The sequence below is a fragment of the Jaculus jaculus genome, chromosome 2 (genome assembly GCF_020740685.1).
Source record: "Jaculus jaculus isolate mJacJac1 chromosome 2, mJacJac1.mat.Y.cur, whole genome shotgun sequence".
In the NCBI taxonomy this organism is placed as follows: domain Eukaryota; kingdom Metazoa; phylum Chordata; class Mammalia; order Rodentia; family Dipodidae; genus Jaculus; species Jaculus jaculus.
This window is the reverse complement of record NC_059103.1, coordinates 169,125,740-169,702,455: the sequence shown is the minus strand read 5'-3', so window position 1 is coordinate 169,702,455 and position 576,716 is coordinate 169,125,740. Positions and strand designations below refer to the sequence as shown.

Genomic DNA, 576,716 nt, shown 5'->3' with positions numbered 1-576,716 from the left:
GTTTTTTTTTTTAAGAACTTAAATTTGCCAACGTGGAACAAGTGCTAATTCTATGTGGCAATTCCTGAGAATCTAAGTAGCACACCAGTCTCCCAACCTTTCAAAGGAGGCATGTAGAGTGTTTCAAAGCACAGCCTTTACAATTATCTTGTTCTTCCCAGGTCCACAGGTGTGTTCAAGCAGCATTCTATGGACTATTTGCAGTGTGCTATAAACCTTGGCGTTGATAAGGCAGATCAAACATTTTCTCCTGGAGAGGTGATAGCCTTGTAATGCTTTAACTTTAGATGTCTTTCCAGGGGCTGTGGAGGGACACAGTCACTCCTACAGATGGTCACTGGGGCAAGGCATCATGGTAGTTAATGCAGGGACCATACAGCATGTCACAGCAATCACATGCATGCCAAAAGAGGCCAGTCTGTGCCTAACTCACCCTGATTCATTTCTTCTGCTCTCTTCTTCCTTGATCCCCCCCCAAAACCCCTGTACAAACTAAAGTACCCCCAGATAGGCCTTATTAGTCAGGATATATTTGTTTGCAGGTGACAAAAGTTCAAGGGAATTTATTGGTCCATGTCACTGAGAGTCCATGGTGGCATGGGCCTAGGCACACCTACATACAGGAACTCCAAACCATATCATGGGATCTCTTCCTCCCTCCCTCCCTCTCTCTTCATTAGCATATGGTTTCATTCTCTACTATACGACTCTCACTCTGTGGCCTGGGACAATGGCTGCTCATATTTCCCCTTTATGTTTTCCTTATAGTCTGAGAATCCTAGAGCGTCTTTCTTTGCATATAAATACAACAAGCTGTGGGACAAGACTGCTTATTTATACAGCCTATCTCTATCACCTAGACGTGTGATCCTGAACAAGTTGCTGTATATTTGTTTCAGTACCTTTATATAAAGTGTGACAGTAATAGGATGACTGATTCAAATTATACGAGGACGAAGTGAAATAATATATGTTAAGCATTCAGAAAGGTTATTGGTAAACAGCCAATAAAGGTCCGGAGGAGGAGGCCTTAGATAATGCTGGCTCAGCATGTGTAGTAAGCTTATCTCTGTTAAATCTCCCAGAAAAGAGAACAAAGTGACCTTGTGCATTGGGAGGGCAATACCCAAACCACACTGAGTAACAGAGAAGTCATTCCCAACAGGAGGACCGTTGGACAGACAAATAACATATGTCTACCATAGGGCCAACACCTGGTCCGATCCTGATCATGATGGGAAACAGAAAAGAAGCCCCAGCCCTGTGACTTGGAGTGAAGTCGGATTGCTAGCATCCTGTCACATATGGAGGTTGGGCCTTGGGCCTAATGTAGCCCAGCAGTAGAACTCTGTCCTCTGGATGAACATTGTTGTTTAAAACCACAGCAGCTGTGATAACTGTGGGAGATACTCCCGAGCCTGTTAATGTCTCCTTGTAGGGGGTGGGGCCATCATCCCTTCACCAGAACTTCCAGATGCACCCACCTCATGCCCTTCCCCAGCTTTGCACGTAATCTTACCCTAGCTGCACATGGTCTTGGGGGAGCTAGAATATAAAGGGGGTGGAAGGTTGGCTAGGTTTGAGACTCTGGTGATGCAATTTTCCTGAATCATCACCCCAGGCTGGCCTGTTTTTTTTTTTTTTTTTTTTCCTGGCATTGCATCTGCCTTTGAGTCACCCATGTGCCTGTAAGTAACCCTGGCACAGTCATTGATTCACCAAACCGGACTCAGATGACATCATTTCTTTGGTCCATGGTGCCCTATCTGGGGTGAATAGATGTTTCTTCACATCTTCCAAGGAAAAGGAATCCAACAAGCCCTAAGTTGGAAACATGCTCACTCTGTCTTAGAGCTGGGCCCACTTACACATCTTTTAAAAAAAAATCTTTGTGTGCACATGGCTGTGTGTGTGTGTGTGTGTGTGTGTGTGTGTGTTCCCACATGTGCCACAGTGCACAAGTAGAGGTCAGTGGACAACTCTGGGTGCTGGCCCTCTTCTTCCACCTTGTTTGAGAGAGGGTCTCTGGGCTGGAAAGATGACTTAGCGGTTAAGGTGTTTGCCTGCAAAGTCCAAGGACCCATGTTTGACTCTCCAGGTCCCATGTAAGCCAGACACACAATGTGATGCAAGCGCTCAAAGTCACATGTGCACACAAGATGGTGCATGGCTCTGGAGTTTGATTATAGTGGCTGGAGACCCTGGAGCACCAGTTCTCTCCCCCTCCCTCTCCCCCTCCCTCTATTCCCCTCTCTCTTTGATTGAAAATAATAATAAAAATATATTTTTAAAAAAGAAGCTGGGGCCAGGCGTGGTGGCGCACACCTTTAATCCCAGCACTTGGGAGGCAGAGGTAGGAGGATTGCTGTGAGTCCGAGGCCACCCTGAGACTCGATAGTGAATTCCAGGTCAGCCTCGGCTAGAATGAGACCCTACCTCGAAAAACCAACCAACCAACCAACCAACCAAACAACAACAACAAAAAGAAGCTGGGCATGGTGGTGCATGCCTTTAATCCCAGCATTCAGGAGGCAGAGGTCGGAGGATCACCATGAGTTTGAGGCCACCCTGAGATGACATAGTGAATTCCAGGCCAGCCTGTGCTAGAGTGAAACCTTACCTTGAAAAACCAAAAAAAGACAGGGTCTCTGTTGTTCAATGCTGGATGTGCCAGGCTAGATTCCAGAGGCTCACTACTACGTCTAGCTTTGACATGGGTTCTACAAAGCCAAGCTCTGGTCATCACGCTTGCACAGCAAGTGCTTTAACTCACTAAGCCATCTCCTCCCACCTTCCCCACCATACACATCTTGATGTTGGTTCAATACTTGCTTGGCTACCCAGCCTAGAATCTAGGCTCTGTATATAGCTGGGGTACTGAGGACTTCATTTTGCATGGCTGTGGCCCTTATACAGCCTGGTTTAAATTCTAGTTTCATAATTCCTGAAGCTCTGACCAACGTACCCACCATCCACTACTGATGTCTAGACCCTCCCAGCATCTTGCCTGGCCTCTTGGTTTGGGCCAACTGGTACGGAACGACACCTAAACTTGCTGTGTCCTCAGATATGGTGTCTTAGATATCCTGGGGTCAGTTTTTCTCATTGTGTCACTTCTGCCCTGCCCTAAACTCCTCCTTTGCTGGAGTAACATGTGTTGGCCCAATTTTAACAAGATCAGGTTATGCTTTATTTCCCCACAGCCTTATTCTTACAGCTGTATTTGTCTTTTTCTCTGCTGGTCATCTTTTGTCTCGATTATGGGGCACTCACTATACATTTAGTTTCTACTGAAAAGAGTATCATTTTCAATGTCAGCAACACGGGGTGCAAGCTTGAGGAGAGTAGAAAGTTCCAGAGCCCATAATGTATATGCATTAAGAGACAGGCAGCTCTCTCGCTGGCAAGTAAATTACATGTCTGTGTCAGTGGGCGGGTTTTTCTATTACAATAAATGACCTCGCAAATACAGGGACTTCTGAAGAGCAGATAAAAGCAGCTGCAAATGTGGTCTCCGAATACACATCAAGAAAAGGAAACACAAGCAGCCAGCCCAGTTCCAGCTGCGCTCTCCCAGTGCTTATCAGTGGGTCCATGGTCAGGCGCATTTTGAAGTTGGAAGGCACATTTCCAACAGCTCTTGCACTTCTGCACAGTTTTAGAAAGACTGCAGGCATTCTGGTTCCTATCAAAATAGTGGCCACTGCCCCCATGATTATTCACTTCCTCCTCATCCCCTGCTTCCCCTCTGGCCCCTCTTTGGCATCTGTGTCTTCCATCTCGATGCTCGAGATGACAAATCCTGATTAGGGGGAGGCTATGGTGGTCCATATTTCAATACAAGCTGAGCAGAGCCAGGGTTAGTCTGTGATTTATGGGATCATTCTACTCACTGGGGCAAGGCAAGGCTCTCTTAATCCCATACCTTTAATCCTCGCCTCCTCCAAAACCAGTCCCATTTCCATCTTATTGTTGCAGCTGCGGCAAAGACTGCCGTCTTCCAGGGATGGTAATTCCATCTTCCTGAGCTGATTCAAAGATTAAACAGAGGGCTTCGGAGCTCGCATGGTCAGCAGGCAGCAAAGGCAATCAAAAAGTGCTGTTTGGGCCAACAACAATACAAGTCTCAGAGGGAAGAGGGGTTGAAAAAAGTCTTTACAATTAGAGGCAGTTGAACACATCTGCATTCTTGATGTTGAAGACTACGGGGTTGCCTTCTCTACATGCTGAGGCGTTTGCGTCACTACTCCCTCAACATCTAAGGTCCCTCACTTAGAGAAGTAAGTGAGGTGTACTGTACAGAAAACAGTTTCCAGTTCTTTGGTGGTGAATTTTTTTGTTTTGTTTTTGTTTTTTCAGACAGGGTCTCACTGTGCCTTAATCTCATGATCCTCCTGCCTCAGCCTTCCCAAGTGCTGGGATTACAGGTTAGGGTTAGTCATGTCCAATTCTCCTTAGTTCAGCTGCCAATCTGCTCCACGACCTTGGGACAGCCAGTGGACTTTAATTTTTGTTTTAGAATATTCATTAATTCCCATTTGATTTTCAGAAACTTTTTTTTTTTTTTTTTTTGCCTTGTGATGCTGCCAGTCTGGATATCTTATTTTATAGCTTAATCAAAAGGTAAATGTGAGCTGTCGTTAAGCATCTCAGAAAAATTAGGGTGACTGAGCCACAGTGAAGACCAACAAGCAGCCTTAGGCGCTGTCAAGAGAGCCATGGGAGCCTGGATGGCCCGCCCAGCCTGATGGGTGGCTTTGGAGAGCTGATGGGCATCAGAAGGACTGCCGTATCCAGCCAAGGAGACCTTCTTGAGGCTTCCCCGAGGAGGCTTTGGATTGTGGCCATACCGTCTTCATTGTAGGACGCTCTCTGGATGAATCTACCTTTGAATAATTGGAGTAAGTAGTTTCTTTCCCACTTTCTTCTTTTGTCCCTTTCATGTTAAAATGAGAAGATTTAGGGGCTGCAGAGATGGTTCAGTGGTTAAGGCACTTGCCTGACGACCTGGGTTTGATTCCCCAGGACCCATGTAAAGCCACATGAACAAAGTGGTGCATGTGTCTGGAGTTTGTTTGCAGTGGCTAGAGGCCCTGGCCATCTATTCTCTCTCTCTCCCCCTCTCTCTTTCTCTCTCTGTCTCAGCTTGCAAATAAATAAATGAAAATATTTTTTTAAAAGATCAGAAGATTTTGTCTTCCTCTTCTGAATGGCACCACACCCACAGTCCTGTGGAATGTTACTCCCATATGGAAAAGAAAATTAGCTTTCCTCTGGATTTGGTCTCCCATTGCACCTACTGCTTTCTGCAACCCTACCCTCTAATGCCTGCCTCCCCTCCTCACTTGTTTGAGCTTGAGTCAGTAAATTCAACTCTTTGCTCCTCAGTTCTGGCTCTTCATATAGCTTGTTACCTATGTGGTATGACTTAGCATTGTTACTGCTCAATATAAATCCTATGTCCATGTCCTAACTTCAGTTGATAGTGATTCATAACTTGGCCTATGCACTTTTTTTTTTTTTATTGTTGATGTGTTTTCTTTGTTTTGGTTTTCTGAGGTAGGGTCTCACTCTAGCCCAGAGCTGACCTGGAATTCACTATGTAGTCTCAGGATGGCCTTGAACTTAAGGTGATCCTCCTACCTCTGTTACCGCATCTGGCTTGATTGTTTTATATTTATTTATGTATGAGAGAGAGAGAAAGAGGGAAAGAGAGAGCGAAAGAGAGAATAGGCAAGCCAGGGCTTCTTGCCACTGCACACAAACTCCAGATGCATGCACCACTTTGTGCATCTGGCTTTACATGGGTACTGGGGACTTGAACCCATGCTTTGCAAGCAAGCACCTTTAATCACCGAGCCACCTCTCCCAGCCCTGTTGTTTTATATTTTAACATAAAGGATCCTAGGGATAAATCCACTGGTCCTTAGTAGTTTGATGCAAATTGAAAGTAATGGTTTCATGAGCCATCTGTGCTTTTAGACAAGGGAGAAATATACATAAAAGAGAAGAAAAGACTTTTGAGAAATAAACTGTTCCAACTTCACAGCTTTATTCAGGGCTGCCTGCTTACATAGCCTCGTCATTTCGTTTTCCTCTGTACATACATAAGCACTTAGGGTAAGCAGAAACTCAATTTAGCAGAGAAACAGAAGCAGATAATGTTTGTTTACTGACAAGGGAAGTAATCAGCCTTTGTTCACAAACTTATTAAACAGACAAGGGTTCACTCTGCCAGCCAGACTGCAATGTGAAGAAATAAGGACAAGGAGGCCTGCCTTGGCAGGGTCGGGGGTGGGGGGTGGGGAGGTGGGGGGGGGTGGGGGGTGGGGGTGGGCACCATCTCCACAAGGTTTGCGGAAGCTGAGCAGCATCCCTGCCTTTTTGCTTTCTTGACATTGATTCTGAGCCTCCAGGCCTCTGAGTCCACTTAAGAGGGCCTGACAGTGGTTGCAGTGAGACAATGTGTCTATTTTCTTATATCAGGGATCTAAACAACTTCCACTGGGTGGGGGTGGGGGAATCAAGAGGACTGGCTAGTGGTGTATAAAACGATCAACAGGCTTCCAAATCCTCTCCCACGACATGCACATGTTTGCACTTATATGTTCTGCTTTATTTCATGTTTTAAAATACGTGTGTAAATATGTGTACACATATGTGTGTGGACATGTTGAGGCCCAGGAACAACCTTGGGTGTCCTCCTCAGGAATGCCATCACTTTTTATTTTTTTTCCTTAAATACATTCTCTCATTGGCCTAGAGATCCAGCACGGGTCCTCATGTTGGCAAAGCAAGCACTTGACTGACTGGTCTGTCTTCCCAGCCCTGCTTTTTCTTTTTTGTAAGTGTGTGTGTGTGTGTGTGTGTGTGTGTGTGTGTGTGTGTGTGTATGATGGTGTGTGTATGGATGCATGTATGCCAAAGCCCTTGTGTGGAGGTCTGAGCTCAACCACAGGCTATTTGTTCTCTCCTTCCTCTTTTGCTTAAGACCAGATTGTTCTGTTTTTCCAACTTTGTGTTCCAGTCTAGCTGGCCCATGAGCTTTTGGATTCTCTTAACTCTACTTCTCATTGCTTATAAGCTCATGAGGATCACAAGTACATGTACCACTTTGTATCAGGAGTTACATGGGTACCGGGGAATTGAACTCACACTGGCAGGCTTGCAAGCAAGTGCCTTTGACCACTGAGCCATCCCTCCGGTCTTGGCCCTATGTTTTTCACTTAACTTCATTCCATGCATACCTTCCATGGTTTGGCTGGCACCAACTCTAGGCTTCTAAGAAATCAATCAATTGTTTATTTATTTATTATTTGTTTGATATAGGCTTTCATTATGTAGCCGTGTTGGCCTAGAGCTTGCTAGTGTTTGCTACTATGCCTGAGTTCAGAATTTTTTTTTTTTTTTTTTCGAGGTAGGGTCTCGCTCTAGCCCAGGCTGACCTGGAATTCATTATGCAGTCTCAGGTTGGCCTCAAACTCACAGCAGACTTCCTACCTCTGCCTCCAAGTGCTAGAGTTAAAGGTGTGCGCCACAACACCCAGCTAGAATTTTTTGTTTGTTTTTTTGAGGAAGGGTCTCACTCTAACCCAGGCAGACCTGGAATTCACTATGTAATTTCAGGGTGACCTTGAACTCATGGCGATCCTCCTACCTCTCTCTGCCTCCTGTGTGCTGGGATTAAAGGCATGCACTACCACGCCCGGCCCAGCCAGAATTTTTATTGACTATAGGATACTGTATATTGTTCATAGACCTTTGGCAGTACAGCTATTTATTTCCCTGCTTTGGGCTTCTAGGATGTTTCAGCTTAGGAAGAACTCATCAATCTTTGCTTAAAGATATGGCGTGGTATTTCTCAGGACTTTTTTTTTTTTAATATATAAGTAGGGGTAGGTTTTGGGTTTATTTGCTTGTTTGCTTTTATGAAATTTTTTCTGTTACAACTCTTGTTCTTATTTATTTATTTATTTATTTTTAATTTATTTATTTGAGAGCGACAGATACAGAGAGAAAGACAGATAGAGGGAGAGAGAGAGAGAATGGGTGCGCCAGGGCCTCCAGCCACTGCAAACGAACTCCAGACGCGTGTGCCCCCTTGTGCATCTGGCTAATGTGGGACCTGGGGAACCGAGCCTCGAACCGGGGTCCTTAGGCTTCACAGGCAAGCGCTTAACTGCTAATCCATCTCTCCAGCCCTTTTATTTATTTATTTATTTTTATTTACTTGTTCTTATTTTATGTTGCATGAGGATATTATTTCTGGATCCAGTGGCTCCAAAAACTATCATAGTCATCTTTGCCAGCTATCTCAGGACATTTGCTCTAAAACCCAATCAAGGACTACTCAAAGCAAACAATACAACTGTTGCCACCTGTTGATGGAAAATGTATGACTCTTGTTTCACTTGGGTCTTGATGAAGAACAGCATGAAAGGACAGAGAAATTGTATTATAATTCCCACAAAAGCAATCCCTAGACTTATTAACATAATATTTGCATCATCGCTGTTCCTTTTGTTACTTCAGGCTTTCTTTTAACATGGGTCATTGACTGTAAGCTAGTATAAATTTTGCTTCATTACAATTTGCATTAGATATATTTAAAACCTTTCCATTTGATCAAGGCCCCACATTTTTTTTTAATTTAGAAGTTCCAAACATCAAACACTTTAAAAACCCATGGATGGTATATACCCTCATACTCTAAATGAAATGATGTCAGCAAACAGCTAGAGTTTGACAATCCTCAGCGGAACCAATTTCAGTTAATTTCAAAGAAGAAAAATAGTTTCCATATTTCATAGAAAAGGGTTCTGCTAATAAACATAACAGAGGAACTTAGAAGAACAGTTGCTTGTCTTCAAGCTTCAAGAATGAATATGTGTATTTTAAGAAAACAAGCAAATAGCATGCACTCCGATAAACCATAATTTAGTTACATCAGAGCGAGAGCCAAGAATTTGAATTGTTTGAAGCCAGGATCTTATAAATGTGATAGTTCTTAAAACACTCAACTAAGTAAATCCTAATGGCCATCACTCAGCAACCAGCAATGCCTTGTGGGTAATAACAGCTCAGTAAGTAAACTTCTTTCTCTTCACCTCCTGATTCATTTGTTCATGTATTCAGTAATTATCACATTCAGTATATATGGAACAGCAAATTGTAAAAACAAACAAACAAACAAAAAAAACCCAAACAGTCTCTGTGCTAGCTATCTAGTATGGAAGAAAAAAACACCAGTTACAAGTATTTGAAAACAGGTAATAAAAAATCAAATGAGACCAACTGTGACCCAAACATCACTTCTACTTACTTAAGTGGAAACCTAGACATAATTGGCTCCAGAGATGGTTTGATGACTCAGTGAAGCCCAGGGAGTGAGATTAGCTTATGTTTCTGTTCTGCAAACCTTAGGCGCTAAAAGTTCTTCCTCACGCTTGTCACTCTTGGTTGTAAGCTGATGGATGCCATATTGGTCAGAACGTTGTTACTTGGCTAAACTAGTCCCCTGCATGCAAGGAAGATTTGCAGTCTTTGTAGTGGGAAGAAGAAAGGGGAATGTGGCTAGAAATGGCTCTGCGTGCCCAGCTAACTGAGTTTAGTGCAGTATGAGATGCCTCTAGGCTCTCCATGACTGTTGCATCTTGGACATTGAATATTCAACATATTAATTTGTTCAGTAATGATTTATTTGAGGGCTTTTTGTTCTGGGCCACATCCTGAAGACAGAACTTAAAATCTCAAAGGGAAAATAGAGGGCAAGAAAATAATTATAGTAAAATATGGAGACTTTATAGTGACCCGGTAGGATTTAGCACCCAATCCAGTCATAGCAGTCTGCTCTGCAGCTTAGATTGAGAAAGGAAAAAGATTTAAAAACATGACACAGCCGCCCATTCACGCAACTGGCTAAGTCACACATCGACCAGCCTACTAGTGTATTTCAAGGACATGTTTCAACCACAGGCTTTGCAATTAGGCTTCTTTGTGGTCACACAGGTTGTTCTTAGTGGGTGAATTTCACATTCAACTGACACCTCCTAGCAATTCCATCCCACTAGAAACCCAAGCACTGACAAGACAGATCACTGGTTCCCAGGCTGAGGTTGTAACCCTCTGCTAATCTAACCTCAGTCACTTGTCCTGCCTCTTCAGGGACCAGACGATGGGACTAGGCAATGAGCATGGCTGTTGGCCAGCACAGGAGCCTGGGGCAGGGGCTTGCTCAGCATATACCGGTAACATTTGGACAAACTGGAGCTTCTGGAAAAGTCAGGCAGCAAAGCCCCAGCCCTGAGAAAAAAAAAAAAACAAAACACGCTAAAAACAAAAAAAAACCCCGTCAATGGACTCCATCAGGCCCAAACAACGGCTGGGCCACTTGTGGCAACATAAAAGGCCAACATCCCAGCCATGAGTAATGTGCTCTTGGCAGCTGTTAAAAGGGGCCTAAAACCCCACTGGCTCCCAGACCCAGCCGGATGGGCCAGGTGCAGGCTGACAGGAGAGCTGTGTTGATTCTAAAGGCCAGAGATGTTATTTTGAGGTTTGACTGTTTATGTCTCATTACTGCTAATTTCCATGAGTTTGCAGGCCTTGTTCTGACAACCCCAGCCCCTTGGTGGAGAAATCTATTCACTAACCTACCTCCCCTACCCCGTTTTTTTTTGTTTTTTTTTTTTTGATGAGAATCATTTCTGGGAATACAATAATCTTCATGTGGAAACTTCTTAGGCAATTTTAGTTTGGGTTTGTGTCCTTCAGCTCTGAAGTCTCTCACTGGGTATAAGAGAGGCTGGCTTGGGACACATTAAAACAAAGTTTTTACCTTCTAATTCTCCTCCCCTTAGACTTGTAATGATTAAGATAGCGATCTGTGCAAATACATAACAGTGCTAGCTTGTCATTGTAGTTAGAACATTCAATGGGGAAAATTTCAGTTCAAAAAACCAAACCAAAACAGAAAAGCAACACATAGGATTACATTTGACAAAAATGTGTAAGAAAAGGCTCTCCTCCCCGGCATTCTAATATGTTTCTATGTTTCTTGTTCTGCTCTTGGGATGACTCAGAAGGTATCATAGTGCTGGAAAGAAGTGACTGGAGTACTGAGCAACATCTCTATCACACCTTCCAAGGCTCAGTTCAAAAAACCAAACCAAAACAGAAAAGCAACACATAGGATTACACGAATGGGCGGCTGTGTCATGTTTTTAAATCTTTTTCCTTTCTCAATCTAAGCTGCAGATCAGACTGCTATGACTGGATTGGGTGCTAAATCCTACTGGGTCACTATAAAGTCTCCATATTTTACTATAATTATTTTCTTGCCCTTTATTTTCCCTTTGAGATTTTAAGTTCTGTGGAACGCTCTTCCTCGTCTTCAGGTCTAGCTTCCTCTCTTGATAGATTTTCTTAATTTTTATTATAGAAAATCTTAGCCATGTTCAAAGTAAACAGAACAGAAAATAAACACACCGACACCCAACTCCACTCTTACTTGTTTTACAGCTTTTTATTTTAGTTCTTTTATTGTAAATTGGTTTTTTTTTCTCAATTTTTATTAACTTTTTCCATGATTATAAAAATATCCCATGGTAATACCCTCCTTCCTCCCCACACTTTTCCCTTTGAAAGTCCATCCTCCATCATATTCCCTCCCCATCTCAATCAGTCTCTCTTTTATTTTGATGTCATGATCTTTTCCTCCTCTTATGATGGTCTTGTGTAGGTAGTGTCAGGCACTGTGAGGTCATGGATATCCAGGCCATTTTGTGTCTGGAGGGAGCACGTTGTAAGGAGTTCTACCCTTTCTTTGGCTCTTACATTCTTTCCACTACCTCTTCTGCATTAGACCCTGAGCCTTGGAAGGTGTGATAGAAATGTTGCTCAGTACTCCAGTCACTTCTTTCCAGCACTATGATACCTTCTGAGTCATCCCAAGGTCACTGCCATCTGAAAAGAGAAGATTCTCTACCCAAAGTGAAAGTAGTGTTAATATAAGGGTATGAATATTAAGAGAAGTGCTTACTGGGCAGTTTGATAAGCATAGTATATACATTGCTCCAGACATCAGCAGATGTTACACCCCCAGGGCTGATGACTACCCCTGTTTTAAGTTTTCAGTATCAGGGATGTATTCCACTCCCCGCCATGGAGCAGGCCTCCAGTCCAATTGGAGGGCAGTTGTTTTCCACCATGACAGATGTGCCACTATTGCACCTGTTGGCTCATTTGGTCTGGCTGGCCAATTATAAGGCTTTCAGTGTCCACTGTTGAGTATCTTCACTGGTGGTATCTCTTACTCCCATTGAACTACATGTAGAATGGCTTCTTCCAGCTTTCTGTCAGCTGGTCTACATGGAGGAGGTTATCAGCTCAGTTCCAGCAGGATTTCTCAGTGGCCTTGCAGTCCAAGCATGTGAAGTCTTCAGCAATAGGGTCTTACCATCTATTCCTGGTGGGAAACCAGGGCCTCGGCAATGGCCTATAATCTTTTAGGGGCATCAGGGAGATCCCTGGCCAACAACTCACTGGAGGTATCCCATCCCTGGCACTGATAATTTTCTAACAATGATCTATGGTTCCTGAGTGTTCCATTGTCTGAAACCATAGGATGCCATATGATTCATTTGCATCCTCTTAGATTTTGATTAGCCCTCCCTCCACCTTTCCTTTACTCAGTCTCTTCCCATGACCTCACTTTGGGCCTTTTCACCCCCGTTAATCTATTCTTACATATATACAATACCAACCTAGGAAGTACCCTCCTCCCTTTCTTTCTCTTCCCTTTTTTTGGTTTTTAAGGTACAATTTACATACTCTCAAATCCACAACTCTCAGCTGTACAAGTTTAACACCATTCATGTAATTTCCATCTATTATAGTGTTTCCATGACTAGGGAAAGTTCCTCATGTATCTTTCCAGTTAATCTCTTTCCCCCAAGTACTCATTATTCTCTCTCTCTTTTTTTGAAACGGCATCTCATGATCCCAGGTGGGTCTGGAACTTGCTATGTAGCCAAGGATGACCTTAAACTTCTGATCCTGATCCTGTTTCTGCTTCCTGAGTCCTGGAATTACAGGCGCAGGGGATTGAACCTGGGCTCCATGCACACTAGTCAAGCACTCTAACATGTTAGCTACATTCCCAGCCCGTTCAGACTTCCTTTCCCTTCCTTCCTTCCTTCCTTCCTTCCTTCCTTCCTTCCTTCCTTCCTTCCTTCCTTCCTTCCTTCCTCCCTCCCTCCCTCCCTCCCTCCCTTCCTTCCTTCCTTCCTTTCTTTATTCTTTTCTTTCTCTTTCTCTCTCTCTCTCTCTCTCTTTCTTTTTTTCTTTGGCTTGTTTTGGAACGAAGTTTTTTTAATTTTTTTTTGTTTTTAAAGGTAGGGTCTCACTCTAGCCCAGGCTGACCTAGAATTTACTATGTAGTCTCAGGGTGGCCTTGAACTTACAGTGTTCCTCCTACCTCTGCCTCTAGAGTGCTGGGATTAAAGGCGTGCGCCACTACTTTGGAGTTAACATTATTCAGATGTGTTCTACACTGAACTCTATTCTCAGTTACCCCAAGACGAGAGCCAGTTCATCTGCAGAGATAACACGCCCACATCCACAGTACTGGTAGGTGCTAATGGCTGGAAGTGTTACCCCTCTTCAGTCAAATCTCGGCATTTCACAAATGTCCTTGGATACATAGACCAATTGACTTCCAAAGGGTTTTCTTCCAAGGGAAGGGTAAGAGAGGAAACCGTGGAGGAACTGTTCCACTTTTACCCTCTGGGGTCTGTTGGAGACAGTGTCAGCCAGTGGAGAATGCAGGGCTCCATACAGTGATACACAGGCAGCTCTTGCTTGAGGCGCCTTGGCTTATGAATACTCCCTCTTTCCTTCACTCATCACCAGGGCTTATTGGGCTCATCTGCCTGAGTCAGCTCCCTTGACCCTTCTTTCTTCTGCCTGGCTGCAGCCCTGGTACTGAGTGTTGTCTCTGCTGAGCCATAGGTTTGAATACTGGAGAATGCCCCTGAAAATAGGGATTTACAGGGTTTCCCCCTACAGTTAGCTTTGTCCTCTTTGAAGGAATTTAGCTGCTTTTTAATGTAGTCCTGACTCTTAAAAGAGAGGAATGAGTATTTGGTTAAAATCTGTTAGGTTCTTTCTTCATCAGTCTCGGGATATAATAACAGCGAAATGTGCCTCAAATATCTGGCTTCTGTAAGTCACCCAACAGGGATCTGACCCTCCCGAAAAAGTGGGACTTGGCTTAGGCTGGGAGAAACTTCAAAGCATTGTATCAGTATAGCTATAATATATTGGTCACACACTATTGACCAGGTACTCTACTTCTTTTTAAAATATCTATTTCTTTGCAAGCAGAATGAGAGAGAGGGAGAGAGATAAAGAGAGAGAATGTGGGTGCGCCAGGCCCTCTGGGCACTGAAAACAAACTCCAGATGCATGTGCCACTTTCTGCATTTGGTACTGGGGAATCCAAATGGCTTCCTTTAGGCTTTTTAGATAAGAGCAGTAATTGCCATCTCCCCAGCTCCTATTTCTTCTATTATTATTATTTTTTTTTTTTTGAGGAAGATTCTCACTCTCACTCAGGCTAACTTAAAACTCATACTGTAGGGCTGGAGAGATGGCTTAGCGGTTAAGCGCTTGCCTGTGAAGCCTAAGGACCCCGGTTCGAGGCTCGGTTCTCCAGGTCCCACGTTAGCCAGATGCACAAGGGGGCGCACGCGTCTGGAGTTCATTTGCAGAGGCTGGAAGCCCTGGCGCACCCATTCTTTCTCTCCCTCTATCTGTCTTTCTCTCTATGTCTGTCGCTCTCAAATAAAAAAAAAAACAAAAAAAAAAAAACAAAAACAAAAAAACAACAACAACAAAACTCATACTGTAGCCCAGACTAACCTTGAAGTCATGATGACCCTCTTACCTGAGCCTTTGTCACTACGCTTGGCCTTTCTAATTGATGGCTTTTGTTTTGTTTTGATTTTGAGGAAAGGCCTTGATAAGTAGCCCAAATTTGACTCAAATTCATAATTTTGCTGCCTGAGCCCCTGAATGTTGTTGAGAAGACAGGTATGCCTGAATTTTTCTGGTGCTATTTTAGTCTTCAGGGAAAAAGAGAGGGAATAAACATTAATTGTGTATCGATTTATACCAAACAGCTCAGCCTAAGAGGTAGACACTATTATTATCTCCTCTTAAAGAGTAAATGAGTTACTACATGTAATCCAGAGCCATAGAAGTACTAAAACATTCACTTTTATTGTAAATATTGTGCTCAATATTATATACCTAGAAACAAGGAAAGAATGGGCCCTGAATTGCCTGTTATTTCCTCTGGCAAAATTCTCTTGGATGCTGTACCCTAGCATACACAGCCTTGGAAGCTTTTCCCTGACACACATCACTGTGGATGCTATCACTGGTATACCACTCCATGGATGCTCACCCCTGGTACACACCCCCATGGATGCTTTTCCTGGTGTACACCCCCATGGATGCTTTCCCTGATACACACCCCCAAGGATGCTCTCCCTGGTACACATCACCATGGATGCTTTCTCTGGTACACACCCCCATGGATGCTCTCCCCTGTTCCACATCCCATGGATGCTTTCCCTGGTACACACCCCATGGATGCTTTTCCTGGTACACACCCCTATGGATACTTTTTTTTTGTTACACACCCCATGTATATTTTCCCCTGTTACACTCCTCCATGGATGTTTTTTTCCTGGTACACACCCCCATGGTTGCTTTCTTTGGTACACAATCCCATGGATATTTTTTCCTGGTACATACTCCCATGGATGGTTTCTGAGTTCTCAGATCCAGAAGGGATAACTTTGGACTTCATTCCTGGTGTTTGGTGGATGCACAATCTACATCTGGATAGGAAAAGTTTCTACCAAGTTAGTTTGGGATGCTGTTATAGGCCACATGACATATAAACAGTAATATGTATGTATGTATGTATGTATGTATGTATTTGTATGTATGTATGTATGTATGTATGTATGTATGTATGTGTATATATATATATATATTTTTTTTTTCTTACCATTACAGATACCTGGAAATCTGAGATGAAGATATTGGTGGATTCATAGTCCATTTATTATTCCATTCATAAGGGTTTCACCCTGATGCTCTAGTCAACCAAAGGCCCCACATCTTAATACCATCACATTAGGAATCAGGATTTCAGGACATTGATTTAGGGGTGGGGCACCAACATTCAGTCTGTGACAGATGAGAAGGCTACCCTTCTCTGCCCCCTGAGTGCAGTCTATATTGTCATCCTCTTTTTGAAAAAGACTCCAGTGAGGGCTGGAGAGATGGCTCAGCAGTTAAGAACACTTCTGTGAAAGCATGAGTGCCCGAGGAGGCCTAAGAGACCACCCAAGTTTGATCCCCTGGACCCACATAAACAGCTGTGCATGGCCATATGCATTTGTAACCCCAGTCTCAGGTTGTGGTTCAAATAAGAAGGTTGGAAGAGAAATGAAGTGGAAAACCCCCTTTCTGTTCAGGCCACCATAGGAGAGCATACCCCACTACAGGTGAGTGCATGGGGTACTACTGGGGTACATACACCACACACATTCGCAAGCAAAAAAAGAAAAGAAGGACTGGGCTGGAACGATGGCTAAGCTGTTAAGGCACTTGCTTGCGAAGCCTAAGGACTTGTGTTCCACTCTCCAGATCCCACTTAAGCCATATGCACAAAATTTGAGACAAGCCCAAGGTCACACATGCCCACTAGGTGGTGTGAGTGTCTGGAGTTCAATTGCAGTGGCTGAGACCCTGGCATGCCAATTCTCTCTCTCTCTCTCTAAAATAAAATAAAGACAAAAAAACTCAAAGAAAAGAAAGACTGCAGTGATGCATCCACTGGTTGCTGAGAGCCTTGGTCAATTAGCTGCTCAATCACAGATTTATTCAATGCTATGACTGAAGGAAACCAACACATTTATAGTTATTAAGTGTTCACTCTGCGTGAAGATAGTTGAGGGCTGGAAAGATGGCTTAGCGGTTAAGACACTTGGCTGTGGAGCCTAAGGACCCAGGTTTGATACCCCAGTACCCATGTAAGCCAGATGCACAAGGTGGTGCATGCGTCTGGAGTTCATCTGCAGTGTTTGGAGGCCCTGGCATGCCCATTTTCTCTCTCTCTCTCTCTATCTCTATCTTTCTTTTTCTCTCTCAAATAAGTAAAAATAAAAAAACCACATAAAAAGACAATTGAATTGTGTGTATTTTGGCAGGTCATTCTGCTCTGATTTCCATATATTTTCTTTTTAAAAATATTTATACTTCTTTCTTTTCAAGGAAAGATGAGAGAGGGAGAGCGAGAATGGGCAGATCAGGGCCTCTACCCAATACAAACGAACTCCAGATGCATATACCACTGTATATCTGTTATTAGGGAATCAAACCCAGGTCCTTAGGCTTTGCAGGCAAGCACCTTCACTGCTAAGCTATCTCTCCAGCTCTCCACCTATTTTCTTTTTTTTTTTAAATCTTATTTTTGTCCAGGTGTTGTGGTGCACGCCTTTAATCCCAGCATTCAGGAGGCAGAGGTAGGAGGATCACTGAGAGTTTGAGGTCATCCCGAGACTTCATACTGACCATAGAGAGTGAGACCCTACCTCACAAAACAAAAATATATATCTTTATTTATGTAGTTATTAGATACAGAGAGAGAGAGAGAATGAGAAGAGAGAGAGAGAATGGGAGCACCAGGGCCTCTAGCCACTGCAAATGAACTGCAGATGCATGTGCCACCATGTGCATCTGGCTTATGTGGGACCTGGAGAATCGAACTGGGGTCCTTAGGCTTCACAGGCATGCCTCTTAACTGCTAAGCCATCTCTCCAGCCCCCTCCATCTATTTTCTAATGTCCTTTTCCATCCATATCCCATGTGTCCATGGCATCGCAGCTACAATTTTCATAGTCTACTGTCACCTCAAGCTCACACCCAGCTCAGGACCTGCACTGAAAATGCTGGCACCTCCCTTGGTGCCTGTACTTGTCTCACAAACCTGACTGGCTGGCATTTTCCAGCTGTTAAGGACAGATCTCATACCCTCATCTTCAGAAAGGCCTCACTAAACCTGAAATCAGTCCTTTCTCTCTCTCTCTCTCTGTGTGTGTATGTTTTGAATTACATTAAATTACAATAAAATTACTGTTTATTCCACTCCGTGCTAACTCCAAACTGAAGTTATCTTACAATGACTTAGGAAGCATAATAGGCAGAGACCTTAGTCTGACTGTTTAATACTATGTCTGCAGTGCCTAGAACAGTGATCTCAATATTTATCGAATGCGAAATAGTTAAGAGTAATAATACATAGATAATACTTTGCTGCCTATCAGTCATCTAGTTTTCCCAATACCAGGGGAGACAGAAAGGATCATTGACAGAAAGAGAAACTGAGTCTCAGGTGGGAGGCTGGCTCTAGGCACAAGGCTTGCTCCTTGTTTTCCTTTATATGTTTTTGCCTCTTTCACTGCATGTCCAACACTAAACTGGCGGTGGGGGTGCGGAGGCTTGCCCTTTCTTCATTTTGAAGAAGCTTGCCTCCTTGAGGTTTTGCCGGCTTATTTTTGCCATAGCAGGGAGGTGGGTGTGGGATTGCATTTTACACAGTGAGGAAAGCCTTCCTGAGCTTCCTGTAGAAAGATGTGCTAGACATACTGCTATAGGTCTTTGAAACAATAATTACTTCATTTTACTTTTTATGCTCTCTGCAAAAGCTGTCTGAAGTTACAGGGCATGGGCAAAATGACCCTGCACTCCTTGATTTCTGTCACAAGAAAAGGAAAGGTCAGATAATCACACTGGCATGGTTAGGAAGAGAGGCACTGTTCCTTGGAGAACTGAATAGCTATGTGGCCTGTGGCAAGTCAATGTTTTCTCTCAGTGGGTGTCCTGTGTGACAGATGGAATAATGAGTATGTCTCACCTGAGGACAATTTTTATAAGACTCAGATTTTTAAAAATCACATATACATAGTCAGCATTGATGATTTGCATTTCAAAAAGACTCCCCAAAATGATAAAATAAGATCTCAATTACTTTCAAGTATATGAGGCACAAATCAGTCACTCTTATATATAGTCTCTTACTACATGTTCATATTACCTTTTCCTTTGAGGTGGGCTTTTTTCCCCTCTACTTTCCAGAGGGGAATCTTGCCTTTAAGGACATTGCCTTTATGGTCCATTTATACAGAAAGTGGCAGAAATAAATTTGTACCCAAATCCAGTGTTCTTTTAAAAAATGTAGTCCTATGTACTACAATTCATATGATGACTGTATTGAAGGACAGCGTTATTCATGTTCAAGTGTTCGGGAATGTCTCCCTCAATCAGCCCGTCTACTGGGCTGTGTCATAGCTGTCTTTCAAGTACATCTTCAACGGTCAGCATGTTTAGCTCTTCAATGCCCCCAAGCATAAGATGCTGGCTCCACCATCCTGTTTTGAGGATCCATGTTTAGAAATCTATTCTGCTTAAAGAAAGATGAGGACAGTTGAAAAGGATGAAATACAACCCAGCATAATTAACGTGTCAATAGCAGCAATATGAAACTCAAAGTTGAGCAACTCGGGCCTGTGTGAACAAACAATTGAAATAATTTCAAGCGCCTCCCACTGTGAGTAAGGCGTGGGGTGTGGACATGTGCGTAAGCATGCTTTCATATAAGCCTGATGTACAGATTTTTTAAATTGCCTTTAATGAAGTAATCAATTAGTGAAATAATTTAACCTTAATTTACTGGATTATCAGAACATTTGGGGAGTAAGAAGCTGAAGAAATAGAATTTTATTTTTTTAGAGAAAGTGAGAGTGAGAGAGAGAGGGAAAACTGGCGTGCCAGGGCCTCAGCCACTGCAATCGAATGCCAGATGCTTGCGCGACCTAGTGCGCATGTGCGACCTTGAGCATGTGTCACCTTTGTGCGTCCGGCTTATGTGGGATCTGGAGAGAGATTGAACATGGGTCCTTATGCTTTGCAGGCAAGCGCCTTAACCACTCAGCGATCTTTCCAACCCAGTAAATAGAAGTTTAAAGCAGTTCCAGCACAGCATTCTATTTTTTTTTGGGGGGGGGGTTGTGTGTGTATATGAACCAGGATGCTGGGGATCAAACCTAGGGCATTGAGCATGCTAAGCAAGTAGTTCTACCACTGAGTCTCATGCCTAGTCCCCAGCTTCTATGTGTGCGTTTAGAATGTAGAAGCTGGAAGAAGCCACAGAGGCCCAAGGTCTGCCAGGAAAGAGACCTTGGTATTCCAGCCTGCGGGTGCTGGAGTCCATTGCCTTGGAGGACTGTGCTTCAACTCAGGATTTCTGTTTGCTCTTCAGCAGAAATATTTGCTTGTGCTTGATACAGAGGACTCTTCAAGTTTGGCCATGCTGAGGTGTAGAGAGGGGTTTGGTTTAATGCCTCAGTGGGCAAATGTGGTGCAAGAGGTTTGAACCCTGAAGATGTGTGTGAAAATGACCTTACCTGGCATCTCCCCGGCAGCATTTGAGCACATGTGGATGCCTTGTCCCAAGGAGGCTGGAAGAAGGCCAAGAGTCTTGCCCAGTGAGTGTGGGTGTTGAATCAACACTTCTGGTTATGACTCTCCAGAGACTCTTCTTTGAAGATTATGCAACTCCAGCTAAGAGGATGGGCTTTCCTTACCAGTCTTACACACTGGATTAACTTTTTAAAAACAAACAACAGCTTCTCTACTCCCCTTTTGAGAAGTGCTTCCCCCCACCCTGTGTTTCTGGCTAAGTAACATTTGGCGAGAGAGAGAGAGAGAGAGAGAGAGAGAGAGAGAGAGAGAGAGAGAGTTCTATTGGACATGTATTTCTGATTTTCATTTAACTTGCAAGGTACTTTTGATATATGAAAGAAGTATAAATCAAGCCAATGTATTACACTTTTTTTTTTTTTTCAAGGTAGGGTTTCCCTCTAGCCCAGACTGACCTGGAATTCACTATGTAGTCACAGAATGGTCTTAAACTCATGGCTATCCTCCAACCTCTGCCTCCTGAGTGCTGGGATTAAAGGCGTGCACCACCATAACTGCCTATATTATACACTTTTAAAAGAGAGCCCATGCTTGTTTTTCAAAATATAGAAAACTTCTGTATTAAAAAAATATTCTTAGGCTGGGCGTGGTGGCACACACCTTTAATCCCAGAGCTCCCAAGGCAGAGATAGGAGGATCGTTGAGAGTTCAAGGCCACCCTGAGACTACATAGTGAATTCCAGGTCAGTCTGGACCAGCATGAGTCCCTATCTTGAAAAACCAATATATATATATATTAAAAAATTTAAGTAGTTATTTTATTTTACCTATTTGAGAGAGAGAAGTAAAGAATTGTCATACCAGGGCCTTCGGCCACTGCAAATGAACTCCAGACGCATGTGTCACCTTGTGCATCTGGCTTATGTGGGTCTTGAGGAATTGAACCTGGGTCCTTTGGCTTTGCAGGCAATCACCTTAACTACTAAGTAATTCCTCCAGCCCCATATGTTTTTTGACAGTAAAAATCTCTAATGTACTTCATTTAAAAAAAAAAAAGTCAAACTGTTGCTTAGCATTACATAGTCCAGGTTATCTGACTTGACATTTCCATCACTTGTATTCCATCACTTGTATTCTTCTTACCCTCTTAAATAAATCTGAATAGAAGACTTTTCTTAAAGAAGCATTCCTGGCAGAAGATGTGGTGGAAAGAATGTAAGAGCCAAAGGAAGGGTAGGACTCCATACAACATGCCCCCTCCAGACACAAAATGGCCTGGATATCCATGACCTCACAGTGCCTGACACTACCTGCACAAGACCATCATAAGAGAGGGAAAAGATCATGACATCAAAATTAAAAGAGAGACTGATTGAGATGGGGAGGGGATATGATGGAGAATGGAGTTTCAAAGGGGAAAGTGGGGGGAAGGAGGATATTACCATCGGGTATTTTTTATTATCATGGAAGTTGTTAATAAAAATTTGGAAGAAAAAAGGTAGCATTCCTGGTCTTTCCCTTTCTTTCTTTGTTTGGGCATAAGAACTGGCATGTGCAACTCAGTGGTTTGGGACTTAACTTCTCAAATGACTCAGTTAACCTGCAGAGAGCATTCTATCAGGCCTGATCTCCATAGTGTTTTTCATGGGTTATGTTCCTTCTGGTGAGGAAAGTCTTTGGTTTTCCAGCTTTTTCTGTGACCATGCAGATAAATAAGTTTGGTTTGGGACAGAGTGTAAGTCTACCATAACCCCAGACCAAACATTACATTCTCTAATCCAGCCTTGCCAGTAATCATAATAAAGTTTTGATCTTCAGTTGTTGGACTCTTGTGCTTATCTTTTCGTTCATTTGAAATCCAGTAAAAGCAAAAAAAACTTGGCTGCCTAAAACCTCAATAGATAGGATGTTATTTAGGCAACTTTGTGTTTCTATAACCCATCATTTTAGATGGGAATAGTATTTTTCATCAGTATTTCAAGGATTAAAACCATTACTATAAATGAAAATAAGTAAAAATCATTTAGGATTTATGCTGTTTGTTTGCTTGAGATAAGATCTCATGTGGCCCAGGCTCCTGATCCTCCTGCCTTCACCCCCCCCTCCCACATTTTGAGATTACAGACATGTGCCACCATACCTGGCTTCTTTTTTATTTTTGATTAATTTTCATTAAAAAAATGCATGCCAGGAATGGGGAGATGGCTCAGTGATTAAAGGCACTTGTTTGCAAATCCTGATGGCCTGGGTTCAGTTGCCCAGCACCCACATAAAACCAGATGCACAAAATGGCACATGCAATTTGGAGTTCGTTTGCTATGGCAAGAGGCCCTGGCAAATACATACTTATTCTCTCCATGTCTGCTTCTTTCTCTCTGTCTGTCACTTTTCAAATAATAAATAAATAAAAATGTTTAAAAACATACACGTCCATTAAATAGGAAACATAGGAAAAATACTCTTAGAAGAACATTACTTGAATACACTGAAAACACCATTTTGATATATTTTATTTAAGAATATATTCAGTGAAGGCTGGAGGGATGGCTTAGCAGTTAAGGCAGTTGCCTGCAAAGCCAAAGGACCCAGGTTTAATTCCCCAGGACTCATGTAATCCAGATGCACAAGGTGGTGGATGTGTGTGGAGTTAGTCTGTAGTGGCTAGAGGCCCTAATGCACCCATTCTCTCTGTCTCTCGCCTTAGCTCTCAAATAAATAAAAATGTTAAAAAAAGAATGTACTCAGTGAGTAACACATTCTTGAGGCTGCCTTAGAATTCTGCAAGGGAGATTGCTGCTGCTTGGCTAATCACCCTAAGAGCGGACACTTAACAGTTAAATGTGGCTTATTGGGTTGATTTATATCTAGAGAGCCCAGACTTTTAGGAAGACAAGAAGTTGATTTGTTAAGAATGACAGTCACTTAAAAAAAAAAAAATTGTGTGTGTGTGTGTTTTGTGTGTGTGTGTGTGTGGCATATGCACCCTTGTGCGGCCCCATGTACTCCCAGGAGCAGAACATCAGGTGTTCTGCTCCTGGCAGTGCATATTTACCAGCCTGGGCAATTGATTCCCTGGTCTCTGCTCCCCTTTGTGGGGTGGGGGTTACAGGCACACGTGACCATGCCTGTTGTTTGGGAACTCTGGTAGTGTCAGGCCTCTTTAAGCCTTTATGTTTGTGTAGGAAGCACATTTTACCACTGAGCCATCTCTCCAGCCCCAAACCCGTATATTGTAAAGAGGACTAGAGTTTGCTTACAAGATTATAGGAAATGAAGTACCAAAAACAAAAACAAAACAAAACAAAAAAAAGGTGTGGGGGACAGGGCTGGAGAGATGGCTTAGTGCTGAAGATGCTTGCCTGCGAAACCTGAGGACCCATGTTGGACTCTCCAGATCTCATGTAATCCAGATGCACAAAGGTGAGGTTAGTGCAAAGTTGGACATGCCCACTAGGTGGCGCATGCACCTGGAGTTCAATTGCAGCTTCTGAGGCCCTGGTGTGCCAGTTCTCTCCCTCCTCTGTCTCTAAAAGAACAAACAAACAAAATCTAAAAATAAGGGAGGGGGGAAAGATATCAAACTCCAGTGAATAGCTCCTACTCACAGAGAACAAGTAAATATCTTTTACAACATTTCCTGCTGAACCTTCTGAGCCTGGGCCTGTGATACTCCTGCTACGTCCCTTGTGAGTGCAGTGATCCTCCACTACATGTCTGTCTTGGGGGCTATACATCCAGTCTCTCCTTGGGGATACAATCTCTGCCCAGTTGGTTTTTTCTTGGTTACTGTAAACATGAAAGACACATCTTAAAAATGCCTTTTGATAACACACTAATTCCCTCTGGAGTCCAAAGTCCAAGTTGCAGAAGTATAATCTCACAGGCTGTGCTGGAGATCATGATGTAGACTACCTTGGACACATCCTGTGTGCCAACATTTAGCATCACACTCAGCAGCAACTCAGAAGGGGAAATGATTAATCACTCAACAATGTTGGCTACATTGGTACAGGATAGAGCTTTATTTGAAACCACAGGAAAGTACAGGATGCAAAGGGAAAACATTAACATGATAAAAAAGAATTTTGACCAGGAGTTAGGTAAACTTCTCTTGGTGAGGAAATGACGTCTGAGCTGAGTACTAAAGGATGAAGAGGCATTGGGGCACACATAGGAAAAAGTGTTATGGAAGAGAGAACCTTATATGCAAAGGCCCTGGGGCAGGAGGGAGTGCAGGGCATTAGGGGCATTGAGAGAATATTGGCATATCTAGGACACAATGAACACCACCGATGATGAAGGAGGTGGTACTGGTAATGGGCACTTTTAGACAATGGGAAGGTGTTTGCATTTCATCATCTTCTGTAAGGAGAGGTAGAAGTGACCAAAGAGCCATTGGGTTTTGGAGTCAGACTGACTCAAATTCCAACTTTGCCTGTATCAGTTCTGTCAGTCCCAGCAAATTACTCAAATGCAGATGGTGCAGTGGGAAGATACAGACAATATGACTGATGAGGAGCCGAGTCGGATTCATGAGCAATGGGTTGGGGAGGGTGCCAGGAGAGGAAAAGTCAGAGATGCCTGGCCCTCAGGTCTCAGGTATGCATGAACTACTGAACAGCTGGGAATTATAGAGAGGGATACTGGTGAAGGGACACTTTGGAGGCAGCAGGGAGAGGTTATTGGAGTGTTAATATCAAAAGACATGTTAAATTAAAAAAAGATTTCTTTCATAACCAAGTGAACCCTTTCTATCCAAGGTTTAGGATAAATCAATGTACAGCTCAGATGTATGTGTTGGAGATTTTAAAAAGTAGGAATAGATAGTATGTCCTATCATGAAAACCTAGGGAGAGTTGAAATTGAGGACAGGGCTTAGAGCTATTCCTTAAGGAACTCTGATGTGGAGGGGTCAGGTACAGGAGAGATGGCGGGAGGAGAAGGATAAGATGCAGAATACAGGGAGGGAGGCAGGAGCAGACCCAGGAGGGGACGGCGTCACAGAAGTCAAGAACATAGTCTTTCAAGAACCAGGGGATTCTCAACTGTGTGGCATGCTTCTGGAACCTTCACAGAACAGCAAACGATATCTTGGGAGTTGCAAGGGAAAGGAGTGAGAAAACAGGAAGTGCATGGGAAGCCCGTCCTTTGGAGAAAGGCTACACTGACCCTCTGTCCTTGCCTCTGCCCATTCTTTCCCAGAGTGCATATTAATGATTTATTTGACTCTTGCCAGTTTCACATTTCTGTATAGGGGATCAGCTCTTCTTTGAAAGGTTGAGGGTTTCAGACAACTGAGAAGCTCCCACAGGACACAGAGGGCTGCCCTGCCCTCCCCAGCTGCCTCCATCCCTGGCCACAGTGGCTTCTGACATCCCAAGGGAGCCAGCGTGGAATGAGGCTGTTTGAGGGAGCAGGTGGACCCAGACCACACGTCCCAGCAGTGACCAGATCTGCCCTGTGAGCTACCTGGGAATGGAATTTCAGTCTGGGAACCCCTCTGCTCCAGCAGTTGCAACACTGGGCCGAGGCAGGGATGGGGTGCAGTGAGAGAGTCAGGCTCCAAAGTTCTCTGCTGCATCCCTTCATCTCTCCGCTTTCTCCTCTCACTCTTGTAAAGGCGGCTTTAATCTCTGCAAAGCCAGTGGTTAACTTAAAATGTGGAGCAATGCTGTTTGAATGGGGAGAGAGAAGCTTGCACTTAAGAAGAGCTATTAATAAAAGCTTATAACAAATAATGAAAGCATAGGAGCTTTATGTTTATCGTCTAACTTCCTCCTCACCATGACCCTTTGATGTAGGAATCATTATCTCTATTGTACAAGCAGACAGAGGCTAAAGGGTTTCAGAAACTTTCCTAAAAGTCACATGGTGGTAAAGCAGCAGAAGTGAGCATTCCATTGTAGTGTGTCCAAACTTTTCATCCCTGTGACCAAGAGAAAGGTATTCCAGAATGGTTCAGCTATTTATAATCAGAGATGATCATTATGGAATGGTGCAAGATAGAATTTATATTATTCATTACATTCAAAATGTTTATAACAATATTAAGCAAAAAAAAAAAAAAAAAAAAAGCCAGAATATTGGTGGTGCACGCCTTTAACCCCAGCACTCGGGAGGCAGAGGTAGGAGGATCACTGTGAGTTCAAGGCCACCCTGAGACTACAGAGTGAATTCCAGGTCAGCCTGAGCTAGAGTGAGACCCTACCTTGAAAAACCAAAAACCAAAAAACAAAATACAAAAAAAACCCCAGAACATAAAACTGTAATGATGTAAAAATACATACAAAAACAGCAGAAAACTATGCAAAACTTATGTGTAATGTATCTGAATATGAAAGCATTGGGCTGTATATCATATACTTGTCCAGCTCTCTGCCGCGGAGTCATACCGCTTACTCCATTTTTGTCAGTCGTTCCTCAGCATAGCTGAAGGGCGTGGGGAAACATGCATGTGATGAGAGCTGGGTGATTTGATATTCTTCCTTTATGTCTTACACTTTTGATAATTTTATTTTTATTTTTTAAATGTTTTTGTTTATTTTTATTTATTTATTTGAGAGTGACAGACAGAGAGAGAAAGAGGCAGAGAGAGAGAGAGAAGGGTGCACCAGGGCCTCCAGCCACTGCAAATGAATTCCACACACATGTGCCCCCTTGTGCACCTGGCTAACCTGGGTCCTGGGGAATTGAGCCTCAAACTGGGATCCTTAGGCTTCACAGACAAGCATTTAACCGCTAAGATATCTCTCCAGCCCAATATAAATTTTTTTCTGATTTATTTTTATTTATTTATTAGAGACCAAGAGAGGGGGAGAGAGTGTGTGTATGTGTTTGTGAGAGAATGGGCCTCTAGCCACTGCAAACGAACCCCAGATTCGTGTACCACCATGTGCATCTGGCTTATTTAGGACCTGGAGAATTGAACCTGGGTCCCTAGGCTTTGCAGGGAAGTATCTTAACCGCTAAGCCATCTATCCAGCCCACTTTTTAAAAAATTATTTATTTATTTATTTATTTGAGAGAGACAGACACAGAGAGAAAGACAGATAGAGGGAGAGAGAGAGAATGGGCACACGAGGGCTTCCAGCCTCTGCAAACGAACTCCAGACGCGTGCACCCCCTTGTGCATCTGGCTAACATGGGACCTGGGGAACTGAGCCTCGAACCGGGGTTCCTTAGGCTTCTCAGGCAAGCACTTAACCGCTAAGCCATCTCTCCAGCCCTCCAGCCCACTTTTGATAATTTTAAATTTGACATTAAAAGTCATCTTCAGCTCCATGTTTGAATGATAATTGAGGAACGAAGTCACATGCTTTTTTTTTTTTTTTTTTCTATTTATGAAAGGCTGCATCTTTATTTCTTAGAAGTAAAGGAACCAATGTTTGGTCATCAGGTTGTCTTGTGACTTAACTCTCTGGACTTCAATTGTTCATGTATCAATTTAAATTAGTAGCCCACATTTACTGACTGCGTAACTACATGTTACAAACAACAAAATTTAAATCTTTCTACCACTCTGCAAGGGAGATAGTATCATGGCCATCATACAGATGAGGAAATGAAGGCTCAAGAGGATGCACAGGAAAAACAACAGACAGTGGCAGGCGTTTTGAGTCTTGGCTTGCCTTTGACAAGTTAACAGGCCACAGAGTTACTTGCTCAGTCTCAATTTCTACTTTCCAGGGGTTCTTGTGGAGTATATATGTGACTATTTGTATCTTGCCCTTGGCACAGAATAAAGTACATGTGTACTTGTAACTACGATTCATCTTAAGCACTTCACAAAAGGTTTTACAAACGGAGACAAGAGAAAAGAGGAATTAAGCCCTAGGGTTGCATGAGGATAAAGTCTAGGCACCTTGTCCCATGAGAGCTCCCATAGCATCCTCTGACAAGTCTTCCAGGTCCAACATTTTATGAGCCTAGCACCTTCAGTTCCACATTTGAATGATAATTGAGGAACTAAGTCACATGCTTTGTTTTTTCTACTTATGAAAAGCATCTGGGATTAGAGAAAGATGGCTCAGCACTTAAGGCATTTGCTTGCAAAGCCTTACAACAATGGTTTGATTCCCCAGTACCCACATAAAGCCAGATGCACAAAGGGGTGCATGTATCTGGAGTTTACAGTGGCTAGAGGCCCTGGTGTGCCCACTCTCATTTTCTCTCTCTTCTTACAAATAAAATAAATAATTTTTTTTTAATTGTAAAGTGTCTTGGGGGCTAGGGTGAGTTTGGCTCAGTGACTAAAGGTACTTGCGTGTGATGCCTGCTAGCCAGGGTTCAATTCCCAGCAGCCCATGTAAAACCTCGATGCAAAAAGAGACACAGTAATCCCCCCTCTCCTCACACATATGCAAATAAATGAACTCATTTTAAAAAGGGTCAGAGCTGGGCATGGTGGTGCATACCTTTACTCTCAGCACGCAGGAGGCAGAGGCAGGAGGATCGCTGTGAGTTCAAGGTCATCCTGAGACTACATAGAGAATTCCAGGTCAGCCTGGGCTAGAGTGAGACCCTACCTCAAAAAAAAATCAAAAAAATAAAAATAGAGGGTCAGTGGCCAAAGGCCTTTGCTCAAATGCTAGCCCTTTATTGGGCTACATAAGATGTGTAGGTAGGCACACACTCCATCTTTTTCTGGAAAGTGTATGTGTGTGTGTAGGTTTGTGAGTGGAGACAGGTCATAGGCTATGACTAAGTGAAGGAGAAATAGGAAAAACCTAGCTTCTTTTAGGCAGTTTCAGTTAGAAATTGAGACCCAGAGAGAACCAGGAAGACTCCACTGCACATGCCAACCCTTCTTGGCAAGAATGGAACTGGTGTCTGATCAAGACTCATATACAAGACTCATCTACAACTGGCTACAGTGCCCCCTACTGCCCAGTCTAGCATACTACCTAGGTTGGCTGCCCTCTGGGGTCCACCCTCCAAATCTACAAACCAATGGGTTCTTCCCCTTGCATATCTGAATCTGATGAAAGAATACATTATCAATCACTGTAAAGGTTGTGCTCAGCCCCCTCCCCTTCTCTCTGTGTGACTTTGCTGTCCTTACTCTGTGCTGCTTGGATATATGTGAGTTTGACCTCCCCCCACCCCAGCCTAGCCTAGCTGGATGTGTGTATGTTGAGGTGGAGGGGGGGAGCAGAATATTGTTTCTTGGTCTGAATAACTCTGTTTGCCTCTGTTTCATACCTTGGGGTAATGTCTCACTTTAACTACATGTGTGGTTTCCCTCCCATCTCTGAATGTGGATGTATGGGTGTATTTCCTTTGTACTCCAGGTCTATCATGTGGATACTTTTTCTAACTCTAGGCTTCTTAGCTATGTAACTTCTCTAAACTCGGGATAACCATGGGTATAATAACTCTATTTCCTCGTTAAGTTTTGTCATCTGGATTTCTTGGTCTCTGCTTTGATATTTTCTCTCTATTCTTCCTTAAGTCTCCACCATTCGTTCTTCCATGGGGTAACTCAGGGTGGGTGCTATGGGTGTTCCTTCTAAACCTCCCTACACAAGCTCCTAATTTCTACCCTCCATGTGCTTGTGGCTCTACTCCAGTCTTTCCCTAAAAACTTCAATTTTTCTTAAATGATGAATCATACAGTGATTTCCACATGAGAGCGTGTTTCCTGCTTCCCATGTGTTTATGACTCCACTCTGGCCTTCCTCCTAGATCCAATCTCCTTTAAAAAAAACAACCCACAATGTGTGATTTCCACCTAAAAAAAATCTCATTTATCCTTCTTGAGTTCATTTTTATCAATTTTTTTGTTAATAATAGAACAAGACCCAAAATTGAGGTTCATAAACTTGGGGGAACCCTGCTGAAAGCCAAAATTCTGTATCATAAGCAGGTGTCAAGCAGGTTTTCATTAGCTCCATGTCAGAAGATTATCAACACTTATTCTTCATATCTTCTATTGGGAAAAAAATTATTTAATGCCAAAGGAATTTTGTGTTGTGTTGTGTTTAAGGCCTTTGGATCCCAGAACGTCTTTAGAGAAGCTAGATTTATGCATCTGTGTAGTTTGCCTCTTCTTTAGTCCTACTTCCTCTACACATTTCTATCATGTAGAAAAATTAAGTTACTGATAATTGAATCATGTAATCTGTCATAGTGCCTCTGCTTTACTTTGCTTACGTGTATGTGCAGCATATGCGCATGTCTGTACATGCCTCATGATGCCCACGCAATCGCTTGTTGTGAGTGCCTTGCCTTTGGTGGCTGGGCGGAATGTCAGATGATTGGCTCTATCATTTTTCCACTTGTTCTTGTTTGAGCCAGTCTCCTATTGAACCTGGAGCTGCTGGGTTTTTTTTTTTTTGTTTGTTTGTTTGTTTATTTGTTTTGGTTTTTCAAGGCAGGGTCTCACTCTAGTCCAGGCTGACCTGGAATTCTCAGGGTGGCCTCAAACTCATGGTGATCCTCCCGGTGCTGGGATTAAAGGCATGCACCACCACGCCTGGCTGGTTTTCTTTTTCTGGTCTTAGCCACACCTCCAAGAGCTCCTGTGATTGCGAGGTCTCTGTCCCCCATATAGGACTTGATTTAAAGGCATATATGGCCTTCATACCCAGTTGTTCATATGGTTTTGAAGATTAAAACTCATGCAGTGTCAGGGCTTCTCCAGCCCTCATGCTGAGGCAGGAAGTACATTTGACCACCGAGCCAGCTCTCCAGCCCACAGTGAATATTTCTTAATATCTTTTATGATGATAGGAAGTACAGTGGGAATTTTGGAGCTCTTGCTAATGCCAATGCGCCAACAAATTTAGGGTATCCCTGGATCCTTGTCTCATGATTTAAAATCATAAGAATCATGATTTTATAGTTAAAATAAAAATAAATAAAATAAAAGAATTAAAAGCCATAGACCAGAGGGTAATATTTAAAGAAACTTTATTAGATTAAGAAAAGGAAGCCGGGTGTGGTGGCACACACTTTTAATCCAGCACTCAGGAGGCAGAGGTAGAAGGATTGCCGTGAGTTCAGAGCTACATTGAGACTGCATAGTGAATTCCAGGTCAGCCTGGGCTAGAGTGAGACTGTACTTTGAAAAACCAAAAAGAAAAGTGAAAAGAAAGAAAGAAACAAGGAAAGAGGAGAAAGTACAGCCATGTGGCTGGTCAAGGGTGTGGGGGGAGCTTACCAGAGCAGAGGTCTGGAGATTTAGGAGAGGTAAAGAGCCAAAAGAGACTTCAGGGCTGGAGACATGGCTTAGTGTTAAGGCGCTTGCCTGTGAAGCCTAAGGACCCAGGTTCAATTCCCCAGAACCCATATAAACCAGGTGCACATGCTTCTGGAGTTTGTTTGCTAGCGAGTCTGAGAGATTGTTGATTAGTCTGGGCTCAGGGGGCTGGCCAGCCATGACACCAAGTTTTGGGGCTGACTATAGAAAACTAAAATGCCAGGATCAGATTTAAACCTTAATTCTAGGAAAGGGGAACTTCATCCCAGGGTGAGGCTCAGGCTGTTTATAAAAAAACAGATCTAAGGAACTCCCTTAGGCAAGAGGTAAGGAGAGGCTTGACCCTTCTCTGATCTCTAGCAAAGTAGAGACAGCAAGGGCAGGCAGCCCCAAGGAACTCTTATTTTTATTTTATTTCATTTTTTTACTTTTGGGGTCCAATCACCCCGAACGGCCTCAGAAGTATTGGTTAAAGCATATGAAACATTTTCAAAAGGGTGAGAGAAGACTTTTTTTTTTTTTTTTTGCTTTTTATTTTATATTTATTTTCAGGGTGATGGAAGAAATCATTGATATTTCCTTTTTCTATTATTATTAAGTAGAAACTTTGTATGGACACATCCTTTCCCTCCTCCCTGCCTCCACTTCACTGAGGACCCTCCTTAGTGGGATTGCTGGTATTTACCAATGGATTCTAGGCTATGAGTTGTGAGAGCAGCAGTCTATTGTACTGGGGAGGGCAGTGTCTCTGCATAGTCCTCCCCCTCCAGGGAAGATTTTCATTGTTTTTATTTATTAGTGACAGAGGGACGGAGGGAGAGAGAATGGGTGCACCAGGGCCTCTAGCCACTGCAAACGAACTCCAGATACATGCACCACGATGTGTATCTGGCTAACGTGGGACCTGGAGAATTGAACCTGGGTCCTTAGGCTTCGCAGACAAGTGCCTTAACTGCTAAGCCATCTCTCCAGCCCCAGAGAAGACTTTATGAAGCACTAGTTTTGTGCCATACCTGCCACCCCTTTTCTGAAAACGGTGTCCCAAACCATTTTGTTGTTTTGCACAAACATCAAACTGCTCAAGTATTTCCTGAGTGAAACTAACCCTGATGCCTTGGCCACAGCTGATTAGGCCAGAGATTAGTATTCAAACCAGAGGCAGCCATGTGTAAGCTGGAGATGGGGGAGGGTGATGGCCTCTGACCACTGGACTCTCAGGTGGGGATACAGCGGCAGTCAGTCCTCACAGAGAAGGGTCATGCTCCCTGTTCAAAGATGCTGTCTGCTTCACTGCTCCATAGCTTAGAAGTCCAGGGATCCAAAGTACAGCCAGGGATGTGGGGGATGAACCCTCTTCCCACAGACAACCTGGCAGGGTGTGCTTCTCCATGCAAGACGCAAAGAACCTCTTGAACACTGGCCCTCAGAAATAATTTAATCAAGTCCCTTCTTCCAAATCAGAAAACAAGCCCAGAAGACAAAATAATTTACTCGCAGCGCACTTGTGGAGTAGAGCTCAGATTTCTTTGTTTCTAATGCTACCAGTTGGCTGAGGATTCTTTTACTCACTTGGGATTAAAAATGAGAAATGGGCAAAGGGCAGCTCCTTCGGTGTTTGGAGCTCTCAGTTATGTTGGGGGCTCCCCTGCTGCTCTCCCACTAGCCAAGCCAGCAGCTCAGGGGCAGCTTCCTAGAACTCTTTCAGTAGCAGGAGGGAGCAGCTCCCGCCAGCTGTTCTCCACACAGCCATTCTCTGGCTGCTAGCTGTCCCTGGTGTTACCAGTCCCGGCTGGCTGGCTGCTTTTAATGCCAGCAGCCTTTGGTGTGACCAGCTCAGTCTGCTCAAGTGATAGACAGCTCTTATAGGTAAACGCAAACCATCTGAAGGAAGTGTTTTAGGACTTAGGCTTAGGGATACAGCATGGATTGATCCATTAGAGATAGAAGGTTGATGTGTGTGTGTGTATGTGTATGTGTGTGTGTGTGTGTGTGTGTGTGAGAGAGAGAGAGAGAGAGAGAGAGAGAGAGAGAGAGAGAGAGAGAGAAAGGGGCGCTCACACATGTGCATGGTGTTCTTGGGAGAGAGATGCTCCTCTGGCTTGGAATCGGGTATCTGAAATAGCTGCAGAGTAGCAGAGTCACCCACTGAAGGGTAGATCTATCTGGCATAGCCCAGGACTGAATCTGCAATGATTTTATGAGTGGACATGAAGAGAGTGGACAGCCATGGCTGTTAAAGATGGAGAAAACAGGGCTGGAGAGATGGCTTAGTGGTTAAGGCACTTGCCTGCAAAGCCAAAGGACCTTGGTTTGATTCCCCAGGTCCCACATAAGCCAGATGCACAAGGTGGCACATGTGTTTGGAGTTTCGTATGTAGTGGCTGGAGGCCCTGGCATGTCCATTCTCTTTCTCTCTCATCTCCTCCTGTGTCTTTCTCTCTCAAATAAATAAATAAAAATATTTTTTTTTAAAGATGGAGAAAACAGGGCTGGAGAGATGGCTTAGCAGTTATCGCTTGCCTGTGAAGCCTAAGGACCCCAGTTCGAGGCTCGGTTCCCCAGGTCCCACGTTAGCCAGATGCACAAGGGGGCGCACGCGTCTGGAGTCCTTTTGCAGAGGCTGGAAGCCCTGGCGCACCCATTCTCTCTCTCTCTCCCTCTATCTGTCTTTCTCTCTGTGTCTGTCGCTCTCAAATAAAAAAAAAAAAAAGAATGTCACGATTGTAGAGAATTGAAATATATTAAAAAAAAAAGATGGAGAAAACAGTAACCTCATGGAGAGCATCAGACCATTGTATTCTGTCTCACAAATGTTGCTCCTCAAATGATAATGTTGCTTTATATTTTGATTGCTGCCATCATCATAGAAGCATACCTTAAAAGACCAAAATTAATATTTGTCTTAATATACATTCATCCTGTGTTTATACAGTTGATTATAGCTGGACTAGGATACAAGAAAGAATGAAGAAAAATAAGCTTTCCTTTATTATTATATGGGAAATTGTACACATCAGATTATTTGTAAGTAATCATGCAAGTTGATAAACAGAATGAGGGTTGTATTTAATATATAGGGGATCAAAAGACATTTCTTAAGCTGGGTGTGTGGGCGCACACCTCTAATCCCAGCACTAGGGAGACAGAGGTAGGAAGATTGCCATGAGTTCGAGGCCACCCTGAGACTACATCGTGAATTACAGGTCAGCCTGGGCCAGAGTGAGACCCTACCTTGAAAACCAAAAAACAAACAAACAAAAAGACATTTCTTCCAAGTCATGAAGCATCAGAGTTGTAGTGGTCGACTGCAGAGATATGTGAGTCATGATTATGGAGCTCTGAGCCAGGGGAAAGAAAGTACAATGGACTGCGATTGATTGACAATGCCTGTTCAGTGGTGCTTGGACTAGTGAAGGTGGGTACACTTTGCTAGACAGAGGTTGACACACAACATTCTTGATGCAAAGAACAGTTGAGCAAAGACTCGAGAGTGGGTGTGTATGTGGGAAGACAGCTGGGAAACTGACCAGGCTGAATCAAGAATGGGGGCAGATAATTAGGCAAGTAAATAAATAAAAGGAAGTGTTATTAGGACTTATGCTTTAGCGTAAGAGGGAATATAGCATGGATTGACCCATTAGAGATAGAAGGTTGATGTGTGTGTGTGTGTGTGTGTGTGTGTGTGTGTGTGTGTGAGAGAGAGAGAGAGAGAGAGAGAGAGTGAGAGAGAGAGAGAGAGAAAGGGGCGCTCACACATATGCATGGTGTTCTTGGGAGAGAGATGCTCCTCTGGCTTGGAATCGGGTATCTGAAACAGCTGCAGAGTAGCAGAGTCACCCACTGAAGGGTAGATCTATCTGGCATAGCCCAGGACTGAATCTGCAATGATTTTATGAGCGGTCATGAAGAGAGTGGATAGCCATGGCTGTTAAAGATGGAGAAAACATGAGCTGGGTGTGGTGGCACAAGCCTTTAATCCCAGCATTCAGGAAGCAAAGGTAGTAGGATTGCTGTGAGTTTGAGGCTAGTCTGGAACTGCAGAGTGAGTGCCAGGTCAGCCTGGGCTAGAGTGAGACTCCACCCCATAAAAAAAAAAAAACACAAACAAACAAATAAACAGTCAAGTTAAGGGTTTAGTTTGGCCCCCAGTTTGAGGGTTCAGTGCATCGTGGCAGAGGGGGCATGTCAGCAGGAATGTGAGACCGCTAGCCATGTTGCATTCGCAGTCAGGAAGCAGAAATGAAAGCTGGGGCTCAGCTCATTTTCTCTTATTATTGGGTTCAGGACCCCAGCTCATGAAATGGGGCCACTCACAGTGTGGGCTCTCCCACTTGACTTAATCTAATTTAGAAAGTCACAGACATGCCCATAGGCTTGTCTCCTACATGATTCTAGATCCAATGAAGTTGGTAACAGATATTAACCATCACATTTGGGTTAAAGGTAAGGATACTTATTTCCCCTCCCTGAGAGATAAGAGGTAGCCAAGCTTCCAGACTCAGGCCAGCTAGCAGCTGAGTGGTCATCAGGTCTCTCTCCTCACTCTGTGTCCTTGGCACTTGGCTTCCTCCTGACACTGCTGTGCCTCATGCTCTAGGATAGATTCAGTGTACTGATCAAGCCACGTGATTTCTTTTGCTTTTTTTAAAAAATATTTTATTATGTATTTATTTGAGAGAGAGAGATAGAGAATGGGTATGCCAGGCCCTCCAGCCACTACAAACAAACTCTAGATGCATGTGTCACTTTGTGCATCTGGCTTATGTGGGACCTGGCCAATCGAGCCTGGGTCTTTAGGCTTCGAAGGCATGTGCCTTAACCACTAAACCTCTCCAGCCCCCCACATGACTTCTTAATAAGAACACCAGAAACAAAAGACATTCCTCAAAACACAGACATAATCTTTAGATCCATTTCCCATTGCCATCAGTCTGAAGAATGCCTTGTACAGACTGGCTTTGATTTCTAATCCAGTTTACCCCCGAAGCTGGGATGGGGATCACTTCCTCTAGGTATTGGAGGGAGGGAAGGTTAGACATATGATTAAGATTGGAGTCTAATGACAACAATCAGGGGCTAGGGATGTAGTTAAGTTCGTAGAGTGCTTGCCTAGCATGGATGAGGCCATGAGTTCTACCCCAGCGCCATCTAAAGTAGCTGCAGTGCAGCGCATCTGTAATTCCAGCACCTGCGAGGTGGAGACAGGAGGATCAGACGTCCTTCCTTGTCTACATACTGGGTTTGAAGCCAGCCTGGTCTCAAAAGAGGGGGAGAGAGAGAGAAGAGAAGAGGAAAAGAGAGAAGTGGGAAGGGGAGGGCATGAGAGAGGAGGAGACTAGAGAGAAAAGAAGAAAAGGAAAGAAAAGTGAAAAAAGGAGAAGAAGAAAAAAAAACAGGACGGCCACTGAGCTGAGAACCATGTTAATGTATTGTCTGAGGACTACCAACCTCAGCATCACTGGAGACTCTGTCAGGAAAAGTACAATCTGGGGCTGGAGAGTGGCTTAGCCGTTAAGGCGTTTCCCTGCAAAGCCAAATGATCCCAGTTCAACTTGCCAGGACCCACATAAGGCAGATACACAAGGGGGCGCATGCATCTGGCTTTCGTTTGCTGTGGCTGGAGGCCCTGGTGCTCCCATTCTCTCTCTCTGCCTCTTTTTTCCCAAATAAATAAATAAATAAAATATATTTTTTTAAAAAGTAAAGTAAAATCTGGGTTAGGGAGATAGCTTAGTGGCTACACAGGTTTGGGGATCCCAGTTTGATTCTCAGCACCCACATAGAAGGTTAGGTGTGGTTGCACCTGCCTGTGGTCCCAGTCCAAGGTGGGTGGAGACAGGAAGATCATTGGGGCTCCCTGGTCAGCCGGTTAACCAAGGGGCGGATAGCTCCGGGTTAAATGTGAGACTGTCTCAGGGAAATGGAGCAAAGGAACAATGAAGAACCCCTGATACCTTTCTCGGCCCCCCCATGCACACATGGGGGCACGCTTCTGCACACGTACCGCTGATTCTACACATGTAAAATCTTAGGGCTCACCTCACCCAGTGAGTCTAATTAGTAAGACTTCCTAGGTGACTCATATACAAGTAACATTTGTGAAACAACATTACTCTGCGCTATACACAGGAATCCTTTTGGGGTTCTGGCATGGGGAGCAGAACAGGCACCTCTTGGTCAAGACCTAAGTGTGAAGGGCCAATTTTAGTGCCACCACTCCTGGGCTCCCATGACATTAAAAAAAATATTTTATTTATTTATTTATGAGAGAAAAAGAGATGATGGGCTCGCCAGGGCCTCTAGCCACTACATACGAACTCCAGACACATGTGCCCCCTTGTGCACCTGGCTTACTTGTGTCCTGGGGAATCGAACCCTCGCCCTTAGGCTTCACAGGCCAATGCTGTAATTGCTAAGCCATTTCCCCAGTCCTCCCATGACTTAAAAAATTTTTTTTTGTTTGTTCTTATTTATTTATTTGAAAGCGACAGAGAGAGAGAGAGACAGAGAGAGAGAGAGAGAATGGGTGTGCCAGGGCCTCCAGCCACTGTAAACAGACTTCAGACAAGTGAGCCCCCTTGTGCATCTGGCTAACGTGGGTCTTGGGGAATCGAGCCTCGAACAGGGGTCCTTAAGCTTCAGAGGCAAGCACTTAACTGTTAAGCCATCTCTCCAGCCCCCCTTCCATGACATTTTTGTTTCTACTTTTATCATGTATCTTCACACCATTGCCCCCTATTTAGTAGTTTAACATAGAACCCTCAAGCACTTAGCTTAGTACCTGGTACTGAAACATACTCAATGAATTCTTATTGATTCATTTAATTATCAGATCTTCTTGGAGTACCAGTGACACACGCATGTATGGGCATGCTAAGGTCTCTTACCAGTGCAAATGATTACCACATACATGTGTCACTTTTTCAAAAATTAAATTCATTTATTTGACAGATAAAGAGTGAGAAAGAGAGAGAGAGAGAGAGAGAGAGAGAGAGAGAGAGAGGGAGAGAAAGAGAGAATGGTGCGCCAGGGCCTCCAGCCACTGCAAACAAACTCCAGATGTATGTGCACCCTTGTGCATCTGGCTAATGTAGGTCCTGGGGAATTGAACCTGGGTCCCTTGGCTTTGCAGGCAAATGCCTTAACCACTAAGCCATCCCTCCAGCCCTACATGTATCACTTTTATGTGACTGGCTTTATGTGGGTGCTGGAGTATTAAACCCAGGTCAACAGGTGTTGCATTCAGGTTCACATTGCTGGTAGAAATCACCCAACCAAGAGCAGCTTGTGTGAAAAAGAGGTTTATTTTGATTTACAGGTTCAAGGGGAAGCTCCATGGTGGCAAGGGAAAATGATGGCATGAGCAGAGGGTGGATATCACCTCCTGGCCAACATAAGGTGAACAATAGCAACAGGAGAGTGTGCCAAACACTGGCAAGGGGAAACTGTCTATAGCACCCAGAAGCCCGCCCTCAACAATACACTGCCTCCAGGAGGCGTTAATTCTCAAATCTCCATCAGTTGGGATCCTAGCATTCATAACACCCAAGTTTATGGGGAACACCTGACTCAAACCACCACAGCAGGCTTTGCAAGAAAGCACCTTTAACCACTGAGCCATCACCCCAGCCCAAGAGAAACATTTTAAATTGTATTATTTGTGGGGTTGTGGGAATACAAGGAATATTTATTGAGTGCCTACTGTACACCAGACACTATTGTAGCCCTTGTGATAATATCAGTGAACGAAATAGGCACTAATCCCTGTTTTCCATGGCTCTTACATTCTAATGGGGGTTGGAGAGGTACTGATACTAGGTAAGTAAGTTATGTAGTGTGTTAGAAGGCCATAAGTGTCATTGAACAAGCAAAGCAGTTTAAGGGGGAAATCAAGCATACTAAACCATAGACTTAGAATTTTAAATCTATTTTTTATTTTTTTATTTGACAGAGAAAGGGAGGGGAAGAGAGAGAGAGAGAGAGAGAATGGGCATGCCCAGAGCCTCCAGCCACTGCAAATGAGCTCCAGATGTGTGCGCTCCCTTGTGCATCTGGCTAACGTGGGTCCTGGGGAATCTCACCTCAGTCATTTGGCTTTGCAGGCAAATGCCTTAACTGCTAAGCCATCCCTCCAGCCTGACTTGGAATTTTACATTTATGGGGTTTTTGTTCATTTTAATTTATTTAGTTGAGAGTGACAGAGATAGAAAGGGGAAGAGAGAGAGAGAGAGAGAGAGAGAGAGAGAGAGAGAGAGAATGGGCATGCCATGGCCTCCAGCCACTGCAAGCGAATTCCAGACACATGTAGCCCCCTTGTGCATCTGGCTAACGTGGGTCCTGGGGAATTAAGCCTTGAACCAGGGTCCTTAGGCTTCACAGGCAAGCACTTAACTGCTAAGCCATCAGCCCCTGACTTGGAATTTTAAATAGAGCCATCAGGGCGGGCTTCATTGAGTTGCTGACAGTTTGTGTTCTAAGGCTAGGGAAATAGTGCTGATTCTGGCAAAAGTAAGAATGTGTGACTGTGGTGGTGCACACCTTTAATCTCAGTAGTTGGGAGGCCAAAGTAGGAGGATTGCTAGGAGTTCAAGGCCATCCTGATACTACAGAGTGAATTCCAGATCAGCCTAGGCTACAGTGAGACCCTACCTCAAAAGACAAAACAAAATGAAACAGCAAAAAAAGTAAGAATGTGACAGAATGATTATTTTTTTAAGGTGCTTTCTTTTCCTAATTTAAATTTATTGGCAACCAAAGAGTATTTTAATTTAATTTTAGTTATTTGAGAGAGAGAGAGAGAAAATAAGAGAGAGAGAGAGAATGGGTGCGCCAGGGCTTCCAGCCACTGCAAACAAACTCCAGACACATGTGCCACCTTATGCATCTGGCTTATGTGGGTACTGGGGAATGGAACCTGAGTCCTTAGGCTTTGCAGGCAAGTGGCTTAACAACTAAGCCATCTCCCCAGCCCAAGATTATTATTATTTATTTCAGAAAGAAAGAGAGAGAGAAAGAAAGAAAGAAAGAAAGAAAGGGGAAAATAGAGAGAATGGGCACGCCAGGACCTTCAGTCTCTGTAAATGAACCCTAGACACATGCGCCACCTTGTGCATCTGGCTCATGTGGTCCTGGGGCATTGAACTTAGGTCCTTTGGTTTCACTGGCAAATATCTTAACTGCTAAGCCATCTCTCCAGCCCAAGATTATTTTTTTTTAATGGAGGCAAGATTACAAGTTAGTTTGGACTTGGTGAGTTGGTGAGATATCCAAATGAAAATGTCCTAGAGACAGATGAAAAATGTAGGCTTGGAGTCTGCTCATGAGGTCAGAGTGGGTATATTAGGCCTAGGCTTAATTAGTATGGAATATAAATCTAAAAGTGAGAGCCACGATGTAAAACCAGTTTACCAAGGAAAGAATCCAGAAGAAAAACATGGATTCATGGTTGAGTCTTGGAGAGTGTCTCTAATCATGGGGTCGAAGGAAGAAGGTATTTTTACCTTGTCCAGGAATATCGCTGAATGATTGATTGAGGTCAATAGCAGAAGAAACAAGCAAGCTAATTTTACATGTTATCCTTTCTCAGTTATAGTCAAAGATAAGAGGGAAGTATATTTTCTGCTTGGAAAGGGATGTATATGAAGTATGGGTTGATGAAATTTTAATACATCTCTGAAATTTTGTAATAAGCAAAAAATTAGTCATGGAAGTGTGTGTCTAGACAAGTTCAAACTGGCCAGAATGGAGTCTATCTAATACATGCTGCCTTCTCTTTGCAGCTTCTACATGGCATAGGCCTGGCCACCGGGCCAGCCCAGGACGAGCCAATAGTCCAAGTATTGGCACCTTATTGATATACCTGTATAACAGACCTGACCTTTCATTGTGATATACTCAGGGATGAAGTTGAGTCATGCTACTTATATATCTATTTCTCTTTAAACCAGGGAATGGCACTTATAACCTCTTCATTATAGTTTCCCAGGTGCTGGGAACTACCGATGGACACTGCCATGCCCATCTTTGGCATATTTTTAAACTGGGAATTGTCATAACCAGATTTGCATCATAGAAAGATTGGAGTTGCCATACTTGCCACGTAGAGAACCAACCAGAGGCTTAGAGACAAGTCAAAAGGCAACTGTAGTCAGCTTGGCAGGAGTCCATGATGACCTGAACTGCCAGAGGGAAGGAAGATAAAGTGACAGAATCATGAGCTGTGTAAGAGGAATGTGTGATCCCTTGAATGGGGTCAGAGAAAAAGAGAGGAGTCAAGGATGACGCTTGTTTCTAACCGGAATGGAAATACTCCCTAATGGTAGAATTGCAGACATCTGTGACCCAGGCCTGTGAGCATGGACATTTTTGGGGGATGAGGTGTACACTTAAAATCACATTATGCTAACAGCTGCCTACCCCAAATATTTACCTTTCAGCATGGTGCTGGCAACTCCTTTTCAGTTACCATAGGGAGGTCTTTTGTCATGCTGGGGCTAGGAGTGTCGATGGCCTGAATATATTCAAAGGCTAATGAAGGACCACAGCGGATTTCCTAGAATTATTCAGGGTTTTGGCTATTTTCACCTCAACGACGACTTGGCTCCAGCCCTCAGCCCTCATGTTATGAAGTTACACCTTTATGCAATCTCTTTTCCCTCTGGAACCCATTCTTCCAACTCCTGTTTATAGTGCAAGGAGTTGACAGCTGGAAGTCTTTTAACAGCATGACTTTCTGAGTTGAACCAGCTTTCTCTTACTACTGTTTATATCTGAACACTGAGTCTCTCTCTCTCTCTTTCACAGACATATGTTTTTCAAGGTAGTTCTAGCCCAGGCTGACCTGGAATTCACCATGCAATCTCAGGCTGGCCTCCAACTCACGACCATCCTCCTACCTCTGCCTGCCTCTGGAGTGCTGGGATTATAAGTGTGTGCTACCACTCTGGGCATGGCAATATATATGTTCATATATATATATTTGACAGAGAAAGAGGGAGAGAGAAATGGGTGTGACAGGACCTCCAGCCACTGCAAACAAACTCCAGATGCGTGTCCCCCCTTGTGCATCTGGCTAATGTGGGGTCCTGGGGAATTGAACCTGGGTCCTTTGGCTTTGCAGACAAACACCTTAACAGCTAAGCCATCTCTCCAGCCCAATGGCTATATTTTTGAAAAAGGAAAGATGAACATAGTAGTGGCCATAGTCCCAGGAACTAGGGAGGCTGAGGTAGGAATTCAAACCAGCCTGGGTAACATAGTCTCCAAAAGAAAAAAAAAAAGAATGTATGCATGACTTAACAAAATTTTTAACATAATTCCAGACAATACATTCAGAGAGTACTATAGCATATATATTTAGATGTTACTCATCTAAAGGAATCCTCCTAGAAATCATTAATTATATTTTATAGTTCTCATAGTTTATATTGTGGCTAAGGATGTCATGTCACACATCAAGAGCATTAGAGCCATACATGAGTATTTGACAAGGCAATGAGCTTGAGAAAGAACATAGGTGCACCTGGTCTGCTTTAAATGCCTTTTAAAGGACTCTTTCAGGGACGTTCTTGGAAGTGACTTAGGTCTCTGTTTCTCTCAGGACGGCTAGCACTTTCTTTGGCCAGTACAACAGCTGCGCCACACAATGTGAGCTGCAGAAGGCCCGTCCTGTGGCTGTGGAGCTGCCCCAGCCCTGACAAAATAACCTGCACACGTTCATAACTTACATCCCCAGGCCTCCTAACTGGCACACTGCCCAAAACATAAGCCCTGGGTTCAATCCCTAGCACTGCAAAAAAAAAAAAAAACAACTTTTCTTTTTTTCTTTTAAAACCTTTTTTTTTTTTTAAAGCACTTGGGGTTGGGGCACTAATCCACTGCTCCAAGTGCTAGAGATAGATTTCCTGATTCTCCTATAGGAATTCCCGAGAAATGATGACTTTCCCCACAGTCCCAGAATCTGGATCAATTCTCATTTTTGACTATTATTAATAAAAGCCAGATTTTTCACCTGTGGAACAGTGTGTGAACCTGTGTGCTTTCAACAGACCCTTTTAAAGGAATAAAAGGCATTTGTGAGTTACTCAGTGTGGCCCTCTTCCAAATTAGTCCCTCACTTACTGACATTGATAACCATTCTCAAGGCCAAGACAATAAAATCGACTCGTTCTTCACTCCAAGGACAGACACAATACCAAGCTGAGTGGTGTTTAGAAGATGTGTCTTTACAAAATAACGCTTATCTGTATATCTATATTTGCAGCTAACAGATGATTATGAAGCCTGGCCTAACTTCCTGCAGAGTTTCATAAAATACTAGTTGTATAGTTCTTTTTCTAAATGTTTTTCTTTTCCCCCCCCCCCTCTTACTCTTTAAGAGAGTCTAGTTGCCTAACTATGTGTCAGGCCTGTGATGGAAGAAGATGGATTTGTGAATTAGAAAAGTCCAGTGCAAAGTTCTATTTATATGACCCCTGGTGGCTGGTGGGAGTGATTCATATGCCTAAATCATTTTTCTTTATGTCCAATGTCCTTAGGATAACAGACTCAGAGTGATGCATAGGGTAGGGTTGGTGTTTCCTAAGAGCCTCTCAGTGCTTGCTGTCACATAGACAAGGCAGAAAATTAAACATTTCGTGCTAATGTATCCCTCAACAGTGTAATTAAAGGTGGTTGTGACTTGAGGAATCAGGGAGAAGAGGAATTCTTCGGATGGGGATTTGAGAAGAGGAATTGTACCTGGGCAAGTGCAGTACCCACAAAAAAAAGGTAGGAACCAATGGTGAAAATCAATAGAAAACCAAAATCATGTTGTTGGCTTTCTTGTTCCTTGTCAAACCCATGGGTCCCATTTTACACCAGCTATGGCAAGAACACTGGAGTGGGGTCTTGCCATCTGAGAATCTCATCTCAGCACAACTGTGAACTCACTGGGGACTTTCTACAAAGTGGTTCTCTCTAAGCCTCAGTGTCCTTACTAGGAAAATGAAAGTATTGCACCAGAAGGTGCCAAGTTTTAGAATGTGTTGCTTTGCTTTTTGCCCTTTACAACATTGCTAGGGAAGGTTAGAGTCTTTATTATCCAGACACTGCTAGGTCAAAGCTTGGAGACATCAGTAACTGTGTGCCTGATTTCTCCCATAGATTTGGAAGAGGCCATGTAGAACATTTCTATCAGTGGGTTGTGTGCGTGCGTGCGTGCGTGTGTGTGTGTGTGTGTGTGTGTGTGTGTAAGTGCTATGGATTGAATCCAGGGTCTCACTCATGCTATGTTTGTGCTCTGCCATTGAGCTACACCCCATCCTCAGAGATTCTTTTTTGCTTGTTTGTTTTTCAGGGTAGGGTCTCATTCTAGCCCAGGCTGATCTGGAATTCACTTTGTTGTTTCAGGGTGGTCTTGAACTCATGGTGACCCTCCTGCCTCTGCCTCCTGAGTGCTGGGACTAAAGGTGTGCGCCACCATACCTGGCTTGCACAGAGATTTTTTTAAAAATATTTTAATTAATTTATTTGAGAGAGGGAGAGGGAGAAAGAGAGAGAGGGAGAGAATGGGCATACCAGGGATTCCAGCCACTGCAAACGAACTCTAGACATATGTGCCACCTTGTGCATCTGGTTTACATGGGTATTGGGGAATCGAACCAAGGTCCTTTGGCTTTGCAGGCAAACGCCTTAACTGCTAAGCCATCTTGCCAGCCCCTTCCTCAGAGATTCTTGAAGTGAGACCCAGGAACTAGCAGTATGAACATCTTCCTGGAACTTATGAGCAGTACACATTCTTCAGTCGCTCTCCACACACAGTTGGTGCACGGGAGATTGTGGAGGTGGGGTCCAGCAGGCTGTGTCTCTACAGACCTTTCAGGTGATTCAGACTCGAGTACTAATATTTATGTACCACTCATTTAAGAGAAATGTAATAATGTGTGTAAATTACATTGGACTATTGTTCTATTAAGCTTTGTTGATTCCAGCACAGTCTAATAGATTTAGATTTTTTTTTTCTTTTAAAACATGCCCAAAGAGCTGGAGAGATGGATTAGTGGTAAGGCGCTTGCCTGTGAAGCCTAAGGACCCATGTTCCACTCTCTAGGTCCCATGTTAGCCAGACACACAAAGGTGAGGCAAGCGCAAGATCCCGCATGTGCACAAGGGGGCCCGTGCTCTGGCGTTTGCTTGCAGTAGGTGGTGGCCCTGGTGTGCCAATTCTCTCTCACGCTCTTTTTCTCTTTTTCTTTCTCCTTTCTTTCTTTCTCTCTCCTTCCTCTCTCCCTCCCTCCCTCTCTCTCCCTCTCAATAAAAAGGCTCATCTGTTGGCCTTGCCTCAAAAAAAAAAAAAAGATAAAATAAAAAAGTGAAATGTGGGCTGGAGAGATGGCTTAGCGGTTAAGTGCTTGCCTGTGAAGCCTAAGGACCCCGGTTCGAGGCTCGGTTCCCCAGGTCCCACGTTAGTCAGATGCACAAGGGGGCGCACGCGTCTGGAGTTCGTTTGCAGAGGCTGGAAGCCCTGGCGTGCCCATTCTCTCTCTCTCCCTCTATCTGACTTTCTCTCTGTGTCTGTCGCTCTCAAATAAATAAATTAAAAAAAAATTTAAAAAAAAGTGAAATGTTTTCTTTCTTTCTTGTTTTGGTTTTCCGAGGTAGGGTCTCACTCTAGCCCAAGCTGACCTGGAATTCACTATGGAGTCTCAGGGCGACCTCGAACTCATGGCGATTCTCCTACCTCTGCCTCCCAAGTGCTGGGATTAAAAGCGTGCGCCACTACACCCGGCTTGAAATGTTTTCTTACTGGGTCTTTCCAGTAACCCTCTGTTAAAACAAATGCTCAAAGACACAGGCGATGAGATTTGAAATGAGTCGCATCAATTCTACATGTCATAAGCTCACATTTAAATGTCAACATTACTAGGTTCTGCCCCCTACCCCACCACGGTTTAAAAGGTTGCCCCAGGCTTGAGCAAAGAGGATTCTGGGAGATGTAGTTCATTTATTTATTATAGGAGTGCTTTGTAAAGGAGAGGAGGGGTAGGGGGCTCTGGGAACTGTCTTCCTGGGGTGATATGAAGCTTTCCAGGGCCCTCCAGACTTGGCTGAAGGAGAGCCATTTCTCCTGTTGCTGGCAGCAGCTCCAGGCTAGGAGTCCCACTGCATTTTATCTTTGCGTGTTTGTTTGTTCTGCTTGCTGAACACTGGCTTTCATACCATCTTGTTCTGTAATTCAAAACTGACTTTATAATTAGGTCTGAAAAGGAACGGTTCCCAGGCAATTCCTTTATGAAACTGGTAAAGACAGTTATATTCGCTCTGGCTTGGTTTTGATGTAATTTGTCGGGGGTGAGGGCTACAGGGGTGCTGTTTTAAGTTATGGGGCTGGCCTCTCTGTTTGATGGGGGAGGGGACGAGGGCTGGATGCTGCTCTTGGGAACTGTGGATGGATGAGCAGAAGATGTTGGCACACTCTTCTCTTTCATCTTTGCAGAGTAAACTCAGAATTGGTTCATGTGTTTAAGCCCACCTGGCTCAAATTGAGCTGTTTGGCCCAAGAAAAAGGTTTAACCCACTGAATTACAGGGGCCACGGGAGGCTGCCTGGGTAGCAGACAGAAAAGGATTACTGGTTGGCTAACTCAAGAGTTTCCTCTTGCAGATTCCTGACACATTCTAGTCAACTCACATACTTAGAAACACGGGTTCAAGCCTAACTTCTCAACAGAGAAAAACGTATGATTCCCTTTTTACTTTTACATCTGGATGTGGGATCAGCAGCAGGCCTGGACTGGGGTGATGCACGCCCAATTTGACCTTGGGTCCCCTCCTGTCTGGCACTTATACCAGAGCACCCGTAGCAGCAGCAATTACCCTCTCACTGCTGGAACAAAACACCTGACCCAGAGCAGCCTATGGAAGGAAAGGGTTAATTCCAGCTTACAGTTTCAAGGAGCGGCCTGTGTGAGTGCATTTTGGCAAGGGGCTAGGGGGCTGGGGCTGTACACCCCAAGGCCTGCCTCAAGCAAGGTACCTCCTCCAATAAGCCTCTGCTTCCCAAACTGTCACCAGCTAGGGATTGAGTATGAAGCTTAATCACAAACCCATGAGGCCATTGGCACGGTTCATATTCAAACTACCACAGTACCTCTGTTTTGTTTTGCTTGTTGACGCTTTCAATTGAGATGTCCTTTGCAGGAGAGATCCTAGGGCTTTATAAAGCTTGAATACTGGTTTAGACTTAGAGGTGTGTGGCCTAACCTGTACCCCATAAATCAGGATATCAGGTCCTTTCCCCTATTCCATGAAGCAAACCTCAAACCCTGAGGCACTGACTACCGTGTTTTCTCAGCCCCATGCTCTCTACTTGTTATTGTTCAATAACTCAGACTTCAAATCCTCCTCAAAGTCCACAATCGGTCTTTACTACTTCCTCCCCCAGCATGTGGAGACTCAGTTCTTCCGTCAGGCCTTCAGAGACTCCTTGTTTCCAGCTGCCTGGCATCTAATCAAATTGCCAAGCACCTGCCTCAAAGACACAAAGGCCAGTGGAGGCCTATTGGGCCACATGTTCTCCATAGCTGCTTGGCCTTGTGGTAATTCATGGAGGTGTTCATACCCTTTTCAGTCCCCTCGTTCAGAATGGAGTCACCTCTCTACTGTCAAAGTGTGAGAGAAACGACTGTAAATGGCTCACTTGTGACCATCTGTTATCCATCTTCTTTCTCCTCTCTCTTCTCTCTCTGTCTCTATTCAGTGCTGGGAACTTACACAGGGCCTTACCCAGGTAAGCATTTGAGCACTGGCCTCTGTCTCCAGCCTCTAGTTTCTAAGTTTTTATAGTTGTCTCTTGGTTTCTAAGATTGCACGCTGGCTTGCATGTGTTCATATCTTTTGACATTCCTCTTTCTAAATGTCTCTTCAGAAGAGAGGGCAAACATGCATATTGGACCTGTTATTTTACTAGTAACTGCTTATGTTGTTTTTTTTGAAGGATTTTGTAAGTCATTATGGTTCACAGGAAGTTGCAAAGGTATGGGGGGAGGAGGCTAGGAAGATTGGTCAGTGGTTAAAGCTAAAGGCACTTGCTTATAAATCCAGCCAGCCCTTGTTTGATTGATTCCCCAGAACCCACATAAAGCCAGATGCAAAAAGTGTGTCTGGTTTGCAGTAGTGCATGCACACACACATAATTAAAATTAAAAAAAAAATTTAAAGTAGCATCAAGCTTTCTTGAAAACATCATGCAGCCTCCCCTACTGCTAAATTCTTACCTAACTATGGTATGATCAAAAGCAGCCATTGGGCTGGAAAGATGGCTTAGTGATTAAGGTGCTTGCTTGCAAAGCCTAAGGAGCCAGGTTCTATTCCCCAGTACCCATGTAAGCCAGATGCCTAAGGTTACACGTGCATCTGGAATTTGTTTGCAATGGCTAGAGGCCCTGGTGTGCCCGTTCTCTCTCTATCTGCCTCTCCTCTCTCAAATACATAATAAAATTAAAATAAAAACAGTCATTGACACTGGCACAATTCACAGAACATACTCAGATTTTAGAAGGTTTACATCCAGTTGTACGTACATCATGCTGTTATTCTCTCATTTTGTCATTTTGAGAATATCACATATACTGAATCATATAATAGCTAACATTTTGATACTTTCCCCTCACTCAATATAATTCCCTTGATATCTGAGTTTGTGTGTGTGTGTGTGTGTAGCAGTAGTTTGTTCCTCTTGATTGTTGAGTAGTATTCCATGGTGTAGATGTAGAACAGTTTGTTTCACCATTTTCCCAAGGAAGGATATTTGAATTACTTACAACTTGGGGGAGTCACAAATAAATGCATTGTATTGCTGACAAAAACTTAAAATATAAAATTCAGAGAAGAACTGCAAATGTTGAAAATGGTATCATCTCCTCTCCCTCTTCCTCCTCCTCCTCTTCAATTATTCTTTTCTTTATATATTGAGAATATACTATATAGAAGGCACTACTATTTTAGGACTAGGGATATAAAGACTCACTCCACCTCAAATAATATGGAAATTGCCTCTTGAAGCTTATAGTCTAACAGAGGAGGCAATTAACCAAATAATCACACAGATATTTACAGATACAACTGGGTTAAATTTTATACCAGAGAAGTACACAGTGCTATGAAATTGTATGATGAGCTGATCCCTTCCCAGAAGCCCATACCCTAGTGTCATCACTTGGTGGGGGTGAAGGGGAGAGGTTAGAATTTCAGCATATGAACTTTGGATCTATGCTAAGTATTCAGCCTGTGGTAATTCCAGATCATGAAAAGGAAATAGTGGCAAACATGGAATGGGGTCTGTAGAAATAATGTTATTGTGCTACTTCTCAAATTTTGATAAGCTACACTGTTGTTATGTAGCATGTTAACATTTGGGAAATCTAGAAATTCCTTTTACTATGCTTGCAAATTCTTAAGTCTTACATTATTTCTAAAAGAGATATTTTCAACTTTTAAAAAAATGGGTAGATCTGAAAAATATTATACTACGTGAGGTACCCAGGTTCAGAAAGACAAATGCCACATTTTTTTTTTCCTCATACACAGTTCCTAACTTTGAATTTTAAAATTTCCGTGAAAGTTGGAGCAAGGATCTGTAGGGGCCGGTATGCTAGAAAGGAGGAGGGGCAGGGGAAGTTTAAGGGGAGGGCATAGAGAGGCAGAATACTGGGGGTGGAAAGTTTTAAATGGTGATAGGGGAGCAGATAGTAGGGAGAGTTAACCAAAACTAAAGACGTATGAAACAGCCATGCGGAAACATTCGTTAGCTAATTTTAAAAATGTAGCTAGAGAAATGGCTCAGGTAAGCACTTGCCTGCAAAGCCTAATTACCGAGTTTGATTCCCCAGTACCCACATAAAGCCAGATGCACAAAGGGGTGCATATGTCTGGAGTTTGTTTACAGTGGCTGGAGGACCTGAAGTCCATTTTCTCTCTCCTAAATAATATATGTATATATATTATTTAATATACATATATGTAATTTTTTAAAAGTCTGGGCAGAAGTCCCCTTTGTGAGTAGATAATGTTGCTCCCAGAAGCCATAGGTTTTGCAACAAAATCCCAGTGGCAGGGGTGAAATACCTCCCAGTGAATTGTTGGTCAGGGAGGTCTCTGAGGCCTCCAAAGCAACATAGACCATTGGTCTTGTGTTGCCCACTAGAACTAGATGGCAAGACCCTTTGGCTGAAGATGCCATAAGCTTTGGTTGTAGGTCACTGAGAAATCAAGCTGAAACTGAGCTGGAAGCTTCTTCGCCCCTGCTGGCTAGCTGTCATAGTTCTGCAAAGTGCTATGTCAGTTGCTGGGGGAGAAACGTCATCACCAACTAGCAACAGACCCTGTGAGCTACACCACTGAGCAGCCAACCAAGAAGTATACACTGGTGCAATAGTGGCATGACCAATGAGTATGAGAGGTAACCAATGAGTCCCTGATTGCATTTGAGTTTCCCTGTACAGGAGGAAACCCATTTCTGGTATTGAAAACCCAGTCAAAAGCTGATGGCTTGGAATGTCAGAGACCCTAGGAGGGAAAAACTCCTACTTTTGTTTGGCTAAAGATAGGTTGCATCTGTCAAGGGATAATGAAATATCCTGAAGGCTTTCAGGGAAGAAAAAAAAAACAAACACCTAGGTCACATTTATAGTAATTATCAGTAATAGTATTGAGAATTAGAAGATAGAGCAAAGCAGTTCTGCTGCTGTTTAATGATGTGGTAGCTTACAATAGCTAATGGGTGGTGTCTTGGAGGGTTTCATTTACTGTGTATGATGATTGGCTATCCTGAGACACAGGATGGAGTAGCCACTTTGTGAGGAGCTCCTGCTTTGCTTGGAATATCCCCTTTGAAACTACTTCCTGTCCTCTCTCCCTCTCCTTTCTCCCCTTCACTATATGCAGAGGACATCCTTGGCTAGTTTATTTAGAGGTAGCTCTGCCCTTCTAGCTCCTATTGGTAGAACTGAAACAGGAATTCTTTCTTCAGGAACTTGAGGAAAGGGCTGGGGTTCTTCTGAGCTGAATGTTTAATGGGGGCAGAGAAGAAACTGTTACCATTTAGGGACAGTGGCATTGCAATTCTCTACCTAAAGAATGGAAGGTGAAGCGGCCCCACCCCCTGAACTGTCTCCAGGGAGAAAGAATGGCCAGACAGGGAGAAAAACAACCAGATTTCAGACAGGCAGAAACATGTTGTGGTCTGGTACCTTCTGAGGCCAGGCAGTATTCCTGATATTTTATTTCTTTAGATATCTCAGTGTCTTTAAAATAAATTCTTCGGGCTGGAGAAGGGACTCAGCAGTTAAAGTCACTTTGCAGAAGTCTATTGGCCAGGTTCAATTCCCTAGCCACCTATGTAAAAAGCCAGACCTAAAAATGGTGCAAGTGTCTGGCATTCTGTTTACAATGGCAAGAGGCCCCCACATGCACACAAGCAAATAAACGAAAAAAAAAATTTAAAAAGAATTCTCCTCTTTATGGATCTTAAATTGATGTTACTTGGACTCAAAGGACTTTAGTAAAGTAGAAGCATGTTCGGATTTCCATACAGAGGTCTTAGCCCTTGAGAGCAGTTTGCATAGTTCAGATGCTGTTTTGTAACATGTCGTTCTTCATTCTAAAGGCTGTGTCTAACCCATGGGTGATGTAATGGAGGATGAAGCCTGACCTTGTCAAGTCTGAATGAATATAAATTGTTTGGGTTGTTTCCAAAGGATCACTTAATCACACAATGACCTGAAGGCACTTTTTAATTTAAAAAAAAATTATTTATTTACTTGAGGTGGGGGGGGGAGAGAAAGAAAGAAGCAGATAGAGAGAGAATGGATGTGTCAGGGCTTCTAGCCACTGCAAATGAACTCCAGATGCATGCATCGCCTTGCACAACTGGCTTATGTGGGTACTAGGGAACTGAACCTGGGTCCTTAGGCTTCTCAGGTAAGCGCCTTAACTGCTAAGCCATCTGTCAAGCCCTTGGAAGCACTTTTTAAAAATATGGGTTCTCAGGCCCAGAAAGCCAAGCTCCACATGTTCTCTCTCATATGTGGATCCTAGCTACAGATGATTGGGCTTCTGCGTGAGAAGGAAAATACTTGGTAGCAGAGGCCAGTAAGTTAAAAAGGAGACATAAAGGGAAGAGAAAGGAAGGGAGGAGGATCCTTAATAGGTTGATATTGTATATATGTAATTACAATGATTGTAATGGGAAGGTAATATGATGGAGAATGGAATTTCAAATGGGAAAGTGTGGGGGTCGGGAGGGAGGGAATTACCATGGGATATATTTTATAATCATGGAAAATGTTAATAAAAATTTTTAAAAAATAAATAAATAAAAGAGGGCTGAAAAAAAGTATGTACCACAAAGCCTTTCTTTCACTCTTGTAATAAAAATATTTTTAAAAAATCAATAAAGTTATATTACTTATGGAATGATCAAAAAAAAAAAATCAAATAAAAATATGGGTTCTGAAGCCAGGCATGGTGGCACATGACTTTAATCCCAGCCCTCGCGAGGCAGAGATAGGGGGATTGCCAGGAGTTCAAGGCCAGCCTGAGACTACAGAGTGAATTCCAGGTCAGCTGGGCTAGAGAGAGACTCTACCTCAAAAAACCAAAGGGGTTGGGGGGAAATGTATTCTGGGTTCCCTTTTTATCCTTAGCTGTGAAAGAATAAGTAGAAGGTAAGAAGAAGATATTTTTAAAAAGTTCTCCATTTTAGCTGTCTTCTAAGCATAAAAGTGCCTGGGTAGTTGTGGAGGGATTCAATTACAGACATGCAACTTTCTTTAAATCTTTTCTCTAAAAATATTGGGCTGATAAGCTGCTGTATTCACTACAGGCTTTATCTCACTTTATAGAGATTGTCCCATCAGTCGTCTCTAATCAGGCTGGCCTTGAGTAGAAAATGCTGAGTAGTTATAAGGCCCTAGAAAACCGATTTCTAAGAATAAAGTCAGCATTGCAAATAGGAATCCGAGGAGGTATTGAGATATTTGACAGAGTGTGGAGGTAGAAGTAACAACAGGGTCTTTAAAAATTTTAAATAGCGTGCCTCTTTCATCTGAGATCTCCCTGTCTCATGATTCCTCAGATATAAGTGCATTAGTGTTTACTTCTGGAGAACATATATGGGAACATTAATTTCAGTTGTCAACTTGATTGTGTCTAGAATCACTTAGGAGATAAAGCTCTGTGAGGGGTTTTCTAGATTGCATTGAGGTGGGAAGACCCACCCTACCTGTGGTGGCACCGTCCCATGGGCTGGGATACTGGACTGAATACAAAGAAGAGAGCCAGCTGAACATGAATTTCATCACTCTGCTTCCTGACCATGGGTGCAAAGTGATCAGTTGCCTCACACTCCGGCCACCACGACTTCTCCATCATAATGGGCTATATCTCCTTGAACTGTAAGCAGAGATAAACCTTTCCTCCCTTAAGCTGCTTCTTGTCAGGTATTTTGTCAGAGCCACAGGAAAAGTAAATAACACAATATTCTAAAAGTGAAATGGTACAGACAGGACCCTCTGTGCATGGATGGCACACAGATTTGTTAGCACTCTATACTTTAAAATGCAACAAAAACAAAATGTATTATACCATGAATAAAAAAGAGAGGGTATGGTATGAAATAATGAGTGCCAATATAGCTAAGACCCAATTAAATTTTTTAATTTTAATTTTAATTTATTGGAGAGCAACAGAGAGAGAGAGAGAGAGAGAGAGAAAGAGAAAGAGAGAGAGAGAATGGGCATGGCAGGGCCTCCAGCCACTGTGAACAGAACTCCAGATGCATGTGCCACCTTATGCATCTGGTTAACATGGGTCCTGGGGAATCGAGCCTTGAACTGGGGTCCTTATGCTTAACAGGCAAGTGCTTAACTGCTAAGCCATCTCTCCAGCCCAAGACCCAATTAATTTTTAAACCTAATCAAATACTCATTCCAGGGATGTATCACTGAGTACAAAGGAAAGCACACTATGACCAGCCAATGCAGTTATGGATGAGTGATTCTAATTATCTTAAATGTTTTTCAGGAGCATCTAATTTTGAAGTTTAGTTCATGAATAAATTTTGATTTATTTTGGATTTTTTATATGCCAATAAACAATATAGTTAAAATCTTCAAAAAGCCAGGTATATAGATGTAACACCAGTACTCAGGAGGCAAAGGCAGAAGGATATCCAATTTATGGTCAGCCTTAGTCTACAAAGCAAGACTCTCTCTTGAAGAAAATGCTTGTTATCATAACATATCATAAAATATTTACTCTATGTCAAAATTCATCTTTATCAAATATTAAATATTTTATTTTTCTAATATATAAGTAGTAGTATGCTAGTGTCTAGATTCATGAATTTTCAGTAATGCACTTTTTTTTAGTCATTAATTTGTGGTATTTTCTAACAAAATTAATACAGTTTGACATTTTGAAATTTAATCAATTATTTTTTAAGAGCAGTTTTAGAATGGCAGGAAAGTTGAGCAAAAATGTCGTCTTAATGTCTCTCATCTCAGTTGTTCTGTTTATCCATATGTTATATTTGCTACAACCGAAAAGTCAATATTGATACACAGTTTACATTAGAGATTTCTGCTTATATTTCACAGTCTGTGAGGTTGACAACTGTCTACTAATATTAATCTGCCACATTATCATACAGAATAGTTTCAGTCTTTAAAGTCCCTTCTGTTTATCCTACTCATCCATCCATCCCCCCAAAAAGCTGCAACATTGATTTTTTTTTTATTTTTAAAATTTTATTAGAGAGAGAGAGAGGAGAGAGAAAGAGAGAGAGAGAATTGGCCCACTAGGGCCTCAGCCACTACAATTGAACTCCAGACACTTGTACCACCTGTGGGCATGTGCAACCTTGTGCTTGCCTCACCTTTGACTGACTTTCTTATGTGGGATCTGGAGAGTCAAACATGGGTCCTTAGGCTTTGCAGGCAACTGTGTTAACAGCTAAGCCATCTCTCCAGCCCCAGTTGATCCATCCCCACAGCTTTTCCTGTTTCAAAACATCATCTAACTGGAATCATATGATTCTTTCACTTAGCAATGTGCATTTAAGGTTTTTGTTTTTCTTTTTGTGGCTTATTAGCTCCTTTGCTTTACACTCTTATTTATTGACATTAACTCAATTCTTTTTTTTTTTTTTTTTTTAATTTGAGAGCGACAGACACAGAGAGAAAGACAGAGAGAGGGAGAGAGAGAGAGAATGGGCACGCCAGGGCTTCCAGCCTCTGCAAACGAACTCCAGACGCGTGCGCCCCCTTGTGCATCTGGCTAACGTGGGACCTGGGGAACCGAGCCTCGAACCGGGGTCCTTAGGCTTCACAGGCAAGCGCTTAACCGCTAAGCCATCTCTCCAGCCCTTAACTCAACTCTTTAAAAATTTTTTTAAAAACTATTTTAGTGACTTATTTGTAAGGGGAGACAGAGATAGAGAAAGAGATAAAAAGAGAAGGAGAATGGGTACCCCAGAGCCTCTAGCCATTGCAAATTAACTCCAGACGCATGTGCCACTTTGTGCATCTGGATTTACGTGGGTTCTGGGGAACTGAATCCGGGTTGTTAGGCATTGCAGGCAAGTGCCTTTACTGATCCATCTCTCCAGCCCTAACTCACTTCTTTTCAGCCCTAAGTAACATTTCATCCTCTAGTTGAACCACAGTTTATCCATATAGGATATGTTCCAATCTCTAAGAATCTGTCTAACTGAATTCCAGACTAACTTACCCAACTATTTTGCATTTCCATGAGCAATGTGTAGACCTTTTCTGGAAATGGGGCCTCCAACTTGTGATTTTCTGCCTCAGCTTCACACTGGTCCTCCTATTTGCAATCCCCTGCATCAGCTTCCTCAGTGCTGGGATATAGACATGCCTAGCTAATAGAATATTCTGCTCTTCAGTGCTGGTCTTTAGCATTGGGTTCTTGGTGTTTTGCTCTTTTAGACATTGCAGTAGGTCACTGGGGGTTTCCCATTGTTATTTGAATTTGCAATGCCCTTAAGAAATATATGGTGTAGAGTATTTGTTCATAGATTTATTTAGTGAAGCTAGTATCTTTTCAAATCTCTGCCTACTTTTAAGTGAAATTGTTTGGTTTTGTATTATTGAGTTTTGGAGTTGTTTGTATATTTTGGATACCAGTCCTCTATCAGATATGTTTAGCAAAGATTTCCTCTGTGTTTTTTTTTTAATTCTCTTAATGGAGTTTTATTTTTATTTTTTGATATATTCACTTTTTTCCAGAAAATGAATAACAGAATTTGAACAAAATATATTTACAAAAAATGTGCCTTTTATGGTATTAATCACTTCATACCCCTAAAATTTAGTTACACATCATTTTATATTTTTCTTTGCTTTTTTTTTTTTCTTTTTTTTGACGTAGGGTCTCGCTCTAGCCCACACTGACCTGGAATTCATTCTGTAGTCTCAGGGGGCCTCGAACTCATGGTGATCCTCCTATCTCTGCCTCCCAAATGCTGAGATTAAAGGTGTGCACCACCATGGTTGGATGGCTTGTTTAATTAATTTCTTTCCTTCCTTCCTTCCTTCCTTTTTTAAGTAGGGTCTCACTCTAGCCCAGGCTAACCTAGAACTCACTTTGTAGGTCCAGGCTGGTCTCATACTCACAGGGAACCTTCTACCTCAATCTCCTGAGAGCTGGAATTAAAGGCATGCACCACTATGCTTGACTCAAGTTACATTTTTATAAGTAATAAGAAACAGCAGCCAGGCATGGTGGCACATGCTTTTAATCCCAGCATTCATGAGGCTAAAAAACTAAAACTGGCAAATTGATCTATGAACTTGCTTATCATATCTGAGGAACATGCTATAAAAGGGATATATTAATTAATAAATAAATAATTATATTAATTTAATTATTTTGAGTAATTTTTGCATGTATATGTATGAGGTATATGTGTATGTGTGTTCCTGTGTATGAGGGTGTGGTAGTTTGGATGGATGGCCTCCAATATATTCAGGATTTTATTAAAGTTTGAAATTAGATCTGCAGCTACCTGGCTGGAGGAGGTGTCACTGGGAAGATCCTAGGTTCCAGCCCTAAGGTGTGGGGGTAGATTTGGAAGTCCAGTCTAAAGATATGCAAAGTGCTGAGCTTTGCCTGGAATCCTAAGTGTTCTGTGTGGTGTGGCTTTGGGTTTTGGCTTGTGGCACTTCTCTATCTTTTTGCTTGCATCTGTGAAAACAGGCCAGCTTCTTCTGCCATTATGGAACTTCCCCTGGATCTGTAAGCTTCAATAAATATCTCTTCTTCCTTAACTTGGAGGAAGTGCTTGGTTTGGAAGTTCATCTCAGTGATGTAAGGCTGTCTGTGACAGAGAGTGTTGCATGCACACATATGTACATGTGTGTGGAGGTCAGAGGACAACTTCAGTTGTCATCCTCAGGTATGTCTACTGTCTAGCTTTGTTTGAGTCTTATTGACCTTGATCTCACCAATTATACTAGACTGGCAGACCAGTGAGCTCCAGGGATGTGTCTCTCTTTACTTCCCCAGCACTGGGATTACAGATATGTAACAGTTACCTTCTCATTGCTGGCATAAAACACCCAACCAGAAACAGCCCATGGAAAGAAAGGGCCTACTTCTGGATTATAGATTCAAGGGAAGACTCATCATGGTGGAGAAAGCATGGAAGGAGCAGACAGCCAGGCATCACACCTTTTTCATCAGTAGGGAGGAAGGAGAGAGACAGTGAGCTACACAGCACTGGCAAGTGGACTATAACATATCAAGACCTGCCACCAGTGACATACCTGCTCCAGCAGGGCTCCACCTCCCAAAGGCTCTGCTAGCTGGGGACTAAGTATGAGGTTTAATCACAAACACATGAGACTATGGAGACATTTTGCATTCAAACTACTACAAGGTATGTTCCACGACATATCTGCATTTACATGGATTCTGGTGATTGAACTCAGGTCCTAGTGCTTGTGAGTAATTTCAAAACATCAATAAAGTGCAGGCACTTTATTGACTAAGTTGTCTTCCCAGTCTTAGTCTGAGTAGTCTTTTATAAAATTCTTATTTATGAGCCAGGTATGGTGGTGCACACGTTTAATCCCAGCACATTGGAGGCAGAGGTAGGAGGATCACCATGAGTTAGAGGCCAGCCTGAGGCTACATAGTGAGTTCCAGGTCAGCCTGAGCTAGAGTCAGACCCTACCTCCATAAACCAAAAAAAAAAAAAAAAAAAAATCTTATTTATTTCGTGTGTGTGTGTGTATTTGTGGGCATGGCAGGGTCTCTTGCCACTGCAAATGAATGCCAGCTATATGTGCCACTTTTTGCATCTGGCTTTCTGTGGATACTAGAGAACTGAACCTGAGCTAGCAGAATTTGCAAGAAAGCACCTATAACTGCTGAGCCAAATCCCCAGCCCCTTCAACACTTTCTATTGTACTGTCCTGAAAGTATTTCATAGTGATTTTTAATAATGTTTTTGAAATATGAACTAGCATATTAATTTGAATTAAAAAAAATGAAACCAGACTTTTTGGGAGAGTAAAAATGGTTGATTGGACTGACAAGGAGGATTAGCTCTTTAGGTTAGTTGGCACATATTTTCCATGACTGGACTATGCCATATGTTCAGCTCCAAGTTTTGACAAAAACATATTTAAAGCATGTGCTGATTAAGAACATTTTTACTGAAAAAAAATTGGCAGAAGTATAATGAAATTAAGATTGATATGGTTTTCCTAATCTTGACTAAACCCAAAGGATAAAATATGATGCCTCTAAGTGAAAAAGTTACAAGTATAATGAATGGTAATTTAATGAGCCCTGGTAATGTTTTTCTGGTGGATATTCCAGAAATAGAGAAATTGAGAGACTCTTGTGACTGACTAATGAACCATTTTGTGAATTAGGTGGTTTCCAATTCTGTACTTTCACCAGTCTGAAGAAAGATCTAATCCACTTATCATCTGCTAAATCATTCAACATGATTTTTGATGACATGGATGATTTTGAAAATATAACTTTGAAGAAATTCAAAACTTGATTGACATTGCAATAGCAACGTTCCTTTTTTCTGCCCCTATCTGCTTCTCACTGTATTTCTCAGTGGTTACACTTATTAAGCAAAAAAATTAAAAAATCAAGTGAGAAAGGTAATATAAAAGCCTGCCTTATTCTAGTTATAAATCATATTCATGGATATATAAACCAATTTAAGAAAAAAACTCATTAAGTTTCTTGAGACACAATTATATTAAAATTACTTTTTTTGTTTTGTGATCTTTAATAAAATATTTAATTACTATTGTCTATTATTAAGAATTATAACGATAAGTAAAATCAGAATCATTTTAATGCATAGAGATTATGATTATAGAAAATAAGGTACAGGGCTAGAGAGATGGCTTAGCGGTTAAACACTTGCCTGTGAAGCCTTAGGACCCGGGTTTGAGGCTCGATTCTCCAGGACCCACGTTAGCCAGATGCACAAGGGGGCGCACGCGTCTGGAGTTCGTTTGCAGTGGGTGGAGGCCCTGGCGTGCCCGTTCTCTCTCTCTCTCTATCTGCCTCTTTCTCTGCCACTTTCAAATAAATAAATAAAAATGAACCAAAGACAATTTTGGGGCTGGAGAGATGGTTTAGCAGTTAAGCACTTGCCTGTCAAGCCTAAGGACCCCGGTTCAAGGCTCAATTCCCCAGGACCCACGTTAGCCAGGTGCACAAGGGGGCACACGCATCTGGAGTTCGTTTGCAGTGGCTGGAGGCCCTGGTGTGCCCGTTCTCTTTCTCTCTCTATCTGCCTCTTTCTCTCTCTGTCTGTCACTCTCAAATAAATAAATAAAAATGAACAAAAAAATTTTTTTAAAAAGAAAATAATTTATATTTAATTCAATTTATATTGAATATTTCTGTTGCTCAGATATATCATAGGATGATTAATAGAACACTTTCATTTGTTTTACCTTATAATATTTTTTTGCAACAGGTCTTATGTAGCTCAGGTTTGCTTCAAACTCAAAGGTAGCTGAGGATAACCTTGAACTTCTGATCCTGCTGCCTCCATCAACCCAGGGCTGGGCTTGTAAGCTTGCCCCATCACACTCAGTGAACAAATGCTATTTAAATAAGAAATAAAAGACTATAATAGGAATTAGGGATATAGCTCAGTAATAGAGTATTTGCCTAGCATTCATGAGGTTATAGACATATAAACTTTCCCATGTTAAATATAAGATGGTTTAGTTTCTTTCTGTTCTTAGTACATGATATATGATAAAAAAAATAGGTTATAGAGATGTCCAATATATATATATTTTAATGTGTGCATGCATGTGAGAGAGAATTGGCACACCAGGGCCTCCAGCCACTGCAATTGAACTCCATATGCATGCATCCTTTTGTGCACATGTGCAACATTGTGTGCTTATGTCACTGTGCATCTGGCTTATATGGGACCTGGAGAGTTGAACATGAGTCCTTAGGCTTCGCAGGCAAACGCCTTAACCCCTAAGCCGTCTTTCCAGCTGAGGATGTCCAATATCTTGACTTGTTTTGTACTTTTTTGTACTGGGTTGCATTCATAACTAGCCTAGGATGCATGTGGCCTATGGGCCACAGGTTAGACATACCTGGTAGGATGTTACCTGAAACCTTAAATGTTACTACTCTAGGTGATTCTGATAGGGAAGACTGTAGCATGGGCTCTAGGTCAGCTCCATCCCACTTCTGGAATGTTATATGGCATGATGATCAACTCTAATTAGATTCTTTTAGTTTTAGCATATACAGAAAAGGAGTACTGGACATGGAGGTGCATGCCTATAATCCCAGTACTTGGGTGGAAGAGGCAGGAAGATCAGGAGTTCGAGGCCAGCTTGAGCTACATGAGACTCTGTGTCAAAGGAAGAGAAATGAGCAAACCTTCGAATTTATTTTATAAGTCTAACATGTATTAATTCCTTTCTAATATATACCCCATCCACAAGTACACTAAATTATAATAACCATCTTTGTAAAAAAGAAATATCAGTACCAGTTTGAGCAAGGCAGTTCACCACGACCTGTGGGCCCAGTTTCTTATCTACAAACTTCAGTAATGAAATAATACTCTTAGATTTTCTCAGGTTCTATACTTATTGTGTTTAAAAAATGAGCTTAAAAAAGAAAATCTAAAACAAAAATCAGCGGGAGGCATTGTTCTAACATCATAACCTCTGTGAATTGAAAAGTAGAGAGTGAAATATCTCCTGAGTATGAACAGCGACATTATTTTACACTCTAGACTCTCCCTTGATTGAATCATAATGGTACTTCTTTTGTTATCAAAATATACTTTAGTATATAACAGTGAACAACAGCATGGCCATTACATAGTCTACACAGCCTTAAGAGACATTTCTTTGCATGTTTAGTTGTAATATGTGATGGTACATGTTGTTTCAAAAATCTCTTTGGAACAAATGTCATAATTCAGAATCACAGTTACCTATCTAATCAGAATCACTCTAGCTAGCAGGATTTATGAAATGTGTAACAAATTCCTAGATAATGGGGCAAGGCTAGCATTTTATAGTAGAACAGCCAAGATCTTTTTGTTCTGGGCAGAATATAAAAGTACTATTATCTTTTCTGTAAGGAACTGGCAAGTTTACTCAAGGACAATTTCTAAATTTCAAAATGCTAATTTATAAGCATATTGCCTACTTTTGAAAACACATGTATTTTTCTCCTTTGATCTGCATAGTTCACTGCGACAGACAGGGGTGCTGTTGGTCATATTTTGATGAAGCCCAGACAGAGACACTGAGAATTTTTCACATTCACACGGCTTCTTAGAAAAGACAACCATCTCTGGGGAGTCTTGCTAACACATCATTGTCATGGGTGGGCAGCAGTACATCCTGATCTCCCAAGCAGGGAGGCAGAAGTTTTATGGAACCTCATTTTGGTGGAGAGTTCCTGTTGCCCTGCCCAGCAGAAAGCCTCTGTCTGTCCAGCCTATGTCTTTGGTCTGTTGTCCATAGTCCTGACTGTTACCTGACTGCTAGTATTGCTAATGGCAACTGGAATGCAGAAGAGTTTTCACTTTTGTGTAGACTTTAAAATCTGGATTTTAAGAACATTTTCCCCTGAAATCATAATGTCATAGCTACATTTCTTTTGTTTCTTATAAGTAAGAAAACATGGAAACAATGAGAGGAATTTCTAGTGATCTTGGTCCTTGACCCACTCGAAACCAGCCAGGAGAGCCTGGGTGGTAGTCCTATTTTTAGTCCTGGGAGAAATTAAAAGCCTTTCCCCTTCCCTTGGAGTCGGGGGGCAGGGTTGCTCAGGTTAAAGACACTTGATTGCAAAGCCTACTGGCTCAGGTTTGATTTCCCAGGGTCCATGTAAAGCCAGATGCACAAAGTAGTGCTTATGTCTGGAGTCTGTTTGCAGTGGCAAGAGGCCCTGGTATACCCATACTCTCTCTATATCTCTGCTTGCAAATAAATAAAAAAAAATATATCTTTTAGGGCTGGAGAGATTGCTTAATGGTTAAGGTGCTTGCCTGCAAAGTCAAAGGACCTAGGTTCAATTCCCTAGGACCCACATAAGCCAGATACACAAGGTGGCACATGTGTCTGGAGTTTATTAGCCCTGGCTAGATGGCCTGGCAAAGCCATTCTCTTTCTCTCTCTCTCTTTCAAATAAATAAATAGAAAATAAAATATTTTTTAAGTGAGAAAAAATATATCTTTTAAATATTTTATTTATTTGAGAAAGAGAGAGACACAGAGAAAATAAGTATAGGTACCAGGGTGCCCTGCTGCAAACAAACTCCAGATGCATGTGTCACTTTGTGCATCTGGTTTTATGTAGGTAGTGGTAAATGGAACCTAGACTGTCAGGCTTTGTAAGCAGGCACCTTTTTGAGCTATTTCTCCAGCCTAAAAAATGTTTTATTTTTATTTTTCAAGGTGGGGTCTCACTCTAGCTCAGGCTGACCTGGAATTCACTGTTACACAGTCTCAGGGTGGCCTCGAACTCATGGCAATCCTCCTATATCTGCCTCCCGAGTTCTGGGATTAAAGGTATGTGCCACCACGTCCGGCTTAAAAAAAAGTATTTTTTAAACTTTTTTTTTTTATTGACAACTTCCATAATTATAGACAATAAACCATGATAATTCCCTCCCCTCCCCTACTTCTCCATCATATCCCCTCCATCTCTACATTAGTCTCTCTTTTATTTTGATGTCATCAGCTTTTCCTCCTATTATGCAGGTCTTATGAATGTAGCACGAGGCACTGTGAGGTCATAGAAATCGAGGCCAATTTCTGTCTGAATGATTGCTTTGTAAGCAGCCCTACCCTTCTTTCTGCTCTTACATTCTTTCCACCAACTCTTCTTCAGTGGACCCTGAGCCTTAGAAGATATGATAGAGATATTTCAGTGCTGAATACTCCTCTGTCACTTCTTCTCAGCACTATGGTGCCTTTTGGGTCATCCCATTGGTCACCGCCATCTGAAAAGAGAAGCTTCTCTAACCAAAAGTGAGAGTAGCTTGAATACATGGGTATGAATGTTAACTAAAGTGCTTACAGGGCAGTTGGGTGAGTATCATAAATGCATCTAGCAAGACATAAGCAGGCATTACACTCCTAAGCCTCATGACCTCCCTCACCAGAGGCTTTTGATTAGGTTTTCTGTACTAGGCAAGATAGTATTTTTGCCGGGTGTGGTGGCGCATGCCTTTAATCCCAGCACTCAGGAGGCAGAGGTAGGCGGATTGCCATGAGTTCAAGGCCACCCTGAGACTACATAGTGAATTCCAGGTCAGCCTGGGCCAGAGTGAGATCCTACCTTGAAAAACCAAAAACAACAACAAAAAAAAAAAACAAAAAACCAGTATAGTATTTTTTAAAAAATAAAAATAAATAGGGCTGGAGAGATTGCTTAGTGGTTAAGGCACTTGCCTGTGAAACCTAAAGACCCAGATTCAATTCCCTGGTACCCGTGTAAAACCAGATGTACAAAGTGGAACATGTGTCTGGAGTTCATTTGCAGTGGCTAGAGGCCATGGCATGTCCATTCTCTCTTCTCTTTCTCTTCCTCTTTGTCTCTCAAATAAATCAATAAATAAAATAAGGCACTTTTATCATTTTCCTGGTGACATATTATCATACTCTCATTTCTACACTCAGACTGTCATACACATCACCTTGATGACGATGGCCACAATTCACTGAGCATTTACTACATACCTGGCACAGTGCTCACTTGGCTGGACAGTGTATAAATACTATTTAATAAGGCACACTGACTTGATTACAAAAGTAGTTGTATCTTGTGTTCAAGGCTGTAGGCTCATCACGAAAAAATGGAAGGAATTTTTTCTTATCTCTTCCAACAAAAGAGCCAAGCATTGTATTCTGAAGCCTAGATTTTTTTTTTTTCTTAGCTCCCGAGAGGAATGAAATGTTAGAACGCAGCTGAGGACAGAACTTCATGTTGAGTCACTGAGCAGCTTGGTGGTGGTGGGGCATTTGCTATGATATAATGTGGGCCACACACCTAAGAAATACATACTGATAGGGTTAGCTCTCTGGGCTTGTTATCCAGAGGAAGTAGTGGAAAACTTAGAGCAAAAAAGGTTAAGTTTAGATGCGTCTCTGTGGAATTTGGATTACAAAACTCAGCTGAGGCTCCCTGGACACTTAGCTTCTCAGGCACCGTCCAAAATTTCTCAAAAGCTGACTTCAATAAAAGGTATTTTGTTTGGCAGACAATAAGAACTGTTTTAACAGCTCTTTTTATTTATTTATTTATTCCGCCTCTAGGATTACACATTGAAGGTTTAGGGGTGGTTGGCATTTGGCAGATTTCTGGCATTACCCTGACCATCAAACTGGATTCTTGAACCATGAGAGTCCAGGAACATCGAGAGTCATGATTGGTGTTGAGGCTGTTTATGGTGCCCAAGTCAGTCAGCGGAAATGGTGGCAAGGCTTGGCAGAACCCTGGACATAGTATTTCGTGCACGGTTAGAAGTTACTAAAGTGGAAATGTTGTAATAGCAGCCAGCTTTTACACATGCTTATTGTGGGGCTGAACACAGCACTAGGACTTGGCATGTACTTACTGCATTAGTTCTTTCTAGTGTTGTGTGTGGGGGGGGTAATGTAAGCATATGTTTGTGTGTTCCCATGTAGGTGGGCACACATGTGGTACTCAGATACCAGCTGTGTGAAACTAGACAGGACAGCTACCTCCTCCTCCTTCTTCTTATTTTTTTTCAAGGTAGGGTTTCACTCTAGTCCAGGCTGAGCTGGAATTCACTGTGTAGTCTCAGGGTGGCCTCGAACTCATGGTGATCCTCTTCTCTCTGCCTCCCCGAGTGCTGGGATTAAAAGCGTGCACCACCATGCCCAGCTTAATCTCCTTTTCTTAAATAGTAGCTACAGTGAGTACTTCACAGGATCCCCATGTGGGCTGCTGTTGCGCACTGCACACATTACCCTTGGAGGAAAAACATACTCTTCCCCTCCCTACCTACTGCCAGGAGCATCGCACATTGACCACTCACAGATGAGCCTCTTCCAGCCAGAAATAGCCTTTAGCTGAAGGGAGTGAGTCACCCAAAATGATATCCCGTCTCAGTGGCAGCCGGCATCCCATGACTGAATCGTATGGCAGGACTCAGAGGCCACCCTCTGTATTTAGAACTCTGAAGGACTTCCCAGCGTCACGGGTTTCCATAGAAGTGGCTGAGGCTCTAAGGCATCTGCACCTCCCGTCCCCCCCCCCTCCCGTGCCCCACTGCTTCCTCTGTCCAACCCCACTTCCTCCACTCCCTCCAGGTGATGGATGACATCATTTCCCAGGGGGCCTGCCCCACTCTGTTTCCTGGGGAACCGAGACAACAACAGCTAATATGTGCACAGTATTTGACACTGAGTACACGCTTAATAAATTCTTTGCAGAGGTACTGCTGACCTCATGAATTCCTAGTGATGCCTCACCACCCCAGAGAGCGCTTGGCCTTCTGAACATCTGTCTCATCAGAATTTGGCAGCCACACATCCACTGCCACAGGGAATCACCTTGTCAAAAGTTTATCCCCGGGCTGGAGAGATGGCTTAGTGGTTAAGCGCTTGCCTGTGAAGCCTAAGGACCCGGTTCGAGGCTCGGTTCCCCAGGTCCCACGTTAGCCAAATGCACAAGGGCGCACGCGTCTGGAGTTCGTTTGCAGAGGCTGGAAGCCCTGGCGCGCCCATTCTCTCTCTCTCCCTCTATCCGTCTTTCTCTCTGTGTCTGTCACTCTCAAATAAATAAATTAATTAATTAAAAAAAAAGTTGATCCCCTCATCCACTACTCTGAGTGGCCACAGAGTGCCGGCCAGTTTGAGAGAAGACCAGTCACATCACGTAGGCAGCTGCCCACAGCCGCGGACATATCGGGTGTACAGTAAATGTTTGTTGTTCACAATGCAAGGCTGCTACTGATCCTGAAGAATGAACACTAGGTTTTCAGATTTCAAATGGACAGAAGTCAAACACCAGCCATAACACTTTGAACAATAAGAACTTTGAGAGCTTCACAAAATTTGGAATTTCTGCCTCTTCCACGGCATGCCTATGAAACATGAGCACCATTGTCTGAAAACCTTACTAAGGGCGTACACAGAGCAGGGAGCAGCCACTGCAGAGTTTAGGCAGCAATATGGTAAGTGGACACCTGGGCCTGCAACCTGAGAACATAGCTTTCAGAGCCTCTGCTCACTTCAGGAGAGGACTGTGTAGCCAGGAGGAAGAAGCTATCTGAGACAGCCCTGTGTGTTGTCCTGTGGGCATGCTCTAGAACTTGCAGGAAAACAAGTGGGCTCTTCTACATTGTTGCAGTCAGGTGCTCATTGCTGGTAGAAATCATCTAACCAAGAGCAGCTTGTGGGGAAAAAAGAGGTTTATATTGGCTTACAGGCTCAAGGGGGACGCTGCACAATGTCATGGGGAACGATGGCATGAGCAGAGGTGGACATCACCCCCTGGCCAACATAAGGTGGACAATAGCAACAGGAAAGTGTGCCTAACACTGGCAAGGGGAAACTGGCTATAATGTCCATAAACCCACCCCCCAAAATACACTGCCTCCAGGAGGTGTTCATTTCCAAATCTCTCTCAGCTGGAAGCCTGGAATTCAGAACACCTAAGGTTGTGGGGGACACCCGAGTCAAACCACCACACCCATGATGGTCAAAGCCAGCGATAATGGGGCTAGACAAGGCTTTGGTGATTCACAGTCTTCTGGGGTGATATTGAGGTGGATTTTGGTTTCTTTTATGGTGCAGTACAGCTAATGGTATTATGTGCTTATAGTTTAAAGATGCCGTAGTCTACCTTATTGGGGTATATTCTAGACCAATGATCTATGCTGAAAAGTTAGTAAGTATCTGTGTATGGCAGGCTTTTAATTCCAGCTGAGGCAGGAGGGGGGTAAATTTGAGGCCTCCCCCCAGCAAAAAAATAGCAAATTAGTATGGTATAGAAAGACATCTTTGGTCAGGCTTCTGTCAAAGCACTTGATTACCCACCAGAGGCAAAAGGTAAGATCCTATTGCTGAAGACACCATATACTGCTGGCACAGAGCATGGAGAGACCTAGCTGGAATGCTGAAGAGAGCCAGTCTCCAGAAAGTTACCCTGGAGGGTAACCAATGGATTTTTTTTTATTTTATTTTTTATTTTTATTTTTTTTGGTTTTTCGAGGTAGGGTCTCACTCTTGTCCAGGCTGACCTGGAATTCACTATGGAGTCTCAGGGTGGCCTTGAACTCACGGCAATCCTCCTACCTCTGCCTCCCGAGTGCTGGGATTAAAGGCGTGCGCCACCACGCCTGGCTACCAATGGATTTTTGATTGCCTAAGAGATCCACTCAGTGGAAAGGAACCCATATGTGGAACTGGGAACCAGATTTGAATCCTATGGAGTCAAAGATTATGCCCCCCAATGTCAAGTTCCCACTAGTCTTTATCTAAAAGATGCACTACATCCACCAAACTCTCCCTAAATTAGTAATACTTATCCAACTTAGCCTATGCTTACTTACTTTCTACTGAAGAATCTGACTTTCTTTTTCGAAACATAGTGAAACCTGAGGAGATAAACCACCCCTTGCATCTCAGTGAAGACCCAGGCAAAACCACAGAGGAACTGGGGAGATGAGCAGGAGTTCAGCTTCCACGGTGAGCCTGACAATCAGCCCCAAGGTGAAGGAGACAGACCCTGAGGATACTCAACACTTACCAAAGCAGAGATCCAGAGGCTCCTAAGAGCTCACCACTGAAGTAGACTTAAAACTCATCCACCGAGGCTCAGGGAATTTTGCAGAATGTGGGGCAGAAAGATTATAAGAGCCATAGGTTGGGATGTCATGCCCAGAGGAATTGCCTCCCCCCAAAACTGACTGCTGCTCCCACAGTGCATAACCCACAACCCCATGGGGAGGCCCCCTGTGGAATGGAAGCAAGCAGGGAGGAGGGAAGAGATGGTACCAACTCATGGTGTATCCATACAAAGTATGTTCTTTTTAAATTAATTAATTAATTTATTTTTGGTTTTTCAAGTAGGGTCTTACTCAGGCTAACATGGAATTCACTCTGTAGTCTCAGGATGGCCTCAAACTCATGGCGATCCTCCTATCTCTACCTCCCAAGTGCTGGGATTAGAGGCATATACCACCATACCTGGCACAAAGTATGTTCTCAATCAAAATAAATAAAAAGAAAGATTGGATGATGTATGGTAGAAAGCTGAGAGGTGTGAGGAAAGACAGTTTCTGGTACAAGATTGACCTGATTCAAATTGACCTATCACTTATATAATTTTGAGCAAGTCATTAACCTCAGAAATCAAATCCCTTATATGTTTAATAATTGTCCTTCAGCAAACACACACTTAAGAAAATATTCAACATCCCTAATCACCAGGGAAATGCAAACTAAAGCAACCATGGGATTCCACCTTACCCCCGTAAGAATAGCAAACATCAAAAAAAATCTAATGACAACAAATGCTGGCAAGGTTGTGGAGAAATAGGAACCCTCACTCCCTGTTGGTGGGGATGCTAGCTGGTGCTACCACTATGGAAAGAAATATGGAGACTCCTAAAAAGGATGACTATAGAGTTACCAACAGACCCAGTTATTCCCTTACTGGGCATTTACCCTAAAAGCTCCAAACCTCAGCTCAGAGATATTTGCTCACCAATGTTTATAGCTGCTCAATTCATAATAGCTAAGAGCTGGAACCACCCCAAATGAAACAATTAGACAAAAGGATAACTAAGATGTGGTATATCTACACAATGGAATTCTACACAGCAGTAAGGAGAAATGACACAATGAAATTTGAAGAAAAATGGTCAAACTTGGAACAGATCATTCTCAGAGAACTCACCCAATCACAGAAAGATAATTGTCACATGGTCTCACTCATCTGTGGCTCCTAACCTGAATCTGCTCATGATGCTGACATACCTAATAAACATCTCGAGGACTGGACAGTAGGGATGGTGGGGCAGGAGGGGAGAGTGAGGTTGGGAGAGGGAACAAAACACTGAACCCAAATGGAAATGGTACCATAAAATCCTACATCCTGAAAGACATACTGAAGAGTCAAACCTTCATTAGGTGCTTAGAATATCTGATTCACAGGGTCCTGGAGAGGGTATGATAAAGGCTATCCTCAATCTTCCTCTGTTTTTCTCTCTCTTTTTTCTCTTTCTCTTTTATATTACCTATATTTTTCTTCCTTCTTCTCCCTTGGCACTGACCTGTAACTCCCAGTACTAGCATGTGGGTAACATCTACAATGAGCTGTTCATCAGAGAGACCTACAAGGTTTCCCATAATAAGACAGAATTCTGTCACAATACTTGATGATCCACCAAAGGTTAATGGTAAGACCCTACTACCAAAGACACCATGTGCTGTTGGGATGGAACATGGAGTGACCTGGAAACTGGAAGAGAGTCAATCCCCAGACAATTAGCTTGTCTAGTGCCAGAAGGTGCTACATGAGTGACTGGGGGAAAATGACCAACACCTGTCTAAGCAACTCATGGTCTAAGCTACTCAGCAGCAATCAACCTGACGTGATGCTCACACAAGTACAATAGTGGCACACAGCCATGGTGGGTTACCAGGTGCTCTTGATTTGGCTAACAGATCTGCTCAGTGGAATAGAAGCCATACCTGGAACAAGAAACAAGTCAGAACCATATCCAAAAATGACCCTGCTCTCCAATATCAAGCTCCCACCAATAGTGGGCTACAAGAGGGCCTACACCTGTTAAATTTTCTCTAAAATAATAATGAGTATCCATGTATCTTGCACTGACCTCACTCTCCATTGGAGAATTTGCTTCTCTTTTTCAGATGGAGGCAGAACCTGAGAATAGAATCAGCCCACTGCACCCCACCTGGGCACCAGCTGAAGCCAGAGATTTAGTGGGGTAAAGAGCAAGAGATGCTTTCTCAGTGAACCTGGTTCCAGCACAAGGATGAAGGAGACAGACACAGAGAACACTCAAATCCTACCAAATCAGATATCCAGAGACACAGAGACTCCTAATATCTCCCATCACTGAAATAGACCTAAAATAAACCCAACATGGCTCAGAGAAATTCGCAGAAGATGGGGCGGAAAGATTGTTAGAGCTGTAAGTTGGGTCATTATCCTACAGCAACATTGCCTCTCCCCCATAACTGAAGGCCACACCCACAATGCAACACCCACAATCCACAGGAGGGGATGACAGGGAGAAGGCTAACGATGGTACCATCATGGCTGTATATTCACTATATACATAACTAATAAAAAATGGGATTTAGGGGTTTGACATGCTGTGTTCTGCTAATCACTAAGCCACCCATTGTCTTCAACAGATCTGTGACATTTCTGTGAGCAAGATTTTACTGGCCTGGCTGTCTTAAGTGTTATGCTCAGAATTTCTTATGTATGTATGTATGTTTGTTCTGGGTCAAGAGTCCAACAAGGCTACTGAAGAAATTGGGCAAAGGGCATAGCTCGAGATCAGCCAGCATCTCTAAACACTACTTGTCAGTATTGGCTATCTGTGGTGTTCAGGCCAAAGATACACTGAGACAGAGGAAGCCTAGTCACATTGCTTTAAGCAGGTGGATTACATGGTTGTTGGATTAACTTTAAGGCAAGGTACAAGTAAGAGATTTAGCAGAAAAGCATCTCACTTCAATAATCTCAGAAAAGTTATTTGCAAGGTCCATAAAAAGATCCCCAGAGGTTCTTCCCCTTGCATTTCAGTCTTATAGTTCATTACCACAGTTTGTTCTTATTGTTCCTTCCTATATTCAATCCCCACCACAGAGGAAAGCATGAAAACATTGGGGGAAGGCAGTGCTGGGGCTCAGAGCATGCCACTCCAAAGTCAGGAATGTGGGCATCAATGAGACTGGACAAGCCTCAGAAGCAATGTCTCTATGATTTTTTTTCCCACCCATCTTTCTGGAATTCTTTTTCACCCCAGCTCAGATCACAGAAACAAGGATTATTCTCTTCTGAGATGGGTCCTAGGAACTGGAACTTCTGTCCCCCAGAGCAAACCATAAAGCCTAGAGATGGCACTCTTTGACCTTGTCCCTTCTCCCCAAAGACCTTAATGTCCTGCAGGTATCTTGTTCTATTCCTGGAGGAAGGATTGCTACACAAAGAGGGCAGAGGAATCTGAAATTACAGGCCTGGATATGTTTCCCCCCTCAGTTGATATTATCTTAGACCATTTTGTACAATCACATGTCTATAGAAGTGTCTGCTCTTCATCAATCCTGAGTATAAGAATACATGAATTTCCCTGTAAAAATTTTTTTAAAATTGTCCTTCAGTATTTGCTGTAAGAATTAAATATGAATATTCATTTGAAAGCTCTTTGATGTGATATGCTACCCAAATGAAAGGTATGAATACATTGCATGGAAATAATGATACTTAAATATTCACTGAATGGCAATATTTGGATTCCCAATATCTTCCTTTGCATCACGGAAAACATCTGCAGCTTTGGCCTATTCTTTGGGAGGCTCTTTCCCATGGACAATTCCTTCCCTGGGACTTCCTTGGCACTGTCCTTATTGCCTCTAGTCCTAGGGATGAAAGCACTATCATTTGCCCTAGACACATCAGCTGGTCCCAGGATGAACGTGTGACCCCCGCCTGGATCAATGAAAGGCTTTTCCAGACTTTTCTGCCAGAACTATTTGGGAAGGCCATGTCTGTTTCATTTTCTGGATCACTAGATTGGTAGGATATAAAGCTGAAGATGTGAAGAACACTTTCCTTTCCTCGTGGAGCAAGCCTAGCCACTAGGTAGGGAGACCAAATCTTTAAAGAACCCGAGAGCTTGCATGCAGCCATGCTAGAAGTAAGTCTTTATACTTCCCATACATGAAACTCAGAAAATGAAGCCCTCCATGAAGCTAATTTAAGTTGGGTGCCAATTAAATAACTTGTGAAATTCTCTCTTTAAGCTTTAAGAAATGTTAGTTGTGCTGAATTGGACATAGCAACTTTCTACTGGGCTTAATATGGCTATTGCTTTATGTGGAGGTTTCTCATGCCAAAGAAAATGTCTACTGCCATTTTTTAAAGTTCTAGTTATCCACTGAAGTGAATTTTCTCAGAAAATGTTTTCCTGAAGACTGTTTAATAAACTAGGTTTAGTTCTGCTATTATTTTACTTGACACCTAGAAATATATATATATATTATTTTATATATAAATATATATATTATATTTTATATATTTTTTATTTTATATATAATTATATATATATATATATATATATATATATATATATGTATTTTTTTTTTGAGATAGGGTCTCACTCTAGCCAAGGCTGACCTGGAATTCACTCTGTATTCTCAGGGTGGCCTTGAACTCAGGGCAATCCTCCTACCTGTGTCTACTGAGTGCTGGTATTAAAGGCATGTGCTCCTATACCTGGTGCATTATATATTTTTTAAGAATCTTTTGAGAGAACAGAGATAGAGAGAGAGAGAGAATTGGCATGCCAAGGCCTCCAGCCACTGCAAACAAAATCCAGACATGTGCCACCTTGTGCATCTGCCTTTACATTGGGTACTAGGGAATCAAATCTGGGTCCTTAGGCTTTGAAGGCAAGTGCCTTAACTGCTGAGCCATCTCTCCAGCTCCAACATCATATATATAAATTAAAAAAATATTGTGGTATAATATGTATGTAAAGGCACACATATCATGAATATGACTTGATGAATTTCTATATACTGAACACACTCATGAAGCCATCACTCAAATTAAGAAATAGGAAATTACTAGCATCCTGGAAGCCTATAAAGTCCTTTCTCTGTGTCCATTATCCTTCCAAAATCAACCATTGACTTGATTTATAATATAGATGATTTTACCTAGTTTTATTCTTTTTAAATTTATTTTTTATTGAGAACTTCCATAATTATAGACAACCATGATAATTCCCTCCTCCCCCCAGTTTCCCTTTTGAAATGCCACTCTCCATTATACCCCTTCCCCTGTCAGTCAGTCTCTCTTTTATTTTTATGTCATCATTTTGTTCCTCCTATTATGAGGATCTTGTGTAGGTAGTATCAGGCACTGCAAGATCATATATATCCAGGCCATTTTGTATCTGGAAGAGTGCATTGTAAGGAGTCCTACCATTCCTTTGGCTCTTACATTCTTTCTACCACCTCTTCCTCAATGGACCCTGGGCCTTGGAAAGTGTGATAGAGATGTTTCAGTGCTGAGCACTCTCCTGTCACTTCTTCCCAGCACTATGGTACCTTTTGAGTCATCTCAGAGGTCACCACCATCTGAAAAGAAAAGCTTCTCTAACCAAAAGTGAGAGTGGCATTAATATATGGATATAAACATTAACAGAAGTGTTTACCAGGCAGTTTGGTGAGCGTAATATATACATTTAGCCAGACACCAGCACACGTTTTACCCCTAGGGCTTATGACTTCCCCATCATAGGTTTTTAGTATCAGTCATGTATTTCCTCCCATGGAGCAGATCTCCAGTCCAATTAGAGCAGTTGATTTACCCCATAACAGACATGCCACTATCGCAACTGTTGGCTCATTTGGCCTGGCTGGCCAAACTTAAGGCTTGCAGTGTCCTTGGTTGTTCATCTCCATTGGTGACCTCTCTCTCTACTGTGGAGCTGCATGCAACATAGCTTTTTTCCAGCTTTCTGTCAGCTGGTCTACATGGAGGAGGTTTCCCACTCAGCTGCAGCAGAATTTTTTAGTGACTTTGCAGCCCAAGCATATGGTGTCTTTAGCAATAGGGTCTTACCATCCATTCTTGGTGGCAAACCAAGGGCCTTGGCAATGGCCTGTAATGTTTTGGGGGCATCAGTGATCTCCCTGGCCAACAACTCACTGGAGGGTATCCCATCTCTAACATTAAAAGTTTTCTAGTAACAATCTATGGCTTCTGGGTGCACCATTGTCAAAAAAAGGAGGTTTCCATATGCCTTATGCATACACTCTTAGATTTTGATTAACCCCTTCCCCCCCCCATGCTTCCTTTTTTGCTCAGTCTCTTCCCCTGACCTCACTTAGGCCTTTTGACCCCCAGCAATCTGTCCTTCTACTTAAATATATACAATAACATCCCCTTAAGTCTTCCCCTCTTTTCCCTCCCTTATAATCCTTTTCTAGCTTACTGGACTCTGTTACTGAGTGTTATTTTACCTCACATGCAAGTCCAAACATTTGTAGCTAGGGCACACTTATGAGAGAGAACATGCAGTGTTTGGCTTTCTGGGCCTGGGTTATCTCACTAAGTATATTCTTTTCCACGTCCATCTATTTTCCTGTAAATTTTATCATTGCATTTTTTTAACCAATGAATTGAACCCCATTGTACCACATCTTCATTATCCACTCATCAGTTGAGGGACATCGAGGCTGATTCTATTTGTTGCTATTGTGAATAGAGGAGCAATAAACAGGGATGTGCAAGTATCTCTAAGGTAGTGCAAGGAGTCTTTAGGATATTATGTAGTAATGAGAATAGACAGCTATAGCTGACTCAACAACATGAATTTCACAAATATAATGTTGAATGAAAGCAGTCAGACATGGAACTGAGCGATGGCTCAGTGGTGAAAGGTGCTTGCTTACAAAGCCTGATGGCCTGGGTTCAATTCCCCAGTACACACATAAGCCAGATGCACAAAGTGGTGCATATGGTAAATCTGTTTTTAGCTGTCTTAGGAACCTCCACACTGATTCCCACAATGGCTGGTCCAGATTGCATTCCCACCAACAGTGTAGAAGAGTTCCTCCTTTTCTGTATCCTCTCCAGCATTTCATTTGTTTTCTTGATAAGAGCCATTCTGACAGGAGTGAGAAGGAATATTAAAGCAATTTTAATTTTCATTTCACTGATGGCTTATTTTTATTCTTTATATAAATACAATGATAAGGGTATACTCACTAGTGTCTGACTTCTTTCCTATCATTTTTTGTCACTGTTGTTTATTTGCTTCTTCTGTAGCCCAGGCTGGCATTGAACTTGTGATCCACTATTTTTTAAACATATATACATAGAGAGAGATTATAGATACAGATATATGTACATATATGTGTGTATTACATATGTAGTATTTATTTATTTTCAAGCAGAGCAAGAGGGAAAGTATGGGAGTGCCAGCACCTCTTATGACTGTAGACAAACTCCAGGTGCATGCACCACTTTGTGCATCTGGCTTACGTGGGTACTGGGGAATTGAACCCAGGCCATCAGGCTTTGTAAGCAAGCACCTTTCACCACTGGGCCATCTCTTAGTTCCATGTCTGCCTTCTTTCATTCAACATTATATTTGTGAAATTCATGTTGTTGAGTCAGCTATAGTTGTCTATTTTCATTACTATATAATATCCCATTAAACAATTTACTTATCCACTCTGTTAATGAAAATTGAGGTTCATTTTAGGGTCACTATGAGTAGTACTGTGGTTATAGATGTGGCATTTATTAGGTTAATATTTTTATGTGTTTGCAATGAGGGAGAAAGAAGGGGGTGAGAGGAGAAAAACGGGCACACTAGGGCCTCTTGCTGCTGCAAATGAATTCCAGTTGCATGTGCCACTTTATGCATCTGGCTTTATGTGGATACTGAGGAATAGAACCTAGGCAAACCCAGGCTGGCAGGTTTTGCATGCAAGTGCCTTTAGCCTCTGAGCCATTTCTCCAGCCCAAATGTGACTTTTTGCAAAACATATATATGCTTTTCTGTTGCATATACACCTAAGAGAAAGACTTGGGGGTCAGCACATATGAATTTTTTCAGCTTTAATAGACACTACTAAACATTTTCCAAAGTGTTCCATATCTTTTAATGTAAGACCTCCTTCCCGATAAAAGGTTATGCTGGGAGGGCTGGTACATAGCTCAGTGGCTAGTGCTTGGTACTTGTCTAACATGTGTGAGGCCCTAGGTTCAATTCCTAGTATCACTGCCAAATATTTTTAAAGTTATTTAGGGAATCATTGCAAGCTACAGATAATGTTTTCAAATCCTGAGGGAAATTGTTTCAACCTAGATTTTAAAAGTAGTTACTTTATTCAGATGTAAATATAGGTTATATTTCCTTTTTAAAAAGAATATTTATTTGTTTGCAAGCCAAGAGAGATAGAGAGAAGAGAGAGTGAGGATGGGTAGACTAGGCCCTCTAGCCACTGCAAATGACCTGCAGATGCATGCGCCTCTTTGTACATTCAGCTTTACATGGGTACTCAGGAATCAAACCCAGGGCCTTAGGCTTTATAGGCAAGTGCCTTAACTGTTGAGCCATCTCTCCATCCCTAGACTATATTTCTGATTCTACCTTGAAGCTGAGGCCCATGGAACTAGGTTCTGGAAAAGGCAATAAGGGCTGAACTGACATACATAACCTCTGGCTCATGCGCTAATGAAATGAGCTTGCCTTTTCCTTTCTGTTTTTCTTCCTTATGAGATGTAGATGTAGCAGAGCTTAAACAACTAACATGGACCATACAAAGTTACTTGTTGAGAAAGAAATGATGAGAGAATAAGCCAGAGCTCACCATATTGGCTTTGGTCTACTTATACTCCAAGTGTTATGCAACAGATAGAAATGTCTGTCCTGATTAAGCCACTGTTATTTTGTCCTTTGATATAGCAGCTAAACCCATATTTAATCTAAATTCCAAAACCTCCATAAGTTTGCCTTTTGTGCCCTTTTCTCATGGACTCACCCATGACATGCTCCACCCAGCATAGGCAATCAACCAAGAAAGAGGAAACATGGAATTCAGAAAATAGAAAATTCAGTGCAGACAGAGACAATGAAAATACTCAGGGATTTAGGTTATCTACACGAAACAGAAATGCTGAATTTGCCATGAGAAAGATTTTTGTTTCATCAAATGAGAGCTCCATTAGATAGCTGGTTATCATGTCCTCAGGGATCCAGTTGTTTTTCTGTTTTTTGATTCCACCTTCCCTGTATACACTTGTTATTTTCAGTTTTGCACAATGGTTGCTGGAATACCAGCCAACAGTACCATGTGTTACACCAACGGCTGAGAAGAAAGGTTGATGAGGAAGATGATGTAAAAATCAATTAACTCAGCCTTCTTTTAAAGGAATTTTCCTAGAAGCCTCATCCAACATCCATTTTGTCTCATAGGCTATAAACTAGTCACATGACCAATCTTATTGGCAAAGAAGGATGGGAAATATAAATTTGTTAACCATAAAATTAAGTATGGTTAACAAGGAAGAAGGAAAGAAAAACTAATGCATAAAACTGTTTTTTCCTTTTTTTTTAAATTTTTTATTTATTTATTTGAGAGCGACAGACACAGGGAGAAAGACAGATAGAGGAAGAGAGAGAGAATGGGCGCGCCAGGGCTTCCAGCCTCTGCAAACGAACTCCAGACGCGTGCACCCCCTTGTGCATCTGGCTAACGTGGGACCTGGGGAACCGAGCCTCGAACCGGGGTCCTTAGGCTTCACAGGCAAGCGCTTAACCGCTAAGCCATCTCTCCAGCCCAAAACTGTTTTTTCATTACTTCCTACTAAGAATGTTTCTATTGCCTGTGGATAATGGGAATATAGATAATTATGAGAATATTAATAATTAGAATATTTTTACTAGTTGTTTTATGGTAAATATGTATAATAGTACCAATTACCCACATTATAATATCTAACTTTATTGTTTATCATATACAAAGTTGGCTCAAAATAGTCCACATACGCACATACTGAATTCCTTACAGTAAATCTTTGAGGTGCTACTGATACCTCAGCTATATAAGAATATATATATGATATATGTTTATATCATATATGTGTATTTACATACATACATACATGATGGAGAAACTAAGATAGACATGGGGAGACCAAGGCACAGGGAGAGTGAATTTCCTGGTGTCACTCATTTAGCAAGTTTGAGAGCCAGCGTTCAAACCCAGGGAAGCTAAGTCTGCATGTACCTCAATGTTAACTGCCTCTCCTAAAGGAAATTAAGCAAAGGGCATGAAGAAGAGAAGGCAAATGCTGCTAACATCAGTGCCAACCCCAAAAGACAGGAGCTGCACCTCCCAGCATGCATCCGGCATCTTGTTGTGCTCTGAGTCAAGTAGATCCTTGGCTGGAACCTTCTACACATGCTGCAAAAGAGGAGTCCTATCCTTTTGAAACAACCATGTCCCACCCAGAGGGCGGCGAAGCTTGGGTTCTGCTCACTTTTAAATACATTTGACATCTCTGGCAGCCCTGGCCATCATCAGTACCACTTAACATATTTCCAAGGAGTCTGGTATGTTTGGGAGTGTCTCCTCGCCTCAGACTAAATTGGCCAATCCACAGGATGAGTGCCTGAATCTCTTGTAGGCTGGTTTGAACCTGTTTTGTGTACATAAGAATGAGAAATATTAGGCATCTGTCACTTCACCCAATTAAGTCCTACATTTAGTTTATTAATAGAACTAAGAGCGTTAGCAACGACCCCCCCGACTCCCCCTTCATACATACAGTTCAGTAGATTTTTGTAGCCCTTTTGATATTACTGTTATGTTATCCTTTCTGTCTTCCTGTTTCTTTTGCACTAACTCAAATCACATGAGCTGAGATTGCACTGACTCTGAACAGGGACATTTGAGAGTCCCAATGCCTCCACAAAGCCCTGTTTGGTCTGGCATCGAGTTATCTCCAAGTGAAACCCCATCTTCCCATCAAGAAGCAATTGTGAACATGGTTTCATAGAAGCCCGTGAGTTCACATGGCTGAACTGCTAGATTCACATGCTAGATTCCAGGTCAGGAGGTATGGCAGTGTTTCCATCCTAGATTACAGCACAGATCGATAGGAGCTTAACTTGGTTTAAGTCCTGGCAAGTGGGATTGCTGGTTCTTTTTTTAAAATGTTCATTTTAAATGTAATAATTCCTTCAATCCTTTCTCTTCTTTGTGCTTTTTTTAAATTTTTTTTTATTTATTTATTTGAGAGCGACAGACACAGAGAGAAAGACAGATAGAGGGAGAGAGAGAGAATGGGCGCGCCAGGGCTTCCAGCCTCTGCAAACGAACTCCAGACGCGTGCACCCCCTTGTGCATCTGGCTAACGTGGGACCTGGGGAACCGAGCCTCGAACCGGGGTCCTTAGGCTTCACAGGCAAGCGCTTAACCGCTAAGCCATCTCTCCAGCCCGTTTGTTTTGTTTTTTGAGGTAGGCTCTCACTCTAGCCCAGGCTGACCTGGAATTCACTCTGTAGTCTCAGGGTGGCCTCGAATTCACGAATTCACGGTGATCCTTCTACCTCTGCCTCCCGAGTGCTGGGATTAAAGATGTGTGACCATGCCCGGTTTTCTTTGCACTTTTTTTGTGGTTAAATATAATTATGATAAATTTTTTTTTAAGTTTGTATGATGTATGTGAATGTGGGCACGTGCATGCCACAGTGTGCCCGTGGTGGTCAGAGGACAACTTTCAGATGCCAGTCCTCACCCTCCGCCTCCTGTGAGGCTCATGCTGTTTGCTGCTGCTTTCTTCAAGTGAGCTGGTCCTGAGCTTTCAGTGGACTCTCCTGTCTCCACCTCCCTTCTTGCCCACAGGCGTGTCTGGGATTACAAATGCTGGCCTTAGCTCCCATTTTTTTGCATGAATACTGGGGATCCGAACTCCAGTCCTCAAGTGCTCTATCTCCTGAGCCATCTCCACTGCCAATCCAGGCAGTGGAGTTATGCTTGGATTTTGTTATCAAAATCTTGGCAATATGTGGTTCTAGCCCTGTTATAACTTTATGTACTGGGGACTAATCTCTGTGTTAGTTTCCTGCATTAAGAAGGGAGAAAAGGGCCCGGCATGGTGGTGTACGCCTTTAATCCCAACACTCAGGAGGCAGAGGTAGGAGGATCGCCGAGAGTTCAAGGCCACCCTGAGGCTACATAGTTAATTTCAGGCCAGCCTGGACCAGAGTAAGACCCTACCTCAAGAAACCCCCGCCCCCCCAAAAAAAAGAAAGAAAGAAAAAGAAGGGGAAAAAGGGCTGGAGGGATTGCTTAGTGGTTAGAGCACTTGCCTGCAAAGCCAAAGGACCCAGATTTGATTACCCAGGACCTATGTTAGCCAGAGAGAGAGAGAGAGAGAGTGAGAGGGAGAATGGGCACACCAGGGCCTCCAGCCACAGCAAATGAACTCCAGACACATGTGTCACCATGTGCATCTGGCTTACTTGGGACTGGACAATCAAATCTGGGTCCTTAGGCTTTTCAGGCAAGTGCCTTAACCACTAAGCCATCTCTCCAGCCCTTAATGGATGTCTTGATGTTGGCCATATTGAGGTTTGTCTGATGTGATTGCGCAAAAAGCTGAAGGGTATGTTATGTGGAGTACTGGTTTCTCTTCATAGAGTCCTCTTGAAGATTAAGTAGCTAGAGAAAAGAAAGCCTCAGTGGTTCACTGTGAGGAGATTAAGTGCAGTGTATTACTATAAGACATTAGTATTAATTTACTGCTTGTTGCCTGCTGGCCACAGTAGGGGCTAGGAATGTAGCAGTGAATGAGACAAGATCTCTGTTCTCATGGAATTAAGATAGATTTTAAAAAAAAATAACCAAAATAGACCTGGTAACAGATAAGTGCTAAAAGCTTTGTAATTTAGTCTGTCAAAAATGTAAATGAAAAGAATGAAACTCTGAGGACTTGCTCGGTCCTGTTTCCTGATTCCTGTTGAAATGAAGGTGGGCTGATAGAGTCATCATGAGTCTCGTAAGGATTTCAGCCTCCTTGCCCCATCCTAGCCTTGGACAGAATGATCTCTCTCTCTCTCTCTCCCTCTCTCTCTCTCTCTGCTGCTGCTTCTGCTTGTTCTTAGCCTGGTATCCACATTTTGTATACACAAAATCCTAGGATCCTCACCCAATAGTTCCTCTTCCTTGGATTTATGCTTGTGGCTTTTTCTGGAACTAGAATTCATATCCTATCATCTCACTCATGTTTCATATGTAAAGCTGATGTTGCTCATATATGTGTGTACTCCTCACGTTATCATGTAATTGCTTCATGTTCTCCTTTTTCCATTGGGCTGGGAGAGACCCATTTAAAGGGGTGTATCAGCTGCCTTCTCCAGACTCACTGAGCTATGTAACTGATCTTTTAATTTATTTTTATATGTATTTATTTATTTATTAGAGATGGGGGAGAGAGAGGGAGTGAGAATGGGCATGCTAGGGCCTCAAGCTACTGCAAAAAAAACTCTGAACACATGTGCCACCATGTGTATCTGGCTTATGTGGGACCTGGAGAATCAAATCAGGGTCCTTAGACCTTGCAGGCATGTGCCTTAACCACTAAGCCATCTCTCCAGCTCTGATCTTTTAATTTTTTTGTACTGAAAATTGAACCCAAAGCTTCCTGTTAGCCAAGCACAGCTCACCTGCACCTCAGCCCTTTCTCTGTTTCTAAAACATACAAAGCTCCCTCCACTTCAGGGCCTATACTGCTCCCTCTGCCTAGAAAGCTCTTCTCTATATCCTCATGCAGTCATCTCCTTCTTACCGAGAAGTGTTGGGTCAGATGCTCACTTTGAGAGAGACTTGCAACTGATCTCACTTATAGATGCAACTGCCCTCAAGCCACTCCATCATATCTGTTATTTTTTTCCTTTTTTAAAAAAAATTATTTATTTGCAAGCAGAGAAAGATAGACATAAGAGAGACAGATAGAGAGGGAATGGGCAGGCCAGGGCTTCTAGCCACTGCAAATGAACTCCAGACATATGTGCCCCCTTGTGCATCTGGCTTACTTGGGTCCTGGGGAATCAAACCTGGGTCCTTTGGCTTTATAGGCAAAGCCTTAACTGCTAAGCCATCTCTCAGCCTTCTTTTACAATTTTTTTCATAGCACTTATCTATATAATATTAGGTTAATTTTGATCATAAAAAAAAGCACAACTTGTGCTGACATAACTGATAGGCAACTCAAGGCCCAGATAATAGGGATAGAGGAGTTTAGGGAGAGGGAAAGGGGAGGGTGGGGGAAAACAAACACAAAACTAAATCCAAAATGAACTGCTACCATAGAAACCTTTATCTTTGGAGATAGACTAAAAGGTATAACTCTCAAAAGGAGTAATGGAGGAGCACCTGAAAAAATAGGTCTTGGAGAAGGTGGGATGAAACCTAAGCTTAAATTTTTTTATTTTATTTTATTTTATTTTTTGTCTCTGCCCTGTAGCTCCCAGTACCAGAAATCAGTTGCTACCCATGGTGAGCAGTTTATCAGAGAGACATGTGGGGTTCCCCAAACAAGGCAAGTTTATGTCAAAGCACTAGATTACCCATCTGAGGCAAAAGCTAAGACCCTATTGTTGAAGACACCATATGCTGCCAACACAGATCATGGAGAGACCTAGCTGGAATCCAGAGGAGAGCCAGTCCCCAGATAATGAGCATGTCTAGTGCTGGAAAGTGCTAATTGAGCTGCTGGGGGAAAATGGCCAACAAAAGTCTGAGCAACCAGAGGTCTAAGCTACTCAGAAGCAAACACCCTGACAGGATGTACATGCCATGCACTAGTGACACACAGCCTTGGTGGGTAACCAATAGCTTTCTGATTGGCTAAGAGATCCGCTCAATGTAAAGGAACCCATATCTGGAATTGGGAACCAGATCAGAATCCCATGGAGATAAAGATTATGTTCTCTAGTATCAAGCTCTCACTGGTCTTTGGTTAAAACAGGGGGGTTACGTACATCAAATTCTCCCTAAATTAATAATGCTTATCCCATTTAAACTATGTTGACTTCACTCTGTTGGAGAATCTGTTCTTCTTCAGGAGGTAGTGAGACTGGAGTAGATAAACTACCCCTCACACTTCAGCAAGCCACAGGCTGAATCCACAGAAGAATTGGTGAGACAAGCAAGAGGGCTTCTTCCATGCTGAACCTGATAATCAGCCCCAGGGTGAAGGAGATAAACCCTGAGGATACTTAACACCTACCAAAGCAGAGATCCACAGGCTCCTAAGAGCTCATCACTGAAGTAGACCCACCACTGCTCAGGGAATTTTGTGGAAGAGTTTCCAGAAAGATTGTAAGAGCTACAGGTTGCTGCTTCCACAATGCATAAACCACAAACATAGGGAATACCTGCAACCCTACTGAGGAGGGTCCCTGGTGGAATGGGGGCAGGGAGGAGGGAAAAGAGGGTACCAACATATGATGTAGCCATGCAAAATATGTTGGTAATAATAATGATAATAAATAAATAAATAAATAAATAAATAAATAAGTAAATAAATAAATAAATAAATAAACTGGCTAGAAAGGTGGCTTAGCAACTGGGGTGCTTGCCTGTGAAGCCTAAGGACCCTGGTTAAGGATCCAGGTTCAATTTCTAAGAACCCATGTAAACCAGATGCACATGGAGCATACATCTGAACTTTGTTTGCAGTGGCTAGAGACTCTGGCACACCCATTCTCTTTCTCTCTCTCCCTCATAAATAAATAAATATTTAAAAAAAACCCACAGCACAGGTTGTGTGTGGTGGCGCATGCCTTTAATCCCAGCACTTGGGAGGCAGAGTTAGGAGGATTGCTATGAGTTCAAGGCCACCCTGAGTCTACATAGTGAATTCCAGGTCAGCCTGAGCTAGAGTGAGACCCTACCTCGAAATACAAATAAAATAAAATAAAAAACCAAGCACCACAAGGACAGAGACCTTGTCTCATTCACTCATCTATTGTTACCACACAAACCAGTGGCCAGCCACACTTAACGGTAAGCAGTAGATACAATATATGAATGAAGAGTAGAACTCAATAAATGTCAATTGAATGAATGACAGAGTTTGGTTTCCCCTTCCTCTGAACACTCATCTCTTTTATATGTAAAACTGCCATCTCCCCTTATATCAATTACTTCCTCTTTGCTGTGAACAAATGCCTGACCAGAAGCAACCTAAGGAAGGAAAAGATTTATGTTAGCTTACATTTCAAGGAGGTATAGTCCATCGTGGTGGGGAAGGCGTGGTGGTGGGAGTGTAAATCTGGCTGGTCAGGTTGCAGTTTGGAAGCAGAGCTGGTCATATCAACAGGCTTTGGAAATAGGGAGTAAACGGATGGATATAGGCTATAAAACCTTAAGTCTTTCCCTGAGTGATCCATTTTCTCCAGCAAGGCTCCAACTCCTAAAGGTTCCAGAACCTTCCCAGATAGTGCCACCAATTGAGTAGCAAGGGTTGAAAAACATGAGGCTCTGGAAAACACTTTTATATTCAAACCACAACGCTCCTATATTGTAATTGTCTTGTTTTATTTCTGGGTAGAACTGTAGTACAGGTAGGCAGGGGGATGCTGTATTAGCTTTTCCTATTACTGTGACCAAAATACTTGACAGGAGGCTTTGTTTTGGCTCATGGTTTCAGAAGGTTCAGTCCATAATTCTTGGTCCCTTGTACTTGAGAGTATGTGGCTGAAGACAGCTGTTCACACCACAGCAGGCAGAAAGCAGAGAGCACGGTAGGAAGCAGTCAGGGATTACATACCCCTAAGGACTCATACCTAGTGACCTGCTTTCTACAGCTAGGTTCCTCCCTTCCATAGATCTCAAAATAGTGCCGCTAACTGGGACCAAGGCTCAAAACATAACAGTTCAGCCAGGTGTGGTGGCGCCTGCCTTTAATCCCAGCACTCAGGAGGCAGCGGTAGGAGGATTGCTGTGAGTTCGAGGCCACCCTGAGACTCCATAGTGAATTCCAGGTCAGCCTGGGCTAGAGTGAGACCCTACCTCGAAAAACAAACAAACAAACAAACAAACAAAAAAAAAATCAAAAGAACATAACGGTTTGGATTCAACCTATGCTGTTCTGTTATCTGGGCACCCCGACTGTATCATCTCCCAAGCATATCATAAACTGCCTTGTTACTTTTCAGGAAATAGAAATACAGTCATCCCTTGTGGTTCTGAGTCCAAGAAATGCCATTGAGGTCTTGCTAATGATGGATTCAACCCCCATTTTCTCTTTATGGAAAGCATCCTCGCCCTGTATGGTGTTGTTGCACAGGATAAGAAAGCACAACCTGTACAGCCTGCTCCTTCCGTTCACACTCTGGGTTAGATCCAAATGTGCTGAGAACAGACATGACTGCCATGTTCCTCTTGGACAGAAAAGTTAACACCGCCAGTTATCTTATTTCCAATAACCTGCTTCAGTCTTTTGCATCTACAGCAACATCAGAATATCATTTGTTTTGGTTTTTTGAGGTAGGGTCTCACTCTAGCCCAGGCTGACCTGGAATTTACTCTGTAGTCTCAGGGTGGCCTCGAACTCACAGTGATCCTCCTACCTCTGCCTCCCGAGTGCTGGGATTAAAGGTGTGCGCCACCACGCCCGGCTCTGTGAATACTAGACTTTTGTGTCCCATTGTGATTGAACAATCAAATCCATCTATAACCAGAGCTTGAATAGTGTTCCCAGTAATGTGTTTGTTAACTTACACTAAAGCCAAAATTCTGCCATTTCTGCTTCACATAGTTTATTACTGTCATTTTGGCATATCACACCCCTTATAAAACTTAGTATCATTTTAAAATTTAGAAATTTTACTGGGAACTCTCTTTTCCAAAACATAACAAACCATTAAATTAGATTGACCTAGGACTGATTTGTTGGGAAATACTAGAATTTACACTTCTTCATTTAATAATATCCCTGCCCTACAACTTTGACATTAATTCTTTATCCATAATAAAAACCCTCTGGCTGATGCCAGGGTAACTCAATTAAGAAATAGTTGTAGGTGTGAAAAACTTGTGAAGACTTTTCCAAGAATAAAATATATTCATGACTTTTGCTTTCTCTGAGAATTTATTTTCCTTCTGAACAAGCTTTTGTGCGTTAGTCAAGCATTGCTTTTTCTTATAAAGACTAAGTTGCCTTTCCTGTAATGGACAAATCTTTAGTGGTCATGTTTTTCATTTGTGCTTTAGTTAATGTATAACTAGTTCCCCTTTCTTAAAAAATATATTTTATTTATTTGAGAGAGAGAAAGTGGGAAGGAGAGAGGGAGAGAGAGAGACGGAGAGAATGGGCACACAGGGTATCCAGCAATTGCAAATGAACTCCAGATGCATGTGCCCCCTTGTGCATCTGGCTTATGTGGGTCCTGGAGAGTTGAACCAGGATCCTTTGGCTTTGCAGGCAAATGCCTTAATTGCTCAGCCATCTCTCCAGCCCTAAATAGTTCCCTGTTAGAGGCTTAATTCACTCTTACTATTCCTTCACACTAGGAAAATAATGATTAAGTCTAGAACCCCAATGCAGCCCTTTCTTGATAAACTTGAGAAACAGATACAAGACAACATTTAAAGGCATCATAAGGTATACCTTATTATTTTTTAATTTTTATTTTAAAATTACATGTGTACACACCTGGTGGGGTAAATGTATGTACATTTACACGTTAGCACATGCATGTGGAGGCCAGAGGACAACCACACGTGTCATCCTTAGGAATACTGTCATCCTCCTTTGAGATAGGATCTCTCATTGGCCTGAAGTTCACCAATTAGACTACACTGGGATCTGTCTCCATCTGCCCAGTGCCGGGATTACAGGAGCTTGTTGCCACACTGGCAATTTACATGGCTTCAGGGGGTCAAACTCAGGCCCTCCTTACCAACTGAGCTCTCTCAGCCTTATTATTTTAAAAACTTGTCTTATTGAATGATACAATTTGTTGCCATATGCACATTGGTAAACATATGGGAAAGTTAGTTTACAATCATATTTTCAGGGGTGGTGGTATAGCTTAGTGACAGCTATTTGTCTAGCATTTTCAGAGCTCTGGTTTGATCCCTGACCCTAAAAGCAAACAAACAACAACAAAAACCAAGTATTTCCCAGCATCCAGTTGGTTATTTCATATATGCCTTCTGTTCCTTCTCCCTTTTCTCTTGATCTTTTTCTTCCTTTTTGTTTTTTTTGAGGTAGGGTCTCCCTCTAGCTCAGGCTGACCTAGAATTCACTTTGTAGTCTCAGGGGGGCCTCACACTTACTACGATCCTCCTACTTATGCCTCCTGAGTGCTGGGATTAAAGGCTTGTGCCACCATGTCCAGCTTTTCTTCTTGACTGGTTTTGTCATTCTCCTATCCAGATATTGTTACAGCTCCTTTCACAGGATTTATATCACTTCCTACCTTTTATAACTAAATAACTTTGTGTTTATTTTCACTGTGTATAGCCAGCAGTTTATCTAGCAATTAATTTTAACTTTCAATTATCATTCTGCTTCTACTTATGGTCATTGATGTCACTCTTAGAAGTTTTAAATGGACTTTAATGTATTTCCTTTTTCAAGAACTTCAAATGCTATTAACTGTTAAAGAGGTTTAACTCTATTTGTTATTCACTAGCATACTTTTCTAAACAATGTGCAAATAAAATATTGAGTCTTTTTCTTTATTCTGTTCTCCATGGTAGAAACATAGTACTCTTGGTGCTAATAAGACAAATAAATCTTCCTTTGAAAGATATGACAGGTTCTATGCTTGTGTTTCGAGTCATAACTAGAAATTCTGCACTCCCAAGTAATGATTTTCGAGTTTGCTCCTTTAACCTTCATTAATTGCAAAATAAACATCTTTGAAGCTAATGTTTTAGGAATTTGCAGTAGATCTTCCAAGCTTTTCAATGTTAGAAATAAAATCACCTGGGTGGATTTGATCATTGTTTGTTTTCAGCAGCTTTATTGAAATATAATTAATATACCATGTAATTCACCTTTTAAAGTATACAATCCAATGGTTTTTATAACTTTCACAAGTATATGGAGCCATTAACACTGTCAATATCAAAACATTTTCATCACCCCGGCAAAATGCCTTTGTTTCTTTTAGCCATCCCTCCTTGCCCTAAGTAAGCACTAATTAACTTTTAAAGAAATATGTATGGAGAGATTTCTGTATTTTGAACTTCCCTACAAATTGAATTATTCTATCTGTGGCCTTTTGTGACTGTTTTTTTTTTTTTCACTTAGTATAATGTTTTCAAGATGCATCTGTGATGTCAACATATCAGTACTTTGTTCTTTCTTATGGCCCCAAATACTCTTATTTCCTGGATACACAATACTTTGTTTATCCATTCATTAGTTGAAGGACATTTTGGATTTTTTTTTTTTACATTTGGGATCTTATGATTAATGCTGCTGTAGATATCCAAGGGCAAGTGTCTGTGTGGACATATGCCATGATTTCTCCTGAGTATATGCATAGAAGTAGAATTGTTGGGCTGTATGATGACCTTATGTTTCATAATCTGGGGAACTCCCAGACTGTTTTCCAATGTGGCGCTACCATTTTGCAGTCCCACCAACAGTGTCTGAGGATTTTAATTTGAATTCTCATTATTACCATTGTAATCTGACTTTGTGTGTCTGTGAGTGGGTGCACACACGTGTGTGCTTGCACACAAGTGGGGAACAAAGGATAACTTTAGATGTTACTCCTCAGGCATCAGCCACTTCTTTTTTTCTTTTCTTCTTCTTTTTTATTTATTTATTTATTTATTTTTTTCGAGGTAAGGTCTCGCTCTAGCCCAGGCTGACCTGGAATTCGCTATGTAGTCTCAGGGTGGCTTCGAACTCTTGGTGATCCACCTACTTCTGCCTCCTGAGTGCTGGGATTAATGGTGTGAACCACCATGCTTGGCTCTTGGCTTGGAACTCACCTAATTAGACTAAATTGGCCAAGGGTTCACTGTTTCTACCTACCAGTGCTGGGATTACATGCCCAGCTTCGTTTGCATGGGTTCTTTTTCCTTTCCTTTCCTTTTCTTCTCTTATTCTTTCCTCCCTTCCTCCTTCCCTCCCTACCTTTCTTTCTTTTGATAGAGTCTTGCTGTAGCTCACGCTGGCCTGGAATTCACTGTGTAGTCTCAGGCTGGCCTTGAACTCACAGCAATCCTCCTACCTCTGCCTTATGAGTGCTGGAATTAAAAGCATGCAGTGCCATGCTTGGCTATTTATGTGGGTTCTGGGGTAGAACTTGGGTCCTAATGTTCATAAAGCCAGCACTTTTCCAACTGAGCTATCTTCTAGCCCCATTATCTGAGTTTTTGATTCTAGCCATTCTAGGTGTGAAGTAGTGCCTTATAATATGACTTTTAAATTTTTTATTTATATTTATTTATATGAGAGACAAAGAGGCAGAGAGAATAGGCACACCAGATCCTCCAGCTGCTGCAAACGAACTCCAAATGCATGCATCAACTTGTGCATCTGTCTTATGTGGGTCCTGGGAAATCGAACCTGGGTCCTTTGGCTTTGCAGGCAACTGCCTTAACTGCTAAGCCATCTCTCCGGCCCACAATATGGCTTTTGCTTGCATCTTCCTTAAAATTAATGGTGGTGAACACCTTTTCATGACCTTATTGGTGATTCATATCTCTTTCTTGCATAAATATTTATTAAGTAATTTGTTCACTTTACAACTAGTTTGTCTTTTTATTATTGAATTTTAAGAATTCTTCATGTATTCTGGATTTAAGTCCCTTAGTACAAAAGTTTCAATTTTTTGTTTTTTTGTTTTTTCTGAAGTAGGGTCTTGTTCTAGCTTAGGCTGACCTGGAATTCACTACATAGTCTCAGAATGGCCTTGAACTCATCCTCCTACTACTGCCTCCCAAGTGCTGGGATTAAAGCATATGCCACCAAGCCCTGCAAAGTTTCAATTCGAGGTAGGGTCTCACTCTAGCTCAGGCTGACCTGGAATTCACTATGGAGTCTTAGGGTGGCCTCGAACTCATGGTGATCCTACCTCTGCCTCCTGAGTGTTGGGATTAAAGGTGTGTGCCACCACACCTGGCTCAAAGTTTCAAAGTTTAATGTCCAATTTATATGTATTTTTATTCTGTTGCTCTTGCTTTTTGTGTCATATCTAAGAAACCATGGCTGAATACAAAGTAATGAAGATTTATCCCATTGTAATGTTCCAAGAGTTTATAACTTTTGCTTTTATATTTATACCGTGACCAATTTTGAGTAAATGTTTTCTGTGGCATGAGGTGAAGATCTCTCTTTTTTCTTTTTTCCAGCTTTAGTATCATTGTGGGGCTATCCAGTTATGCTAGCACAATTTGTTGAAAAAAACTATGCACACCCTCACCAGCATTCATTGTCCTTTGATTTTTCGATGATAGCCATTCTGACAGGAGTGAGAGGTCATATCAAAGTAATTTTAATTTGCATTTCTCAGATGGCTAAAGATGTAGAACACAGTTTTTAAAATGTTTATTGGCAATTTGGATTTCTTCTTTTCAGATTCTCTATTCAGTTCTACAGTTCCCTCCCCCTTTTTAAACATAGGTTATAATCTTGTAACCCATCATCCCCATCCCCATTTCCCTGAGGACCTTCCTCAGTAGGGTCCTTGGTGTTTATTATAGGGTAACTGGGGCCTCTGTCAGTCTCTGGTGGGGAGAGAGCTATGCCATATGATATTTCTATCCACCCTGTGGCTCTTATAATCTTCACATCCCCTGTTCCACAATAGTTCCTGAGCCTTGGTGAGAGTGTCAGCAGTTTGTTTTTAGTATTGCGTTCTTTGTAGCCTCTGTATTTCTGTTACAATGTGTTTTGGTTCAGCATAGTGTTTGTTGCTATTTCCCTGGAGGCTGTTGTCAGGCTAGCATCCAGAGCAATAGTCACGCTTCCTCTGCAGTTTTTTCTGGACCCTGGTAAATGTGGTAGAGGTGGCACATCTCTTGGTGGGCAGTTGGCTATCTTTTCTTGTCATATTGATGGATCTTGGACCTCCCCAGTATTCTCTGCCACCTGTAAAATAAAACAGATTCCCAAACCAAGGATGAGAGCAGCTTCGACTAATGGGGATATGCACAGAAGTTTGAGAGACATTTTGATGAGAATACCCATTCACCTTGTCCAGAGAACAATGGGGGCTTTTCTCTGGCATTGTGAGCCTCCTGCCTGTGGGGTGCTAATTTTGTTCCCAGTACCAGTTATGAATTCTCTCCCACTGAGCAGGACTCATGTCCAATGGGAGACCAGTTTGTTACCCACAAAAGGCTGAGTTCCACTATTGTACAAGTGTGTGCTTCTTGTCTGGCTGGTTGATTGCATAACTTGCAGGTCTCTTGCTTATTCATGCTCTTGGTGACCATTGTCTCACAGGAGCTCCCATAGCACTTTCTAGTGCCATAAAGTTTTGTTAGGAGGGGACTGTCTTTCCTTTCAGTTCTCACATGATCTTTTGGTGCCCTGAGATGGTAGCTTGTAGTGTCTTCAGCAATAGGGTCTTACCTTTGAGCTCTGACAGGCAACCAAGTTCTTGGCAATGGCCTGCATTGTTCTGGGGACCTCATAGATTTCTCTGACCAAATGCTTGCTGTGGGGAGTAACCCAGATCTGGCCCTGGGATTCACATTGGCAGATCCAGTGGTTTTAGGTTAAGCATTCTCTACCTTGTATTGTGCATTTTGATCTGGTCTGTCCACTTTCCTTAATTGGAGGTTGTCTCTTCTATACTGGTATCCAGAAGGAAGATTCCTATTGGAATAACTACTTTAGTCTTTAGTTTTTGTGTAGTTCCTCTCCTCATCCTCTCTTCCCCCATCTTCTCAGTCACAATATTCTTTTCTATTATTAAGTATTTGCAAGGAATGAGAGGAGCGAGAGAAAGAGAGAGAGAATGGGTATGCACTAGGATCTCTTGTTGCTGCAAATTAATTTCAGATGCACATGCCATTTTGTGCATCTGGCTTTACATGGGTACTGTGTAGTTGAACCTGGGCCATCAGGCTTTGCAGACAAGCACTTTTAACCACTTAGCCATGTCTCCAACCCCCAATATTCTTTCCTTCTACTAATTTGTCTGGAATCGCCCCTCTCCTCCATTTCTATTTCCATTTTTTCCTAGTCTCATTCTAGTTGCATGTCCATACTCACTCCCTTTTACACTTCTCTTCAGCCAGTCCAGTTTAGGAGCCACATATGAGAGAACACATGTAGCATTCGTCTTTTTTAGTCCTCATAACCTCACTTAGGATAATATTTTCCAAGTCCACCCATCATGTTTTCTTACTGGTGAGTAGAATTCCATTTTGTTTATGTACCACATCTTCATTATCTACTTACTCATCAGTTGATGGCCATCTGGATTTATTCCAATTCCTAGTTACTGTGACCAGAGCGGTGATAAACATGATAGAGCAAATATTTCTGAAGTAAAGAGTGGAGTCTTTAGGGTAGATGTCCAGGAGTGAAATAGCTGGATCAGATGGTAAATCAATTTTCATCTTTTTCGTGAAACTTCATATTGATTTCCATAGTGGTTGTACAAGTTTGAATACCTACCAACAGTGAATAAGGGTTCCTTTTTCCCCATAGCCTTGCCAACATTTGTTGTCATTTGATTTTTTGTTGTTGTTGTTGTTGTTTTTCCAGATAGGGTCTTGCTCTAGCTCAGGCTGCTCTGGAATTTACTATGTAGTCTCAGGATGGCCTTGAATTTGCTATGTAGTCTCAGGTGGCCAATCCTCCTACCTCTGCCTCCTGAGTGCTGGGATTAAAGATGTTTGCCACTATACCTGGCTTCATTTTTTAAAATTTATTTTTATTTATTTGTTTGAGAGAGAGAAGGAGGCAGGGGAGAGAGAATGAGTGTGCCAGGCTCTGTAGCCACTGCAAACTCCAGACGCATGCATCACCTTTACATGGTGATGGGGAATCAACCATGGGTCCTTAGGCTTCACAGGCAAGCACCTTAATTGCTAAGCCATCTCTCTGGCCCTCATTTAATTTTGATAATTGCCATCTGACTCAAGTAAAATGGAATCTCAATGTTGTTTTGTGCCTGGGTGCAGAAACAATTGCTGTTCAGTTAGTATGTGAACACATCCACAAGGTAGGTAAAGATTAGCATCTGAATTATACTTTGATATTAATTTCTCAAACTTGAATGTAAATATATACAGTATGTATGTTTTTGAAAAGTTTGCTTGCAGTGAACTTGTATATGACAGTGTCATACGTAGCATGTAAAAGTTTTGAACTATTTTTTGGAATAAAAGTTACAGAATCTAAAAAAATAAGTCATTTTAATTTGCATTTTCCTGATGACTAAGTATGTGGAATAAATATTAAATAAATATTGGCCATTTGTATTTCTTCATTTGAGAATTCTCTGTTCAGTTCTCTGTTCCATTTCTAAGTGAATTGTTTGATATTTTATTGCTTAGTTTTTTGAGTTCTTTGTAGATTCTAGATATTAGACCTCTGTCAGAGATATATTTGGAGAATATATATTTTTTTTTCCATTCTGTGGGTTGTTTGTTGGCTCTGTTTATGGTGGGCTTGTCTGTACAATAGCTTTTTATTTTCATGAGATTTCACTTGTTGAGTGTTTGTTTCATTTCCTGGGCTACTGTGTTCTTATTTAGGGAGTCTTTCCCCACTCCTATATCTTAAAAGTTCTCCCTATTTTTTCCTCTAATTGATTTAGAGTTTCAGGTCTTATACTGAGGCACTTAATCCATTTGGAGTTGATTTTAAAGTGCTGTCTTTTCTCCAGTGTACATAGTTGGCTTCTTTGTCAAAGATCAGGTAGCTATAGTTGCTTGAACAAAGGCCTGGGTCTTCTAGTCTGTTCCATTGATTTTTGTGTCTGTTTTTGTGTCAATACCATGCTGGTTTTTTTTTTTATTATGACTGTATAGTATAATTTGAAATCAAGTATGGTGATACCTTCAGAAGTGTTACTTTTGATAAAGATAGTTTTGGGGGCTGGAGAGATGGCTTAGTGGTTAAGTGCTTGCCTGTGAAGCCTTAGGACCCCGGTTTGAGGCTTGCTTCTCCAGGACCCACATTAGCCAGATGCACAAGGGAGTGCACGTGTCTAGAGTTCGTTTGCAGTGGCTGGAGGCCCTGGCGCGCCCATTCTCTCTCTCTCTATCTGCCTCTTTCTCTCTCTGTCACTCTCAAATAAATGAATAAAATGAACAAAAAATTAATTAATTTAAAAAGATAGTTTTGGGTATCTGTGGCCTTTAGTTTTCCATATGAATTTTGACACTTTTTTTTTTTATCTCTGTGAAAAGTATGGCTAGAATTTTTATTGATAGTGCATTGAATTTGCATATTGCTTTTGGCTATTTTTATAATTTGGATTCTTCCAGTCCTTGAGCATAGAGGTCTTTCTATATTCTTATGTCCTCAGTTTCTTTCTTCAGTGTTTTTTTTTTTTTATATGAGAGCAACAGACACAGAGAGAAAGACAGACAGAGAGAGAGAGAGAGAATGGGCGCGCCAGGGCTTCCAGCCTCTGCAAACGAACTCCAGACACATGCGCCCCCTTGTGCATCTGGCTAACGTGGGACCTGGGGAACCGAGCCTCGAACCGGGGTCCTTAGGCTTCACAGGCAAGCGCTTAACCGCTAAGCCATCTCTCCAGCCCTCTTCAGTGTTTTTATGTTTTCATGGTATAAGTCTTTTACTTCCTTGGTTAGTGGTCAGTGATATCCAAGATATTTAATTTTTTTGTGGCTATTGAAAATGGAACAGCCTCATTGATCTCTTTCTCCTTGTTTGTCTTTAGTGCATGAGAAGGCTACTGATTTTTGTGTGTTTATTTTGTATCTTCCCACTTTGCTGAAAGAATTTATCACTTTTTATTTGATTTATTTATTTATTTGGTACAGATAAAGATGGAGGAGGGGAAGGGAGAGAGAGAATGGGCATGCCAGGGCCTTCAGCCACTGTAAACAAACTCCAGATGCATGCACCCCCCCCCACCCCCGTGCATCTGGCTCATGTGGTTCCTGGAGAATTGAACCAGGGTCCTTTGGCTTTGCAGGCAAACGCCTTAACCACTAAGCCATCTGTCCAGCCAAATTTATCACTTTTAGAAGTTTTTTGGTGAAGTCTTTTGGGACACACACACACACACACACACACACACACACACAATCATGTCATCTGCAAATAGGCTATAGGCCATTCTTTAAAACATTTTTTATTGACAACTTCCATAACTACAGACAATAAACCATGATAATTCCTTCTCCTCCCCTACTTTCCCCTTCACAAACCCACTTTCCATCATATCCCCTCCCCTTTCAATTAGTCTCTGTTTTATTTTGATGTCATCATCTTTTCTTCCTCTTATGACCGTCTTGTGTACATAGTACCAGGCATTGTGAGGTCATAGATATCCAAGCCATTTTGTGTCTGGAAGAGCGCATGTAAGCAGTTTTGTAAGCAGTTTTACACTACCTATGTCTGTCATAGTCTTTCCGCCACCTCTTCTGCAATGGACCCTGAGCCTTGGAGGGTTTGATAGAGATGTTTCAGCACTGAATATCCTCTGTCACTTCTTCTCAGCACTCTGGTGTCTTTTGAGTCATCCCGGAGGACACTGCCATCTAAAAAGAAAAGCTTCTTTAACTCCAAAGTGAGCGTATCATTAATAAATGACTATGATGTTAAACAGAAGTGCTTCAAGGGCAGTTTGGTGTCATGAGGTCCCAATGTTTGCTTAATTGTCTTACTCCCTGAGCAACTGGTATTATATTCAGAAAGTCCTTGTTTATGCCAATATGTTGAAGTCTTTCCCCTACTTTTTCCTCTAGTAGTTTCAGAGTTTCCAGTTTGATATTAAGGTCTTTTATCCATTTGGGTTGATTCTTGTACGTGAGAGAGATAAAGATCTATTCTTGTCCTTCTCCATATTGATATCAATTTTCAGCATCATTTGTTAAAGAGACTGTCTTTTCTACAGTGCAAATTTTGGCTTTTTTTTTTTTTTTGGTCTAAAATCAGATGGTTGTAGCTGCTTGGGTTTACATCTGGGTCCTGTACTCTGTTCCATTGATTTATATGTCTGTTTTTGTGCCAGTACCATACTGTTTTTGATACTATGGACCTCTTGTATATCTTAAAATCAGGTTTGGTGATATTGCCAGCCTTATTTTTGATGCTCAGAATTATTTTGGCTATTTAAGGTTTTTGTTGCTTCCAGATAAATTTTAGAATTTTTTTTTCTATTTTGGTGAATAATGCTTTTGAAATTTTTAACTAGGATTGCATTAAATCTGTAGATTGCTTTTGGCAACACTGGTATTTTCACAATATTATTCCCCCAACCCATGAACATGGGATGCATCTTCAGTGTCTAGTGTCTTCTTAAATTTTTCTCTTGAGTGTTTAAAGATTTCATTGTAGAGATCCTTTACTTCCTTGGTTAGGTTTATTCCAAGGTGATTTATTACTTATGTTTTTTTTTTTTTTTTTTTTTGGTTTGGTTTTATGAGGTAGGGTCTCACTCTAGCTCGGGCTGACCTGGAATTCTCTATGTAGTCTCGGGGTGGCCTCGAACTCACGGCGATCCTCCTACCTCTGCCTCCCGAGTGCTGGGATTAAAGGTGTGCGCCACCATGCCTGGCTTACTTATGTATTTTTGAAGCAATTGTGAATGGGAGTGATTCCTTAATTTCATGCTTAGCACATTTGTTATTGGTGTATAGAGAGGCTACTGGTTTCCAAATATCAACTTTGTATCTTGATACTTTGCTGAAAACATTTATCTGGTCTAACAGTTTTCTGGGGGAGTCTTTAGGGTCCCCTATGTATAGACTCATATTATCTGTAGATAACAATAAGTTGACTTTTCCTTTCCTATTTATATCCCTTTTATTTGTGTCTTATTGCTGTAGCTAAGACTTTCTATATTTATTAAATAAGAGTGAAGTAGGCACCCTTGTCTTATTTCTGATTTTATGGAAATGTTTCAAGTTTTTCCCCATTTAGTATAATGTTGGCTATAAGTTTGTCCCAAATAGCTTTCATTACATCAAGGTATATTGCTTCTATTCCCAGATTATTTAGAACTTTTATCATGAAGGGATGCTAGATTTTGTTGAATGCCTTCTCTGTATCTATTGAGATGATCATGTGAGTATTGTTCTTGAGTCCATTTATGTAGTGTATTACTTTTATTGATTTGCATATGTTGAACCATTCCTACACCTCTGGAATATAACCCACTTGAGCAGGATTAATGGTCCTTTTGATATATTCCAGTATCGGGTATGCCAGTATTTTGTTGAAAATTTTTGCATCTTTGTTCATTGATCTATAGTTTGCTTTTTTTATTTTGTCTTTTTCATAAAGGAGTTTGGTATTATTCCTACCTTTTGTATCTTATGAATTGTTTGAGAAGCACTGGTGTTAGTTTTGTGAAGGTCTAATAAAATTTACCAGTGAATCTATCTGGGGTAGGACTTTTTTTTTTTTTTGAGGTAGGGTCTCACTCTGGCCCAGACGGACCTGGAATTCACTATGGAGTCTCAGGGTAGCCTTGAATTCATGGCGATCCTCCTACCTCTGCCTCCCGAGTGCTGGGATTAAAGGCGTGCACCACCACGCCTGGCTTCAGGACTTTTTAATATGTATTTTTCATTTATTTTATTATGAGCCAACCCCTCCCCTCCCAAGCATGGAAGTTGTTGGTTTTTTTGTTTGTTTGTTTGTTTGTTTTTTCAAGGTTGGGTCTCACTCTGGCCTAGGCTGATCTGGAATTCACTATGGAGTCTCAGGGTAGCCTTGAACTCATGGCAACCCTCCTACCTCTGCCTCCCAAGTGCTGGGATTAAAGGCATGCACCACCACACCCAGTTTAGAAGATTTTTTTATATATATAACTGCTTTGATCTCATTGTTTGTTATAGGCCAGTTTAAATGGTTTGTCTCATCTTGATTTAATTTTGGTAGGTCATATATATCTAGAAATTCATTAATTTCTTTTAGACTTTCCAATTTAGTGGAGTATGTATTCTTAAGGTATATCCTTATAATTATCTGAATTTCACTAGTATTTGTGGTAGTGATGTACTTTTTAACTCAAATTTTACTGATTTTGGTCTCTTCTCTTTTTTTTTTTGGTCAGTTTTGCTGAAGGTTTATCAATTTTGTTTATCTTTCCAAAGAACCAAGTATGCTTCATTGATTATTTGTATTGTTTTTTGGTTTCTATTTTTTAAATTTCCACCCTGATCTTTATTATTTATTTCCATTTACTGATTTTTGGTTTGGCTTGTTCTTTTGCTCTAAAGCCTTAAGATATAGCGTGGAGTGATTTATTTGTGACACCAAAGCTATAAATTCCCTTCAGGACTGCCTTCATTGTGTCCCCCATAGGTTTTGATATGTTGTTCATTATCATTTGATTCTAGGAAGTTTTTCTTCCTACTTGATGTCCTCAATGACCCATTTATTATTCAGTGCTGTGTTGTTTAATTTCCATGAGTTTGTTTATGTTCTACAGTCTCTCTTGCTGTTGATGTGAACTTTAATCCCATTGTGATTTGATAGAGAACAAGGAATTATTTTAGTTTTTCTATATTTGTTAAGATTTTCTTTGTGTCCTAATATATGGTCTATTTTAGAGAATGTTCCATGTGCTGCTGTAAAGAAGGTGTATTCTGCAGAATTTGGATGGAACATTCTGTAGATGTCTGTTAGGTCCATTTGTTCTGTGAGGCCATTTAATCCAGATGCTTCTCTGTTTATTTTTTGCTGGGATAGCCTATCAACCAGTGAGAATGGGGTGTTGAAGCCAACCACTCAATTAAGCTTGGAGTTATCTACACCTTTACATCTAGTAGTATGTGTTTCATGAAATTGGGCGCACTTATGTTTGGTGAATATCTCTTTAGAATTGAAGTGTCCTCTTGTTGGCTTGTTGCCTTAATAATTATAAAGTAACCTTCTTTATTTCTTCTAACTAATGTTGGTTTGAAGTCTATCCTGTCAGATATTAGAATAGCAATACCTGGTCTGGAGAGATGACTTAGCAGTTAAGACGCTTGCCTGCAAAGCCTAAGGACCCATGGATGACTCTCCAGATCCCTCATTAGCTAGATTTACAAAAGTGAGGCAAGCCATGGCACAAGTGTCTGGAGTCCATTTTCAGTGGCTGAGGCCCTGGCATGCTAATTCTCTCTCTCCCTCCCTTTCTCTCTCTCTCTTGCTCTTTCTAAAATAAAAAAATGAATAGGATGGCAATACCTACTTGTTTCCCAGGGCCATTTTCTTTAAATACCATTTTTTTTGTTCTTTCACTCTAAGTTGTACCTTTTCTTAATTAGTTTTATTTTTTGAGGTAGGGTCTCGCTCTAGCCCAGGCTAACCTGGAATTCATTATGTAGTCTCAGGGTGTCCTTGAATTTACAGCAATCCTCCTACCTCTGCCTCCTAAGTGCTGGGATTAAAGGCATGTGCCACCATGCCCATCAGTACCTGCCTTTTATGGAATAGTTTCTTGGAGGCAACAAACAGAAGGATCCTGCCTTTTAATCCACTTTGCAAGCCTGTGTCTTTTTATTAGGATATTGAGACCATTGATATTAGAGTTATTATTGAAGGTATCTATTTATTCCTGCCATTCTTCCTGATTCTGTAGTGCTTGCTATTTTCCTGTTACTCTCTTGCAGTAAGTATTGCTTGAGCATTATTTATTCTTTCTTGTGGTCTCATGTATGTCTTTTTGTTTCTCTTTAGACTAAAGGATCCTTCAAGTATTTTCTTTAGAGCTGGATTAGTGGTCATATCTTCCTTTACCCTGTTTTTTTTTTTTTTCAGGTGTAGGGAGATGTTTATTTTAGAATGGCACATGTGTGAAGAATGGCCTGTACCTACAGAATAGAAAAAGTGGACAGATTAAAGTGTCTCTGAGGTGACTTCAAACCATGTCAGTGTCTGGTCCCATTTTATTTGTGGCTCCAGCTATCTGTCCCCTGCAGGTTCTGCAGCTGGGGTCCATGTGGCCTGCAGCAATGTCCCATTTCAGGAATTGACGTGGTTCTTGTTGTTTGACTGATGGGAACCGCAAAACTCCTGGGTCCTTTGAATTATACTTTTGTAGGCTTTTGTGGCTGGTGAATCTGGGGCTTCAACAAAAAATGACTGGCCTTTGTCACAGCTCTTCCCTATGTGCGATCCAAAGGCACTTTGCCAAGGAGAGGGACGTTCAGGTCCTGGCACATGGCCTCTGCGCCCCCAGTTGTGGGAGGAAACATCTGAGATTCTTTCTTACACTTGGGGCACACAAAGGTGCTCATGTTCTCCACAACCCCGATGATGGGCAGCTTCACCTTGTGGCAGAAACTGATTTCTTTCCTGACATCCTGGAGGGACACCTCCTGAGGGGTCGTAATGATCACCGCCCCATCAATTTGTGCAGCGGCCAGATACTGGACAACAGAGAGGTGCTCGATGGATGTGCTGGGTGGGGTGTCCACAATGAGGTAGTCTATGTCTCCCCAGTCCACGTCTCGGAGGAACTGCTAGATCATGCCATTTTTCTTTGGTCCCCTCCAGATGACGGCATCATCAGGGCTGCCAAGCAGGAAACCCACAGACGTCACCTCCAAGTTGTCCTCCACATATACTGGAGACCAGCCTGAGCCACTCTGGTGAACCTGCTCTCCTTCCAGCCCCGTTATCTTGGGAATCGAAGGCCCACATATATCGATGTCCAGAAGAGCAACCCGTGTGTTTTCATCCTCTGCGAGGCCATGGGCGAGGTGGGCACTGAAAGTGCTTTTCCCAACACCACCTTTCCCAGAAAACACCAAGACCTTGTGTTTCACTGTCCTTATTTTCTCTTTGATTTCCTCCACGGCGGGGTCCAGAGCGGCGCCGGCTCCAGATGCGCACAGCTGCTGGTTGGGACATCCCTGACACGAGGCCCCTCGACCAGCCTGGGCACTGTCGGCTCCGGGACAGCCATGGGGCACCTCCTCCATGCTGCCACTCTTCTTTAGCCTGTTTTTAATCATGGAAAGTTCTTGTTTCTTCTTCAATTAGGATGGATAGCTTTGCTGGATATCTTAGTGTGGGTTGACAGTTGTTATCTTTCAGAACTTGGAATACATCTTTCCAAGCTCTTTTGGCCTTTTATAGTTTGTGTTGAGTAATCTGCTGTGATTCTGATGGGCTTGCCTTTATAGGTGACTAGGTGCTTCTCTCTCGCTGTTTTCAATATATTTTCTTGGTCTGTGTGTTTAGTAGCTGAATTACAATACAGCAAGAAGAGGTTCTTTCCTGGTTTTGTCTATTTGGTGTTCTAAATGCCTCCTGTATCTGCATTGTTATCTCTTTCTCTATTTGTGGGGAATTTTCTTCTATGACTTTCTTGAAAATACCTACTATGCCTTTGAAATGAAATCCTCTTCTGCACCCTGAATTCTTTTTAAAATGGTTTTTATTTGTCCATTTTGAGAGAGAAAGTGAGAGAGGGAGATAGAGATAAAGAGAGAGAGAGAGAGAGAGAGAGAGAGAGAGAGAGAGAGAGAGAGAGAGAAAGAAAGAAAGAAAGAAAGAAAGAAAGAAAGAAAGAAAGAAAGAAAGAAAGAAAGGAAGATTGGGTGCACCAGGGCATCTAGCCACTGCAAGCAAACGCCAGATGCATGCACCCCTTTGTGCATTTGGCTTATGTGGGTACTGAATGGAACCTGGGTCCTTAGGCTTCACAGAAAAATGCCTTAATTGCTAAGTCATCTCTCTAGCCCTGTACCCTGAATCCTTAAGTTTTATCTCTTTGTAGTGTCCTGAATATCCTAAAATTCTCACAGATACCTTTCTGATTAAGTTGTCTTTCTCTTTGTTGGGATGTTTAAATCTTCCACCTTGTCTTCTAGCTCAGATGTTCTGTCTTCTCCTTGATCCATTCTATTGGTGAGACTTTCTAAAGACTTATTATGTTTTTCATTTCTAATATTTCAGATTGCTATTTCTTTAGTATTTTGATTTCCTTATTCATATCTTTTTTTTTTTCCTGGTTTTTCAAGGTATGGTTTCACTCTAGCTCAGGTTGACCTGGGATTCACTATGTAGCCTCGGGGTGGCCTTGAACTCACAGCAATCCTCCTACTTCTGCCTTCTGAGTGCTGAGATTAAAGGTGTGCATCACCACACCCGGCATTACTCATATCTTGTATCAGCATTCTTTAGTAAGTTGACTTCAGGAATTTGTTTTCTTCTTTAATATCTTTGAACATACTTACAATTATTCTTTTGAATTCCCTTTTTGGTATCTCATCTAATTTATTCTCACTGGAGGTCATTTCTGTTGGGTTTATAATTTTGTAGGAATTATGTTGTCTTGACTTTTTGTCTTTCTTGGATTATTGCATATTTATTTTTGCATCTTGAGTTATTTCAATGCTTGTGTTTTCTAGTTCTCTGTTGTATTCGTAGATGTGAAGTCAGAAATTGTAACTTCAGAGTAGGAACTCAAGATGTCAGATGTGGCTTCTGTATTACTTCAGAGTAATGACTGGTGTGATCCAAGCTATTGGGTATGCCTGCTATGTAAATATCCTAGCATCAAATTGACAACAATGTTACTTTTGATTTCAGTAATTGCTGATGGGTAAAAGAATAAGGCAGGTAGACGCATAGTAGGGTTTTGGTTACTCAGAAGTAGGAACAGCATGGGAGAATGAGTGTGAGGGCTAGTATTAACTTTGAGGAAAAAAGAGGTGGCATAGGAATCTGTGAGAGGGAAGTTGTGGTACTGTTAGCTCCCACAGATTTTAGAGGCTATTGGGGCTATGGAAGGTTGTAGTTAAGGATAATAAGGAGGAGAGAATATGGAAAATGGGTTGGGAAGAGAGCAATTATAAACAAGTTGTTTGAAGAAAGATTCTAATAGCAGGTTGGGTGAAAAAAAAAAAAAACAATCCTAAAGTCCAACTGAGCAATATACAAACACAAACAAAACTAGCATGAAGTATTTATGCATGAGTAAAGATTAAAAGGAATAGACAAAGTAATAAGGCAAAGGCCCTAAACTGTGTGAGCATGGTGGTTCACACTCTTAATCCTGTCAAATGGGAGATTGAGATTCTTGGATTGCAATGGGTTCCAGGTCAGCCTGGGCCAGAGTGAGACCTTGCCCTCAAGAAAGAAAGAAAAGGGGGAAAAAAGGCAGGACAAATTAAATTTTGTTCTTTTTATGATTGAATACAACTCTATAAAGAACATACCATATTTTATTTATTCCTTCATCTGTTAATAGACACCTAGGCTCATTTCTTATTTTGGCTATTGTGAATAGTGCTGCCATAAACATGAAGGGCAAGCATTTCTAGTATGTTGTATTAGTCAGTTGTATTATAGGAATAGAACTGACAGATGAATATGTATGACAAATGAGAATTATGAAATTGGCTTACATGATATGGACTGAGTAGTCCAACAACAGTCCACAGGGCTGGATAACTCAGCAATGTCAATCTGGCACTGAAGGCCTGGAGGGTTCCTGGAACACTGATAGTTTTCCATTTACTTTAGAAGGCTGAATAAGCTGGGCTCTGATGTCAACCAAAGATGGCAGCATCAGAGTGGATGTGCTCACCAGCAAGGAGTGAAGGCAGGCAGACAAAAACAGCACTGCCTTTCTCTCAGACTCTTCATTCAGGGACACCACTGGACAGTTCTGCCCACTCTGGGGGAGGGTCATCCCTCATCAGTTAATACTTCCAGGAAATACCCTCTCAGACCTGTCCAGAGGTTTTTCTATTACTTGATTCTTGATCCAACCAAGTTGACAACTAAGATTAGCCATCACATATGCTGGTTTATATTTCTTCAGTTATGCCCAGAAGTGATATAGATGAATCATATAATAGAACTAATTTTAGGCTTTTGTGGAATCTCCATACTTATTTCCATAGAAGCTGCAGTAATTTGTATTCCCACTAGTCACATATAACTCCACCCCATCCCTGTCCTTTCCAACATTTGCCATTGTTTTCTTGATACTAGCCATGCTGACTGTGGTGAGATGGAGTGTCGATGTAGTTTTAATTTGTATTTCCTTGATAGTAATGTAGAATAGTTTCTCATATACTCATGAGCCATTTGGCTTACCTTTAGGCTATAGTCTCTGCTTTCTTCTCCTCATGGGGGAGACAGGACTGAGACCTGTGCTGCTTAGTTCTTGTTGCTGCAGAGCTTTTCTCTGTTGCCCTGTATGGTGGTTTGAATCACATGTCCCCCAGAAACTCATGCGTTCTGAATGCTTGGTTTCTAGCTGATGGCAATCTGGAAGGGGAAGCCTTGCTGGAGGAGGTGTGTTGTTGAGAGTGGGTTCAGTGGTGTAAAATAGTCATCTTCCCCTTGCTAGAGCTTGGTTCACTCTCCTGCTGCTGTTTTATACCTTCTGTGACCAACTGTGAGGACCAGCCTTTGCTCTACCATCTTTTCCCAGCCATCCTGAAGCTTCCCCTTGAGACTGTAAGCCAAAATAAACACTTCCTTCCATCAGCTGCTTTTGCTTGGGTGTTCTGTCACGGCAACAATGGGGTATCTGCAATACCTTGCTTTTCATCAGTTCTATCACCTTTGCTATTTATGGTACTCTTTCTGGCTTTCTTGCTTTGTAATAGAGCTTATCCTTTATTCTCCCAACTCTTCTCATTCACCAGCTGCTAATCCACCATTATATCGAGGAACCAGAGTGATGGCTTGTGCCCCACCTCCTATGCTAAGTTTTTGGGTCCATGAACATGGAATGCTTGCACATTTATTTAGATATTATTTACCTTATTTAGAAAATGGTTTTAATTTTAAAAGCATATGTTTTATATGCCTTTTATTAAATTTATTCTTTTTATATTTTTATTTATTTACAAGCAGAGAGGAGAGAGAGTGGGAGAATATGGGCACACCAGGGTCTATTGCTGCCGTAAACAAACTCCAGATGCTAGTGCCACTTTGTGCATCTAGCTTCACATGAGTACTGGGGAATTGAACCTGGACTGGCAGGCTTTGCAAGTAAGTGCCTTTAACCACTGAGCAATTACCAGCCCAAATTTATCTCTTTTTTTTCCCCCTTTGGTTTTTCAAGGTAGGATATCACTCTAGTCCAGGCTGACCTGGAACTATGTAGTCTCAGGGTGGCCTTGAACTCATGGCAATCCGCCTACCTCTGCCTCCCGAGTGCTGGGATTAAAGGTGTGCGCCACCACGCCTGGCCCAAATTTGTCCTTATGTATGTCATTCTCTTTGATGCTATCATAAATGGATTACTTTCTTAATTTTGTTTTGGGATTCATCATTAGAAATGTGTAGAAAGATAGTAAATTTGGGCTGAGGAAATGGCTCAGCAGTTAAAGGCACTTACTTGCAAAGCCTGTCAGTCCAGGTTTAATTTCCCAGAACCCATCAAAAGTCAGATGCAAAGCCAGGTGCAAAGTGGTGCATGCACCTATGATTCCAATGTGCTTTCACCAATGAAAGGCAGAGCCAGGAGGAGCTCACCAAGCTCACCATAGACCAACTAGTCTGACACTCATTTGCAGTCTGGCAGGTTGTTTGCAGCAGCAAAAGTCCTTGTCTCAAAAACACAGACACCTCCAAGTTGCCCTTCGACCTCTACACACACTGTAGTAATGCTTCCAACATACCACACCTAGAGATATATGCAGACACACAAATAAATAATTCAAAAGAAAGACAGTAAATTTAACTTTTGCATACTGATTTTGCATACTACAGCGTTCTTTAATCCCTTGACTAGTTCTTAAAGACTTTTGGTGGATTCCCCAGGATTTCCTACACACAAGATCATGGCTGACATCTTCAAAACTAGTTTTACTTCTTCCTTTCTAATCTAATGTGTTTATTCCCTCTTCTTGTCTATTTGAAACCAAACAGGAGGATGTTTTAGTTTCATTGTTCATGTTATATTTGTCTGGTTTTGATATCAAAGAATGATTTGGAAAGTGCTCTTTCCTCTTCCCTTCGAATTCACAGCAATCCTCCTACCTCTTCCTTCCAAGTGCTGGGATTAAAGGCATGCACCACCATGCCTGGCATTTTTGTTTTTCTTTTTTGAAGTGTTCATGAGGAATTGGTATTAATTCATCATTGAATATTTAGTAGAATTGTATGGGGGAGACATCTTGGTCTCAGATTGTATTTGTGGGCACTTGAAAAAATTACTGTTTCTATCTCTTTATTTGTCATACTCTTGTTCATATTTTCTATTTCTTCTTGAGTCAGTTTTGGTAACTTGTGTCTTTTTCTTGGTTTTTCTTGATCCTCAGCTTTCGCACTCAACTGTCTTTAAACACTGACAGATGCAATGAATCAGCCCCCAACTTATAGAACTCAAATGAATGTGGCTGGATGCAGGAGTTGAAAGGAATAAAAAGCAGTGTGGGGGTGAGAAACCTCGGGAGCAATCGAAGCCAGGATGCACATTAGCAGGGAAGTCAGGGCCAGTCATGACACCAGAACTTGTGGGTGACCAGATCCCAGACAGAGAATAAGAGCCAGGAGCAGCAAATGTGAGAAGAGAACAACAGAAGGAAAAGCAGACAAATACTTAGAAGGACCAGACACCAGCACTCAGAGCAGAGGCCTTTTCTGAGCTTGTTGTAAAAGCAGGAACAGCCCCTGAGTTTGGTGTTGCAGGACTCAAGGAGGCAGGCAGGTGGGATTATCTGACCCCATTGAGTTATGAGAGAGAAAGATGAAGTCATTTAAGAATCTAAGAAGAAGCTATATAACTTGCTCAATACCTACACTAAACTGAACTCCTTAATGGTGTTATAGGCATCATGAAAACAATTCATTTCACATGAATATACATAATTTAAAACCCATTCTATTCTGCAGATGATCATACCATTACACTGACATTTTATATGTTCCAGCAATAAGAACTTATTTTCTCATATTTTGGAATATGAAAGTCAAGCTGTTATTCCAAATTAATTTTTTTCTAAAAAGAATGGGTAACATGAATCCATTAAATAAATAAAAGAAGTAAAATGGAAAATATTTTTGATCACATACTTGATTAAAATATTTAGTATTATGTGTATCTGGAAAAAGACAGTCCCTTGAGGAATACAAATTCCAAGTAAGATGGGGTTTATTTTAAAGGGGAAAGCCACAACTATGCTAATAATCCCTTTTAGGATTCTGGGGATAACTTGAGACTCACAGTAGTATCTAATATAAACATGTAAGGAGATTTGAAAGAAACACAACAAAAATAAACTGTGAGAATCTCCCCTCCTGAGTTTTTTCCACCCTCTCGTTTGTTTAAAATCTCAAGAAAAAGGATAAGAAGTACTGTAAGTACAGGAAAAGATAGAAGAAAATAAAACCAGAAAAATCAGGTTTTGACCTATGCCCTTGTTGCAGTCAGGTTTGCATTGCTGTTAGAAATCACCTGACCAGATTGTGTGTGGCGGGGTGGGGGGGCGGTATTTGGCTTACAGGCTGGAGGGGGAAGCTCTATGATGGCAGGGGAAAGCGATGGTATGAGCAGAGGGTGGCCATCACCCCCTGGCCAACACAAGGTGGACAGTAGCAACAGGAGAGTGTCCCCAAACACTGGCAAGGGGAAACTGGCTCTAACACCCATAAGCCCACCCCCAACAATACACTGCCTCCAGGAGGCATTAATTCTCAAATCTCCATCAACTGGGAACCTAGCATTTAGAGCACCTAAGCTCATGGGGACATCTGAATCAAACCGCCACAGCCCTTAAAGCACATTATTGTATGGCCTTTTTCCTGCAGAGATGAACAAATGTCTACTCACGCGAGAGAGGGTATTGATGACAGAACAAAGCAATGAATCCACTCAAGTCTAGCTGAGTGAACCAGTGAGGTTATTGGACTTAGTTAGAAGAGCATGCGTGAGGGAGCATAGTAGAGTGTGCGTGATCCCAAAGCATGGGTGACAATTTCTTCAATAACTCCAGAGATGAGTCCTTCCTTCAGTTAACCTTCTACACCTGATTTACTCTAGGACCTCTTGAGACAGCTGGGGCAGAACTACTTACAGGTAGCGCCAACAGAAGGGAGGAAGGGAGACAGGAAGAGAGGAGCTTCCTTCCATGAAGTAACCAGGGAAGGCTCACTTGAGAATGTAACATTTGAGTTACTGCCTTAAAGATGTGGATTTTGGGCTGGAGAGATGTCTTAGTAGTTAAGCGCTTGCCTGTGAAGCCTAAGGACCCCGGTTCGAGGCTCGGTTCCCCAGGTCCCACGTTAGCCAGATGCACAAGGGGGCGCACACATCTGGAGTTCGTTTGCAGTGGTTAGAAGCCCTGGTGTGCCCATTCTCTCTCTCTCTACCTATCTACCTCTCTCCCTCTCTCTCTCTGTCACTCTCAATAAATAAAAATGAACAAAACAAATTTAAAAAAAGATGTGGATTTTTAGCCCAAGATCAATTACTAGGAGGACAGAAAATCTCTGAGGAGGTGACAGCTGAGCTTCCTCTTCAATCACAAAAAGATGGCGCATGCCTTTAATCCCAGCACTCAGGAGGCAGAGGTAGGAGGATTGCCACCAGTTTATTGCCACCCTGTGACTACATAGTGAATTTCAGGGCTAGAGTAAAACCATATATCAAAAAACCCAAAAAATAAAATAAAATAAAATAAAATAAAATAAAATAAAATAAAAAATAAAAAAAAAACAAAACAAACAAAAAACCAGCTGGCTCTCATTGTCTCTTGTGATTGTGGTTATAGTTATCCCCTAAACAATCTTGTGATTCTCCAGTATTCTCTCAGTCCTCTGTCCTGCCTGTGCACATCTGAACTCCCCAGTCTTACGTTTCTTTTATTTTTTATAGTGCGTGTAGCTGTGCGCATGTGTATGTGTATGTTTATATGTGTGTGGGTGCACATACATGTGTGTGCTTGCATGCCTAGGCAAGAGGAAACACTCAAGTGTTGTTCCTCAGATATGTGGCTCTTTCAGACCGAGAATCGCATTGGACTAGAGTTCACCAATTAGGCTAGGTTAGTGGGGCAGTGAGCTCCCAAGGAGCTATCTCCTCAGCCTTCCTTGAACTTATTTTAAAAAATATTTTATTTCTTTATTTGAGAGGGTAGGGGCTGGAGAGATGGCTTAGCAGTTAAGTCGCTTGCTTGCAAAGCAAAGGACCTAGGTTCAATTCCCCAGGACCCACATAAGCCAGATGCACAAGGTGGCACATGCATCTGGAGTTCATTTGCAGTGGCTGGAGGCCCTGGGATGTCCATTCTCTCTCCCTATCTCTATCTATGTCTCTCTCTCAAATAAATAAATAAAATAAAGTAAAATTCATTTGAAAGAGAAAGAAGGAGGGAGGAGGGAAAGAGTAAAAAAGAAACAGAATGGGTCTCCAGGGCCTCTAGACACTGTAAACAAACTCTAGACACATATGCTACCCTGTGCTTCTGGCTTATGTGGGTACTGGGGAATCAAACCTGGGTCCTTAGGCTTCGCAGGCAAGCACCTTAACTGCTAAGCCATCTATCTAGCCCCCTGAAGTTATTTTAATCATGCTACTTGATTGTGATATTTTGTTTATTTACTTCTTATTCTATCAGACAGTTATCTTTCTGAAGACAGAGTCCCTGTCTTAGTACAATATCCAGGGCAGAGTAGACTCATAATAGACATTTAAAATATGTAAATCATTTCTTCAAATTGACATAGAAACCAAAAGATCAGGAGTCAAATTATAGACGTGATCTTTCAAAAAGTAGAATGAGGTCAGGCGTGGTGGCACACGCCTTTAATCTCAGCACTCAGAAAGCAGAGGTAGGATGACCACCATGAGTTTGAGGCCACCCTGAGACTACATGGTGAATTCCAGGTCAACCTGAGCTAGAGTGAGACTCTACCTTGAAAAACAAAACAAAAATAAAAGAGTAGAATGAGTGAAATTTGGGGTAAATTTAAGAAACATTTCCTAGCCGGGCGTGGTGGCACATGCCTTTAACAGCAGCCATTGGGTGGGAGGCAGAGGTAGGAGGATCGCTGTGAATTTGAGGCCACCCTGAATTTCTGGTCAGCCTGAGCTAGAGTGAGACCCTACCTTGAAAAACAAAAACAAAAACAAAACAACAAAAAAAAAAAAAAAGGAAAAAGAAAGAAACATTCCTAAGATATAGGGAAAATTTATAAAGAGACTAAAGCATGGTGACTCATGCCTATAATCCAGCACTCTGGAGGCTGAGGCATGAGAACTGTGAGTTGGAGGCCAGCTTGGGCGATGGTGTAAGACTGTGTCTAACTTACCCTCCTCACTTCAAAAGAGAAAACTGATAATGACATAAATGACAGTGATGATATTTTTTTTTAAATGAACTCCAGACACATGCGCCCCCATGTGCATCTGGCTAACGTGGGTCCTGGGGAATTGAACCTGGGTCCTTTGGCTTTGTAAGCAAATGCCTTAACTGCTAAGCCATCCCACCAGCCCAGTGATGATATTGAATCTAATCCCTATGTAAAGTATACAGGACAGTTGTTTATTTTCTGTGTTATAGGCATACTTTTCCTCTTGCTAATTTTTTTTTTTTTTTTTGTTATTTTTCAAGGTAGGGTCTCACTGGAATTCACTAAGGAGTCTCTCAGAGTGGCCTACCTCTCTGCCTCCCGAGTGCTAGGATTAAAGGCGTGCACCACCACGCCCAGCTTTTGCTAATCTCTTGTGTTTTACCTAGTGTGGCTATCAGTCATTGACCCCTCCATCCCACCATGGGGACAGGCATGTAACCAGGCTCACCTCCCTGCCATTCTCTCTCCTTTTTTTTTTTTTTTTAAGTTTTTGTTTATTTATTTATTTAAGAGCAACAGACAGAGAAAGAGGCAGACAGAGACAGACAGAGAATGGGAGCGCCAGGGCTTCCAGCCACTGCAAACGAACTCCAGATGCGTGCGCCCCCTTGTGCATCTGGCTAACGTGGGTCCTGGGGAATTGAGCCTTGAACTGGGGTCTTTAGGCTTCACAGGCCAGTGCTTAACCACTAAGCCATCTCTCCAGCCCCCTGCCATTCTCTTGAACCAGCAGTAGGAATGATATGCCTTCCCACCACCACAGGGCCAGCTAACATTTTTAGGGAGGTACTGATATAAATTCCTTTTGGTGTCTGAAATAATGAGCATTTAAAAGCAGTTTCTCTCTCTCTCTTTCTCTCTCTTTCTCTTTTCTCTCTCTCCCTCTGCTGTTGAGGGGAGCAATCTCACCTGAAAATTAGGCCAATGCAGAAAAGCAGAAAGCTGGCATCTGTTTCTGTTTTGAAATCCTCCTGCATCTGAAGTGTGATCTCACAATAAAACTTCTCAGTTTTGTGAGGCTTAACCTTTTGGCTCAATTACAATCATAAGATGAATATCTGTTAAGGTGGCATGCAGCAAATGCCAGGCCTTAATTTTTTTAAACCAGCTAAGATGAGGTATGGTGAATATTAATGAGGATTTTTCTCTCCTCATCTGAGAAGTAGACATCCAGGGTGTTGGGTCAACTACAAATTAAATTTAAAAATTAAGTCATAGCAGCCTGTCATGGTGATGCAAGACTGTAATCCTAGCATTCTGGAATTGGATACAGGAGGATCAGAAGTTCAAGGTCATTCTCAGCTACATAGTGAGTTCAGAGCCAATCTGGGCTTTGTGATTCCCTGCTTCACAATTAAAAAATCACTTGTAATGTAGCTTCTATACCAAGTGCTTTATTGGCTTATAGAAACTGTTAGAATATTGGGATAAATTAATGACTTTTTGGTGCTTTTGATAATGTCAAGAAAAATATAGCCTTCCTCAAATAATTAAACATACAGTTAGTATATTTTCTAGAAATTTCACTCCCATATATTATTAAGGAAATTAAAATGTGTTCACATAAACACTTATACATGGATGTTTATTGAAGCATTATTCATAATCAATAATAAAATTAAAAGTATAGCAAGTGAGATGAAGAAAATGCTACATATACATACAATAGCATATTGCTATCAATAAAATGTGATAAAATTTTTGACACATCCTAGAACATGAGAGAACCTGAAAAAATTATGCCAAATGAAAGAAATCCCAGCCACAAAGGACCTCATCTTTAGTGATTCCATTTGTATTAAATGTCCCACGTAGGTGCATCTATAAAGGCAAAGAATAGATCCGGGGCTGGGAGGGCTACATGGTTGGGATGTGAGCAATCATGGGATAAGGTTTCTTTGGCATATGGAAAAATTCTAAAATTGATTGTGGGGGAAAGTACAAAGCTATGTGAATACTCTAAAGGGATCCAAAGAGCTCATTTTGCTGCCAGGGCGGGCCCTGCTCTTCCTTCTGATGGCGTAGACACATTATAGAGAGGCCCGTTTCCTTCTGGTGGTGTAGATGCACTACGCAGAGACCTGCTTCCTACACTTCTAGTGGTGTAAATACACACTACTTCCTTTTCAATCATGAGTTTCTGTTGACATTTCATGGTTTTAGCTCATGCCCTTATATGTCGAGTGTGTTTGGTATAATTATGTTTCTTATTTCTTCATAGGGGATTAGATGTTAAGGATCATATCTGGGTGGCTGGGGAGATGGCTCAGTGGCTAACAGCACTTACAATTCAAGTGTGAGGACCTGAAAGAGCCCTATTTAGCCTGAGTCTGCTCCTCAGCACCCATGTAAACAACTGGGCATGGGCACACATCCTGTAATCATTGTCTGTGGGGAGAAGAAACTGGAGAATTGCCAGGGCTCACTGGTCAGCCAGTCTGACCATAAACGTGGCAGCTCCAAGTTTACAAAAAGAATATCTCAAGGAAGCATGCAGATGAGTGATGGAGGACACTTAGCATTTTCCTTTGGCCCGTGTCTCTACATACATGTGCAGGAGCACACATGTGCATACACATGTGTATACAGTACACACACATAATATCACACATACACAGACACACACACACACCACTGCACATATGTGGAAAATAAGGGGTCATATCTGGATCTAATACTCTGGGATTTAAGCCACAAAATGGACTGGATAAGTATGGTTGTGGAAGAGAATTTTTTGACTTGTAAAATAGAAAGTTGAATTGTGGTAGTAAAAACCACTTTTTAAAACAAATGTATAGAAAGTTTGTGTGTGTATGTGTGTTGGATCCTGGGAAATTTAGGAATGGAATGTAATAGACATCAACTCTGTCTTTGTCATTTCAGCACCTCTTCTCCTTGGGAGCAGCCCCCCAACATCTGGAGGACATATGGCACAAGCCCCTCAATACCAATTGGTGTGGGGTGTATCATATAATAAAATATGTTAGAATCTCTTACTGTGTGGAATTTATATGGATTCGGGGGGAAGGAAGACTATTCTCCTTGTGATGTCTCAAGTGGTAAGTAGCTTATGAGCTTGCAACTCCTGGGAGCTATTTCTGCTGCCATTTTCAGAGAAGCTGTCAGAGAACAAAGCTAACAGAGAAACATAAACACAAAAGAGCAAAGATTCATGTGTGCTTGGCTCACAGTGGCAACTCTATGCTTAGAGCAGCGGTGTCTGGCACACAGGAGGCAATCAATAAATGTTAGCTGAATGAAAATCAGAGTTGAGAAGTAGGAGAAGAGAAAGAAGGCTGGTGAGGCTGCCTAACCTCCGGCTTCATTAGTGTCTCGGGCTGAATCTCCCCCTTGCATCTCCCAAGTACGTGACTTAACCAATTATCTCCATCTTGGTGTGTGTGTGTATGTGTGTGTGTGTGTGTGTGTGTATGGGCACAAGCACACATACATGTGTGTACATGTTGGTATATGTGTGGGTGCATATTTCCCTTTATTATTTTTCAAAATTTATTTATTTTATTATTTACTTGAGAGAGAGAGAGAAAGGCAGATAGAGGAAGAGAATGGGCATGCCAGGCCTCCAGCCACTGCAAATGAATTCCAGATGCATGTGCCACCTTGTGCATCTGGCTTACATGGGTCCTGGGGAATCAAACCTGGGTCCTTTGGCTTTGCAGACAAGCACCTTAACCACTTAACTATCCCTCCAGCCCTTTTATTTATTTTTAAAAATGTATTTATTTTATTATTTATTTGATGGGGGAGGTAGATAGAGTAAGAGAGAACGGTCTTTGTTATTCTTAACCAATGACAGGTTTTGCAAACTGGTTCATTCAGTACTACTATAATCCCATAGTGGCATGACTTTGTTCATATCAGAGGCTGGAAAGCGAGTTACATGACCCATTTGCCTTTGCAGTAAGGATTTCTGCCTGTGATGCAACATTCAACAAATGCCTGTGACTGAAATTGGGCAGTATAACAATAGAAACATTGTGCCACTTTTTTTTTTTTTTCTTACAATGGCTATGTTAGAAGCCCTGAGTTCTACTCAGTCTAATTCTGTGTGGCCTGTTGCAACAGCAGTTATTTCCTGAGCAGGCAGCTCTTGCCCACAGTTGGGGCAGCATGATCTTTTAAAAAAATATGCGTTTATTTGAGATGGGGAGAGAGGGGAGGAGGGAAGAAGAGAGAGAGAAAGAGAGAAAGAGTGAGAGAACAGGCTTGCTAAGGCCTCTTGCCACTGCAAATGGACTCCAGACACCTGCACCACTTTGTGCATCTGGCTTTATGTGGGACTGGGGAATCAAACCTGGGCCAGTAGACTCTGCAAGCAAGTGCTTTTAACCACTAAGCATCTCCCCAGCCTCACATGTGGTCGTGAAGTCTGCCGTAGGGCAGCAACAGCAACTTTGCTGGGGCCAATTTTGGCGCTGCTCCAGGAGCTGTCCCTGAACCTCCAGCCTCCAGTGACAGGTCCTACAATCATCTAGGAGCAAGTTAATGTCCTTTGGTAAGTATCTCTCCGTTTTAAATGCACATGAGTAAATTCTTTTGTTTACAATTGAATTCTAGCCCCTGCAAGAGTTCAGGCTAACTTTGTGGAACTTCTGAAAGTTAACAATAACAATAGCAGATGGAGTTCAGATAGTAACAAAACACAAGCAAAAATTTCCAAGTATATGGACATAGAAAGTGGCTATTTTCAGTGGAAACAAATCAAACTGGCTATAGTCTATGAACTGAATCAAGTATCTTTTTTCTGATTTTTAAAATTTTGTTATTAGAGACAGAGAGAAGGAGAGGGAGGGAGGGAGAAAATGGGTATGCTAGGGCCTCTAGCCTCTGTAAATGAACCACCATGTGCATCTGGCTTACTTGGGACCTAGAGAATTGGACCTCAGTCCTTAGGCTTCACAGGCAAGTGCCTTAACTGCTAAGCCATCTCTCTAGCCATGAATCACATATCTTTTAAAAAGTGGAAATTGGAGGGTGAGAATGTTGTAATTGCATGTGATGTCAGAGAATGGCATCCTCAGATGTAGAATGTCTCAGAGCTGGACCATCTCTGTGCTCTGCCTGGAAACATTCTCAAAGATAGACCCTCTAAACCCAAATACTTTTCAAAGAAAGAGAAGTAAAGATTGGACAGTTGTGATAGAAAAGAACACGGTGGAGCTGGAGAGACAGATCAGAGGTAAAAGGCAGTTGCTCAGAGCCTTGACAACCTGGGCTCAATTCCCCAGTACCCACATCAAGCCAGATGCATCTGGAATTCATTTGCACATGCATCTGGAGTTCATTTGCAGTGGCAGGAAAGCCCTGTGTGCCCATTCTCTTTCTCTCCCCTTGCAAATGAATGAATAAAAATATTGAAAAAGAAAAGAACATTGCGATATTAAGTAAATGCCTAAAAATAAAAGCCCTAAATATAAAACTCAATGCAAACAAATCATGGCGAAATTTTCTTTTGTATAGGAAGAATTTCTAATAGGGTTCTTGAATACAATAGAAATGCAAGGGAAAGAAATAAACTCTAAATAGCTTTAGCAAAGGAAAAAAGGAAGGAAAGAAGGGGAAAAGGAAGACAGGGAGGAAGGGAGGGAGGGAGAGGGAAGGAAGAGACAAAAGAAAAAAAGAAATTGATGCTGAGGCAGGAGGATCTCAAGTTCTAGGCTAGCCTACAGTATATAACAAGACCCTATGTCAAAAACAAACACTCTCGAGCTGGGCGTGGTGGCGCATGCCTTTTATCCCAGCACTTGGGAGACAGAGGTAGGAGGATAGCCGTGAGTTCGAGGCCAACCTGAGACTATATAGTGAATCCCAGGTCAGCCTGGGCCAGAGTAAGACCCTACCTTGAAAAACAAAACAAAACAAAAAATCCTCCACCAACCAAACTGCCACCTTTCAAAAAAGAAACAAACAAAGAAAAGTTTATTAGAGGGTTGTAGAATAGCCACAGAATCAAAACCTATAGAAGCCATTCTCAGAGCTCACAGGAACAGAGCAAGTTCAGGGTACAGAAATTGACTGACATTACAAGTTATGACTTCTCTAAGCAACTGTTGTGGTTTTTGTCACATGAAAACAAAGTGCTTCTGTTGTACTCTATTGGTAAATAAAAAAGGGGGGAGTGTAACTCCATGCAACAATGATTGCCTGGTATGTGTAAGTCTCTGGGTAACTCCCAGTACCACAGGAAAAAAAAAAGTTCCCAGATACATGTGGAGCTTTGTCAAGAGGATTGTTTGACCTGTAATGTTTTGGGGGTATCAGGGACCTCCCTGGCCAACAACTCACTGGAAGGTATCCCATCCTTGGCACTGAAAATTTTCTAGTAATAATCTATGGCTCCTAAGTGTTCCATTGTCCGAAAAAGAAGGTTTCCAAACATTACAGGTCATTGCCGAGGCCCTCAGTTTCCCACCAGCAGTAGATGGTAAGACCCTATTGCTGAAGATTCCACATCCTTGGGCTGTAAGGTAACTGAGAAATCCTGTTGGAGCTGAGCTAAAAACCTCCTTCATGTAGACCAATTGACAGAAAGCTGGAAAAAAACCACACTACATGCAGTTCAATGGGAGAGAGAGAAATCACCAGTGAAGATACTCCACAGTGGACACTGCAAGCATTATATTTGGCTAACTGGGCCAAATGAGCCAACAGGTGCAATAGTGCCACGTCTGTCATGGGGGAAACCACCTGCTCTCAAATTTGACTGGAGGCCCGCTCCATGGGAGGGAATATATCCCTGATACTGAAAAGCTACAACAGGGGTAGTCATTAACCCCAGGGGTAGAACATCTGCTGCTGTCTGGCTAAACGTATATACTATGCTCATCAAACTGCCCAGTAAGCACTTCTCTTAATGTTCATAACCACATATTAATGCTACTCTCACTTTTTCACTAGAGAACTTTCTCTTTTCAGATGGAAGTGACCTTGGGATGACTCAGAAGGCATCACGGTGCTGAGAAGAAGTGACAGAGGAGTGCTTAGCACTGCAGTATCTATGTCACACCTTCCAAGGCTCAGGGTCCATTGTGGAAGAGGTGACAGAAAGAATGTAAGAGCCAAAGGAAGGGTAGGACCCCTTACAACGTGCTCCTCCAGATACAAAATGGCCTGGATATCCATGACCTCACAGTGCCTGATACTACCTACACAAGGCCATCATAATAGGAGGAAAAGATCATGATGTCAAAATAAAAGAGAGACTGATTGAGAGGGGGGAGGGGATATGATGGAGAGTAGAGGTTCAAAGGGGAAAGTGGGGGGGGGAGGAAATTACCATGGAATACTGTTTATAATCATGGAAGTTGTTAATTATAAAAAAGAAAAAACAGGATTATTTGAGCCCATGAGTTTGTGATCCTTAGTGAGACCCTGGCTTAAAATATAATAAAGTAAAATAAAATTCAAAAGAACATTTTTGGGCTGGTGAGCTGGCTTAACAGTTAAGGTACTTGCCTGCAAAGCCTAAAGACCCAACTTCAATTCCCCAGTACCCATGTAAGCCAGATGAACAAGGTAGCAAATGCATCTTGAATTTGTTTGCAGTGGCTAGAGGTCCTGGTGTACCCATTCTCTCTCTCTCTCTTTCTCTCAAATAAGTAAATAAATAAAATATTTTTTAAAAAGAACATTTCCGGGCTGGAGAGATGGCTTAGTGGTTAAGCGCTTGTCTGTGAAGCCTAAGGACCCCGGTTGGAGGCTCAGTTCCCCAGATCCCACGTTAGCCAGATGCACAAGGGGGCGCACGCGTCTGGAGTTCGTTTGCAGAGGCTGGAAGCCCTGGCGTGCCCATTCTCTCTCCCTCTATCTGTCTTTCTCTCTGTGTCTGTTGCTCTCAAATAAATAAACAAAAAATAAAAAAATAAAAATAAAAAATAAAAAGAACATTTCCTAGCTCCATAGCTTTAATGACTAAGGTAGTTTGTTGTATTACGTTTCAGTATAATGGCACTCCACTTGTTCATGAAGATATCTAAGATGCCCAACAGGTATCTGAAACTATGCCACTTCCTATATATAGTGGACATAACATCTGTGAAAAAAAATTAATTCATAAATTATGCATACTAAGGTAAATTATCAACAATAAGTAATAAGGTGGAATAATTATAAAAATATACTGTTATATAGTTGTAGTCTCTCTCTTTCTCTCTCTCTCTTACTCTTTCAATGTCTGTAGCAGTTACCTTCTTATGTCAGGGACAAAACACCTGACCAAAAACAGCTTATGGAAGGAAAGGGGTTATTTTAGCTTACAGCTTCAAAGGGAGGTTCCATCTTGGTGGGGAAAGCATGGCAGGTCTGAGCAGGGAGCCTGGATCACATTTCCACCAGGGAAGAAAGTTCAAGTGAACTTGCCCTGAACACCCAGTGGGCTGGACGAGTGAATCTCAAGTGCGCCCCCAGTGACGCACTTCCTCCAGCAAGACTCCATCTCCCAAAGGCTCCACAACCCTCCCGAATGAATGGCCTTTAGCTGGGGTCCAGGTATTCAAAACACATGAGCCTATAGGAGACATTTCCCTCAAACCACCACAGTATCTTATTATACTGTATTCGCTCTTCTTGTCACTGAAACTGCTGACAAAAGGGCCCCTGATCACACTGGAACAGCAGCGGTGAGTAGAATCACCCTCTGCGCATGCGGAGATGATCCACGCTTAACTTCTCCTCTCACTGGCGTCATGATCCTATTCCTAAACCAACCAATGGAAGGAGAATAGAATTCTTTCAATTTTTGACTTAGTCTAAGATTTAGTTGTTTTTTTTTTTTTTAAGAGGATTGCATAGTTCAGTGGGTTTTAGAAAATTAACCAAAGCATTATCTTAGACAAGACATTGAAAACTGAACAAGTGTTCTATTCCCAGCGTTTTGACACGAGTCATGGGCACCACATTTCCAGGCTTCCGTGCATCTCTCTGGCTTCTGCTTCCTTACACAGACTGGCCTCAGCCAGTCCTCAAACACCCAACTCGCTCCTGCTTCAAGGTAACCACATCAACCACTACCTCAGCCTGGAATCTTTTATCCAGCTAATTTTGTTTCTCTCAGATGTTATTTTGCCTCACTATATCTGCCATACACACCCTTCCCTCACATGAGTCGGATCCATTTTTCCTGAATTAATTTTATTGAATTTTAATTTTTTTTTATTTTACAATCATGGAAGTTGTCAAAAAATAAAAATAAAAAAAATAAGATTTAGTCTCATGTGCTATGGAAGAGCTCAGTCTCCCTGAAGCCCTTAGAAACCTGGTGTTATTTTGCCACACACACACACACACACACACACACACACACACACTTGAGGTAGGGTTTCACTCTAGCCCAGGCTGACCTGGAATTCACTCTGTAGTCTCAGGGTGGCCTCAAACTCACAGTGATCCTCCTAGCTCTGCCTCCCTGAGTGCTGAGATTGAAGGTGTGTGCCACCATGGCTGGCTACAACTTAAAAAAACGTAAAGGTATTTTATGTAGCACGTAAAGACAGCTGTTAGTAAGTCAAAATAGTGGTGTTAGTACCTGAGATTCCGCTCAAGGATATAGTATTGCCTTTGACTTTTTTTTTTTTAATTAGGAAGAAAGAACTCTAGAGTCTTCCACTTGCCCTTTCTTACCACAATGGTCCTTACTTCATAGTCAGAAGAAAAAAAACAAAACAAAAACTCGGTATTTTTGTGTGTCGTTAAGAATACTTATCCAATATAGGAACTTGAAAAACTTCAGAATGAATGTATTTAGTTTGACTGGGTCAAACTTTATTTTCTATGACCCTGGTATGCCCTTGTTCTCATAGGTGGGTCTCTGGATTTGTGTGCAAAATTTGACCATTACTCGAGAACAAATATCCAAAATTTTCAAAAAGATTTATTCCTTCTATCCTATGATACAATTTTCCTATTAAGTTGCCTTTTGGAATATCCAGGAGTAATAGTCAAAGAATGGAGGTCTGTTGTTGTAACATATTCAAGCAGGATGTTATGAATTCATGAATTCAGCTCTGGGAATTAGAAGAGGAATCCTAAGTCTCTGTTTTCTTCCTCAGGTCAGACCTTTATTAAACACATACGTAGGGTATTTTGGTTACACAAATCAAGTAAGTCTTAGTGGAAATTTTGTGTTAAAATAGTCATCACCAAAGATCTCTTGAGAATAAGATCATTTCAATTCCTTTGCCTATTGTAATTGTGCATTTTTGCTCTAATTGTTGAAGGAGGCTCTCTCACCTGGATAGACCCGAGTGTCCTATCCAAATTGAAGCTAGGAAACACATTTAAATTGCAACACTTGCTTTCTTGCTTTCTTTCATCCTTTTGTCCTTTCTTTTCTTTCTGATTTGAGAGGGCGACACAAGAGTCAGACAGAGAAAGAGAGAGAGAAAGAGAGAGAGAGAGAGAGACAGAGAGAGAGAGAGAGAGAGAGAGAGAGAGAGAGAAAGTATGGTCATGCTATGGCCTCTTGTCACTGTAAATGAACTCTAGATGCATGTGCCATTTTATGCATCTGGCTCTATATGAGTAATGAGGAATTGAAACTTGGCCATCAGAGTTTGCAAGAAAGCACCTATAACTCCTGAGCCATCTCTTCAGCCCTCTGTTTTCTTTCTTTATTAATAATTTTTATTTATTTGCGTGTGGGTCTATGAGTGATTGTTTCATGGCATGCATGTGGAGGTCACAGGACAACTTTGAAATATCTGTGCTTTGCCTTCTTTGAGACAGCATCTCTTTAAAAAAAATTATTTTATTTATTTATTTGAGAGAGAGAGAGAGAGAAAGAGAGGGTGGGGGAGTGAGAATGGGTGTGTCAGGGCCTCCAGCTACTGCAAGCAAACTCCAGATGCACTTGTCTCCTTGTGCATCTGTCTTACGTGGGTCTTGGAGAATATAACCTTAGGCTTTGCAGGCAAATGCCTTAACCGCTAAGCCATCTTTCCAGCCCCTTGAGACAGTATCTCTTGATGCTGCAAACATACTTTCAGGCTGCAACAAACATCAGACTAACTGGCCTTCAAACCTTGGATCCTCTTAGCTCCACCTCCTACTGTAGGACAAATGTGCCAAGGACACATTGTGAATCACAGATGCCTATGCCACTTTGCATCTGGTTTTATTGGGTTGTTAGGAAGTGGCACCCAGGGCCACAGGTTTTGCAAATAAGTACCATTAACTACTGAGCCATCTCCTCAGCCCCCAATTGCTGCATTTTCTATCAGCAATTTCCAACATTCAAGTTACTTTCTTTTTTTAAGATGCTGGAATTTCTCTCAACAGTGCAGCTCTTGGGGCCTTAGGGGAGGCCTAGTCATTCCAGTCCTTCTTGGGGCAATAGTTACGGATGCGCAAGCAGAACACTCGCAGTGGATCTAGTCCAGCATTCCTATCTCAAGGAGTCTTTAATTTTCTTCCTGTGTGAATGCCAAAGGATTTTGGCATCTCTGCTTCCCTTAACAAAGGCCACTGCTGGAGCCTGACTGGTTTTATCCAACCAAGTTAAAACACCCAGTGCCTGAGCCAGCTCTATTTTGACAAATTCAACTTAATCTAAAATTATGGCATTTTCTTTTTGCTTGAGTGCTTCCAAAATATATTCCCACAAAAATTATACCAATAGTTTATTCAAAGTAGCACATCAATGCAAATTTTACAGTATAAAAAATTTTGTTTAAAGGACAATCCTGGACCAAATATCTGAGGCAGATGTTTTTGCCCATTTCTATCTTTTATGTGCTTGCAGCAGCATGGTGAATTGGAGGACCTAGTACATTCAAAGTGCCAGAAATATTATGGACAAAATCTGATGACAACACTCTCTCATAACCATTTTCCAGCAGTTCTCTGAAGAGTGGAAAGTGCCAGGATAACTTGAAGACTTTTACAAAATGTATATACCTGCTCCTTACCCTGGGATCTATGAGAATGGTGCTGGAGATAGGGTAAGGAAGTCATCAGATGTGAAATCTCTTTAGATTTTCCTGTAGGCCCTCTCACACTCACATCTCACTGCACCAGGACCACTATTATATGAATAATAAATACAGCACAAAGAGGGGATAAAATTGTTTATAATTAATTATAAAATGATGGCTTTTCTTTCATTACAACAAATTGTGTTAATCTTTCTAGTTATTCCCTTCTCTATAAAAAGGCAGATGAGGTCTGGAGAAATGGCCTAGTAGTTAAGGCCCTTGCCTATGAAGCCAAAGGATCCAGCTTTGATTCCTCAGGACCCACATAAGCCAGATGCACAAGGTGGTGCCTAAGTTTGGAGTTCATTGACAGAGGCTGAAGGCCCTGGCATGCCCATTTTCTCTCTGTCTGTCTCTGTCTCTCTGCTTGTTGTTCTCTCTGTCAAATAAATAAAGTAAAACAAAATAAAGTTTTAAAAGACAGATGAAGTGTACATTCCTTCTCCATCTTCTGACTTAGAGCAATGGAACATGAAGTAAGTGACAATGTCCCCCTGTACATAGAAGCTTGAGGAGACAGTGTTTCTGGCTACTCTTTCTTTTTTAGAATATTTTATTTTTATTTATCTATTTATTTGACAGAGAAAGAGGAAGAGACTGTGAGAGAATGGGTGCGCTAGGTCCTCTGGCCACTGCATACGAACTTCAGATGTGTGTGCCCCCATGTGCATCTGGCTAACATGGGTCCTGGGGAGTTGAACTTGGGTCCTTTGGTTTTGCAGGCAAATGCCTTAACTGCTAAGCCATCCCTCCAGCCCCTGGCCACTCTTTGATGCTCCCTCTTCCACAGAGAATGGAAATTTCCTTCCTCCTGGTTACCAGAAAGGGAGTATACAGAACAGAGTTTTATTTGCTAGCCACTCAGTACAGCTGGCATCTTTAGGGGCAAATTCCTATTTTAATGCACCTATAAAGAGTTCTTTCCTGGGCTATGGAAATGACTCAGTAGTTAAAGGCATTTGCGTGCATAGGCTGTCAGCCTGGGTTCAGTTCCCCAGCACCTTTGTAAAGCCGGATGCAAGTGTCACATGCATTTGTGATCCCAGCGGGCCTATGACAATGGAATTTTAAAAGGGAGGCAGAGCCAAGACAATCCAAAGCTCACAGGTGAGCTAGTCTTGACAGCACTCTGGCAGTTCATTTGCAGTGGTAAGAGACTCACAGACTCCTCCAAGTTCTCCTCTGACTCCCACGCTGTGGCATATATGCCCCCCCCACACAAATAAATAAAAAATTTTAAAAAGGGTTCTAGTTTTATCTAAAAGTTTATGATAAAAGTTGTAAGTTGGGTATGGAGGTGCATGCCTTTAATCCCAGCACTTGGAAGGCCAAGGTAGGAGGATCACTATGAGTTTGAGACCAGCCTGGGACTACAGAGTGAGTTCCTTCCTTGGGAAAATAAAAACAAAACATCAAAAAAATTTTAAAAAAACCAAGAAATTGGATATGGCTAGAGGCATTTCTGTTCAGCATTTTACCTTTCACACATGTGCTCCATGACCTTTAGCTAAGCGTGCTCAAAACTGTGTCTGCAATCTCTTAAATTATGATGTTAAACTGAGCATGATCAGAACTGAATTCCTTAACTGAGCATGCTTAGGGATGTGCCCACCACTAAAGTGTTTTTCTATATGAATCTATATATAGGTTCTCCATAAAATCCTCATGCTTCCGTTGTCTGGGGGCACATTGATTTGCAAATAGCAACTATATTTTCATAACCTTCTGCAGGTAATAAACTTTTTCCATTCTTTTGTGTCTTGTCCTTGCTTGTTTTAGCTGTGTACTTACCAAGATATGAACCCACTACTTTTAGTTACACAACTACTGATAAGTTCTATAAACAAGAAATAAATGCTTAGAAGACCCTCATAATAGGAGAAAAAAATGTTGACATCAAATTAAAAAAGAGATTAATGGAGAGAGGGAGGGGATATGATGAAGAGCAGAGTTGTGAACGGGAAAGTAGGGGAGGGGAGGGAAATACCATGGTTTGTTGTCTGTAATTATAGATGTTGTCAATAAAATATATATATACACATATAGATAATATATATACATAATATATATACATTACACACATACACATATAAAAATATACACATATTCCACACTGACTAAGTAGTGGTTGTCCCAGGAATCCAGAGGTTTTTTTAAAATGTTATTTATTTATTTATTTATTCAAGAGAGCGAGAGAGGAAAAGAGAAAGAAAGAGAATGGGTACACCAGTGCCTCCAGCCACTACAAAGGAACTCCAGGCACATATGCCACCTTGTGCATCTGGCTTATGTGGGTTCTAGGGAATCAAACCAAGATCCTTTGACTTTGCAGGCAAATGCCTTAACTGTGAAGCCATCTCTCCAGCCCCCAGAGGGTTTCAATATCAGGAAAGTTATTAGGATTTCTTTTTTCTGTTATTTTTATTTATTATAGACAGAGAGAGAGAGAGAGAGAGAGAGAGAGAGAGAGAGAGAGAGAGAGAGAGAGAGAGAGGGAGGGAACAAAAGGGTTTACCAGAGCCTCTCCACTCCAAACAAACTCCAAATGCATGTGCCACCTTGTGCATCTGGCTTACATGGGTTCTGGAGAATTGAACCTGGGTCCTTAGGCTTTGCAAGCAAGTGTCTTAGCTGTTAAGCCTTCTCTCTAGCCTCTAAAAATCAGAGGAATCTTTTCTGGGGGGGGTGGTGAGGAAGGGTCTTGCTCTAGCCCAGGCTGACCTGGCACTCTAGTTTATAGTATATAGTATATAGTATATAGTATATAGTATATAGTATATAGTATATAGTATATAGTATATAGTATATAGTATATAGTATATAGTATATAGTATATAGTTTCAAGGCCATTTTGAACTCACAGTGATTTTTCTACCTTGGCCTTCTGAGTTTTGGGATTAAAGGCAGGATTTCTTAAGCATAACAATCACTTAACGGACCGCTTAATGATTATTGGATGACATCTAGTAAATTGTATATTAACTTCTTTAAAGAAAATAATCCTCTTTAAAAAAAATATGAAAGATGGAGGTTGGGGCTTTTTCCTTAGTAGTAGAAACTTTGCCACCATGTATGAAACCCTGGGTTTGATTTCCCAGCACCACAAACACATATATAAACACACACACACCCACATCCACACCCCCATACGCATATAATGTAACATTATATATGTGTGTATATGAAGGAGACCATTTTACTGCATTAAAAAGCCTTTTAAAACTGTCAATACATTTTGGTGAGAAAACCTCCAACATTTTATTCTGAAAGTCTTTTAAATTTATTTTATTGTTTAAAATTTATTTTTAGAGAGAAAGAGAAAGGGAGGAGGGAGAGAATGGGCACATCAGAGCCTCTAGCCACCACAAATGGCCTCCAGATGCATATGCCCCCTTGTGCATCTGGCTTATGTGGGTACTGGGAAATCAAACCTGGGTCTTTAGGCTTTACAGGCAAATGCCTTAACTGCTAAACCATCTCTGTATCCCTTATTCTGAACATAAAAAGACATAAAACACAAACAAGAATTATATATGTTGGAAAGTGACATTAATATTTATAGATAAAATGGTTGAATACCCAGGAGATTCAAAAAGATTGTGAATAATACTAGCCAAATAGGCCTACATACATCAAATAGATAATGGTAAACACACATTTCTTCTAGGAAAAATGACCATCTAAAGAAGCTATTACTTCTCAAATAAATCTTATGATTTTCTGAAGTTTGTTTTCTTTTTATTAGTTTTCTCTTTTCCTGAGACTTTGACAAAATGATCCTGACATTTATTTCCAACAATAAACACTTGAGTAGCAATGGAAAATGGAACAGTAAATTAATGAGGGATGATATATTCTATTGTGCCAAAATCAAAACACAATGAACTTCCATTTTAATTCCAGGCTCTGACATTTTGGACAGTTAACTTTCTATCTTAAGAAAAATACATAGGATAGTCACTCCTGGTCCCGACTGTTTCCCCTCCCCTACATTAACATTCTTGCTGTGGATGGAGTATGCCTCCCTGCTTCCTGCCTTTGGGTTGGGCCATGTGAATTGGCTTCGTGTCACAAGAAGTGACAGGATTTTAATTTCAAGCCTAGGCCTTCCTTCTCCTGTCCCTTTGCTGTCACCAATAGAGCTTCTCTTTGTGATCAGCTGTCCCTTCAGCCCAGGCCCCAGGGGAGAGCATGAAGCGCAGCTGTTCCACAGATCTATGAGAATATGAATGATTGCTGTTCTGAACTATTGAGAATCAGTCAATAAAATGCACCAGCTGTTTTTTGTTTTGTTTTATGGAAGATTCCCAGGAATTGCCACAAACACTTTTGCTTAAACCTCATTGGCCACAATTTAGATACATGGCCAATTCTAACTGTAAAGGAGGCTGGGAAATGGAGTCAGATAAAATTAAGTATTTGATTATGATGGAGGAAAGGAAGTATGTCTAAATACATATTCAAACATATATTTACCTGTACGTGTGTTGCTAGGGATTGGATCTAGAGCATTGTGCCTGCTAAACATGCATTCTACCATTGAGCTACATTCCTAGCCCCAGTTATTTCTTTTTATTTATTTATTTGTTTACTTGAGAGTGACAGAGAGAGAGAGAGAGAGAGAGAATGGGCGCATCAGGGCCGCCAGCCACTGTAAACAACTCCAGATGCATGCGCTAACTTGTGCATCTGGCTTACATGGGTCCTGGAGAATCAAACCTTGAACTGGAGTCCTTAGGCTGCACAGGCAAGCACTTAACCACTAAGCCATCTCTCCAGCCCCCTATTTCTATTTTTATAAGTGAAATAATTCTGATTGTTATTCACCAGCTCTCTTTCTATTTACTTCTTCAGATTTAGTTCTCTTTGCTTCTTATTAGGCAATCTTTTGTTATTACAATTCCCAGTTATCATTCATAATTCTTTATATTAAGATTTCCCTGCCTTAACTAACAGTTTGGTCTCTGGTTTTAAGGTTTTCATATCTGATTGGAGTTTTACATAGGAAGGTTATAATAGCAAAGAATCTGCCTGTCCAGTCTATACTCAGAAAAATGATTGCTAGGATTAGTCTGATTTCACTTTTAATTCAATACATCACCATCTATACCACCAGTGCTCAAACTTTTTGTTTCAAGACAAGTTTATACTCTTTTTTTTTTTTTTTTTTTTTGGTTTTGTTTTGTTTTTCGAGATAGGGTCTCACTGTAGCTGACCAGGCTGACATGGAATTCACTATGTAGTCTCAGGGTGGCCTTGAGCTCACAACAATCCTCCTACCCCTGCCTCCTGAGTGCTGGGATTAAAGGCATGCGTCACATGCCCAGTTTACAACTTTATACTCTTAATAAAATTTTTCTTAAATATTTTTATTTATTAATTTACAAGCAAAGAGGAGAGAGAGAGAGAAAATGGGCTCACTAGGGCCTCTTGCCACTACAAACTCCAGATGCATGTTCCACTTTGTGCATCTGGCTTTATATTTACTGGGGAATTGAATCCAGGCCATCAGGCTTTACCAGCAAGTGCCTTTAACCAATGAGCCATCTCCTCAGCCCTACAAAGAGTTTTGTTTTTGTCACAGTGGGTACTTGCTTAAAAGTCTTGATGGTTTGGGTTTTATTCTCTAATATCCATGTAAAACCAGATGCACAAAATGGCACATGCATCTGGAGTTCTTTCATAGTGGCAAGAGAACCTGGTGTGTTCATCCCCACCCCCTGCAAATGAGTAAGTACATTTTTTTTAAAAAAAGTAAGAAATTAAAGAATGTAGGTGCTGTAATCCCAGTGTTTTTATCTCCCTCATTTCCCAATTCCTATGTTAAAATTCTGGTCCCTAAAGTTATGGTATTTGTAGATGGGGTTTGGGGAACTGATTAGGTTATGCCTTCATTAATAGGATTTGTATCCTTATTTAACAGGCTCAAAGACTCTGGTCACTTCTTCCATAATATGAGGACATAGAAAAAAATAGTCATTTATGAATCAGGAAATAGCCTTCACTGGAAACTTAATCTTTTGGCACTTTATTTTTGGACCTGCTAGCTCCTAGAACTTTGAGAAATCAATTTCTGTTGTTTATTAAACTCCAGTTTATGAAATCTCATTATGGTCATCTCAATGAATTAAGAAAATAACAGATATGAGGAATTATTCCAGGCTAGAATGATTTCTCAGTGGTTAAGTTGCTTGCCTGCAAAAGCCTAAGGACCTGGGTTTGATTCCCCAGTACCCACATAAAGCCAGATGCACAAAGAAATGCATGTGTCTGGAGTTCCTTTGCAGTGGCTAGAGGTCCTGGTATACCCATTCCTTCTCTTTCTATTTGCCTCTCTCTCTCTCTCTCTCAAATAAATAAAATAGCTTTAAAAGTAACATATTAGCAATTATTCCACTAGGGCTGAGATGAGACAGTACAGGAAGAGATCCTTAGGACTGAAGTCTGGAAATTGCTGGAGAGACTATGAAACCGTGTCTTAGTAAATGATAAGGAAGCTGCAGTGGTGTGATTAGACTACTTAGAACTTAATAGCAAGGCAGGAGAAATGGTTTAGCAGCTAAGGCACTTGACTGCAATGCCAAAGGATCTAGATTGAATTCCCCAAGACCCAAGTAAGCCAGATACATAAGGTGGTGTATGCCTCTAGAGTTCATTTGCAGTGGCTCGGGGCCCTGGTGCACCCATTCTCTATCTGCCTCTCTCTCTTTATGCTTCTCTGTCTCAAATAAATAAATTAAATTAAAATATTTTTAAAAAGAACTTACTAGAAATCTGCCTTCTAGAACTTTCCAGAAACCTTCCCTTTAGGTTTCTGTGGAAAGCTATACATGGTTAGGTGTTGTACCTGGTGTGGTGGTTTGAATGTGTGTCCCCAGTAGACTCAGATGTTTATATAACATGGTGTGGCGATTTGAATGTGTGCCCCCTCAAAGACTCGGATGTTTGTATAATAAGGTGTGGTAGTTTGAATGTGTGTGTCCCAATAGACTCAGATGTTGTATTAAAGCTTCTGACTTGGATTTCTAGCCACCTTGCTGGAAAAGGTGTCACTGTGGGCAGATTCTGGGGTCCGGTTCTAAGGTGTGATTGGGGGACAGATCTGAATTCCAGCCTAAAGTGTGCAGAGTAGTCTGGCTGTACCTGGGTGTCTACTGCTGGCTGCCGCTCCCTGCTGTTTGACTGTTCCTTTGTATTTGCTTGCTTATGGCGCTGGCTGTTTGGTTGCTTGTGTCTTTCTGCTTGGATCTGTGTGAAGGGGGCTCAGCTTCTTCTGCCATGGCTGGAACTCCCCCTACATCTGTAAGCTTCCAATAAATCCCTTCCTCCCATAAACTGTGCCTGGCTTGGAAGTTCATCCCAGAAATGTGGATCTGAGTACAGCACCTGGGGAGTGGCTGTGGTATAGCGCTTGTGGTATTGGCAGTTCTATAGGCACCTGGGTGCTCTTGAGGCTCTGCAGGGCGGGATCCAGGCACTGGCTGTTGAAGCTGCCCGTTTAGTGTCAGAGAAGCGATCATGGGTGAATAGCCTCAGAAGAGAGCAGACCAGGCAGCAAAACTAGTTGTTTGCTTTTGCAGTTTGTCTGGAGCCCTCTATTTGCAAAGTTTAAGATCATCTTAAAGGGTCTGTAAGTACAGGCAATACAGATGAACTTGGAGCTCAGAGAAAACAAAGGGTGAATGGCATTCTCACTTTACTCATTTGCCCTTTTTTATTTTTGGGTCTGTTTTTCTTGAGTTATGTATTGAACCTGGGGTCTCACAATCGCTATTTGGGGGAGGGGGACAAAGACCTGAATTTAGGGAAGACTAATCTCTAGAACTTTCCTATCCAGAAGTGGGAAAGCTGCTTCTGGGAGCAAAGTGCCAGAGGTGAGAGAGCTAACTCCTGGTCCGCTGGCTACCTGTAGCAGCGGTCTGAGAAAAAAGAAATCTGAAGAGGTTGGTTTAAGTCATTAAATAATTCTGCTGGTCTGCTGTCATCACTGCTCTGATGTTACTGTGGTTGTGGCTTTCTTTGTCTACAGGTACTCATTGGCACTCTTATTGAAAAGCCCCACACCAGTAATACACCAATAAGTAGTACATTGTATGAACAAAGGGTAAGGAACTTTTGACTTTAGGTAATCCTTAAACATTTGTTAAATGAAGGGATTTCGGGGTATGACCTGCTGCACTCTGCTGATCCAGAGCGTGCACACACTGTGGTTACAACAGCAATCACATCTCACCCATCTGTTGCCTTCACCAGATATGCGGGCCTGTAGTTATTGACCTCGTTGGCTTCAGCACTCTGATCAGCACTTCTTTTTTTAAAAAAATTTTTTTTGTTCATTTTTTCATTTATTTAGTTGAGGTGGGGGAAATGGGCACGCCAGGGCCTCCAGCCACTGCAAACGAACTCCAGACGCATACGCCCCCTTGTGCATCTGGCTAACGTGGGTCCTGGGGAATCGAGCCTTGAACCGGGGTCCTTAGGCTTCACAGGCAAACACTTAACCGCTAAGCCATCTCTCCAGCCCTGATCAGCACTTCTTATGCATGTGTGTTTGCTGTGAGTTGAGAGTCCAACCAGAACTCTGGGGAGAGGAGCATAGTTAAAGATCAGTCAGAATCTCTAAACATTGCTTGTCAACGTTGATCACCTGTGCTGTTCAGGGCAGAGGTGCACCAAGGCAGAGGAAGCCTAATCACATTGCTTTAAGCAGGTGGATTACATAATTGTAAGATTATCTTTAGGGCAAGTCACAGATAAAGAATTTAGCATCTTACAGCAAAAATCTCAGAAAATCTATTTGTGAGGTTCTTTCCCATCGTTTGTTTCCATATTTCATTAACACAGTTTGTTCTCAGAGTTCATCCTCACACTCACATGGTAGGCAAACACTCAACCAACCACTGAGTACACTCCCAGTCCAACTCATTTTTCTTTTCTTTTTTTTTTTTTAAAAAATACTTATTCGGGCTGGAGAGATGGCTTAGTGGTTAAGCACTTGCCTATGAAGCCTAAGGACCCGGATTCAAGGCTTGATTCTCCAGGACCCACGTTAGCCAGATGCACAAGGGGGCACACGCATCTGGAGTTTGTTTGCAGTGGCCGGAGGCCCTGCCGCGCCCATTCTCTCTCTGTCTGCCTCTTTCTCTCTGTCTGTTGCTTGCAAATAAATAAATAAAAATAAAAAATTTAAAAAAATACTTACATACTTATTATCAAGGAAAGAGGGAGAATATGGGCACATCAGGTCCTTCAGCCATTGCAGACGAATTCCAGATACATGCACCACCTTGTACATCTGGCTTTATGTGGATATTAAGGAATCGAACCCAGGTTGCTAGGTTTTATAGGTATGTGCCTTAACCACTAGGTCATCTCCCCAGGCCCCAACTCAGTTTTCTAAAATATATAGTTTATGAATTGGTGGTGTATTTTTAAATTCTTGATTATTTTTGTGTGTGGAACTCCTTCCTTCCTTTCTTCATTCATTTAAAAGACACTTGAGGGGCTGGAGAGATGGCTTAGTGGTTAAGCGCTTGCCTGTGAAGCCTAAGGACCCTGGTTCGAGTCTCGGTTCCCCAGGTCCCACGTTAGCCAGATGCACAAGGGGGCGCACGCGTCTGGAGTTCCTTTGCAGAGGCTGGAAGCCCTGGCGTGCCCATTCTCTCTCTCTCCCTCTATCTGTCTTTCTGTGTCTGTCGCTCTCAAATAAATAAATAAATTTTAAAAAAAAGACACTTGAGTGTAATATTTTAGGTACTAATGTGTAGCAGATGTTGTAGGCTGTTACCTAATAATTTCCCAGTTCTTTCTTAATAATACAATCATATTTTTGTTCTTTTCTGTAGGCTTTAGGAAATGCTGGTCCCACCTCAGTTTCAGTTTCAACTCCATGGGGTGAATCACAAATGGCCTAGGCAGGTTTTGGTAATCCCCTTTTCTTTCTAGAAGTGGGTTTGTAAAGTGCTTCTTGTAAAGGAAGACATAATGGGTTTATGCATCAGGGCTTTTAGATGGACTTTCCTCCCATCTTAGAAAATGGTATTCTTGGGTTGGGGACTATAGTGGAGGTGGTAGAATGCTTCTGTAACATGTGTGAAGCCCTGAGTTTGATCCCCAGCACTGCATAAACCAGGCATTGTGGAGGGAACATGCCTGGCCTGTAATTCTAGTAATTGAGAGGTAGAAGCAGGGAAACCAGAAATTCAAGGTCATCCTCAGCCACATAGTGAGTTTGAGGCCAGCCCAGGATACATGACATCCTGTCTCAAAAAAAAAATTCTTATGTTGCTGGATATTGTCATATTTTCGTGTGATATCTGAAACATTGGTGCCATCTTCATCCTTTAAGAAGAATAATAGTGGGGCTGGAGAAGATGGCTTAGTGGTTAAGGCATTTGCCTGCAAATCCAAAGGATTCTGGTTCAATTCCTCAGGACTCACTTAAGCCAGATACACAAGGAGGTGCATGCATCTGGAGTTTGTTTGTAGTGGTTGGAGGCCCTAGCGTGCCCATTCTCTCAAATAAATAAATAAATAAAATAGGTTTTAAAAAAAGAAGTAGAGCCTGATGTGGTGACATAAGCCTTTAATCCCTACATTAAGGAGGCAAATGTAGGAGGTCACTGGGAGTTCAAGGCCAGCCTGAGACTAGTGAATTCCAGGTCAGACTAGGTTAGACCCTACCTTGAACCTTCCCCCTCCCCCAAAGAAGATAGTTCAAGCAAATTCTTGATGCAGAATTTTGGGGTTCAGGAGGGGTTTCCAGAATTTGTTAACCCCAATTTTTGGGTTCTGTCATACTTTTAGTAAAGAATTGATTAAGATAGACTCAAGAAGGATAAATTATGAATTATTAAATTTACTTAGGGGGAAAACACAAATTGTGGGGGTTATTTAAGGGAGGGTGTGATTTGAGAGAAACTGGGGCCTTTAAAGAGAGATTAAAGCCACAGATGTGTGGAAGGTAGAATCTAGGAGTTTGTGTAGGGAGAATTAGGAGGAACCTGCATAGCATCTTCCAAATGCTTTTCTGTGTAGGGAAGTTAAGAGGGCCAGTGGTGAGGCTCAAGGAGAAATGAGAGGGCAGATATCAAAGCAGAGGCCAGGAGATTCGAGGAGAAATGAGTGATAAGAGGGTTATACTCAGGGTTACCCCGAGTTTAAAGAAATTACACAGGTAAGAAGTCTAGAGTTAGAGAAAGCACCCTCATGGTCGTTCTAGAGTGTAAGGAAAATATGCATGTGGTAGATACAGAAAGCAGAAGAAAATCATGCATGTAATTAAAGTGTCTATAAAGCAGAAGCAAGCAGCAAAACTATCCAGACCAATAATCAGTATTCTCTTCTTCCACACCCCGAGCCAGGCTGGGTGAGAGGGGAAGCCATTCATGGGTATCCAAGCAGAGATGAGGGAGAATCCAGAGAGAACCACACAGAGCGAGGAGGAGGCTGAATGAGGTCTTTATAGTGTCAGGTTCAGCTATGCAAGGGGAAGAACTGATTAGTTTGTAGATTGGAGGATAGACCCCAGGGCTAGCCCACCTGGGCTGTCTATCTAGGTAGCATGCTAGCCTGTGAGCATCAGGGGGCATTGTAGGTCAGTCTTGATCAGAAGCAAGACCCATTCCTGCTGAGAGTTCCAGTCTTGTGCCAGGGTGAGGTGGTATCTCCTGGTTCACTCTGGGCTTCAATTTCTAACCAAAACTGCCTAAAAGAAACTAGCTTTCTCCTATCCTCCTTCACTGTGTTAACAGAGTAGGAGATAAAACTAAATAAATGGGGCTGGAGAGATGGCTTAGCGGTTAAGCACTTGCCTGTGAAGCCTAAGGACCCCAGTTCGAGGCTCGGTTCCCCAGGTCCCACGTTAGCCAGATGCACAAGGGGGTGCACACGTCTGGAGTTCGTTTGCAGTGGCTGGAGGCCCTGGCGCACCCATTCTCTCTCTCTCTGCCTCTTTCTCTCTCTGTCTGTTGCTCTCAAATAAATAAATATTTTAAAAAAACTAAATAAATGAATTATTTAAACGTAAAAACACATTGTTGCAGTTACCTTCACGTTGCTGGGACAAACACCCGATGGAAGCAGCTTATGGAAGGAAAGGGTTTATTTTAGCTTACAGACTTGAGGGAAGCCTTCATGATGGCAGGAAAAAACATGGCATGAGTAGAGGCTGGTCATTGCCTCCCAGCCAACATCAGGTAGACAATAGCTGTTGGAGAGTGTGCTGACTAACATTGGTAAGCTGGAGGTTAATAAACCATTAATGTCCACCCCCCAGTGACACCTTTTCCAGCAAGGTTTCACCTCCCAAAGTGCCATCAGCTGGGGATCAATCATTCAGAACACATGACCTTATGGGGAGCCTCTAATTCAAACAACTGTAACCTACTTCTAGGTTTTTTGTTTTAAAAATCATTTTGAGAACTGGAGAGATGGTTTAGTGCTTAAGGTGCTTGCCTGCAAAGCCTAAGGACTCATGTTCAATTCTCCAGGTCCCCTGTAAGCCAGACACACAGTGATGCAAGTGTGCAATGTTTTACATGTGCACAAGGGGGTGCATGCATCTGAATTTTGATTACAGTGGCTAGAGGCACTGGTGCACCAATTCTTTCTTTCTCTCTCTCTCTCTCTCTCTCTCTCTCTCTCTCTCTCTCTCTCTCTCCTTTCTCTCTCACTTAAAAAAAGGCCAGTCTGTTGGGCTTACCTCAAAAAAAGGAGGGGGGCTGGAGAGATGGCTTAGCAATTAAGCGCTTGCCTGTGAAGCCTAAGGACCCCAGTTTGAGGTTCGACTCCCCAGAACCCACATTAATCAGGTGCACAAGGGGGCGCATGCATCTGGAGTTCATTTGCAGTGGCTGGAGGCCCTGCACGCTCTCTCTCTCTCTCTCTCTCTCTCTCCCTCTTTCTCTCTCTGTCTGTCACTCTCAAATAAATAACTAAAAATAAACAAAAATAATTAAAAAAAAAGAAATACAGGTATGAAACCCTTAGCCAGATGCACAAGGGGGCGCATGCGTCTGGAGTTCGTTTGCAGTGGCTGGAGGTCCTGCCATGTGCCTCTCTCTCTGCCTCTCTCTCTCTGTTGCTCTCAAATAAATAAATTAAAAAAACAAACAAAAAAAGTAATTTTGAATGGTTACTTGCAGTTAATTTGTATTCTGGATTTGGGATGACTCACATGAATAAGATACTGTCTTTGTTCCCAAGAGGTTTGAAGTCTGGTTAGAGGAACAAAGAAGTAAAGCAAAGGTTTAAGATTACTATGATAAACAGAGGATAGTGGTTGGATTCAAATAGAACCTGTTAGTTTTATGCAAATTCTCAAGTTAGAAAAAAGAAGCGGATCAAGAGACAGTATTGAGGGCTGGGGAGATGGCTTTGCTCTTTTTTTTTTTTGGTTTTTGAGGTAGGGTCTCACTCTGGTCCAGGCTGACCTGGAATTCACTCTGTCATCTCAGGGTGGCCTTGAACTCACGGTGATCCTCCTACCTCTGCCTCCCGAGTGCTGGGATTAAAGGCGTGCGCCACCACGCCCAGCATGGCTTGGCTCCTAAAGGCACTTGCTTGCAATGCCTGCCAGCCCAGGTTCACTTCCCCAATACCCACATAAAGCCAAATGCACAAAGAAGTGCATGCATCTGGAGTATATTTGCAGTAGCGAGAGGCTTCGGTATGTTCATCCTCCCTGCATCAAGTTAATAAACATATTTTTTAAGCTGGGCATGGTGGTGCATGCCTTTAATGCCAGCACTCTGGAGGCAGAAGTAGGAGGATCAACATAAGCTCAAGGCCACCTGGAGACTACACAGTGAATTCCAGGTCAGCCTGGCATAACACGAGACCCTACCTTAAAAAACCAAATATATATTAAAAAGTTGTTCTATGTAGTTTCAGTTTTCAAATTTTCCAGTTGAATAAAAGCTTACACAGTGTTGGGGCTGGAGATGGTCCACCAGTTACAGGTGCTTGCTTGAAAAGCCTGATGACTTGGATTCAATTTTCCAATACTCACCTGTGGTTGGTTTGATTCAGGTGTCCCCCACAAACTTTATGTGTTCTGAATGCTAGGTCCCCAACTGATGGCCATTTGGGAATTGGAGTTTCCTGGAGGTAATGTATTGTTGGGGGTGGGCTTGTGAGTATTATAGACAGCTTCTCCTTGTTAGTGTTTGGGATACTCTCCTGTTGCTGTTGTCCACCTGATACTGGCCAGGAGGTAATGTCCCCCCCACCGCCCCCTGCATATGTCATCATTTTCCCCTGCCATCATGGAGCTTCCCCTTGAATCTATAAGCCAAAATAAACCATTTTCTTCCACAAACTGCTCTTTTTTTTAAAAACTTTTTTTTTCAATTTTATTTATTTATTTGACAGAGAAAGGGGGGGGAAGAGAGAGAGAGAGAGAGAATGGGCGCACCAGGGCCTCCAGCCACAGTAAATGAACTCCAGATGCATGTGTCTCTTTGTGCATCTAGCTAATGGGGGTCCTGGGGAATCGAACCTGGGTCCTTGGGCTTTGCAGGCAAACGCCTTAACCACTAAGCCATTCCTCCAGCCCCACAAGCTGCTCTTGGTCGGATATTTTCTGCCAACAATGTGAAGAAGCTAACTGTAACACCACATAAAGCCAGAATCACAACGTGGTGCATGCATTGGAGTTCATTTGCAGGGGCAGGAGGCCCTGGCATGGCCATACTTTCTTCTCTGTCTGCCCCTTTCTGTCTGTTTCTCCCTCTCAAATAAATGAATAAATAAAAATTTAAAAAATTATACAATGTAATATGTTGATCAACGCTTTCTCCAGAAAATGATTAACACAATTTAAAAAAAATGCTAGAAATGATCCGGGAACCTGAGGCATCTTTGAGAGCAACAGAACCATTTTTGGTTCCTGGTTGGGCTATAACACAGAAGTTAAGGTGCTGTACATTCACCATCACATAGGGCATTCACTGAGTCAGTGGCCTTCAGCTAGTTGTCTTTTGAATGAACTCCACGTGCCATAGCAGGAAAAGTTTAGAAAGATTTTATTACAGAGCTTAAGAGAAGGAAAGAAGGCCGAACTCCTGCTATAATATAGAAGGGGTTCCTGGATGTGGGAAATCATACCTGGTGTCTCTGATTGGTCTTTTCTGGGGATTTACTGGATGTGGGCTAAGCTGGTCAGTCCTGCTTCCATGTCAGGTGCCTAGGAATTTCTTGGAAGTGGTTAGCTTTCTAGGGGGGAAAAAGTTAAGAGAGAGAGATAGAAAAAAAAAAAAAAAAGCAGATTCTGTTTCTACATTTCTGGCCTCTGGCAATCTGGAGGCTGCAAGGACTCCTTCAGGGGAAAGGGATAAGAAAGAGCCAGATTCCCTCTACAAGCTCAAGGACATTCCTCTGGGTTTATTTTTGGGGTTTTATTAACCCTATACTGCCACAGAAAGAAAAATAGCACATTTTAGTTTTAATAAATTCCAATAGATGATACAAGTACTTTAAAAATATTTTAATATTTTTCTGGCCCCTAAAACTTGGTTGTGTCTGTATTCGGTCACACACAAAAAAAACAAAAAACAAAAAACAATGTGCTTTTTTGTTAAAGAGTTAGGTCCCAAACTACAGGTGTCTCTTATCTTTGCCTCAGAACACTTTCTATGGTATGGATAAGTATCCAGAGTTCTCTTGACGGAGATTGGGGGATTCTGGTTCCATCCACTTTCTTTTACTTCCTGGGCACATGGTGAGTGGTTTTGTTTTGCCATGAGCCATCGTCATGATGTGCCTTCCAAAAAGCAACAGGACAAAAGCAATAGGGCTAACCAAGCATAGAGGGAAACTCCAAAACTGTGATACAAAATAAACCTTTTTAAAAAAAATATATGTATTTTATTTGACAGAGAGAAAAAGGGAGAGATAGAGAATGGGTGCACCAGGGTTTCCAGCCACTACAAATGAACTCCAGATGCATGTACCCCCCTTGTGCATCTGGCTTGCATGGGTCCTGGAGAATCAAACTGGGATTCTCTGGCTTTGCAGGCAAATACCTTAATCACTAAGCCATCTTTCCAGCCCATAAACCTTTTCTCTTTTTGATAATGTTAGGTATTTGCTGCAGTGATTGTTGCAGTTATTTTTGTTGCTGGGACAAATACCTGACCAAAAGCACCTTTTGAGAGGAAATTTTATTTCAGGCTTACAGAATGTAGGGCAAGTTTCCTCACAGCTGAAGAAGCTAGCTGACTCACACCAGCCAGTAGCCATGGCAGATTGAGAGAGAGAGAGAGAGAGAGGGAGAGAGAGGGAGAGAAGGAGAGAGGGGGGGGAGAGGGAGAGAAGGAGAGGGGGGAAGAGAGGGAGAGGGAGAGAGAGAGAGAGAGAGAGGGAGAGAGAGGGAGAGAAGGGGGGGAGAGAGAGGGTGAAAGGGAGAGAGGGAGAGAGGGAGAGAGGGAGAGGGGGGAAACCAACACCAAGCTGGAACAGCCAGCAAATCACCCAGAGGTCTCCCCACACCTTAGTAGGGCTGGATTACAAGATCTGCCCCCAGTAACACTTTCTCCAGCAGACTGTTGGAGGCGTAAGTAGGAAGCTTAATCTTTTTTTTTTTTTTGAAGCTTAATCTTAATAGAAAAATATCTCAGGCTATGGGGGGACATCTGTTCACCTTCAATCCACCACAGTGCTCAAATCTGACATAGCACTCAAATGAAAAAATCTTTAAAAAATTTTTAAATTATTTATTATTTTTGAAACAGCACATGTTTATTCACAGCCTGTCTTAAATGTGGGCTCCCAATCTGTCCAACAGCAATTTTGCATACTCCTCATACTTCCAGAAGTTTCGAATGATCCAAGCAACTTCCCTCCCAGGTGCCATTCGGCTAGTCATAATCAGCTTCATATACCCATCTTTCACCTACAAAGTAGGTGATGCGTGTTCACTTTGGACCAAGTTGCGCAGACCTGCTCTTTACATGGCACAAGAGCAGAGGAGCCAGCTAGCATACATGGGCCTTTCTGCTCACTGCTGGCTTCCAGTCGGAGGTGGGATGGTCAGGCTATGGGGAGCTGAACCTTCCAGCTGAGGCACCCTATTTGTTATTATTAATTTTGAGAGAGAGAGAGAGAGAGAGAGAGAGAGAGAGAGAGAGAGAGAGAGAGAATTGGTGCTCCAGGGTCTCAGCCACTGCAATCGAATTCCAGATGCTTGCACCACCTACTGGGCTTGTGTGACCTTGCGCTTGCCTCACCTTTGTGTGTTTGGCTTATGTCTGGAGAGTTGAACATGGGTCCTTAGGCTTCACAGGCAAACACCTTAACTGCTAAGCCATCTCTCCAGCCCTCAACTGAAAATTCTAGTCAGCTATTTGTTAGTATAATTAAAGTTCATACTTCATCTCAATTCCAACTGGAACTGTTGGAAACAGAAATAGATTACCATATTTTCATAGTTAAATAAAAGCTAAGTGACCTGTTTCTGTATTTAAAATTTTACAATTTGTTTATGGATGCTGTGGCCTCTTATTTGTAGGTTGAACAATGATTTCTGTGCTTTCCTTCTTGGAATCTTCAAGTTAGCTTCCACAGACTAAACAAAAGCTCAAGGCATTTTCCCCCACCCCCTTCAAGTATACTTGAAAAAATACTTTTATAGTTGTTTGTGAGGAGGGAGGGAGAGTATGGACACACCAGGACCTCTTGCTGCTGTACAGAAATTCCAGATACATGTGCCACTTTGTGCATCTGGGTTTAGGTGGGTACTGGGGAATTGAGTTCAGGCTGGCAAGTTTTAATAGCAAGCACTTTAACCACTGAGCCATCATTCAAGCCCTAAAGTATACACCCTAGGTATACTCCTGGGCTTTAGCAGTTCTGCTCCTTTGGTTTTATATGCTCTTCTTTCAGCTAGATTTCTTGCCTCCTCCTCCCACTTCTTAGTCACCTCTCATTGAGGCCTTAGTTGGTGATCCCTCCCACCCCTTGGTAGAGTCTCACTCTAGACCCAGCTAACCTGAACTCATTCTGTAGCCCTAAGCTGGACTCAAATTTATGGTGATCTTTCTACCTCCGCCTCCTGAGTGCTGGGATTGAAGGCACATAACTTGATGGGATCATCTTTTAAAATTTCACAATTTCCCTTCCAGGGTATGTGCCTTTCCCTGTTTAATTTCTCCTTCTTACCAGTTTTCAATACCAAACATTATGCTTCTTCAACCAAAAGAAAGCAAGAGTTTTTGTCATTTGTCTGTTAAACTCCATGATAGCAGGAATTTCTGTTTACTTACGTATTTTATCAATGACTCTCCTACATTCAGAACAGTACCTGGCATACTTAGATGCTCTATGAATATTTCTTGACTTAGATACAGTTAAATGAAGCCTGGTTATGGTGGTTTGAATTCAGTGTCCACCATGAACTCATGTGTTTTGAATGCCTGGTCTCTAGCTGATGGCAATTTGGGAGGCGGAATTTTGCTTGAAGAAGTGTGTCCTCCTGGATGGACCTTGATGGCTTATTAGCCCTAGCTTGCCAGTGTAAGTTTGGCTCACTCTCCTGCTGCATTTGCCACAATAAGGTGGCAAGAAGGTGACATCCAGCCTCTGCTCATGCCATGCCATAATGGAGCTCTCCCTCAAGATTGTCAGCCAAAATAAACCCTTTCCTCCCATCAGCTGCTTCTGATCTGGTGTTTGTAACTACAACACAGAGTTTGGAGTTATACAGATGTGGATTAGAATATAGATTTTCTGTTTGGCCTAAGGTAATTCCCTTCAAAATTCCCTATGGTAGGGCTGGAGAGATGATGTCTCAGTGGTTAAGGTGCTTGCCTGCGAAGCCTAATGACCAGGGTTCGATTTTTCCAGTACCCATGTAAAGCCAGATGCACAAAGTGGTGAATGCATCTAGAGTTTGTTTGCAGTAGCTGGAGGCCTTCCAGTGCCCATTCTCTCTCTCTCTGTCTCTCTTTCTGCTTGCAAATAAATTAAATAAATTTTAAAAAGTTGCCTGGGGTAATTCCCTGAAAAACTCAGTTTCTTCACCTATAAAATGGGAACCACTAAATTACACATTAGTTTCAAGGACTTAATGGGACAATGTAGGCTAATTACCTGATCATGTTAGAGTCATATCATTGCTAGCTAGTTTATTTTCTGATATGATTTCCTCCTCTTCCCAAAACCTTTATGGTGTTTTATCCAGGATTCCAGCAGAAACTGTTTAGAAGATACACTTACATTAAGGTCAATTGACTAGGACTTAATTTACAGAGGGTTATTGAAGGAAGATTGAAGCCTATAGAAACAAGGGAAAAAGAAGGAACCCATGGACTGGCAGAACAGTCACAACATCTAGTTTCAGAAATAAAGGGGGAGAGGAGAGTTGGATAATTCTGATGTTGGGTAGGAAAAGAGTTAGATGTGGGCTGGAGAGATGGCTTAGCGGTTAAGCGCTTGCCTGTGAAGCCTAAGGACCCCTGTTCGAGGCTCGGTTCCCCAGGTCCCATGTTAGCCAGATGCACAAGGGGGCGCACGCGTCTGGAGTTCGTTTGCAGAGGCTGGAAGCCCTGGCGCGCCCATTCTCTCTCCCTCTATCTGTCTTTCTCTCTGTGTCTGTCGCTCTCAAATAAATAAATAAATAAATAAATAAGTTTTAAAAAAAATTAGAAAAAAAAAGAGTTAGATGTAAGGTAACCGAGGCAAACTGTAGCTGCATCTTGGTAATTGTCTCCCCCTTGTCAGAATGTCCTTCTGTGATTAGACATCCTTGAAGCTGCTCTTAGGTTGTTCCTGCAAAGAGCACTTTCCCATACAAGTGTCATAACAAAGGGTATGAATTCTCAAATGGCCCTGCCATCATTATGATATTATTTGCATTATAGTTTTGGCACTCCACTCCCCTTTGTGGACCTTTCCAGAGGATTATGGGTGAAAATATCCTAAAAGGGAGATCTGGTTCATTATGATTTGGGAAGGAAAAGGGTCACTTTACCCCATGAGTAGGCCACTGACCTCATAAATATTCATAAAAATTTCTTTTCTTTTAAATCTGTGATACAGAACCCATTCCTGGGCCCCATACCCCCACCCCCTTTGGCCTGCTTCAATCTTTCTTTGGAGGGTATGCTTTTCTTTGGTAAATAAACCTGCTTATACTGGGCATATCTCTCCACTCAGTTTCTAACTTCTTAGAGGACAGATTTTTAGGGTGTTAGTCCACTGTCTTCTCAGATTGCCAGCTGTCTGAATAAAGCCCAGTTTTAAAAGCTGAATTCCCATCTGTTCAGTGGCACCTGAAGGGTCAGCTAGCAACAAACTCTGGTATTTTGGTTACAGTTTGCTTTGAAAAAAGGAGTGTGTTGGGTGACCTCACAGGAAGGGAATCTGGGATAAATGAACAAGACCTCACACTCCATTCTTCCTCTGATGATCTTCCCCCGAGTCTCTATCACTAGAGCCAAGCATAAGGCCAGCGGGCTAGAAAATTTAGCATGTGAACCATTTAGGTTACCCTTCAGTCAGACAGAAGGTGTAGAAGGAGAATGAATTTTAGGGAGCCAAGGAAAGTATCCATCCCAGTGCCCTCCCTTGCAGGGTGTCAGGCACTCCCTATGCGAGGGACAGAGTAAGTGTAGAATAAATGACATTGGTAAATTGTCATGTGCTGTTTAAGCTTGCTGAGAGCAGAGTCTGAAGAATGGGGTGACCCATCCACTCCCACCCTCTTCTCAGATCTAAGTGTGTTTATCTCAGAGTGTCCTCTGAGACCCCTTAACCCTGGGGCAGGCATGCTCCCTGGACCCTGTGATAAGGAGAAAGAACAGTAAATAGCCCAAGGGTTAAAACACTGTACCCCTGAGAACAGCTGGAAAGTAAACTATTCTCTAGGCTTCCTGGTGCCTCCTCTAAATCTTAAGACTTGAATAGAGACCATTACTGTTTATCCCATTGTATAAAAATGCCTGAGAAGACATTTTCGCTTGGGAACCTCCATCAGAAACTCCAGCTGTTTCAATGGGGTTTTCCTGTTCATTTTCCCCTGGATGTTGTGAGTGCCTAGTCTGAAGTTCTGTTATTTATCTGTTATTTGCCATTTGCTCTTTCACTTTTCAGTGGTTCTACTCCAGGCATTTCTACTGGATGTTGCAAGTACCCAGCTTGATGTTCTCTTATCTCTACTTGCCATGTGATGTTTTACTTTTCTTCTTGCAATATACTTAAGAAGCTTACTCATATGGCTGTCACAGATCATATTTCCTGATAGAAGAACAAAATGATTTGGCTCTCAGTTGACCCACATTTGGGTTGTAATGACTTTCCTATACATAAAATCTACACAGTTGGATAAGCATCATGTACAAGATAGCACAGAGCTGCCTAGTGTGGGGTGTAGTGGGTGATGGTCTGGTGGTTTGATTGGGAATGGCTTCCTGGAGGTTAAGATTGGTAAGGTAATAGAGTCCATTTTAGAATGAAAAACTAAGCCCACTTCCAATTCTGATAATTTTTAAAAAATATTTTATGGGCTGGAGAGATGGCTTAGCAGTTAAGCGCTTGCCTGTGAAGTCTAAGGACCCCGGTTCGAGGCTTGTTTCCCCAGGACCCACGTTAGCCAGATGCACAAGGGGGCTCTTGTGTCTGGAGTTCGTTTGCAGTGGCTGGAGGCCCTGGCGCACCCATTCGCTCTCTCTCTCTCTCCCTCTTTCTCTGTCTGTCGCTCTTAAATAAGTAAGTAAAAAACAAAAATATTAAAAAATATTTTATATATTACACAGAGAGAGAATGGGCACACCAGGGCCTCCAGACACTGCAAATGAACTCCAGACTCATGAGCCCCCTTTGTGCATCTGGCTTTCGTGGGTACTAGGGTATCAAGCCCAGGTCCTTCGTCTTTGCAGGTGAACACCTTAGCTGCTAAGCCATCTTTCCAGCCTTTTTTTGTTTTTAAAGATGAGTTGAACTTCTCAAGATGTTTTTCTGATGAAATACATGAGATAGAAAGTGAGGATGAGAGTGAGAAGTAGACAGGATCATTTCAAAGGTGCATCCTAGTATTGACATTTTAATGATTGTTGTTCCATTGCTTCTGGATTGTCAGATTGTAGATCATGAGTAGTGTGGTGGTTTATATTGATTGTCAACTTGACAGGGCCTGTAAGAGGTTACCTAGGTTTAGCCTCTGGGCATGCCCGTGAGGGTGATTTCCATTAGGTTGAGGTTAGAGGATCCACCTTAACTGTGGGCAGCATTGTTCCATGGTCTGAGGCCCTGAACTGTATGAAAAGGAGAGCCTTTTGGGTGCTGAATGTGATCAGCTGCCTCAAGTTCCTTCTGCCATGATGCATTATCACCTCAAGTGGTAAGCTGACATAATCCTTTCTTCCTTAAGTGATTTTTGTCAGGGATGTTGTCCTTGCAATGAGAGGGCAACTAATACTTTGAGTAAATGCAACCAAGCATAAATTTGTGTAATAATCTCCCTTGTTCCCAGTAAATATTCACATTATTCTCTTCATAGTCATGGTTCTAACGTCAAAGCAAACACTATACCATTCCATTTCTCGAGTATTTCTAACAAAAAACAAGCAAACTCACTTGTAAAGCAGAAGACAGTTTCTCTTTATGCACCTTAAGGTTAAACAGTATGCACACAAATGGATGCACAAATGGGTCAAACTCCCCTGGGACAGGGGCTTTGGAGAGGGGCGGGGTGGGGAAGGAGGACAGGGCTCAAAAGAAGGAAGGAAACTTTCCTTGAATACTTTTCCAAGCACCATAATTTGTGATAGTCTTTTCAGGCTACAACCATAATGGGATAGCCAGCTAGACTCCCAAAGGCACTGGATATCACTCTAGTAATTACTTTCTCTGTCATTAGATGTAATTATTGTGAAACGTGGTGAGCTGCTTGTCCACAACCAGCATCAAACCAGAATTTCCAGACGTACCCCTACTTCTGTAGCCACCAAGGTCAAAGCGGCTGGGTGGGTGGGTGGTGGTGGTGGTGGTGGTGGTGGGTGGGAAGAAGACATAATAATAGAGAGGGAAGCGTGGGCAGTTAGTTGTTCTTTCAAACAGCTTCACAAAGATGATTTGGGAGTTATCCTGGAGAAATCCTGAGCAATGAGTCAAGTCACACGGGTCAAATCAGGGCAAGCAGGTGAGGAACCAAGGCGGAGACCAGGGGCGTTTTCCAGGCCGGTCTCCGCTTCACCTCGCAGGGCCCTGGGCGCCGCGCCTCCGCCCCGCCCCTCCCCGCCCCTCCCCGCCCCCTCCGCTCCTGGCCACGCCCACCGCCGAGCTGGACCGCGGCAGGCTCCGCCCACCAGGCTGGGAGCCGCAGCCCACGGCCGAGGGGCGGGGCGGGGCCGCCAGGAGGGAGATCCGCCGCGGAGTTACGGGAAAGTTGGTCCGAGTTCCCGGAGTCTCCCCGCGTTTGTCCGGCCCGCGTGGTCCCTCCCTCCGGCCTTCTCCGTGCACCCGGCCTCCCTCTCCCGTCACCGGCCGCCATGGAGCAGCCGCCGGCGCCTAAGAGGTAAGTAAGCCCACGCGTTGGCTGGCGAGGAGGACGGAAGCGGGGGCGCGGCTAGGCCGGGCCCCACTGCGACCCTCTTCCCCTGCGGGCCGGCGGGAGCCCCGCGGCCTGGGGCGGGCGGCTGACCCCAGGGCTCGGGCCGCGTGGGCCTCCAGGCCACGGGGCCTGCGGGAGGTCGGGCCTCGGCTGCCCGCGGGCCGGCTGGCGCGCGGGGAAAGTTGGGTGGGCAGCGCCCGGCTCCCGTGGCCACGATCTCTGGGACGGGAAGCGGGTGGGTTTTCCTTCGTGGCAACTTCTCCAAAGCTGGTGACATAATCGAAGACATTGATTGGTCTTCTAATAACCATGTAGGGTTTTTTTTTTTTTTTTTTCTTGTTCTGGTCAAATATCCATATTACCCTTTCCCACTGTTATTTTTTTTTTTTTTAAGTCGGGTTATTTATTTACAGTTTTAGGAATTAAGTATTAATAGCTACACAGTGTGTAAAACTTAACTGTGGACATTCTGCATTGACAGGTGTTCCTCTCATTAGCCCCTCGAGGTCGAAAGAATTTGTGAATGTAAGACAGTAGGCATCTTAAATTAGAACGTCTCCCCCCATATACTTTTTGCAAGTAAAAATAGTGATACTTTGGTATGGTGTTATTGTTTATATTTAATCTTTGACATATTGGAAACATATGTGAACAGTGTGTTTGAATATTCTCAATGATCTTAGGAAGCTAAATCAATGTTGTCTGTGGATAGAAGTTCATAATGTTAGCTTCTTCTCCCTCCAAGAATGAATCAACTCATTGTTTAATGCTGCATAAAACATATAACCTCAATCTTTTTATTTTTAGTTTACAAAATATGAGTGTTAATCTCTCACAAAGTGTGCTATGACCATTAATGAGTTCATGTGTTTTGATACCTAGTGATCTTTAGATGAAGAGTGTTGTATTCAAGAACGTGGAATTATTAAAAAGGTAGGGACTTGGCAAGCTGTTGTGAATTGTGTGACTAGATATGTGATCCTTGAGGTCTGGAAACCATCTGTTCAGGTGCAAAAAGGGAGGTTGTGGACAGGTTTCTGAAAGGGACCAGCTATCAGAGCTGTGGAAACAAATCATGTGATAGATTGTTTCTAGCATTTTGTAAGGTGTCTGCCTTCTAGTACTCACTGGCTACTGGAACAGAAATGTCCAACCTGTGGCCAGAGCCACATGCATCTTGGGATAGCTGTGAATGAGGGCCAGCACATTTGTCGATGACATGAGTTCGAGGCCACCCTGAGCTACAGTGAGAACCTTCCTTGTAAAATCAAGAATTTTTTTTTTTTGTCGATGACAGTGCCATGTCATAATGTCAGGAAGTTGGATACGCTTGTAAGAAAATGGAGAACATATTTTTCTTTCTGCTTTGGAAGAACAGTAAGGGTGCAGGCATCATTGAGACAATGCCATAGGCCAGTTTGAGTGACTCTGGATTGAAGTAGAAGTTTTCTTTATTAATTAACTATACTATAAGTTATTAGTTTTCATTATAGGTGTAAGAGAATACCTAGTCTTTTTAAAAAATATTTTGATTAATTTCTTTAACATAGGTTGTAGTATGTCCCCTTCAGGTTCCATTTCTCTGTGGGGCCCCACCTCAGTAGAGTTATTGGTGTTCACTATGGGGTAATTAGGACCGTTATCTCTGTGGGGAGTTGTGCCTCAGGGTGTGAGAATATCTACTCTTGAAGAGGTATTAAGACAACCTTGAGTCAGGGAAAGGTGTGGGTAATAATTCCATGTGGTTTATACTCCTCAAAGTAGTGGTTTTACATATTCCACACTTTTAACTTCAGAAATTTATTTTGATCTAGGAAGGTATTTCTTTTTCTTTTTCCTTTTCCTTCTTCTTCTTCTTTTTTTTTTTTTAAATGTTACTTAAGTTGGTAAGATCCTTCTGCCTCTGTCTCATGAGTAGCTGGGACTGGGGGTCAGAAGGGTATTTCTGATGACATTAATCTTTTATATTTGATTATCTCAACATTTTTCATAGCATTTTCATATTCATAGTATTTACTCCTCACAGCATCCCAATGAGATAATTTGGATTACAGATAGCAATCTTATTTTATACTAAGAGTTTGACATATGAAAACCTATGACTTAGTGAGTTTTTGTGTTGATCCTTTTGTGTTTATCATTACTACCTAATAATAAAGTATAGCTATAATTTTTAAGATTGTATTGATTGCCAGGTAATTTACACAGTAATGTGCAGCCTAACAGTGGGACTTGTTTCTGAGAAACACATTGTTAGATGATTTTTGTTGTGCAAATATTAAGAGTGTACTTACACCAAGCTACATGGGAAGGCTATGGTGTCACTAGGCAATATAATCTTATTCACTGTCATATATATAGCCTAGTATTGACTGAAGTATTGTTATGTGATATGTGCCTGTACATACTGTTCTTTATTGAATCTTACGGAATAGTAATTCTGCTAGTCTAAGTTAAAATTCCTTCATCAGTATTCTTGGGTTAAATGAAGTCACATGTAAAGCACATTGCTTCATAGTATGTTCTTTAAGGCTCTGAGAGGTAAAGTAATTTGGTCAGGTGCAGAAGGTGTCAGAATCTTGGGTCTGATTGCCCGCAAAGGTGATATTCTTTCTTTTTTTAAAAATTTTAATTTATTATTTTTTTTTATTAAGAGCATACCTTGTATGGATATAACATGTGCTGGTACCATCTTTTCCCTCCTTCCTGCCCCCATTCTGCTGAGGGCCCTTCTCAGTGGAATTGCTGGTATTTCCCATGGGGTTGTGAGTTATATATTCTTTCTTATTATGTATCATTCTGTAATGGAGGACCATGTTTGCTACAATCTTCTGGATCCTTTTGCTTATTCTCTTAACCTCTGTATGAATGCCATTTCATTTTGCTGCCTTCAGTAGCATTTCCTTAGGGCCGTGACACTTTTCACGTCGTGTCTGTGCTGTTTGTGTCCAGGTTTGTCTGATCAGAAGCTGCTGCTTATTCAGCATTTTGAGTTTTTCTTGTGGGACTAGTCTTTATTTCATCTAATTTGCCCCTAGACCCCATTACCTGTTCCATTAACAAGTTTATGGATTCATCTTTTTTAATCCTCTTTTTTAAATTTTTTGTTACTTCAAGGTAGGGTCTGTCTATAGTGTAGGCTGACCTAGAATTCACTATATAGTTTTAGGGTGGCCTAGAACTCACGGTGACCCTCCTACCTGTACCTCCAGAGTGCTGGGATTAAAGGTGGTGCCACCATGACTGACTTTTTTTTTCTCCCTTTTTTATTCTTAAGATTACTGGTCCATTTCAGGGTGTTGTGGCACTCACACTTTTTTTTTGTCAATATAAAAATGCAATTTTAGGGGCTGGAGAGATGGCTTAGTGGTTAAGCACTTGCATGTGAAGCCTAAGGACCCTGGTTCGAGGCTCAGTTCTCCAGGTCCCACGTTAGCCAGATGCACAAGGGGCGCACGCGTCTGGAGTTCGTTTGCAGAGGCTGGAAGCCCTGGGGCACCCATTCTCTCTCTCTCCCTCTATCTGTCTTTCTCTCTGTGTCTGTCGCTCTCAAATAAATAAATTAAAAAAATGCAATTTTATTTATATATGCCATCAACAAATAATTGGGTAGTTCAGTTTAAAAGAACTATTTATAATATCATGAATGTGGGAGATATTTGTGAGTAAATTTGATTAAAATTGTAGAGAACTGAAAGCTATAAAATTTCTGAGAGAAAATAAAGATAATTTATAAAGGGAAGATATGCTATTCTCAGTGATTAGATGGCTAATAATATTAGTTTGTGAATCCCCCTCAAACTGCTGTAGATTTACCTCACATTTAAAAATTTTTTTTTTAAATTAAATAGTTTTGTATTCAGTGAATACAGTCAGTTTGGTACCATTGTTAGGTTCATCCGTGACCTACCCTCTCCCCTTAGCCCCTCCTTGTTGAGGTAAATGGGTCATGCATTGTGGAGTTACCCACAGTTATGGGTAAGATAAATGTCTCTGCATATCATGATCCAACATGTGGCTCTGACATTCTTTCCGCCCCCTCTTCCGCAAAATTTCCCTGAGCCATGTTGAGTTCATTTTTGGTCTGCCTCAGTGATGAGGTGTTGGGGACCTCTGGGGCTCTGGCTCTCTGATTTGGTAGGAGTTGATTTTTCTCTGTGTTGATCTCCTTCCCCCTTGTGTCGGTATCTGGTTCATCAGTAAAACAGCATCCTTGCTTGTTTCGCCAATTTTTCTTAGTTTCAGCTGGGGCCCTATTGAGATATGATGGGTTGGCTCTCTCCTTAGGATCTACATCTATCTGAAAAAGAGAAGCAGATTCTCCAATGGAGAGTAGGTTAGCACCAGGACAAATGAGATAACCCTTTTTTTTTTTATAGAGAATTTAATAGGTGTAGACCCTCTTAACCCCGTGATTGTTGGTAGCTTGATACTAGAGAGTGGGCTTATGTTTGGGTATGGTTCTGACTTGTTTCCCAGCTCCAGCTGTGGGTCCCATACCACTGAGGGAATCAGTTAGCCAAATCAAGAGCAGTTGGTTCCCCACTATGGCTGTATGCCACTATTGTACTTGTGTGGGCATCACAACAGGTTATTTGCTGCTAAGTAGGTTAGATCATGAGTTGCTTGGACAGATATTGGTCATTTTCCCTCAGTCGCCCTTGTAGCACCTTCTGGCACGAGACACGCTGACTGTCTGGGGACTGACTCTCTTCCAACTTCCAGCGATGCTGTTCCATTTTACATGTCAACCACATAAGGTGTCTTCAGCAGTAGGATCTTACCACTAACCTTTGGTGGGTCATCCAGTACTCTGGCAGAAATCTCTCTGTCTTTTAGGAAACCTTGTAGGTCTCTGTGATCAAAAGCTCATTGTGGATAATAGCCACATGCTGGTACTGGGAGTTACAGGTCAGTGCCCACAAAGAGAACGAGGAAAAAGATACCTAATATACAAGAGTTAGGGAGAAGAGAGAGAGAAAGAGGGAGAGGGAGAGGGAGAGAGGGAAGATGTAGAAGATTAAGGTTAAGTCTTCATCATATCCTCTCCGGTCTCTTGTAGTTCCCTGTAAGGGCCTGGTGCAGATTCAGCCATTTGGTCTGCCTTTTAGGAAGTAGAATTTTGTTGGACCATTGCCATTTGGGTCTAGTTTTGTGTTTCCCACCCCATTGATGCCCTTCCCTCCCTCCCTGTCCATCCTAGTGTCTGTTCCACGAGATGCTTGCTGGTTATGTAAGGTATCTTGGGTAGATTCAGGTTAGGTGTTGTAGATGAGTGAGACTATGTGGCAATTTTTTTTTGTGTGTGATTAGGTAAGTTGACTGAGAATGATCTGTTCCAGGTTCAACCATTTTCCTCAAATTTCATTGTGTCATTTTTTTCTTACTGCTGTATAGAATTCCATTGTATAGATATACCACATCTTAGTTATCCATTCTTCAAGTGATGTACATCTGGGTTGATTCCAGCTTTTAGCTATTACGAATTGAGCTGCTACAAACATGGTTGAGCAAATCTCTCTGGCCTATGGTTTGAAGGTTTTAGGGTAGATGCACAGTAAGGGAATCACTGGGTCTGTTGGTATCTCTGTAGTCAGCTTTTTCAGAAGTCTCCATATTGCTTTCCAAAGTGGTTGTACCATCCTGCATTCCCACCAACAGTGGATGAGTGTTCCTACTTCTCCACATCCTCGCCAGCATTTATTTTCACTTGATTTTTTGATGTTTGCTATCCTTATTGGGGTAAGGTGGAATCTCATAGTTGTTTTAATTTGCATTTCTCTGATGATTAAGGATGACGAACATTTTCTTAAGTGTATGTTTGCCATTTATATTTCTTCCTCTGAACTGCCTGTTCAGCTCTTTCCCCATTTTGTGAGTGGGGTGTTTGACTTCCTAACTGTTAGATTTTTGAGTTCTTTGTAGATTCTAGAGATTAGGCCTCTATCAGTAGGATAACCTGCAAATATTTTCTCCCATTCTGTTGGCTTTGCTTACTGTATGCTTGTCTGAAAAGAAACTCTTCAGCTTCATGTGATCCCATTGGTTGAGTGACTATTTAAGATCATGACCTACTGGGATTTTGTTCAGGAAGTCTTTTCCCATTCCTATATCATGGAAAGTACTTCCTAAATTTTCTTCCAGTAGTATTTGAGTTTCTGGTCTTATATTGAGGTCTTTGATCCATTTGGACTTGAGTGTAGTGCATGGTGAAATATGTGGATCAAGTTTCAGTTTCCTGCATATGGTTTTCCAGTTTGTCCAGCACCATTTGTTGAAGATGCTGTCTTTTTTCCAGCCTATATTGTTCGGGCCTTTGTCAAATATCAAGTAGCTACAGTTGCTTGACCCAAAGTTGGGGTTCTCCAGTCTATTCCATTGGTCTATACTCCGGTTTTTATGCCAGTACCATGTTGTTTTTATTACTATGGCTTTGTAATATAGCTTTAGATCAGGTATAGTGATGCCTCTGGAGGTATTTCTTTTGCTGAGGATATGTTTGGATATGCAAGGCCTTCTGCCTTTCCATATGAAATTTGAGATCATTTTTTCTATCTCTGTGAAGAACACTGTAGGGATTTTAATTGGAATTACATTAAATCTTTGGTAGGATTGTCATCTTCATAATGTTAGTTTTGCCTATCCAGGAGCATGGGAGGTCTTTCCATTTTCTCAAGTCCTCCTCAATTTCTTTTTTGAGTGTTTTTATGTTTTCGTTGTAGAGATCTTTCACTTCTTTGGTTAATGTTATTCCAAGGTATTTTATTTTTTTTGTTGCTATTGAAAATGGGACCATGTCCCTTATTTCTTTCTCTGTATCTTTGTCATTTGCATACAGAAAGGCTACTGATTTTTGTGCATTGATTTTTGTACCCTGCTACTTTGCTACAAGAGTTGATCACCTTCAGGAGTTTTGGGATGGAGTCTTTTGTGTCTCTTACATATATAATCATGTCATCAGTGAATAGAGCTAACTTAACTTCTTCCTTTCCAAATTGTATACCTTTTATTTCCTTCTCCTGTCTAATTGCTTGAGCTAGGACTTCCAGTACTATATTGAACAGTAGAGGTGAGAGTGGACAACCCTGTCCTGTTCCTGATCTTAATGGGAATTCCTCCAGTCTCTCTCCATTAAGTATTATTTGGGCCTTCGGAGCTTTTTATATTGGCACTCACACTTTAATTGCAGGAGTGCCTTGTAACTGGGCACTTCAGTGCTTTTCACAAAGATCTTAAGAGCAGAAGGGTTTGTAATAGGGGCAGGGCACCAGGATCTGGCTCTCCTTTTGCCTTTCCCTTTTGTTGCCCTACAGAGCCTTCTAACACACCATGGAACACAATTTACTTTAGTACATCCTGCCTGTTGCTTCTGATTTATTTGCTAAAACACCACTTCAATTATACTATCCCTTTACTTCCTTATTCTGATGAGATATATACCTAATATCTGGTTTACTTCCTAGACTCCTGTTCGTATTCTCCAATATGAATCCACCTTCAGAAAGTCTCCCTTTTATTCTTTGTTTAGGTTGTAGGCTATGGGTACTCCCAATATTGCCTTTGTCCATGATCTTCCTTTAAAAAAATTATTAAGTTACTATTTCAGAGAGAGAGAGAGAGACAGACAGATACAGAATAGGCATGCCAGGGCCTTCAGATGCTGCAAATGAACTCCAGATGCATGTACCACCTTGTGCATCTGTCTTACATGGGTCCTGGGAAATTGAACCTTGGGTCTTAGCCTTAACTGCTAAGCCATCTCTCCAGCCCCATGCTTTTCCCTTAGAAACGTTTGTGTCAACTGGGCATGATGGTAAATGTCTATAATCTCAGCTATTAGGAGATTGAGACAGGAAGAGCGCTAAGCCTTGGTTCCACATAGTGAAACCCTGTCTTAAAAAAAAAGAAAGGAAGGGAGGAAGAAGGAAGGAAGGAAGGAAGGAAGGTAGGCTTGTAGGCTTGATTGTAGCCTGTGCCTGTTTTGTAAAGAACTTCTTTCTACCCTGAGATATTTCTCTTTATTTCCAACATGATACTCATTTGATTATATGTTACATTCTTTTTGTGTCTTCTTATTACAGAATTTTAGGCATTCAAGAGATAATGGGGGCTAATTTAATAATACTTAAGTATCAACACCCAGCTTAGGAGGTAAACATATTATTAACACATTTGAAGCTCCATGCATCGTTTTTTCAATTGCATTCTTCCCCCCTCTCATTTTTCGAGGTAGGGTCTCACTCTAGCTCAGGCTGACCTGGAAATCACTGTGTAGTCTCAGGCTGGCCTTGAACTCATGGTGATCTTCCTACCTCTGCCTCCTGAGTGCTGGGATTAATGGAGTATGCCGCCACATCTAGCTTTCTTCCTGTCTCTTCAAGGCTGACACTATTCCAAACTGGTTCTTTATCCTTTGCATACATGTCTTTATTTTTTGTTTTTAGCATAATGTAAAATATATGCACACATATGTAGTGATAGGCTCCGCTTTTTTTAAGGCTCAGCATTTGCTTCTTTGGGGTATTATTCTTCTCTTGGGGATGGGGATTTCCCTGTGTAGCCAGGTTTAAGAATCATGAGTCACATTCCTAGAAAATCTGGTAAGACACTTTTTCTCCTCACATTTATTGATTTGGCTTCTTAATAAGGCTCATGTAAAACACAGGCAATAAATGTGTTTGCCTAGATCTCTGACTTGAGATACTAGATTGGCCTTTTAGATGCCCAAATTTCTTTTTTATCTTTATCTTTTTGTTTGTTTGTTTGTTTTTGTTTTTTTGAGGTAGTGTCTTGCTCTAGTCCAGGTTGACCTGGAATTTACTATGTAGTCTCAGGGTTGCCTGGAACTCAAAGGGATCCTCTTAACCTCTGCTTCCCAAGTGCTGGGATTAAAGGTGTGCGCCACCATGCCTGACATGCCCAAATTTCTTTCTTTCTTTTAATTATTAAATTATTATATTTATTGAGGGAAGTAGAGCCAAGGCAAAGCACTCAAGTGGCTAGAGATCCCACGTGGAGGGCCTGGGGAAAAAAGCGTGAAAAGAAAAGAGAAAAAGTTCAAGGAGCTCCTGGCATGTGGGGAGGTGGAGGAGATAAAGAACCTGTGTGGAGAGTAAGGGCTAAGGGGCCCTTCTGGCTGGGCCCATTCTAGGGCCTAGGCCGAGTCCCTCCTGGCTGGGTCTGGGCCTGGACAGAGCCAGCCCAGGCCCAGCCTAGGGAAAAACTCACCCATAGCTGGAAGTTCCCAAGTGATGAGCGAGAGAGAGAGAGAGCGCCAGATTTCTTTAATGGTTGTATTACAAGGATCTTACAAGTATGAGAACTCTGGTTGTTGGGGGAGATATGAAATTTCATATAATACCTGTCAAAGAGAAGATGAAATAGCATTGTTGAAAAGACATATTTTACCAGATGGGCTTTGTTCGTCAACTTGTTTATAAGATTTGTAGCTACTTAAAATTTAAAATTTATTGAAAGAAAAGTTGGCATGGAACAATGAAGACACTGGAAAGATAAGAAAGTAAGCTGTTAGGGTATATTCTCAAGACAAAGTAAATTATTTGAGCTTATAATTAGATTGTGGAAATTAAGGAAATAATGTGAATGGGTAGTTTGTGGTAAGCAATGTTGAAAATTGAGGTAAAAATATTACGGTTTTAAAGCACATTCATACAAATGAAAAGTGAAGATAATAAAATAATCTTAAGTACAAATATTGTCATCAGTGGATGAAGTTGGAGAGTTTGTTAAATAAAGACAAAGGGATTAGGATGCAAAGAGTAACAGTAGAAAGCATTCTTGTATTTCTTAACATGAAGGAAGAGCCCTCACTAGCCTGTGGAACTGAGATCGTAATCATAGGCTGGTAGTTAGATGTAGAGGTCCTTGACAGAGAACTCTTCAGTCCTCAGGACTTGCAGAGGGTGGATGGAACAAAGCAACAAACAAGGGAAGTACATAAGGTATCAGGAATACTGTAGAAATCTTGTTGGAAAGTTCACTAAATGGAGAGTTGGAGTTGTTTTTGAGAAGTTTAAGAACTCTTAAAAATAAAGCCGTTAGCCAAGTGTGTGGCTCATACCATTAATCCCAGCACTTAGGAGGCAGAGGTAGGAAGATGACCTCAAGTTCAAGGCTAGCCTGAGACTACATAGTGAATTCTAGGTCAGCCTGGGTGCCTGGGCGAGAGCAAGACCCTACCTTGAAAAGCAAAATAAAACAAAACAAAAACCACCAACCCCAAAAAACCAAAACCAGAGCAGCAATCTTAGGGTAAATTTCCAGTTTAATTTAATTTAAATTCTATTCAGTTCTATTCTGTTCATTGCTAGGAATTGAACCCAGATCCTTGCACTTGCTCAGCACAGTGCTGTATTACTGAACTACACTCCAAAATAGCAGTGTCCAATTTTAGAAGCAGACAAATGACTAAAATGTGTGAAGTAGTCCAAAGGAAAAAGAACCCAGCAACAGTAACATCTTACATTTAACAACTTGGTATCTGATGCAGGTACTGTCTTCCCTATAGCTTTTCATGGTAAATTTAGGGTAGCATTAGCATCCTTATAGTTGGTTTAGGCCTAACCATATTGACTTTCCTTTTGGAGAGAGGAATCTGGAGTAATGATCAATTTATCCATTATTCTTTAAGGGATGAAATACAGAATATACAAATATTGGGGAGTGTGTTAGAAATGTAAAACAAATGGTACATGTGTATAAAACATAAGCTATGTTAAAATTTGCTTGTTCTGAAGTAATCTAAACGCTCATTTCAGAATACTTTAATACATCGAACACTTCTTATTTGGATTGTAAGGGAAAAAACGATTCCTGAGAATTTCTGAAGAATTTTTTTTTGTTTCTAAGAAGTCTTTGTTGAACTAGAGACATTATAAAATTAAGCCATCATATAATTAGTGACTTTCAAAATGATTTTTTAAAATATTTTAGTTGTTTATTTGAGAGAGAAAGAGAGAGGAAGAGGCAGATAGAAAGTGAGAGTGGACACACCAGGGCCTCTAGCCCTGTACATCTGGGTTATGTGGGTCCTGGGAAATTGAACCAGGGTCCTAAGGTTTTGCAGGCAGACGCCTTAACCACTAAGCCATTTCTCCAACCCATGATTTTTTTTTAAAGGTAGGGTCTCACTCTAGCTCAGGATGGTCTTGAACTCATAGTATTCCTCCTACCTCAGCCTTCCAAGTGCTGTGGTTATAGGTGTGAGTCACCACTCCCAGCTCAAAACACATGTTTTGAAACATAGATCCTGTAACTTAGTGCAGATTCCCGTGTGTGTATGTGTGTGTGTGTGTGTGTATGTGTGTGTAACAAGTTGCAAGAAATATACTGCATTTACCAATGTGTCAAATATAAAATTATTTTCGTCATTCATTGATGAATTGTGATTTATAATTTGAAAAGACATTATTTTTTTAAAAATTATTTATTTATTTATTTGAGAGCAACAGACACAGAGAGAAAGACAGGTAGAGGGAGAGAGAGAGAATGGGCGCACCAGGGCTTCCAGCCTCTGCAAACGAACTCCAGACGCGTGCGCCCCCTTGTGCATCTGGCTAACGTGGGACCTGGGGAACCGAGTCTCGAACCAGGGTCCTTAGGCTTCGCAGGCAAGCGCTTAACCGCTAAGCCATCTCTCCAGCCCTGAAAAGACATTATTGATGTATTAGTAACAGTCAGGAAACTGCTTTTATTTCTTTCTCATCCTGATAATAGAGATAATTAATGACAATGCTAAGGGAGTCCAGATTGGTGTTATTATAGTGACCATACATGCAGTAGGGATATTCTTCTAAGAGTCTAGAAAGGAAAAAGGTAAAGGAGATTGAGAATAATAATACTTAAAAACTACTGCATTTGGAAGAATTTATATATGTCCCAATGAAAGTATGAAAAAATGCAGACTGGTGATCTGTGGTATCTGACAGTTTACAAAGGAAAACGTAATAGGAAGTTGCCATGAGGCAAAGGCTCATTTTCTGGTGCATATACTAAAATACCCAGCTATCACTGTGATGACCTCATTTTCTGACTTCCTGCTATCTTCACCCTCTGTAACTACCAAAAGTGTTTACATTTTGTTTTCTTTTTTGTTGTTGTTTTTCAATGTAGGGTCTTGTTCTAGCCCAAGCTGACCTGGAATTCACTATATAGTCTCAGACTGGCCTTGAACTCACAGTGATCCTCCTAACTGCTTCCTGGCTACATTTTCTTTTTTAATTTTTTTTTTCTTATTTATTTATCTCTGAGAGAGAGAAAGAGAGGGAGAGAGAATGGCCGCGCTAGGGCCTCCATCCACTGCAAACGAACTCTAGATGCTCGCACCACCTTGTGTATCTGGCTTATATGGGTCCTGGGGAATTGGACCTTGGTCCTTTGGCTTTGTAAGCCAGTGCCTTAACTGCTAAGTTAACTACTGTCCTCCAGCCCTACATTTTATATTCTAAAAAAAGAAAATTTGTGCTATCAGGTGGATTTTTTTTAAATTTTAGTTTTGTCACAAGCTTCTTTGCTCTGATTTTATTTGAATTGTCTAGTATGTTAGGATTATTATAATTTCAAGAAGCCTTTAGTCCTTAGAACCAAGATTCTATATATAAAATGTTTTGCTGTCACTTTTTTCTAGATAGTTTCAAGTTAAATTACTGAAAGTAGTAAACATGTAAACAAACATGTCAGAACCATTTTATTTGTTACTTGCTATGGTTATTAAAGTTCAGATTACCTTGAAGTTTTGAAAATATATTAAAGGATATATCTTTAAAAAACAACTTTATAGGCAAATTAGAATTAATGGAAGCTGTCAAAATGATAACAGTGTAGTTACTATTGTATTGCATTCTGAATTGTGCATAGATATTCATGATATTTTATTTATTTAAAAATATTTTAATGTATCAGTGAGGAGAGAAAGAGGGAGAGAGGTTGGTTGTTAGGTAAGTAGGAAGGGAGGGGGTGAAGGAGAGAGAGAGAAAAAACTATGGCATGCCAGAGCCTCTTGCCACTGCAAAGGAACTCTAGATGCATGTGTCACTTTGTGCATCTGGCTTTATGTAGGTATTGGAGAATTGAACCTGTGTCAATAGCTTTTGCAAAGAAGCACCTTTAACTGCTGAACTATCTCCCCAGCTCTATACATGATATTTTATTAAGGAAGCAAATTGAATACATTTTCTAAATGTTTCCAGTTTTTGGAACTCTGATACACATATATTTATATAATTGGGGAAATTGTTAAATGTTCATGATTCCAAGGATGGAGTAGGTAGCTTTTATGTTCAAAATATAGAATATTCTTTGTCTAGATCATCTTTCAATTTTTTTTTTTTTTTCGAGGTAGGGTCTCACTCTGGTCCAGGCTGACCTGGAATTAACTCTGTCATCTCAGGGTGGCCTTGAACTCATGGCAATCCTCCTACCTCTGCCTCCCGAGTGCTGGGATTAAAGGCATGCGCCACCACGCCCGGCATCTTTCAATTTTAGCATTCTTTGAAATATGGGACTTAGCATCCTATAGTTATAAAGGAAAGCAAGCTAAACCTTATCAAGTATTTAGGTGTATCTTTATTTGAGGAAAGCATAAACTGAAGATAACAGACAGCAAGTTTCCTTAATTCCATCTTTCTTGAACTACATTATACGTTGGGTTGCTCATTGTATTTCTTCTGAAAACTACTTTCTTACTGATTGCTGATTATGGCAGAAATTGGCTATCAGCTGTGTATTCATTTATGTACTTATTATTCATGTTTTCAGTAATTATTAGTTGACTGCCTTTGCAATGCCAGATTCTAAGTACATTGGTAAATGAAACATAATGAGATCTTTGCCCTAATAGAACATACACTCTGGTTGGAGCTTGGGTGCTGAGAGATAGAAATAACATGTATTGACAGAGAAGTGCTGGAATCACCTAATAGTGCATCAGAGGCGGCTTCTGTTAGGAGGTTAATGTTACAGTCAGATTCGCATTGCTGGCAGAAATCACTTGACCAAGAGCAGCTTTTGGGAAAAAAGGGTTTTTTTTTTTTGTCTTACAGACTTGAGGGGAAGCTCTGTGATGACAGAGGAAAATGATGGCATGAGCAGAGGGTGGCTGTCACCTCCTGGCCAACATAAGGTGGACAGTAGCAACAGGAGAGTGTGCCAAACACTGACAAGGGGACATTGGCTATAATACCTATAAGCCTGCCCCCAACAGTACACTGCTTCCAGTAGGCATTAATTCCCAAATCTATATCAGCTGAGAACCTAGTATTCAAAACACCTAAGTTTATGGGGGATACCTGAATTAAACTGCCACATTCTGCTCCTAGCCCCCATAAACTGATAACCATTCATGATGTAAAATGCAATGTATTCAGTCCAACTTTAAAAGTCCCCATAGTTTTTATCAACCCTAATGATGTTCAAACAGTCCCATAGTTCAAGATCTTTTAACTGAGCCTTAATACCAAAATATCCCCTCAAAACCTATAATGGCACAGAATAAATACTCACACTGCAAAGTATGGCATTGGGTGTAGCAAAGAAATATTCAACCAATACAAGAATTAAAACAACCACTGTAAACATAAAATTCTGTAGCTTCAAGTCCAGCAATTCTAGCCAGTGACAAACCTCCAAGTCCGATAATTCTAACCAGCAACAAGTCTCTGGCATTCCAATTCTGCCCCTCCAGCTAGGCTACTCACAGTCCTGGAAAACTCCATCCAGGGCCGGCAGTTTTCCTTACAGCCCTCTTATGGTCCCAGCATCTTTACTGAGTCCACTGCAACTCATGGTTCAGCCTTACAGCTCCATTGAGCCTCCATGCAGGCAGTCCTTCACATTGCCCATGGCTGTTTCCAAATTCCTCTCTTTCTTGCATTTCTTATACTCCATAATATGAGTTAGGGTGCCAATTTGTTAATCCAGGGGGGAATAAAGCAGACTTTGGTGAACAGGACACTTCCTTTAGCATCAGGCCCCTTCAAAAGACTGCATATCTTTTTGTTGTCTCAGTGCAGGTCATTTGGCCCAATCTAAATGGTTGTAATACAATTGCAGCTGAACAGGCAGCAGTTTTAGCCCAAAGATTTCTTTCTGTGCCATATCCCTCTGCACACACCAGTTTGTTTCTACACACTGCAACCCTGTACAAGTTTTCAGGATATGGGCATAACAGCAAGCCTCTCACACAAACTGCTTCTAGCCCAGTCCAAGCAAGCTCTTTCTCACCCTCATAAACCAAACCTGGTAGTCCATAGTTCTTACTACATTCTGGTCTTTCAACTCTGACCAGAATAGTCCATCAAGCTGTATTTACTGCAAGGCGTCTCATAGGCCAAGGTTTCAAATCCTTCCACATTTCTCTTGAAAATCAACTCCAGAGGGCCAAAGCTACACAGTCAGGTATCTAGCAGCAATCCCACTCCTTAATACCAACATTACTATTGCAGTCAGGTTCACATTGCTGGCAGAAATCATCTGACCAAGAACAGTTTTCGGGGTGGGGGGAGGTTTATTTTGCTTCACAAGCTCAGGGGGAAGCTCCATGATGGCAGGGGAAAAGATGGCACAGGTAGAGGGTGGACATCACCTCTTGGCCAACATAGGGTGGACAATAGCAGCAGGAGAGTGTGCCAAACACTGGCAAGGAGATACTGGCTATAACACCCATAAGCCTGCCCCCAATAATTCACTGCCTCCAGGAGGTGTTAATTCCTAAATCTACATCAGCTGGGAACCCAGCATTCAGAATCCGTATGTTTATGGGGACACTTGAATCAATACACCACAGAGGTGATATTTAGGCTACATCATAACATTGAGAAATTATCCGGTTGGGGTGGTGGTGCACAGAGTACACTGGGAAGCCATGGGAATGCCTGCAGGGGAAATTGTAATGATGCCATTATGGCTGTGTTGTAGAGGGGGAGAAAGTAGGTAGAGATGAGTCAGGAGATGGGCAGAGAGAGTCAGTGATGCAGTTGGTGGAAAGGAATTTAGAGTCAGTGCTGTCGGCTGTCATTAAAAAGTTTAAGGCAGGATTTTAAGCCACTTAGATTTTTACGGAGTCATTCTGGTTGCATTGGGTAGAGCACATTGTAGAGGGTAAGGACTAAAAACAAACAGGAGGCTATTGAAGTAACTCACATGGTGAGGATGAAGAGAGGTGGATAGATTTAAGTTACATTTTGGAGTTAGAAATGAAGTATTCATGACATCTATAATTGTATTGCCTTGATGAAAGTACCTTCATATGTTTGGGTTTGAGTAACCTGTCAGTTGGGGGAAGACTAAAAGAGGAGCAGGTTTAGGTGCAGTCTTTCTTGGAATTCCACATTTCCAGAAAAGTGAATCTTATTGGTCTAAAATGTGATATTAAATGGTTCCCATAGAATGGAAAGTGGTTAGAGAGGAAACGGTGCACACTTACTTTTTTTGAGACTGGATTTCATGTAGCTCAGATTGGCCTGGAACTTCCTATGTAGCTGAGGATGACCTTGAACTTCTGATCCTTCTGCCCTACCTCCCCAGTGCTGGGATTATAGGCAAATGTGCCACCACTGTTGATTTGTACCCTGCTGGGGATTAGACCAATGCTAGGCAAATGATCTACTGTATGTGCTACATCCCTAGCCCATTAACTTCTTTTTTTTTTTTAACTTGTTTATGTGTGTATAGTTATGCATATGTTTTTTTTTAATATTTTATTTTTCTTTATTTACTTGAAGAGAGATATAGGCAGGGAGAGAAGGAGAGAGAGAGAGAGAGAGAGGGAGGGAGGGAGGGAGGGAGGGAGGGAAGGAGGGAGGGAGGGAGGGAGGAAGGAAGGAAGGAAGGAAGGAAGGAAGGAAGAAAGAAAGAGGGAGAATGGGCACGTCAGGGCCTCCAGCCACTGCAAATGAACTCCAGATGCCTGTACCCGCTTGTGCATCTGGTTTATGTGGGTCCTGGGGAATCAAACCTGGATCTTTTGGCTTAGCAGGCAAGTGCCTTAAACACTAAGCCATTTCTCCAGCCCTGTGCATATGTTTTAATTTGTGCATATGTGTGTGTATGTGTAGGCTAGAGGTTGAAGTGTAGTGTCTTCCTCAGTTGCTCTCCACAAATTTTTTTGAGACAGGTCTCTCACTGAACCTAGTGCTCATCCATTCTGCAAGTTAGTAGCCAATAAGCATCAGGGATCCTTCTGTCAGGGATTACTGGTATACATCACTATGCCTGGCTTTTATGTGGGTGTTGGATCCAGTCTCAAATCTTCATGCTTATATGTCAAGGCCTTTACTCACTGAGCCATCTCCCCAGCTCCCATGTAAGTTTTTTAAAAATATTTTTTTAAAATTTATATTTGAGAGAGAAAGAGGGAGAAAAAGAGAGAGAAAGCAGCAGAGAAAGAGAATGGACATGCCAGGGCCTTTAGCCACTACAAATAAACTCCAGAAGCACGTGCTGCTACCTTGTGCATCTGACAATTTTTTTTTTTTTCATTCTGATGTTTTCTTTTTTTTTGGCTTTTTTTCTTTTCTTTTTTCTTTCTTTTCTTTTCTTTTCTTTTTTTTTTTTAAGGTATCGAAATATTTAGGTGTGTTGGTAGCCTATCTACTTAATTTATTTTTTTCGGTAGGGCCTCATTGTAGCCCTGGCTGACCTAGAACTTCCTCTGTGTTTATTGTATTTCCTGCAAATGGGCCTCTGGACCAGAAATGAATCAGACTCAAGTGCGATCCCTTAGGTCTTGTTATAGTTGGGGCTTGGCAAAGCCTTAATAATTTCATAATGTCAAATTGTCTCTTTTTATTTTGTGAGGGTTTCAGCTGTTAATTGTTAATGCTTATTACTTTTAATTTGTTATGTGTTAAAAAATAGTGGAATTGTTGTGTTCATCATTTATTTTCATTTATTGGTTTGAAGGTATTTATAAAGTCATTTCCTCTCACTTTCTTTTTGACTACTCAGTGGTATTGTTTATAAAGGAAGACAGAACAAATGTATATTTCTTTCCTCCTGCTGGTTTTCAAGGTATTGAATCAGTTCCCTTTCTTCACAGGGGACCAATTATTTCTTTATTTTAACTACCACTTTAAGCAGATGTAGGTTTTAACTTACATTAGTTACTGTCATTAAGTACAAGTCTTGGTCAGTGGGAGTCTTTTTGGGAGAGAAAATAACTCTAGAAGTCTTTGATAATGTCCTTTTTGTCATCTGTAGCAAGATACTTAGGGCTTACCTTGTATATTTCCTGGTTTGGATCTATAATCAGCCATTTATTGTGGAAGCCCCAATTTCTTTCACTGAAAAGTAGTATTTTAATTTAGATAGCATTTTAGTTTTTTTTCTTAAGATAAAGCAAAGTTTATTTTTTATCTTTTCTAATTTTTTTTTTTTTTATTTGAGTGAGTGAGAGATTGGAGGGGAGGGAGAGCAGGAGGGAAAGAGATGAGAGAATGGGTGCTACAGGGGATGAGAGAATGGGTGCTACAGGGCCTTCAGACGCTGCAGACAAACTCCAGATGCATGTACCACCTTGTGCATCTGTCTTACTTGGGTCCTGGGGAATCTAACCTGGGTCCTTTGGCTTTGCATGCAAGCACCTTAAATACTAAGCCATCCCTCCAGCCCAAACCAAAGTGTATTTAAGGTGAAAGTAAGAGATAGGGGAACAGACTGCTCATGGGAGGTGGGGATCAAGAGCTGGAATTCCTTATTTTGTTTCTTTTGTGTTTTGAGACAGGGTTTCATGTAGCCTAGGCTGATCATGAACTTGCAGTGAGCTGAGATTGATCTTGAACTCTTCTCCTTCCTGCCTCCATCTGCAGAGATCGGGGTTACAGGTGTGTGCCACCATGTCTATCTTAGTTTTTATTTTTGTGGGGCATGAATGTATTGGAGTACTTACTTTCTTTTTAAAAATATTTATTTATTTGAGAGGGGGGAGGAGGAATGAAAGAGGCATGTAGAATGGGTGCACCAGGGCCTCCAGCCACTGCTAATGAACACTCCAGATGCATGTGCCCCCTTGTACATCTGGCTTACTTGCCTAGTGGGGAATTAAACCTTGGTCCTTTGGTTTTGTTGGGAAATACTTTCTATCTCTTCAGCTCTGGAACACTTTCAAGTAGTTATGTTGTCTACATTTTTTGGATTTGTGTCTTAAAAATTTAGTTAATAAGAAAGTAGCTGGGGCCGAGTGTGGTGGCTCACGCCTTTTGTCCCAGCACTTGGGAGGCAGAGGTAGGAGGATTGCCACGAGGCCAGTCTGAGACTACATAGTGAATTCCAGATTAGCCTGGACTAGAGAGACCTACCTTGAGAAACAAAAACAAAAAGAAACACAAACAAATAAAAAATTTAACTGGTGTAAAATGGTTTTAGGGTGCATATTGGAGTGTCCTATTTTTGGTACAGCATTCTAGAAGAAATGAAAGGAGTAATATTACTTTCCAGTTGATTGTAAGTAGAAAACATTCGTAGAAAATTAAAAAAAGATAAGAGTCACAAGGGTAAAGGATAAAGAGAAGAATCTCATTTTTTTCCTTCATAGAGTTTGTTGCTAAGGAAGTATAATTTCAAAGTACTTTTGGGCAAAGAGCCCAATCTCAAAGGAAAAGGAAAGCTAGAGTGGGAAGCCAAGACTTTAATTTAAAATTGCATTATCCTTATTTTTATTATGTTGTAATTTATTTGTGCGCCTTGTAGTGCCTCGGATGCTCACCCGTGCTGGTTGGGTTAGATCATCTGGTGTCCCACTTGATTGCTCTTGGGCTTGGTCTTGGTCTTGTTTTGTGCCAGTCTCTCTCTCTCTTTACTGTTTCTGGACTTGTGAGAGAGGATGGGCTGCTGATTCTTGGGTTTCTGCTTTCCTGTGGGACTGGGGTTTATGTGGGATCTGGAGATTTAAACTCAGACAGTCTTGGGCCCTGTCAGGCTTTCATACTAGTGTGGGAAGTGCAATTAACCACTGAGCTATCTCTTCAGCCCCAAAATTCTATTATAAAGCATCTATGATGTTAGGTGATTTTAAACACATTTTAGTGACAGTAATTAACTAAATCCCCATGAATTTAATGTCATTTTTGTAAAGGTAAATACACTATGAAGCCATTAATTAACATCTAGTTTATTATTGGAACAGTGATACTAAGTGAAGTCTGATAGACCTTGGTTCTAATTGCAGCTCTTGTGTTTACTGCATATAATGTGGGCAAGTTATTTTATGTTTCTGTCCCAGTGTATTTGTGATATGGAAGTTATTTTAATACCTTCTTTGGGTTATAGGAAAATAAGTGAAGTACTGGGTTTAAAATATTTGTCTCTGAAGACAGTTTCCAAAGTGTTCCAAAAATGTGTATCTGGCATAGTCAGTAACTTTGGAGAAATACACAACTTAAAAAATTTTTTTTGTTCATTTTTATTTATTTGAGAGCAACAGAGAGAGAAAGAGGCAAATAGAGAGAGAGAGAGAGAGAGAGAGAGAGAGTCATGCCAGGGCCTTCATCCACTGCAAACGAACTCCAGACACGTGAGCCCCCTTATGCATTTAGCTAATGTGGATCCTAGGTAATCGAGCCTCAGTCTGGGGTCCTTAGGCTTCACAGGCAAGTGCTTAACTGCTAAGTCATCTCTCCAGCCCACAACTTTTTAAGGGTTTTTAAAAGGACAGCTTTTCATTGGCTACTTAAGTTTTGCAAATATATTGTTTTAAACAACTTTTTGAGCTAAATATTTACTCAATATTTGTAAAATATTCTGCTTTTAGCAAATATTTTAAATATTTTTACTTATTTAAGAAAGAATGGGGAGCAGTCAGCATGGGCATGCTAGCGCCTCTTGCTGTTACAAAGAAACTCTAGATGCATGCACCACTTTGTGCTTTTATGTGCATTCTGTGGAATTAAACCTGGGCCAGCAAACTTGGCAAGCAAGTGCCTTTAACCACTGAGCATCTCTGCAGCCCTAAAAACCATTTATTTATTTGCATGCATGCATGCATGTGTATGGATGGGTGCACCAGGGTCTCTTGCAAACTAACACACATTAGATGCTTGTACCACTCTATATCTGGCTTTATGTGGGTGCTAGGGAATCAAAGCTGGGCCAGCAGGCTTTGCAAACAAGTACTTTTAACCATTGCATCATTTCTCTACTTCTATGTTCAGCTTTTAAAAAGCAAAGATGAACTGAAAAAAAGATCCTTGAATTTTATTAATTTGAGGTAAAATGCACTTTCTGTGGTTGACAAGATGTTTGATGTTACAGATTCAAAATTATAATTGTGTGACTTAGAGAATGCTCATTTTTTGAATATTTTATTTATTTGCAAGTGGAGAGAGACAGACAGAGGGAGGGAAGGAATGAATATGGGCATGCCAGGGTCTTTAGCTGCTGTAAATGAACTCCAGATGCATGTACCACTTTGTTCATCTGGCTTTACGTGGGTACTGGGGAATTGAACCCTACATCATTAGGTTTTTCAGGCAAGCCCTTTAGCCATTGAACCATCTCTCAAGCCCCTGCTCCTCCTCTTCCCTTCTCCTCCACCTCTTCTCTCCTCCTCTGTCTTCTTCCTGCTCCTTTTCTACTTTTCTCTTTGTTTTTTTTTTTTTTGTTTTGTTTTTTTAATGCATTGTTTCTCTCTAGCCTAAGTTGACCTGGAATTTACTTTGCAGCTCTGGCTGACTTCAGTCGAATTCATGTTCACTCCTGCTCCTGAGTGCCAAGATTAAAGATGTGAGCCACCATGCTTGGCTTATGAATGCTTATTATTTAAGGATATGTTTGAGAAAAAAAAATTAATATGAAGAGGGGGATCAAACCTCCTGTCTCAGCTACATATCCCCAGCTCTGAACTTTAAGATTTTTATCTGACCATTGGTTAATATTATACTGAAAGACTAAAAGAATGAAAAATTTTGATGTGTTTTAAAGATGTATAACTTTCATATGTTTATTCAGGATGAAACTGCCAGGATTGAAAAGTAAGACTTAATTAAAAAATGAGATAGCACATGAAAGATGAAGCATAGTATATAGCAGATAGCACCAGCAACAATTATGACTTACTTTTAAATAGCTGTCCCTTGTAGTTATACAGCCACTAACAGTGTGGTCACTGAAGCCTATGTTGCAGGAAAAGTAAAATCTTCCAGAAGAGTAAGAGAAATTGAAAATTAGAGACCAAATGATCCTTTATAAGGAAGAATCTGTTTTTCACAGTGTTGGATTTTTTTTTTCTTTTCTTTTGGGTTTGTTAGTAAAAGAGGTCAGGCCCTTCTTTCCATGATTATTTTCAAATCTGAGATCTGGAGAGCATATCACATTTACACTTAACTAGGAAGCTGGAGTTGGCTGGGTAGGAAACCTTTTTTTTTTAAAAATGTGTATCTTTAAGAGCTTTAACCAAAATAAACAATTCAAGTAAAAAAATGAAGAAAATATTTTAAGAGAGAATTCTCTGAAGAAGATACACAGCTGCCCCATAAGTACATGAAAAGATGCTCAATATCACTAATCATTAGGGAAATGCAGATTGAAATCACTATGAGAATACTGCATTATACTTTTAGGTTGGCAGTTATTAAAGAAAAAAAGTCCAAAAATCCAACTTAGAAAATGAACAGTATTGGCCAAGTTGCAACTTATGAGCATTGCTAATGGAAGCAGTATGGGAATTTCTCAAAAAAAAAAAAAATGATATAGTCCAGGTGTGGTGGTGCCTGCCTTTAATCCCAATAGTTAGGAGGCACCGGTAGGAGGATCGCTGTGAGTTCAAGCCCAGCCTGAGAATACATAGTGAATGCAGGTCAGCTTAGGCTAGAGCTAGACCCTACCTCAAAGAAACAAAAATAATGGACATAGTATTATATTTTTCAGGTTCTATATTTGAGTGAAATCCTTGTATTTTTTATTTTTATATGCCTGGCTTATTATTTAACATTAACATTATTTAACATGCATGTTGTTGCAGATGTCAGAATTTCATCTTTTCTAATGTCTGAATGTACTTTGAGTGTGTAGTACCTTTTCTTTATCTGTTCATCAGTGGATAGATACGTTAGTTATATCTGTTTCTTGTCTGTGTATAGTATTATAATAAGTGGGAGTGCAGAGGTCTCTTTTTGTTTCTTTTGTGTATATACACAGTAGTGGGGATTATTGGATCATGTATGCACTAGACTTTTGTTGCTCAATTCCTGTGAGAACAACTAAAAAACAAGAAAGATTTATTTTGGCTTATTATTTCAGAGGCTTCAGTCTATGATCAGGTGGCTCCATTGTTTTAGTCCTGAGGTAAGGCAGAAAATCACGATAGTACAAATGTGTGGGAAAGGAGGTTTCTTATGTTACAGTGGCCAGGAGCAGAGAGAAAGGTCCTAGATTAAGGCACTCCTATCAACAGCATGAATCTTGGTGACCTACTTCCTCTGCCTCTTATTAGGAGGCCCTACGTCCTAATAGTTCATTCAGTTATGAACTTAAGATAGATTAATCCATTGATGAAATAAGTACTCTTATGATCCAGTTACCTTTCAGTGATTGGATCCATTAATTGTAAACCCAAGCCTTCTACACAGAAGACCTTTGGGGCACACTTTATATCCAAAACATAAAAACATGGTGGTTTTATCTTAAATTATGTGAATAACATTGATAATGTTTTTCAAAATAGCTGTACTAGTTTACATTTCTACTCAAAGCAAAAGTTCCCTTTCTCCATATCCTTTCTGGCAGTTATCTTTTGCCTTTTTTTTTTTTTTTTTGAGGCAAGCCCAACAGGCTGGTCTTTTTTTTATAAGGGGGGGGAGGGAGGGAGGGAGAGAATGAATATGAATGAATTGGTGTACCAGGGCCTTTAGCCACTGCAGTCAAACTCCAGAGGCATGCACCACCTTGTGCACATGTGCGACCTTGAGTGCTTGTGTCACCTGGTGTGTCTGGCTTACGTGGTACCTGCAGAGTTGAACATGAGTCCTTAGGCTTCACAGGCAAGTGCCTTAACTTCACAGGCAAACACCTTAACCACTAAGCCATATCTCCAGCCCATCTTTGTCTTTTTGACAATGGCCATTGGAGTGAGGGATTCTCTGGTGATTAGTGACAGGTTGAACATGTTTTCCATATGCCTGTTGGCCATTTACATGTTTTCCTTTGACAAGTGACCACTTAGGAACGTTGTCCATTTTGTAAATGTGTTTTTGAAAGTTAGTTTTTTAGAGGTTTTTATGTATTCTATATTAACACCATGTCAGATGTATAGCTTGCAAATATTTTGTTCAGTTCAGCAGATTATTTACCCTTGATCATTTCCTTTGTTGAACAGAAGCCTTTGGCTTGATGTAATTCCATTTATCCATTTTTACTTTGTTTCCTGTACTTTTAGGGTCTTGTGTAAAAACCTGATGCCCATTCCAATGTCTGAACCATTTCCCTTATGTTTTCTAGTTTTGGATATTGCATTTAAGTGTTTAATACCTTTTGAATTGACTTCGTATATGATGAGAAGGGCTTAATTTTATGCTTTTCCATGTGTACAGTTCAGTTTTCCCAGCACCACTAACTGAAAAGATTATCTTTTTTCCAATACATGTTCTTGGCATATAAAGCCAAAAATGAGTTAGCTATAGAGTTAGGTGTATACTTTTAGAGTCTGTGGTTTATTCCATACATCTACACATCCATATTTAAAAAATATTTATTTATTTTGAGATGAGAGAGAGAATGAATGAATAAATAAATATATGGGCACACCAGGGCTTCTAGCCACTTTAAGCAAACTCCAGATGCATGTACCACCATGTGTATCTGGCTTATGTGGGTTCTGGGGAATCGAACCTGGGTCCTTAGGCTTCATAGGCAAGTGCCTTAACTGCTGAGCTATCTCTCCAGCCCCATCTACAAGAAAGATGTCTTCATACCCATGTGTTTTGATGCTTGATCTTGGCTATTGGCAATTTGGGAAAAGTGTAGAGCTTTTGGCAGGTAGAGCCTTGCTGGAGGAGATGTGTCACTTGTGGCAGGCCTTGGAGTATTTATAGCCCACACTTCCCTTGCCAGTGCCAGGTCACTGTCCTGTTCCCTGCTCATATGTGACTATGTGAGCCAGCTTCCTGCTTGTGCCATGCCTTCCCTGCTGTGAAGAAATGTACCCTCAAAAATGTAAGCTGAAGTTGATTCCTCACTTCCATAAGCTCTACCTGCCTCTCTCTTATAAATAAATAATTTAAAAAAGAAGTTAACTAATATTCTGGTCTATTTTTATTACAGCTGTGTATTTTATTTGAAGTCATATAGTATAGGCTTGTACGTGTATGTTTAAACAGGTTCATGCTCTGTTGTCCAGGCTGTCCTTAATGTCATGATCTTCCTGCCTCAGCCTCCTGGGTAGCTACCTAGCATTTTATAGGCATGAGTTAACACTCTTGGTTTGAAGTCAAGAATTTTAATGCCTTCTGCTTTGTTCATTTTACTCATGATTATCTTTTTTTTTTGTTCCATACAAATTTTAGGACTTTTTTTCTACTAATGTGAAGAATGTCATGAGCATTTATATTAGTTACTTTCTTTGTAAGTACGAAAAGATACCTGAGAAGAGCAACTTCAGAGATGAAGGGCTTATGGCTTATTATTTGTGGGTGATGCAATTGTGGTGGTAGGAACATGTAGGAGCTGGTTACATTTAGTCCAGTCAGGAAGCAGAGTGCTATGACTCTTGGTGCCCAGCTAGCTTTTTTCTTTTTCTTCAATTCAGAATTTGTGCCCACTAAATGTTAGGGTGATGTGGTGGTTTGAATTCATGGCCCCATACACTCAGGCACTTTTGATTCAGATTAGACTTCCTACTTAAGTCCCCCACTGGTTGGTCCCTGCTGCAGGGGCATATCACTAGCGGCGAATCTTTAGTCCAGCCCTACCTGTTATACAGAACAGGTTTGAACTCTGGCTGTTGGCACTTGTTGGTATTGATTTTTCTCTCTCTGCTATGGATGCTGTTGGAGTGAGCCAGCTGCTTCTGCCATGATGGAACTTCTGGTTTCTGTAAGCCTGAAATAAACCTTTTTCTCCTATTAGCTGCTTCTAGTTGGATGTTTATCCTAGCAACTAGAAGGTAACTATAACAGGTAGGTTTCCTATCTCAGCCTAATCTAAAAACTTTCTCTAAGACATACCCAGATATTTATCTTCTAGGTGATCCAGTCAAGTTGACAATCAAGATGAACCATCACAGCATTTTAATAGGGATTGCATTAGTTACAGACATTTTAACCATATTGATTCTTCAAAACCACAAATAGAAGATGCTATTCTAGTTTTGGGTATCCTCTTCAATTTCTTTTTTTTTTTTTAAATTTTTTTAAAAATTATTTATTTATTTATTTGAGAGCGACAGACACAGAGAGAAAGACAGATAGAGGGAGAGAGAGAGAATGGGCGCGCCAGGGCTTCCAGCCTCTGCAAACGAACTCCAGACGCGTGCGCCCCCTTGTGCATCTGGCTAACGTGGGACCTGGGGAACCGAGCCTCGAACCGGGGTCCTTAGGCTTCACAGGCAAGCGCTTAACCGCTAAGCCATCTCTCCAGCCCTCCTCTTCAATTTCTTTTATTAATGTTTTATATTGTGGAGTACTTTTAACAAACTCTTTTGTTAAGCTTATTTCTGGGTATTTTGTAGTTATTGTAAATGGGATTACTTTTTTTTTTTTTTTTTTTTTTTGGTTTTTTGAGGTAGGGTCTCACTCTGGCTCAGGCTGACATGGAATTAACTATGTAGTCTCAGGGTGGCCTTGAACTCACAATGATCCTACTACCTCTACTTCTTGAGTGCTGGGATTAAAGGTGTGTGTCACCATGCCTGGTTTGGGATTACTTTTTTGATTTTTCATTTCAGATAATTCTACTTTAGCATACAGCAAAACTACTGACTTCCTTCCCCGCCCTCCGCCCCAAGTAAGGTCTCACTTTGTAGCCCAGGCTGCTCTGGAGCTCACTATGTAGTACATACTGACCTTGAACTCATGATGACTGGCCTGCTTCAGCCTCTCAAGTGCTAGGATTATAGGTTATTGTGCCTGGTTGATTTTTTTTTTTCTTCCCCTCTTGATCCTAAGTTTTGCTATGTAGCCCAGCTTGACCTCAAACTTTTGATTCCTTTGTCTCAGCTTCTTTTTCTTCTTCTTCTTTTTTTAATATTTATTTGCAAGCAGAGAGAGATAGAAGAAAGACAGCAAATACAGGTGCACCAGGGCCTCAGGATGCATTTGGCTTTATGTGGGTACTAGGGAATTGAACATGGGTCCTTTGGCTTTGTAGGCAGTACCTTTACTTCTAAGCAATCTCTCCAGGCCTAGTCTCAGCTAGTGCATGTACCATCATGCTCTTGTCACTAGTGATTTTTTTATGCTGATTTTGTGTGATAGTGTTTTTGAGGTGTGTGTGGGGTCTTGCTCTATCCCAGGCTGACCTGGAATTCACTGTGTTATCTCAGGGTGGCCTTGAACTCACAGCAATCCTCCCACCTCTATGTCTCAAGTGCTAGGATTAAAGGTGTGTGCCACCACACCCAGATTGTATGCTGATTTTGTATCCTGAAATTTTTTTTTTTAATTTTTTTTTTGAGAGCGACAGACACAGAGAGAAAGACAGATAGAGGGAGAGAGAGAGAATGGGCGCGCCAGGGCTTCCAGCCTCTGCAAATGAACTCCAGATGCGTGCGCCCCCTTGTGCATCTGGCTAACGTGGGACCTGGGGAACCGATCCTCGAACCGGGGCCCTTAGGCTTCACAGGCAAGCGCTTAACCGCTAAGCCATCTCTCCAGCCCCTGAAATTTTGATAAAGTTATTAGTTCTGTCAGTTTGTGTGTGTGTGTGTGCAGTCTTAGCCATTTTCTGAATATAAGAGCATGTAATCTGCAAACAGTCTACAAATTGGATTTCCTCTTTAGTAATTATAATTCCCTTTATTTTTAAAGTTGTTTTGCTTTTACTTCCAGTGCTAGGTGTTGAATATCACTGTTTTTTTTTCTTTTTTTTTTTTGGTTTTTTGACATAGGGTCTTAATTTAGCTCAGACTGACCTGGAATTGACTATGTAGTCTCGGGGTGGCCTTGAAATCACAGTGATTATCCTACCTGTGCTTCCCGAGTGCTAGGATTATAGGTATGCACCACCATGCTCGGCTTTTACTGCGTCTTTTAATTGGAGAATATCATACATTTTCTATGAGATAATTATCAGAAGGCAAGTCTTAGTAGAGTCATTTTGTCACTGTTTTCTAATTTTACTGTAGTTTCCCTTTCCTCCCATTCTCTTAAAATCTCTTGTTGTAGTTAACTGACTTACAATGGTAATATGTTTTGGTTCCTTGCCATTGTTTTTGCTGTGTCTATTCTAGATTATTGATTTATGGTACCATGAGGCTTACACAAAGCATCTTTTGATTTTAAGAAGCTAGTTTGAAATGAAAGCAGCTGACCCTGAAGACAAAGAAAGGAAAAGAAAAAAGACCTAAAAATATATTAATAAAAGACTATTCCTGTACTCTTTTCCTTCCCATATTTTGAATTTTTGTTATCGTATTTTGCATCATTCTGTATATATTAAGATGTAGTGCCTAAGATGATTTTTGATTATAACTTTTAAGGAGTGATTGATTTTGTTAAAATTACTTGTTTGCATGTATGATGTGTATGTGTATGTGAGTGTGCTAGGGTCTCTTCTACTGCAGATGAATGCTCCTAACTTTATTGGGTAGCTGAGGAATTGAACCTGGGCCTCTAGGGTTTGCAAACAAGTTCCTTTAACTTCAGAGCCATCTCCCTAGCCCTTGGAAATGGTTAATTTTGATAGTCAAAGAGAAGGGGAAGATAAGAGAGAGTAGACTTATGGAGCCATGGATTCCACGTGTTAGCCACTCATTGTCATGATACCTCTTTTCATGCCATCTCCTCCCACATCTTCTGTTTTTTCTTTGTACCATGTATAAATAACTACGAAGTATCTGCTTTTTTTATATTTTATTTATTAGAGGGAAAGAGAGTGAGAGAATATGAATATGAATAATATGAATATGAATATAAAGAATATGAAGATGAGAATGAACACAGGCATGCCAGAGTCTGTGCCTCTGCAAATAATCTCCAGATACATGTGCCCTTTTGTGTATATGGCTTTACATGGGTACTGGGGAATCGGTCCCAGGCCATCAGGATTTGCAAGCAAGTGCCTTTAGCTGCTGGGTCATCTCTCCAGCCTAGTATCTGCTTTTACATTAAAGTGATTATGTGATTTTTTTTTTTTTTTTTTTGGTTTTTTAAGCCAGCCCAGGCTGACCTGGAATTCACTATGGAGTCTCAGGGTGGCCTCGAACTCATGGCAATCATCCTACCTCTGCCTCCCGAGTGCTCGGATTAAAGGCATGCACCACCATGCCCAGCTGATTATGTGATTTTCTTTTTGTGTGTGTGTTCAGGATCTCTAAGGAGTTGTCCAAAGAAACTAAAATGAGTGTATGTCCTACAGTTAAGATTACCTTTCATATAGGGAGAAATTATTATTCTTTGAAAGTATCTCTTGAATTTGTTATTATCTGTCATTTCTATTGTTATCTTTTTGAGCCTAGGTCTTAATTACCAAATTTCTGGGTTTTAAGAAACAAAAGTTAGTCCCTCTAGTTTTGCAGTTTTTCTCCTTTCTTCTGTATTATGACATTCAGCTTGGTAGGACAGTCAGAAGATTAGGCAGAAGTCAGTGGAGGGAGGATTTGTTAAAAGTGTTATACCATTACCTTAACCACCGTAATGCATTTCAGAATTCATTCTCTGATGCTTCCAAAACACATTTTTCTTTCTTTTAAAAAAAACATTTTATTTATTTATTTAGTTAGTTAGTTAGAGAGGGAGAGAGAGAGGGAGAAGAGGCAGATAGAGAGAGAATGGGTGGACCAGGCCCTCTAGCCACTGCAGAGGAAATCCAAACTCATGCACCACCTTGTGCATCTGGCTTATGTGGGTTCTGGGGCATCAAACCTGGCTTCTTAGGTTTCGCAGACAAGCACCTTAACCACTAAGCCATCTCTCCAGCCCTAAATAAGACATTTTTAAAAAAATCACACCCTCCAAGGCTCAGAGAGCATTTTAGAAGAATAAAGAGCCAGAAGATAGGGAGGAGTGCTTTGCAAGACTGTCTTGCAGACATGAAGTGCCTGTTGCATTTATGTCCTCACAGTGACTGCCGTTACCTGCACAAGACCTGCATGATGTTGAATCCATCAATATATCCTCATGAATGATGGAAGAGGGAACAAAAGAAAAAAATACAGCAAAGTATTAGAGGGACTAGTTGGAAAGAAGGGGTTCAAGAAAAATGCAATTTAACAATGCTGACTTTCTTAAAGATTTCTAAGAAGTAACAGAATTTAGACACACTAATATGACTGATTAATAATATTGCTTCTGTTTCCCTTGGTCAACCTACTAATTCAGTCAAATGTTTGAGTTCCTGTTATGTCTCAGTCACTGGTTTTGGTAAGAAAAGAAAAAATGCTTGGGAGACAAGAAAAATTTATAAACAGCAGCAGCTTATTTTCACAGTTGTAAAGGCTGGGAAATCCAAGGTCAAGGTTTTATTGTTTAGTGAGGGCTAGTCTCTGTTTCCTATATGTCATTTTGTTACTCCTTTCTTTGGTGAGGAGTGTTGTGTATTCATGTGGCAGAAGGTACCAGTGAAAGTCAGCTAAATGCTATGTGAAATGTATTTTATAGGGCTCTAAATCCCATTTATGGAGTAGTGCCCTTCATAATACTGACACCTGTTTTAGGCTCACTTTTCCTTTGGTAGTATGGGGTGTTAAACTGAGGGCCTTGACATAATAACTAAGCTGTACTACTGAGCTACACTCCCAGCCCCCTTTTTACTTTTTATTTTGAGACAGGGACTCACTAAGTTTACTAAGCTGTCCTTGAATCCACTCTAATCCAGGCTGCCTTAAAACTTGTGATTCTCCTGCTTCAGTGTCTCAATTAGCTAGAGTTCAGCCCTGTGGAACTAGACCTGGCAGGCTACACCTTTTATTAAATCACATTGGCTGTCTTTAATCCCTACACTCAGGAGGCAGAGGTAGGAGGATTGCTGCCAATTCAAGGCTACCCTGAGACTATATAGTGAATTCCAGGTCAACCTGGGCTAGAGTGAGACCCTACCTCAAAAAGAAAACAAACAAACAAACAAACATTACTTTTGCATTTCATTACAACACCTTAATTTATTGGTGGGAAGATACATTCAAGCTATAGCAATAGGAAATCAGGAAAGATATTTGTTTTAAAAAGGCAATGGTAGGGTGTGCTTGCTTAAGCATGTAAGTACTATCAAATTTTATGACAAAGATGTCTTGTTGGTGACTCATTCTATACAGAATCCTTCAGTATCTGCGAGAGTTTACATTCTAAATTCTGCGAGAGAATTTAACATTCAGGAGTCATTTTTGGATCCTGTGATGAAAACATATTTATGATGAGATTATAATCCAGAAAACATCAAGGATAGATGAAACCATGCTCATTATGTGATGATTACGAGCTTAAGAAAAGAGAATATTATGGTGTATGTGTGTGTGTGTATGTGTCTGTGTGTATTTTAGACTGATCTTTTTGGTGGTTCTGAGGATTGAACCCAAGTGCATGAAAGGCAATCTAAGTGCTGGCATTAAAGGCATGCACCACAATGCCTGGCTAGACTAACTTTTAATTACTAGTTTTTTTTTTTTTTAGCCTATAGAGACTTGAAAACAGACAATGTAAAACTTGTTTCAAATTAAGCCATAAATGAAAAGATTGATTTTTATTCAACATACCAGAAACAGTAAAAATAAAGACAAAGTGACATAAAATATATTTTCCAAATGAAATCATTTGTTTTCACTTGACACATGCCCCACAGACACTCTGTTTGCCTAAATTAAATTAGTACCATTCCAGTTTGTGTTGAGAAAATATGATGCATGGACTACTAGGAAATCTTCACTTGTATTTATGGGTTCTATTCTGGTGTCCTGTGACTGACTTATTTAAAGTGAGCCTGATTATGGGCCTGCTTTGAAAAAAAAAAAACAAAAAAACTTTTATAAGCTGTTGAGGAATTATGTAGTGGTTTACTTTTTGGCTTAGTATTAGAGATATTTGTTAATATAATGCTGTTTTCATCACTGTGTTGTGTACGTGGTTCATCTTGAGTTACTTTAAAATTTTTTTTTATTCATTTTTATTTATTTAGTTGAGAGGGACACACAGAGAAAGAGGGAGGGAAGGAGGGAGGGAGGGAGGAAGAATGGATGTTCCAGGGCCTCCAGCCACTGCAAACGAACTCCAGATGCGTGCATCCCCTTGTGCATTTGGCTAACGTGGGTCCTGGGGAATTGAGCCTTGAACTGGGGTCCTTAGGCTTCACAGGCAAGTGCTTAGTCACTAAGCCATCTCTCCAGCCCTTGATTTACTTTTTATTGCTTAGCTGTAGGCAGGAAGCACTTTTGATTTCTGATGTACAATTGTCAACTTTTTAAAAAGTTTTAAAAAAATCTTTTTATTTCTATTTATTTACTTATGAGAGAGGGAGAGATTTGGCATGCCAGGGCATCTTGCCACTGCAAACAAACTCTAGATGCATGTGCCACATTCTGAATTGAGCCTGGGTCCTGAGGTTTTGCAGGCAAGTGCCTTAACCGCTATACCATCTCTCCAGCCCACAATTGTCAACTTTTTTTTTTCTTTTTCCAGGAACAGTCTCACTCTAGCTCAGGCTGACCTGGAATTCGCTATGTTGTCTCAGGGTATCCTGGAACTCATGGCGATCCTCTTACCTCTGCCTCCTGCTTGCTGGGATTAAAAGCATGAGCCACCACGTCTGGCTTCAACTTTTCTTTATAATTTATTTTTATTTGATATGGCATATTTAGTATGTAAGCAGCACATGTTGGTACCATCCTTTCCCTCCTCTCTGCCTCTTTTCCAAAAGGACCCTCCTTGTTGGGAATATAGGCCATCCCCATGGTGATTGTGGGTCATGCATTGTGGGGGTAGCCTTTAGTTATGGGGAAGAGGCAATGTCTCCGTGTATAATGTCCCAACCTGTGGCTCTAACAATCTTTCGGCCCCCTCTTCTGCAAAATTAGCCATGTTGGGTGCATGTTAAGTCTACTTCAGTGATGGGCACTTAGGAGCCTCTGGATCTCTGGTTTGGTAGGTGTTGAGTGTCCTTAGTGTTTGTTTCCTTTATTCTCATGCTGACATCAGATTCGCTAAGAAAGCAGCACTCTCGCTCATTTCTCCAATTCCTCTGTGGTTTCACCTGGGGCTAGGTTGGAGTGCGATGGGTCCTTTCTGTCCTCAGATCCCACTTATGTCTGAAAAAGAAAGTCAGATTCTGCAATGGAGAGTGAAGTCAGCATAGGTTAGTGGGATAACCATTTAATAAATTAGAGAGAATTTAAAGGGTGTAAACCCTCTTGAAGCCCAAGATTAGCAGGGGCTGGACAGTGGAGAGCAGAATCATTATTTGGATATGATTCTGACGTGCTTCCCAATTCCAGATATGGTTTACTTTTCATTGAGCAGATATGTTAGCCAATCCAAGAGCAGTTGGTTACCCACCATGGCTGTGTGCCAGTATTGCACTTGTGTGTGCATCACACCAGGTTGTTGGCTTCTGAGTTTCTTCGACAGGTGTTGGCCCCTTTCCCCTGGTAGCTCATGTAGCGCCTTCTAGTCTGGGGACCGGCTCTCTTCCAGATTCCAGCCACGTCTCTCCATGTTCTGTACCAACAGCATATGGTGTCTTTAGCAGTAGGGTCTTACCATTAACCTCTGGTGGGTAATCAAGTGCTCTGATAGAAGTCTGTCCTGTTTTGGGAAACCCTGTAGGTCTCTCTGATGAACAGCTCATTATAGGTGTTAACCACATCCTGGTACTGGGAGTTACAGGCCAGCACCAAGGGAAAAGAAAGAAGAAGAAGAAAGCAAACAGAAATAAAAAGAAAAAAAACAAAACAAAACAGGAGAAATAAAGGTTAGGCTTCATCTCATCCTTTCCAGGGCCCTTTGATTCAGGTGCTCCCCCTAAGGTCCTGTTGAAGGTCCAGACTTTTAGCCTATCTTCCAAGATATAGGATTCTATCATACCAGTTCCATTTGGATTCAGTTTTGTGTCTCTCCCCATCCTTCCTCTCCCTCAAACTCTACCCTCCCTATTGTTCAGGCCTTGAGATGCCTTTTAGGTGTGTCAGCAGCTTTGGCTGATCCAGTCAACTTTATTTTTAATTTAATAGATTTTTTTTCTTTCCAATAGGAATGCATTATTTTTCTAGTTCACAATATCTCCCTATTCTATTTTCTTTCTGTATTCTAGCCTCTTCCTGTTTTTTAAATTTTATTTATTTATATTCACAAAGAGAGAGAGGCACAAGGAGAGTGTGACAGAGAGAGAGAGAGAGAGAGAGAGAGAGAAAGAGAATGAATGAATGGGCACACTAGGGCCTTCAGTCACTGCAAACAAACTTCAGATGCCTGCACCACTTTGTGCATCTGGCTTATGTGGGTCCTGGGGAATCGAACCTGGGTCCTTTGGCTTTGCAGGCAAATGCCTTAACTGCTGAACCATCTCTCCAGCCCTTTCTTCCTGTTTTTCTCTATTGTATCTAATTAATTAACTCTTCTTTTTCACTATTTTCAACATTATCTCAATGCTTTTGTGTGCGCCACCACGCCCAGTCTCTTGCATTTTTATGTAGAGTTTTTGTCTTACTGAATTATAAGAGTTCTTTATATAATTTGGACATAAATCTACTACCCTGAATGTGCTATTTCCCCATATTAACCAAGTCACATGTAGTAAATAATTTTAGATAATGTAATAATTTTAAATTTATGCTTTTGTATAGATTTGTATGTTTTTGTGTATATATATGTCTTTTTAAAAATTGTACTGATAGGGGGCTGGAGGGATAGCTTAGTGGTTAAGGCATTTGCCTACAAAGCCAAAAGACCCAGGTTCGATTCCCCAGGACCCACATTAGCAAGATGTACAAGGGGGCACAATGCCTTTGGAGTTCGTCTGCATTGGCTGGAGGCCCTGGTGTGCCATTCTCTCTCCTTCTTTCTCTGTCAAATAAATAAATAAATAAAAATAAAGTATTTAAAAAATTGTACTGATATGTATCATTTATTATTTTTACCATTTGAAAGCAACTATTTCTGTGCTACTAAGTTCAGTACAAGGCAGAAATTTCCTCCCCTGGAGTGGGTCTGAAGTCCACTCAAGCAGTTTGTTTCCCCAGTAACAGACATGCCACCATTGAACCAGTTGGTACATTTGGCCTGGCTGGTCAGCCCTAGAGCTTGCAGGGTCCACTGCTGATTAAGGTCATTGATACCTTTTCTTCCCCAAAAGCCTGAATAGGACTTTCCAGCATCCTGACAGCTAGTTAACAGGCAGGAGGTGTCCAGCTCAGCTTCAGTTTGAGTTTTCAGTGACCTGCAGCTCCAGCATGCAGAGTATTCAAAAACATCTAGTTCTGGTGGGCAACCAAGACCCTTGGCAATAGCCTATAATGTTTTGGGGGCACTAGGGGCCTCCCTGGTGGGAAGGTGTCCTATCTCTGGCACTAAAATTTTCCAATAATCTTCTATGGCTTCTGGGCACAACAGCATCCATCTTCACAGGATATTTCTGCCCAAACTCTTTTTTAATACATACATGCATGTATACTAGAAAAGGAGTTTACACTTGGCTTATTCATAAGTGTTAAATTTTGATGAACCATCCTCCTCCCCTTCACCCCCTCCCCTGACCCCACTTAGACCATTTCACCTACAGTGTTCTGTCCCTCTGCTTAATATCTACCTTATCCTCTTCTTAAGCCCTCCCCTGCCCTTACTCCATTATAGCCCCTTTCTAGTTTCCTTGCCTTTACTACTGACTTTTGCTTCAACTCACATACAGATCTAAACATTTGAAGCTGGGATCCACATAGTAGAGAGAACATGCAGTGTTTGATTTTCTGAGCCTGGGTCACCTCAAGTGATATTATGTTTTCCAGATCCATACATTTCCCTGAAAATTTTATAATTTGTTTTCTTTGTAGCTGAATATAACTACTGTTGTATAAATAAAACTTTATTATCCATTCATTAGTTGAAGGGCATCTAGGTGGGTTGCATTTCCTAAATATTAGGAATAGAGCAACAGTAAATATGGATGAGCAAGTATCTATAAGGTAGTGAGTAAACACTCCTTAGAGTATATGTCAAGGAGTAGTTTAGTTGAAATTTATATGTAAATTTATTTTTGTTATCTGTTTCAGGAACTTTCATACCAGGTTTCACAATGGCTGTACCAGTTTACATTCCCACCAGCAATGGAGAAGGGTTCTTCCTTCTCCACACCCTGCCAACATTTATTGCCATTTGATTTCTTGATAATAGCCACTGACAGGAATGAGATGGAATCTGAAAGTAGTTTTAATTAGCAGTTCCCTGATGGCTAAGGATGTAGAACACGTTTTTAGATGTGTATAGGCCATTTGTATTTCTTTTTCTGAGAACCCTATTCAGTTCCATAGCTCAGTTTTTGATTGGGTTGTTTGATTTCATATCATTTAGTTTTTTGGGTTCTTTGTATATCCTTGATATTAATCCTCTGTTAGATATATAACTGTTAAGAGTTTCTCCCATTCTGTAGGCTTGCCTCTTTGCTGTATGTATGGTGTACAACTTTTCTCTAATAGCCTAACATGGTTTATGGTGGAAAATGTTCCTGTATTCTTGAAAGAATGTGAATTGTATTGTTGATGGAGGTTTATTTTCATCTCTATTTTTTGTTTTCTGAGGTATGGTATCATTGTTGCCCAGGCTGACCTTAAACTTACTTTGTAGTCCCAGACTGGCCTCAAATTTACATCAGTCCTCCTACCCCTGCTTCCCAAGTGCTGGGATTAAAGGTGTGTGCCACCACACCAGCCTCATCACTGTTTTTTTTTTTTGTTGTTGTTGTTTTTGGTTTTTCGAGGTAGAGTCTCACTCTGGCCCAGGCTGACTTGGAATTCACTATGTAGTCTCAGGGTGGACTCGAACTCATGGTGATCCTCCTGCCTCTGCCTCCCGAGTACTGGAATTAAAGGCGTGCACCACCATGCTTGGCAGCTGTTTTTAATTTAGATTATTTTGTTTCCTTTTGGCACATTAAAAAAAATCTTTTGTTTTGTTTTTTGAGACTGGAGCTTACTATGTTAGTGCAGGCTGCCCTTGAATTTGTGTTCTTCCTGTCTTATGGTTTTTAGCTTTCTTTAAGTCATATTTTAAAATCAGAGTACAGAATAATGAGTTCCATTATGACATTGTCATATTTGTATGTCATTGTACTTTGCTCATATTTGACCATTACTGTCTTTTTTATTACTGCCTTCACCTTTGCCAGTCTCCTTTCTTCCTCCAAATAAGCACCCCTTTATACATACATACATAAACACACACACACACAGGCAGATGTTCATGCACACATATATGTATATATATGATATAGCCTTTCACAATTGAGGTATACTTTTAAATTTGAAATTCAACGTAGATGAAGTCTCTGCAGGTATCTTTCTTAATTCTTTTAAAAATTATATTTGTTTATTTGCAAGGAGAGGGGTGGGGAGGGAGGGAGGGAGGGAGGGAGGGAGAGAGAAATACAGAGAAGAGAGACAGACAGAGAGAATGGGCATGCCAGGACCTCTAGCCACTGCAAACGAACTCCAGATGCATGTGCCACTTTGTGCATCTGGGTTACATGGGTACTGGGGAATCAAATCTGATTCGTTAGGTTTCTTAGGCAAGTGCCTTTACCTCTAAGCCATCTCTTCAGCCCTCTGCAGGTGTCTTTAATGTAATGGGATTTGCTTCTTTCTTACCATGGAGGGTAGAACAGCTGACCTCCTTACTCTTCACAGTCTGAGCCTCTTACCATCTAAACTCATGTGTCCCTGTCTGGGCCTTCCCTTTGACCACTTGCAAGGCCATCTCCCATCCAGAGATTGGCAGTATATTGCCAGGCTCTGTCACTTGTTATTCTTTGTTTTAGGTCCCTGGAGTAGCGCAGTCTCATATAGTAGACCCTCTGAGGTGTGTGGAGTAACAAACTGGAGTGAGTTCTCCAGTGGTGAGTTGTGCAGGAGTGACTGCTAACCAAATCCTCCAACTACATTCAAGACTTTTGAGAACTTTGGGCTTGTCGTGTGGTTAGGACAGATGCCTCTTTCATCGGGACATCATAGTTGACCTTGTGAGGTTTCAGCTTTTCCTCTCCTAATAGCAACTGAAGTAGCATGTGTATAAAATACTATGTTTGTATGTTTGAAAGACGGAAAATGAAATGTTCACATTTGTAAAAAGGGGTTTGGGAGGTTGCTGGGTACACAAGGAAAAGGACTTGGAAGGGAGATGTTTACTTTATGCCTTTCATGTGGGTTGATTGATTTTTGAACCATCTGCCTATTTTTGCCTGTTGATGTTTTTAAAATTTTTTCTCACTCTCGCTCTCTCCTTTTTTTTTAAATCAGTAAACTAAAAAAGCTGAGTGAAGACAGTTTGACTAAGCAGCCTGAAGAAGTTTTTGATGTATTGGAGAAGCTTGGAGAAGGGTAAGTACAAAACATATGAAAGTAACTTTTAGATAATGATAGAATTGATTAATCTTTTAACTAGGGTCTATTTGCTTGAGTTAAATACTAATACTGTTGTAGTTACCTTTGATTGGTGGCACAAAACACCTGACCAAAAGCAGCTTGTGAGAGGAAAGGGTTTATTTTGGCTTACAGACTCGAGGATCCTTGATAGTGGGACAAGTGGAGCATGAGCAGAGCTTGGGCATCACCACTGTTGTGGCAGCTATAAAACCACAGCAGGAGTTCTAGTTAGGACAAAGTGGCCATAACACCATAATCCCTGCAGCAGAGTCCCACTCCCCAAATTGCTGTCAGCTGGGGACCAAACAAAACACATGGGTTAATGGGGGGGGCACCTAATTCAAACAATAAGAAATACCAATTAAATTTGGCAATTAATGTGGAATTTTAAAGATTAGATTATGCTAGTTTGGGATGGCTGTCTTTTTAGAGAAAAAAGTTGTATGTGTGCATGTGTATGTAAAGCAGGAAGTGTGCTGGCAAATGGTTTACAAAGAGATGTGTTCATTTTATTTGCATTCTCATTAATAAGCTTGGAATGTTCTGGCCTTGTTAGGCAAGTGACTATAGGCCTCTTTTAAATACCTTAGGATCCATTTTATTTGGACAAGATCCATAGCAGATGTGAACTTAGTTATCCTGAGGAAAACAGTATGACTAGGAAGAGGAATCATTACAATAGCTTCAAATAATAGTAGAAATGTTGGAGAGATGGCTCAGCAGTTGAGGCACTTGCCTGTGAAGCCAAAGGAACTATGTTTGATTCCCCGGTACCCATGAAAGCCAGATGTACAAGGTGGCTCATGCATATGGAGTTCATTTGCAGTGGCTGGAGGCCCTGATGTACCCATTCCATGTGTGTGTGCCTCTAATAAATAAAAACAAACAAATAAATAAAAACTAGATAATGTCTGACAAAATAGAGGAAAACTTTGAAAACACTATTATGCTACATATAAGATGAAAGGAATTTTATCAGGCATATTTTCACTAAATATCACGTGTCTTATTAAAAGATGAATTGTTAGAGAAAATTAAAAATGGAAAACCTTGCTATGTGGTGCTTATATAAGACGTATGTAAGACAAAAAAAATGTAAATATAGGGATATTTCCTGTTAATAATCACATAAGAAAAAGATATGCATGAATACAAACTAGTAGCAAATAGATGTGACATTATTAATATTAGATGAATTAAAGTTAAAAGATCTTACCTGTATAAAGAGGTTCATTATGTAATCATATAAAAGAAAAATCATAGCAAAATATTTTTGTTACATGGTATGGCAACTAAATTTATGATGGCAAAGCTCTTAGTAATACCAACAGAATCTAATAAAAATATATGGGGGATTTCAATATATGCCTACCAGTATTGGACAGTTTAAAACAAGAAAGATTAAACATAATCAACAAATTTTATTATATATGAACATATTTTATATAGAATTTCCATCCTTGTATTTTGTACTTTGTACATATGTTGACGCATATATCCTTATAGTCTTTCTTTTTGTCAGATAGAAACATAAATTTTAGGGTTTTTTTGTTGTGTGTGTGTGTGTGTATGTGTGTGTATGTAGGCAAGAAGTTGGTGTCTGAAATATTTCTTTTTTTTTTAATTTTTATTAACATTTTCCATGATTATAAAATATATCCCATGGTAATTCCCTCCCTCCCCACCCCCACACTTTCCCATTTGAAATTCCATTCTCCATCATATTACCTCCCCATTACAATCATTGTAATTACATATATACAATATCAACCTATTAAGTATCCTCCTCCCTTCCTTTCTCTACCCTTTATGTTTCCTTTTTACCTTACTGGCCTCTGCAACTAAGTATTTTCATTCTCATGCAGAAGCCCAATCATCTGTAGCTAGGATCCACATATGAGAGAGAACATGTGGCACTTGGCTTTCTGGGCCTGGGTTACCTCACTTAGTATAATACTTTCCAGGTCCATCCATTTTTCTGCAAATTTCATAACTTCATTTTTCTTTACCGCTGAGTAGAACTCCATTGTATAAATGTGCCACATCTTCATTATCCACTCATCTGTTGAGGGACATCTAGGCTGGTTCCATTTCCCAACTATTATAAATTGAGCAGCAATAAACATGGTTGAGCATGTACTTCTAAGGAAATGAGATGAGTCCTTTGGATATATGCCTAGGAGTGCTATAGCTGGGTCATATGGTAGATCAATCTTTAGCTGTTTTAGGAACCTCCACATTGATTTCCATAATGGCTGGACCAGATTGCATTCCCACCAACAGTGTAGAAGGGTTCCTTTTTTTCCACATCCCCGCCAACATTTATGATCATTTGTTTTCATGATGGTGGCCAATCTGACAGGAGTGAGGTGGAATCTCAATGTAGTTTTAATCTGCATTTCCCTGATGACTAGTGACGTAGAACATTTTTCTAGATGCTTATATGCCATTCGTATTTCTTCCTTTGAGAACTCTCTATTTAGCTCCATAGCCCATTTTTTGATTGGCTTGTTTGATTCCTTATTATTTAACTTTTTGTGAAATATTTCTTTATAATTTATTTGACATGGCGAAAGAGGCAGATAGAGAGAGAATGGGTACACCAGGGCCTTCAATCACTGCAAAGGAATTCCAGATGCATGTACCACTTTGTGCATCTGGCTTATATGGATCCTGGGGAGTGGAACCTGGGTCCTTTGGCATTGAAGGCAAGCACCTTAACCACCAAGCCATCTCTCTAGCCCTGAAGTCTTTCTTGATTGCCCTCCATCTTATTTATTAAGACAAGATCTGTTACGTAAACCCAGAGCTTGCTAATTTAGCTAGTCTTGCAGCTAGCTATACAGAAAACCTTATCCCTACTTCCAAAGTTCTGGGATTAAGGTGGGCTGCCACACTTGCCTGTCATGTTTATTTATTTATTTATTTATGAGAGAGAGAGAGACGGGAGAGAGAGAACAAATATGGACGCATCAGGGTTTCTAGCCACTGCAAATGAGCATGTGCCACTTCATACATTTGGTTTTATGTGGATGCTGGGGAATTGAACCTGGGTCATTCAGCTTTGCAGGCAAGTGCCTTAACTACTAAGCCTTCTCTCCAATCTTGCCTGACATTTATGTGGGGATTGAGGCTCTGAACAGAGCTTATCAAGCTTGTGCAGCAAGGGCTTTATTGACCGAGCCATCTCTCCAGCCCACATGTCACATTTTCTGTTTATACCTTAATAAATTTAGAACTACGCTACAACATGATAAAAACCCACCCTAATAAGAAACCAGGAAGCATAATCTGAGGTTTTTGCTAATTGAAAAGATCATTATAGATTATCTGGAGAAAATGTAAAGTTCACAATACAACAGAACTAATTAAATACAAAATTTGTTTCAAATTCTTTCATTACTAATAAAGGCAAAAAAACACAGTATTTAAAGAACTTATACAAATAATAAAATATAATGAAAGAAATTAGGAAGATAGAACTAATTTCAAAAAGCTGAAATTAATGAAATAAATTAAAATTCAGGAATGATAAATACATATTAAATTTTTTTTTCAAGGTAGGTTCTCACTCTAGTCCAGGCTAACATGGAATTCACTATGAGGTCTCAGGGTGGCCTCAAACTCACAGTGATCCTCCTACCTCTGCTTTCCGAGTGCTGGGATTAAAGGTGTGTGCCACCATGCCCAGCTAAAATTCTTTTAAATAGAATGGTCAACAGTCTGGTTAAAACTCTTTTAATGTTGACTAAGAAAATAGAGTTCAGGGATATAGCATGGGTGAGGCCCTGGGTTCAGTCCCTAGCACCATATACCACACTCCTAGTCATGAGAGAGAAGGAGTGGGGGGGGGGCAAGCTGAGGGAAGGAGAATGAGGGAAGAAGGGAAGAAGTGAGAGGGAGGGAGGAAGGGAATAGAGTAAAAATATGAGATTTGGAATAGGAAAGGATATTTGCCCTGGTCTGTGACAACCTATTTGAAAATTTAGAAGCTGGTGATTTCCTAACACCATAAAAATTATATGAGTTCAATCACCCAAGAAGTTAAAATTTTAAATAGATTAGTTATCACAGAGAAAGTTGAAAGGTGATTTAATATTTATTAATATTGAATATTTATGTATAAAATGGGAGGCTGAGGTAGGAGAACCACAAACTCAGTGCCTATGTATTTTTAAAATTGTAATTTCTTTTACTTATAAGGAGATAGATAGATGGATGGATGGATAGATAGATACGAGGAGGGAGGGAGGGAGACAAGGAGGGAGGAAGACAGACAGAGAGAGAGAGAAAAAAAAAGAGAGAAAGAAAGGGAAGGAGAGAGAATATGAGAGAATGGGTGCATCATGGCCTCCTGCCAGAGCAGAGGAACTGCAGATATATGTGCAACTTTGTACACTGGCTTTATGTGGGTATTGGAGAATTGAACCTTGGCTGTTAGGCCTTGCAAGTAAGTGCCTTTCTCTGCGGAGCTATCTCTTCGCCTCAGTACCTATGTTTGATAAAAGTGACTTCAAGACCAGCCTGGAGTAGTTAATGAGACACTGTCTTAAAATGAAAGTAAAAGGACTGGGAATATATATATAGCTCATTGGTAAAATATATGTCTACCATATATGGTGCTTTAGGTTCAATCCCAGCACCATACACATGCACAGTAAGCATCAATATTCTGAATAGCTAATAAATGAATAAAGAAAATGTGATACAGCTGTGCAATGTTATTTTAGTCATAAAAGGACTGCAGTCCAGATAATGCTGTAATGCATTTTGACTTCAGAAACATAATGCTATGTGAAAAAAGCTAGATACAGAGGGTCACAATAGTGTGGTTTCATTTCATGAAGCATCCAGAATAGACATATCCATAGGGTTGGAAAACAGATTGCAGCTATGTTGAAACTATGAACAGGTAATGGTTATACAGCATTGCGAATGCAATAAATGACACTGGATTGTACTCTTTAAAGTTTGAAAAGTGTTTTTCATGTTGTCGGTGTTTTACTCACTTTCACCCAGAAAGGTCCCAATCAAGTTTTATTTGTTGTCTAAGGGCAAATAATTGCAAGGTATTTTAATGACCCCCCCGGTGCAATGTCAAAAACTAAAAATCTGGAGACACAAATTAATACAATCTGAGATGAAAAAGGTAACATCACAACAGATTCCAGAGAAATTCAAAATATCATAGGGACATACTATAAAAGTATATACTCCACAAAGTATGACAATCTGAAAGAAATGGATGATTTCCTTGATTTATATGACCTACCTAAATTAAATCAAGATGAGATTAATCACTTAAATAGACCTATAACAAGCATGGAGGTCCGAACAGTTATCAATAATCTCCCAACTAAAAAAAAGCCCAGGCGCAGATGGATTCACTGCTGAATTTTACCAGACCTTCAAGGAAGAGCTAACACCATTGCTTCTTAAGCTTGTCCAGGAAATAGAAAAAGAAGGAATTCTACCAAACTCCTTCTATGAAGCCAGCATCACCCTGATACCAAAACCAGGCAAAGATAGAACAAAAAAAGAAAATTACAGACCAATCTCCCTCATGAACATTGATGCAAAAATTCTCAACAAAATATTGGCAAACAGAATACAAGAATATATCAAAAAGATCATTCACCCTGACCAAGTAGGCTTTATCCCAGATGCAGGGATGGTTCAATATACGCAAATCTATAAATGCAATACATTATATAAATGGGTTGAAGGACAAAAATCACAAGATCATCTCATTAGACACAGAGAGAGCGTTTGACAAAATGCAACATCCCTTAAAAATAAAAGTACTACAGAGACTGGGAATAGAAGGAACATATCTCAATATAATAAGAGCTATTTATGACAAGCCTATAGCCAACATATTACTAAATGGGGAAAAACTGGAAGCTTTTTCACTAAAATCAGGAACAAGACAAGGGTTTCCACTGTCCCCACTTTTATTTAATATAGCTTTGGAAGTCTTAGCCATAGCAGTAAGGCAAGAGACACACATAAAAGGGATACAAATTGGAAAGGAAGAGATCAAGTTATCATTATTTGCAGATGACATGATTCTATACATAAAGGACCCTAAAGACTCTACTAGCAAATTGTTAGAGCTGATTAAAACCTACAGCCATGTAGCAGGATACAAAATAAATACACAGAAATCGGTAGCCTTCATATATGCTGACAACAAACACACAGAGGATGAAATCAGAGAATCACTCCCATTCACAATTGCATCAAAAAAAATAAAGTACCTTGGAATAAACCTAACTAAGGAAGTAAAGAATCTCTACAATGAGAACTTTAAAACACTCAAGTGAGAAATTTCAGAAGACAGTAGAAAGTGGAGAAACATCTCTTGTTTCTTGATTGGAAGAATCAATATTGTGAAAATGGCAATCTTACCAAAAGCACTCTACACATTTAATGCAATCCCTATCAAAATTCCTAAGGCATTCTTCATGGAAATAGAAAAAGCAATCCAAAAATTCATGGAATCACAAAAAACCTTGAATATCTAAAATAATACTGAGCAACAAAAATGAGGCTGGTGGTATCACCATACCTGGTTTTAACCTATACTACAGAGCCATAGTAACAAAAACAGCCATGTAGATCAGTGGAACAGAATAGAGGACCCAGTTGTAAGTCCAGGTAGCTATAGCCACCTGATACTCGATAAAAGTGCCCAAAATACTCATTGGAGAAAAGACAGCCTCTTCAGCAAATGGTATTGGGAAAACTGGATCTATATCTGTAGAAGGATGAAAATAGATTCTTCTTTCTCTCCATGCACAAGAATAAAGTCCAAATGGATTAAAGACCTTAACATCAGACCTGAAACTCTGAAACTGCTAGAGGAAAAAGTAGGGGAAACCCTTCAACATATTGGTCTTGGCAAAGACTTTCTGAATACAACCCCAATTGCTCAGGCAATAAAACCACAGATTAATCACTGGGACCTCATGAAATTACAAAGATTTTGCACTGCAAAGGACACAGTGAAAAAAGCAAAGAAGCAACCTGAAGAATGGGAAAAAATCTTTGCCAACTATATATCTGATAGAGGATTAATATATAGGATATACAAAGAACTAAAAAAGTTAATTAATAAGGAATCAAATAAGCCAATTAAAAAATGGGCTATGGAGCTAAATAGAACATTCTCAAAGGAAGAAATACGTATGGCATATAAGCATCTAAAAAAATAGTTGTACGTCACTAGTCATCAGGGAAATGCAGATTAAAACTACATTGAGATTCCATCTCACTCCTGTCAGATTGGCTACCATCATGAAAACAAATGATCATAAATGTTGGTGGGGATGTGGAAAAAGAGGAACCCTTCTACACTGCTGGTGGGAATGCAGTCTGGTCCAGCCATTGTGGAAATCAGTGTGGAAGTTCCTAAAACAGCTAAAGATTGATCTTCCACATAACCCAGCTATAGCACTCCTGGGCATATATCCTAAGGACTCATCTTATTTCCTTAGAAGTACATGCTCAACCATGTTTATTGCTGCTCAATTTATAATAGTTGGGAAATGGAACCAGCCTAGATGTCCCTCAACTGATGGGTGGATAATGAAGATGTGGCACATTTATACAACAGAGTTCTTCTCAGCAGTAAAGAAAAATGAAGTTATGAAATTTGCAGGAAAATGGATGGATCTGGAAAGTATTATACTAAGTGAGGTAACCCAGGCCCAGAAAGCCAAGCACCACATGTTCTCCCTCATATGTGGATCGTAGCTTCAGATGATTGGGCTCCTGCGTGAGAAGGAAAGTACTTAGTTGCAGAGGCCAGTAAGTTAAAAAGGAGATATAAAGGGACGAGAAAAGAAGGGAGGAAGGTACTTAATAGGTTGATATTGTGTATATGTAACTACAATGATTGAGATGGTGCGGTAATATGATGGGGAATGGAATTTCAAAGGGGAAAGTGTGGGGGAAGGAGGTAGTGTATTACCATGGGATATATTTAATAATCATGGAAAATGTTAATAAAAATTGTGAAAAGAAAAAAAAACCAAAAACTAAAAATCTGGGTATATCAAAACGGAAATCTCTGCCATATCTCAGATAGATAAATGTTGTAGTTTTCTTTTCCTGATATATCATTGCTATTAAATTCAGGGAACCCCATAAATGCTGGCATCTGTTATATCTGTCCTGCACGGTGGAGAGTTCATTAATGTTAATATCCCCTGGACCTTCTCCCTGAACATCAGAAATTGAGTAAGAAAGCAGGAGTGAATAGTAGCTGCTCTTGGATGAGATTTATATTCATCCTCTTGGTGTCCATGGAGATTTGAGTGCATTTATGTTACTGCAAGCAATGAGAGGATAGTGGTGGAGTATTCTGGAGGAGAGTCTTTATATTTTCCTCAAAAAAATGAGGACAAAAAATGAGTTCATACCCAGACATGGTTTAATCCCAGTACTTGGGAGGCAGTGGTGGGAGGATCACTGAGAGTCTGAGGCCAGTCTGGGACTACAGAATGAGTGCTGGCTCAGCCTGGGCTAAACTGACAAATCCTACCTTGAAAAAACAAAACAAAGTTCATTGCAATCTTCAGGTATTGTGAGGTTGTCACATAGGAGAGACTGGCAAGGAAAGTTGATAAGATTTGGGGATTCAGGGTGCTTAGTGAGAATATCTAAATGTCCAAATATCCGTTTTGCCAACAGAAAATGTACCTATCACATAATTAAAAATTTTAAATAACAGACTGGGTAATGTTATAAATTCACTTTGTAATGTAGTTAATTTTACAAGGTTATGCACTGAGTTTGCCTTTCAGAAATCTCAGCCCTGCATCTGTGGGAATTAATAAATTCTTTGGAGGTCGCATATCAACCTTGAGCAGGGAAGTTAAGCTCTGAGTTCATTATACCTGCTATAATTTTCCAGTGCAGGTAGAGGTACATTCCATACCACAGTTCTTGTAGTCTGTTTTTTTTTTTTTTTGGTTTTTCGAGGTAGGGTCTCACTCTGGCTCAGGCTGACCTGGAATTTACTATGTAATCTCAGAGTGGCCTTGAACTCTTGGCGATCCTCCTACCTCTGCTTCCCGAGTGCTGGGATTAAAGGCATGCGCCACCACACCCGGCTTGTAGTCTGTTTTTATCATATAGTTTATTGGTATAATTATTTAGTCTTCCAAAGGTTTGCTTAGCTAGACTCCAGGCAGGTAAGGGTGATAATTTAGATGATTATTTTTGCCACTGAATACCAAGACTACCAGCATTTTGTCGGTGAGCTGTCTTCAGATTTCAGGAAGAAATAATTTTGCAGTCGTATCTCTAAGGTTCTTTCCCTTGGAACCACATCTTCTAGCATGACTGTACTAGTAACAAGGTATGGTTAGGAAGAGAGAAAAAGCAGTCTATGTACTTTGGGTATAAGGATTTTTATTTTAAAATTAGGAGGTAAAATGAATTGTGGAAGTCTCAGGTATGCAAAGATTACAAAGCCATTGTGAAAAGTTGGAGAATCCAGTAATGAATATCTCTGCTTATAGCACTGAGGTGGAAGTTTCTTAGAATTCTTTGGTAATCTTCTTAAATATTTTGTAGAGGGAGAGTCTCACTGTACTCTAGTCAGACCTAGAACTTACTTTGTTGCCCAGGCTGGCCTTGAACCCATGGTAATTTTCCTACCTCAACCTACTGAGTGCTGGGATTGGCTCCTACCTATGATCTTAGTTTATGGGAATGTAATGGGTATCAGAAGTTAAGCAGGGAGCTGTGATGTATGTCAGTCTACTGATGCATTTGTTACACATGCATCACTGAAGAATAACAGTTTTTCCTTAACTTTTTACATTCAGATTTCCTGCATGTTCTCCTCATTGGCAAATTTTTAAGTAGAAGCCATTCAGAGAAGGGAATCCTGGGAAGTAGGGTTCTCTTTTGCAGTGCTAAGGAATCCTTGGAAAGAGTGATGCTGTTGTTTAGCTGGCCATATATAATCTAGCACTGATTGCTGTTAGCTTTTGAGTCACCGTCCCCAGAAGCAGACTTTTGACAGTGAACTTGTTGCTTTAGAAAGCCAAAAGAAATAGGGGATAGAATCAAATTCATTTTGTTGAACTGTATGCGTTTGTTACCTCTTCACTTATTTTGAATGATTATACATTTGAATGTGATTTTTTTGGGTATAGTTTCTAGTGTCAGGAAACAGGAAATAGTCCATGTTTTTTTTTGACAGTCTGTTCTTTCTCTTCTGTGGAAATAATATAGTGAGAGGACCTTGCTCTTTGAAGTCAGGAGGTGAAGTCTGGTCTTGCTAGCTACTGGTATCTGAGTCTCTCTCTGCTTCCTCTTCCTTTAGTGATGGTAATATTTTCTCATGCAAATTGAGAGGAATGAATTTGATAATGCATGCAAAACGTCTTTCATAGTACCTGGTATGTAGAAAGAATTCAATAAATGGTGGTAGTTTTAAGCCTCATTGTCTAGTTCATCCTAGATTAAAAATGATTTCTTCCTCCTGTGTTTTTGTTTTGTGTGTGTATGTGCATGTTTGTGTGTGCATGCATGCATGTGGATATGATGTGTGTGTGTGTGTGTGTGTGTGTGTGAGAGAGAGAGAGAGAGAGAGAGAGAGAGAGAGAGAGAGCGAGAGCGAGTGCGAGAGCAAGCGAGAACAGATGCGCAGGTGCTGTGGCACATTTGTGAAGGCCAGAAGTCCGTCTCTGGTGTTGGTCCTTGCCTTCTGCTTTATTTGAGATAGGCTTTTTGTTTGTTTGTGGTAGGATCTCACTCTGGCCCAGGCTGGTATGGAATTTACTATGTAGTCTCAGGCTGGCCTCACACTTACAGGGATCCTTCTGCCTCTGCCTCTACCTCTGTGCTGGGATTAAAGGCATGCACCCCATGTCTGGTGAGATTTTTTGTTATTTGCTCCTATAATGCCAGACTGACTAGGCTGTAAGGTTCTGGGGTTTCTTCTGCCTCCACCTCCCATCTCTCTGTAGGATTGCTGGGATTACAAATGTGTGCACCTATGTCCAGCTCTACATGGGTTCTGGGATCTGAACTCAGATCCTCATGCTTGCACAGCAATACTTAACTCATGGAGCCCTCTGCCAACCTGTTTTTGGTTTTCAGACATGTGACTATTTAAATTGGCAAACTTCCAAACGTTAGCGCTGAGGAAGTTTTTGAGCAAGTAACTATTAAATCCTATTTTATTTTATTTACTTGTTAGTGTGTGGTGTGTTCTTTCTCTTGAAGAGAAGATAGTGAAGTATTTAAAGACACTGTGGCAAAAAATTTTATGGTCCTCTCACTTTGGTGTTTAATGGTTTACATAAGCTTGGCTTGGTTGCACATCTCTGTAATCCCAGCACTTGGGAGGTAGAGGTAACAGGATCAAAAGTTCTGTGCCATCCTCAGCTACATGATGAACTCGACACCAGCTTGGAATATATAAGAACCTGTCTGAAAAAAATAAAATAAAATAAAATAAAATAAAATAAAATAAAATAAAATAAAATAAAATAAAATAAAAACAAGAAAAAAAGGTAAATGGTGGAAAGCTTTAGCTATTCTAAGTACTTTGAGCAGAAGTGGGGCCTTTATACTCTAGGGGTTGTTTTGCTTAGCCTTTTCTCTTTGACTCTTTTTATCTACCTTTCATACTTCTAATTTCCATTTATGTCTTCTTAATGCTGCAGTTGAATTGACAAACCGTAAGTCAGTTTCTCTCCTTTCTTCTTTCTTTCACTTCCTCCCTCCCATAAGAAAAGTAGCAACTCATTATATTTTAACTTGATGACTTGTAAGTTTATAATTCAAATAAAACTAATTCATTAATTTCTTTTCTGTTTATTCATTTTTAGATCACTTAAATAGTATTTTAAGCTAGAAAAGATAACTCATGAAAGCCCACAGTAGTCTTTAATAAGGTATTTGATATAAGAATAATTTCTTAACTTTTTTTTTAAAGGTCGTATGGAAGTGTTTTTAAAGCAATACATAAAGAATCTGGTCAAGTTGTTGCAATTAAGCAAGTACCTGTTGAGTCAGATCTTCAGGAAATAATCAAAGAAATTTCCATAATGCAGCAATGTGACAGGTATGAAGAAATTTTAGTTTTTATCTTTTTTATATTTTATTAGTAATACATATTAAAATGTTTGTTACCTATATTTTTGTTCTGACTTCCCTTTGGAAATAAGACTTAACCTTTAAGGAAGGTGAAGACAGCTTTGAGAATTGACTTTTGGACTTAAAAGCTTTATTACTTTTCTTATTGCTATGGCAAAAAACTTGACAAGAAGCAATTTGGGAAGGAAGATTTTTTTTTTTTTTTTTTTGGACACACAGGGATACAGTCCCTTTTGGGGAAGGTATGGTGGCAGGAACAGGAGGCATCTAGTCATCTTCATCTGTAGCCAGGAAGCAGAGAGATGAATGCTGGCACTCAGTTCACTTGCTTCTTTTTATTCAGTCAGGATTCCAATCCTTAGGATAGTGTCACCCACAGTTAAGGTGGGTGTTCCCACACCAGTTAACCTAACTTAGAAACTCCATCAGAGATGTGCCCAGAGATTTGTCTCCTAGGTGATTTAAATTTTTTTTTTATTTACATTTATTTATTTGAGAGCAACAGACAGAGAGAGAAAGAGGCAGATAGAGAAAGAGAGAGAGAGAATGGGCGCGCCAGGGCCTCCAGCCACTGCAAACGAACTCCAGATGCGTATGCCCCCTTGTGCAACTGGCTAACGTGGGACCTGGGGAACCGAGCCTCAAACCGGGGTCCTTAGGCTTCACGGGCAAGCGCTTAACTGCTAAGCCATCTCTCTAGCCCACCTAGGTGATTTTAGATCCTGTTAAGTTGGTTGTATTTGTCATCACCCAGTCTTTTGCTTATAAAGAAGAAATGATACTATAACGTTAAAAAGGACATGTAGTTAAAAGGTACTCAAGTATTTTTTCTCTTTCAGAACTAATTTATGAATGAATATTAGTTTTTGATGTTAAATAGATTAGTTATTGTTTATTTTTGTTTTCATGAGATTCTCTTGTTTGGTCCAGACAGATCTTGAACTCCCTCTGTAGTCTCAGCTAGCCCCAAACCTAGGATCATCTTGCCTCAGCCTCCTGAGTGCTGGGATTATAGACATAAGCCATCACACCCTGCCAAGAAGTCATGTTTTATATTCATTCAACAAACATATCTCCTCTTGTCCAGGTTCTCTTCCAAGGATTTAGAAATAATAGTAAATAAAAACAACAGATTTTGTTTTCTTTCATGAGAGGTTATAGTGTAGTTGGGAAGACAAAAACATAAACAAGTAGCTCTATTTTGTCATAGTCTCAGAACTAACTTGTGGATGAATAGGATGATAATGAGAACAAGAAGGCAGAGTACCTTTCTCAGCCAGGGAGGTAGGAAGTCTGGAATGCCAAGAAAGAGTTAATTTAGTGAAGACATGGAGGCATGAGAGTCAAAAGAATTATTATATGGAGACAGCTCATTGGCATATGCTGTAATGACAGTGTTTAGAATTATTGGAGTAGAAAGTATAATGCAGAGATTGATATGAAATTAAGCTAGATAGGTAAATGGAGCAGATAAAGGATCCTATGTGTAATGTTAAGTAGCCTGGTGTTTATTCTGGAAGAGATGCAGAAGGTATAAATTAGCACAATGTTTAACCTGTGGTTAATTAACCAAAGAGGAATATGTTATTCTTTACCAAAAGGTAGGACTGGGACAGCAGAAACAAAGTACTACCTGTGTTTTAGACGTCTTTTTTGGTACTTTCTCATCCTTAGCATATGGCATTTATTTCAGGGCATTTATCTTTCTTAGTAGGACTGTGCTAGTCAGGCCTCATTAGACCTGGTGATTTACAGGAGTCTGTACACATTGTCATTCCTAATCACATCAAAACTCTTAGTAAAAGATCTGTGGGATACTTTGTGTCCTAACCATACCAATGATATTTTCTGATTTAACAAATTTTCAACTTTAGGTGTAAAATCTATAGACATTCAGCAGAAAACTTACTTAAAATTTTTGTTTTGTCCTGGGCTAATGGTATATGGTACAGAGTTATTGTTATGCTGGGCAGTAGCAGTGAGCTGCAGCTCCATCAGCACATGATTGAGAGGATCAACAACCAATACTTGACAGTTGCTAAGCTGTAGTGGTCTGTAGGTTAGCTTTGTTAAATGCATTCTACAATGGCTCTGTCAGGCCGATCTCTTATTGCTCTTTGGCTAGTGAAGTGCCTGAAAAATTGTAGAGGAGCTTCACTGGGTTTGTTCAGTATTTTTCATATTTAAATGTGATGTATATTTAGATTATTTCATGTTTTCCACAATGGGTGCATAATTTGAAACCAATTAATAATAGAAACAAGTACTATTTTTTTTTTGTCCTCAGGTCAAAGTATATAATTGCAAAACTTACCCAGAGTTTGCTATTTAATATCTGGTAATTGGTGAGAATATGTTTCCTATAGTTTGATACAAGAAAGATTGAGTGCAGCACTATTTGGGACCATCAGATATGCTTAATATTTGCTTGATGCTGTTATTTTATTATTTTATAGAAATAGTTCAGGAACTGATGATATTCACAATCCATCATCCATCCATTTGTCTATATATCAGTCATATATCATCTATCTATAATTATATTGGCAGTGCTAGAGCTCAAATCTAGTGCTTTGCTAACAAGCATCCACTCTACCATCATTGAGCCACATCTTTGGTGCCCTAGTATACATAAGGATTTAAAAAATATATATTTATTTATGTATTTGAGAGAGTGAGAGAGGGAAAGAGCGCGCGCACGCACACACACACACACACACACACACACACTCAGAGGCAGAGAGAGGGAGAGAGAGAATGGGTAAGCCATGGCCTCCAGCCACTGCAAAGAACTCCAGACACACACACCACCTTGTGTTTCTGGCTTACGTGGGTCCTGGGGAATTGAACTGAAGTCCTTTGGCTTTGCGGGCAAATGCCTTAACTGCTAAACCAACTCTGCAGCCCCTACATAAGGATTTTAATCAGTATTATCTAGGAGAGGCAGGATCTCAAATATCAGCTATGTATACAGCATAGGTAATAATATATTCATTTTCCCTTAACCTTGGTATATTTTGGAACCTGTAAACTCTTAGGTTTCCATAACATCTTACTTACTTTGTCTTTCAGTTTTACCTCTTCCAAATGATTTTCTTCCTGAAGCTAGAATAATCTTTCTAAAATGCAAATTCCCTATTTAATACCCTCCTATGGCTCTTCATTTCCTAGCTGAATCCCTATGGATGGGTCCCGGAGTCTGTATGTTCTAACTGGTGCTTATTCTTGTGTCTGGGTTTCCCTTTTTAGTCTTTTTTGTTTGTATGCTTTATTACCTGACTCTTAAAATCTGTGAGCTGGGGATTTGTTTTATGTAGTATCCTTGGCTCCTGCCACCTGCTATGGCATGCTTACAGTTTCTGACTGAGCAACTTAATAGGACTTCACACCTAACATTCAGTAGCCTGGTTTTTAGTCATTCCACACAAATCTTTCTGATTCTTGATATGTTTTTTTTTTAAACTTAAAAAAAAAATTTTATTTATTTATTTGAGAGCGACAGACACAGAGAGAAAGACAGATAGAGAGAGAGAGAGAATGGGCGCGCCAGGGCTTCCAGCCTGTGCAAACAAACTCCAGACGCATGCGCCCCCTTGTGCATCTGGCTAACGTGGGACCTGGGGAACCAAGCCTTGAACTGGGGTCCTTAGGCTTCACAGGCAAGCGCTTAACTGCTAAGCCATCTCTCCAGCCCTGATTCTTGATATGTTAATGACATTACCATGTAGTTAGTTTTTTAAACAATAAATCTGAGAATCATTTACTTTTGATACTTGTGATGACAGCAAGTCTTGAAAGTTTCCCTTTCAAAATGTCTTCATTATTGTTTACTTTTTCTTTGTTCCTAGGATAAGTAAATCTAGCTCATCCCCTAGAATGAGTATGATCTCCCTAGGGAAATGTTTCTTGTGTTCCCAACACTCACCAGGCTATATTGAAATAGACTGTCTCTTCTATCTGACTGAAAGTTCTTCTAAATGTCTGAGACTCAGTTATCATTATATCTATTGTGAACAGAAGGACTAAACTTACATGGAGCTACTCAAAATACACTATATGAATGAGTAAAATATGTGAATAATACAGTTACAGATTCAGATTTCTCTTTGTTTACATAGGAAAGATGAGTCTCTCTATTATGAGTTCCTTGTGTCAACATTACGTGGCATAAGGCATTGAACAATACTGTTGCCCAGCTCTTGTCCCAATCCCTAGAAATGGTGGGAACACACCATTTTTATTTGGCCTGCACAGTGTCACTAAACACTTTTCAACTTCTTCCAGAGTAGCTACTATTACCTGTTATATTTTTTTAAATTAAGAACCCATTTGAATACTGTTTCTGAGAGAGTTAAAAAATGGAAATGTTTAAAACCACTACTTGGAGATTTAATGATAAGCAATAGTAATTTGTATCAGTTCATGTGAATATTTACTCAGCTTTTGGTAGATCAAAAAATAAATAGAGTGTTGAGGTCTATATTGAAAACAGTTCAGTTTTTTTTTTTTAAATTTTATTTATTTATTTGAGAGCGACAGACACAGAGAGAAGGACAGAGAGAGGGAGAGAGAGAGAATGGGCGCGCCAGGGCTTCCAGCCTCTGCAAACGAACTCCAGACGCGTGCGCCCCCTTGTGCATCTGGCTAACGTGGGACCTGGGGAACCGAGCCTCGAACCGGGGTCCTTAGGCTTCACAGGCAAGCGCTTAACCGCTAAGCCATCTCTCCAGCCCAACAGTTCAGTTTTTATAGGAGAATATTCACATTTCCTTTATAAAACACTGTTTATATTACTCCTATTAATTTTTGAATACTATTAGTATGATATTGTTGGAAATAGACATTTCTTTAGTATTTGAATTATGAGATGTTCAAAATAAAAGATGCTCAAGCTGTACATTTAAGCAACATATGGTTTTCTTCCATTAAGATGAAATTTAAGGGCTTAGTGGTTAGGCGCTTGCCTGTGAAGTCTAAGTACCCCGGTTCGAGGCTCAGTCCCCCAGGACCCATGTTAGCCAGATACACAAGGGGGTGCACGTGTCTGGAGTTTGTTTGCAGTGGCTGGAAGCCCTGGCGCACCCATTCTCTCTCTCTTCCTCTCTCTGCCTCTTCTTTCTCTGCCTGTCACTCTCAAATAAATAAAAACAAACAAACAAACAAATAAACAAATAAATGAACAAAGGATGAAATTTAAAAGCCAGGCCTTGTGGTTGGCTCATATCCATATATCAGCACTTGGAAGGTTGAGGTAGGTGGATTGTCATGAGTTTGAGGTCAGCCTTGGATATAGAATGATTTCCAGGTCAGCCTGGTCTAGTATGATATTCTGCCTCAACCCCCCCCCCCCAAAGATATTAAAGTTGCTATTTAAGCTGTAGAAACAAACATTTGATTTTTGTTTAGCTATAGTTTTTAGTGATACCATTTAGTCATAGCCTATTTGCATTTGTATTTTTTAGCAAGTAAGAACAAAAATCAGGGACTTCCAGGCAGGATTTCACGGAATAAAACATGTTTGAGAGAGAGGAGTAACATAGAGAAGAGGCTTCAGGTTAGCTCCCACCCAGTGAAACTACCAGTGGCAAATCCAACACAGATAAACCGATCACCACATACCAGGGTGACAGTAAAATAAATCCCCCTGCAAACTTTGTCTACCTCCTTACCATGGAAATCAATAACAAGAGAGAGTACAAAAATTTTTGGAGATTGAATGGTGCACCTTTGAATGAATAATGGGTATTGAAGAAAAAAAAAGTAGGGAATTAAAAAATTCTTAGGTAAAAACCCAACAATACAACCTACCAGGTCTTCAGGGATATGGTTAAGTCAGTACTAAGAGGAAAGTTTATAGCTGTAAGCTTCTATATCAAGAAATTAGAGAGATCTCAAATAGACAACCTAAAGATCTACCTTAAAACTTTATAAAAAAAAGAAGCCAATCCTAAACCCACTAGACAACAAGAAATAATGAAGATCAGGGCAGAAATTAATGAAATAGACAATAAAAGAACATTACTTAGAATTAAACAAATGAGGAATTAGTTCTTTGAGAAAATAAATAATATTGATAAACCCCTTTTCAAAGTAACAAAAAGAGAGAAGACCCAAATTAACAAAATCAGAGACAAGAATTGTACAACAGATGACAATGAAATGTAAAACACCATTGGAGAATACTTTGAAAACTTATATTCTGAAAAGCTGGAATACCTAGGAAAACCTAGAATAAATGAATGTATTTATTTACTTTTTTCTGAGGTAGGGTCTCATTGTAGTCCATGTTGACCTGGAATTCACTATGTAGTCTCAGGGTTGTCTTGAACTCATGGTGATCCTCCTACCTCTGCCTCCTGAGTGCTGGGATTAAAGGCATGCACCACCACGCCTGGCTCCAACAATTCTTCTTAAGTTTCACAAAGTAAAAAGGGAAGAAATTCATTCTACAAAGTCAGTATTACCTTAATACCTAAATTGGATAAAGACATGCCTCCCAAAAAACCAAAAACCCAAAGAAAGAAAGAAAACTATAGACCAGTTTCCCTGATGAACAGAGTAGATGCAAAAACATTCTTAACAAGATTCTCACAAACCAAATTCAAGATCACATTTGATTATAACCCCAGCTTCATTCCAAGAGAACAAGGTTTGTTCAACATATGTAAATCAATAAATGTAATAAACCATATGAATAAACTTAATGGATAGAAATCACATAGTCATCTTAATTGATTCAGAAAAGGCATTCATGATGAAAGTCCTGGAGAAGGCAGGAATAGATGGAACATACTTCAAAATAATAAAGACCATATCTGATAAACCCATAGCTGACATTATATTAAATGGGGAAAGTCAGATTGTTTTCTCTAAAATCAAGAACATGACAAGAGTGCATACTCTTATTACTTGTATTCTCTCTCTCCATATATATATATATATATATATATATATATATATATATATATATATATATATATATATATATTTTTTTTTTTTTTTAAGTTGGGTCTCACTCTAGAACATGCTGACCTGGAATTCACTATGTAGTTTCAGGCTGGCCTAGAACTGAGTGATCTCCTACCTTACCCTCCCGAGTACTGGGATTTACAGTGTGTGCCACCATGCCTGGTGTTGGGGGAGGGGGAGATAGGCATATCAGGACCTTGAGTCATTGCAAATGAACTTTAGATGCATGTGCTACTTTGTTCATCTGGCTTTATGTAGGTACTGGGGAATTAAACTTGTGTGATTAGGGTTTACAGGCAAGCACCTTAACTACAAAGTCATCTCTCCAGCCTGTACTTAATATTTTGTTCAAAGTTCTATCTAGGGCAGTATGACATAAAGAAGACATAAAAGTAACAAAAATAGAGAACTGAGAAGTCAAAGTATTCCTATTTGCAGATGGCATGATTCTATACTTAAAATATCCAGTAGAATGTAATACATAGTTTTAGTAAAGTTTCAGGATACAAAATGAACACACAAACCCCAATATCTTCCATATATACCAATAATGAATTTGCAGAGGATGAAATCAAGATAAACATCTCATTCACAATAGCGGCAACACATTAAATTCCTAGAAATGACCTAGCCGAAAATGTGAAAGACCTTTACAATGAAAACTTCAAGACACTTAAAAAAAGAATATTCATTCTCTCCTTCTTTCTATCTGCCTCTTTCTCTCTGTCTGTCGCTCTCAAATAAATAAATAAAAATAAACAAAATTAATAAAGAAAAATAATATTGAATGATGGAAACTTTCTATGCTCCTGGGTTGACAGAATTACTACTGTAAAAATGTACATTACCAAAAGTAATGTACCAATTCAGTGTAATCCCCATCAAAATTTCGTTAACATTCCTCACTGAGCTATAAAAAATAATTCAAGAATTCATACAGAAGCACAAAAAAGACTGCAGATAGCCAAGGAGAAAAAATGCAGCAGGGGTATTACAGTACTTGATCTCAAATTATACTACAGAACATTAGTGACAAAAATAGCATGAGGGCTAGAGCGATGGCTTAGTGGTTAAGGCACTTGGCCTGTGAAGCCAAAGGAACCATGTTTGATCTCTGTCCAAATCCCTTGTAAGCCAGACACATAAAGGTGAGGAAAGCATAAGGTTGCACATGCTCACTAGGTGGTGCAAGCTTCCAGAGTTTGATTGCAGTGGCTGAGGCCCTGGTGTGCCAATTCTCTCTGTCTTTCTCTAAAATACAAAAAGAAAATAACTTAAAAAATAGGATTGTACTAACACCAAAATAGACATATAGACCAATGGAACAGAATAGAGGACTGAGAAATCACACTACTTTGGTCACTTAATCTTTCATAAATGAGCCAAAAACATTCAGTAGAAAAAAAAGACAGCCTATTCAACAAATGGTGCTGGCAAAACTGGAAAGCCACTTGCAATATGAAATTAGATCTATATCTTTTACCCTCTACAAATATCAGTTCAAAGACCATGTAAAATCAGAAACATTGAAGCTGCTTGAAGGAAGTATAGGGAACAGAGTCCAAGACATATGCATAGACAAGAACTTTTTGAACAGGACTACAACAGTACAAGAGATAGCCTCAACAATTAACAAATGGAACTTCATGAAATTAAAAAGCTTTTGCATAGCGAAAGAAACCATCAACAAAGTGAACAGACAGCCTACAGAATGGGAGAAATCTTTGGCAGCTGTATTCAGACAGGCAGCTAATGACCAGAATTTACCAAAAATTGCAAAAATAAAACACCAAAAAATAATTCTACTAATAATTAAATGGGATAACAAAATGAGCAGACAGTTCATAAAAGTAGAAACACAAATGGCCAATAGGTATTTTAACTACAAAGCTACTTACACATCCATGTTACGTTCTACTCTATTTATAATAGGTAGAATTGCATTCAACCTAGATACTCATTGGCAAATGAATGAATGCTGAAAATGTGATACATATATGCAATGGAGTGCTGTACCGCAGTATAGAAAATATAATTATGAAATTTTTGGGAAATGAATGGACTTGGAAAGAATTATATTAAGTGACCCAAATTCAGAAAGACCCAAATTACATATTCACTATGATATGTGGACCCTAGTAATATCTCTAGTTATGTAGATACATAGAGATTCAAATGTGGATAAAACTTACATAGGTGGAAAGGTCATCAAGAGCAAGTAGCAAGAGATGAGTAGGAAGAGGGATGAAGGCAGAGCATAAGGATAGATCTGACATGTAAACAGAGAGGGGAAGGTATTGGGGGAGAGAGGGATTTGGGGGACAGAGAGGTATTGAAGAGAAGGGGGGTCAAATTTCAACTGAAACAAATTGTATATGAAAGTACCAGAATGATTGATACCTAATTATCTGTATACTTACTAAAACAATGAAAAAACCCACAAACATCAGCACATATCAGTTTAGTTGGATACTCTCATAGGTTATACTTATTTAAATATTTAATTTTTACTGGCATATTTATTATCTATAAATATTTCAAAACAATATGTATAATGTAGAATGACTAAATCCAGCTAGTATATTCAGAACCTTACATAGTTATAATTTTATTTTTGAAAATATATTATTTTTTGATATTGGTGTTAACTGTGATGGTTAATCTTGGTTGTCAGCTTAAAGTGAGAAGTCCCTAGGAGGCTAATAATGCACACTTCTAATTGTGTTTGTGAGGGAGGGATTCAGGATTTTGGGGAGGATTAATTAAAGGGGGGAAATCTGTCCTGAAAGTTGCTGGCCTACCACCAATCCATAGGCCGAGGGCCCAGACACCGGATAAAGGGAAAACAGAAAAGCCAGCCAGCTCTGGCATCGTTTGTCTTTCTTGTTTGTTGTGAGGTGAGTAGTCCTTGCTTCATGATCCTGCCACCGTGATATTTTGCTTCATCCAGAGTGAAGAATTAATGGAATAAAGTCTGTGGACTAAATTTGAGTATCATTGGAAACAGACTGTTATAATCCCCTGGTCTTGAACTCTCTGTGAGCCTATTGTATTATGAATGTTTTTGAAATATTCATTTATGAGAGAAAGCGACAGAAAGAGAGAGAAACAAAGAGTACACCAATACCTCTTGCCTCTGCAAATGAACTCCTGCTGCATGTATTACTTTGTGGGGCTGATTTTATATGGATACTAGGGAATCAAACTCAGGCCATCAGGCTTTGCAGGCAAGTGTCTTTAACTGCTGAGCCACTTCTCAGCCCTGCTTTTAAATATTTAAAATAGTGTGGCTCTAAAATCTAATGTATATTCAGTGGGCAATTGAAGGGGGGCACAGTGAATAAAGCATAGAAGAAAACTTGCTTATTGTCAACACAAAATGTCATTCTCAGTCCAAAGCAAATCAGAGAGTTTATTTTGAGCCAAAGATGAGTTATCATGGCCTAGGAATGCATATAAGTTCCTATGTAATTTTAAGTAGAGGAATGCCTATGGAAGTTGTTACATGAATATTTTATATTAATTACAGAGCAGAAGGCAATCATAATTCAGTGTAGTGGGGTGTGGTGGTGCACTTTTTGGGAGACTGAAGTAGAGGCTCATTGTTGAGTTCAAGCCAAGCCTGTGCTACTGAGTGAGTTCTAGGTCATTCTGGGCTGAGACCCTGCTTCAAAGAATAGAAGAACTACATAAAGCAAATCAAAAGTCAGTGCAAATATGTTGGTAGGAACATCAGTTGAGCATGTTATATGGCAAAGCAATGGAAAAATTCTGATGAAGGTTTTAGATGTTCTTTGACATCTCTAGCCTTTGGGGTGGTAGAAGCAAGTGGTCTGCAAAGATTCCAAAGATTTTATCTGATAGTCAAAAGGAATGTTAGGTCAGATACAGAAGCATATGATAAGTGGCTGTTAAGGGTACTGAAGATAGACTAAGATAATCTTGGCTGTTGATCTGTAATATTCCAGCTTTCCATAATGAGGAAGTTCTAATCAGCCAATCTTTTTAATTCAGATATGGCCTTTTCATACTGTTAATTCATGGCCCTGGAGTCTAGCAGCTCTTGAATTTGTTCTCATTGCTATTTCTGCTTCACTAACTCTAACCCAATCTACCAACATCTCCCTGTTAAATGTATGTTTTAAGCAGAGTGTGGTGGCTCATTTTTGCAATCCTAGGGGGAAGCTGGGGCTGGAGGATTACTTTCAGTTCAAGGACAGCTTCTGCTACATAGCTAGTTCCAGGTCAGTCTGGACTACAGAGTAAGATTTTGTCTCAGCAAATAAATCCTTAAATAAAGCAATTTTTTTAAAAAAGGAAAAATGGGGGCTGGAGAGATGGCTTAGCGGTTAAGCGCTTGCCTGTGAAGCCTAAGGACCCTGGTTTGAGGCTCGGTTCCCAGGTCCCATGTTAGCCAGATGCACAAGGGGGCGCATGCGTCTGGAGTTCGTTTGCAGAGGCTGGAAGCCCTGGCGCGCCCATTCTCTCTCTCTCCCTCTATCTGTCTTTCTCTCTGTGTCTGTTGCTCTCAAATTAAAAAAAAAAAAAAAAAGGAAAAATGGAATCATGTATCTTAAAAAATTATTATCCAGTGATTATACACCAACAGACTGAGAAACTATTGTCATGGAAAAAAATTAAGAACATAATAAAAAATATGTATCATGCCTGTAGAACCCAAGAGAAGGACACAGGCATGTCACGGGGGTGCTCAAGGCTCAATCAGGAGGCAGAACAAGCAAAGGGAGAGCACTTGAATGAGCCTGTATTGTGGTTTCTGTGGAAGGAGGAGGCAGGACAGAGTACAACAGTGCTCACAAGACATAGGCTAGCTGAAGTAGTTTCAGTGAGCTCTGGAGCCCTAGCTGCTATGTATAGATTCCTGGCACTGTTCCTGGGTGGTTAGGGCAGGGGATTTGGAACTGAAGTATAACCATAGAACTTGGGTGTGTAGGCTTCAGAATTGCTTTTCACAGAAAAGGCATGCTCACAAGCTAGTTCTTTTGCTATTTCTAAAAAGTAGCTAACTCAAGGAGGGCTAGTCCCTGTAGTTTTAGTAAGGACCTAGATGTCACAGTATGACAAATAAAGAACAATAATCCCCAAACAGAAACAAAACACAAAAATAGAAAATAAAAATATGTGACTAATACAACCTTCTACATGCAAAGAGGTAAATAACTATTTATTTGAGAGAGAGAGGCAGGTAGAGAGGGGGGAGGGAGGGAGGGAAAAAGAGAGGGAGGGAGGGAGGGAATGAACTCACTAGAACCTCTAGCCATTGCAAATGAACTCCAGATACATGCATGCACTTCCTTGTGCGTTTGTCATATGTGTGTCCTGGGTAATCAAACCTGGGTCCTTAGGCTTTGCAGGCAGATGCCTTAACCACTGGTACATCTCTCCAGCCCTAACTTTTTTTTTTTTTTGTTTTTTTGAGGTAGGGCCTCACTTCAGCTCAGGCTGACCTGGAATTCACTATGTAGTTTCAGGGTGGCCTCAAACTCATGGTGATCCTCCTACCTCTACCCCCTGAGTGCTGGGATTAAAGGCGTGCACCACCACACTTGGCTCACAGCCCTAACTTTTTTTAACTGTTATCTCTATGTCACATGTGAGTTCCTACAATCCAGCTTACAACCAAGAACCTTAAAAGTTTAACTGTGTAACTTAGATCATCTTCTTCCTCTGGTTAACATTTTTATGATTTTCTCTTGGATATCAGAATCTCAGTTACCTTACCTTGGTTTTGAGGCCTTTGATGATCAAGCATCTGCTTACATCTATAACACCATTTTGTCTGCTTTATTGTTTACTCACTGTAGTGCTAGGCACAATGATCTTTCAGTTTTTTGAACATGCTCTTCTTGGCTACAGAGCATTTTCTGTGCTAACCTGGGCTACATGATACCCCGTCTCAAAACAGAAATACTTTAAATTGTTAATATTATTATTTACTTGAATTTATGGTATTTGTGTATGTACATGCATAAATTAGTTTTATTCAGAGTTTTCAAAGGCCAAAGTGAAAGAAAATCTTTAAAAAATATTTTTTGGGGTCTATGGAGATGGTTCATTGATTAAAGGCACTTTCTTCCAGGGGTTGCTAGCTCTGGTTCAACTCCTTAGTACCCATGTAAAGTGAAATAAATGCACAAAGTGGTGCATGCATCTAGAGTTCAGAGGCAAGAGGCTCTGTTGCACACATTTTTTCTCTCTCTCTCTTTTGTCTGCTTACAAATCAATAAAAATATTTAAAAATCACTTTTTGACTTCATTGATATATGTAGGTATTGAAATTGAGTATCAATATTTGATTGATTGCAAAACCCTTTAGACACTTAAATGTTTTAGTTGAAGATATTTTTATTTGTTCTTTATAATGAGTAGTAACTCCTTTGTCAGAATGAAGCATTGTTATTATTATTATTACTATTATTATTTGTGTTTTTGAGAATCACTCAAAACATTTGAGCCTCCTCTGGTTTGTAATCCTGTTAAATTTTATCCATGAAATAAAACATAATTACACGCAGTTGGTGATAGGTATAGGCAATTCAGTGTTCAATAGAAATTTTCTTAATAGATTTACTTATTTAAACATTATGAAATGTTCATACTTTTTGTTGGGATTAAGAAAAATATTCTTTGGTTATTAGCCAATTTAACTGTCTTTATTTTTCTTTAGCCCATATGTTGTGAAGTATTATGGCAGTTACTTTAAGAACACAGACCTCTGGATTGTTATGGAGTACTGTGGAGCTGGCTCTGTCTCAGATATAATTAGATTACGAAACAAGACAGTAAGTATTTTAAAATTGTTTTGCTAATCTCATTTCTAAAGATTCCCATTTTAGAATCTGATTAGGCAATATGTAGTTACAAAGAAAATATTAGTGTGAAAAAAGCAAAGCTTTTTAAGCAGTGTAGAGGGAACTTTGAGAAATAGCCACTTATCTTTTCATGGCAGATTTAAGAATGGCACAATTTGTTTATTAGAGTAACTTTTAGAAGTCACTGAGAAATTGTCATAGTATGCTGGTTCTTCTCTTAGAATTAGTATGTGTGTATGACTGGAAATTTTTTTGACCTTGAGACATTTTGTTACTTTAATCAACATATTTTAAATAACTAATTTACTTAAGTCTTATGAATTAAAAGGATTTTTGATTAAGCTTACATGCACACTCAGAAAAATTTGAATCAAACTCTTTTGGCGAACATTATCATGTGAGGATAACCACACTATATATATAATGGTACTATACATAAATATATATTTATTGATAAACCAAGGTGATTTGACCTTCATATTAAAATTTAGTTGTAAATCAAAGTAATATAATAAGTTCATATGGCTGGAATTTTAAAATTCTTAACATTTGATATATGTCTTCATCTTAATTATTCTGTATTATTTATGGTTGGCAAATAGTTGAAGGAGTTATATATTCCTACATTATTGAAACTTTTTTGTATTTTCTCCACTATTGTTGTAAAAGTAATAATCTCAGTTAAACATGCTTACACGTGTACACACTCTTTTTCATAAAAATAGTTTAGTGACATACTGCTTAATAAGAGCTTTTATGGTTATGCTTCAACCCTAAAGTAGAAGAGCTGTTTACAAAATTGTTTACTTTTGTCTAGGAGAACATCTAGTTTATTTGGACAATTTCTAAGGAACAAAGTGTAGAAATGGGGGTCCTCTCTCCCCTTGGTGTTGAACAAGGTCACTTAAGAGAGCATTTTGTCCTTGACATGGTAAATTACTTTAAAAAAATTTTAATTAAATTTTTTTTTATGAGAGAGATAATTGGCACCCTAGGGCCTCCAGCCACCGCAGTTGAACTCCAGACACATTTGCTATCTAGTGGGCATGTTTAACTTTGCACACTTGTATCGCCTTGTGTATCTGGCTTAAGTGGTATCTGGAGAGTTGAACTTGGGTCCTTAGGCTTTGCAGGCAAGTGCCTGAACTGCTAAGCCATCTCTCCAGCCCAAATTCTTCACTTTTGCAAAGGGTGTCATGTATTTGTAAATTGAGGTAACAAGCACAAGTCCCTCAGGTCTAATATTTCTAACGCAGAAAGCCAGGTGGCTCTTGCCTCATTGGCCAAAGCTTACAATCTAGGTTGTGATTGGCTGAGGGTGATGTGAAGACAGAGCAAAGGAAGGCTGGCATAGGTGGTTTGGAATGCAGAAGTTTCTTCTGCTAACCTGAGTCTTTTTGGAACTTTGTTACCATGGAGGTTGGTCTTGGGACCTACAATGGAGTCATTCGAATTTGATAGAAGAAAAAAAAAAAACAAAACATTTTTCTCTCACTGTGAATGGCTAAGAGTAATAATCAGTGAAATAATTTGTAGTTCTGTAGAGCAGTAATTCCGTTGTTACATGACTTTATTATATGCTGTCAGACATGTCCCAGTAAAATGCATTTAGAAAAAATACTTGAGTCAATTTGTGGTTCACCAGAATTATTTTAAAGTTTGGGGAAATACGCTGTAAGTTTATCCCACTCTTTTTTTTTTTTCCTGCTAGAGAAAATAAAGTAAATAGGATTTCTTTAGAAGGAAGGGAAACTGAAGTTAAAATAATTTCTGTTTTGACAGAATGGATTAAGTCTTCTCTGACATTTTAATTAGGTATCTTGGAATTTCTGTTGTGTTTAACTAGCATTTATGTAAATCAGATGACTCTTAAGTGGCAGAACAATGCTTTAGTTGAAAATAATTATACTCCAATTAAATAAGTGTTTTAAAATAACTTTAGGGCTTAACTCCTTGCACTTGCTATTTCAAATTATCTAGTAGGAATATGAAGTAAAGGCATGTGAAATGGAAAATTTTAGACATTTCTATTTTCATGATTTAAAAGTGTTAATGCTACCATTTAGAGTACAGAGAAGGTAGTTGATCCAAGAAGTTCATTTCTTGTTATTAATAATTACAACTGTGATGGCATACTAAATAGTCTTTAAACTAAATATGCATGTATCATTGCCCTGAGGAATTGGTATCACCATTTACTAAGGAAATTTTTTTTGTCATGATCACACTGTCACACTGTCAGAAACAGTAATGTGCTTGTACAATGTCAGAATTTATTTATTTTTATTTTTTAGCATAAGCAGCAGGTTTCTTACTTAGCAGTGAATATGTTTGTCTTTTTTTTTTTTATTGATGGCTTCCATTACAATAAACCATGATAATTCCCTCCCCTCCCCCACTTTCCCCTTCACACTCTGTCACATCCCCTCCCTGTCTCCACTAGTCTCTCTTTTATTTTGATGTCATCCTCTTTCCCTCCTGTAATAAGGGTCTTGTGAAGATAGTGCTAGGTAGGCACTGTGAGGCCATGGATATCAAGGCCAATTTCTGTCTGGTTGATTTCAGAATTTAGTGGATAACAATAAATTCATAAGGTAGTTGGTTTCAATGGCAACAGCAATTTGACAAATACTGCTGCTTTTCTTGATAGCCCTAGAAAGGCAAACACAGACCCCTTTATTACAATCTTAATTACTAGTATTAACTCCCAATCACTGTAAATATATCTATATGTATATATGTAAGTCACAGAGTAACTATAAAGGATTAGAGAGGCAAAGAGGTTCCAAGGGTTTTGGGAGGTCAGAGCTGGAAAACTGATAAAAATGCAAATCTCTATTGATAAGATTACTAACTGGTAATTAGCTGCTGCATCTGCTGGCTGCTGGCTATAGGCCTTAGAGTCAGGATACAGGGTCAGAGCTGAACTGCAGGAGTGATGCTAAGTGAAGGGCAGAGCCAGCATAGATGGCTGAATGGCTGGTCTAGAAATGTGAGCAGATGAACAGACAGACAGCAGTTGGGCACGCAGTATCACTAGTGGTTACCAAACAGTGCTGAAGCCCTTAGAGCAGCTGGGACTTGATGCACACACAGGGAGGTCAAATGATAGCTTGGTAGGGTATCACTATTGCAGTACTAAGTGACCACTTCCATGGGTTCAGGTGAGCAAGTTGCACCTTCTCTTAGTCTGGGGTGTCTGATAAGTTCTTCGGCCACTTTTTCCTGTTAGGGATTTTAATGCACCGATGTGTCCTTATAGTTCCAGTGTATCCTGATAAAGGGTGGGGCCCTTTCTACTCCCAGGAATAAATAATTTATCAGCCTGTCTCCCATGTGTGGTGCTGGACAGATGAAACCATTCATGTATCTACCCCGGTGCAGCGTCTCTTCCATCTTCAAAATGGAGTCCAAAGCTGCTTGTAGATTGGTGTCTGTCTGAGCAAGGCAGTCTGAAGAACAGCTTCAAGAAACTCAGAGCAGGGCTCAGCCTGATCTCAGCACCTTCATGTTCTTTGTTAGAAGACAAAGTACAGGCTAGGGAAATGGCTCAGCAGTTGAAGTCAGAAGGCATTGAGCATGTTGGGGAGTCATACGTTTGGAACAGTCTACTTGTTCTCGCAGAGCACTCATTCTTCCTTCTCAGGGAGCATGGGAACAATCTAACTGCCATATATGAAGAAGGTGTGGAATTGCATAAGAGATTGATCAGGAGCTGTGGGGTATTGTCCTTGTGCGTTACCTAACTGATAGCTCCTATAAAATCTCCAGAATATCCATGTCTTTCTTTTCTAGAACAAGGTCATTTCCCTCATTTATTTGCTCTCTGAAACAATACTATTACTTGCCTATGTATGTGTTCTGGTGTGAATACATATTCATATATATGTGGGTGCCTATGTGTGTGTGGAGGCCAGAGCACAATGCAGAATGCCTTCTTCTTTTGCTCTCTACCTTATTTTTTGAGATAGGATCTCTTCTTTAACCTGGTGTTCACTAATAAGTTGAACTAGCTAGCTAGTTTTCCCTGGGGATCCATCTACTTCTAAGCACTGAGATTATAGGCATGCTCCACCATACCTAGCATTTATATGGGTTTTGGGTATCTCCCATGCTTGAGTGGCATCTTGCTAGCCCCAGAATAGAATCATTTCTAAAGTTAGCAGTATAAGGATATGCATCATCTTTTGTAAAACATGTTCCTACACTATAAACCTTTGATTATTTTATGGAAATGTTTTCTGCATTGACTGAATTTCAGAGGCTTGGCTATTATCAATTGGCTACTTTTCAAAAATATACCCAGTGAAGCCATTTATTAAATAGCTTATTAAACAAGTATAAAACTACCTGCAGTAGGTTTTCTTTGTCATAATGGTGAAGAAATGCTTTCCTAGGAATAAGGCCTAGGGCATCTGTACTTTTTGAAAGCATTTTGTTACTTGCTTTGTTGTACTGTAAATTTTTGTATGCATAACTAAATGAATAAATATGAATAAATCTGTAAGGCACACAAACTTTATTTGTGTTGTCAATGTTTATAATTTCCCATGGTTTTGCATTTTTTTCCTCTCTGCATTTTTCCAGTTGCCAAAAGAACCTCCTTTCATTTTTTCTTATGTGTGAGTAGATGGTGATAAGGTTCAGTTTCTTTTTATATGCAAATATTAAACTTCCTTTTCTTTTAAATTCTTTTTATTTTTTCAAATATAGGGCCTCGTGCATGTTAGGCAAACTCATTACCATTGAACTATACCCAAAGCCCTTCATTTTATTTTTGAAAAATTCTAAGTTGGCAGTTTATTTTAGTATTAGAAGTCATAATTTTGTAATCATCTTACTCATTCAGAATTTAGTTGTTGCTTCTTTTTTTTTTTTTTGAGGGTCTCACTCTAGCCCAGGCTGACCTGGAATTCACTATGGAGTCTCAGGGTGGCCTCAAACTCACAGCAATCCTCCTACCTCTGCCTCCTGAGTGCTGGGATTAAAGGCGTGCGCCACCACGCACGGCTAGTTATTGCTTCTTTAAAGGTAATCTTTCATTTTTCTTTTTTTCATTTTTTTTTAAAGATTTTACCTCCTTGTTTCAGACACTTTATCAGTATAGTTTTCTTGAAGTTTATCCATTGTAATATTCTTGTTACATTTTGTTTCTATTTTTGGTAGTTCTATGCATGGAACCCATGGCTTCATGCATGCTAAGCAGGTATGCTGTACACACTGGCTATAAGCCCATCCCATTTTATTTCTGAACTTGACATTTGTAGTTATTGTTTGTTGTGGTTTGAATGTAAAATGCCCCCATAGGCTTAATGTACTTAAACTGTTGGTTTTCAGTTGGTGATGCTGTTTGGGAAGGTTGTAGAACCTTTAGGTCGTGGAACCTTGCTAAGAGGGTGGGTCACTAGGGACAGGCCTTGAGGTTTTATTGCCTGTCCCAACTTGCTTTTTGCTCTTTGCTTCCTGACTGTGGATACAGTGTAAACCTTTGCTTCCTGACTGTGGATACAGTGTAACCAGCCAGCCTTGGGCTCCTGCCTTTCTTTCTGTGGTGGTGTGTATCCATCCCCTCACACTGTAAGCTGAAATATACCTTTTCCTTCTTTATGTTGCTGATTGTCAGGTTTTGGTCACAGCAATAAGAAAGTAACACAGTACTGGAAGACTCAGCTTTTATCACTTAAAGCTCATTCTTCTGGGGTTGTTTGTTTTCTCTTTTAAAAAATATTTTAATTAATTAATTTAAAAATAGATAGATAGATACATAGATATCTTCTAGGATTCTCAGAGTATATATTTTTTAGTTTGCCCCTCATCTTTTCTTTATTTACTTCTGTATTTTCTACATTTTTTTTGGTCCATGCACCAGTCTGTATATTTTCTTCTGATACGTCTTTCTCTTTTTGCCTCTGTTCAATCTGCTTTTATTTTTTAAAATCTGTTTTTTTTTTATTATTTTTATTTCAGAGAGAGAAGAGAGAAGAGAGAGAGAGAGAGAATGCAAACATAGACACCAGAGCCTCTTGCAGTTGCAAACAAACTTCAGATGTATACACTATGCTGTGCTTCTGGCTTTATGTGGACATGGGTACTTGGGAATTGAACCTAGGTTGACAGGTTTTGCAAACAAGTGCCTGTAAACTACTGAGCAATCTCTCCAGACCCCAATATGCTTTGAAATCATCAAGTACATTTTAAATTTTAGTTATTGAAATTGAAAATTTTAAAATTTCTATTTGATTCTCTCCTCTTCCCTCTCTGCCTCTCCTCCTTTCCCTTCTTTTAATTTAATTTAATTTAATTTATTTATTTGCAAGCAGAGAGAGGGGAAAAAGAGAGAGGGAGAAAGAGAAAGTAAGAAAGAAAGAGAATGGATGTGCTAGGACCTCCAGCTGTTGCAGATGAACTCCAGATGCATACACCACTTTGTGCATCTGGCTTTATATAAGTACTAGGGAATTGAACCCGGGTTATTAGGCTTTGCAGGCAAGTGTCCCAACCACTGAGCAATCTCTTCAGCCTTCTTCCCTCCTTTCCTTTCTTGCAATGGATTGAACACAAAATAATGGGCATTCTAGAAGGCTACCTCACCATTTGGTTTTTTAAAAAAACTTTTTATTGACAGCTTCCATAAGTATGGACAATAATAATCTCCTCCCTCCACTCCCATTTCCTTCTTCTCAAATACACCCTTCCTCAAATCCCCTCTCTCTTTCAATTCGTCTCCTTTTTATTTTGATGTCATCATCTTTTCCTCCTATTTATGAGGGTCTAGGTAGTTTCAGGTACTGCAAGACCATGAATATCAAGGCCATTTTGTGTCTGGAAGATTACATTGTAAGCAGCTCTACCCTTCAGTTGGCCACTACATTCTTTCTACCACCTCTTCCACAATGGATCCCGAGCCTTGGAGGGTATAATGGAGATGTCTCAGTGCTGAACACTCCACTGTCACTTCTCAGCATCATGGTGACTTTTGAGTCACCTCAGTGAACACCACCATCTGAAAAGAGCAGTTTCTCTAACCAAAAGTGAGAGTAGCATTAATATATACCATCTGATTGTTTTTTTTTAGTCCTTAACTCCCTGCATGAATGTAAACTCTTGTCCTCTATTTTATAGGACCTGTTAATTTTTAAAAATTTTTTTTTACTTTATTTGAGAGAAAGAGGCAGATAGGTGATAAGATGGATGGATAGACAGATAGATAGATAGGTAGGTAGACAGAAAGACAGACAGACAGACAGACAGACAGACAGACAGACAGACAGACAGATAGAGAGAGAGAGAATGGCACACCAGGACCTCAGCTGCTGTGAATAAACTCCACATGCACCTTATGCATCTGGTTTACGTGGGTCCTGAGGAATCAAACTTGGCTTCTTTGGTTTTTCAGTAAAGTGCCTTAACAGTGAAGCCATCTCTCTGGCCCCTGGTTTTCCCTTAGAAAAGTTTGTGTCAACTGGGCATGGTGGAAAATGTCTTTGCTTGCTTCTATTTATGGCTAGAACTAGCTGTGCTGGGTCACCTTAATTCTATCTTGGTTAGAGATAATTTCAATCTGGGCTTTGGCATCTGTCCCAATATGTCTAGGCTATAGGGCTTTCCAACTTCAGTTTTAATTTTTCATTATTGCTTTTACCTTATAAGTCATTAAAAAACTTGCTCTCCTTAGCCACTTAGACTTTATCCTATAAGTTAGAGGAATCTCTTGAGAAAAGCAGCCTTCACAGCTAGGCTTAGCTAGAGTTTTCTTCTTTTCTCTTATCTTGACTTCAGACTAAAGATTTTTTAAAAATTTTTTTATCTTCAGAGTTTTTTCCAGACATTTTAGTTCTTTTTATAGGAGTGTAGTCTGAATTATCTAGTACATTGTTACCAAAAGTGAAAGTCTTTTCTAATAGTTTCAGCAGTAGGGTGTACAGTCTCCAGTATATGTGCTGGGAGTGCGTACATCTGCTTATTTTGTGTGACATTGACAAATGGTGTCATTTACTAAGTTCAAACTCAAGAATCATGCAATCTAGAAATGGATGAATTTTAAATTTTTCCTTGTGTGAAAATATATTTGTAATAGCAGAAGTATATATATCAATTCATAAACCTACTCTGTTATGTTTTAAAATGTCTATGGCTCTTACCTGGCCTCTTTATTCTAGCTATTCTGTAGATTTCTCTGTTTCTGCAATAGAAAAGCTTTTAATTCTATTACATAGTTGATATATATATAGGACACAATTTTTCTTAATTTTTTTCTTTTTCTTGATATGTTTTCTTAGTTGAAATGGCATTTAACATATCAATTTGGGTTGTTTTGCCACTAAAATGAATTCATGTATGTCTATGAATTAAAACAGCTTGCATCATTATTGAATTTCTTAAAATTGTGAGGAAAGGTACTAAAATGTATGTTGAGAATAAAGTCACAATGGTGCTTATACTCAAAGGTAAGTGTTCTTACCCAACATAGATATATTGCAGACCTGTGACCTCAAAGTTAAGTTTACTTATATATAGTGTACATTATAGCCTCTTTAATAAACTTTCTCAGAGAAACAAATAGGGTCAGATTGCTTTATTAGAAACTTCCTCATCATGACAAACTTTAAAAAATGATAGACTTTATATATACATAGAAAAGAAACAAAAATAATTAGGTGGCAGCTTATTCAGTTGATAGTTTATCCTATATTTAAAAAAATTTGTTTTGCTAGCAGTGATTTTTAGAGTAATTTCTAAGCAGTGGCTTTTTGTGGTATGCTTGTCTTTGAAAGAAATCTCACTAGAGAAAAATTATTTGTTCACATGTGTGTGTAAGGGCATGCCAGGGTTTTTTGCCACTGAAACAAATGCCCATCTGGGTTTATGAGGGTGGCTGTGGAATTGAACTTAGACAGCAAGCTTTGTAAGCATGTACCTTTTAACTGTTGAGCCATCTCCCAGTTCTTTATTTTTATTTTTTGAGGGTCTCACATTATCTCAGGCTGAACTGGAACTTGTTCTTATAGTCCAGGCTAGCTTCAAATTCAATGTGATCCTCCTACCCCAGCCTTTCAACAGTGCTGAATTAAAGACATATGCTACCATACCTGGCTAAACTCTAGATTTTAAAGTGTCGATTACTGTCTATTTCTGTTATTTCTTTGAAAATTTAAAGTTAAAAGCAAAGAAAAAACCCTATTTGATTGAGTCATATGCCTTCTAATAAACATTTAATTTCACTTCTTTTAAAATGTGTGTGTAGTATGTGTGGTGGTCATGTGTGAATGATGGTATGGTGTGTATATGGTGTATATACATGGGAATACAGATGAAGAATACAGATGAAGTTCATAAACTTTTGGTATTGTTCCTCTTGGTCATTCTCATGTTTTCTTCTTTTAAAAAACTTTTAAATATTTATTTGGAGAGAGAGAGAGAGAGGGAGGGAGGGAGGGAGAGAGGGAGGGAGGGAGAGAGGGAGAGAATGGCTATGCCAGGGCCCCCAGCTACTGCAAACGAACTCCAGATGCATGTATCACCTAGTGCATCTGGCTTACGTGGGTCCTGGGGAATCGAACCTAGGTCCTTTGGCTTTGCAAGCAAGCACCTTAACTGCTAAGCCATTCCCTCAGCCCCTCATGTTTTCTTGAGATAAGGCTCTCACTTAATCTAGTGCTGCCATTTTCATGGTTAGACTAGTTGACCAGCCAATTACAGTTATTCTCAGTTCTCCATTTCCTACAGACCTGGGGTTACACCCAGCTCTTTATGTTGGTGATAGGGAATTGCACTTGGCGAATCAGTCGCTCTCAGGCCCATTGCTTAGCAAGCAAGCACTCATACCCATTGAGCTATCTCCTCTGCTTCAAGTCCCCCCCCCCTTTTTGGCCTAAAGTATAAGCACCTTCTGTCTTTCCTCCATTCTACCTGTATAATTTTTATAACTTGTCATTGTTTTATCATGCACTGTAGACTTGTTTCACAATATAGTTGTCTCCTAAGATAAAAATGGACTCATGTTTTGGTGATTTGATGCCCAACTTTTGAATATTCTCTCATTAGTGTCTATGTGAAATTATGAAATTAGTATCCATGACTACCTGGTTATAAATGTCATCTCTTGCTAGGCATGCTGGCCATGCCTGTAATCACAACATACAGGAAGCTAAGGCACAAGGATCCTGAATTAAAGGCCAGTCTGGGCTACATAGCAAAACCCTCTCAAAAAAAAAAAAAACCAAAAAACAAAAAAAGCAAACAAACAAACAAAAAAACCAGCCAGACAAATAGCAACCAAAATAACTCATTTGAAAATTTCTTTCCCCCCCCCTTAGGTGTCTGTTGTCTGTATGGAATGTCTGTCTGTCTGCCTGTCTGTCTGTCTGTCTGTATGTGTATAAATGTATTAATTGGTTAAATCTTCATTCTATAATTGTTCTTAAGCAAAAGAAAAACACAACAAATGGTAACTACTATTAATAGTTTTTACTTTATCTTGACTTTTAGGCAGACTTAATCATCTATATATATGTGTATAGACTATTACTTTGTTTTCTAGTCTAACCTTTGCCTTTTGTTGTTCTTCTTGGCCTTTTAACTTTTAATAAGAGAGAAAGAAAAAGAGAGAGAATTGGTATGTTAGGGCCTTCTAACTAGAATTTGGATGAAAGTGAAACTCCTGTATTCCTGTGGATGATAAAAATTTGTCCAACTCTTCTGATTATATTACTAAAAATCACTAACTTGTATCATCAAATCCTTTTGGTTTTTAAGTATTTTGTGGGGGATGTATAAGCTAGTACATATTACTTAATATCCAGATTTTTGAGGTTGGACTCACAAGCACAGTTCAAGTTTTAGTATCATGGAAATTTAGTAATAGATGTTTGTTTACCTTGGTATTTTTATACTATCTTTTAAGTTTGGTGAACCCTCTTTGTAGATAAGTTGTCTGATTCTTAGAAATCACATTTAACCACTTTTTAGTGTTTTGGCAATAAGTTGTCATTGTCTTCCCCAGAAGTTTGAAGACATTCTTCTATAAAATACTCTTAAGTTTCTAGAATACTAACACTTAGTAAGCCTCTAATAAATGCTTGTTGAACAGGATCAGTTCCTTGGCTGCTGATTCTGTGAAATACCCTACCCATCTGTTTAGTGCTGTCAGGATAAATTGTAATTTGCATTTCAAGGAGCTCCAAAAGGACATGTGCAAGTTAGCATTAATAATGTGAATTATTAAATGGATATGACTATTTAAGAAAAGCCAAAAATACATTTACTGGTAGTCTTGGTATGTGTGAAATATATTGTACTAGTTTTCTGACTTTTTCAAAACTTACATAACATTTTTTGTGTTCTATTTAGTCCTTTTTAAAAAATGTATGCATTGATAACTTTGACCATAGGCATCCTTGGGCTTATGCAAAACAGAGCTATATTTTGTTTAGAGTGATAACTTATATTAATTATGTATTTTTTTCTTGAGCAGTAGGGTGTTTTCATTTTAAAGGAATAAGAAGTTCAGTGTGTTTATGAGATTCATATTTGAAATTTTCTTCTGAAGGAATCAAAATATATTAAATACCATTTAACATCTCTAAACATTGATATTTCTCATACATCATATACTGAAAAACAGAAATGTGCAGCTCTGTCAAATTGAAGCTTTTTAAAGATAAATTATAATTTTGATTAGAGGCATTCAAAAATGATTTTTTTATAATTATAAAGATATGCTTTTGCATATGGAAGAAATAGAGTCTGTGTCTTAGATGTTTATTTAATACTTGGAAACATCCTAAAAAATTGCCTAAGGTTATTCTCTTCTATTTAGGCTCATTTTTTGATTTGGCCACTTGTTTTAATTCACCTTGAATAGCAGAACAAGCATGAACCCAGACTTTCAGACTTTTTAGGGTTTGCAAATTTTTAGTTATAATTCTTGTACTAAGTATTATTTATGGTCTGGGGAAAATAATTTAACCAAAAAGGGCTTCAGTTTCTTCATGTGTTACATAAGAAATAACATTTGTATATTGCTTTACATTTTACCACAACTTAATTTACATGCCAACTAAATGGAAAGGTTTAAAACACATTTATTGGCCTAGGCTCAGTGCTCCTCACCGAAGGTATGAGTAACACTAACAATTATTGTTGTTTTTTTGTATTGTTTACACCCTAGATGTGCTAATAACTGCAAAAAGCTAAAGGCAATTCTGTAAAGAATTAGAGTTTTTTTGGGAACATCAAAGGAGATGCATTTAGCTGAACATAATTTCAAGAAAGAATTGCTTAAGCATGTTATTACAAGACTACAAATCACAGAGTAGAAGCTCTAAAAGGGTTGCTTTTCTGGCTTAGTTTGTTTACTGTTTTACCTCTAACCTTTGGACAGTGTTCTGCACATGGGATTCTCAGGAAATACTTGTTGAATGAATGAAGGAATCACATATGAGAGGGCAGTGGAAATCTCAAGAGCAAACAAGGGTATGCTACAGTTATCTTTCCTTTTCTAAAAGCTCACCATCCCACCCCTAGCCCACCCAGCATTGGGTGTAGATGAAGTTACTTTTCTGTTACTGAATCAGTCACTAAAAGTCATGGTCATATTTTAGGTTGATGAATCTGTGTTAGGATCATGTTCTTGTTATCTATTATTTTTGGTGTTCTTTTTCTCTGGAGTATGTCCTGCTTGTCTTTTTCATGTTGACAGCACTAGCATGTGACATCTTTATGGTGCTGCTAATGACTTCGTTTCCTACTCATTTTATCTATTTCTTGAAATGTTTGTGATACTTTCTTGAGAAGTCATTCTTTGGAGCTTCTTGAGTTTTTGTTCTAATGTAGACTCATTGCTTTTTAGGTCTGCTGTACAGCTGCATCCTTGGGATTCCTTTTCACTGGATTCCTTGGTTAGTGCCACCATTTTCTTATGTATTTCCTGTTTCCTTGGTTTTCACCTTGGTTTTTTATTCTAACTAAACTATCTTGTTTATGATACAAGAACCAAGAGGTCATCTGTTTGAGTGTTTGCATATCTGAAGATTTCTTTAGCTAGCTTTTATATTTGGTGGATAGTTAGTTAGCTTTTGAGAATTTTAAGTTTTAAGCCAAAACTAATTGTCTTCTAAAGCCACAAGATTTTCTTCCATTATCTTCCTGTCTCGTGTTGATAATATGTTATTGATAATGAGTCAAGGTCTTACTCATTCGTGGGTCTTAGACTTTTCTTATTATGTTCATGTTTCTGATGTTTCATAAGGATATGCCTAGGTATGAGTCTCTTTTATTAGTTGTGCCCAGAATATTGTCTTTCCTTTTGATATAATCTCTTGTCTTTGTTCAGCTTTGGAAAAAATTTCTTTAATATTTTTCCTTTGTTGTTTTCATTGGATGGTGTGTATGTATAGATGAGTATGTATAATTCAACTGCTGTATAAATATGTATATATACATATATATGTATATGTGTGTGTGTATATATAATTGCTATACTCTTTATATTGTCTCTTTTTCCTTTATTGGAGGAAAGTGGTGGAGATGGATTATTCTCCTTTATTTTCTGATTCTTCTAATTGAAGTTCTGTTTTTTGAGGGTGTTTTATATATGTGTGTGCGTGTGCAGTAGATGCATGGGGAAACTAGAGAAAGATCTTGGGTTTTCTCCACTGTCACTCTTCTACCTTATTTTCTTGAGATAGTGTCTCTCACGAAACCTGGAGCTCCCTGTTTTTATTTTCCCCTTTGGGTTAGATTAGCTGTCCAAGGAGCCCCAAAGATACTCCTGTGTCCACCACCCTTAGTGCTGGGGTCCCAGTCATGTGTGGCTATGCCCGTTTTATTTTTTTTCCATGTGGGTATTTGAACTCAGATCCTCATGCTTGTGCAGTAAGTACTCTTATCTGCTGAGTCATATCTCCAGCCCCTCTGATTGAGTTTTGTATTTCAGCAGTTTTATATTTTATTTCATGATATTTTTTCCTTGTCTATTGATGGTTCCTTTTCCATAGCATGATGTTGATACATGGAAATAGCTTATAATCTTTTTGGCGTTATTTTGTGTTTCCTGATTATTTCTGCTGCTTCTGAGGATATTGTTTCACTTGTTTACTTTGTTCTGGTCTTGCGTTTGGGATAGGAAGGTTGGACTGTTAGGACAGTGTTTTTTGACTGACAAGCTTTAATGTGAGGGTGAATGGGTTTGAGAGCAGCACCCCACAAACTCTTATTTGTTCAGTTTCTGTGGAGATAGTCTCCTGTTTGTTTTGGTTTGTTCTATTCTAGAGATTCATGCCACTATACATGTTTTTTCTTGGGGGTGGGGGTTGAGGTAGAGTCTCGCCCACACTGACGTGAAATTCACTATGTAGTCTTAGGGTGGCCTCAAACTCACAGCAATCCTCCTATGTCTGCTTCCCGAGTACTGGGATTAAAGGTGTATGCCACTATGCCCAGCTGTGCCAGTGTGTATATAATCTGCGTGCGTTTGGGAGTACGTGCAGACTGTCAATGCTTTCATTTTCTTTTTTTCCACCTTCATGGAAAAGTTGGCTAACTTTCCATCCATTTTCTTGCTCATCCCCTCTCATTCATTGGATCTTTTGTTCCAGATCATTTCTTTGCTTTGCTTGCTCCTGACAGACCCTCCCTTTCTTTTTTGCCCCTTTTTCTTTTCTCTTTAAAAATTCTTTTAAGCTCAGTTTGATGGCATTTTAGAGGAGAGAGAAACAACTAAATGAATAAGTTCAGGTTATTAAAAGATTTTTTTTTGTTTATTTTTATTTGAAAGTGACAGTGAGAGAAAGAGGGAGAGAGAGAGAGAGAGAGAGAGAGAGAGAGAGAGAGAGAGAGAGAGAGAGAGAGAGAGAGAGAGAGGGAGGCAGACAGACAGACGGGCAATGGGCCCACCAGGGCCTCTAGCCACTGCAAACGAACTCCAGACACATGCGCTCCCTTGTGCATCTGGCTTACGTGGGTCCTGGGGAATCGAGCCTCGAACCGGGGTCTTTAGGCTTCACAGGCAAGCGCTTAACCGCCAAGCCATCTCTCCAGCCTTCAGGTTATTTTTGTACCTGAGTCACTATTAGTATACCAGCACCCCCAATATGTATACTGTATCTGCCTTCATACTCATGCACTCAGCAGTTTGAATTACTAGCCTAGCTACTTTGAGTAGTTTGCTCATCTCCTGTAGGATCCTTCTAATAGTTTTCCTTCTTCTAATGTACCTTTATGAAATTTTAGAAGATTTATGAAGTGAGATCCAAACAAGAATGTTGTTTAAGCCACGCATGGTGCACACATCTTTAATCCTAGTACTCAGGAGGCTGAGGTAGGTGGATCACTGTGAGTTTGAGGCCAGCCTGAGACTAATTCCCAGTCAGCCTGGGCTAGAGCAAGACCCTACCTAAACAACAATGACGATGATGATGACAATGATGAATGTTTAAGTAGAAAGTTAGAAACAAATTAAATTCTCATCAGTACTAGTTTTGAACTAGAGAATCTCTGGTTTTCTCAGGCTCCATAATCTGTAGCTCTTTGGTAAAGTCAGGTTCTGGTCGAAACCTTTCATTGTACTCAGTACCCAGCTATACAAATGAGAATTACATGAAAACATTGTATTAGCTACTTTCTTCATTTGCTGTGGTTAGTTAGATATCTGGTAAGTGAAACTTCAAACAAGAATGGCTTATTTTGGCTGATGGTTTGGGGTACAGGTCATCATGGTTGGGAGGTCATGATGGGAAGCATGTAAGGCATCTGGTCACATTGTAGCATAGAAAGGAAGCAGTGAGAGATGAATGGGGGTGCCAGCCTGCCTTCTCGTTTTTATTCAGTAGGGCAAGTCCATAGGATAGTGCTGCTCACATTTGGGGTGAGTCTTCCCTGTTAACTAAACCTGTTTGAAGACTCTCATAGACACAACCAGGAGTGGTGTTTCCATGATGGATCTAAATCTCATCAACCTGACAATTAAGATTAATATTTGCAAATAACAAATAGTTTTGTACTTAAATTTTAGGTAACATTCAGCTTGTTCTCTTAGAAGATTTCTTAGCATCTGTTTTTACCAAGATGACATACTTCTGGAATACTAGGTTGGCTTGGGGGAATGGTAGATTTGCTGTTTTTTAGTTTTGTCTATATTATTACACTAACTAAAATACCCTACTTCATTGAGTTCCTTTGAAGACTGAATGAATGAAATATTAGAATAGCACATGGCAGTTCAGATACCTTTTGTGTATTTATTGTTGTTATTGTTGTCATCTTCCTATCTACTTTGATTGACAGGAGTGTCTTTATATCATGAACTTTATTCATCAGATATGTTTGGGTAGAATAATATTTAGTACTGTGGGATCAAGGATAGAATACTAGTACTTACCATTAATACTGTTTATTATTGCTACTTAAGGAATCAATACTTTTAAAAATATTTTATTTGTATTTGAAAGAAAAAAAGAGGCAGATAGATAGATAGATAGATAGATAGATAGATAGATAGATAGATGGATAGAATGTATGTATGTATGCATGCATCAGGGCCTCTAGCCACTGCAGACACACTCCTGATGCATGTGCATCTGGATTACATAGGTTCTGGGGAATTGAACCTGGGTTCTTAGGCTTTATAGGTACGTGCTTTAACAGCAAAGCCTTTCCTCCATCCTGGAAATAATACTTAAAAAAATTTATTGTATTTATTTGGAGGGGGGAGAAAATGGATGCACCAGGGTTTTCAGTTGCTGCAAATGAATTCTAGCCGCATGTGCTACCTTGTGCATCTGGCTTACATGGATCCTAGGGAATCGAACCTGGGTCCTTTGGCTTTGCAGGCAAGAGCCATAACTGCTAAGCCATCTCTCCAGCCCTGGAATTAATACTTTTAATTATTTCCAATGAAGTCATTCTATAATAGAGTTTATACTTGTTAGGCATAGTTAAGTTTCTGTGATAGATTTAGGTAGTGACTATTCGACTCATATTAGGATCCTAGTGCCTTTAGAATTAATGCCTTGCTCATAATTGTTTTGTATTAAGCATTAGATTTGCAGTATTTACAACGTATTTATTATGCCTTGATATTAATTATATACTTCTTCAAACAGATTTTTAAATTTAAGGCACACCAAATTCTTACTACAATTTACTTTGCTTGCTATTAATGTCATTACTAATGATGGATTTGTTTTAATATATGTAGATCTCTACTCCATAAAGTGCCTTTTGAAGGTTTATTTTTGCCTCTGTGTTATGGTCTAACTCATGTTTGACTTTCCTAATCACTTTGTTGCTTGTTTCTCTTTGTGTAATAGATACTAGTTCATACTGGATTTACAGCTCCTTATATATTGAGTGCTTTTTAGTTGGCTTCTGATCTTTTTTTCAGGAATCTTTTCATGTGGGAAAGGATTTTAAAATGTCTACCCACTGACCATTTTCACAGTAGAGTATCAGTTCACTTTCTGTACAGATCAAGGGATTATAAGCAGTGTGTATATGTCTATTTACATATGGTGTAAGTAGTGAAAGCTTTCATTTTGAGCCACTAGTTGTGGAGCTTTGTGATAGATTATTAATCTTTTTTTCTTTGTCAGACATGTGCAACCCAGATTTCATGAAAAGACACCCTCTCTCTGTCCTTTGCACACGATAATAGTTAAAATATTCTGGTTATGTTTTCTCATGCTAAGTAGAAGATTTGTCTTTTTCTGGAAAAGTTCTGTGACTTGTTTTTGTGAAGACTTTGGATACTATGTGATCTCTTCTGTGTGGTGGGATGGGATAGATTGGTCAGGAGTTAGGGAAATACTGAGCTGCCTCTTGTTATTTCCTAGTGATTTATTCATCCTGAATACCTGAAAGCACTGTTAAGTTATATAATTTTTCCCAAGAGAGTTTTTGTCATAAAGAAGTAGGAATATAAAGTTTGAAGGGGGTTTGTATAAGTCTTACATGCAAGCTTTTATTTTATTTTTGAGATTTTTTTCACTACGGTATTCCTCAGTTTTCTCTAAGCCATTATTTTTTAAGCAAGGAGTTTTGGACAATTTCATGTGATTATGTCATGTATGTCATAAAAACTAATGGAGGCTGAAACATTCAAGAAGCCCTGTAACATGAAATTTGAATGCAATATTTATACAATTTAATGTAAATATTAGCTGGAAAGAGGTGGTTCTAGGAAAATAAAGGAAAAACAGGAAGTTTTTTTTTTGTCTTTTGAAGTGTTCATTCCTTATAAAAGGGATGTTTATTCTACTTTGCCTGCAACTTAATTATAATAGCCCTTATGGTTGAGGTCAGAAACTAGAAACAAGTTCAGAGATATCACACTGTTATATATCTGGCATAACCATGAGCTTTTTTGGAGTTAGTTGTTTATGCTTTGTACAAGCTCTTTCCTAGGGTCTTCCCCTCCAGTGTAGTCTATTAGCTTCAACTCTTGGTGTCCTACACTTTCTTAAGCTGAAAAGGAAATTTATTTGTTGACATAATTAAAATTTTTTGCAGAGTTAGTATTAATGTGGGGTGAAAGGAGTTACTGGAGTTTGTGTTTTGTAACACCTCTGTGTTGATATTAATTCCACTTTTACAGCTTCTTACTGCTTTACGCGCAACAGGAAACAGTGGTGGTCTTAGGCCTCATTGCTCTAGGATGGGTTGTGCGTTTTTCCAAGCAAATCATCTTGGCCATTTGGAATATGGTATGGTAATTGGCTTATACCTAGTTCATGTGCCCAACCTGGAGCTCTGATATTGTTGACTAGAACATGTGTTGAGAATAGAGAAGTAGAATGCTAGTAAAAGAAAGACAAATGGATGTTAAACAGGCAAAAAAAGAGAGAAAAACACAGTTTTAAAATATATTTACTGGACCTGAAAATAAAAATATCAAGAATAAAAAAGAGGGTTGGAGAGATTGCTCAGTGGTTAAGGTTCTTGCCTGCAAAACCTAGGGACCTGAGTTTGGATTCCCCAATACATAAAGCCAAATGCATAAAATGGCACACACATTTGGAGTTCATTTGCAGCAGCTAGATGTCCTGGTGTGCCCATTCTCTTTCTGTCTCTTTGTTTGCAAATAAATAAAGAAAACAAATAAAAATTTTAAACTCCTTTAAATTGTTTCCCAAATGGATGTTACACTTTGGTAGAGGTACTTGGTAACACTGAATATTAAAGCTGTCGAGGCTCTAACTTCTTATTTTCCCTTAGGGGATAAGGTTAATGTCTCTTAAGGAGCCTATTTCTGCTATGTCATCAACAAGTGGTTGTAAGAATTCTTTTGGAAAGGGTACCTATGGAGATTAAAGACCCATTGTTCCTTGTTGACCAGAGTGACTAGGAAGTGGTGCTGTTATTCTGTGGAGGTACTACTGTGGTTAAGTGCTATACTAGAATTTTGACTTTTTTTTCACAATGACAAAAAATAGGAAATAGGGCTGGAGAGATGGCTTAGTGGTTAAGGCCTTGCCTATGAAGCCTAAGGACCCTGGTTCGAGGCTCGATTCCACAGGATCCACGTTAGCCAGATGTACAAGAGGCTGCACGCATCTGGAGTTCATTTGCAGTGGCTGGAGGCCCTGGTGCGACCATTCTCTCCCTCTCTCTGTCTCTCTCTCTGCCTCTTTCTGTCGGTCTGTCACTCTCAAATAAATAAATAAAAATAAACAAACAACAACAAAAAAAAAACCCCCAGGAAATAACAAGGGAAGGATGAGTTATTTTGGCTCATAGTTTCACTCCATGGTCAACTGGCTCCATTGCTTTTAGATCTGTGGCAAAGCAAAAGCATTATAGTGGAAAGATATAAAGGAGGAAGCAGAAAAAGGGAGGCAGGAAGAAGCGGGGTGGGGGGGGGGGGAGATCAGAGCAGCTATAGCTTCATGTCCTAATAGTCCATTCATATGTGAACTTATCAGTGGTTTAAACCTTGGTGATCCAAATGTCACTCAATAGCACCACCAAACCTTCAATACATGAATTTTTGGTGGAGGGGAGCTACTTTGTATTGAAATCCTAAGAGTGAATCTTTGTATAGAACGTGATACTTTTGCTAATATGTTCTGTGTGCTCTCTACACTGCCTCTTAAAGTTCCAAGTCAGCATAAAAACTAATGGAATTTAATGATTATGCATTGTATGATCAGGTTATTAGAACTGTTATAGGAGGCATGTGCTGCCATGCCTTCATCCCTGATTAAGTCAATTGTACATATTGTGCTTCCTCACACTTTTCTAAATATGATTAGATTATCAACACTTCACTATGATTCTTTTCCATGTTGCAGTGGAGTTGCTTGAATAGAACATTCCTTTTACTTTAACTAAATACATTAGACTTATAAAGGTATTCCCTTGTCTTCCGTTACTGGTAAGCTGCCCAGTGTTCACCTTTGTTGGTATTCTTCTTGGCATTTCTCCCAGTTCTACTTTCCTTTCATCATTCATGCCCACCTTCATGCGCTATTTTCATATTGTACATTTCTTTCCAGACAGTCTGCTTATCCTGCTAGATCTTCAGTGAACTCTGGTAAATGACCCATAACACAGTGTAGCAGTTCTTGGTGTGATGTGCTTTAGTTGAAGGACCCCTACATGTGCAAAAGACCAAGCTTCAATGCCTGGGTTGTTCCTGTAAACTGTGTTTACTTTCATTATACTTAGGCTTGTTAATCCTAAAATGGATGTGATATCATATTACTTGCCTTACCTACATCAGTGTTTTCATGTGAGGGACAAAGATTATGATTGTCAACATTCTGTAATCTGTGAAGTTCTAGGTGAGCGTGCTATTTTATTACTGTTAAGGTAACCTTTTAAAAAGTGATAGTTTGAAAATATGTTTTAAATTACTAATGAGTTAAGAATTTTATGTTTATTGAAATTATAGATCCTCTCCATCATTAGAAAATAGTGGTATCATAAACATTTTCTTCTATTTTTCTCTTCTTCTCCCATACCCTCTTCCCCTTCCCTCCCTGCCCTCTTCTAGTAGGTTTTATGTTAATGTAACTGACTGGATGGATGTATGACTACATACACACATTGATGCACATGGACATATTTTAGTCATTGGATATAATGAGTTCCAGCTTTTTAGTTTTGAGGTATTAAAATCAAAACTGTCAAAATGTTTGTACTTATGTATTGGCATACTTGTGTTATTACTGGTTACTGGGTATATTCTGAGAAAAGCAATTACTGAATCAAAGGGCATGTTTATATGTTTCTCCCTCCTCTTTGTTTTCTTCTCTCTCTGTGCACCTGGGGATCAAACCATAGGCCTTGTGCATAAAATAATCTGACAAAAGCAACTTTAGGAGAAAGGATTTGTTTTGGTTTTACAGTTCAAGGTTACACAGTCCATCGTGGCAGGGAAAGCGTGGCAGTAGGACCTGGTCACATTGTATCTGACACCAGGAAGGGGGACAGAGAGGGAGAGGGCGAGGGGCGGGGAAGGGAGAGGAGGAGGAAGGAGAGGGAAAGGGAGAGAGAGAAAGGGAAACATATATATGTTGGTATCCAGTCAGGTCTGTCCTTTTTACACAGTCCAGTTCATAAGCCGCCCATGTTAAGGCGGATCTTTCCACCTCAGTTAACCTAATCATGATCATTTCTGGAGGCTTGATTTCTAGGTAGGTCCTGTCAAGTTGACAATAAATATAAACCATCTGAGGCATGTTAGACTCTGTTTCTGAGTTACATCTCCAGCTGATATGCTTAGACTTCTTGGAGAGGGGCCTATGCAAGCAATATATGATTTAGGACTGACAATTTCACTTGTGTAAGTAAGCATTAATGTTGAGTCTACCTAAATCTTGAAAGAGGTGAATTTTGTTTTTTGTCCTATATTAGTTACCTTTTTTACCTTTAGTATTTTATTGTATTTGCTTATGAGAGAGAGGGGGTAAGGAAGGGAGAGAGAGAGGGAGAGAGAGAGAGAGAGGGAGAGAGAGAGAGAGAGAGAGAGAGAGAGAGGGAGAGAGAGAGAGAGGGAGAGAGAGAGAGAGAGAGGAGAGAGAGAGAGGGAGAGAGAGAGAGAGAGAGAGAGAGAGAGAGAATGAGAATGGACACAGCACCAGCGCCTCTGGCCACTGAAAACAAACTCCAGACGCATGCACCATCATGTGGGTTCTGGGTAATTGAACCTGGGTCCTTAGGCTTTGCAGGCAAGTGCCTTAACTGCTAAGCCATCTAACCCTAGTTACTTTTCTTGTGCTGTGACAGAATAACTAACAATATACAAGTTAAGGGTGGAAGAGTTTATTTATTTTTATTTATTTGTTTATTTGGTTTTTTGAGGCAGGGTCTCACTCTAGTTCAGGCTGACCTGGAATTTACTATGTAGTGTCAGGGTAGCCTTGAACTCATGGTGATCCTCCTACCTCTGCCTCGCAAGTGCTCAGATTAAAGGTGTGCGCCACCACACCTGGCTCAACAGAAGAGTTTATTTTAGCTTAAGTAGTCCATCATGCCAGGGAACCATGGCATAAGGACAAGATGCAGGTGTTGACATTGCATCTAGTCAGGAAACAGCTTGTGCTCAGCTTGCTTTCCCCTTTTTATTCAGTCTAGGACTTCAGACCATGGGATGATGCCAACCATAGTTAGGGTGAGTCTTTCCATTTCAACTAACCTAATCTGGAAACTCCCTCACATACTGAGTGGTTCAATATCCTGTCAAGTGAATAGTATTTACCATTACAAGTTCACTTGACATCAAACATATCACTTAAAAAAATATTTTTAAAACTTTTATTTATTTATTTGAGAGAGAAAGAAAGAGACAGAGAGGGGGCAGGCAGATAGAGAAAGAGAGAATGGGCACGCCAGAGCCTTCAACCACTGCAAATGAACTCCAAATGCATGTAACACCTATACAGCTTGGCTTACATGGGTTCTGGGGACTCGAACCTGGGTCCTTTGGCTTTGCAAGCAAATGCCTTAACTGCTAATCCATCTCTCCAGCCCCAGACATATCACTTAAAAAAATTATTTATCTCTTTGCAAGCAGAGAGATTGAGATAGAAAAGAGAAACACACAGAGAGATTGGGCATGCCAGGACCTCCAGCTACTGTAAACCAACTCCAGTTGCATGTACCACTTTGTACACCTGGCTTTGCTTAGGTACTTGGGCAGTTAAACCTGAGTCATTAGGCTTTGCAAGCAAGCACCTTAACCTCTGAGTCAGTCATCTCTCATTTCCAAACATATCACTTTTACACCATAGCTTTCATCATTTGTCTTCATAGGCTCATGGCCATTTCATAATGCAAAAGGCATTCAGTTCAACTTCAAAAGTCCCAATACTTTTTAACAGTCCAAATAGCTCACACTCTGAAGTCAAGTTTCTTCTGAGAGTAAAAGCGATGTTTTAACTGAAATCCCCAATAAAATTAACAAGTTACACAGCACATACTTCCAATATAGAATGGCACAGAGTAAGTATTTCTATTCCAAATGGGCAGAATGGAGTCATAGCAAGGAAAGATTGGACCAAAACAAGACTGAAACCCAGCAGAGTAAACACCAACTCCTGCAACTCCATGTCTAACACACGGGCTTCTGAAGAAATCATCTGGGCTCCACAGGACTTGGATAGCACAACTCCTCCATCTCTGCTGCCTGCAGCACACTCAGCCTCTGTTTGGCAGGGTTTACCCTCTGTCTAGTGTGATCTTTGACAGACATCCTCCTGTCGTGGCATCTTTATATCCTGAAGTCTCTGTTGCAACTTAGGCTTCACTTTCAGGGCCTTCTTTCAGGGACTGCAGCCCTGCCACACCTTGTCTGTTCTCAGTGGTTTTCTGGAACCATGGCAGAATATTCCATTATTCTCTCAATTTTTCTTCTTTATACATATAAAATAGTACTGTGTGGATGATACTAGCACTTTTTTTTTTAACTATTTTATTTAGTTATTAGAGAGGGTAGGGAGAGAGAGAATGGGTGCACCAGGGCCTCTAGTTACTACAAACAAACTCCAGACTCAAGTGCCACCATGTGCATCTGGCTCATGTGGGTTCTTGGGAGTCAAACCTGGTACTTAGGCTTTGCAGGCACGTGCATTAACCACTAAGCCATCTCTCCAGCCTATGGTACCAAGTTTTGCTGCTGGCTTGGTCCCCTTGACCCCTTTGGACCACAGTTAAATCCGTTCTTGTGTGCTGATCCTTTCCAGCAAGAAATTATTACTTCAATGGCATTCTCAGTTTGTGTTATCTCCTATTAAAAGAAGTGTTATTTTGCACATTAAAGTCTTCGTTGGCTTATGGGATCTTTTCTATCGTTCCAGTCAAGAAAGTCAAGAAAATGAGATTTATTTTAATGGTGCTAATCTCCTTAATAGTTACATATGCTCTGTCCTCTGCACTCTTCTTGATCATAACTTTATGCTTGCTCACATAACATTTCCTCACCAAACTTCACATGTTTTATATCTTTTTGCTCTGTCTCTATAGATCTGCATAAAAACAGTGACTACGAATCATACCAAAGCCTGAATGCTGTACCAATTTGAAATTTCCCCCACCAGTGAAATTAGTCCATTACTCCTGAATTTAGCCTCACTCAAGTTCTCAAGACATGTGCAGAATGCAGCCAGATTTTGTGAGAATATGACTTGAACTACCTCTAGTTGACTTACTGACAGGAATCCTTGTACTTCTCTGAAGCCTATGAACCAGTTCTCCACTGTTTGCATTTTTCTAATGCTTCTGGTCTTCCAACTTGTCACCAAAATGCCTCACTAAACTCTGCTTATAGCATTCTAGAGCCTTTATAGACCAATGTTCCAGACCCTTCTACATACCAATTTGAAAGTCTTATGAACCACATGGTCAGGTTTATCTCAATAATAGCCCCAGTTCTTGATACCAGTTTTCTGTATTTTACTTTTCTTATTCCTGTGGCAAGCTGAAAATAAGTAGGTAAAGGAGTAGGGGTTCATTTCAGGTACACTGTGGTAGGGGAAGCATGGTGGCAGGGACATGTGGCAGCTGGTCATTGCATCCACAGCCAGGTTGCAGAGAATGATGAATACTGCTGGTACTCAGCTTGCTTTTTTCCTTTTTATTCAGTTTGGGACCCCAGCCCATGATTGGTGCATCCCATAGTAAACATGGTTCTTCCCACTCCAGTTAACCTAATCTAGAAACTCCCTCACAGTCATGCTCAGGGATTTACCTGGTAGGTTTTTCTTGGATAGGTAAATACTGACATAGGGAATAAACGGTGATGTTTTATAAGGAATGAGATTCTTGTACAGACTTTAATAAACTTTAAATATTACAGTACTGAGTTTTCATCAGTTTTTACAATCTTATGTAATGTCATTGTAAGAATGAAACTTAAAATTTTGCAGTAAAATATTTATCTCTGACACTTAAAAACAAGAGCTGTCTTATTTTTGTATAGTTATAAGTTAATAGTTATTAAATATAGAATTAATGTATTGTTTTATATGTTGAAATAATTATGCGAAAAAGATGTGGTTTAGCCAGGCTTAGCAGTTTACACCTTTAATCCCAGCACTCAGGAGATAGAAATAGGAGGATTGCTATGAGTTCAAGGCCAGCTTGGTACTACATAGTGAATTCTAGTCCAGCCTGGGCTAGAGCGAGACCCTACCTCGAAAAAGATGGGGTTTAGATAAGTTTGTCAGGCTCATTTTTAGAATATTTAAAATTTTAATTTTGTGTGAACTTACAAAAACTTAACTTATATTTGCTTTTACTGGCATAAAAACATTAAGGCATTCTGTGTCTTTTAAAACCATTTGTGTATGTGCCCTTGAGACAAGTTGGTGGGTGTGTTTTTATCAAAACCATATACACAGTGACATATTAAATGTATCATATTATTATAATAATCATATGACTCTAGAAACAAAAGTAACCAGAGGACTAAAGCCTATCAAAACCATCTTTTTGTTTTTGTACAAGATTCTTTATAAATTTGCCAGGGAATTCATACTAACATTGAAACCAGATGTAGACTTCCGTCTTTAAATGTATTAGCTCAGCTACATAAGTCTTATTTCCATCCCTGCCTGATTGTTGAGTGCTTCATTCATGGTTTATAATCTCTCTCTTTCTCTCTGTCTTTTAAAATGACTATAAAATGTGATTCAAATGATTTTAAGATGACATTGTTCATTTGTATAATGACAGAAGTGAAATTATACCTGTAATATATTGCAGATAACCTAATTAAATCCATAAATAGTATACTCATGTTGATAAGATGTTTCAGTTGAAAGAATTCTTGACAGATATCACTAATACAAGATTTTCTGAGATTTGAGAATGAATCTGTATCTTTTCCATCCTAGAACTCAAGTCTTCCATTACTTCCTTCTTTCTGAAGCAGATCCTTGCTCCTGTGTTTTGTTTCTCCAAGTGGTGGCAGTCTAATTTATTTTGTAATATTTTCCAAATAAAAATATAGTTGCTTTTATTATTTATTTATTTGCAAGCAGAGAGAGAAGAGAGACAGAGAAAATGGGCATGCCATGGCCTATAGCCACTACAGAGGCACTGTAGACGCATGTGCCACTTTGTGCATCTAGCTGTGTATACATACTGGGGAATAGAACTCTGGTCCTTAGGCTTTGCAGGCAAATGCCTTAACTACTAAGCCATCTCTCCAGCCCATGATTGTTTTAAAACTTTTTTTTAACTGACGACTTCCATAATTATGTTACTCTGTTACTTCTTCTCAGCATTATGTTGCCTTTTGAGTCATCCTAGTGTTTACTGTCATCTAAAAAAGAGAAGCTTCGCTAGCCCCAAAGTGAGAATAGCATTAATACATGGGTATGAACATTAAGGAAAGTGCTTACTGGGTAATTTGGTGAGCATAATATATACATTTAGCCAGACACCAGCAGGCCTTACACCTCTAAGGCTCATGACCTCCCTGCCATATGCTTTTGGAGTTTGTTTGCACTGGCTGGAGATTGTGGCACACCCATTCTTTTCATTTGCCCCCACCTCTCTTTATCTCTCTCTATCAAATAAATAAAAATAAAATAAATGGGATTTGGGGGTTGGGGAGATGGCTTAGCAGTTAAGGCGCTTATTTGCAAAACCCAATGACCCGGGTTCGATTCCCCCCTTCCCACATGAAACCAGATGCACAATGTGGCGTATGCATCTAGAGTTCATTTACAGTGGCTAGAGACCCTGATGTCCCTCCTCCCAGGGTTCCCTGATTCTCTTTTTCTCTCTCTTCTCTTTCTCCCTTCCTCTGTTTGCAAATAAGTAAATAAAATATTTTTTTAAATGGGCTTTGGATCAAAAAAATAAAGAGGTATCTTGGATGGGGTTACAATCCGATAAAGAAACACCAGGAACCACTCAGGTGGCACAGGGAGTTAGAATATGTCCTTTTCCTATAAATGGGATTACTAGAAAATTATAGCTAGGAAAGGGGGAAAGTCCTTAGGTAGGTGTGAATTGTGTTGGAATTCTTGCTTCTCTTTAGGTGAGGAGCTTTCCCCATACTGCTAGGTGGGGGCAAAGAAGCTCCTTTTCCGTCTAATGCTGCCACAATTTTTCCTTAATATCCTGCCTCACTTCTTCATCCCAACTGTTTTGAGTTTGAGAGCCTGGCCGCTGGATGAGCTTAAAACTCCCTAAGCCAGTAGCTCTGAAAGAACTGTCCAAGTCACCACTAGCTTTCAAGTTCTTGTCTATGATTAGCAAAGAATGGAAAAATGCAGACACAGAGAAAAAATTATGCAAGATTTACTTTAAGAGAGAGTAGAAGTAAGAGAGAAGACAGGTTTTCCCCTCTTGGCTCGGAGGTGTCCCAAGAGGGAAAACCCAGAAAAATCTATATGGCATCTTGGATTAGGTTCTTTTATTAATTAGGCACTGAATTACAATGAGCCTCATTGCCAAGGTCAAATGTATAAAGGACCTTGATTGGTTGGTAGGGTTAGAAATACAGTGCAGACTCAGAAAGGACCCACCACCTCGGGCACAGGCCACTGAAAAATTAAGGAGGAAGAATCGTGAAGCTGCTCCTTATCACCATCTTAGATCAGACCGGAATTCTAGTCTTGCCGGGGCAGGGCAGTGTCAATGTTCTGTTGGGCTCATGTGCCTAGCTGGTTTCCTGCACAATGAAGTGACCTTGTTCCTATACTTTATCGCAACTAGTCCTCCTTCTACTCTCACCCCTTCCCTTTTTTGTGACCCACTGAGTTTAGTGTTGCTTGCATGGGTGTGGATAGAAGGTCATGAAGAAAAGTTCCCTCCTCCCAGTATCTCTTCATTTTTAGCCCACATTTACACAGGAATTATACCTTTCTTGTTACTTTTATCAGCACAAAAGGAACAATTTTATAAATGATACTCTATTGTTTAATGTGCTTTCCTTTGATAATTAGTGCAATGTAGTATTTTCCCTGTATACCTTAACATGCTGTTTTTTTTTAGTTTTGTGAATTATATATTGATTTCATTAGCCTCTTTATTTATCAGGATTTTATTGTTTTTCCAAAGGATTTATGTGAGCTCTTTTTGATTTGAATAATTGTATATATTAAATATCCTTTTTTTTTGTTTCAAGGTAGGGGTCTAGTCTAGGCTGATCTGGAATTCACTATGTGATCACAGGGTGGTGATCTACTTAACTCTGCCTCCCAAGTGCTGGGATTAAAGGCAAATACCACCATACCTAGCTATTTTAAATATCTTATTATGCTTGCTGTGACTGTTTTTCAAACATTTTTATGGAGTCAAGACTTAAATTTATGTAATTTTTGTGTTTTTACTTTGAAACTATTCTGTCTTGTGACTTGAGACCTACTTTTTGTATTTTTATTTATTTTAATGTTTGAAGTCACTGATCCATGTATTTATACGAGTGGGGTTAAACATCTATCTTAAATGAAATCCTTACAACATCAAATCTAATGTATTCAAAGTTACTTCTCAGCTGGGTGAGTGTGCTTTCTTGTAGGATTCATTAGCAGGTATGCTTGCTTGTGTGGTTGAGTGCTGAGGTTGGATGGGCACCGTCTGTGCCTGATACTCAGGGCTGACAATTTTACTGCTGTGCATGGTTATTGTTAGCCATAGATAGGTGTTCCAATACCATGGCTGGCAACTATTGATTAGAGGTTTATTTTACCAATTTGCCATACATGTTAAATTTTAATTAGTCTAGGGATAAACTTTGGGATCATATGTTTTATTTTATTTTTAAATACTTTGAGACTAATTCTGAATTATGTGTGTGATATCTAGCTGTGGTATATGGCAGGAATCTCAATGATAGCAAATTTGTCAGGTTTTCTACTTAGTCTATGCATTTTCACTGGGATCTTACTCTTTCTTGCTAGACTTGCTAGTCCTATGGACCCCCTGGTAGAAAGAATTCACCCAGCATAGTGTACAAGGGAGTACTTATTATGGAGTACAGTAATACATTAGCCACTGTCAAGGGGTGAGAGAGAGGATAATGGCCAGATGATTGACAGGATTGTTTGGATTAACTCTTAAGGTAAGAGACAATGATATGTCTTTGTTCTTACCAGAAAGTTTCCAGCTATGACCCTCTGGGCAGTTCTGAATGTTCTGTCACTACTCAAGCCAGAGGATGTCCTAATCCCATTCTTTTGGCCCATAACCATAGTATTTTAGTTTCAGTTCCTGGTTTGATAAGCTGCTGGTTATGGGGGAGGAGTTCATCTGCAATGACTTTCAAGCCTACTAATGTCTAACTAGCTACCTAAGGGTATGATATTTTTAGACCATATAACTTCTTACCTCCATATGCATGCACACACAGTGTCTCTCCTGAGAGAGATTAGGAGCAAGGTCATTTTCTTTTGCAGATAGTGCTTAGGGGTACAAGCCCAAAAGAATATAGATGCTGCCCTGCCCTGGCAGGACTATAAAGGAAATCCATTCTGAATCAAGAGGTCAGCAGAGACAGCTTTCTGTTTCTTCTTAACTTTTTGCAGGCTTTCCTCCCTTTGGCAGGCTCTTTCTGAGTCTGTTCTCTTCCTTGGCTTACCAACCAGTGAAGGTCCCACCATATATATTTGAACTTGGCAATGGCCAGTTCAGGACCCTACCTCCTATCTCCCTGGTAACATTAGAAAGTGAAGAGACATTTCCCTGTCCAGAGGAACAAATTTCCTATGGTCTCAGGTAGAACTGGTCAGTCATTTAACTAGTCAAGAGTCCACCCTTCACCTATAGACATGCTAAAAAGGTTGCAGGAATAGTTATTTCCTTAATGAGATAATCTACTTAAACCTACAGAAGCCCCTTCCTCTGTACAGTTGCTTGCAGGTACTACTGAGTCTGCCCATTTAAAGTAACTTTCTTTTCTTTTCGCTTTATCTTTGGATGCCTACCAAAATCCTAAGCATGCTTTCCCTAACACGTTGGGGCCTTTCCACCTCTCTATTCTCAGACTCAAGCTCCTGATACCACAGGTCCCTCCTTTCTTATGGGAAATCTACCACTTCCAGGAGTCTTTTTCTATATATTGTTTTAGTAAAGTCTACTTTTGGTGCTGGGACCATAACTCAGTAATTAAATGTCTACTTTTGCTCTAATCACTTCCTTGTCTGATTGCCTTAATTCTTCTTTGGCATGTGATCTGAACTTGAGGAGAGTTTTAGTCACACAAGTCCAGCCCATCTGAGCTGAGAGTGGCCCCGTTGCTCTTAAAATCCCATAGCAGGGTTGGAGAGATGGCTTAGCAGTTAAGGCGGCTGCCTGCAAGCCTAAGGACTCATGTTTGACTCTGCAGGTCCCACATAAGCCGGACTCACAGTGACACAAGTGTGCAATGTTGCACATGCACACAGGGGGCTATACCTGTCTGGAGTTCAGTTACAGTGGCTAGAGGCCTTGGTGTATCAACACTCACTTTTTCTTTCTCTCTTTCTCTCAAACACACACACAAATCCCATAACATTTACACATATGTATGAACATGCATATATGCATGCATGTTCACCACACCTATATACATGCAACAACAATGAAAGGACATAGTTCTGTGGACTCATATTCTTTAATCTGTATACAATCAGTGGAGAGAAGTAGAAAACTAAAGCTGTTATGACAGTTAAACCAACTTCTCACACTTTCTGCAAAGGTAGTCTGTTGGCTATAAATCAAAGCTTTTACCCATCTGCACCATCCCATTTATCTGTCTATCATCCACCTATCATCCATCCATCTTCCTTCCTTCCTTCCTTCCTTCCTTCCTTCCTTCCTTCCTTCCTTCCTTCCTTCCTTCCTTCCTTCCTTCCTTCCTTCCTTCCTTTCCTTCCTCCTTCCTCCCTCCCTCCCTCCCTCCTTCCACCCACCCATTCATCTCTGTACCTACCTGCCTGCTTGTCTGCTAACCTGCTCACCCGCCTGCCTACCTACCTACCTGAAATGGGAATTTTGGTGTTCTTTACCAATGCACCAATAAATTTGGGGTGTCCCTATATTCTTATCTTATGAATTCAAACAAATGAAATCCACAGTCCAGACGGTAAGATTGAGAGGGACTTTATTAGATTAAAAGAAGGAAAGAGGAAAAAGTACAGAGAGCTCCTGCCAAGTGGAAGGCCGGACGGTTACAGAAGTAATATGGGAAGCTTTCTAGAGAAATTGAGAAAGGGCCAGAGCTTAAAGACCACCCCCCCCCCCCACACACACAGTGAACAAAGTGGAACAAAAGGATATAAGCCTTTCACCTTCACATTAGGAAAAAAGCTAAGAGGTCAGTTAGTTAATCCCTTCTTCTTAGCCTGAGATTGGGGGAAGGCTTACTAGAGCAGGGACCTGGATGTTGAAGCCTCAGGAGAAATGAATAGTCAAGAAAGAAGTGCCCACCTGGTAAGCTTTCAGAGATAGTCCATTGGAGTAGGCTTTACCCTCAGGCTTTGATGAGTTAGAAAGAGGGGGGAGTGGAAGAGAGGGCAAGAGAGGAGAGGAAAAGGAGAGGGTGAGAGAGAAAAAGGGAGGGAGGGAGAGAGAGAAGGGGAGAGAGAGAGCGCAAGAGAGCACACAAGTGCTGATTGGTCTGGACTCTGGGGGCTGGCTTAGGAAGAGACCAGCATACCTGAGTAGAGGGTGCTATGGCTGAGGGATGAAACTGGATCAGATGCTGAATTCCAGTTCTGCTGAAGCTGGTGATGTGACCTCTCTTTTGGTTACCTCTTTGGGCCCTCCCCTAGCTCACTACTTATATGAAAAAACTACCTTGATCCTCTTTCTTCCTCATATCTACTTATTTAGTCAATAAAGAGCCTCATGTATCCTAGGCTGGCCTTGAATTTGCTGTGTAGTTGAAGAGGACCTTGAACTTCTGATCCTATTGCCTTCACTTCTCCAGTGCTGAGACTAAAGGCATGGACTAACATGCCCTGTTTATATGGTGCTGGGGACTGAACCCAGGGCATTGTGCATGTTAGGCAAGTACTCTTACTTAGTTACATCCCCAGCCTGTGATTATTACTTTTTTTTCTGAGCTATTTTTGTCTAATTCTGGGCATGTAAGTATATGATATAGATAAATAAATCAAAGCTTTACTTGTAATAAATTATGAACTTATTTTTAAACTCACTCTTTGGTATATGTGGTGGTTTGACTTAGGTGTCCTCCACAAACTATGTGTTCTGATTGCTTGGTACCCAGCTCAGGTAGTTTGGGAGGTGGAGCCTTTCTGGAGGAGGTATGTCACTGGGAGTGGACCTTGAGGTTTATTAGCCTCTAGCTTCCCCTTGCCAGAGCGTGGCTTATTTTCCTGATGCTGTTTTCCACCTGCTGAGACAGAGGGGATGTCCAGTCTCTACTTTTGCCATGCTTTCCCCTGCCATCATGAAGCTTCTCCTTGAGACTATAAACCAAATAAAACTTCCCCCCATCAGCTGCTTTTGGTCAGGTGCTTTTTCCCATTTCAAAGATTGAAATTCTGTCATAATCCCAAGTCAGAATTATTTGATCACTTTATAAGTGGAACTCAAGCCAGCAACTCAGAGAGCAGTTTTTAAAATCAGACATTCACACACATAATCTAATCAAAAGATATACCAGTTTGTACATGGTGAGGAATGATGGATGTTTTCTGTAATTAATTTCTATAAGAGCAGGACACTTTGTAAGTATAGTAAAATCATTGCAGTTAATAATATACAGTAGTTTCTAGCCTGAGCAGTGTCTCAAGCAGTGTTCCTGGATGTTTGACAGCATGTGCAGTGCATAGTGCTTCTAGTGTGTGTTCAGAGACAAAGTTGCAGTGAACTTACATGATGCAACTCAGGTATGTGTTGCCAGAAACACTTTGAATTAATTATACATTTGATTTTAAATTTTCAGCCATTTCACTTTTAGAAACCATTTATTTTGCCAGATTTTCTATGATGCCCCACATTCAGTTATGCTTCCTCATCTGAGGTTATAGCCTATTTTAAAGAGCTGGGCCATAAACAACACTCCCACGTCCCACTGTCTAACCAAGGGTTCACACCACTGATTTACAAAGGTTGGAAGGACTGTGGATATACCTCAGTAGTACCACTGCAAGAAAACAAAAGATAAAACCTAGTAGCACATTATAAAAGTTCCTTCCTTTTAGGTCAGAACAGTGTTCCATTGTATGTTGCTGTGGTTTGGGTAAGTATCCTCCTATTGGAGGAGTTATTAGGGTCAGATCCTGGGTCCAGGAAGCCCTAACAGGCTAGGTTTCACCATCTGTCCTCAGTAAGCCAGTTAATCAGGTAGGTGATAATGAAAAGGATGCATTTAATCTGACCACACTGGGAACTGGGGCAGAGAGGTTCAGTGACCACCTCCCCAACCCCCAAGTCAGTCCTTCTGGTGTTAAATAGTGGGCCAGAGGTATGCATGCTTACTAGTCTAAATCAAGGTGTGGATCTGCCCATCACCTTTGTCTCAGCTTCAGTTTCTCCTCTAAGATCTTCAGACAAGTTGTAAAATTCTGGCTTGTTCTCAGGGTCCCAGTCTTTCCTTTTCCTGGAGAAGAACAAGAGATTCATAGGGGAAATTCCAATTGCTTGCAATAAATAATTGTTTAAGTAGTCTGATAGCCAAACAGAGGCACACAAGTGTCTTCATTCTTCCAGGACATTTACACTTCTAGAGTCAAATGGACTTGGTCCTTAGAGTGACAATATTGGAAGGTGGTGAAACCATTAGCGGTGGGGCCTTGTGGGGGTCCTTAGGTCATCAGCGGTGTTTCCTCAAGAGGATTGTGAGTCCTTGGCTGGTGCTCTTCCTTTTATCTCTGGCTTGTGATGTAAGCATTTTTGCTCCGCCACAGGTTTATGTCACTGCCATGTGGCCCAAAGTAATAACTTGTTCATTCTTGGCCTGGACACTCCCAAACTGTAAGCTCTGAAGTAAACCTTTTTTTCTTTATAAGTTAATTTTCTCGGGTGTTTTTTGTATGACACATTTACATACTTCATTTTGCTTACCAGTTCATCTATCTGTGATTATTTAGGCTTGCCTTCTACTTTTTAGTAACTGTGAATAATGCTGCTGTGAATATAGGAATGGAAATATCATTTGGAGATCTTATTTTAAGTTTTTGTGGTATTTTCTGAGGATTGAAATTGCTGGATCAAAAGGTAATTTTATGTTTGTATTCCGTAGCAGCTGTACGTACTATTTTACATTCCCACTAACAGTGTACAAAGGTCCCAATTTCTTCATATTGCTGTAAACACTTGTTATTTTGTGTTTTGGTAATAGTGCTAATCCTAAGAAAAATGAAGTGTTATTTCATTGTGGTTTTACTTTTGATTTTAATTTCCATAATTGGCCATTTGTATATCTTTGGGGAAATAATTTGCTCAAGTCCCTGGGCTGTTTTAAACGATGTTGTGTCTTTTATTATTGAGTTTTAGTTTTTCATATTTTTTGGAAATTAATCTCTAATCAGAAATGCTAAATTACATTTTTCTTACATTTTGTGTGTTGAGTTTTAATTTTGTTGAGATTGTCTTTTGATGCAGTAATTTAAAATTTTTTTGAAGTGAGGCTGGGGAGATGGCTCTGAACGGCAACCATCTGCATGTACTTTTAACAAGGCTGAATAGATAGAACTACTATGATGTCACAGTATCAGAGCCAAAATAAGTTGGGCTACCTATAAACCCTCAGTATTTATTTATTACCAGCCTCTCTGACCTAACATCCTATGACTATCAATTGAACAAGTGAAACCCATGAAATGTCCTAACAGACCACCAACACAAAGGCTAAGAATGTCATCAGATAGCATTTGAAGCCTATGGCAGAGATTTTCTGCTTTGCTGTAACCTGTCTAGCTGATGTTTATACCAGTGTGTTTGATAAAAGCCTTGATTTATGACTTCCTTTTGTTCTGTAACTATGAAACCTTCATGAAATTGTTAACACATTAGAGAATTTGGGTTAACCTAAATCTGTGTTTTCAGGCTATGACCACTTACATTTGACTCTAGAATAAACTGTCTCTTGTTCTCTTTGAGGTGAGAGTTGTGTTTTTGATTGACATGTCTCAGTGTATAAAGTGCTACTGCACAAGTGTGAGTATCTGAGTTTGGATCCCTAGAACCCTTGTAAAAGCTGGAAAGTGTTGTGTTAGCATCTGTAATGCCAGTGCGCCTGCAGTGAGAAGGGAGGTGGAGACAGGAGCATCTCATGGGCCAGCTAGCCTGTAGAACACAGGAATGGAAGGTGAGGACCAACACCCAAAATTGTCTTCTAACCCCCCCTCCCCATGCACATGCCATGTCATGTGCACACCCACACTCACACACCCACACTCACACACCCATACTCACACACCCACACTCACACACATGAACATGCATACACAGAGAGCAAAATAATTGCATAAAGATCAATTTTTTATCTTTTGTTACCTATTTGGTTACGTATAAGAAATTATTTCCAAATTCCATATTGTAAAACTTTTGCTTTCTAAGAATTGTATAGTTTTAGATCTTTCATTTAAACCTTTGACCCATTTTAAGTTTTTTATATCTAATTTATTCTGCCTCATCTGTTGAAAAGATCATTTTTTACCTATTAGTTGGTTTTAATACTCTGTTGAAAATCATGTGACCAGATATGTACAGGTATCTTCTGGGACTTTGTTCCATTCATCTGTGTATCTTTCTTTATGCTACCATACAGTTATGATTATTGTAGCTCTGTAGTCAGGTTGGAAATTAGGAGGTACATGTCCTTTAGGTTTGTTCTATTTTTAGTGTGTTTGATTATTCTATAAGCTTTCTTAATTTTATTTCTGTTGTTTGAGATAGTGTCTTTATAGATCAGGCTGGCATTGAACTCATGGAGATTTTCTTGCTTCAGCTTCCCAAATGCTGGGATTATAGATGTGAGCCACCACATGTAGTTTAAATTTATATAACTGTTAACATGGGCTTTTCTATTTTTGGTTAACTTCATCGGAATTTTGATAGAGATTCCGTTGAATTTCTAAAATTCTTTGGGTAGTATGGCTATTCTAACAAGAAGTCTAGTAACGTGAACATAGAATATATTTTCATTTCTTTCTTTCTTTTAAAATTTCTGGCAATATTTTATAGTTTTCATTGTATGTCTTTTTTTTTTTTTTAATTTGGTTTTTTGAGATAGGTTTTCACTCTAGCTTAGGCTGACCTGGAATTCACTATGTAGTCTCAGGGTGGCCTCGAGCTCTCGATGATCCTTCTATCTCTGCCTCCCAAGTGCTAGGATTAGAGTTGTGTGCTACCACGCCCGGCTCATTGTATTTCTTTTACCTTCTTGGTTAATGCTTAAATATTTTAGTCTCCTGCTATTGAAAATTGAATTGCTTTTACACTTTCCTTCTCATGTTGCTTATTATTGATATATAGAAATGTAGTTGACTTTTGTGTGTTTAATTTGTATCCTGCTACTTGGTTGACTTTATTTATTAGCTCATGTAATTGTTCTTCTGGGGAGGGGTGCAGGCAGATATTTTTACCTTTATTTCTTTTTCTTGCCTAACTGCTTGGGCTTGAACTTTCCAGTTTTATGCTGAATAGAAATGACAAAAACAGTTGCCCTTCTTGTTTCCGTCTCAGAAGAAAGCATTTAGTCTTTCACCATTTCATGTGATGTTTTGTGTGGCTTTTATTGTTTAGGGATAATGTAGGTTCCCTTCTTATCCCAGTTTTTTAGTATGTTTTATACATATTAGTATTAGGTTAATCAGCCAGTTAACTTTTTGTTACCAATTGTGATGATCATGTATTTAATTCTGTTAGGGTGGTATATAACATTATCTAAATTTTTGTGTATTGAACCATCCTTAACTTTGAGAAATAAATTTCATTTGATCATGAGGTATAATCCTTTTGATATCCTGCTGCTTAGTTGGATTTGCTGATATTTCATAAAAGAATTTTACATTAGTGTTCATCAGAGGATATTGATCTATGGTTTTCTTATAATATTTTTATGGTTTTGGTATCAGGATAATACTTAAATATGTAAGTATTCATACCTCTTTAATTTTTTTTTTTTTGGAAAAGACTTGAGAAGTTTCTCCCTTTATCATCTCATCTCCCTTTAGTGGTGGAGCATTATGTTCCCAGATAATCACTTACATGGTTGTCTCCTCCATATAATTTTACGTCAGTAAAAATGCTTTTCAGTGCTGGGAGACTGTAAAGTGAAACATGGTGTTAAAACGTATGCTTAGAATGTGTTGAGGTCCTTGTTCAATTGCCAGGACTTTCTCTGAAAACTTTGAGCCCTTTTAACCACCCCCAATAAATAAATAAATAAATAAATAGATAGATGATAGATAGATAAAAAGTCTCTGTTATCTTCCTGGGTATCTAAAGTAGCTTCTTTGTTATTCTCTACTTAGGGCTTTGTTTTATTATACTTGTAGTAGTTATCACTGACATTTTCTTATGTTACCCAGTTTTATGTCAAATTTTGCCTTCCTGTATACATACGCTGTATGTTCCATCATTTTAAGTTTTATTTTGGTTCACTTACGTTATGTAAAGCTCTTGGTTTTCATTTTTCAGGAATAATAGGTGTCACAGGAAAGGGTGTCTGAGTTTGTTTTCTTTGCAGGACCAATAGTTGCAGCAGTTTCACCCAAGTGGTTGAGGTGATACGGATTTAGAATAATGATTTCTTAGATCATACTGATTCTTGGGATATATATATATATATATATATATATATATATATATATATATATATTCATGAATCATAGATAATTGTAAAGAAAAGAGAAACTTAATCTTCATTAGTAAAGTATGCAATAAGAATGACAATGTGTGTGGGAGAGGAAATTGGCTTTTTACTTGTTAGTCTTTTTTTGCAGAGCTTTCATGGCTGTTAGGAAGAAATATTTGTTACTTTTGCTACATTGTATGAGTTTGTCTATCATGGTATTTCAATATTAATTTAAAAATTCCTTTCCAGTTAACAGAAGATGAAATTGCAACAATACTAAAATCCACATTGAAAGGATTAGAATATTTGCACTTTATGAGAAAAATACACAGAGATATTAAAGCTGGAAATATCCTCCTCAATACGGAAGGACATGCAAAGCTGGCAGATTTTGGAGTAGCTGGCCAGTTAACAGTAAGTTGACTAATAATTTTGGCCACATTTTTTTGCTGCTTGTTTAGGTTTGATTGTGACAAAACTTTGATAATGCGGGGAAGTTATAGGAGGAAATATATAACTGTATTGTTCTTGTAGGGAAGCCATATTCAAGACTATTTATGATATAAGGATCATTGGATATAAAAATACATCAGAATACTTATGTTTTGTATAAAGGAAACTCCATTGGTTCTCTTGAGTATAGTGGATTTTGCAATTTTTACTGTTAATACTATTTTTTTTTTTTTTTGGTTTTTTTGAGGTAGGGTCATACTGTACCTCAGGCTGGCCTGGAATTCACTATGTAGTCTCAGGGTGGCCTCCAACTCATGGCGATCCTCCTGCCTCTGCCTCCTGAGTGCTGGGATTAAAGGCGTGTGCCACCACACCCAGTTTGTTAATCCTATATTTAATGACTATCACATAGAAAGTAGAGATAAATAAACTTGAGGACTCTTGACCATTTCAGAATTTGATTCCTAAACATGTCATAACAGAGTTTAAGTTTTAGGAAAATAGTTATTGCCCAGTAGAATTTGTGCTATTTAACATATACTTTAATGAATGTGTTGGTATTCATATTTCCTTTTTGTTTTTGTAGTAGTATTTATGCCTGTGTAATGTTGTTGCAGGATACAATGGCAAAGCGCAATACTGTAATAGGAACTCCATTTTGGATGGCTCCTGAAGTAATTCAAGAAATAGGCTATAACTGTGTGGCTGACATCTGGTCCCTTGGCATTACTTCTATAGAAATGGCAGAAGGAAAGCCTCCTTATGCTGATATACATCCAATGAGGGTAAGAAAATTATGTTTTTCTAAAAATAGTGACTTTATGAGTATTAGTTTTGTAATGACAGTATAACCAAACACAAAATAAGTACTTGCAATTGAATTTAGATTCTGTGAAAAAATGTCTGCTAAAGGTAAGTAACTGTTAAGGCTGGAAGGTAGCTTAGTAGCATTAGACACTCCTATCTCTAGGGCTTGCTAGGTAGTTAGGGTAGCCAAATTGGTGAGCTCCAGACTCAGTGAGGGGAAGAACAATGGAGGAAGACACTTGATGTAGACCTGTGGTCTCCACATGCATTCACTCATGCACATATGTACCCCACATATGAACATGCATAAACATACATAATTATCTGAAAAAGAGTTGCAACTTAATTTCCCTGCACTCAATTGTGAGAAAAGAATGGAGGGCTGTGTTTCTCTCTACAATCACCGTTTTGTTTCATTCAAAAGATTACATGTAAAATTCTTATTTTTTTCTTTTTTAAGTTGAATAACCAAGAAATATTAGAGGTTTTAATACATAATGCATTCTTGTGTTCCCAACTCAAGGCTGTAATATGCAGTGATAAAATATACAGTTAAAAATATTATTAAGGCAAAAATAAAAGCAACATTTTCCTATATATTACTACAGTTAGCTTGAGTGACTCCACCTCAAGGAAACATACTTCCATTTTGAATCTTGTCATTTTGTATACACAATTATAAAATCACTCCAAGATTATTCATTATATCAGCATATCTTGGCATGCATTTGCACTTAAAAATTTTTTAAAAAAGTAATTAGAAACTTTGTTGAATGGCAAATCATGTGTTAATCCTATTCCCCTCCTCCCCAACCCCGTTCCACTGAGGGCCTTCTTCAGTGGGGTTATTCACCATGGTACTGTGGGTTATGAGTTGTGAGAGCAGCAGTCAGTGTCACTGTTGGGGGAGGCAATGACTCGATACTCCGTCACACCCAGTGGGTCTTACCGTCTTTCCAGCCCCTCTTCCACAGTGTTCCCTGAGCCTTGGTGGGTATGTTTTGAGTCTACTTTAGTGTTAAGCTCTCAGCAACTGTTTTGGGTGTCCTCAGTGTCTATTGTCATCTCCCTGGCACAGGTTGTCAGGCTTACTGTGAAATCAGCACTCATGCTTAACTTGCCAACTCCTCTGTGGTGTCACCTGGTCCCTAGCTGATGTGTGAGAGGTGGCTTATCTCATGACATGGAGTCAGCTATTTTTTCTTGTCATGTTGATGTATTTTGGTTCTCCCTGGTTTTCACTGCCTTCTATAAAAGAGAAAACATCCTCCAGTGGAGAGTGAGAACAGTATGGATTGAAGGGAATAGGCATAGTTAATTAAGAGAGATTTTGATGGGGGTAGCCTCTTTTTTAGCCAAAGGCTAGTGGGTGTTTCTCATTTGAGTCTATGGCCCTTGTCTCCATAGGATTCTGACTTGGATCTCAGTACCAGCTGAGTTCCTTCCCATTGAGCGGGTCTCTTATCCAATCATAGAGTCATTGATTACCTTCTAGGCAGAGTAGAGTTATTATGCAGATGTATGTGTACATCTTGTCTGGCTGGTTGATTTTGTCTCTACCAGGACCCTTTGCTTGTTCACAACATTTTTTCCCCCTAGCAGCTCATGCAGCACTTTCCAGCATCATGAGGCTTAGCTTTCAGCTAGCTGGCTTCCTTCCAAATTCCAGCTTGATTTCTCAGTGTTCTATGTCAGCATCTTATGGTGTCTTCAGCCATAGGCTCTTACCTTTTACCTCAGGAGGGTAATCAAGTGTTTTGACAGAAGCTTGCCATGTTTTGGAGCCCTCATAGGTCACTCTGACCAACAGCTCACTGTGGGATGTAGCCCATTCCTGTCACTTGGAGTTACTAGCTGGAACCATTGGTTTTAGAAATCCTTTTTTTTTTTTTTTTAGTAGAAGGTAGGGTTGATAATCTTTGTTTTTTTGGGTTCATTTTTTTTTTCTCATTGCAATTGGAAAAGTTTTAAGAAATAACTTCTTACCTTTTTAACCTATTTTTCAATTTCTTTCTGTGTTTTTTTCCTCCCTTCTTTTGGTTTGAGGCTGATCTTACAAAGCCCCAATTTCTATTAATGCTGTTTGCCTTTAAGAGAATTTGATGTATTTTAGTATATTGAAGAAATTTCTATATTCCTGTTTTAAAAACCATTGTATGCTTCTGTGAATTCTTTATTCAGGATAATCTTTGAATTTAAAGTATTATGTCCATGTTGAAACATGATTTTCTTTGTTTTAGGATTTATAATGATAAACTTTTTAGAGGTTTTTTTTTTTTTTTTTTTTGGTTTTGTTTTACAAGGTAGGGTCTCTCTCTAGCCCAGGCTGACCTGGAATTCACTATGTAGTCTCAAGTTGGCTTTGAACTCACAATGATCCTCTTACCTTTGCCTCCCAACTACTGGGATTAAAGGCATGCTCCACCATGCCTGGCTAGTTTTTAAATTTTCTGTGAATCTGTTCATCATAAATAATCCCATTTATCTTTGTAGACTTACTGCCCTCTAGTGGCTATAGTTACCTCAGAAAGGAGATAGGATTGAAGGGGGCAGAATGTGTGCATTTGTATTTGAAGAAAAATGATGTTAGGATGACTTGGAGATGTTTGTATAATAAATGGGTAGGAGGGCGAAGAGGATGAAATATTTTAAGATACTTGAAGAATAAATTAGATTTTATGTTTGATAATAAAATGCCATTGGATATTACATTATAATATAGATAGCTATTGAAAATATTTAACATTTACATGCCTTATTGATATATAAGATAGTTTATCCAGTAATGTAATTGCAATCAGGATGTGCCATCTTACTGTACATACAAATTCCTTTTTCTAACATTAAAATTTAAATATCAATTTATATGAAAATAACAAAAATAGCAAGGTCAGCATAAAAACAGGAAAATAAATTCTCATTTCTCTCTTATTAGTTGTCTGTGGTACTTTCAGTTAGGATGTTTGTAGAGTCATTCTCAAACCAGGTGATTTAAAGAACTGACTTAGAGTTAGAATTTAATATGGATTTCACAATATTAATATTTTGTTTTCTTTGTTATAAATCTTAATTTAAAAAAATTCAGACATACTATATTTGATCCTATACTAGTCTCTGTAGCAGAAATAGCAAAAAATTGTAGTATGTGGCCCTTGCTTCAGGAATCTTAAAAAAATTAAATATTTATTTACTTATTTATTTGAGAGAGAGAGGGAGAAAGAATGATAATGGGTCCACTGGGGATTTCTGTTGCTGCAAACAAATTCCAGATGCATTTGCTACTTTGTGAATCTGGCCTTATGTGGGTACTGGGAACTTGAATTTAGGCCACTAGGCTTTGCAAGCCAGTGCCTTTAACCACTGAGCTATCTCTCCAGCCCAGAATCTTAAGATATATCCAAGAGTTTAAATTCATAGTTTTGCAATAGTAAAATTACTTGAGATAGTATTCCTCTTAAAAAGTATATTGTGTGTATCACAAATTTCCTAGGATGCTTTGCTCATTTTTTTTTGCAATAATTTATTTGCTGCCAATTTTCATCCTAACTCAGATTTTACATACATATGTGCATACGTATATTCTATTTATCAATCTATCTGACTAGTTTGGTGGGGGTGAGTAAGATTTATATATATATTTTTTTCCTCATAATCTGTGTATAGGGCACTCTTGATTTATATGTATGGTTATTTGGATACTTCACACAGTATTATTACCATATATATTTCTCAACACACTATGGATTTAATGCTATTCAGATGATTTAACATTTCTTATGTTTGTGAGCTATTTTTATTACTTAAAAGTACTGAACTACAAGTGTTGGTAAGCTGTCAAGATCATGTAGAAGATAGTTTGCCAAAATTTGAATCCATGTGAAAGCTCAAATTTTATCATTGACAACAAGTACTGTTGTTTTTGAAATGAACATATTTACTTGGCTCATTTTGGAGAAAATATGTTTTACATACTTATGTCTGTTTTCTCTCAGATCCTAATAGGGTTGCTGTTTGGTTAGCTCGCAGCTCAGTGCTTGGGATACTCATTGCTTTTTGATTGGTATATGGGGAATTGTTTTAGGCATATTTCATATTTATCACAGAGGATCTTAAAAGAGTATTATAAAAAGTATTATAAAGTGAATATTTAATCTATATTGAAACAGTAAAATTCATGTAAGTAAAGTTTCATTAAAATTTGCACTAGTTGGGTAGGGATGGGGTAAGATAAAATAAAGTTTTCCATGCATAAGAGAATGATAACTACAGGCCCAGATGACTTGGCTGGTGTGGGATTGTTATGTTTTCAACTGTAGTTTGCCCTTTAGCAGGGTTAGTACCTGAGCAGTGAAGTGCATTATGACCTGGGCATTGAGGTCTGAGGTTTAATGACTGTTTTGGAAGGATGGGACTATACGGAATTTAAGGATGCTGTTGAGGTTTTGTCTGGAGAGAAAAGAATAAGGAAATTGAGAGATCACGAAGCTAGAAAAGGTCTCCACTCTTACTGCATAGCAGTCACATGAGGATCTTTAAACTTTCTGGTGCTTGCATCCTACCCTGAACCAATTATATCATAATCTCTATCTTTTCAGTGGTATTAGAGAACAGGTTAAAAATAAAGTATAGAAGTGTTGGTAGGATGTGAAAAATAATGATAAATATTGAACTTTTCTTGTCAATAAAAGATTTTTTTCAACAATGAAACTTTATGATAGAAATCTTATAATCTCAGTAGGTGGATTGGATGCAGTCTTTAAACAAAAATATTATTTGTTAATAAGATATAACTGCCAGTAGCATCACAAAGCTATGAACTCTTCTAATTGGTCTGTGTTTTTATGTAGACACTAAAGTAGAATCTTTTGCTTTTTGAAAAAAAATATTTTTATTATTTATGAGAAAGAGAGTGGGAGGGAGAGAAAAATAAGTGAATGAATATGAATGTGTGTGCCAGGGCCTCTTGCCACTGCAAGCGAACTCCAGATGCATGTACCCACCATTGGTTTTATGTGGGTACTGGGGAACCAAACCCAAGCCAAAAGGCTTTGCATGCAACTGCCTTTAACTACTGTGCCCCCTTTTTCTTTTTATCTCATGTTGATACAAATAGGAGTGGCTAGCAAAAATATGAGATCTATATATTATATAATCTCAGCATAATAGTTATTAATTTAAAATATGAGTCCTATACACATTTTTGTTAAAATTTTTTTATTCAATTTTTATTCATTTGAGAGAGAGAGAAAGAAGGAGGGAGGGAGGGAGGGAGGGAAGGAGGGAGGGAGAGAGAGAGAGAGAGAGAGAGAGAGAGAGAGAGAGAGAGAGAAAGAGAGAGAGAGAGGAAGAAAAGACAGAGAGAATGGGCACACCAGGGCCTCCAGCCACTGCAAACAAACTCCAGATGCATGCACCCCCTTGTGCATCTGGCTAACATGGGTCCTGGGGAATCGTGCCTCAAACCAGGGTCCTTGGGCTTCACAGGCAAACACTTAACCGCTAAGGTGTCTCTCCAGCCCAAGTCCTATACAAGTTTAAGAGTGGCATGAAAAAGATTTAAATTTTTCATGTTTTTTTCCTCGTCATCTTTTTTGGGGTGGGTAGAAAAGCAGAATGGTGAGATAATAGTAATGTACAAAATTATCACAAGTGGATGAAGATGTGGCTTACAGAAAGACCTCCATATCAGAGAAACAAAGAATGCCAGTTCTTTCAATGTAAATAAAAGTGTTATATAATTTCCTGTATATAATTGGCTATCTACAACAGGAGACAAAGTAAAGATGTGGTGGGTCAGCTTTACTGTAGTCTGAATCCAAGGGAGTGTTCAGTAGTCCTGATATTGCCTGCTTGGGTAATACTAATTAGCTTTTCTAAAATTCTGCCTCTCTGGCTCTTTCTGTATCCCTACCCACTAGCTGCATTATAATACAATACAATTTTATATGTATATGTATACACAGCACTCCAGAACAGTGGGATTACATTTCAGACAGAATGATTCTCTAGTCATTTTTATTAGACACATCACACACTGTGCTTTTACCATGCTCAGATTCCAGGCTTAAAGCCCATTTATGTTTAGGGCATCCTTAATTAGGGACAAAAAATGTGATGTTTGGAGGATAGTATCCCAAAGCACTCCTGTCCAGTACTATAACTCTTAGATTCTTTCTGCTCTTTCTCATGTTCCATGAACTTTGGAAGGCATTCTAGAGATGTCTCATTTAGTGCTGAGAACAGTCACTTATTTTCTGCATTTTGATGAGGTTTGAGTCTCCCCAGTAATCATCAGCAACTGCAAAAAGAAGCTCCTCTGACCAAAGGTGAGAGCAGCATCAATAAATGAACATAAATGTAAGTATTTAGAGGATGATTTTATGAGTACAGCATACCCATTTAGTCAGACAAAAGTAGTAGCTCCTCAACCTCCACCCTGGGCTACGTGCTTCTTAGCCATAGACCTTGACTAGGTTTTCAGTTCCAGGCATGGATTTTCTCCTATTTCAGCAGGTCTCAGACCCAATTAAAACAGCAGTTTGCCCCTGTAATAGTCATGTCTCTATTGTATCAGCAGGATCATCTTACCTGACTGCTTGGTTGGGTTGTGTAGCAAGCATTGTCTATTATTGGGTCAGATTATTGATGACTTTTCTCCTCTAGCATCCTGTGCAACACTTTCTAGAACTGTCATAGCTTGCCAACAGGGAGATTTCCAGTTCAGTGTGATTACTTAGTGCCCTGTATTTGACACCTGTACTGTCTCCAGCAACAGAGTCTTAGAGTCTTACCATATAGTTTTGGTAAACATCTAAGAGTGTTGGAATACCCTGTTTGTTTGGGGAACATAAGGGAGGCCCCTGATGAACAATTCATTGGGAGGGATACCATCCCTGGTATTGGGGTTTTCCTGCAACAACCTATGGCTTCAGAGAGCAGCATTGTCTACCTTCATAGGGAATTTTTTGCCCGGACTCTTGTGTTTAAATTTGTTTTAGTATTTAAAGTTTACTTTCTTTTTTTTTTTTAATTAGTTATGTATATAGTGTGTATAAAGCCATGTTGGTACCAGCATTAGCCTTCTCCCTGTCCTTCCCCTCCTCCAAAGGGACCCTCCTCATTGGGGAATGTGGGTCATGCATTGTGGGGTAGCCATCAGTTATGGGGAAGAGGCAACATCTCTGTGCATAATGTCCCACCTTATGGCTTTAACAATCTTTCTGCCCCCACTTCTGTGAATTTCCCTGGGCCGTGTTGGGTTTGTTTTAGGTCTACTCCAGTGATGAGGTCTTCCTAGGAGCCTTTGTGTCTCTGAATCTCTGGTTTGGTAGGAGTTGAGTGTTCTCTGTGTCTATCTTATTAACCCCTGTGCTGGTACCAGGTTCGCCATAAAAGCAAGCACTCTTGCTCATTTCCCCAGTTACTCAATGGTTTTAGCTGGGGCCCTGTTGAGGTGCAATGGGCTGATTGATTCTCTCCTCCGGATCCTTCTGGCACTAGATAAGCTAACTGTCTGGAGACTGACTCTCTTCCAGATTCAAGCCAGGTCACTCCTTGTTCTGTACCAATACCATATTGGTCTAAGTCCTGGGTTTTTTCTTCTTGCCATTCTTTTTAAATTTTTTTTTGTTTATTTTTATTTTATTTATTTATTTGAGAGAAACAGACAGAGAAAGGGGCAGATATGTAGAGAGAGAGAATGGGTGCACCAGGGCCTCCAACCACTGCAAACGAACTCCAGACATATGTGCCCCCTTGTACATCTGGCTAACATGGGTCCTGGGGAATCAAGTCTCCAACAGGGGTCCCTAGGCTTCACAGGCAAGTGCTTAACCGCTAAGCCATCTCTCCAGCCCAGCTTCTTGTCATTCTTAAAAAATATTTATTTATTTGAGAAAATAGAATTTATTTGAAGGGGGGGAAGAATAGGTGCTCAAGGGCCTCCAGCCACTGCAAATGAACTCTACATGCATGTGCCCCCTTGTGCATCTGGCTAACGTGTGTCCTAGGGAACTGAACCTGAGTCCTTTGGCTTTGCAGGCAAATGCCTTAACCACTAAGCCATTCCTCCAGCCCTCTTCTTGTCATTTTGATGAGTTTTGGGACTCCATGGTATTTGTTGCCACGTATAAGAAGATGGTTCTCTAACCAAAAGTGAAATCAGGATTAAGCCAAAGGCTTAAACATACACTTAGCAGACTGTTTGCTGGGCATAATGTCTTTGGTTAGCTGAAGGATGGTGGTAGCTTCCCTTTGGGGCCTATGGCCTTATGTTATAGGTTTTGACTCTATTTTCAGTACCAGGCATGAACTCCATCTCTCTGAGCAGGGCCTCTTGTCTAGTCAGAGAACAATTGATTATACCCATAACTTATGCGCTACTATGGCAAATGGGTGCATCTAATTTTTTTGGTTGATTTTGTAGCTTTCAGGATCCACTGCTTGTTCAAATGTAGATGACTTTTCTCCCACAGAGCCTTCCAGCACCATGACAGATATCCAGCAAGGAAATGGCTTCCATCTCAGTTTCTTCCTTTTTTTAAAAAAAAAATTTTAATTTTTTAAAATTAGTTTTGCACTCAGTGAATACAGTCAAGTTGGTCCCATTGATTGCCTCCTCCTTGACCACTCACCTTTGCAGGGACCCTCCTTGTTGTGGAATATAGGTCATGCATTGTGGCGTTAGCCATCAGTTAAGGGTAGGAGGCAATGTCTCTGGTGTCATATCCAACTGTCACTGCAGCCTGCATACCACCTATTTTTTAAGAAAAAACCCTCCTCTCAATTTTTTTTAAACATGGGAAATTTTTTTTGATGATGGTGTGATGGTTTGAAAACAGTGTTATCTTTCTTTCCTAAAGAACCTTTCCCTTAGCCTTATTCTACTTTTAATGTGGCCACTTTCCATTTCCTGACAACCATAATATTCTAATAGGTGGAATGAACATTCCATTGTATATGCAGGACAGAAATAAACAAGGAAAATAAAAATTAAAAGTAGAATTGCTATATCATATGATAATTATGTTTAATTTTTTTGAGTGACCTTCAAATTATTTTCCATAGCAGCTATAGTCCCATTCCCAATTTATAAGTATTTCACATTTTCCACAACATTGTTAAGACTCTTTATTTTGTATATTTCTTTGAATATGTCTATTTAATGGGTGTAAAGTGCTATCATATAATATGTTTGATATGCATTGCTCATGTTGAACATGTTTTCATGTGCTTATTGTTTGTATCTTCTTCCAAAATATATCTGTTTGAATCATTTAAGTTTCCTCCCTCCCTACCCTACCTCCTTAGCCTCTTTTTAAATGGGATAATTTTTTAATTTTAATTTTTATTTTTGTGTGTGTGTTACATGCTGTGGGTGTGTATGGGGTGTATGCATGACTATGTGCTGCTATGGTGCCAGTTTATATGCCAGTGAATTAATTGTCTGCCAAGCAGAGCATTGCTTATGTGTAATCATGTCAGTGTACTTTATGCAGTAGATGTGTTCTGAGGAAGTCGTATAAATATTCAGCAGTTGTAGATATTTTAAATGAATCCTTTCTTAATGAGAATAGTGCACAGCTTAATCCCAGCACTTGAGAGGCAGAGGTAGGAGGATAGTCGTGCGTTCGAGGCCACTCTGAGACTACATAGTGAATTCCAGGTCAGCCTGAGCTACAGTGCTAGAGTGAAAGAGTGAAACCCTACCTTGAAAAACAAACAAAAAAAAACAAACAAAAAAGTGAGGCTGGTTTTATACATGTGATTGTACACATAGCCATTAGAACTACTGGCTTAACATGGAATATGAAACCAAAGGAAGAATTCCCATATGGGCAAACATGGAGATAACCCTGTGGGAACATTTCTATTATCTCAATTACCTTGTTATTCCTTGGTAGTTTATTTACAGCCAGCTCATTAATTCTCTACACTTTGTTGTTTTTTAATCCAAAAGACTGGAACAGAAATTAACAAACTTCATCATAGGGCTTTTGCTCATTCTTGTCCTTAACTCTAGTAACATCTAATTCACTTATATTTTACTATTAGGAGGTTCTAAATAACTTTGAGAGTTAGGGGTTAGATCCATGGTACATGCCATATATGGAAGACTATTAGGCAGAGAAGGAAACTCAGAACCCTGTGTCCATTTCCAAGCTTGGCCAGGCACAGCAGGAGTAAATAATAAAAGTAGAAAGTACCTCAGGACAATGAGGCCCGACTGAAACTGCCTTACCTTTACCTGTCCTTGAGAGCAGCGGTCCAGGAGAATCAGGCGGTATGTGGCCTCCTGCAGCAGGGCTTTCTTAGTGGACTCATATGTCCGGTTAGTGTCTCTTGCTATAGCACATAGTAGTTCAAGAGAGCCTTTTTAGTAAGACTACAAATCTGTATGAAATTCTGAAACCAAGAAGAGAAACTGTAACTGGGACATTAAAGTTAGAACTTTAAAGGATGTTTGGAAATTCTGATTTCAGAAATGAAGAAACAAGACAAACAATGTAAAAGGCCAGATGAGTTTTCTCCACCTCAAATTTTCTATTATTTCTACAATGGATTGCTTGTATGCACATTTAAGCACACTAAGTTTATTCTGCTCAAAATCCAGAAGCTTGGTTCTGTTCTGGTCCCATAGTCAACAAAAGGCTGCATGTGGTAGGTACATTTCTCAGAACTCAGGATACAGAGGCAGGAGGATCTACATAGCAAGACCCTGTCTTTACAAACCCTAGGAAGAAGGGGCTGAGTGGGAAGGTAATGGGAAGCAGATATGATTAAAATGCATTACATACATGTAAAAAAGGAAATGCGGTTGATCTCTGGAACTTGTGTCAATTTTGAATTTTCAGTCATTTATATTCTAACTTATTCTAATTAAGTATCATCTTTGTAACTGAAAAAAAGCTCTAGAAATGGGAAGGAATGGTAGTAAACATTGTATTTAGTACCACTGAGTTGTATATTTTAACATGGCTGGTTCTATATGTGATTTGTTTTTTATTTTTTACCACATTAAAAACTTTAATGAAAGGTGGAAAATGATTTAACTTGCAATGTGAAAATACTGTATTGTAAACTGTGTTTCTGTACGGATACGTGGCTGGGAGAAAAAAGTTTTCATCTCAGAAATCAGCCAGTACTCTTCTTTGGTCTATGCCTCTTAACATTCAGTACATGCTCCATTACCACCCCCAGACTTGGCCTCCTCAGACTCTTTTCTATCCCCACATTTCCTTACGTCCCTTCTATTGAGAATCATGGGTTTTATTCTTTAAAGGCTCAGTATATAGTGAAATTTCATTCATCCATCTAATCATTCTGTTGAAGTCCATTCTCTAAATATTTATATACATAATATGTACTGAGTCCTTGGGTGTAGGATGTAGTCTTCTAATCTGGAATTTACAACAGCAAAGATAATAAATGAATGCAGTCTAGTTACAAATGTAAGAAAAAAAAACTTATCAGCTATGTAAATGTATATATTCTTACAGTGGGGCATACTATTTTTACCAGTAACATAAAAATTTAATTAGTATTGAGCAGATAGGCATTGGATCATCTCACATCATCACAATAAAATACTTTGAGAGATAGATCATTTTTATGTAATTCTTATAATGTTGAATTATAATAAATGCTTTTAATTGTCACTGTTCAATCTATTGTGATTTATTTATAAGTTAAACTTTCTCATAGCTATCTACATGTAATATGTGTAAGGATTGACACAGTTTAGCATCTACTGTGAGTCTTGGAATGTTTCGCTTGTGGATAAAGGGGGGCTTACATATATGCAATAATTTGCTTTTTCTCTTTAAACTTATCTTCATCTTCTACAATCCATCTCTTTTAGGATTTTGATGTGGAAAAAAATTGATGTGGAATATGGAGAAATGCAATATTTCTTTGTACTTGTTTGGGAAAGTTTCAAAGAGACAATTTAGTTGATTTGTTAATGATTTCAGCATTCTATTTATATTTTAGAGACTTAAAAAATTTTCATCTATAGTATAAATTATATTTCACACTATAATGCTTTATGTACATGACTGTATATGCATAGATGTACATAAAGCAGTACTTAAAATATCCTGATATCTAATTCATAATAATATTTTCTTCTATTCTGTCTCATTTTTTTCTTTAAAGAATGAGTGTTTGGTGGGTGGGGAAAGTTGCTCAGTAGATAAGGCCACACAAGTATGAAAATCGTTAGATCTTACATAAAACTAGGTGCTGTGATGGTTTTCTTTCAGTGTGTAACAAGATGGGAGTTGGAGAGAGGAAAATTTCCCAGAAGCCAGTGGACCACCTAGCCTGGTGAATAGAATGGTGAAAAGTGGGACATACTGCCCCAAATGAGGTAGAAGCTGAGGACCAAAAAGTTGTCCTTAGACCTCTACATGCACGCCTTGCATGTGCATGCCACCATAGTCATACACATGAAAAAACACTTATACACGTAACATACCACACCACACCACACCAACAAAATAAAAAGTAGTGAGTAGTCCAAATTCATTGAATTGTTTTTATGACCCAGTACTGATTGTAACTTGAATTTTCAGAGCAAGAATCACTGAACCAAGTTTTAGAAACCTGAATCTTTACAGTAGCACAACATTGTTTCAGTAGAGTAGTGATATGGCCTGGTGTTTAGAAAGTTTTGAGTCCTGTATCAGTTTTATTGTCTATAAATTAGTTGCAATGTCTTGTCTTCTGTCCATTTCATATAATTGTTAGGTGAAGTTCAATGATTTCATTTATTTATTTGCTGGGAGAGAAAAAGAGGAAGAAAATATGGGCATGCCCCTCACTCTTGCTACTACAAATGAACTCCAGATGCATACGTCACTTCATGCATCTTGCTTCATGTGGGAATTGAACCTGGGCTGTCAGACTTTGCAAGCAAGAGTCTAACCATTGGGCCATCTGCCTAGCCCTTAGTTGAAGTTCAAATGAGATATCTGAGCAGTGAATATAAAATGCTAAAGAATCTTGGAATAATAGGTAGTATTAAGAAATTACTTTTCAGCTCTCATATTGAGAGTATAAATTATTCAAGTTCTTATAGATATGTTTAATAATATTTACCATTCTTTCTTAAGGAACTTCTGAGTTTGGGAAAGAACAAATATTTGTTTGTCATCATTTGTTCTTATTGTGTTTGTCTGATAGGTCAGTGGAGGAATTGGGACCTTCCTTACACAGTACCCAAAGGCATCACTGTACTTAGATGACTTTTACAGTCTCTACTGGAAATAATAAGGAAATAATGATACATGAGCTCAGAGTTATATTTTTTCTTTTTTGGATGTAAAAAATGTTTCTTTGGTTAGCTTTTCATTTTTACCTGTGATTGAAACCAAGCATGATTCATATTGGGCAGAATGAAATTTTTGTGGGGCAGACAATTCTTTGAGTGTATATATTTGTGTTTGTGTATAGATGTGTACATCCAGTATGTGCACATGTAGAGGCCAGGGAGAACTTTGGGTCCCTTCTTCCATTGCTTATTTGTATATTTCCTTGGGACAGAGTCTCTTCCTCAACCTTGAGCTGCTCAGTGAGCCTCAGCAATTCTCCAGTCTCTGTCCACCACTGGACTATGATTATAGACATGTGTGGTCATGCCCAGCTTAAAAAAAAATTGACAGACACACAGACACAGACACACAGACACAGACACACAGACACACAGACACACACACACACACACACACACACACACACACACACATTTATTAAATAGAAACTTTGTGTGGATGCCCAGTTTTGTTTTGTTTTTTTTTTTAAAGAGCAGTCAGTTCTATCCTAGCCTTTATTTATTTATTTGCAAGGAGTCAGAGAGAAAGTGGGGGGGGGGGGAAGAGAGAGAAGAGAGGCAGACAGAGAATGGGTATGCCAAGGCCTCTAGCCACTGCAAATGAATTCCAGATGCATGTGTCCCTTGAGAGAAGAGAGGCAGACAGAAAGTAAATGGGTATGCCAGGGTCTCTAGCCACTGCAAACGAATTCCAGGTGCATGTGCCCTTGTGCATCTGGCTTACATAGGTCCTGGAGAATAGAACCTGGGTCCTTTGGCTTCACAGGCAAATGCCTTAACTGCTAAGCCATTTCTCCAGCCCACATGCCCAGTTTATTATGTGGATGTTGGGAACTCAAACTCTGGTAGTCTCAGGCCCTTGTGCTTTAGTGGCAAAGGTTCTTACCTGCTGAGCCATTACTGACACTTTTTAACTTAAAGTATATTGTCATTTTTTAAAATCTGATATAAGTTTTAAATACAAATATATTTTGTATTTGTGCCTAATTGAACCAGCAAAGTGACTTATGCACAATATTTCAAATTCTTTAAAGATTTATGTATGTATGTATGTATGTATGTATGTATGTATGTATGTATGTGAGAGTGACAGAGAGAGAAAGAGGCACATAGAGAGTGAGAGAGAGAATGGGCGTGCCAGGGCTTCCAGCCACTGCAAACGAACTCCAGACGTGTGCCCCCCCTGTGCATCTGGCTAATGTGGGTCCTGGGGAATCGAGCCTCGAACCAGAGTCCTTAGACTTCACAGGCAAGCGCTTAACCGCTGTGCCATCTCTCCAGCCCTCAAATTTTTTAAAAATGAGAACTCGATTCTCTTTTCATTCTCAAGTATACTTCTGTTATGTTAAGATTGAAACCTGGTGAGCTCAGATTCCTCTTTCTTACAATAATAAATGTTGTACTTATAACTTACATGAAGAGCCAGTAAAATAAAGTCAAAACGATAGCAAATGCTAATAAACTACAACTTGAAAGGTCTATCTTTCCTTGTAGCTTGCCGTTTAGCTTTTTATTTAACATAATTTATTTATTTAAAATTTAAATTTTAAATTGACATAATTCATGCTGTTTATTTTATGTTTCTCAAGTACTTTAGATCCTGTTTCCTTAATAAAGGAGATCATAAAAAAGACTAGTGAGCACTCTACTCTGCTCAGAATAGCTTTGGTTTGTTAGTGGATTATTGTTACTGAAGACATACTTAAATGCAATTGTGTGAGGTTATTACATTGATCATTTTGGGTTTCATTTTGTTTTCAATTAGTTAAAATAACTGTGTAGATAGAGACTTAAGCAAGCAGTTGTTTCAGAACCCATAATAGATGGGTGTGTCATTTGGGAGATTGGGATATATGTTGACAGCAGGAGTTGACTCTGTAATTTTACATGAATAGCACTTGAAAACCATATTTTTGGAACAAATTCAATGTTTCTGTAAGTTTGACTTTTGAAATTACACCTGGATACTAAAAAGATGAACACAGAAGAGACATAAAATAAATATATATTATAATTAACTTTCCACAGAAAAATTCTTTAGCTGTCGTAGAGAACTGTATGTATTAATAATAGATTAAGTATTTGATTATGGTAATTTAGATTGTGTATGGTGGTACCTAGTTTTAAGTATAACTTTTACATGAATAGAGCCATCTTCACTACATATGGGATCATTTAAATAGTGTAATTACACAAAGTTGTGCTATGCAATGAAAGGTAAGGAATAAATGATCAGTGGTGACTTTGTAAGCATTACAGTAAGTGACATATAAACTGAAGGTCACCCTTTTAATTGCAAGGCTTGTGAATCTCTTAAATTCTGTAATCACATGAATGATATCAAAGGAAGAAGTAATTTAACATAACAATTGTGGCTTATGCTGAACATATGTTCTTGTTAATAAGTTGCATTATGATCTTTAAGGACTTGTATGTAGTTAGTACATTTTGGTTCATTTGATACCCACAGTTTTTCTTAATTTTTATTAGTGAGTTGTTACAGTGGTTAACAAGAAATACACAGATTTAAGTTCCAATAGTTTTCCCAGGGTTATACGATCTAACTTCACAAGCTTCTTGAACATATGTAGATGCTTTTCTATTTTGCTTTAGTTATGACATACAATTGATATAGGCAAGCATGAAAGCTTGGGCAAATTTTCCTTGCTTTTTCTGGATCTTGCTCAGGTTCTGTGGTATTTATGTAAAGCACAATTCTGTTACTTGGGAATGCATGTTGAAATTATCATGTGCTCTGTTTTGCTGTAGGCCCATTGGCATTGCCACAAAGGTAATGCACTGCCAGTAGGCCATTTCCTTGTCGGCTGCATTTACAATTTAATAGAAATATTACATGACTTTTTAAACAAGTGTTTTGGCAGGGAGGAAATGGCAGATTCCATACAAACAAGCATAGCTTCCTTTTCTTAACCACACTCTAGCTACTCAAGAAATTGTAGTTGGTTTCATGTTTGGGGGCTTAGGGGTAGAATGGGAAGTCAGTTTGAAACAAGAATGACATTGATATTTACTATAAAATAGTTATGTAGTTTTGCTGCTGGATTTTATTACTATTTAGTTTCAATGAGTGGCAACCAATATATTTCTGTATTACAACAGAGATTATTTTAATGCAGTTTAGCTAAGAATAACTGGGTTTTGATTGGTTCAAAAGGTCAGGACTACAGATAGATCCTAAGATGGTATCATTGCTTTTTATGATTTTGTTTCTTGTACTTCTGGCTTTGCTGTGTAATTGAGCCTTTGTGACTTTTGCCTAAGCATTACTTCTTTTATATCAACTATGATTTTTGTCTTGAAGATAAATGGCCTTGGGGGCTAGAGTGTATAGATGAAAAAATTTGATAGATTTATTCACAAGACATGAAACATCATGAAATTTTGGTTACATCTTTTGGTCAGTTTGTTTTTGTTCTCATTTATTTCAAAACATGAAAGGTCAGTTTATAATATTTTGATTTGAAAGTCATTCCATATTAGTCTACTCTTCCTTTGCCTAGTTCTCTCTTAAGTCATTTTAAACTCTGCACTTTTAATTGCAAAGTATTTATATTTTTTTGGAAATGATCTTCAGTGAGGAAAATGTACTTTGCTTGTTAACTTCTTCTGTGTCTGCATCTACCTTCTAGTATAGATCCTTACTTTTTCTTCTATAAGGAAAGAGGGCAATTAATACTTAGTCCTTTTTTCTTTTCTTAGTGCCTCTGGATTCTTTGCCAATTTACCTGGCAGCTGTGGCAAGTTATGTTGTGGTGTGGTAGAGACTGGCATTGGGTGTGCTCTCAGAGCCATCATAGCATTGGCTTTGTTATTTTCCATGTTTCAGTTTGTTGGTAATGGACATATGGACATCATATGTTCCACAGAGTACTGTATGAAGCCAATTTGAACTGTTTCCATTTGCCTCAAGTCCAATCATGATATTTATTTTTCCATGGCACTTACCCAGATTATCCATACCTCCTGCTTAGCTTGTGTCACTGCTACCATGGACTGTATTTCTTCTGATTACTTCCATTTTTTCACAGTATCTAATTGCCTTCTCCCCTTAGTTCTCTTTGCATTACATTGATTGATGTTTATAAAATAGCCCCAAATCTTTTAGATAACATATTCAGGTGCATAGTAGTATGATGTCAACTAGTTTTTGTTTATACATAAGGGAAGGCTTATATTCGGTTCTCCTAAGCTAGAAATGAATATTCTAGTGAAAAAGTTGTAAGAGTAACAGCATGGTTTTAGACATTATTGCCAACTTTTTAGTATCAACTCTAACATCAATGTGACATCAGAGTCCCATTGATATATCAAATCATGTTACAATTCTCTTCTTAGAGCTTGAAGTTTGTATCGAGCTTGAGAAGATGTGGATATACTATTTTTTACCATAATGGTTTTTTAGTTCTCTAGCTTTATGTAAAGTAATATTAATATTAGTACTGCTTTTTGTTGTGTTCATTAAGAACAAAAAAAATTTTGTCAATTTTATGACATTCAGTGACTATTATTTTTAAGCTTGTGGATTAATTGGCATGTGTTTATTCGTTGAGTTGATATTTTCTGAGTACTGCTGTATGCTTGGGACTATTGTAAATGCTAAAAGAAAAATGAAAAAAACTTTTGTACTATTGAAGGAGATAGAGAATATAGAAAGACTAAATATGATAGCACTTGCTCATTCAGTAGTAATAAGTACTGTATAAGAATAAATATAAGGACAAAGGAAGGGAATGACTAAGGAAATCATAAGGGTAGAATATTTGCTGTATTGTGCTGGATTGCTCATGTTAAAGGTGACAGACACTTCAATAAAAAGCCCGAGGGTGAGGAGATCTGGGATAAAATACGTAAGGTAGTGGTAAGTCATTTCGTGTTCAGTGGTGCTGAAATAGGAGTGTACTGGGGACTACTAGTTCGAATCACAGAGCCTTGAAGGTTACATATCAGTGCTTAGCTTCTATTCTGAATGAGCAGACAAGGCATTAAGGATTTCTGAGTGAGTAGGGAGGCCCATGTGGATAGCCTGAAGGGTGTGAGGGTACAATCATGTAAATTAGTGAGAAGAGTTTTGCATGCACGAAGCAAGAGATGATGCTTAGTTGGATAAGAGTGGTAATAACAGTGAAATAGCAAATAGTTGGAGTCTGATATATTTAAAGTGGATTTATAGGATATATTGATGAATCAAGTACAAGAGAACACTGATGATACTGAAATGTCACACCACATTGCTTTGGAAAATGATCATTTTCTACTCAAAATATATGAAAAGGCAGCACATAGAGTTTTTTCTTCCAGGAAACCCAACTATACATCTGTAGTAAAAAGGAAGGAAAGGAAGAAAGCAAAGCATGTAGAAGAAAATCAGCATTGCTTGTGTGGTACCACAAAGAGATTCAGTGTTAAATTTGCATGTTTGCTGTTGTTTTTTTCTTTGTTTATCTGTCATGAGAATATGCTGGGTTTTTTCTTTTAGCCAAAATTGGGGTTATGAGGTTATATTGTTTTCTCATTTTCTTGTCTCATCTAACAGCATATCTTGACCAGTATCTTTTTTCCCCCAATTTTTTTGGCCAGTATCTGTTAAAAATATTTTATTTATTTATGAGAGAGAGGAAGAGAGAATATGAATGAATGAGAATAAGCAGGCTATGGTCTCTTATCACTGCAAACAAACTTCAGACACATGTGCTACTTTGTAGGTCTGACTTTACGTAGATACTGGGAATTGAACTTGAGCTGGCAGGTTTTTCAAACAAGTGTTTTTTTTTTTTTTTTTTTTTTAAATCACTGAGCCATCTCTTCTGCCCCCTAATATCTTTAAAGCTTTGACTCTTAAAATATTTTTAATCCAGATGTGGTGATGAATGCTGTAATCCCAGCTTTAGGGAGGTTGAGGTAGGACGCTGGCAAGGTCAAGGCCATCTTGGGTTACGTAGCAAGACTATGAAAATAAACACACAAACAATTTTTTAAATAAAATTTTTGGATTGCTTAAATCAAGAATTTTCATATGTAGTCTGCATTTATGATAAAGCTTTAAGATGAGTACTTTCCTTAAGGCAAAGGAGAGCAACATGGGTGAGGAATCTGTTTCTAATCTTTTCTGCCTAAAGAATACAAACATGTCCTTGGTTTTAACATTTCATACTTCTGTTAGCCATTAATTATGAGAAGTTATACTTTTAGGAAGGTAAATATTCTGGTAACTATTATTTTATTAATTATGCACCTTACTGTATGAACATATCACTTGTTGGTCATATTTCCGTTTGGTTATAGTCACATCCCTTCCCTCTGCCCCCATTCCACTGAAGGCCCTCCTCAGTGGGGCTATTGGTATTTACTGTGAGGTCATGAATATATCTTTGGTCTCTGTGGTGGGAGGACAGTGTCTTAGAGTATTTCTTCCCACCATATGGCTCTTAAAATCTTTCCACTCCCTCTATCCCAATGTTCCCTTGGCAGTAGTGTGTTATAATTCCCCCTTAGTGTAAAACTTTCTGCAACCTCTGAATTTCTGCTTTGATGAGTTTTGAGTGTTCTCAGTGTCTGTCACCATCTTCCTGGAGCAGATTGTCAGACCAGCAATGAGAGCAGCACTCATGTTTAAATCTCTACTTCCTCTGTAATGTCTCCTGAGCCTTGTCTGATGTGATAGAGGTGACTTGTCTCACATTAGGCACTCAGCTAACTTGATGGATATTCACTGCTATCTGTTAAAAAAAAAGATTCTCTGACCAAGAGTGAGATGGATGAAAGGGGATAAACATAGTCACTTAAGAGACTTTTTGATGAGTATACCCACTCTTCTCAGCCAAAGAACAGTAGGGGCTTCTTTGTGCAGTCTGAGTTTTTTTCTGTGGGATTCTGACTTGATTCTCGGTACCAGGTGTCAATTCTCTCCCACTGAGTGAGCCTCATCCAATCAGAGAGCCATTGATGACTTGCTAAGGCTGTATGCCATTATTGCACAGGTGTGTACATCTTTCCTTGCTGGTTGATTTCGTAGCTTGCAGGATTCCCTGCTTGTTCTTGATATTGCTGGTTGTTGTCCCTGAGCTGCTTGCATTGCGCTTTCTAGCAAGGAGAGCAAGCCTGCAGGGAGCTAGCTTCTAAGTTCCATGTCCCAGGTGCACAGCCTGTGGTGTCCTCAGCAATAGGGTTTTACCACTTAGCTGTGATGGGTAACCAAGAGTTTTGGCAATAGCCTGCATTGTTTTGGGGACTTCATAAGTCTCCTGGGCCAACAGCTTGCTGTCAGGTATAATTCAGTTCTGGCACTGGGAATTACAAGTCAACAAGCACCCTTGGTTTTAGGATTAGGCTTTCTGCACCCTCTCCAGGGTCCTTCAGCCCAGGTGATTCCCCTTCCCTCTTATTAAGGGTTATACCTTTTAGTTTTCTATCCAGTAGGAAGATTTCTGTGGTATCCATTCATGCCACCACTAGTTTTGTGTAATTTCTCTCCTTGTCCCTGTTCCCACAGACCCTTCCATCTCCTGTATTCTGTCCTTCAACTTGCCTGTCAAGTATTACTTCCTCTCATCCCTTCCTATTGCCACTTTCTCCTAGCCTCATTCTAGTTCCATGCCAATATTCCTGATGCTCACTGCCAGTTACAGTCAACTCAAGTTATTCCAAGTTAGGAACCACATTTGAGAGAGAGAACATGCAGTGTTTATCTTCCTGAGCCTGTGTGACTTCATTTAGTATGACTTTTCTTCAAGTCTATCCATTTTCCTGCAAATTATTTTATTTTTCTTTACTGTTGCATAAATTCCATATGTCTATGTACCATATCTTTATTATCAGTTCATCGGATAACTTTTTGGTTAAAACATATTAATTCTGTATGAATTTTCTTTTTTCTTTTTTCTCCACAAATATTTCAATGTAGAATTTTAAGGTTATTAGAGGGAATTACTTTTTAGTTTTGAGAAACATATTTATGTTGCAATTTATACATTGAGTATATACTTTGTATCAGTAAGCAGTCTTAACCAGCTGAATGATTTCTTCAAGCCTAAATAATTAACCATATCAGAAAACATGCAATCAATAATGAACAGATTGTTAGATACTTCCTTCTCACAGTACAGTCATTTTAAGAAAGAAAACATTCTGAATGTTTTCTTATTTAAAGTGTATTTAACCTGCCAAAAAATACAAATGTGGTTTTCTTAACCTTGAACACTGATACACACACACACACACACACACACACACACACACACACACACGTGTGGTAGGGAAACATTCCACTACTGCCAACTATTTTGTTACTGGAGTGAGTGAGATTCTTTTCTTGATACCTGTGTATTTCCTACTTTTCTTTCTAATGATGTATGTTTATAAAACATTTTTCAAAGTGTCAAGAAGAAAGTGTTCAGAAGTTCCTAGAAGACAGAAAAAAATGAAAGGAATGACATAACAGTTACCCATACTTGGAGATTTGTGGTAAGATAAAAGAGAAGCCAGAAAGGGAAGAATTAGGAGAATGTGGTGTTTGAGACAAAGAAGATAAAAGTTTCAAGGAGTATATAAAAGATGATCATTTACTGTTCAACCTCTTGTTTTTCTTTTCTTTTTCTTGGGATCATATGAATAGATTATTAGATTGTAGGTTATCATATATTACTAGCAGTTCATTCAAGTGCTGGGTAGAAACTGATTCCTGAGGGACCAAGAAATGAATGGCAGGAGTGGAATGAGGAGCTAGAGAGGATTTTAATAGGATGAAGAAACTTAATCTGATTTTAGAAAAAGATGAAGGACCCCCCAAGAAGACTGAAGATAACATCTTTGGACCAATAATGAAACAAGGCCCTAGTCAAGCAAGAGGTAATGTGACTCAAGGCCATAGTAAAGGGCAGTGATCAGCCATGAAATAGGAAGATGCAAAATGCATTATGTTTATAAAATGCTCATATGGGCATATCGAGTCATTTAAAAAGACCATTACTACTGTGGAGAGCAGTATAAGGCATTTTATGTGGCTGTCAGATGCTTAGGCAATACCATTTGAATGGCAGTAATAATTTTGCTGGGCAGTAATTGGTTTAGGAGTGTTGATTAGCTTCAGTTGTTATATAATTGTTTACAAATTATTTAGATACCTCTTAGAACTACACTATGGCCTGCTCCATTGCTTTTCATTTTACTTTTCAGACAGGGTTTCTCATGAAACCTGGAGCTCACCAATTGGACTAGGCAATCTAGTAGCAAGCACTTAGAATCCTCTTGCCTCTGCCTCTTTAGCACTGTGATTACAGGCACATGCTGTCATGCCTGGCATTTTATGTGGGTACTGAGTATTTGAACTCAAGTTTCCATGCTTGCACAGCCAGCAATCTCCTCTGCTTAACCTAATTATTGAATGGCTTTAACCAGCTTAAAGAGTTGTGGTAAAATATATGAAATTTCATCATTTTTACTACTTCTAATTGCTATTAATTCATTCATATTGTTCTGCAATCATCATCACTGCCCATCTCTTGAACTTTACATTATCCAACTCAACTCCATTCCTAATTAAGCAATCACTCCCTGTTACTCCTTACTCTGCTCTCACATAACAACCCTTTTTTGTTTATGTTTGATTATTCTAGGTACCTTATATGAGTCGAGTCATATGTTATTTGTCTAGTTTTTGGAGGGGGTTGGGTGAGCACAGCATAGTGTCTTTTATATTTGTCCCTGTTATAGTAGATATCAGAATTGTATTTTTAAGTCTGATTAGTATTTCATTATGTATGTCTGTCTGCCTGCCTATCTGCTTGTCTCACATTTTGTTTCTTCTCCTCTGTTAGTAGATGTTTTATATTTCCCCTTTTGGTTTATTTTGAATAAAATTGTCTTGGACATGAGGGTGCAAATATCTGTGTCTCTCCTTTCACTGTTCTGGGTATATACCTAGAAGTGGCATTGATGGATCTTATGGTAATTATATGATTAGTGTTTTAAGGAACCATCATACTGTTTTCACAGTTCACCAACTATCTTTTTATATTCTACATACAGGATAAGAGAGCATATGGATTGCATGATTGTGTGTGTGTGTGTGTTTTTAATGAGAAGGTGGGATGGGGAGAGAATTAAATAGACAACATTTTATATTTTTAAATGAGGTTTTAATTAAAGTAACATTTACTCATCTTTTTAGACATGTCTTTGTAAAGGAAATTTAAAACATACTTCAGTTGATGGTTGGCTTTCTCTGACTTTGATTAATCACTTTCAAAGTAAGCAGTAGACCAGTGTAGTAATTTTATAATTATATCAAAGTGAGATTACTTGAAACTTAACACAACTGTAAAGGAAATTTTATATTGATCACTTTTATACAGTACTGTTGAATTTTTCATTATGATTCAAATATTGACAAGTACTTATCTGAAAAATATTGTTAGTCTTGCAAATATATTTCAATAGGGGAAATTTTAAATGAGAAATATTAGTTTTAAAGATATTTATCTATTAATATTGAAAACTTTAAGCTGTTTTGAAAACTAGCTAAGGAAACTGTCTTTGAGCTTGATTACTGGACAGAATCCAGTGAGTGGAGGTGACTTATCATGTTTGAACCTATTTGTGCCTCCAGAGCACTACTTGGAATAAAACATTAACTATTTGAAAGATTTTTAGGGCTGGTGAGATGGCTTAGTGGTTAAGCACTTGCCTGTGAAACCTAAGGACCCTGGCTCGAGGTTTGATTCCCCAGGATCCACGTAAAACAGATGCACAAGGTGGCGCCATGCATCTGGCATTCATTTGCAGTAGCTGGAGGCTCTGGTACGCCCATTCTCTATCTGTCTTTTTCTCTCTCTCTCTGTCGCTCTAAAATAAACTTATAAATAAAATATATTAAAAAAAGATTTTAAGTGACAGTGGAATTTGATTATTTGTGATCTGACAAAAGGAATTCTCATTAATGCAAAATTAAATTTAAAGTGTAAAAGAGTTAAAACAAGAAATTATTTTCTAATTAACAGCACTGAACAATATGTGTATTATCTTACCTACCTAACTGGAATCTTTTTACTAGGAAGAAGGTACTTAACTCTTTCTGAAAGATTTTGTAAACCTTATCAAGAACATTAGCCTATATGCAATGCCACCTATCTGTAAATTTTCATATGCTTATTTCTTAGCTTAAAAATTTTAACAAAATAAATAGTCTTGTCACTCACTAGTACCATATTAAGCAAGTAAGTAAAGTAATAGATGGGGTGAATAGCATCAAAACACACTATGCACAAATAAAAATGTAACTTTGGAAACCTTTTTACCATTAATATATACGAATTGAAAATTTTTTAGACATGAGTGAAAGATAATTAGGAAAAAGGAGAAAGTATCTAATAATGCATATTTTCAACACTGATTAACTTTTATCCACTTGCTTCATTTTTTTAAGAGTAAAGAAAAATTGTGTATAAAGATAGAAGCTAAATGCATGCATCCTTAGTACTATAGTAAAAGCTGACGTTTTTGATAAAGGAAACTTCAAATTTAAATAACAGATTACTATATGATAATTATGTTTATGAGCAGAGTTACACTTTTTATAATGTTACTAATTCTTCAACCCTCTTCTTACATGTTATGAATGTTAATTTCTTTTATGTTTGATTTTTAAGTTTTAAAATTGCCTAGGCTTAGAATAGTACAGTAGAAAAGTCTATCAAAGACTTGCTTTCCTTATTTTACTTGCATTATATATTCATTCTATTTTTAAAATGATGTTGCATATTTAATGAGAGAACTTTTTAAAGGAAGTGTTGCCAATCAGTCTAAATTTGTTACAGTTAAAATTTGATGGTCTACAGACAATTTATAATCCTTTTCTTGTTATAAAATATTGTCAGATTTGTAGTAGTATCAGCTAGAAAGTTTATGGAAACATTGTTTAAGGTATTTTAAAATAGAACTAAATCTTTAATTTGAATTTATGGCACCTGTTTTCATTTTGTTCCCTCGGCAACATCACTGGTCCCCAAGTTGTCCAGGGACCACCCTGGTTTTTTGAGAAGAATGAAATCATTCTGTTTTTTTTTTTTTTTTAAATCATCCTCTGACTGACTAAATATTTAAACAGTTATAAAACATCTGTCAGAGTTTGTGAACTCATTTTGGAGTAAAAGAGTTTAGGACATGTAACTGGAAGTTCTGAATAAAAATTTCAGAATAAGTTTTAATTCAACTTTCTTAGTTATGCTAAAAATTTTATTAGAATGAGAATGTGAAGCAACTGATAGTTAAAAAGAATGAAATGTCTAGACAATCTCAGAAAGCTATACTTTTTTCTTTGGTACATTTATTTAGAATTTAGATATATAAAAAGAAATTTGAGAGAGAGAGGGAAGGAGAGAGGAAGGAAGAGAGGGAAAAGGGAGAAAATAAAAAAGGGAGAAAGGAAGAAGGAAGAGAAGAAAGAAAAACAGCATGGGCTCACTAGGTCCTTTTGCCACTGCAGATGAACTTGCAACACACCTTACTTTATGCATCTAGCCATACATGGGTACTAGGAATTGAACCCAGGCTGTTAGGCTTTGTAAACAAGTCCCTTTAATCACTAAGCTATCACACTAGCCCCCTAGATTTTTTTTTTAAAATATAGTGTAATCCTTTTTTTCTAGAATGTTCTTTGTAGTCAAGGTTTATGCTATAATCTTGTGAGAGATGAAACTGACAGAAATGTTACCTTTCTAGCACTGTGTGCATTTTTTCTTATTATAGCATTATTCATATATTTGACACCATTAATGTCATTGTTTTATTTATTTGAGCTATGAATAGTTGGATTAGATTCATTAGAACAAGTAGCTGAGGGATGAGGAGATGGCTTGGTTGTTCTTAGTGCTTACCACTGAAACATAGGGGCCTCTATGCTGGAGACTGGACTTGACTTTCCACAGACAAACTTTCTGTAACCCCATTCTGCAATGGGTGAAGACTGGAGACTCACAGACAGCATCTGCTGGTTGAGGAAGAGACCCTATCCCAAGTGGATGACCAGTTGAACAATAGAGAGAGACCCTATTCCAAGTGGATGACCAGTTGAACAATAGAGAAGGGCACCCAAAATTCTCTTCTGGCCTCCACACACATGCCCATGACACATGTGTCTTAGGTTTATATGGATAGAATTGGGTACATAGGTCAGCAAATTTTTATTTTATTTAAAATTATCTTATTTTTTATTTTATTTGACAGAGAAAGAGGGAAGGAGAGAGAGACAGAAAGTAGGTATGCCAGGGCCTCCAGCTACTGCAAACAAACTCTAGACATATGCGCCTCCTTGTGCATCTGGCTAACGTGGGTCCTGGGGAATTGAACCTGGGTCCTTTGGCTTTGCAGGGAAATGCCTTAACTACTAAGCCATCCCTCCAGCCCAAAATTATCTTTTGTATGTGAATTATGTCCTGTCACTGGAATATTTATAGGAGACTGTATCTATGACATGATAAGGTAGCCCTTTCTGTAGAACCCAAAAGACACTATGACATTTACTGAAATAACAGAAAGATATTCTGCTGCTTTCTTTTACTATAAGATTGCTATAATGGTTAATCTCTGTTGTCAACTTGATTGAATCTACAAATAAGAGACAGATCTCTGGACTTGCCCACGAGGGTCTTTCCGAGAAGGATTAACTGAGGTGAGAAGACCCACTCTTATGGTGGGTTGCATCATCCCATGGGGCTGGGGTCCCGGACTGTGTAAAAGAGAGGACGCTTACTGAGCATCAGCATTCATCATTCTGTGCTTTTCTGACTTTTCCTGCCTGTGGATGCAATGTGACCAGTAGCCTCCTGCTCCTACCACCATGCCTTCCATACCATGATGGTCTCTGTCCCTTATAACTGTAAGCCAGAATAAACCTTTCTTCCCTTAAGCTGCTTCTTGTTAGGTATTTGGTCACAGCAATGAGAAAAGAAGCTAATACAATTACTTTCAAAGAGATAAATCCTTATTTTCATTATATTTATGAGTATGTGGCTAAATAATTACTCTTCAGTGATCAATCAGATTTTCTTACTATGATTTTTCTTAGGTTTATTTTCCAAGTGTGCCCAGCAAGTGGCCTCTGAGTGGCATGTGTTCCAAGGATAGCTATGAATGATATCTAACATATTTGTAGATGACAAAATCATGCTGCAGTGTTCAAAAGTTGGACATTCTTGACTGTCCTGTTGTGAACTACTACGTGTGCACAAAGTGATCATCCTAATTTAATAGGATGCTATTCGAACGAGGATAGATTTTCCTTTGAGATAAAGTAGTTATTAGAAGAAATGTTCTCCTTTGTTCCCTATAAACTAGAACTAACTAGTTCAATGGAATAAATTCCTGTGATTTTACATATAATTCTACTTCATTAAGCTGATGGTTTGAAATGGAAAGAACTGGCTCCAAAGTCAGATCTTTACTTTTAGCATGTAACTTAATCATTTGTAAAACAGATATGTTCATATTCAAGGTTGTTTTCAGATTTAAATGAGAAACTAGGTGAGGGACTGATGACAGTATCTGACACATGGCAGGAAGTTAATACAATTAGTACACACTTATCCTGATACCCTTTCTTCTTCCCATGAATTTTCCTTTTTGTGCCCAGTGTCCCAGGTGGCAAGTAGAGTACTATTAATTTCAATAATTTGTGTTGTAGTGTGACTTGAGATCATGTTTCTAAAATTATTTTCAGTTAAAGTAATTATTATACCTAAACACTTCTACGAGAAATCCTCCAAAACAACAAATCCTTGACTTTTTTTGTTTTGTCACAATTATATTAGTGCTTTTTATCACTTTTAAGTCAGTTGTGGAAAGCATTTATGAGCATGGTAATGAAAGGTACCCTTGAAGGAAACACCTTATAAAGTGTTTGTGTATGCTCAAGACAAATGAAGTTGTGCTAGAGGAAGCAATGGCAACCTTCTTAAAATGTAAGATATACATTAGTTGGCTGCTCATAGCACAAGTGTTATAAACAATATTGAGGAGATGTTTTCAGTTTAGCTGACAGTTTGTATGTGTGCCCCTGCACCATACCATGCCCTAGCCTATGGTAGGACACACTTGACTGTGGTGGCCAGAGTGGAACTTTGGGTTTCCTGCTCCATCAGTCTTCTGTCTGTCTTATTTGAGCCAATTTCTTATTGGTACTACAGCTTGCCATGTTTTTGATAAGTTCCAGTGATTCCTGTGTCTTTGCCTTGCTACGAGATTGGAGTTATAGGCATGCTTGGTCACACCCAGCTATATATATGGGGCTCCTCTGACTCTTATGCTTGTGCAGAAAGGACACTTAACCTCTGAGTCATCTTTACCTCTAATAGTCCTGTATTAATTATTGTCTTAATTTCTTTTAGTTAAGCCTGTGAGCTCAAATAGATACTGTGATCCTTACTGGGCAGATGAAGAAATGAAGATTCACAGCATGGTAGCGTCTTGTAGTCTGAGCTTGTAATTAAGTACACCTCTTTATTTATTTACTCATTTTGTGTAGATGGTTGTATTTTCATAGGACTTTATTTTTGAAATAAGTTAAGACTGAATATATGGCATAATACAATGAAATCTTCAATTAAGTATGAACAGTAGAAAGGAGATATTTGCTTTGGGTATATTAAGTTTTTATTGGTAATGAGGGGGCCTTCCCTTTTCCTTTGTAGAACACAGTAGTGGTAACTTTTTATGGTCTAGACATTTCATAATAATTTTAATTAATGATAATACCTAAATGTGCACAGTTTTTGCTGTATACTAGCCACTATTCAAAGTATAATATATAAATATTGGTCATCTCAACTGTTCTGTGAGGAAGAGGTACTGTTACTATCTCTATTTTGTTTTTTTTATAAAATTATTTATTTAACAGAGAGAGAGAGAGTGAGTGAGTATGTACATGCCAGAGCCTCCTGCCTCTGTAAATGAACTCCAGACACATGCTCTCCTTTGTACATATAGTTTTTTTGTTGTTTGTTTTTTTGTTTTGTTTTTTGAGGTATGGTCTCAGTGTAGCCCAGACTAGCCTCAAACTCACATTGATCCTCTTACCTCTGCCTTCTGAATGCTGGAATTACATGTTTGTACCACTTTGCTCAGCACATCTGACTTTACATGGGTACATGGGTAGTGAGGAATCAAACTATAGAATGTCAGGTTTTGAAAACAAGTTCCCCTTATCACTGAACCGTCTTTCTGGCACGCCAGCTCTATTTTATATGTAAAGAAATGTTGAAAATAAAGGAAAAAGCTTTATAGACTATGCATAGGCACTTTGTTCTTATTTAGGGATACAACTAATACATTATACATTTTAAGTATAATTTTCAGGTTTGAAAGGCTTAAAAACACATTTGCATATCTATTGATGGAGTGTTATTTAAGTTTCACTTAGCCAGTTAAAAAATATCCAATTCTTAGGGACTGATGAGATGGCTCAGTGGTCAAGGTGTTTAACTGCAAAGCCTAATGATCTGGGATTGATTCCCCATACCCACATAAAGCCAGATGAACAAAGTCACACATGTATCTGGAGTTTGTTTGCAGTGGCTAAAAGTCCTAGTGTGTCCATTCTGTCTCTGTGCTTGCAAATAGTAAATAAATTTGAAAGTGTCTGATTTTTATTTTTTTTTAAATTTGTAGCATTGAAATTTTCTATACTACGTTTAATTTGTATCATAAAATACAGCCAATTTATATAGCTTTTTGTTCCCTGTCAAAGAAGTTAAGGTCTATATAGAAATCAAGGGTTGTATTGTTTAATCTGCTTTAAGGTTCCTTGAGAAATCTGATCAAAATTTGAAAGAAAGATCTCATTTTATAATTGTTAAACCTTTTGGGGGAGGGAGGAAGTTCATATTTTTGCCACATTTCCCTGTCTTGTAATAGGAGGAATTGGTTTAAAGAGTGAACTTAAAAAAAAAGAACTGAATTGTTACATTACATACTTATATTTTTCAGAAAATATTTTATTTATTTATTTGAGAAAGAGAAAGAGGCAGCAAGGAGAGGGAGAGAGAGACAGAAAATAGGCATGACAGGTACTTTAGCCAATGCAAACACACTACAGATGCACGTGCCACCTTGTGCCATCTGGCTTACATGAGTACTGTGGAATTGAACTTGGGTCCTTAGGCTTTGCAGGCAAGTGCCTTAAGTGCTAAACCATCTCTTCAGCCCTAGTTGTTATTATTTATTTATTTATTTTTGAGAGAGAGAGAGAGAGAATGGGCATGCTAGGGCCTTTCAGCCACTGTGAACTAACTCCAGACACATGCGCACCCCCTTGTGGCAAATCTGTTACATCGCGTGCTTGTGTCACTGTGCATCTGGCTATGTGGGAAGTGTAGATTTGAACATACATTCTTAGGCTTCACATGCAAGTGCCTTAACCACTAAGCCATCTCTCCAGCCCTACTTACTTATTTTTAATATAACAAATTAGTAAAGATTAAACATGGCATTTCACTTTTACTAGATCAATTGTCTTATCTATTTTTGTTTATAGACAGCAAAATTTTAGTGGCTTATCTATAGGTCTCTTTCATCCTTTAGTGTCATAGAGATGGGGGTGTGGTGCAAATACAGTTAGGAAAACCCAGTATAAGGCTGCCATTCATGCAGGTGAAAAGTGATGATCCCTGAGGTAGAAATATTAGCTGGGTAATGAGAGAAAGGGATAGACTCAGGAGTTGAAGAGGTGGCAAAATAAACAAGATTAGTGCTTGAGAATTGCATTTAGCCTAAATACTATTATAAATTGACAATATGTCTTTGGCATGTGCAGGGGCAGTTCATCCACTGTATATTTCTTTTGAAGCATTTTCTTATTTTCAAAGATGCTTCTGTATTTTTTATTTTGTTCTATTCCAGAGATGAGATGGAAAATCTAATCATCTCCCTTTCCCCCAGAACTTGGGTTTGAACCTAGCACATGCTAGGCAAGTGTTCTGCCAGTAGATTATATCTCCACACCCCTTTTAAAAATATTTTTCCCCATTTTGAGACAGGATCTTACCAAGTTACACATGCTTGTCTTGAACTTGCTCTGTAGCTTAGGCAGGCATTGAACTTGCATTCCTTTTGCATCAGCCTCCTGAGTAGCAGTGACTATAGTCCCATGATACCATGCTCAATACTGACTTATTATAGTCCTATTTTTAACATTATATTGACAACCTCCATACTTAGAGACAATATATCATGATTGTTGTTCCCTACCACCATACTCCCTTTTTCCTCTCCTGTGCCCCTTCCACTGAGCCCTTTATTCTTTCCATTGACCCTCTTCTATTTTGGTATCATTTTTTCCCTCTGATTATGCAGGTCTTTTGTAAGTAGTGTCAGCCACTGTGAGGTCATAAATACCATGCCACTTGTTGGAAGACAGTATTGTAAGCACTCTTTCCCTTCCTTTTGCTCTTACATTCTTTTTTAAAAAAATATCATGTGTGTGTGTGTGTGTGTGTGTGTGCGCGCGCGCGCGCGCGCTTGCGTGTGTGTAGTTTTTCCAGAGGTAGGGTGTCACTCTAGCTCAGGCTGACCTGTAATTCACTATGTAATCTCAGGGTGGCCTCAAACTCACAGTGATCCTCCTACCTCTGCCTCCTGAGTGCTGGGATTAAAGGCGTGCACCATCAAGCCTGGCTCTGGCTCTTACATTCTTTCTGCCACCTCTTCCATAATGGTCCCTGAGCCTTAGAGGGTGTAGAGATGTCACAGTGCTGAACACTCCACTGTCATCTCTTTTTGGTGGGTTTTGAGTCACACCAGTGGTTACTACCATCTTAAAAGAGAAGTTTCTGTAACCAAAAGTGAGAGTATAATTATATGTAATATAGACACATAAGTATTTAGAGGGTAATTTGGTGGGTATTACATATCCATTCAGCTGGACAACAGTAGTAGTTTCCTTGTGAAGGTTTATGACATCCCCAGGCATAGGCTTTTGATTAGTTTTTCAGTACCATGATGAGGCACATGGAATGGGTCTCAAATATAATCAGAGAGCAGTTGATTTCCCCCATAGCAAATTATGCCACTGTTGCCACTGTTGCAGTCGTTTTTGCATTGCTGGTAGAAATCACCCAACCAATAGCAGCTTGAGGGAAAAAAAAATGGTTTATTTAGGCTTACAGACTTGGGGGAAAGCTCCATGATGACAGGGGAAAACAATGGCATTAGCAGAGGGTGTGCATTACCCCCTGGCCAACATAAGGTAGACAATAGTAACAGGAGAGTGTGCCAAGCACTGGCAAGGGAAAGCTGGCTATAACACCCATAAGCCTGCCCCCAACAATACACTGCCTCCAGGTGGCATTAATTCCCAAATCTCCATCAGCTGGGAACCTAGCAGTCAGAACACCTAAATTTATGGGGGACACCTGAATCAAACCACCAGAGCCACTATTGTACTAGTAGGCATATTTGGCCTGGTTGGCCCATAAAGCTTGCTGGGTCTGCTGCTGGTTGAGACTGTACATGACTTTTGTTCCCCAACAATCTACATAGCTCTTTTCAGCATCTTGGCAGCTAGTAAACAAGGAGGAAGCTTCCAGCTCAGCTTCAGCTTGGTTTTTCAGTGTCCTGCAGCCCAAGCCTTCGGCATTAGGGTCTTTGTCTAGTTCTGTTGGGCAACCAGACACCATGGCAATAACCTGTAATGCTTTGGGGGCATCAAAGACCTCTGTGATGAGTTACTTGATAGAAGGTATCCCACCTTGTCACTGAAATATTCTTGTAACAATCTGTGGCTTCTGGGCACAGTAATATCTACCCTCCTGTGTACTCTTGCCAAAACTCCCTGTTTTTTAAACATATATATCATTCAGCTAGTGACAATTTAGGTTTTCATGTGGCTTATTCATAATATATTTAATTTTGATTAACTCTCCTCCCACTCTGTCCTCTATTTCCTCTCCTGAATAGTCCTGTTTTACTTATAATTTATATTTATGATAGAAGAGACATAGCAAGTTGCAAACACGATATAGTTACATGATACCTGACATTTATGCATTTGCCTTTGCTAGTGCTGTTTATTCCATGGTGTGGATTCAAGTTGCTATCTGGTGTCCTTTCATTTTAACTGGCAAGATTTCCCTTTGTGTTTCTTGTATGGCATGTCTTCTGACATTGAAATGGGGTCTCTCTGTGTTTTCCAGACTGGCCTCAATTGCTCTGACCTCAGTCTCCACAGTAACTGGGATTGCTGGGGCATAGGACTGCACCTGGCTAAAGATGTCATGATTTCATCTTTATTTTTTACTTATTTATTTATTTATTTTTTGGTTTTTCGAGGTAGGGTCTCACTCTGGTCCAGGCTGACCTGGAATTAACTCTGTAGTCTCAGGGTGGCCTCAAACTCACAGTGATCCTCCTACCTCTGCCTCCCAAGTGCTGGGATTAAAGGCATGCGCCACCACACCCAGCTTTGTCTTTATTTTTGAGAAGGGAAGGCAAATCTCAGGTGGCTGCAGTGGTGACAACTGCAGCCACAACTTTACAGTGATGATCAGAAAGTGAAGAGAGGGAAAGAAAACCTTATAATGTCTTTTGGAACTGAGTTCTGTTTGTGTCTTTTAGGTTATCTTGAACTCACTGTTCTTCTGCTTCAACCTGCAGAGTGCTGGGTTAAAGGTGTGTGTTGCAACACCCAGCTGATGTCTTCTGATTGGTCATTCCTAGGATGTAGTTTGAATTATTTCAGAGCAGTATATCTTGACTTGGAAGCTAGACTTCGGTGGGAATAAAGATGAATGAATACAGCCAAAGGACTCTTTCAAAAAATATTTTTGAAAGTGTTTATTAACATTGATATGGAGAAAGATATATCACATTCATTGGGTATCAAATATTAAAAAACTTCTGTTTTCTTAAAGTTGTGATGTATGGCATGTATTTTATCTGTAAAATGGAACAATAATTTACTTGTGAGAAAATTGTGATATGTTTCTTGTCTTCATGTACCATTCTTTTAAGAAATGTATTTTAATTATGATAAAAATGTAACACTAAATTTAGCATCCTGACAGTTTTCAAGTATATTATTAAGTATTGTTAAGTAAATTTATATTGTTATGCCATAAGTCTCCAGAACTTTTTATCATTACAAAACTAAAATTCTGTACCCATCAAATAAGCATTCCCAAATTTCCATTCTTACGCAGCTCCTGGTAACCCCCATTCCATTTCATCTTCTGTGGGTTTATCTATTTTACTCCATATAAGTGGAATCATAGTATTTTTATCTTTTTGTGACTTGCTCATTTCACTTAACATAATGTCTTCTAGGATTGTCCATGTTGTGCCAGTGATAAAATGTCTTTTTTTTTAAGGCTGACATGTATTATATGCATTATCATATTTTAGTTATTCATTCTCTTCATTTACTTTTTAATTTCAGCTTTTGAAATATAGTATCTTTCTTTTGCACTCACTTAACTTCTTTGTCTTTATGTTTTATCTTACATATAGATGTAAACCATTGTCTGGCTTATTCTTTAGTAGTCTTGTTAATGGTTATATTTTTGCTCTGTTTTATAGCTGTCTTATTATACATTGCTGTATTATTCATTTGGAAATCTTTGAGTTATTTTATTAGTTTCCTTAGACATATAATTGATGGGAAGTTTTAAAAGAACCTGGGAACTTTCCAGTTAAATAATTATAAATTATGAGGCTAACAAATTCTTTTCCAATAACATATAAACCCTATACCATCCCGGTTTAAATTATCGTGCCTAATATGGCCTCAAGGCTTATGACATTGTCTCTTTTCTACTGAGCAGCTTAATTTGTTATGAAAGTGAAAGAAAAGTAATTCCATCAAAATTGTATTGCTGACATCTGTTTCTGATAAAAATTTTAGTAATATGATAGGAATTAAGAGCATTGTGTGATTGCTATTTCTGATTCTCACAATAATAACTGTGGATGACTTGTCTTTCTTTAGAGAATCATTTATGTATGTGAGGTTTTATTAAGTCCAAATGGAAGTGAATAGTAGAGTTGAGGTCTACTTAAGCAATAACTAAGTTTCTTTCTGATAGAAATCCTCTTAGATTACTTGATAAATTTAAGTAAATTATATCTTACTCTTTGAATTTTTCAAAAATAATGAAAACTTATGGCCCAGAGAGATGGATCAGCAGTTAAAGGTGCTTGCTTGCAAGGCCTGCTGGCCTGGGTTTGAATCCCCAGTATCCATGTCAAGCCAGATGCACAAGTGGCCCATGTATCTGGAATTTGTTTGCAGTTGCAGGAGGTTCTGCTCTCATTCATTCATCTCCCTTCTCTTCTTACAAGTAAATGAAGATAATGAGAAACTATAACAAAAATTTAAAATCTAATTGTACAGCATACTTTTTCTGAAGTCATTTTTTTTAAACAGGCTAAAGTATTTAATCCATTTTTTCTTTGTGTCATGCTGAACGGTTTGTTTTCTTTAAGTTAATAATATTGGGAAGGGTATGGTCTTTGAGATTGAAATTTATTTGGAGTTGATAAATGTATATGTAAATGTTCCTGAAAACAAATGTATACTAAGAGGAAACAATTTATTTGGAAATTACTTCATTAAGGTAATAAAAAGGAGTAGAAAAAAATTGGAAAATAAAAGAGTCAAATTGAGGAGGAAGTGTGAGATAGGTAATACAAGTTGAATATATATTTGAGACAGAGAAAGGATGGAGCCTGAAGAGTTTTTAACTTCATAAGTACTTAGGAAAGGTTGATTGCCTTTTGAGCTCTCAACTGGTAATAGAGCAGTTTGATCAGGTATTGCTTTCTTTTGCAGCTGAGCAACTTTGTCATTGATGTATCATTAGGCCATACCCAGCATGACCCTGCATATAGTAATCCCATAATACTCTCATTTCAGATAACTTCCAGGCAATTCCACAGACTTCAGTCAAGCATATTGGACTGCAAAGTTAATTTGCTTTCCAATACATAGTCAGCTTCTATAGGAAATCATTGTTCTATAACTTTAATTCTTAATTCAGGGCCTAGGGAGATGGGTCAGTGGATAAAGCATTTGCCATGAAAGCCTGAACACCTGAGTTCAGATCCTCAGACATCATGTAATAGCTGGAAGCTGTGATGGGCTTCTTGCGATCACAGCATGCCCATGGAGAGATGAAAGATACCCGAGATAGGAATATTTCCTAGAACCTTGTAGACCAGCTAGCCTGGCAAATACCATGGCAAATGGCAATGAGAATGAGACCATTTTCCAGAATGAGGTGGAAAATGAGGACTGACACTCTGACCTCCTTCATGCACGCCACATACACACAAACATACCAAAGATTTCTTCTTACTTCATTTAATTCTTGTAATAATTAGATGTTCATGGAGATAATAACAGGGTCATGCTAGCTATAAAAATTTGAAATAGGGACATATACAACTTGTTTATATTTAATGCATACTTTGTGTTTTACAAATTCATATTTTCTTTCTCTTTTTTCTTGCTATGTGATATTAGGTTAAGATAGAGAGTCTGTTAAACTTTACCTGATCTTCACATATAAAATAGACATCAAATATATTGGAATCACAGGCTTAAGGTAAGGATTAAATGAGATAATACATAAAGAATTCAGTACTATATTGGTAGTAGGTAGTGCCATCAGTTGGTATGTATGTATGTATCTATCTATTTATCTGTCTATCTTAGTCTTATCTCCAATATCGATTATATGTAGGTTTTAGTTTTATGAAGAATTTTGAAAAAAATCGTATCGAGACTCAAGTTTTTATTTTTAGTATTTTTATCTTAAGTACTTTATTTGTTCTATTTATAATGAACAGGACACTATAACATTTTTCTATATATCTTATTTTTGCTTGTTTTCTTTTTCAGTCAAAACCTTTACTAAGTTATTTTTTGCCTTTCTTCTAAATTGGGAACTTTATTATATGTACATATTACATGTTAGTCATGTTCCCACTGAGTTATACTTCTATGCCCCTATCTCCTGTTCTTGTTCCACTGAAGACCCTCCTCAAAGGGCTTATTGGTATTCATTGTGGGGTCATAAAGGCACCAGTTTCTGTAGGACAGGGACAGTGCCTCAGAATAAACCTTTTACTCTGTGGTTCTTATATTCTTTTTGTCCACTCTTCTGCTATGTTCCTTAAGCCATGGAGGGAGTCACTTTTAGTGTTGAGCTATCAACAGCCTCTGATTTTCTTTGAGTTTTGAGTCTCCTTAGTATGTACCATGATCTCCCCAGAGGACCAGGTTCTCAGACTAGTAGTGAAAGCAGCATTTGTATTTAATCCTCTTCTTCTGTAATTGTTACCTGGGCCCTAGCAGATGTGATGGAGATGACTTGTCTAGTATAGGCAGGTGGCTGTTTTTTTTTTTCTTGTCATTCTTATGGATCTTGGTTCTCTTCAGTTTTCACTTCAATCTGTATAAAGCAGTTTCTCTAGCCAAGAGTGAGAGCAGTATGGATCAAAGGGATACACATGTTAACTGCTGTGGGAGTGAGGTAAAGTTCACCAACAGTGTGAAGAAGCACAGGATACTGCAAGCTGCAAAATAAACCAGCCAGGCAAGATGTACACGTCAGTACAACAGTGATATACAGGTTATGGGGGTAATCACCTGCTCTCTGTCTGGATATGAGGCCTCTTCAGTTGAAAGGGAATTCTTATCTGCTAAGGACCAAGTCATAATTTTACTGCCAACTTTAAAATTTTTTAATAACTGGCATTCCCTCTATTATCATTATCATTATTTGGTGTTTTGTATGTTCTAATGGCCTAAGTAAAGTAGAAAAATAGAGTTAGGAAATATTTTGATTTGCTGTTATAGTTATATGCTTACAATAATCAAAATTTATTGGTGAATAAGTTTGTTACAATTCTCCAGAAACAAAGGATGTGCATTAGCACATTGCATTGTGCTTTTCTGCTGTGTGAATACTGAGATGAAATTAGTAGATAATGATTGAAGGTGGAAACTGACCAGTTTACATACTAAAAGTCTTGTTCAAATGAACCTTTGTTGGGACCTGTGTAGGGTTGGACAAGTAAGGGCCTATTTGAGTTAGTTACTTCGGTTGAGGTGCTTATTGGCAAGTGCTATAATTTCCTTCCGACAAGGCATTTTCTAGTGTATTTGAAAATGAGTGGCAGGGAAGTATTTACAAACAAGTGTGCCTATGATTAGTCAGCCTTGCTAAGTAGCAAATATTTTTATGTTTAGGTGTTGAACTATGGCAGTAGATACAACTTCATGTATGCATCTAAAAATAAAAGAAATCACACAGCTGGGGCTACTTTGTAAACCCAAGAATGTTCGTTTTTTTTCCTTTTTGATTTAAAAAATTTATTGGTGAAAGATTACCAGGTTTACAAAAATTGATAAATAGCTATCTGTAGCAGTCAGTTGGTCTTGCGCTGGGGTGATGGCTAAGCAGTTAAAGGTGCTTGCTTGCAAAGCCTGCTGGCCTGGATTCAGTTCCCCAACACCCATGTAAAGCCAGATGCAAAAAGTAGTGTAAGCATCTGACATATATTTGCCTTGGCAAGAGACCCCAGTGTGCCACACACATATGCAAATACATAAAAATTTAAAAAATTTTAGTGCTGGAGAGATAGCTTAGCAGTTAAGGTGTTTGCCTGACAAGCCAAAGGACCCAGGTTCTATTCCCCAGGGTCCACATAAGCCAGATGCACAAGGTAGCCTGTGTGTCTGGAATCTGACTGCACTGGCTAGAGGCCCTGGTAAACCCAATCTCTCTATCTGCCTCTTTCTCTCTCAAAGAAAAATATTAAAAAATTGTTAAACTTTAAAAAAGAAATAGTTTTATTTATCATTGTTACTTAAAAAGTTGGAAACTACTTAAAAGTAGTTTCAAAAACTAGAATATACTTAGGAGTGAATTTTTTTTATTTTTTATTTTTTATTTATTTGAGAGAGACAGACACAGAGAGAAAGACAGATAGAGGGGGAGAGAGAGAATGGGTGCGCCAGGGCTTCCAGCCTCTGCAAACGAACTCCAGACGCGTGTGCCCCCTTGTGCATCTGGCTAACGTGGGACCTGGGGAACCGAGCCTCGAATCGGGGTCCTTAGGCTTCACAGGCAAGTGCTTAACCACTAAGCCATCTCTCCAGCCCAGGAGTGAATTTAATAAAAGAAATGTATGAAGAAGCTATAAAAATCTCATCAAAAGACATTATAATAGATTTGAAATAAAGGAAAATGAAAATGCTGGCCTCATACAAATATGCTCCTCTAAAGTCACCAAATTTTCTTTTACTAAATATTACTTAAGGTATTATAGTTCTAATAAAAATTCCATCATCAGAATTAAGGGAGAAGTAAGATGTATCTAGTCAAATCAGATACAAAAATAAATTCTAATGCTTTTATAATAAAAAAATAGTATGGGGAGCTGGAGAGATGGCTTAGCAGTTAAGTGTTTGCCTGTGAAGCCTAAGGACCCAGTTTGAGGTTTGATTCCCTAGGACCCAATTAGCCAGATGCACAAGGGGGTACATGTGTCTGAAGTTCGTTTGCAGTGGCTGGAGGCCCTGGAGCGCCCATTATCTCTCTCTCTCTACCTGCCTGTGTTTCTCTCTGTCTGTTGCTATCAAGTAAATAAATAAATAATAAATAAAACAAAAAAATAGTATGGCACTGATGTGTATTGGTGAATAAAGAGGCCAGAAATAGACTTCGTATAAGAATTTAATATGATAAGGTTGCCAATAGAATTCCACGGAAGAATTGTAACCATACATACATACATACAGGAATAGATGTCTATTCATCTCATAGAAAATGGCTTGTATTTGAACTGGGCCCTGGCAGCTAACAGTGCAGTAATAAAGACCTTGAACTTTAGAGGACACACATTAAAGTTACAGTTCTATATCAAAAAAGGTTGTGTTGGCCATAGTTTATTAAGAGGTATTTATAACTTATTAGGTGAGAAGTACTGAAAATTACTTCATGACTAACATAGGCACATATATATGCTTATGTTCATATATAATATTTAAATGTATTTCAATATATGCTCATGAGTTTAACCAATTTTCTTTTAATTTGGAGTTTTTTCATGTCTGATACAGTTCTAGTAGGTACTTAGGATCTGTCATAGCTTATATTCTACAGAGGGCAATAGGTAATACGCAACAAATACAAAAATATGGTAAAATACATAGTGCATGAGAAAAAGGAAATTGCTTTGGAATTGAGAAAGCAGAGTAAGGCAAGAAGGATGGACAGGTTTATGGGGGGCGGGAAGCTTTATAAGTTTAAACCTGGCTGACAGGTCTTTTCTATTTGAGCACAGATTTAAAAGCTACACATATTCATATTTCAGACAGTAGTGATTGCTCATGGAACGCCTTTGTGTGCTGGAACAGAGAGAGTAGATGATAGGATCAAACGACTCAAGAAAATAAGGGAGGTATTGTAGAGGAAGGTCAGATCATGGAGGAGTGTTTTATAATCCTTGTAGACATTGAGCAGCAGAGTGATAAGATCTTATTTATATTTTTGAAGGACCATTATGGTTTTGTCTGAATTGCTTTTTGTGGGAGTAGCCAAAGTTAAAAGCAAGGAGACAAATTGGGAGAATTTAGTGAAGTCCAAGTATGAGAAGATGCTGGTATACATCAGATTGGTAGAGAGGTGGATAAGATCTGGTCATAATTTTAGATCTATTTTGAAATGATTGGATGTGATACAAAGGAAAGAATTAAGTTAGCTAATGAGAACTATCATAAAAGAAAACAGAAAAATACAAGAGGTAAGGAAAGAGGGAAATAGGGGACAAGGGATAGAATAAAGAAAAACAGATCATTAAGTGGTAGTTTAACAAAGAATTATTCTAATAGCAGACATGTATATGTGTGTTGTTTATGTATAGTATGGTTGGTTCCTGGGCCAATCTAATCATGTCTAGAAGCCTATAGTCCTCTCATTTCATAAAGACTTGAGAAAATGAGGTGACAGGAGTTAAGAAGAGAGGATAAGATCAAGGAAAAGAGTCCACATCAGCAGTGAACTAGGGGAGAGGTCTCTGCTTTGCCAGGTAAAGGACCTGAAAAAAAGCGTTCTACATGTTAGGAAGCAGTAACAGTTTATTCAAAAGAAATTAGCATTTCCCCCCTTAGTACTAAATATATGGTGACTAGACAAGGATAAAGGTAAAGGTGAAAGGGAGATATTATTAACATAAATTGTATCAAGTTAAAATATTGCTGGAATTCCTAATAAATTCCAAGTGCTTCTGGACAGCATGTAGGAGTTTAAGGGCAAAGAAGAAAATTGTTTCAACTTCTGTGTAAATTATAGGAACTGATTCTTCTAAATTACTTGTCAATGAAATTGCCTGGGCTCGTGTTTAAATTTTTGGAGACTTACGTGGACCTGTTCCATAGCCTTCAATCCTATCTACTTGGAAGGCTGAGGCAGGAAGACTGCAGGTCCTAGGCTGGCCTGGGTTACAAAATAACTTCAAGGGCAGCCTGGGAAATGCAGTGAGACCCTGTCTCAAAATAAAAATACAAAGAAAGGCCGGGGATATAGCTTAGTGGTAGTGTGTTTGCTTAGTATGTATGAGGCCATAGATTCAGTTCCCTGTCCAAAGTACAGGGGATAGGGAGGGAGAATATTTGTATTAAGAAAATATGAAAGTGGAGCTAGAGTGTGGCTTAGTGGTTCAGTACTTGCTGTTACAATCATGAAGGCATGAGAAGGCCTGAGGTCGATTCAAATACCCCCTAAAAAGCTGGAGGAGGGAGACTTCCGGTTAAGATGGAGTCATAGGTACCACGCCAAAGCAGCCTAGGGGGGAAAAAAAACAAAAAAAGTCAGCAAAATACACACTTCTACTAAAAAGTGAGGTGTATAGGAAATTGAAACGGCAGCAGAGAAGTAGGAGAGATCCAGAGCATCCAGAGCCCACACAGGCCAGCAAAAGAGGCCCCGGCAGGTCCGCCGACCACGGCCATGGCAGCACACTAGAAAGCCTCCAGGCTTGGCTCGAGCCACAGGAAAATCCAGGTATGGGGAGCTTTCACTCACACTGGAGCTCTCTGCAAACTCTAGAAACTCGTGAAGGGATAGCATCAGTGAACAACGGAGGAGCAGATCACAAGGTAGAAGAACACGTGGAACAGTGAGTGAACTAGAGCAGCTGTGGCTCCCCCCTCCCCCACCACCTGTGCCCAGCTCCAGCAAACAGAGCAGCAGTCCTGAGACTGGCCACGTAAACTTGAGCCAATAGCGGGACCCAAGCAGGAGCAGAGTCTTGTGGCAACATCAACGGCTCCAGCACCAGCACCAGCGGCCCCAGCAGCAGTGGATCCAGTAGTGGCAGCTTCAGCAGCAGCAGCGACAGATCCAGCAGCAGCAGCTTCAGAGGTAGCAGCAGTGGATCCAGTAGTGGCAGCTTCAGCAGCAGCAGCAACAGATCCAGCAGCAGCAGCTTCAGAGGCAGCAGCCGCAGATCCAGCAGCAGCAGTGGCAGATCCAGCAGCAGCAGCGGCAGCTACAGGAGCAGCAGCAGTGGTAGATCCAGCAGCAGCAGCTTCAGCAGCAGCAGCAGCAGCAGCAATGACAGACCCAGTAGCGACAGCTTTAGCAGCAGCAGTAACAGATCCAGCAGTAGCAGCTTCAGCTGCAGCAGTAGTGGTTCCAGCAGTGCGGGTGCTGATCTGCATGGCCACAGTTGCCAGGCTCAGATTGCCCCGCAGGAAAAGCCAGTGCCCAGCTCCAGAAATCAGAACAGCAGCCCAACAACCCAGCCAGGAACTTGACTGAGACCAAAATCATCCAAGCCTACTTGAATACTCTCATAGCAGGGAAACTCAACCCCTAGGAACACCTTTGTAGATACTCTGAGAGTCTTAAGAGCCACACCTAACACTTAAGCTCCTACCCTGAAGATATGTAACATCAAATCAATTGATACAGCTAAGAATACCCAGCTAGCTAGAAAATCCAAGCATTAACTTAATCCAAGATGCAAATATGTACACAGTATAACACAAGAAACACTAAAAAGCAAGACAATATAAATCCACCTAACAGTATTAATGCATCAGAAATGACCTCCAGTGAGAATGAGTTAGAGGAAATGCCGGAGAAACATTTCAAAAGAGTGATTGTAAATATGTTCAAAGAAGTCAAAGAACAAATTAAAGGAATCAAAGAAGAAATCAAAGAGGAAATCAAAGGAATCAAAGAGGAAATCAAAGAAGGCACAGAACAACAATTTAATGAAATAAAGAAGGCAATACAAGAACATAAGGAAATAGAAATAATAAAGAAAAACCAGTCAGAATTACTAGCAATGAAGAACACAGTTAATGAAATAAAAAACTCTATACAAAATCTCACCAGTAGAATGGATGAAGGAGAGGACAGACTATCCAAGCTAAGAAGACCAGGTGGCAAATCTAATACATCCAACAAAGAGAAAGACAAACTTATAGAAAAGTATGAGTGGGAATTTCAAGATATTCGGGACACTATGAAAAGATCAAATGTAAGAATTCAGGGCAAAGTAGAAGGAGAAGAATTCCACTCCAAGGGCATAGTAGGTCTCTTCAACAAAATCATAGGAGAAAACTTGCCCCAAATTGAGACAGGGGTGCCAATGGGGATACAGGAAGCCTTTAGAATACCAGCCAGACAAAACCTGGAAAGAACCTCTCCTCGATATATTATAATCAAACTACCAAACACACAAACCAAAGAAAAAATGTTGAAAGCAGTTAGAGAGAAAAATCAAGTTACCTACAAAGGCAAGCCCATCAGGATTACAGCAGATTATTCTACACAAACTTTAAAAGGCAGAAAGGCTTGGAGTGATGTATTCCAAGTTCTGAAAGATAACAACTGTCAACCAAGGTTAATTTATCCTACAAAGCTATCCATTCAAATAGACGGAGAAATAAGGATATTCCATGACAAAAGCAGGTTAAAGGAGTATTTTAAAACAAAACCAGCTCTACAGAAAATACTTGATAGGATCCTCCATGCTAAAGAAAAGGGAAAGCACACATATAAGGAACCTGGATAAAACAAGCAATACTCAAATACTAGTTAACACAAGAGAGCAAAGGTAGAACTGGAACCACACAAAAAAATGGCAAACATAAATACACACCTTTCAATAATATCTCTTAATATCAATGGCCTCAATGCCCCAACCAAAAGACATAGGTATGCAGACTGGGTTAAAAAGCAGGATCCTACAATTTCTTGTCTCCAAGAAATGCACCTTTCTACAAAGGATGGACATTATCTTAGGGTGAAAGGTTGGAAAAGGGTGTTTCAAGAAAATGGGCCTAGAAAACAAGCAGGGGGTGCTATTCTAATATCTGACAGGGTAGACTTCAGTCCAACATTAGTCAAAAACGATAAGGAAGGTCGCTTTATATTGATTAAGGGCACACTCCAACAGGAGGCAGGCATTACAATCCTAAACATATATGCACCTCACATGGAGGCTCCCAAATTCATCAAACAAACACTACTAGAACTAAGGTCACAGATAACAACAAACACAGTGGTGGTGGGTGACTTTAACACCCCACTCTCATCAATTGATAGGTCATCCCAGGAAAAAATGAATAGAGAGGCATCTGGACTAAATGAGGTCATAGAAGGAGTAGACCTAACAGATATATACAGGACATTTCATCCAAATGCTGCAGGATATACATTCTTTTCAGCAGCACATGGAACATTCTCTAAAATAGAACATATATTAGGACACAAAGCAAGTCTTAACAAATCAAGGAAAATTGAAATAATTCCTTGCATTCTATCTGACCACAATGGAATTAAATTACAAACCAGTAGCAAGAAAGGCTAGAGAGCATACAGAAAATCATGGAAACTAAACAATACACTACTAAATGATGAATGGATCAATGAAGAAATCAACAAGGAAAGAAAAATATTTATAGAGTCAAACGATAATGAGAACACAATATACCAAAATCTCTGGGACACAATAAAGGCAGTTGTAAGAGGTAAATTTATAGCCTTAAGTGTCTATATTAAGAAATTAGAAAGGTCGCAAGTAAACGACCTAATGCTTCACCTTAAAGCCTTGGAAAAGAACAAGGCAAACCAAAAATCAGTAGACGGGAAGAAATAATACAGATTAGGGCAGAAATGAATGAAATAGAAACCAAAAACAATCCAAAGAATTAATGAAACAGAGTTGGTTCTTTGACAGGATAAACAAGATTGATAAACCCTTAGCAAATCTGACCAAAAAAAGAGAGAAGAGACACAAATTAATCAAATCAGAGATGGAAAAGGTAACATCACAACAGATTCCAGAGAAATTCAAAAAATCATAGGGACATACTATAAAAGTATATACTCCACAAAGTATGAAAATCTGAAAGAAATGGATGATTTCCTTGATTTATATGACCTACCTAAATTAAATCAAGGTGAGATTAATCACTTAAATAGACCTATAACAAGCATGGAGATCCGAACAGTTATCAGTAATCTACCAATTTAAAAAAGCACAGGCCCACATGGATTCACTGCTGAATTTTACCAGACCTTCTAGGAAGAGCGAACACCATTGCTTCTTAAGCTTTTCCGGAAATAGAAAAAGAAGGAATTCTACCAAACTCCTTCTATGAAGCCAGCATCACCCTGATACCAAAACCAGGCAAAGATAGAACAAAAAAAAAAAATTATAGACCAATCTCCTTCCTGAACATAGTTGCAAAAATTCTCAACAAAATATTGGCAAACAGAATACAAGAATATATCAAAAAGATCATTTACCCTGACCAAGTAGGCTTTATCCCAGAGATGCAGGGATGGTTCAATATACACAAATCTATAAATATAATACATTATATAAATGGTTTGATAGGCAAAAGTCACTTGATCATCTCATTAGACACAGAGAAAGCATTTGACAAAATCCAACATCCCTTCATGATAAAAGTCCTGCAGAGACTGGGAATAGAAGGAACCTATCTCAATATAATAAAGCCTATTTATAACGAGCCTACGGCCAACATATTACTAAAGGGGGAAAAACTGGAAGGTTTTCCACCAAAATCAGGAACAAGACAAGGGTGTCCACGGTCCCCACTTTTTAATATAGTACTGGAAGTCTTAGCCATAGCAATAAGGCAAGAGACACACATAAAAGGGACACAAATTAGAAAGGAAGAGATCAAGTTACCATTATTTGCAGATGACATGATTCTATACATAAAGGACCCTAAAGACTCTACTAGCAAACTGTTAGAGTTGATAAAAACGTACAGCCATGTAGCAGGATACAAAATAAACACACAGAAATTGGTAGCCTTCATATATGCTAACAACAAACACACAGAGGATGAAATCAGAGAATCACTCCCATTCACAACTGCATCAAAAAAATAAATACCTTGGAATAAACCTATTGAAGGAAGTAAAGAATCTCTACAATGAGAACTTTAAAACACTCAAGTGAGAAATTTCAGAAGACACTAGAAAGTGGAGAAACATCCCTTGTTCCTGGATTGGAAGAATCAATATTGTGAAAATGGCAATCTTACCAAAAGCAATATACACAATTAATGCAATCCCCATCAAAATTCCAAAGGCATTCTACATGGAAATAGAAAAAACAATCCAAAAATTTATTTGGAATCACAAAAAACCTCAAATATCTCAAATAATACTGAGCAACAAAAATAAGGCTGGTGGTATCACCATACCTGATTTTAACCTATACTACAGAGCCATAGTAACAAAACAGCATGGTACTGGCTCAAAGGTAGACATGTAGATCAATGGAACAGAACAGAGGACCCAGATGTAAGTCCAGGTAGCTACAGCCACCTGATATTTGATAAGAATGCCAAAAATACTCATTGGAGAAAAGACAGCCTCTTCAGCAAATGGTGTTGGGAAAATTGGATCTATATCTGTAGAAGGATGAAAATAGATTCTTCTCTCTCCATTCACAAGAATTAAGTCCAAATGGATTAAAGACCTTAACATCAGACCAGAAACTCTGAAACTGCTAGAGGAAAAAGTAGGGGAAACCCTTCAAGATATTGGTGTTGGCAAAGACTTTCTGAATACAACCCCAATTGCTCAGGCAATAAAACCACAGATTAATCACTGGGACCTCATGAAATTACAAAGATTTTGCACTGCAAAGGACACAGTGAAAAAAGCAAAAAGGCAACCTATAGAATGGGACAATATCTTCGCCAGCAATATATCTGATAGAGGATTAATATCTAGGATATACAAAGAACTCATAAAGTTAAAATACTAAGGAATCAAACAAGCCAATCAAAAAATGGGCTATGGAGCTAAATAGAGCGTTCTCAAAGGAAGAAAGACAAATGGCATATAAGCATCTAAAAAATGTTCTACATCACTAGTCATCAGGGAAATGCAGATTAAAACTACATTGAAATTCCATCTTACTCCTGTCAGATTGGCTACCATTATGAAAACAAATGATCATAAATGTTGGTGTAGATGTGGTAAAAGAGGAATCCTTCTACACTGTTGGTGGGAATGCAATCTGGTCCAGATATTGTGGAAATCAGTGTGGAAGTTTCTAAAACAGCTAAAGATTGATCTACCATATGACTCAGCTATATCACTCCTAGGCATATATCCTAAGGATTTATCTCATTTTCTTAGAATTACGTGCTCAACCATGTGTATTGCTGCTCATTTTATAATAGGTGGGAAATGGAACCAGCCTAGATGTCCCTCAACTGATGAGTGGATAATGAAGATGTGGCCCATTTATAGAATGGAGTTCTACTCATTGGTAAAGAAAAATGAAGTTATGAAATTTGCAGAAAAGTAGATGGATCTGGAAAGGATTATACTAAGTGAGGTAACCCAGGCCCAGAATGCCAAGCACCATATGTTCTCCCTCATATGTGAATCCTAGCTACAGATGATTGGGCTTCTGTGTGAGAAGGAAAATACTTAGTAGTAGAGGCCAGTAAGTTAAAAAGTAGATATAAAGGGAAGAGAAAGGAAGGGAGCACGGTACTTAATAGGTTTTTATTGTATATATGCATCTACAGTGATTGAGACGGGGAGGTAATATGATGGAAAATGGAATTTGAAAGGGGAAAGTCCAGGGGGGGAGGGAGGGTATTACCATAGAATATTTTTATAATCATGGAAAATGTTAATAAAAATTGTGAAAAAAATGGAGGAGGCCATACATGCCTAACCGTACTCCTGTGTATATATGTTGAGGGAGTGGATGGGGGCGACACTGGCAGGAGAATTGTTGGAGTTCACTGGTCCGCCAATCTGAACAAAGACAGAAGGTCCAGGTTCAATGAGAGACTCTGTGTCAAGGAAACAATGTGAAAGTGTAATAGAGGAAGATACCACATGTTCTCCTCTGGCATGTGTGTACACAGGGCACATGTTTTTGCCCACACACACATAACACAACACATACTACACACAAATGCATGTAAAAAAAGAAAACAATAAGGTAAGTCATTTTCTTTCTTTAAAAAGTTTTATTATTTTCACTATTATTAACAATATATTTTGTATGGATACATCATGTGTTGTTTTGTATGGATACATCATGTATTGTTACCCTCTTTTCCCTCTTCCCTGCTCCCATTCCTCTGGGGACCCTCCTCAGTGGGGTTGTAGGTATTCCCCATGGATTTGTGTGTTATGTGTTGTAGCAGTAGCAGTTTATTTTGGCGGGGCAGGGGCAGGGACGGAATGCCTCTGGGCATGGTGTCATAACCTGTGGCTTTCACAATCTTTCTGCCCCCTCTTCCTCAAAATTCCGAGCCATGGTGGGTAAGATTTCTTTTCAAAATTTTTTAACATCTTCCATGTTTATGAAAATTATCTGAAGTATCTTCCACTTTCCCTTTTGAAACTCCATTCTCCATCATATCCCCCTCCCCTTATCAATCAGTCTCTCTTTCATTTTGATGTCATGATCTTTTCCTCCTATTATGTTGGTCTTGTGTAGGTAGTTTCAGGTACTGCGAGGTCATGGATATCCAGGCCATATTGTGTCTGGAGGGAGCACATTGTAAGGAGTCCTACCCTTCCTTTGGGTCTTACATTCTTTCTGCCACCTCTTCCTCATTAGACCCTGAGTCTTGGAAGGTGTGATAGAGATATTGCAGTCCTGAGAATTGTGGTCACTTCTTTCCAGCACCATGATACCTTCTGGGCCGTCCTAAGATCACTGCCATCTGAAAAGAGAAAGTTCTCTACCATAAGTGAGAGTAGCATTAATATAAGGGTATGAACATTAAGAGAAGTGCTTACTGGGCAGTTTGATAAGTATAGTATGTACATTTAGCCAGACAGCAGCAGACGTTACACCCCTAGGACTCATGACTACCCCTGTTTTATGTTTTCAGTATCAGGGTTGTATTCCCTCCCATGGAATGGGCCTCCAGTCCAATTAGAGGGCAGTTGGTTTCCACCATGATAGATGTACCACTGTTGTACCCATTTGCTCATTTGGCCTGGCTGGCCAAATATAAGGCTTGCAGTATCCACTGTTGAGTACCTTCACTGGTGATTTCTCTTACTCCCATTGAACTGCATACAGAATGGTGTCTTACAGCTTTCTGTCAGCTGGTCTACATGGAGGAGGTTATCAGCTCAGTTCCAGCAGGATTTCTCAGTGGCCTTGAAGACCACATATGTGTAGTCTTCAGCAATAGAGTCTTACCATTTATTCCTGGTGGGAAACCAAGAGCCTTGGCAATGGCCTATAATGTTTTGGGGGTATCAGGGACCTTCCTGGCCAACAACTCACTGGAAAGTACCCCATCCCTGGCACCGAAAATTTTCTAGCAACGATCTATGGCTCCTGAGTGTTCCATTGTCCATAAAAGTAGGATTCCATATGATTTATTTATATCCTCTTAGATTTTGATTAGCCCTCCCTCCACCTTTCCTTTACTTGATCTCTTCCTCTGACCTCACTTTGGGCCTTTACAACCCCATTAATCTATTCTTTTACTTACATATATACAATACCATCCTACTAAGTAGCTCTCTCCTTTCCTTTCTTTTTCCTTTATATCTCTTTTCTAGCTTACTGGCCTCTGGTACTGAGTTTTTTCCTTGAAGCCCAATCATCTGTAGCTAGGGTCCACGTAGGAGAGAGAACATGCAACACTTGGCTTTCTGGGCGTGGGTTACCACACTTAGTATAATCCTTTCCAGATCCATCCATTTTCCTGCAAATTTCATAACTTCATTTTTCTTTACCACTGAGTAGAACACCATTGTATAAATGTGCTGTATTTTCATTATCCTCTCATCAGTTGAAGGACATCTAGGCTGGTTCCACTTCCCAGTTATTGTGAATTGAGCATCAATAAACATGGTTGAGCACAAACTTCTAAGGAAATGAGATGAGTCCTTAGGATATATGCCTAGGAGTGCTATAGCTGGCTCATATGGTAGATCAATCTTTAGCTGTTTTAGGAACCTCCACACTGATTTCCACAATGGCTGGACAAGATTGCATTCCCACCAACAGTGTAGAAGGGATCCTCTTTTTATACATCCTTGCCAGCATTTACGGTCATTTGTTTTCATGATGGTAGCCCATCTGATAGCAGTGAGATGGAATCTCATTGTAATTTTAATCTGCATTTCCCTTATGACTAGGGATGTAGAACATTTTTTAGATGCTTATATGCCATCCATATTTCTTCTTTTGAGAACCCTCTATTTAGTTCCATGGCCCATTGTTTAATTAGCTTGTTTGATTTCTTATTATTTAATTTTTTGAGTTCTTAGATATTAATCCTCTATCAGATAGATAGCTGGCAAAGATTTTTTCCCCTTTTGTTGGTTTACCTCTTTGCTTTATTCACCGTGTCCTTTGCTATACAAAATCTTTGTAATTTCATGAGATCCCAGTGATTAATCTGTGGTTTTATTGCCTGAGCAATTGGGGTTATATTCAGAAAGTCTTTGCTAAGACCAGTATGTTGAAGGGTTTCCCCTACTTTTTCCTCTAGAAGTTTCTGAGTTTCAGGTCTGATGTTAAGGTCTTTAATCAATTTGGACTAAATCTTGTGCATGGATAGAGAGAGAAGAATCTACTTTCATCCTTCTATAGATAAATATCCAGTTTTCCTAGCACCATTTGCTGAAGAGGCTGTCTTTTCTCCAATGAGTATTTTTGGCATTTTTTTAAAATATTTTTTATTTATTTGAGAGTGACAGACACATAGAGAAAGACAGATAGAGGGAGAGAGAGAATGGGCGCGCCGGGGCTTCCAGCCTCTGCAAACGAACTCCAGACGCGTGCGCCCCCTTGTGCATCTGGCTAACGTGGGACCTGGGGAACCGAGCCTCGAACCGGGGTCCTTAGGCTTCATAGGCAAGCACTTAACCGCTAAGCCATCTCTCCAGCCCTATTTTTGGCATTTTTATCGAATATCAGGTGGCTATAGCTACCTGGATTTACATCTGGGTCCTCTGTTCTGTTCTATTGATCTACACATGTCTGCTTTTGTGCCAGTACCACGCTGTTTTTGTTACTATGGCTCTGTAGTACAGGTTAAAATCAGGTATGGTGATACCACCAGTCTTATTTTTGTTGCTCAGTATTATTTTAGATATTCAAGAGTTTTTGTGATTCCAGTTGAATTTTGGATTGTTTTTTCTATTTCCATGAAGAATGCTGTTGGAATTTTGATGGGGCTTGCATTAAATGTGTAGATTGCTTTTGATAAGATTGCCATTTTCACAATATTGATTCTTCCAATTCAGGAACAAGGGATTTTTTTCCATTTCCTTGTGTGTTCTGTAATTTCTCGCTTGCGTGTTTTAAAGTTTTCCTTGTAGAGATCCTTTACTTCTTTGGTTAAGTTTATTCCAAAGTACTGTATTTTCTTTGATGCAATTGTGAATGGGAGTGATTCTCTGCTTTCATCCTCTGTGTGTGTGTTGCTAGCATATAGGAATGCTTCTGATTTTTGTATATTTATTTTGTATCCTGCTACATGGATGTAAGTGGTTTTCAGTTCTAACAGTTTGCTGGTAGAGTCTTTAGGGTTCTTTATGTATAGAATTATGTCATCCGCAAATAATGATAACTTAATATCTTCTTTTCCAATTTGTATCCCTTTTATGTGCATCTCTTGCCTTATTGCTGAGACTTCCAATACCGTATTAAATAAAAGTATGGACAGTGGACATGCTTATCTTGTTCTTGATTTTAGTGGAAAGGCTTCTAGTTTTTCCCCATTTAATAATATGTTGGCTGTAGGCTTGTCATAAATAGGCTTTATTATATTGAGATATGTTCATTCTATTCCCAGTCTCTGTAGGACTTTTATCATGAAGGGATGTTGGATTTTGTTCAATGCTTTTTCTGCATCTAATGAGATGATCATATAATTTTTGTCCTTCAACCCATTTATATAATATATTACATTTATCGATCTGCATATGTTGAACCATGCCTGCATCTCTGGGATAAAGCCTACTTGGTCAGGGTGAATGATCTTTCTGATATATTCTTGTATTCTGTTTGCCAGTATTTTGTTGAGAATTTTTACATCTCTGTTCCTGAGGGAGATTGGACTGTAATTTTCTTTTTTTGTTCTATCTTTGCCTGGTTTTGGTATCAGGGTGATGCTGGCTTTGTAGAAGGAGTTTGGTAGGATTCCTTCTTTTTCTTTTTTATGGAAAAGCCTAAGAAGCAATGGTGTTAGTTCTTCCCTGTAGGTCTGGTAAAATTCAGTAGTGAATCCATCCGGGCCTGGACTGTTTTTAGTTGGGAGATTTTTGATAATTGCTTGCATCTCCATACTTGCTATAGGTCTATTTAAGTGATTAATCTCATCTTGATTTAATTTAGGTAGGTCATATATATCAAGGAAATCATCCATTTCTTTCAGATTTTCATCCATTTTCCTTCAAATTTCATAACTTAGTGGAGTATATGTTTTGATAGTATGTCCCTATGATGGGTTTATCAATCTTGTTTTTCCTTTAACAGAACGAACTCTTTGTTTCATTGATTATTTGGATTGTTTTTTTGGGCTTCTATTTCATTAATTTCTGCCCTAATCTTTATCATTTCTTCCTGTCTACTGATTTTTGGTTTGTGGTGTTCTTCTTTTTCCAAGGCTTTAAGGTAAAGCATTAGATCATTTACTTGTGACCTTTCTAATCTAATTTCTTTTTAAAAATATTATTTCTTTACCATTATTTCGACTTCATTTATTAAAAATTAAATTTGAAAGAATAAAATTGTATGGTGACAAAATAATTTCAAATTAATATTTCCTACTTAAGCAAACTAACATATAGAACCACATTTTATAACAGGGAAGCCTGAAATCTTATTATCTTATTGCCATTCGTGATGTCATTAAATAAAGGAAAGGCAATATAGTTCTGGAAATATTCTTACTGGAAATTAGAACACATGATGTAGACTTGCAGCTTGAGTAGAGAAGTGTGGCCAACATTGCAGCACCTGCCCAGAAGAACAGCCATGGAGGCTCCAGGGCTGCAGCTCGCCATGGGAAGAAAAGCAGGACACGTCACAAAATAAACTATTACTTTCAGCATGTTGGGACAATCACAGCAAAAAAGTGTATAGATAGAAGTCATGATGACATAGGAAAATAGTGTTATAGAGTGTGGGTATATATACATATGCAATCTGCAGTTCTCACCACTGCTGACATGATCGTACATATACATATACAATCTATAGTACTCACTACTTCTGATACGGTGTCTGGAGCAGCATAGGTGATGCTGTCATAACTAAATTGTGCAGCCTGGCTTATTGCAAGTCAAAGAATCGTATTTTAAACATTAGAATTAATGTCTTCAGCTAATTGTCTGCATATATTTATTTCTCAGCTTGCACATGTCTGAATCCAGAGCGCAGTCATTCGGGGGCTGAGAGTCCATGTCGTGTTCAGCTTTGATATAGTGTATTTATCTTGCCGCTTAATAACATCATTACCATGTTGATTAAAATTACATTAGACTCATTATGTACATAAAAATATTGTCACATTCACTAGCTAAACAAATGTTACTTTCATTTAAAAGGTATTTTTGTACCTCAAAATCTTAAAGCCCCAACCTGGAATAGGAAGAACCATAAACTTTGTCAGTGTTTTGGTAACTGTAGTGTAATAGGCTATTTTTAAAGATATCACTCATTTTATGTAATTTCTTAATATAGGCACTTAAAGCTATAAATTCAATTCTTAGAACTGCCTTCATTGTGTCCCAGAGATTTTGGTATATTGTGTTCTCATTATTGTTTTACTCTATGAATTTTTTGATTTCCTTCTTGACTTCTTTATTGACCCACTCATCATTTAGTAGTGTATTGTTTAGTGTCTGTGATTTTGTGTATGCTCTATAGCCTTTCATGCTGTTGATTTATAGTTTGATTTCATTGTGGTCAGATAGAATGCAAGGAATTATTTCAATTTTCCTTGATTTGTTAATATTTACTTTGTGTCCTAATATATTTTGTATTTTAGAGACTGTTCCATGTGCTGCTGAAAAGGATGTATATTCTGCAGCATTTGGATGAAATGTCCTGTATATATCTGTTAGGTCCATTCCTTCTATGACCTCATTTAGTCCAGATGCCTCTCTGTTTATTTTTTCCCGGGATGACCTGTCAATTGATGAGAGTGGGGTGTTGAAGTCACCCACTATCACTGTGTTTGGTGTTATCTGTGACCTTAGTTCTAATAGCACTTCTGGTTAAGGGCCATATACCAGGTTTATTAGGCGCGTACTGACCTGGTGTAATCCCAGTTACCTTTTGGGATGATTTTGGTCTCAGTTAAGCTGCACTCCTGCTTGTGTCCCTCTTTGGTGCACTGTGGGTTCAAGTAGCCTGGCTGGGTCTTTGGACCACTTCTCTGCTCGCGGGAGCTGGGCACTTGCGGTGGGGAGTGTAGGCTGTCAATGATGGTTCTAGTTCTCTCGCTGGTCTGTGTGATCCTCTACTTCATGATCTGCTCCTCCGTTGTTCACTGCCATTCTCCCTTCATGTTTCTTGAGTTTGCGAAGAGCTCCTGTGTGAGTGGAGAATCCCCTCACCTGGCTTTTCCTGCGGGTCAAGCAGAGCCTGGCCTCTGTGGCCCCACAGACCTAGCGCCGCCGCCGCTGGAGTCGCTTCTGTCAGCCTGTGTGGGCTCTGGATGCTCTGGATCTCTCCTACTTCTCTGCTGCTGTTTTAATTTCTTATTTACCTCACCTTTTAGTAAAAGTGTGTATTTTGCTGTTTTTTTTTTTTTTTTTTTTGCCTTTTTCTCTCCTAGGCTGCTTTGGCGTGGTTCATACACTGCCATCTTAACTGGCTATGGTGGGTAAGTTTTTTTTTTTTTAAATTTTTATTTATTTATTTGAGAGCAACAGACACAGAGAGAAAGACAGATAGAGGGAGAGAGAGAGAATGGGCGCACCAGGGCTTCCAGCCTCTGCAAACGAACTCCAGATGCGTGCGCCCCCTTGTGCATCTGGCTAACGTGGGACCTGGGGAACCGAGCCTCAAACCGGGGTCCTTAGGCTTCACAGGCAAGCGCTTAACCGCTAAGCCATCTCTCCAGCCCCATGGTGGGTAAGTTTTAAGTTTATTTCAGTGATGAGCTCTTAGGTGCCTCTGGATCTCTGCTTTGGTAGGTGTTGAGTATCCACTGGTTCTGCCTCCTAGACCCTAGTGCTGATTATCAGGTTCAGCATGGAAGCAGCACTGATGCTTGACTCCCAATTCCTCTGTGGTTTCAGCTGTGGCTTGGGTGAAATGCAAGGGGTAGTTTATCTCCTCTGGTCTCGCTACCTTCTGAGAAAGAACAGATTCTCTAATGGAGAGTGAAGTCAGCATAGTTTAAATGGGGTTAGCATTATTAGTTTAGGGAGTATTTGATGTATGTCACCCCTGTTTTGCCAGAGACTAGTAAGAGATCTTGACAATGGAGAGCATAATCTTTGTCTGTGTAGGATTCTGATTTGGTTCCCAATTCCAGATGTGGGTTCCTTTACACTGGCCGGATCTCTTAGCCAAACAGAAAGCTATTGGTTACCCTCCAAGGCAGTGTGCCACTATTGTACTGTTGTGTACATCCTGTCAGGGTGTTTGCTTCTGAGTAGCTTAGACCTCTGGTTACTCAGGCCATTGTTGGCCACTTCCTCAAAGTAGCTCATGTAGCACTTTCCAGTCCTAGATAGGCTAGTTGTCTGGGGACTAGCTGTTTTCCAGATTCCAGACAGGGCTCTCCATGTTCTGTGTTAGCAGCATATGGTGTCTTCAGCAATAAGGTCAGGTAAGTCCTTTTTGGTTTTCTGGCTTGGTGGAGGATACTGATTGTATTATCCATTGGAGGAAATTGGGAGTCTGTTAGGATTGCTTGCATACAAAAGTTATATTCTGTATTGCTTAATCTTTTTTTTTTTGTAATTAATGTCGGTGATAGTGACGGCATCTAATTCCCTCACATTATAGGACAAACACAATTATTTAGAAAAATACCTCATTTGGTTTTAAGTTCATAAATCTGAACTGGATGATTTGAGTATTCTTTAGGAAGTGGTGACCCATTTTCTTGTTACAAATTTATTGGTACATTCATGTTTTAACAATGAACATTTCTGACATTTCACATTGATCTTAAAAGTAGAATAGAAGAAACAACTTGTAGGGAAGGAAAGACAATGTCAACAGGATTAGGTCCAAGTAATTGTTATCATTTTTCATAATGGCTTTTAATTTTGCATTTACTTAATGTTTACCATGGATAATGGGGTCCAAGTAGGGAATAGATCAATGTTATGGATCTGAGATTTCACAGACATGTTGGAAAGGGAGAAGAGACAAGTGACATGGTTATATTACACATGGTATGGGACACTGGTCTTTCCTTAAACAGCTAAGTTTTCAGCTTTCAGAGTTGAGGCCAGACCTTTGGTAACAGCAAGGATGGTTGCTATAGAACTTATACTAGGGCTGGAATTGTCATGTTGTTATTCAGAAGATAGACTGCAGTTGATTCTTAAATTGGAAACAGAGTATGAACTAGGGTTTATAGAATTGATGTGAGAACAGAAGCCAGGCTGGTTAGGAGCTACAGAAAGGAATCATCCTGAGGAAGGTTCAGTTACGTTACTGTGTTAACTCAAAGAGCAGTTTTTTCCTTGCTTCTGATGGTCATCATGAGTAAGGGAAGGCACATGGCCAAGGAGGTTTTTATCACACCAGTAGTGTGTGGAGTGTGTATAGCTTTGAAGAGCTTAATAATGACATTCTGAGATATACTGATGCCTAGCTGATTGACTAGCTTTTCATGTTTTACATCTACCTTTTTAGTATTAATTCTTGGGGTTTTAATTTAGATTTTAAACTTTGTAGGAAAGGCACCTTTTTTTTTTTTTTTCCCTAGGTGATATTGAGAGGTAGTGATTTTATTTTATTTTATTTTCTTAAAATTTTTATTTATTTGAGAGAGAAGGGCGGGGTGGGGGGAGAGAGAGAATGAATGGGCACACTAGGGCCTCCAGCCACTGCAAATGAACTCCAGACACATGTGCCACCTTGTGCATCAGGCTTATGTGGGTACTGTACTGGGTAATTGAATTGAACCTGGGTCCTTTGGCTTTGTAGGCAAGTGCCTTAACCACTAAGCCATCTCTCTAGCCCAGAATTTATTTTTTAAACAGAAATCTCATGATATAATTATCATTCCTCTATATTTACGATTCATTTGTTCAGTATTTATTGGATTTCAATTCTGTATTGAAGCACTGAGAATTCAGTGAGGAGTAAATGAGAAATTAGTAATTGTTATCATAAGGGGTTACTTGAAAATACTCATTTGATTTTTTTCCCTTCATATTAATTAAACTTGGCCATGGTCCAATATATAGTACACTGTTTAGTAACATTTAAGTCACAATTTTACCATTTAAGTAACAATCTTATAACTTAAACAAACTTAACATTTATTCCACAGTGTAGTACACATGCAATAGCTCTCAGGCTGTATGGACTGCTTTTAAGTCAAAGGAAGGCCTGGTTCAACTGAATTTACTAGACATTTATTTTGAAAGTTTTGTGACCCTATTAACATTATGCTTCTGGAGTATTTGCACCTCAGGATTATAAAGCAAGCAAATGGGCACTCTGCTAAGACATTAGTGGTGATTTTTGATTAGAAGTTGATATTTAAATCTCTGCATCTGGTTCTGGTGTTTAAATGAATCTAGTTCAGCAGAACAAAACAAAAATTGAAGTTCTATAAATCACTGCAGTACCTGTAATTCTCTATAAACAATCAGTTATAACTTTATGAACTTCCAGTGTTTTTCTACACCAAGGGCTTTTGAGTAACTGTTGTAATTGGTGTTTGTGGCTGTATTATAAATGTTAGACATGGGACTTTCATATGAACATGCAGTATTTAACCACAAAGGCACACACAGGTTTCAGTGTAATGTGGAGCAGGAAAGCGACACATGTAAACAGACCTATTCCTCATCTTAGTATATATACCCATACTTTTATAGGCTCACATTCAGTGTTTATATAGAGAGACCTGGCAATGAAAAACTGCTGTTCCTATGGTTTTACTGTGTATTTTGATCTCTTAAGTTATTTACTTCTTTTAAACATTAAGGGATGATATTAAAAGATGATAGTATCAGTTAATTATGTAATCGAAATAATAAAAATCTCATAATTTGGGTGGAATGTTATATGTCTTAATTTACTTTAAGAGGGAAAGGTTATTTTTTGAGAAAAATTAACAAAACTAAAAGAAATGGGCAGTTTAAATATTATATAAAATATGGAATTTCAATCTCTATTATATGTGGGATCCTGTATCATATGGATATCTTATGATAAAATATTTGTTCATAGAATGTCTCTTTAATGCACAAGAACTCAATTTTTTAGAAGTTTAAGAAATTAGAACTATTAAATACATACTATATATATGCATATTAAGATTTATGTCATTTAAGAATTGCTATAATCGGGCTGGAGAGATGGCTTAGCGGCTAAGCGCTTGCCTGTGAAGCCTAAGGACCCCGGTTCGAGGCTTGGTTCCCCAGGTCCCACGTTAGCCAGATGCACAAGGGGGCGCACGTGTCTGGAGTTCGTTTGCAGAGGCTGGAAGCCCTGGCACGCCATTCTCTCTCTCTCCCTTTATCTGTCTTTCTCTCTGTGTCTGTCGCTCTCAAATAAATAAATAAATTAAAAAATTTAAAAAAAAAAAGAATTGCTATAATCAACCTCAAGAAATCATGACTGTATTTCTTAATCTGTGAATTACTCTATTAAAACAGCATATATTTATTAATGGCATGGTATATGAAAACACGGACTACTGGATGTATCTATATTTCATTTAATTCAAACTTAAATTTAAAGGTAAACTTTGATGTCTTTTCATGTAAAGCTTCTGGAGCATTAGTAAGAAAATTGTTAGCTCTAGTAAGAGAAACAGTCTACACTATATGAGGTAGGAATATACCTAGACCTCTGATGTTTACTCGGACCAGTGTGGTTGGAGTGAGCCAGAAGGCTAATAACAGGAGATGAACTAATACTGTTAATTAAGTTGTTACAAAATCTCAAAAAATACTTATTTTTTCCTTTAATCATACTTTGAGAAACAATGTCATTTAAATGGACTTATCACTGGAGAGTTATGAGAACTCTGTGTAATATATTTAAACAATTTTCGATAATGTACTTGGGATTTTGTTTGCCTGTCTGCCTGTTTGTAGCTAGCTAGATGGTTAATTGTGTGTGATCTTATTTTCAACAAGGTCATAAACTGTTTTGAATGTTCACACTTATAACTACATGTATGATGATTTTAAATAACCATAGAAGATGAACTGATACCATTATTAGACTCAATAGGAATAGGAGATTTCGAGGTATGTTGAAAAGATCTCTAGTTATGTGTTTACACAGATTTGCTTTACATTCCATCCCAGATGCTAGGCCTTGGATGTTTTGTACAGTCTCCTTTCTTATCTTCATATTGGGAAATCAAAATACCTACTTTCAAGTTATATAAGCCTTAAAAATAGTGTCTTATAAAGTATGCACATGTTGCCTCTTTTAATGGTGGTAATTACAAGACATAACAATGGCAGTAATTTTTGAAGCCCATATTAAACCTAGTAATTTGTTTCAGTTGTCATCCTGAAAGAATCTCTTTCTTGGCTATTAAAAGTAGCAAAATGGGCTGGAGAGATGACTCAAAGGTTAAAGCACCTGCCTGCAAAGCCTAATGACCTGAGTTTGATTCCCCAGTGCCCATGTAAAGTCAGAGGCACAAAGTGGCACATGCATCTGGAGTTTGTTTGTAGAGGCTAATGTCCCTTGCATGCCTATTCTCTCTCTTTCTCTCCCTCCACCCTCTCATCTGTCTGTCTTTCTATCTATCTATCTGTCTGTCTATCTATCTATTTATCTATCTATCCATCTATCTATCTATCATGTATCTATATCTATCTATCTAATCTTTCTTTACTTACAGACAAGTAAATAAGATATTTTTTAAAAGTAGCAAAATGGGGTCATTTCAGTTTTCCCTCTGTCTCCATCTACCATTGAAGATTTTAAGGGAACATAGTTTATATAGTTTATATATATAGTTTATATATATAGTTTATATATATAGCCCTTGATTACTCCTTAGAGATATCATGACATTGTATTGAAGCTCATTACTATGTTGGGCATTCTTTGTTATTTATGCATTTACATAAATATCCGTGTGTGTATGCGTGTGTGCGCGTGCATGTGTGTGCATGCGCACATACGCACATGTGCATGCATCAGGGTCTCTTTCCACTTAGAAAGAAATGCCTGTTGGTTTGCATGGGCTATTTTAAAAGTGAACCTGAACCAACAGGCTTTGCAAAGAAGCCCCTTTAGCCTGCAGAGCCATCTTTCCAGCCCCCATGCTGGGCCTTCCTGTTCTTAATCTAGAATGACTGTGGATGGTTGGTGCTGGCAGAAAACTGCAGTATCTGTGCTGGTAAACTCAGTAACACATGTTCAGAGGCTCTCTTCTCTCTCTACTACCCTGAGTATATGCTTCTGTACTATTCACATTTGCATATTTTAATATGGCATAACAAACTGTATTGAGGTCATTTTGCTGCAAGGAGAGGACAGTGTCATCATCATTGTGTTCTTGGTGTGAGGCACAAGACAGTGATACTAAATTGATAATCAGTAATATAAACTTCCTGAGGGCAGAAGTTTTTAACTTCTTTCACTTACTAATATATGTTAAGTACTAGAATAAATATTTAGCATCAGTTGAATAATTTGTCCCTCAGATCAAATTCTTCAACTGTGATCAAGTCTTACAGCTGTGGAAAATTTTTTAACCTATTGTTACTGCGATTACTTTGTATATGGTATGCAAGCACTCTACTAACTCTACTAACTGAGCCATATCCATAGCTCTAACATGATGTTTTAGCTTTTAATTGTAGTACAAATATCAAAGGACAAATTCTTCAGTTGATTATGCCTGAGAGACGAAAGTATTCAGTTGGTTCAATATTTAGATGAATTGATCACATATACCTATATATATATAACTCAATATTTAAAGATGTTTTTCAGTAGTAGATTCAGATTTGACAAAATATTCTAGAATTGCTGTTTATATTTAGCAGGCATATTCCATGACATTTTTGGTGATAGTAACTCCAGGTACAGAAGGCAGGAGTTAGTTGATTTAGACCTTCATGTTAGTAAACACTGACATGGTCAAAAGTCAGTTAATAGAGAAAAATGGAAATAGAAGAAGTAGGAATTTTAACTATTTTTATAACAAGAATGGTATTATTCAGTAGGTTGGGAATCAAATCAAAGTTTGTAAATTGAATACTAGCACTCTTCATTAGTATATCCATACTACTGTATTATATTTATTGCATCCACATTTTCTTTTCTACTGGATTATAGAACTACAAAAATGGATGTTATGCTTTAAAATGTTGCCACAATTTTGTGTGTAAATTTTTTAATAAAATGAATGTGGAATAACATAAGAATATTAAAAGCGAGATTATTATCATGAAAAATTTGAGACATAGGATCTCATTATGTTGCTCAGGCTGGGTCTTAACACTTAGAATTAAGTGGCTGGGATTGGGATTACAGGAATGTGTCATTTTGCTGACCTTAAAACATATTTACATTTTAGTAGCTGTTTTTTAACAGTGTTTACACCCAAGAAACTCATTCATGTGGAAAAATATTTTAAAAGATGTTAAAAATATCTGTGACTTCAAATCAAACCTAGTGTAATAGAAGCATAATTAACTATTACATGGTAGTGTATTAGTAGAAATATTTATATTAAGAAACAAATGAAAAAAAACAAAAAAATTAAATTTCCATAAAACATTATCAATCAGGCATCTGGTTGCAAGTAATAAACATTATGAAAATGTATAGTGTGAAGAGGTAAAGTCCTCTCTTAGAATAAAACTTTCAAAATATGCCATTTTTAACAAAGGAAGTAAAATTTTCAACTTTGAAAGTAAGGTACTTTACATTTTATTTATTTATTTATTTATTTTTTAATATTTTATTTATTTATTTGAGAGTGACAGAGACAGAGAGAAAGACAGATGGAGGGAGAGAGAGAGAATGGGCGCGCCAGGGCTTCCAGCCTCTGCAAACGAACTCCAGACGCGTGCGCCCCCTTGTGCATCTGGCTAACGTGGGACCTGGGGAACCGAGCCTCGAACCGGGGTCCTTAGGCTTCACAGGCGAGCGCTTAACCGCTAAGCCATCTCTCCAGCCCCTACTTTACATTTTAGAGCCACATTTATTTTAGGATGATTAAAATTTATGTTGTGATTTTTGTTTTTTAAATATTTTGTTTATTTATTTATTTAAGAGAAAGGGGGCAGGGGAAGAGAGAGAAAGAGAATGGGCATGCCAAGGACTTCAGCCACCGCAAACAAACTCCAGATGCACACACCCTCTTGTGCATCTGGCTGATGTGGGTCCTGGAGAGTCAAACCAGAATCCTTTGGCATTGCAGGCAAATGCCTTAACTGCTAAGCCATCTCTCCAGCCCTGTTGTGATTTTTTTTTAAAGATTATTCTTACAAATTTGTGTGATGCATGATGTTTTAACAGTAATCATCTCTCATAATAATAGTATTATATTTCAGACCATAAGTCCATGTTATCTATTGCTACTTTTAAACTTAACATTTCAAATATTTGCACTTTTAAAAATATAATTATTTTATTCAATAAGACTTTGTATATAACCAACATTTCATTGTAGCAGCATTTCTGAGTTTTGAGGAATAACACTTACTTTTAAAATGATTGTTTAATGAGTTCTCTCACAAATATTTGAGTGAAGCTGGCATTTCCTTCACCCCTTTAATGCTCTGTGTTCAATTCTGTCTTTTGATAATGTTTAAAATGTTTGTCCTAGTCAGGTCTGGCTGCTATAACAAAGATACCACACACTGTATGACTTAAGCAACAGAAACTTATTTCTCATAGCTTCTGCCTAATCCCATGTTTTGAAAAGGGTAACTTCCTGGCTTTTAAACATTTATATTCTTATGACTTCACATTTCAGAGTGATGATACGTCCTCATCCCTGATACCAGAATATTGGGAGTTGGGGTCTTACCATATGAAATTTATGGCTTGTTTATAACATGTTTAAATATTCATCTTGAACATTTGTTTTTTGCACGTGTAGTATGCAGTGTGTGTGTGTTTATGTGTGTGTGGTTAGTGTGTGTATATGTATGTACAGATATGCTCACAGGCATGTGGAGGCCAATGGAAGATAACCACGCATCTCTCTCTGCATGTGGAAGTGCAGCTATAGTGATCTCCAGCGAGATTCTCTGGTTCCTGCTCCCTAGAGAACTGAGGTTACAGATGTGTGCGGTTTCACCCAGCTGTTCACACGGGTCCTGGGGAATTGAACTCAGTCACAGGCCTTCATACTTGTAGCAAGTGCTTTTGCCCTCTGAGCCATCTTCCCAGCCCTCAACTTGAACATTTTAATGAATGCACAGCATAAATGTATCTTGCCTAATATGCCTATTTTGTTTTTTATTCAGAAATATTCTTCTTATGCCCTAAATTCATTGCTGTCTCTCTCTTTGCTACTGTAATTGTCCTGTGGGCTTGGCCCTTAATAATCTCGTCTCCTTTTTCTTAATATGAATTGCAGTAGGAGACTCCTGTTGCTACCACTAGCCTCTTGCTTCACTGCCAGGATAAAATTAGTTTCTTAAGGTTAGTTTATGAAATTTTGTAATATTTTAGTTAGCTTGCAAAAGGATGGGGTTCAGTATGGCATTTCTACATACTGTGCTTTGTTCATATTTGCCCCTCCCCACTGTAGTCCACTCTCTGTCTCCCTTGTCTTCCTCTGGTCCCCTTCTTCCCTGAAGATAATATGCTATAATCCATTTCTCTATGAAATCTTTCCCTCATCTATTCTAAGTATGTAGATATATTAAATACACTATTGAATTTCTAATTATTTTTCTCAAAAGTTAGGTATCTTGGGTTAAGATAATGAAAACATATTTTATGTACTTGTAGATATAAAAAAGAAAGGAGAGGTAATAGATATTATCAAATGGCAGAATAATCAGAATCTAGAAATACCTTGTAGGATGGAGAAATAGTTTGAGTCCAAGAAGAGAAAATTCAGTTTGTATTAAGTTTGAATACTTGCCTGCTCTGCATTCCCAATGAAGTAGGCTAGGCATGGAAGTCAGACCCAGCCTACAATAAAGATTAGTAGCAGATATATATAAATTAGGAATGTTATTGACAGTGAATTCTTTTTCTTCTGTCTTCTTTCTCTTCTTACTTCTCCCTCTTCCTTCTTTCCTACCCCTCCTTCCCTCCATCCATCCCTGTCTGTCTGTCTGTCTACCTACCCATCTACCTGACTGTCAATCATATTTTTGAGACATTCTCACTCTTTAGGCCATGAAGCCCTAACACTCACTATGTAGACCTGGCTGGCCTGAAACTCATGGTAATTTTCCTGCCTGTTTTCTCAGTGCTAGGATTACAATTGTGAGCCATTTGACTGGCTTGATAGTAAATTCTTTATAAAGGAAAGTTTATGTGACCTCTGATTACTCATAGACAAATTGTATTTTTTGTGACACAGAATTGAGTCATTTACTCAAAATAATTCAGTAGATATTATTGGCTTATTTTGTATTAATATTATATCCCAAGGCACTTAAAGTTGCATTTCTTTGAAATAGAAATTACTAAGGCTAGGACGTGCACAATTCTTTGTTGTCAAGAATAGAGAAAGAGATGGGCTGGAGAGATGGCTTAGTGGTTAAGCACTTGCCTGTGAAGCCTAAGGACCCCAGTTCAAGGCTCGGTTCCCCAGGTCCCACGTTAGCCAGATGCACAAGGGGGCGCACGCGTCTGGAGTTCGTTTGCAGAGGCTAGAAGCCCTGGCACGCCCATTCTCTCTCTCTTCCTCTCTCTGTCTTTCTCTCTGTGTCTGTCGCTCTCAAATAAATAAATAAATAATTTTAAAAAAAAAGGGGGCAGGCAGCTGAAATACAAGCCAACCTTAAAAAAAAAAGAATAGAGAAAGAGTTGCTTTATATTATATTAGAAATATTTCATAGTGGAAATTCATTTTCATGGTAGTTCAGTTCAGAAGACTTCCTTCCTTAGGCTTTTCTAGGTAGGATAAGGTTGTCTTCCTTCTCTTCCTCACTTACACTGGATAACCCCCACTGTAGTAACCCATACATGGGTCCACACATGCCATTTCTACAACAGAGCTCTAGTCACACAATGGGTTCTTGCACTGGGGCATGTTTAGTACCAGCCTGTCTATCCAAGTTTTGTTCTAGGGATGGTGCTGTTGTTTCTTCCTCCTTAATTGCCATTTAGCTTCTGCAAAGGAGATCTACTTTGTTAAAGGAAGTTTATTACTAGGAGGAGGCTTATTATTTTCTAATTTATTATTATGTAAATTAATGTAACATATAATTTCCAAAATCACAATAATCTGCACCTACTGGCTGCTTTTAAAGAGAAGGTAATAGTCTACTTGTTCATTTTGTCTAAACAAGTTACTTTTATTCATTAAGTGCCTTCTAACTTTGTTTTAGTAGTGACTTGATTGGTTGTGTCACCTGTGCAGCAGTTAGAAGTGGATAATGAATACAGAATTTCAGGACCTCCCTATTTCCTTATAGATCATTTGGACGTATGTAAGTGATTTAACAGTCATGCAGTCAGGATTTTTCAGAGTAAATAATTTCCATTACTATATCTTTGAATTCATGAATGTTGCAGAAATGTAATACTCTTCAGATAAATTTAGAGATGCTTAAAAACATCAGGCTAACAGGTTGGGACATCATGTCCAGGGGGCATTGCCTACCCCCAACAACTAACTGCTGCTCCTCAAATGCATAACCCACAATCCCATGGGGATATCTGCAACCCCACTGAGGAGGGTTCAGCGGAATGGGGGCAGAGATTAGGAAAAGGATGACACCAACACATGATATATCCATACTAAGTATGTCTGAAAGAAAGAAAGAAAATAGAAATAAAAAAGGAAAAAATAGGCTAAAAAGTAATTTTATAAAAATCAGGCCATAAGTGTAAAGCAATCTGTGGCCATACCACCTTGATCTCGTCTATTAAGTAAAAAGTAGCTGGTTTCAGAAGATTTATTTTACTTTTTCAGTGTGTAGAATCTATCTTACTAGCACCAAGATAAGACATCTGTATTAAGAAGGGGACAACCAATATTGTACAGGAGCATTGTCCCACCTTTCAGCAAAAAGTAGATTTAAGTTAGAATTTCTAAATGTGAGAAATCTGAAAGGAATAAAAAAAAATTTACTAGTCTTTAATGTTAGCCGTCTGGTTGGTGTTAGCCAAAATGAAGTTCAGGCTACAATGCTCTATAGCCACTGTATGACCTACCCAAAGGCAATCAGAACCTACTGTTTTCTTCCTTTTTTCTTTTCTTCCTTTTCTTTCTTTCTTTTTTTTTTTTTTTAAACTAATTGGCCCATGTTTAGTTTGCTGAATGTCATCTGGACTCAGTAAAAAGCAAGTGACCTGCATTGAATTAGTGTAATTGTAATACAAACAGAATATCACATAGTTTTGGTCTTATACAGGAAAGGAGAAAGTTGGAAAGATTTTTCTGTTTGATAAATAGAAACTGAAGATATGGGGATCCAGACTTGGTTTTTACTTAGATTTACCTTTTATGTCTTTTTCTTAGATTAGTAGTTGGACTTTTACACACTCGTCTCCTGTAAGAAATACTATTTTTTCAGTTAAAATTTCTATGAAAGTTTTTTTTTTCCCCTTCAGTCCTACAAGTGCAGCATTTTGCCATGAATGTAATTCCACTTAAATCATAGAAAGTTACTATTGTCCAAAACAGAAGTACTTTTGGAAACAACCTGTTACTTTATATTTATCATGAGTAACATTGCAAGGACATTTTCAAATGCCATTTTATTGGTATTGGATAGATTATATTTATTACATTCTATTTCAGATAAGTAATAACTCCATTTGCGAAGGGTAAAAGAGCTGAAGAAATTAAATATCATTTTAAATAAATGTTTCAAATTTTAACTACACAGCTTTGATCTTAGCTTTGAATATTTAATTTGAAATGTAATTATTTGACATTTTAAGTCATGTTCCCGACACTTATATCCTTATTAGAACACTGTAACTATACAGTAACTATAAATAGGTTAGATTGTTCAATTATAATCTCAGTCAAGCTTGTACTTTTTGCTTTCCATATTTGTTGAAATGATTGTTTCTCCCTCTGTCTGTCTCTTTCTCTCTCTTTAAAAGTCTCTCTTCCTACCAGATTTCATTTCTCAATGGAACAGGCACTAACTAGTCTTTACTTTTTTTAACATGATAGTCTTTGGCACTTATCTTAATTCCTGGCATATAATAGACACAGTACATATTGGTTAAATAAATATAAAGCTGCAAAAGATTAAATCAAATTAGTATTTAAAATCTGTTATCGAAATAGTACTTAGGTACTGAGCAGTCAAGTAAATGTTTGTGTGGTGTAATTGTACTGGTAGAATTCTTGCTGTCCTATTTGCTGTTTGTATCATGTTGGACATGTTTCACCTCTGTGTGTGTCACTAGTCTTTCTTTTGTGATACAGTGAGAATAATTACAATATTTATTATGAGGCATTATTGAAAAACTTCAAGTAAAGTTCCTAGGGAAATGATTCATAAATGTTGACTAGTATTATCATTGTTCTATATATTATTTTAGAGATTTTTTTGAATTACAGAAAAAGAACGTATGGCTTTATTAAAAAGGTAGGATTATATAGGAAATATTTAAAAGTAGATAACATTCTAAATGCATTTTGAAAGATAAATAATTAGTCTGTAGGCCATATTGAAAATTTTGTGCTTTGTAAATAGTGGAGAAAGACAGGTTTCAAGTAGGGACAGAGATACTGATTCATATACTAGGAAAGCTTCCTAGTGTTCACATAGTGTGGAGGAAATATTGGGGGCAGTGAGTGTGGCAGATTATTTTGATTGTAGGATGATATCATACTAGCTTTGTGTTGTCTGAGTAAAAATTGAGGTAAGTCAAAGAAATTAATGAAAATAATGGTAATGGTTGACATCATTTTATTATTAATAATAACTATAGACATCACTTGTTATATATACCATGTGCTAGATATTTATATTCAGCTTTGTCCTTACATCTTTACAGAATTATTGAAGGGTGGATCTGCCAAGTATAGTTTCTAGATCAGCATCTTCAGCAGAACTTTGGAACTTGGTAGAAACGTGAATTCTTGGGGCTTACCTTGGGCCTATTGAATCTGAAATTTTCATGGTGGAATTTGGCTATTTGTATTGTAACTTACAAGAAAATTCTGTTCATGATAAAATTTAAGAACCATTCTTGTATTTATGTCTTTATACAGATAAGGAAACTATTGGTGAAGTTTTAATAATATTACTGTTAATTCTGTAGTATTTCTTAATATGTTAAATATAGTTTAGAAAGCTTCTGATCAACAAACTAGCACATTAGCTTGGTGATTAAGAACATGGGCTTGGAAAGGTAGGGTGTTTGGGGTCAATTTCCAACTGCTACTTGCTGAGTATTTGAGAGCCATGTATTTAAGCTATACTTCAGTTTTCTTGTGGAATATAAAATGGAGAAATAATTTCCCATAGAATTCCAGTGAAGATTAAGGAAAACGATTTTTATGAAGCTACTTTGTACATTGCTATCTAGTGTAGTTGTTATACTAAGGGAATAATTTTTATATATAATACTTAAATGTTTCACAAGTTACATAATAGGGAAAAAATAGAAACAGCTTAAAGATAGGATACTAATCATTAAAAAATATTAAGTGCCTATATAAGCCTTAACTTCAGAAGTTCCTTTCTTCCTTTTATGGTTTTAGTAGACTGGTCCCTCTTTTCTTGTCTTTTGTCCTCTACTCATCACTTAGCTCCTCTTTCTTATGGGCTTTATAAGCACAGGTACCTATTAAGTCCCCTCCTATTTATCCCTGAATACTCTGATTTTTCTCTTCACTACTCACCTGACAATGTTGCAGTTTTTATCTATTTGGTATGTTAGAAATCAAAAATATTTCTAGGATATACCTCTTTTATAATTTTCCTCAGTTTTAAAATAAATATTGTATTTTTATTTATTTGCTTGAGAAAAAAAGGGGCGGAAGGGGAAAAGAATGGGCATGTCAGGGCCTCCAGCCATTGCAAACAAACTCTAGAAACATGTATCACCTTGTGCATTTGACTTATGCGATTCCTGGGGACTCGAACCTGGGTCCTTTGGCTTTGCAGGCAAGTGCCTTAACTGCTAAGCCATTGCTTCATCCTGATTTTCCTCATTTTTCACAATGTTACTTGAGTTCTAGGTTTCATTTCTATCTGTTCACATAATTCTGTTTTGTAAACTGTTGAACACTGTTCATATAATTCTCTTTTCTAAACTGTTAAAAAAAAAACAAAACCCTAGTACCTGAAAATTTATTTTTACCTTTCTAATTTCTTTTCTTTTTTTTTTAATTTTGCCTTTATTTTTATTTGAGATGGGGCTGTGTGAGAGAGAGGGAATGGACCCACTAGGGCCTACAGCAACTGCAAACAAACTCCCAACACACACGCCACCTTGTGTGTCTGGCTTACATGGGACCTGGAGAATTGAACCTGTGTTCTTGGGATTTGTAGGCAAGCGCTTTAACCACTAAGCCATTTCTCTAGCTGGTTCCAGGAACCCTTGTATTTTCTGTCTTTGTTAATGGTATTACCATCCAACCAGTTGTCAAGTTAAAGATCTACAGATAATCTTTTCTCTAATCTCCCACCTTTAATTAGTCACTAAGTTCTATTGATGTTGCCTCACTCTTGCCCAGTTCCACTGCCACTTAGGCACTCCAAGTCTTGATTATGCATCAGTTCCCATCCATATATTACTTTCTTAGTATGTCTCAGAGAATATACTTTATTTCCATATTTCAGACTTGTGGTTTTTCCTCCAGATTTCTACATCAGTCACCTAAGTGATGTAGTTGTCTTCCTTCCACCTTACTTCCTTTTCCAAAGAACCTTTTATGATGTTGCTAGATTGATCATTTTGAAATGAAACACAGGTTTTCTTACTCCTTTAAAATCCTCAGTAAGGGCTGAAAGAATGGCTTAGTTGTTAAGGGGCTTGCCTGCAAAGCCAAAGGACCCAGTTTTTATTCTTTAGGACCCATGTAAGCCAGATGCATGAAGTCGTTCGTGCGTCTGGAGTTTGTCTGCAGTGGCTAGAGGCCTTGACATGCCCATTCTCTCTCCATCTGCTTCCCTTTCTTTCTTTCTTTCTTTCTTTCTTTCTTTCTTTCTTTCTTTCTTTCTTTTTTTCTTTCTGTCTGTCTCTCTCTCCCCTCAAATAAAATTAATAATTAATTTTTAAAGATCTCCATTAAAATCCAATTAAAAATTGACTCTAGGTTAAGAATCAAATTCTTTAGGGTGTCATAGAAAGCCTTTAGGTCCACATGCCTTTCTTTCAGCCATACTGTTATTTGTAGGTACCTTTAGATTCTTCTCTTTGCCCTCTGCTCGGTGTTACTTTGGACCTGTGGTTTTCCATCTGTCTTCCATACATTCCAAACTGGGAATCCTTCTTCTGAGATCCTCACTATCATGTGTACCCAAAGCTCATAGACACATTTATTCTATTCTGCTTGAGTGACTTTTCTATCAAATTATGGATTTATTGACAACAACATTGTAACATTTATCTCTTGTCCTTAGTGTCTCATGCAGTGCTTTATCATAGTTATAAATGATGTTAGGCATTTATGTACGGATTTGTGGCATATAATTTTCATTTTCTTTCTTGCTTTTTGTTTTTGGTTTTTCTCACTCTAGCCCAGGCTGACCTGAGATACACTATGGAGTCTCAGGGTGGCTTCGGACTCACTGCAATCCTCCTACCTCTGCCTCCCAAGTGCTGGGATTAAAGGCAAAGGCATGCACCACCACACCTGGCTTCATTTGCATTTTAAATAATGAGCAAGGTGAACATGTCTATTGTAAGTCAATAAGTTTGGATAAGCTGTATGTGGTGGTTTACACCTGTAATCTCAGTGCTTGGAGGTGCAAGCAGGAGGATTAGGAGTTCAAGACCATTCTTGAATCCACAGCATGCTTGAAGCCAGCCTGAGCTACATGGGGCCCTGTCTCAAAAAAAAAAAAAAAAAAAAAAAAAAAAAAAAAAAATAAAAAGAATAACTTTGGATAAGCCTGGAAGGAAAGAAGAACGTTATCTCTCCCATCAATTAACAGCTTGAGTGCTCCCATGTGTTCAGCCCTGGGTAAAGTGCTGCATGAGTAAATCCAAAGAAATAAGAGGAAAGGGACTGGTGTTATAATTGTCTTTTTCTTCGATTAAAATGCTTCTTTAATCCATTTTATACTCATAATTCATATTTTATTTTAGCCTAGTTTAGTTTTAAGGAAATAAAATCAAAATCCTTCAGGTTAGCATCTGAAATGCTAATTTTGAACTTTACTGACTGGCACTTTTCCAATAGAATCTGTTAAAAATTTTCCTCTAGGTCAGATCTAAGTTGAGAAGAATGAGGTAACTTGAATGTGAACCCAGAATGTAATGCAGTCATTCTCTCCAGTGAGTTGCCAGATTCACAATTCCATTTGTATCTGAGTTTAATATGGATGTTTGCCAACGATAGCAAATATTGGCAAGATAGTCTTGTTCTCTGTGCTTAATTATATAGTTTTATTATAAAGTTTTTCACATACTTGTAGGTACTGACTATTCTTTCAAGGTGAATTCATTTGGTTGTCAGTGTGCTTATTTTACTTTACCCTTTTTGAAGTTAATTATTTACTGTCAAGTCTGTCTTTCTAAGAAGGCCAGTTTTATGTGTTTGTACTGTCTATCCAGTTCTATCTCTTTCAGACTTCAGACACACAGATATAAGAAAACCTGTGTTCTTGGTATATTAATTAATCCTATATTTATCCATTTATTTTTGAAATGCATGCTAGACAAGCACTTTACCACTGAAATATACTCCCAGGCCTACCCCATGTTAGAGTGCTTGTTCTGACACTGTTGTGGGCTCTGGCATATAACAATGAATGCAACAAAGTTTTAACCTTTTAGGTGACCATAAGCAACAGATAAAAAAACTAGATCAGATTCTGACTGGTAACTGTTATGAAGAGAAGCAGCATAGGAGAGATATAAAATGACAAATGTGTTAGTGACATTATATGTACACTGGATGGTTGAGGAAGGCTATCTGATGGCATGATTGTTAGTGGAGACACAAAGCAGGAAATAGATGAGCTCTGCTTCTTGAATATGGACTCAGTATGACCTCTCAGCCTTGTGCTCCTGCCACCATGCTGGACTACCCTCAAATTTGAAATCACAATAAACTCTTCCTCTTTTAAGTTGTTTCTTGTCAGGTATTTGGTCATAGTAATGAGGAAAGTAACTATTTCAGTATTGAACAATAGGAATCTGGGAGGTACAGAATTCAGTTCAGCCAGAAATAGCCAATTTCTATGACTTCTCCTGCTTACTTTCTTACCCTTTAGTTTTTCTTTCCTTGTTCCTGTTTTCCTCTTTTCCTTCTTTCATAATTTCTTTCTTCTTTTATAACATTCTTCAGGTAGCAGAAGAGATTTCTCTTTCTCTGACCAAATCTTACTCTTTTCTATACTTTTCCATGTTTCTTGGGAGTATTCCATTGTCATATGTTCAGTTTCTTCTGTTGGCTTTCAGTTTCTTCTTCATGGGTTCCTTTTTTTTTTTTCTTAAATTATTGTCTTCTTTAAAATTTTTTTTATCTTTATATTTTATTCATTTTTATTTATTTATTTGAGAGTGACAGAGAGAGAAAGAGCAGATGGACAGAGAGAGAGAGAGAGAGAATGGGTGCACCAGGGCTTCCAGCCACTGCAAACGAACTCTAGATGCATGTGCCCCCTTGTGCCTCTGGCTAACGTGGGTCTTGGGGAATCGAGCCTCAAACCAGGGTCCTTAGGCTTCACAGGTAAGCGCTTAACCACTAAGCCATCTCTCCAGCCCAGAGAAAAGGACCCGTTCAGGGAATGGGCCCACCAGGTGACCTAGAACACACGAGCACCCCCTTGTCTCAGGCTTGTGTGCGTCCTGGCGGTTCGAACCGGGGTCCTTCAACTTCAGAGTCAAAGGCTCTAACCTCTAAGCCATTTCCCGCTTCATGAGTTCCTTTTTATCAGCATGTGAACAAGCTACTTCTATTACTGCTACTATCATTGCAAAATGGGTCATAATTTGAATGTTATAAAAGTAATGCTGATTTTTTCAGCTGGTTGTTTAAAAAAAAAAAGAAAGAAAGAGGGGACATGGAATAGTGTCACTTGTAAAACAATAGCGCTGTCATGCCGAGAACAGCCAGTGCAGACAATTGGGACCCTGGAAAATACCTGACAAAACTGTCTCCCAGCTAAATCTACTTGCCATCTGGTCTTCTGTCTCACAGGCTTTCAAAAATTCCAAGACAGCCACAGGCACGCAGGAGAGAAATGAACTTCTTCTTCTTCTCAGGTTGGCTAAACTGTAAATAAATCTACTTTCCTTTACCAAAAAAAAAGTAATGCTGATTTTAAAAAAAGGAAGCAGTATATGCTAAGTAGGCTCTCAATAATTTGATTTTTTGTAGACTAATGAATCTACCATGATTGTTATTGAAGTGTTTGTTCGACCAAACTTCAATTTTACCATCTTAAGTTTGGTATCAATACCTTTTGAAGCTGTATGTAACAGTATAGCTTTTGGAAGGCCATGTAGCATGATAATACATATCCTTATATTATTTTAAAGTATTTGGTTTATTATATTCAGTGGCTAATGGAATCAGGAAGATGAAACAAAAAGTCCAATTTTTTGCATGCATATATAGTTTCTTGTATGTAGAGTTTTGCATTTGACATTTTCTTTTAGCCACATAAATTTGTCTTTGAGTGTACATAGTCTGAATCATTCATCTGTATTGAATTTGTATATGAACAATTGCTACCAACTACTGGACTAGTTATACAAACATAGTATTTCATTTGGAGCCACAGTGCTAACCAGCTGTAAGCATCCACCACAAGAGAGACTGAACTGTTGTTCAAGTGAGGATATTTTTCACCTTGAGTCAGTATAATCCGCCATATTTAGTGGTATAAAATAGAAAAATCACATAATGCAGAAAAAATACATTAAAATTTTTGTTGTTGTTTATTTTTATTTATTTATTTGAGAGCAACAGACAGAGAGAGAAAGAGGCAGAGAGAGAGAGAGAGGAGAATGGGCATGCCAGGGCTTCTAGCCACTGCTAATGAACTCCAGATATGTGTGCACCTTGTGCATCTGGCTAACGTGGGTCTTGGGGGTCCTTAGGCTTTACAGGCAAGCGCTTAACCGCTAAGCCATCTCTCCAGCCTAAAAAAATACATTTGACAAAACCAACATCCATTTATGTTGCCAAATAATTTTGGAACAATAGGAATGATAAGAATTCTTTGGGAGAATACTTTTTTAAATTTTGCTTATTTATTTATTAGAGAGAGAGAGAGAGAGAGAGAGAGAGAGAGAGAGAGGGAATGAGAATGGGCATGCCAGGGCCTCTAGCCACTGCAAACAAACTCCAGATGCATGTGCCACCATGTGCATGACTGAATATTTTCCCTCATTATTAGAAACAAGAAGTATGTCTGCTCTCCCCATTCTTACTCAGTATAATTCCAGAAGTTCTTGCCATTACAAAAAGGCAAGATACTGGGTTTGGGGTGATGGCTTTGAATTAAATGCCTGCCATACAAGCATGAGGACCAGAGTTCATATCACTAGTACTCACCAGCTGTTGGATGGGTATGCCAACCTGCTTGTAATTCCAGCACTTTGGAAGTAGAAATAGGGATCTTGGCTAGGTAGACAAGTTGAATCAGCAAACTGGGTTCAAGTGAGAGACTCTCCCTCAGTACATAATGTTGCAAGTGATCAAGGAAAATACCCAAAGTCAGCCTTTGGTCTCTACTTGCATCCACAAGCATACACACATACACACCCCACACCCACACATACTCATGCAACAAGAAGGCAAAAAGTGGAGTAAAATACATACACATTGGGAGGAAAAAGTTAAACTCACCTTCTTGCAGATGGTATGATTTTCTTCATAAAAATGCCAAGGAATTTGGACATGCTTTCATGAAGAACTATTAGTAAGTTCAGAAGTTCCTTTTGTAGTTGATAGTAGCTAGAAACTCAAAAGTCATCAGAGTGCTGAGAATAAGTGTCTCTGGAGTGAGCAGTGCTAAGTGAGACATCTCTATCACCACTTTCAAGGCTCAGGGAACATTGTAGAAGAGAGGGCAGAAAAAAATGTAAGAGGCAGAGGATGGGAAGGAGTGCTGTCTTCTGGACATGGCATGGCCGTTGTAATTATGACCTTAGAGTTATTGTTATTACCTGTACAAAACTTGCATAACATTAATCCCATTAACATTGCCATGGATGGTGGAAAAGGGCAAAAATAATAATAAAAGGTATCAAAGTAGATTAATTAAAAAGAAGGGCATTAGTAGAAGGGGAATAGAGGCGAGGCTACAAGAGAGAAAATTGTCAAAACATTTTAAAAGATGCAAATAAATATACAAAGGTAAATTGTAATTCTATATCCTTAAGCAACCAATATATAGATACTAATGTTAGAAATGCAGAATAATTACTTTTAAATACTTCATGTGTAAAATTTTACTACCCTTTTGGATTCTTTTTCACTGTTAACTTTGGTAAAAGTTTGTCAATTTTATTCTTTAAAAATAAATTCATTGGTCTTTTTCTGTCTTCATGTTTTAAATTTCATTGATTTATGTGCTTTATTATTTTCTTTGTTCTGCTTACTTTATGTACTTTTCCCAGGTTGTTGAGGTATGAATATGAACTATTTACTTGAGACTTCTGTGCTCTTCTGATAATGCACATTTCGTGTTATCAAGTGCCCTCTCAGCACTGCTTTGTTTGCATCTCAGCAGATTTTGATGTGTTGTATTTTCATTTTCATTTGGTTCAGTGTACTTAAAAGCTTACCTTGAAATACCCTCTTTGACCCATCATTATTTAAAGGTTTGATATTTAGTTGCCAGGTTATAACTTCTTGTTTAATCCCTTTGTGGTTGGGCAGTATATATCTTCAGTACTTTTAAATTTGCTTTTGTATGTTTTATGCCTCAGGATGTATCTTTCTTGATACATGAGCATTTGAATGTATACTCTGTTGTTGAGTGGAAACTCTATAAATGTCAAATAGTTTCTGCTAGTTGATGTGTTGAATTTGTTCTAAATCCTTTTTGAGCTTCTGTCTAGTCCTGTCAATTGGGAGGGAATATTGAAGTACTATAACTGTAGCGCATAATTCTCTGTTCTCCTTTGTTTTTGAGATTTATTTCACCCTTTAGTTTTCTGTGTATTTTGCTGTTTTTTCCCCTGTCCCCTCCCCAGGTTTTTAGAATGTATTTTAGAGTTCTATTTTGATTTATTTACCTTTAGTGTGTATGTGTTTTACCAGTTTGGATAAAGTGTAGAAATTCCAATTCCCTTTATATCCTCCTACTTTCTCACATTTGTTGTCTTAAATATTTCTTTTATATACATATACAACCATATCAGAAAGTGCTATAGTTTTTGTTTAATATGTCAACAATAATTTCAAACACTCAAGAGTAGATCTGTTATACTTTGCTTATTGTAATCTCTTTTATCCTGATGTTCCAAGTTTCCTACTGGTATATTTTCCTTTACCTTTTGAGAACTTGCTTCACACATTCTCTTACAGTAGAAATATGACAACAAAGTCTATCATTTTCCTTTCACCTGAAAGTGTTGTGATTTCCTCTGCACTCATGAAGAATATTTTCACTGGTTATAATTTATATTCTGTATTTATATGTTTTATTTTAGTGTTCTGTGTCACTTCCTTCTGACATTCCTGTTTTCTTTTGAGAAATCTGTTGTCACTTCATTTTTCTTTTATGAGTTAAATGACATTTTTTTCCTTTTCTGCATCCAAGAGTTTTTCCATTTTCTTAGATTTTTCAGAAATTTACTTAAAAATGTATTCCTTCCTTTTTTTTTTTTTTGTCTTTTGCATTTGTATATGAGTGCATGCTTGTGTGGGTGTGCACATGCAGGTATGCACATGCTGGTGCACACATGCCATGGAGCCCATATGGAGGTCAAAGGTCAGTTCTCTGGTGTTAGCCCTAGCTTTCCAACTTGTTTGAAGTAGAGTCTCTTTGTTGTTCCTTGCTGCACTTATATGAGCTAGCCCATGATCTTTGATTATCCTGCCTTCTACCTTGCTGCAGCATTGTTTGAATTACACATGTGTGCCACAGCCCCTAGCTTTTCCATGGCTGCTGGGGACCTGAACTCCTGTCCTGACACTTGCACAGCAAATGTCTTATTCAGTGAGCCCTCTCCCTAGCCCACTTCTTTGTTTAGCCTCTTGAATCTGTAAGCTTGTGTTCTGACAGATGTCAGATGCTTTTAATCATTGTGTTTTAAAAATACAAATTTAGCTTTTATTTTCTAATTCCAAAAACGTGAATGCTAGAAATTTTGATTTAGTTCTCCCAGTCTGTTTTCTGTTCTATTGTTCACATAGTATACATGTGATTGTTCTGTCTTCCAGGTCACTGGTTCTTTTCTCTTCATGCCTCCAGTCTAGTTGAAGCAAAACACTGGGAATTTTATTTTGGGTATTATGGTTTTCAATTCTAAAATTTCTATTTAGTTCTTTTATATCTTCTGTTTCTCTGCTGAGGCATTACTTTTGTATTTCCACTATTTCATAGTTGTTAATGAAGCATTTTTCTTTTGTTTCTACTTTAAAATATTAGATAGTTCTAACATTAGTTTTTTTCATATTGATATCTGATTGTCTTTTATTATCTTCCTGGTCCTTGGTATGATGAGTAATTTTTAGTTGAAAACTGGACATTAAAAAATAATGCTCCCTTGGGCTGGAGAGATGGCTTAGCGGTTAAGCACTTGCCTGTGAAGCCTAAGGACCCGGTTCAAGGCTTGGTTCACCAGGTCCCACATTAGCCAGATGCACAAGGGGGTGCACGCATCTGGAGTTCGTTTGCAGTGGCTGGTAGCCCTGGCGTGCCCATTCTCTCTCTCTCCCTCTATCTGTCTTTCTCTCTATGTCTGTCGCTCTCAAATAAATAAATAAAAAATGAACAAAAAAAAATAATGCTCCCACTTCTCTGCTGTCATTTTAATCAGAGATTGGGAATAGAATGAATATATCTCAATACAATTAAGGCTATTTATGACAAGCCTACAGACAACATATTACTAAATGTGGAAAAACTGGAAGCTCTTCAACTAAAATCAGGAACAAGAAAAGGGTGTCCACTGTCCTCACTTTTATTTAATATAGTTCTGGAAGTCTTAGCCATAGCAATAAGGCAAGAGACACACATAAAAGGGATACAAATTGGAAAGGAAGCGATTAAGTTATCTTTATTTGCAGATGACATGATTCTATACATAAAGGACTCTAAAGACTCTACTAGCAAATTGATAGAGCTGATCAAAACCTACAACCATGTAGTAGGATACAAAATAAATACACAGAAATCAATAGCCTTCATATAATGCTAACAACAAACACACAGAGGATGAAATCAGAGAATCACTCCCATTCACAATTGCATCAAAAAAATAATGTACCTTGGAATAAACCTAACCAAGGAAGTAAAGAATCTCTACAATGAGAACTTTAAAACACTCAAGCAAGAAATTGTAGAAGACACTAGGAAATGGAAAAACATCCCTTGTTCCTGGATTGGAAGAATCAATATTGTGAAAATGGCAATCTTACCAAAAGCAATCTACACATTTAATGCAATCCCTATCAAAATTCCAAAGGCATTCTTCATGGAAATAGAAAAAACAATCCAAAAATTCATTTGGAATCACAAAAAACCTCGAATATCTAAAATAATACTGAGCAACAAAAATAAGGCTGGTGGTATCACCATACCTGATTTTAACCTATACTACATGGCCATTGTAACAGAAGCCGCATGGTACTGGCACAAAAGCCGACATGTAGATCAGTGGAACAGAATAGAGGACCCAGATGTAAGTCCAGGTAACTATAGCCACTTGATATTCGATAAAAATGCCAAAAGTACTCATTGGAGAAAAGACAGCCTCTTCAGCAAATGGTGTTGTGAAAACTGGATATATATCTGTAGAAGGATGAAAATAGATCCTTCTCTCTGTGCACAAGAATTAAGTCCAAATGGATTAAAGACCTTAACATCAGACCAGAAACTCTGAAACTGCTAGAGGAAAAAGTAGGGGAAACCCTTCAACATATTAGTCTTAGCAAAGACTTTCTGAATACAACCCCAATTGCTCAGGCAATAAAACCACAGATTAATCACTGGGACCTCATGAAATTACAAAGATTTTGCACTGCAAAGGACACTGTGAATAAAGCAAAGAGGCAACCTACAGAATGGGAAAAATATCTTCGCCAGCCAATCCTGATAGAGGATTAATATCTAGGATATACAAAGAACTCAAAAAGTTAAATAATGAGGAACCAAACAAGCCAATCAAAAAATGGGTTATGGAGCTAAATAGAGAGTTCTCAAAGGAAGAAATACGAATGGCATATAAGCATCTAAAAAATATTCTACCTCACTAGTCATCAGGGAAATGCAGATTAAAATTACATTGATATTCCATCTCACTCCTATCAGATTGGCTACCATCATGAAAACAAATGATCATAAATGTTGGCATGGATGTGGAAAAAGAGGAACCCTTCTACACTGTTGGTGGGAATGCAATCTGGTCTAGCCATTGTGGAAATTAGTGTGGAGGTTCCTAAAACAGCTAAAGATTGATCTACCATATGACCCAGCTATAGCACTCCTAGGCATATATCCTAAGGACTCATCTCATTTCCTTAGAAGTTCGTGCTCAACCATGTTTATTGCTGCTCAATTTATAATAGCTGGGAAATGGAACCAGCCTAGATGTCCCTCAACTGATGAGTGGATAATGAAGATGTGGCACATTTATACAATGAAGTTCTACTCAGCAGTAAAGAAAAATGAAGTTATGAAATTTGCAGGAAAATAAAGTGAGGTAACCCAGACCCAGAAAGCCAAGCGCCACATGTTCTCCCTCATATGTGGATCCTACCTACAGATGATTGGGCTTCTGCGTGAGGAGAAAACTAAGTAGCAGAGACCAGTAAGTTAAAAAGGAGATATAAAGGGAAGAGAAAGGAAGGAGGAGGGTACTTAATAGGTTGGTATTGTATATATGGAAGTAGAATGATTGAGATGGGGAAGGGATATGATGGAGAATGGAATTTCAAAGGGGAAAGTGGGGAGGTTGGGAGGGTATTACTATGGGATATTTTTTATAATCATGGAAAATGTTTATAAAAATTGAGAAAAAAAATAATGCTCCCATATTCTGGATGTATGTAAACTCATCACACTAACTGTACTTCTGTGTCAGTACCTCAGCCTGGGGTTGACTTGATCACTGCCAGGTAGAGCTAGAAGTCCAGGATTCCACTCACCCTTTATTGATACCCAGTGGCCAGAGTGGCTCTTCATTACTGCTGGGAAGTGTCCCTTCTGGCTCCCCATGTAGCTTCCATTGCATTGTAACTGTTTCAGTGCAAGCAATAGTACAAATCTCGGTTGTAGACCACCTTAGTACTAGAAGGAAAAGCTTTCATTGCCTTCAGCTGGATGTGGAAATCCCTGGTACTGACATGGGTTGAGGGTGGGGTGCTATTTTGTTATCTCCTCCAGACAGTACAAATCTCAGTCTCCTACCCTATTTGATCATTTCTGACAACACCATGGCAGGAGTTTTATGGCACCCCATTCCAGTTTCATGGAAGTAGAGGTTTAAATTAACCCCTTTAATCTTTCTGGCATGGTTGAGATGAGACTAAGATTCCATGTACCTCTGCCCCTATACATTCTAACTGCCTAACAATCTAAGAGTAAAATTGTAAAATACAGCAAAACATAACCATTCGTTGACCATCTATCTTTCATATATGTAATCAGAGAAATAGTCTGGCTCTGGTTGGCTACAGCCTGTCCCTGAATTAGTGTGCTTCATGGTTTCTTCTCTTCCTCTGTTAATGTTAGCTCAGTCTCTAAAAGTGCTATTTGAATAGATGTGTTTGTTTTGTGCAGTATGGGTGGAGATATAGACACTTTGGCTTTATATTATTATTAACTTTGTACAGTGATTTTTAAAAAATGCTTCTAATATATAGCCTTTATTATGAAACTGTCCTTTTGAATAAAAATGGTTGCTTATGGTCCCTGAGACTTTTATAAAAAGTCTATGGAGTTGGAGACTAATACATAATGTTTTCAAAATTATTTTCAGAATATTTCACTAAGTTATATGTTAAAGCATTCCCTAGGTGAGGTTCAGGAACCATGAAAGACAGTTTTGTTTTTTTTCTCTCTCTCTCTCTCTCTCTCTCTAAAATATACTTTTTTTTTGTTTTGTTTTGTTTTGTTTTTCAAGGTAGGGTCTCACTCTACCTCAGGCTGACCTGGAATTCACTATTTAGTCTCAGTGTACTCATGGCAATTCTCTTACCTTTGCCTCCTGAGTGCTGGGATTAAAAGTGTGTGCCACCATGCCTGCCTAAAATATACTATTTTACTCTCAAATTTTCACATTGAAGTCCTGAGACCTGTTGTTTCTTTCTGACATAGACTTTCATCTTTTTGTGTGCACATATCTTGTATTATAGACATCCCATATTTTTCAGATGTTTCCATTTGTTCTTCACATAATTTTTGTGATTAGGTAATTTTAGTTTTGTCTTTCTTCATCCTAATTTACATTGACTTCCTTTTTATAGTTTTTTTCTCAAGTTATTTGTGTCTCATTTATTATATGACACTCTTATTATCTTAGGATTCTTTTATTTTTTTAAACTTTTTTGTTTATTTTTACTTATTTATTTGAGAGTGACAGATAGAGAGAGAGAGAGACAGACAGAGAGAGAATGGGCATGCCAGGGTCTCCAGTCACTGCAAACAAACTGCAGAATGCAAGCGCCCCTTGTGCATCTGGCTAATGTGGGTCCTGGGAAATCGAGCCTCAAACCTGGGTCTTTAGGCTTCACAGGCAAGCGCTTAACCGCTAAGCAATCTCTCCAGCCCAGGATTCTTTTATTATTTTGTCTTAATTCAGTCATAGGAGTTCTCTTTCAACCTTTGCGTGTTTAGCTTCATTGCAATTCTTTGTATCAGTTTGGGTTTACAGGCCTTGTGAAAACATCGCATAAATTTTACAGTATCTACCCAACATGACTAGAAATTGAATGCTCTGTTTATAATGAGTATTCTTTTTCACATTTTACTGTTTTGATTCCTTGATTAACTATCCTAGATTCTGTAATAACCCAGTCTTTGCACTTTGATGGTAAGTTGTGATACCATTTTCAAAACTCTAGTTGCTGATTTTGATGTCCAGTATTAATTTTGAAGGTGAAGTGCTAATTAAAACCGCGCAATCTAGTTACCTGGAGTCTTTGCCCAGAGATTGTGCTTTAGAAGGTCCACACAATGGCCTTGCTAGGACAGTGCTATACCCTTCTCCCAGAGCCTATAGCATTGTCTCCTAGATTATGTTTTGCATACCCAGGTTCCAGTAATTCTCTGTCTAATGGCTTAGAGCCTATTCACACATCTTTTGCTAGACTGTTCTCATGAGGGCAGAATATATCAAGGTAGTGGTAGACAAGAAGTAGCTATTGGAGGACTGGCAGGTGGTTCTGGGAGCAATGGGGTAGAGCTACAGCATGTAAATTTGCATATTGTAGGAGTCAGATGAGCATAGCAAGCAGTTCAGCTAGAGACCACTGGTCTGTGTTTTCTGCTTTACTTTGAATTGACGCACAATGCAAGCAGGCATCACTGATGTTATTACAAGTAACAAGTAACACTCTTATCTTTCAATAGTGTTTCATAGTTTTGAACTTGTCCTTAAACCTTTTTTTCTGGATGATACAAAAGCTGCTGGGCTGGAAAGATGGCTTGGTGGTTAAAGGCACTTGCTTGCACAGTCTGATGGCCTGGGTTCATATCTCCAGTATCTACATAAAGCCAGATGCACAAAATGGTCCATTTATTTGGAATTCATTTGCAGTGGCTGGAGGCCCTAGTATGCCCATTCTCTGAGTCTTTTATTCAGGATTTCCTTTTCTCATTAAGTAATCTTACTGTCTTTGTTTTGAGACATTTTGATATATTCCAGATAGTCCTTTTGAATAACTCTGATAAAATTTTCTCTCTTACTCCTATAGTAACTTACTTAAAAAGTTTTCTTCAAGATTGTAGATTTTATTATGATTCTAAAATTGTACTAATAATGTATGTATGTATGTTTAGCTGGTTAGCCAATATATATCAATTACCCATCATTTCACCTCTCATTATGTTTTTGGTGCATGAAAATCTTATGTTTCAGTCTTTTTTATGAATTGTGTTTATAATTTTCTAAGCTCTTAGTTGTCATATTTTTCTACTAGGCTTGTTTATTGTGTTCTTTTATGAAGTATAAATGCTTATGGTTTATTATTCACTGTTATAGATAATGCAGCCTTAAAACATATACTGTACCATATTCCAAAGTATTCCACACTTTATTTAAATAGCTTGGACTACATATATGGATTGCAAATGGATTTTTTTTCCTCCTCCTCTTCCTTCCTCCCTTCTTCCTTCTCCTCTCTCTCCCCATCTTCTCCCTCCTGTGCAGCTATTAGGACATCCTTAATGGAAAGTATCTTTTTAATCTGTTTTAAAAATATCTTTGTTAATATTTATTTTTATTTATTTATTTGAAAAAGAGAGAGAGGGGGACAGATAGAGAGAGAATAGGTATACCAGGGCCTCTAGCCATTGCAAATGAACTCCAGACACATGTGCTACTTTGTGCATCTGGCTTTCTGTGGGTCCTGGGGAATCAAACCTGGGTCCTTCAGCTTTGCAAGCAGGCACCTTAACTGCTAAGTCAACTCTCTAGTCCCTCATCTCATTTTTTTTTTAAATTATGAATGAAAGATAATGGAAAATTTAGAATTAGATTTTCACTCCACTATCATTAGAATTTCATTCCACAATCCTGGTATGCCAGGGAGCCAGCACAGGGATCCAGCACAGGGTGCCAGCAGTTTTATCAAGCATTAGTTTCCCAGTTTTGGTGCTAATTTCATTTGAGAGAAAAAGTATAAGGAAGTTTTCAGATGGAAAAGTTTGACCTGATCGAGTCCTTAAAAGACTCTGTGAGGGGATTGGTGAGACCCCTACCTTGAGACCCACAACTCAGAAAATGACAAGGAAATATTACCCCCCTTTGTCTGATATGCAATGCTGCTATTATTAACTGTAGTATCAGTTTCACCATTTTGCTCTATTTAAATTTCACCTCAATTAAGGTGTTTCACCTCCAACTGGATGCAGTACAGTTGCCAACCATCTACAATTAGCCAAGATCTCACAAATTTATGGGCACAGTACTTAACATCACTGCTCTTGCTTCAGGCACCAATTACTTCAGAGTTACCAAGTTATGTTATAAATGTGAATTAGAATCTGGTAGGCACCTACTGGTATTTCTGGAAATGTATGTCCTGAATTCAGGAATTGGATCAGGAACACATGAAAAATGGTAGAAATAGAGACAGTTTATTAAAGAAGAGGAAAACTGCTGAGGAGCGCTCGGAAGTGTTAGCAAGTCCATGGCACTGGGCCAAGAGAGTTATAACCCTTTATTGGTTGTTTACTTAGTACCCACATTCTTCTGCATTTGTAGACCTCTGGATTTTCTTTTTTTTAAAAAATATTTTATTTTTATTTATTTATTTGAGAGAGAGAGAGAGAGATACAGAAATAGGCAGGTAGACAGAGAGAATGGGTGCGCCAGGGCTTCCAGCCACTGCAAACAAACTCCAGATGCTTGCGCCCCCTTGTGCATCTGGCTAACGTGTGTCCTGGGGAGTCGAGCCTCGAACTGGGGTCCTTAGGCTTCACAGGCAAGCGCTTAAGCACTAAACCATCTCTCCAGCCCTGGATTTTCTTATATGCATGCTGTGTCTTTTACATGCAGCCCTTGCTTGAGGGTTTCCAGTTATTTTCTATGTCATTTTCCCCCATTTGTTAATTGTTTTATTTTGAGAGAGAGAGAAATATGTGATTACATTTCATACCTGTCTGTCCGAATGCCTGTCCACTTAGCCTTTCCCTTATCTTCTCTTCCTATCTAGCCATCTTAGTTTTTTTAAGTATTTGATATTCTGTCCTTGAACATTTACTTTTGCATGCACTCTTAAAGAGTAGGAACATACATCTAACAAAATTAACAGTGACTTTTCCTGTCTTCTGTTTTGAGTTCACATTCACATTTCTTCAGTTGACAAATATTGTGTTAGTAATTTAATTCGATTTAGTCATGCCCTCTTCCTTTTTTTTTTCTTTGTGACATGAGCCTTTTTTGAAGGAATGGGGTCACTTTTTTTTTTCTATTGGTGACTCTTCCATAATTTACTTTTGCATTTATGTAAACCATGTAGCTTTTTTCTTTTTTCACTGTATTTTCTATAAGCTGTAAAGTGGATCTAGAGTAGGGCTGCTCATAGAAAGTTGTCCAGTGATGGAAATGTTTTGTGTCTACAATGTCCAGCTTGTATGAAAGCTACTATCCACATGTTGCCAGGGCACTGACCTCAATTCCTCCTTTAATTAACTTTTCAAGTGACAAATTGGCCTTTATTAGCCAGGTTAATGATTAGGAAGTTATAAACAGTTGTGGAACAAATTGTAAGTTCCTCCCACTCCCAATACTTTAACCCGTGTTGCTGTAGATACTGGTACCCTAGGAACGAGGTTCACCTCCACCTTTATTATTGTCTCCAAAATTCTCTGCATATTTTATATTTTTGTTTGAGGGAGTGTTGACAGAAATGTAGTATATATTTGAAGGCCTTAATCATTCCCTTTCCTTTTCCTACTCCGTCTGCTTTCAAACTAGCAACTTAATATTTACCTCAATAGAATTTTAGTCCTAGACTGTTAGAATGTCAGCATCATTTACAGAGGACCCTGATGGGCATCTAATCTAGCCTCCTCACTGATACGGAACCCAAGACCGGAAGCTCCAAAAGCAGGTGCAGTTTAGAACACAAGCCTATTTTTCTAACTCAGCTAGGCTGGTTTCACTTCATTTACTGTTTGCTACAATTAAATAAATTATTGGTATTATATTTCTTGTTAAAAATCACTGTTGTTTATTTTACCTTAGCTTGTTACTTATGCATTAAGTTGACTATTAGGAAACATCATGTTTTTGTTCTGTGTAGTTTTATCAAGGGGATTCTTTCTGTGTATCTTATGCACTAGAAATTTTTGCACATATGCTCAAGATTCTTAATTAGTGGCATGGATTACTCTGTGATCCTTGGCATGCCCATTATTTCTGTACATTCACAAAAGCGGCAGCCTTAGCTTCAGATGTAGGTATTGATTCTTTTGCTGAGATCATACTGTAATTCAGTGACTTTATCTTCTCAGGTAAGTACTTTCTACATCTTGTGGGACTTCTAGAGTATAATGCATGAAATCCCAAGCATAAAGATAATTAGCTGTTTTGCAGCACCTTTATTTTTTGGTTAATTCAGACTTCATTTGATCATGGAAGGTCATTTAAAAATTTAATCATAGTTCAGTATGTAGTTAAGCAACACATTGTGTAGAAATAAACACAGGATAATCATATAATTTATTATACTAACATTCTTCAATCAAAATGGTGTTAGAGATAAGATAAATTATATGACTGTAATGTGTGTTTGTGCTATTTGGTTGGTGGCACAGGAGTGAATTATTAGGCTAAAGTTATCCACTGATTGCCAAAACTTTCTGAAACAGGGACTTCTTACTTAATCGACTTATAGAAAACCTGGAGTTTCTTAAAAGGATACTTAGTTGAACACAGTAGAAACTGTAGGAAAATCCAATAATTTGTTATTGATTTTCCAAAGCTAAGAAAATGGAAATAAGCATTGTCTTGGCTTTTTTGGAATTATTTGGTAGACTGACTTATTTGAACTGGTTTCTCAGTGTTCATTCTTTCTAAATGATTGTTTGCAAATAGGCTGTGATATTTATATTCACTTTATGATAGTACTGGGTAAATAGAAGGGTTAAAGCTTTTTATCTTTGGGTTTCTAATAGCTACTGCTAAGGTGAGCCTTATATGTTAAGATTATCTGAAGATAAGACTGTAACTTACTGGCTCAAAGTTCAAAGGAGAGCATTAGCTTCAAGGACATAAATCATTGAGCTGTTATCCACTAATCTGTAACAAAACTGCAGAGGAGCAACATTTATTTAGAAATCTAGTGTCATTTACCTACAGTTTAAGGTCAGTCTGTATAGAGGTTTACCAAGGTCTTTTGAGCTGTTCTGCAGAGATGAGAATTCAAATTTATTTATTTTCCTTTAATTTTAAGTAGAAATTGATTTGTGTGCCTTTTCCAGCAGCCACAGTTAACCCCATTTTGTTCATCCTCAAAGCTCTATTATGCTCTATCTTAATTATGGAATTACTAGAGACTCATCAGGTTAGTTAAGGTCAGAATTTCATGGTCTAACACTCTGCTACTTACAGTTTTGTTTCATGTGTTTATTTCTACCCCACTCCACACACACAAGCTGGCTGTGGGCTCTGTGGGAACCATGGTGGTGAGAAAGAGAGAGAGAGAGAGAGAGAGAGAGAGAGAGAGAGAGAGAAGGAGGAGGAGGAGGGGGAAGGGAGGGGAGTGGAGGGAGAAATTGTAGTGTGTGTGTGTATACTGTTTTAAAATCTGTAATAATAAGGCTACAATGGCAGATACTTGAAGGGACCATTAGTTGAAGTGAATGATTGACCAACTGATCAGGCCAAAAGGGACCCATGTAAAAAGGAGAACATACTTTCTGCTTTAAATCAGCCTAATTTTTGCATAGTCATACCTTGTAGGAATGTGAGCTTGATATCATGTAAATAAAATAAATAAGTGGGTACTGTTACTTCTAAATTGCATTGTCATCTGATCACACAGAAAATGACCTTACAAATATTTGTTTCATTGGAAGATACTTACTGTTTTGTAATACTTCTATAAACACTGCTTTTGAAGAACTATTATATGCAACGTATACATACATGTACATATATACACACATACACACACACACATAAGATGTGTAAAAAAGTTCTCATGTGTTAAATGGTTGGCTTTTCCTGAAAGATAATGCAGGCAATGATAGATAACTTGGATCTTTATTGTGGTGTCTATGGAAAGTCCTTTGGGTCACTTCCCAATTATAAGCCAGTGATGGATGACATATGGTAGTGAGGGCATTTGAAAGAAAATTGCTATAGCCTAGTAATGAGGCACACTCCTGTAATTCTGGCTACAGGAGAGGCTGAGCCCAGATAATTGAGAGTTCAGCCCATTTACGTTCTTCCTTTTCCTACCCTTTCCAAACAGCATTGTTAACAGCTATATTTGTGTGCTGGTGTGTGTAGTGTGTGTGTGTGTGTGGGGGAGCACATGCATGCGTGCATGCATAAGGAGGCCAGAGAATAAGCTCAACTGCTGTTCCTTGGGATCATGACCCATCCCCCCCCTTTTTCTTTCTTTAAACAGGATCTCTAATTGGACAGGTGCTTATGAAGTAGGCTAGACTGGATGGTTAGTGAGTCAGCTGTCAGCTTGTCTACCTATCTGTACCTCCCCAGTGACGGTATTACAGGTGTGTGCCACCACTGTAAATGGATTCTGGGGACTGAACTCAGGTTCTCATGCTTGCAAGGCAAGAACTTTACTGAGTTGTCTCCTCAGCCTTTTTAAGTTTTTCTTTGACGTATCTCCTACCTCACTTCTTCCATTTCATTCCTGAAAAATACCATCATTTGAACTTAATTTTATTCATAATAAGAGATCTACACTAACCCTTAGTTTTTCTATTTTATATTTAGAGTATCTCCATATATGTAGTTGTAAATGTACCCTTACTGAAAGTAAAAACAAGGGCTAGAAAGATAGCTCAGTAGATAAAGCACTTGCCACACAAGTGTACCTGCGTTTAGATCCCCAGAACTCGTACAAAACCTGCTTGCTGTGGTGTTAGTGTCTGTACTCTCAACATGCATACAGGGAGAAGGGAGGCAGAGAGAGAATTGTCTGGAAGTCTGCTAATATATGCAAAAGTGAACAAGAGAGACTGTCTCAAAACAAAGTGAAAGGTGAGGACTGATATTAAAGTTGTCTTATGATCTGTATATGTAGGCCATGGCATATGCATACCCCCCCCCCCACATGGCACCTCTTTATGTCTTCCATTCTCTAATCTTGCCTTAGTCTTACAGGGCAAATTAGCTTGTTCTCTACTCCTCTCAGTATTTTGTCAAAGGCCTTCTCTGCATCAATTGAGATGATCATGTGGTTTTTATGGTTCAATTTATTTATGTTCTGTATTACATTGACCAGTTTTCATATGTTGAACCATCTCTGCATCCCTGGGATGAAGCCTACTTGATCAAGGTGGATAATGCTTTTGATGTGTTGTTGAATTCGGTTTGCAAGGATTTTGTTCAGGATCTTTGCATCTAAATTCATTAGGGATATAGGCCTATAATTTTCTTTCCTTGTTGCAGCTCTGTCTGGTTTTGATATTAGGGTGATACTAGCTTCATAAAAGGAGTTGGGGAGAATTCCTTGGTCTCCAGTTATGCAGGATAGTTTGAGAAAAAATGGTTTCAGTTCTTCTATGAAGGTTTGGTAGAATTCAGCTGAGGAGCCAAATGGTCCAGAACTTTTCTTTTGGGGGAAGATTTTTGATTACCTTTTCAATCCCCATGGATGTGATAGGTTTGTTTAGGAGATTATCTGCTCTGAGTTTAGTTTTGGTAGGTGGTATGTGTTCAGGAATTCACCCATTTTTTTCTACATTATTTAATTTCATGGAGTAGAAGTTTTGGAAGTGTGCCCTGATCATTCCTCCAATTTTCATTGATATCTGTTGTGATCTTTCCTTTTTCATTTCTGATTTTGTTAATTTGAGGCTTCTCCATTTTTTGCTTGATCAGTTTGGCCAGCAGTTTATCAATCTTGTTTATTTTTTCAAAGAACCAACTCTTTGTTTCATTGATTTTTTTTAAATTGTTTTCTTAGTTTCCAGTTCTAATTTTTGCTCTAATCTTGATTATTTCTTTCTATCTGTTGCTCTTTGGGTTGGATTCTTCTTGTTTTTCTAGCAGATAGTCAGGTTATTGATTTGGGTTCTGTCTTTGTAAAGAAGGTGTTTAGGGCTATGAATTTTCCCCTACAGTTGCCCTCATTGAATCCCCTAAGTTTTGGTAGATTGTGTTTTCATTATCATTTAATTCTAGGAATTTTACTATTTCTTTTTTTATTTCTTCCACGACCCATTCATTGTTTAAAAGTGTGTTGTTTAGTCTCCAAGAGTTGGTAGAGTTCTTGATGTGTCTTTTTGTTGTTAATTTCCAGCTTTAGAGCATTGTGATCTGACATAATACAGGGAGTTACTTCAATTTTCCTGACTTTCTGAAGGCATGCTTTATGGTCTAATATATGGTCAATTTTGGAGAAGGTTCCATGGGCTGCTGAGAAGAATGTGTAGAGTTTGGGTGGAAAGTTTTGTAGATGTTCATTGGGTCTATGATGTTGTTGAGCTCTATTATTTCCCTGTTGATTTTCTGCTTGCATGATTTGCCTATTGATGATAGTGGAGTATTAATGTCTCTGACTATGGTGGTGTTGATGTTTATTTGTGTTTTATTGTGGAGCAGATTTTGTTTTATAAATTGTGGTGCCCCTGTGTTTTGTAGCATATATATTTATGATTATGATTTGCTCATGTTGGATCATTCCCTTGATGAGTACGAAGTGGCCTTCTTTGTCCTTTGTGATTACTTTTGGTTTGAAGTCTATTTTATCAGATATTAATATAACAACACCCACTTGCTTTTTATTTTCATTTGCTTGGAATATCATTTTCCAACCTTTCACCCTGAGGAGGTATCTATCTTTAGTAGTGAGATGGGTTTCTTAAAGACAGCAGATAGAAGGGTCCAGTTTTTGCTTCATCCTGATAACCTGTGTCTTTTTTATGTTTTAAAATATTTTATTTATTTATGAGAGAGAGAGAGAATGGGCATGCCAGGGCCTCCAGCCACTGCAAATGAACTCCAGATGCATGTGCCCCCATCTGGTTTACATGGGTCCTGGAGAGTCAAACTGGGATCCTTTTGCTTTATAGGCAAATGCCTTAACCACTAAGCCATCTCTTCAGCCCAACCTGTGTCTTTTGATGGGTGAGTTAAGACCATTAATATTTAAGGTTATTACTGTGAGGTTTGAATTAATCCCTGTCATGATGAGCTGTTTTATGGGGCTTGGTGCTTTGTTGTGTAATGTACTGTTTTGAGCCTGGTTTATTTTGTGATGTTCTTGTTGTTGGCTCTTGAGATTGTTTGGGTGACTGTTCTGTGTGGAGTATTCCCTCAAGAATTCTCTGTAGGTTTGGCTTTGTGTTCATATAATCATAGAGTTGAGTTTTTTCATGGAAAGTTTTTCTTTTACCATCTATTATAAGGGATACTTCTACTGGGTAAAATAGCTTGGGTTGGAAGCCATAGTTTTTCAGACTTTGAAGTGTTCCATTCCAGGCCCTTCTAGCTTGCAGGGTTTCCATTGAGAAATCTGATGTTATTCTAGTTGAATTCCTTTGTATGTTTGAATTGCTTTTCTCTTGCTGCTTTTAACCCTCTCTGTTTCCATTGTTTAGAGTTTTAACTATGATACGTCTTGGAGAGTTTCTTCTTTGGTCCTGCCTGTTTGGTGTTCTGTGGGCTTCTTGTATCTGGGGCCTCTCTTTTGGAAGATTTGGAAAATATAGAAAGTTTTCTTCAATAATTTTGTTGAGTACATTCTCTATGCCTCTGGTCTGGATTTCCTCCCCTTTTGGTATACCCATGAAGTGGATGTTTGGTCATTTTAGGGCATCCCACAGTTCCCTTGTATTCTGTTCACTTGATTATTTGATCTTAGCAAAGTTTTTGGCTTCCTGATCAATTTCTTCTGTCTTATCTTCAACGTTAGAGGTTCTGTCTTCCATATGAGTAGCCCTGTTGGTGAGTGGTTCTAGAGAGGTTTTTATAATTTCTATTTGATTTTTGTTTTCTCTTGTGTTATTTTGTATCATGTCTATATCTTTTTTGAGGTACGACTTCAATTCAACTGTTGTTTTCTTGATGCCTCCTGTAGTTCATTCTTGCATTTGATCAAGTTAATCAACCATTAGTTGAGGTCTTCCATTTCTTGGTGTACATTCAATTTATTCATATCTCTTTGGAGAGTTCTAATGTTTTCTTCAATCAAGTTAAGCCTACTGTCAAAGGCTTAATACTCTAGGAGATGATTCTGTTCAGTTTCATTGATATGATTATTGGCTCTTTGATAGTTTGCTTCAAGTTCAATGATTTTTTTTTTTAAATCAGGGTTTCATTGGTTGTGTTTTCATTTTGGGAATGAATTTCTATTGAGTTTTCTATGATTTCATTGGAAGCATTCATAAGACTAGGCATCCTTGGTGGAGATCTGTCAGTTTTCTGACTTTCATTAGCTTTTTTTTGTGTTGTTGTCTACCCATTTTAGGAAGATTATTTTATTGAGGAGGAAGCAAGGTTTTGTTCTTTGGCCTGTTTACCCTCTGCCTCAGAAGAATAGGGATGTTAGTACCTAGTGGCCAGTCAGGATAGCAGAGCAAAAGACCTGATTCCACAGCTCACACAAGGGCCAGCCTTCCTCGAGCAAGGGATTATGGGATCTACCAGGACCAGGGGACTAGGAGGAGCAAGGGAACCAGGAATATGGCTTAACTGGTGCCATGCCTTCCAGGACACAGACCAGTGCAGGCAACCCAGACTGGGGAGGTGTGAAGAGCTCAGGTACAGGGGGTCTTGCCTTCTCACTTCAGACTTTCACATCCACCCACCCACAGACCACTCAAGGAACTCAGGTCCTGGAAGTGGGAGGAGCCCAGAAATGGGTCCAGCCTACTCACTCCAGACGGCTGTGCCTGCCCACACACCTTTTGCACAAGGAACTCTCAATTTTACCCATTTTTTAAGTATACTGTTCTGTAGACTCCCTCCTTTCTTCATTTTCTTCCAATAGACATTCTATTGAATGTGAAATATTGTGTCTTTGTTTTGATTTGACTTTCCCAATGGCCAGTGATGTTGAGTATTTTTTCATGTTCTTATGGACCCTTTGTGTATCATCTTTGCAAAAATGATTATTCAAATCCTTTGCCTATTTAAAACATGGAATTGAATGTAATTTTGTTGAGTTGTAGGAGACCTTTAAACAGTCTGGCAGTTATCATATATAATTTGAAAATATCCTCTATATTTTGTGGGTTACCCTTTTATACTTTTGACAGTGTCCTTTGATGCACAAATTTTTAAAATATAATGACGTCTACCTTTCCTGTTTTTCTCTCATTGTCTGACTGTTCAGCACAGTAAACCATTTTAAATGATTTTCTTCTTATAGTTTTAGCAGTTAGAGTGAAAACTGGGAAAATTTGATTTACTATTTGTATATATTGTAATATGAACATCCATCTTTTTTATTAAGAACTTTATTATATGGACTTAAATGCAAATTAGTCATATTACCATTGGATTATACTTTGATGTTCCCTTTCTCCTTCCTCCATTCATTGAGGACCCTCCCCAGCGGGATTATCAGTAATTACTATGGGGTCATGAGTGTAACCAGTCTCTGTGGGGGGAACAATGCCTCAGAGTACACCTTACTACCCTGTGGCTCCTACATTCTGTCCACCCCTTCTTCCACCGTGTTCCCTGAGCCTTGGAGGGTGTGTTATGAGTCTCAATTAGTGTTGAGCTCTCATGTATCCTTTAAGTTTCTGCTTTGATGAGGTTTTTGTTTTGTTTTTGTTGAGGTAGGGTCTCATTGTAGAACAAGCTGACCTGGAATTCACTATGTAGGCTCAGGGTGGTCTTGAACTCACAGTGATCTCCTACCTCTGCCTCTCAGGTGCTGGGACTAAAGGTGTGCACCACCATTCCTGGCTTACTTTGATGAGTTTTGAGTCTCTTTACTGTTTACCACTATCTCCATGGATGAAGGATGTGGTTCTCAGACGAGTAGTGAAAGCAGAACTTGTATTTAATCCTCTCCTCTGTAATGTTTCATAGATTTAGTGGTAAGCAGTCAGCTTTCTTGTTATTCTGGTGGCTCGTGGGTCTCCTCAGCATTTGTTGCCATTTGTAAAGAGCAGATTGTGTAGCTAAGAATGAGAGCAGCATGGATCAAAAGGGATAAACATAGACCATTACAACTTTTTTATGGGCATAACCTTTCCCTTGAGCCAAAGAACAGTGGATGCTTCTCTCTAGTGGCTCTGACCTTTCAAGCCATGGGCTTCTGACTTGGTTCTTGGTACCAGGTATGAATTTCTTCCCACTGAGCTGGTCTCATATGCAGTTAGAGTTGACTACCTATATAGGCTGTGTGTCACTATTGCACTGGTATGTGCATCTTGCCTGGCTGCTTGATTTTGTAGCTTGTAGTGTCCACTGTTCTTCCATGTTATTGGTGAACTTTATCTCCTGCAGTTCACATCGTGCTTTCTAGCACTGTGAGACTTAAACAGAAGGGCTCTGACTGCCATCTCATTTCTAGCATGACCTTTCAATATTTTCCAAGTTCAGCTTGTGGTGTCTTCATCAATAGTTCGGATCAAATGATAGATCTATGGTAGATTTGTTGTTAGATTTTTGTTGTTGTTGTTGTTGTTTTGGTTTTCAAGGCAGGGTCTCACTCTAGCTCAGGCTGACCTGGAGTTCACTATTTAGTCTCAGGGTAGCCTCAAACTTATGGCAGTCCTGCTACTTCTGCCTCCAGAGTGCTAGAATTAAAGGTGGGCACCACCACACCTGGCTTATTGTTAGATTTTTGAGAAACCTCCATACTTATTTCTACAGTGACTACTGTACAAGTTTGCATTCTCATTAGTAGTGGATGAGGGTTTCTGTTACCATACAACCTCACCAGCACATGTTGTCATTTGATTTTTTTAGGAAAGATGAAGGGAAAGACAGATATACACAGAGATGGGAGAGAAGGAGGAAGGGTGGGAGGAAAGGGTGAATGATTGGGCATGCCAGGGCCTCTTACTATTGCAAGTAAACTTCTGATGCATGCACCACTTGGTGTATTGGCTTTACATGGGAATTGGGGAATCAAAACCCAGGCCACCAGGCTTTGTAAACAAGTGCCTTTAACCACTGAGTAATCTCCCCAGCACTGTTATTTAATTTTTTGTTGATAGCCATTCTGAATGAAAGGAGATGGAATCTCAAAGTAGTTTTCATTTGAATTTCCCTGATGGCTATCTTTTTAGATGTTTATTAGCTGTTTGTATTTCTTCCTCAGAAAACTCTGCTCAGTTCCCTGCCCTATTTTTTTTTTGAGTGGGTTGATTAATGTTTATTGCTTAGCATTTTAAAAATTCTTTGTATATTTTAGATATTTAACTTGTCAGATATGTAGCTGGTGAATATTTTCTCCCATTCTGTAGGTTGTCTATTGATTCTGTTTATGGTTTGTTTAGTTGTACAAAAGCTTTTTAGTTTCATGAGATTCTAGTGGTTAAGTATTTAATTTCCAGGGATACTGTTTTTTTAAGATATATATATATTTTCATAGGTTGTAGTATAGCCCCTCTTTTTCCCTGTGGGCCCTCCTCTATAGGGTTATTGTTGCTCACTCTGTGGTTATTAGGACATCTGTCTCTGAGGAGAGCTGTGCCTCAGGGTATTGCTACCCACCTTGTGGCTCATTATGATCTTCCTGATCCCTCTTCCTCAACAATCCCTCAACCTTGGCAAGTGTCTTATTGTTGCTATCTTCCTGGGTGTGGATGTCAGGCTAGTATTGGGAGCACTGCTATGTAGCTGTTTCCTCTGGTCCCTGGTAAATGTGGAGGTGGCACATATCTTGGAGTGCTGTCAGCTGTCTTTTCTTGCGTTGAAGGATCTTGGATCTCCCCAGTATTCTTTGCCATAAGTGAAGTAAAACAAATTATCTGACCAAAGGTGAGCGCAGGTTTGATTAAAGAGGATATACATAGGAACCTGAGAGACATTTTGATGGAGATACTGTCTACACTTGTACTGGGAACACTGGGACCTTCTCTCTTGGTTTTGCTGACCATGGGGTACTGACTTGGTTCCCAGTACCAGTTAAAAGTTCTCTCCCCTTAAGTGGGACTCAAGTCCAATCAGAGGACAGTTGGTTACCCACATAAGCTATATGCCACTATTGTGTGGGTGTGTACTTCTTTTCTGGCTGTGGATTGTGTGGCTTGCATGGTCTCCTGCTTATTTATGCTGTTGACATTGTCTCACAGTAGCTCCCACAGCACTTTCCAGGGCCATGAGGGTTTACCAGGTGAAGACTGGCTGTCCTCTCAGTTCTCATGTTGTTTCTTGGTGTTCTGAGATGGCAGTCTGTGGTGTTTTCAGCAATAGGGTCTTACCTTTTAGCTCTGTCAGATAACCAAATGCTAGGCAAAGGCCTGCATTGTTTTGGGGGATCTCATGGATCACCCCAGACAACTGCTTACTGTGGGGGTTAACCCAAATCTGGCCCTGGGGTCCACTAGCTAGAGCCAGTGGTTTAAGGATTGAGCTTTCTCCACCTTCTAGTGCTGGAGAGCGAGTGTGTGTTTGTGTTTGTGTTCATGTGAGAGGGAAAGAGAGAAAGAGAATTGGCGTGTCAGGCCTCCATCCACTGCAGTAGAATTCCAGACACATGCACCTCCTTGTGCACGTGTGCAACCTTGCATGTTTGTGCATCAGGCTTATTTGGGACCTGGAGAGTCGAACATGAGTCCTTAGGCTTCACAGGCAAGTGCCTTTACCGCTAAGCCACCTCTCCAGCCCTGTGTGTCTTTTTGTGCCAGTACCACATTATTTTTATTACTATGGATTTAGTAATATATCTTGAAATTAGGTGTGGTGATATCATCAGTAGTATTCTTTCTGCTGAGGATGTTTTGACTACCCAAGGCCTTTTGCGCTTGCATATAAATTTTGACACTGTATTTTAAATCTTTGTGAAGAATGGTCCTGGAATTTTTATTGGAATTGCATTGACTCTGTATATTGCTTTTGGTAGGATGGCCATTTTCACAATTTTAATTTTTCAGATCCAGGAGCATGGAAAATCGTTCCATGTTCTCATGTCTTCCTCAATTTCTTTCTTTAGCATTTTAAACTTGCCCTTGTAGAGGTCTTTCACATCCTTGGTTAGACATATTCCAAGATATATTTTTTGTTGTTGTCTGTTGTGTTATTTGTTTTGCACTGGGGTTTGTCTATCTTGAGATAGTCTTTTGTCTGCTCAGAATGCAGCAGTAGTGGCTCTTGTGGAGTGTGTGCTGAGTGGCTTGATTAGCCTTCATCCAGGTGGGTGTGGAACAAATGGAGGTCTATCTGCAGGTCTGGGCTGGGCACATTGGAAGCTGAGCAGGCTCCTTGTTTCTGCCCTCTTTGTGAATCTGAGCTGGGGATTCTGGTCAGCTAAGGTGTCCCTACTTATGGTCGTTCAGGCAGGCAGGTTGGGATTGAAGCCAACACCAAATGGGCCTAATTGCCAATTTGAGTAAGGGTAGGACATGTATCTGCATATTCAGTCTTCCTGTTATAATTTGTTCAAAAGATATTTTTTTCCATGAACTTTCTCTCACTTACATTTGATTGACTAAATTGATACTTCAGCCCTCATAGTTATGATTATAATATGTTTAGGTAATCTTTCCTGTCACTCCCTTATCAGAAAAGCTTAAAGTTTGCTTTTGCATTCTTGCCCACTGAGACATAAAAGGAGTGACTTGACAGAGCTGCACATTGATAGTAGAATCACCGCCTGTCATCTGTTCAATCCCTCACAAGTTGTTTGTTTAGATTTAATAGTCATCTTTGCTTCATACTTCTTGTTATTTGAAATTTTACAGTATTTTTCTAATCTTCTAACGGCATCTCCTTTGAATGTCCAGAATTTAATTTTTAAGTTATTTAACCTCTCTGCATTTTACATTTTTTAAATGAGAAAGTTGAGGTAAATAATCTATTGCATATTCTGTTAGGGAAATTACATGAATTTGAGATACCTAGGAGGCTTTTAATCAATTAATAAAACTTCAGTGAACAACAGAGGTTTATCTTTTATAAGAAAGAATTAAAATTTATATCCTAGAATATATTATCTTTATAAGATCATCGAAAATTTTGGTCTTTTTCTATGTATGAGCATAATTTTTAAATATTGCTATTTGTATTATCATTCACATATTACAAACAGTTTTAAAGTTGTATTTTAGTATAAAGTGGTTTGTCACTCCTTGTGTTTTAAGAAGAAACAGTGTGAATTTGTGTGTGTGTGTGTATGTATGTCTATACATACATTCATACATACACACACACACACACACATATATATATATATATATATGGGATTTGTTAGCATCCAAAAAGAGAAGAACTCCAAAAACTAGGTGAAAAAGTGAAGAGAAAAAGAGAAAACACTGACATCACCTTCTGGAAATTGAAAGGGAATTAAACTAGATTCCCTACTACAGAAACACCAAAATAAATTCTAGACAGATTAGTGATCGTCTTAAAAATGGAAAGAATTCTCATACTAAAAGAGGTATACCTCGGAATCTACTTACCTATTATAAGCAAATAGTTATAACATATTCTAATTGATTTTATTTTATAAAATTTTTATTATTGGGCTGGAGAGATGGTTTAGCAGTTAAGTGCTTGCCTGTGAAGCCTAAGGACCCCGGTTTGAGGGTCGGTTCCCCAGGTCCCACGTTAGCCAGATGCACAAGGGGGCGCACGCGTCTGGAGTTCGTTTGCAGAGGCTGGAAGCCCTGGCGCGCCCATTCTTTCTCTCTCCCTCTATCTGTCTTTCTCTCTGTGTCTCTTGCTCTCAAATAAAATAAAAAAAATAAAAAATAAAAATTTTTATTACTATTTGTCACTTGTCTTTTTAAAATTAATTAATTTATTTGTAATTAAGAGAGAGGGAAAGAGAGAATGGATGTATCAGGGCTTCTAGCTGCTGTATACAAACTCCAGATGCATGTGCCACTTTGCGTGCATCTGGCTGTATATGGTACTGGGGAATCAAACCCGGGTGGTTAGGCTTTGCAGACAAGTGCGTTAAACACTGAGCCATCTCTCCAGCCCTACTTGTCTTTTTAAAAAATATTTACTTACCTTATTTATTTGAGAGAGAGAGATAGAAGCAAATGGAGAGTGAGTGAGTGAGTGAGTGAGTGTGTGTGTGTGTGTGCGCGCGCGCGCGCGCAAATGGGCATGTCAGGGCCTTTAGCCCCTGCAAATGAACTCCAGACACATGTACCACCTTGTGCATCTGGCTTACATGGGTACTGGGGAATCGAACCTGAGTCCTTTGGCTTTGCAGGCAAGCACCTTAACTGCTAAGACATCTCTCCAGGCCCCCCCCCCCACACACACTTGTCCATTTATAGCATGTAGAAATAAAATTGCTGGTATTGAGTACTTGATAATTTGTTTCACTTTTCTTGAAATAGAGTCTCACTGAATGAAGCTCAGAGTGGTTGGAACTCTCAGCAGTCTTCCTGCTTTGTCTTCCAAAGCTTGACATTATAGATATCAGCCACCACACCTGACTGTTCCAATTTCATTAGTTTTATATCTTTTCAAGGAAAATAATGTTTCATTAATGACATTTATCAAAATGCTTAGAAAAGAATTTAACTCATTATACACAGCAATTATTAGAACATCAGAGAACAATTTTCTTCATTGGAAAGGATAACTAAATACTGAGGACTCTGGGCTGGAGAGATGGCGTAGCGGTTAAGCGCTTGCCTGTGAAGCCTAAGGACCCCGGTTCGAGGCTCGGTTCCCCAGGTCCCACGTTAGCCAGATGCACAAGGGGGCGCACGCGTCTGGAGTTCGTTTGCAGAGGCTGGAAGCCCTGGCGCGCCCATTCTCTCTCTCTCTCTCCCTCTACCTGTCTTTCTCTCTGTGTCTGTCACTCTCAAATAAAAAAAAAAAAAATTAAAAAAAAAATAGTGAGGACTCTGATTAAGTCAGGGCTATGAGATACTGGCTTTGTGTAGCTTCTGAATTTGAACTACCTATTATCAAGACTATTAAAGTGTTAGTACTAAGACATTTCATATAAATTGAATGGTGTATTACCTTCAAAACTTTTCATTTAGAATCATGACTCATATTTAAGAAGAGAAGTAAAAAGTTTGACAATCAAGTATTCAAATCGTATGCTATTTTATTTATGCATTAGTAATTTGGGTTGTCCATCTGAGCAATAGTACTCATGTAGAACTGAAACAGGAAGCAAGTCTGGCCTGTAAAAGCAAAATTTATGAATAACTTTTACTAAAGAACATCTTTGTTATTAACCGCATCAAAAATGCATAGTCTCAACCTGGTGGTGCAAGCCTCTAATCCCAGCACTTGAGAGGCAGAGGTAGGAGGATAGGCTGTGAGTATGAGGCCATCCTGAGACTCCATAGGAAATTCCAGGTTAGCCTGGACTAGAGAAAAACCCTACCTTGAAAAAAAAATGCAAAGTCTCCTTCAGAGACTTAAAAGATTGTGCATAAAATAAGGAATGGGGTCTGGAGGAGATGGCTCGGTGAGTAAGGCACTTGCTTGGGTTTGATTCCCCAGTACCCATGTAAAGCTAGCTGCACAAAGTGGCCCATACATCTGGAATTCATTTGCAGTGGCAAGGGGCCTTGTCGGGCTGGCTGGCATGCTTTCTCTCTACAAATAAATATATTAATAGACAAGAGCTGATGTGCCCATTGAGCTACAATTCATAGAGAGAAAATGTCATAGGAAATACTTCCCTTCATAGCAGAGGGAATTGCTTCCTCAATTGCAGTCTTACTGGGAATCCTAGATAAGCATAAATTTGTTTTTGAGATTTAGAATCTGATTTAAAAAAAAATAGAGATTTACTTATTTGATTGTTCTGTTGTGATTCTTACTATGTCCTTTGGGTGTTTCCCTTGTACTAGGCTATTTTTATGATTCCCACAAACCCACCACCAACATTCAGGAAGCCTGAACTTTGGTCTGATGATTTCACCGATTTTGTTAAAAAGTGCTTAGTGAAGAATCCTGAGCAGAGAGCTACTGCAACACAACTTCTACAGGTCAGTGCTTTCTCCATCATACCTTTAGCTATGGCTTTAGCTCTAGTAACTCTGAATTTCATTACTATTTTCTAGAGATTTGAAATGTGGACTGATAACACATATGCACACATTCTTCTGTATTTTGTATTTTCCAGTTCATTTTATTTTCTTTTTCCTTTGTTGTTGTTGGGCTTTTTTTCTCTTAATGTTTTTTTTTTTTTCTCTTAATCTTCTTTTTAAAACAAAATCCCCAAAGGATTCCCACCTTAGAAATGAGTTCTAATCTCCACAATTTTTATTTCGTACGGCTTTTCCTTATGTTACTTGGTTCAGCATCTCTCCCTTGATGTTTTGCTCTACTGTAATATATGCAGGTACAAAGTTCCTGGGCTTCTTGAAAGATTCTTACATGTTATAAATACCAGTTACAAGATGTATTAACCAGGGTTCTCTAGAGAAATAGAATTGATAGGATGAATTGTATTAAGAGAGAATTTATTGGATTAGCTTACAGCAGCCCAACAGTAGCAGTTTTCAGGCCTTAGAGTCAAGGAATCCGGTAGCTGTTCAGTCCACAAAGCTGGATGCCTCAGTAGTCCCCATCCAGCACTGAAGGCCTGGAGGCTTCCTGGAGGGCCGCTGCTCTTCAGTACACACTGGTCTTCAGTCTACACTGGAAAGCAACAAGCAGCCAGTGGGAGGAGGGTACCCTTTCCTTCCTAAGCTTCCTTAGATAAAGTTCCCCTCTCCGAGAGGGGCCACCCACTCAGGGGGAAAGGCTCACCTTGGTAGGTTTCCTTCTTTAGTTAATCTTCCTTGGAAGCCACCTCAGATATTCATTTATGGATAATGTCTGTGGTTTCCTAAACAGATCAAGTTGACAAAAACTTTAACCATCACAAGTCCACCCTTTGTCACCTTGACACCAAACCATATCCCCTTACATCATACTTAATTTCCAAATGAAGACAGTAACAAGGTCATAATTCTGCCTAATAAGATATAACTGTCCCACACAAAGCAAGGTTCCTTGAGAAATGCTTTGTCTCTAATATAATGTCAAATATAAATTCAACAGCAGTTAGCTAGTGATGTGTTCTTAATCAGTATTAATTACCTAATAGAGAAATAGTGGAAGAACAAAAGCATCTCAATATTGGTGTACATATGTACAAACACTCTTAAGAAGGTAGGACAGAAACACTCATGGCAATTAGGTTCCTTGTTTTTCCATAACTCGTCATGTGGTCTTAGCTGGTATTTGTAACTGCCTTCTTCTGCTACCCATTCTGTATTTTCTCCACCTTCAGCAAGCCCCTCAGCAGGTCTTGGTTCTTTACCTGGAGGGGTGACCCATACCTTCATTCCTGAAGGATCTGGCCCATTTATCACACTGCCTTGATTGAATTGTTGCAGTTGTCCATTGACTTTGATAACAGGGCATGGTAACACTAAGAGATGCTCTAAAGGGTTTCCTGCACTTCAGACATACTCTTTTCTTACCTCCATTGTACACTCTTTTCTTACCTCCATTGTACAGGAGTAGTCCAATCTCCCCCTGGTAGTCTGGATCAATCATCCCTGCTATCACTGTATCTCCTTTCTCAGCCTGTTCACTCAAGGGCATCAGGAGCCCAAAGTGGCCAGGGGGCAGTCTTAGCTTCCAGTTCAAAGGAATGTTCTTCATGTCTCCTAGCAAAAGCACTCCACCCTCTGGAACCAAGACCTCTAGGTTGCAGGAACAGGAAGTAAAAGGGTCACTTGGGGTAATGATAAGTGAGACCATTCCCATTTTCACCCCTCCGTTCTTGGACCCACTGTTACAATATTGTTGTCCTGGCCTGGCCTCTTATCGACACCTTGCTACCTCCCTATTTTGCTCTGTGATTCTGGGTCACCCAAACTTACAGTTTATTAGGCCATACATTTTTTTAGGTTTCCATACTTTTGCTCCATCTCCCAACACCTCATTGTGGAGACCTCTTTCTACTGTCTCTCTATTGCTCCTTGTGTTAATTTAAAGTATCTCTTTCTTCAGAAAGCCTCCTTTTTAGTCTTGTTTAAAGTCTAGTTGGCTTTTCACTTGGTTCCCACATATATCTTATGCATATATGTTACTGTATTAGAATGAACAATCTCTTTTCTGTGTCTCTGTCCTGGATTGCTACTAATTCAAGGTCAGAGGTCTTTTGTCAGAGGATTAGTTTTGCACTTCTTTTATTTAGTAGTGAATGCATAGTAACTGAAGTCTATATAATACAACAAAGTTCTGATTTAAATATTTTTAGGTAGGCTGATTATCTGTTCTCTTATTAGACTCATTGGAATCTAATTTTTCTGGAAGCCCAGAAGTGCTTCTGTCTCTTTAAGGAATGTTGCATATATTTTATATAAGCTAAATCAAATTTAACTCTCAGAAGATGATCTTACCAAGTTTTAGTAAACATGCATCTATAGCTTGCCTTTACAGTGCATACCATATTAGTCTAGAGCCAATAAAACAAATTTTAAGAAGAAACTTATGATGGATTTTTTTATATACTGGATGATAGTCTGTGACACAGAAAGTTTTGTAAATTTAGGAATCATACCCTAGAAGAATCCTTTGAGATTAACTTGAAATCTTAGTAGTATTTCAAAGATGTGGCAGTTGATACCAAGAATGTTAAAGGACAAGATTTGATTTCAGTCTAGCAGCCCTAGAATTCCTGATTAGAAGAGGATCCTTACAACTGCCAGTGAGCAGCCTAGAATGTGGAAATCAGCTCCTACCCTCTGCTGGCTCTCTGCACAATGTTGGTTATGTGCCATGCCATGAGTTAGCCCTGGCCTGAGAAGGTGGTGTTTCTGTCAATTCCCATGGTGTATAACTTACTCTTGACCAGTTCAAGTGCCATGAGAGACACATTACCTCCCTTTCTTACCCTCCATTTATAATACAATCCCTTTAAATTCTTTCCAGACATTGTTGTTCCATTCCTGATGTGTCAGGGTTGCTTCTCATTTCAAGTTTTTGTTTAGAAAATGATTTAACTATTCTCGAAGTTTGTGCTGACAAGTTCTCTTAATCTATTACAGTGCCTTGATTTCCTCTTCATTCACAATCACTATTTTCATTGGCTAAAGTTTCTAAGCTGACAGTTCTTTACCTTGTAGCACTTGAACTGTATGTTGTAAGGAACACATCAACTTCCTGTTGGAATAGTCACAAGCAGGTTCTTCTGAGCTCTATACTTTCCTATGAGAAATCTATTTGAATATTTTGCTCTCTGCTTTTTTAAAAAGAGGTTTTCATATTTAGAAATTTAATCTTGGAATGAATCTTTTTGGAATTATGCAGCTGAGCATTGGTATAGCTTCTTGAATCTATAGCTCTATGGGTTTTTTTGGCCAAGTTAAGAAAAAAAATTATTTTTTTTTCAAGTAACTTTTCAGCCTCTCTTTTTCCTTAAATTTATTTGTTTGGTAGCATACAAAGATTTCAGTATCATTCATTCTGGCATTTTCAAATATTATTTGAGTTGATTCTTATTCCCCTTTCTATCCCCAACCCCTGTGTCCACCCTAGTAACCTCTTCCTTTTTGTTTACATGTTCTGTGTGCCCTGTTGTATTCCCTTACGCCTTTTCTTAAAATGGATTGACCTGGGGAAAGAATGCATCAAGTGAAGTGAACCAGACTTTAGACCAAAACCGCATGTTCTCTAGTTTGCAGATCCTAGCTTGTCATAAATATATGAAGAAATTTTGAGTAGAACCTATGAAGGTAGAATGGTAATGGCCACACTTTATATCTTTTTCTTTTATAAAAGTGACACAAATACTGGCTCTTTGGGTTTAGTTCCACAGGTCTCTGTTCTTTATGCTATATATGATCTCTTATTTTATTTTTCAAACTAATAATTCTTTTCTTTTTCTCTCTTTGATAGGGATGAGAGTTCAGGTTGTTCCAGTGTCCTCCACTGGTATTGTCAGGGATGGCTTCATTATAGCTTTGTAGTGTGATCCTCATCCCAGCTTTTACCTGCTCTCTGACATTCCACACTTTGGGCAGGGGTTACTATTTACAGTACATCGTGAAGATGAATGGTTGGCACTCGGTTTTTTGTGGCACCATCTCTAGACCTGGATAGCTTCAGCAGTACGTAATCTATATTCCTGTGGTCTTTGCTAGTGGGAATGGGGCATAGCTTTCTCTGTGACGCTTTATGATTTAATTGTTTTCTGTCTAACTAGGCTATTTCCTGGTTCTTTGGCTTGAGATAGAAGGCTTTGTGGGGGCGTTCAATGTTTGTGTCTATTGTAGTCAGTTTCATGTTGCTGGAATGGACATCCCAAGCAGGCAGTTGATGGGAGGAATGGATTTGTTTCAAGCTTATAGATCCAGGGGAAGTTCCATCAGTGGTAGAAGAATCTGCTTCCATATATCCAAGCAGAGAGAAAGCATCATAGCCAGCAAACACCAAAAGCAACAAGCACTAAACTGGCAACAAGCACCAGGAAGGACCCAGGCAGAACTAAAACTTCTCTTCATACCTTTTGGCTGGAATTCAGATCTACCTCCAATACATCATAGGGCTAGACCCCAGGATCTGCCCCAGTGACACCTCCTCCAGCCAGGTGGCTGGAGACAAGGTTTAATAAAACACATGCATCTGTGGGGGACGTACATCCAAAATATCAGTGTACATTGGTATTTCTGGTTTGTTTGGCTTCTCTAGTACCCATTTTAAGTGCTGACATGGTAGTTTGAATGTAAAATGTCTCATGTGTTTGAACACTTAATACTCAGTTGATGGTACTATTTGGGCAACTTTGGAACCTTTAGGAGGTGGAACCTTGTTAGAGGAACTTTGTCACTTGTGGGCAGGCCTTGAGATGTTACAGCCCAGCCCCACTTGCCATTCTCTCTCTGTCTGCTTCCTCCATGCTGATATGACAATGTGATAACAGCTTCTTGCTCTGCCATACTTTCCCTATGTTGCAGTCTGGTTCACATTGCTGGTAGAAATCACCCAACCAAGAGCAGCTTCTGGGAAAAAGACATTTATTTTGGCTTAAAGGTTCTAGGGGAAGCTCCATGATGGCAGGAGAAAGTGATGGCATGAGCAGAGGGCCAACATAAGATGGACAATAACAACAGGAGAGTGTGCCAAACACTGGCAAGGGGAAACTAGCTATAACACCCATAAGCCTGCCCCCAACAATACACTCCTTCCAGGAGGCATTAATTCCCATGTATCCATCAGATGGGAAACTAGCATTCAGAACACCTAAGTTTTGTTTTGTTTTGTTTTTGTTTTTCGAGGTAGGATCTCATTCTAGCCCAGGCTGACCTGGAATTCACTATGGAGTCTCAGGGTGGTCTCAAACCCACAGCAATCCTCCTACCTCTGCCTCCGAGTGTTGGGATTAAAGGCTTGCACCACCATGCCTGGCAGAATACCTAAGTTTATGGGGACACCTGAATCAAACCACCACACCCTGCTATGATTGACTTGCCCTTAAAACTGTAAGCTGAAATAACCCTTTCCTTTCTTAATGTGTTTCTGGTCTGGTATTATGTCCTAATAATGAGAAAGTAACTGATACAGAAATTAAAAAGAAAACTTATGGAACTAATAGCTCTGTACTTGGTTGTGTCACACCAGTCTGTTAACAGACTTCATTCCACCATTCAGAGAAGTCTTCCTATGTTCATTTAAAAAATGTTTATTTATTTATTTGAAAAGCGAAAGAATGAATATGGGCAAGCCAGGGCCTTTAGCCACTGCAAACCACCTCCAGACACATATGCCACCATGTGCATCTGGCTTACATGAGTACTGGGAAATCAAACCTGGGTCCTTAGGGTTTGCAGGCAAGTGCTTTAACCACTAGCCCATTAAAAATATATTATTTTAGCTGAGTGTGGTGGTGCATGCCTTTAATCACAACACTAAGGAGGCAGAAGTGGAGGATCACTATGAGCTCAAGGCCACCATATAGTGAATTCCAGGTCAGCCTAGGCTAGAGTGAGACTGTACCTCAAAAAAACAAAAAAAAAAATTATTAATGTTTATTTATTTATTTGAATGATGAGAGAATGGGAATGCTAGGGCCTGTATCCACTGCAGATCGACTCTAGATGCATGTGTCACCATATGCATCTGGCTTATGTGGGTACTGGGGATTTGAACCTGGGTCCTTAGGTTGCACAGGGAAGCACCTTAACCATTATCTCTTCAGTCCCTAGGTTTATTTTATATACAGTATTTAGCTTTTTAGTGTTACTTCAATTGAGAGATAGATGGAAAAATATAGTTACATGATTTGTGTAAAATCAGGAATTATATCTTCCATTTACTTTAGACTTTTGTTTTCTCTGGATCTTTTTTGTTGTTGTTTAATCATTATACTGTATTAGTTTAGAAATATAATTTAGAGGACTGGCTTAGCGGTTAAGGCACTAGCCTACAAAGTCAAAGGACCCAGGTTCGACTCCCCAGGACCCACATATGCCAGCTGCACTAGTGGCACATGCAACTGGAGTTCATTTGCAGTGGATGGAGGTCCTGGTGTGCCCTTTTTCTCTCTCTGTGTCTCTCTCTCTCTAAAATAAATAAATAAAAATAAAATATTTAAAAAGAAATATAATTCAGAACATGAGAAAAATTCAAGAAAAATGCTGAAACTTTTAGAAGAGTAAAATTTTCAAACAGTCTTACTTTTAAAATGCAGGATCAAGCTGCATGTGGTGACATATGCTTATAAGCTTAGCACTTGAAAGGTGGAGGCAAGACAATCAGGAGTTCCAGGCCAGCTCCAGTTACATAGTGAGTTCTTAGGCTAGTCTGAACTACCTGAAATCCTTGTCTCATTACTCATCCCTCATATATCTTAAATATATGATCACAAATATGATAGGTTAATTTGAAGGTAGTTTCTGTCACTTTGTTAATTTAGGCAGCTTAAAATTTATCACATACTTTTAACATGTTCTCTCAGATACATTTAAAAATTATAAACCTGGGGCTGGAGAGATGGCTTAGCGGTTAAGCGCTTGCCTGTGAAGCCTAAGGACCCCGGTTCGAGGCTCGGTTCCCCAGGACCCACGTTAGCCAGATGCACAAGGGGGTGCACGCGTCTGGAGTTCGTTTGCAGTGGCTGGAAGCCCTGGCGCGCCCATTCTCTCTCTCTCTATCTGCCGCTTTCTCTCTCTGTCTGTCACTCTCAAATAAATAAATAAAAGTCAAAATAAATTTAAATAAAAAAAATTATAAACCTTTTACTTCCTTTTAGACTTTGATGTATTCATCCTTTTCTTTTGTAATATTTTTAAAACCCTCATACAAATGCCCATAACCTGTTCATACATTTTTTAAAATATCTATTTATTTGCCAGCAAATAGAAAATGAGAGAGGGGGGAAATGGGTGAACCAGAGCCGCTTGCCGCTGCAAGTGAACTCCAAATGCATGTTTCACTTTGTGCATGTTGCTTTACTTGGTTACTTGGGAATCGAACCCATTATCTTCAGGCTTTGCAAATGAGTGCCTTTAACAGCTCAACCATCTCTCCAGCCCCGATTTCATACATTTTTAAGTTATGTGTGTTACATCACCCTTTGTCTTTTGTGGCATTGGAATGAATATATAAATTACTTCCTACATAAATATCCTACTATACTGTAGCACTTTCACGTTTCCATTTTTAAGACAATCCCTAATCAGCCTAGAATTTATTTTGGTGCTTCTGTAGTGGGGATCTAGTTTAATTCCCTTGAAAGGTGGGGAGGTCTTTTAATTATCTCAGTACCAATTTTGGTTTTAATTGTTGCTCTGATGAGTGGAAATGCTTTGTTGACAGTGTGCCAGTTTCTTTTGTACATTCTACTTCATTTCTAGGCATTGTATTGTTTTTTATTCCTTCTACTCTCATGTTGAAGCTATATTCTTTTCTAAGCATTTAACAAAAGGTTTACCTTCTGTTTATTGGCTATAAAGTATGATTGTTTTTGTTCCATCACTGTATTATTTATTCAGATGATGATTGTGTGTGGGTGTATGTGGTGTGCACATGCAGAGGTCACAGAAGAACACTGGGTATCTCCTCCCATTCATTCAATAGAGGTAGAGTCTTCCACTGATTCTAGAGCTGCCATTTCATTAGCCCTAGCAATTCGCTAATCTCTTATCCCCACAGAACAGGGGATACAGATGTGCAGGCCACATCCACCTGTTTATGTGGGTGCTGGGGAATAGAACCCAGGTGTTCCCAGGTCCCCTCTTCATCTCATACTTGTGCAGAAAGCAGTTACCCACTGTTCTCTCTCTCAAGCCCCTCAGATGATTTTCATTTTTGCCTACACTATTTTTCAGTGACCAGAAAAGGAATATTAAATTTTTCCACATCTTATTTTCTGTCTCTTCTTGTGTCTGTAGTTTTGTTACATGTAATGATATAACATACCAAGTTTGTAATTATATCACCTATTAAATTATGTTATTTTTAATAGTAAATAACTTTAACTTACTGCTTGCTTCATTAAATTATACTAATTTTTCTTAATTTTAACTTTAATTTGCACATATGTATATATGTATGTACATAAAAATGTATGCATACAATGCATGCACACACCAGGGCTTCTTGGCACTACAAGTGAACATGACTTGTTTGTGCCACTTTTTCCATCTAGCTTACATGGGAATTGAACCAGGGTTGATTAGCAGGCTTTGCAATCAAGTGCCTTTAACTTCTGAGCCATCTTCCTAGCTCAAATTATGATCTTATGATCATGTTACTTCTAATAATTTTTTGTATCTGATCCATATTTCATCTATCTTTTTAATCCAATTTCTTTTTTAAATTTTATATTTTATTATATATTATGACAGGCTATTATGTATATCATATATTATGACAGGTTATACTCTTTCATCCCCTTGCACTGACTCCCATTACCCTGGGGGCCCTCCTCAGTTGGGTTATGGTATTCACTGTGGGGTCATGAAAGCCTCAGTCAGCACCTATAGGCTAGCAGGGAGGGTCATGCCCCAAAGTATTCCTACCCACTCTGTGGTTCTTACACTCTTTCTGCCTACTCTTCTACAGTGTTCCCTGAATCATGACAGGCCTTTTGGCAGTCTCATTTAATTTTTTTATTTTTTGTAGCCTCTGGATTTCTGCTCTGATAGGTTTGTATTGATTGTTGTATCTGTCACCATCACCCTGGGTCTGGTTGTCAGGCTAGTGTGGTAGAGGTGGCAAATTTTAAGGTGAGTGGTCAGCTGTCTCCTAGTCTTATTGATAGATCTAGGCTTTCCTCCATTTTTTCTGTCATCTGTAACATGAGAGCAGCTTGGGCTTAAGTGGGTATGCAGAGTTGTTTGAGAGATTTTTGGTGTGCGAGCCCACTCTTCTCCAGGGAGCATTAGGGGCTTTTCTCTGAAGTCTCGGTTTCCTTACCATGGGATTCTGACTTGGTTTTCAGTACCAGATATGAGTTCCCTCCTACTGAGCGGACCTTCTGTCCCACCAAAGAACAGTTGGTTACTAGTAGAGGATGCATGCCACGGTTACACACATGTGTATTTGTTGTCTGGCTAGTTGGTTTAGTAGTCTGCAGGGTCTGCTGCTTATTTATGCTATTGGTGATCATTGTCTTCCAGCAGCTCCCATAAGGCTCTCAAGTACTATGAGGGGTAGCAGGAAGGGAGCTTGTTTCATTTCTCTACTAGCATAGTATTCTGATGTTCTGTGACCACTGCCCATGGTGCCTTCAGCAAGAGGGTATTGCTTTTTAGCTCTGGCAGGTTACCAAGTGTTTTGGCAGTGACCTACATTGTTTTGGGGACCTCATGGGTCTTCCTGGCCAATAGCTCACTGTGTGAGATAACCTAGTTCTAGGCCTGGAATTTTCCAGCCAGTGCCCTCACTTTTAAGGTTAAGCTCTTTTCACCTTCTGTCCAGACTATCTCTCCTCCCCCTTTATTAGTGGTTATATCTTGCTAGTCAGATCGACAGGTTCCATGGAACTAATTCTTAATGCTGTCTTAACTTTCGTATGATTCCTTTCCCACCCCCCCTACTCCTGCAGGCCCCACCTCCCCAGATGTTTTGTCACTTCCCCAACCTATTGGGAAATCCCTCCTTTTCTTCCACCCCATTTCTTCTCTCTCCTGGTCTCATTATAGTTTTATAAAGCCCATATTCCTGGTTCTTAAAAACATTTGCACTCTTCTCCAATTGATTCCAGTTAGAAACCTCATATGAGAGAGGACATGCTGCATTTGTCTTTCTGTGCCTGCATGGCTTCACTAAGAATGATTTTGCCCAACTCTATTCATTTTCTTGCAAATTTCATTTTTCCTTACCACTGAATAAATTCAATTGTGTATATGTACCACATCTTCATTATTGATTCATCATTTGATGGCTTCTGAACTGATTCCAGTTCCTAGCTATTTTTTTTTCTTTTTTTTCCTCTTTTCTTTTTTTTTCTTAAATTTAATTTATTAGTTTTCTTTTCAGTAAATACAGGCAGTTTGGTACCATTATTTAGGCTCATCTGTGATCTACCCCTTCCCATTAGACCCTCCTTGTTAATGAAAATGGGTCATGCATTGTGGAGTTAGCCCCCAGTTATTGGTATGATAAATGTCTCTGCAAATCATGACCCAACATGTGACTCTGACATTCTTTCCGCCCCCTCTTCCGCAAAATTTCCCTGAGCCATGTTGGGTTCATTTTTGGTCTGCTTCAGTGCTGAGGTGTTGGGGCCCTCTGAGGCTCTGGTTCTCTGCTTTGGTAGGAGTTGATTTTTCTCTGCGTTGATCTCCTTCCCCTTTGTGCTGGTATCCGGTTCACAGGAAAACATCACCCTTGCTTATTTCGCCAGTTGTCCTTAGTTTCAGTTGGGCCCCTTTTGAGGTATGTTGGGGCAGCTCTCTTCTTAGGATCTGCATCTATCTGGAAAAGAGAAGCAGATTCTCCAATGGAGAGCAAGTTAGCACCCGGAAAATTGAGATAAGACTTACTTTTTTGATAGACAGTATGGTGGATTTAGGCCCTCTTATACCCCGTGATTGATGGTAGCTTGATATTGAAGAGTGGGCTTGTGTTTGGGTATGGTTCTGACTTGTTTCCCAGCTCCAGCTATGGGTCTAGTACCACTGAGTGGATCAGTTAGCCAAATCAAGAGCAATTGATTCCTCACCATGGCTGTGTACCACTATTGCACTTGTGTGGGCATCACATCCGGTTATTTGTTGCTAATTAGGTTAAACAATGTGTTGCTTGGACAGATCTTGGTCATTTCCCCCAGTCGCCTATGTAGCGCCTTCTGGCACTAGACACGCTGACTGTCTGGGGACTGACTCTCTCCTGGCTTCCGGCCATGTCATTCCATTTTACACATCAGCTCTGTATGGAGTCTTCAGCAATAGGGTCTTACCACTGGCCTTTGGTGGGTCATCAAGTACTCTGACAAAAGTCTGTCATTGTTTTGGGAAACCTTGTAGGTTTCTCTGATCAAAAGCTCATTGTGGTGGTAGGCCCAAGCTGGAACTGGGGGTTACAGGTCAGTGTCCACTAAGAAATTGAGGAAAAAGATAACTAAACTAATATACAAGAGTTAGAGAAGATAGAGATAGAGGGGAGAGGGGGAGAGGGAGGGAGGGAAGATGTAGGAACTCACTGGAGAGGGTAGGATCAAAACTGAGTTCCTAGCTATTTTGAATAGAGTTGTAGCAGACATGGCTGAGCAAGTGTTTCTGTAATAAAGAGTGGAATCTTTAAAGTATATGCCCAGGAGTGGTATAGCTGAGTCAAATGTTAAATCTATTTTCATCTTCTACAAGAGTTTTCATACTAATTTCCATAGTGGTTGTACAAGTTTGCACTCCCACAAGCAGAGAATAAGGATTCCTCTTTCCCCACAGCCTCGCCAGCATTTGTTGTCATTTGGTTTTTTAATATATAGTATCCTGACTGGGTTGAGATAAAATCTCAGAGTCCTTTTGATTTACATTTCTCTGATGACTAAAGATGTTGAACATCTTCTTAAGTGTGTAATGGCCATTTTTATTTCTTCCTTTGAGAACTCTGTTCAAATCTCTACCCCATTTTTTGATTGTGCTGTTTGATTTTAGTATTATTTAGTTTTTTGAGTTCTTTGTTGATTCTAGATATTAGACCATTGTCAGAGGTGTATGTAGCTGGTGAAAATTTCCTATTCTGTGGGATGTCTATTGATGGTTTGCTTGTTTGCACAGTAGCTTTTTAGTTTTGTGAGTTCCCAGTGGTTGAGTGTTGATCTAATTTCTGGGCTACTTGGGTCTTATTCAGGAAGGCTTTCCCAACACCTATATCATGGAGTGTTCCTCTTACTTTTTCTTCTAGATTATTTAGAGGTTCGGGTATTATCTTGAGGTCCTTAATTCATTTGGAGTGAATTTTTGTACAAGATGAGAGAAGTGTATCTAATTTTGTTCTTCTACATGTGGTTATCCAATTCCTCCAGAACAATTTGTTGAAGTTGCTGTCTTTTCTCCACTGAGTATTTTTTGGCACCTTGATCAAAGATGAGGTAGCTGTAGTTGCTTGGATTTAGAGATAGGTCTTCTATTCCATTGATCTGCGTGGCTGCTTTTATGCCTATACCATGCTGTTTCACTTTCTGTTACTTTGTAATAAATCTTAAAAAAAAAAAAATCTTTAAAAAAAAAAAAACCAGCAAGGGCTGGAGAGATGTCTTAGTGGTTAAAGCACTTGCTTGCAAAGACAAAGGACTCATGTTCAATTCCCCAGGACCCATGTAAGCCAGATACACAAGGGGTGCACGATCTGGAGCTTGTTTGCAGCTGTTGGAGGTCCTGGCGTGCCCATTCTCTCTCTACCTGTGTACTTCTTTCTCTCTCTCTCTCTCTCTCTCTCTCTCTCTCTCAAATAAATAAATAAAAATAAACACTTTTGAAAAACCTGGCATAGTGTACCTCCAGATGAATTTCTTTTGCTGAGAACTTCTGGTCTACATGATTTTTGAGACTAATTTTTCTATCTCTGTGAAGATCATTGCTGGCATTTGTATTGGAATTGCATTGAATCTATATAATGCTTTTGGGGAAATGGCCATTTCCACAGTATTAATTCTTCCAATCCATGAGGATGGGAGGTCTTTCCATCTTCTTGTATTCTCCTCAGTTTCTTTCTTTAGTGTTTTTGTTGGTGGTGGTGTTGTTTTGTTTAGGTCTTTCACTTACTTGGTTAATGATATTCCAAGGTATTTAAGTTTTTGTAGCTATTGAAAATGGGATAGCATTGCTTATCTCTTTCTCCACGTTTGTCATTGACTTTTGTATACTGATTTTGTATCCTGCCACTTAACTGAATTTATCACTTTTAGAAGGTTTTTTAGTAGAGTCTTTTAGATCACTTATATATAAAATCATGTCCTTGTTGAGTTAGTTCCAGTGGCCCATGAGCTCATTTATTCATTGACTCTCCTCAAATTCCTTTAGCCTTTTATTGATCTCTTTTTTATTGTCTTTGATTTTATTAAGGAGTCTATGGAGTAATGTTTCCTGATTCTCTTTGGTTTCCTTCAGCCAATTGAGTAGTTCTTGTTGATTATCTTCTATTTCCTTCATCCATCCTTTGAGTTGTTTTTGTTGCCTTTCTTCCAGTTCATTAAGCCGACCTTGGAACTTTTTAATTTGAATTAGAATTTTTGCCAAGTTTCTTCCATTCAGTCATTCTTAGTTCTTTTTGGATTAATCCTTGACTAGTTTTTTCCCATTTGAACATCCATTTATTTATGTTCTTAGTAAGTTCATTTAAAATGCCTGTTGTGTTTTTATTTTGGGCTTCTAGATCTTGGGTTTTCTCTTATCTTTCATTGGAGGCTTCCATTGTGGGAATAGGCAGTCTTGGTGGTGATCTCTTCAGCTAGTCTGTCCCCTCCCAGGCAGCTGCTCCAGAATGACCCCCAGCCCTGGTGCATAACTCTCCTGCTGAGGCCCTATCCACAGTGGCCCACAGCCATGCTCGCAGCTAGTGTTTGGCTGGTCAGTCCCCACCCAGGCAGCAGCTGATAAGTGGAGTCTGGCCCCAGAATGAAGCTCCGTACCTCAGCAGACTCACAGTGGCATGGCCCTCCTTGCAGATGACTTTCAGCTGGTCTGCCCCTCCCATGCAGCAGCCCAGGAAAGAAGTCTAGCCCTGGCACCCCAGGTTGTTTTAAGTATACCTCTTAGAGAAATATAGTTAGTTTTCTTAATTATAAGTGAATCTTATGTATAAAGCATGTAGTTGAACTTTTGAACCAAATGCACTTGTCTTTTAGTATTTAAAATAAATAGAAATTCAGTACACTTGTTTTTGCTCTATACAATTAGATGCTAATGTTATTTTATGACAATTGTCATAATGTTTTTTGTACATTCTTTTTAATGTATAGTTTTAGCTTCACACACTTGCAATTTAAAGAATAGAAAAATATACTTAAAATTTTAGTAATGTTTCTGATAGAACTTCACTTCTCATAGCCTGAAATACTAAAATAGTACATCTGTTCTTCAATTACCATTTTAACTTTAATAGCTAATCCTTTTGTTTTTGAGGTCAAGATCCTTCTGCCTCAACTTCCTGTATGCTGAGTTTATAGGTATGTGCCACCACGCCTGCCCTGACAGTTAATCTCTTATTGAGAATAATGTCTGTAGCATGTATGGAGAGAAAGCATGAGAATAGATGGAATTGGACACAGAGAGACTTTGAATTTAAGAGCAGAAGCTCTAAGCAGAGCATTGCAGGAATTCACAGTGAACGGCATGAAGGCAGATAGCAGGATACCAGATGAACCAGGTATATGCTTTAGAGCATTTCTTAGAAACAACTGTGGCTCAAGTGGTGACCCAGTTTTGCCTGAGAAGCCAACATACAGTACAACTTGCGATTTCCATCCCTTAATGGAGGAATGTAATTCTGTTAGTTCTCAGATTTTGTAATGCTTATCTCTTACTTCTCCTAATACAGGTTGAATATCCCTTATCTAAAATGCTTGGGACCAAAAACATTTCAGATTACATTGCTTTTTAGAATATCAGTAGAGCATCTAAAGTGCTTCAGAATCTGAAACTTTTTGACCATCACGTTGGCTAAGTCTTCTTTCTATTCTTCTTTTCAAAATAAAGTTTTTAATGTTTATTCTTACGTATATACATTGTATGGACACATCATGTGTTAGTACCATCATAATCTTTCTGCCTCCTCTTCCGCAAAATTCCCTGAGTTATTGCTGGTGTGTTTTAAGTCTACTTCAGTGTTGAGCTCTCAGGAGCTTCTGGAGTTTTGCTCTGGTATGTGTTGAGTATTCTCAGTGTCTGTCTGTCATCTTCACCCTGGTGCAGGTTGTCAGGCTCACCTTGGAAACAGAACTCCTACTCATTTTGTCAGTTCCTCTGGAGTTTCACCTATGCCCTAGCTGATGTGTGAGGGGTGGTTCATCTTCTGCCAGGTAGTCCACTATCTTTTCTTGTCTTGTTGATAGATTTATTTTGGTTGTCCTTGGTTCTTGCTGCCTTCTTAAAAAGAAAAACAGATTCTCCAATGGAGACCGAGATCAGGACAGATGTTAAAGGGGGTATTGTTAATTTAGAGAGATTTGGTAATCACGTGCTTTGACAGAAATCTGTCTTGTTTTGGGGACCTCATAGGTCTCTCAGATCAACAGGCCAGAACCAAATGTTTTAAGGTTAGGCTTCATCCTGTCCTCTCTTCTCGGTCCTTCTTACCAGATGATCCCTCCCCCAATACTCCTGTTAAGGGTTATACCTTTTAGTCCACTATCCAGGAGGAGAAAATTTCTATGGTACCACCAACTCATTTGGGGTTTATTTACATGTGTATCTTCACCTAAATTCTCATACCCCCCCCCCACCAAGCCCTTCTATCCCTCTTGTCTGGCCCTTGAGTTGTCCGTCATATATGCCAGCAACTCAAGTTGTCCCACATTAGGATACACAGATGAGGGAGAACATGCAGCATTTGATTTGTCTTTCTGTGTTTGTATGAGTTCACTGAATATGATCGCTCATTTTCCTACAAATTTCATTAAATCATTTTTCATTACTGCTGAGTAGAATTTCATTGTGAATGTGCCACATCTTCATTATCTGTTAGCTCAATGATAGGCACCTGGGTTGATTCCAGGCTTCTAATATCCAAAAATATCTTCAGCAAAAGAAATACCTCTGGAGGTATCACCATACCCAATCTAAAGCTATAGTACAAATCCACATGGTATTGGCATAAAAATGGACATATAGACCAATGGAATGTAACAGAAGACCTGGCCCTTAGTTCACTGCTTGATCTTTGACAAAGGAATCAACAACAACGTAGACTGGAAAAAATGCAGGATCTTCAACAAATGGGGCTGGACAAATTGAATAACCACATGAAGAAAAATGAAACTAGATACACTCAATACCTCATGCACAAAAATCGACTCCCAAGTGGATTCAAGACCTCAATATAAGACCTGAAACTCTTAAACTATTGGGAGGAGAAAATAGGGGGAACTCTTCACAGTATAGGAGTGGAGAATGATTTTCTAGTAGGAAATTAAATAATCACTCAACTAGCAGAATTTCATGAAGCTAAAAAAGCTTTTGCACAGACAAGCCTACCATAAACAGAACCACTAAATTTTCCACTGAATAGGAGAACATCTTTCCCGGTATACTACTGATAGAGTCCTAATACCTAGAATCTACAAAGAACTCAAAAAACTAAGCAACTAAAAGTCAAACAATCTACACAAAAAAAATAGGGCAGAGAGCTGAATAGGGAATTCTCAATGGCTAATACTCAAGAAAATATTCAACACCCTTGACCATCAGGGAAATGCAAATTAAAACAAATATGGGATTCTACCTTACTGCAGTCAGTATGGCAGTCATTAAAAAAATCAAATGACAATAAATATTGGCGAGGATCTGAGAAAAGAGGAACCTTCATTCACTGTTGGTGGGAGTGCGAACTTGTACAACCACTATGGAAATCAATGTAATACTCCTGAAAAAGATGAAAATAGAGCTACCAACTGACCAGTTATCCCTCTACTGAGCATCTACCCTAAAGACTACATACTTCACTGTGGAGATTTTTTTTTTTTGTAGGGTGTTGCTCTAGCCCAGGCTGACCTGAAATTCACTCTGTAGTCTCAGGTTGGCTTCAAACTCACAGTGATATTCTACCTCAACCTCCTGAGCAGGAATTAAAGACATGTGCTACCATGCATGGCTTATTCTATTTTTCTTTCTTTCTTTCTTTCTTTCTTTTTTTTTTTTTTTTTTTTGGTTTTTCGAGTTGAAGTCTCACTATAGCCCAGGCTGACCTAGAATTCACTATGGAGTCTCAGGGTGGCCTCGAACTCATGGCGATCCTCCTACCTCTGCCTCCCAAGTGCTGGGATTAAAGGCATGCGCCACCACGCCCGGCTTACTGTTTTGATAAAGATATTCATAGCTACTTAGTATGTTTGATTATCTTTTAAATATTTTTATTTACTTATCTGCAAGCAGAGTGAAAAAGATGGGGGAGGGGATAATGGGCATGCCAAGTCCTTTGCCACTGCAAAAAAAAACAAAAAAAACCTCCAAGCACATGTGCCAGTTTGTGTATCAGGCTTACATGGGAATTGGAAAATTGAACCTGGACTGTCAGGCTTTACAAGCAACAGCCTTTAACTGCTGAACCATCTCTCCAGCCACCCAGATCTGCTCATTTTCCATCATATTTACCAATTCTTCTCTATTTTAACATCTATATTTTATAATGCTGCAAGATTATACTACAAAAACATTCCCTTATTTTTCTCATTTATTTCCATTATTTTTTCTCATTTATGTCATTGAAGGAATTCTCAAACAAAATCCAGACTTTTAAAAAAATTATTCATTCATTTATTTGAGAGAGAGAGAGAGAGGGAGGGAGAGAATGGGTACATCAGGGCCTCTAGCCACTGTAAACGAACTCTAGATGCATGTGCCCCCTTGTGCATCTGGCTAATGTGGATCTAGGGGAATCACACCAGGCTCCTTTAGCTTTGCAGGCAAACACCTTAACTGCTAAGCCATCTCCCCAGCCCCCAAATCCAGACTTTTCATCCTCATCTTTTATTCTGATTGTCTCATTGTTACCTGTCTCTAAGCTTACAGCACACCTTTTTCTGTGAGTAGTAATTTTCCTTTCCCAGACAAATCTTTCTACCCATACATATTCTATCTTTGTGTCTTTGTTCATATTGTTTATGTTGTGACTATCTTATGTTCTTTTTTGTTTGTTTGTCTGTGAGAGTGCTGCTGGAGATCGCACCCTGGGCCTGGCACCCTACCATTGAGCTGTAACTCTAGTTTATTCTTCTGTTGTTACTTCTCTATCATTGGTTGAGCCAAACCATCATAAATGTAACTTGTGTGTTAGAATTTTAAACAGTATGTTTATCTTCCTTTTTAAATAACAAATTCCGTAGGGACAATCAACATTTATATTCTTTTCATAGTGAATTTTTTCTTCTTTTGGTAATGTTTTTACTCATGTTTCTTAGAATTTTTAGGGTAGGGCAAGGGCCCTTGCTTTATATTGCTCTAGCATCCTCTGGGCACCCTATTAGTCCTTGCAGTGTTTGAAGTTGCATCACAGGTACCTCTGTTTTCCAACTTGGCACAAAGGGAAAAGATCATGGACAAGTACTTACTTTTTAAAGACATAGACCAGGAAGTTGAACATATCACCAATGCTTACCTTCCTCCACAGACACCTTAGTCACAACCACCTGAAAGGGAAGCTGAGAAATGTAGAGTCTGTCTGAATACGTATCTCTAATTCCAGCCATGCATCCATTTCTGTGGATGACTAGAGTCTCCTTCACAGATTGATTTATCTGGAGATGATTCTTTAACTGTTATAAAAGAGTTCATTTACTCTTTGTAATTTACATATTGGCAAGCTTATTCATAGTTTCTCCAAATAATCTATTTACCATCTTAAAGCTTCTTCTAAAAATGTCTATCATATCTTCATCATAAAACATTTTTTCTTTGACTATTTTGCATTCCGTTGCTTTTCCCTGATCTATTGGCATAATAATTATGAAATTATATTTTGAAGCTAATTGTTGCCTCAAAATAAGATGTATATATGTATATATATTATATACATATATACATACATATATATATGTGTAACAAATTGTACTTAGAATTTTCCTTCTATTTTCTCTCATCTTCCTGCCTCTCAATACAAAATGTGAGTCTATGCTGATAATTTCCTTTTGCTTACCAGAATATACAACATGTAAGATAATAGAGAACTTCAACTATCATCTGTTCAATGCAAGGTGATACATAAGAAATAAGTAATAAGTTGTTTTCTATATAGAATAAAAATGGGGCTGGAGAGATGGCTTAGCGGTTAAGCGCTTGCCTGTGAAGCCTAAGGACCCCGGTTCGAGGCTCGGTTCCCCAGGTCCCACGTTAGCCAGGTGCACAAGGGGGCGCACGCGTCTGGAGTTCGTTTGCAGAGGCTGGAAGCCCTGGCGCGCCTATTCTCTCTCTCTCCCTCTCTCTTTCTTTCTCTCTTTGTCTATCGCTCTCAAATAAATAAATAAAAATTTAAAAAAAAACAATTAAAAAAATAGAATAAAAATGAAGCCAGGCATAGTGGTGCATGCCTTTAATCCTAGCACTGGAGATGCTGTGAGTTTGAGGCTAGCTTGGGCTACTGAGTAAGTTCCTGATCAGCATGGGCTAGGGTGAGACCCTGCTGGAAAATAAATAAATAAAAATGAGGCAGTAGTTATTTTCTGAAAATATTTTTCTGTATTCATTAGAAATGATTAAATTATACAAGATACATTAAAATAGAGTATGTAAAAGGAGTAATTTCTGTCTCTCAAATAAATTCATAAAAAAATTTTAAAAGAATGCTGGAGAGATGGCTTAGTGGTTAAAAACACTTGCTTGCAAAGCCTGATGGCCTAGGTTCTGGGTTTGATTCCCCAGTACCACATTAAAGTCAGATGCACAAAGAGGTCCATGTACCTGGACTTCATTTGCAATGGCAAGAGACCCTGCTGCACCCATAGTCGTATTTTGTTTCTCCCACCAACTCCTTGAAAATACATCAATGCAATAATAAAAATGTTTTTTTAAAGAAAAAGGGAGGCTGAGTATGGCAGCACACACCTTTAATCCCAGCACTCAGGAGGCACAGGTGGGAGGATTGCCATGAGTTCAAGGCCACCCTGCTACTACATAGTGAATTCCAGGTCAGCCTGAGCTAGAGTGAAACCCTACCTCAAAAGACCAAAAAAGAAACAAAAAAAAGAGGAAAAGGATAAAAAGGGGGAGTAGTGAAAAGCTCTTGCTTATAAACCTGACAATCCAGGTTCAGTTTTCTAGTACCCCCTTAAAGCCAGATGCACAAATGGGCACATATATCTGGGGTTTATTTTGAGTGGCAGGAGGCTCCGGTATGCCCATATCCATATTTATTCTCTCCCTCCCCCTCCCTCCCTCCCTCCATCCCTCCCTCCCTCCCTCTCTCTCTCTCTATCTCTGTCTCTTAAATAAATAAATATTTACAAAAAAGTAACCAGTTATTTACTCTTCTTTTGACCATTAGTTTTTGGTTTTCAGATTAATTAAATTTAAAGTATTTTACTAGCTAATGTATGCTTTCTTTAGATAATTATATCTCTAAGGTTAATATAGCTTTATTAACATTAATTATTAATGTTAAAAACAATATTTTTTGTATGTACTTTATTTTTTTAACACATGAACTTCAAAACAAGTTTTCTTAAGGAGATAAAACATTCTGTGTTCTGAACACGTTTACTCATAAATGAAAAAATAATCATCTAACTCCATCACATAATCCTGGTTAGCATTTGCTGGTATTTTAGTATTTGTTAGCTATAGCTTAGAAAACCTTATGAATTCATACCATTGAATTTTACTTTTATAGCATCCTTTTATCAAGAATGCAAAACCTGTATCAATCTTAAGAGACCTCATCACAGAAGCCATGGAGATCAAAGCCAAAAGACATGAAGAACAACAGCGAGAACTGGAAGAGGAAGAAGAAAATTCGGTTTGTAATTAGCTTCTGCATCATTTTTCTATAATAGTGTTTTATTTTCCAAAATATATTAATACAATTTACTGTTTTATTACACAAGTGAAGTATGTTTCTTCAAATATGGTTTGAAAATTGGGATTGGGGCTGGAGAAAGATGGTTTAGTGGTTGAGGTGCTTTGAAGCCTAAGGACCCAGGTTTGACTCCCCAGAACCCACATAAAGCAGATGCACATGGTGCCACATGCATGTAGAGTTCCTTTGCAGTGGCTAGAGGCCCTGGTGGGCCCCTTTTCTCTTTCCCCCTTAATAAAGTAATAAAAATAAATTTTTCAAAAGGGCCGGAAAGATTGCTTAGTGGTTAAGACACTTGCCTATGAAACCTAACGACCCAGGTTTGATTCCCCAGTACCCACATAAAGCCAGATGCACAAGGTGGCACATGAATTTGGAGATTGTTTGCAGCATCTAGAGGCTCTAGCATGTCCATTTTCTCTCCCTCTGTCTCTATCAAATAAAAATAAAATAATTTTTGTAGCTGGGATTAAATATTTCCTATTTTTTTCTGGTGTCTTAAGAACTAATGATTAGTGAAATGTAATGTTAATATATTGGGACTGTAAAGGCACTTTATTATTTTGAATGTAAACAATTTGTGTCATATCTTCTGGAAATTTCTTTTGTTTTAAGTTTTTCTTACTGATAATCTGCATACGTGTGCCCAATATTCCATGGTCAGAATCCCATTGGAAATTTCTTTTTAAGTAGTCACTATGCTGTCAAAATAAATAATAGTGAGTATGTAGAGAAATTGGATTCTATATTCACTGATGATAAAAGTGTAAAATGGTAAGCATTCTGTAGGAAACAATTTGACAGTTTCCTAAAAATTTAAACAGAGTTAGCATGATTTAGTTCTTCTCCAAGGTACATGCAAATGGTGTCCAACTTACTGCAGTTGTTAAGATCCAGAGTTAGCCTTGGCAGTCCTAACAAGCTAGATTTAAGCCACTGGTCTTCTCTGTATGCCAGTGAAACAGATAAGTAATAGTGAAAGGCAGAGAAATGAGATTTTTTTTTTTCAGCTTGTCTACATTGGGAAGGGGAACAAATAAAAGGTCCAATGATCCTCTACTTCCCTCTTTGGGCTCCTGACATGAAGATTAGGTTTAAGTGAAGGCAAGAGGAATGCATTACTAAGCAGGCCTGATCAGGTGTGGCCCCACCCATCATCAGCCTACTTTTGTCCATATTCTATGCTTTTTCTTTTTCAATTAATTAGAAACTTTATTGTATGGACAAATCATGTGTTGGTCCCATTTCCCTCCTTCCCACCTCCATTTTACTGAGGGCCCTTCTCAGTGGGGTTACAGGTATTCACTATGGGGATATGTGTTATGAATGATGAGAGCATCAGTCAGTCATTGTGGGGTACAATGCCTCTGGATACTCTCCTTCCTACTCTGTGGCTCTTACAATCTTTCTGTCCTCCTTTTCCACAGTTTCCTGACCCCTAGTGGGTGTATTTTAAGTCTGTTTTAGTGCTGAGCTCTCAGTGACTTTTGGATTTCTGTTTTGATACATTTTGGGTGTCCTCAGTGTCTATTGCCATCTCCCTGGCACAGGTTGTCAGGCTCAGTGTGAAAACAGCATTCTTGCTCATCTTGCCAATTCCTCTGTGGTGTCATCTGCACGTTGGCTGATGTGCAAGAGGTGACTCATCTCATGATATGGAGTCAGATATCTTTTCTTGTCATGTTGGTGGATATAGATTCTCCCTGGTTTTTGCTGCCTTTTGTAAAAGAGAAAACACATTCCCCAGTGGTGAGTAAGAACAGCATAAGTTAAAGGGATAAGCATAGTTAATTAGAGATTGTGATGGGTGCAGCCTCTCTTTCAGCCAAATACTGTTGGGAGATCCATATTTCATTCTTTCTTGCAAAGTGATCTGACAAATTATCAGAACTTTGTGAAGCTTCTTCCTGGGAGACAAATTCATCTTTGCATTGGCACCAACCATCTGCCTTTTACTTTTCCCAGGATGAGTTCCTAGGGAAAATCTAGAAGCCAAGGGAGGAGCATAAGCATGTCTTTAGAATATCTTCCTTCCTCCTGGCTTGGTTACATTATGATGTGACATCATAATGAACTTGATATGAGTTTGATTCCCAGCATTAACATAGAATGCCAGGCATGGAGGCTGGAGAGATTGCTCAGCAGTTAAGGCACTTGCCTGCAAAGTCTAACAGCCAGAGTTCAGTTCCCCAGTAGCCATGTAAAACCAGATGTACAAAGTGGTGCATGTATCTAGAGTTTGTTTGCAGCTGCTGGAGGTCCTGGCATTCCTATTCTCTCTGTCTTCTCCCTGTCTTTCTCTGCTTACAAATAGATAAAAAAAAAAAATTTTTTTTAATCCACTGGGTATAGCTGTCCATGTCTGTAATCCCAGTGTAGACTGGGAGCATAGATTGGAAGATTGCCAGAGCTCCCTGGTCACCTCATAGAACTGGAAAAATAAGGTCTAGGTTTGATAAGAGACCCTTTCTCAAAGAAATAATAATAATAAGAATAATAAGAATAATAAGAATGATAGAGGAGGATACTCAACATACTCCTCTGGCTTCTGCTCATGTTCACAAGGGGCTTGTACATCTGTACACATATACCTATGCACATTAAACAAAAAAGAATATTGTAGATAAATATATAATGTTTTATAATTTTTTTCTTTATCCCTCAGATTCTTTTTCAGGAGTAAAGATAGTAATTCAGAATGTAACTATTATGTTCTTTTGTTGTTTTTAACAGAAACTATAAGAAAATTTTTTAAAATCTTCTAGGATCACACATTGAACAATATTTTTAGGCACTGACTTTCATCTTCACTTTATCAGTTGTTGTTCCTAACCTAAAATATACATATACATATATGTGTGTGTATGTACATACATAGATACAGAGAGAAACATAGTGAATATGTAAGACCAATAAGATGCGTAGAACACAATGTCCTTTTTAAAAAATATTTTATTTATTTATATATTTATTTGAGAGAGAGAAGCAAAAAGAGAGGAGATCAGATAGAGAATAGGCATGCCAGGGCATCTAGCCACTGCAAATAAACTCCAGATGTATGGGCCATCTTGTGCATCTGGCTTATGTGAGTCCTAGGGAATTGAACCTAGGACCTTTGGCTTTGCAGGCAAGTGCCTTAACTGATAATTTCCCTAGCCCACAATGTTCTTTTTTTTTTAATTTAATTTATTAGTTTTCTTTTCAGCAGATACAGGCAGTTTGGTACCTTTGTTTAGGTTCATCCATGATCTACCCCCTCCCAGTGGACCCTCCTTGTTGATGTAAATGGGTCGTGCATTGTGGAGTTAGTCCACAGTTATTGGTATGATAAATGTCTCTGCATATCATGACCCAACATGTGACTCTGACTTTCTTTCCATCCCTCTTCCACAAAATTTCCCTGAGCCATGTTGGGTTCATTTTTGGTCTGCTTCAGTGCTGAGTTGTCGGGGGCCTCTGAGGCTCTGGCTCTCTGATTTGGGAGGAGTTGATTTTTCTCTGTGTTGGTCTCCTTCCCCCTTGTGCTGGCATCCCACTGTTCTTTTTTTAAACTAAGTGATAATAAGCAAGAAGCTTTATTGTTTTCGAGCTAAAAAGGAATAAATGAATATTATATCATAAGCATTAAATTGTAGCTGCTATGTCATTTTGTACATAGACATTGTATTAGAAAAGAGGAAGCTATTCAGATTTAGACTTGTTTTATAAGTTGGAGTCAAAGAAGTTTTTTAGATCTTACATGCCATAATGAAATTAGCTAGTTGGTAAGAAAGAGTGCATTAGGAATAAGGCTTATAATGCAATTATCTCATGTAAACTGAGGACAGGATTTAAGAAACTTATCTGATATTTCTAACTACTAATGTTTCACCTTGAATGACATTTAAAAAAATTGTGTATATATATTTGAGAAAGAGAATAAGGCAGATACAGAAAGCATTAGTATGGTAATGCTGGGGCTTCCTGCTAATGCAGATGAACTCCAGATGCATGTGTCACTTGGTGCGTCTGGCTTTATGTGCACACTGTGGAATTGAACTCTGGTCCTTAGACTTTGTAGGCAAGCACCTTAACCATTGAGATATATCCCCAGCCCCAACATTATTTTTTATTGTGAACTTAATTGATCTCTAAAGTTAATGAGAACACATTGCACATATTCTGAAGTTAGTTGTTCTCTAAAGTTAATGAGAAGGCTTTGTGCATGCCAACACTTCAAGATTCTTTGATATTTGTTATTACAAAAGTAGTTTGCTACAGTTCATATCTATCTAGATATAAGAAAGGCATTTGGACTTAATGTCAACTTCAGATAATTTCTTTAAAATTTATTTGGTAGCATATGAAAAATGAGGTTTTATTGTGGTATTTTCAAACAAAAATGTTTGTTTCTGATCTCCTGTCCCCTTCCTGCTTGTATCCCCAACTTCATCATAGTCTCCTTTCTGCTTTCATACTGTTTTCCTTGATCATTTTCCCCCTTCTCATTACCTTTTGTTCCTCTCTTGCGGTCTATCTAGAATCACATCCCCTCCTTTATACACATACAAACATGTTAAGATCCATAAAAGAGAGAGAACCATAATTTTTTTATCTTTATGGGCTTGGGTTACCCCATGTAGTATAATTCTTTCCAATTCTATCCATTTTCCTATGAATTTCTCAGTATACTTTTACCTGTATTAAAAGTCTATCCTATGTTGCCATTCATTTTTAGCAAAATTTTTCACCAATAGTCATTCTTTCAGGAACATTTAGTCACATTGAAAGCTCAAAATTTGGCACACAAAATTTGCAATATTTATTCCGTTGGGGTTGTTTTGCAAGTTGGCTTAAATGGGTTCACATTCATAATTTTAAAATAAAATAACTAATTTCTCATGGAGCTACATACCTCAATGTCACTAGAAGGACAGTTTGTCTCATTACAGCAGTGTGCTTCTTTTTATATAAAAGTTAAATGGTTTTACAAAATTTACACTCATTTTTTAGCAAATAAGCACTAAGTTTGATATAGATTATATATTACAATTATAATCATAGAGGTTTTCCTATTTTAATTATACTAATTTATCTGTAGCATTCAAGATATAAGAATGCAGTTTGCTTACTTAGTTATAAGACTACAGGTAGTATTTATTCTCAAGCAGTATTTAAACTAATTGATGATTTGTAAGGTAATTTTAAGTTTGCTGGTATGGCTTATTAAGTTTCTACATATAAATGAGTGCTTACATATGTACAGTGGAAAAGTTAGTGTTTGCTATTTTAACAAAATAACAAGGCAAAGATTCCACATGTGGAACATTGTATGATAATTTAGAAGTGGAATGGATAGTGTTAATAAGTTGAATTTCCAAAACAAGACATAGTAATAAAAGATTTAAAGATTGTTAAGGAGTTTATAGGAATATCTTTGTTACAGAAGTTCAGAGATTTTCCACAATGAATATAGATTGAAGTAAAGTACAAGGGTTGAATACATACAGAACTTTATATTAAGTGAAATGCTGAGCAAACCCACAGATAACTTCTTTTACTAAAAAAAAAAAATATTTATTTATCTATGAGAGAATGAGAATGGGTGTGCCAGGGCCTCCAGCAACTTGCAAACAAACTCTGATGTATGCTGCACTCTAAGCATCTGGCTTACGTGGGTACTGGGGAACTGAATATGGGTCCTTAGGCTTCTCAGGCATGTAACTTAATTGCTAAGCCATCTCTCCAGCCCCAATAACTTTTTAATGCCAGGTTTACATTAAATGTTTTTATTTTCACACATAGCCCAGGCCCTTTATTTCCACTTAAGCTCAAGAAAAGTGTTATGTTACTTTATATTTACTTATAAAGAGTTTATTATTATTCATATACTGTGCCTTTGGGGGTTGAGCTGGGGTCCCCCAAGTTTATGTCCTCCAATTTTGAGTCCTGTCCTATTTTTAACAAAGAATTGATTTTATTTTAGTTTATTTAAGGAGGAATCAAAAATTGTGGGGTTTATTTAAGGGTAACTGGGATCTAAGAAGAATGGTAGAGCAAAGTCAAAAGCATGTGGAAAGTAGGAAATATGTACTAATGTGGACAACACAGCATAATCCATGAGATTCTTTTAAGAGAAATTGAGGTTTTTAGGGAAAGACTGGAGTGGAGCCACAGTCATGTGGAAGATAGAACCTAGGAGCTTATGTAAGGAGATTTAGAAGGAACACACATAGCATTCACCATGGGCCTCCCCATGGAAGAGTGTTAAGAGGACAGAAGTTGGTAGCTTAAGGAAGAATAGCAGAGGGAAAATATCAAAGCAGAGACCATTAAATTTAGAAATGAGTAGTATTGAGAGTTATTCTCATGATTACCCTGAGTTTAGAGAAACTATACAAGTAATGGGTCCAAAGGTAGATAGAGAAAGCACTTATGTGGTAAATCTAGAGTGTCAGAGAAGTATGCATGGGGTAGATTCAGAGTCTAGAAGAAAATCATGCATGTAATTAAAGTGAGAAGTTACTCCAAAGTATAAAGCAGAGGCAAGCAGAAAAACTACTCAGACCAAGAAGCAGTATTCCGTTCTCCCCACACCCAGCTATGCTGGGTGGGGTGTGTGGGGGGAGATAGACTCACATGTATCCAAACAGAGATCACAAATGCAGAGAGAGAGAGAAAAAAAAAAAGCTGAAAAACAGCCTGTATAGTCAATTAAAAATGTATTCTTTTGTCAAATTCAGATATATAAAGGGGGAGACCCAGTTGTTTGTAGGATTGAAGGGCAAACACCAGGGCCAGCCCACCTGGGTAGTGAAAGCCGTCCATCTTTGTAGCATGCTAGACTGTGGGCACTGCAGCTGTTGTGGATGAGTCTCAATCAGACAGGAGTTCCATTCCTTCTAAACCATTCCTTCTAATTCCTTCTAATGCAAGGTGGCATTGGCTCTTTCTGGGCCTCTGTTCCTAACTAAGATTGCATAAAAGAAATTAGCTTTTTTCTATTTTTCATTCACTATTAATGAAAGATAATGAGCCCTTTCGGGTAGCTATTTATTTATTTATTTGAGAGAGCGAGAGAGGAAAAGAGACACGCAGAGATTCATTCTTTTTTAATATTTTATTATTTATTTATTTGAGAGAGGGAAAGAGGCAGAGAGAGAGTGAGAGAGAGAGAAAATGGACACACCAGGGCCTGCAGCCACTGCAAACGAACTCCAGACACCTGTGCCATTTTGTGCATCTGTCTTACATGAGTCCTGGAGAACTGAACTGAGGTCCTTTGGCTTTACAGGCAAATGCCTTAAACAATAAGCCATTTCTCCAGCCCCAGCTTTTTTTTTTTTTTTGAAAGAGAAAGAGAGAGAGAATTGGCCCACTAGGGCCTCAGCCACCACAATAAAACTCCAGAAACTTGCACCACCTAGTAGACATGGGCAACCTTGCACTATGTCACTTTTGTGTGTCTAGCTTATGCGAGATCTGGAAAGAGATCAAACATGGGTCCTTAGGCTTTGCAGGCTACTTAACTACTACGCCATCTCTTCAGCCCTCTGGTGACTTCTCTATAGTCTGAACTCTAAGCATTTCAGTCTGTGCTCCTTAACGTCTTAAGAATGGCATATCAGGCCTGTGGAGAGATGGTGTAGCAGTTAAGGTACATATCTGCAAAGCCTAAGGACCTCAGCTTAATTCTCCAGGTCCCACATAAGCCAGATGCACATGGTAGTGCATGCGCTGGAGTTTGTAGTGGTTGGAGGCCCTGGTGCACCCCTTCTCTCTCTCTAATAAATAAATAAATCTTTAAAAAAAACACAGAATGTCATATCCTGTTTTTAAAGTTTGATTCACTGAAGCCTAATACTGAAAATGAATGTGGGAGAAATGTCAGGGCATATTGTAAAATCCACTGCCCTACAGATAGTGGTGGAGTCTGCAGGTTAGATGTCTCAGACCCTGTCCTTCCCTCCCCCTGTTGAATAGGAAGCTCCAAATCATTCTATTTTCTGAGAGCCTTGCAAACTAGATCCAAATAGAGCAGTACTAGAATCAACCCATATCAGTCCAGAAACCTCTAATGCTCTCAGCCAATTAGAGGAGTGGTAGAAAGAACTAGGAACAGGACAGACTGCCCTTGAATCCTGATTCTAGTCCCAAATAACCTTAGAAAATCCTTGGGAAAGCTTCTTAATTTCTCTGTTTCCATAAATAGAATTGTTCTGGGAATATAATAATTCTTAATTTATGTGTGTTTGGACATACATATAATTTTTTGAACACTATGTATTCAGGTGTAGCCTTCATGTGTATTAATGTCACTGCTTGTATTTTCTACTGCTATTACTAATATATTTTGGCCAGGTTGTTTTTGCCTTGTTTTATTTTATTTTATTTCTTTAGTGGTAGGTGTTGCTTGTTTTACTAAGAGCCCCAGAATGACACTAAACAGATATGAACCAGTAAGCTCAAAATTGTAAACATTAAAAAAAAATTAAGGAGGGGATGCAAGAAGGCTCAGTGGTTAAGGTGCTTAACTGCAATGCCTAACAACCTGGGCTTGATTCTGCAGTACCCATGCAAAGCCAGATTCAAAAGTGGTACATACATCTGGAGTTTGTTTGCAATGGCTAGGTGCCCTGACACACACATATTCTCTCTCTCCCTCTCTCTCTCTCTGTTTGCAAATAAATAAATAATAAAAGAAGTATTAAAAAATTAAGTAGCGGGCTGGAGAGATGGCTTAGCGGTTAAGTGCTTGCCTGTGAAGCCTAAGGACCCTGGTTTGAGGCTCAGTTCCCCAGGTCCCACGTTAGCCAGATGCACAAGGGGGCGCACGCATCTGGAGTTCGTTTGCAGTGGCTGGAAGCCCTGGCTCACCCATTCTCTCTCTCTCCCTCTATCTGTCTTTCTCTCTGTCTGTCACTCTCAAATAAATAAATAAAAAATGAACAAAAAATATTAAAAAAAAATTAAGTAGCCAAAATGTTTATTATTAGCAAAGAATTTTGTAAATGTTAGCTTTTTAAAAAATGGACAAAAGGGCTGGAAGATGGCATAGCGGTTAAGCGCTTGCCTGTGAAGCCTAGAACCCCGGTTCAAGGTTCAATTCCCCAGGACCCACGTTAGCCAGATGCACAAGGGGGAATCACGCGTCTGGAGTTCGTTAGCAGTGGCTGGAAGCCCTGGCATGCCCATTCTCTCCCTCTCGCTCTCTCCCTCTCCCTCCCCCCCCCTTTCTCTGTCTGTCACACTCAAATAAATAAATAAAAATGAACAAAAAAAATTTTTTAAATGGACAAAAATATTCTTACATCTTTATTTCTTGAAAAATGACAGATTTCACAGTAAATATTTATATTTGAGATAAAATTATTAACTACAAATTGAAATCCTTTAAAGGAACTGATTGCTTGTTTTTTCTCATCTTTCCTGTATAAATAGATTGCGCTTTAACTACTACATGGTGTTACATAGTTGTGGCTTTGTCAGCAGTGTTCACAAATACCATCATTGTTATGATAACATATTATTTTTGTTTGTTGACTTCTGTAACTAACAATTGTCTTCATTTTTCCCACTGCTTTTGTTGATTTTCTATGTACTTGTGACTACCTGATTCTCAAATGTTATATAGCATAGTCCCAAACTCTCAGGTTCTGTGAACTCCTTTGTGTAAGTCCAGGTAGCATACTGGTTCCATGCTTTTTCTTCACTCCTTCCTTTTGTAGCCCTCTGCCTTCTGGTCTGTACTGATTGTTCTTCATGGGTCTTGAGCATCTGTCACCCTCAGACATCTTCAGCACTATCCAGAGAACTTTACTTTTGCCTCCCGCTTTTTTCTTTGGTTTTCTGTTTTACTTATTTTCATAGGCCCATATCTCAAAGTAGTTTATTGACACTAGATTTTTTTCCAGACTTTGTATGTGTGACTGTGGTTTTGTTTTTTTCTGTTTCATAAACTGAGTGTAAGCCTCTGGGTTGGGAATGATACACCTTGCAGTTTTGAAGGTATTACTATTTCCTTGAACCGGGTACCATTTTGGCTACCTAATCTTTGAGTGTTTAGATCTTCATGTCCTTTCTGCTGTTTAAAACTCTGATGAAAGTATATCTTGCTATAGATTTTTTTAAGTGCTTTATTGACTTTTAGATTTTTAATTGAAAATGCCCTTCAGTTCTTTGTAACCTTAATATTTCTGTTTCTTGATAATTTTAACTCTCTTTAATCTTTTGCTTCCTCAAGAATTTCCTTTATTAGCTTGCTGGACATCTTCATCTTGCAGTTATCTGTTTTCTTCTGTCTCTCCATTTTTATGCTTTTTTGTAGTGTCTGCAGGTTTATCATACAACCATTGTATTTTTCCATGCCAAGTATTTAATTTCCAAGACATCCTTCTTTCTCTTTCTTGTTATATTTTCATGCTCATTTTGAATTGTTTTGTCTTTCTGTTTGTTTTGATTCCCAGCTTTTTACATTATGACCTTTTTTCATATATCTAGTGATTATATTTGAGGAAAGCACTAATGTGGACTTCTAGACGTTCTATGTATAGAAGCAGAACTAGTTGAGTAAAGAATATGACTGTAAAAGTGCTCTGGGGTCAGAATTTGCCTGTTTCTTGTGACTTATTTTCTTACAAGCCTAAGTTTTTGGTGCTTTCACCTGCAAGTTAGCTACTACTTATATGTTAACCTGCTTTCTACCTTTCAGTTTTTTTTTCTAGCTTCTGGGTTTGTTTTTTTTTTAATTTTAATATATCCCCTATTTACTATTTTCTCTTAGCCCATGTTGTTTGTCTTTATGGACTTATTCTTTTCCAGTTTCTATTGTTGTTTTGGAATTATATTAGGGAGAATTAGGTATAAACCTGTATTCTATTTTCCACTTTAGTGGAGGTGCCTACAAGTTGTTATTTCTTACAGGAGTATAGACCAATGGAATAGACTTGAGGACCCGGATTTTGGGTCAAGCAACTATAGCTACTTGATATTCGACAAAGGCCCAAACAATATAGGCTGGAAAAAAGATAGCATCTTCAACAAATGGAGCTGGACAAACTGGATAACCACATGCAGGAAACTAAAACTTGATCCACACATTTCACCATGCACTACACTCAAATCCAAATGGATCAAAGACCTCAACATAAGACCAGAAACTCAAAAACTACTGGAAGAAAATTTAGGAAGTACTTTCCATGATATAGGAATGGAAAAAGACTTCCTGAACAAAACCCCAGTGGCTCAAGTTCTTAAATAGTCACTCAACCATTGGGATCATATGAAGCTGAAGAGTTTCTTTACAGACAAGCATATAATAAGCAAAGCCAATAGAATACCCACAGAATGGGAGAAAATATTTGCAGCTTATCCAACTGATAGAGGCCTTATCTCTAGAATTTACAAAGAACTCAAAAGTCTAAACAATAAGAAGACAAATACCCCACTCACAAAATGGGGCACAGAGTTGAACAGGCAATTCACAGAGGAAGAGATACAAATGGCAAACACACACTTAAGATAATGTTCATCATCCTGAATCATCAGAGAAATGCAAATTAAAACAATTATGAGATTCCACCTTACCCCAATAAGGATAGCCAACATCAAAAAGTGTTTTGAATTTTAAATACTGAGCTTGTAATAGGGTGGTTCTTAATATGATCTCTTTATAAATAAATTTATAAAATTCTTGGTGTATTTCAATGGCTAAAAATCCCTTCATTGCCCACCAATTAGTATCATTCTCATTCATTCTGTTGTTACAAATTAAAGTGATCCAAGCAAGAAAAGGAGAAATTTTCATAAGGTAGCATTATAAGAAACCAGGGTAATCAAGACAATTTAGACCAAAATTTTAGTTGATAAGAATGGAAGTAAATAATAGCTTTCTTTTTTAAATACTGTGGGCTTGTTTACAAAATAACTTCTCCTAGGTTAGAGAACAAATGTCTTGGAATGTGCCCACCCCCGGACACTCCCATATAAAACCTGTTGCAGAGTAAGAAGCCATGTCTAATTGATACTGTGCTTCCCTTAATGTCTGTATTTTGAAGTCAAGGTTGTTGTATTTCAGCTTTTTACTTTGATTCACAACTCATCTTGTTACCTTGGTCTGTGACACTTGCTGGTTCTTCTTTTGGATTTTCTCCAATTTGGAGTACTTGTTTGATTTTCGTATGGTATGGCAGAACATTTTAGCATCCCATTTTTATGTATTTATTTGTACATGTATGTACACATGTGTGTGCACATAGACAAGGGCCTTGCTGCTGCAGACGTGTGCAGATGCTTGAGCTACTTTTTGTCTGTTTCGTGCACATTGCTTAGGAATTGAACCTGGCTGGGCTGGGCTGAGCCATCTTTCCAGTTTCAATATGTTTTTGTTTGCTTCTATTTTTAATGATGGGAGAAAAATAGAACCATCTAAAACCAAAACTTCTGGAAGAACATTTGTTCTTGTCCATCTTGTATCTCTCCTCAAACTTGACCTTTGTGTGAACTGTGGTCAATTACAGCCACCAGAGCATGGCTGCAGGGACTGTTGGAGGTGCCATCATCAGTGTTCATCACCATGATGGCTTTGTGTCCACAGTAGCATCCAGCCAGGACCAGCACCACTTTCCCAGGTTCGCACATAGCAGAAAAGCTAATTTGTTTTTGATGAGATTTTTTTTCTTTTTCACACCTTCCCCACTTACTATTTCATAGATAAAAGGCCTTTTCAACATATTACTAAATCTTTGTTGCAAAGTTTTGCTTTTACGTTAATTTTTATTTATGTGGGACAGGGCATGTCAGGGCCTTTTGCTGCTGCAAATAAATGCCTGTTTAGCTTTATATGGGTAGCTTGGGGCTGGAACCCAGGCTGGCAGTTTTGTACACAAGTACCTTTACTGTTCTGTGCCATCTCCTTGGACCCATCTATGTTCATTTTTAGCCAAGAAGATCTATATTTTCTGGCAGCCTTCACTATTTCTAGTCTAGACTCTGGATAGTCCTTATCTAGTAATTGGGCTAATATGATACAGAGCAGGTTTGACATTGGACCACTGAGAGTTTTTATAAAGCTAACCTTTGAGGCAATGTATATAAAATTTTCCTGGGCTTCAAAATTCTAGAACTTTATAATTCACCATATTGAGTTGCTGTGTTATAAGAGATATTTATATTTGGCATTAATGTTTAGACTAGTTATTGATCCTGCTTTTCCATCCTATTCCATTCTGTGTGAATGCAAAGTGAATATGTGGGATATAATAATATAAGTTTAATATTTTTCCAAGTTTCATTTTCTTCTGTATACTTGAACTTACTATAAATTGGAGGGAAAAATTACTTTGTCTCCATCAACTTTTCACTGTAGCTTTTGGAAGAGAAACAGTGTTTGATAACCATTTCAAAATATATTGTTTTTTAAATCTTTTAGTGCTGTATACCTATAACCTTAAACTATTATAATTAAACCTCTTTAATTTTTTTTATTCTAGAAAGATACGAAACTTGGTTAGAAATTCTGTCTCATGAATCTGATTCTTAAACATAATCTAGAAAAAGTTTGTTTGATGAGAATACTTTTAGCAAACTGATGTGTCTTAATAGATGCTGGGATAATTGTACAGATTTTTAAAGCTAAACAAATTGCAAACATATATTTCTACAACAGATACTTAATCCCAATATTAAATCATTTTTGTGTCAGTTTAAGAATTGCTAATACTTAATGACAAAATTTTTCTGTGGTTCATTTTGCAGTAGTGATAAAAAGTTAGTGATGAACTGTATTACATAAAGGGAAGTTTAAGGTATTTTATAGAACAAAGGATTTTCAAAATAGTCTATACTGCAGTGCATTGTTTTGATTTTAAGCATGCACATATTGAATTTTGGTAGTCTCTAAATATTCTGACAAGAGATTTCAAGAACAAGGTTCTGGTCTAATAAAGGAATGAGTTCTTGTACATATGAAATTGGATACTTGAATTATATATAGTGAGTATGCTTTAATTATATCTAATTCCTAGGGTTATGTGATATAACAGCAAAATATTTAGTGAATGCCTAATTTATTTCATTTCTCTCCTTGTACATTTGAACCATCTTTTAGAAACTTTTAGAAAGAACAAGAGTGGGGCTGAAGAGATGGCTTACAGTTAAGGCACTACTGTGAAGCCTAAAAACTCATGTTCAACTCTCCAGGTCCCATGTAAGCCAGACACACAGTGACACAAGCACACAAAGTCATACATATGCACAAGGGGGTGCACATGCCTGGAGTTTGATTGCTGAGGCTGGAGGCCCTGGCATGCCAATTCTTTCTCCCTCTCTTTCATAAACAAAGACAACAATGTTTATCTTTTGAGTGTAGGAAATTTCTTATCTCATTGTTTCAAGCTGGGATCTAAGCCATTAGAAGGTTTTTAAATATTCCCTAATTGATTCCAGTGTACCAGGATGACACCTTTAGATGATGACCTACAAGTTCTAGCATTGAATATGGTGATATATCACATAGTCAATAAATATTTGTTTGAGTTAAAATGTGAAAGATTGCCTTAGTTTTCTATTTTTCTAAATATTTTATTTATCTTTTTGCAAGCACAGAGAAATAAGAGAGACAAGACAAAGAGAAAGGGCACACCAGGGCCTCCAACAGCTGCAAACTCCAGCTGCATGAGCCACTTTGTACATCTGGCTTTACGTGGGTACTGAGGAATTGAACCTGTGTTCTTAGGCTTTGTAGGCATGTGCCTTAACTGTTGAGCAATCTCCTCATCCCAGCTTTCTTTTCCTAATTTTTTGGAATGCTTTACACGTACAGAATTGGCAACAATATGTACAGAGCTTCCATATATTCAACATTCAGCTTTCTTTGTTATGAACAACTTATTATATGGTACATTTGCACAGGTACAGATTTTAAACTAAAGTCTACCAGATTTAATTTTTTTCACCTAATGTCCTTTCTCTGTTTCAGGGCTCCATACTGCTTTAGTCATCACATCTCCATAGACTCCTCTTTGTGTGATGATCATTTTTGATAAATGGAGAATTTTGAGGGATATTGGTTAGGTGTTTTGTAGTATTTGTTTGCTGTCTTTTCTGATAATGAAAGTAGCATTTCTGAGTTTTTAGAAGAGATACAGAGAGAAGAAATGTTTATCACATAACAAGTATACTTTATTGTTTATGAATTTGTGTCAATATCGATTTTTGAAATTTTATATAGATTTTCTTAACTTATTCCATACTTAGTTGTTACATATGATAAATATTTGGATATTTATGCTTGGGGACAGAGATGATTTTTGCTACCCTAACTATCCTGTTGCAGAATTTCTTTGTGTCATGACTTGTTTTTTAAAACTTTATATTAACAACCTCCACACATACAGACAATATAAAATGATTATAATCCCCTCCCACCACCTTCCCAAATACTACCTGTACTGAATCCTTTCTTTCCAACTAGTCTCTCTTTTATTTTGATATCATCATTTTTTAAAAAAATTAATTTCATTTTAAACATATTATAGCAGGCTATACTCTTATCCCCTCACTCCTACTCCTGTTACCTTGGGAGCCCTCCTCAGTGTGGTTATGCACTTCACTGTGGGGTCATGAAAGCTTCAGTCAGTCCCTGTCAGGTGGTGGAGTGGCATGCCTCATGGTATTCCTACCCACTCTGTGGCTCTTAAAATCTGTCTGCCCCTCTTCTGCACTGTTTTGAGCCATAGCAGGCCTGTTGGCAGTCTGATTTAATGTTGAGTTCTCTCTAGCCTCTGGATTTCTGTTTTGATGGAATTTGATTGGTCACCATGCCTGCAGCCATTGCCCTGAAACTGGCTGTCAAACAAGCAATAAGAGCAGTATTCATGTTTCCACTTCCTGTCTACTTTCTCCTTGGTCCTGGCAGATGTGGTAGAGGTAGCACATCTCATGATGGGAAGTATTATTGACGCATCTTAGTTTCCTTCTGTTTTCTCTGCCATCTGTAAAATAAAACCAATCATACAGCCAAGAGTGAGAATAGCTTGGGTTAAAGGAGGTGTGCAGTTATTTGACAGATTTTTTTTTTTTTAATTTGAGAGAGAATGGGTGTGCCAGAGCCTCCAGCCACTGCAATCAAACTACAGACGCTTGTACCCTTGTGTATCTAGCTCACGAATCAAACCTGGGCCCTTTGACTTTGCAGGCAAATGCTTTAACTGTTAAACCATCTCTCCAGCCTATGAGAGATTTTTTTTTTTTAATGTGCAAGCTCATTCTTTTCCAGAGAGCAATAGGAGCTTCTTTCTAAAGTCTTTAAGTTTCCTGACCATAATATTTCTGACTTGGTTTCCAATATTATATATGAGTTCTCTCCCATTTAGTGGGCCTCATATCCAGAGAACAGTTGGTTACCTGTAGAGGCTGAGTGCCATTATTGCACAAGTATGTACTTCTTGTCCAACTGGTTAAATCTGTAGACTCCAAGGTCCCCTGCTTATTCATGCTGTTGGTGACCATTGTCCTCCAGCAGTTCCCATAGGGCTTTCCAGTACTGTGAGAGCTAGCCAGTAAAGATACAGTTTCCCTTTTGGTCAGGAGTTGCTTTAATGTGTTTCAAGCAATCTTTTTTTGAGTTCTATGTTTTTGAAGTTGACTTCTTAAAATTACTTTATAATAGCATTTCTACATTTATTTAAGTCTTTGATTAAATGTACATTCAGTGACCTTAACACTACTATAAAGGCACATAAATGAATAAGGGGGGGAATGAAGGCTTTTTTGTTTGTTTTTGGAAGTAGGGTCTTGCTCCAGGCTGACCTAGAATTTACTATGTAGCCTCACGGTGACCTTGAACTCACAGCAGTCCTCCTACCTCTGCTCCCAAGTGCTAGGATTAAAGGAGTGTGGCACCACGTGGGGCTATAGAAAAAACTTTTAAAGACAAACTAATCTTAGCTTTATTTGTGTTAGGAACATGAAATATATAATCTTAATTTTTATAAAAAAAATTTAGGGGCTGGAGGGATAGCTTAGCAGTTAAGGCATTTGCCTGCGAAGCCACGGGACCCATGTTCGATTCCCCAGGACCCACATTAGCCAGATGCATAAGGGGGCGCACACATCTGGAGTTCATTTTTAGTGACTGGAGGCCCTGGCAAGCCCATTCTCTCTCTCTCTCTCTCTATCTCCCTCTTTCTCTGTCAAATAAATAAATAAAATATTAAGAAAAGAAATTAGAATATATTAATATATCCTGTTGTAGTATTTTATTAATTTTGTGGAATCAACAATGACTCATTGAATTTTGACTATTATGTGCAAATTATTTTGGAAATTGTCAAATATTAAAGACATTTGTTATCTTGAAGAAGCATAAATAATATTTTTATAAAACTATAATGACAGAAGAGTATAAGCAGGGCATAAGTAATATTAGCTGTCTCATATTAATGAGGGCTGAAGAGATGGCTCAGCAGGTAGAGGCCCTTGTTTATAAGAATTATCAGTGGCCACTAGTCTCTTTCTCAAAAATATTGAAAGTACCTTAATTTATATAGTAACTTGTTAAGGACCTAACACTCCAGTTAATGGAATTTTAGTCTTTTGTCTGTGGTGCCCTCTTGTGGCTTTTTTATAAACTGCTTTTAACAACACAATAGCTTTCAAAGGTGTTATTCTTATTCTGAAATATTTGATTTGATAAGCTCCTTTATGTTTTGGTAATCCTTTGACATGTTTTTGGCTGTTGAGAGGAAAAAATAAAAAGTCATGGTTAAGGTTGCTTTTACCATTTAATTTACCCTGTTGCACATCAGTACTGTGTACAGGGCACAGAAGATAATCTTTTGTTTGGAAACTTTTCGTATGATGCCAAGAACTTGTGCAGTCTTGCATCATGGAGCCTCTGAAGTTCTGCCCACCCGCTTTCTCACCATTTAGGCTTGCTGTGCTGATGAACAAGTCTTTTATTATGACTTGGAGATCCCGAAAGCTTTGATGTAACTTTAAAACATGCCTGTGAACATGCAAAAAGTTAGGATCCATGAAGTTTCTGTTTGTTAAAGATAGATATGTCAAAGACAGCAGCTGCATAAGCTGTTAGGCTAATTCTGCATCGAAATAGAAGGACCGCCTACTTAAAACACTGGGAAGAAAGTTCATTCACGATGCAGATTTTCAGATACCACAAATCTTAGTAATGTCAAGTGACAGTTTATGCTTTTCTGTGTGTTCGTTGTGGAAGTGATGCTTAAAGGCAGCTGTTTGTAGGAGAATATTTTGTATGTTTTCTCAGTCGTTCTTAGCACAGTTAGGTTGAACATGACACTAAAGAAACCAGATTTTCAGCAGCTGTTCATGGCCCTGCTGTGGCTGTGTTCCCACAACTTGGTGTAACAGTAGCAGCAGGTTAATCGCTACCCTTGGCGGCACTTGTAAGCAAAATTCTCTTAGGATGCTTAGTTGGGTGCATTAGTAGCTTCGCCTTGTTATATGAGAGCATTGATAAGGACTTCATCCATGATTTGAGAGAGTTAACTAAACAAGTGTGCAGCAGGACCCTTTGATATTTGCACTCTCTAACTCAACTGATGATTAAATCTTAGTTTTTGACACCTTGTGAATGTTAGCATAAATTAATTATCACCCCTGAAAAGTTGTGCAGAAGGAGAACTGGAAGATCCCCCAGTGCCTTGTCTCACTGAAGCTACACTACACACACCTTGCTACTTCTTAGTCAACTCTCCCACAAATAGATAGATTTTCATTCCTTCATCCTGTGTTGAAGTGACAAAGTCCATTGATCACTTTGGGTTATAAATAACTAGTTTTTTAAAAATCTATTCTGTTTTCTATTTTTATTTACTCAAATTTTGATCTTTCACAACTTTCTCTGTAGAGTTAGTCTGGTCTATTTAGGTCCGTAATATTGGAGTTATTTTGATCCATCATATTTATGTGAAAAGTTTTTAGAATGCTGATTCTTCTTTCATGATTTCAAGTTTTGACTTATAAAATTTCCACTAATATTGGACCCTTTTTCATGTGGGCTCTAATTAACCTGAAGTCTGGGTCTCAATGATAACCTTTTTATTCCAGTCTCTTTCATCAGTTTACTTTTTACAATTTATTCTATAGTTTTCAGTGTTCCTATCATACTTCTGCCAAAGAGCTTATGCAGGCTCCCAGTGTCAAAAGCATTCTCTAAAAGGGAGGCCATCCCTTAATGGCTTCACACCCACTTAGCTTTCATTTTAGCCAGAATATTTCTGCTTTAAAGATTTTTTTCCCCTCATTTTAGAATGCCCACTGCTACTCTAATAATTTTTATTCTCCAAAGAGATAATTTAATACTAAGGAACAAGAGCATCTTCAGTTGTTCACTGTTTCTAATCATTCTCAGCACTATGTCTATTCATGTATTTGTCTTTAGAATTGTGAGCCTTTGTGTAGTTGGCTTTTATCTCAGAAGATAATATTTGAGGGTTAAAAATAATGAATTGCTTGAGACTAGATTTGCATTTGTTTCCATCAAGCATCTAGGATGCTGCCATACTGAGCCTGCATTAGGTTAAGTTCTGAATATCAGGTTCCCCAGACCAAGTGGGTAATGTAAGCCTGAGAGCAAAACATGAGATTGTAAGCCTCGTAACCCCCTCACCCTTCCACTTAACCCAGGTGGGACATGTCATCTCCTTTGCCTGAGTGGATTTTTTCCTCTTCCATTCTTTCACTGAGGTTGCAGACCTTCACTGTGCAGGGGTTCCGATTCTAATTTATTTATTTTTATTGTGGGGGTGGATAGAAAGAGAATGGCACACCAGGCCTTCAGCTGCTGCAAACAAATGCCAGATGCACCACCTTATGTGGGTCCTGGGGAATCAAATCTAAGTCCTTTGGTTTTGCAGGCAAGCCCCCTAATTGCTAAGCCATCTCTCCAGCCCCTGATTCTGTTTTAAAGAGAACCCACGGTTCTCAACTCAGCTTTACCCACCTAAATATAAGCCTTATTTAAGCACCAGTCATCTCATTCCCCAATGACAGCCCTGTGTTCAGATGGAGCTTACTATCACAGTCATATCTGCTGTGGGCCCTTAATAATTTCCCTTGCTATCTTGAAACTCAGCTATGCATTTATATATGTGTATTGCATTTATGATTTGCTGCTTTAGTATCACCTTTAAGAGGTGTTAAAGCTGTTAATGTAATATTGTAACTTTCTGCATGATTGGTTTACTTAGTATATCTTACAACTTCATTTTCTTCCTTAAGAATAAGTTTTTGTAGGCTGTAGTAGAATGCATACTCATTAGCACTGTCCAGTTAAATGAAAGCCATTATAATAACTACTTTTATGCTGGTACTATATACTGCTAGATTGCATTTGTATTAAAGAGGTTTTTTTCACAACTAATGAAAAGAAGCAAAATGGTTAGATTGTTTCTGAATTAGAATATCTACTGAAGGAGTAATCTACCTCATGGCTGTTAAAAATTTCAAGTACAGTCTATGAGTTTGTGTAAATATCCTTAAAATTATTCAGTTATGTAATGAATACGTACAAACTCTTTTAAGGTAATAGATAACACTAATGTGAAGATACATAATGCAACATCTATATTTCATAGATGTTATAGCACAGGTCAGGTCTGTCTTAGCATTGGACTAGGATTTCCTAATAATGTTTTTAAATATTTGTATTCCATGTGGATTTTATGATTCATAAGCTGGATTATCATCAGTATTCTGTTTTGCATTCCTGGCACATGATGGTCACTGATTGAAAATGCTATTGTATTCCTTACTGGAATTGCCTGCTTTCTGCAGCGGGGAAGCATCTGTTCTGCAGACCTTTTTCTATAAAGTATCAACATGTTTTTCTTCTGGCTTTTTTCAGTGAGAAATAAAAGACTCAACATAAATGAAGTATAGCTTGATAAAACATAAATAACTTACCTCTTATAAAGAGGATCAAATGAAATTTTAACAGTAATCTAAAATCTCAAGAATTAAGTTCAAAGTGAATGACTTTTAAGAAGTTAAAAAATGTTACTAAAATGTTTACAATACTATCACCAAATTTATTAGTGACTTGGTGTTATAATTTCAAATAAATTAGTTCTTATTCCATCCATACTTCATTAATTACTGTTTAGGTACCACTCTCATTTGTGAATTGAATATTTGTGCTACTTTTTTTTTACCTTTTTTTTTTTGCTGTGAATGTATTAGATTAACATCCTTTAGTAAAGTGCATACACACACAAAAAAAATATGTGGTAAGATCCTTCCCTTCCAAATTAACTCAGTGTCTTATAACTTTATAGATTACGTAAGATAATTCTATGAATCTGAAGATGCAAACTTGGTTGCCTTTTGTAGCTTCTACTCCAACATAGATTATGTGGAAGCTAATGGTGCCATTCATATCAACCAGATGTTATGGTTCTTGTCAATTTTAATGACCATAGCATTTTATCTTATAAAGATAAAAAATAGTTGACTCCCATATACAAATGGATTTAATGTTTTGGGAATAAATTCATGAAAAATATTAAAGTAGTAGATATTAAAAGAAGCTGGTAGAAAGTCATTATTTCCTATATTCTCAGTGAGATCTGGAAAGAATAAATCGCAACTTCTTCTTCTTTTTTTTAAATACCACTTTTTAAAAAAATTTTATTTATCTATTTATTTGAGAGCGACAGACACAGAGAGAAAGACAGATAGAGGGAGAGAGAGAATGGGCGCACCAGGGCTTCCAGCCTCTGCAAACAAACTCCAGACGCGTGCGCCCTCTTGTACATCTGGCTAACGTGGGACCTGGGGAACCAAGCCTCGAACCGGGGTCCTTAGGCTTCACAGGCAAACGTTTAACCACTAAGCCATCTCTCCAGCCCGCAACTTCTTTTTTGTAAAAGCTACTTGACCAAGTACAAATCTGCCTGCTTATATATATGGCATTTTCTTTATCTGATAGCTTAGTAAATGAAACATGATCCAGTGAACCTATATAATAATATTAGAACTTGAAAATTTGAAAAATATCCAGATTAATTTAAGCTTTATGCAAGCATAAGTTAGATTTCAAGCTTTAGTATCAGATGGATACAATTAGAATCCTTACCTCTTCACTTATTTATTGTATGAATTTGGGCAGGGTTTTTAACCTTACGCAGCTTTTGTTTCATTATCTGTACAAGAGAAAGATTAATACCTCACAGCGTTCTTAAGAGGATTAAGTGAAAGTAGCCTATTAAAAGTCCTTAATACTTTGCCTCTAACTTATTGATGGGAACTATTTTATCATTATTAAATGGATGAACAACTGGATGCTTTAGTAACATTGTTTTCCCTCCCAAGGTTTCTTTATAACCTTCTGTTTATAAACATGTAGTTTAAATAAAGCAATCCCTGCATGTAGATCCCCGCCACATAATGTTATCTCTTAGTTCTGTGCTTTGACGCTACCTAAAAATGAATAATTTAATGTTCACTCAGTAAATAAGAATGCTTTGTATGAGATCAAGAATTTGTTAACAAAATCTGCTGCTACTCTTAACAATTTTAGAGTCTCATGGGGCATTTAAAAGAGTAAGGTGTATGGACAGTTCCAGCATGGTATAATAAGTACATGTCCAGCATAGAAACAAGTGTCATGGGAATACAGTGATTCTTAATTCAGTCATGGTGTGTCTGAGCTTAGAAAGGATATGTCTGAGTATAATTCTTATGGGAAAAAGTTGTAATTTAAGACACTATCCAAATTTACATTGATGTGTTTGTACATGATTTACCCATTCTTTAAGGTTTAACTAGGTAAATAGAAGAAGGAAGCTTACAGGTTCTGAACACAAAGTTAATGGTAAGAAGATAGAAACCATAGTTACCCTGGTTTTATCAGTACTATTACGTACATGTGTTGAAAGATCACACAGTGCCCTGAAAGTATTATAGTTATTAATCAAAAATTTAAATGTTTGAAGGCAAAAGGTTTAACTCCAAGGCAGCCTTTCCTGTGAGACTCCTTCATTTATTAGACCAAAATTAAGAGGCTTTACTCTTGAATTCCCATTGTACTGTCAACACTTTTCTTATATCATTTAAGAGATTGTCTTATAATTTGTTGTTCACATGCCAGGGGATTTATCTCAGGCCTCAAATTCCTTAAAAACTAAATAGAACAAAACCGTGTCTTACTCATTTTTGTATCTCCAGGAGAGGTCTACTACTAGACACATTACAAGAGTATAATAAACGCTCATTAAATGCATTAGTAAGGGAACATATGCTCATTTGTTTATGAAATAAATACCATGTACCCCTATGTGCCAGGTATTTTAGAGTGGGAATTTGGAAGTTCAAAAGAAATCTCTAGGCTTCATAAAGCTAGGACTGTTATGGTGAAGGCCTGGTATAGGCTGAGGAGAACAGAGAAGGATAAAAGAGTATCTAATAATGGAGGTGTCAATTAAACTGGTCATCATAGAAAGTTTTGCTGAGGAGATGACACTTGAGTGGAGACCTCAGAGAAATAAATTATAAAACTGTCCTGAGGAAAAGCATTCCAGTCCAAAAGATCATCCAGTTTAAAGACTTAAAGAGGAACATGCTTAGAATACTCAATACAGCAAAGGAGGCCAGCATGGCTGGAGTTTGGTGAGCAAAAAGGAATGTGACAGGAGATGGAATTGACACATTACTAGGCCAGATAAAACTTTGCCATGATAAAGATTTTGGAATTTATTCTAAGTGTGATGAAAAGCCAGATGCAGAGTTTGCAGCAAGAGAGCAATGTGATGTGATTTATCTTCCGAAAGGCTCAATCTGCCTGTTGTATATAAGACTAAAAGAGGCAAGAATGGAAATAGTGAAAACAGGAGGCTGTTTTAATAGTTCAAAGGAGAGACAATGTAGTTTAGACCAAGGTGGACTGTATGGACTTTGAGGATAGAAAAGAAACTTTTAATGTCATAAGCCTGTGCCTCTGACTTAAGAATTTAAGCAGATAAAAAAATGTAAAGGTATATATGTGGTGTAACAAAGGCTAAGAAATTAAATTACTTATTTCATAGTTCCAACTCTCTTCTTAAATAGATGCATGACCTTTGGGGAGTCTTTTACTTTCTCTGGTCCTTAGTTTTATCTGGTATAAAATAAGGAGTTGAATAAGTTTCTTTCCTCTTGTAAAGGCTGTGTTTTTGTATAGAATGAAACACTTTAGTGGATATAGAAGTAATATAAATACATTCGTGTCCATAAAGTACTTGTGTTCATAAAAAAGATTTTATGGAGCAAGTACTCAGATTATGACATCATAACTTTAAGTGAAAAAATATATAGTGCCTGTTGTAAATTCTACATAAAATAATTATAACAACTGAATTAGCCATAGCAGTAGAAGACACTTGATAATTAGAATTTAGTTAAATGGATAAAAGCAGAAATCTTTCTGCGTAGAAAAGGCCCAAGCAGAGATGTCTTAATAAACATAGCAGCACATGAGATTATGGTAAAGATTCAGCTAATATTAGCCTGCCTGGTCATTACCTCCAAAGACCTGCACAGTATTGAGCCCATCAACATTTTGACATGGATAGTGAAGGTGGGGGAAAGACATCAAGTAGAAAAGAGACCAGTTGAATAGAAAGGGTGTAGTGGAATGGGAGTGGGGAGTGGGTGCAGAGGTAATGGCAGGTAATTGTGAATAAAATTATAGTATATTCATGAATGAAAATTTTCAGTGAAAAATAAGGATGAGTCTTCCTGTATTTGAGGATGTACAAACAATGGGAAAATTGGAATGTCAGTTTAAAATGAATTAAGAACACAGAGGCTACTAAAATTTAAGTTAAAGATTTAGATGTATGTGTTGGTGTGGGTATGGGTACTATGTGTGGCTTGTGTATATGTGCTTGTGCAGAGGCCAAAAAAGGGTGTCTAAAGTCTTCCACCTTATTTCCCCATGACAGACACTCTTGTTAAACCTGGAGGTTCCCACTTTTCTACTAGACTGTCTGATCAGGGAGCACCTCTTCTCTGAAGAGAAGAATATCCTCTTCTCTGACTCCCTTGGTGCTGGGGTTTCAGGCATGTAAAGCCATGCCTGGCTTTTTATGTTGGTTGTGAGGATTGAAGTCAGGTCCTAATGCTTATGCAGCAAGCACTTTTACCTACTGAGCCATTACCCAAGACCAGATTTAGTTTTTTAATTTAGGCAAGAACTAGAAGCCATTATAGATTTTTCAGTAGAAAAATATTATATACAAATAGCATTTAAGAAAGACTGTACTTTGAGGATGATGTGAAAGGATCTTATTACAGGTAGTGTGCAGTTTGCATACATTTTATCCTTTCATTATTAGAAGTCTGGTGGAAGAAACTAGAGTCCAAAGAGTTTAAATGTTTGCCAGTAGGTCTTATGCCTAACCACATGATTTGAACTAACATCTGCCTGGTTCTGGGAAATTAAATGGAAAGGTATTCAGTCAGGAGTTACCTGCAAAGCTCCAAGTATTAGGCCATGAGGAATGTACCCGGCAGCAGTGAGAATGGAACAAAAGAACTGAAACCAAATCACCTTGTTTTTCTAAAAAACTTGTTGACTGGTTGGTTGTATATCTGATGAAAAATAAAAATAAGGAGACTTTAAGATATTGTTCCTTCAGAATAGAGGACCCAGATGTAAGCCCAAGTAGCTATAGCCACCTGATATTCGATAAAAATGCCAAAAATACTCATTGGAGAAGAGACAGCCTCTTCAGCAAATGGTGTTTTGAAAACTGGATAAATATCTGCAGAAGGATGAAAATAGATTCTTCTCTCTCGCCATGCACAAGAATTAAGTCCAAATGGATTAAAGACCTTAACATCAGACCGGAAACTTTGAAACTGCTAGAGGAAAAAGTAGGGGAAACCCTTCAACATATTGGTCTTGGCAAAGACTTTCTGAATACAACCCCAATTGCTCAGGCAATAAAACCACAGATTAACCACTGGGACCTAATGAAATTACAAAGATTTTGCACCGCAAAGGACACAGTGAAAAAAGCAAAGAGGCAACCTACAGAATGGGAAAAGATCTTCGCCAGCTATATATCTGATAGAGGATTAATATCTAGGATATACAAAGAACTCAAAAAGTTAACTAATAAGGAATCAAACAAGCCAATCAAAAAATGGGCTAAGGAGCTAAATAGAGAGTTCTCAAAGGAAGAAATACGAATGGCATATAAGCACCTAAAAAAATGTTCTACGTCACTAGTCATCAGGGAAATGCAGATTAAAACTACATTGAGATTCCATCTCACTCCTGTCAGATTGGCCTCCATCATGAAAACAAATGATCATAAATGTTGGCGGGGATGTGGAAAAAAAGGAACCCTTCTGCACTGCTGGTGGGAATGCAATCTGGTCCAGCCATTGTGGAAAACAGTGTGGAGGTTCCTAAAGCAGCTAGAGATTGATCTACCATATGACCCAGCTATAGCACTCCTAGGCATATATCCAAAGGACTCATCTCATTTCCTTAGAAGTACATGCTCAACCATGTTTATTGCTGCTCAATTTATAATAGCTGGGAAATGGAACCAGCCTAGATGTCCCTCAACAGATGAGTGGATAATGAAGATGTGGTACATTTATACAATGGAGTTCTACTCAGCGGTAAAGAAAAATGAAGTTATGAAATTTGCAGAAAAATGGATGGACCTGGAAAGTATTATACTAAGTCAGGTAACCCAGGCCCAGAAAGCCAAGCGCCACATGTTCTCCCTCATATGGGGATCCTAGCTACAGATGACTGGGCTTCTGTGTGAGAATGAAAATACTTAGTAGCAGAGGCCAGTAAGTTGAAAAGGAGACATAAAGGGTGGAGAAAGGAAGGGAGGAGGATACTTAATAGGTTGATATTGTATATATGTAATTACAATGATTGTAATGGGGAGGTAATATGATTGAGAATGGAATTTCAAACGGGAAAGTGTGGGGGTGGGGAGGGAGGGAATTACCATGGGATATATTTTATAATCATGGAAAATGTTAATAAAAATTTAAAAAAAAAAAAAAAAGATATTGTTCCTTGCATGCCAGGGCTTTATGGTGGTAGTTCTTGGGGACTCAGGCAGTTAGGAGGGAATAGAAAAGTAATTTAAATATATCTGAGTTAGAAATTTTGTGTTTTAGATGTCATTGACCAATTAAATAAAGACAATTGACAGCATGAGAATAAAAGTTATCTTCTGAGCCGGGTGTGGTGGTACACACCTTTAATCCCAGTACTTGAGAAGCAGAAGTAGGTGGATTGCCATGTGTTTGAGGCCATCATAAGACTACATAATGAATTCCAGGTCAGCCTGAGCTAGAGTGAGACCCTGCCTGGGGGAAAAAAAAAAGTTACCTTCTAAAAGAGGGTAGGCCATGGAATGGCAAAAGACTTGAGAGACTTAATGCCCAATTTACTAAGTAGGTTTACAAAGAGGAAGATAGCAAGTAGCCACTAACCTAATGGTACTTCAGATCAGCTAAGTTTCCAAGGTGCAATGTTGTTTCTATTCCCCACATCAACATTTTGGCCTCTTCCAGAACTGTATTCTAATGTTGTATTTCTACTGATATATATGAAAGTGAATTTTAGTGCCATGCACAAGCTATTTCAAATTACAGACTTTTATGACCCTATCCCAGTATATCTTGATAATATTCTGAGAAGCATTTGTCATTTATATTTAATATACCAGGAACATGACAACAACATAAGAAAAAATAGATAAATAGATAAACTGGACTTCATTAAAATTAAAACCTAATATGCATCAAAGGACACTCAACAGAGTAAAAAGACAATCTACAAAATCGAATAGAAAAAAAAAATATTTGCAAATCATATATCTGATAGGAGTTTTAGGTCCAGAATGTGTAACAATGCTACAACAAACAACTCATTTCAGAAATGGACGGAGGAAGCTGAAGCTGGTGGCACAAGCCTGTAATGCCAGCACTCAGGAGATAGGGCCAAGGATCACCAGTTCAAGTCCAGCCTATACTGCTGCTACACAGTGAGACCCTATCTCAACCCCTACCTCAATCAAAAGGACAAGAAACTTATAGACAGTTGTCCAGAAATAACAACAACAACAAAAATACACAAATAGTAAGTATATGAAAGATAGCTCAATATTACTACTAATTAAGTAATATTAATTAAGTCAGAATAATTGTGCTTTATGCCCATTATTTTAAAAATGGAAAATAATAGCTACTAGTTGTTGGGTAAGATACACAGAAAAATTAGAACCTAGAGTCTACTGGCAGTAATATAAAATGGCATAGCTACTGTGCAAAACAGTTTAATCAAAAAATTAAATTTAGATATGATCTAACAATTCAGCTTCTGGGGGTCCAAAAAAATTAAAAGCAAGGATTCAAACAGATACTTGTACACCACTGCTTGTAGCACCTTCATTTACAGTAGTCAAATAAACAACCCAAATATCCACCAAAAATTAATGGGAAAGCAAAATGCGATGTGTACATATAATGGAATATCTTAACCTTAAAAAATGAAATGAAATTCTAGCATATGCTGCAACATAGATTAATCTTGAAAGTAGAATGCTGGGTGAAATAAGTCAAACACCAAGCTGTCTGTAGTACATATTTTCTTTCACATGATTACCTAGAACAGACAGATTCATAGAAATAGGAAACATAATAGTTTACTAGGATCTAGGGAAAGGGATGGATGAGGAGTTATTATTTAATGGGTATATAATCTCTTTGGAATAATGAAAAATTCCTCAAAATATATGGTAGTGATGGTTGTATAACACTGTGGATGTGCTTATGTTACAGAACTGCATGGTTAAAATGATAAATTGTATGTTATATGTAGTTCACCACAATTGCAAAGGAAAATTTAATGGCTATTGTATAGGTTACAAATATTATACCTGTCTTATAAAAGAAAGTTCTGACATGTTCTGTCTTAAAAGTGTATGTCTATGGGCTGGAGAGATGGCTTAGCGGTTAAGCGCTTGCCTGTGAAGCCTAAGGACCCAGGTTCGAGGCTCGGTTCCCCAGGTCCCACGTTAGCCAGATGCACAAGGGGGCGCACGTGTCTGGAGTTCGTTTGCAGAGGCTGGAAGCCCTGGCGCACCCATTCTCTCTCTCCCTCTATCTGTCTTTCTCTCTGTGTCTGTCGCTCTCAAATAAATAAATAAAAAATTTAAAAAAATTTATGTCTATTTGTATGTCCCCATATTGTATTATATGTTTATTGATAATTTACCTGCTTTAGTCCTTTTTTCAAAAGCATCTACCAGCTTTCTACTTAACCAGTTTCTATTAGAGTCTTAATTACTTAAAGCTTTAGATTATTTTGAATAATTTTGACTCTTATGATAATGTGTGCATATGTGTGAATAAAATAAAATAAAAATTATTTATTTTGATGTGTGGTGTGAGTGTCCCTGTGTGTATGTGTGGTATATGCAAAAGTGTGCAGCTATGCATGCTTTGTGCACAAACATGTAGAAGCCAGAGGGAAACATCAGATATCTTTTGCTCTCCACCTTCCTCCCTGAGATGTAGTCTCTCAGTGAACTTAGAGCACCCCATTTTTAGTTAGAATGCCATGTGTGGCCATGCCCAGATTTTTGCATGGGTGCTGAGGGTTGAAACCCAGGTCCTTATACTTGTACAGCCATGTCCCCAGACAACACATTTTTTATTTTATTAAGTTGTAGTAGTAATAGTATTTTTCTCATTTGAAAACTGTGCATTTTTAAAGAATTAAGTAATCCAGTTGTCTTAGGAAGTATTTTTTTTCACTGTGATATTTTGTTTGCAGGATGAAGATGAACTGGATTCGCACACTATGGTGAAGACTAGCTCAGAAAGTGTGGGTACGATGCGGGCCACAAGCACAATGAGTGAAGGAGCTCAAACCATGATTGAACATAATAGCACAATGTTAGAATCGGACCTGGGGACCATGGTTATAAACAGTGAGGATGAGGAAGAAGAAGATGGAACTATGAAAAGTATGTGCCTTTTTCCCTGCTGAATGTTTGTTACCTATTCAAAAAGTATATTTATGAAACCAGAGTAACTTTGTTACTTTTTAGAACCAATTGTGGAATTTTTTTGGCTTATTTGACAGCAAACCAAAAAAAAAAAAAAAAAAAAAAGAGAGTATATGGTACAAGCTAACTTTTAAAAACTTGAATATAGTGCAAAACAGTACATCTTTAACTTTTGGTTGTAGGCCTTTTTTTTTTTTTTCTTTTGAAGGCTACAAACCCATAATTGAATTTATGAAGTATTTCAGAGAGAAGATAGTATTTCTAACATTTACTTTTCCAATTAAAAAGGAAAACCTAAAATTCAGTTCCAATAAATACAGCATAATATTATTTCATGTTGTGTGAATTATCAGTTAAACCACAAAGACAGAGAAGTACAAGCTAGATATAAGGCTGAAGGGAGAAATAAGAAACTCTAGGAAGAAGGATAAGAGACAGAGGTGCTTCTAGAGAATTACTGCCATGTAAGGCACAGTGCCTGGGGTGCAGCAGGGCTAACATGACTGTTGAGACACTGCCTGTGACCTCTACTGATTACAGAGTGGTGAAGATGGACATCCGACATCCTTTCATAGACTAGTTTGCTTGTTATCTCTTCTTTTTGTGGTCTTTCCTCTTTTTTCTGTTTTCTTTTTAATAGTACAGCAATTAACAGTGCCAAACATTGTGTTTTGTGAGAAGCAACTATCTGATATAACATTCCTGTCAGTTTAAGTTTTGTTTGTATTTTCTCTTTTTTATATCTATCATGATGATAGAAATTATAGATCTCTTTTCCTTAGTTCTAAAAAGTATGGTGATTCAACTATAGGAAGAAAAATTACTCAAAGACCTTTAGAAAGGGAGTGAAGGGCTGGGGAGATGGCTTAACAGTTAAGGCACTTGCCTGCAAAGCCTAAGGACCCCAGGTTCAATTTCCCAGTACCCATGTAAGCCAGATGCACAAAGTGGTACATGTATGTAAAGTTCAGTTGCAGTGACTAGAGCCTTAGCATACCTATTCTCATTCTCCCTTTCTTTCTCTTTCTTCCTCTGTCTCTCAAATAAATAAATAAAAATATTATTTTTTGAAAAAAGAAAGGGATGGGCTGGGGGGATAGCTTAGTGGTTAAGGCATTTGCCTGCAAAGCCAAATGACCCAGGTTCAATTCCCCAGGACCCACGTTAGCCAGATGCACTCCAGGAGCACACACATCTGGAGTTTATTTGCAGTGGCTGGAGGCCCTGGAGCACCCATTCTCTCTCTCCCCCTCTTCCTCTTTCTCTGTCAAATCAATAAATACAAATAAAAATATTTCTTTAAATCTAAATAAATAAATAAATGTTTTAAAAAAGGGAGTGAGGAAGCTGATAAAAATTTTAAAATTTGACATATTAAAAAAGGATAGGGGATAGCTGTGAATCCTGTAGGTCCATCTGAATAATTCTCCAGACCTATTTTCAGCAGTGATGACATAATTTTTACCCTCTGTAGCAGTTACCTTCTTGTTAGTGAGACAAAGTACCCAACCAGAAACAACTTGTGAGGAAAAGGGGTTTATTCCAGGTTTACAGTCTTGAGGGCAAGTTTCATCATGGTGGGGAGAGCATGACAGAGCAGACAACCGAGCATCATATCTTGTCACAACAGCAGGGAAGAAACATGAAGAGTGAGCTAGCTTTGAACACCCAGTAGACTGGACTAATAGGCCTCAAGCTCTGTTTCCAATGGCACACTTCCTCCAGCAAGGATCCACCTCTCAAAGGCTACCAACAGCTTCCCCAAATTGCTTCCAACTGGGGATGAAGCATTCAAAACACATAAACCTATGGAGGATATTTTATTCAAAGCACCTCATTTTGCCATTGGCTCTCATAGACTTAAATCATGATGCAAAACTCATTCAGTCCAACTTTAAAATAGTCTGCCATTCCCAAAGCTGCTCAGAAGTGTAAAGTCTAAAGTTTCTTATGAAACTCCATTTCTTGAAACTGAGATATAGAAAATCAAAACATGAGTTACATACTTCCAAAACATGATGACACAGAGTGTACATTCCCATTGCAAAAGGAGGAATGGAAGCCCAGCAAGGAAAGATCAGACTAATGTCCTCAAGGGCATCCTTCCTATTTGCCAAGCACAAGGCCATTGGCTTATCTTACTGGTAGTAATCTCTAGCAACTGTAGCTGAAGCAGTAGCATTTCTGTGTCTGGGACTTCAAATTCGTTTACCTATTTTTGTGGCAAGGTTTAGATTTTTTATATCTTTCTGCTCTGAATGTTCCTCAGCTACATACAATAGTCCATTACTGTTAAAGTCAATTTTGCTCAAGTTCTCAGGACATGGGCAAAATATAGCCAACCTCTCTACCAGAACATCACACAAACTGCTTTTGTCCAGTCTGGACAGTGTTCTTTCCCCTCTGAAACATCCTTCCCTGAACTTTATAGTCTACACCCCTCTCTACATGTAAGATTCTCTGATCCAAATTTCTTAATCTTTCCCTAGTCCTCCTATAAACCAGTTCCCAAAACACCACATGGTCAGGTTTATCATAGCAACAACCCCACTTCTTGGTACCAATTTTCTATACAAATTAACTTCTCTTTGCTGGGACAAAACACCCAACTTGAAGCAGATTATAGAAAGAAAGGGTATATTTTAGCTTCCAGTTTTGAGGTTAAATTTTGTTATGGTAGGGAAAGCATGACAGGTTGATGAGCACGGTATCTTGTCACAGTAGCAGGAAGGAGTAGCAAGAGTGACCTAACTTGGAATACCCAGTGAGATGGACCTCAGGCTCTGTGTCCATGGGCTCCAACAACTTTCTCAAATTGCCACCAGCTAGGGACCAACTATTCAAAACATAGGAGCCAATGGGGGATATTTCATTCAAATCACTGCACCCTCTTGCTCCCACTTTTTCCATTTATGTGTTTCTGGGACTCTGTAATATCCACATAATGTTTGAGCATCAGATTGGTAATCAGGACTGTTACCATAAGGCACAAGCCAATATTTGCACATAGCTTTTAACCTCTTCCTTGTGTGCTACGTTTTATTGTACTGGACTATATACCATTGGGATTGTGAATTATTGACATTAGATATAGGAAGGTTGGTTGTCCTTTAAGGAAATTATGTTTAAAGACCATTATTATTATTATTATCCAAAATAGGGTCTCACTCTAACCTAGGTTAGCCAGAAACACATTATGTAGCTCATACTGATACTGAACTCATGGCAGTCCTCTTACTTCAGACTTCCAAGTGCTGGGATTAGAAGCATGAGCCATCATGCCTGGAAACTTTCAAGACTTTTTGTCTTGAAAGAGTATATTAGGACCAAGTTAAAAATGGGGCAGTAGATATGATGTCCCTCTGAGAGAGAACTTGCTTCAGCAAAGACTGGGTCCTTTTGACTTACATCTTTGTCTTTTTGAAGGAAATTTCTAGTTTTATGAAGCTGGGCTAAAGTAGAGCTCTAGTTGCCTTGAAGATAAACTGTACCTCATTACTATATGAGAAAGAGCCATACTTGCCAATGAAGTTGTCTCTCTCTCTCTCTCTCTCTCTCTCTCTCTCTCTCTCTCTCTCTCTGTGTGTGTGTGTGTGTGTGTGTGTGTCCATCCCATCAGAGTTTTTTATTTTTTAATTTTTAGTAATTGGCTCGTAGTAGGATTAAAGGTCCATATCTCTAAGAGCCAAGAAAGCTTTCAAATAGACCCTCTGCCTTAGTGAACTATTATCTGGTAATATGCTACTTTATTTATTTATTTATTTACTTTTTTTTTTTTTTTTTTTTTTGGTTTTTCGAGGTAGGGTCTCACTCTAGCCCAGGCTGACCTGGAATTCACTATGTAGTCTCAGGGTGACCTCAAACTCACAGTGATCCTCCTACCTCTGCCTCCCAGTGCTGGGATTAAAGGCGTGCACCACCACGCCTGGGTACTTTATTTTTTATTTCAACTTTTTTTTAACTATCTGTCTATGCCTTTCATTTCCCAATGTAGACCTTCAAAAATGTGTTTTTCAAATACCATTTAGTGATACTCTCTGGTAGATATAGAGACAACATACAGTAATCAGAAGTGTTTTGGAAAATAAATTATTAGAGAAGTAGTAATATTTTACTAGTTTATCAAACGCCCTGCAAGTGCTGCATGAAGGAAGCCTGTTTAAAGATTATATTGCCCAGGCTTCCCTTAACATATTTGTCCATGAAAGCTTTTACTGAGTACATCAGTGACTAATATGACATTTTTTACAAGGAGTGCCTAAGAAACACATTTGGGGTAATTCTGTCATGAGAACCCTCTAGTTTCTTGATTCATCTGCTTTCCTTTTATTAGCACATGATCCTTTCACTTCTCTGTTCAGCCTCAAGGCTATATTGCATCATGTTCAGCCTTTTTCTTTATCAGAGCCTAACTCTGTTCTATAGTCTTTCTTTTTGCTCCTGAAAAACTATTTGGATCACTCTGTTTGTACAGCCTCTGCTTTTTCATGCTTGTTTCTGAGTGCAAATGGAGAAAACTATCAAGTCTGCATAGAAAAGAATGACCAGTTTAAATGCTTCAACCCTCAATACTCTTGTAGGCCCATGTTGCTCAGTTAACCCTTTTCTCAGTCCACAAAGTGGTTTTAGACCTTCACTAAATTTTCTCTAGCTACCTTCCCTTTCATTTTTTAAAAAAAAAATATTTTTATTTATTTATTTGAGACAGAAGTTGAGAGAGAGAATGAGTGAGTGAGAATGGGCACACCAGGGCCTCTAGCCACTGCAAAAATCTCCAGATGCATGCACCACCATGTGCATCTGGCTTATGTGGGACCTGGAGAATCAAACCAGGGTCCTTAGGCTTCACAGGCATGAGCCTTAACCGCTAAGCCATGTCTCCACCCCCCATTTCAGTTTTAGTAGACATCTTTTTCTTACTTAATAGAAAAAAAGCATCATGGTAGAAATTATAGGAGCTGTTAAAGGTGTTTTAAAATAGGGCTTTGGAATTAGAGGAAATTTTAGTCATTCTTAATTTTCCTGTCTTCTTTCACCTCTTCATTGAACCAACCTCAAATCTTTCAGTTCTTCTGGCTAAGAATCTTTTCTTCTTACCATCTGCTATATTTCCTAGGGCATCTCACTTGTGAGGCTACCTAATGGATCCTCTGCCTCCAGTGTGAGTCTCTGCAACCTTTGCTATGGATCCCACAAAATCCCTTCTGGAGACTCCCAGTTCTTGTTAGGCTAAAGGCCAACTTGGGTTTAAGGCAGTACATGCTCTGGTCCTTAATTACCTTTCTACTGTTGTGTCTCATTATTCCCTCAGCAACTCAGCTCTTAAAAGGTTTGGACCGTCCCAATTCTGTTTGGATTCCTATTTCTCTGGCCCATTCACATTTGTCTTTTCAGGTTCAGTAAAGAGTATACTTTCTCTACTGAACCAGGTGAGAGACAGGTAATCCTTCCCATGTGCTACCGAACATCTTACCTCATGCTTTTATAGCATTTGTCACACTGTATTTTCTAAGTGCTTGCTCTTTTGAGTGTTTGTTTTTACTGTATTTCTAATGCCTAATAAAATTTCTAACATATTCATTAGTTCATTAAATATTTTCTGAATAAATTATTTGTTACTACAAGTGCAATTTGGGATCTGAAGTCTGACTATTTGTTAAATGTGTTTCTTACCCTTACCTGAGTTTCAGTGATGTGTATTTTTTCCTTCTTTCCTTTCCCCCTTCTGTTTGTGTATTAATTTAGGTAAATACATAAACCCCTAACAAGGATGCCTTAATTATAGTAGGTAGTCAGTAACCAGCCTATCAATTCTTGATGCCAACAACTTCGGGAGCTGAAACATCTGGAGAGAGAGCCCTGAGCTTTGCCCAGCCTTGCTTTCCATGCAGTGAAGAAGGGCTTATCTTCTAGGGACTCGATATGCTTATCCATGTAGCAGCTCCATTCATTTCTTGTTCTCCTTCCACCTTTTCTCGGCTCCTCCTAGATTTGCCTCATTCCCCTTTATCCAGTTAGCTAGCCAGAAAGGATTCTAATAAAGAATGATTGGTGGTGATCTTGAAAATGAATGTGGTAGCACAAACAGGAATAAGGAAGATCTGAAAGGTGCTGTGATGTGGAAATGGTAAAGGGAGTGCTCAGCTGATCTCCTAACAAGGACTTTATTGCTTAATATTTATTGAGTTAACTTGAAGTTAACTTGACAGCTGCATTTCACTGTGAAATGTACTGTATCTTTGAATAGATGAGTAAGTTGTCATAGAAGCATGAAAGACTCAAATTAAGTTTTCTATTTTTATTTTTGGAAAGGGAAAATGATAAATATTTCATGTTATAACTGTCATTAATTAAAGCCATACTTAGGGGCATATATTGTACTCTGGCCTTTGTATACATTATTTGTCTCATTTATTTCTTACATTCCTTTAAGTGACCCTTCACTCTGTGTTCCATACAAAAGTAACCCCATCTTACAAGGGTCCTATAAAATAATATTTTATTTGCCCTTTGCCACTAATAAAACAAATACTTAAGAATTCTAAGTAGTTTGTCCCAGATTTCATAGTAAGTCAATGTTGAAACCAGAATACAGACCCAGATTTGATAACAAAACTATGTTCTTCTTAGGAAGGATTCTAGAACATCTGTGAATTTAGTTTTGCTTTGTTTGTGTTTCAGGAAAAATCGAGATAGTTGTGGATAAACATAGCTTATTAGAAACGAATGGTGACAGAATAATTTAATTTTCTATAGTTTGATAGTATTGCTGGATAAGAGAAAATTCGGGATTTGGGTGTTATGTCCTAAAACACTGGAAAAATAATTTGACAAACTTCAATGATGTGCTTGAAGACCCTATGTAGTTTGACCTAGTCAGTGTTTCTCTTGTGAGGGTTGAACAGTTAGATCCAAATATGTTTCTGCCAATCAGTTTATTAGAACTAGAAACTAAATCTAGATGTTTTAAATGTCAGAGTATTTAAGTCAAAGATGTGACTCTTAAAATCAGTGGAAAGACTGGAGGAGTAGGCTATGTAGGAAGATTGGGCCTCCAGGAGTGATCTTTACAATACCACAGAAGTGAGCCTGTATAGGAACTACTATCACCATCATCACCGCCACAAACTAGGGGTTATTGGCACCATAGCAATACAGACTGAATGCAACCCTCTTGCTGTCAGTGACACTGCATTCTTTGTTTAACACTTGTGACACTGATGACTAACTGTTAGGATGCTAACATCAGAACCTCTAGTTCTACTCACTGTGTATGCTAGAAGATAATAACTGAGGTAGCACGGCCTCTCTATATACTTTCACTTTTCCTCTTATGAAAGAGTATACTTACCTAGAAGAAGTTCTAGGAAATGTAGTGTTGATCTTTCCAGCCTGTACAGTATGAAGGCTCACAGAGACAGGTGGCAGTGGTTGATAAATGTCCATCATTCCATTGCTAAGTAATAAATCATTTGCAACCAGGTTTCTTATACTATGCTATAGAGCCTAAGCCTCAGCCCTGGCTTGCTCAGTGTTTTTAATAGAAACTTGCATGAAACTTCAGGATGGAAATTCATTAGAATTGCAAATGGCATGAACATAAAATACATTCCAAGTTAGGATCAGGATCTTAACAGGTCTCCAGGGCTAAAGCAATGGATTTGATTGGCAAGATAAAATCTGCTCTGGTTCCAAACCACTAACCTCATAAATGTACACGAGGGCAGTTGCCCCTCACAGATTCTGGTTCTACAGGATGGTGCAGGACATGGGTATATCTAAAACAAAACACAACTAACTCTACAAGTGTTTCATAGGTATAGCCAGGACTAATAACCCCTTTTAAGAACAAGGAAATAATAGCTTCACTGAAATCTTAAGAGCTAGAATTCATGGAAAATTGTGTTTAAAGTTTACAGTATGATCCAGCTCTACCACTCCTGAGCCTACCAAAAAATTCTATATAGCCTACCACAGAGCTACTCATACATTCATGTTCATTACTGCCTTATTCACTATAGCTAGGAAATGGAATCAACCCAGATGTCCATCAGTTGATGAATGGATAATGAAAATGCAGTATATACACACAATGTAATTTCATTCAGCCATAAGGAGAAAAGAAAATACGACATTTGCAGGAAAACGGATAGAGCTGGAAAATTATATATTGCATGGGATAACTCTGGCTCAAAAAGACAAGCCCCACATTTTCTTTCCCAAATCTGGATCCTAACTTCCAATCTCCAGACCTGTGAGTTCAACTTGGAGTGTGCGGAGATGAGAAGTTAGAAAATGCCAAGAAGGTTGGGGGAAGAAGACTTAAGGAGGAGATAGTAGAACATAAGTGGTTAAGATAACAGTGAGAGGGGGTTACTGAGATTGGAAAGGGTTAAGCAGAAATGAGAGCGGGGACATGGGCAAAAAGGGAAATGGGTGAGGGGTAACCAAATCTTAGAAGATATGAAAATGCCATAAGAAAACCTACTATAACTAAACTAATGATAGAGTGAGGAAAGGTGTCATTCACAGATGGATAATGCTGCTCCTAGTAGTCATAGGCTATCAAACAACAATGCAGTGCCAGGTACAAATACCTCCTTTTGAGTTGTTGGTCAAGAAAGCCTCTGAGGCCCTCAGAAGAATGCAGAATATGGACATGGCCCTCAGTTGCCCACCAGAACTAAAATTACAAATGATTACTAATGATAAATGGAGTAGGAAAATGTATAGGAAGATTACTTTTGTACTTCTCCAGAGATTTCACAGCTCCAGGAAAATAGACAACTGTTCTATGCCTTACTAACTAGTTAATGAGATAATTAGTTAGGTTAATCTTGCCAGGAGATTATAGTAAATGACATTTAATTTATCCCTTATGCAGCTAGGTGCAAATACTCATAGTATTTCTGGACCATTAGAAACCTTTATTTTCCTTTATAGAAGTGCTGGGTATCTAGATATGCAGTGGTTATGGTGGATTGGAACTGCCTTTGGCTCTGAACTTGCTCTAGTCTTCTATTTTTTCTGCATTGTTTAATGGTATGTGTACCAGCTCAAGCCTGTGCGTTTTGGTTGTGTGATAATCTCTTTGACTACCACAAAGCACAGAAACATTGATCTTCCTTGTGAAAATAAGTTTCTTGTAAAGGCTTCTGAAAAAATGGTTTCCATAGACACATACTTTTATAATGTTTATTGCTCTATTTTTTAAATTTTAACTAAAATCTTGGGCTTCAATTTGCCTGTTTCCTTCTATTCTGTCCTCACTGGTGATAGAAAACACCTGGTCACTATTTTCTCTGCAAATACCTTCATGTGTACTTGGAGACTTATTAATTTGTTCTTGGACTTTTCCTGCTTGGATAATTTCAGTCCTTTTAACCTTTGTGCAGGTGTTATTTTCTAATCTTTTTCATGACTAACCCCTGAACCTCTTCCATGTTGTTTCTATCCTGCTTTATTTTAAAGTACAATTTGACGTTAGAAAAAAAAAATGTCATTAGTTGCTTTTACCACATTCTGGTTTTTATATGTCTTCACTATACCCTTGGCAAGAAACTAAAGGACAGATTTCCAAGATCATTAATTAGGTAGAACACCCAGATCTTAAGATATTTTTAGAAGAACAAAGTAGGTAATATCCATAAATATTTTTGATGTTGACATATATTATGCTACAGTCATAGTAAATTATTATTTAATTTTTTTTCTTCTATTACTATGATTATTATTATTATTATTATTAACAACATATTCTGTATGGATACATCATGTATTGGTACCCTCTTTTCCCTCATCCCTGCCCTGATTCTGCTAGGGAGTTTTGGAAGTATGTCCTGATAATTCTTCCAATTTCATTCATGTCTGTTGTGACCTCTCCTTTTTCATTTCTGATTTTGTCAATTTGAGATTTTCTCTCTCTTTTTCTTTTCTTGATCAAATTGGAAGTTATTTAATTTTGTTTATTTTTTTCAAAGAACCAGCTCTTCATTTCATCAGTTGTTTAAATTGTTTTCTTAGTTTCCAATTCATTAATTTCTGCTCTGATCTTCATTATTTCTTTCCATCTGGACCTCTTAGGGATGGATTCTTCTTGCTTTTCCAATGCTTTTAGGTGGACTATTAGGTTATTAATTTGAGATATCTCTGTCTTTGTTATTAAGGCATTTTGGGCTATAAATTTTCCCCTTAGGATTGCCTTCATTGGATCCCATAAGTTTTGGTAGGTTGTGTTTTCATTGTCATTCAGTTCTAGAAATTTTACAATTTCTTTCGTATCCCAATCATTGTATAAAAGTGTGGTTCAATTTAATCCCTGCCATGATAGGTGCTTTTTGGTGTTTGGTGCTTCTGTATTTTGTGCTTTCTGTAGCCAGGTCTTGTTTTGAGTATTGTCATCTTCTTCTTGTAGGCTCTTGGGATTGGTTGTTTGACTCTTCTGTGTAAAATATTCCCTGAAGCATTCTCTGTAGGCTTGCCTTTGTTTTCATATAATCAGAGAGTTGACTTTCTTCATGGAAATTTTTCCTTTCACCATCTATATGAGGGATACTTTCACTGGGTACAGTAGCTTGGGTTTGAAGCCATAGTTTTTTAGCCTTTATAGTATTCTCTTCCAGGCCATTCTAGCTTTCAGGGTTTCCATTGAGAAATCTGAGGTAATTCTGATGGCATTGCCATTGTATGTAGTGAGTTCTTTCTCTCTTACTGCTTTTAGTGTGTGCTCTTTATTTTCATTGTTAAATACTTTTAAATATGATGTGCCTTAGGGAGTTTCTTTGATCCTGTCTATTTGGTGTTCCGTGGGCTTCTTGTATCTGAATGGGCCTCTCTTTTGAGAAATTGGGAAAATTTTCTTCAATAATATTGTTGAATATGTTCTCTATGCCTCTGGCCTGAATTTTCTCTCCTTCTGGTATACCCGTTATCCAGATGTTTGGTTGTTTTAGGGTATCCCACATTACTCTAATACTCTGTTTACATGATTTTTTGAATTTAGCAAAGTTTTCAGCTTCCTGATGAATTTCTTCTGTCTTGTGTTCCAGCTCAGAGCTTCTGCCTTCCACATGAGTAACTCTGTTAGTGAGGGGTTCTAGAGAAGTTTTTTAAAACGCTATTGATTTTTGTTTTCTATTGTATTATTTTGCATTGTGCCCATCACTTTTTGAGGTACAATTTCAGTTCAATGTTTGATTTTCTTGATGCTTCCTGGAATTCATTCTTGCATTTGATCAAGTCTTCATTAAGCTTAATCAGCTATGGTTATTGAGATCTTCTATTTGTTGACTCACCTCCAGTTTATTGATATCTCTTTTGATGCTTCTAAGGTTTTCTTCAATTAAGTTTAGCCTAGTGTCAAAAGCTGAGTGCTCTGCCAGGCATGGTAGCACACGTCTTTAATCCCAGCACTCAGAAGGCAGAGGTAGGAGGATTGTCATGAGTTCAAGGCCACCCTGAAACTTCATAGTGAATTCCAGGTCAGCCTGGGCTAAAGTGAGACCCTACCTCAAAAAACCAAAAAATAAAAATTAAAAAAGCTGAGTGCTCTGAAAGATGATTCTGTTCAGTTTCCTTTATGCACTTTTTGGTTTTTTGATGATTTGCTTCCAGTTCAACAATTCTTTTGATCAGGGTCACATTGGTAGTTGTGTTTTCATTTTTGGATTTGATTTCTGTTGATTTCTCTATGATTTCATTGGAGGCTTCCATTGTAAGAGTAGGCAGCCTTTGTGGAGATCTCTATTTTCTTACTTCTGTTGGCTTTTTGCATTGTGATCTACCCTTCTTGGGGAAACATTTTATTCTATTGAGGGAGAAGCAACTATTTGTCCTTGTAGGAACTTCAAGGTGTTCTGTTTTAAATGTGAACTGAATTGGTGTACGTTGGGGTTATAACCACATATGGGCAGATTGTGGACACTACAGGTACATCAAAGTACCTGAGGAACTGGGCACTCTGGCCTACTCAGTCCACTTGCATGTACTCTTCAGCACACAGCAATCAGGGGTTGGGCAACTAGGAGTCAGGAAGCTGGAGAGCTAGAAAGCTATAGAACCAGGGTCAAGAAGCCAGCTCCTACAGTGGCTCATGCACCCTCTGGCTTAGGGGAATAGGGATTTGGGCACCCAAAGACAGTCAATCTGGAAGCAAGAGCAAAAGGCCTGCTTCTGCAGCCCACATGCAGAGACCAGGCCACCCCAAGGCAGCAGCAGGGGTATCCAGGAGTTGGGGACCCAGAAGCCATTCAATCAGGAAGATGGAGCAAGGGGCCAGCTTCCACAGATAACTCACAGGGTCCAGGCAACCCCAAGCCAGCAGCTGGGAACTGGGAGGAGCAGGTAGGGACATCTGGGGAGATCTGGCCTACTTACTCAGGATGGACACTCTCCCAAGCAGGGACTATTATTTCATTCTTTGCACTTGAATGTCTTTGTCATAATCATGCTGAGAAATTAAATCAAATGTATTTCATTTTATTAAAGTATTTTTAAATTCCTTTATATATGTAAATTTTCATGAAAACTTGTGTACAAAGCAGATACAACTGACGGAGGACAGTAATGGATAATTGTTGGTATACTTGCATATTTTAAGAAAGTACATTTTGGAGCTGGAGAGATGGTTTAGCGGTTAAGGTATTTGCTTGCAAAGCCAGAGGACCCTGGTTGGATATCTCAGGACCCATGTAAGCCAGATGCACAAGGATTGAATGCATCTGGAGTTCAGTTGCAGTGACTAGAGGCCCTGACGTGCCCATTCTCTCCCTCCCTCCCTCTCTTTCTCTTTCTCTCTTCCTCTCAAATAAATAAATAAAAATAATTTTTTTGAAAAAGAAAGTATGTTCTATACAACTTAGTATCTTGTAAATGTTTTGAGGAATAAATGAAGGAGCTGGAAAACTTTAAATTTTCATAATGAATCGGTGATGGTTCTTTTATTCTTTATTTCTAGTGGTTTTGGGTTCTACATGCAAGTAAGTTTTTTTTTTAAAAAAAAGGCCCAAAATTGAGGAAATAGGAAATTTCAAATATTAAATTTATTATCAAAATAAATTTTAATGAATTATGATGGGAATTTAACTATAGTGGGGAAATTGATGTCAGTTTTTTTCTTTTTTATAAGACAGTATTTGCCATAGCAACTGCACAAACATGTATGACAAGTGATGACTACCTTGAATTTTCCTGCTTCATTCTCTCATTATTGAAGGACCCGGAATTTTTTTTCTACTTCCCTCCCTCATCCTTCCTTTTTACTTTGTTGCTTCTTCTCCTCCCTCTCTCCTTTCTCATAAATTTCAAGTCAGAAGCCTCATCCTGTCTGTCCCAAATCTGGAGACTCAGTGGTACATTCTGCCATGTGTTTCATATTATATAGTTAAAAATTACTAGGCAATTACAGCTGCCCCGCCCACTAACTTTCAAAACAGATTTAATCTGTTTTTCCTCTTTAGAAATTTTTTTAAGTATTTAAATCTTTCTGTGTGTATAGCAGAGACATAACCTGCATGTTAATACTAGGTTTTAAATTAAGTAACGGGACACATGTAGACATGCAAGCACATACATTTGAATAGAAAGAATATGTATAAGCATATTTAGGTTAATAATATCATTAAAAAGTCATTCAGAAATATAAATTCTAGTGGAATAGATTGCCTTCTTTTGTTAACTTCCTCTAGTAATGTTTATTCTTAGAAATGGGTTACTGTCTAAATTTTGAGTACGGAACACATAAGACATTTTACCAAAGATTTGTCAGTCTGACTGTAAGAGACCTTAATTTAACATTATAATGTATCTGAAATGTCATTACAGTTAAACTACCACATATAATACTAGATAATGGGTTTTAAATTGGGATGCTCCTACAGCAAAACTGAAGTTCTTGCTCTTTCTTTCTACTCTTTTCTGTTTTCCACTTTATGAAATAAATAGAAATGTACCAGTTAAGGGCTGATCTTTACCAGAAAATCCAAATAACAATGATTTTAAAAATAGAATTGGGCTAAAGCTGGGCATGGTAGTGCATGCATTTAATCCTAGGACTTGGGAGGCAGAGATAGAATCGCCATGAGTTCAAGGCTACCCTGAGACTACATAGTGAATTCTAGGTCAGCCTGGGCTAGAGTGAGACCCTACCTCAAAAAAACAAAAAGAAACAAAAAAAGGTTGGGTCTGGAAAAATTGCTTAGCAGTTAAGGTGCTTGCCCACAAAGCCTAAGGACCCTTGTTTAACTCTCCAGATCCTACATAAGCCAGACACACAAAGGTGAGGCAAGCACAAGTTTGCATATTCCCACAAGTGTCTGGAGTTCGATTTTAGTGGCTGAGGCCCTGGTGCTCCAGTTCTATCTCACTGTCTCTGTCTCGCTCTCCCTCTCTCTCTCCCACTGTTTCTAAAATTTTTTAAATATATATATAAAATTACTTTTCTTTCTTTACAACAAATTCAGTAACAGAGTGTGCTATACTGGTAGCGGGATTTCTTGATATCATTAACAAGCTTTCTTCTGTATCTGCCATTTAGGCCTTTATACTCATTCTCCTACTTGTAGATTAAATGTTGGCAATCCAGCCATTAAGTCTGGATTCCAGGCAGGAGAAAAGAGCAAGAAACAGAAGATGTGATGGCTGTATCAAGAAAACAGAACTTTTAAAGAAACTCTTTTCTGTACTAGTGAATTACCTGGCCATTTCTACCCCAAAGAGAGGCACCTTCTCATTCCTAATGAGGAAAAGAAGGACTACAGATAATAAATAAGTAACTGTTTCTGTTTAAGAGACTTCAGCACAGGTGGTACCTCATGGTCACTTAGAAGGTCCTGCCTGATTTAATGTTGGAAGTAGTCCCAGAACTGTTGGTAATAGAAGAGGTTTCTGAAATGAAATTTCCTATGACTTCCTTTTTTTTTTTTTTTTATTGAACCCTAGGGACTGGGCTGCCTTTACCTCTTCTCTTGCCACTGCTTATATCTGATCCAGCTTCTACTTTTCTGACTCATTACGGGGAGAAAAAACTACTCTCTTCCTCTCAGCCTTTTCCTAAATCTGTCTCTAAAGGAAATTCCTACTGTGCTCATATTGGGTTTTGTTATGAAGATTTTCTTTTTTAAAATATTAGATTTGACTGCTTTGTTTACCATAGTGAAAAATAACTCTTAATATTTTATTTTTATTTTTTTAATTTTGTTTTTCTTAATCTTTTCACTTTCTTTAAAAGTAATTTCATAGATTTTTTTTTAAGCAATTCGAGTTAAATCAGTGAAATGTTTTATTTTTCTCCTCTTGTCAAAACAAAGCAAAACAAAACCAGTATATACTGTTGCTCTTACCTATGGAGATCATACTGGAATATCTGCTTTTCTAATGTTAGCTGCTCGTAGGAAAAGATTAGCTTTCCATTCATCCCTGTAATGCTTTTGGTGGGTTTTCTCAAATAGAAAAGATCACTAGCAGTCTCTCCATAATAGAGTGCTTATTTAATATGTGCAGGGCTCTAGGTTCAATCCCTAGCACCACATAAGGAAAAAAGAAAAAAGAAAAAGAAAAGAGGAGTCATTGGCATATCAAAAATCCCTGAGTATTTCACTACTGTACCAGGATCTTGGTAATGTTCTTTACAGCTTAGTTGAGGCGCAAACAAAGAAGGCTATAATGAGAACACCTGTAGTGAAACCAGTACTAGGTGAAAGGAAAAGTGTTAAAAAGCAATGTGTTTATAGAGAAAGGAGGAAGATTTAAGGAGAGACATTGGTCAGGGAGTGCTGTATTCTCCAGTGTCTTGGAAGTGTCATAGCCTTATGAATGTATATTTTACCAAAGAACTGATACTTACACATTACTGAATTTACTTTTAAAGAATGCTACGTACACTCAGGAGCAGGAGGCTAGGCTAGAAGATTGTGAATTCAAGGAAAAATAGGATCCATAGCAAAACCCTATCTAAGAAAGAAAAGAATGCTGTCAAGAACTATGCTTCAGTGGAACACTTCTATGTATTGGTCAGATGCAGTTGATAACAGTGGTCCTTATTTGGTCACTTCTCTAATAGTGAGGTTTCCCCACTCAGAACCATTTTTCCTCTCGTCTGATGCTAACTTTCGTGTATCAACACTAATAACCCTTATAATGCTAAATGCTAAACTTTTCAAATGCCTTTAGGTCTGTGACCCATTTAAAGGCATTCTGATGAAAATCAGAACTTGCAGCACAATTGTACCTATAGTCACATTACAGAATTACTCTTCCTGGGTTAGGTGTGTTTCTCAGTGGTACTGCATATATTTAGCATGTGTGAAGCATTGTGTTTCTTCCCTAGCACACACACACATGAAAATTACTGAATGAAGGAAATTCTAGGTGGAAGTCAGAGTAATAAGAGCAATGAGGGAAGAAAGAAGAGTGAAAGAGGAAGAGAAAGGAAAGAAGGGTAGGAGAGGAAAGGAGATGGAAAGGGAAAACAAAGGATGGGGGACTATTGAGCAAAGTATTCTTTTATGGCATTATCTCCCAACTTCCCTACTTCTCACTTTATGATTTCATTTACTCAAGCATTTTATAGAGAATTCATGTAAGTTAACTACACTTTAATGTGTTGTTTGCCTTTATTATTATAAAATGGGGTAGAAGTGGAGAATAACTGATACTTTAGAATAAGAAGTTGACATAGGAACCAAATCTCAATTCCAGATATAAAGAAATATATCTTGTAATAGTTGAAGGCTTTTAAAATATGTTGAAAATGTTCATGGGATGTGTGTGTGTGTCCCATCCATATGTGAGTAATATTAATAATGTATGTGAGTCATATTAAACCATTTCCTTCCTCCCATTGTGCTGTCAGGGAAATATGGGTAGCTTTCACATTTTAGCTGTAGTGAAGAGCACTGCAATGAACACGGATCTGCAACTATGTCTTTGTGACCTTCCTTTCAGTTGTTTTTAAGTACATGACTATAAGTGAGATGGGAAACTTTATATTTCTTTGCCACAGTTTTTAAAAAGGTACTACCTAACCAAGATGAAATCATATTCAAAAAAACAAAATATTGTTTTGATAGGAAAAAACATGTCATTTTGAGGCAATAAGACAAGACTTTTAGATAAACAACACAATTATTCCCCTTCTCTATATCCTTACCCAAGCATAGCATGCCAAATATGCCAAATAAAGGCACCCAGCGATTTAAGAGTTGGGGGGAAGGAAAGAGGAAATAGGATGCTGACATGACAGTTCTATGGTTCACCCCACTCTTCCTTTTTTAAGTTAGTGAATTCAAGACTCTTGATTTTACCACAGAAAGTAGACATCAATTCTGATTCATCCCTTGTTCTTAAAAACTAAAAATAAGGAGTATTTAAATATTTGAGAAAGAGAAAATGAGCATGCTAGGGTCTTTAGCCACTGCAGTGTCCAGATGTATGCACCACCTTGTACATCTGGCTTTTGTGGGTACTGGGGAGTCGAGCCTGGGTCCTTAGGCTTCACACTCAAAATGCCTTAACTGCTAAGCCATTATTCTAGTCCCTAAAAATACAGATTTTCAGCATAGCATTCCTTGAACCAAAATAAGTATGTCTGATGCTCAGTTAATAGTGCACCTTAATTGTCATTGTAGTCACTAGTTTTAAGCTGCACAAATTGTATCACAAGAACATTCTACATGGGTCAGGTCACTACTGTGACTTTTCAACTAACAGCAGTATTACCATACTACTGTTATTAACAGTAGTATTACCATAGGCAAATAAACAGGCTGGTAGTGATCAGAGGAACTTGTCATATGAACAGAACTAGGGTGGTTTTATCTGAAAGACAAACAGCCAAAGCAAGAAGTTGTCTTTGTATTCAGATATTTGAGGGACAAGTATATGAAAGAGGGACTTATTTGGAAGAGGAGTGTAAATGACAGGACAGATGTCAGTTTCCTGTACTTACCTGGGAAAGTCTTTAAGAAGAAGGTAGCTTTCCATCTGGTGAATTGAATAAGAAATGCCTTTGTGTTGGTCTCTAGAACATATTTTAGAAACCTGGAGCTTTAAAATATCCAACTTGGAAACTATAAGACCTTAACCACACTATTTAAAAATTTAGTTATTCTAAATATTTATTTTCTACTTGACTTGAAAGAGTCTAAGCAGAAGTATGGCATGGTTTGTTTGTATTGAGAACAGTCACTACACTGACAGTATAAAGTCAAGCTTGTGTTCCTACTTGCAAGGAGTCTGGTTTGGAGGCTGCTGCCCCTTTCTTATGGCACAGGCAGCAAATGGTTCAAAACTAAACTACTTGACAAAAGATAGAGACAAAGGAACACCTTTGGATCAGTTCAGTATGATGGGAAGAGAGGAGCCTGAGTTAATTCTCAACTTAATTATTTTGGTGATTGAGTGATAATTTGGTGTTGGTGAAGATCAAACAGTGGAGAGTTCAAACTTACAGGGTTTAGAGAACAAGATCTTGCATTTAGTTTAAAAACTGTTAAGTGGTAACTATGGCATACCTAAGATGTAGCATAGTAACAAGCAGTTACAAAGTTGGATACCAAGCTTAGGATTAGCTTTGGGAGACATAGCTGTAAATATGACAGACAAAGCTAGAAAGACTCAAGAGAAAGCAATCAGACAGGTATGAAAGAAATATGGTTAAGTCTTTATAACTTCTTACAGCTTTTAAAGAATATAATTACATTAGCAATACAGACATACATGTAAAAAAAAGAATTCCAAAGCACTTGAGTATTTAAAATGTATTATCCTTGACAATTTCAAATACAGCTGATAAGGTTTATAAAAATCATAAGGTTCTGCTAAAATTCTAGAATATGTTTACAACCTAAAAATATTGAGTCTTTACCTGTTATTTTAATGCTTGCTTGGTTTGAATACTTTTTCTTTCATGTTTTGTTTTATTTTGTGCTGATGAACTATGTTGGCCTTGAATCTGACCAGTACAAATTTATTATACTGCTCAATAAAAGAACTATTTTAATTTTAAAAATCATGCTTCTATAAATGTAAGCACTTACAGCTCCCCGTTCTTTGTTTACCCAAGGAAATGCAACTTCACCCCAAGTACAAAGACCATCTTTCATGGACTACTTTGATAAGCAGGACTTCAAGAATAAGAGTCATGAAAACTGTAATCAGAACATGCATGAGCCCTTCCCTATGTCCAAAAATATTTTTCCTGATAACTGGAAAGTTCCTCAAGATGGAGACTTTGACTTTGTAAGTACATTTTAATTCTTTTACTTTTATTTTATCCTGCATTTTTCGTCATATCCAGACCCACAGTAAATGTGTGCATACAAATTATAGACTTGTGTTAGTAATCTATATGTGGCCAAACATGTGGCTAGAATGATGCAATTATCATGTACTTATTCAAATGAACTTGTAGCAAAATGTATGTAGTTACTTAAGTATTATAAAAACATGTAATAGTTAGACCAGATGCTATGAATAATAGTAAAGATAATGCTACTTTTCTCTGTATTCTTAAAACTTTTCCACACAAATAAAAGCTCTCCTGGATATAAATAGTATTTAGTTGTTTATAAGTAAATAAGCTCAAAACTAGAGAAATATATAACTCTCACCAATAAAATGACAACTATTTCAAAAGGTTTTTTTCAGGTTTTTAAAATTTTTATTTATTTATTTTAGAGAGAGAGAAAGAGGCACAGAGAGGGAGAGAGAGAATGGGCACACCAGGGCCTCCAGCCACTGCAAATGAACTCCAGATGCATGCGCCCCCTTGTGCATCTGGCTTACGTGGATCCTGGGGAATCAAACTACGGTTCTTTAGTTTTGCAGGCAAATGCCTTAACCTCTAAGCCATCTCTCCAGCCCTCAAAAAATGTTCAACCAAAGTAGACCATGCAAAGTTAGAACCTTTGACATAGACATTGGCATGGATTATGTTTTATGACATCCTACACTTTGAAAATTAACTGAATTAGCAGTAATAGTACCATGGTATGTCTAGATTGTATATAAAGTTGTGCCCTATTGCCTATTTTGTTACACTTGCTATATTTCATATACTCTACTCATTATTTATTTCTTTAAAGAATGCAAAGAATACAGATAAACTTTAATTTTTTTTTTTCTTTGCAAAGAGGGAGGAAGGAAGATTGGATGTATCAGGGCCTCTTGCCTCTGTCAATGAACTCTAGATGGATGCACCACTTTGTGCATCTGGCTTCACATGAGAACTGGGGAATCAAACCTGGGCAAGTGCCTTTAACCACTAAGCCATCTCCCCAGCGCCAGATAACTTTTTTGGTGACAATCATTTCAGAACTTTAAGAAAAAGAAATGAATTTTTTGCGTGAGTGAAAATTTTTAGAGTAAAATCTTACTTCAGCAGTTTTGAATAACTTATTACTTTTGCATAGTATTCTAGAAGATTTATTTTCCAAATAAATTATAATCCTTCATTAGATCTATTAATACTTATAACACTTCAAAGTAAATAAAATTAGATAAATGCATATCTTAAATTAGCCACTTTGTTGAGATATGACTGTATTCATCTCATAGTATTCATGACTAAATATTATGAGATTGTAAATATATTAGTTTTAAATACTTTTAAATATTTTGATTACTTGGATTTTAAAAAACTTTAAAATTCTATCTTGAATAAATTTAGTTCTAGTTACTAGTAGATTATTTTAGCAATATGACTTATAAATGGCCTAAAAACAATAATTGCAATATCATTTTACCATTTTGTCAATATTGAAAACTAAAAATAAAATCTGTATTTCTACTTTGTTTATATAGGGTCTGTGTAGACCAGGCTAACTTCAAACTCACTATGCAGAGTGAAAGCTGACCATGAACTTTTGATCCTTCTTTTTCATCTCCTAAGTGCTAAGATTTCAGTGCTGTGCTACCACAACTGGCTTCAAAATCTGTCTTTTGTTCTAATAAGGTTTCATTTTAAGCTATCTAGTTTTTTTAAATTGTAAATTATTTAGAATGCTGACATTCAAACTACAAATAATTTATGAACATTATAAATAATGTAGAATATTTAGCATCAAAAGACTGTCTTGTCTCAGAATGATTCTTTTTTTTTTTTAATTATTTATTTATTTATTTGAGAGTGACAGACACAGAGAGAAAGACAGATAGAGGGAGAGAGAGAATGGGCGCGCCAGGGCTTCCAGCCTCTGCAAACGAACTCCAGACGCGTGCGCCCCCCTTGTGCATCTGGCTAACGTGGGACCTGGGGAACCGAGCCTCGAACCGGGGTCCTTAGGCTTCACAGGCAAGCGCTTAACGGCTAAGCCATCTCTCCAGCCCTCAGAATGATTCTTAATATTCTCTAGGAAATGGTTTGAAATGAGTTAGCTATAGGTAATCAATAAGTTATGATAGTTAAGAAATAGCAAATAGGGTAATGTAATTCTGGTTTATTAGTGTTTTGTATCAGCCCAAATGTATAGGCTTAAGAAAGCAATTTACTTGCTTTCCATTTTGTGGTTTAGCAGTTTGGCCAGGTTCAGCTAAGAGGCTCTTCTTTAGGCCTCATGGTTTCTCACATGACTCTAGGACTCTGCTAGGTAAACTGAGGTAGCTGAATGATCTCTCTCAAATTATCTACTCATGTTACTGGCGGGTGTGCTGAGTGTTGGCTAGGAGACCGTAAATACCCTTAGGAAATCCTTTGAGTTTATGTGGCAATAGCAGCCTTCCAAAAAGGTGAAATGAGAGATTACAGGACTTCTTGACCTCAGAATAGAATCCATTCTCCATTTATATCAGAAAGAATGTTCTTACCCAAGGCTATGAAAGACTTACACACTGACAACTATAAAATGCTATGGAAAGTATTTAAAGAAGGCATCAATACTTGGGAAGACATCCCCTATTAATGGATTGAAATACTTTACAGTGTTAAAACTGTCCCAAGGCATCTACAACTTCAATGTAATTTCTATCAAAATCATCATTACACTCTTTGCAAAAGTAGAAAAATTCACCTTAAAATTCATATGAATCGCCAGTCGTGGTGGCACACATCTTTAATCCCAGCACTCGGGAGGCAGAGGTAGGAGGATCGCCGTGAGTTCAAGGCCACCCTGAGACTACAGAGTTAAGTCCAGGTCAGCCTGAACCAAAGTGAGACCCTACCTCGAAAAACAAAAACAAACAAACAAAAAAAAAATTCATATGAAATCTCAAGGGACCCAGATGTCAAAGCAATTTTGAAAAAGTAGACAAAAGTAAAGATCTCATATTTACTGACATCAAAGTAGAAACAATGTGGTACTGGAGGGAAGACTAAAAGATGCACCTGGAATAAAATGAAGAACCTAGAACTAACCCTTATACCAGTGTTCATAAGTTTTTTTTATTAGGGTGCCAAGACCATTTATGTTAGTCAGATTTTTACCACTCCAACAAAGTACCGGAGGTTGCTGCAGTGTTGGTGGTGTAGTGGTGAGCCTAGCTATCTTTCAACATACCTGAGTTAAGTAACTTCTAATGGGCTTATTTGGGTTCACAGTTTTAGAGATTCATTTTAAAAAGAGGTAGATCCATGGCTTTAAGACCCCTACTAGAGTTTCCAGATGGTGTTCAGGGAGCCAATAGCAGAGTAAACTATTCACTTCATGGCTAGAAAACCAACATTAAAGTAGTGGGGTTCCACAGTCACCTCTGTAGATGTGCCCTCAGTGACCTAAGAACCTGCTACCAATCTTCATATCTCAAACGTTCTATCACTTCCCAGGAGTGCCATCCTAGGGACTATACCTTTTAACATCTGGACATTTGTCCACCATTCAACATCAAAGGCATCTAATGGAATAAAAAATAATCTTATTTCACAACTTTTATAAACATTTTCCATAATTATAAAAAATATCCCATGGTAATACCTCCCTCCCCCTGTACTTTCCCCTTTGAAATTCCATTCTTCAAAATATTACCTCCCCATCTCAATCATTGTACTTACATATATATAATACCAACCTATTAAGTACCCTCCTCCCTTCCTTTCTCTTCCCTTTATATGTCCTTTTTAACTTACTGGCCTCTGCTACTAAGTATTTTCCTTCTCACACAGAAGCCCAGTCATCTGTAGCTAGGATGGAGAACATGTGCCGCTTGGGTTTCTGGGCCTGGGTTACCTCACTTAGTATAATCCTTTCCAGATCCATCCATTTTTCTGCAAATTTCATAACTTCATTTTTCTTTACTGCTGAGTTGAACTCCATTGTGTAAATGTGCCACATCTTCATTATCCACTCATCAGTTGAGGGACATCTACGCTGGTTCCATTTCCCAGCTATTATAAATTGAGCAGCAATAAACATGGTTGAGCATGTACTTCTAAGGAAATGAGATGAGACCTTAGGATATATGCCTACGAGTGCTATAGCTGGGTCATGTGGAAGATCAATCTTTAGCTGTTTTAGGAACCTCCACAATGATTTCCACAATGGCTGGACCAGAATGCATTCCCACCACCAGTGTAGGAGGGTTCCTCTTTTTCCAAATCCCCACCAGCATTTATGATCATTTGTTTTTATGATGGTTGCCAATCTGACAGGAGTGAGATGGAATTTCAATGTAGTTTTAATCTGCATTTCCCTGATGACTAGTGAGGTAGAATTTTTTTAGATGCTTATATGCCATTCGTATTTCTTCCTTTGAGAACTCTCTATTTAGCTCCATAACCCATTTTTTGATTGGCTTGTTTGGTTCCTCATTATTTAACTTTTTGAATTCTTTGTATATCCTAGATATTAATCCTTTATCAGATATATAGCTGGTGAAGATTTTTTCCCATTCTGTAGGTTGCCTGTTGGCTTTTTTCACTGTGTCCTTTTCAGTGCAAAATCTTTGTGATTTCATGAGGTCCCAGTGATTAATCTGTGGTTTTATTGCCTTAGCAATTGGGGTTGTATACAGAAAGTCTTTGCCAAGACCAATATCTTGAAGGGTTTCCCCTACTTTTTCCTCTAGCAGTTTCAGAGTTTCAGGTCTGATGTTAAGGTCTTTAATCCATTTGGACTTAATTCTTGTGCATGGCGAGAGAGAAGAATCTATTTTCATCCTTCTACAGATATAGATCCAGTTTTCCCAACACCATTTGCTGAAGAGGCTGTCTTTTCTCCAATGAGTATTTTTGGCATTTTTATTGAATATCAGGTGGCTATAGCTACCTGGACTTACATCTGGGTCCTCTATTCTGTTCCACTGATCTACATGTCTGCTTTTGTGCCAGTACCATGCTGTTTTTGTTACTATGGCTCTGTAGTATAGGTTAAAATCAGGTATGGTGATACCACCAGCCTTATTTTTGTTGCTCAGTATTATTTTAGATATTCGAGGTTTTTTGTGATTCCAAATGAATTTTTGGATTGTTTTTTCTATTTCCATGAAGAATGCCTTTGGAATTTTGATAGGGATTGCATTAAATGTGTAGATTGCTTTAGGTAAGATTGCCATTTTCACAATATTGATTCTTCCAATCCAGGAACAAAGGATGTTTCTCCACTTTCTAGTGTCTTCTGCAATTTCTTGCTTGAGTGTTTTAAAGTTCTCATTGTAGAGATTCTTTACTTCCTTGGTTAGGTTTATTCCAAGGTACTTTATTTTTTTTTGATGCAACTGTGAATGGGAGTGATTCTCTGATTTCATCCTCTGTGTGTTTGTTGTTAGCATATATGAAGGCTACTGATTTCTGTGTATTTATTTTGTATCCTGCTACATGGCTGTAGGTTTTGATCAGCTCTAACAGTTTGCTAGTAGAGTCTTTAGGGTCCTTTATGTATAGAATCATGTCATCTGCAAATAATGATAACTTGATCTCTTCCGTTCCAATTTGTATCCCTTTTATGTGTGTCTCTTGCCTTATTGCTATGGCTAAGACTTCCAAAACTATATTAAATAAAAGTGAGGACAGTGGACACCCTTGTCTTGTTCCTGATTTTAGTGGGAAAGCTTCCAGTTTTTCCCCATTTAGTAATATATTGGCTGTAGGCTTGTCATAAATAGCCTTTATTATATTGAGATATGTTCCTTCTATTCCCAGTCTCTGTAGGACTTTTATCATGAAGGGATGTAGGATTTTGTCAAATGCTTTCTCTGCGTCTAATGAGATGATCATGTGATTTTTGTCCTTCAACCCGTTTATGTAATGTATTACATTTATAGATTTGCGTATGTTGAACCATCCCTGCATCTCTGGGATAAAGCCTACTTGGTCAGGGTGAATGACCTTTTTGATATACTCTTGTATTCTGTTTGCCAATATTTTGTTGAGAATTTTTGCATCTATGTTCATGAGGGAGATTGATCTGTAATTTTCTTTTTTTGTTCTATCTTTGCCTGGTTTTGGTATCAGGGTGATGCTGGCCTCATAGAAGGAGTTTGGTAGAATTCCTTCTTTTTTTATTTCCTGGAAAAGCTTAAGAAGCAATGGTGTTAGCTCTTCCTTAAAAGTCTGATAAAATTCAGCAGTGAATCCATCTGGGCCTGGGCTTTTTTTAGTTGGGAGATTATTGATAACTGTTCGGATTTCCATGTTTGTTATAGGTCTATTTAAGTGATCAATCTCATTTTGATTTAATTTAGGTAGGTCATATAGATCAAGGAAATCATCCATTTCTTTCAGATTTTCATACTTTGTGGAGTATATGCTGTTATAGTATATCCCTATGATTTTTTGAATTTCTCTGGAATCTGTTGTGATGTTACCTTGTTCATCTCTGATTTTATTAATTTGTGTCTCTTCTCTTTCTTTTGGTCAGATTTGCTAATGGTTTATCAATCTTGTTTATCCTTTCAAAGAACCAACTCTTTGTTTCATTAATTCTTTGGATTGTTCTTTTTGTTTCTATTTCATTAATTTCTGCCCTAATCTTTATTATTTCTTCCCATCTACTGATGTTTGGTTTGCCTTGTTCTTATTTTCCAAGGCTTTAAGGTGAAGCATTAGGGCATTTACTTGCGACCTTTCTAATTTCTTAATATAGGCACTTAAGGCTATAAATTTACCTCTTAGAACTGCCTTCATTGTGTCCCAGAGATTTTGGTATGTTGTGTTCTCATTATCATTTGACTCTATAAATTTTTTGATTTCCTTCTTGATTTCTTAATTGACCCAATCATCATAGTAGTGTATTGTTTAGGTTCCATGATTTTGTGTACGCTCTATAGCCTCTCTTGCTAATGATTTGTAGTTTAATTCCATTGTGATAAGATAAAATGCAAGGAATTATTTCAATTTTCCTGAATTTGATAATATTTGCTTTGTGTCCTAAAATATGGTCTATTTTAGAGAATGTTCCATGTGCTGCTGAAAAGAATGTATATTCTGCAGCCTTTGGATGGAATATCCTGTATATATCTGTTAAGTCCATTCCTTCTATGACCTCATTTAGTCCAGATGCCTCTCTGTTTATTTTTTCCCGGGATGACCTGTCAATTGATGAGAGTGGGGTGTTAAAATCACCCACAACCACTGTGTTTGGTGTTATCTGTGACCTTAGTTCTAATAGTGTTTGTTTGACGAATTTGGGAGCCCCCATGTTAGGTGCATATATGTTTAGGATTGTAATGTCCTCCTGTTGGAGTGTGCCCTTAATCAATCTAAAGTGACCTTCGTTATCTTTTTTGACTAACTTTGGACTGAAGTCTACCCTGTCAGATACTAGGATAGCACCCCCTGCTTGTTTTCTAGGCCCATTTGCTTGAAACACTGTTTTCCAATCTTTCACCCTAAGATAATGTTCATCCTTTGTAGAAAGGTGAGTTTCTTGAAGACAACAAATTGTAGGATCCTACTTTTTAACCCAGTCTGCAAACCTATGTCTTTTCGTTGGGGCATTGAGGCCATTGATATTAAGAGATATTATTGAAAGGTGCATATTTATGTTTGCCATTTTTTTTTGTGGGGGGGGTTCCAGTTCTATCTTTGCTTTCTTGTGTTAACTAGTATTTGAGTATTGCTTGTTTTTTCCAGGTTCCTTATATGTGTGCTTTCCCTTTTCTTCAGCATTGAGGATTCTATCAAGTATTTTCTGTACAGCTGGTTTTGTTTTAAAATACTCCTTTAACCTGCTTTTGTCATGGAATATCCTTATTTCTCCGTCTATTTGAATGGATAGCTTTGCAGGATAAAGTAACCTTGGTTGGCAGTTGTTATCTTTCAGAACCTACGCCACCATCTTAACCAGAAGTCCCCAAGAATAATCTTTTATCAAATACTACTGGGAAACCTAATACAATAAGAGAACACAATTAGCCCTTGCCTTATTCTACATGCAAAAATTATTCAAACTGGATAAAAGATAAAAATGTACAAGAAGCAGAGGAAAAAGCTTTATGACATTGGAATTACTGCATTTGATTTTTTGGAATATGACAGCAAGAACACAGGCAAAAGGAAAAATAGATAAATTAGGGTACATCAGAATTAAAACTTTGTGTGCATTAAGGAATAATACTACATTGAATTGAAAAGCAACACAGAAGCCAGGTATGGTGGCATACACCTTTAATCCCAGTGCTCAGGAGGCAGAGGTAAGAGGATCTCTGTGAGTTTGAGGCTACATAGTGAATTCCAGGTCAGTCTGCGAGACCCTACCTCGAAGAACTTAAAACAAAATAAAAAGGAAGGGCCACTATAGCTAAATATAGAGCATATATTTAGCACGCATGATGCCCAGGGTTTAATCACTGACACCTAAATACATTAGTTACTAAGTGTATTTGCAAAAAAAAATTGCGAGGGTTGAGTATGTCACTGAGTTGGCAGATTGCTTGTCTAACATATATAAGGCCCTGGGTTTAGTCCCCAGTACTACATAAATTGGGTTTGGTGATGGACTCCTGTAATCCCAGCACTCAGGAGGTAGAAGGATCAGGAATTCAATGTCACCTTGTCTATATAGAGAGGCTAGCCTGAGACATAAAAGACCCTGTCTCAAAAAAAGCCAGTGGATAGGCTGGAGAGATGGCTTAGTGGTTAAGGCACTTGCCTGCAAAGCCAAAGGATTTGATTTGATTCCTCAGCCATGTAGGCCAGATGTACAAAGTGGTGAGACCCTACCTCATAAAACAACAAAAACAGAGAATGGAAGAAAATATGTGAAAATCACATCTCTGGGAAAAGGCTCTTATCTTCAATGTATATAATGAACAACTCAATAGCAACAAAAAGTAATTTTGAATATGAGTGAGGTCTTGAATAGAAAATTCTGTAAGAAAGATAAATGGCTAATAAATACAAAAAAAATGCTCCGTGTCATTTATAGAGAAAATCAAAGAAACAATGATATACTCTTTGATATCCTCTTTCCCCTTTCTATGGCTATATCACCAAAGAAACAGAAAGTAACAAGGATCAAGGATTAAAATCAAGGATAGAAAATAATAAACAGTGGTAACTTTTCTCTTGCAATATTATATTGTAAACCATGAGAAATATTGGTTGCTTGATTTTTCTGTTCACACTTATTTTCTGTTGCTTTATCTACTTTAAAACTGCGAACTCACTTCTTATCTTACAGAATTTGGCTTTATATTTATACTCATGTCCATCTTGTTATATATTTTATCCTATTTTGAGACAGTTTTGACATTTTTTTTGTGGTAATGGATGGCATCTGTAACAGACAGTTTTACACTGCTGGGAAAAATATCCAACCAGTGGTTAAGGGAGAAAGGAATTCATTTCAGGCTTACAGATCCAAGAAAAGTTCCGTCAATGGCCAAAGAAAGCTGGCTTCCATTCATAAATTCAGGCAGAGAGAGAAACCACTACCAGCCAGCAAACAACAAAAGGCAGCAGTCATGAATCTGCAGAAAGTGGGACCCCCCAGAGCTCAAAGCTCTTTGCACACCTTTGGACTGGAATCAGATCTGCCCCCAAACATATCTTGGCTTGGATCCCAGGATCTGCCCCCAGTGACACCTCTTCCAGCCTGGTGGCTGGAGACTCATGTTATAAGCCAAAACACCTGAGTCTATGGGGGACATATATGCATTCAGACCACACAGCATCTAAGATTGATTGATAGAAAAAAAAACTAGAGGTTAGAAATGAGGTATGTAGTGTGAATTTGAAATAAAATAGTAATAAAATAGAAATGAAAGAAACAACATGAATAGATGTAAAAGAAGAAAAACATTAGGAATGACTTTGATTTATTGGATTGATGAGTACTATTTTGGTAAAAGTAAAAAAAAAAAAATTATTAAAGTTAAAAGGCAGGGCCTGGAGAGATGGCTTAGTAGTTAAAGTGCTTGCCTGTGAAGCCTAAGGACCTAGGTTCTGTTTTGGTTTTGGTTTTGGTTTTGGTTTTGGTTTTGGTTTTTTTGAGGTTGGGTTTCACTGTAGTCCAGGCTGACCTGGAATTCACTCTTTATTCTCAGGGTGACCTCAAACTCATGGCAATCTCCTACCTCCTACCTCCTATGTGCTGGGATTAAAGGTGTGTGCCGTCACGCCCGACAGGACATAGGTTCTATTCCCCAGTACCCACATAAACCATATGCATAAGGTGCCTTATGTGTCTGGAGTTAATTTGCAGTAGATGGAGACTCCGGTGCACCCATTGTCTGTCTGTCTCTCTCTCTTTCTCTCTCCCTCCCTCCATATATGTCTCTCTCTGATAAGTAAATAAAACATTTTTTAACATAAAAGGCAACAGGAGTGTCAGAAAGAGACTTAAATGGGTCATATAACTGGACCCAATTTTGCATAATATTTTTTTTTTACTTAGACCAGGTAAATAGCCTTGAACAGGGAATGAGGGAGTAACTAGAACAGTTCTACCTTCCCAGTCATTTTACTGTACCTGTCAACTGGAATTGCTCAAACCTCTTAGCAATTTGAAGTAGAAACTATTTATAATAGCCACAGAAGAGGAGGTAAATGAATATAAATAAGAGATGAATAAAAAGAGGATTTGGCAGGAAATGAGTAAAGAATTGCTAAAAGTCAATAAATTTGGTACAAGTGTGTTCTAGGGACAAAAGAAATCAAGTAATTAATAAGGAGGCCTAGGTGCCATATTGTGTAAAGTGATTTAGTGGAATGCTTCTCTCACAACCTAGGGATGTGAACAACAGCAAAGATAGAGTTCGACCTAAGACACCAGCTGTTAATGATTCATTCTCTCATCTATTAGATACATAATGCTAAAGGGTAAAGTGTGGTACAGGTGATGTGTTCATCTCTTCTGTGTGATGTATGTCCGAACTGTATTCCAAGAGAACTGGATTTTGTATGGTTCCTGTATCTATTTAATAGAAGTTGCCTAAGACAAGTCAAAGTTGTTTTGACCATATTTTCAGGAATAGAATGTTTATCCTTTTGCCTTTTCAAGAAAGAAGAAAGAGAGAACACTCGCTGTCTTTGAGGTAATCAGAGTCAATTCCTGAAGGAAAAGCTTACTCAGAGAGGCACCTGCTGCACAGATGTGCAGAGTAGGAAACATTCTTTATCTTGAAATCTGTATGCAATATAATTTGTGTGTTTTCTCTTAAAGCTTTAGCATTTGTCTTTTGAATTCTCTATTAATTGTTTCACATTATGTTTCTGGATGTAAAGAGATGAAAATAGAATTTATGATGCCACCAGTTTGAGAGTTGTAATATAAGGAGAGGAGATAAAACATGCTTTGGCTAATTGACCTAATTATTTTAACTCTATTACAAAGGATTCTGTTTGGGGTGTGCCTCTGAAGCTTTCTAAAACAAATGAAAAAGGCAAATCTGTTTATTATAACACTAGTCTAATGTTTCAGATTTTGTTATAATTATTTCCAAACAGCCTTAGCATCCAGATTGTTTAGTGTTAAATGGAACGCATGTAGATCTTGTTTTGCAAAAGTTACAGTATCATATTTAAATAGACATATTTTGGGTAACATAAAGATTTTGGAATAAGGACAAAAACTTTACAAACCATCTGTTATCCTAGTATATTGGTTCCAATTTTTAAATAAAAAATGAATTAACGATAATTATAAGAAGAATTGTAAGCCAACCATTTTTCATTTTGACTCAGGCTGAATTTTAAGTTAATATTTCTTGACTGCTCTGATTTTTAAATATTTATTCAGTTCATGTTATTCTTTTGAGCTGATATAAGAATCATCCTCCAGGGCATCACTCGAGGGAAAAATAGAAAAGAAAAGAAACCCTCAATAATGGAGGCAGAGGGGGAAAAAAAGAAAAGAAAAAACAAATCCTCTCCTCCAAGTGTAAACTTGCCTGAGGCTTTCTTCAGTCTTACCTCTGATTTCTAGGTTGGCAACCCAGTTTGGTTATAGGGAAACAAAACAAAATAAGTTATTTTTACAAAAATGCTGAAAATAGCAAACCAGAAAAAGTGCCAGCCCTGTTGTTGCAATCACCAAGGGCCTTGTAGGCATCTTCTTTTGTTCTTCTCAGAAAGTCTTTTCACCTTTCTCCACTGCCAGCAGTTGTGAAGGAGTAACTGAGAAGTGAGACAAGGGTGGACTGCAAGAAACCCCAGTAGCAAAGCCAGCTGCAAAGAAGCCCCTCAGCAGCTCGGCCCTGTACCGAGCTTTATGGTGCAAACCTGAATCAGCTGCCCCGGCCAGCTTTGTACCTCCTAGCTGTATGCTGCCGTGTGCTCTGTCTGCTTAAGTACGGATGGTTATCTGCTTTTGAGAGAAGTTAGCCAAAAGATTTCCTCCTAGTGTACTCCTTAGTGAAAGAACTGCTTGTTCTGTTCAGTTCTTAGTTCTGTTGACTGAGGAAACCACTTCAGTTGAGTGAAGTATTTAAGCATATTGTCATCGATTAGCTTTGCATTAATTAAATAATTACTGTCAAGTATTTCCAGATGTTTGCAAAGTATTTACACAGTATGAAAAGATAACTGTAGATGTTTTACATTTATTTCTTCTAGGGTAAAGAAATAAACGCATAAAAATCTCAAATGTTCCAGTGGGTAGCCCCAGATAAGACTTTATGATTACAGGTGTACATGTGTCATGAACGTGGTGGCATAGTGCGCTTTCACTACTCACTTGTTCCTTATAGAGCCAACAGGAAATTAAAATTAATGAGAAGCCTGCACTCTGGAATACTTGCAGAATTCTTGACTATTTCGGTCCTTTGCCAGCTCACGAAATTGGGCTGGCAGGCATATACAGCAGATGGAGGGCTGTGTGCACAGGGTGTCATGTGACTGTCTAGCCTGTAGAAGCTTTGTCAAGTTGTGGCCATACATCTACTGAGACATATAAGAGATTCATAGCCTTTGTTTGGAAAGAAAATTAACTTCCTCTAAAGATCAGTGTTTATGTACAAGTAGAAAATAATGTTAGTAGTCATTAAATAGCAACTATACTGTATTTAATTGATTCTGTAGTAAAGATGAAATTTTTAGTGTTAGAACTGCTCCACTGGTTTACTTCTTCGGTATAATTTAAACCACTTAGTCACAAAAGATAGAGTGAGCATTTTGCTTTCTTATTCCTAAATGGGATATTTAAAGCATAGTTTCTGAAAACTTTGATAGTTGTGCTTATGCAAAGTCAACTGAAACATTACACTAATTCTGCTTATTTAGCTAATTAATACCTTAAGTTAAGACTCATTATATCATCATTTCCTTTACACATTAAAGTGAGCAGGCCTGTACTTACTGGATTAATTAAGCTAGAAGGCACAGGTGCAGTATGTGGTTTCTGGTCACTGTGTTGGAATTTATTATGATGTTTAAAGTACAAGGGGAAAAGAAAAGTGTCTTAAAATGTCTTACCATAAAGGATTCTAGAAAGCACAAACTTTCCTCATAGTAATTTGTTCTTCTTTAAAATGTCATTTATTTATGAGATTGTATGGAGAAATTGGCTGCTTTACATTTAAAAACAAATACATTGTACACCAAGCATATGTTTTGGCTGATGTTTATGTCTAGGGAAGTTATTTTGACTGAGTGCTTTCTATTCAGAACCTAATTTTGAATGTTTAGTTGATAAGCATGGGGGACTGTTTGGTGATTACATTGAAAGAGATATTAATCAATAGTGGAACTTAGGATCAAGGGGTAGACAATCTAATTTATCATCTTTTAATTTAAGACTGATGGCTCCTAATGTTTATCTCTTAAAATAAACCATTAAATTTCAAATAAGTTGCTAGAATTGATTGAGGAAACCAGTAATACATGTATCAGATTATTTTTTAGTTATCATAAATAAAATTTTATTAAATTTGAAATTACTTTTATACTTTCATAATTAATTCACATTAACATAACATACATAGTTCAGTATCAGGAACCTTTCCATGACTGACTTCCATCATACCTCCTGACTTCTACCTTTTGTAGCCTGTTAGCTTTGCTGGCCTAGTTGAACTGATACTGACAGGTGTTTTCATATTCTAACATTAGATTAGCAGCCTTCTCCACCATCACGATGGTGGTGTAGTAGAAGTAGTAGTGGAGTGTGTAGAACAGGAGGCCTTCTCTAGGGTACATTGTCCCTGTTGGATATGTTTGTTATAACTAACAGATTTAAAAATATAAAACCCAAACCCAACCGGGCACACACCTATTATTTATTCCAGTACTCAGGAAGCTGAGGTAGGAGAATTAATGAGTTAAAGGCCAGCCTAGGCTATATACAGATATCTTTGGCCTTAAAAATAATCTTTCAGGCTGGAGAGATGGCTTAGCAGTTAAGGCGCTTGTTTGAAAAGCCTAAGGACCCATGTTTGGCTTCCCAGATCCCATGTAAGCCAGACACACAGGGTTATGTGCACAAGGTGCCACATGTGTCTAGAGTTTTATTGCAGTGGCTGGAGGCCCTGGTACGCCATTTCTTTCTGTTTCTCTCTGTCTCTCATAAAAAAAAAAAAAACCTCTTCCTGGCACTTGGGGGGCAGAGGTAGGAAGATTGCTATGAGTTCAAGACCACCCTGAGACTACATAGTGAACTCCAAGTCAGACTTGGCTAGAGGGAGACCCTACAAAAAAAATAAGAATAATAATTTAAAAATCTAAAAACCTAATAGTCTTGATTCAAAACCAACCAAAGTCCTATTATTTTGTAACTTTGCCCACAGTAGTAGAAATCTTTTTTTCCTAGAACTGTGGACAGATTTTATATAGGCAAATGAAAGAGGGTAGCAAAGTAATGGATATTGTAGCAGATAAAAGTACTCTTTGGAAACCAGATACAAAGTGGCGCATGCATCAAGGATTTGTTTGCAAGGGCAGGAGGCCCTGGAGTAATCCTCTCCCTCTCCCCACCCCCTTGCAAATAAATAAAAATATTTTAAAAATAGTACTCTTTGAGAAAATGACCCATTGAAGACATTGACATATTTCATAGTTCTTAGCAAAGAAACTTTACATTTTTGACAATTTCATGTATGCATATAATGTGTTTTTATCATATTTACCACCTCTCAAGCTCTCTTATTTTTCTTCCCAACTAGTCCCCTTCCTACTTTCATGCTTTTGTATGTGTGTGACCCAGTAAATTAAATTAGGGTTGCTTGCATGAGCGTGGATGGGAGGTTATTTATTGTAGTATGGGTAATGCACTAGCATCTACACCTCTGAAGAACATGACTGTCCATCTCACAGAAACTATTAACTACTGATAGCTTCTCTAGGAGTAGTGGGGTCTCATGAGCTCCTTCCACATCCACAGTGGGATGTTGGCTGGCTCTACATGCACAGGAAACTATAGCTTCTATGAGTAATAGTTATGCTGTGTTCAGAAGATAGCATTTCATACAACTCCTCCTCATCCTCCAGCTCTTAACATTCTTTCTGCCCCTTCTTGTATGTTGTTCCCAGAGCTTTAGAGAGAGGGATATAGGTGTCCCATTTCAGGCTGAGAACTTACTAGCACTTTCACTACATCTGCGTCTGTGCATTAACATCTGCACACTCGATACTGAGAGCAGCATTCATTTATGGCCATTTGTGGATATTTGGGATAGAACTGTGTGGGGAAGAGTTGACATAGAAAGGATTATGAAATCAAGCAGAGGAGCCTTGTAACAGGGGAGATAATTATCTAAAATGGATTTCTTTAGAACACAGGTCTAAAGTGGGCAGAGCAAGAGCAGCTAACATTTATGGTTTTGATACTCTGGAAGAAGTTTAAAACACATCACTCATTTTCCCTCCCTCCCTCCCTCCCTCCCTCCCTCCCTCCTCTCTCTCTCTCTCTCTCTCTCTCTCTCTCTCTCTCTCTCTCTCTCTCTCTCTCTCTGTCTCTCTCTCTTTCTCTCATATCACTTGGGAAGTTCCAGCTGTGGGTGAGTATTTCCCTCTGCTGGGCCTGGGCTGAATTGGCCTGGAGGGCCAACTGGGAGGGCCCCATAGCCCTTACTCTGTGCATGGGTTCTTTATCCCCTCCAGCTCCCCACAGAGCAGGAGCTCCTTGAATTTTCTTTTCTCTTTTCTTTCCATGTATTTACCCCCAGACCCTCCACATGGGATCTTTAGCCACTTGTGTGCCTTTCCTTGGCTCTACTTACCTCAATAAATATAATAATTTTATAATTATCCTTCTCAATTTTCTTTATTCAGTTCTTTGACAAACATTAAAAACAAACCTAGGGTTTGGCATGCACAAACTTTCCTGGACCCTTAGCACCCCATTACAGAAAGAGGCCCTGGTGTGCTCGTTCTCTCTTTCCTTCCTTATCATCTTGGGGGAGGGTTTAGAAGTCAGCCCCCAGAACTTGGTTCCAGAGCTAATCTCTTCCTAAAACAGCCCCAAGCCTTAACCAGTCAGCTGGCCCTCTCCTTCACCTGAGCCAGAAGACAGCCCACCCCCATAAGTTTATAAATACCTTTGCAAGGGGAGGGCAGGCTTTCTGATGACTTGGGAACTTCCAGCTGTGGGTGAGGTTTTCCCTTCTCTGGGCATGGGCTGGCTCAGGCTCAGGCCCAGGCCCAGGCCCAGGCACAGGCCCAGCTGTGAGGCCCTGTTAGTTTTTCATGTCTAACAGAGCTGTGTACCATCCCCTTGAAAAGAAACAAGTAGGATTGCCCACTCCCCATTGCTGGCTACTTAATATCCTTGAAAAGAAAAAGGCTATAAGAGAAAATTTAATTTGTTTTATTTACCTTCAGTTTCTTTACTGTTTTCTTGTTTGTTCAAAAATGAATTCTAGCTGTAAAAAAAAAAAAAAATACTGTTTTTTAAATAAATTATTAATAGCTCAAAAACATACTATTTTATATTCACTAAAAGCAGCTATGAGTAAGACATAACTAGTTAGGATCTATTTATAGCCCAAAAATTCCTCAGATGTGGGGCTTGGAGGATGGCTTAGCGGTTAAGGCACTTGCCTGCAAAGCCAAAGGACTGAGGTCCAATTCCCCAGGACCCACATTAGCCACATGCAAGGGAATGCATCTGGAATTTGTTTGCAGTGGCTAGAGGCCCTGATGTACCCATTCTCTCCCTCTCTCTCTCCCTCTCCCCCCCCTTCCCCCTCCCCCTCCCCCTTTTCTCTGTCAATTAAATAAATAAAAGCTTTTTTTAAAAATAGCACTTGGGAGGCAGAGGTAGGAGTTCACGGCCAGCTGGGGCTAAAGAGTGTAAAAGTGAGTTTCAGTCAGCCTGGGCTAGAGTGAGATCCTACCTCAAAAAAAAAAAAAAAATCCTCAGATGTTACAGAGGCTCAAAAAAGAAGGAAAGTTGGGGTTAGGAAAATGGGACTATTTGGCCTGGTAAAAGTATTGTAACTATTTGCATGCTAATTAAGAACCATGGGGGCTGGAGAGATGGCTTAGCGGTTAAAACGCTTGCCTGTGAAGCCTAAGGACCCCGGTTCGAGGCTCAGTTCCCCAGGACCCACATTAGCCAGATGCACAAGGGGGCGCACGCGTCTGGAGTTCGTTTGCAGTGGCTGGAAGCCCTGGGCTCATTCTCTCTCTCTCTCTCTCTCTCCCTCTGTCTGTCTTTCTCTCTGTGTCTGTCGCTCTCAAATAAATAAATAAAAATGAACAAAAAATATCTAAAAAATAAAAGAACCAAGGGGGCTGGAGAGATGGCTTAGTGGTTAAGTGCTTGCCTGTGAAGCCTAAGGACCCCGGTTCGAGGCTCAGTTCCCCAGGTCCCGCGTTAGCCAGATGCACAATGGGGCGCACGCGTCTAGAGTTCGTTTGCAGTGGCTGGAAGCCCTGGCGTGCCCATTCTGTTTCTCTGTCCTCTCTCTCTTTCTTTGTCACTCTCAAATAAATAAATAAAAACGAACAACAAAAAAAAAAAACTTAAATAAAAATAAGAACCAAGAGAAGAAAACTAGCATACATAAATGTCTTCTGACACAGAAATAGGGCTAGCATATTTGCGCTATGCCTCTGGATTAGATGGCAACTTAAATAGCAGCATAAGAAAGCAGGATTAGCTTCTCTAGTAACCTTTATCACAAAGATCTTTGTGTATTAGGATAATGAGTAACAAGATCATTCTTTTAATTTAGTACTTTCTGCTTTGATTTGTATTTGTGGGTAAATGAGACTCATATTGGCAGGATTTTCCTTTTTCAATCTTTTCTTTTAATTTAGCCTGCTACCATTTAATAAAATATTCTGACTTTGAGCCCTACTACATTTCAAAGTAAAGAGCTTTTTTTGGAAAGAAAAAGTCAGTGATATTAGATATTATAGTTCAAAAAATCTTTTAAAATGCTTAAAAACTAGATTGCTGATTTTCAAATACATTTTATTATGTGGAACTTCTTAAGTACAAAAATTGAGATTTTGGTAGAATATGGAATCCTGAGTATGTTAATATGCAGGTAAATTGTTTATTACTGATAAGCTTTACATTTGCCTGAAGTCTTGTTATAAGACTGTTATAGTTCTTCACATTCTGGATTGCTTTTATCCCCAGTGTTTACCTAGTCAGTGCTCTCCTTTCTGTTTGTATAGGTTTGCCTATCTGGACATTTTACAAAACTATCATCATACACTATGAGCCGCTACTATTTTATACCTTTCTAGTAGATAGGTGATTGCTATAGCAGAATGACTATAACATCACATTAACTTGAGAAGCTGACAATGTTTAAGTGTACTAGATAATATAAAGTCTTTCTTAGAGCATTTAAGATTTAACTTGAAATCTGAAATAAAATATTTTTTCATTGAACTTTGCAAAGGAACCTTAAGTACAAGAGTAGTGCAGTTTGTTTCATGAGTTTTGGAAATCAGTTGTGATGCCTTATAATTATGTACGAAGAACCTAGTACATCCTGCATGGATGTCTGCATTATGTAGATTGTTGTTCCTGGGTCTGGCTTCGGTGATCACGTCCTCACATAGTCTCTTGTAGACCTGCTCTGAGGGCTGGAGTATAGCTCGGGAGTGTAGTGCCTAACTTGCACACGATTCTGAGACTGATCTCCAGCACTGCAAAACAAGCAAAAACCCACTCTGCAGCAATACCTTAGGCTATTCACAGTAACCACAGAGATTGTACTACCTTGAATAGTCCTAATTTCATATGCCCATTCTGTGTCAAGACATGTTATATTTAATTTTTTGACACCTAAAGATAATGCTTGGATGTTTGGTTCCACCCATCTAGGCTAAGTTACTAACTCATAATTAATAAATTTCAATGAGTTTTTAGGCATATGTGTGTGTGTATATACATATACACACTCCGAATGTGTATATACATATGTATATATATGTATATACACACTCAGAATATTTAGCAAATTATAATTGCAACTTAAAAATTTATTTTATATATTATAACAGGTTGTACTCTTTTATCCCCTGGTACTGGCTCCTGTTACCCTCCTCTGTGGGGTTATGGTATTCACTGTGGGATCATGAAAGCCTCAGTCATTCCCTGTGGAGTAGTGGGGGGACCATGCCTCAGGGTATTCTTACCCACTTGGTGACTTTTACAATCTTTCTGCCCCCTCTTCCACAATGTTTCCTGAGTCAGGAAACAGGCAGGCCTGGTGCCACTCTGATTTAGTGTTGGGTCCTTTGTAGCCTCTGGATTTCTGCTTTGATAGTGTTGCAGCCAGGTTCGCATTACTGGCAGAAAACAGCTGACCAAGAGTAGCTTTGGGGAGAAAAAAAGGCTTATTTTGGCTTACAGACTCAAGGGGAAGTTTGAGGGGAAAATGATGGCATGAGCAGAGGGTGGACATCACCTCCTGACCGACATCAGATGAGCAACAGCAACAGGAGAGTGTCCCAAACACTAGCAAGAGGACACTGGCTATAACACCCATAAGCCTGACCCCTACAATACACTCCCTCCGGGAGGCGTTAAGTCCCAAATCATCATCAGCTGGGAACCTAGCATTCAGAGCACCTAAGTTTATGGGGACACCTGAATCCAACCACCACAGATAGTTTTTGATTAATCATCATGTCTGCCACCATCACCCTGCAGCTGGTTGTCAGGCTAGCAGTAAGATTCATGACATAGCTGGGCGTGGTGGTACATGCCTTTAATCCCAGCACTCAGGGAGGCAGAGTTAGGAGGATCGCTAAGAGTTCAAGGCCACCCTGAGACTACACAGTGAATTCCAGGTCAGCCTGGGCTAGAGTGAGGCCCTACCTTGAAAAAAACAAAACAAAACAAAACAAAACAAAAGATTCATGACACCATGTTCTCTGCAAGTTCTCCTGGGCCCTTGCAGATGTGGAAGAGGAGGCAGATCTCATGGTGGCAGTTTGTCTTCTTACTGATGGATCTCAACTTGCTTGCATTTTCTGATGTCTATAAAATAAAACGGATTCTTCAACGGAGCATGAGAGCAGCTTGGATTAAGGGGGGGTATGCAAAGTTGTTTGAGATATTTTTGGCGTGCAAGCCCACTCTTCTCCAGGGAGCAGTGGGGTCTTCTCTCTGAAGTCTGGATTTCCTGACCATGGGATTTTGACTTGATTTCCAATACCACATATGAGTTCTCTCCCATTGAGTCGCCTTGTGTCTAGTCAGAGAACAGTTGGTTATCTGTAGAGGCTATATGGCACTATTGCACAAGTATGTACTTCTTTTCTGGCTGGTTGATTTCATAGTCTGTATTGTCCCCTACTTATTCATGCTGTTGGTGGTCTTTGTCCTCCAGTGGCTCCAGTAGAGGTCTCCAGCACAGTGAAGGATAGCTGGGAAGGAGCGTGTTTCCCTTTCAGTTCCAGCATGGTATGCCATTGTCCTGTGACTGCAGTCTGTGATGTCTTAAGCATTAGGATCTTATTTTTATAACTGCAACTTTTATATTATATTTTATTATTATGTTTCCCAAGCTTGCTATTCCCTCCTCCTTCCCTCCCCCCCCCCCCTTCTCTCTCTCATTGGATATTTTGGATGATTTAAGAGACCTAGGCACAGGAATAGTTCTATGATAATGTATTCTTAGAAGATGGATACGTGGTGGGCTGGAGAGTTGGCTTAGCGGTTAAGCGCTTGCCTGTGAAGCCTAAGGACCCTGGTTCGAGGCTCGATTCCCCAGGACACACATTAGCCAGATATACAAGGGAGCACACGCATCTGGAGTTCGTTTGCAGTGGCTGGAGGCCCTGGCATGCCCATTCTCTCTCCCTCTCCCCCCCCCCTTTCTCTCTATGCCTGTCACTCTCAAATAAATGAATAAAAATAAACGAAAAAAATTAAAAAAAAAAAAGATGGATGTGTGGGCTGGAGAGATGGCTTAGCAGTTAAACGCTTGCTTGTGAAGCCTAAGGACCCCAGTTCAAGGATTTCCCAGGATCCACATTAGCCAGATGCACAAGGGGGCGCACACGTCTGGAGTTCGTTTGCAGTGGCTGGAGGCCCTGGCGTGCCCATTCTTTCTTTCTCTCTCTCTCTCTGCCTCTTTCTCTCTGTCACTCTCAAATAAATAAAAAAAGATGAATAAAAAAATTTTTTTAAAGATGGATGTTCAAGTATGTGAGTGTGAGATGTGATGTTCTGTACTACAGAGTGCAAGATGGTTCAGAATAGGAAGTATGTGTGCTGGATGTAGCTCATGTGCTTATAAGTGAGGCAGGATGAGGATTATGAGTTCAAGGCCAGCCTGGGAAAAGTAGCAAGAATATTAAAAGTACCGTTCTGTGTATAGGAAGTAAGCAAATATGAACCAAGGCAGATATTGTATGGGTCTGCTCATTTTAATTTTTCTGTAGACATTGGTGAGCTATGCTCTTTTTTCATTTAACTCAAGATTTAATACTCATAAACTATATTTATTTCTCTACAGTTGCTTGTATCTGTATTTGTTTCTATCCTTACCTTAGTTTTCTATTTCTGTTTATAGACTTAAATGTGGTACACCAAACACATGTACATATGCATCCGTGTAAGCTAAATAAAATGTTATATTTCCTTAGAAGTAGTCCCCTCCATGTATATGTATGTCTTCTTTCTCCCACCTCCATGGAAGTATCTACTCTCCCTGATTTTGTGTTAATTATTCACATTTCTTTCTTTATGGTTTTACCATTCATGTATGTATTCTTAAACAGTATATTAATTGGTTTTGCTAGTTTTGCCACTTTACATACATAGTCATTTTCATATATCCTTCTGCGATTTGATTCTTAGAACATTTTCTATAAATAACTACATCTGTACTATATATAGCTATTTGTCTATGAGATGTGGTGGTGATGAGATTTCATTATTATTTAAAATTTATTCAGTGATATCATCATGACTTTTGTGGAACTTGACATGTTAATTCTAAATTGTATATTTAGTATCAGGGAATCAAGAACAATCAAAGATGGCTCACATGTACCTAGCACTCTTCAGGGTACTACTGATATGTCTGTAAATAAGCCAGACAGAAATCTCTACTGAGTTTGGAAAGGTGATGGCAGGAGCCTCTTGAGTATGAAGGGATCAGGAATTCAGAGGTATACATTCTAATGAAGAAAACAGTAAAGATAATAAGCTAGTGAATCAGACTATGTGGTAAGAGCAGATGCCTGCTGTGGAAAGAATACAGAGACAAGACAACGGGGCAGCGTTTAGATGGAAGGGCATCAGAGCACAGTAGACTGGCTGAGCGAGCAGAGGGAACATTGTGGAAGAACATTCTGAGTAGAAAAACACCACTGTGTTGCAAAGACTCTGTGCAAAGCTTCCTTTGGTAGGTTGGGAAGCAGTTAAGTGTCAGTCAGTGTTCTTTGTGATTTCTTAGTGAATGAAGACCAGGACGTAAGAGGAAGTCAAGTTGCAGGGCAGAAAAAATAGTAGGGTGGACAAGAAGTAGGCTTCTGACACCTTCCTAAGGAGTAGATAATTTATTTGAAAAGAAATAGCTCATCACAGAGAATTTGATCTGTGACTAACTTTAAGAAGCTTGCTGTAGAGCTCCACCCCTGTCCACTCTGTTTTTCTGGCTCTGGTGCTTGGCTCTCTAACACTCTTCACTTGGCCACCAAGACACATGAGAGTCTAGCTTTTCGCCCTCACCCAGCCTGGCTCGGGGCGGGGTTGGATGGAGAGCATAAAACTGTTCCTTGGTCTGGGGGAACCTCTGCTTTAGTTTGTAATAACTTCTCACTTTGATTACATACATGATTTTCTTCTGGCCTTCTAGTCTACCACGTGCACATTTCTCTTACACCCCAGATGTACCACATGGGTACTCTCACTAACTCTAGGCCAACTACCTGTGTAATTTCTTTAAACACAGGGTAACCATGAGTGTAACTTTTCTTCATTACTCATTTCTCCTTTGGATTTCTTGGTCTGTATTTTGATATTTTCCCTCGCTCCTAACCATTTGCCTTCTTAACTTCCCTTCACAGAAAAGCACATTACAGAGGCTAAGAACATTCTTTCTAAGTCTCCCTACATATACACCTAAATTCTATCTTTCACATGCTTGCGCCCTACTTCAGTCTTTTCTTGAAAGTCTCGCTTTAACTCCCATTCACATGCTTGTGGCTCTGCTCCAGTTTTCAATTTCTCTTAAATATACTTTATAAACTATGCAGTGTTTCCACATGAGAGTGTGTTTTTTGCATTGCATGTGTTTATGACTCTGGTCTAGCTCCCAATCTCCCTTAAATAAACCTGAAAGTTTGTGATTTCTCCCTAAATAAACTTAACAATTCATCCCCCCCCCAAAAAAAAACCACTTGTAGCCACATTTGAGTAAGTCTAGTGGAGCAAAGGTCAAAACAATTGTTGCTGTAAACAGCCCTGGTGTGAATAAGAATTGATCAGGTGGCTGATAATTTCAAAGATATTTTATGTTTGATTGAAAATAATGAAAATGCAGGGGCTGGAGAGATGGCTCAGCAGTTAAGGCATTTGCTTCTAAAGCCAGAGGACCTCGATTCCCCAGTACCCATGTAAGCCAGATACACAAGGTGGTGCATGCATCTGGAGTTTGTTTACAATGGCTGGAGACCCCAGCAGGCCCATTCTCTCTCTCCCTTTCTCTGTCCCTTTCTCTCTCTCTCTCTCTCAAATAAATAAAAATAAAGTTCAAAGAAAAGAAAATAATGAAAATACAAGACAATTCCAAAGTGATAGGTGGAACTTACTAGGTGCGAAAGGGTCCAAAGGTCAGATTTTAAACATGGGCTATATCATCTACATTCATGTGGCCAGGTATAGAGGTACCTGTGAGCCAGATGTAGTGATTTACACCTGTCGTCCCAGCCCTCCGAAAGCAGAGGTATGAGGATCACAAATTCAAGCCTGAACAATATAGTGAGTTCTAGACTGGCCTGAGCTACATAGCAAGACCATGTCTCAAAATAAAACGAAAGGAAAAATAAGTAATTATACATATGAGTTGAGATTTCAGGAGAGATTGGAATCTGAGATCAACAGTGTATTAATGGTATCTGAAGCTATGAGACTAAATGAGTCTTCAAAAGGCTCCCCAACATAATGAGCATGTTTAAAGAAGGGGAGATTTATTATGGCTACTGTAACAAATTACCACAAATTTAGTGGCTCAAAGCAACAGAAATTCACTCTTTTGTAGCTTCAGATGCCAGTAGTCTACACTAAATCATATGAGGCTGTCACATTGTTAGCAGGGCTACACTCCCTCCAAAGGGTTAGCAGAGAATCTGTTTTGCTTTTTAGCATCTCGAGTTGCATTCTTGGAATCCTGGGTCATAGCTCCTTGCTCCATTTTCAAAGCCAGTGGTGTAGCATCCTTTCTCCTTTTGCTTTGTTTCTTTCTGCTTTTGGTTGCATGACCTTTGTCTTCTGTATAAAATCTTCTTCTGCATTTCGTTTATAAAGACACAATTACATTTAATTCAGGATAATATCACCTTGCAAACCTTAAATTAATCACATCCAGAGCTGTGGGAGATGGCTCAGTGGATAAAAAACTTGCCATGCAAGCATAAGTACCAAAAGTTCAGATCCCCAGAACCCACATAAAAGCTGGACACTGACTGCAGTGCACATTAGAGCAAGAAGGGAGATAGGAGAATTTCCTAGAAGTTCATGAGTGAGGCAGCCTGGCAAACACAGAGATGAACAATGAGGTATTCTGTCTCAAATAAGGTGGAAGGTGAAGGCTAACACCTGAAGTCCTCTGATCTCCACTTGTATACTGGGGCATATGCATGCCCTCGTTCACACCCATTGAACATGCACACATACACACCAGGGCCCTCAGTGGAATGGGGCTAAGTGGGGGGAGGGGGAGCCTAAGAGTATAACATAACAGGAATATGGCCAATATGTAATATGTTAATATAATAAAGATCTCAGTTAAAAACTAGTTGTATTCATAACTGTTTCCATATACAGTAACATGTACAGATTCTAGGAATCAGGATGTAGGCAACTAGGGCAGTCTTCAGGGATTCACATCCATCCCACATGCAAAAACACTCACCCCATCCCAGTATCCCCCACAGTCTAAACCCACTGTGGCATCAACTTGAAGTCCAAAGTCTCATCTAAATACCATCCACTTAAAACACCCACTTGTATCTAAGTCAGGCATGGTTATTTTATAGTTAGATCCATCCTAAGGCAAAATTCCTCCCATCTATAGACTCTTAATTTTTTAGAAAGTAAGGTATTTTCCCCCAAAATACAGTGGTAGAAGAGACATGGATACGTTAAAAAATGAAGGAACAGGACTGGAGAGATGGTTTAGTGGTTAAAGCAGTTGCCTGCAAAGCCAAGGACCCAAATTCAATTCTCCGGGACCCATGTAAGCCAGATGCACAAGCTGGCACATGCATCTGGAATTTGTTTTCAGCTGCTGTCACATGCATTCTCCCATCCTCCTGCCTTTTTCAAAGAAAAATGAAATATTTATTAAAATAACTTTTCAAAAGAATGAAAGAACAGTCAGGTGTTATGGTGCACACCTTTCATCCCAGCACTCAGGAAACAGGGGTAGGAGTATCACTGTGAGTTTGAGAGCAGCCTGAGACTACATAGTGAATGCCAGGTCAGCCTGGCCTAGAGTGAAACTCTGCTCAAAGAAACAAAAAAAGGAAGGAGCAAAGGAGTCACTAGTCCAAAGCAAACTCAAAATCAAGTGTGAAACTTCCTTTTAAAAAAATATTTATTGGGGGGAAGGGGAATAGAGAGAAAGTGGGGGCAGCGGCACACCAGGGCCTCTTGCTATTGCAAACCAACAGATGCATTCACTATTTTGTACATCTAGTTTTACATGGATACTGGGGAATCGAACCTGGGCTATCAGGCTTTGCAAGCAAGCAACTTTAACCACTGAATCTGAAACTTTATTCTGATTTCAAGGTTTACTTGTAATCCTGTGGACTTAGATTATCTGTGGGCCTAGGGGTCTCCTTCTAAATCACTTCTTTTTTTTTCTTGAAGGGGAATATATGTAGGGGTGTGTGTGTGTGTGGTATTTAAGTAGTTTTCTCAGTCTATTCCTTGCCTGTAATAGTTGGGGATTTAAGAAATTTCTCAGGGATTCAGGTCATTAGGTAAGAGTATCCTTCACAGATCTTGCCTAGATTATTCCAATTTTCTTCCTGGCTTCTGCTAAGATGGTTGAGAGGATCCATGAGTCACATACCTAATCTCTTAAGCAATAGCAAAAGGTTGTCCTGCCACACCCTTGACCTCTACAGAATATGCTTTTCTATCAAACAGTGCATCTCCCAATTCAAATCCGACAAGCTGAGAATTTCCCAAATCATCAAGTACTAGTTTCTCTTTGCTTAAACGTTTTACTCAGTTATGTATCCAGTCTCTTTCCTCTTGAATTTGACTTTTAGCAATAAAAAGACCCAAGGCTTTCTTTGGATATATTCTTAGTTAAACATCCTTACCATTTATGAGTTTTACACAACTATAGAGTATGATTCAACTAAGCTGTTGTTCACTATGTGTTGCAGTCAGGTTCACATTGCTGCCAGAAAACACTCGATCAAGAGCAGCTTGTGGGGAAAAGAACGTTTATTTTGGCTTATGGTCTTGAGGGAAGCTCCATGGTGTTAGGGGAAAACGATGACATGAGCACAGGGTGGACCTCAACCCCTGGCCAACATAAGGTGGACTGTAGCAACAGGAGAGTGTGCCAAACACTGGCAAGAGGAAACTGGTTATAACACCCATAAGCCCACCCCCAACAAAACACTCCCTCCAGGAAGTTTCAATTCTCAAATTGCCACCAGCTGAGGACCTAGCATTCAGAACAACCAAGTTTATGGGGGACACCTGAATCAAACAACCACACTCTAGAACAAGAGCAACTTTCCTCTAGTTTCTAATGCAGTGCTCCTTGTCTGCTCTGAGCCCTTACCAGCAGCATCATAACTGTTAACTCCCAGCATTCTGTTAATGAAGAGATGTACATTCATCAAGGTGAAGCAGAGTTTCTCCACTATGCTCCTCACTTCTGAGAGTCTAATGCAATCAAGGCTTTTTCTGCTATGCACTTATGTTTCTTCTAGCTTATATCCATTCTCAATTCCAAAGGTACTTTCATAATTTTAGATATTTCTGTGGCACTGCCCCATATACAGGCACTATGGTTTATATAGATGGTTGCTGGCTTATCATGACTTTACTCAACAATTTTCCAGCTTTACAGTGGCATGGAATCATGAATTCAGTAGAGATTGCATACTGAGGTTTGAATGTTGGTCGTTCATCGGGCTAGCCACATTCAGTACAATGGTCCCTCAAAGTCCAGCACAGCAGTAGCTGTGTTATCCAGGGGAAATAACTTTTGCTCTACAGTGATACTAAGTTATGATGTTCAGTAGATTAAGTATACTTAATGAATTTTCATTTTATGATGGGTTTATCAGGATATAAAACCAACATAAGGCAAGTAACATCTATATTAGTCCTCTGTGTCTTATTATAGCAAATTACCACAGCAGTGAATTAGAAAAAAATTATCCATTTATGTTTTGAAGACCAGAAATATAAACCAAGTCTTACAGGGATAAAACCAGAGTTTGAGCATGGCCACAATTCCTCTTAAGACTTTTAGAGAGAATCTAGACTTTTGTACTATTCTAGCATCTAGAGTTGCATTCCTTACATTCCTTGGCTCATGGCCCTTTCTTCCATCTTCAAGGCCTCCCATACTTCCCAGGCTACCTGCTTCTATCTAAAATCTTCATAGCCCTCCTTATAAGAACATCTATGGTCACATTTGGGTCCTGTAGTAGTTACTCTATCATTTTGGGGACAAAACACCTGACCAAAATCAGCTTATGGGAAGGAAGGGTTTTTTTCAGCTTCAGCAGTTTCCAGAGGCAATTTCATCACCAGGAAGATTATGGCAGAGAAGGCAGTGGAGACATCATGTCCTGTCACAGATACAAGAAAGGAAATAGTCTGAGTGAACTAGCTAGTAAACCCATAAGGTTGGACTAGTAAACCTCAATGACACAGCTTCTCCAGCAAGGCTCCACCTCCCCAAAGCTCCCAAATTGCTACCAGTTAGGGACTAAGTATTCAGAACACATGCACCCATGGGGGCATTTCATTCATGCCACCACAGGGCCCAACAGGTAATTTACAGTTGTCTAGCCATGATAATCTCAGCATCCTTGAACATTTGCAAAGTGTTTAGCATATTAGGAACATTCATGGGTTTCAGAGACTGGATTATTATGACATATGGAAGGCCATTCTTCACCCCACTGCTGCGTACTGATCCTTGGGGCATTTTTAACATGAAGACATGCCAGCAAAGGGAACTGAACAGTAACAATCAATAGAATAGGAAGAAAAATAGGGTAGTGTGGTATCCTGGAAGCCAAGTGAGGAAAATGTTCTACAACAGGAAAGTGGCTGACTAGTTCACATTCTTTTAAAGCTGAAAGATGAGTGAGAATTTACTCTTGGATATTTAATAACAAGGCACTGTTGATCTTGACAAACAGTTTGAGTTGATATTTTAATTTTACTGTAACTAAATATCTGTCAACTTAAGGGATTAAAAGGGTTTTCTGGCTCATCAGTCCAGAAAGTGTAGTCCATGGGGAGGCATAGTGGCTGGAACATCTAGGTCTGTGGTGGTGGGACCATGATGCTGGCAGCTTCTCACATTGCAGGAAACAAGGCAGCAGAGGTTGAGACCACAAGCAGGCTAGGCTACACCCTTTGGCTCCCACCCCCAGTCATTCACCTGCTGTAGCCAAGCACATCACCCAAAGATTTCACAGCCTCCAGAACAGTGCCACCAGTTAGGAATCAGATGTCTAAAACCTGGGAGGTACATTACAGATTTAAACCCAAATAGTTCCTAAACTCTGTTTAAGTGCAAAAAAAAAAAAAAATTCTCCTCAATGTTTCAGATTAAGACCAAAAAATAATAATAATAATTACCATAATGTGACATACTGCTTTACTTTATGAAGACTCTTGGAGAGCAGGGCTACTTTACACATGGAATAGTACCTACCACAGTGGTTCCATTCCTCCCTCATCACTCATAGTAGAGAAGACATGTTGCTGCAGAGTAGAACACAGGAAGAGGATTCTGGGATTTCCTTCTTATCATTTGCAGCTTACTGAAACTTCTCCCCTCCTCCTCAGAACAATGCCATAGTTCCTAATTACTGTTCCTTTTATACACTCTTTCATAAATTTTATCCCCAGTTCTCATTTTAATAGACACACATCACATTTTTTTATTTCAGTAAGCTGAAATCATCTTACCAAAACCATGTGATCTTTTCTTATTCCATTACTCTTTTTGCTTTGGCTACTTCTAACATTTTCTCTATAATCACGTCTGTTATGTTACTATGATTCTCTTCCCCTTATGGTTTTGCTTAACCACTTTTTAAAGAAAAGGTTAGTTCCTTTTTTTTACCATTGTTTGACATATTGTGTGTTGGTTACATATTACCATCAAGTTATATTATGTTCCCTTTCCCTGACTCCATTGTACTGAGGCCTCTCCTCAGTGACATAATCGGTATGTATTGCTCTATCAGATAAACATTTTTATTTGTGAAGGACAATGTTGAGGTATATGTTGCCATGCATTTAAAGTTGAAAAGGTGCTTGTGTTTCTAGTAGCTTCTTAGTCAGGTTTCAGAAAGTTGATTTGGATAGGGTAACATCTCTTCAGCCATTTGCCATCTTTACTTTATGTCATTTGCTGCTTTCCTAGGAACCTTCTTTGGCCATTTAGTATTCTAAACATTGTGTGTATTTTAGCAGCCTTATAAATTTACAATTTTATTCATTTAAAGTGTACAAGTGAATAACTTTTAGTATATTCACAGTAGAGCATCTATCACCATAATTTTAATTTTTTTTAGCCCCTCCCCCCCCAAAATCCCAGAAGCTTCAATCTCAGATCCTAATCTCTTCTTCCTTCACTTCTCCCCTTCCCATTCCCTGCCAAGGCAATCACTAGCTTATTTTCTGTCCCTGAATCTATATTTTTTCCTGTTTTAAAGGTTCATCTATAGTGTAGCATTTATTTCTTTTTAAGATTGAATAGTATTCATTCCATAATTATACATCATTTTGTTTGTCCATTCATGAATTGGACTAATTTGTTAATTTAATGACTACAAGTATGTACAATTTTCGACATGTTTTGTATGGACATAAATTTTCACTGGGGTGAGGTATATACCTACAAATAGAATTGGTAAGTCATGTGGTAGTGCTTTGTTTAACATTTTGTAGTCCATTTTCTAAGGTGAATAAACTTTTTTGCATTCAGAGGTACAGGTTTCTCCACTTTCTACAAAACTTGCTATTATCTATCTTCTTGATTATAAGCATCAAAATGGGTATGACAGGCTTATCTCTCTAATGGATAGTATGTTGAACATCTTTTTATATCCTTGTTGTCTATTTGCAGATTTGTTTAGAGAAACATCTTCAGATCCTTTGCCCATTTTTTATCATTATGAACTTTACAGTCTGAACATATTGCATATTGATCGTGTTCCTATCAGATTGTACTCTTATATCCCCTCTCCTCCACCCCCTTTGCACTGCAGGCCATCCTGTGAAGCCTAAGGACCTGGGTTCAAGGTTCAATTCCCCAGGACCCACATTAGCCAGATGCACAAGGGGGCACACGCATCTGGAGTTCGATTGCAATGTCTGGAAGACCTGGTGTGCCCATTCTCTCTCTCTATCTCCCTCTTTCTTTCTCTGTTGCTCTCAAATATATAAAAATAAACAAACAAACAAACAAAAATAGCATATGTTCATTTGGTCCTCAGGTCCTCACTAACATTAAAAAAAAAAAAATCAATTGACCATACTTGGGTTTATTCTTAGACTCTCAGATTTGTTTCATTGATCTGTAACCACTCTGTCTTGATTACTGTATCTTTAGTGAGTTTTAAAATTTGGAAATAAGGCTGAAGAGATTGCTTAACAGTTAAGCCATTTGCCTGCAAAACCTGAGGACCTAGGTTCAATTTCCCAGGACCCAGGTAAGTCAGCTGCACATGTTGTCTGGAGTTCGTCTGCAATGGCTGCAGGCCCTAGTGTCCCTGTTCTTTCCCTCTCCCTCTCCCCCTCTCTCTCTCTCTTTCTCTTTCTCTTTCTCCCCCCTCTCTCAAATAAATAAATAAATTTTTAAAAATAAAATAATAAACTGGGAAGTATATGACCTCAAATCTTGTTATATTTTTAAAAGAATAGTCTTTTGGCAGAGTTTCTTTAAATTTTTTTTCATTTTGGTTTAAAACATAATTACCACTTTAACTGTTTGTAAGCATATATTTCAATAGTGTTAAGTATATTTGCTTTCACACCTCTATAATTTATTCTTGCATGTCTGAAATTTTCTACACATTAAACAGCTCTCCTTTTTCCACTGCCTGTAGCCCGTAGGAGCCACTCTTCTACTGTCAGTGTCTATGAACTGACTATTTTAGCTATTTCATATAAATGGAATTATTCAGTATATGTCTTTTGATGACTGGTTATTTTACCTAGAATAGAATCCTCAAGACCCATCTCTGTTATAACATGTAATAGTATTTTCCTCTCTTTTAGGCTAAACATACCCCATTGTATGTTTTGGTTATTTTTGAGTTCTATAAATTTATATATGAAGTTTAGATTTAATCTGTCAGTTTCTGTAAAGAAGTCAGTAGAGGTTCGACAGAAATTGTATTGAATTTCTGGATTCTTGAATGAATTTAGGGCATCGTCCACCTTAGTATTATAGTCTTTTGCTCCATGAACATGGGATGTCTTTCCATTTATTTCAGTTTTCTATAATTTCGTTCAGTATTTTTTCTAGTTTTAAAGTAGAAACTTTACACTTGTTTTGTTAAATATATTACTAAATGTTATGTTGGTTATCAAATATTATAAATAGAATTATTTTTCTCAGTTTTGCTCTTTGTTGTTTTTTTTTTATTTATTTATTTGAGAGTGACAGACACAGAGAGAAAGACAGATAGAGGGAGAGAGAGAGAATGGGCGCACCAGGGCTTCCAGCCTCTGCAAACGAACTCCAGACGCGTGCGCCCCCTTGTGCATGTGGCTAACGTGGGACCTGGGGAATCTAGCCTTGAACCGGAGTCCTTAGGCTTCACAGGCAAGCGCTTAACCGCTAAGCCATCTCTCCAGCCCACTCTTTGTTGTTTTATAGAAACATGGTTTGTGTATTGAGCTTGTATTCTGTAACTTAGTAGAAATCTCTTACTGTTTCTTATCATTTAGTGGATTTCTCAGGATTTTCTCTATTTAAAATCATATAACTTGATACTTGAGATAGTTTTTTATGGTATTTTGCTTAAGTACAGTATCTCAGCATATTTGTATTAAGGACTGCACAATGTCAGGTCTATGCCCCATGTTAGAGGTGTGATAAAAGGCACAAACTTGGTTTTCATGGTGTTTACAGTCTAGGCCAGGGACAAATGTTTAAGCCAATACTAACTTGAGCATTGTAAATACTGTGATTGAGAGATACATAAAATGCTACAATAGCATAGAGAAGGAATACTTACTTATTCTGTAGAGGGTTAGGGAAAATTCTGGATAGGCAATTATACAGAGTTCTAAAACATTTTGTCAGTAAGTATCCATGCTTATGATATCCTGCTATTTTAAGGCCAAAGACCTTAGATATTTAGAAGTTATAGAGTAGTATGAACTTTAGCTTTAGGATTTCTAAAGTTTATCGAAATTTAAGCAGATTTACATCAATAGTGAGACAGTACTTTGAATTCTTAAAGTATATGTACATGCTTATATAGTCAAGCTGTTACTGTAAAAGCATATGATCACATTTAGGAAATTGCTGTTGCATGTGTTAGCAGTTTATTAAGAACTGAAAACTTTAAAACTAACTGGTGTTTTGATATATTAAGTTCAAGGCCACCTTTTGTTTAAATGATGTTTTGTTTTCTGTAATTAGACCATGCTAGGTGAATTAAGTATGTAATTAAGAACAGAAGGTTTGGCTAATTCCTAGTAAATGAGTACAAAATACAAGGTCATTATCCATCTCTAGTGGGACTCCAGATGAACAGTACACATGGAACTATTTATAAAACATTTTGCATGGTCAGAGCTCCTTGAGGTTGCTGTCTATGGCTTTTAAATTAAAGTACTCACAGACTTTGAGAAAATGTACCTGTAGTATAGAGATGTATATGATCCCATATACAGTACTCATCTGAATGGAAAAAAGGAAGAAGATCAAAATCTAATCTTATCTAAACATCTATCCCAACTTAAAATGTATTGCTTCTGTTTCAAAGCTGAATGTCTGACTTGTTTGGCACACTGGCTTAATGGTTAAGAACGATGATAACTTCCAAGAATTCTAAGTCTTACTTGTTTTCACTTTCATACAGCCTGGAGATGGTCAAGTATAACAACACTTGTTTCATCTGTTTCCTCCATTTTTAGTCATAGTGGGTGCCATGGAATGAATTTTCTTCTGGCAAGTGTTTTATTTGGAGTAATTGTTTGCTTTTGATGGTACAGGAATGTGATGCTTTTAGAAAACAGTTTAATTTAGTAGTTTGATTCCTGAAGAACACCTGAGCTCAAGCTTAAACTTCTCTTAGAAGACCCTTCACAATTTGATTTCTGGTGTATCACCAGTTTTCTTCTGCCATTCTTTCTTCTGCTGTATCTGTGCTTTTGTTTACAAGCCTGTCTTTAAAGACCTACCTTTTGCCTATTTTCATAGACACTGTTTAAGATTGATTTCCCTAATACCCCCATAGGTAAAGCCTCCCAATAAATATTTCTTTCATCACTTGTCAAGAATTTATTATACATTTTAGGAATCACTTTTTTTCTAACCATTTTGTCTTTCACATTTTATTTTATTATGCCTTATTTTATTTTATTTCCAAGGTAGGGTCTCACGCTAACTCAGACTGACCTAGAAGTCACTATGAAGTCTCAGGGTGGTCTTAAACTCACAACAATCCTCCTGCCTCTGCCTCCTAAGTATTGGGATTAAAGGTGTGTGCCACCATGCCTGGCCCTTGTTTCTCACATTTTAAATGCTTGTAGGAGAGAGATCATGGCTGCTGTGCTCAGCACTGTCACCTAGCACCAAGGTGATTTATGACTAACAGTTGTCCAAACTACACTTTCTCAGTGGAGAATTTGTTGGGCACATGTTACTGATCTTTTGATTTAAAGAGTATTGAAATCAGAAGCAATGCATGTATCAAAATACTGTGTGCTAAACATTGTACTAGATAATAGTAAAACACTATAAGCCATACCTTACTCTTTAATCTTAACATTAATTAGTAGACCTTTCTTTCTGGGGATATGTTGCTATAGAACTTTCTGAGTTAAATATTTGATAGCTACTTATTTAGGATAAAGTATTTAATTTCCTTATCCAAACCAGGTAATTAGTTAAGATGCTAATGCAACAAATCTAATACAGTAAGATAATTGTTCAGTGGAAGAGTCATCAAAACTGCAGTTGAAAATCTATAAGGAACAGAAAGATGTCCACTTGATTAAGAGGATGCTGTCAGAGGAGTTAGCATTTAAACAGATACCTAAGAAGGAGCAGGAATGTATTAGACAAACAAGTAAGGGAAATGGTGCTATAGCATGTCCAGAAAAAAAGAGCATAGAAAAGCATACTCAATAGTTGCTAGAGTGTGAAATTGAGTTGGAAGTGGTAGAAAAGTGGCTGCTGGAGAGTAAACAGGTGTATTCCTGCCATATAAGGAATTTGAAAGAAGTTGAGTTAAGAGTGTAGATAACTGAGTCACTGAAAAATTATAGTGAGCTGATCACCTCTACAAACTCTACAGGGATTGACATTAAAAGTATAAAGTTGGGCTGGAGGATGACTTAGCGGTTAAGGCATTTTGTCTGCAAAGCCAAAGGACCCCGGTTTGTTTCCCCAGGACCCATATTAGCTAGCTGCACAAGCGGGTGCACGTGTATGGAATTTGTATGCAGTGGCTGGAGGCCCTGGTGCACCCATTCTTTTTCTCTGTTAAATAAATAAAAAAATAAAAATAAATTAAAAAGAAAAGGTAGAAATTCATGTAAGATACTTTTGCAATATGACATAGCCCAGATGAGAAACAGATACAGAAAAGTTGATTGATATAAAGGGACAGATTTTGAAAGAATCTTCAGGCCTGGGAAGTAAGGAAGGGGGAAAAATCTCATAAGATTCCTAAATGTTTTACTGGAATAATTTAGGGAACAGTAGAAAACTAGCTGTGGATCATTCAGATAAAGAAACAGTGACTTTTCAGGTAGAACATGATGAGTCCATTTGGGGTATACCCATACACTAAGACCTTCAGAACGATGTATTCCTTAGACATATCCTGGATTGACCTCCATAGAAATCTATGTGATCTAGAGCCTCAGAAGTACAGGACGGTTTCCTAACTGACATAGTAGAACCTTGGGTACCAAGGAAGAGTAATACTAGATATATGGACAGTAGTCCCTATAGAGCCACAGCAGAGGGGGTTATATGATGTCTTAAATGCAGAAGGAGGAGAACAATTCATGAAGGAGGAGGTGAAAGTATAAAAAGTGTTAGCAAAATTAAATTTTATGACAACTAAAAACTATAAATTGGGCTGGAGAGATGGCTTAGCGGTTAAGCGCTTGCCTGTGAAGCCTAAGGACCCCGGTTCAAGGCTCGGTTCCCCAGGTCCCAAGTTAGCCAGATGCACAAGGGGGCGCACGCGTCTGGAGTTCGTTTGCAGAGGCTGGAAGCCCTGGCGCGCCCATTCTCTCTCTTTCCCTCTATCTGTCTTTCTCTCTGTGTCTGTCGCTCTCAAATAAATAAATAAATAAATAAAATATTTTTAAAAAAACTATGAATTAATTTTGCACTTAGGAAGTCAATGATGCCTGGACAAGAGTGAGACCCTATCTTAGGGATGGGGCTGAAGCTAGATTGCTTTAGAATGAGTAATAACTCAGGGGAAAAGTAAGCCTCTTTCTAGGAGTTGCTTATGAGAAGAAAAGATGTAAGAAGTTGGCTAAATTGGTGCATATAATTAAGTAAGTTTTCTCTTTTGGTTGGGTTGGGTTGGGTTGGGTTGGTTGGCTTGGCTTTGCTTTGCTTTTAGACAGGAGGTTTTGCTATGTGGCCCAGGCTGGCTCCACACTCCTGAACTTAAGCAATTACTCATCCTCATAGTAGCAGGGACTACAGATGCACACCACTGTGTTCAGCAAGGAAGCCTGTTTTGTTTTGCTTTTAGATATGAAAAACTTAAGGATTTATGTGAACTGAGAGAAAAGATACATTAATAGCAGGAGTTTGAGATTTGACTGAAGACAATGGAATGAAATCCTGAAGGGAAAGAGTAAGGGACAGAACACAGCATTGGGAGCAAAACAATCAGTGAGAAAAGGAGGAAGAATTATTCTGGGCCAGAGAAATTATGGAATAAGAGTGAAGTCCAGCCTTGGGGGCATAAATGCCACCTAATAATGACTCCTTTCTTTTAAAAAAAAAAAATTTGTTTATTTGAGAGTGGGGGCGCAGAGAGAGAAAAAAAAAGAAAGAAAACTGGACTGGAGGGATGACTTAGCAGTTAAGGCATTTGCCTGCAAAGGCAAAGGACCCAGGTTCAATTCCCCAGGATCCACATTAACCAGATGTGCAAGGGGGTGCATGCATCTGGAGTTCATTTGTATTGGCTGGAGGCTCTGGTGCTCCCATTTTCTCTTCCCCCCCCCCCTTTCTCTGCCAAATAAATAAATAAATATAAAATATTTTTTAAAAAAAGAAAACAGCAAAATACTATATTAGGATCAGTTCCCATAGGTACCACATGCAGTGTTGTTCCTTTTAATCTTAAAACTATATCCTCCTGTGATTTTCCTCTTTTAGTATTTTTAGCATCTCAGATTTGATTTTTAGGCTTATCTTCAATTTTACACCTCCTCCAGATTAATTTAGTTCTCTACCACGTTCTTGCTCCTTCTAATAGACTCTTGACAAGTAATAAGTAACAAAGTGTCATTTTAAAGATTCTTTAAAACTCCCTTTCAGAGAGATTCCTATGGAATGAATCACATTGCAACTTAACTATACCTATGCTGCTACAAATGTGTGCCTGTCCAGCTTTCCATGGGTAAAGCTGGAGAATTGAACTTGGCTTTACAAGCAAGCTCCTTTAACCCCTTAGCCATCTCCTCAGCACCAGTCTTTAATTGGGAGAAAGACCTTATTTTACTTGTTGCCTTTGTCTTCACCGTTCTCATTTTCTGCCGCATCCACACTGTCTCCTCATTCTCAGTAGTGAAGGTATTAGGAATGCTCACTCACACTCTTCCACGACTCATGGCTGTGCTGGGCTTTCTGAGAAGCCCCATACAAATGTAGTTGTGATAATGAGGGGTGATATGATCCACCCGATTGACATTGAGTCGTAGGATCTTGTTTTGCCTTAGCTAATAACTTACATTCCTCTTATTAGCAATTTACTTTTCAATTTTTTATGGATGGCTCTGTCAGTTATTTTCTCATTGCTGGGGAAGAATACTGACCAGAAGCAGTTTATGGGCGGTTAGAGGGTTTAATTGAGCTTACAGTTACAGAAGGCAGAGTCAGTCATGGAGGGAACAGAAAGGCAGCGTCTCCAGTGGAGAAGTAGAGAGCAGTGAATGCTGGTGCTCATCCAGCTCTTCTTATACAGTCTAGGACCCTGCCCATAGTGAAAGTGGGTCCTCCTGTATCCCACAAGTCACGACTGTTTATCACAGATGTACCCCTTGTTAACTTGACACCCAAATATACCACATTTATGCCATAACCTTCCACCCCTGATCTCCATAGATTCATGTTTATCTCAGTGCAAAAGTGATTCATTCCAACTTGAAAAGTCCTCACAGTCTTTGACAGTTGCAACACTGCTTAAAAGTTGGAGTGCAGGGTCTCTTGGGACTCTTCAACTATGAGCTCCTATAATATCAAATCATGAGTCACATATTTCCAACCTGCATTATCACAAAGTAAACATTCCAACCTAACAGGGAAGGTGTTGCTATCATTTTCATGGAGGCATCTCCATTCCAGTCAGCATATTGGAAAAAAAGATAAGTGGGTCATGCCTCAGCCATCTTTTGAGAAAGAGACCCATTAACTACTATATATGTATTAGCCAGTCTCTTGGCTGTTCCATGCTGTGAGAGACTACAAAGTGTTGTTTTATGTTGAATGGCTATTTATCAAGGTAAATGTTGTTTCTATGGGAGAAAGAGAACAGAAACTGGGGCAGCTAGCCATTTCTAGCACTGCCTCCTGTCTGTGTTTTTATTTGTCATTTCTCAGCTCTGCCTTTGTTTTGAGGACATTTAGCCTTGCCTCTGTTTCTGCAGATCTGTCCAGTCTGTATATCTTCTAGGTAAATCAATGGCTGCTTTCCTTTTCTCTGGAGCAGCATATCTATTGTTAGTGTCAGTCACTAAATTCCCTGTCAATATTTCATTTTCTGAGACATGATGTATTTTTCCTACCCAAATATGGGAAATTAGCTACAGCGCCTAGCAGATGAGGTTATTGCTACTAAACATTCCCAGCTGGTTTATAGTCCTGGAAGAAGGAAAAGAGTCAACCCCAAATCCTCTGTTCTTCCTTTCCACCCCCACCCCAATAATTAGGAAAGAGTCATTGTGTATTATATTATTTGGAAGAATTCTGGAGTACAAAGAGGACGGTCCCAGTACCATTTTTATAATTTAACATATTTAAGGCACTCTACAAGGTATAAAACTATAGCTGAATCCCACCTTCCAGGGTATTTTTACTTAAAGGCAAGCACATTTGTGCCATATATAATAAGAAAATGATTTTTTCAGTGCTTTATATCAATAAAAGGACTATGCTTTTTCCAGTAGCTATATCTGTACAGATCATTTAGTAAAGCCCTGTTTCCCTATTGCACATGGGTTACCTGGTGAGGCCACTCCATTTCACTTGTCTTCTTTATTCTACAGCTTTCACTCACTGGCAGACTATGCTGAAGAGGAGTTGGAAAGAGATACAACCATTGCTGCCCTTTTTAGTTTTGTAACTTTTCCCTTTAAATTACTAAGTGGCAGCTTAAAGTATGTAGAGAAACTCTAGTGTCTGGCAGTCACATAAGAAGTTTTTACCTAGCTGTTAGCTAGCTGTTCCACTGAGTGAGAGGCATGTAGGACTTAAACACCCCATTGTCTAAATTAAGTAACTTTACTCAAAAAAAAATGGAATGGAATTCCTTTTGAAATGATGATTGTGCATTACAAAATAGACTGGGGGATTTGGAGGTGAGGTAGCAGAAAGTCCTGGATTTGCAGTCTGGAGATAGCTATTCAAATTTCGTGTCTGCGTATGATGGGCTATTTGTCCTGGAATTATCTATTTAAATTCCTGAGTATTGACTTCCTAGTGAATTCAGTAAAGGAATTAAACTAAATTACCCCAGAGGTTAATTGCAATTAGGTAAGAAGCTTGCACATTGTATATGCGTAAATGTCAGATGAATAGCAGAACATTATCCTCTGTTCTCATGCCAGTACCATGTCCTTGATTTTCCCAACTCAGAGTAATCCCCCTCCATTGTACCATGTGCTGTTTTTCATATCTCTTGTTGAATTTGTCACTCTGCCTTACAGTAAACTTATTTACAAGACTTGTAGCTTCTTGGTAACAAGATCAATGTCACACTATATTCTAACCTTTGCATCCTTCAGGATCTTATATAAAGTAAGCATTTAATAAATGTTTGTTGATAAATTAGATAAATTTATCTTGATATAGGAGGGATTTAAAAGTGAATATTAAGAAATCATATTTTTCTCTCTTTTTCCCAAAATAAGAGGTTATTTTGGCTCATAAAAGCAGTAGGCAAGTGCATGCACATAGTCTAAACAAAACTATAAATTTATTGCTCGAAGTTAAAACTTGTTCAGCCAAGGCATCAACACTGGCAGTAGCCACCTCTCTTCACTGTTTTACATTGTGCTCAACTGCACTTGAAAGTTTTTAGCTGCACTGACTTGCATTCACATTGTATAAATGTGACCTGACTTTCTTTAAGGTGTTGCTTCTTCAAAAGATGTTTACTTAAATTTCTTTTTTGTTTTGTTTTGTTTCAAGGTAGGGTCTCACTCTAACACAGGTTGACCTGGAATTCACTATGTAGTCTCAGGGTGACCTTGAACTCACAGTGATCATCCTATCTCTGCCTCCTCCCGGGTATTGGGATTAAAGGTATTCGCCACCATGCCTGGCTTTAAAATTCAGTTTTGTTCTCCAAATAGTTCTTCCTGTCCCCTCTTCCCTTCATCTCATGTCCCATCACTTCCTCTTGACTTTCCTCCACCACTTAAATCCTGACAGCACACTGTCCTAAAGTTTGCATATCTGTAATTTATGTGGTAAAATGAAGAGCCTGGTCATTCTTGATAGAAGTAAAACATCTCAAGATGAGCCTGGTTCAAACATGGCTTCTATAAAGACTATTTTGGTAGGAGCTATATTTTATTCTTTTATCATTATATGGTATTGAATTAAGAAGTATGTAGAGGTCTTGGGAAATTGTTCGGTGGTTATGAGCCCTTGGCACTTATGCATGAGGGACTCTCAGGCAGGAGAATATCAAATATTACTCCCCAGAATCCATGTAAAAATTTGGATATGGCCCTACACACCTGTAAATCCAGTCCACATGGGTTGGTGGAGGAGACCAAAGGATCACGCAGGCTTTTTGATAGACAGCAGCTCTGGGTTGAGGGAGATACCCTGTCTGAAGCACGCAGACAAGTGATAAGAGGTTATCCTATGTTCTCTGGCCTCTGCACATGTATACATGGAGGATACACACCTATACATGCATACACCACACACACCATGTATATACTACACGCACGTGCATGCACACAAGCCCCCCCCAAATATAAAAGTGTTCAGACATGATTTACTTAGGGCACTTCCTCTATTTTTCTCATAGGTTTCTCACATAAGCAGGTGCGTTATTCCTGTTTTATAGCTGAGGAACCTATAATTTGCTTAGTGCCAGAAAATAAAGTCATTGGAGAGTTAGAATTCAAATCCAGGGCTTCATAAATTTTTCTGTCAAAATGAGTCTTTCGCCCTATTATCTTCCAATTCCCATGGCTACTGTCCTTAATCACTTCACAGCCTGGCCTCAGCCTTGCTGCTTTCTCTGGTATCCTGTACTCCAGTCTCACCCTGGTACCTTGCTGTCTTCTACAGAGCATGGCAGCTTCTCTCTACTGTCTGCCTTTACCTGTGTAACTTCCATTTGCTTGTGTCTGTACTGTTTGCAAGTATACTATGTCTATGCTGTTAGTTAAAATCTACCCAGCTTAAACCTTTCTCTTCCATTAAATATTTCCAATTCCCCTACTTACACTCAGCCTTCTCTTCTGTATGTGTGGGGCCAGGGTTATATATGCAGGTACACACATACTTATGCAGTGCATATGGAAGCTGGAGGATAACCTTGGGTGTCGGTTCTCATTTTCTGCCTTGTTTGAGGCAGGGCCTCAAACAGTGTTTGCTAAGCTAGTTACCCCCAAAGCTTCTGGATTCTCTTGTCTGTGCCTCCCATCTTGCCATAAGTGTGCTGGAATTGTAGCTCACAGTACTACATCTGGCTTTACACAGGTGCTGTGGATCTGAACTCAAGTACTCATGCTTACCTGGCAAGCACTTTATCCACTGAGCCAGCTTTCTAGTCCTGTGTGGTGTCTTTGAATTATAAATTCCTGTGATTATATATATCCTTGATAACACATCAGAAATCATTTAATAACAAGGAACATATCTTTTAGACATTTTGTTTTTTTAAATATTTTTATTGACAACTTCTATAATTATAAACAATATCCCATGGTAATTCCCTCCCCCCCCCACTTTCCCCTGTGAAACTCCACTCTCCGTCATATCCCCTCCCACTCTCAATCAGTCTATCTTTTATTTTGTTGTCAAAATCTTTTCCTCCTATTATGATGGTCTTGTGTAGGTAGTGTCAGGCACTGTGAGGTCATGGATAGCCAGGCCATTTTGTGTCTGGAGGAGCACGTTGTAAGGAGTCCTACCCTTCCTTTGGCTCTTACATTCTTTCTGCCACCTCTTCCGCAATGGATCCTGAGCCATGGAAGATGTGATTGAGATATTGCAGTGCTGAGCACTCTTCTGTCACTTCTCAGCACCATGGTGCCTCCTGAGTCACAAGGTCACTGCCATCTGAAAAGAGAAGGTTCTCTAACCAAAAGTGAGAGTAGCATTAATATATGGGTATGAATGTTAAGAAAAGTGCTTACTGGGCAGTTTGGTGAGCATAGTATATACCTTTATCCAGACAGCAGCAGACGTTACACCCCTGGGGCTCATGACTACCCCTGTTTTAAGTTTTCAGTATCAGATGTATTCCCTCCCATGGAACGGGCCTCCAGTCTAAATTAGAAGGCAGTTGGTTTCCACCATGACAGACATGCCACTATTGCACCAGTTGGTTCGTTTGGCCTGGCTGGCCAAGTATAAGGCTTGCAGTGTCCACTGTTGACTATCTTCACTGGTGATTTCTATCTGTCCCATTGAACTCGATGTCGCATGTTCTGTCTCATATATGGATCCTAGCGACAAATAACTAGACTTATGTGTAAGTAGGAAGAAAACTCATTAGCAGTAGCATAGGCCAGTAAACTAGAAAGGAGATGTAAAGAGAATAGAAAAGGAGGGAGGGGAAGACCTAATAGGATGGTAATTTCTTAGATATTTTGAATGCAGGCTGGAGAGATGTCTCAGCTGTTAAGCACTTGTTTGCAAAGCCTAATGACCTGAGTCCAATTCCCCAGTACCTACATAAAGCCAAGTGCACAGTGGCACATGAGTTTGTTTGCAGTGGCTGGAGGCCCTGGCATGCCTATTCTCCCTCCCTCCATCCCTCCCTCTCGTTCCTGCTCTCTCCCTCCCTCCCCCCCCCCTCTCCCCCTCTTCTATCTCTCCTTTCTCTTCTTTTCCCTTCTTTCTGATTGCAAATAATTTTTTTTTTTTTTTTGGTTTTTCGAGGTAGGGTCTTGCTCTAGCTGACCTGGAATTCACTATATAGTCTCAGGGTGGCCTGGAACTCTTGATGATCCTCCTACCTCTGCCTCATGAGTGCTGGGACTATAGGCATGTGCCACCACGCCCAGCTTAAAATTATTTTTAAAAAAGTTTTGAATGGAGGCTTGGGGAGATGGCTCAGTGATTAGAAGCACTTGCTGTACAAGCATGAAGGCCTGAATTTTAGCTCCAGCACCCACATAAAAAGCTGGGTGTGACCAAGTATGCTTGTAACCCCAGTCCTTTGGGAGGCAGACAAGAGAATTAACAGGACTCAGTCAGTCTAACCAAAAGCAGCAGTACCACGTTCAGGTTCCCTGAGAGACTCCATCACAAAGAAACAATCTAGAAGAGCAATAGAAAAGGACACCTGACTTCTGGCTTCCACATTCAGGTGTAAGGGATGTGCACATCTGCACAGACATGCATACACCACACACGTCATGCCACACCTACTACATAAACACAACATTAAAAAAACTGGAATTGGGCTGGAGAGATGGCTTAGTGGTTAAGCGCTTGCCTGTGAAGCCTAAGGACCCTGGTTCAAGGCTCAGTTCCCCAGGACCCACGTTAGCCAGATGCACAAGGGGGCGCACGCGTCTGGAGTTCGTTTGCAGAGGCTGGAAGCCCTGGCGCGCCCATTCTCTCTCTCTCCCTCTATCTGTCTTTCTCTCTGTGTCTGTCGCTCTCAAATAAATAAATAAACAAAAAAATATTTAAAAAAAAAACTGGAATAAATCTGGCTTTTATTACAATGATAATGGTTCTATATAAAATTTAAATGTGTAGGTTATATATAAGGAATCCTCTAAACCTGCCACTAAAGCACTGACTATCAATATAATTCTGCATAAATCAAGACTGTTTACTTTTTAATATTTTTGTTTACTTACTTGCAAGCAAAGAAAGAGAAGAGAGAGACAGAGAGAATGGGTATGCCAGGACATCTAGTCACTGCAAACGAATTCCAAATGCATGCACCACTGTGCATCTTGACATGCGTACTGGGGAATCAAACCTGGGTCCTTAGGCTTTGCAGACAAGTGTGAGCCATTTCTCCAGCCCCCGACTGTTTACTTTTTTCAAAAAGACTAGATAGCATGCCTTATATAAGTGGGTGTATGTATGTATTTATGTATACATATGTATGTATTAAATTTATATTCCTGATTTAAGTACATAAAGAGGATCTTGAAATAGTAAAGCTATGTTATTTTTTTTTAATTTATTTTGTTTTCTTATGTTTTGTTTTATTTTTTCAAGGTAGATTCTCACTGTAGCTCAGAATGACCTGGCCTCCAACACATAGTGATGCTACCATCTCTGCTTCTCGGGTGCTGGGATTAAAGGCATGCTCCACCACGCCCAGCTTATGTTTTCTATTATATATAATATATTTAGGCTCCTTATTAAATGTCATAGTTTCTGTTGTATATAGTATCTTTTAGGTTAGTCACTCTTTAGTATAGCAAGCTGAATCTCAGTATTGTTTTGATTATATTTCTTTGAAAAAGATATATATACTCACACACACACACACACACATATATATGTACATACATACATACATACACATATGTATATATAAAGGAAACTGCTCATTCACATTGAAAGGATATATGTTGGAGTTAATAGTCTACAAAGTTACATCATTATATCTAACCTAATGTAGACTGCTTATATACTTCTTTTCCTAACTTTTGGGTATCTGTGAAGAGTAATCTTAAGTGTACTTCTTAGAGGAAATTTTGTCTAACATTCCATTCACCTATATTTTGAATACTTGCTGTTGCTCTCCACAACCAAATATACGTCCCAGCAATTACCACACCTATCCTAACATTGTATCTGAAATATGGTAGGCATCCAATTAATGTTGGTACACTGAATGAATGAACAAATGAAATAATTTAGAAAGTGTGTGTGTGTGTGTGTGTGTGTGTGTGTGTGTGTGTTGGGGAAGTATGTGTACACACATATATGCCTGCCCCCATTAAAACAGAATGGTAGATTTTTATGTACAGATAGAGATGGCTACCCATGATATTAAAATAAAGTTTCAGGACAGAAGCGTGTGTGTGTGTGTGTGTGTGTGTGTGTGTGTGTGTGTGTAGAAAAGCTCTGTAGAAGTTGCATAACAGATCACAGTAGCTTCCCTGGTGAGATGGGTGGCTACAGGTGAAGTCAGAGGAAAATTCTCTTGCTGTATTTGGCAAATGTTATATTGATATTGTTTAAAGTGTTTTATTTTTCAGTAAGTGTACTGCATTTCTAATTTTTCATTTATTTGTAATATTTTAGTATTTCTGCTCAAAGTACGAATAGTGGTACTTTGTTGCCAAGTTAGTGCTATTTTTAATAGCAGAGATGGACATCTCTTTTTTTAATGGGAAATAAGTTCTTTTCTCTGTTTAAATGGCTTCCTACTCTAAAAAACAACTGTGAAACTTAGAATAAAGTGAACTCTATAGGAAACTGTTAAGCCATGGTGGCATATATGTTGGAAAATACAATTTCACTCAGTCCTTTAATGTTAAAGGACAAATCAATGGAGGCAAGTCTCAAGAGGTAATTTTAAAGATGCCTAATTTTCACTGAATATAGGTTAACTTTGTGTGTGTGTGTGTGTGTGTGTGTGTGTGTGTGTGTGTGTGTGTATACACATGTGTGTACACACTTTGCATGTCAGCCAAAGCTTTCTGCCTTAATGGAGATAAGATCTCTCAGTGTTTACAGCTGCATTCGCCAGACTAACTGGCCCGCAAGCTTCTGGAAGATTCTCCTGTCTTCATCTTCCATCTTTGTATAGGCATGTTGGGATTATAGGCCCCTGTTACAGTGTCAGATTTCGTTGTGTGCATTCTGGGGATCTGAACTTGAGTCCTCATGTGTGGTGGCAAGCACTTTGTCCACTGAGCCACCTTCCCAGCCCATTAATGGTTTTCCATTAATGGTTTTCTTGAGATATCTTAATTCCTGCTTTTAAAAACACATCCCTAAGTTCTCTTATGTAACTTAAATTCATGCCATCTACCAGCTGGTCTTAATCACCATGATAAACTATTTCTATTTAACCCAGATCCAAACGAAAGTACCAGTTTAAGATACCCAAGAAAGTACACCACATCCTTCATTAAATTGGTTATTCTACCCTTTGCTTCTTTATCTGTTTTATGACCCAGGCAAGCAGTCGTACTAAAGCAAGATCTGTTTAGCCTTCAGAGTCTTGGTTATTTTAAGGCCTTTCCTATAATTTTTTCACATGGTCCAGCTGCCAGGCAGATTGTACATCAATTTCCTGCAGCATTTGGCAGGCCTGAGTATTTACTGCCTTAAAAACAATTTAAATTTATTGATTTTGAAATTTGTGATTGCTTTCTAAAGTTTTTCTCCCCATCTAAATTTACATTGGAAGAAAAAATAGCCACAACAGAACACATTGGCCCATTTTTTTGTGCCAAGACTTTCAGGGAAATATTTTATATGATTAATATAGTGTGGCTAATCTGGCGTAAAAAATCAATTTTATCCATTTTAACTTATGAGAGCATGACCATCCTTTGTGAACTATTTAAAGAGCCTGTGACTTCATTGATTCAAAATTGTTACCACCTTTATCTATATGCATTTTATTTATTAATGATATAGATTAGTATTTAGCCACATTTCTTCATGAGTTGAACTACATTTCATTAGCAGATCCCTATCTTTTCTTACCAGAGCACCATCCTAAACTTGCCTTGAACAAGCTAAAATTAGTGAACGCTGGACTTGGCTCAATGAATACATAGTTCATGGTATCAGTGTGAGAGCTTCCTTTTTATTCCTTTAAATTCTGTTGTCTTAAAAGATTAATGCCTCCTCCCACACCTTTCAATTAAAAAGGAAACATTTAAAAAAAATCTGTGTGATGATTTCATTCTGTCAAATTAAGATTGTTTTCTAAGACATTTAGCCATTTGTTACTACATTTGGCATGTTTTTCTGAAAGACTTAATGTGAACACCTTGGGAAATGAAAAACTAGCTATTTGTAATGCCTGTGCAATATTCTGTGATCCTTAGAGCTACAGCACCTCACAAATAACATAACTTCTACCCAGGGAATAATTGACTCACCATGGAGGTCTGGCTCCCTGTCTCATTAAATCTTCTAGAGTTGCTGGGAGGTAGCTAGCAATTATTCTTCTCTGTTTGACATATGTGGAGAGTTAGGCACAAGCAGTGAGAGGTCATGCACAGAGTCTCTAAGGGAATGTTGTTTGAATATTGGTTATTGAATCTATAGTTGCTGAACAAATATTGAGACTTAATTATTGAGGGCTATCTTTAGGGGGCCAGAGTGCCCTAAATGCCAGAAAATGAGTCCTTACTCATTCTAGAAAGTGCTAATCTCTGCCGTCATTTATAAGTTATTGTATTTCATGTTTCTTTCTTTTAATACATTTAGAAAAATAACTATGTAATCATTTTGACAATCATTAGCTTTGACCTTAATCACTCCTACAATTCAAGCTTTGGATTTATTTTAATAGCTGGATAAATGATATCTTAAAAGTATGTAACAGATCTGGAAGAATAGAGAGAGAGAGAGATGTTTTGGATTTTTCGAGGTATGTTCTCACTCTATCCCAGGCTGACCTGACCTGGGATCCTGTAGTCCCAAACTGTCCTTGAACTCCTGGTGATCCTCCTACCTCTGCCTCCCAGTGAGTGCTGGGATTAAAGGCATTCGCCACCACAACTAGCAAGAATGCTATATTATTTTATCTACCAGAATTGTATTTCAGAAATCTACCTGTAGGCTGTTTTCCCCTAGAACTCCTTGGAAAAGGGAATTCTAAAGATGAAATAATGTTAGTGTATGTTCGCTCGCATTTGTTTCAAAGTGTCGAATTAGGTCAAGCAGAAAAAACCTTGAATTTTAATATCTTCATGACTTTTTAAGTTAATCTTTGATGCTAGCTCAAGAGATGTGTGAGAGGCATGAACTTGCTTCAGTTTAGTGAATGTTGCTCTTCAATAACTTTAAATTTTTTTAGGATAGAAGGTTACTAAATGACAAGTATAGGAAAAACCCTCATTATCAAAACTGAGTGACATTATTTTTAAAATACCTAATGTATTCAGATAAATATTTTTAAGATAATCTTTGTAACTTGTGTTTTAAGAAAATTCTGACTTGAAATTATAAAATCTGGAAGTCAGTGAATTCTTACATATGCAGAATAGCCATACATCCATTCATTCATTCATTCATAAACAGTCTTTGAAACCCTATCACCATAGGTTCCTGTGACAGGTAATTTTGGATTACATCCCAGAAATTGTAAATGTTTTCTTGTTGGTGGGGGATATGTTTTTGTTCACTGTCCAGGGCATTCCATAGTTGGTGTTTGTATTTTATCAATAGTTAAAATTACTATCTTTTAGGGAGCTGTGTCCTTTAAAGGATTGTAGGGGTGACAAAATTTTGCCTTTGCCCCTTGGAACTGTTCAGCTGAGGCTGAGAATTAGGTTGCCAACAGTAAATCAAGAAAAAATCATATAGGTTGACTTAACAGAGATTCTGCAGGAGCCCTTGTGAAGACCTGGAGAACCACAAATTCAGGTAGAACTGAGAATATATGTGTGTGTGTGTGTGTGGAAGAGCACAAAAAGCAGTAATGTGTGAAAGTGTGACGAGGATGGCTGTGGGCTGATGTTGGTAATTGGGTGGGGAGTTAATAACAAGGTGAGGGCTAGTTTAACATAACTGGTTTATATGGACTTACTTGTGCCCCATATTCCCATTCTTGATTGTGTGAGTGACATTTGCCTTCTGGTATGGAGGGACACCTTTCACATTGGATGGAATCTCATCTTCTGTTTGTGAGACAGAGAATCAGAATGTTGTCGTGCTTGTTCTTTGTGATATGTCTACTATAAAACAGTGCACTACAGTGGCGTATTTTGGGCTGGCATGCTCTTAAGGGATTTTTTTGGTATAAAAGTATTAAACCATATAAGGTTGTAGGAGAAATCATCAAGGGTAATTGAATTTGCAAATTAGAATTTTAAAGTATATTGAGTTGATTATAAAAATAATTTGGGCAATGGTTATTTTCAAATGAATCCAATTATGAATAATTATCACTTGCTCAGTATCTATTATTCATGTCATTAAAAATGCCACAGTTTTATGGCAAGTTTTATTTAATTGCCACACTAAAATCTGTTTCATGCATGTGCCTCTTTTGTTAGCTAGTAACATAATTGTCAATTCTCAGTTTGGGATGAGGGGCAAGCAACATTGTTTCCACCTGGAATCAATGTGTTTTTTATTTTCCTGTTGGAATGAAAATCCTTGGAACAACAGGGCAACACAACCAGAACATTAACCTGGAGCCTTTTAAAACTGCTGATAAGTATAAAGTATAACTGTCACAGTGACCTCATGTTTGTGCCTTTTACAACTCTTTCATCACCTATCCAGAATGAACCCAATTCTGCCCAGAATTAGTTTGCCGTGCAATAAGGCTCCCTGCACTAGAGCAAGGTACTCCCAAGTTTTTATTCCTGTAAGAAAATCACTACCTGAGTCTCAGCTTCCCTCTGTAAACCTCATTTTGGCAAATTATGTGGATAAAAAAGAGAATATTATTATGTTGAATATAAAAGAAATAGTAAGCTTTTTTTCAAATGGCTTGAATTAAAACTTTTAATTCATACTTCAGGATATGTTGTATTAGAAGTCATATCTCGATGTTTTCTCTGTTCATCTTTGCCTTGAAATATATCTGAGATTTACATGATCTTACAGCCCTGAAAAGTACACTTTAAAATGAACTAGAATTCCACAGGACTTTATTACCATATTTACCCATGATAAACTCTTATGGGATTAAGTAACATTTCAGAGGCATTTGTGTGGTGCCGCTAGGGGTGGACTGAGAAGGACCATGAATTTCTTGAGGAGAAGCTAGCACTTTATCTGGAATTTGGAAAAACAAAAGAGAGTGGAAACAAGTTGTCATTGTTAAATCTACTATTGATAAGATTCTAAACCTTTTAGCCCACAGGAGCACAGAGACAGTGTTTTGCTTTAGTTTAAACTTGATACTGAGTTTGATCATAGTGTAGGTGTCAGATGATGCTTTAAAAGATATTCTTAACAAGTTTCCAGCAGGAAAGCCTTGGTTCAGTCTCCACCAGAGCTTCACCAAACCAGGCATGGTGTCATACCTAGAAAAAACAATTTCATAGAAGATTTCGTACTTTACCAAAACAAGTTGGTAGAAGATCTGTTGTTTTCAGTTTTAAAATTGTTTTCACTATGCTTAAGAAGTGAAAAATTTTTTGAAGCAAAATAAGGTAACCATTTCTTCTACTGGCTCTTCTGCTCGTCATATTCCTTATCAATAGATGTTCTGTGTTCATGGTGCTTTTGACCAAAATCATGTACCTAGCCTTTTGGGCACATGAGCCTGAGAGCCCATCAGGTTTCTTTTTTCCACCCAGCATTAAGATATCAGTCATGGAGCTGGAGAGATGGCTTAATGGTTAAGGCACTTGCCTGCAAAGCCAAAGGACTTCGGTTCAATTCCCCAGGAACCACATAAGCCAGATATACAAGGTGGTACATGCATCTGGAATTCGTTTGCAGTGGCTGGAGGCCTCAGCACACCCATTCCCTCCCTCCCTCCCTCCCTCCCTCTCTGCCTGTGTCTGTCTCTCTCAAATAAATAACTAAAAACAGGGGCTGGAGAGATGGCTTAGCAGTTGCCTGTGAAGCCTAAGGACCCTTGTTCGAGGCTTGATTCCCCAGGACCCATGTTACCCAGATGCACAAGGGGGTGTATGTGTCTGGAGTTCGTTTGCAGCGGCTAGAGGCCCTGGCACGCCCATTCTCTCTATATATCCACCTCCTTCTGTGTCACTTTCAAATAAATAAATAAAAATAAACAAAAAATAAATTAATTAAAATAAAAATATTTCTTAAAAAAGATGTCAGTCATATTAATTGTGGTTCCTAGAAATAAGGCTACAGAATTGCGCACACAAATAATCATTTCAGCTCATTAAATATAAGTATTTAGGTTTTAGAAAACACAGTAACATCCTTAATGATTACTATGGGATTGCTTTTCTAACATAGTTAAGTACATGATAATGATTAGTACTAAGTAACTTGATCAAAAGACTCTTCCATGGTGGTTTTTGTAATATAAGGTGGATAACAAATTAAGGTATTATTGATGAGTCACAGTTAGATGGTACAGTCATGCCAGATAACATTTTGACTATTATTAGAAAAGTAATGTCTACTGTTTTTCTCTTGTTCTTTAAAAGAACAAGATAAAATGCTTTTTAATGTCTAGTGAAGACAAAAATTCTAGTTCAAAAGTAAACAGAATCAAGTGTAATTCCAACTATTCTGAGTCTGAGGCAGAATCACAAATTCAAGACCTGCATGAGCTAAGAGTGAGTATTAGGCTAGCTTCAGCAACTTTGTGAGGCACCATCTCAAAATAAAATTTTAATTTAGCAAAAATTAAGATGAGTGTTAGCAATGTTACTCGTTAAAAAAAAAAAACAACCTTTTTAGCTTGCAAAAGAATGAGTCAAAGATCTAAAAATCATATTTAGAAATTTACAGAGCTTGTATAGGCATGTTTATGCTTTTTTCCGGCCTTCTGTTTATTTAATAAGAATTTGTTAGATGCCTTCTAAATGCTGGGGTCTGAAAAATCAGGCCCAACCATGCACTTGGAAATGTCACACTGTACAGTCTAATGTAATAGAGATTTTTAAAATGATTATAGTATGTGCCATTATCTTTAGCTAGATAGAGAAAAAAGTAACTTGTTTATAGAGAAACTTGACCAGAAAGTGTTTGTGGAGTACATTTAATCTTAGTCCTAAAAAAATGAGTAGAATTTCATTAAACAGAGACAAAGGAAAAGATACCCTCAGTAAAAGGAACTGTGTTAACAGACTTGGAGCCAAGGTGAGGATTGTGGAAATACATTTTGAGCATAGGAAAGGTAGTTCATCATTAATCCCAACTTCCTCATTTTTTGTATGATTCTACTCCCAACTCAGTGTGGAAGAAGTTTGGTGAAAATGAAGACAGGAGCATATTGGCAGGAGAAACAAACATAAGCTGAAGTCACAGACTTAAGCAGGGGATATATTCATGTGGAGACATCTTAGGATTGTACTAAGAGCTATTTAAGGCTGTTTCGAAGCATGATATGGCTCAATATAAAGAGGCAAGAGGAAAATTTAAAAAAAGGAAAGCATTTAGCCAACTTTTGAAACAGGCTGCCCAACCGAAGAGGATCTTGACTGGGGAGGTGGCAGTAAGATGAAGAGAAGCTCATCTATTGGCAGTCCATCAATAGGTAACATAGGCAGGAATGGTAATTTTTAAAATATTTTATTTATTAGAGGGAGAATGAGGCAGAGGCAGAAAGAGAGAATGGGCATGTCAGGGCTTCCTAGCCACTGCAAATGAACTCCAAATTATTCACCTTGTGCAGCTGGCTTTACGTAGGTACTGGGGAATCAAACCTGGGTACTTTGACTTTGCCAACAAGTGCCTTAACCACTAAGCCATCTCTCCAGCTCATAAATGGTAACTTTTGAATATAGTAGGTTTTTATTAATAGGGTGAATGGTCAAGGAGCCACATAGGGAAATTAGAAAGGTTCAAAGACAAAGAGGTTAGAAGTTTGTTTGTTTGTTTGTTTGTTTTATCAAATAAGGGCTTGTTAAATATTGTAATGCTCATGAGACACTTAAATAGAATTGCTAATTTCTGGAACTCAGAAGGCAAGTCTATATTAGGGTTACAAAAATGAGAGCTGCATTCAGAGAGTAATGCTTATGAGACTGCTTAAGAAATGGAGTGTTTAGTAAAAAGCTTAGAGAGCTTTGATTAGTTCCAACACTTTGGAGCTGAGAAGCAGCAGCAGCCAGTAAAGGAAACTGAGAAATGACCAAAAGTTGAGCAAATAGTGTGGAGGTCAGGATAAGGGAGTGTAAGGATGGTATGGATGGAATATAAAGTTCAACCAGCTTGTCAAAGAAGTTAGAAATGAAAAGGGCTCATTTAGTCACAGCTTGGAGAGCATGAGAGGGACAGAATGAGCTGAAATGTGATTGGCAGTTTTTAGAAGTGACCATTTTCTCTGTACTAAGAAATTTGACTTTCAAAAAGAACAGAGGTATTATGATGATTGGAGGAGTGGGTGGGATTTAAGGCCCACACATATGTGTGTGTGTGTATATGGTGTGTGTATGTATGATTTTGGAGACAGTACCTTGCTAAGTGGCTCAGGCTGGCTTCAGACTTGTAGTCCTCCTGTCTCAGTCTTCTGAGTGCCAGGATTATAAGCATATGCTAACCATTCATGATTTGTTTATTTAAAATGGGAAATATTAGAAAATATTTGTTAATGATGCAAAAAACATGAAATAAAAGAGTTGGAAGATGCACAGAAAAAACAAAAAGTAGCTGATGCTGAGACCACAGTAAGACAAAGATTGCCCTGCAACCAGAAGGAAGTCCTCGGTTAAAACCGCTGTGGAGCAGTCGGGATTGTAATGTGATCACTGGTAAACGGCACAACTTTATGGTCAGGGAGAATTTTAGCCTTGTATTATTATTAGAATCACAGGATATCTTCTTTTAAGCAAACTAATCGCTTCTTTTCATGGTACTTTTGAAATGTTATTGATCAATCCAGTAGAGGCTATTATGTCACCCAGTGATCTCCATAGGGGTCATAAAAGAGTAACAAATTTTTGAAGGCACTTTATAAAATTAAAGAGTTATAAAAATGCTAAGTGCTTTTGTAATTATTTAATCTTAAAATGTTTGGACCATTTTTCCTCCTTAATGCTAATAGTACAGCAATAGTAATTGCTGTTAAATTATTTCTTATATGTAAAGTAGAAATTAAAACTACATTTTATAGTACAAATAGAATTTTTTTAGGCTTATTTTAAAAAAAAATTCTCATTTTGATGCTATAGAACAAAAAGTAAAGATCACAGACCTACCCAGGCTTATATCTGTAATCCTAAGAACTTGGGAGGCTAAGACAAGAGGATTGCTGTGAGTTCAGAGTCAGCCTGGGCTATGTAGCGAGCTCCAGGCCAACATGGGCTACAGTGTGAATCCTGTCTCCAAAAGGGGAGAAGGGGAGAAAAGTATAGGCTTAAGCCAACTCACTATACATTTACTCATTGCAACATTTAAATTTTGAGAATATTTAGTTTCTCAGAGGTTACTTAACTGGTATAATCCTTATTAATATTACCTGTAAAGTAAGTGTTACACCTATTTACAAACTTGCCCTGTTCATAAATTATTTTGAATTCTTTTATATAAAACATGTTATTTAAACTGTAAAGTATTATAAAATATATTATGATTTGAGAAATATGAGATCTTAGACTTCTGTGAGTAATTGCACTCCTCTCCCCCACTTTAAGAAATATGTGAATAAACACTCTAGGAGATGAGGACTCACCTGGCATGCTCTTCTGGTCATGTTTTCATGCAGCATTGGTGTTCAAGTCTCTCTGCTAATCTAAATCCAACTTAAAATCATCATGAACTTCTCCATTTTTCTGGAAGGTTTTATTATTGACAATAATGTGCTTACTTTGAAATCAGGTTACCTTATATTTAGATCCTGGCCACACTATCTAAATGTCTTGGGAAGTTTACTTGGTGCCTCTGGATATTGAAACCTTGAAAACAATTATTTGTTATTTGTACTGTTTGATGGAACAGTGCCTCTTATGTGAAATTGTTATTTCAGTGTTTTTTCTGTGGTAGTAGTCAATGCATGTAGCTACTATGTGCCTATTTATAGTAATATGCATCTATATAAAAGAATGTTTCCTATCCAGTTAAATGCCTGAAAAGAATTAAGTTTTAAATAGCTGAGTGCTGACCAGACATTTTCATTTAAGTAGCTTCACCCATGGGATTTTTGACACATGCAGAGGAACATTTGATAGCTTATTTTTCGTTGCCAAATTTACATGTAAGTAGTTTCTCACCTACTCACAGCCAATAAATGATGTTGGCAATTACTTCCTCATATAGAAAATATTTTAAAGCATATTAGACTTAGGAAATAAGTTTAAATTTTAAAAAAGTGAAAAGGGGGCTTCTACTAAAAGTAGAAAAATGTGCACACCAAATATGGCCACCAGAGGGTACTGGATAGCTAGCAACTTGAGTTTCTTTTGGAATGAATTTTTGTCCTAGTGAGAGGGGGATTCAGCAGATGACACTCTTCATATCCCTTGAACTCAGTGCCTTCATTATTTCTCAGTTCCAAAAACCATTGATCTGAAAGTGGTCCATCATCCTGACTTCACAAGGACCAGTGATCCAGCTAGAAGTGTCCCATTCTTCACAAGCCTTTAAACCCCTGAACAGAACTGTTTAACTTCATCCCTACACTGTTCAGAAGTGGCCTGCTTATTCAGAAGTCACTTTGGACACAGTTCAGTTAAGTTATGATTATTCCATTTTATTCCATGCTACTGCCTCCAGCTTTACTGCCATTTCTCAGGTTTTCTGTTAGGTACTTTCTTAATTGAATTTAAAACCTTGCACAAAATAGTTGCCTATTTAGTGTTGTTTATAATAATTTCAGATGACACTAAAGACCAGGGAAGAACAATTTCTTAGAATTGTAAAATTATACGTCAGCAAACAACTACAGGTGCCTATGAATCCTTTCGCCCTTCTTTGGACAGCATAGCCCAGGTGGTGTTGTGGCTATAAATGAAGATTTTGAAAATGAGGATAGTCTACCAAAAGACTTTGTCTTGAGCATGCATTAGATCAGTCAGTGAATGCTCCTGTAAGAAGAAAGCCATGGAACTTGGTCAGAGCCATACTTGTTCCCCACAGCTGGAAACAAAGAAAAGAGATGTACTGGTGATGGCCAAGGCTGGGGAGGGCCTAACAGAATTACAAGATCCTGTAATGTGGTTAAAAGAACTGTAGCTGGAAATAGTTTGGTCATATGTGTGTTCCTAGTAGGAAATAGGATGAACTGGGGGAAAAAAAAAAAAAAACATGAATATCTAGAAATCAGTAATGTGTGTGAAACAACTTGGAAGCATTTGATTCTGTCTGAAGATAATTCCTTCACTATTTTTCAAATTTAATTTGTCTTTACTGGTTTTATACCTCTTCTCTGAACTTAGTAAGAAAAGAAAATTTATCTTACAGTATTCTTGCTTAGGAATATTTATGCTGGGACTCAAGAGATTGCTCAGTGGCTAAGGTGCTTGCCTGTAAAGCCTAATGGCCCAAATTCAATTCCCCAGTAAAGCCAGATGCACAAAATGGCACATACATCTGGAGTTCATTTGCAGTGGCTGGAGACCCTGATGCATCCATTCTCTTTGTCTCTTTTCTCTATCTCTCTCTACTTGCGAATAAATTAATTTAATTTAATTTTAAAAAGAAAGCTTATGTTAATGCCACATACTAGGTTCTTATCACTAGGTCTGTTGTACCATTTAGTTGGGATTAGAACTTACATGATATTGTGTGAGAATACAAAATAATTTCAGAATAGTCATCCAGTGGGCAAGCTATTCTTCAATAACAGAATATATCTGTCACTTGCTAACAATATCATGTGGAATGTTCTTCAAGAACACATTGAATTTACTAGTCACATTGCTGTTTTGTTATTTTTTCCACAGGAGGTAAACCAACAGTGTGTCTTTCATTTGGTTAGTAATTAAAGATGCATTTTTCTTCTAATCCTTATTAAAATGGGCTTTTTAAAGAATAAGCTGAAATTTCATCCTGTAAAATAAAATGTGAAGACTTACTAGTAAAACTACTTCATATTAATGTCTGTTATTCAAACCAGAACTCCCATTCTGATCCCCAAGTTTCCACTCAAGACCACAGCCTCCTGGCATCCCCATACATAGATGCAAAGTAAGATCAGCCCCTCCTCGTGAAACCCTGAGTCACAGCCTTGACTCAGCTTCCACATTAGTAGTGAAGTCACTCAGAAAGCAGGTGTTAGGTCAAGGGAAAACCAAATCAAAGCCCTCCTTCCCCTGAAAGAGGTAGCCGTTAGGTCTAGTCCTAGCAAAAAGAGCTCCTAGGAACATTTGGGAAGATTACCCATAAACTTCAAACTTTATTCTCTAATCAGTTAGTTGATATCATAAATGTTCTAGAAACTTAAGTTGTGCTTTTCTCACACCCTTCTCCTCAAAGAAAAAAGGCTTTGGACCATGCATTTGCCACAGTTCTCTAAAGGTGGGACTTTCATTTGTTATGCATGTTTACTCTAAGCTGCCATGTTTGCAGGTGGCATTGCCATATCACTGTTCTGTCTTCTCAGTGATTTATGCATATTAGTTGTCCGATGTAACATGATCTCATGTTCAAACACTACTGCCTCTCTCCAAACAAGAATATTGAAAGCGTGAAGCTTCACTTTGAAATTTTAATCCTCACTCTTAGGACCACATCCAAGTTAATAAGCAACTACTTCCATGTTCCCTCATTCTTGTTTAGCTTCTTTTGCCTGATGGTAATAGCATTTGTGCACATATTTTTAGATAAATAGCAATAGAAGGCCAGGGGAAGGTGCTGTCACTTTCAGTTTCATTCAATTAGTGCTTTTTCTTTTAGATTTGCTCAAGACTACTATATCATTAATTAGGCATGGAATTTCATGATTTGTATCATCTAACCTGTATTTTATGGATATGATTATTAAGTATGTAATGGAGCATGGGACTACTCTGGAATGAAGTTGATGAAATATACTGAAAAATACTGATATTTTTCCAGATAATCTTTTTGCTTTTCTTCAACCACAGTTTTACCTACTTGCTGTCCTACCCTACACACACATTCTAAAAATTAATAGATTGGTACTACAATGTTGAAAAGGAGCTCCTTTTTGAAATATTGAAGTCAATAGACAGTTATCAAAATAAGAAGCACAAATGGCCAAAAGGGTATTTTAAACAACCTGAAACACCCTTAGCCATCAGGAAAATACAAATTAAAACCACTTGCTTTTGAAAAATCCCATCTTACCCTAGTCAAAATGGCTATATCAAGAAAATTAATGACAAATGCTGGTGAGGTTGCAAGGAAAGGGGCACTCTTAATTCACTGTTGGTTGAAGAGTAAACTGATATAACCACTATGGAAATCAGTGTGGTAGTTTCTCAGAAAGTTAAAAATTGAACTACTGTGTGACCCAGTTATACCACTCCTGGGCATATACCCAGAGGGACTGTACATACTAACTCAGAGGCCCTTGCACATCCATGTTCACTGCTGCTCTGCAATAACTAGGAATGGAGTCAGCCTAAATATTCATCAACTGATGACTGGATAATGAAAATGTGGTACAAATACACAATGGAGTTCTACTCAGCTCTAAAGAAAAATTAAATTGTGAAATTTTCAGGAAAATGGATGCAATTGGGAAAAAAGTATACTAAGTGAAGTTACTCAAGCACAAAAGAGACAAAAATCACATGTTCTCTCTCATATGTGGATCCTACTTTAATGTTTGCATATATGTAAATAAGGGGATATGAAACTGACATGTGCTATGATTCTAGATAGGAGACACCAGAGGGGAACAAGAGATAATGAGAAGGGGGGAAGATAAAAGGAAACATGCTAAGTTGGGGGGAAGGGGGGAACAAAAGATTATGAAAAAACCATAATGAAACCTAAGTCTTTGTAGGCTGTTAAAAATAAATTGAAAAAACAAAAGACTTATTGTGAGGAGACTGGGAGTATAGCTCATGTGGCAGAGTGCTTGTGTAGCATGCACATATCCTTGGGTTCAGTTCTCAACATTGCATGAACTGGGCATCATGCTATTGTTCATTCTGGTACTTGGGAGGTGAAGGAAGGATGGTCAGAAGTTCAAGGTCATCCTCAGTTACATAGAAAGTTCAATCAAGACCACCCTGGGCTACATGAGACCCTGTCTTAAATATAAAAGACCTAGCTAGGCACGGTGAGGTATGCCTTTAATCCCAGCATTCAGGAGGCCAGGGTAGGAAGATCACTATGAGTTTGAGGCCAGCCAGAGACTACATAGTGAATTCCAGGTCAACCTGGGCTAGAGCAAGACCCCACCTCAAAAAAAAAAAAAAAAAAAAATTAAGACCTACTATGGTCCAGGCAGAGTTCTAGGCACTAGAGATACAGCTACTTCCAAGACAAAATCTCTGTCCTAAAAGAAGTGACAATCAAAGAGAAGGAGAAATAGCTCTCTCCTTATCTAAAATAAAGCGAGCATAATGGTGGTAGAGAGGCTGGCATTTGGTTCCCCAGCCAGGTGTACTTTGAGCTAACAGAACTTGTAAACCCACTGATGCCTGCTTCTCTAGTAAGGAGTTCTGCTGGCAAGGGACATCTATAAGTAGAGCCAAGGCCTAAGGATAACTGGACTGTGGTATAGTATGCTGGGAAAGAAGAGTCAAGTAGATAGGATCCTTACCTTCCTTGGGACCCAGTGGTCCTGGAGTGTGTGGAAAAGAATCTCCACCATTTCTGTGCTCTAAAAGAGGACGTCCAAAGTGACAATGAAAAGGGTTAGGCTGCCCCTTTCCAAGAGGGATGGACATATTTATCCAAAAAGTTAAAATATATAAACAATCAATTTGTTATTTATGGTTGCATCAGTGTTTTAAACTGTTCAAAGTATTGATCAGAATTTTTGAAATAAGACATCAGTCTAATAAAACGTGTGTCTATCATGTATCCATAAAGATTTAATTAGTGGTGGATATTGAATTACTCAGATTTTCTTATACTGGAACTAGAATGTTAAAGTGTAAGAGCATAGCTGTACCTGAACTGTTTTTCCTGATTTTTTTTTTTTTTAGCAGACAAAACAACTTACTAGAAACTGAAATACATAAGAGAAAATGAGGCTCATGTGCTATTGAGGGATGCAACCAAAATTTCATCATTCCTCTTGTAAATGTGTGGTCAAGACTTCTCCAGAATGAGATAATTGCTGCAATGCTCATCAGTTTGTAGTGCATGTGCTAGATCCAAGCTACACACAGCGCCAACCCAGCTGCAGACAGTCTGAACAGACAAGCCGAAGTCTTGTTTGTGTGTGGAGACACGTATGATTTCATTTTGTCAGATCATATTTTTATTGATAAAATATGAAATCTATTCCAAAAAGCTATGTAAAAAATGTTTATTTTGCTAAACACTGGTTCAGTGGGAAATGCTTAATAAGCATATACATTTATCTCATAAGACCAATTATGACTAAAAGTAATATCTTATAAGAAAAACATTTTACTCAGAACAACCTAAGAAGAAAGATGCTTTTTTAAAAAAATTAGTAATACCAGTTGTAATCTATAAATCTGTTAAACTTTTACAAAATGGATTTTAAAGTGTGTTACAGTTCTTGAAGACCCAAGAAGTAGGTCTTGGGCCCACCCCAGCTTTGTGTGAGTGGTTTGATGTCTGTGTAGGAGCTGTGTGATCTGTGGTGGGGGCCCTGATCTCTCAGTTATCTTGACCTATAAAATGAGATTGATAATCTCTATGCTGTAAAGTAATTGTCAAAATTAAGCAATTTCGTACAACAGAATCTAAGACATATCTAATGCATACCTTGAAGTTAAATAGTTAGCAATTAGCATGTTCCCTTCCTCTTCCATTAATATCCACAAGAAGAAATTTTCTGCCTTTTCTTTGTGAATAGCCTGAGGTTTGTTGTTGTTATGGCTTCTGGATGCTCTGACATTAGCTAGCCAAGGTGAACTCTGTGGACATTTCCAGTTATCATCTTGGAATATGTTTACTCATCCATTCAGTCAAAGGTATGGGCTGCTCTGAGTCTTCTAGCAGATTTGATGACAGCACAACTTGTAAGATCAGGTCTTACAAGGGATTTATAGTGAGGAATTCAGCTTCTCTTCTCTGGTGTGTCGAGTACCTAAAATTATAGCTTTCTTGTTTTTATAAGTGTACATTTTAAATTTATATGTAGGGTTTTCTTTCAACAGGTGTCATGGTATTCTGAACTGACTAGAAAGATTCGTGATCATATTCTCAGTGCCAGAAATTAAATCAGTAAAATGCTTTAATGTATTGATGTTTTAATTTTTTAACCTTAAGTGCTACTAATAACCCCCTTGTCCTGTCTTATTAGAAGAAGGGACTTGACTAGGTTTTGCTAGAATTTTGCTATATTTTTTGCTCTCCTGTAGTAAAATGAGTGTGGCAGCCTCCAGGAACAGTGTTTTTTAAAACCACTGTTCAACACAGTAAAAACTTCAACTAAAATAGAATATTAAGGGGCAGGGGACATGTTCCTTCGGGCCACAAAATCTCAGGACAGTTTGAGGTATGCACTTAGTAAAGCTTACAAGATGCTATAGACAATTCAGCATCAAAATTGCCATATAAAATTATTGTTGTGAGGCATTCTGTTGATAGCTCATATTGTTAGAATTGCTAACAGATGGGAAAATAGATGAGTCAGGATACTGTATTAGCAATCCATATTTTTTTAATCACAGACCACTAATAAGGTCTGTAGCATCTGGGAGATTCATTTAAACAGTTGCTAGGAAAAGTTTGTTTTCCCAGTAAACATAGCAAACCTTGTACAAGATTTTCTTGATTGACTATTTGACAAGATGTGTTAACATTAGCATGTGAAGCTGCATCATTGTGGTAGTGCCTCATTTTTTTAAACGTAGGATTATTCCAGGAATTCATAGATGTATTGAGTCTTGATATGATAATACATGTATAAAAACTGTCTTTGTTATGTCTTATAAGTGAAGACTCTTAAGGAATCTTTTTTATAATTAGGACTCTTATTTCTAATGTGGCATCTGTGTGGTATATGTACATTTGTGGGCACATGTGTGTACCCTATGAACACATGTGCAGAAACCAGAGAAAAACATCAGGTATCCTCTATTGCTCCTTTCACCTTGAGATAAAAATCTCTCAACGAGGCGTTTGCTCCTATCTATAGCCCTTCCCAGTGCTGGGTGATAGGCACATTGCACCAACACTCAGCTTTTGTTACATGGGTTCTGAGGGTCAGATTGAGGTCCTCATACTTACACAGCACACACTCTTACCCACTGGAAGAACTTCAGTGTTATCACTTGAAAATGATATTTTAGATTCGGCTGGATATGTAGACTAAATTCTGAGTTTACTAGCAACTCTTCCTGATCAGTCATAAAGCAGTCTCTCCTTATTTATCATATTCAAAAATACTCTATTTAAATATTTAAAGTGTGAACTGTCAGATTATCAACAAATTGATTTAACCTTATATCATAACTTTCAAGTCACTTAGTTATTTGTACATCTGTTTTATGTAAAAGCTAGCAAATTAAAGTGTTAATTTGCATATCATATTTGCATTTTCTTTTTATAAGATACTGAGAAATTTAATATTTTTGGATATTGATCTTTCAGTCTCACCTACTGGATGAAATGTGATAATCCACCACTGCTATTAGTAAAATGAATTGTCAGAGCTAGAAGTCACACACCAAGCAACTAAATTTCAAAAAAAATGACATCTATTGAAGTAGTTTTAACTTTTAATTTATAAGCAAGTATCCATCCATGCAATTATTATTATTAAGAAGTTGGGATTTTTCTTTGAATCCTCATTTTAAAAGACGTAATAGCTGGGACAAGAAAGAAGGCTCCATTATGAAAGGTGCTTGTTTTCAAAGTCTGCTAGTCTGGGTTTGATTACCTAGTACCTATGTAAAGCCAGACACACAAAGTGCTGTATGTGTCTGGAGGTGATTTGTACTGGCAAGAGGCCCTGGAACACCCTCATATCCTCTCTCCCTCCCTTCTCTCTCTCAGATAAATAAATAAAAAAAATTTTTTTTTAAAGTAATCATTGAGAGATCTTAACCTACCAAGATGCTGAAGCTTAAAGAAGGGGACAATACTGCCTTTTGCTGAGATTCTGCTATCTATTCCATTTCAAATGACTGCTGTATAAAAATGTTTTGTTACGTACAGGATTTTCAACTCACTGGCCTTCATTGTTGAGTACTTAACACTCAATTTCCCTTTCTGCTCAGGTTGAAGACCTTGGGAGAATCTCTCATTAGCACACCCCATTTTTGGTGACTTCACATTTTTTTTAATTTTTTAATTTTTATTAACATTTTCCATGATTATAAAATATATCCCATGGTAATTTCCTCCCACCCCACCCCCACACTTTCCCATTTGAAATTCCCATTCTCCATCATATTACCTCCCCATTACAATCATTGTAATTACATATATACAATATCAACCTATTAAGTATCTCCTCCCTTCCTTTCTCTTCCCTTTATGTCTCCTTTTTAACTTACTGGCCTCTGCTACTAAGTATTTTCCTTCTCACGCAGAAGCCCAATTTTTTAATTCTCTGACAGTATTACATTAGTCACCATGGGCTCTGTCTGTGTAACATTTGCTATTTGAAAGCTTGACCATATATCCAGTGAAATTTCCTAGTGAGCAATTTGCACTTGTGGAATTAAGTTATTTGGCCTTTGATAGAATACAGTTAGCATGGTTCCACTCTCTTCTGCCATTTCCTCTTCTGTCTACCACTTTAAAACCACCTAAGAAAATCTATCATGGTTTAATGACAGACAGCAACACAGAATGTTATTTTAAATTTGAGATCTAATGAGTCAGGGAAGCATAACTTGAACAAGCTAACTCATATTTCCTTGGCTAAATTAAGCATGTTAGATAAGATATTTCTGAGGTTCTCCCTTGCTAGGAGTCATCCCCTCCCCAAAATTATATTGTTCTAATTGGATTGTGGGTTCCTGTGGGAGAAAAGTCCTCTAGTAGAGATGGGGGAGGGAGAGAGTTGAAAAGATAAATTTGGAATTTTCTCACACATTTAAATAAAATTGAGTACCAGTTATCGATATGGTATAATAGAGGGAACTGCATTTTACAGTGGCCCAGAGATTAGCTCTGCCATTAACCAGAAGTATAACTTTAAGCAAGCTAGTTCATATTTTCTCAGAAGTTTGACTAGATTATCCGAGATTTTCATTTGTACTTAATGAATGGTCTTTACCAATCCCATATATCAAAATGTGTTTTCTCAGTTTACTTGATCACAATTTTATGGAAATTGATTTCACGCTCTATCTTTATTAATATGTCTTTGATCCTGATATTTATGATTTCACATTTCCAGGAAGATATTTACTTCTGAATAGAAAACAAAAGCTTAGGTAATGAGTCGGCATTGCTCAGAAGGTCAGTCGCTTCACTGACTGCGTGTTCTGAAGATGCTCTGCCACTGCCTGCGCATATTCTTCCTCTTATAATATGATAGCCAGATTTAACCAAATATATGTAAATAACGTTTGTAAAAGTAGTTCTTCGTACTGTTAAGGCTTGAACATTTGAGTATCAGTTTTTTCTGCAGATCCTAGTTCATCTGTAAATTAAAACTCAATTTTATTAAATGGAATTAACCTAAAACATGTAAGAGCTATTTTTACTTAAGTTATTTTTCATATATTTGTTCACATACATATACAGTGAAGCTCACAGTATATGAATAGTGTAAATTCTATTCATATTCTACACTGCCAAATGTAGATCAAGGATTTATTTCTTAGACTCTAGTCTCTGGTTCAGGTCTGTATTTATTTTTGGAATTACTAAACTGATAGCAGTGACAGGAAACAATTTTGTGTTTATATACTATCAAAAGATGACTCAAGGGCTGGACAGCTTAGCGGTTAAGCGCTTGCCTCTGAAGCCTAAGGACCGTGGTTCGAGCCTCTATTCCCCAGGACCCACATTAGCCAGATGCACAAGGGGGCACACACATCTGGAGTTCGTTTGCAGTGGCTGGAAGCCCTAGAGCGCCCATTCTCTCTCTCTCTCTGCCTCTTTCTCTCTTCCTGTTGCTCTCAAATAAATAAATAAAAACTAAAAAAAAAAAAGAAAAAAGGTGACTCAAAAGTAACCTTTGTTTTCTGTAATAAAAAGAATAATTCAAGTTGATTTACTACAATCTGTGAACCTTGTAAACATAAAAATGCTAAAATATTTTTCATAAAGACTTTTATTTAGTAGATTTGATTGTGATGAAGGAAACTTTGGTCATAATATTACTAATATTTAACATAGAAAGCTCACTTTTTTCTTCTAGTTTTTTTTTAAATAGAAAAAGCCCTGGGTTTTAATTTGGATTCACATTGTATTTGTTTATTTTAATGTTTTTAATTTATTTATTTGAGGGGGGAAAGAAGCAGATAGAAAATGGTGCTACAGGTCCTCTAGCTACTGCAGACAAACTCCAGATGCATGCATACCTTGTACATTGGGTACTGGGGAATCAAACCTGGGTCCTATGGCTTTGCAGGCAAGCACTTTTAACTGCTAATCCATCTCTCCAGCCCTGGATTAGCATTTTTAAAGGGGTGATTGTAGATTGTATGATATTATATAGAGTCATTTTTATCATTCCCAGTCTCCATAAAATTTTATCTGGCCTGTGAATCTTTTTATTACTGAGACATTGATCAGTGCTGCTTTCTAAAATTTCAAAAATGTCACTTCTGCCATATTTTCCACCCAAAGCATTTTTTATGCCTAAAGGAGACATGATGACAATAGAAGCCAAGTGCTAGCTATGTAGCAGTAGCACTCAATCAGTAAAAAAATTCTGCCAGTTGATCTCACCACTTTTCTATACAATATGATACTCTGGAGTTATTTAGAAACCTACCAATATTTATGTTCTATTAATAAAATCAAAAGAGCATCTATTATGATTTAAATATTTAATATCTCCCAGAAAGATTTATATGCTGAAATTTTGGTCCCCAGCTCTTGAAAGGTGATTGGATCATGAAAGCCTGTCAGTCTGTAGATGAACTCAAAGCTAAATGAGGTATTAGGATGTGGGCCTTGGAGAAAAAAGATTACTGGAGTCTGAAGGATGTATCTTGGAAGAGCCCCTTACTCTCTGCTTTCTGGTCACCATGAGGCCTCACCATGGGCCCAGAAACACAAAGCTAAATGGTCATGGACTGCAGCCTCTAAAATAATGAACAAAAATAATTCTCCCATCTAGTTGTTTCTCAGGTATTTTGTCACAGTAGCCACAACTGACTTAACATAGCCTCTGAGTACAAATGCCAAGGTTTGGGGATTATGTTCTGTTGGACACCAAGATGAGGGAGGAAATTGCCTTGCCCTCTATATTGGTCAACTGATTGAGGGTTTCACTTGTAGCTGAAACGTTGATGAGTCTCTGTGTCTGTATCTTTAACCTGTATCTTCCTCCTGGCCTTCCACACCCCAAGTTAACAGTCTGATGGTTCCTTGATGTTACCTCCATACCTTCCTCATACCTCAAATTCACTGGAGCTAAAGTCAGATTTATTAACTGCCCTACCTTACTGATGGAATCAAGCTCTACCCCATTACCAGACTTGTCCTTCACATTTCCTTTTTCCTGACTTTCACAGTCAGCAGAGAAACCCTGATTGGTCTACTTCTCCATCTCTCAGATTCCTCTCACTTTCCGCTGTCCCATTTCAAACCTCATCTTCTCACTAGATTGCTACAGTGGCCTGCTGATGGGTCTCCCTGCACCATTTTTTTTTTCTCTTCATTGCAATCTATTTTCTTTACCTGCTGTTAAAAGATACTTTCATAAAGTTCATATGTGATTATGTCACAGCTAGCATTTCTCTCTTGTCAAAGAAAATTTGCAGCAGTTGCCTGAAACCTTTATCCATCTTGTTTTACCCTTTCTGTCCTGCTCTTTTTCTCAAAGGCTCTTCTCAAATCTCAGCAACATCTCCAAAGATGACATATTTGTGTATCGTGTATGTTTCTGTTTATACTGTTTTTGCCTTACCTATGCTCCTGTTTCTTGACTTACTCATATGCCAGTGAGTTATCTGTGTGTGCTCCTGCTTTGCCACCTAGATTGCAGACTTAAAAGAGTGTTTTATTCATTCTTATGTCTATAGTGCCTGGTCCATAGAAGATCCCAATAACTGTTTTCACAAAGGAGTCCTCTAAAGTTCTCTTAAGAGCCTCTCTGAAGACATAGCTAAATATAAAGTTTATGTGGAATTCAGATGTCCTGTACCCTCAACCTGACACAGCCCAATACAAAATCAGATTTCATATCAACACTAGAAATAGCAGGCTTCATCCTATCCCTACACCAGGCTTCCATTCACAACCAGTTATTCTTTAGTGTAATGCCTTTTATTATTTCATTGCTTTTCTAGTTCTCAGATAAACAGACTTGATATAGAAATAAAAGAGTATGTATTGATAGTAAGACAACTCCTTCAAAGGGACATTTTTAAAAGGAGAAAATATATGGCACAGATTAGTTACACACACACACACACTAGTGACTTGTCTTCAAAGAAAGATTTTTTTCAGAAGCTATGTTCTCTGCTTTAGAAAACAGCTTATTCTGTAAAAATACTAAAGATTTCATGTTCAAAGTGATTGAGACTAAATATTATCATGTATAAAATTATGATTCAGGTACTTTATTAATTTACTTTAAATGAAACATCCAGTTCCTTAACAATTTCAGATAATAATTCTCTAACATCACAGACCTATTTTTTGCGAATTTTACATATTAAAATTATAAAAATCTATTAGAGGAGATGTTTCTTCTTTTCTTGAATTCAACCCAATATAATATTTATAAGGTACTGTTGGTTTGCCCCATTAAAGTAAGTATAAGACACTCTAAACTTGCATTAAGCTATTACCTTACTCTTAATGCAAGAAATTTTAAAGTAATATGAATTATATGATATTTTATTCCTGATCTTAAGTTGACCCATTCTTTCAAGTCATTTGTTCTTACTCCTATCTACTTTTATGTCATGTTTTATTTATTCTACTTATTTATTTGAGAGAGATAAAGCAGCAGATAGAGAATGGACACCTCAAGACCTCTAGCCACTGCAAACGAACTCCAGGTACATGCACCACCCTGTGCATCTGGATTACATGGGTACTGGGGAATCAAACCCTGGTCCTTTGGCTTCGCAGGCAAGCGCCTTAACCACTAAGCCGTGTCTTCAGCCATTACATCATGTTTTTAACAGGACAGTTAGATAGTTCCCATGAGAGTATACACTGCCTAAAGTCTAAATATTATATGTACTTTCTGGAGTGAGACATGAACCTTACACATAATTAAGTTAGGAAACACATTTAGAATCAAATACTAAGTTGTAGTATTTATATTGTGAGTATAATGTAGAAATTTTGAGAAGGGGAAGACTGACATAAACGGAAGTAAAAATCACGTTTTAAAGAACACTAAGGCAGAATTGGATCGTTTATAAATGCTGCTGGGTATATCTTTCCCAAGGCAGTGTCCCTCTGTCCACATCAGCCCTTCAGTTCCATATCACCTGTTGATGCAGTGCAGAGAGTTCTAAGCTTTCCTTTGGTTTATTTATCTCCACAGTGACTTGAACAGAACTGAGCATACAAGAGTGATTAATACCTGTGTTTAAACTAAGTGCAGAAAATATGTAACACTGTGAGTTATATGCAAATTCATGTTCTAGCATAGTATGAAAATCTGGGTTCACTGGGCATTCAAGCGGCTGGAACAGGAGGAATGTGAATTCGAGGCCGGCCCAGGCAGTACAAGCAGTCTGAGCGCAGTCCCGTGGCTGCATTCGACACACGGCCACCGAGTAACAGAGCTGACCGTGCACGCCCTAGAGGTGCTCCTGCCCCAGTGTGAATGGTGTTCACCTTCCAGGTCTTCTTCCAAACGCCTGTGCACACCTTCCTGCCACACTGCTGTTCCTAAAAATATTTTTAGAACTTCTGTTTTGAATTTCCTGAGAGGCTGTGACTCACTCTTCTCAGTAGCCTCAAATTCGTTTCAGGCTCAGTGTGGATTTAATGGTCTGGGGAAGCAGGAGTCACTTAGGGCTAGGGATGGTGAGCAAAGTGGGGTTTAGCTGAGAAATGCTATTTTAGGTACTATTTTTGGTGACTGTAAGTAATGAGAGTGTTTCCTAGCTTGACTCAGAAAATAATCAGACAGGTGTCTTCTTTAAACAAAAATTAAACTGCAGGTTTTATCATTTTCAAAATACCAAGTTTTACTCTTCTCATATAATTTTCTTGCCCCAGAATTGATTATGGGTCAACTATCCAGGCCCCTCTGGGCCTGTCCACTCTTATTTCCACAGACCCCCCATTCTGAGGTCTTCGTTCTCTGTGTTTCAACTCAATGGAGCAGGGCCTCTTCCTTCGGGCCAGTGCTGCCTTTCCTCGTCCTTGCTCCTCAGTCTCCATCGCCTGTGTGCCATTGAATTTATGCTGAGGCTCCTTTCTTTGGGAGGAGAAAACTTTCAAGAAAATGGACACTCTCCCCAGGAAAACACACACAAAAGTATAAAATTGTGAGCTAGGTGTAGTGGCGCATGCCTTTAATCCCAGCACTCAGGAGGCAGAGGTAGGGGGATTGCCATGAGTTCGAGGGCCACCCTGAGGCTACATAGTAAATTCCAGGTCAGCCTGGGCAGGAATGAGATCCTGCCAAAAAAAAAAAAAAGGATAAACTGTGCATGAGCAGCTTGTCCATGACTCAGGCCCAATTCACTGCAATCTGCATTGCACAGTAGGGCTCTGCTGACTGGTATCTTGCCTCAAACCTTCAGTATTCACCCTTTTAACTCAATTCTAAGTTTCTAAAGAAAGACATGGTTTCTGGGATTTTTAAAATGTTAATAAGATAAAAGCTTGCTACATTAGGTGTATATTACCAGGCATCCTATAGCCTCAGATAGCATCCCTCAAATGTGTTTTTCAGGAGATAATCCTTATCTTTCTATTTTGACAAATAAGTTCAAGAAAGCTCAGGATGCCATTGAGCCTGGTATAGCAGAGCAGATTTTATCCCTCTCATACAGATTACATGAAGCTTCTTTCCTGCTGTTACATAGAAAAACAGTTAAAGAACATGATGTTGTCTCTGTAAATCAGAAAATCAGACTGTACTGTATATAGCAAACATTTCACAGTCACTGCATTTTCACTTTGGCTCAGCCATATCAGAGCTGCTCAGCACAGTTGGTACCAGATTTTGTTTATTTTGAACCATAAAGATAAACTCTATGGAGACGCCAGGCCTGGTGACACATACTTAGATTACCAGCACTTGGGAAACTAAGGCAGGAGGATCAGGAATTCAAGGCCAGCCTAAAGCACATATACACGTAATATACTTAGGGAAAACACTATTCAGGATAATGTCATTTTCAGTTTAGCTGAATGCTGAAAGTTTAAGAATTTGATAAAATGGAGGATAGAACTGTTAATCAAACCTTTATGCAACCTTGCTCGGTTCTTCGAAGATTGAGCACTGATGGTTTCCATGGCATACCATAGCTGGCCACGCATGCAAGATTGGAGGGATATCCCAAGAGCAGCTCCTTAGTGTCTGCTTTCGACCATAGCGAAATGGTCTCTGCTTTTGTCAGACGCATGTCATCATCATCTTTTTCTCATGTGCTTTTCCCTATTAGCAGAAGCTTCAAGTGTTTTGTTACAGAGTGCTTCAAGTTCTTGTAAAGTGTGGCTTGTGGCTTCTTTGGGAAAGGAATTCCTGTTTTAATTGTTGAATCATGCTTCAAAAATGATGCGAATAATTTCCTGAAATAGTTTTCCAACGCTCATTAGACTTCAACTTCAAAAATTGATAGATTGTGGATAATTTTATTACATTACTATCTTTGTTTTTTTTTTCCTATATCTAGTTAAAAAATCTAAGTTTAGAAGAACTACAGATGCGGTTAAAAGCACTGGACCCCATGATGGAACGAGAAATAGAAGAACTTCGTCAAAGATACACTGCGAAAAGACAGCCCATTCTGGATGCGATGGATGCTAAGAAAAGAAGGCAGCAAAACTTTTGAGTCTAATATCTTCCCTGTTTAATAGTTACTCTGGAGACCAAGAAACCACTAAGAATTGATGGAGTATTATGATTTGTTAATCCCTGAGATGTGTGCTCTACAACTTTGCCAAGGTCAAAAACTAATGATGGTGCATACCTAGATGAATTCCCAAAAGGCAGGATTTACAGTTGCATCCACTCTGTTTTCATTTCAAAGTGATGAGAACAATAGAAATGTGTTGTTTTTCTGTCAGCTGTTATGCCAGCAACAAACTGGTCTAAAATGAAGGCTGTGTTTTGAGACTTTGAAAATCCAAAGCTATTGTTTAATTGTACAGCACTGAAGACCTTACAGTAGACAATTCCTGTCTAGAAACCTATTTATTGTAGCCCCTGAGGTAGATTTATTTATTTATGCCGTTTCACTTTTTGTTTTTTAAAGACAAGATCAAGATAGTTTGGGGAAGGCAGGAACATATCACTACGAGATAGTGCACAACCAAATGATACTTTAAGCTGGGGGCTTTGGGGACACATTCCTTGATTTCCAAGACAGTTTTCCAGTAGAAACAAAGCAATAATAGCAGTAGTGCCCAAATGGACTAGACAATTTTTATAATAAAGCAATAATTCCATGTTTACCTTCCTAAGTATTAATTTCTTGATTTTGATACGTGGTATAAATAAAACCATATCTTTAGGTTAAATAGTATAAAGTTTAAAACCAAAGAAATCAGTGGAACCCTTGAACAACAAAAACAAAGTATAACAGATATTTTAAATGAAATGAAACCTTAAGACAAATGTAAGTTGTTAATATTTTTCATACAAAGCTCTGATAGCTAAACTGAATTAAACTATAATAATCTCATTAAATTTACTCTGTGAAATGTGCTCTGTTATCACAGGACTTTTTTATTGATTTCATTTCTTTCCTGGGAATTGGTAAACATCATGTGCCTGATGGAGAGAAAACATTTGTACTGAACTGTGCAAGCCTTGGGGACAGAAAAAAAAAATATTTTAAAACCATTAAAAAGAAGTTCATTTCTAAGCTGAATGAACATTTGTATAATTGAACTGGGACCAGTCATTTCCTAAGCTACATATGGCCATCTTGAGTGTGTTTGTTCTTTTTTGTGTTAATTACTCTGTGTAAGTCATGAAGACAAATAAATTTTGTTGTACCACCCTGCACATTTCATCTCTGAATCTTTTTTAAACTTCCTGACCTGCATGTGTCTTCTCCAAGTAAAGAAGGCATATTGACAAGACGGCCTCTGTGGTGCATTACTCATAACCCAGAGGCTTCAGTGGCTTCCTATAGCATAGGCCCATCCCAGCTTGGCAGGGTACCTGCTGCTGGAACCCTCACCCAGGAAAACACTGATGCAGCGTGCATGCTCACCATCAGAAGTCCCCCTCCCCCATGCTCCCTCCAGCCCATGTTAGCATGGCACAGCCAGGTGTCAGGACAAGTCACCTGGCCATGCCTACTTTCCAGAGAATGGGGGATGAAGCCTTCCATGTTGCTGGGGTTTCCCAGTATCCACCACAGAAAGCATGCCATATCTAGAAAGTGTCTGTTCCTTTCTGAACGTGCATTGTACCCACAGTAATGCCTTCAGGTGACATTTGTTTTGGCTCTATTGAGTCCTTACTAATAGTAGATTAGGAAAGTGGTAAGAAATATTGGAAAGTATATGAGTAGAATTTAAAAATGAGATAGCTTTCTAAAAGATTTGCTTTGCACACTCAGGAGTTCTGTATAATACATTAATGTTTGCAATTTATTGTTCCAGGTAATCTTTATTGGAACTTGGGACACTGATAAGTTATCAACTCAGATACTATCCTGATTCACTTCCTTAAATTGCTTGTATTTTCACCAGCCAATACCTTGCCTGATATGATAGAATCACATAACTGATTTGCTGTCATCTAAACATGATCTATATCTATTTATATATGCACAAGAACATGCATTTAAAGAATTAGTAGCAATGAGTATTGCTTTACTTCAGAGCTATATAAAATGAGTCAAAACATTTTAGCATAATCTATCGTAATTTTTTCCCTGTTTTCACAGTCTCTGTCCCCACCCCATAAAAGGAATTTAAATTCTGAAGAATGACAAGCCATGAAAGAAACCATTATATCTGGTGAATCCTTGATTAATCACAATGCTGAAGAAAAGTAATGTTCTTGTTATTTTCATGAATCTAAGAAGAAACCTTTTATTTTGACCTTACTTGCTAAGAATTTTCCAAAAATAAGTAAGCATACTTTCTGCATGCCCCCATTCTTTAATATACACAGTATTGTGAATGTAATTGACGCTAATGAGTCAAGGTCTCGTTTTATTGGAAAGCTTGCATTATTATGTACATTGTCCTATAGATGACACCATTTTTTGTTTGATTAGTGGGCTTAGATGACTGCAGGCTTACAGTATGTTATCACAGTTTATTTTACCATAAACAACTATGGTTCAAAATATGAGCTACTTTATCCAATATAAATTGGAAAAGGAAATGTATTTAAGTGGATTTCAAAATAATGACAGGTCTTATTGGAGGTGTCAGACACTGTGCTAAACAACCTTACATACATTACTTGTATACTTTTATATTTCTTCTTATTTACTGAATGACACCCCCAAGGTTTAAAACCCTGCTCTACTCACTGACAGATATGTAGCTCTTCTGATGGAAATTATATAATACATTAATGGGATGTTTTTAACTTAGTCACAGAAAATCTTTTCAAATTACTGACACGTTAGCATTCAATAGAAATGCTATTTTCGTTTCCTATCCTATATGTTAAAGATTAATGATTAAAATAGATCTTCAAAATACTGATATTCTAAATACAACAGATTGTTTAATACTTGGAGTCACACTGTATTACTAAACTGTTATTAGATAAAGCACTTAATTAGGTATTTTGTCAGAATGCTGAGTGTTACTTGACTTGACAAGAAGCAACCTAATGAAGGAAGGGCTGATTTTCCTCTAAAAAGGAAAGGAAAGGCTTAGAAAGAGTAAATAGGATCACACTCCAAGTTAATGCCAGTATGGCTTTAACCTTGCATCAGTCTGTCTCCAACTCCGCTTTCTTCTAGAGCATATAACCTAATAAACACAAGACACCTGATTCTAGAATGTTGGACAGTTTGCTAGACCTGCCTACTGATCTGTTTTAGAGTCAGTGAAACTTAGGATTATTGTTAACTGATTTTACCTTTCACACTTCAATGGTATCTCCATTTCCTGAAATGGCATCCTTTCCATATGTAGGGCAGAAACGCAGGCTGTATTGACCAGGCTCCTGGGATGACTTACACAGAAGAACCTTTGCCTTCATTGTAAGGATGCGTGTGGAGTTGTTATTCTTTGAACGCTATGGTTTGTTTTTAAGCTATCGTGTGTTCTATTCTGTCCCTTACCACTTTTTCTTTTATAATGAGTAGTGAAAGCAGCCTGGTCTGAGAAGTTCAGTGACCTGAGTTTGAATCCCAGTTTTTCATTGTCCTGGGCAAAAATAACCAAGCAGGACTTCAATTTCTTTATTTGTAATAAATGCAGAAAGTGTGATGATCAGATAGATGTTCTACTACATTTAAAATATTTAGCAAAGTTTCTAGCATAGGACACAGAGCTACTAAGAAATAAACTTTTAGCCCTTTTCAGTTAAGTGCATTATTTCTGCAAGAATAAAACAGGGGAACTCTATTTGTGGATAAGAGGCAAATTTATTGCTATTTCTAAAGTGAAATAGATTCTTCTAGAACCCAGATATTTTCTCTTAAGGGCCCACTTTTTAATTTTTTTTTATTTATTTATTTATTTATTTATTTATTTATTTATTTATTTGGTTTTCAATGGTAGATTCTCACTCTAGTCCAGGTTGACCTGGAATTCAGTATGTAACCTCAGGTTGGTCTCAGACTCACAGTGATCTTCCTACCTCTCAGCCTACCAAGTGCTGGGATTAAAGTGGTGCACCACCATGCCTAGCAGAGAGAATGGGCACCTCCAGCCAATGTAAAGGAACTCCAGATGCATACACCACTTTGTGCAACTGGCTTTACATGAGTACTGGGGTATCAAACTCAGGTTGTTAGACTTCATGAGCAGTCGCCTTAACTGCTGAGCCATCTCTCCCGCCCTATACTCCATTTTTATGAACACTTTTTTCATACTTAAAACAGCTTAGCTTAAATCTTGATTCAGGTGTCCTTTATAAACATAGGTGTTCTGAATGCTAGGTTCCCAGGTGTTGGAGCTTGGGGAATTAATACCTCCTGGAGGCAGTGCATTGTTGGGGGTGGGCTTATGAGTGTTATAGCCACTCCCCCATAGTAGTATTTAGCACACTCCCTGTTGGTTACCTTATGTGGGCTAAAGGGTGATGTCTGCCCTCTGATCATGCCATCCTTTTTCCCTGCTATCGTGGAGCTTCCCCATTGAGCCTATAAACCAAAATAAACCTCTTTTTTCCCACAAGCTGCTTTTAGTTGGGTGATTTCTACCAGCAATGTGAACCTGACTGCAACAAGTCATTTTAAGACTATTTTTCTACCATAGTGATTATTGTTAGAGCTGTATCTAAAGCATGACTTGTGATGATGCTTCTGGAAATTTTATGATCCTAAAAAATTTTTTTCACTAAAGCCTTAGCATTCCTGGTCCTTGTAAATCTTTATCCTCCTAAATTATGTAATTTACTTAGTTCCAATTTACTTTGGTTCTAGGAAACTCAAAATCAAGTTTATATTTTAATAGCTTTATAGAATTCTATTATCTGCATATCTATATTTTTCTGATCCTATATTTATGAAAACTAATCTTTTGGGGATTTTCATTATTATTATTATTATTATTATTATTATTATTATTATTGAGGTAAGGTCTCACTATAGCTCAGGCTGACCTGGTATTCATTCTGTAGTCCCAGGCTGGCCTCCAACTCACAGTGATCCTCCTACCTTTGCCACCCAAGTGCTGGGACTAAAGGTGTGCACCAACGTACCAGCTCTAAAAGTAGGCTTTTGAGGTATAAACCTAGAAGTATGAGTTCTCTCACTTAAAGTGACCTAGTTCTCTACCCTGTGATTTTTTAAATTTATTTTTATTTATTTGTTTGAGAGTAACAGACAGAGAAAGAGGCAGGAAGAGAGAGAATGGGTGTGCCAGGGCCTCCAGCTACTGTAAACGAACTCCGGATGTGTGCGCCACCTTGTGCATCTGGCTTACGTGGGTCCTGGGGAAATCGAACCTCAAACCAGGGTGCTTAGGCTTTACAGGCAAGCACTTAACCGCTAAGCCATCTCTCCAGCCCCCATGATCTGTTTTTATTTTCCATAAAGTTTTGTGAGAATCACCATGATGCACAGCATAATGATTGGGGGTCCAGAATCTGGAACACTGCTGGACTCTGCATGTGGGTGCATGCTCCTGGGGAAGGGAGAGCTCTAAGATATAAGATTGCAGTGTTTCAAATAACTCCTGTCCTTCCTCTTCCAGAAAGAACAAGAGGGGAAACCCCACAGTGCCCGTGGCCCTCACACCTCTAGTCCTATGTAAACAGAACTGTCTCAGGCTGATGAGGTAGTGTTTGCCAGCCCAGGGAACACAAAATGGAAGGCAAAAGGAAATTCATGTGTGTGTGTGTGTGTGTGTGTGTGTGTGTGTTTAGCATGACACAAATGTCAATTTAAACCAAAATTTACAAAGTAACGTCAGACCCCACATTTCCTTCTTTTAAAAGGCATCTGGAGCTACTGAGTTCTAAACTTTTCTAGTAGCAAACCTAGTGCCTGCCCATGTTTAAACCCTGCAACTAGTTAGTTGTCTTTTTTAAATTTGTGCACAATTTTACCAAGGCCACCTGTAGCTAGTTGAGTGGAAACTAAATAAGACCTGAGAGAAGGGCAGTCAGTTTCAAGTTTGTGAGTGTTCAAATGGTCCAGTGTGTGCCGAGCATGCTGGATGGGGCACGTCATGCAGTTGTGCATGTTCAGCCTTTCCATTTATTCCAGGCTATCTTTCCTTCCTGTTTAAAAAGGAAATATTCCTGGCAAGAATATTCAGATGAGAAGACATAATAGCTCTTGGACCAGAAGACCTTGTTAAAAAAAAAAAGAAAGAAAGAAAGATCCACTGAAGAATCAGAAATGCAGAAGTGTTTCATTTCTAATGAACCCAAGGGCAAATTTATGAATTCATTCTTTGTTGACCTCTCAAAACCTAGTTCAAAGTTATTTTTAGAACACTCCAGCTGTCAAGAATCATTTGATATGCCTAGGATGTGGCCTTTGATAGTAGAGCCTGCTCTGACTGGGCCACTGAACCTGAGCCATGCAAAGTTGCTGCAAGGATTTTCTATTTTGAGGGGAAATTAATTGATAACGCGAGTAGTGATTTGGGATATAATTTGAATTTGAATGAGTGTATTAACAAACATTTTCTTTTGATTTCTAGTACAAAACTATTTCAACTTCACACAAATCTAATGAGTTACTAGAGTTTGTTGTTGTTGTTGCTGCTGCTGCTGCTGCTGCTTGATGGATTCTGCTGGTTTACCCAGAACTCTGACATGGATCCAAAGCAGGGCAGCATATGTATTCAATATATAGCAGTATACACAGCACTCATCCACAGTGCTTTGTCAGTTCCTTTCCCACTGCTGTGAACAAATTCCTGAGCAAAAGCAACTTAGGGAAGGAAAGGGGTTCATTTGGCTTATAAAGATCCAGGGGGAAGGGCTGGAGAGATGGCTTAGCGGTTAAGCGCTTGCCTGTGAAGCCTAAGGACCCCGGTTCGAGGATTCCCCAGGTTCCACATTAGCCAGATGCACAAGGGGGTGCACGCATCTGGAGTTCGTTTGCAGTGGCTGGAAGCCCTGTCGCGCCCATTCTCTCTCTCTCCCTCTACCTGTCTTTCTCTCTATGTCTGTCGCTCTCAAATAAAGAAATAAAAAGTGAACAACAACAACAACAAAAAAGATCCAGGGAAATACCCTCCGTCATGGGGGAGAGGCACTGTGGCAGGAACAGGGAGGGTGAAACAGGAAAACGGGGGTCAAGCTTTGAAACCTTAAGGCTCACCCACAGTGAGCCACTTCCTCCAACAAGGCTGTACCTCCTAAAAGTTCCACAGCTTCCCAAACAACACCCCTAGATGAGGACTAAGTGCCAGGCATCGCACATTCAAACCATGACACTGGACATTTCTAACTCAGCTGAAAAGAAACAGTGGATTCTTCTAACAGAAATGGCCTATCCTTAACCTGTCCAACTTGAAGCAAAGCCATTTCTTCAGTCTGGAGGTTGTTACAACAGAAAGGAAAGCTTACCTCTAGTACAGATTGAGAGGTATCTGTGAAGCTCAGCACTAACTGCATAACAATGGGTGAGTTAACTCATTCCATCCTGTAAGTCTCGACTTCTTTATCCACAGGGGTTGGAGAGATGGCTTTAGCAGTTAAGGCATTTGCCTGCAAAGCCAAAAGATCCTAGTTTGACTCCCCAGGACCCACGTAAGCCAGATGCACAAGGGGCCACATGCATCTGGAGTTCGTCTGCACTGGCTGGAAGCCCTGGCACACTCATTCTCTCCCTCCCTCTCTCTCTCTCCCCCCCTCCCCCCCCCACTCCTCCCTCTTTCTCTCTCTCAAATATTTTTTTTTTTTTAAAGAAGGCCCACAGAACACTACCTGGCACCCAGTGACTATTGCCTTTATTATATAAACATCTGCTGTGCATCTACTGTGTACCATCTTCTACCCTGGTGGCATGGTCCCTGCCTATGGTGCTTAAAATCTTATGTCCCCCATAAACTCGTGTGTTTCGAATACTTGGTCCCCAGCTAGTGGTAATTTGGGAGGTGGCGCATTGCTGACGGAGATGTGGTTCTGAGAGCTGGCTTTGGGATGTTACAGCCCAGCTGCCCCTTGCCAGAGCTCAGCCCACTCTCATGCTGCTGCCATTTGTCTGCCGTGGTAAGGAGCGGTGTCCAGCCTCTGCTCATGCCATGTTCTCCCCTGCCTTCATGAAGCTTCCCCTCAAGACTGTAAGCTGAAATAAACCTTTGCTCCCACCAGCTTGTGGTCGGGTTCTGTCCCACCAACAAGGTCACTGCAACACAGCCCAGCTGCTTGAAGCCTGAGGCGTGGTCATGATTGCAGCAAGGAGATTAGTCTATGGAAATGAGAAGCTAGAAAGCCTCACTGAAGACAGATCATGGTGGTCTGAAGGCTTGGGAAGGCAGGAAAAGGAGAAGGGCAGTTGAGAGAGAGCAAAGCATGTAGAAAGGCACAGGGTGACACCTTTCTGTGTCTATGATGATGACACAGTGAAGCATGTATGGAAATTACACCAAAGACACTTTGCTTCTCAGTGTCCCAGAATTTAGAGGAGAGTCCACGGAATCATCACATGGTCTGATTTTGTTTTGTTTTTGTTTTTTATTTTCTCAACTCATTAAATATGTTCCAGATGAGTTTACTCCAAGTAATATCTGGTCTGTTTCTTGGTGCCAAGATCTGCCAGCCACACTCATCTGTGCTCACTTCTTGCCTTTCGTTTCCTAAGTGTCTAGAGACCATGATGTCTGCCGAGGTTTGCTGAAGTTGGGTGCTGCGTGGACGAGGGTAGACAGAGGTGGGCAGACAGCTGGGGAGCACCTGAGTAAACAGGCTTAAATCCAGATCTCCATATCAGTTCCCCTACTGTGTGTTCCAAGGAAAAAAGCTTATCTCATTTTTCCATCAGTTTTCACATGTTTCACTTTTGGATCAAATTAAGGGCTTCAAACATGCTAGGCCAGTGCTCTACCAATGAGCAGTACGCTCAACCCCCATTTTCCTTAAATTAAGACAATTTACAAAGGGGGAAACTATGGAGTGTAACAGAGTAGCACAAATTAGAAAAGATATATGGAAATGAAATGTAGAAAGACAATTGATCATATGCATGAAAAATCACTTAACATGAATTTGGTCTCAAGCTTCCTAGATGTCAAAGTGAATACAGAAACCAAAACAGTTGAACTATGCTGTCCGGTATGGTAGCCCCTGGAACAATGTGAACACTCCAAACTGAAAGGTGCTGTTAAGTTCTAAATACACATTAAAGGCTTGGTACAAAAATTCTATCAGGGCTGGAGAGATGGCCTAGTGGTTAAGTGCTTGCCTGTGAAGCCTAAAGACACAGGTTCAAGACTCAATTCCCCAGGACCCACGTTAGCCAGATGCACAAGGGGGCGCACTCTGGAGTTCGTTTGCAGTGGCTAGAAGCCCTAGCATGCCCCGCCCCCATATCTCTCTCTGCCTCTTTCTCTCTCTGCCTGTCACTCTCAAATAAATAAATAAAAATAAAACAAAAAAGTTTTTAAAAATTCTATCAATGTTTATTATGTATTTCTTACTGAAACACTATTTTGGATATGTTAAGTTAAAACATGTTATTCAGATTACTTTGGCCTTTTCTACTTTTTGGAATGTGGCCACTATAAAATTAGAAATTACCTATGTAGCTCACATTGTATCACTATTGGACAGTGAAAATCTATTAAATAACAGCATCCATCGACTGATGGATAAATGAAACATGGTGTATTCATACAGGTAAAATGACTCAACAATCAAAAGAAACAAAACAAAAAGGGTACAGGATTGGTAAAGGGGTGATGAGAATGTTCTAAAAGTGATTATAGTGATTGGTTACACAGCAGTAAATATAGAACAGACTGTAAAGTCCTAAGTATTAAAAAATGATACATTATATTCAACTGTATCATAACATGAACATAAAACCTTTTGAACTTTATCAAACCAAAGATAAAAGCATAAAACCCAACTGTAGGGAGCTTGGGAGATGGCTTAGCAGTTAAGGTGCTTGCCTGCAAATCCAAAGGACCCAGGTTTGATTCCTCAGGACCCAGATGCACAAGGTGGCACATGCATCTGGAGTTTTAAAAATAAACTATATGTATCAAGATAAGAAGCTAGAGAGATGGCTTAGCAGCTAAGCTGCTTGCCTGCAAAGCCAAAGGACCCAAGTTCAACTCCCCAGAATCCACGTAAGCCAGATGTACAAAGTGGCACATATGTCTGGAATTTATTTGTAGTGACTAAGGCCCTGGCACACCAATTCTCTCCCTCTTGCTCTCAATCTCTCTCCCTCTCACTCATAAATAGTAAAAGTAGGGATGGAGAGATGGCTTAGTGGTTAAGGCGCTTGCCTTCAAAGCCAAAGGACTCAAGTTCAAGTCCTCAGGACCCACATGAGCCAGATGCACAAGGGGGCGCACACATCTGGAGTTCGTTTGCAGTGTGGCTGGAGGCCCTGGCATGCCCATTCTCCCTCCCTCTCTCTCTCTCTCTCTCTCTCTCTCTCTCTCTCTCTCTCTGTCTGTCTCTCTGTCTCTCTCTCTCTCCCCTTCCCTCTACCTGCCTATTTCTGTATATCTCTCTCAAATAAATAAAAATAAAAATATTTTTAAAAATAAATAAAACTTTTGAAAAAGAGAAACATTGCTCTAAGGGCACCCATTGGACAGCACACCTTTACTATTCAGTGTAATATCAGCATTTAATTGTCAATATTCTCAGAATAAGCACAGGAATTTTCTCTGCTATATTTCCAATGATTACAATGCCAACTATGCTAATGGCTCCAAAATGCCTGCCTTCCTCTCAGGCTAATTACAATTGCATAAGCAAGCCTTCTTAAGGCCCTATGTGCATCTCAACTTAATGTCCAAAGACTCTTCCCCTGCCACCCTCTTTTGCCCACTTACCAGTGCTATAAACAAGGAGTACCTCCTTGACTCTGCATTGCCTTTCCCTCGCACCATTCTCATTCACACCATTGGCCAAGGCAGGCTTCCAAATCGTTCTTAAGTCTGCGTGTACATCCTTATTCTCCCTCCCTATCCCGCAGGCCTCCTCATCTCCCACTTGGACTGTAGCAGCCTCATGCCTAACTCAGCGGCAGGCCTGTTCTTAGACCAATCCCCTGCTGCCGCGATCCTAGAATGCCATGGATTTCCATCCTGTGCAGGATGGGGTGCGTGAAAGCAAATGGGGCCCAAAAGGAGGCCTTTCCTCCTCCTCACGTTTTGCATCTTGACACTCCCTCACTGACCCTCGTCTGCCAGGGCTCCTACCCCCCACTCCCCCACCCCCACCCCCACCCCCCTACCCCCCACCCCCCACCCCCACCCCGCCCCACTCACGCTGTCAGCTGAGCTCAGGGCCGTCTCTGCACACCCACATCACAATGCCTGAGCCTGCCTGGGGCTCTATACTACATACTTGTTTTCCTAGCTCCCTGACAACCATCAGCTGCCTGAGGGCCAAGACCACCCCACATTTTCCCTATCTCCATAACAACAGTGCAGGTCTCAACATATCAACACAGCGTTAGCTGAACACTGGATGTACCATAAGGTAGAAAAAAAAAATGTGATTTAAATTTTGAATCTAGGGCTGGAGAGATGGCTTAGCAGTTAAGCGCTTGCCTATGAAGCCTAAGGAACCCGGTTCGAGGCTCGATTCCCCAGGACCCACGTTAGCCAGAACACAAGGGGGCGCACGCGTCTGGAGTTCGTTTGCAGTGGCTGGAAGCTCTGGCGTGCCCAATCTCTCTCTATCTGTCTCTTTCTCTCCCTCTCTCTCTTGTCACTCTCAAATAAATAAATAAAAATTAACAAAAAAAAAAAAATTTGAATCTAGGCAAAAGGTTAAAGGTCCCAGAATTCAATTTTTAAGTGCTAAATACCTTTGCTTGACATGGCTCATCACTGCTCCTCCAGTGTCATTCAGTATTCACCTTATGGGAGAATGGGAAGAAAACCAAATGAAGAAATAGAAAATGGAAATGAAGGCCAAAAACTTACCTTGAAAATGGACTGCTTTTAACAAAATAGACTTGAGAGTCACAAAATCGTATCTGTGTCATCTCCCAAGGCTGAGTCATGTCACTGTACCCAACAACCTGATACCTTGGGGAGCATTTATTTTGCCCTTGAACAAATAATTATCCAAGTGGTCGGTAGTGATTGGGTGTCTTCCCTGCGTCCAAGTATATCCTAAGGCCTGACTGAACATTCTCCATTCCCAAAAGGAGGGGCAGGAACTTCCTGTCGGTGTGGAGCACAAATGGCCTCCTCTCTGGCTTCCACACAAAACAGACTGATACAAAAGAGAATGGGGTCTTTTTTTTTTTTTTTCGTTAGCTGTGAGGTTGTCCTTCCTTTTTGTGGGTGGGGTGGAGTTGAGAGTCAGGGTTAGTACAACCCAGGCTGGCCTTGAACTCTTTATCCTCCTGCCTCCACTCCACAGTGCTGGGATCACCACACCCAGGGCTTGTCATCTTATTCTGTTGTCAATGGTACAGAAATTCAAATGGAAGCTAAGGGTTATCCTTCTTTCTTCTTGAGCTCTCTGCATTATAAAGAACCAACCCCAACACTAAAATACATATTTTATAAAGCTTTATAATATACAGCTTTATAAAATAAAATGTTCTGTTGATATATGGAGAAAATAAAAACGCGTGCACAGAGAGCAATAATACATTGCTAGGGGGTTTATTATAAATTTGTTATATGTGTGATTAGTATGCGAATTCTAAGTATTGATAACAAATCAACATTCAGAAAAACAACAGGAATCTATACTGTTCCTAACCTACAAAATCAAGGAGTGGGTTTAACGGTAAGCAAAACCTCAGCTTAATTACCCACCCGGGAGGAGCCAGAAATCCTGCCTTTGATACTTCTCTTTCCCTAAAGACAAGATGTAAAAATTAAGGGCTTGAACTAAAGCACCTCAATTTTTTTGACCCAGAAAAATTATGGAAATATCATTTATTTGACAGATACTCAAGGGAAAACTACCGGTGTTCCAGATACATGGTGCCAGAGCCTTTCATGTCCTTGAAATATGGTCTGAGCGTCACCCTGTCACTCCAGAGCACCCGAATGAGGGCCATCAGGGAAGAGGGGGGTGCTCTGGGAGGTTGAAGAGTTAACTGGGGAGGGTGAGGTTTGGGTCAGGATTCTGAAAGGGCCTATGGGTGGAACAATGTCAGGGCAGTGGCAATAAAGTGCAGATCTAGGAACTATTTAGGAAACTAAGCCAGTGGAACTGGTTGGCAACGTGGATTTGGGAAGTGAAAAAAAAAAAAAAAAGATGAGAGGTCAGACCCAGCCCAACTGGGACTGTGGCTCTGCCATTGAACATGTGCATAGCATATTCATAGGCCTGGGCAGGATCTTGAATATCACTTAGAGGGCAAAGATAGCCCTAAGGACTCTAGCGTGGGCTACCCCAAGTGAGGAATAAGTTCACTGGGGTAGGAATAGGCTCAAGGATAGGCTAATGAGATCAGAGCTGGATGTGTTGAACTTTAGATAAAGCTGTGAGATCCCAGGGGCAGGCATCTGGGAGGCAGAAAGGGACAGGCCTACAAATTAAGATTTCTGCTACCAGGGAAAGGAGCAGATGAAAAAGACTGTGGAAACAATGCCGCATAAGGAGGGAAAAGATCAAGGGTAAAACTCTGGGGAATAACAGAGCAAGAGGAGTGGATAACAAATTTGACAGGAGGCCAGGAGGTCTAAAGCAGAACTAACAAGCCAGGAGAGGAGAAAGCTAAGGGAGGTGATTACCCCATACCTGACATGGGATGAAATAGATGCTCCGGAAATGTGAATTGAGCAAATAAATACCAACTTTCCACCTAGCTTTAACTAAAACCTTACAGCTGTGCTCATCTGTATTACCATGGTTATGACTGTTGGCCTTGGAGACACAAAGGAGTAGGATTCTTTGGGAGCTTGGAGAACTGGGAGGGTGAGTCCAGACTTACCACTTGCAGTGGCCTTGGAATGGAGCCATCTACAAAATTGCTCTCAATTCTTCAGCTACAAAGAATTGTATCTCCTGAAGGATACACACCAATATAATAATGGCAATTGCCCTGGTGAGGGAACTGACATTGGAAAATGGTCATGTGAGTTTTCGGTCTTCTTGAAAGGTTTTTTTAAAAAAAAATAATAACTACTGTAGTCAACTATTGCTTATGTAGTTGCAAGTGAATACATCTTAGACTTGTATTTAAGGCATGATGTGCCTTCTAGTGGCATGACAAGGGCTAAAATAAGACAATGATTATAAACCCCATTGCTCACCACAACAAATGTTCTTGTTATGTGAACTTGTTCCATATGTACAATCAAGTGTGTCAATACACATAAAGCTTTTAAAACTGTGTTTAGTGAAGATTGCTAATGTCATTGTCATCAATATTCCTATACTTTAGCTGAGAAGACAGGCATCCAAAACTATACCAGGTATGGTTGAGGCATGCCAGTGATTCCCGGAGTTGGGAGATAGAGGCAGGAAGACCAGGAGTTTAAGGCCAGCCTCAGCAAGATAGGGAGTTTGAGCTATGTAAGACCCTATCTCAAAAAGAAGAAAATAATTTAAATGATATTAATTGGGCTGGATAAATGGTTCAGTAGCTAAGGTGCGTTTCTTCAAAGCCTAAGGACCTGGGTTCAGTTCCCCAGTACCTACATAAAGCCAGATGCACAAGTTTTAGTGTGTGGGTTTAGAGTTCATTTTCAGTGGCTAGAGGCCCTAGCATACCCATATTCTCTCTTTCTGTCCTTCCCGCCTTTCTTTCTTTCTCCCTTTCAAATAAAATATTTTTAAGTGTTATTAACTAAGCCCTAACTAGTAATACATATCTGAGAAACTGTAAGTTTTAGCATTTCCCACTGGTGTGTGTGTGTGTGTGTGTGTGTGTGTGTGTGTGTGTGTGTGCGTAGAAAACAAATATAGGCCAGGAACTGAGGAGGGAAGGGATAGTTACTGCTTAAGGAGCTCAGGATTTTAGCTTGGGACAATGAATAATTGCTGGAGATGAACAGTGGTAATGATCATACACTAATATAAATGTATTTTAAATAAATGTACATTCAAAATGGTTACATTGAATATGTATTTTACCACCATTAAAAATTAGAAAAATAGCCAGGCATGGTGTGCATGCCTTTAATCCCAGCACTCAGAGGGCAGTGGTAGGAAGATCTCCATGAGTTCAAGGCCACCCTGAGATTACCTAGTGAATTCCAGGTCAATGTGGGCTAGAGTGAGACCCTACCTCAAAAAAAAATTAGAAAAATGAACTAATAAAAACAGGAAAAAAATTAGAAAAGTAGGATTGGAGGGATTACTTAGTGGTTAAGGTGCTTACCTGCAAAGCCAAAGGACCCAGATTTGGTTCCCCAGGACCCATGTAAGCCAGATACACAAGATGGCTCATGCATCTGGAATTCATTTGCAGTGGCTAGAGGCTGGTGTGCCCATTCTCTCTCTCTCTCTCTCTCTCTCTCTCTCTCTCTTACACTCTCTCATTCTCTCTCTCCCTCTCCCTCTTTCTCTCTCAAATAAGTAAAATTAAAATTTATAATAGCTGGGAAATGGAACCAGCCTAGATGTTCCTCAACTGATGAGTGGATAATGAAGATGTGGCACATTTATACAATGGAGTTCGACTCAGCAGTAAAGAAAAATGAAGTTATGAAATTTGCAGAAAAATGGATGGATCTGGAAAGGATTATAGTCAGTGAGGTAACCCAGGCCCAGAAAGCCAAGTGCCACATGTTCTCCCTCATATGTGGATCCTAGCTACAGATGATTGGGCTTCTGTGTGAGAAGGAAAATACTTGGTAGCAGAGGCCAGTAAGTTAAAAAGGAGATATAAAGGGAAGAGAAAGGAAGGAGGAGGGTACTTAATAGGTTGGTATTGTATATATGTAAGTAGAATGATTGAGATGGGGAGGTAATATGATGGAGAATGGAATTTCAAAGGGGAAAGTGCGGCGGGGGAGGGTATTACCATGGGATATTTTTTATAATCATGGAAACTGTTAATAAAAATTGTGAAAAGATAAAAAATTTAATTTAATTTAATTTTAAAAAGTAAAATAACTATAATAATATTTTTTTAAATATATAAAAATAAACTTTTAAAACTGGACATATGAACACATGCACAATTTTTAATTGAAAAGGAAACTGCACTAGGGTAAATTTGCATTAGGGCTTCCAGCCTAGGAGCTAGAGCCAATAGCCTGTGTCTAGGTCCTCATCCTCTGGCCATGGCCCTACTCTCAGTCTGGATTCTGTACACTCCTCAGTTTCCTGCCTTTGGCCTAGCCTAGTGGCAGATTTGGGCTGGCAGCAGCTGTCCCTGGTCCCACCCTCAAGAATCTGGACAAGTGCTCTTCCCCCGTGTCTTTCCCCACTGTAAGTCTTAGCTCAGGTGTGCCACCTCCTCTCAAGACTAGAGAGGTGTGTGTCTGGTCCAGCACCTCACAGGTGGAGGGCAGAGGGACACTGGAAGTTGCTCTTCCCACACCAGCATCTGCCCTCGGGTTTTAGCTGACTTCCAGCCAGACAGCTGCAGGGCTGAATCAGCATGCAGTGTATGGCCCTGCTCTGCATGCATCATGGAAAAGAAGGACTCTGATTTGGGTTTGGGATTTGTTTTCACCAGAAGAGGAGCAATGAAATATTAATCGATATGAAAACTACCCCAGGAACCAACACAACGTGATACTTGCTGCTCTAGCTCTGGGCATGTTAGTAAACTCTGACTGAAAGGCTGACAATGCAGGTGCTGTGTGCTAGACCCCAGCCCAGGGGACTTAGGGCTTTGTGTCATGATTCTTTGCTACATTATTGACCTGCAAGCTGGCTCACTTACAGGACATTACTGAATGGGAACATGCTGCAAGCCTTCTTCAATTCCAGAGCGTGTTCAGAAATGTGCTTATCTCACAGCCTCCTTGGTGGCAACTTCCTAGCCAGCACATCCCAGAGCTTCAACCTGGGAGGACTTGCCAAAGATGCCAGTGCACTGCACTCTAAGATGGGAGTGAGGCTTCCAGTCTTATTCCGGCCAAGTCTACTGCGTAGGAAGGTGCAGTTTATCTAACAGTATGGCAATGAGACAGGCCCTCTGCCCCTAATTCTCTTGCTCTCAAACAGCATATTTATTCTGTGCCAGGCACTGTTCTAGACACTAGAGATTAAAAATATGCCTGCACTCAAGGAGTTTCCAAACCAGCGGAGGCGGCAGACATCACCCGTTCAAACCAAATGACAAATTACAGCAACAGCTAAGAAGAAAGAATTCAGACACTGAGACAACACCAGAGAGAGACACCGAGTGGTGGGAAAGAGAATTTTATTTTATTAGAGAGAGACAAGCAGATAGAGAAAGAGGGAATGGAATCACCAGGGTCTCTAGCCACTGCAAACAAATTCCAGATGCTTGCACCCCTTTGGGCTTCTGGATTACATGGGTACTGGGGAATTGAACCCGGGTCCTTAGGCTTCATAGGCAAGTGCCTTAACCACTAAGCCATCTCTCCGGCCTGGGAAAGATAATTTAAACTCAGTACAGGGCAAAGAAAGCCTGTCTGTGGAAACAGACTTTCTACCCACTTTCCATAAGGGGATGTCTGCTCTCTCTCCTTTCACCCCCACATTCAGACATACAGAGAAGCATAAGCATGTCCCCATATGCTCTCAAAAACATAGACACGCACAGAGACAGAGACATATATGTACACAGACACATGCACACATAGATACACACAAGATATTGCCAAATATACAGAAATGCATAAACACACATAGGCACGCAGGCTCACACAGAGATACACACAAACACGCATAAGCCCAGATGTGCCAAGGTGCAGGCGCACGCATGCACATATATACTCACAGAGACATGTAGGCATCCCTCGGTGATGCTTAGCATCTGGTCCTGGGGTGTATCAGAGCTGTTTGTGCAATTGAGAGCATCCATATCAAAGCCCTGGGTCCTGGAAGTCTGGTGACAAGTCATTCCCACTACACCCAGCCAGAGGTTAGCCAGTGCTCTGGAGCCCAGCTAAACAGCGGTTTCTGTCCAGGGCAGTGCTGCCTCAAAGGCCTCTGGTGGCATTGTGTGTGAGGTCAGCATTCCAGTCTCTCTGAATAGGTGACCTTTGTACACTCTGGTCCTCCGGGCATCAACCTTTTCTTGGAATATTAACACAAATGAGTTCCTTAGTCTCTGAAACATCTCTGGAGTTCTAAAGTGCCATTTGCATATACCCATTGGGGGTGCGAAAACTCAGGCAAATGTGAAAGTTGGTACATTTAGATTTGACTGGAATTTTTAAGAAATTAGCATGAGACGGCTTCAAACGCACATCAGCTTATTAAAACTGGGGAAGCTACTAAATAATCAGTCTACTTCTGGGGCTCACTTTGTTCCCTTCAGCCCTTCCCTTCCAAAAGCAGCCCTCAGATCTCGGATCCAGGAGAGGCATAGAACTAACTGTCTGGCTTCTCTGGAGGAATCAGTGGGAAAGCCCAGGGACACCCTGGGTTCTATGCATTGTGGTTTTCCTCCTCTCCTCCCACACTTTCCACAAAAAGCAATGCAGAATACAACCCCATGAGGGTGGCCTTTGTAATAACCAACCCTGAACACCGCGGGCTGCAATTCAGCTGCTCCCAGTAGAGTCAGCCCTGGCAGACTCACAAAGTTTGCCAAAAAGTCGATAGAAGGCTGACAGATCAAAAGTGAGTCGTGCCAGCACTCCTCTTAGGAAACAGTTAGACGGGTGTCTGACTGCTAGCACCTCGGTTCTTTTCATAGTAGATCTGAAAATAGCTCAGAATTCTTTAAATGTCTGGAGATGTGGGCGATGAAAAGAGTTGGGAGTGCAAAAAAAAAATCCTCCCCAAGAACCCCAATTCTGTTCCTGCTACATTCCCCACCACCACCACCAGACTGCCTGCTCAGGCATAGTCCTGGATGGTAGGCACTGACAGGCACCCCCACATCTCTTTGGGAGAACATTACTCTGGGACTCAGAACTGGCCCCCTCCACATGAACGAGCTATGAGCCTGGTCGTCCAATATTCAGGTCACAAGGCCCTTTTTGCTATCAATTTTTTGTGTCCCTTGCTATAAGTCTCTTCTGTCCCTGTTGCCTGCTCTCATTGCTTCACTGAAAGGCAACTCCTCTCTGAAGGCCCCTTTTCTGTCTTAGAATCTGAGGACCCATGCAGATTTCCCACCTCCTTAGCTGTGACCCTGCAAATGTGAAGTTGAATTTTACACAGTACCAGTAGTGACCAGAAAAGTCATCAGTAGGTCTAAGGTGCTGGAGGGCAAAAATGAGCCTTGAGGGTGGGGGAGGGAAGGCTGGAGAGATGACTTAGTGGTTAAGGTGCTTGACTACAAAGCTTTAGAGCCCAGGTTCAATTTCCCAGTACCCATTTAAGCCAGATGCACAAGGTGCCGTATGTGCCTGGAGTTGGTTTGCAGTGAGTAGAAGCCCTGGTTTACCCATTCTGTCTGTCTGTCTGTCTCTCCCTCTCTCCCTCTCTGTTTCTCTCTCTTTCAAATTAATTAATTAAATATTTTAAAAAATGAACCTGGGGAAAGTGGTTGCAGGAAAGGAAATATATATATATTCATAGGCAAGTGCCATATATATATATATAGATAGATAGATAGATGAACACATATATGTATTGCTGAGAGAACCTGGATGTGAGTCTGTTGGTAATTAGCGAAAGCAGCATTAATGAGGTCTGAAGCGGGGCTGAGGGCATTTAGGATATATATGATGGGTGGACCAACGTGCAACAATGCAGCAACGCTAGCACTGGTGAAACCTGGTGTCTGACTGAGTGTGTGGTAAGGAGCATTCTTAGACTCTGTGTCTCCACGAGTGGGCTGAAATCACCACCTACATCGAAATCACCTTGGAGCGCTGAGCAGGAGCTCAGTGGTGAGGTGCTTGCCTAGCATGTGATTGGCACTGGGTTCAATTTCCCAGCAATACACAATCACCTGTTGGCTGCACATTCCTGGTTCTATCCCAAGAGTCTGATTTTACAGATGGATGGATCTACTTTGTTACTCTTCTAAAAGCTCCCCAGATGATTTCGATGTGAAGTGGCTCTGAAATCTAATGAGCGCCAGTGACAATGTCCTTTCCACCTAGTGTCCCTAAATCAGGTCTGGTACCTGGCAATTAGCTGCTGATAAATGGTGGCTACCGTGAGCAAATGGATAAATGAATGGAAGGAGTCGAAGGAGGCTGACAGCTCCCCTTAAGTGTCTGGGAGCACTGTGGTCCCATTACCAGAGATGAGGAAGAAGTCAGGAAAAAGTCTGAAGGAGCTGGTAAGTTCCATTTCAGTCATGGTGGCTTACAAATAGCTGGGTTCTAGGAGTGGAGCGGGTAAGTCAGGCTGGATACATGGGAGCTATCACATGCTAAGCGAGGCAGTGACTCTAAGGAGAGAGCTGCACTCTGAGGGAAGCGTGGTGGAGAAGGTCTGGCAGATAAGAAGTGGCCCAGCCCACCATGTGAAGCTTCAGAACTGAGGAGAGGCCTCCACAGTTAGCTCCTGGGAACATGCTGACCAGGGAGCAGGCTGCTCCCCGAGTGGCAGGAACAGAAGCAAACTATAGAGACAAACGAAGGAACTGGGGAGAGGAAAGCAGAAGCGACCAGGGGCTGCCACTGAAGACAGCCCAATCCACATTCTCAGGGGGCCAGGAGAAGCAGGCTGCAGGTAATGGGCCAGTTTTCTTGGGCTCCCTAGCTGCTTCAGATGTGGGCCTTTTTCAGGGGCCACCTTCCTTTGTCCCGTGTCCCCGGATCTCATCCCCACCCAAGCCCATGATGGCAGCTTCCATCTCACAGTCCCTGTCCAGACCACCCTCTGCCCAGTACACAACTAACTCCTTCCTGGTGTCTCACAGGCACTCAGCCCACTCAGCTCCACCTCGGGGAGGGGTCTGAGGGCTCCCTCTCTCTTTTGTTGGCCAGCGGCCTGCCAACTGCCAACCCATCAGGAAAGCTCGAAGCCATCTTTTCCCTCAGCCCTACATCCCATCCTGAGAGAGGCCTCAGGGTTGATTTTAGTGTCTTGTCCCTTTTTCCTCTCACCACCCTTTTGGGAGCTGATCTCCTGGTGGTCACCTCAGAGAGGCCAGAACCCCTCTTCTGCTTCCAAGCTACGTCTGGTCATATTTTGATCATATAAAGCTAGTTAGGTCATCCCACTCCATTGATGAAAGTAAGGAACTCAAGTCGTTTAAGTGGCTTTGCCTGGGGACTGTTCTTGTACTTGGCTTCTTTTCTGCTATCCTGACTTGTGTTTTTCCACATCTGTGGGTTTCTTTAGCCCACAACTTGGCTTATGCAGGTCTCTACATTCCAAAGAGGAGCTCCTCTCCCTATGGGACCAATAGGTGGTCTTCCGGACCTCATTAAATGTCACCTCTTGGTTTCTCCACTTTGCTCTCTGCTCTTTCTCTTTTTCCTCTCTTCCTTTTTCTTTATTCACTCCCTTCTGTTTCTGTCTTTTCTTTCTCCTGCCTCCTTGCTCTCCTCGTTCCTGCAGTAGGAATTTCCACAACTCAGGGGTCAGCTTGTCAGCTGCTAATCTAGGCATCATCTGAGGAGAATCTAGTCAAATGGATGGTAACATTAATAAATGGGGTCACAGCAGGAGAAAAACAGCTTTTCACATCTGCAGTATCAGTGGGATATCTCACCCATGTCAGGTGCTTGAGTAGAAATGCTACTTAAAAGTTCTTCAAATATGAGGAGATGGGACTGGAGAGATAGCTTAGTAGTTAAGGCACTTGCCTGCAAAGCCTAAGGACCCAGGTTCCATTCCCCAGAACCCATGTAAGCCAGACGCACAAGGTGGCACATGAGTTCGTTTGCAGTGGCTGGAGGTCTTGGCATGCCATTCTCTATCTACCTGTTCCTCTCTCTCAAATAAATAAATAAAATATTTAAAAAGTAAGAGGCAATGATAACTGTGTAAATAAAGTGTTTAAGTTCTTCCCTCTAGAGGAGGTATTTGCTTTGCTTTGTAAGATGCAAGACATCCTGACCCGCAAATTCCCCTAATATGTTTGTACTCCTGCTGGAAGGTGATAAGCTGCCCGTCCCCCACTTGGCAGGAACACACGGATCACAGTAAGAGTCCAGCACCTTCCTGGATCTGCATGGTTATGCACAGCACCCTTCCTCACCCCACCTTTCTCAAAGGACACTTGCAGATTCCACTGCTCTGCAGTGTAAGTTTCAAGTGGAGTGAGGAGATTCATCTGAGCTGTCCACTAAGGAGCTTCCGGTACCTCATGAGACCAGGGGTAAGGACATGCCTGTCTTCATACACAGAAAATACACACACACACACACAAAAGCAGTTAACCCTAAAGCCAAACAGGTCAACGTGATTTCCCTCTCTGCCTAATGATTTTTAACAGCAAGGATTTGGACTATATGTAAATATGTGTGAGCAATGGAACGCCCTCGGGAGACAACACTACTGGTTTAAAAACTCTATGCACTTGGAACACTAGTCTAAGCATTTCTCAGGTACCCTTGTTTTTAAACATCCCTTTTTAGTCATCTCTTGTGACTGCCTTTTAAAGAGAGAAATGAACCAAGAAGGAGGAACAACCTCCTCATTTTGCAGTGGAAAGGGAGGCTCAGACTGACCAGGAGTTGAAAGTAAAGTCAAGTAGTGCCCTCACTACTGGTCTCCCATTGACTTTAGTAAGCCACAGACTTCTAAGTCTGGGCTAAGCTGAGCTAAGAGCCAGTTTCATGAGTCCCCAAGCTATATTCACACCCAAGCAACTAGAACTCTCAGGGTTACCTAGTACAAAGTTAACTCTCAGGAGCCACTTCAGAAGCAAGGAAACTGTGCCCTGGGATAGGACCAGGCATGGCAGGGTGGGCCGTCAGAGTGCCCAGCAGATCAATGAGCAGGAATCTTTGGTCATGGGAGTCCCAAGAACTCATAGCCATCTCTTCTATCAAGCACCTAGCAGCTTTAGATCCTGCCTGATTAAAGCCTTGCCCCCAACTGTCTGCCCAAAAGAAATGACACTTCCTTCTCAACCATTGCCTCAAAAGCTCAGCCTTGGGCTGGAGAGATTGCTTAGTGGTTAAGGTGCTTGCCAAAGGACCCAAGTTTAATTCCCGAGTACCTAGGTAAAGCCAGATGCACAGGGTGGCACATGTGTCTGGAGTTTGTTTGCAGTGGCCACAGGCCCTGGCAGCCCCATTCTCTCTGTCTGCCTCTGAAATAGGTGGGTAAAATATTTTTTAAAAAGAAATATTATTTAGAAGATAACCATTAAAAAAAAAAAATCTCAGCCTTTTCTTTATGCAATCCCATGCCCCATTTTTAATGTCCCTGTTTCCCACTTCACGTGTAACTTAAGGGCCTCGAGGATGTGAAATAATTGTTTTCTGTTTAATCTGCAGGCTCTGTGAGGCGGGCATTCCGAGTGTGTCAGCCACAAGCCTCATTCCCAAGTCCAGGCACGAGGATTCAAGTGCAGCAATCAGACATAATGGTGCAGTGGAGGCGCACGTTTGCACAGTAGTGTGTTAATGAGTGTTGAAACTGACATCGCAAATACAGCGTTCTCAATGTTTAAAATTACAACTCTGGAACAAGTCATGCTGTTAAAACATACAAGAAATACCAGTTAAGCCTTCAAGTAGAGACCACAGAACCCGTACAGATCACTGCTATCCCAAAGTGCATAGCAAATCATTTTCATTGAAATGAGGCAAGAATTAGCAGGTAGTTTGAATGCCGAGATAAGTAGAAATAACAAATCCAGATATTAAACACCAATTACTACCTGATGAGCTATAAATCAGCTCGGCATTACAATACATCCCTCCTCAGCAGCAAACCTGGAAAATGTAGAGGTTTGGAGGAAAACATAGCCTTCCATGCAATAAAATATGTCACTTCCAAAATCCTCATCCAAAATGCTGTGAAAAAAGCCTGGCCTGTGTATTTGTCCCAGTGGCATGTAACAGAACACTTTCAGATGCTGGAGGGGGAAGCTGTTTCTAAGCCAACAGCTGGAAATGATGATCCCATGTCTACTGTGTCCCCCTAAAGAAAGTTGACAGGTCAGTGTGACAGCATGATGGCCAAAATGATCTCTTCATCCTTATTGCCTTTATGCCAAGAACAGGACAGAATATTAACGTGACCTTCCCCTGTTAGCTTCGGGGACCAGGGGAAACTGCTGCATGGGTTATTAGCTAACAAGATCTATCAAAGACCTTGTCTCTGAAACAGCACTTATGAGCTTCATGCCTTGGTAGGACTTGGAGGAAGGAAAAGGCTCCATGGTCACAGGCTGTTCTCCATCTTCTGTGGTAATTCTCTGCAGGGTTCAAGTCGGCTGCATCGTTCTCTCTCCACATTCTTCTGCTCAGAAGTGGCTGAAGGTTTTGGTGGGCAAAGGAATATAGTTTACAAGTATACATATATGTACAAGAGATGTTAGAAAGACAGTCTCTAAAGCACTTTGGGATTCCCCCAATGAAAGGCACCAGATAAATGCAAGTCATTACCAAAAAGAAAAGTCAAGTTTTCCAGCTTTCACATCTGCAAAGGTAACCACCAGAGGTACCTCTTTGTTTTGGTGGTAAACCTGCTTATTTAGAGAAATCCTCATGGGAGTGGCTGAGTTATTCTGCCTCCTGCCTTATTTCTACTTTGCATAAGTTTCCTGGTCAGTGACCATGGATACCATGCTCAGCGACCCGATACCATCAGCCTTGGCACACAGAACAGTCCTCGCTAGTTTGCATCATCACCTGCTTCTGAGGACAGTTTTGTGTATACATATATATATATATATATATATATATATATATATATATATATATATATATATATATATATATATATATTTGCCCTCCAGGGCTGAAAACATCAGCCCAAACAAGAGTTTCATGTACACATTCTGAAAAATAACCCTGTTATTCTGACTCAGGGGTGGGTTTCCTTCAAGTCATCTCACATTCCTGATGCTTCTAAGAAACAGACATAGACAATGTTTGCACGCAGGCACTCAGAGGTTGCCACCTTCTGCCCATCATGAGACTCCAATTTGATGAAGGATTTGAACCGGAGGCTCAAGGGCCTAAGTGGCCAGTGCATTCATCCAAATAAGTATCCAAATAACCCACACTGTAGTCGCCATGGCAACTGCAAGTGCACAAAGCCCTCTGAGACGATCCTCTCCACACCCCCGTGTGGAATAGATTATCCTTAACCAACTAAAACACAAAATGGACCAATTAAGAGGAGGCCCAAACTTTGGATAAAAAGCCTGTCTACTCCATACTTAGATCCCTGCATTTTACAGCCTTGCAATAATGAAAGCCACTAAAAAGCATTCATATTTACCTAGAACATGATGGGGGAAAATTATTTCATGGAAGGGCTCAAATTCCCCTTCACAATGGCATGTGCTGGTAAACTAAAGAACAGGAGCAGAATGTTGGAGAAGGAACCCAATATCCCTTCAACATACCTTAGTAAAGGTCTTTTGACTAGCCTTAAGCTTTTCAAGAAATTTACAGTTATATGATCTTTCATGAAGTATCAATTTTTTGTTCTACAACTTCCCTTTCCTGTGGCCTCTATCCACCCTCCTAGAATAAGCTACAATTGCAGTGAAAATAAGAAGTGTTTCCGTCCTGGGTGAGCCACACTGCCTGCATGCACGGCTACATTGTGAGCATACACTTCCGTATTACCAGGTTTCCATGTTACAGCAGGAACTCTGGAGCAATCAAAATCAAAGTATCATATATACCAGACTGTATCCTAGAAGCAAAATCATCTGAGCAAATTCTGCTTGGAAATAAAGAGGCTCTCATTTTATGAGCTTTTAGAGCAGGCAACAAAGTAAACTACTGCCCTTGCTAACAACCTTAACAATGTTCATCTCCAAAAGACAATATGACAGTAACCTTTTATACTTGAGAGAAACAAGACAACCTTATACCTAAACACCTTAAAAAATGAATACTTCAAAAACATGCTAATATCAAGACACAGGAAACTTTGGTCAAATGGTCTAGACAGGAACCTCAGTCAGAAATATATATTCTTCCAGGAAGAAAAAAAATAAAGAGACCTTCCTGTGAATGAAAGGACTTAGCCTATATGAACTGCACTTTCAGAATCCTGGGGTTTGGTCTGTATTAAGCTGAGGTCTCTGTCCCTAAAGTGTCTGTTTTAGGGCTTCAATCTTCACTACATGGTTAACTGAGTAACATTCTCTTACAGAGTGACATTTACAAGATGAACATCAGTATATATCTTTCTTTAAAAAAAATGACTTGATGTACCCACACAAGCCACAGAGATAGGATTACTTAGAAAAACACAACTCACAGACTTGCATTGGTCAAGTGTGCTTAACTTTGCATTCTCTTTGTTTTGGTATTAAAATTAAGTGAAAAAAACTGGAAAAGATTGAGATTTTGCTTTCACATAATTGTGATCAAAATCTCATGATCTCCTTGCTGTCCTTGTAGATAGATATGTTTCCACTAGACAAACTAATCGGGTGTTTTTTTTTTATGTTTTGTTTTGTTTTTTGGTTTTTTTTGCAGAACTCACACAACAACCTTAGAAACAGGAGCACAAACAACTCACAGACAGTACTGGGACACAAGCACTAGAATAGTGACACAGTGAATAGAGAAATTGGCATTCTGGGTACTCATCTGACTGAAAGATAAACACTTTATGCCCATGATGCAAAGACCCGTGAATATCACTTCATTGAAAGGTGCAAAGGCATGGTGTCAGACACACCACCCTCTAAAAATGACTCTAAATACTACAAAAGCAACCTGGGGCACACATCCCATGCATCTCTCCCTCTGACATTGGGCAGACTCCTTATGCCATAACCCTAAGGTGCCCGGACTGTGCCAAAGGCACACAGGGCAGCTCAACAATGTAGGTTTGAGGATAACAAACCCTCCAGGCTAATGGAGGGAATCATTTAAACTCAGCTCGCTCGGTGAGCTCCTGCTCATGTTTGTCAGGCTTGCCATGAGGGATTTAACTTTATGGGCATAGTAATCCCTTAAATTGACCGAAGGGACCTCTTTCATTCCATCTCCAAAGTCACAGCTACGCATGGCACTCTCGAGTTGCTTTTGGCGCCGATAAAAGTGGGAGAACTTATTGAAGATCAAAGTGATGGGCAGGACCACCACGAGGATACCAGCCAAGATGCAGGCCGAGGCAGTCAGCTTCCCCGCTGTGGTCCCTGGGACAACATCTCCATACCCCACGGTGGTCATACTGACAGTAGCCCACCACCAGCAGGCAGGGATGGTGGCCAGGCCGTCGTTCTCCTCCTTTTCAATGGTATAGGCCACCACAGAGAAGATGGAAATCCCCACAGAGAGGTAGAGCAGGAGCAGCCCTACTTCCTTGTAGCTGTATTTCAGGGTGGCCCCCAAGGAGCGCAGGCCAGTAGAGTGTCTGGCTAGCTTTAGGATGCGGAAGATGCGCATCAGCCTCAGGACCTGAGCCACCCTGCCCAAGTTGGCCAAGGTAGGAGAACTCTCGACCACCAGGTTCACCACCAGAGTGATGTAGAAGGGGACGATGGACATGAGGTCAATAAGGTTTAGGGCATTCTTGAAGAACTTGAGGAAGTCAGGGGCCACAGCAAACCTGGCCACCAACTCAAATGTGAACCAAGCAATGCCAAAGTGCTCCACGATTTCGAACCTGGGGTCCTCGCCGGGGTTGCCCTGGCTGTCAGGGATTTGGAAATCGGGCAAGCTATTGAGACACATGGTGATGATGGATCCCAACACCACCAGGATGGACAGGATACTGAAAACCCGGCTCAGGACCGAGTAGCCCGGGTTATCCAGAGCCAGCCACAGCTGCCTGCGGAAGTTGCCCAGGGGCTGCCCGTCAAACTTGGAAGCGTCGTTGTAAAAGGCCAGGATCTCGTCGAAGGACGACGTGGTGCTCTCTTGGTCGCTCTGCTCGTCCCACTTCTCCTGTTCAGGCTCCACTTTGCGGCCGTGGTAGCTGTAACTGCAGCACGAGTCGATGAAGAACTCGTTGATGCCCCAGTACTCGATCTCCTGGCTGAAGGAGAAGACGCACAGTTCTGCCATGACGTGAAGCTTGCCCGTGTGGTAGAAATGCAGCACGTAGGGGAAGAGCTCCGGGTTGCGGTCGAAGTAGAACTCGCGCTGGACGTCGTCGTAGTCGTCGCAGAGCTCCAGGATGGCCTCGCGCGAGTGGCACAGCAGCAGGCGGCCCAGGCGCGTCTCGGGGAAGCGCAGCAGCGTGTGCGAACGCAGCCGTCTCTTGAAGCCGCCCACGTTGATGCGGATCTCCCCATCCTCGACGTTGGTCTCCGACACGTCCCACAGGCTCTGGCCCGTCATGCTGCAAAGATGCCCAGCCGCCCGCGCCGCGCGGGGGCGCTACACCTGAAAGTCCAGGGAACCGTGAGCACTGGGGCTCCCTGCTCCAACCCCTTCTCTCTCTCTCTCTCTCTCTCTCTCTCTCTCTCTCTCTCTCTCTCTTTTCCTTCTTTTTATCTTTCTTCAGCCTGCCCAGTCCTCTCCTGAAGGGTAGGGGAGGGAGTATGGGGGTGGTTCTGGGGTAGGGGCGATTGGCCCTCTTCCTAAGCAAGGCAGGGTTGTATGGTTTTACAAGTATGGTCGCGCCTCCACCCCTCTCCCCAGCTCTTGGCGATCGGTTTTCTTGTGCCAAGGTTCAGTGTCCACGTCGCTGACTGTCACCCTCCCATCTCCCCACACACACACCCCGGAGGGGGCTGTGAGCTGACCTTGTCCGTGGGCAGACCAAGGAGACGCCCCCGCCCGCGCGCCGCAGACAGGCGGGACTAGAGCTGAGATGCGCACCCGCAGGGCTGGGCCAACAAGGGGGGCGCGCAGATTTGGGAGGGGGCGGGGAAATTCTCCACTCGGGTCCCTAATCGTGGGCGGAGGGTAAGGGGGGGAGTCAGCTTGGGGTCCCTCATCTCCAGTCCCCTTGACCCTCCTCCCTGGCTGCCCCCGCCCTCCTGGCGCCGTGCCCCTCGGCCGCGTGCGCGGCGCCTTCCCCAGGGTGGGGAGCTGCCCGGATTCGCCCCGCGCGTTGTGCAAGCGCTTACCTGGGAGCACCGGCTCCCGCAGCCGAGGCCGGCGGGAAACTTCCCCGACCTGCCGCCGAGCATCGCGGCGGTCGCTGCGTGTGTGCGCGGGTGCGAGTGTGTGTGCGCCCCGCCGGCGGGCGGGCGGGGTCCGCGGCTCCTCTCCTCCAGTCTCCGGCCCCCCACACGCTGCCGCCTCCCGCAGCCGCGACAGGCTCACAGGTGGCTGCGTGGCCCGAACGCTCTTGGAGCCCCCCTTCTCCAGGTCCGCGCGCCCCTCACCCGCCGAAAGACACGGGAGCCCACGCCGCAGGCGCCCGCGGAGCTGGAGCGGGAGCGGAGCCGGTGCGCCCTGGCGCGGGCCCTGCGCCCGGCGGTGGTGCTGAACGGACAGCTCCGCGCTCATCAACCCGCGGCGCGGCCGCCGCCCCAGATTTGGAAGATGCTTGGGCGCAACATTAAGATCCCCTGGAGTCCCCAGCTTCCCGCTGTACCGACGCCTTTCCCTACGTTTCTCCACATCCTCCGGCGACAGCTGTTATCGCCAGCACTCCTGGGTTGCAGGCGGAGGGTTGCCTACGGTGACCTTTCCCCACCTCCCCCCACCCGCACCCCACTGGATCTGACTAGGACCAACTAGAGATTGAGGGGTGGGTTTCTGTGAATGGGGGTAAGACAGAAACAGAGAATCCTCGGGTTTCCTCTTTCTGGCACCTAGAGAAAAGTTTCCCCAAGCCTGGCGGTGGGTTTACTGGGAAAAAAAAAAAAAGAAAGAAAACAGGAGGTGGAGGGGAGAAGAGAAGTTGGGGGAAGACGGAGGCTGACTTGTGTGGGGGTGGAAGTGGAGAAGAGGAGGGGGCGCGCAGGGCCTGTGGGCACGCGTGGAATCATGGAGTTCTGTTCGGGGACTCTGCGTGGGCACCCTATGTGTACAGGTCGATGTGATGTATGGGCTGCAGGACAGAACATGGAGGAGAGAGAGAGAATGTTCTCAGGCCAGTAGGACTTTTCCATGTCTGCGTGTATGACATTAAAAATGGATCCTCTGGTGGATGGGGATATATATATACATACATATATATATATATATATATATATATATATATATATATATATATATATATATATATATGTATGTATATATATATATATATATGTATGTATATATATATATATATATAGTGTTCCAGTGCACGGGAAACCTAGACATGTCAGGCTAGAGTGTGTGCTGTTTGTACAGCATAATGCCCTCTGCATCTCTATCGTAAGACTTGTTTGTGGCCCATCGCTGAGCTCTTGGTGTCCTAGAATTGTCCTTCAGGCCATCCTGCTGAACTGAGAAATGTACCCACATTCCTTGGAGCTCAAGCCTGGAGGGCTGTGGGGTCCGTGCACTTAGCAGGGAGCTGGTATCTGCATGCCTTGGTCAGGATTCCTGGAACCACCCTAGCAGGATGGGTCCAGGCTCTCCGAGAAGCCACCACAGCCACTGCGAGACACACAGTCTCCTTGTGTGGCTGGACGGTATCACCCACAGCTCTAGAGAGTGTGGCTCAGGGGAAAGGTGGGTGAGGCACTAGGCTTTGATCCCAACCACAGAATAAACAAAGCCAAAGAATAGCATGCACTGGGCTTCCGTGAAGTGCCTGGGGAGGATTTTTGCTCTAGCTTCCAGTGGATGTACCTGGATCCAGGTGTGACCCACCCCTTGTGTGTGCGCATGTTCACACATACAGGTGTTTCTCACTGAGAGAGTTCTACACCCATTCCCCTGAGGCCTCTGCAAGGTTGGGGCTTCAAGCAAGGCAGCCTCATGTGGAAGGAATAATAGTGGAGTGGAGACCATGTGAGCTGCCTTTATCTTGTGTTTGATGTTAGAGGTGTGTGTGTGTGTGCGTGTGTGTAGGAGAGAGAGAGAGACCTGGCATTCATGTCTATTTCTCTTTGCTACTTTCTTTATTGAACTTTTTAAAAGGTATTTTATTTTGTTTTATTTTTATTTATTTGACAGAGAGAGAAAGAACGAGAGAATGGGCACGCCAGGGCCTCCAGCCACTGCAAACAAACTCCAGACACATGCGCCCCTTTGTGCATCTGGCTAACGTGGGTCCTGTGAAATCCAACCAGGGTCTTTTGGCTTTGCAGGCAAGTGCCTTAACCATTAAGCCATCCCTCCAGCCCTCTTTATTGAACTTTTAGCTAGAATACAAGATAATGAGGGCTGGAGGGTTGGCTTAGCGGTTAAGTCGTTTACCTGTGAAATCCAATGACTAGGTTCAATTCCCCAGTACCCATGTAAGCCAAGATGCACAAGGGGGAGCATGTGTCTGGAGTTTGCAGTGGCTGGATGCCCTGGCGCGCCCATTCTCTCTCTCTTAAAATGGATAAATAATTTTTTAAAAAATTAAAAAGATAATGAGTTACTTATGGCATTTTTATATTATTGTACTTTGCTCATATTCCCTCTCCCCACTATTCTCTTGCATCCCCCCCAGCCCCCAGTCCCTTTCCTCTCTCAAAAACTGTGTTTCTATGGCATCTGTGTTTGGGCATAGGCTCACCTTTCCTCTGTCTAGGTCAGCTGGATCTATCATTTGGAATCTGAAGCTCTCCCATGTCTAGCCTGGCTGCAGTCTGGAGGCTCCTGGAGTCTCCTTCACCCCCATGGAGCTGGGGCACTGCTGAGAGGGGGGCTGTGTTCAGGACATGTGTAGTCACCAACTTGCTGCCACTTTTACTCATTTTCAATCCCTCCCACACCTTGGGGGCGGGTGGCCGTGAGGACTCCCTGTAGCAGCCCCTGGGGACAGCCGCTCCCTGCATCCTCCAAACTAATATCCTTTGGCTTTGCAGCCATGTCCACACTGCTTCGGCTGCATACCATGCTTCTCAGACACTCCTATCCCCCCAGCCGTGGCTCCTAACACCTCAGTTGGGCTCAGTGCTTAAATCAACTTTTCATGCTGTACCTTGAGAGTCCTTCCTCCTAGGAACAAAAACTTGGGCCCAGTGACACTGGGGTTTTCCTCCCATCTCTGCTTCATTTATCATTCTGTTTCTTCTGTTCCTGGTTGCTCTGTATTTATCATTTCTTCTCCCTTTGTGGTTTTGGGACACTTTGCCCATAAGGAGAGAGAGCCTCCTTCTTTCCCTCTCCCAGGCTCATCTACTCAACCACAGGTTCCTGGGACTCCCTTTCTCTTCAATCAGGGGCCACTCCATGGGGCTGTCATCTCAGCCCTCCCAGCTCTGCTTCTGCTTCCGTCTTCTACCTTTTCTTTTGCTTGCCTTTCTTCCATCTTACCCTACCCATAGCTCCCCGCCCCCATACCTCAAGCTACATTGGGGGCCCTTACCAGTGACTGCCCTTGGTTAGCTTATCTTATGAGGCTGGGATTAGAGCAAGCCATTCCCATCTTTCCTTGAACACATAAGTGAACTTGGAGCCCATGTCGAGAAGCCCAAGTTTGGGGCACATTAGTTATTTCTTGGAAAGGCTGAGGCAGAAGCTTCTGGGTCTGACAGATGCCTTTGCCCAGAGTTAAGTATATGTGACAGGCAGAGCCACTTGTTTATTTCCCAGTCACTGCACTGAAGAGAAATGGAGCTATCTCCCTCCTTTTGTACCAGAGAAGCTGGTTTTGTTTATGGTTTATTTAGAGGTCTGACCCCTGGTCTTAAAATGCAGCCACCTGCTCCCCTAGTGCATGTCTATGTTTGCCTGGAGGAGATGGTTTAGGGCTAGAGAAAGAGGGAGAGGCCTCCAGGGAAGGAGAATGAGGGGGCCCCGGGCGGTGGCCCAGATCCTTGCACCTGGGTGACTGTTCTCTCTCCTTCCCCTGCCAATGCAGATCTAAGCTGAGCCCACACAGCGCAGACTCAGCTTTTTTTTTTTTTTCCCCTGACAGGCGAGGGGGCTCTTCAGCATCAGGCTGTGTGAGCTGAGCTGTCTGACCTACATTCCCCACTGTGGAGGAGAACTGAGGACTGTTCTTTCCCTAGACTCTGATCCCAGGGGCACATCCATGACCCACTGAGGTAGAGCTTTCACCCATTCCCAGCCTGCTGCCCACCAGCCTCTCTCCCATCACAGCCCAAGCGTCTCCTATAAACAGAACCAGATCATGTCCTTGTGTCCTGAAAATCTTTGAGGTGCTTTTCTTTGCACTGAGCGGGAAAACCACCTGCCTGCCTCTGCTCCAAGACCGGGATGCACCCTTGCAACCATTCAGACTTCATGCCTTTAGTTTCTTTTGTGCCTCAGTCACATGTCCCCTTCTCTCCACCCCACCCTCCCCCTATATGGCCTTTGAAGATGCCATCATGGCAATTTCACACATCACTCAGGTGTTGGTTTATGTGCCATCTCCTTAGGGAGGCCTGACTGCCCAGTCTAAAATAAACTCTAAGTCCATTTCCATCATTACTTTCACCACACAACATTAAATGACCATTGAATACATGGTTGAAGAAAGGGAACAGTTACTCTGTACCAGAGTTGTCACTCCAATTCTTCTTCCTTTGGGTGGATTAACATGGGGTCTGGAAGGGGAGAGGTGCTATGCTGGAGGCTATGGTCTGCAGCCCCCAAACTGTGGGTCCTTTCTTGGTCTCAGCAACCTATTTAATCATGGCTTGTGAAAGCACCTGCATGCTTTGAGCTTCACAAACTGAACCAGAATCTCTGGTGGAGTGCATGGGAAATCAGTGTTTTCTGGAAGATTACAATGAGAGCCCCAAATGGAGCCAAGATTGAGAACCTGACCCCTGTCAATGAAGGGGTGGACCCAGATCTGGCTGCCATCAACCTGTACCCTGCAGTCAGCACCAAGGGCAGTGGCCATGGCTCAGCTCTTGGGATGGTGGCTGCATGCCCTGGAACCTTCCAAACTCTCTAAGCCTTTGTCACCCCCTCGGTCCTTGCCTGTGTAAGAGTTCCCTGTGCCTGCCTCTCTCAGAATCCTTTGCCTTGGAGAGAATTGATTTTCTATTAGAGATAATAATAATGTCTCCTCCTTTGTAGAAGGGGGCCAGCTCCTGAGTCTTTTACAATGACCACAGTGGTAATGAGGATTGAGGACAAGGTAGCTTATGTGAACTTCTGGGTAGATTTACACTGGGAAGAATTCAGAAAAGCTTCTGGCTGGAAGCAGGCCTGGGAGAGATGAAGGAATCAGGCAAGAGACCACAGAGTAGGGGAACTAGACTAAGCCTTATGACTTGGGAAGGCCAGATCAGGAGAGAAATGAAACTGTGTGGGAGAGAAGTACAGTTAGGAGGAACAGAGATTTTGTGATGTTTTGTAGCACATCCTGAATGCAATTCTTCATTAAATGTTTTCTAAGAAGCAGCAGTAAATACTTGCATGGCTTTTGGATTGATTCTTAACACAAAACTGAGGATTTCTTTTATTTTATTATATTTCTTTTTACTATGAACTTCCTTGCCAAGCCATATGACTTTATCCCCAGAGGTTACCTTCTCTACCAAGTGGCAACCCCTCGATCCTTTTGCACTCACTGAAAGCTAATGAGAGAAATTTGTAACGAAGGAGCTTTGAATAAAAAGGGTTGTGATCCTCCACACCTGGCATGCACAGGGATTGCTCCTAAGGTCACTTATACTCCTTTTCCTGAGCCCCTTCTGCATGGGAGGCTCCCCCCACAAGCCCCATTATGCCCTACTCCCTTGAACCCTTCACTGAATTTCCCAGAACACCCACAGGACAGAATAATCAAGAGAAAGCTTGATTGAGTCCAGACTTAGGGTCACCCCAAGGAGCACTAACAACATGAGAACAACATGGCTACAAAGACGAGGCTCCTCCAGCCCTGTCTGCACCTGCCCCGGATCTGGCTATCTCTCCTCCCTTCCCAGCTTTTCCTCAAAGCCCACAATGTAAACAGTTTGAAGTAGACACCCAGATATCCCTTCCCTGGTTATTTTAGGTATGTCCCCTTCTGTTTCTCCTCTTGTGATCGACTGAAGTCCTCAGCTTCTCCCACAGGCTCTCTGTCCAGTGGGATGCCTGGATTAGGACAGTCCACTTTGAAGCTTTCATATGTGTTCACTGATTGGTGGAATCTTGATACCCTGTGTGGTAGCCAGTGACTGATGAAGATTAAGGTAGTGAAGGACGGGATGGAGAGATGACTTAGTGGTTAAGGTGCTTGCCTGCGAAGCTTAAGGACCCAGGTTTGATTCCCCAGTACCCACGTAAGTCAGATGCACAAGGTGGTACATGCTTCTGGAGTGGCATTCCTAGCCTCTGCCCCCCTCTCTCTCTCTCTCTCTCTCTCTCTCTCTCTCTCTCTCCATATATATATATATGTGTGTGTGTGTGTGTGTGTGTGTGTGTGTGTGTGTGTGTGTGTGTATGTATGTATGTGTGTATGTATGTATGTATGTATGTATGTATATATCCCACTCTTCCTCTCCCTTTCTCAAATAAGTAAAAATTAAAAAAAATATTGTGGAGGGAATGAAGTTAGTGATGATGATGATGAATGGAAGTAGAGGTAAGTCAGGCCACTGGCTCAGGAGTGTGTCCTGAAGCTTGTCTTTGCCAGTCCAACTCTTAAACAATCATTGCCTCCACGCTCTAACCTCTCATCTATGAACCTAGACTAGCCCCTACTTCATGGGATTGCTGTGAGAATTAGAGCACTAAGGAGCTAAGGCCTGGGCATGGCAGGTGCTGAAAATGTCAAACATGACTAGTGAGAATTGCAGGCCCTTATGTCCTGAGCACATTCTCTGCTTGCCTCTTTCTTGGGTACTGTTAGCACTCTCTTGTTGACGTCCATTAACAGAATGTTTAGTCCCAAACATGTCTCTCTGCTTCCAAAATCTGCTTCTTAACGCTCTCAACAAGGGCAGCAGATTGCTGCAACTAAAAGCCCCTTAGCCCAGAGCCTTGACAAAATAAGGGTTTCTTACTCATATTATAATCCTGTGGGCATTTAGGTATAGCCTTCCACAGGATATTCCTAGGAGCCAACTGCTAAAGCCTTGGGATTCTTCCTAAAATCCTCTGCATCAAGCCAGGAGATGAGGGACAAAAAGAAGTGTGAGGAATGACACCAGATGATTTTTAGGCCAGGTCTGGAAGTGGCAGACTTCCCTTCTGTGCACATTGTTTGACCAGAACTCAGTCACCTGGCTACCTAACCACAAGGTGGGTGGTGATGGTAGAGGAGACAAAGGGTATTAGAGAACTCAAGGGCAGAGACATGCCATGCTGCAGATGGACACACAGGAGCTGGCAGACACCATGGTCCCTCTCCTCAGACGGAGCTGGAAGGACTTCACTGAAATGCATGCCCAGGGTGCTCTGTCTCCCTAGAAGTCCTGAGCTGGCCCATGGGATTAGCCTCAGCATTGGTCAAGGTCTGGTTTGCCTTTTCTCAGAATAGTGTTTCTTATGCTAACCTTCTCCACACTGCATGTGTGACAAAAGGAGATTGGGTTAAAGAAGTAGTGAATTAGTTGCGGGGGGGGGGGGGGAATGCAATAAAAGATACCCTGTAGGTCACAGACTTTGATTGCCCGGAGCCAGACTTGAAGGCTACAGAGCCAGGACACACATTCAGTTGTTAGCAAGATGACCAGTTCCATCACAGTCCTGGGCATGACATCACGGTAGCATCAATGGTGGAGAGAGCTGGCAAGGGGGAGGAGGGAATTATAGTCAGGAACTAGGGAGGGAGAGATGCTCACATGTAGGAATCTAGGAGAGACAGAATTGACCCAGACCACAGTGACTCCACTCTAAAATTCTCTGTCCTCCTCCTTTGATCGCCACCCCATCCCAAGATTGGGGACTTGGAAGAAATCTCACAAAAGTATTTGTTTTCGACTCTAGCCTGTTTACCCTTTGTCTTGCCCAGCTGTCCACCTAGGATGCTCTCCCAGCTCCCCAAACCTCTTCCCGTCTCCAAGGTGCTCATATCTGCTGCCCCCAGCCCTCACCCTTCTGCTGTGAAAGTGACATCCACCCACCCTTCTACCCATTCGTCGCCCATTGATCCATCCACCCACCTACCCATCCCACACCCTGGATGCCTCTGTGGGCTCCTGTTTCCATGGTTACTTGGTCTGAGTCTGAGTCTGCTCTAGGCTTACTGAAAGATTCCCCAGCTTCAGTCTGTTCCTCATGACAGCCTTGTTGCTGGACCCCAAACCCAGCTTCCTTCTGGGATGAGCTCTCCTACCACAGAGCTGGCTTTGCTTACACATTGGCCTCCAGGGTGATCAGCTTATTAGATTGAAAATAAAACCCAAAGGTCCCCAATGTTTGATGGTGAACCTCCCTGGAAGAATGTCTGAGAGACCACCACAAGGAGCTAAGTGGGCTTCCCAGAGGTAGGAAGGACTTGGAAGGGAGAAACCCCTGTAGCAATTACAAAAGCTGGCATTTATTGGGCACTTGCCTTTTGCTAGACTCTGTTCTAAGGATTAACATCTAGGAATGGGGTTAATCCGCACAGCACCCCTATGGGGAATGCTTTTATGGTTATTTGAAAAGGGAAAAGAGGCACAGAATCTTGAGTGCCAAGATCAAGTTACAGAGCTAACCAGGGTTAGATCTGGGATTTAAAGCAAAACAAGCTCACTTCTGAGGCTGTGTTCTTAAACAGTGTGTTCACAGCCTCTCTGTAGCCATTACTCCCACTTAGGGATTCTGCAAGTTTCCCTGAGTCACTTTTTTCAAGACAGGAGGTTCCTGAGCACCTCCCCAGCACTCGGCTCTGCTCTGAGGGTGACAAGCACTGTATGTACAAAGCGCCCTTTTGTTCTCTAGACCCACTTGGGAACAGCTGTCCATGGCTCAGAAGCTTGGGTGGGCCACAGCTGTTGTCAAGGAGGAGCCTCCTGGCCCCTGTCTCCTGAGCTGGTCTGACTGTGGACTCTAGAGGTTTCTCCAGGTCACAACTAAAGCAGAAGCTTGTCCTCAGAGGCCTTCTGGAGGGTGGGAAGAAGCAATCCCATCAGATACCCAGCTGAGGGAAGACACAAGATGTTCCCACGAGTGACAGAAAACCAATTCACACTCTTGCCTGCAGCCAAAAAAAAAAAAAAAATTAGGCAAATTTTCATTTCTCTGCTTACGTGCAACTCAACTAAACATAGGCATCTAGGAATGCAAACAATGACTAGATTTTCTTAATTTAGGGCAGTTTTAATTAAATCTTGCTAAAATGACGGAGGCTCAGTTATTTTTATCATAGTGGGAAGCTACGTGATTTGGGACAAAGAGAGGTGGGGAACACAATGATAGAACACCTCTACCTCTACGTCCGGCTTTCCCCCAGCCCAGATTGACCCCCCAGGTCAGCCCCCAAGGGCGCATCTCCCAAGAGAAGCACAGTCCTCTCCAGGGACTCTTATTTTCTTTTGCTCTGGTTTGTTTTAAAGGAACCTAATTCCTTCACACTGTACTCATTCTAACCAGCCTGGACTGGAAAGAAAAAGTCCAAATTGACTTGCTGGGAAAACATTCAAGTTGCAGAAATATTTTTGAGGGGCAAAATGGATTTACCAGAAGTTCATAGCAAAAAAAAAAAAAAAAAAAAAAAAAAAAACACTAGGAAACTCAAATCAGAGCTGTCATAGGGAATCTTCTAGTGCTTATGACTCACCCCTACCCAGTTTTTCTCTCCTGAGGCCTATGGAAGGATTTCCTTCCCTTGCTCTCTCCAAGTTTAGAGACGATGTAACTTGTTTTGGGAAAAGATCTGTGACTAGCTGTGATGAGTCATGTCGGTGTGAGAGTCTCCTTCTGCTGTGCTGCATCCCAGGACAGACAGAAGCCTCTGTGGGAGCCCCACAGCCCAGGTGTCCCCTCGATCTGAAGCAGCTCACATGCTTGGCAGAGAAACCGGAGATGGTTTCCGTCAATGGAGAGTTGAGATTTGGTGATTTCCTCCAGCAGGATCTCTCTTCTCCTGATGAACACAAGATATAATGCTGTTTTAATAAACCATCGTACAACCACAAAACCACCTTACGTTAATTATTTTATATTAGATTATTAAGGAAATTTCAAAAGTCAGCTGTCCAGTTTAGTCTGGAATAGGGAGAAGTTCGCTTTTTCTGGATCTTAAACAAAACTGTTGGAGGACATGTGCGGCCTATTAAAGCAAAAAAAAAAAAAAAACGTGCATGTCAGCAACAAGTCTTTGGAATTTACCAAAATGCTCAGGCAGGCGGGAAGGCACCCCCTCAAGATAACAGGGGCCAGAACAGGAAATAGGTTCCTACTTCTGGGGGGAATGTGTGCGCAGACAGAGTCCAGAGTTGGAAGTGGGAAGAAGGAGGTGAGAAGGTGTCTGATAGAGTTCCTCTGAGGCGGGGATATCGTTTGATGATAGAACCTTGCCTAGCATGTGCAAGACCTTGGGTTCTGTCCCCTAGCACCATCCTCCCTCCAAACAAGCGCTCCTGTGTGATGTGCTAGCCCATCAAAAAGCCCTCATTTTGATGTAGTAAAGTTAATGCTGGCTGCAGTAATAAACAAATGCAATGCAGCTCAAACCTGGCAGGTTACTTTAGGTTCACATGGAGTCCAGACTACTTTGGTGAGCAGCTCCCCTAAAAGTATGATTCTGTGAATGGGCTCCTTCCCCTACATCCCACCCTCCTGCTGCCTTAGAGCTCACCAACATCCAGGCAGGGAAATGAGAAAGAGGGTGACAGTGATGGAGGCCGTTCTTGCTCATGTCTATGAATGGTGCACACGATACGCCTTGGCATTTCGTTGACCAAAATTCCGTCACGTGACCACTTCTAATTACTAGAGAGGCTGGGAAATGGAATCTATTCTTCAGCCAGAACAATCAGGTTTGGTAAATCTTGCCAGAATATATATGTATGTGTGTGTGTATGTACTTTTACGATATATATATATATGGCAGCAGTTAAAAATACTCACCTACAAAGTCTGCCAGCCTGTGTTCAATTCTCCAGCACCCACATAAAGCTGGATGCACTTGTCAAGAGAACCTGGCATGCCCACATATAACACCCAAGTGCAAATAAATACAATTAAATTAAATTTGAATAAAAAAATAAAGAGCCATAGTGGACCCAGCTCTGTGCAGGTTACATTTGGACAATTGGTGAGTTGGACTTTTTCTTTTTTTAAGATTTATTTATTTATGTGTAAGCAGAGAGAGAGAGAGATCTGGAGAGAGGAGAGAGACAAAGAGAATGGGCATGCCAGGGCCTCCAGCCACTGTAAACGAACTCCAGACACATGCACCACTTTGTGCATCTGGCTTTATATGGGTACTGGAGACTCAAGCCTGAGTTGTCAGGCTTTGTAGACAAGCACCTTAGCTGCTGAACCATCTCTCCAGCCTGAAGTTGGAGTTTTTCTAAGACACACTCTTCTGCCTTGGGAATTGAAACAATAACCATAGACCTGAGCCACAGAGTCACCTCCTGGGATTGCTATGTCGTTGGACTTCTCATACAATGTAGGTGACACAGACACAAGCCCTGGGTAGGAAGGGAAAGCTGAGAGAAATGGTAGAAACTGCTCTAACATCAAAATTACTGTTTGGGGGGCCGGAGAGATGGCTTAGCAGTTAAGCACTTGCCTGTGAAGCCTGAGGACCCTGGTTCAAGGCTCAGTTCTCCAGGACCCATGTTAGCTAGATGCATAAGGTGGGGGGCACACGTCTGGAGTTCGTTTGCAGTGGCTGGAAGCCCTGGCACCCCCATTTTCTCTCTCTTACTCTCTCTCTCTCTCCCTCTTTCTCTGTCACTTTCAAATAAATAAATAAAAATAAACAAAAAATTTAAAAAAATCACTGTTTTACAGAAGAATATCGTTTTCAGGACAGGACATCAAGATTACTATTTTAAAGAAGAATATGGTTTTCAGTTCCTGGCAACATACAGAGCCTTAAATGAATGCAGGACTTTGTGAGCTGGTTAAGTGGAAGGTGCCTATAAATCTCTCTTGTGATTTAGATACGCATTAGATCCAGTCCTCATAGATACTGTTATGGTCCAAATGTGAAAGGTCCCTCACAAGTCCATGTGTTTGAACACTCGATCTTCAGTTGATGGTGTTGTTTTGGAGGTTGTAGAGCCTTTAGGACGTGGAGGAAGTTGGTTGCTGGGGCTAGCCTTGAGAGTTATAAGCCAATCCCAGCTCTACTGTTCTCTGCTTCCTGCCCTGCTGGGGTGTCACAAGCTTTGCTGCAAGCTGTTCCACCACCTTGGGCTGAGCCCCAGTTCCCATGCTCCTCCCACACCCCCTACCTCCATGGACTACATCCCCCTTAAACTGTGAGCTAAAATAAACCTCTCCTCCCTTCCGTTGTTTCTGCCTGATATTTGGTCACAACAATGTAAAAGTAATCAATACAGACACTCAAAGCTATGTGAAGAAATCCCATATTCTCATCCAGGAGGGAGTCAATGACAAGCACACTCGAATTCTTTCAAGTTATTGCCCTGGGACCAGCTGTCACGCAGCAGCTGCTACTGTGAGTCTTGCAATCAAGTTGGCTTTGAAACCGTTCCTATAAGCTGATTGCTAAAAGACTTGAGAGGAATGCATGGGAACTTCTATGGAAAGGACTTCAAGTAGTGTTGCTGGTTCCCTTAGGCTTCAGGCATGGCAGAGAATATGCCATGAGGAATTGAGCAGTGGAGGTGATTTGCGATTATGTAGCCACAAGATGTCTGGCTTAATGTCCATCCACCTTGCTGCCCCAGAAAGAGTAGAGGGGCGAGTGGGGAGTCGCCAGGATGTATATAGGGAATCCACCACTAGGGGCGTGTCCTCAGTCTACATGTCTTCTGATGTCGCAGTAGGAGGAGTTGCTCCCACAAGGCTTCCCTATTGCCCTTCTCGCCCTTTGTTATGTCCTTCTGCATCTTTTGGGTATATTACTTAATACAAGTACTGCCAAACCATTTAAAGTCCTGGAAAACATGAGTGACTAGTGAGAAGGGAGACAGACAGCAGGAATGCTCTGGACAAAGGTGGACCGCATTCCAGGGAGACCCGGTGAGATCGATCCCATCATGCAACTCAGAATGGGGCTCCATTTTAAACTCATGAATGATTTCTTTCTGGAATCTTCTGTATAAAAGCTTCAGGCTGCAGATAACTTCAGGCCAGTGAAACCTCAAAGTTAAATTGAGGTTAAGGGGGAAACTCCTGTCAAGTCTCATTTGAACATGGGAATAAATTGGTCGAACTTTCAAGGAGTTGGCATTACTCGATTAATATGTCATTCACTGTAATAGTACTGTGTTGTAATGGACATGTGGCTGAAAATTGTTTTCCTAGTCTTAGGACCTCAAGTTATAGCAAAGTGCCTATTTATCTGAAGTAAACTATAAGGTAAAGAAGACCTAGAATACACTCTGACATTTTTATTTATTTTTTCTATTTATTTATTTGATAGCAACAGGCAGAGAAAGAGGCAGATTGAGAGAAATAGAGAAGATGGGTGCACCAGGGCCTCCAGCCACTGCAAACGAACTCCAGATGTGTGCACCCCCTTGTGCATCTGGCTAAGATGGGTCCTGGGGAAACGAGCCTCGAACCAGGGTTCTTAGGCCTCACAGGCAAGCACTTAACTGCTAAGCCATCTCTCTTATTTTTAATTATTTGAGAATGAGAAAGACAGAGAGGAAGAGAAATAGAGAGAGAGAGATTGGGCACGCCAGGGCCTCCTGCCACTACAAATGAACTCTAGACACATGTGCCACTTTGTGCATCTGACTTATGTGAGCATTGGGGAATCAAACCAAGGTCCTTTGTCTTTGCAGGCAAGTGCCTTACCTGCTAAGCCAGCTCTCCAGCCCAACTCTGCCATTTTTCTATGTCCTAGCACCTGTGCCATATGAGGATGGTTTCTTTTAGTAATTAGACAAATTTGTGTGTGTGTATAACAAAATCATATCATGACACATTTAACACTATTAATTCAATTGTATATCATGAACAGAGGAAGGAAGACAGAGAGAAAAAATAGAAATGGTATTCATGTTTATGTCAATCATGTCACTCAATTGTGGCAATTTAATTGCTTATTTATTTGTTTTTCTATCAATATATTCACCCATTTATCTATGTACATGTAACTCTTCAAAAAAGCATTTGAGGTAGCTTAAATGTGTTCTATCCCATTCTTTCTTTCTTCATTTTGTCATTTCTTGAACAAATACTCACTAAGGCTTTTGTGTTCATGAAAATAGTCCTTATCTACCGCCAGCATTCATGGGTTCTGCAGAAAATTCACATGTACTGAGCATGTACAGATTTTGTCTTGCCATTATTCCCTTTTATAGCGCTTACATTGTACTGTACGTATGATAATATTGTATTGTATGATAATATTGAGGCAATCAAAAGTATATGGGAAGCTGGGCGTGGTGGCACATGCCTTTAATCCCAGCACTTGGGTGGCAGAGGTAGGAGGATCAGCATGAGTTCAAGGCCCACCCTGAGACTACATAGTGAATTCCAGGTCAGCCTGGGCTAGAATGAGACACTACTTTGAAAAAACAAACAAGCAAAAAGTATATGGGAGGATACACATAGGTTATATGAAAAGCTACCCCATTTTATATAAGGGACTTGAGCATCCATAGCTTTTGGTATCTGCAAGGATCAGGAATCAGGAGTTTGCAGATACTGAAGAACAGCATCACTTTGCGCAAGACAAATTGGTAAGGGAAGACAGAACCATGTGTTTGGGATGTTTGGGGATCTAACCCAAAAGGCAATTCCCATCGCTCCATCCCATCATTTCCAGAGGAGATGAAAGAGACAGAGGAGGTGAAGGAGAGAGCACACACGTGTCTCTCTACATGTGTTTTCACTTGGAAAGGGGTTGAGCTTCTCCTTGGTCTCAGACTCTACCAGTTTTGAGCTGTGCTGGGTTTGAGTCAGATCACCTTCTCAGATCTTCCAAACCCCTCTTCAGCCGTTTTGTTTTTATTGAAATAACCACCAAGATATTCCATTATATTTACATCAGTGATTTTTAATTTCCTCTCTTCTAACAGCCCAAATTAGAAATAATGTGGGGGAAAAAAACTTCAGAAACACACACAGGGAGAAAATAAATAAGTCTGTTTCAATGGTTTTAGATCCTTAAAAACAATCTGATCATTGGGCCTCTGACTTGGGTCATTTCTTTCCTCGTCAATGCATGGCACTGTGTGGTGAAGGAGGGAACTGACCACAGACAGTGTTGGGGAACACAAGCTTTCCCTCCATCACCCAGCCTTGCCCAGAAAGCATTTGGCAGATGAGGTATAGGAGATTGCTGTGAGCTCACAGACAGCTGGAAATAAGTCAGAAGGGACTTCAGGGCAGTGCAAAGTCCCCAGAGTCAGGTTGGCCCTATTTGTTTTTTAAGCCTTAAAATTGAAACACATGTTTTGGCATGCGGGTTACAATGGGACCGAAAACCTAGAATTAGAAAATTCGATTTGCAGCATGTGGTAGCTGAGCCCAAAGTGGGATTTGGAGGTTAGCTGTTGGTTGAGCGGCTGGCCCATCTGTGGAACTCTTGGCACCTGTTTACACGAAGCAGTGTAGGCACAGGGGCTTTGCTGGTTGGACAGCACAGAAGTCGTTGCTGGTAGAGTTGCCTTGGGAAAGAAGAGAGAGAGAGACTGAAGGAAGGAAGGATGGCAAGGTGTCAGCTTCTCTTAGACCTCTTTATTGCAGACATGGAGCTTTTTTGTACCTGTATATATGTGTGGGGGATGCATGCATGTGTGTAAGCATGTGTGTGCATCTATGTGAAGGCCAGAGGTTGACATGGAATGTCTTCCTCTATCACTCTCCACCTTATGTTGTTTGTCTATTTACTTATGTATTTGACAGAGAGAAGGATAGAAAGAGGGAAAGAGAGAGCTAGCCGCTAGCCACCACAAACGAACTGCAGATGCATGCGCCACCTTGTGCATCTGGCTTAAATGGGACCTGGAGAATTGAACCTGTGTCCTTAGGGTTCATAGGCAAGTGCCTTAATCACTAAGCCATCTCTCCAGCCCAACCTTATTTTTTTAAAAATATTTTTATATTTATTAGCAAGCAGAGGGAGACAGAAGAGAGACAGAGAATGGTACACCAGGGCCTCCAGCCATTGAAAATGAACTCCAGATGCATGTGCCACTTTGTGTATCTGGCTTTATGTGGGTACTAGGGAAGGGAACCCAGGTTGTTAGGCTTTGCAGTAAAGCACCTTACCCACTTAGCTATCTCTCTAGCCCTCTACCTTATTATTTGACACAGCATCTCTCACTCATCTCAGAACTCACTAATTTGACTAAACTAGCTCCCAGCAAGTACCAGAAATCCTCCCAGAGAGCTTCTAAGGCAAACCAAAAGGGGTTCTTCATGGGGAAGCTGAGAACACTATGTATACAAGCAAGGCTGCTTTGGGGTTCATGGAAATGAGGCATCATGGGATACCTCATTCTTCTCTCTCTGTCCAGAAGCCAATATTGCTATTAAACATCAACAGCTGGTGACTTTGGATGCCCCAAGAGATGACACTTTACCCTCACCCAAAATAACCAGTATTCTTTGATTGGCAACAGTGGATCACCAGAAAGCTTTGGCTGAGTGGCCATGGACTTGCTAGACCATTTAAGGTTGAGAAGTCCTGTGTGAGAAGAAGGAAGGAAAAGTAGAGGAACTCTACAATATCAGTGTTCATGAGGCTTCAGAGTTAAAGAAATAGCAGGAACCCCACAGCGGCTGACTGAAGCCCCCATAACTCCACAATGAATACTGTAACTCCACCAAGGAAGGCCCCACAGTATTGGGAACAAGGGCAAGGGGATAAAAGAGTATAACCTGTTACAATATATATGAATAAATAAAAATAAAAAGTGAGGAAAAAAGCAGTAGCAGGAATCCATAGAGTGACATGGGATATTTTCTTCTAAACTCAAATAGGCTCAAATGGTGGGTGACATGATTGGATAATGGGGTAGTGGAGCTAAATTCAGGACTGGCCTAAAACACAATGCCAGTGCAGAGTCAGATGAGCTTGATTGAAGGTTTCACTTGGTTAGATGCCTGGCTATGCATGCATGTTTATCCAGCCTATTGTCTAAGCAAAACAGGCACCCACAGACAACTTTATAAATTCAGCAGGGACACTGCCAAACAGCCTCTCTGGCTTTGGGTTATTTTGTGAGCTAACATTTTGAGGAGATTATGTCAGGGGGAGCTATTCAGAATACAAATGATTACTGAAACTCTCTTGCAAACTTTAGGAATATATTTTAATCATCAAGTCACCCCCTAAGCCCAGTATAGGATTCACGCATAAATTGTTGTTTCTTTTGATTCAACAGAAATTGAGTAAACTCACTGAATTAATGAAGCTTTATTTTCTGCTGGTCTTTATGGCTGTGGCAATGTGCATTTCTGCTACCTTTGTGAAATGCAGACAAAGTAGAATTTCCCCTGAATTGATCTGTTCCACATCGCTGACTTTCAGCTATTTGCATTTTTATGCCAGAATCAAATTTAGCTTATTATTATTATTGCAGGAAATATTCTAATCCTTTCATTGTCATGGTGCTTGATAATTTGTTAAGAAACTCACAAGCCTTAGTTAATTCCATCATCAGTGTAACATTGAGGACTAAGCAGAGTAGAATGATGATCTTGATGTCCACTTGCAAACCAGCCCTGATGGTACAGTGAGGTTCTACAAGGTTCAGTGACTTGTGCTGGCCAAGAAAGCTGGATGCAATCCGTGGAGGCACAACTAGAAGCTAGGGTGAGTGGCTCTGCCCATCCTGAGTTCTGGCATTGTAGGGCCCTCTCTCCGAGGTCTGCAAGGTGAGTTTGATGACCTTCATTGCGGCTTACTGAGAGAATGATGGATGCGGATATAACACCTGGCCCAGAGTGGGTGTCTGTTTGGTTCCCTTCTCCACCCATTTATACATGACTGCAGATTTTATTTGGGATCTTTTTTGTTAAACTTTATTTTTATTTTATTTATTTAAGTGGGGGGAGTGGAGAAAGATAATGGGCATGCCAGGGCCTCCAGCCACTACAAATGAACTCCAGACACATGTGCCCCCTTGTGCATCTGGCTTACGTGGGTCTTAGAGAGTCAAACAGGGATCCTTTGGCTTTGCAGGCAAATGCCTTAACCGCTAAGCCATCCCTCCAGCCCTTGTTTGGGATCTTCAAGTCCACTCTGGCTGAGTTGTACCAGAACAAGTAAGTTTTCCTTTCAAACAGCCTGAAGGTCAGGGGCCAGCAGTCACATCACACGCACACACATGCAAACACAGCATACCAAACACACACAAACATGCCCACATTTGGCTGCATTGGCAGGTGGGTAGATCCCCTCTAAATTCTAAATCTATAGCAGATTAAGAGGAAGATGGCTCTTTCCTATAAGTGGCTGTTCCGGTCTTTGAAGTCAGCTCCCTGCCATATGTTTATGGTAACTCACTCCTCAGAGCAGTACTGCACAATGCAGAATTTCCTGGCCTTGTCTCCCAGGCCCCTTGCCGCCTTATGCACAGCTTTTAGTGTCCTCCAGTCCCTAAGCCTCTGCCCTCACTCACTTCCTGCCCTGTGGTCCTTTCATCCAAAGTCGGGTGAAGGAAATCAACAATAGTTTGAGACAGTCTCTGTTTGGGCCTCACATCTCCTTAGCGAGCTCAGCTTGAGAGGGGCAGGAGGAGCTCAAAGGAGGTCACAGCCTTCTCTTCCAGGCTGGACTCCAGGACTGCAACTAACCTCTGCTGTTATCTAGTCCAACTTCTTTCTTTTACAGCAAGGGAATTACAAGTTTAATTCTGGATCAAAGCTTTGTGAGGTGTTTCCATTCATTTGCTATAGGATAATTAGACCAACTACATCTTATACAGCTGCTTACAGGCTCCTCTGGAAAGAATCAGAGGCATCACAATGCAGATAAAACTTAGCTGCAATGTTGTAACCAACTAGAGGCAGATGTCCAGGTTGGAGCGCAAAAATAGCAAGGCTGGCTCATGGGTCTTGGCCTTTGATTCACACTGCAATCTCGTGTTCTCAAGAGGACTACTGGATTGCTAGGAGAAGAAGGAAAGAGGAAGACATAGTGCTAACAAACTTCTTCTCCCAGCTTATTGAGCTATATCACGTCACTGAACACTTCTAGCTGCATTAGCTCTTGGAGGGGTGTGCAGGAGCATTCTCTAGGGTCTAGTCTCTACAGTAGTCACGGATAAGAGAGCGGTGTTAGAATTGGCTGTTGATGAATCAACCTACCAGATAATTCTCAGACAGGATATGAGGGCTAGAGCCAGACTTAATTAGATTTAGAAGGGGGAAAAAGTATGTTTATTTCACCTGGGTGTAATGAAGGAAGTCAGTGTCCTTCATATGTGTAACAAGCCTTGTTAAACATTAAAATGCATGGGCAGATAAGTAAGTAAATACTAATTAAGCCGCCACACTTACTGTGTGTCAGGCACTGGAGGGTCAGGGAATGAACACACGTGCTTGGCTGCACGCAGTTTATTCTGGATCACAAGAAGCAGGCAACGGAAACAGAGAAGAGGGTGCCAATTTCAGATGGAAAGGAAGGCCTCCCTGTAGTGGGGACACTGAACTGAGTCATCTTACCACTGTTGTGGCTGGCATCTGTGCCTTCCAGCTCACTGCTGCTAGCCTCTGAGGTGTCTAGCTTCTAAGCCATGCCTGAAGGCATCTTTTAAATTAAGATAAACTTCACACATTCATCGAGTTCTTGCTCTATGTGTGCCCAGCTCATGACTAAGACAGGAAGAGATAATAATAATAGTAATATAGTAGTAATGTCACCAATGCTTCTACTTAACAAGGGTTTATTATATGCTTGTCTAACCTGTTCTAAGACCTTTCTTTGCACTGCTGAATTCTCAGAATTCATGAATGGTGGCATCTCCCCATCCAAGCATATTCATTCTCCTGAAGGCGCCACCACCAGTAGACTCTCTAAAAACCTTACCTGAGCAGGAGAAGGTGGGATAAGGCTCTGAGGATTAGTAGGCTTCCCAAGGACACCAAGAAAAGGAATTCTGAATAATTGATATCTGTAGAATTAAATTAGGAGGGTACATTACAGAAACCTAAGGACCACACAGCAACAGAGAGCTTTTGGGTTTTTTCCCCAAAATTGGAAATTGAGTTATGTGATTGATGAGAAGGCTGGACTCTGAATTCAGCAAGATTGTAGGTTTTCTTTGGTTGGTTCTCTAAGACCTAGGTGTGTGTGTTCTTGTGTCCTGTTTGTTGTCAACACAGAGTGGGAAGCTACAACCACATTTCAAAGAGGCAGCAGGACCATGTATGAGAGGGGCTAGATCTCAGAGAGAACACCTGAGGTCTTTCTAGAAGGATGACAAAATGTCAGGTCACCATATATGGAAGGGATGTACTTGAAAGGAATAATATGAAAGGAGCCTCCTGTTCAGTAATAACCCTTTCCAAGTATCCACCTGACCCCTCAACAATGCATATATAGGGTTCTAAGCAGCTGCCAAAGCAACAGGACATGGGATCTGCATCCATACAATTTTGCTGCCTGCTAAAACAAACAAAAATAAATAAACAAAATGCATATCCCCAGAGCCATTTTGAAAGAGAGTCATCATTTCCTTCATTTCATTGGCCGAGGCTGAGACTCTGGCTGCCATGTGTCCCCTCCCCCCGCCATCTGCATATGCCATAGCATGCCCAGCAGACTGCCTAAGGCCCTTCTTTGCCCCCAGCAGCTGGCTCTGACTGTGCTAAGATACAGCCAGAGGGATACAGCAGTGAGGCTCCCCAGAGCAGGGGTCCCCAGCCAACGACAGACAGAAATTGGAAGAGCAGTGGATAATTCCAGATCTTCGTTCCACACCAAGAACTCCTCCATGTAGTCAGCCTTCACTTTTCCCTCTTGCTTGGCTCTGCACTTTTCACTGAGATCACCTCTCAGAGGAGCTACTCACCTACAATCCATGTCTCAGGGGCTGCTGCAACCAAGATGCTGGGACACACCAAGCTCAGAAGAGTAAAGCAAGTCATTCAGGGACACCAGCTAAGATGTGGTCAGCCAGGACTGGATTCTTCCCCCCCTGCCCACAAGGTAGGGTCTCACTCTAGCTCAGGCTGACCTAGAATTCACTATGTAGTCTCGAGGTGGCAATCCTCCTACCTCTGCCTCCCAAGTGCTGGGATTAAAGGCGTTGCATCACCACGCCTGGCAAGAGCTGGATTCTTCATTGATGTACCCAAAGCTTGACACCACTCTGAACTATGTCTGAGTCTGTCCCTGAAGTCAAAATGACCTTTAGATCTAGAGAGATGACTCAGCAGTTAAAGGCGCTTGCTTCCAGACCCTGATTATCTGGGTTCGAGTCCCCAACATCCGTATAATGTCAGATACACAAAGTGACACATGTCTGGAGTTTGTTTGCAGCAGCAGCAGGAGGCCCTGTCATGCCCATTTACTTCTCTCTCCCACCCTCAATGAAATAAAATATTTTTAGAAGTGACTTTCAAAGGCAGGTCCACCTTCAGGTAGGGGTTGTTAATGTAGTTCTTGGCCTCTCTTAAGGGTCAGCTACTCTCAGCTGTCTCTCAAGCGGCACAACAGCTGAGCAGCCAATAACTGCTTCATGAATTCTCCTTTGCAACTGGCTCAAGGCCCCAGGAAGTCATCAAAGGAAAGGTCAGACCCTCCTTGCCGTGGTCCACCCAGCATGGGCTCTCCCACACAAGCCTCCGGGAGGAGCCAGAGCAGATGCTGGCATCCCCCAGGCTCTGCTTGGAAAATGACTCATCGGTGAGCGTTATGGGGACAGAGAACTCCCTTTGTATTCCTTCCTAGGAAAAAGCTGAGCACCACCTGATGAAGTCTCTTCTAGGATGAAGGAACAGGCAGCCTGCCCCCAAGCACATCCTCTTTGCCCAGTGGGCCCTGCACAGATGTAGCCCTCATCACTTGGGATAAACACTCCCAGGGAGGCAGAATGATGCATGCTGAACTCACCAAAGGCCACCTGGTCCCAGGCTGGCAGGAAAGCAGAGCCCTCTTGAGTCAGCAGATGTGTAGACATGGTGTGTGTGTGTGTTGTGGGTGGGGGATGCTTGTAGCTGGCTTTGCTCTACCACTTGGTACACAGACCCTTCAACTGTCTCTCCTACAGGAACCAGACTGCCTTCCTCACAGCATGACAAATTCCCCAGCAGATAAATGAATCAATCTCAGGCCCCAGAGAACTCAGATCTCTTCATCTCTCTGAAGAAGAGAGTAGTTTGTCAGGGCACTGGATCTGGCTCAAGATATTTAGGGCCTGGAAAATAGCTCCCTAGAGAGATGTCAGTCTGGGCCAAGCATTCAGATATAGCCAAATGGTTCGCTGAAAAGCACACAGGCCTTAGGTTAGGGTAGACCTATGCGCACATCCCAGCTCTGCTACTCACCAGCACTCCTTAAGTGAAAGAAAGTACATGATGAGTGGTAGACAACATGTCATGAATGCAGTAAGGATCAGATGATGCTACATTTATGAAACTATTATCCATTTGGCAGGTCCTCAGTAAACACAAAGCTACACTGATGCTAATGTTATTTGGGGAAAGTACAGAAGAGCAAGGATAGTGTGATCCCATCTAGGTAAAATTATAGTGGATTAATAGGATGCTTATCAAATGTTAATAGTTTCCTCTGGGAAATAGGGTTTAGGAATTCTTTTCTCTGTGTGTTCGTTGAATTTCTCTTACATGTGCACAGAAGCATCTCTGCCCACCTAGAACTTCAGATGTTCCTGTAGAGGAAGGCTTCTGGATGTTTCAGATTAGGAGTTGAGGAGATACAAGTTAGTCTTCATAGCAAGCAGGAGAAAGGGTTTGTGTGACCAGAACAACCTGAGAGGAGGATGAGGCTAGGAACAAGTGTGAGAAGGGACTGCAAAGTGAGAGGATTCCGGATGGTCAGCAACATGACCTTGAATTTTGCAGGTAGTCCGTTACTACTTACTCACATGTTCGTTGCCAAATTTTTATTGTGAGACCTAAAATTGGAGCCAAATTTCATGGAAGAGTTCCTGTGAGCTAGGGTAGAGGCAGCATATGAAAACATAGCACACAAGTGAAAAAACCACCCCATTCCTCGGAAACCAGAAGAGTTCTTGGGGCCCTTTGTGAGATCCATGGGGCCTGGGATTCCTGAAGCCATTTTCTCTGACTGCATTAACTGCATAGTAAACTGCCCCAAATGCAGTGGCATGAAGCCATAGTAACCATTTGTTATTGTTACCTTTCTGGGTTCTGGGGGCTGGTGCAGCTGCTCTGGGTGGTTCTTGTTTGATAGCAGTGCTGACAGCTGGCATCTACTACTGGAGATGGGGTGAAGTCTCCATGCACTTGTCTGGGCTGTAATAGCTGGGGCTGCCCAGAACATTCTCTGGGTCTCTAGGCAGTCTCTCTGTGTGGTATCTCCAGCAGGGCTGGACATCCTATGCAGTTGCTCATGGCTCCAAAGACATGCAGAGAGAGAGGGAGAGAGAGAGAGAGACATGGAAACTTCACTGTGTTTCTGAGCCAGCCTTTGGGAAATCACAGAGAGTCATCACTGCTGTTTCTGTTAGTCAAAGCAGTCAAAAGGCCCACCCAGGTTCAAGGGGAGATGACACAGCCTCTATATCCTGATGGAAGACCCACAAAGCTCTGGAATGAGCATGTGGGGTTGAAAATATTACTGTGGCCATTTTTGGAAAACACAGTCTGCCACCAGACATTTCACAGATGCTGAGGGGCAGGGCAGTCCTCGGTTGATATCTGAGTTACAACCAGGAATAAAAAAACACAACAACACAGTTATGTTATTTTTTTAAAAAAAAAAAGAAAAAATATTAACAGAAGTAGACTTCAAGTCAAATCTAAGATCATTCAGAAGAACATGGATAATGAATAGAGACTTTTATTGTAAGATTTATCAGAATTGGCTGTGAAAATCATAATGAAAATGAACGAGCCAGAAAGAAAAGAAAAATGTTTCTTGTTCAAAACTGTCTGGATGGAGCCACTAGTGCTCTAAATTGAACGGGAAGGGCCTGGAAGAAGCCTGGGGTCAGGAGGGTCAAACCTTGGCTCTTGGCAGGAACTGCGTGAGGGAGACTGCTGGGGTGCAGCAGCCCGAGCAGAGCCTGGGGCGGGCCAGAAGGGGTGAGCCTCCGCAGGCTGTTTCGGGACAGCACCGACTTCTACACGCACCCTCCCTGAGGGCCCTGGGACTCTCCTGTCCCTCCTACGGGCTTACGGACCCATGACCACATTTCGTCATGGAGTCCTTAGACTTTGACCTCCGGGGTCATTTCCTTCACCTCCTATCACTCATTCCCGTCCCCGTGTCCCTCCCTGGCTTTCTGATGACCCTGCGTTGTGAGTCACTGTAGAGTCCCTAATGTGGGACCTAAAGGAAACTGTGGCTCATTTAGACTGAAGTGCAGGGAGCCAGCCCTTTCTCACACCATGAGGGGTTTTATGGGGAAGGGGAGGGGAACGGCCTTCGTGTTGAGAGGAATCGGGGAGATTGCACATGGGCTCAGAGGGAAAGAAAGCTTTGATCAACAGCAGAGGAGAGATGGTGTGTTGATACACATTTGGAAACACGTCCTCTTGCCCTGAGGACTGAGGACACACCTCTCCGAGCTGGCAGCCGATGGTCTCTAGGACCCACCTTCCCTTCCATAAGCCGCATGCCCATGCCCCGCACCCTAATTCACTACTGATCTCAATGGGTGGCACTTTGTCCAATTCTTGCTCTGGAGTCTTTGGGGTTGGAGAGCAGTGAATCCGTACTTTCTGATTGCTCTTCAAATAAATTGTCCCCTCAATCTTCTTTCCCAGACTCTTACAAGTCCTGCAAAGACCTTAGTTAGAGCTCCTCTCATTTTACCTCCTACGTTTATGTCAGGAAACTGAGGCCTAGAAAGAGGAAGAAAGACTTGTTCGTCATTCTCTCCATCAGAATCTCAACTAAAACCTGCAGCGGGGCCCACTTGAGTCATGGCACAAACCTCCTTCCCCACTGCCAAGATCTGGCTCCAGCTCCCTTCCTTGCAGTGGGCAGGCCATGCTGGAGAGTGTGCCAAAGAGTGTCAAACAGGAACGTGTCTCCCTTCTTGAAATACGTTGTGGATCAGCAAGCAGGCCCCCAAGACCCCAGCAATGCAGCTTGCCCAGAGCCCAGCACACAGTAACCCAGAAACATATGTGGTAAGCAATAACAGTCATAAATTTTATGAGATTATGTGTTCCTAATGTGAGATTTCAGGCTGATCTGTTTGTTGCGCTATGCCAAGCTTCAGCGTGATTCAATCAAGTTGTGCTTAATCTTCCCTTATTTACTCTGGGTGAAGGGTGAGTCATGGAGCGTGTCTCTGGTCCAGTCTGCTGAACTAATTTACCCCAAGGACATTGATGGACTGGTGATTTGTTTTCTCTGAATGTTCAGAGTGTATTTGCTTATATCATTAGATGGGTCTGGACCACATGGAGTGAAAGTCTGCAGCCATCCTCAGGCCTAGGACTGTGCTGAGGAGTTCACTCAGGACAGGGAGACCTTTGGAGGTATCACAGTATCTGTTCTACCCGGGCTGACTTGTGAAAATGCTTTGCTCTCTACTGAGGCCTTAACTCTATGGCTCCTTTCTCACAGAAAAAGGCATGTTGACAGCCTCTAACATCTCTAATCCCTGATGGTGTGGGTCTGGAATGAAGGGGGAATATTGTCATCTCACTAGAAGTTGTAAAAGGCCTGGAAATTTGGGGACTGAGGAGATGGCTCAGTAGGTAAAGTGCTTGCTGCACAAGCATGAGGACCTGAGTTTGGATCCCCTACACCCATGTGAAAACATTGAGTGCGGTGGCTCATGTATCAGCACTCTCAGCATTGGGAAGTTGGAGACAGGATTATCCCTTAGGACTGGCCAGATGGATAGCTAGTGTGGATGATGCTATGAGCTCTAGGTTCAATGTAAGAGTGTCTCAATAAATAAATAAATTTTTTTAAAAAGTGTAGAGCAACTGAGGAAGACCCTTGATGTCAACCTCTGGCCTCCCCATGCATGCACACACACATTGCACCCACACTCATTGTGGTGGTTTGAATAGATGGTCCCCAATATATTCAGTTGTTTATTTGTTTGTAGTTTGCATCTGCAGCCACCTGGCTGGAGGCAGTGTCACTGGGTGGATCTTAAGGTGTGATGGTGGGTTTCAGATTTCAGTCTAAAGATATGCAAAGTGTGCCTAGCTGGAGTTCCTGAAGTGTGCTGTGGCTTTTGGCTTTTTGGCTTGTGCTTCTCTCTCTCTGCTTGGTCCTGTGAAGGCAGGCCAGCTTCTTCTGCCATTTATGGGACTTCCCTTGGATTTGCAGACTTCAATAAATATCCCTTCCTCCATAACTGTGTCTGGTCGTAAAGTTCATCTCAGTGAATCTGAAGCTGTCTGCTACAGAACTTGGTACCAGGAGTGGGGTGAGATGAACCTGACAATGTGGATGCTGATCTTTTGGAACCTTTGTTTTGGAGGAATAGGCATGGACTTGGTGCTTGCAACTGAAGATGTCTTCTGGAGTGGTAAGCCAAGTTTTATGGACTATTCTGATGAGAGTCTGAGAATGCTAAGTGCAGACAGCATTGAACTTCAAGGCTTGGCTTATGAACTTTCTAAGGGGAAGGAAAGACTGCAGAAGACTTTGTTGGAACTGGGATGCTGGCATAAGGGCTGGCTGTGTCCTGCTTCCCAGGCCCAGAGAGTTTGATCAAGGTTAAATTTGTAATGGACTGATGTGCTTGGCTAGAGGTATTGGACTGAGAGATTTAAGATTTTAAGCTGGATAACTTTAAGCAAGTTAAATTTACTGGCACAGAGACTGGCTTTAGATTTCTAAAGCTGCTATTGTCAACACATTAGCAATCTTAAGGAAGATGGTCCAATTCCTTTACCGTGGAAAGGATGCCTTGAGGAAAGACTATCATAGAAATGTAAACACTTTTGGAAAGAGTTGACTGGAGAAGTAACCTGCTTTTCAAGGTTAGGATTTATTTTGTCCCTGAATTAAGAATATGGCTGTGTCCTGTATACCTGGTATTGGATTCAGAAGCATGGAAGATGTGATGAGTGGTCATGAATTACACATGGTTCCAGGAGCTGCTGCTGAGATGCAACATGAGGCAGTGCATGATGCCCCAATAGGCTGAAAGAGCGTTTGGAAGATGGATCATGGTTTGCATGATGACCTCAAGATGTTTTGGATATACCAGGACTATGCAAGTGCTACCATAGAGTGCACTGTTGGCCTGAGATGGAAGTGTTCCCTGGCTACTCTGCCCAGTTGGAAGGGCAGAATTGGAAAATCTGGAGACTGTCAGTCTTTGGTTGTATTGGACTTGAACTGCAGAAGTTTGATGTTTGTTTGATGGTGGTTGAGTTTGCATTGTTTTAGTCTCTCCTTGCTATGCATTATACCAGTTGAAAATATTTACTCTGTGGCTTTATATGTTAGAAATGTTTAACTTGTTTGATTTTACAGGTCTTAATATCTTAAATTGGTCAAGACTGTGGGAACCTTTGAAATTGAACTGAGTACAATTTACAATGTGTGTTGGTTATAAATCTATTGGGGGTCAGGGGCAGAATGTGGTGGATTGAATAGATGGTCCCCAATATATTCAGTTGTTTATTTGTTTGTAGTTTGCATCTGCAGCCACCTGGCTGGAGGCAGTGTCACTGGGTGGATCTTAAGGTGTGATAGTGGGTTTCAGATTTCAGTCTAAAGATATGCAAAGTGTGCCTAGCTGGAGTTCCTGAAGTGTGCTGTGGCTTTTGACCTTTACGCTTGTACTTCTCTCTCTCTGCTTGGTCCTGTGAAGGCAGGCCAGCTTCTTCTGCCATTTATGGAACTTCCCCTGGATCTGTAGGCTTCAATAAATATCCCTTTCTCCATGTGTCTGGTCTGAAAGCCCATCTCAGTGAACCTGAAGCTGTCTGCTACACTCATGAACACACATGCACACCACATACACAAGCAAAGAGAGGCATGAGGCTCATGAATGTACTAAGGCTATTAAGAACCTTCATCAGGTCTTCTGCATTGTGAAAACACCACATGATATAGGAAGCCCCTCCTCTTGCACCCTCTTTCACCTAAACTTGCTTGTCCCTCTGCTCCCCCATTGTGGAATGGCCCTCATTAGATGTGGTGCCATGACCCTGGACTTCCCAGCCCCCTTAACTAAAGAAACGCATTTCTTTTCCATATAATTCACCCCATCTATGGTGTTCTGATACAGAAAAAATGACCTAAGATAATTTCCCTTCCCTCCCTGCCAAGAATAATTATCTGCCCATGTTTTTAGGCACACGGTGCCCTTGGCCCTCTGCTAAAGGGGCAGTGGGATTTTTGCCAGTGTGGGACATTAGCAGGCTCTGTGCCCACCCTAAGGAGTAGAGAAGCCCACAGATAAGCAGAAGCAGCTGTCACTGGAAGATGGTTTCATCCTTTTAGGGAGGGACAGGAACATTCCTGAAAATTTGATGGTCCTAAGTAGTTTCAGGCTGTCATAAAGTTTGGGATTCATCTCGGGTGGGGAAGGAAAGAGAGAGGAGAGAGAGAGAATGTGTGTGTTTTCATAGTAAAATCTCAAAACACACCATAGTGAGCTCTTCGTACTAAGGATGGCATCCGGGATTCTGTCCTACCCTACCTAAGAGTAGGGACTCTGGAGCCAACTCTGGCATTTAATTTGGACTTGGGTAACTAGTGTAACCTATTTGGACCTCAATTTCCTAATGTGTGAAATGGCACACAATGACAGGGTGGTACCAAGGATTAAATTGATTGATATTCACGAAGAACTTAAGATAGGGTTTGTTATCTAGTAATCACTCAAAAAATACTTTCTGTGGTATTGGAATGCTATGGCAGGGTCAAACCTGTTAGGCTGCTTTGTACAGTAGAGTGCAAATGTCTCAACTGCCATCAGGGATGCGCACCAGTAGGAAACTCTGCTCTGTGGCCTGCGGTTCCTGTGGCCTCTGCCCTTACTACATCTTGCCACAACTCTCAGTTTGTCCTGTTGTCGAGTCACTGACTCCAAGGATGGGGTGGACAAGCTATCCTTCTTGTTTTGAGCTTGGCACGGATTGGAGGTTGTGGAGTTTGACATGCTTTGCTGAAGAACTGGGTTGGCAAAAAATCAGGAAAGATCACTGACCTTGGCCATCAGACATGAAGCTCTGAGGTCCCAATGCCAAGGCCCTTCTCCAGGGTCCACTTGCCTGGTCTACTCACTGTGCTGCATACAGTCTGCCTTCCCTACAGCCCAGATGTCAGCAAACTCTGGGCTCCAGCAGGAAGCAACCCTCCACTTGCACCCCAACCCCTAGTTACCACCATGAGCACCCTCAAAAAGGACTTCTGGTATTTTTCAGGGAAGCATTTTGAATTTCAGCTATTATATTATTTTGGATATATATGGCATCAATCTTACTTAAAAGATCTTGCTAACTTAGTGCTGAGAAAATAAATTTAATGATGAGTATTTCTGAAAGATGACCATTAGCTGGAAGTTTATAATCTGTCTTTATTAATATACCAAAATAGTCTAAAAAATTATAGAGTCTCTACTTCAGTTTTTATTGCTGCAATGGCAAAAATTCAACTTTCCCATCATGCATTTGACAATGCATCAAGTCTATGTTTGGTGAATGTGAATTTCATGAATGTTTCACTGAAATTGGAAAGCAGTAGCATAGATCCTGAATGGTATAAAAAAAAAATTCATTGGTGTCAGAGGAGATTTTGCCACACCATTCACTGCTGAGATTAAAAAAGCCACAGTCGGAGCTAGAGAGATGGCTTAGCAGTTAAGGCATTTGCCTGCAAAACCAAAGAATCCCAGTTTGACTCTCCAGGACCCACGTAAGCACAAGGAGGTACATGCATCTGGAGTTTGCCTGCAGTGGCTGGAGGCCCTGGCGTGCCCATTCTCCCTCTCTCTCTCTCTCTCTCTCCCTCTCTCTCTCTCTCTCTCTCTCTCTCTCTTTCTCTCTCTCTCTCTCTCCCTCCTTCCTTCCCTCTTTCTCAAATAAATAAATAAAATATAGTTTTTAAAAAGTCACAGTCAAGGAAGAGAAAATGCCATACAATAATTTTTGGCAACTGTCTGTTTCAATGTCAGGTTTTTCATGCATACTTGCAGCATTGTGATCTCTGTCATCTCTCAACTTGTGTTAGCATTGATTGTTTGAGTAAGTTGTCCACTAATACTGTTGATACTCCTTCTCAAGCTGTGTCTTTTAGTGGAAAAGAAATACCCCATGTGTTTACATATAGAAACATTTGCATTTGAGGAATCCAGAAATCCAACAAAAATTGTTCTGTCTTCTTGATCCATCAGGGCTATGTCTCACATACAACATTAAGGTTGTAGCCAAAATAATGAGTAATATTTAGCTATTCTTACCTTACTAAGACTGATTTCATTTGTTGCATCTGTTACAATTTTAATTATTTGGTTTTGTATTTCATTTCTTAAATAGGTAGAATTTATTTGGTGTCAATATTTATATTATGCATAAACGTTCCACCATAATATTATCAAATTTTGCTTTGGATTCTGCCAAATGGATAAAATTTCCATTATCATGTTCATGCTCATAAAATTTTTTGGATGTTCCTCTGAACACGAGATCCCACTGGCCAAAAATTAAACCATGTATAATCTGCATTCAACAGCACAACAACTTTTCCCTCGTGTTTGTGATTTACTAGCATTTACTTCTTTTTTGCCCTTATTAGTTATGTACATACTCAGCGTGTAAACAGCCATGTTGGTACCATCGTTAGCTTCTGCCCTGTCCTCCGTAGGGGCCCACCTTGTTGGGGATTGTGGGTTGTGCATTGTGGGAGTAGCCATCAGTTATGGGGAAGAGGCAATGTCTCTATGCATAAGGTCTCAACTTGTGGCTCTAACCAGCTTTCCACCCCCCTCTTCAGTGAATTTCCCTGAGCCATGTTGGGTTCGTTTTAGGGTTGGCTTCTTTTTTTTTTTTTAAATATTTTTTTTGTTCATTTTTTATTTATTTATTTGAGAGTGACAGACACAGAGAGAAAGACAGATAGAGGGAGAGAGAGAGCATGGGCACGCCAGGGCTTCCAGCCTCTGCAAACGAACTCCAGACGCGTGCGCCCCCTTGTGCATCTGGCTAACGTGGGACCTGGGGAACCGAGCCTCGAACCGGGGTCCTTAGGCTTCATAGGCAAGCGCTTAACCGCTAAGCCATCTCTCCAGCCCATGGTTGGCTTCTTTTTAAAGAAACCAACTGACAGCTTTTCAATACTGTGCTAGTGAGGAGGGTTAAGGAATGCTTCAGTAATGATCAATGCCAAGATCTCATGACACAGGTAATGCTGAGTTCGCGTTTGCGTAATGCCTGTAGGAGACCTGAATGACTTCTAGAGAAGCTTCCATCTGTGGCTTGACTCGGACATCCTGCAGCTGTAACCTCTGGAACCCAGAGCCTCTCTAGTTAGGGTGGTGGGTGGCAGTGGCAGTCAGTCTTAAATCAATGAGATGCTTTGGCTTGGAAACGATAAGTTTGCCCCTGTCACCACCTGTTAGCCAGAGCTGATCATATGACCTCTGTCAACCTTGAGTTGAGCAGAAATAAATAATTCTCATGCTCTCCAGGAAGAATAAGGGAATCAAATATAATTAAGTGCCAGACTTCTTTGCACTGTGACTTAGTATTTCTTTCTGTTTGTGTTTACAAAGAATATGTAATCCACACTGCTAGTCTCTGCACCCATTTCTCACCTCCATTCTTCTGATCCACAAAGACCTGACAACAGAGACAAAAACAGAGTCCTTTGAGGAAGCATTAGGTAGATATAACCTAGTCATAACTTTTTAGTTGCTATTAGAAAGGATTCATGGGCAACAAATTTGTGAAAATTCCCTATATCTAATAGCATTTGAGAGTTCATTCCTTTATTTGAGGTTAAAAAATTCAGTCAGCGTAACCTCCCTCATATGTAATATTCAAGTTCCATGGTCTCTCTGGCTCTATCCACCCTTGCTCAGTGGGATGGATCTCCAACCTCTTCCTGTCTCTGAGTATTTCTGGGAGTTCCTGGAGATGACTGTAGGCCCTCTTCCAGCTGAAGCCTCCTCTTCCCTCCACTGTCCTGCTCCGATGGCTCCCACAGGTGATGAACATCTCCAGTGACCCCAAAGGTGCAAGCTGACCCTGCAGCTTACCAGACATCAGTCTTTTCTGCCCCCATCTGTAGCTGCCACTAACACTGTGTGCTCACACCAGCACATGAATGACAAACAGTTCTTTTCATGTTCAGTGCCTGCAGTGGCAAAGTGGTGTTCCTGAGCCTCCTGTGTAAGTGTCAATCCCTTACAAATCACTTTTGGATAGATTTCCCCCAGAATAGTTACGTTTGTATTGCTGTAAACCAAATATAAAATTGGCTCGTGGAGGTTGACAGTTGAGTCCGATGTTAATTGGGCTTCCTCTTAGGTCTGAGGACAGCTGCAGGTCGACTTGGCTGATCTTGACAGGGCTCTTTCACATGCTTTGGGTCTTTTGGGGTAACTGTACTGACTAACTCTGATCCACCCAGTCTCTTCTAGCATGGAAGGGTCAGTGGTCCCATGAGAAAGAGTAAAAGAGTACAAAGCTTCTGAAAGCCTGGGATCAAATCAGCAAACGTCTTTTATACCAGATTATGTTGGCCAAAGTAAGTTAAAGGATCAATCAAGAATGAAGGGGATGGGTAAGGGACTCTACTTCTTGGCTGGAGGAAGTATAAAGTCACATAAAGCCAGATGCACAAAGTGGCACATATATCTGGAATTGATTTGTGGTGGTAAGAGGCCTTGGTATACCCATTCTCTCTCTCCCTCCCTCCTTGTAAATAAATAAGTAAATTAAAAAAAAAAGAATATACTAGTCATGAGGAAATGCTAAGTTACAGAAATGATAAACAAAGATTAACTTCTGTAAGCCTCCCAGGCAATGGCTGCAATCTTTGCCTCCTTAGTGTTAGCAAAGGCGTGATGGAGGGAGGGAAGAAGGAAAACAGACATGCTGAGCTTGTTGCTCATTCCTCCTGTGGTCAGGAATGGTAGGTACTGAGTTGACCCTCAGGGACTGAGGCACAGAGAAAAGTCAGGAAAGGGTCACAGTGACCATTTTGCATACACCAGCTGAAGTCAGTTCTCTCAGTGACAACCCCTGACAAGCTGGCTATCTAGATTCATAGGGGGTAGAAACCACATTACACTCCTTCATGTGAGACCAACCCCCAGCAGCTCTAGGGTGCCTAGTACCAAGGAGACACATAAGCCAATTATGAGGCAGTCTTTTTTTTTATTGACAACTTCTATGATTGTAAACAATATCCCATGGTAATGCCCTCCCTCCCCCCACTTTCCCCTTGAAAACTCCATTCTCCATCATATCCCCTCCCCCCTCAATCAGTGTTTTTTATTTTGATGTCATCATCTTTTCTTCCTATTATGATGGTCTTGTGTAGGTAGTGTCAGGCACTGTGAGGTCATGGATATCCAGGCTATTTGTGTCTGGAGGAGCACATTGTAAGGAGTTCTACCCTTCCTTTGGCTGTTACATTCTTTCCACCACCTCTTCTGCAATGGACTCTGAGCCTTGGAAGGTGTGACTGAGATATTTCAGTACTGAGCACTCCTCTGTCACTTCTTCTCGGCACTATGATGCCTTCTGAGTCATCCCAAGGTCAGTGCCATCTGAAAATAGAAGGTTCCCAACCAAAAGTGAGAGTAGCATTAATATATGGGTATGAACATTAAGAGAAGTGCTTGCTGGGCAGTTTGGTGAGCATAGTATATACATTTAGCCAGATAGCAGCAGACGTTATACCCCTAGGGCTTATGACTACCCATGTTGTAGGTTTTCAGTATCAGGGATGTATTCCCTCCTATGGAGCAGGTCTCCAGTCAAATTAGATGGCAGTTGGTTTCCCCATAACAGATGTGCCACTATTGCACCCATTGGCTCATTTGACCTAGTTGGCCGAATATAATGCTTGCAGTGTCCCCTGTTGAGTATCTTCACCGGTAATTTTTCTCTCTCCCACTGAACTGCATGCAATGTGGCTTTTTCTAGCTTTCTATCAGCTGGTCTACATGGAAGAGGTTTTCAGCTCAGCTCCCGCAGGCTTTCTCAGTGGCCTTGCAGCCCAAATATGTGGAATCTTTAGCAATAAGGTCTTACCATTTATTCCTGATGGGAAGCCAAGGGCCTCGGCAATGGCCTGTAATGTTTTGGGGGCATTAGGGCCTCCCTGGCCAACAACTCACTGGAACATATCCCATCCCTGTCACTGAAAATTTTCTAGTAACAATCTATGGCTCCTATAGGTTCCATTGTCCAAAAAAGTAGGTTTCTATATGGCTTGTTTATATCCTATGAGACAGTCTTGATAGGAAAGTCCTAGGCTCAGAGTTCCTGGGACATGGGGTCCCTAAGGATCCCTATTATGTCTCTGAAATAGCTTTTAACCTTGAAGCAGAATTCAACAGAAGATAATAATGCAGAAGAGGGCTGGAGAGATGGTTCAGTGGTTACGTGTGCTTCCTGTTCAAGCATGAGGGCCTGAAACTGTCTGAGTTTGAACCTTCAGACCCCACATAAACGCCTGAGAGTGGCCACACATGCCTGTAACCACAGCCCCTCAGAGGAACACAGACCAGTGAATCACCTGGGTTCCTGAAAAGCAGTGAGCCAGTGTTAGTGAGAGACCCCTGTTCAAATACAAATGAGTGCGGCTGAAGAGCTATGGAGAAGGACATCCTATGTGTTGCTCTGGCCACTGCCAGCTAGCCACCTCCATAGATAAGTGCATGTGACTTCCAAAGACATATATACATGCATATACCACACACAACACATGCACACTTATCACATATACACATACAAGCAAAAAGAAAAATACAGGTGAGTTTCTCTGTAGAGCGGATTCACACTTCTTTCTTTCTCACACACAGAGTCTTGCTTAGGATGAACTATGGAAACACATGTGGGAGCAGCCTTGGTGATATGAAGCATTCCACGAATACATTTTTCCACTTTTTTTTCATTTATGTCTTGAAGACTTCCAAACTGAATTCAAGGCAGCTTGCAAGATTAATATGGTCAAAATAAGTTCCAACATACTATCACAGGATTGCAAGTAAAAAAGCCCAGTGGTGAAAAGGCACAAGGATGAGAGACCTTGTATCCAGAGACCAGACTGAAAGGTTCTGCTGAACACAGATAGTGTTTAGCTCTTGAGAAATCAAGTGGATAGGTAGAAAGATGACTAATGTTTACTCAGCACCTGCTACGTGCCAGACACTGCGATGAGAGGCCATAGCCATTTTTATCTTCCCCTCAGCTTTCAGGAGCCATGTTTGTAAAGAGGGGAAATTAAAACATTCCAACAAAAGAAATCTTCACAGTTATTTCAGGAGTCCTGACTTTTGATTTTAAGGGGTGTGTAAGGCACAAAGGACACACTGAAGAATATCCTTTCCCACCCTGTCTCTTCCACCTTGTCTCTTCCAGGAAAATACAGCTCTAAAATTCAGAGACTTTTTTTTGTATAAGATGCTGTCTGAGGACTCTGAAAGGCAAACAATAGCATACATATTACAAAGGAAGACCAGAAATTGATACACCATTGAACTGACAGTGCACCATGGACTCTTCTCGCCAGGCCTCTCACAGATGGGACTTAAAGGGAGGTACAGTTGTGTGAGCTGTACAATTGATTGGGGCTATGAAAGCCCCAGATCTGGGGGGGGGGCAGGGAACTGAAAGGGGGACTCCCAAGGAGTTGGAAAGTAACAGATATGGTGATTCCTGGAAAGTGGCAATTAACCTCAGGCTCTTCGGGAGCAAGTCCACACCTGAAGCACCAACAAGACTCACAGACCATGATGCTGGTACCAGACGGACCTGCAGAGGGTCTCCTGTCTGTGACACACCTGAACACACTTCACAGAACTAGAGTTGGAGCCACATTCCACAGAAGGCAACTGGAAATGGAGCTCTGAACTGCACCAGGTTCATTGCCTGCTAAGACAAAAATAGCAACATTCCTTGTGGGATTAAATAAAATCCAAGATTTCACAGGATCACAATCAAAATATCCAAGATGCAATTCGAAATGACTTGGCACACAAAGAACCAGACAAGCCTCTGCTTGCATGAGAAGAGACAGTGGACAGATGCCAATGCTTGATGCTACAGATGTTACCTGTCAGAGGCTCAGAGCAGCTAGTACAAAATGACTCGAAATTAAGGGCAAATTTTCTTGACATGAATGGAGAGATCTCAGCAAAGAAATAGAAGATATGAATAGAACAAATGGCAATTTTAGAGCTCAAAAACGCAATAAAAATGAAACACCCTGCATAGGCAGAATTTAATTGACAGAGTGGGATTGAAGTGATGGAGGAAAGAGTGGTTTTAAAGATAGATCGACAAAGAATATCTAATTGGAGCAACAGAGAGAGACAAAAATGTAAAAATGAATGCAGTCTAAGAGAGACTTCTTCCAAAATACCGAAATTCCTGCCATTTAAGTCGTCAAAGTTCCAGAGGAGGAGAAAGAATGTAGTGCTGGAAAAAAAACTACTTGGAGAAATAATGCCCAAAAGTCCACAAATGTGATGAAAGAAATAAGCCTACAGATTTCAGAAACTGAACAAACTCCAGGCAGGATAATTCCAAGGAAATCTATGCCTACCCATCTCATAATCAAACTGTTAAAAGCTAAAGACAAAGAAAATTTGAAAATGCCTGGAGGGAATGTATTATTTGTAGTGAAAGAAATATTGAAATATCTGAGGGATTTTTACTAGAAACCTTGCAGCAAGAAGGAAATGATCTAACATGGGTAAAGAGCTGAAATAACTGACCTCCCCAACATCTCTGTCCAATCAAAGCACTCTCCGAGGGAAAAATAAAGGTAGAAGAGACATTCTCAGAATAAGTAAAATGGAGACAACCTGTAGCCATGGACTTGTTCAAGAAGAATTGCTCAGGGAGATGAAAAGAGGAAATAAAATGGAAATTTGGGACATCAAGAATAAAGTGCAATAGAAAAGGGGCATTCCTGGAAAGAACTTCCTTGAAGATATAAAGGGTTCCATTTCCAGCTATTCCTCACATCAGCACTGAGGGTGTGCCAAGGGTGTGTGCGCTGATCTGCAGGTCTCAGACAGAGTGCCAGGCCAGGCCCCTCTTCTTCCAAGAGGTTTCCCATCTCATCCAATGTCATCTTCTCATTGAGAGCCTCCCTGAATATTCTATTTAAGACTGAAAACTCCTGATAGTTTATCCCTATCTCCATTTTGTGCTTTACTTTTTTTAAAAAAATATTTATTTATTTAACAGAGAAAAAGGGAGGGAGAAAGAGAGAAAAAAAAAAATGGGCATGCCAGGGCCTCCAGCAAATGAACTCCAGATGTGTGTGTCCCCTTATGCATCTGGTTAACATGGGTCCTGGGGAATCAAACCTGCATCCTTTGGCTTTTCAAGCAAATACTTTGACCACTAAGCCATCCCTCCAGCCCTTGTGCTTTATTTTTATCCATGGCACTTAGTAACATTACCATACTAGACGGCTTCTTATGAGCGTATTTGTAGTTTGTCAGGTCTCATCACACACACAGTGACTTCATTCCCTGCCTTCTGCCTAGCACAGGCCCTACCTAGCATGCAATAGGTGAATACCCAGTTCTTTATGGCTTAAATAAGGTTAGAGTTTGTAGAGGTCAGCATTTAAATCTTTCTCAGTGACTTAGAATGGTTCACATTCTGCACACATTATTGACTGTGGCAGTTTGATTCAGGTATCCTCCATAAGCTTAGGTGTTCTGATGACTAGGTCCCCAGCTGACAGCAATTTGGGAATTAACACCTCCTGGAGACAGTGTATTGTTAAGGGCGGGCTTATGGGTGTTATAGCCAGCTTCCTCTTGCCAGTGTTTGGCACACTCTCCTGTTGCTGTTGACCATGTGATGTGGGTCCTGGGGAATCAAACCTGGGTCCTTTGACAAGTGCCTGAATTGCTAAGCCATCTCTCCAACTCTCCAGCATGTTCTTGTATGTAATCATTGTGCCATCTCGCATTTCAACTAAGGCCCAAGTGAAGCCACAAAGGAATTGAATTGACAAGCAGGAGTGCTGCTTCCATGGGGAGCCTGACAATCAGCGCCAGGGTGAAGGAGACAGATGCTGCTGATTCTCTACACTTACAAAAGCAGAAATCCAGAGGCTCCTAAGAGCTTATCATTGAAGTAGACTTAAAACTCACCCTCCAAGGCTCAAGGAATTTTGTGGAAGAACGGGTGGAAAGATTGTAAGAGCCACAGGTTGGGGCATCGTACCCAGAGGTATTGCCTCCCCTCAATAACTGACTGCTTACTCTCACAATGCACAACCCACAACCCCATGGGGAATACCAGAAACACCACAGAGGAGGGCCCCCAGCAGAATGGGGGCATGGCAGAGGTAAAAGATGGTACCAAAATATGATGTATCCATACAAAGTATGTTCTTAATAATAAATTAACATTTAAAAATAAAGCTTTAATCATTAAACAAAAGGGTAGGAAATGATGATTAAATCAAACACTTGGTTATTTTGTGATAATAAAATACCACTAACAAGTCATGAGTAAATTCACATTGTGCAATATTATGTAAGCAAAAAATTTTGTGCATTAAACTCAAACTAAAAAAAAAAAATGAGGGGCTGGAGGGATGGCTTAGCACTTAAGGTGTTTGCCTGTAAAGCTAAAGGACCCAGGTTCAATTCCCCAGGACCCACATTAGCCAGATGCACAAGGGGGCGCACGTGTCTGGAGTTTGTTTTCAGAGGCTGGAGGCCCTGGTGCACCCACTCATTCTCTCCAACCACTCCCACCTTCTCTGTCAAATAAATAAATAAAAATAATTTTTTTTTAAAGAGAGGTAGATATCATAGCTGGGCTATGAAAAGTCCTCCAATAGCTATTATGTTGAAAGCCTGGTCCCCAGTGCAGCAGTGTTTAGAAAAGGGCCTATGGGAAAAGACTGGATTCTGAGGGCTTTAACCTCATCAATGGATTAATCCATAGATCAACTGATACCTTACAATATTGGAGGTATTAAAAATTTGGAAGATGGGCCGGCGTGGTGGCGCATGCCTTTAATCCCAGCACTTGGGAGGCAGAGGTAGGAGGATTGCCGTGAGTTCGGGGCCACCCTGAAACTACATAGTGAATTCCAGGTCAGCCTGGGCTAGAGTGAGACCCTACCTCAAAAAAACAAAAAAAAAAAAAATCAAAAAAAAAAATTGGAAGATGGAGGGTAATAGTCAGGGGTGTGCCTATGAAGGATATATTTTGGCTTTGGAGTTTCCTTTTCATTCTGCCTCCTGGATGTCCTGAGATGAGCACCTTCTCCCACCACAAGCTTCCTTGGCCATGATGTTAGGCCTCACCATAAGCCCCAAAGCAACTGAACCAACTGTTGACTGAAAACTCTCAAACTGTGAGCCCAAATGAACCTTTCCTCTTTTGAGGTCATTCATCCCAAGCATTTTGTCACAGTGATGGAAAGTCAACTAGCACAGTAGACTAAATGTTTGATTCTTTCTCTTTATTTGCAAGCTTTCAGAATAATAAGTTTGTGGCCCATTCGTGTATTTCTATTTTTTTTTTAACTATTTGAGAAAGAGGCAGAGAGAGAGAGAAAGAGAATGGGACTGCTAGAGCCTTCAGCCACTGGAAATGAACTCCAGATGCATGAGACTCCTGTGCACATGTGCAATATTGCATGCTTGCATCACTGCATCTGGCCTATGTGGGACTGGGAGATTCAAACAGGAGTTCTTAAGCTTTGCAGGCAAGTGCCTTAACCATTAAGCCATCTCTCCAGCCCATGTATGTTATTATTGTTAAGACTTGTGCATCTTACTGTGTTTAATGTTTTCAATCCATTAAATTATTCATTGTGATGCTCACAGTCCCTTTGTCTCCCAAGCCATTTTGATAGAATTGCCATAACCTACAAGCATCTTGGGTATTCTTTCCTGCCTCATACCTGAAAAAAGACCATTCTACAAGGAAGTGGGATTTAGAAATGATGGTTAGAAACATTTACAGAGCCCTAGGGGTTGCTCTTCAGTACCTAGAAGGTCACAGTCTCCAGGCCCTTGCAGCACATAGAGAGGAGAAATAAATTTTCTTTTAAAGAGAAAATACATTATGGACTCATGTTGAGGTTTCCCACTCAAATTTAAGCCTCCTGTGGCTTCATACATGTATTTTTTCCCTTATTATGAAAATCTTGAGTTCCCAAAGTGAATTTCTTATTTGTTTTATCCTTCTACATATGCAGTTTAGGATATAATGAGAATATTAGCATTAACTACACAATTGCTGACATAGCATTTACATACAGGGTTTTTCTTGTTATGAGATATCTTGCAACTGTTATAGAATCAAATTACTATGCTTTAAGTCACTGAAAATTATTCTTCCTCTACAAATAACCTACCAAATTGATACACAGTTGGGCTTAATTGTTGATTATACTGATTATATTTCTTTCTTTCTTTCTTTTTGGTTTTTCAAGGTAGGGTCTCACTCTAGCCCAGGATAACCTGGAATTTGCTATGGAGTTTCAGGGTGGCCTCGAACTCATGGTGATCCTCTTACCTCTGCCTCCAGAGTTCTGGGATTAAAGGCATGCATCACCATGCCCAGCTATGTTTCATTTTTAACAATTGTATTTTTCCATTTGATTAACTTTTTATAAGTACACAATGTGTTTTCATTGATTTGTAAATGTATTTAAAAATGCATTCAGTGAAGTCTCACTGGTATCCCTGCCTTCTCTGGTTTAGTTCCTTCTTCTATCAGTTGATTTATATTATTCTGCATTTTAAATATATGGCAATATGTCTATATAATCAAATAACTTCCCCCTTCTCAAATCAAATACTGTACTACATATATGCTCTCCAGAGCATACTGGACTGTTTTATCTATTCAGTAATGTTCTCAAGATCGCTTCATAGCAGTAGGTAGAACTATTTCTCATTCCTTTGTGCATCTATATGATAATCTTCTATGTATTTTGGTAACAATTAGCTGTATAAATGATTGAACCAGTTCCCTTTAATAGGGATTTGAGCTATTTTCAATGTTTTAAAAAAACTTTTTTTAAAAAGCCAGGCATCGGGAAGCACTTCTCTTAATGTTCATACCCTTATATTAATGCTCCTTTCATTTTTAGTAGAGAACCTTCTCTTTTCAGATAGCAGTCACCTTGGGATGACTCAGAAGGCATCATGGTGCTGAGAAGTGACAGAGGAGTGCTCAGTACTGCAATATCTCTATCACACCTTCCAAGGCTCAGGGTCCATTGCGGAAGAGGTGGCAGAAGGAATGTAAGAGCCAAAGGAAGGGTAAGACTCCTTACAACGTGCTTCCCCCAGACACAAAGTGGCCTGGATATCCATGACTTCACAGTGCCTGACGCTACCTACACAAGACCATCATAATAGGAGGAAAAGATCATGACATCAAAATAAAAGAGAGACTTATTGAGATGGGGAGGGGATATGATGGAGAATGGAGTTTCAAAGGGGAAAGTGGTGGGGGAGAGGGAGGGAGTTATCATGGGATTTTTTTTTACAATCATAGAAGTTGTTAACTAAAAAAAAAAATTGAAAAGAAAAACAAGCTGGGAGTGTTGGTGCACACTTTTAATCCCAGCACTTGGGAGGCAGAGGTAGGAGGATCACCATGAATTCGAGGCCACCCTGAGACTACATAGTGAATTCCAGGTCAGCCTGAGCTACAGTGAGACCCTACCTTAAAAAAAGAATATTTTTTAATGTGTGTGTGTATGAGTGAGGGCACACCAGGGCCTCTTGCCACTGCAATGGAACTCCAATCTCTAGACATGTGCACTACTTTGTGCATCTGGCCAGCATGCTTTGTAAGCAAGGAACCTTTAGCCACTGAGCCCTCACTCCAGCCCCCAGGTCTGTACTATTATGAATAGTGCTCCAATTAATAGTCTTGTGCCCGTGTCCTTTCATATTGTTGTCAGTGCTCATTTGGCATTAATTGTTACAAGTGGAATAGATTGCTCAAAGGACAAATCTGTAAGTAATTTTGATAAACATTAACCTGTAAGTATTTTGATGAATATTGCTTAATTTCCTCCCATGAGGGCTGAACCATTTTGCATTTGTTCAAGTGCAATGTATTGAGTACCTGCTTCCCCACTGCCTCCCTAACATAGTATGTTGTCAAACTTTTGGATTTTTTTTTTTGCTTGAAAAATGGCATCTTGGTACAAGGCTATTTTTCATTGTTCTTATTATGTTCAATTTAAGGTTAATCCCTTACCAGTGCTTCTGACTCACTACAGGTATTCAATAATTATTCTTTGAATGCATGAAAACATAAAGTAGCATTTCAGGAAGATTAATCTGGCTACAGAACACAGAATAGTTTAGAGAGGAAAAGAGACAAGGGGCACTCAGAAATTTCAAGACACTAACTGAGTCACTAGAAATGTAACTTTTTTTTTGGCGGGGGCAGGGGCAACAATTCCTCTTAGAGTTCCTGTTCTGGGGAAGCATACATCGAATCTCTTCCAATTCAGAGTTTGCGTCCCCATAGTTGGGGTGTGAATTCCAAGATCTTGAGACCTGTGCTAGAGTCCTGGTGGTGGGAGTGGCAGAGCCACTGTGTGCTCCTCCTTCCTGATGGCTCAAGGCAAGGAGGTGGCAGCTGTGTGTGGCCTCCTTCCATTTCATCCAGGGCCTTTGGTGGTTGGCTCTTCCATGACTCTCTCAGGAACGTAAAGAAATCCGAAAGTCCTCCCCTGGCCCAGGGACCATAGGAGACTCTGGGAGGACACCTAGAATCCTGTGTTTTGCTACCACCCAGCAGCCATTTCTACTCTGCTACTAAGCAGGGTTGGCCTCCTTCCTGAAAAATGGAACATGTTTGCTCTGTTTTCAAAAAATGTTCCCAAATCTATCTAAGGCTCAGCCTCTGGTTGCAAGTAGAAGGTGTGAGATTTCTTCTCAAGGACTGACCAAACCTTCCACAGCTTTCCTGTTGCCCAGTTCAGGTGATAAGAGGACAGACAAGGAAGTCCTCAGACTGAGCCACTGGCCCTCAGCCTGATCTCTGGCTTTTAAACCTGAACTTTGTTAAACTCAAACAGTCTTCTCTTAGGCAGTGGATAGGTGTCTTGTAGCCTAGTTTTAATGGAGAAATACCATAGGGGGAAAGGAGAGAGTCCTTGGGGTAGGAGCCTCAGGTCATATTTCCAAGGACTATCCCAGTTACAGCAGTTAAGAACATGATGAGAGGTGGATTTAGACACTGGCTGAGGGTTGGGGACTGATTAATGAAGAAGCAAAGGAACAAGGATTCATGAATGTGATTTGGAATTTCCCAAGTGAAAGAATCATGGTCCAAGGGACTGAAAATGCCAGATCTGGGGGAAAAAAAAAATCATGAACTGGGCTTTAAGTTGAAATGATGTGTAGAGTTGACAGTCAAATCTGAACGCAAGACAGTTGCTGAGGCTTCAGGCCTGGGATTTGACACGGTACCACAAGGAAAAGATAAAAAGACAGGCAGGAAGGACAAGACAGAGAGGCAAGGCTTTGCAGTACCAAGCAATGTGTGACTGTGTCTTTCTTCCCAGTATGTGGTGTCACCAGGCTGCCTGGAAGGAGAATTCATTGCAGAGCTTTTAATAAATACCCCAGCAGAGTCTACATGTGAGTCCGATGGTCCATATGCTGCCTCAGCAGCAACCTGAACAAAAATCGGTTCAAATTGCATTTCCTTTGTGACAGCTCAGATTCTGCCTTTTGTTTTTCTGCCTATAGATGTAGTTCCTTTAAAAAGTAAGGGTGGCTTATTTTTTCAGTTAACATAACAAACATTCGCTGCATACTTGCTGTATATAGGGCACAATGCAGTACAAACATGTGAGGTGGGATTTGCTCATGGGCAGTCTCTGACTTAGTGATCTCTCATGGTTAGCCTCCATTGTGTTGATTTCTTAAAATATTACTTACTTATTTACCTGTTTGTAAGCAGAGAGTGGGGAGAGAGAGAAAAAGAGAGAGAGAAAGAAGGAATAGACATGCCAGGGCCTCATGCCACTGTAAAAAAAAAAAAAAAAAAAAAAAAACTCCAAATACATACGCCACTTTGTGCATCTGGCTTTAATGTGGGTATTGGAGGTTTGAACCCCGGGCCTCCAGCCTTTGCAAGCAAGCACCTTTAACCAGTGAATCATCTCTCTAACCCTGTATTGTTGTTTTAAAAGTCCGTATTGCTTGTATGTTTTAGTTAATTGATCAAATGTAAAAATCAGGATGCTTCACCTAAAAATGCAGGCTTCAGGCTGGGGAGATGGCTCAGTGAGTAAAGTGTTTGCCTTATAAGCATGAGGAGCTAAGTTTATCCCCCAAACACACATAACAAAATCAGGCATCGTGAGATGTATTTGTAATCCCAGCTCTGGGGAGGCAGACACAGGTGATCCCTGGGGATCACTGGCCAGCCAGTCTGTCCTACTTGGGTTCCAGGCCGCTAAGAGATCCTGTCTTAAACAGGATGGATTGGCACCCAAGGAACAACACCTGAGACTTTCTTCTGACCTCTACACATAGGTGCATGCACACACATGCTTGAACACATAAACCAAGTTTACATAAAATAGTAATAATAATTTCAAGCTTTTCTTGGAAATCCACTTTGGCTGCTGTGGTCCTGCATTCCTGAATGGATCATGCAGCTCCTGTTTTGTGACAGAGACTACCTGCTTCATGTCATTCATACTTCCAGCTTGGTCCAGTGGGCCTACGGATGAAACCCTGGGCTAGGAGATCTAACGCAGCAGCTCTCATGAGACATTCCCTTAAATCTTGACTCAGCTACCTGTTGGTGACCTTGGAGAGGTTATCCATCTCCTCAAGCCTCCATCTCTCCATTTGTAAAATGGCGATTATAATAGTTACCTCCTTCCAGGGTGAGGTCCAAGCAAAATATTATGTAGGAATAGCTTATCAAATAGCAGCTATTACTATTGAAGGTGAGACAAATTCCCTGCTTACCAAATCCTAAAGCTGTAATGCAAGTGTCTTAGTTGATTTTGTGTTGCTATAACAAAGTGGTAGAAATCCAAGAGCTTACAAAGAGAAGTCTACTTGGCTCACAGTTTTTGGAACTGAGAATCCAAGAATGTATAGTCCCATTTGTTTGGTTTCTGGTCAGAGTCAGCCTGGCTGTGTCTCAATGTGACAGAGAAACAGAAAAGGAATTTTCTTTTTCTTTTTCTTTTTCTTTTTGAGGTAGGGTCTCACTCTAGCCCAGGCTGACCTGGAATTCACTACATAGTCTCAGGGCAGCCTTCCACTCATGGCGATCCTCCTACCTATGCCCTCCCAAGTGCTGGAATTAAAGGCGTGCGCCACCACGCCCGGCTCAGAAAAGGAATTTTTGCATGCAGAAAAAGCCAAGTTGTGGGGTAGCCTCTCTTTGTGACAACTGGCTCTGGTTAGAATTGACTCACCCCCACCTTTTTTTTTTCTTGTTGGAGGTAGGGTCTCACTCTAGTTCAGGCTGACCTGGAATTCACGATGTAGTCTCAGGGTGGCCTTGAACTCTCAGTGATCTGCCTACCTCTGCCTCCTGAGTGCTGGGATTGAAGGCGTGCGCCACCACACCACCAAGAATTGACTTTTTGAGACTAGCATTAATCCCCTCCCAGGGGTGACACCCCCATGATCCAATCACTTACTGCCCTGACAGCCCTACCTCTTGGAAAGGCTTACTCCTTTCCAAGGACCAAACTGCTCACACACAAAATTCTGCATGCCTTGGGGAGGGGGTAAAGGGAGGCATACTCAAAGGATACTCAATCCATAACAGCAAGGAAAACACAAGCGAGCCACTGTGGTCAGAGACAGAACAGTTCCGGTGAGCGGGGGTAGCTGAGATCAAGAAGAATCCCTCGGGCTACAGTATAGGAAATCTGCCCGGGTGAGGCTGGGGACCTCAAGGCCTGGATGACTTTCCTCTTCTGTGGGAGGAAGGCAGCCCAGCTGGGCCTGCGTGGACTTTGAACCCTCGCCATCCAGGACCGAACCCAAGCCCTGGGAAGCTGGTCCCCACCCCTGCCGGCCGCCTCTCTACTGGGATTCCAGGAATTAGGCCCCTATCAGTTGGGCCTGGTTTCAAGAATCAGGTTTCTTGCCATTTCCCCTCAGTCATGTGGCTGCTGGAGTGGACAGCGCAGACAGGAGGGAATGCGATTTGCTGTCAGGCTGCTTTCCAGACAGGGAGAGCAGGAGTGCGTGGGTCGCGGATGAGAGAGATGGTTAGAATGGGAAGGGGTGCGTGGGAGCCCTGGGGGGCTAACCCTGTCAAGTACCAAACTGAGAAGCGGCCTTCCTCAGGACGCACACAAGCCCTTCTCCCTCCAGTCTTAGAAACACAACCTCTCCCAGGAAGGCTTGTATCTATGGTTGGAGGGATGTCTCTGTGACCTGGGCTGCACAGGAAGTACTCCTTTACAGCAAAGTCATGCATCTGCGTCTGGAGCGATGGCTTGGCGGTTAAGGCGCGTGCCTGCAAAGCCTGATTACACAGGTTCAGTTCCCCAGGACCCGCATAAGCCAGATGCCCAAGGTAGCGCATGCATCTGGAGGTTGGTTGCAGTGACTAGAGGCCCTGGAATGCCCATTCTCATTCTCTCCCCCCCTCTCTCAAATAAATAAATAAATTAATTAATTAATTAATATCATGCATCTGCCATTGATAGTGCTAAGCAGCCCACGTCGAAACCAGCTGCACCATGTGGAAGATCTTTCTCCTGATGGACGTAGGGGCACTGTAACACCTTCCAAACCTGCCCGTGGTGCAAAAGGAACAGGCTGCCGCCCAGAGTCACACACCGCCACCCCTGCGAGCTCCGGGCTGGCTTACCGCCCTCGCCACCTCCGGGTCCTCTTTGAGCTCCTCCACTACCTCCTGCTTCCAGTCCCTTCCCTTCCCTTTCTGTGACGAATAACTTCATGGTCAATTTGACTTGATTTATAATCACCATGGAATCACATCTCTGGGTGTGTCTGTGAAGGTGTTTCCAGAAAGTTTTCACTGAAAAGGAAAAGCCCACCTTGAATTAGGAGGCACTAGCCCACCGGCTAAGCTCCTGGACTGAGTCACATGGAGAAAGGGAGTTGGGGACAGGCAGTCACCTCTGCTTCTTAACTGCTGATGCGGTGACTGGTTGCCAAACACTCCTGCTATCACACCTTCCCCATCATGCAGTGTTGTGCCCCCAAACTGTGAGCCAAAACAAACCCTTTCTTCCTTAAGTTTCTTTTGTCAGGCATTTTGTCACAGCAATATATATGTGTGTGTGTGTGTGTGTGTGTGTGTGTGTGTGTGTGTATACAAAACATTTTATTTATTTATTTGAGAGAGAGAGAGAGGTACATAGATAGATAGAGAGAGAGAATGGGCACACCAGGGCCTCCAGCCACTGCAAACGAACTCCAGATGCCTGTGCCCCCTTGTGCATCTGGCTTACATGGGTCCTGAGGAGTTGAACTGGGGTCCTTAGGCTTCACAGGCAAATGCCTTAACCACTAAGCCATGTCTCCAGCCCGTGTGCGTGCGTGTGTGTGTGTGTGTGTGTGTGTGTGTGTGTATTTTTGAGAAAAGAGCTTGTTAGGTAGCTCAAGCTAGTCTTGAACTTACTATATAGCTCAAGCTGGCCTTGAACTCACAGTGATCTTCCTACTTTTACCACACCTGCCCCCTCTGCCTATATTTAAAGGTATTTTCCCTTTAGGGTGAAGCAAGGAATGAAGCACTCACTTGGACAGAAAATTCAACCCTAAAGATAAATAATGCTTTAATGTAATACATTTTAAAACAATCAAAGTGAATGCCAAAAATTCATGATGTATAAACTTTTAAATAAAGACAGAATCCAACTTGCATTTAAGTTTTATTTAGTTATTAGAGACAGAGAGAGGGAGAGAAAGAGAAAGAGAGAGAGAGAGAGAGAGAGAGAGAGAATGGGTGTGCCAAGGCCTCTGGCCACTGCAAAAGAACCACAGATGCATGCGCCACCATGTGCATCTGGCTTTCGTGGGACCTGGAGAATCAAACCTGCGTCCTTAGGTTTCTCAGGCAAGCACCTTAACTACTAAGCCATCTCTCCAGCCCCCAGCTTATATTTATATCACTTATATTCTTCCTGTGGTGCCAACCCTGCTGACTTGTTCTGCAGAACGCTAACATTGGATCTCTTCCTGTCACCTACTAACTGGGTGGCTTTAAGTTTAGTAAGTGATATATTTTGAGCCACTGTCTCCTCATCTGTAAAATGGGAGCAATAATCCAAATGTATTATAAGGGTCGAATGGGGAACAGTGGACAAATTTGCCAAAACAGAGCAGTAGGTTGTCACTAAATACTAGCTCTCTCCTCTGTTTTCCTATTAACATTTTCCTCCCAAGCTTCACAGGAGACATTGTGAACTAGAAATAATCTCTTTAGCACCTAACACAAGTGCCTGTGAGTATCTGAATTGCATATGGGAGAGGAAATGGATTCAGAGCCGTGAATAGACTGGTGAAGGTGACCTATAGTAGGAAGGAGGGAGTGATAAAGCCTCTGGAAATGCAGACCTCATGGGCCCTAGAGCAGAATTGTGGATGGACAGAAACTAGATGTCTTTATTGTAAATTGTACTGTAATAAATCACTAAGAAAAAGATGAGGACTAGCCAATGGGACAACCAAGAGATTTAAGCAAGTAATTTCACAAATGAAAAAACTCAAAAGGCAGAAATCCATTAAAGTATGTTTAACCTTCCTAATAATCAAAAGAATCCAAACTTTTCATGGATCTAATTCTTCAAAACAATTATAATTTCTAATACTAAGTGAGGGTCATACAGAGTAAATATATCTTGTTTTGTTTGGTTTGGTTTGGTTTGGTTTTTCGAGGTAGGGTCTCACTCTAGCCCAGGCTGACCTGGAATTCACTTTGGAGTCTCAGGGTGGCCTCGAACTCATGGTGATCCTCCTACCTCTGCCTCCCAAGTGCTGGGATTAAAGGCGTGCGCCACCACACCCAGCGAGTAAATATATCTTTATGGAAGACAACTTGAATAAAAAGCTTCAAAACTGTGCCATTATTTGATTCAGCAATGACCTTCTTTGAAATAACATCTATGTTAAAACAATGACAAGAGTAATGAGCAAAAGAGATACCATGAACAGAAAATTGCATAACAGGACATTGATTTTAATTTTTCACATTTCTAGAAAGGTGGATGGCACCAAAGCATTAGTGGTAGTTACCTCTGGGAATGAGTTGTATTTTCTGTTTTCCTTTCTGCATGTGTGCACATGTGAGCATGTGTGTGGAGGCCAGAGCCAGGCATTGAGGGTTTCCCACCTTATTTTTTTGAGACAGGGTCTCTCATTGACCTGGAACTTACTAATTTGGCTAGACTAGCTAGCTGGCAAACCCCAGAGATCCTCTTGTCTCTGCCACCCCAGTGCTGGCATTATCAGGTGCACACTGACACTTATGGCTTTTTTTTATGTGAGTGCTTAGAATACAAAGTGAGATTTTTGTGCTTACATGGCAAGCACTTTACCAGCTGAGCACAGCCCACTCTGCTTTCCTTTCTGGGGGGAAGGGTGTTTGTTTATTTATTTATTTATTTATGAGAGGCAGAAAGACAGAGAGAGAGAATGGGCATACCAGAGACTCTAGCCACTGCAAATGAACTCCAGAAGCATGTGCCATCTTGTGCATCTGACTTATGTGGATACTGGGGAGTTGAATCTGGGTCCTTAGGCCTTGAAGGCAAATGTCTTAACCACTGAGCAATTTATCCAGCCCCTCTTTTTTTAAAAAAAAGTATTCATTTATTTATTTGACAGAGAGAGAGAGAGAGAGAGAGAGAGAGAGAGAGAGAGAGAGAATGGGCATGCCGAGGCCTCCAGCCACTTCAAACAAACTCCAGTCATATGTGCCACCTTGTGCATCTGGCTTATGTGGGTCCTGGGGAACTGAACAAAGGTCCTTTGGCTTTGCAGGCAAATGCCTTAACTGCTAAGCCATCCCTCCAGCCCAGCCCAGCCCTCATCTTTTATTTAAAAATTATTATATTGTGGTAAGAGTATTTACCTTGAGACATACCTTCCTAACTATTTTTTAGGTTGTAATATTGCTTGTTATATTGTATAGCACATCTGTAGAGCTATTTGTCTTACTTAAATAAAACTCCTCATTCTCCCTCCCTGCCCCTGGTAATCACTACTGCATTCTTCTTTAAAAAAAAAAAAATTATGAGAGACAGAGAGTGAGAGAGAGAATTGGCATGCCAGGACCTTAGCAACTGCAAATGAACTCCAGACATATGCACTACCTTCTGTGCATAAGCCACCTTGTGCATCTGGCTCATGTAGGGTCTGGGGAATTGACCCTGGGTCCTTAGGCTTCGCAGGCAAGTGTCTTAACTGCTTAGCCATCTCTCCAGCCCTATCGCATTATTTTATTCTATAAATTTGACTCTTTGAGATTCTGTACGAAAGTGACATTAGGAGTCATGCAGTATTTTTCAGTGACTGGCTGATTTCATTTAGTATAAAGTCTTCACTATCCCATATTGCACAATTGCCTTCTAAAGACTGAATTGTGACACTAGACTGAGGAATATGTATACACCACATTTTCTTCATTCACTTTCTGTTGCTATTTCCACATCCTGGGACTTGTGCACAGTGCCATATTGCACACAGGGGTTCTAATATCTCTTTGAGATCCTGGTTTTAGTTCTTTTAGATAAATTCCCAGAAACAAGACTATGGGATCAGATGGTACCTCTATGTTTTCCTTTTTGCTTTCCTGCATACTTCCAGCTCTCTACAATGGACACATGCTATGTTTTTTTTCTCGAAATTCCATTCTCCATCATATCCCCTCCCCATCTCAATCACTGTACTTACATATACACAATACCAACCTATTTAAGAACACTCCTCCCTTCCTTTCTCTTCCCTTTATATCTCCTTTTTAACTTACTGGCCTCTGCTACTGGGTTTTTATGTTTTTTACAATAATGTTGTTTTAGAAATAAGAGAACTCAAGGGGCTGACTATCCTTGGGAGGAGGAGGGTTTGGTGAGGGTGATCTTGCACCTGTGACTTTTCGAGTTGTTGTGTCCAGTTCTACAGTCCTGGGACATTGGAAGGAGGAGTGAGGCTGGAGGCTGATCCACAGCTGCAAGTCACTGCAAAACAAAGTGGCCAGGGCAGTGTGGGAGGAATTTGGGAGGCCTGCTGCAGGTTTTTGCAGCACATGGCTGACTTGTAATAACAATAAAGAACAAAGTTTTGAGTCGAGTGATCGCATCATATAACACTGTGGAGCCTAAGAGGAAGCCTGCTAACAATTGCTTAAAGCTAATTGTTCTGCAGAAGCCAATGGGTTCTGCGTACCTTAATGGTGCATTTAGAGAAGTTATGCAAATAGATCATTCCATAGCTGGGAGGATACCAAATTGATTTTTGAGTTGACTACGGTCAACAAAAGCAGTTTT

The 576,716-nt window shown here is 39.8% G+C and overlaps 3 protein-coding genes across 4 annotated transcripts; 1 reads left to right on the top strand and 2 right to left on the bottom strand.

Annotated features, from left to right (window-relative positions):
• Nucleotides 1-101,218: 101,218 nt before the first annotated feature.
• LOC101603611 (cytosolic Fe-S cluster assembly factor NUBP1-like) lies at nucleotides 101,219-102,173 on the bottom strand. Its single transcript, XM_012949770.2, is given in 1 exon segment — nucleotides 101,219-102,173. A coding segment is annotated over 1 exon segment (819 nt). The 3' UTR covers nucleotides 101,219-101,354.
• A 44,669-nt stretch (nucleotides 102,174-146,842) lies between these two features.
• Stk3 (serine/threonine kinase 3) lies at nucleotides 146,843-497,051 on the top strand. Of its 2 annotated transcripts, XM_045144343.1 has the most exons (11): nucleotides 146,843-147,018; nucleotides 185,645-185,725; nucleotides 197,733-197,861; nucleotides 211,551-211,665; nucleotides 250,151-250,315; nucleotides 250,972-251,139; nucleotides 353,489-353,626; nucleotides 374,625-374,750; nucleotides 404,629-404,821; nucleotides 423,924-424,099; nucleotides 495,715-497,051. In XM_045144343.1, exons 1-11 carry the CDS (start codon nucleotides 146,993-146,995, stop codon nucleotides 495,871-495,873), a joined length of 1,476 nt encoding a protein of 491 aa, XP_045000278.1. In that variant the 5' UTR covers nucleotides 146,843-146,992; the 3' UTR covers nucleotides 495,874-497,051. The 2 variants fall into 2 exon arrangements, with proteins under 2 accessions (XP_045000278.1, XP_045000279.1); XM_045144344.1 differs by lacking the exon at nucleotides 197,733-197,861.
• A 23,716-nt stretch (nucleotides 497,052-520,767) lies between these two features.
• Kcns2 (potassium voltage-gated channel modifier subfamily S member 2) lies at nucleotides 520,768-525,020 on the bottom strand. Its single transcript, XM_004663051.3, has 2 exons — nucleotides 524,980-525,020; nucleotides 520,768-524,290 (listed from the first exon to the last, which is right to left on the bottom strand). The coding sequence occupies exon 2, from the start codon at nucleotides 524,243-524,245 to the stop codon at nucleotides 522,812-522,814; it is 1,434 nt and encodes a 477-aa protein (XP_004663108.1). The 5' UTR covers nucleotides 524,246-524,290; nucleotides 524,980-525,020; the 3' UTR covers nucleotides 520,768-522,811.
• Between the last annotated feature and the right edge of the window lie 51,696 nt (nucleotides 525,021-576,716).

What these genes read in the sequence shown, in the direction of transcription:
- Kcns2 (XM_004663051.3), bottom strand. Translation starts at nt 524,245, where the DNA reads ATGACGGGCCAGAGCCTGTGGGACGTGTCGGAGACCAACGTCGAGGAT.
- Stk3 (XM_045144343.1), top strand. Translation starts at nt 146,993, where the DNA reads ATGGAGCAGCCGCCGGCGCCTAAGAG. An exon ending in TTGGAGAAGCTTGGAGAAGG is followed by an intron (nt 185,726 to 197,732) that starts GTAAGTACAAAA and finishes TTTTTTTTAAAG; the next exon opens with GTCGTATGGAAGTGTTTTTA. An exon ending in CTGCAACACAACTTCTACAG is followed by an intron (nt 353,627 to 374,624) that starts GTCAGTGCTTTC and finishes TTACTTTTATAG; the next exon opens with CATCCTTTTATCAAGAATGC.